At 37.4% G+C, this 530063-nt stretch overlaps 4 protein-coding genes across 7 annotated transcripts; 3 read left to right on the plus strand and 1 right to left on the minus strand.

Annotated features, from left to right (window-relative positions):
- Nucleotides 1-599: 599 nt before the first annotated feature.
- On the plus strand, nucleotides 600-9598 carry GNPDA2 (glucosamine-6-phosphate deaminase 2). 2 transcript variants are annotated; one of them, XM_068943003.1, is made up of 7 exons: nucleotides 600-742; nucleotides 2334-2497; nucleotides 2802-2903; nucleotides 3422-3604; nucleotides 3933-4117; nucleotides 4217-4391; nucleotides 7928-9598. In XM_068943003.1, the coding sequence occupies exons 2-7, from the start codon at nucleotides 2374-2376 to the stop codon at nucleotides 7984-7986; spliced, it is 828 nt and encodes a 275-aa protein (XP_068799104.1). In that variant the 5' UTR covers nucleotides 600-742; nucleotides 2334-2373; the 3' UTR covers nucleotides 7987-9598. The 2 variants fall into 2 exon arrangements, with proteins under 2 accessions (XP_068799104.1, XP_068799103.1); XM_068943002.1 differs by having other exon boundaries at nucleotides 617-742; nucleotides 2334-2501; nucleotides 2806-2903.
- Nucleotides 9599-10639: 1041 nt separating this feature from the next.
- GUF1 (GTP binding elongation factor GUF1) lies at nucleotides 10640-32729 on the minus strand. 2 transcript variants are annotated; one of them, XM_009673431.2, is made up of 17 exons: nucleotides 32615-32729; nucleotides 31586-31697; nucleotides 28509-28657; nucleotides 28193-28273; nucleotides 27100-27177; nucleotides 25174-25257; nucleotides 24604-24668; nucleotides 23277-23480; nucleotides 21038-21177; nucleotides 19661-19784; nucleotides 19154-19286; nucleotides 16963-17106; nucleotides 15800-15933; nucleotides 13951-14052; nucleotides 12814-12933; nucleotides 12052-12088; nucleotides 10640-10982 (listed from the first exon to the last, which is right to left on the minus strand). In XM_009673431.2, the coding sequence occupies exons 2-17, from the start codon at nucleotides 31683-31685 to the stop codon at nucleotides 10845-10847; spliced, it is 1833 nt and encodes a 610-aa protein (XP_009671726.2). In that variant the 5' UTR covers nucleotides 31686-31697; nucleotides 32615-32729; the 3' UTR covers nucleotides 10640-10844. The 2 variants fall into 2 exon arrangements, with proteins under 2 accessions (XP_009671726.2, XP_068799102.1); XM_068943001.1 differs by lacking the exons at nucleotides 28509-28657; nucleotides 31586-31697; nucleotides 32615-32729 and adding an exon at nucleotides 27935-28009.
- A 22987-nt stretch (nucleotides 32730-55716) lies between these two features.
- On the plus strand, nucleotides 55717-68445 carry YIPF7 (Yip1 domain family member 7). The gene is made up of 5 exons (XM_009673429.2): nucleotides 55717-55832; nucleotides 57632-57798; nucleotides 59272-59417; nucleotides 63931-64112; nucleotides 68283-68445. Exons 1-5 carry the CDS (start codon nucleotides 55717-55719, stop codon nucleotides 68443-68445), a joined length of 774 nt encoding a protein of 257 aa, XP_009671724.1.
- Nucleotides 68446-111469: 43024 nt separating this feature from the next.
- KCTD8 (potassium channel tetramerization domain containing 8) lies at nucleotides 111470-345427 on the plus strand. 2 transcript variants are annotated; one of them, XM_068943006.1, is made up of 3 exons: nucleotides 111494-112394; nucleotides 261511-261582; nucleotides 345167-345427. In XM_068943006.1, the coding sequence occupies exons 1-3, from the start codon at nucleotides 111545-111547 to the stop codon at nucleotides 345313-345315; spliced, it is 1071 nt and encodes a 356-aa protein (XP_068799107.1). In that variant the 5' UTR covers nucleotides 111494-111544; the 3' UTR covers nucleotides 345316-345427. The 2 variants fall into 2 exon arrangements, with proteins under 2 accessions (XP_068799106.1, XP_068799107.1); XM_068943005.1 differs by lacking the exons at nucleotides 261511-261582; nucleotides 345167-345427 and adding an exon at nucleotides 212463-213762 and having other exon boundaries at nucleotides 111470-112394.
- The last annotated feature ends 184636 nt before the right edge of the window (nucleotides 345428-530063 follow it).

A 530063-nucleotide genomic window follows, 5' to 3' on the forward strand; every position in this document is an offset into this window, starting at 1 on the left:
TTAGCCCCTTTTGCAACCACTAAGATCTACTGCATAATACAGCCCAGCTGAATCCATATTGGTTGACCACCTTTAAAGGAGAAAATAGAGTAAGAGGAAAAAAAGTTGATCTTTTAGCTTTTTTTCTTCCAGTAACTACAAGCAATCTTTTGTAGTTGCTTCAAGCAACTATAAACTATTCCCTAAGTTTAGAAGAGTGACTTTTCCTCATCAAGACCCCAGCACTTCGCTGAGTCCCGCTACCTTCCCCAACTCTTCCTCCCCCAGAAACCGGGCCTTGAAAGAAACCTCGACTCAAGGCCCGACCCGGCCCTGAGACATTGGGATACACAGCGCAAAAACACAGGCAGCAGCTTCCCAGGCCTCGGGGCAGAGACTCCCCTCCACAAGGAGCCCAGAAACCGCCTCCCCAACCGCCACGCCACACCCTAAACATCGCTAACGGCCGCGCCCGCCTTTCACTGCCGCCGCCCGGCGCATGCGCGGACCCGCCCCCGGCGAGGCCATTTCCGGTACTCGCCGGGCACTTCCGCGTCGCGCGGGCCGGGCGGCAGCGGCGGGAGGTGGCGGCGGGAGGCGGCGGCGGCGGCGGCGGCGGCGGCGGCGGCGGCGGCGGCGGCGGCGGCAGCGGCAGCGGCAGCGGCGGCAGCAGCGCCGGCAGCAGCAGCAGCAGCAGCGCCGTTGCGGAGCGGCCCGGCGGTCCCTCCCCGCTGCCGCCTGGATCGCCGCCAGTTCTGCGAGGGTGAGCGCCGACCAGAGGGTCTCAGCCCCGCTTTCTTCCGCGGGGGGAGGGCGCGGAGTGTCCGTTGGGCGCAGGAGCGCCGCCTCGGGGGTGGGGAGGAGGCCGTCGGGCCTTGCCGGGGGGCCCGGGCGAGCGGCAGCCTTGGGGGGCGGCCCGGCGGCGGCAGGCCTCTTCTTCCGAGGCTGCTGTGGACTCGTCACACCGAAGATGTTTCTAGCCGAAAAGTCATGGTCGTTCAAATGCATCTTCCTGATATACCACCTCCTCCCGCCCTTTCCTTAGAGAGCATTGCCGTTTTCTCTGGGGAAATCCCTTAAGGCTTTATGGGACTGCCCTGAAGTTGCAGGATCCATTTTTAGTGACTATTTCAGTCTCTGGGATAAAATGAGGGTGTTAGCTTTTTAGTGCCAGTGGCATAGCATTACTTCTGCAGAGGTGAATTTGACCTGTGACAGTTTTACAGTCCAAGGAATAGAAGCAATAGAGTAAGCAGAAGGTGATGGTCACTTCCTACCTTGTTTAGTGTGAAGAGCAGGTGTTGATCTGTTAGATGCTCTTGTGGTGTAATTTTAATTTCCCTAAAATGGGGTTTTCTTCTCAGGTCGGCTAAGGATATCTGAGTGTGCTGGTCATGGTTTGAAACTTAAAGTTTGTCTGAAGTCTAAGGCCAGCTATACTCCACCTTTGACTAATGCTAAGCATGCTACAAGTTAAAACAGAGGCTTAGTACCTTGTAATCTGGTTAAAGATCCTCAGTCTTTCTATTAAGTGCTGATCCTTCTCAGCAGATCCTTATGGAAAATTCTCTCACTTAAATGCAATAAAGTCATGTAGTCAATCATATATCTTATAGATACTCATCTTAATGCTTGATATTTTTGTGCTCAAAATGAAAGACTCTAGAGAAGGAATATGTCAGGGTCCTGTTTAAAGCTATGTTGGAATGAAAAAAGCTATGTTGGAATGAAAAAGTGAAACCTTATACCTTATTTTTCCCCATGGATTTTAAAGGACTTAAATATCTCCAATGTTTTAACACTTCTATGGATCGATAGACTTACTTGAAGCAGTGCTGTGGTATTAGGATGGGACTGAAAGGAATTTCTAATCAATTACTTCCGATTATGGGTTTTGAATATAAGCATACAGGGTTATTCCAGGTCTTGTTATCTGAATTTTAGAGATGTAGCTGGTCATAGGAAAAAAAAAATTCTAATTTATGTTATTTGCTTTGTGTTTCAAGCAGGATATGTTCTCCTCTTCTACGGATAGTAAATTTTTTTAAAAGATCAAAATTCAAAATGTGGCTTTGTTCTCTTTTTATTTTAGCTTTTTTCCACCAATTGCTTTAATTTTATATGTGAATTTTAATGAGTAACTTCTGTCTGGTATGTATTGCTTGGATTCTATAAATGCTTTTTTGATTGTTTCACAGTGCTGCAGTTTGAGCTAGGACTGCAAGAATACAATATATTTATGCGAGTAAAATATCCTTTCTATATGAGTATAAAAACTGATTGTTTAGCTCTTAAATAAGAGAGCTATATGTATTCAGATGGTGCTTATTTTAAACTTTTAACGTTTTCCCCAGGTTTAAGTTTATTTTATCGTACAAGTCCCTCACTGCCATAATGCGACTAGTAATCCTTGAAGACTATGATCAGGCTAGTGAATGGGCAGCAAAATACATCTGTAATCGTATTATTCAGTTCAAGCCAAGTCAAGGAAGATATTTCACACTCGGTCTCCCAACAGGCAAGTTTTCTTCAAAGCCTATGTAACTGACTAAATCTAAAAATAGATTTGCATTATTGCTAATAGATATTGTTTCTGTAAAAACATGCAAAGTAGTTATATTTTTGGTAATGCTCCAACATATTCCTAATTTGAATATGAATTTTTTTAAAAAAAAAGCTGTGATAATGAAAAATGATCAATGACAGTTTTCCTTTAACTCTGTTGAAAAGCATTGTAGCAAAATCTGACTATGAAGAGATTTAAATACATGCTGAAAATGTTGTGTGGATATATAGAACAACAGAAAAACTTTGTTCAACAGGGAGTACGCCTTTGGGATGCTACAAGAAGCTGATAGAATATCACAAGAATGGAGATCTCTCTTTCAAATATGTAAAGACTTTCAATATGGATGAATATGTGGGTAAGCTGTGGTGTTAATTTGAGAGTACAGTACACTGAAACTTTTCTTCATTAAAATTGTTAAACTCCTTTGAATAAAGGACAAGATCAAGGTCTGATATGTTTGTGCTCCTACATTAGATTTATGTACACTGGGTAATTAAAGCATGTGTCTTTCTCATTTATTCTCAAAAATGCAAAGAGTTATTGACTAGTCCAAGTGGATCCTGAGAAACTGAATGCTTGTACATTACTGAAATACTCTCACAGGAAGTACTTTGTCACATAGTATCGTCGTTTCTTTCTTTTGAAGATTTTACCTCCTTTGTGATATTTGGGCAAAGTGAATGTATTAAACAAATTACCTTGCTGCACAGCAATAGGAAAATTCATCAGTGTTGTTTCAAATACTGTTTTGATTTGTTAGATTGTTCTTAAAGCTTTGTCTTCCATGCCATGTTTGTTACATGTAGACTAGAATGATTTAAGGTTGGTTAGATAAATCTTGTAATATGTTAATTTCACTTTAAATGGTTGCAGGGCTTCCCAGAAATCATCCAGAGAGTTACCATTCTTATATGTGGAATAACTTCTTTAAACATATTGACATAGATCCAAATAATGCTCACATCCTTGATGGAAACGCTCCGGATCTACAGGCAGAATGTGATGCATTTGAAAAGAAAATTGAAGAAGCTGGGGGGATTGATCTGTTTGTTGGAGGTATGACAGAATGTTCTGTGATCAGTTATGATTCAAACAAATGCACTGAATCTTTAGTCACTATTTTTAGAAATTTACTAAATAACTTATTCTCAAATATAGTATAAGAAAGTTCTGTAACTAACAAAGTCTGTATGAATATCAAAACAGAATGGTTGGTGTCCAGATTTCTCATAATAATTTAATCTGAAATAAGTTTTCAGTGCTTTTTATTGAAAGTGGGGGCTAAAAGGAAAGAATTAATCCTAAAACTTTTATTTTACAATGTCTGAGGATTTCTGTTGACTCCTAGCTCTGGAATGATTTACTTTTTTTTAACTTTGAAAAGGCATTGGTCCAGATGGCCACATTGCATTCAATGAACCAGGATCAAGTTTGTCTTCAAGAACAAGATTAAAGACTTTAGCAATGGACACCATTTTGGCAAATGCTAAATACTTTGATGGAGACTTATCTAAAGTACCAACTATGGCGCTAACAGTTGGTGTGGGTACAGTGATGGATGCTAGAGAAGTAAGAACTCATTTAGTTTCAGTTGCATGTATCTATTTACAAAACTGTAGCTGGTATCAATACTAGGATTGAAAGTAAACAGAGACCATTCTTTTGCAGGTGATGATTCTTATAACAGGTGCACATAAAGCTTTTGCACTGTACAAAGCAATTGAAGAAGGGGTCAATCATATGTGGACAGTTTCTGCTTTCCAGCAGCACCCTCGCACTATCTTTGTATGTGATGAAGATGCTACTTTAGAACTAAGAGTTAAAACTGTAAAGTACTTTAAAGGTGAGCACTGAATCAGAACAGTTACCCATATTTGAAAACTAAATTTAAAATTATGTTAAGTCTGGGCTTTCCAGCACATTAGAGTAGCTAATGTATAATGTTATATATTCAAAATATGAAATGTTAGTGCTGTTCCCCTCAAGACAGAAGTTAAGACACATCTTGTGCTCCTGACGTATGAGGTCAGCGTATGTCAGTTGATACTTCTGAACAAATCTCCTTTGAATAAGATCTTTTCTTTGCTCCCAACTTGAAACTGTAGTAGAGTAATCTTCAACTGTATGTTTAGAAAACAGCAGTCTTTGTCTAGAATACTGGTCTTAAACATGCTGGAAAGTGTTTCACTTGCAGAAAGCTTGATACATCTATTAATCATGATATATTTCATGATATTTTTGTTATAACTTGTTTTGTTATGACTGGCAAATTTGGTATCTTGTATAGCCTTGTCTAGTAAACTTGATATGTGATACAGGCTTTGAAGTGATACGTCTTGCACACAGTGTGGTTTGCACAACAATCTATACTGGCTCTTAATACAGTGCAAACACTGCTTACTGTGTTTGCAGTCGGTATATTTGAGTAGGTTTAAGGTAACTGAATTTTTCATAGTCATTGAGAATTCCTGCTTACAAGTTTTGCTCCACTGAGGCTGTGTAAGCTGAGAAGAGTGTTGCTATGCTAATATAGGTGAAAACAAAAAAACTCTGTTTGCATCACAACAGTCTTTCTCATTTGAATTTTTACTATTACTGAGGTATCTAAGATCTAGACTGTTATTTATGAAATTACTGTGAGTATTGTACCACTGGTTGTCCATAGATGCATTTGATCGCAAAATCTGGCATTAATTTGATTTTTATCATATCACTTGGAGGTAATGCTTTAATTTTGGATTTTTCAGTTTGTTATTCTTTGCACATTGAGGAGGGATAGTCTTCACTTGCATCACACTACTAGATACTACTTACTGCTGTTTTCAGAGCTAACCTTTAAAAAGTTTAGACTTGTATCTAGATGCATCTAGACTCATTGGATGAATTATAAATCTTCTGTGGTATTCATACAAACAAGCTTTATCTGGAAAAGATATAAACATACTAATGTAGAGTTACTAGCTATGACACTGATATTCAGCGTTGATTTAAAAAAACTAAGGGCTACAATATGTGAATATATGCTATTCTTTCATACCGTATTTAATTACCCTGTAATATATAGTGATAGAATTTTTAGAGATTGATTGATCAATGAGGAAAACTGAGCCCATTTAAAGCAATTTGAGTTTTTTCATTTTAAGATGGAAGAAAAATCACTTGTCAAATCTGGAATTCATTCTGAATCTTGATCTCCAGGTTAAACTTAAAATGCTAGGTGGTTCTTAAGGACTGCTAATTATGGTAGTTTATTACTGCAATTTCACACCATTTTAAAAGTCAAGATACTATATGAAACTTGTTAGATAATAAACCATCATGCTGGCTGATAGCTAGAATAACTTTTATTCACCTGTACTTACCCATAACTTTCTGAAAGCTTATTAAGATACTGACATTATCAAGTCTACTTAAACTCCCATAATGGAAAGGGAAGGTTAACTTCTATTTACTGCTTTGGAGAGTGAGGCCAAACTAATTTGTTAAATTTATTAATTAGTCTGCAGAGAAGAGTTAATGCACGAAAGCTTTCTCCATACCTGTGCATGTTTCTCTGAAACTATATACACATGCATTTATTCAAAGAATACTTGGGTTGAATAGGTAGTGAAACTTTTCCTTTGAAATAAAGAATTTCAGGGGGTTTTTGCCTCTGTCAGCAAGGAACTCTTCCATGTAAATATCAGCTCGTGTTTATAGCTCTGTTCTCGAAATAAACTTTAACCAATAGGATTTAAATATCCTTCCATAAAATATGGCAGTGGCAGTACTTTGCAAGTCTTTTTCATGCCTCTAGGAACAAGTAGGGAATTTTCTCCTCTTCCCTTCCTTTAGAAAAGAAAAACACTGATAGAAAGTGGAGTGCTGTGAAGTTTATACCATGGTTCTAATTTGAATAGTGACTGCAGCGGTTACTTTTTCTGCATCAATCACTTTGATATCAAATGTCTACTTAGTATTTTTCCCACTTCCTATCGAACTTCTTGGAAACACTACTGACTTTCTTTCCCTTGTATGCCAAAGAAATACTTATGCTCCATGAAATCTGAGAAACTCTTCAGTAGTACTATAGTTATGTTGTGCAAAAGAACCTTGAAGGCAAAAATCTGAAGCTGAGGTCTTTACCTTAGACAGAGAACAAAGTTCTTCAGCCAGTTCTAGCTGTTCACTTTCAGTATGGCTAAATGTGTTACTTAAGGGAAAAAATTATCTACATTAAGGGAACAGTATCTGCATTTTTACATTAAATAACTGTATACAGGTTGGAAACAGATGCTGCATGGTGTGGTGTGGCACTTAAAGTAACAACCTCAGATTAAATTTGAATATTTAACTATACAGTGTTGCTACAGTGACAGTGAACTTACCACATGATACATCATGGGTATTCTTGGCTACAGATGATCTTTGGGATGTGCCCTACTGCTGAACTTGAGTTTCAGGGTTTTTAAGAAAATCTCTCTATTCTTAATATTACATATTACTTAAACTTGTGTAACTATAAGTTAATCTTCAGTTTGGTGCTAGACTGGACTCTTAATTTTCAGATTACTGAATATAATTACTGCTGTTTTGCCATTAAGATGGCATGAGGTTAGAACCATCAAAGTGATTAAATATCATATAGAGATGTAGGTGACACTTTTACTAAATCAGCTTTAAAAAAAGTAAAGAATGCTGCTGCACCTTTTTGATCTCTTTTCCTCACACTTCCCAAAATTAGGGTACGTGATAAAAATACTCCCCTGCTTACACTATGGTGACTTGTATATGACCAAAATAAATCTGCTAGGATATTAAAAAAAAATTGAACTACTGAAGTTCTGAGTCTGCATTATTAGTCCAGGTATTTTTAGTTTTCTTCTGTCTAGTACCACAATTATAGCATTAATCACAAAGATAGTAATGACCCAGCATAGAGTGCCACAATTCAAGCTGTAAACATAGGATTAAGAATAAATCTGACTTTTATTACCAATTATGGAGTTAAGGAAATGTTGACATGGCTGTCGCACAGTTTTTAGCTTACTACAAAGGAGAGATGGATTAATTTCTATCACATACTTAATTCATTTGGAAATACTCCAGATCCATTTTCTGACTAGTCTGCTACCAGATAGGCTGGAATTGTGAGATGTCTTTCATATCCCTGATCAATTATGCTGAAGATGTCAGTAGTATTTCTGACTGATACAGGAATAATGCTAGCTAACTTCTGATCTTAAAATACTTTGCATGACCAGTCTGCTTTTCAGTTAACTGTTTGGAATGTATACTTGATTTAAAAAAAACTCCACAAATAAAAATGTGGATAGAAAAAAACTTGTTGAAAATGTTATAACTAATGTAAAGCTGGCATTGTTGCTTTTCCCCCCCAAGGTTTAATGCATGTGCACAATAAACTTGTGGACCCACTGTACAGTATGAAAGAAAACTGAAAGAAGAATTGAGGAGGAAGTCCATGTGGGTGAACAACAACGTTTTTTAGGTAGCAGATGAATTTACTGCTATGCAATATGCTGAAAACTGGCTAAAATGGGGAATCCTAGGTACTGTATTTTTTTAAAAGGTCCAATATCTGTACATTGACATTCCATATCTATTTGGTGTTGTACATTCTGTTTTAACGTTTGGAGCTCTGTCTTTAGCTGTTACAGTAACTATGTGGAACAGAACAAACCTATTGCAGACTCTGTATGTTGGGGGGTGGAAGCAGCAGAGTACTCATTACATTGCTGTAAATGTCTGTGTTAAGGAATGATGCTTTATTTCCAAGCATTTGTACTTTTTGGCTTCATTAGTGCAATTATACTTTGCATTTGTGTCTCTAGGCAGAATGGTTTTGCCCTTTGTCAATACTATTGATGTGTAACAGTTGCACAACTTTTACTATGAAATGTTCTGTTTACATATATCAAATGCACACTGAGCTTTTGCACTTGGTTGCCTTAAATTTATCTTGTACAAACAGTTTTGGGGCATCTCAAGTCCTACTGTACAATTCAGGCAAATAAGACTTCAAAACAGTGCCTAAAAATGCACCCAATCCTTCAAAGTGATGTAACAACCTACTCCAGCTACAAACATTAAACTTCTGCTGTGGCACTTTTTCTTCTCATGTATTCCAAATTACTTTAGGATTTTTATATTTTTGGTAATTGAGCTTTATACATAAGAAATTTAAGTGCTCCTTTCTGGAGATAAACATGTATCACTGATGTTCCTATTATTAAATGCCTGCAAAGAGGTTAATTTACAGAAGATCAGTGTCTGCAAGTTTAAATGATCATGCATTAAAAACAATTGTTACCTGTACCACTTTGCAATAGTTGCTTCTCCTTGTGTCACGGTAAACATTGAATTGTTACAAGAAATCCTACTTGTATTAAAAGTAGGAAGTAAAACTTAACTGTTTTGACATGATAGATTTATATTTGTTTCTAATGTAAGTTATAAGGACTAAATACTTCTGGGTTTCATGGAAAGGTTTACTTAGCTTTGCTTCCTCTTTTACATAAGTAGTTAAGAGCCTACTGATCTAGGTGTATTATAGAAACTGACTACATTATGTTGGATCAGCTGAAAAGAATATTCCTAATTGCATAAACATTGTGAACAAATAAATATGAGGTAAAGTTACTTGTATTGTATCACACTAGTGGCAATACTTGTCTGAGAGGGTCTAAGAATGTATCTGCCTTTTCATGAATAGTCTTCAGTTGTCTTATTAACAAGAGTTGGACAACAGAGGCTTTCACTTGTAATTTGTGGAGTCTGCTATATACAGAACTCCATGCTAACCCCTGTAAATTCATGACTTCATTTTTCTATACTACTAAACTGTTTCTACCTATTAGGTCTGCCCTTGACATACTTGCAATTGCTTTCTTATGAAATACCAATTTCTCTGTGAACGTACCTTCTAAACTGTTCAGTAACTGAAAATAAGTTAATTATCTTAGGAAGTTGCATTAAACTTAAACTGTTACCCTTGTTACCCTGCAGTCTGTTGTTAAAATCTAAATAGTAAAGTAAGTATTTTCAAGCTCAGTAAGTCTTAAGTTATGGTTTCTTTGGTTTAAAAAAAAGTAACTCCTAATTTAGCCTGAGACATCTACTTTCACATTTTACTTAAAAGCCTTAGCTTTTTTTTTTTTTGCATATGTTTAAAGGAAAGAGTTTAAATCTGTGACTTTCTGGAATCAGATTTTTTTTGTCACAGTAAGAACTACTACTTCATTTATTGTTCTACAGTTAAACAGTACTATCCAGTTCATTTAAAATCCTTGCTCACAAAACTGACATCATTAGACTAGGAATCTTTTTTTCTGTTTCAGATACTACTATAAGGGCTAAAAGGCTGAGTTTCAGTCTCAGTCCCAAGGTAGCATTACCTATGCATTTAACTTAAACTTTCATAAAGACTGTCTAATTAAAGTTACTTCTTGGATAACCTCTAGCTTACCTTTAATTTCTACCCTTCTCTTCAGCATAGAGCTAGACTCTTCTCTCTGCCTTTGGGTTTACTTAAAGAAAAAAAAAGAAAGCTTTAGGAAAAACATCCTTTGTTCTCAGCAAATACCACTGTCTCTGGACTTTCTTAAAAATGTAGCTCTGTGGTGCACTCCTGGGTTTTTAGGGGGAGGAATAATATCAATGCTAGCCTTTGTCCATAGTAGCTTTCCTTTCTTTGAGAGAAGTATTAGTCACAGCAGCTTATGTAGCTTTACCTTAGAGATTATGGAATACTTTGTTCACATCCAGATCTCTGATTTTTCAGTACAGCTAAAATACCTTAACTTTTCAACTTTTTCTTTTTTAAATTTGAAACTATCAAAACTCCCTCCCCATTTTTTCCCCTAGACTTTTGAGAATAATCTGTGTTGAAAGAAATTTTTGTGGCAACAATTCAGAATCTTTAATAAATGCCAACTTTGTTAAAGAATATCCATAAGTTACTGTTATGATTTTTTGCCACAGTTTGTTTCTCATGCAAGGGCTTACAATGCCAAAAAAACACAACTGCTGTATTAAAATAATTAAGTATAGAAAATATGAAACATCTGGAAAGTTATAATAAAAACTTTCTGATTCAGTAACAAATGAAATAACTTTAATTTCATAATAATTTACAAATATCTGTACATTTTTAAGCATATAGTCCTTTTGTTTGTTTATATTTAACTCATCCTTTTAAGTCAAATTTTGCTCCCTCTCCCAGTGATAAATTATACATTAACTCATCTTGCTACTGCCAAGAAAATTTTGAGAGAAAAGTCAACTGCATGTTGCTGATTTATTTGTCAGACTGTCTTTTTAAAACATGTATAAAGGCATCTTTTGGTACTTCCACGTTGCCAATTTTTCTCATCAACTTCTTCCCTTCTGCCTGCCTCTTTAAGAGCTTCATTCTTCTTGTAATGTCTCCACCATACTACAAAAAGGAAAAAATATTTTAGTAAGTTTAAATGCAACTACAGTACATTTCAACAACTAAATTCAAGGACTTGAACAAAAATGCTCTGAAAGGCTAATTATATTATTCATGACATAAGATTCTCTTCTACTCCAAATAGTTATCCCAAAAGACCACTACTTAAAAAGAATGCGAGCAAGCGAGTAGTTTCATTTGGACAATTAAAGGTAGATTCAGTGACCTGAATATAAATTCATATAAGCCTGTCTGACATTTCAGACAACCTACAGGAGATCCAAATTCTTTTGGAACAGCACCTGGAAGCCAGGTCAGATACACTGTGGCATCTTGGAATGGCAGTAGGTACATATGTTCAGATAAGTGAACTGAACCCTTACACATGTTGAATAGTCAGCATCTATTTCATGATGTATGTGCCTGTCGTAAGAATTCTTACAAGTTTTAAGAAAGGGGCAGTATTTCTTTAATCTCTTCAACGTGTTAGCTTCAGAGTTCTAAGGACAAGATAACTAAGAAGCATCATGTTTTTCCTATAGCTTTTTCCAGTCTTACTCATTGTCAAGTATTGCATTTTTAAAGTCTTGTCACGATTAATCAGTGAAAACCCCAAGTAAAAGTCTAATCACAATCAGTATCTGAAGAAGCACTTTTATACTTTATATATTTACATATTACTTGAAAAAATAATTTAGGAAATGTGTGAAATTATACATTTGCATGTATATACACCCCCCCATACACCTATGTTTACTATAGGTACACAACTATTAAAAGATGAGAAGGAGACAGGAGTGAACACAGACATGGTACCTGTTCAGTTCACTGTAAGCATTCAGCTTTGAAAAAGCCATTACTTTTTCAGAACCACACTTAACTGCAAACATCAGCTAGAAGTTATAAGAACTAAATTTTAAAATAAAAGCTTAAAAGTATCTGATAATATTCCATTGATATTTAGGAGTACAAGCAGCACATTTATTTGGTTTCTGCAGAAAGACGGATATGCCCATCACATTAGCAAGAGTCCCAGGTTTGCATGCATTAGAAACCTCAAAAAGATACCTACACATTTTGCCACAACATTTTTTCTGTAAGCTTTCAGCCTGAAAAATAGAATACCATAAGTATGTCAACATATTAGTGCATCTCTTATACGTAGTGCTAAATATTGAGTTGCCAAAATGCTGAACATTGTATCCTACCAAACTAGTAGAAAAACATCAGTATCAAAATATAGTTTCTTATTTTATATACAGAACTCAAAGCTCCAAGAGCTCTTAAAAAGGTGTATAATTACACATAAAAATTAAAATTTTTTAATCAAAGTTTTCTGCTATGATTCACAGTATTCCTTAGTGTTACATGTGTACATGTGTATAGCTATGCACACACACAAATTCTCACAGCAGATCTTAATCTTCTGCTTGGATCTCTATCTTTAATTCTTTTACCACAGTTTAAATCCCATTTCAACAGCAACAGCAGAAATACAGCACAAACACAATTAAGGAAATTGTTCTAAAGGAAGTGCTACTGCTAAGCAATAGTTGCGCATGCTTGGCTTGCAACACATTTTGTTTGGAATTGCACTGTTCAGTTCTTTTTTTGCTGACTCTTCCAGAGATTCAGCTGTTCTACAAATAGCTAATTTTTTTCTATTGGTCAGAGACTTTTTCCACAGCCAAAAAGGAAGTGGACACATGGGTACTGCAAGTAATACTCCATCTATTAGGTGCAATGCTGACCACAAACAATTTAAAATAAAATATGTTTTTTTCAGTTAATCTTACAGGAAGGGTAAAGGAAAGGGTAAAACGATTCCACTTACGTTTCTCTTGCAATGATTTTCTTGCCAATAGCAGCCTGGATGGCTATTTCAAATAACTGTCTAGGTATAGCATCTTTTAAACGTTCACACAGGAATTTACCGGTGGCATATGCCTTATCACTGAAAGAGAAAGTCACTAGTCTTTTTAGAAGGACCAATACAACCTCAAAATATATCTGTAGAACAGAATGTTCGAGAAAATGATTTTTATCATCTTTTACCCTCAAATATAAGCTGGCTAGATCATAATTTTGTATCTCATGAGTGATTGCTTTATGCCACCCATTTCATAAAACAGGTAATAGGATTACGTTAACAAAAGGTCTTCAAGTAAATTTAAAATATTCATAATACACACATCAATTGTCTTATACTAAAGCCATACCGAATACTGTCACAGCTTCAACTGCCATTTTAAACTGGAAGGTCAAGGAAGATTTTTATTGATTTTTGGACTTGTAGTCCTACATAGGAAAAAACATTTTGAAAACTTTTTTTCCGGATTAATTTTCTTGATTAATTTTAAAAGCTGTAAACAGGAAGAAATTATTCCCACCAGCAAATGAGGAATTCCTGAGAAACTGATTATTCTTTGCGTAGGGAAACTGAATCATTTTAGCAAACATTTCTGAGATAACTGCATCCAGTAAATGTTTGTATTCTCCTGGAAGTCTGGCTGGAGACAAGATAACAACAAACTTGCACAGAACAGAAATGACTGGGGGCATAAAACCAAATTTTTCAGTTTTTCAATACTAAACAATAAAATACTGTAAATGGCACATCTGGCATCTCCAAGACGGGTCTGTCTTTCAACTTTTCCAGCCCTCCAGAAGATTGGCATTTTGTATCTTCTTCTTCTTAGCCCACCCACATTATTATTGATACGTTTTATCTAGCTTTTAAATTGAGAATGGGAAGCAGAAAATTGTTGAGCTTTGTTTTTTTTAAACTGAAATGTATTCCCTAATTCCTCCCTAATTATAAAATGCCTCTCTTTTTCAGATCATCTCCGAAAGTGGTGATGTGGTGAAATTTTCAATGCTGTGTTCATATATATTCATCATAGGATATATATTGTCATTGTATATTAATAAGAAATCTAATTATTTGAAATAGAGAATCCAGTCAACCTACTTGGGTATGATAGTTGCCAGTTCTTCAACTGGATTTCCATTTAGAAGAATGTCCATTTTGATAAGGTCTGCTGCCTGGTAACCTGCATCCTCATAATCAAAACTAAAAGAAAAGCAATTTAAAAGTTAGTGGCAACTTTGTGAAAATTGTATTCTGTATTCTTTGTTCCAGATATTTTAAGTTTTGTACACACTTTTTAATGAAACATTTCAACTTTGTGCTCCTACTTTATTAAAAGTTGAAAAGTTTTTAAATAGCGTCTCAATAGGTCACCCTTCTGCAAAAATGGATGAGCAATTTACTGCAGATAAATCTTTTCTCCAAGGCAGCAGAAGACATCATCCTCTCTTTCATATTACAGCTGCTGAGCAGGGTAAATCAATCAAGAATGTACATTCTTACTGCACTCACTCAGAGTTTATCCAAATACAGAGAGGCCTCTCCTATCAGTTGAAAGTTCCTTAAAGCTCAAATCGACTGAGCCCTTCAGAGCTTTTAGACAGCATCCTTGATGTCACAGGCCTCAAACACCAGCACGGGACTGTTTCCTTTTCATCCTCCCATTTGACAGACTTTTTGTATGGCCCACATTATTGTTATCTCGGGCAACCAAGTTCCTCTCTTCATTTCTAACCCCATTCTTCCAAGCCATGTTTCTCTTCTGGTAGAGACGGGCTTGTTATCTATGTGTTGCTTGACAAGAATTCTTAAAATGGAGATGCAAAGTTCTACAGTAGATCACGTATATTTTGTATGTAAGTATAAAAGTGGAGAATGCCAACACCATTAAATATGGTCAGATCTGAAATATCAGAGGAAAAAAGAAAGCTCTGAGAGTACTTTAAAGTACTTCTGTCTTAATAGGCTTAGATAAACCTTTGCATAAATATTTCTTGTGTGAATAAATATATTAGAAGCGTTAATACATAAGCAAGATTAGATTGCCAATTAGGAAATAAAAATCAAGAAATATGATAGGGCTGTATTGATTGCTATCACACCTGAATAAAAGGAAATCCAGCATAATTCTGGTAATGAGACTCTTTGATAGAGAGGTTGAAGTTCTATCTAGCTGAAGAAGCATCGGCCGGGGCGGGGCGGGGTGGGGGGGGAAGAGAATCTGCCTGTTTTTTCTACCTACCATCTTCCCTTATGCTTCTACTTCAAATATACACAAACCCTACCTAAAAGGTAGGTTTCCCTTATCTTCACAAGGTATATTTAAGGAAACAGAGAATAAATCAAGTTCAGTACTTCAGTGGCATTTGTTATATTTTAGGCTTACAAAACAGAGAATGGAATTAATCCTGTTAAAGCATAACATATCTTACTAACAGAATCTCTGCCCATAACGTTTATAAGAGTCACTGAGACTCCTGTGACATAACCCCATCTGCCTTGCAGCATTTTCCCTTCAATTACACTCAAAGGCTCTGAACAAGCAGCTGAGCATTGTTCTAGCATCTGAACTTACAAAATCCACCTACAGGAGACGTAATTAACACAGTAAGAAGTATGTTTTCAGGGACTCCTTTGATAGACAATGCCCATTCTCTTGTTAGATGAGCAAGACTCATCTAGGTTAGTGAGTGCCACCCTATATGGCACACTTGAAAAATACATTCCTCTTCTTGTCAGGCTTGTAAGATAGGGATACATGTTAAATGATTCTCAGAGTTATTTCCACTCTTTTTCACAGTGAATCTAATTTATTAAAGGTGAAATAAGACTCGGTTTGCAGCACCAATATTCCTTCCTTGGGCCTTTCCACGACTTCTTCTCAGATCCTTTTTTTCTTTCCCTGCCTCAGGGGACTGGGGAAGGAGAGAAGAACAGAAGTTGCTGTTACCTTGCATAACCAGAAGACAGAGATTTAAGAGCATCATAAAAATCCACCACAATTTCATTCAGTGGAAAGAGGTATTTCAGCATAACCCTGTGTTCATCAATGTACAGCATATCCTTCTGGACTGCCCTGCGATCCTAGACAAATAAAAAGTGTTTCAGTTCCCCTGGACAGAAGTGTCCTACAAAAAAATAAACAGCTATCCAGTTACACTAGAAAACTGCAACACTTAAAGCCTCAAGGTAACTTTTCTTGTTAGTTTGATTAGGTCCCAGAACAAATAAGGAATTGCAAAACGGTAATTAAAGAAATAGCTGTAATTTAACTAGACAAATGGTTCAAATCTACCCCTTTCTAAAAGCTGAATTTCTGAAATCCTTGAAACACCTCCTGCTTACTGCTGCCTTTTAAGTGGATAGGTATTATGGTCACAAACTCACTCACTGAAATTAGGCTTTCACATTCAGTAGAGTATTATGCACAAGGACTGGCAGGCTCATCTTCTTTCCTGCCAGCAGGAAAAAATGTATTTTGTGAATTCTTTTGAATAGATCTTCTGCTTCTATGAGCTGACACAGATGTACTGCATTGTTTCGTAGTGCACCACTTGAAATGCTAAGATTAAAAGCTAAGACAAGTATTGCAAAGAAATTATATGAAACTGGTATCTATGACATTTAAAACTTTTTCACTTAAAATACGATTCAGATGCACTCGGGGGACATGTTTGGCCACCACCATTCTGAATGTACTTCAGCGAACTACTGAAAACATGTATAAGGCCTCAGCAAAACGTTGACAGAAGTCAGGTTTAAAGTGAATTTATTTCTAAAAACTAATAGATATTATTCCCCTGCTGCAGATTTTGTTTTCTTTCAAGAAAACAAAACTAGCTATAATTTTTTCTGCTACAGGATGCTGGAGCAGGTATTCTGTTGTCACTGAGTCTGAACACTAACTTTCACTATAAGCATTTGGTAGTTCAGAAGTAATTTTATATGTAAGCTTAAAATATTTATTCTCCTTCAATAAATATATTTAATAACTACTGTCCAAAGATACTGTTCACTAATATTTAATATGTCACTATCTAATATCTTCACTATTATTTAAGTGCCATAAAGAACTTATCAACACAAATGACAAAACTAAAATTGAATACCAACCTGGCACAGAGCAATTATTTTCCCAATATATTGTTGAGGTGTTACAACAGTACCAAGAACAGTTGGCTCCAAATATTCAGATACTGAAAGCTTATCAGGAAACTGAGCAGGGCTGATAATAGTAATCTCTTTTTTACCATATTCCTGGAGGGAAAACAAACAAAATACCCCACAGACACTGTGATTTTTACAAATAACTATTCTGAATTATACATTTAGAAAAAAAATTAGAGAGAGATGAATATAGCATTGAAAAAATGCTATAAATTTGTTCAGTTGTTTGGGAACACCTGAGAGTTACACAACCCAAATTCATACCAAGCCTGATTTTAAAAAAGGATTTCTACGTCACATAAAGAAGTCCTTGATCAGCATATCTTTAAATATGTCATCTAGATCATCATCCCTTGTGTAATGAATGGGGAAAAAATGGTTTCTCCTACAGTTTGATGAAAAAGCAAACTATGAGAACAAAACATAGCACTTCATGTTTTCAGTCTCCTCAGTTCTGTATAGTTCTCCATTTCAAAGGTCAGTTTCATGCATTACTTTAATTCAGTCTCTACAGATAAAATTAGTGAGTCTTTCCAGTTACAATTATACATAATGTGTAACGTCATACTTTGTAAGTACAGTGGTAATTCACAGACTCAAAAACTCACTGAAGATTGGACTTGCTTCTTTGGAATATATTAGAATTTCATGTTTGAATCATCTGAGCATGATTTTTCATGATCCAGTACTGAACTTTAATAACAAATGAAGTCAACAGTTCGATTCGTGACCATATTTTAACCCTCCTGCCACCATCTCCCCCAAACAAAACTGGAAGTACTAGAAGAATGCTATTTTCTATAATTTGGGTTAAACCTGGTTGCCCAAGGTTTTTTGAAAAAGATTATAGAAATTATTTTTCACTAGAGGGAAAAAAAAATGTTTTTAAACATTTTATCCAGTGACTTCTAAAAGCAAAACTGGAGTAAGTACTTGGAGCTAGGACTAGAACCCAGGGTTATCTATACAGAGAAATCTTTTTGTCTATCTCTCCATCTCTCTTGCCTAGAGAGCAAGGATCCTCCTTGTTACTCCATTCTAATCTTGTAAGGTCTTTCTGCAGAGCTTTGGCCCAGTTTCAACAGAAGATCTGCTCCGAGTCATTCTGTAGTTTGGTGCTGTGGTCGTTCTACTGTTAGTAGAACTTTAGGTTCATGCTCTTACAGACTGAAGTGGGCTTAGAACTTAAGTCAGCAATTCCTGCACGAGTGCTTTCACTACCTATTTTTTCTAGTCCAACATCTCTTTAGGAACTGGAGTTCTTCTGGAGTAGGAAAAAAAAAAAAAAAAAAAGGTGGGTCACACTCCCTGCTGCGTATATGCAATCCTCCATGCACCAAAGCAAGCAAATACATCACCTCTACTGTCAAGAGAGTGTTCTAGAACAGGGACCCAACTTCCATCACTGTTAAGGCTGGAAACCCACTAATTCATAGCAGCTGCAATGCCTAAGTAAGAAGCCAAAATAAATGGAGAAAACCAGGGTCTGTGTCTCATAACCTTGCAGGTACACCAACCTTGTTACATAAACTGTTTGGAATAATCAGATTTTCTTAATATTTACAGGTACATGTTGGATAATCAGCAGTTAACCTATTTGCAGCTTCCTCTGCCAAGAGATGCTCATAAGTCCTTCTCTGTTGAGTTCTAAAACCAGACACACGAATTTTCTTTGCATCCAGGACAAAGAGGTTTGCGTATTCCTATTTCACCATGATCAGGCTCCCTTGTCTCCACCTGCCCCCTGCCACCATCGACAGTAGCATGACAAGCCACTCCTCAAAACATTCCTGGTTTCTGACATGTGAAGTCTGTCTGGAAGTATTATTTCACCTGTTTGCAATTCAGCTCAATCAGTAGGCGCTTAAAAGCGTACAGCAAGAAAGGTGTCCTTTATCCCCCTTTTCAGCTATTTTCAAGGACGGGTGTAAGTCTTAAAAACAGTGCTTGAAGGCAAAAGGGGAAGGAAAATTAACTTAAGAATTATTTTAATAGAATATTTAAGGAATGTTAAATATCAGTGATGCTAATGTTTATTTTAAAATAAAGCACTACTACACATTTCAAAAGTGCAGATGTTTATTACAGGAGATTTTTAAACTACCATTGACATAAAGCTGTGATAAATTTAACATACCTTTATCAACTTTGCTGAGGAAAGAATAGCTTTATATGGAACAGTAGGTGAAGTCAAAATAACAGACATATTATATTCTTGCTCCAAACGTTGATTAAAAACTTCCATATGTAAAAGACCAAGAAAACCCAACCTGGAAAAGAAAAAATCCTGTCATTCAAAGTACGTGTATATCTCCTGGAAATCTAATTTACCCTCCCCCACCCCTTAGTATGTTTACACTGCTGATGTGGCAATATGAAACACAGTGAATCTCCAAAACACCAACTCAATGTCCTACAGTTAAAAAGAATGAGTCTTCAAGAACAAAAACTAATCAGTCACAAGAAATTGCATGCTCTGTGCAAATGCAAGCATAAGAAAATCACATTGTCAATCTTTACCTATCATAAATTCTATTTAAAGCTCCTAAACTTGAATTAATTTAAATTCAATTTTCATTTGACTTAAACCTGCATTAACAATTTATAAACAGTATGAAAAACCAACACAGCATAAAAACCTCACCTCCATCCAGCTCCTAAAGCAGGGCTACTGTCACGATGAACACTTACACTGGAATCATTCAGTGTCAGTCTTTCCAAAGCACTTTTGAGGTTATTATATTCTGACTGGTCTAAAGGATACATTCCTGTCAAATTAGATTGAAATAATGTGATAAAGAGATTTATCTGGTCTAGCGTGTACTTAATTTTCAAATATGCCTCTTAGAGTGAGCACAGTAATGAAATTAGAAATAGCTTACTTCTGTTCCAAATCAAATTTTAGACTTTTCTGAATGCAAAAACAGAATAAGGATAATATTTTTTTTTTCAAAAATCAGAGATAAAGTTACAGTTAAAATATAATAAAGTTTTAGATTACCTTGAAAAAACAAGGATTAACACTCAAACGATAATTCTAGGAATACTGTGCTCAGCTAATCCTTCACAGTTGTGGAAGACGCACAAAAGCATACAACCATTCTTTTGCAGGGCTGCTATGTAAACCTGATGCTAAACAAATAAGCAGGCTAATTCCTCCAGGGTGCTCCTTCAAAAATACTAGTGGCAAAAGAGTGTGTCATACAAAACTATCAAAGTCGCTAATGTTTCTGTTTTTTTTTTTTTTTGAAATGAATAAAAGGAGCTGTCTGTATAATTAACACTCAAAACAGTTTCTACTGCATGACTACCACATTGCCATGTGTTCAGACTACACCAAGAAGCAACACATGGACATGAAAAAGTTATCTGCAGGACCCCTTCTACATTCCCTGGCAGTAAGCATATCATCCATGAGCTAGTCCAGATGAGTTTTGTCCAAGTGAGTTTTACCCATTCCCTCATAACAAGTCTTAAGAAATGGTACTTTTCTCTGAAGTCATCTTTCATAATATCTGTTGCGCTTACTGAAGCGAAAGATGGTGGCAACAGCTCAAGAGAACCACTCAACCTTACAGTCAAGTATTCTACAAAATCATTTTGAAAATTAGCTTTGGTAGTTTATCACATTTAATGACATTTAACAAAAGTGAATGAAACAGCTGCTAGTTTTTAAAAGAAAAAAAAACTTAATAAATGATAGAAACCTGATTATCAAGATGAAGAGTTCCTCATTTTTCAAAGTCTCAGCCTTTCTTTTCCAGCTATCAAGACCATAGTGGCCGTAGAAGCAATAATCACGGCTAAAACTAAATGTTAGTCTTGTATTCATGTAAAACCAGTCTGCAACAATCATTAGGCCTATCTGGAAAATTAAACAAAGCTATATAAAGTGCCCCTCTAGCTTAACCTTGCTCAAATTCTCATCCTCACAACTCTTAATACACACATATATTCTTTCAGAAGCTCTAGTACTTACTCTTGTTACTAGCATTCCAGTTTTAATCAGTTTACTCCTCACCTGCAAAGACCATTGGTTTCGCTGACTTAAAGCCAGGCAAAGGCTCCACTGGCTGTTTATGCATAAACAGCGTGTCTCCTATTTGGGCTTCCGTTACCTCTTTCATGCCAGCAATCAGGTAGCCCACCTGTCCAGCATATCTAAATAAAATGTGCATTATGTGGAGATGCTTCTTGTAATTATCAGTTTTACCAGTATTCTTCCCCACTGAATTCACCCAATCAGAAATTCAAATAATCCATCCCCCAAAAGCCCATCCACAATCCAAAAGCCAAATTTAAGCTGTTTCTCCTCTGATTTGTAAACTTTGTCTCAAGAAACAAACTATCTGTTGACTGAAGTGGCTGTACTTCTGTTACAGTTAAATGATACATTTAGTTTTGGATTTTCAGTTCTGCACTATTCCCAATTTGAAAGCAGGAGCTAGAAGGAACTTCAAGGGTCTAAGACACAGAAGCCAGAACGGTTCCCAGCTGCCATACCACAGCATGTTTCATATACTAAACAGAAGAAAAAGACAAATGCCCTCCATAAGCACATAATGCTGTTAGGACAGGAACCCATGATACATAGTAAGCACGGGTAAGACACACTAGCCTAGTCTCACTGAGAGTCGCCACAGAAATTTATTAATACATACTTGGATGCAAACTGACAAAGCTTCCTCACTAATTCTAAGTACCTGATTTCCCTCCCACTGCTGCCATGAGGAGAGAGTTTCCAGAAGCTGCTGCATTCATGAATTTAAAGCTTTTTCCCCACAATATATGTCGCAATAATAACTAAGAGGAAGCCCCATTCCCTTCCACTCTCAAACAAGGTAGTGGTTAGAAATAAGTTGGACAGCTGAATAAGAACATCAAATGCTAGTCTGAAAACTGTCCAGATGCTCAGTATACTATAGACTCACTGATACGATGGCTTCCTTCCTCTCTATTATCAGCTCATTGCCATCAGAATATTTAGGTAGGAAAAAATTGCAAAATAAAATTAGGGAAAAAAAAAAAACCCAAGAAAGTACAACTTAAGCAAAAACAGTTTTGCAATAATTCATCCTGAAAGCCCTAAAAATATTTAGTGCAATTGCTTGAAGAAAGAAAATCTTCCTTTTAACGATAAATAAAAGCCCCCTTTTTATACCTACTGCCAAAAGATTAACTTGCATTACTACCAATAATTTTTAAAGATACTGAAAAAGACCTTTACATTACTCAACAATTTTTGAAAAATGTGACTCTAGTGTAATCATGGCAACAGAATTATATCACTCCTTTGAAAACCCTGGTGATTGATTTGTATTTCATATGTATAGCCCTCTCCAGTAAGATGTAAGATTATATCGCTCTTTTACAATGTTTGAACAGGATTCATGAGGGAGGTTAAAAGACTTTGCCACTTTTTTTTAATTTGAGTTATTGATCATTAACACTGATACATAATTAACTTCTTGAGAGACAGCAACATTTTTGAACAGTATTGAAAGAACTGTGTGAACTAAAACACTGCAATGCCATGGAGAAAATCTCAGTGTAGTTCCAGAACCACAGAGCTCCCTCCATGAGTGCATCAGGATTAAACAAACTACTGTAGAGATACTTCTACCACTAGATTGTACTGCACTGATTAAAGCAGACATGAATTTAATGACAGAACACAAGTCCTAGTGAGATTCAGGAAGCCCTCACTATCTCATTGCCATTTAAGAATTCCCACTCTGATTTTTTCATTACGGCTGACCAGAAACCATGCAGTAAGCTTCTGAGGCATTTTAGCTTTGTGTCTACCTGGCTGAAAAGTGGACAAATTGAAACACACGGAAGTTTTCACACACTATCCCCTTTGTCTTTTTGTTGATACTGTGAAGACAGGCTGGGAGACTGCATAAACATGAGGTGGACCTCAGCTCTGCAATGAGCTAGAAATAACTTATGCACGAATAACTTACACCATGGAATAACTTTCACAAAAGGTTGAGAAAGGTGTGTGGCTAGCGTTCATCTCCCAAAAAGCTTCTGCCTCAGCATGACTAAGACTGATATAAAGCATTCACTTACAAATAGTAATAAAAACCCCCCATCAAAAAACAAGAACAAAAAAATCCAAACCTCTCCCAGCTTTTACCACTCAAAGCAAAAATCGAACAAGTGAGCTAGAAATGCAGGATTTTGTATCTTAGTGTCACATTTTGTATCTCACACCAATTTATTATTTGTTCTACTCAAATAAAATTTTTACTTACAGTTTATGCGTTGGCTGTTCATTTGGAGTCAGTATTCCTACTTCATTAACTTCATACCTTTTCTTTGTGTGAGTAGATACAATTTTATGTCCTTTCTGAATCTCCCCACCAAAAAGTGCAATATTAGCTATGACACCTCGATAGTGGTCAAAGGTGGAGTCAAACACTAAGGCTTTCAGTGGATCAGTAGTATTGAATTGGGGTCTGTCACAAGAAGAAGAAGAAACGTAAAACCATATATTAAGCAGTGTGTTTTTAATTCCACAGTCCCAGTCCCCCCACTCCCAAAAGAAAAAACACTTTTGTATTATTATAGACATATAGACATTAATATAGACTCCATATTATTACTATGGAGTAATTTTCAGTGTAACACAACCATACCAGACCTCACTTCAGTGTTTCACTATGTAGGATGAAGCAAATCTTTTCACTTTATTTTCTCTATGTGCAGTAGGAGAACAAATAAACCAAAGACAAATGCGTATCCACCATCCCCATTTCCCAAGAGATGAAAGCAATTACTGAAATATTATTGATTGAATATTACTGATTATTGATGATAACAAACATTCAACAGTAACAATCCAACAACTGAGTTTTTTTAAAAAAAAAAAAAAAAAAAGCCCACTGATATTTCAGTTTTGCTATCTTACATGGAAAACTAGTTTGGATTTTCTTTCCGGTTTCTTTTAACCAGAATCATTAGCTAATAAGAGGAAGCAGTACGCTGACTGAAACTGAACTGTAATTTAGCAGCTTTGTCATCAAGTTCTTAGATAAAAGTGTATTTTAAAGCTCAAATTTAGAATATGAAACTTTGTAAAGACAGGAGATTTCAATTACCTGTATCATAATAACAATGCAATGTTCAAAATGAAAAGCGCACAGGTTCTGAGACACTGACTTTCATAGGAAAAAGCAGAACTTGCTTTTAAATTGAAGCTATATAAACATTTATAAAAGTATCACTCTTAATGGCTCACTTCCCAGCTTTCATTTCAGACTGCATTCATTTTTCTCCCCTATTTCTTAAAAAGAATCTTCTCTGCTGATATTATGTGAAAATTTTACCACATCTACATACATATATTTTTAAAAATTATAGCAAATCTGAAGTCATTTTTCTGATTTGCATCATGAAACGCTGACTTATCCAGCTCATAAATTGGATTTCTCTCACATTTCTTTATAAATTGTTGACTTTAAATTGCTGACTTTAAATCAGAAAGACATCAAGTCCAAAAGTACTGCCAGTATACGGCACAAATGCAACTCAGTTTCCTTGTTAACCTTATAAGATTTCAAAACTAAATACAGAACTTACGGTGGAATCTTTTCAATGACTTTTTGCAGAACTTTTTCAACGTTTGTTCCTTGTTTAGCAGAAATCTAAAACAAGTCCAACAACAATTTTATAAGGCATTTCTTCCTAAATGTGACACTAAAATCCTGAATAAGTGTTAGACAGTTTTTGGTTACTACAGTTGATACTACCCATAAAAGTATTCTAAAGTGTCTGTTATGTTGAAATGCTTTGGAATGCTTTTACTATGAAATGTTTATTTGATTACAAATTATTTTGTTACATTTTTTTTTCCTCCTGAATGACAGCTATTTTTAAGGTAAAAATGAAAACAACTTAGAGAACAATGAGAAACAATTTCAAGTTTATCTGATGCATCATCCAAGACACATTAGAAAATTTAAATGAGAAGTTTTTCCTCCATTCTCATCTTCTGAGAGATACTAATCTTTCAAGAAAGTCATACCATATGTCAAAGACAGACAGATTGACAACACCCTGTTGATTTACTAGGTGTACACATCTTTCACTAGCTACAAAGTAGAAACAGGTATACAATCAGTCATATTATAAAACTTTAGAAGATCTTACCCTTATACATTCATCTACAGGGATATCAAACAGCTTCTCAATTTGTTTTTCAACTCTTTCAGGGTCTGCATTCTTCAGGTCAATCTGAAAAACAACATACTGCTAAATATACAGCAACTACATCTTATATACAGCAGCTTATACAGCAACTACAGCATGGTAGTTCCCAAGAATACAAGTTAAGGAATATTTATGAATTTACTTATAAATACTGGATGTCTTTAGCAAAAGATCTTTATCAAAAACCTTTCACTATTATGGCTTAAACTAACCAAAGGATTTCTAGAGATTTGGAAGTGAAAGATTTTTTGCAAGTTTATAACGAGTAAAACTATTCATTAGCAACAAATGACAACTTCATAAATTAAAATCACAGGCTAACATTAAAAACTCAAGTCGCTCATTTGTTTTAGGAAAAGTCTTCCTTGCTTGAACGCAAGAAAGATCTTTTGTTTAACTAGGCAATTTTTGTTTTGTTCAGTAGACAGAGTACCTTTGTTCAAGAGCTGGTAAAAATTTCGTTTTACAAAGTAATATGAAAGCATAAATACTACCTAAACTTTTTTATAGGATCAAACATCAAGTACAACATACAATTACCAAAAAATTACGTATATATTTAAGCTAAACAGTAACCGATACTGTTATTCCAACCATAGAGCCTATGAAAATCATCTAAATTACAACACTCAGGTTGCTTTAAAATTAAGACTAAGCTTTTTAAATATTGAGCTATAATTCACGTAATCTATGTTTATCACCATCAACAACAAGACAAAAATTAACGCGCATGTGGGAATACACCGATTATCATAGCAAGAACTTTTAAAGTTACTTCTGTAAAAAGCAACTGGAATATTTGCCAGGGAAAGAAAAAAGAAAAGATTTTAAGAGGAAGAACCTTCTATGCTCGTAAATTGGTGCTTTTATATTATGATAGGCTACAGGATCACTCTGTGTAAGCCACTGATGAAGAGCACTTTTACTTTTTATATTAGTTCATATTTTCAAAAATTATCTAATTATCTTCCTATCCACAGATACAGGTTAAACATTTTCAGGTTAAGGAGTCAAATCAGAAGTGATACACAAGTTACGCATTGCTAACGCAAGTGTATACATCCAAGTATAAGCCTAAGTTCCCGCTGACAGCCTTCTAAATTGTTCACATCAATCATTTCCAATTTGAAAACCACAGGTGTTAAAACACGGTATTTCCAAAAGAAGGGCCAGTAGTGTCCAGAAGCTGCATCACAACCAGACTGAGAGAAGCATGGCAGACCCTGTGTAGGTTAATCTGCACCTTTCTGGTCATACATGCCCTAAGAAAAGCTAATTTACATATCACTTTACTATTAAAAAAAAAAAAGCCTATTACAAATAAATGAAAGGGACTAATTAACTAACGCCTCCAATTAAAGCCTGTCCAAATTGGATGTTACAGGTTACAAAACCATATCACCTAACATTCTCATTTGCATTTAACGTCTAGTCAGCCTGAGATCCTGGAATGCCATGGCTTCAGTTTGTTCTCAGCATGATAAAATATACAGTATTAAACAACATCATCTAAAAGGTCAGTCGCTTTTCATATCACAGTCCTTATTTGCGTCAAGCTTACTTTTTTGCAAACTAAAACAGGTTCATACTTCCTTGCCAAGATGCAATTTACGCAATGCTTCTGAACCTGATAAACCACATGGACTCCACAAATACTTTTTCCACTGCTGCTTTTAGAATATGCCTCTACATGTATTTTATGAAATCAATTACTCTAAAATACTGAAGAGACAAAAAATGTATAAAGTTTATTACATATAAGTTCATTTTTCAGTATACCCTTCTACTTGAGGAAACGTTTCTTATCAGTTTTCTATACAATTGCACAACCCAACTGTTTAATATAAAACTCTAAAACCTTATTACCTTGTTTATTACAGGAATTATGGCAAGCTGTGCTTCAAAAGCAAGATAGAAGTTTGCCACTGTCTGAGCCTGAATACCCTAGAAAACATGCATTAAAAAAAAAGGTTTAACATGTAATCTTATTGGTTCTTTTTTGGCATATCATACAAAACAGTAAGACTACTCTACTCTTCTATCCATTCCTTCTTTTGGGGAATGGAAAATAATTAATGGTAATTGATTTTACACATTCTTGAGAAAGAAAACAACATAACATCATTTCTCATAATGTGCATAGAAATATGACAACTAATAATGCTCGGTGTGTGACACCTCACACGTGCAGTTATTTATAGATAACAGTGTTATCCATACACAAAAAGATGTCCTTGGTGCTTAATGTATGTTATTTGCTTCTGAATAGTCAAGATTGTAGCAGGTACCTCAAAGACAGATTCTTTGCCTACAGCAAACTGTATTCACAAGTCAACTAACACAAAGAAAAACCTAGTCATGTTAATCATGGTAATAAAACTGCAATTACTCCAGAGGGCAGGAACATACCTTCACATTTACCTTACACTTATTCTGGAAAATGAAAACAGATTATAAGCTTTGTATCTTATATTTCTTTCACAAGCAAGATAAAAGAACAGTTCCGATTAGATAAGGAGGAAGAGTGGCTTCCAGATCCAATCCAAGTGCCAGAGAAGGAAGGGAAGCTAAAAAAAAAAAAAAAAAAAAAAAAAAAAAAAGAGAGACAGTGACAGAGCGCGAGAGCAAGAGAGAGCAAGCGTGCACGCGAGCTGAAACGTAACTTCACAAATGGACCAGAGAGGATAGGACTGCCACTTACAAAGTTCATGCTCTGTAAGAAGTAGGATCTGAATCTTCACTAATCTGTGCTTTTATTTTGATGGAACTGCAGTATCTATAAACACAAAAGTTTTTTTTCTATAGCTTTTTTTTGAAGTCATTACTTTTCTCCTGCAACATAATACTTTTACAGAGCTAGACCAGAGGCAAAAGTACTGTTGGAAAAAAATGAAGAATACGTAGGTTGCTTAAAGAAATCGCTGAAATTCTATGCAGAAGAAAGAATTAAGAACTTTACCTCATTCGCATCCACTACAAGTATGACACCTTGACAAGCAGATAATGACCGTGATACTTCATAGCTGAAATCTACATGGCCCTGTGGAGAAATATAAATATATGAAATTACAAATATTTACGAGTCCTTCGCAAAGATTTCTACATTATGAGGTTTTCATTTGTATATATGTTCATCCAAAAGACAATTATTGAAGAAAAAAATTAAAGTATTTAATAAACACAAGAAGTCAGAAATCTGCTAGGTACTATTTTTAAATATAAAGATATTTAGTTATGTATGCGTGTGATTTAAATACTATTTATACTTAACTTACTGGCGTGTCAATGAGATTTAAGAGGTACTTTACTCCTTCATGACTGTAAAAAAGAGACGCAGACTGTGCTTTAACTGTAATCCCTCTTTCACGTTCCACTTGCAGCTTATCCAGCACTTGCTTATTACGGTCAGTTTTAGCAATTGTTCCTAAGGTCAAAAAAACAGTTTTAATACCTCATTAGTATGTTACTCTATATATGTGTAAAGTTATACTATGATGAAGTGTACCCCACTGGAATTAATTTAGTGGCTAATGCACAATTTGAAAATCAACTATAAAATTAAAACCTAAGTATAACCCTCCAAATAAACAATTCTTGAAAATGCCACTAACGAGAAGAACATGGGACACTTGCAGCTGCAAACGTAGCTTTGCTATCTAATGAAGCATAAGTTTGTTTTTAAATGAAATTTTAACTTGAGCCTAAAGTCTTAGTATTTGTTAAATAGATTTTTACATATGAAGTTATATGTAATATTTTCCTAAATAAACAGGCTACAAAACATCATCTAAACCTACATCAGAGACTAACAAGTACGAAAATTCCATTCAGCACTGAATTATTTTCATGTTTAAAGAAACTTCTCCACGTCAGATCACTAGAGAGCTCATGACTTCATGATTCCAATCTCAGCTGGGAAAGGAACACTATCTTACAGCTTGACAGACCTACATTCAAAGATCCATCCTGTCACAGGCATCAGGTAAAACTGCCTATAGTCATACACAGGAGGTAATCCAAAAGGTTGATCAAAAGCTTCACTCCCCAGTTTTGTTATGCCCTCCCCTCAAACAGAAAAGGGAGATTCTTCCCAAAGGGTAATTCACAGCAGCTAAGCTCTGTTATGAAATTAAGCTCCTCTTGAGAGACAGAGCAAATACTTTATGGCTTACTTAGAGCATCCTCTAAAGTAAACTCTGTCTCTCACTTCCAAGAGAAGCCTAGTTTCACAGTTATTTATATATTTATGAAGACAGGTAGCACTTCTCTGTCTCACTCTTTCACTTCAAGGCAGGGCGGTTTTCCTTTCCTAACTCTCTACAATAACGCAAAAGTAAAAGTACTGAAGATGGAGATGCACTCAGACGGGGACAAGATACATACTTTGAGAATAAAGTAACACAACTTTAGTACTTAAGGTGAAGAAGAAAAATCTACATAGCAGTTCAGCATCCACAGAAATTCACTTGACTACCCGTAAGATTTTCTACGCACTAAATCTAAACAAACATACAGCTCTACATTTCTAAAACTCACTGTATGGCATGATAGCAGCTTCAGTACCAGCGATCTCCACAACCATGAAACGTAGTTGCCTATGGTTCGCTCACAGAATCACAGAATGGTTGAGGTTGGAAGGGACCTCTGGAGATCACCTAGTCCAACCCCCCTGCTCAAGCAGGGTCCTCTAGAGCATATTGCCCAGGATCGCGTCCAGGCGGGTTTTGAATAGCGTGGAAGGAGATGCCACAACCTCTCTGGGCAACCTCTTCCAGTGCTCTGTCACCCTCACAGCAAAGACGTTTTCCCTCTTGTTCTGATGGAACGGCCTGTGTTTCAGTTTGTGCCCATTGCCTCTCGTCCTGTCGCTGGGCACCAGTGAGAAGAGTCTGGCCCCACCCTCTTGACACCCTCCCTTCAGATGCTTGTACACATTGATGAGATCGCCTCTCAGTCTTCTCTTCTCCAGGCTGAACAGGCCCCGCTGCCTCAGCCTTTCCTCCTAGGAGAGATGCTCCAGTCCCTTCATCATCTTCGTAGCCCTCCGCTGGACTCTCTCCAGGAGCTCCACGTCTCTCTTGTCCTGGGGAGCCCAGAACTGGACACAGTACTCCAGGTGAGGCCTCCCCAGGGCTGAGGAGAGGGGCAGCATCACCTCCCTCCACCTGCTGGCAACACTCTGCCTAATGCACCCCAGGATCCCATTGGCCTTCTTGGCCACAAGGGCACACTGCTGGCTCATGGTTAATTTGTTGTCCACCAGCACTCCCAGGTCCTTCTCCGCAGAGCTACTTTCCAGCAAGCAGGTCAGCCTCCAACCTATACTGGTGCATGGGGTTATTCCTCCCCAGGTGCAGGACCTTGCACTTGCCTTTGTTGAACTTCAGGAGGTTCCTCTCTGCCCATTTCTCCAGCCTGTCCAGGTCCCTCTGGATGGCAGCACAGCCTTCTGGTGTCTCAGCCACTCCTCCCAGTTTAGTATGTTCAGCAAAGGTGCTGAGGGTGCACTCTGTGCCTTCATCCAGGTCACTGATGAATACATTGAACAAGACTGGACCCAGGACTGACCCCTGGGGGACACCACTAGCTACGGGCCTCCAACTAGATTGCGCCACTGACCACAACCCTCTGAGCTCGGCCATCCAGCCAGTTCTCAATCCACATCACTGTCTGCTCATCCAACCCACACTTCCTGAGCTTGCCTATGAGGATGTGATGGGAGACAGCGTCAAAAGCCTTGCTGAAGTCCAGGTAGACAACATCCACTGCTCTGCCCTCCTCTACCCAGCCAGTCATTCCGTTATAGAAGGCTATCAGATTGGTCAAGCGTGATTTCCCTTAAGTGAATCCATCCTGACTCTTCATGAGAGGAGGCTCACCACACCACGGAGAGTACACCATTGTACTCTCATCTAAGCACAAGCAGCTCTTTGCATCATGCTTTTGCAAACTATTCTGTCCAGAATTTCTAGGTCATGACATTCCCCTTCTGTCCATCCCAAACACTAGCAGTAAATACAATAAACTTGCCACGTACTAGTCTAATGGATAGCTGGTCAGTAATTGCAGAGAGTGGCATCTTAAAGAAGTTCAGCCTTTTCATTCTCTTTTCAAAATACATTCCTTCCTTGAGAGGTTTCTACCGTTTCTTAGCACTACATGCGGACACATCTCAATCAGAAAGAAGGTACATCATATTCACAGGTGTAACACTACACTACTGATAGCCTAATATAACAAGCAATGATATTAAGAAGTTCAGTATTAATCAAAGCTACAGATATTTGCATATCTTCTTACATGATAAATAAAGGTGAATAGGTGAAAAAATATGTGAAATCAGAACACTTACCTGTAATTTCCAGTAATCTGTCTGCTAGGGTACTTTTGCCATGATCTACGTGAGCTATAATACTGAAGTTTCTAATACTTTCAATAGAATATATCGACATATCTATTTTTTCCTGAAAAACAGAAATTCCTTTTCACAAACCATGGATACTGTCTCCACATGCAATATGATTAAATCTTTAAAAGAGCTTATTAAGTTTCCAGAATTGTACTGCTATTACCATTTTATAAAATCTCAGAGACATAACACTGAAATGAATATAAGAAGTTTGTACAATCCAACATCTTTGCTGCGTATGGAACAGGATCGAGCATAAAAAACACACGCACATGAGATACCTGTCTTTTTCTTAAAAAATCTCCATTTAAGATTTTCCTAAATAGACCACAGTAGTTTTTCATTGCTCTTGTGGCGTGAAGGTTTCCTTCCTCATTTCTAGCAGGTTAGGATTAACATGGTTACTCTTACTCTTCCAATCATCCCTTGTCAACAACTAAGCGCACTAGAGGATTTAAGGTCCTATCTATCCTCTTTTTCTTAAAGAAATCCTAAATCTTCTTCTCATTACAGTCTCCTGTATGCTTTCAAATTTTTATTTATCTTCATACTCAAATTTGTTTAATGTTAGTGCCACAGTTACTACAAAGAATCAAAGCATATGAAGTTTTGCATGGTTTTTAACATTGCAAATAATAACAAGGATGAGGTTGATAAGCAGTAGTCCTAGTCACATGTGAGAACCACGTACATATTTGTAGTTTGCTACTATGCCGAGGGAAAAGGAAAAAAAAAGCTTAAATTGCCACCAGTGCTTAAAAGTCTAGCCTTTTCACTCTCGTCATACGCGTATTTACTAGGCTGAACAATCAGTAATTATGCTGGAAAGTGGTGCAAAAGGCATTGTGTTCTTATCAAAACAGGGAGTTAGAAAACTTAAAACAGTCAAGGTTTGTTAAACTGCACTAAACCTGAGGATTAAGAATCCACTTGGACTGAGGGGATCGCTAAGGGCACACGACGGGGACTCACCTTGTCCCGGCAGCTGTAGGGCCGCACGCACGTCACGGGCCCCGCGGGCAGCCGGGGCGGCGGGCACAGCGGGGCGGCAGCCGGCCAGGGGGCCCGGAGCCGAGCCCACCACGGCGCCGCCCTGCTCGCCAAGGCCGTCGCGCTCGGGGCCGCGCTCAGGCCCTCAGCGCGCAGCGCGGCGCGGCGCCCGGCAGCCGCGGCCCCCATCGCCGCCCTCCCCCGCCGCCCAGGTGCCCAGGGCGCGCCGACCCCAACGGCTCCTCAGCGGCCCCGGGCAGCCGCCCCGCCTCGCGCAGCAACCCGGGTAACCGCGGGTGGGGCGGGGGGAAGGGGCGCCCCACGGCACGAGGCGGACGCGAGCGGGCACCCCACAGCCGCGGCACCGCCCTCCCGGCGCCCCGGAAGTGACGCCCTGCCCGCGCCGGCCTGAGGCGGGGCGGGCGGAGCTGTGACTCGCGCAGCCTGCCGGTGTCATTGTTTTTTTCCTTCCCCCCAACTCTATTAATAATTTATACAGCGATAGCGCAAATCGTACTGGTTGCTATCAAAATGCGTAATGCATTTAGTTTTCTGATTTACGAATCTGAAATATAATGAACACAACGAAGAACTGTTGCCGTTCTTTTTTGTTCTTGTTAATCTTCCCTCACCCATGGCTAGGACGTTGTACTCGTGTTATCGTTTTCTGGCTGTGCTTCCTCAAATGCTAGAGGAACGTGCTTGTCTTTTTGTCTAAGTGCAGGCTTTCCCAACAGAGAAGGCCATTAATTTGATTTTAGAATTGTTACTCAGTTTTATTTTGTGCAAGCAGTTTATCAAGAAGCGACAGAGCAAAGCTCTGATAGGTCAGAGTTGAGTCAGAGGCCCCAGCTTATCACCTAGAGTTAGAAGGTTAAATAATTGGTTCCTTCCTGTATGATATATTTCTTCTTAGTAAAAATCCTATTGGCCTATTTGGCATTCCTACACACAACTCGCAAGCCACAGTTTGTTGGCACTGGCTCTTAGGCCGTTTGCTATTCATGAAAAGAATTTGGGTCCATCAACTTTGTTCTTCAAATAGTTGTGGGTTTCCTTTCTGTTAACTGTTCTTCAAGGAGTTGTGGGTTTCCTGTAGATTGTGCCTTAGCCTCCTACTTGCCAGCCTAAACAAGTGCAGCTCCCAGAATCGTTCGATGTGAGGCAGGTGGTCTAAGACTTTGGCAATTTTGGTAGCCAGTTTCTGGATCCTTCAGTTTTCACCACATGCTTCCTTCCTTTCAGGTGGAGCCTATCCAGTGCCAAGACGAGGGGATTTAAAATTTTCTTTGATCTACATTCCTCTTCGTGTAGTCCGTTACGCCGTTGGCCCCGCACTGCTGGCTCACGTTCAGCTGGACGTCTGCTGTGACTCCTAGAGCCTTTTGCACAGGGCTGCTACGCAGCTGGCGGGTTCCCAGCCTGTGCGCCCAGCTGCTCCACCCCACGTGCAGAACTTTGCATGAGGTTTCTGCTTGCCAATCCCTCAGCTTTATTGGGACCGCTTTAGATTGCACCTCTGTTGCAGTGCTTGTGTCAACCACTCCCCTTAATGTAATATTGTTCACAAATTTGCTGAAGGTGCGTTGTGTCTCATTATCCAGGTCATTGACGAAGAAGTTTTACAACATGAGTTTCCGCATTGACTGATGAGGTGCTTCACTTGTTACTGCCCACCTGCTGGATGTGGCAGTCCAGCTAATTTTCAAACTGTTAACAGTCCATTTGTGCAGCCCTTAATTCCCCAGTTTCCAAATGTGACTGCTCCGGGAGATGGTGTCCACAGCCTTACAAAAGTCAAGGTATATTATACCCACAGTTCTTTCATCCACTTGGCCAGCCATTTCATCATGAAAGGCAATCAAGCTAGTCAAATATGATTAGCTGGTGTTAAAGCTATGTTGACTGTTCTGTTTATCTTCTTGTCCTTCAGCATTTGAAAACAGATTCCAAAAGGGCATGTGATTACGATCAGTTACACTCGTAATACATATAATACACGATAAAATTATCTGGCGGTACGGTCACCAAGAGAGACCTTCTGATAGAAAGGGTTATTTTAAGTATTATTCTGCACACCTTTTGAATAAATAGCTTTATAGTAATCATGCACTATTCATAACTGCTTTGTTCTTTTGTCTGCTTCCCCCATCTGTTGCAGCCCCTCTCTTTTCTTTCATCTTACGTTTTCTATCATCTTATAAGCTTTTGGAACTTTCTTGTCCTTTTTTTGGTATCAAATTGCTCACCAAAGCAGCTTGATTCCTGACTCTAACACCTCGGTGTTCTTGCAACACATATGATACTATTTCTTTGAAATATTTATTTGCTGGTATTGCAGAGGAACCTGCTGTCTTATATGACTGCTCCATTGCCAGTGTAGAGCTGTTCTAGCCTTCTGAGCTTTTTAGAAGCATAATTATTATTATTAATTAATATAATTAATATAATTGTTACTATTATTAATATCATTATTTTAGAAGCGTAATTATTATCAAATTATTCCCAGATGTTTCCGTGTGCTAATTTTTATTAAAGATTAATGGATTAATATTGTCTTTTCCAGGTATTTTTCTAGGTTATATTTTTCCTAGTTTAGCTTTTATTACTGCCTGCATGTTCTACTGTTTTTTTTCTTTCTTGGAAATTCACAAAAGATTCACAGACCTGGGAAAACATATGCAGGCCTAGGGTCACTAATTACTCAGTTTACATATATTGCCTTTCTCATTTGCTCAATCTAATCAGAATTTCAGCTGTAGCTGCGTAAAGCATCTAAGGAACTCCAGCAGACCACTTAACTAAGAAAACTGCATATATTTATATCGAATTCACAGTCTAGAGTTGTGCTAAACAGAGTATATTCTGAGGGGGAAAGTATTTAAAGGAGACTTAATAGCAGGTTATCAATATAAAATAAATGCATACTTCATCTTAAATTGCAATGATTTGATCTTAAAAGCCTGCATAAAAGTGTCTGATAAATAGTGAAGAGGGTGCAGGAGTTCAGTATATACCAGCATGCAGTTTCTGAATAAATTTGCTAGCATAGTTCAGTGCACTGTGCTGAGCACATTGCACTCAGGTACTAATGGGATACAGAGATCTTATCAGCAAATTCATGATATTGTATAGGGGAAGAGAAGCACGTTCTTGAATGGAGAATGAACGTGACAAGGGCCATGATTCTAAAGTGATGATCCATAGCATACGAATGAGGAGTATAGCAGCCATTTTTGTAGGAAAGCATTGTTCCTGCTGTACACAGATAAATTTGATGCGCTGCAGACATTGACTTACCCAAGTGTGGTGATGCAAAACAGGAAAATACACTTGAGAGCCATCCAATAACTGCTAAATGGACATTGTCTTCACTATTCCAAGAGATAAGAATAACAGCAATCTAAGAAAGCTATCTGTCAATTAGCATGAATTAAACTAATATGCTTTGCATAGTATCTTAAAATATCACCACCACAGAGCAATGTATATAGATAAAAGGCTGAATAATTCCAAAAAACCGACCCCTGCAGAGGCAGCTGAATCACAGGTTCAAAGTAGCAACACACGTGGTTCATTCTGTATAACAACATGCACAAAACTGTATAGTCACACAGATATCTGCAAAAACAACAGTTACTGCAAACTAAATACCGTGGCTAAAGGTTGCACCTTCACTCCTCATACCTCCTCCTCTGAGAACCAAGGTCTGTGTTTGCTGCACCTGCAGTCCAAGCTGGCTGAATATAACTCTGATTCCAGGAAGCGTGCTCCAGCAGTTACTACGTGAGCTTGTGCATTGCGTCTTCAGGCTGGAACTCATTCTTGTCTTACTAGCACGGGGCACCTACAGAGCAAGTGCTGGTCCATGAAAAAACTGTACAGATAGATCTATCCTTGTTGTTAAACTATTAGCAAATCAATGTGTTTTAGAATTCTAATAATCCATATATTTTAGAAGAGCAACTGCATTTCTGTTAATGTGAATGCAATATATTAAACATAAATTCAGATTGTCCTTCTTTCAATAAGCCAGGATAGAGCCCACTAAAAAGGATAGGTAAAGTCATCTGTCTTTTCTGCTTGCCTAAATATCTGAAGGAGATATTAAGATCAGCTCCATGTGCAATGGAGTACATTTACTAGAACAATAGAGTAATAAGTTTGAAAGTATGTATCTGAGAGCAAATTAGTAGCATAAGTATAACTTTTCAAGTAATCCATTTAAGTGTCAAAATATGATGGATGTACATACACATTTATCATTTCCTGTAGTTCAAAAGCCATTAGTTATAATGAGGATAAATTACATGTACCTGTCATTAGCTGGATTGAGTAACATTGAAACCAAATGCATAAGGTGATAAATTTAGATATTTACTGAATCATTACTGAAAATGTAAAAACAAAATATAAACACAAATTTGTTGTCTAATTTCCAAGATAAATATCTCATTATAGCCACACGTGTATGCAGCATTGAATATCCTATCAATAGTTGAGTTGAAGAGATAATATCAGTCTGTCATAATTTAAAATCTGTCCATGTTATGTGTTGTTTCATGGCTGTTGTGTTTACTAGAAGCAAATATATTCCCTAATTGAAATGGTGTTATAGTCTGAGTTTTAATAAGGGCGCTTTATTTTCTCATAAAGTAAAAAAATTATAAAAGTAAGCATTTACACATTCAGTGATCTTAGTCATCAGAGTATGGGATAGCATACAGGAATAATAGCATGCAGTGATTAATATAAAAGGTGAACAAGCATTTCCCCTGATAGTAAAATACGAGCAGATTAAATGCAGCTAAGATTTCTTAGCATAAAATATATGCATGCACTAGGCCAAGCAGATTGGGTATCTGTGAAACATAACAGAGAGTATGCTGCTTTCCATTCAGTCGGGAGCACACCTCATTTGAAAGCAATCTTTGGAGGCACTGTGAGATTGAGGAAAGGTAGAAATAAAAACAGAAAGAGGTTTCACAGTGGCAGTAAAAAAGAAAAGCAATTTCTTATGTCATTTGTGAAGATTTCTGTGACAGGAGCACAGGTAAACCATGAAATCAAAGATTTCTACTCGCTCTGCATGTAGTTACTGTGCAAATGGAATAAGCATGAAAAAAACCTTCTCCTGTCACTGGGAAGCACAGCTGTGAGCAGATGCTTAAGAGGAGTGACTTCACTTCTAGCAGAAATTTCCCCTTTCTGTAAAATGTATTCTCCTAAGCCAAATTCACAGGCTTTAAATTTGCGTAGGAAATAACTGAATTAAAAGGACAAAATTTACCGTGGGCGGGGGGGAATTGCAAACAAAGCTGAGGTTAATGAATCTCAGCCTTAGAACTCCGAACTGAAACACTTTGTATGACAGCTCACTAACACTCATCTTCTCTCTATGTATTTATCCATGGCGCAATGAAGTGTCTGAAAAGGTACCTGAACTGATGAGTGTGATCTGCTAGTTAGCCCGTTAACCAGAAGATGAGTCATGCAGCTCTTCTCAGGTTAGCTATTTGAGTTAGGCCCTGGCTGTCCTTAGCAGGACACGTGAAAGTATTTTGTCTCTTCATGTTGACAGTGAACTTCTGGTTTGGAGTCTTTCTTTAACATTGACTTGTCACGCTGCTGCAATATGTTAAGTTGTGCTTAAAAATATAGCTAAAACTTTCACTTCTCACCACTTTGTAGTGCCAAACACTTCTGTTATAATCATGCTGACAGAAGTAGAAAATAATGTATCTCTTGCCTTAAAAATAAAACAAAGCAGAAGAGGTAGCTAGAATCTTCTTGTCGGAGAAGCTTTTCTTCAGAAATGGTAGCAGATACAAGCAGTGATTCAGTCTGAAGGAAAACACCTGAGATTCTTATAGTCCATCTAATATAAAGAGAAAATGGGACCTTTCCTTTTTTCAGTGGGCATGTGAAATTATGTGTTTCTAAGTTGTAGTCTAGAAAGGAAAATGAGAATATAATGAAATACTTAATTTAACAGAATAGTTGATATTTTTCTTTATATTGGAAAGCTTTGTCCTTGTAGACATTCATCTTCTATATTCTACTTGCTAGAAAGTCAATGTTTTAGAGTTATATTCTAATTACTTCTCTGGGTTCATAATTCCAACACATTTTACTGAATAGTGCTGAAGAATATTTTTTCCTCTTCCTGTCCCTCATATTATGTAGTCTCTGATTAGCAACTTTACATTAGTTTGGCAATTTAATGGAAAATTGCCCATTTTAAGATTTTCTTGAGAAGGCTTAATGAATGCTAGCTGAAATCTCATTCACTTGATTTGTGTTTACCAAGTAGTTCAAACATATTTAATAGGTGGCATTATTTTAACAAATTGCATGTTGGAAAGAATGCCTGAAGAGTAAAGATTACTGATGACGGGACTTTTATTGCTAATGAAGCCTCTTCTGCATAGTAATGTGGCCTTTTAAAATGTGTTTTCACCATAGTATTCTCCAGCTAATTTTTCAGGAATGTTCTAAATCTTAGAGAAAATTTTTTCAGTGTAATAATATATATAGCATGCTGAATAGATAAATTGGATGTTTAGTAAAGTAAATTGCCTTACAGGCGACATGACCCTGAACCAAAGTTCAGTCTAGACATTTCAAAATACTGAAAAACATTTCATGGTTACATGGAGAAAAAGGGCAAAAAGGAAGATGTTCCTTATATTTCACTTGTACATAAAGTTTCTAAGACTTTCTGGATTTAATCCTTCTTTGTACTAGTATGTGATTATTAATAAAAAGTGTGGAATCTGGATTTGGAAGGCTCTCAGTGATGCCGAATCCTTCTTCACTCTGGATGGTTAGTCTAACAGCTAATGTGTCTTAAGTCTTTGAAAAAATGGATCTGTTTCTGTTCCAATTAGTCTATTTTCAGCTGCCAGTTGCCAATACTGAAAACACCATTGTCAGAGTTCACCTCCCATGTAAATTCTCACATGGTCAGTAGGGCTCCCTTAATCTCTTCTTTGCAGGCCAGACTCAGTTCCTAGAGGTTTTGGTCGAAGGAGTTACAGTTCTCTAATTGTTCTTTCATTTTTCCCTAATTAATTCATTTTCTTCTCATATCTAAATAGTATTCCACTTACAACTTTTTTTGCCTTCCCTTTCTCCTTATTCACCCATTTATATGTTGAAGGATGGGGGGGTTTTTTGCCAGTGATACTGATCTCAGAGCTGACATTTAGCCCGTGACCCTGTCTGGTCTCCCGGGCTGTTCAGGCCCCAAGCTTCGGCAGGTAGGGCTGCCGCCGCGTAAGCAGGGACTGCTCGCTTTGTTCCTAGGTGTGTCGCTCTACATTTGACTGCTTTTTAGATATCTGGTTTGATGATGCATATCTTACCATCAAATTCTCATTGCCTTGTGTCTGTGGCTTGTCCTTTTCATTATTTAAGCAGTCCTCAATCTTTGTGTTATTTTTACGTCTATTAGTAACTGATTTCCTATAGTTTGTAGAAATAAATATTAAAAAAATGTATTCTTCTGCTAGAAGCACAAGTACTTGATGATCGTTTCCTCTCACCATACGTTTTAAGACCTAACAATTAGACTAATCCATTTAATGTGCAATGTAAAAGTTATTTCGTTTCTTAAATCAAATACTGCATGTTATCAAAGTCACACGCCATATAGAAGTCTACATATTTTATACTGAGAGTGTTTTCTACCACCTCTGTTAACCTAACTTGTAACCTCATTTTAGAAGAGATATCACGTTACTTTGATGGGATATATTTTTCACAAATCCAGAGTGATTGGCATTAGTTATGTTCTCCTCCTTTAATTCTTAATTAGAGTCCTGTAGCATCCATTGCATTATTATTTTGCCCATGATTGACATCAAGCTGACAGGTCTATAATTGCCCTTTTTAAAAGCTGAAACACTTTCTTTTTGCTCTCTACCAGTGTTCTGGAACTGATGCAGTGTTTCAAGAGGTACTGAAAAGCGATGTTAATAGTGCACATAGCTTATCAGTCAGCACTTTTAAAAGTTTTGTATGCAAATTATCTGGATGTAGAGATTTTAAAGTTTCTAACTCTGCAGCATCTCTTGGTATTGCTGTTAGAAGGTAAAGAATTCGACCCTCAATATTATATGACATACATATATAAATGTTTCTGTTCTGCATTTGGACAAAAATTAACTGTTCAGTATAATAAATGCAACTTTTTATTTAACAAGCAAATCATCTAATGGAAAAATGTTACTGAAGGGTTTTTTCTCTGGACAAATGAATTTTATTAATCAAAAACATTAGAGTCAACACAAGTGCTGACTTGTCATCTTTAACTCATTATGTTTTTGGAGCGCTCAACTAAGCAAACAGCAAATCAAGAAACGGAATAGTATTTACCTTGTCTTTTCCTCCGTTTTTGTGCTATGGACCAGACTGTATTGTAATATATTTAGTACAGGAATCATTTTCACTCTTTTTCCCTTTATTGAGGCTTTCCTGTTTTGGCTGAGGTTGTGCCCTTTCTATGTTTCAGTGATTATTTTTGTGAGTTAGTATTAAATAAGAATGCTGTAAGAGACACTCTGGAATTAGCTATGGGTAAGCTGAGGTAGGAAAGGCAACAAATTTGCTTGTTGCTATAGGAGAATTATTTTCTTCACTTCCTGACTCATAGAGCATAAAAGTGAATCTTTGTCTGTCATGACCTTTTCCTTTTAACTGTTTAGTAAATATACTGCTTAAGGTTTTTTAAAATAATAAACTTTCTTAACTATTTGGGGCCTCATAAACAACAACAACAACAAAACACTGTATTTTTCTCACTGCACTTATATTTGTTATCTTCCGTGAAGATGGAGAAAGTATGTAGCATCTTTAGACTGGCTAATACTTTCTTGCAGGTTAGTGGCCCATATTCTGCCTTTTCTTAGAAGTTTTCAACCGTAAGAAGTCAATGCGAACAGTCTTTTAGGGAAAAAAAAAAGTTCTTTGTACTTTGGATGAGACCAGCAAATACAACATGTAATTTTACATCTATATCATCACAACAGTTGCCTGCGAAACAGATGATTCAGTGGATAATAGGACTCAGTAAAAAGGAAAGAGATTTATTTAAAAAATCAATGCTGTTTGTGGCCAGAAGTAAATACTTTCATTTAAAAATATTCCCTCAGTCAGGCAAACAGTGAATTAGTCCCTGAAGCAGCAATACCTTTCAGCTACAAGCAGTATATGAGAACAAACACATACTGGTTGTAGATATTTCGGATAGTACAGAACCTACAACATCAAAGTGATAATAAATTCCACATTTTTGTCTTATTTCATACTAAAACAGAAAGGTTGTTTTTTCAAGTTTGCCTTTGATATAAAACTTTAACTGCCTCTGTGCACATACTGATTTTACCTCTGCTTTAGTGAGAGTAGACATTTCTGCTGATCTGTATTCTGCTGCATGCCATGTCTGCACATCGCTATGTAAAACCTGGAGATGCATTTTCCGAATGCCAGAGGTCTCCTCAGTGATGCATAGTCCATTGATCTGTCCATTTTACTTATTCCTAAAGTGCCATTTCACAAATACTGAAACAGTAAGATTACAAAGTGTGAAAGTCTACAGAGGACTCTCTCCATTTGCTTTACGGTTTGTCTTTGAGCTGTCCTGGAGGACAGCCAAATCTCATTAGAGGAGGACAGACCTAAATGGGAGTAGAGGAAGACCTGAGAATCACTAACTATGATACCCAGAAAAGCATTAGTGCTAACTGTATAATTTGTAATGCTTATAAAAAATAAGATAAAAAACAGCCAGGATGGATTCATCGAGAACAAATGACATCAAGCCAGATAGCTATCCTTTGACAGGGTGATCGGTCTAACGAACGCAGGGGAAAACTCACAACTCACTTTCAGTTTTAGCAGGGCTTTTGACAGTCCCAGCTTCTCATAAGAAGCTACAGGTACGTTGTCAAAATTAGTGATTCCTAAGCTCAGGTCTGAAGACAGGTAGGGAACTTCTTGCTGCAGCATCCCTGAGCCTTCATATTTATAGTTAGTATCAACACCTTCTCTGTCAAACTGCTGCTGGTCTATCTCCACCTTCAGAAGACAATCTCTGAGCTACTATGGCCTATTGGGCTTTTGGTTATTTTTTCACTTTTCCTAAGGTATCGACCTTTTGGCCTGATTTGCATTTGAAGTCTGAGCATCTCCTGTTACTAAGCTCCTCAGGGAAATAGGTATTTCTTTTGGAATCATTGTAAATAAGTCAGTCACTGTCTACTGCAGCTGGTAGTTCATTAGGCCTCCTTCCAAGACACATGTTCGCTCTCCATCCCCGGTTCAGGGATTCCTTGTCTGTATGCCTTAGAAACAAATTCGCTGTGTGCCTTATGAAAAGTGTGGCATGCCGTGGCCTATGGGCACATCCCCATTTCTCTCCACGCCAAGGTCTTTCATTTTCTGTAGATGAATCGCTTGCATCTGCTGCCTAACTCCTCCCTGAGTAGTTACCCTTCCTTAGTATTTGGTAGTTACAAAAGCAGCCACAGTCACAGCTGCTGTAACCAGGAGTATTGCAGGAATGTGATACTGCAGCCATTTTACTTCCATCAATACAAATGTCTCAAAGACTCAGCTCTTTCCCTTCATGAGCCTAGCAGAGAAATAATATTATTTCAAAACTAGTGTTCAGTTTAGAACAGCACAGTTTAAAAAGGTTTCTGACAAAATGGCGGTATTCCAGAGGACCGGAATAGAAATACTAAGTGAGAGGCTTAGAAAATAACTATTCCAAAAATGTTTAGAAAATGAGGTTGGATTCTTCTAGAGAGGGGAAAATTATGTGCAAAATGCAATAGCAGAGCCTCAACACAAAGTGCTTTGCCAAAGGTGGTGACTGGTTGTTTTCTTTTTCCACTGATGAACATAGAGAAATAAGTAATAAGTTTTGTTTTCAACAAACAGATAACATTTCATATTGGAGAAAACAATAGGTTTTAAGGAAAAATTAAATCTTCCATAAATGATCTGGACAAACCTATGTTACTTCATAGCAGAGGGCAAGCAGGTCCCCCTGTTTCCAACAGGTGGTTCTTCACCAGGTGGGTAGGAGCCAGGTCTTGGAGATCATCAGGTTTTCTCTCTGCTGTCAGCCACAGCCATTTATCGGAATATAGTGTGCAACACAGTGCACAATAAACTGCAAATAAAACAAACACCCTCCTGACGCCCCATGGCTGGCACACAGAGGATCCCCAAGCGCAGAGGCTGGGACAGAAGCACAGCACTGCTTGCAGGAAGTTTAGGCATGACTTGAGACCAAAGTGCCTGTGTTTTCTGAGGCTCAGAACTACACATTTGAATTTGTGGATTCACAGCTGGCAAGCATGACAACGATCACTGCAGCTCAGCAACTGCATCCTGCTGTACGGCTCAGGCAGTAAGCCGGCTGGGCCACAGGCATCGACAAAACAGGCTGAGCTGCTAGATGGAAGTTTATAAATATTTTTAGTCTTTCCACCCTACAGATTAAAGGACCCTATAGAAAGGATTTGCATGAAGAGAGTGGCAAAGCTGTCCAGTCTGTGAATGCTTGGCCTGTGCACTTAGCAGTATGATTGCTGTTGCAGAATGTATCTGATAGGTTCCTATAGTGCAAATCTAAATTTCATCATTGCCTTCCAACCACCTCAAGAACCCCCTCACAAATATATGATACTATTCAATACTTTAGCGATCCAGGAGCTGCCTGATTTGGAAGGTGACCTCCTAGGTTTTTCTCTTAAAAAAGCGTCAGTCAAATCTTACAGCCTAATGCATACATTGTAAGTACAGCAAACAGTGATAGCAGGAGGCTGGAAATCAATGGGAACACTAGCATTTCTTAAAGTCAAGAAAAATAACAGGATCTGTATGGGTTAATATAGCTAATTTGATTGTCCACGAAAAATGGCCTCACTTTAATTTCCGCATATGTCTGTCTAATAGAAGAAAACCTTATATAAGTCAATGGACCTAACTCACCTTTATCTTTTCATTGATTGAATATATAGTTTAAGGCAGTTTACTACAGTAGTGGAAAGGAGTGAGAATGTAAGAAACATGTCATTGGGTGAGATGAATGATTTGCCTAGCCTAATATCCTTTCTTCAGCAGCAGCAGCAGCAGCAGGACATAGTATTTACAGAGAGCAAGCAGCCTGGCCAAGTCCTGCAGCACCTTCTCCTTGCCCTCAGTCATGTCCCCCATTGCCATCTCTCCAACCTGAGGAATCCCAGCCTTTTTAGGTTCACAAGACAGCACCATCCCCATGATCATTTTTGTTGCCTGCCTTTATATCCTCTTTAACTCTAGTGGCTCACCATCTTTTCTCTCTTATTTGCCTGAAGCAAAACAGATTGCAAATAGATTTAGCAATTTACTGTTTACGCATGAGGTACATTATATGGGGCAGTCCTGAGAAGGAAAACAGTAGTCCGCGGGACATATGATCCATGTCTGAAGGAGCAAAATCCATGTTCCTTGCTATTTCTATTAAATTCCCTCCAGATACAGATCAGACCAAGGTCATTAATCCCTATCTTAATTGCTGATCTCTCCCATTAAATTGTCTGTGTTGGAAAGCTAGATTTATCCAGCTGTGGAGAAGGGGGCAATTAAAATCTATTTGTCAGTTATCCCCTAGAAAGATTTGGAAGTAAGACAAATACATCTGAGCAGAAACGAAAGAACTGATCATACTAGACATAAATGTTAAGGTATTCCAAAAGGATGGATCTGAGGATTTGATTTTTAAAACGTAGTATCTTGTGAATGAACATTGGATCCATAGTTTTTTTTTTTCCAAACACAAAAGAAGCATACATTTCTTCTATACCATAGTACTTATATTTTTGATGGTTTGTTTGTGTACTAGCAAGGCACTAGCAATATCTATGTTGTATGACTTGTCCATCCAGATAAGTAAAATTCTCTATTTGAAAATTGTATGATATATTTCTGGATACTTCTTCAGTCTCTAGCCATAAGGAAGAACTGGTTAATAAAACAATTCATGACAGTTTTATCAGGTTTTTTTTTTTAATCTTTCAGAATGGAGATTTAAAAGGAATAAATTTATATGCAGAAAACACTCTAGTAAAGCTTGCTATAAAACTTTTACATTTTTCCTTTTTTAGTTATCCTAGCAACACTCTTTGAAACATTCATATTTTTCTCATTATTCAGCTTAATGCTAAAATAAAGATAGCACTGAACAATGATCATTTTAATAAACAAACACTTCCAAAAGCACTTCTTCCATTACAAGTTTTGGCTTCGGATATTTGTACACGTACAGTTTTATTTTTATATTCTGCTGTGGATCTTTTCTATCTATGTAAGAATAAAAATACCATGGCTTTATCTCTGTTGAATTTCTGTTTTGGCTTTTAGCCAATAAATTTTATCCTGTTTCTGTATCCATTCTATATTCATTTCTTATAATGGGTGCTGTGATATAAAGAATAACAACGCACAAAAACTGGTTTAAACCAATGCTAACCACAACGTCAGGTCCTGAAAAGTTTGAAAGTGTTGGGAGTGAGGTTCTCATTACAAATATGATTTCAATTCTTTTTGTTCATGTGTTTTAATACTCAAATACTTTTCTCTTTCATAAACTGAACTATTTTTTCCACTAAATTTATTCTCAGAAAATGGTGAGCACTTTTTTTCACTGAATTTTCTTTGCTCTGAAAATAAAAGACATGAAAAGTCTAAGCCCAAATGCTTAAGATTTTACAAATTTATTAGCCACAAGGTCTTTATGAGGCGTTTAATTACAGCATGGGCTGCTGCACTAATCTGTTGCTTGGATTATGACCGAGTGTACTTTCGGTGCCCTGACAAGCCTGTACCCTGGATGACCCTGGCTGGTAAGAATCAGGAATTGACAGATCTCTGTTGCCCCATTTTGGCATCCAACATTGTGTCAGTGTATGGAATATTGATTTGGTTCTGGACAAGTGTGGCTTGTATTTCTTTTTCCTATTCAAATTGGGTTAGACCCAGCTAGCCCTTTTTTCAGCCACAATTTTTGTTGCTCGAGGGAATGTATCCTATGTCACTATCCCCTTTCTCTCCCTTTGTAATATAAAGGATCTATGTTGTATCTGTCTGCCTTTTGGCAAGCTCAGCCTATACTCAGTTAAACAAAAATTAATTAGGAGCCCCAGATTTATTGTTAGCGAAAGCTTTCTCTGCTGGTTTACGTTTGTTTCCAAGATTTGGATTTATTTCCTCCTCCCTTTCCTCCTGTGAGAACAAAATAGCAACAACTAACAGAGTCTTCTGCCATGTGCTTTTCTCTTAGTATAACATTTTTTTTCTAAATAGCCTATGCACACATAAAATAATATGAACAAAGCAGCATGTATCTCCAGAGTTCCATAGCCTGTTTTCACAAATACCAACATCATTTTCCTACTTTTTATAAGGCTCCAAGCTGGCTACAGTTCTCTAAACATAATTACTTCAAGCATAGAAAGGAAGCTCAAATTTTACCTGAGCAGCCTTTTAGGGATACCAAATCCATCTAGGTGTTTTTCCAAAAAATAAAATTTACTTTCTGGAGTTAACATTCCCTTTAGGCAACTTGTGATCTATAGATTATTGACACAAAGTGCCTTGGCTGCTCTTTTGAAATCTGTGTAGCTTAACAGAGCCAATGAGTGCTATTCTAAAGAATTTACAATTTGTCCTTAGGAGCTTTATGACCTCCACGTAAATGAGTAGATGAAAGTATTTGCTAAAATGTTACCACATCTCCTGTTCCGACTACAATTTCAGAAGAATCGTTGTGATTATGCAGGATGCAGTGTTGCGGTTTTGTTACTCCACTAAGAGCCCTTTGAAAAGCAAATATTATGCAATACTCTTCTCAAATGTTGAGTATCGTTGCTGTATTTGTTTAAATAACGTCGCATTTTATTTTAAGCTTGTTCACAGTCTGATATAAAACCTGCCACAGATTTTTTTTAATTGAAAAAAAAAACCCAAATTTCTATGAATAGTAGAAAAAATACAGAAAAAATACTGGCCTAGGTGTCAGAAACTTAAAATTCCATTCCCAGCTATGTTGCTGGCTGAATGAGTTTAAAAAGATCACTTAATCTCTCTTTTCAAGCATAAAGCAATAATGATACTGACTTCTTGCATAAAACACTTCATGGTCTATTGAACAAAAGCCCTACAAAAGAGTGAAAAATTATTGTATTTTATTACATGTTGACTATTGTTTCTGTATACCTGGAAGTATAGGTTCTATTAACTTAATGCAAGGACAAGACAATAAAATTAGATACTCACACTTCAAACCAATATACCTCAAGATCTAACAGTTCTCCTTTCTTTTTCCTCAATCATGACTGAGGAAAATTCATATTTTAAATTTCAAATTTGAGCTTTACTGGAGTGTAAATACATATTTTATTTTATATGCCTGTACGGTTTGATCTTTCTACAAGAAGATTTGAAAGAAACTGAACTAGACTGTGACACAACAGAAAAAAAAATTAAAACATTAAAAAAGTTCATAAAACAAATAAAGGTGTCACAGTCTTTTCTATAATGTAAAAATCTTGATTTTCTATAGATACAAGCCTACTACACCATGCTGCTTATCTACCTGTTCTGTCTTTCTCCACAATAACTTTTGAATCTGTTGACTAATTTTGAATAAATTGACGAGAAAGGTAGTGCTCGTAATGAAAATTAAGTTTCTGCAAGTTTCATGGAAATAGGAAACTATAAGGAGGTGAGAAAGCTTGTTAATACCTCCACTGAGGAAAAGATTGGAACATGAACTCAACTTTATGAGACACCAAAGAACCTACGAATCAGCCTGAGAACAAGCTATTACATATGTTTAAACCACAGAAGAAGCTTCAATTGACATTTCAGTCTAGGTAGATGTTAGAGATGTCAAACACAAGGTATAAACCCATTGGCAATCAGGTTTTGTTAACTGTAATATCATAGAACAAAATTTTCTCAGAAAATTATTTTTCTTCTCATAAGAAACATTGTTAGCATATGTAGACTTGAAATGCTTTTTTGGCATATCCGTATCCAGACAGTTCCTCCAAGGAACAGAAACTGCACTCTTCAAGACCTTTTGTAGGCAAGGCATAGAAATTTTAGATTTCTTTTGGAAACCACCACTCCTATTTCAGAAGCGTTATATAGGAAAGAAATTGTTTAAACTGAGAAGCTCTGGAAAATCAGGAAAAGTTCCTTTCACTTTTTTGGCAGCCATTAATCTGAACAGTTCCATTAATCCAATATCAGATTCTTTCTGCTGCCAGCACTTTAATAGGTGGTGAATGCCAGGAAAGGGAGGTACGCATTATGAGTCAGAAGTTGAAAGGTAGCTAACTCAGAACGGAGACATGAGAATAGGGACTCTGATCTGAAGTAAAAGCTGGGGCGGGAGGAGGGCCATATGTGCAGCAATAGCAAAGCAGTAATTCTGATAGTCGTTGTAGGCCAACAGATGCATCCCACATAGAGTTAAAGAAGTTATAGTCTTGTGTGGTGGTTTTCTGTTCCTTTTCTTTGATTTGAACCTATGTCTTTTTCTGTTTGCTTTCCTCCTTTATAAACATAAAGGATAAGAATGGCTATAATGAGTCAAACCAGAAGGTTTTGTCTAGCCTCAAATCCTGTCTATAGCAATGACAATTGGATACATATGGAAGAATACAAATACGTCCCGCTAATGCCTTCCCAGTCTCCTACTATTACCAGTTGCTATGCATTTAGTTATCCTCAGTGGATTTCTCTTTCATGAACTTGTTCAGGATCGTGAGAAACATTCAACATGCGTAACTTCCTTTGGCAAGGAGTTCCACAAGTCTGCTACCCACAGCATGAGGAACCCTTACCTTTTTCCCTTGTCACGAACCTGGTACCATCACTTTGTGAGGCCTTGCTCTTCTTCTGGAAGAAAGAGTGAGCAGCCCATCCTTACCCACTCACTCCATGCCACTCATAATTTTTCAACTTCTACCATGTCCCCACCACACACAATTATTGCTTTTCCGGGCCAAAGACTCCTTGCTGACTTTGCTGTTCTTCGTGGGGAGCCTGTTCCATTCATGCCTTTCCTGCTTTCCTCAGCATTTCACTGTTCCACTATCCCTTTTTGAGATGAGGGAACTGTAACCACACACAGTATTCAAGCTGAGGATTTATGCAGTGGTATAATGATGCTCTAAGTTTTATTCGCTTTTCCTTTCCTAACAATTCTTAACACTGGATTTGTGTTTTTGACTGCTAGTGAGTGTTGATCCATAAAACCATTCATGCAGGAGCATGAAAATTCTCACTTGTTTGATAAGTCTAAAAAACTGCTCTATAGAAAAAAAGGAAAACACTACTAGTTTTAGATTTTCTGCCTTTTTTTGTGGCCTCATGCCCACCCTCTAAAGATCTTTTATAGGAAATAATTAGGGTGCTACAAAGGATGCGTCTGAGGCCTCTATGCATATAATTCATGTAGTAGACATTTTATATAGTAAATAATTAATTCAGTAAAAAATTATGTTGTAGAAGCAGTAAATGGTTTATTTCTTTGCAATTAAATTTTCCTCTCTTCTTTGGTAGCATATTTTAATAATGACTCACTTATAAAATTATTAATGGAGTCTGTAAATGTAAGTAATTAAGCTTAGGGCTTACTGAATGAATCCTTAATGTGATTAATTGATGCATTTGAAAAGAACTAAAGAATAATTGACTATAATAATGGATTTGCTAAGGTCCTCAGTTAGCTTTGAATAGGAAATGTAAGGTAATATATCTGATGCTCCAGCCAGAATTCTATGGCCTTTTCTATCTTATTTCATTTGATCTAATTTAATAAAAATGTTTCATTACAAGTTCAAACAATACTTTAATAATTACTCCTATTTTCACAAAAAAGCAGAAAACATCAGTTTTAAAAAAAAATTATTTCACTTTTTCCTACTTTATCTGTTTTACTTTCCCTTTTTTAAAAATGGAAAATTAGGAAAATGAAGAAAAAAGGCTTTTTTGGGGAAAAAAGCCTTAACAGCTCAGTTTAGAAAAAAATTGACATTTTTTGTAGGAAAAAAATCTCACATTCTTCATAAACTATACTTATCTTTTTAATCAGCTTCAATTCTGCTTCATTTGGGATAATTAGTCCTTCTCCAAACTAATTTTTCCCTAGATTATTAACATTTTGTATACCTGTCAATCAAAAAAAAAGACATTACATTGGCATTCTGTTATAAAGCCTTGAGGTGCAGCAATTTATTTTTTCCCTCATGTTAATACACTTGCGACAGCCCTCTCTGATGTGCCGTGTCAATGAATGACTGAATCATCAGGTACCTGAAGCAATGCTCAGCTCAGGTGCTCCTTTGATCAGTCTATTGGCTTGCCCCAATAAGTATCAGCAGTGTGCTCTTTTCATACCAAGCACCCTTCCATCTTCAAGGTTTAATATTTGCTATAGTCACCTTATTGTGAACATAGACACATCTATTTTTCTCTATAGTCACCTTATTGTGAACATAGACACATCTATTTTTCTTAGCCCTTCTCAGATCCTTTTAGGCCTTATATTTTTCATCTAAGAGTGGTTCGTTTAGTCTTCAGGGCTGTCTCTGAGTAAAGGAATTTCCTATTCATAGACTTTAAGGTTAGAAAGGACCTGTGTGATCTAGGTTGTAATCCTGGATAAAAATAGGTCATGGAGTGTCACTGAATTAATTCCACACCGTAACTATATAACATAATATCTACTCTTGATTTTCAGATGTGCAGGCAACTCCCCAGAAGCACTGATAAACTGCTCTTGTGGTCAGCTGTCAGTGAAAATTTTAAAGCTTTTCCACCCAGACTAATACCTTGAAGGATTTTGTATTATTTGCTTTCTATTTTGCCCTTGTAGATTCTGATCAAATCACCCTGTAAGTAGTTCTTTGATTGGTAGATTTTGATCCAAGCTGTTCTGCTTGATTAGGTTTGTAAAGCTTTTATCCTATAAGGCATCCTCTTCTTTAACAATTATGTTTGAGACATATCAGATAGCAATTATTTAATCAGTATAAGGATTGTTGCCTTAAATAGTGATGGTTTTGTGTATATTGAACCAAATCAAGTAAAATGCTATGTGTTAAATATAGATATAATTACATCAGTGGTTACCTTTTTCAACTAGAAGACTCATTAAAAAATAATCAAATTAGCTTGAAGTGACCTAGTTTCCATAAGTTCAAGTTGACCGGCTTCATTGATTCAGTTATTTATTTTTTGAGCCTATAATTTGCTCGAATTAATCTCATGTTGATGGGCCACTATTTATTCAGGTCATCCCATTTAATAGCATACAAAATACAAAATAGCATATGTGTTTTCTTTTGATCTTCTTAAACTTTCCCATTGTTTTGTGGTTCAACAGTGTAGAAAGTCCTTGACTAGTTCTTTTGCAACTCTTAGATGCAAAATTTTTAAATGTCTGCTAACAGCTTTACAAGCCCTTAGCATTTTCCGTGCTATAGCAATGCAATAATCATCATTTCATCTGACATTTCTAATGGAACATTTCTGCCTTTTTGTTTTATAATCATTTGACTTTTTCCATCTGATAGGAGATCAGCAGTGCTGCTATGAATCTGCATGCTCCTAATACATTTTGAAACTCTTTCTTTCTGTTCTTTTCTATCAAATATTCCATCTTATATTCTTTTTAGTGAATTGTCTGTATCATCATTTCTAATTAATATCATCTTCCCTTTTGTTTTAGATGTACATTTATAGCCTGTATACACAGGGATATTCATGTAATATACACGCATATTTCAGTTTAAATATATACACACACACATTCATATATTTGAATTTTACTTTCGTTTTTCAGAACACTAATCTCTCTTAACAGGCATGAGGCTTTCTTTTGTAACTACGATATGTTAAACAAATAGAAAAATTTTCTTCAACTGTTGCCCACTATTAGGTGGGTTTTTTTAAATCCTTCTTCCAAGTGCTTTGTATGATAATTATTTTCAATTCTTATCTGGTAGCCAGTACGCACATATATAAAAATATATATGCACACATAGATATATATTATATATATGTATATATATATTTGTATGTGTATATATAAATAAATATATATAAATATATAACCTTTTCTAACTGAAAATAGTAAAAATAACCAAGTCATTTTGTACTTAAACAGGCATAACACTAGCAAATTAGACTGTTTCTATCACTAAAAATGCATCTATTTTTAATTACCTTCCTGAAGGATAGAACTTAATCCTGTATATCTTAACAGACACTTTTTCTCCCAATGATTTGGTAAAAACAAGATCAAACCATATTCTGTAAACTGGGATGATCAAGCACCATTGAGGTTAGCTCTTTGCTAAGAATTGAAACTGAATATTCACCTTGGTGGGTGTAGCAGTGTAGGTTGTTATTCTGGAAATGGCAGGAGAGAAGTTTAATAGGACAAGAGGGAGTCTTAGTAATAGGCCTAATAAATATTGTAGTTAAATTACCCTTAATTAGCAGAAACAGATTATATTTTTTAATTCTCCCCATCCTTCAGTTCTACAATCTTTTTTGGACGTGTATATGTAGTGAAAACTTAACATATTTCATTTTTCTTATTTAAAAATGCAACTATATTTTCCTTTTTTTCAGAGAAGACTAGGACATGTATTAACAGGACATGATTATACTCCTAATGAAATGGAAGTCATTTGGCCTTCCACCTCACAGAATATAATATGCACCTGAGGCAAAGATTAACAGCCTGATAAAGCATCCCACTTAATGTCCCATTCCTTAAATTAACCAGCCCAAGCACTTATTGGGAAACTGTCCAATAAATAAGTGAAATAGGTTATGTATCTGATACTAAAACGTGTGTAAATAGAAAACTGCCTTTGAGGTTTAAATACACTGTTTGAAAATCCATACCCTATTACAAGTTTTCTAGTAATCAGGACTACAGAACAGGGGTTCCTAACGTTGGTTTCATAGAGGGTAGTAATGGAAAGGGATATCATGCTGGACATTGCATAAAAAAATAACCGGGAATGTGATACCTGCATGTGGAGTAAATGCCCTCAAAGAGCAGATTGGGGTTGATCATCTGTTAAGCAGAGACTTGCTGTGGTCATGCGGCAGTGGGGGCTGCACTGGAAGAGACCCTTGGGCAGCCTTGTTTGGAGGTTAGCGAGAACGGCTGGGGAAGCAGCGGGGCCAAGGACAGGCCCCGGGAATGGTGCCCCAGCCTCTAATGGCCAGGGGAGCTTGTCCTCTAGGGCCTTCTCTGCTTTCTCCACTCGCTATTACAGTCCTGGGAAGCGTCCCATTCTACCCAGCTGATGGGCAGGTCCCACTGCCGGGCGCAGGGACAGGCTTCCTGGGCTGCCTGCGGCCCCCCGGCCACCCTGCAGGGACATCTCCTGGAAACATACCCCCAAGTAAATGTATTTATGCTGCTAAATTTAACAAATGTTAACAGGTATAGTGTTAAAACTGCTTCATACCTAACAGCTCAGCTGATGAGAGCTCCAGCACAATCTTTTTAAATATCTACTTAAGGCACAAGTTCTAAACTATAATCTTGATTAACATTGGTGTTAAGTACATAGAAGAGTATTTGTTTATTTTACTTTTCTTTCCTTGAAGATTCCTATCCTTTTCTGCTTGTTGTTGTTAATACTTTTGCATGTGTTGTTAAAGGCTGTCCATGATACTGACAGTTGTTGCTTCTTTTCCTTCATATGCATCTGTTCAAAGATCAAATTTAGAATCTTATAAATAGCACTAAGGTCATCCCTGTTAAGGGAAGAGGATATTTTAGGTGTATTCCAGCATGTAAACTCAACAGAAGGGATTTTTCATTGAATACATTAAAAAGTAAGTAACCTTAACTCCAAATTTTTTGAAAATAAATTTGTTTTCTGAACTGTAGCACACGAATTTTAGCATACCTGGTAAACTGAAGGCTTGAGTAATTATTTTGTTCTTTATAGCTATAGCCAAAAAACATTAAGGACTTAATAGATTTGAACTGCAGTAGGAGAGGCACCAACTAAAATTTTCTAAGATTTATTCTATGTAAAATCTTTATTAAATGCATAACTGGTGTGAAATCTCACATAAAATCATATTAAATTATTTAGTAAAATTATTTTGTATGAATTTGTATTTACAATATAAAAATATTTTTGTAAATTTGGAAATCCTGCATGAGCGGTCAGCAGTCAAGAAAATAATGTTATAAAACTGCTACTTGGACCTGCTACCCTAAAAAAATGAAGGAGATGGGTTCCCACGATTAGCCTGATTATAGGACGTGATTGGAAACTATTGAATATGCAGCATTAAAAGGTCCCTGATGAAATACTGATCGTTTAACTTTTACCTTACAAAGAGATTTGCAAAGATCTTTTCTGTAAGCAGCACGTTGTTAAAAGAAATCACATAAATTCTGTGAATGTTTTGTATTTTTCAGTGTTTTAGGATGTTCAGATATAATATGGCAGATTAGAGTAGCTAAAAATAGGAACTGTCTGTGAAACCCAAATACTTTTTTAAATGGTAAGAATTAATCTAATTAATTTCTAAGCATTCAAACATGGTCACTATTTTTTTTAATAATAGGAAAATGAACTGTATTTAGAAAAAAGTTTCCTGGGTACATCTTCCTTCAAAATTACTAATTACTAAGTCATTTTTGATAGCATTAACAAGAGAAGAAGTCGAGTAGAGTCAAGTGGAAGACAAGAAGTCATTGAAGATAATAATTTTTTTTTCCCATCCCTATACCACCAGTAAACTAATATACACTAGCATGGTAGCAGAAGATTAATTTTTTTTGCTGTAACAGAAGAAAGCTGAGAGTCCCTTTTTGTCACTTGAAATTATCATGAGTTTCTACAAAAAAATTCTCTTGTGTTTGTGGCTTTAAGATTTAATATTTTAATTTCAGTTTAAGACAACTGAAAACATAATAGCTTGTGTGTTAGGCTGTTTTATCAACATTTTAAATCTTTTTTCTCACCAGAATGTCAAATTTCGAGCAATTTCATTCAGACTTTTATCAGTCCAGTTATACTATAGATTACCAAGAAGATGGTTACAACAGTTATGGGTCTAATGAAAATCTTTGTGGAAATAGAAGGTAAGTGTGCTAAATTAAAAAAAAAAAAAAAGTTGATGTATTTGAAAACTCTAATCAATGAATGACAAAAAATAGCCTATAATTGCCAAAAAGGGATTGAGTATTCAATGCAGGTGAAGTTTCAAGGGACAGGTACAGGCCATAGCAGTAGAATGACCATAGGAGCCTCACAATCTGATTTCTTTTTCATGTTTTCCTATTTGTGACTTCTGCCCATTACGTATGCTGCCCGTTGGAAGGGGGTACAGAAGGAAGGAAGTTTTAGGTGCTTCCCCTTATGGAGATTTCTACACGTAGCTCTGCTGTACGAGGTTGAACTTTGCTGCAGCCTCCTGGTCCTGCTTTCACCAGCCGGGCAGCAGCCAATCCCTACTGCTGGCCCCGGGGCTTCGCAGAGGGAGAAGAGCTGCTGGAGATCAGGTCAAGCTGAGGATGTGATGTTTCTCCCTGCCACCCATTTAGGTCCCTTGACCAAAAAAAACCGCACAAACAAACAAACCTTCACTCTACAAAGCGACTCCGTCACCACTGCCCATACACACACCCCGCAAAGAGCTTTCTGCCAGACTGCGTTCACTCATTGCTGCCTCCCTCCCACCCTCTCTCCTCCTAATCTTACCGCCAGCTGTGTCTGCTGTCTCACATCAGCTGTGTGGGAATGCAGCCAGGGAGCTTACTCATTTTCTTTATTGTTCTCCATGGAGACTGTCCTATCCTTATGGAAAATCTCAGGAAATAAAGAATGGTTTGGGGTAAAGTGTTGAAATGGGAATGAAAGGATGTGAGACTGGCCTTAGCTCTCCCCAGTGATTCCTGGGCTGCTCTATATTACCATTTTTTCCTCTCTGTGCATTGTTCTGAATGTGTAGCATGACACTATTAATCCTTGCTACTTCCCAGCCTTCCTGTTTTCTTCATTTCGACTATCAACTCTTTGGAAGTTACTGGCTATTGTGTACATACTAGTTTTAGTCAACTCAGAGTCCAAACTTGGTTTAAGCCTGCAGGTCACACATAAATTTAATTATATATACAAATAATTAGGGAATTATAGAAAATAGGTCAGGAAAGAACTTCAAGGGATCATGTAGTCTTTCCCCAAGGCAATATCATTTATACCTAAACATTTCCTTATAAATGAGTGGGCTCCATATTAGTTTCATAAATACAGATGTAACATGTTATTTGCTTAATTTAAGTGACTGAGCTTCACATTGTTAATGCTGTTTATTTTTTTTCCACGTACTGCCGGAAATTATTTAAGCTCCTTGTCAGATTCAAGGAAAAAAGTTCATTTTTGTATAAGTATGGCTCTTTCATTAGCAGTATGGGCATACGCTGGCAAGGTCACCGGGCTGCGCGGTGGGAGTCGGAAGCGCCTGCGGTTTGGATGTTCTCGCAGCTCCCAGATTCAGTGCTCAGCAAAGGCCTTTCACCTCGCTCCCGACCCAAGGGCCCTTCCCTCCTGCACGGCGCCGTGCAACGGCGGGTGCAACGGATGGAAACGTGCTGGCAGGACTGGGAGCATCCCCAGAGTTGGTGGCGTGAGCTGCTGGTGGGCAAGGGGCCCTACAGGGTTTTGGAGCAGTTTGCGGTAGCAGCGAAGGGAAGCAAATGTGTTGTCAGCAGCTGGCCGTCGCTCCGCATGGCATGAGCTGCACATGCACGATTTCCGGATCTCACAAGTTGAAAATAGTAGAAAATTTAAACCATGGCACACCAGTGAGCGGCTTTAAGCTGTGTTGTGAAGTCTCTCCCTGCCATTACTTGTTTGACTGACGATTCACTTGTTGTTCTAGGAGCCCGATAGGAGAGCAACCGCAAGCAGGGGCTTTTGCCCCTTCGGAAATCCTTTTGTCTTCGCAGAGCTACACAGGTCAGATTTTGCAGCCAATATACAGCCCCAACGCTCTCTCGCATGTTAGTTACGCTGACGGTTTTGATGAAGAGCCTCCCTTGCTGGAAGGTAAAAATAAAGCCACAGGCAATGTTTGTGGCTCCTGTGGGTGCGTATGCTTTTGCTTGCTAATTTGCGTCAGTCACTAGAGAAACTACAGCAGAATTACCAAGTCAGGCTGTTAGGTTTGCTGCCGCTCTGCATCCTGTACAGGTTTTCAGCCAACACCCCTGGTCCCCAGGCCCACATTTTCATATTTGAAATCTGCACGGAAAATAACAGTATTAATTCATTCTTACGGCATGCACTTTACTACCACTAGATGACAGCATAACAGTAAATTTGCTTGCATTTTTCTGAGTATTTTTTCCATTCTTTGTTTACACTGTGTAATAAAATATATTAGAATACCTATAATTAATAAACACAATAATCCTGTTTGCATATCTAGTAATAAATTTAGTAGTTTGAAGATACTAAATGGCTTTGTTTCAATGGAAAAAAATGAGAAAGTTGCATACTTCAGTTATTTGATCGTTTAACTACATGAACAATATTATTCTTTCTTAAACACATGCGAACCATCCTAAAGATAGTGTCTGATTTGGAGATGAACACTCACTTCAGTTTACAAATATTGATGCAATATAAAAAATTAGGCAACCTGATTGTGACTACTTCAGCATAATGTAGTAAGTGCCTATTCAGCCTGCTTTTGCATATTGGAGGGCAAGTGGATTTTTACTACTTAAAAGATGCTACTACTGCCTTAAAAATGTAGATCAACTGTTAGATTTCTAGCTCTCAGCCCAAACATTGCACTCCACAGGCAGCTCCCCTGTGAAAAGGCTGTCAGGATGTTCGTATCTGTGTACCAAAGACATACATTTTAATACAGAACAACTTTATTTATGTAATGTTTTGGCTCAGATTGAGATGATAGATGAGCTAGAATAAGGTAAAGAATGGTAATTTGATCTCCAAATGGATCTAACACGTTGTCAGTCTCAGTAATTCTGGCATCCAGTTTCAAACCAAACCTTTTCACTTGCTGGTGCATCACAGGAAAAATGATTACTCTTGCAAACTGAAATCTTTCTACAGAAGTTGTAACAGAAATCTTTGCCCCACTGAATTTAATGGAAAAATACCCACCGACTTTAAGGGGGGAAGAATTTTGTTCTGTCTCCAGTACTTACTTTTCAAAAGCAAAAAGCTTATAAAGCACTGCAAAAGTATTATTAATTTCCCTAGAAGGGAAGAATGTCATTTTTAAGTGCTTCTGGCAGTTCAGCCTTAAGAAACATCTCTTGTTAGATTTACCGGAATTAAAGCATGTATCTCTGTCTTCACTGTTCCAGAGGGTCTTGAGTTCTGCAGTTACCGTTAATTAGCATATTTTTCAACATCTAAGGTAGTACGGCATTAGAAATATATATGTATTAAATATAGGATAATATAGGATATAATATATATTTTACTCTTCTGTAAAAGTATTGTTTTCTTGTAAGCAATTAACATTCCTGGAATTTATTGTTGCAGAACTTGGGATCAATTTCGATCACATATGGCAAAAAACACTAACTGTGCTAAACCCAATGAAACCTGCAGATGGCAGCATTATGAATGAGACAGACCTCACTGGACCTATGGTTTTCTGTTTGGCCCTCGGAGCAACACTGCTGCTGGTAGGATGCGGTATAAATCCTAAGAGATTACTGTTCTAACAAGCAAATGCCTAGGTGGTGATGCCTGTGAAGTTTCAGAACTGACATAAAATGGGTCATTTGCTGCTGTTTGTCCTGAAATTGTGCAGAAAGAAGTCTTCTTGCTTTAAAGTGTATACATGAAGTCTAAATGTGATGTAAGTATAATATAGGTGAAGTGTATTATTTTCAGTGGAAGTACAAGACCATACCGTGTTTTAGGGTAGCAACAAAGGACAGATTTGCATAATGTGTATGCTAGGGAGGCTCTGAACGGTTGAGGCATGGCCCTATGTACTAGGTAAGGACATAAGCAGGAGTTTTTAAAGGAGGGAATAAAAAAGGCATAGCAAGCCAGCCCACTTTTTCTAACACTCCTGCTAATATTTTGGAATTATAATCTCTCAGTGCTATTTTGGGGAGAGCAGAGATACCAAACAGTTCTCCTCTTTAACTGAAGTGAATCCAGAAAGAAAATAAAAACAATCTCTTTTTCTTTTCCTCTTCAGATTTGCAATACCTTCCCATAAATTCTGCTAGTGCTTTCTTCTTTTACATTCTTTTTCTACTCCCTCTGCTACACAAACTATGGTAACCTGTATTTAACCTCCTTCCTGCATATGAATATAGCTTTCCTCCAGGAGGAAAGTTGAAGCACAGATTGTACGCTACTCCAAATTCATCTATTTATCACTGACAACAGGGGCTCTCCATTGCTGCTGAAGTACAGTGCCGATTGTCGGCAACCATTTATCAGACAGGGATAAGGTGGGACCATTCTGGCAAAGGCTTTACTGCTCTAGCAGCTGAGGTGAGAGAAATGGGGCTCTCACTCTCTGTTTCCTCTGTGATAAATAGTGCTGAACCAGAAGACTCTTACAAGTTCTTACTCAATTTGTAATGTCTGTGTAGTACCTAGAATGTGCAGATTGCAATATAAATGGCAAGTATTATTATTTATGTTCCTATAAAACTAAAAATCTTTTAAAGGAATGGAAGCAGAAGGAGGAAGGGGAATTAAAGGAAAAGAAGGTGGGAAGCAAAAGAAGAAAGGCTGTTTTCCACCTAGAGAAATAAAGGTGTAAGAGATAAAAAAGGAAAGACAGTGTTTAGTTCCTATAATTAGAATAAGAAAAACGGAAGGAAAGCTAAAAGAAAGAAAGAAAGAAGCAAAGAAAGGAAAGAATGTTCAGTGTTGATATTGCTCCCTGGATAGCCAACAATTATAATGAATATTAAATTATCGTTACTGAAACAGAGTACTTTAGCTTATTTATTGTTCTAGCATATTAAATGTAAGCGTCATTAGGAAAACATCTGTTTTTAATGCTCCAGTTTTAGGCTGGCAGAACTCCTCTGAGCCAGAGTGTTTCCACCACAACTTCACAGCAATAAGTTTGCGGGATTTCCGTGGGCCATTTTATCAATTCAGGCTGTTCGTTTTTATCTTGGATGCATTTGAATAGTAACGTGGCTCTTCAGCCGTGTAAGCCATGATACCTTCTGTACTTGAATAATTCTCTTCTAATAGCACCAGGAACACAATTTGGTTGAGAGTTGGTTTCCAAAAATAATTTAAATTTTTTTTCAGCTTTTTTAATATGGAAAAATATGCAAAGATATTCTTGAAATGGTAGCAGTTCTTTTGGAGCACTGAGAGAATGAGAAAAGGATTGCTAGCCTGGCAGTAGGACTTTCTCATGCTGGTATAAAACAAAGCAGCTCCATTACAAATAGAAAAACAACAGCAGTGCGAAAGTTAGCAGCAGCTGAGATACAATGCCCCGGTCTCAGCTGCTTTGCGTTTTATGTAGCCATTCCTACAAAATGAGATTCTCCATCCACTTCAACTAAGGATAGTAATGCTCACTCTAGGCAGATGCAAACAAGCACACAAGGTCTGACTTTCTTCTAACCTTGTTCCTTCTGCAGGACAGATTTAGTGCTTTCAATTTATCAAAGTCTGTCAGACTAATCAAGCTTGATTCTGGTCTTGCTTACATCACTGTGTATTGGGAGTATTCCCATGTGAGTCAATATATTTACATAAGTTAAGTAAGACTAGACTTGGAAGAAACATGTTCAGCTGAGTTGTTCGGCTTTTTTTCTCTCTCATTCCTCTGCACCACAAATGAAACTCATTTCACCAAGCGGAGATTTCATTTAGCTGCTAACCTCCCTTCATCTTTGTCTCTGTAATTTGTTAATCTTGGAATAAGTGGCGTTGTGTGGAATTAAATGGACGGAAACAAACAGTCTAAAATATTAGCTGATAATTGTTATATCTATTTGATATATACTTTTCGTAGCTGGTCTACAGTAAACATTGCCACAAATAGTTACAGATGTTAAACTCACTAGAAATCTTTAATGACAGCATTTTAATCTGAGATAGTATTGCTCTCCCGTGCTATTTCTAGCTATCATTAATTTTATTTGATGAAGCAGTTTTTCCTGACTGTTTTATACTAGTAGTATGTAAATGCAATGGTCTCTGTACCGGAATAGGAAAATTTCTCATGCTGTTAGTTCAGGAGTAGATTAGTCCTTTATGGTGAAATGCACTGTGAGGGAAAAGGCTGACACTAGGGCCGTTGTGAGGGTGGAGGCAAGCTCACTGTACTAACCCTGAGAACGGGAAGCAGCCGAGAGCTCAGCACAGGCCCAGTGAGCCAGGTCAACTTGGAAAGCAGGATAACCACATTGATGTAGTACTGTAAAAGGGAACAGGTCTTACTAACTCAGCCTTTCACAGAAACATGCACTGCTCTTGGACCGCAGCTGGTAAGTTGAGCTGGCCCCAATCTGCAAAATCAGGACTTTCAGCTTGTGTCAGCACTAGGTTAGGATCTCTCCACAGCATTGCTTTCTATCTGTCCAGCTCAAATACTGTTTGCATTCCAGTGATGAGTTTCCACCACAATGGATACAGGGAAGGGGGAACAGAGAAGCAGGGCCCACAAAGATAGTCGTTTTCCTGAGGTTTTGTTAAAAAGTGTGCATGAGCTGAGTAGGAAATCTTGTTAATCCTCCTAAACCATCATAGAAGAGAGAGTTGTAAATGTTCCAAATTGTGAAAAAAGCTTCAACATTTCCACCTTATCAGACACAAGAGAATCTGACCATGACCTACAAAACAATTAGGAAACTAGGACTCTATTAGTTTTGATTCTCATGGGGCTTATTACATGAAATGTATCATGTGCATATATATAAGCGTGTGTACGTATATCATGTGTGTATATAGGAATATGTATAAGCAACCTGTGTTTCAAGTATGTATGTTACATATATATTGCTATGTGTCAAGAAGGTGATGCATTGTGGCCCTTTGTTTTGAGAATTTTACTTCACTGTCCTGAGTTAAATCCTATCTCCTTCACAAATGCATATTATCTTTAGGATACAAACTTCCAGCACAAAACAAATGAAACCACCTTCATCCCAGATCTCTATTTCTGATGTGTGGATGTCAAATCACGATATTGCATGGCTTGAATTCAGTAGTTCATTTGCTAGAAGCTTAAAAAGATAGAAAAAGATTTAACAATTGTTAGTGTTCACTTTTGGGAATGAACAATGCCTTCATGTCAGAAGGTGATAATTCTCAAAAAGGATGGCAGGAGCATGAAAAAATTGGTGGTGCTGTGGCCACTGTTGCCTGTTGTGCTAGCTTATTGTATAAATTAGAAAACATCAGTCTTCAGGCTGTCAGGCTGGTAACTTTCATAGGCACTAAATTCACACAAAGGAGTAAAACCTAGAAAAAAAAAAAAAACCTCAAGAATCTTTCATTCATCTGAGCAAAAAAGAACATCAGCTGACAGTTACTGGTTTATGGAGAAATGAGTGTGTTGTATTGATCTAACCACAGAGATGTGTCAGTAGCAGCACTCCATATACTGAGCTTGCGTTCAGGAGCAACCCAGTGGCTTTCTCATGATAATCAAGGGGAAGAATGGACGCATTCACCCTGAGAACCACCATAAGTCCAGCAAAGGTTTACCAGTTTTTTGCAGGCCTGCTTGAAGCTGGAGGTTTGTAACAAAGCATGAAGCATATCAAATAAGTGGGCTCATCATTTTTCTTGGGACACTTTTGCTCAGTCGCATGTATGTGTATTGCAGAGATTTTCCTGATACTCAAATGTGTTTTCTGTGTCCATAATTTCTTCTCAGTTTTCTACCATTTAGCCTTTCCCAAGTCTCCCTAACCACTTCATGTTCTATTTCAGACACCAATTACATTAAGACTTAGAATCAGCCTTATAACTCTAAATTCAGCACAAACACATTCTCACAGTTTTACCTTGGAATATTTTGATGTAAAAATCACCCAAAAGTATCAGCTGGGGTTCATGTTTGAACTGATGTACCCCTAAAGTGAAGAGAGAATGGGTGAGAACAAGAAAAAGACCTAATGTTTGCCTTCTGTCTTCTCCTACCGTATGGTGATCACTTGATTCCTGCTTTATGCTTACTCATATATATTCCAGGCAGGAAAAGTTCACTTTGGCTACGTGTATGGCATGAGTGCCTTTGGGTGCCTTGCCATGCATGCGCTCCTGAACCTGATGAGTGTCACGGGAGTCTCGCACGGTTGCGTTGCAAGTGTTCTGGGCTACTGCCTGCTGCCCATGGTGATCCTATCCAGCTCTGCGGTCATCTTCTCTCTACAGTAAGTACCAGTGTACGGTAACAGAAATCATAAGAAGGACAATAAGTAGGAAGGTTAGTGCTATGCAAAGCATTTAATAGATGAGGAGATGTAATGAATTTCAGCTTTGAAAACTGTAAAGAAAAACACTTTTCTGTTAGTGTTTGCAGGTGGAAATGGCCAAAACTGAAGAACGAGAAATGGTCTGTTTTTGAAGGGAGAGGTGTATGTTCATTGTAATACAAGTCCTTAAATCCAGTTTTTTCCACCTAGATTGAAAGTGACTTTGATTTTTGCGGAGGCACCAAATGTGCTGTTTGTTTTCTGGAGCCAACAGTGGCCAAACTCAGATGTCAATTTTAAAAGCCACTCCTAGAGTTTGGTTTGCATAGCTGGTTCTCCCATTCCTTCCCTGTTTATAACACCAGGCTCCCATCCTTATATTTCCTTTACTTTTGTAAACCCACATCTGTGGGACATAATGAAATAATCTGCCAACCCTTAATGACTTGGACCAACAGAACAAAAGCTTTAAGATGTAATGAAGTCATGTACTCTAAGGTATAAGTAAGGTGTAATTGCAGACCTGAAAATAACTTTGAATACTTTGAAAAACCAAATGTACCTGTTTTGGGGGTGGGGGGAGGGGAGGAAGGCTGCAGTAGTAAACCTTTGTATAGGAAATGTGTGTGCAAACATCTCCTTCCTCCTCAGTCTGTAAGCTCTTGGAGATATGGGCTGTGTCTACCTCCCTCTTTACATACTGCAAGGTACAAAGAAGCTCCAAATCTTGCCTGAAAGCCTTCAGCAGCACTTCTGTACATCATTAATACATTCATTTATTTCTAGTTTGACTCTCCTTCTTAGTTTTTGTTGTTCACTCACATTTTTAACACTCCAATTTGTAAAGTATGGGATGTGGCAGCTGTCTCTGCTTGTTAAGGAACTGCCCCACTTAAGAAACTGTCCCTGTTTGTTTTCTTTGGAAAAGAAGCAATTGTATATAAGTATTTATTGTTTTTTTTAAGGAAACGATACGGTGGGGTTGAGATTTTAGTGCAATCTTTGTTGTGTGTTTCCATGGAGCTATAATGCATCAGCCTGACCGTATTTCACGTGTTGGAGTGTTTCCTGACAAGGCAGGGAGGAGTGACACTGAAGGAGCCATTCACTCTCTGTTCTTCTATACTACCCATGTTTACTTGATTAACCTGTTTAATAATCCATCCATATAGAAGGTGCAGATATGTAATCATAGGACAGATGGGCCTTACTCAAAACCAGCTGTTACAACTGTGCAGGGTGCTGTTTTCCGTATCAGGAAATCCCCAAGCATGCACACAGTACATTCGTAATATGCTGTGAACTTACTGAAAGCACATGTTTTTAAAAAAAATCTAGAAATACTACACTGCTATAAGCTTTAAAAAATTAACCATTATGTCTGAAATGAATTGATAATGTTAAGTGACTATCCACAGGATTCTTTTCCCATTCACTGTGGGTAATTGCTTGAACGCCGTACGTATCAAGGCTCTCTCTTAAGAAAATGTTGTTAAAAAATGGCAACTTTTGAATTCAATTTTTTTTATCATTTTTAATTTTAAAAGTTCTTTACAATGGCAAAGGAGAAATAATAATGTGGTCATTTTTTCTCATATCTATTAAAATGTTATTTTTGTTAATTTCAAATTGTAAGGATTTGACTGACTTCAATGTTTGTTTTCACAGAAAATGAACCTAAGATTATGCATATATGTATTGCAGAGATAGATGATAATCTAACTGAAAGCAATTTTTTAAGTTTTTTTAATTTTTACAGACAGTTAATGGCCATTTTCATATTTTTATGATTTGTACAATTAGCTATTTCAATGTAACTGTGAATGAAGCAAAATGTGGAACACATTGGGTGTTGAATGATGCAAAAGAGAAGGCTAATTTTCTTATTCAAACCTCTATGAACCAGATTGTCTCAAAGCTTTGTTTGTGGCCATCTATGATGATATCATGCCTGATCACAAGTTGTTTAGGCTCCTATTCTAGGACAAAAAGATCAGCAGACTTTTTAAAACAAAACAAAACAAAACAAAATCAAATCCCTGAATAGAGTGGCCATCGCATTTACTTGACTAAATGGTGAAGGGAACGAGTGTAAGAAGGGAATTCTTAGATCCAGCAAAGAACCGAATGGTGGCGACATCTATAGGTCGTCAGAGAGAGGAGCAGGGGTCCCGCTCAGGTCTGTCTCCTAAGTCAGTCCTTGTGTCAGGACACCCTCAGTACTCCTGGTCACTGTGAGCATGACATCTGCCTTCTGCCCCTCTCCCATGCTTGAGGATTTGGGCCTCATGGGCATTACTGGCAGAATCCTCTGAAGCGAAACCACTCTTTTTGTCAGTAATATGCTGTTAGACTGAGGGCTGAATTATTAAGTGCACAAAAGCATCTCTTGGCTCCAATATGAGTTTATGTCACCTTTCCATCCCACTCACTGCCAGTCCTGGAACAAACCTGGAGAGGCCACTAGGCCCTCAGTGCAAAGCAGAGCAGCCACGGCTCTAAATTGTGCCACCTTGTAATAGCACCCTAAAGGGTCATCATGATAGCTGAAAATTCTCATCACACAGTATGTTCCTGTTACTCCCTATCCCTCTGCCAGCCTGGTTATCTGCTCAAAGAGCCATCTATACCAGCTTTGAATTTCTGGCTAGCTATTTAAGTGAGCATCTTGGCAGCTCCTGGAGCAGAGGCCAGGAATTTGGTCTGAAAAGCCCCGTGTAATATCTCTGAATGTCGCTGTGTAGGTTCAAAGGAACACTTAAACTGAGGCTATAAAATCATATGGTCTTTAATGTTTCGTTCTTAATGGGCTGAAGTTGCAATGAGATGCTGAATCACCTTAAAATCCATTCTCTCCCTCCTTTCCCAAAAGTCCCAAGAGTTCAGGACACAAAATACCTTATAAGCCTGGAAACTGCATTGCCAAGAAATAAAGTATAATTTTATGTGATGTAATTGCATTAACTAAACTAAGTCAATTAAATAAGAGAGCTTTACTTATAGTGGTTTAGTTGCAATAACAAAATTAGTGGCGATTATTTCTGCTAGATGAACCTAAGTAAATATGCGTAGTCTGTTTCTCCCTTCGGATTCTGTTTCGCTGAGACTTGGTAAGAATAGAGTGCCAAAAAGTCAGTTAGCAAGTGGCAGAGGTTCATTCATTTTGAAAGTCCTTGAGAGTGACACAGGGAAAGTGCGTAACACAGTCGATCTCATTATGTACTTCAGCAGCATATTATGTGCATGATCTCATGCATTTTACAGAAGCAGACTGAAAATACAGACTGCAAATAAAGCATATGCGAAACATTATTTATTGGCAAGATCATATTCCTACAGGGCTTAACAGTGAGCTCTCTGTAATTGGCAGGAATATTTCAATGTGCTTTTGATGATAGTCCCATAATCATCAGTTCTCCAGGCCACCCTGCACCTGAGAACTGGCACAATCTAACTTGAGGAGAGTTCAGCTGTCACAGAGAGGCTACACAGAAGCCCACCGTGCCGTTCATTATGCAGAGAAGGGTGCCAGAATGAGGGAAAATAATATTTGGAAAATGTGCTCGTCAGTGATTCTTTCTCTGGCCCTTACTTTCCACTTGATATGCACACCTTTTTAAAAGACCAAAGTGAGCTTCCTTCTGCGATCCAGTCAGCACCTTTTAGCATGAGCAGCCGAAATGTAGTCCTTGAAGAGATGCAGTACCGCTTCCTTTGAGTTCAAGCACGTTTAAACCCTTGCTGCACTACAAAAACACATTGTCCACTGGTCATCAGGCTGCCTGATGGAAGATCGGCTCTGTAGTGTCATTTTAAATCTCCATATTGATTTTGGCTGCATTAGGATCTTTGCTACCCTAAATATCTCTGATATGTCTGCTGGATCACCAGACGGTTTAGCTGGAAACGCACTAGTCCTTTCATCCGTACTGAAGAAATTGCTTTTTTGTTTGCTGTTATTATTTTGTTTCTCAAACTTAACTTTCATTATGTAAATCAGTTCTTGGTTTTGCCAGCGGTGATCATCTTATCAGTAACAGATTGCTAGACGTGAACTAGAATCTGACCAGATTTAATGTTGCATACACTAACAAGTGGATTCTCTTATTTGTTTTGTTTTTCTCACAGGGGGATCCTGGGAACTTTGTTAGCTCTGTTTATTATTGGATGGTGCAGTCTGTCAGCCTCCAAAATTTTTACCTCCGCGTTGGCCATGGAAGGACAGCAACTTCTTATTGCATACCCATGTGCTTTACTTTATGGACTTTTTGCACTCCTAACGGTTTTCTGAGATATATTTTGTGGTAGCCTTATTACAGTCTGTTTGTGCTTGTTCATGGGGTTAGGGGTTATTTACTTATTTTTAGATTACCTAGAATTACTTTAAGTTCCATTAACAGAATTAGATTATACTATTTACCTTTGATTTGCCTAAAGGCTGATAATGAAATAAAAAACCAAACTAACAGGAAGACAGCTGCAATAATGATGTTTTAAAGTCTTACAGCTTAAAGAAAAAACACTTGTCTTCAGAAGGTAGTAAAAGTGGAAAATTACAAAATAAATGGTAATTTAAAAAATTCTTGCCTTCTCAATGTTTTATAGGGTTTAATAGGTAGAATATGTATATTAGCGAGTAACGGGAAAGCAATAATGCAAACATTTAATAGACCTAGTGAATCAAGTGAAAATACGAATTTAGTTGTTTCAGGAAATCTATTTTCACCATATATGTTTACAAATTAATATCCAAAATGTGTATATTTTTTCAAATAGAAGACAGGGGATCTGCTTTTTGATCTTGAATAACTGTCAAAGTAACAGGAGGAGCAGGTTGCTACACCAGAGTGAGAAAACTAGAAATGTCATCTTGTTTTTTCTTACAGAGGTGTTGCTGTCCAAAACAGTATTGTACTATTTGTAATGTACAGTAATGCTAGATTTAAAAATTGCCACTAAACCACTGCCTGCTGTCACTGCAGAAAAGCATCACACAAAGCAAAGAGAGCTCCTAAAAATGTCTCCTGAAAAGCAGCACTGTACTTGAGCAAGCAAAATACAAATCTCAGCAATTTTATCTGGCCAAATAAATCTATTTGCTGCTTTTAGTCTTACAGGAACCTAAGATTTTTATAATAGTAATGAAACACAGAACGCACAAGATGTTTCAAAATATACTATTGGAAGTATCAAGCCATCAAGAGGAAATAGAGTTGTGTGTGCAGGTATAACAAAAGCAAAATCCAGTAGGCAGTGGTAGAGAAAACAAATATGGTTGTAGAAAGGGCTGGGGAAAAGAAACAGATAAAGGGGAAATTTGAATAAAATACATGGCAGCAAATTATTTCATGAGTGTTTCAGTGTGTCTTCCTTCTCAATAAATATTTTTATGGTCTTGATTGTTCTCCATTCATTACTCAGAATTGTTCAGTGAAATGCCTGCAAAATCTCTCTCTCTAGAGAAGAGGACCAGTGACTGTATGACAGAGGGCCTGATACTGCAAGCACTTACGCAGAAGCTTAACCTCCAAAAACTGCTCGAAACTATGGAAAATGAATCATCTTCCTAATTCTTTTCATGAGAGGTAAATTAGTTGATCACTTTGTCCTCATGCTAGTGATATGCTAGTGATTCTGTCTCTACACCGAAAGCACCTTTGGCAAAAGTATTTTCCATTGTTTTCATATTTGGTTTCACAGAACACTTGTGCAAATCATTCTGGAATTTGTTTTACTGAACTGCAGCAGAACTAGTTCACACTACCAGTATCGAGATATAAACAAGAGGCTGTATGTACTTAGGCAATTTCTTAAAAACCCCACAGGTTATTTATGGAAAAATATTTCTTGCATTTAATTATTTCTTTCTTGCAAGGCTATGGACATAGGCACAGAGAGCAAGTGTGGAAACGCAGGAGCAAGATGTGGAAATAACTAGGCAAGGTCTAGTTGCATAAAAGTGAAAAGTGTGAATTTGGAAAATCAACATTTGAAAGTGTGGCAAATTTGGCCCTGACTGATAGGGCAGAGTTTAATGCTTGAAGGGACTCTGATGTGTGGTTAAGAAAGAAGATGGTATAATTTACCGTGCACTAATGGCATTTTTTCTGAAAAGAGAAAGACTTCTAACGTTCAGAAAAGATTATTTGGAAGCCGATCCATTTTTGTCCTACACTTACTCTGTACTATATGAATGGCAGAAGAACCAGTGAATCAAGCCACCAATTTGTGTTTTGGTTTCATAGGCAAGTCAAATTACTTAGGGAGACAATGAAGACCTTGAGAATTTGCCACTATATTTACAAAGCAAATGCTAGTCTGGTTACAGTTTTATGTTTATTCTTTCAGAATTTATAACTTTTTCTTCTCTTCATGGGGATGCAACTTCATCATTTTTAATGATACCTTCTTAATTTAATTCCACTTCCTTTGCTTTGCTGTTTAGCCATGCTGATTTCTTTTTAACTGTTCTCAGGTGGCATGCATTGGTGCTATGATCCCAATATGGTGTCATTCAGGGGTCTCTGTGTGGACTGCGGACATTTAAATCTCTTAGCCATCCTTCCTAGCTTCTTTTAAACAAAATTCCTCACATTTTTATAGCCTTCCTTTCTGAATTTCAGCACAGCCATGGTGGTGCTTTTGGTCCTGTTGTTCCTGTGTGGCTGCTGAATCTAAAAATATTACGGTCACTACTACAAGGTGTTATTTCCTCTAAAATAAATATTATTTTGACCTAAAACAAAATCAGTTCAAAGCATGCATATTCAGTAATATGCTCTTGCAGTGACTTTTTTTGGACAGGCCTTCCCAAAACCACCTGACTTTGCTTTATTTTCCCTTGTCCAGGCCATAATATTTCAGTGCCTCACATTCTTACATGAAAGTTTAAATATAAGCCTGGCAAGCTGTTACTTTCATCTTACCAAAGAGAGGATTATAAAATATAAAGGGTCACAGGCTGATTTTTGGTTCATGTTTCCCACCTTAAAGAGTTAAAAAATCAGGAGACTGAAACCTGAACTTCAGAGCAAAAGAAAAAGGAAAAACAGAAAATGGTTTTGAAGGGGGGAAGTTCCTTGATATGTCCTCGGTTTCTTGATTTTCCTGGCATGTGTGTAAAGTTCAATTCTGAATGTATGAAAATGTTCATACACAAAACTGGGTGGTTATTTACTTCTTTTCTTTTATTTCAAATGGTGGTATCAGTGTTAGACATAGAAGTTAGAGGAGACAAAGTGCTGGCTATGTGAGAAGGGAATGGAGAGACAGCTCCAAATTTTGGAGAAGGCAAAGGCTCCTACCTAGAGAATCTTTCTTTATATGAGAAGCTTCAGACCAGACTAGGAAGTTTTTACAAACTACTGAACAGTTCATTTGCTGGTTATCCTGCTGCTTTCCCAATAAAGACACAGTCTGCTCTGAAGGGTTGCTGCTCTGAAATAATAAAGAAAGGAAACCTCCCAGAAATAAGTGGTGTTTTGGACAGAATCTTTGCTACTGTTACCTTCTAAATAAAAGCCTAATGAAAGCTGAGCAACTTCCCAGAAGGGTGAATAATCTGCTGCTGTCAGACTGGGCTGTATTCCGATCTCTGAGATCCTGGTTCAGTAAAAGACTCAAGTGCCCAAGGTGATACAAAGTCCAAGACTGGGATCTTGAAATCCTCCCCTAGTCCTGGAGGTAACCGCAACTTGGAGCCCTTGTGCTTATCAAAAAGCAGTCAGCTCCACCGGAATCAAAACAGTTCACTACTATATCATCATTTGTGTTAAAAACAAAATGCTGAGCTTTCCTCAGTTCTTTGAAAGAAATGTGGTAAGCTGTCTCCTCAGATTTCTGCTGTAAATAGACAAGGACAGAGTTCTTCATGGAGAGATAGGATTTAAGAGATACCACTGTCTTTGTTACTTAACATTAACTGCACATTGAGCATATTGAAGTGAGCATATACTGAGTTAGAGAGTATAGTATGGGTTGGAGTATGCATTGACTACAAAATGATTACTGAACAGCAGCTACTGACAAAACTTCAAGGTGCGCCCAGAGAACTTCTGTCCTTGGCAAGCCAAGGGTCAGGTTTGTAGTACCAAGATTCTATTATTTATCAAAAACCATCTTGTCATATGTCATCTTGAGAAGATTATGTACAGATCTAGAGTAGTTTAACTGTTGGTAGACTGAGTTGAGGATTGAAAGCTGCTGACACACTGGGCACGTGCTGTACTTCTTGGTGAAACAGCTCTGCTAAGAAAAGGTTATACTTTTCTGGTTTTTGTTTTTTGTTATTTTTGGGTTTTTTTAGCATAGATGCCTCAAAAGGATTAAATGCAAAAGCAGTAAAACTAATTTCATGACGGTATTGTTTACATCATCTGAGAATAAGACATGCCAGCTCTGTATTTTGTCTTAGACCTCTATTGCCACCATGTTTATTTCTGCTATCTGCTAATCAACCATCTGTACATGTTGATATTTTCTGTCAACCAAACGGTATTAAGTGAATTTTTCAGTAATACTGAATTACTGACCTTTATCCATATCAATAATGGGTTGAGTTAAGCAAGAATTCAATAGATTATGTTTGTTTTAAATTTCCTTTTCCTCCCCTGCTGTTAGGAGCATATTTAGTGGTCAAGTTGTTATGGGTTTGTTCATGCCTGGTGGCCAAAAATGTGCACATATATAACAATTTGCAAGAGAGTGGAGCTGCACTGAATTTCTGGGCAGTACGTCACTACTTTCTGAGGTCATAGTGTTAGAAACCTCATGACCCAGGCTGGGAGATGATACATATCCTTTGAAAGAAATCAGCTTTTGCAGCTTCACATAAACCTTATGATTAAACTGAACATAATGGCAATGCTTGCAGTGACTTAACATATTTGGTAGTTAATGTGTAGATTCTGATAGATTAAAAAAAAAAAAGGTTACTGCATTGGCCAGTAAGGGGTTACTGCAGCATAAAATCTACAAAAATAAACCAGATAATTAATGTCAACCTGACTAGAAGTAGTATGAAATTGAACTCACTTTACCTGTGTCAGCATTACTAATGGATATGTTTCTTTTCAAAATCTGCTCTCTGTCAACATTTGCCCTTCACTAATTCCATGCTAATTTAGCCTCTTACATGCTTATTCTATGTAAACGGCAGTGGTGCCATTAAAAGTACTGATTTTCTAGCTGCAGGCCATGACTTATCTGTTTAAACAGTCTTTCACCTGCTCAAGGTTCCTGATGGGGCATTCTTAGGAGAGGTCAAAGAATGCACAAGGCTATGTTTTAGTCATATTTACCAAGTGATTTTGAAAGAATAACATCTATGACAATAACAATATGTTCATTGTGATTACCAAGCACATTTATTAGACTTATGATCTCATCATTAGCTTAAAAATTCCCAGTGACCTTGGTGCTGCATCACTGAACTAGATGAACGATGCAATTCACAGTGATCTGCATACAGTTGCATAATAAAGACCTTGGCCAACACGTACCCTCTGCTATGGTAGCATTTTAGTTACAATTACAAAAAAGAATCATTACCCTTCTTTTGCCGTGACATCAGGTGCAGTGGTAATGAACAAAAAGAGGTCACAGAAAAAGCAAGCATTCATAATTTTTAAAATAACATTACACTGGAAATCACCATTTTGCAGAGAACGAAGGGGAGATCTTCAAAGGCACAAAGGTCAGTCTTGTTGAAAGTCACTGAGAACTGAGCTCTAATGCGTACTTTGGCTATTTTCCTGACAGCCTCTTGACAAGCACTCCTGAGCAATCAAAGTGCAAGGAGCCACCACCTTACCACAGTCAGTCTCCTAGGAGACTAATGACCCATCTATTGTTCTGGGTTGTGACAGCTCTAGCAGTCAGGCATAAGAAGCTATCCCAACAAGCTACTCTTTGCTGCTATATCATTCCTTTGTTTTATTCCAGTTTATTTAGCCCTCATCCTTGGATCTTGAGTAGACCTTCCTTGTCTTGCTCAAGCCCTAGCTGCTTCTCAACGCTACACATATAGTATCGATTCTAACTGGGCTCGGGCTTTGCTTTTCTGCTTAGTAGATTGTCTGTTGCTCTGGCTTCTGACCTCTAGCCCCCCTCCTGACTATACTTCTTAATCAACATTTCTTCTGATTCCTAATTTCAGCTTTGCTGATTTCTGGTTCCAAGTTCATAGTTTTAGTCATTGTCTTCATCACTTAACGGTCTACATCCTCACTGTATTTCTTTAGTGCTCCATTTGCCTTCTAGAAAATAAAGCACACAGAGGAAGAAGGAATGACAGAGAACAATATGAAAATACTCCTGCAATAAAATCCTATCAGCACTTGACTGTCATTAGTCCTTTTTTGTCTACAGCTGACTGTGAAATTAACTGTGCAGTCAGCATTATATATCATCTAAATACTAGTGTTGAGAAAGAAACCTCCAAAATGTTCTATGAGTAAAAGCATTATTTTTTAATGCAACACCTTGTTAAGGCCCCAAATAAGATCAGGACCTTAAGAGCGGTGCAATTGCAAATCTAAGTGAAAAGGCTCCAGAAAAGAATACCCTAACATTTAAGAGGCATAAATTGATACATTAGATTTTATCTCTCCATTGTACAACAATATGATAGTAATGCATTACTGTTCAATCACTCTTATGAATTGTTAACTGAATGAAGGAAGTATACTGTTGATGCACTGTAGAATGTGAAATAGGTTATTCCTTGTGAAAAGTAGCAATGGCACTTGGCTCTTCAGAAGAGGTAGGCGTGATAATGTGATCTACTTTAAAGTGCACTTGTGCATTTTGCTTAGTGAGTCAATTTGCTGGAGGAAGATAATACTAAATGACACTAATAACCACAAAAAGGATGAGTGCAGCATAAATTTGCTTACATTTCAGACTTTGTGCACATGGTGCATAGAGATCTGCAGAGGGTTGCAGAGTAACAACACCGTGATACATCTCACCTGCATAATCAGTACTGCTGAGTAACTGTTGGCTCTGCATAGGAAACCCTTTGACTGAGATGGGAGCATACCTAAAGCTTCCTATCTTATGAAAAGGACCACTTCTCAAAAGAGAAATCCACCCTAGAGACATACGAATTTCTGAGGGTAGCCGCTGAGGCGATACATTTTAGCAAGCACTTCACAGTTTGCATCACCAGAACCACTGCCTGTATACTTGTATTGTCTCATTTTGGCATGCCAGTCTGATTATTGATCAAGTCCTGCTGCAAAGGAAGAGGCTGAAATCCATTGCTAAGACCAGTTGTCAGGAATACCCCTAGAGGTAGCAAGGATCTCCTCCTCCTCAAGTGAAAAAGCAAAGGTATGCTGCATAGCAGTGTCCACGAGAGCCCCAACCTATGTTCAGTGAATAATGTAGAGACGTTTTTGTTGACACAGATTGAACTTGTGTTGCTATTGTCTCTCTGCCTGCCACTCTTGACCATAAGATACATGTACACATATCAGTTTAGCTCCCATGCTATGGCTGTGGCTTGCCAACTGTGATCCCCTCATGACCCTTACCATTTCTTTTGTCTGGTATCACCAGCTGAAATATTACATGTGTATTATATGATTAAGCAGAATGAAAGATATTTTCGTGTTTCAGAGTAGGTAAAATTGAACTTCCTAACTGTTATAGCAGCTGAAAAAACATAAGCTCATAAAAAATCAGTGTAGGGAGGAACCTTGAGCTGTCATTTAGTCCATCCTCTATCCCAAAGAAGGATCGACATCATTCCTGACATCATAATACCATAGGAAGAGTTTCCTTTGAAACTAGTCTTTGTCTCATGATCTTTCAAATGACTGTACCGAAGATATGTGCCTTTCTTTTGAACAGCAGTGTATTGTTGTGTGCATGTATAAATATGTATATCAACAGAGATAAACATACACTAGCAATAATTTGTCGGTTATCTGTTTTTCAGTCATTAAGTTACAACACTGAAGATGATGCAAAACAAACTGCGACAGGACACCTACATGTCATAATTTTCACACTTGATATATGTGCTGCTAATTGCTGGAAACTCAAAGGCCGTACCACTCTATACAGGCCCAGTTTCTTATATTCTTTGCTTACAAGTATACTTTTGGCAACTGTCAGAGAAGGGATATTAAGCTAGGTGGGGCTTTGGTCTAACCAAAGACCATAATTTGTATATTTATAATTACTATCTTCCTCATCGTGATTATTATGTAGTGCCTAACGGCTAATCGAGAATGGTCCCTAGGCAAGGTACAAGCATAGAATAGTGTCTTTTCCAGAATAGCTTATACTAGCAAAACATGACCGCTGTAGCAATATGCAGTTGAGTGGCAACATTGCATTAAAACATTGCAAAGTTTTCCTTCAGTATAGTGTGAGTGGTGCACCTCAGAAAGCATTTTGCTCTCTAATCACTGCAGTATGGTACTAATGAGCTTGTTAGGATTTGTGTGCTTTACTGCACAGTTTGCATACTTTGTGTACTTGGAATACTTCAGTGCTTTCTAGCTGTGCCAATGGTATTTGCATTCTGATGCTTAACAAAACAATGCTGTACATTTAAGGAAGGTCATAATGCAAATATAAGGCATGACAACAATAATATCCTGGATCCCTATAAATCCCGGTGCACCTGATCACATGAATTCAAATGTGAATGAATTGGACAAAATGTAGCCGCAAGCGTCAGTTTATACATAAAATTCTGTATACAGATATTTACCAACATTAAAAAGAACAGCTGAAGGAGTTAAGGGAAGAAAGCTTGGCTGTAAAAGAAAAGGGATTACGATTAATGTGCTGGCTTGAAACTTGGGGGCATACAGGTTCAACTCAGGCTTCTTGATGGATTTCCTATGGGATCCTGGGCAGTGACTTGAGCTGTGATTCTCATAAGTATTTAGTATCCCACTATCCCATTGATTTCTTTGAGAGAGAGGCATCTCTCAGGATCTGGCCCTGTCACGCCTCAGTGAGGATAACAATATTTTCCCCTCACAAACATGCTTAAGGAAAACTTAATTCCTTAAAGATTGCAAGTCACTCAGGTGATGGAGCCTGAAGAAACCCTCAAAAAACAGGTGAAGCGTGGCTTCCCAAATTAACCAGTTATCTTTTTCACTGGCACACAAGCCCCCAGGAACAGAAAGCCCCCTCATTTTATATCCCCCCTCATGTATTTTATATACCCCCCTCATGTATATCCGGTGGGTAGGCCCTAATCATGAATAATGTATTTCCTTTTTAGCCTGGCGGAGACAGATGGTCAGCCTCAGGCTGGCAAGATGCTCTCCTGCCTGCCACATTCTCCTCCTCTGCCTTTTCCTTGTCTTTGTGCAACACTTTGCTTCTTCCCACTGGTCACATCTCCCTCCTGCAAGGAAAGAAAAGATCTCAGAATTACAGTCCCTCTTTCTCTACTTTTGGCATTCCTTATTTAAACCTCCAGAAAGCAACCTGATCACTCAGAAGAGCATGAAATACAAGCTGCCTTAAGGCCACAATAGGTATGAACAAATGTAGTGAGCAACTGGCATTCCTTGTTTGAGATTCTTGATTTAAATTATCTTCATGGTCCTACCTGGTCTACAGTTAAGCTCTTTGTGGATGGGGTGAATAGGATTTGATGGCTCTTATGGGGTGGGTAAACCACAACAGGACTTGGAAAAGGTTAGGCAGTTCATTCACATGGAGGGATGAGTCCTGCATGAGGCAGCTTATGCACTAGAGGTGTTTAATTAGGACTTAAAACCAACATTCACACCCATGTACATGTTGGGCAGTGTACTGAGAGACAGGATGAACTGCAGGAAACGGGTGGTTGTCTGTCCTACAAGAATTAATTTTTAGTAGATGAATTCTACCAGAAAGCAACAGTACTCAAATTCAGACTCCAAGTCTGGGCTGAGTGACCCTTGCCCAGACCTCTCCAGCATCTCTGTCATGTGATGAGTCCTGGTTTCTTGTGGGAAATTCTGTGTGTCTTGCAAGTCTCCTGACCTCTCCGTTCACAATCACCGTCTGAAGTTATGGTGCCGAGGTGTGAAGGTCATGTGCAACATCTAGCTGGCCAGCAGTGCTGGATGCAGCTCAGTGCTTCCCATTGAATGGATCTTGGTAAATTGCTCAAGTAAATTCAACAAAATATTAATTCAGTAGTTCTGAGCTAAGTCAATAAAGAACTTTATTTTGTTAACAGTCAGTTACTGTTTTAAATAAACAAACATCTGTATCTCTATCAGTCACTCTGCATCTGTGGGTAATAATGAGTTCAATGAGTTCCAGAAATATTTTCATGGTATAATCCATAATATTCTGCAGTCCACTGTGAGAAGATCATGTGCATAATCAGCAATAACTCATTACTGGGCTTAATCCATCGTACACTGTTTATATTCTGTGTATTACTGACTCTTTGTAGTTGCCTCTTTTCTTTATCCTTGATAGGGCACACGTGATTTTGCTACATAGAGAAACATTTTGATTTTTTGATAGATCTGGTGAAATATTTTCACTTCAGACATTTTGTTCTGACAAGTTTACCTGTTTGTTTAAAGCAGAGACACAAATTCCCATTACATCTTAACAGTGATACAACCTGAATAGTAGAACGATTTGTGGGGATCTGAGTTTCATCAGTCATCAAAACTTTTTAAGAACTGGAAAATCCCCTTGCCCCAAAATTTTACTCGTTTTGGCCTTCTGTTGTCTTTGCTTACAAAGCTATAGTTTGTAATATCCTATATAATCAATTTCATTCTATATATTTGTCTGTGAAAAGAATCATTTATAGGCCAAAAAACACAGGCATTAATATTTGAAGATATTTGAAATGTCCTGTGACTGTTTCGCAGTAAAGCAGTTTTTCACATTTGTTTTCCATGCCTTATTGCATACCTAACTTATTGCATAGTACTGACATGTAATTTTGATATATGTACATGGAGAGCGATTTCATATTGCATTTATTGCATAATGCATATTTCATACAATAACAAACAAGAAATCTGGTAATGCATGGTGCTGTGCTGTCCCTTTTTGCTGAATAAAGACTATTTTTTTCCCTCAGAGGCAGGCTGATATTATGTGAATTAAATCTCGGAAAATATTCTAAACAAATATTGGGGATTTTTGGTGAGTGCTGCCATGAAAAACCTCCTGTGTGTTGTGAACTCATGTCTTTGCAAGATACCCCTGTACCCTGGCTAAAAGAACACATGGCTGTTTTACTTCAGTATGTCTTAGCATGTGCTCAACTGGACCACGTTCACCAAAAAAAAAAAAATTAGAAATCACTACTGGACAGTAACTTCAGTGCAGACATAGGCACAAGTACATAAGAAAACCCGAAAGAACCACATGACAAGGCTAGGCTGTTCTCACATTCAGGAATACAAAGCTGACTTAAGCTGCTGAGATTTCACTTGACTTGGATCACTGAAAAATCACTGCATAGCTATATATTACTTGGAAGAACAGAGAAGAGGAAATTGTGATATTCTCTCTACTTTTTAATACAAATATAAAGAACTAAGTCAACGCCTTTTTCACAGGAGTGCTTATACTATTTAGTTATGCCTTTTCTCATGCAATGAGCATTTTATAAAATTGCATTCCATTATCAAGTAATTTGAACTGCAATCAAATAGAAAGGAAAAGGAAAGATAAGATTTTCTATCAGTTCAAAATGTTTCTTTCATACAAATTAATTTGATCCTAGACAAATATTTCTATAATATCAGAGGAATTAGACTGAATGAATTATTTTCATTATTTTCTTTTTAAGTCTGCTGTTCTTTAAATCAATTTCTAATAAACAACAAGCTATGAAAGTAATTTTCTACCTCATTTGGATACTGATCCATTGCCCACCAAAGTCAATAGAATCCTTTCACTAGATTCAGTGGTATTTGGGCAGAGCTTCTGCTGCCCACCATGAAAATTGAGAACATAGAAATTCCTGGTAGTGATGATGGATACGATTGGAATTTTTCATAATCTGTACATTAAAACCACTGTAATAGATATTACCAATACATATACCAGTACATATACCAATATTACTGAACATTTTGCACAAGGAATCAGTGAAATATAGGGAACTGCAGGAACAAGAAGGGGGTCTGTCTCTCTTTTTATTTCCAATTGCTATCAGTCTCACCAGTGGATAGGCTGGGACCAGTCCCTACCTTTTTTGTACTGAAGGGTACTTGTTGTGTAACCCTTCTGATCTGAGTCATTTTTTCAGGAACTATTAGGCATTCACAATGAGACTTTCTGGTCAGGATATGTACAGTTTCAAAGTATAAAGCAACCATTCATTGTCTAACACACATAAAAGATGGCTAGGGGATTTAAGGATCTGCTAGGCTAAGCATTCTCACTACCCCAACGAGATACCCCAATAAGACACCCAAAGAGTCATTGCTGGTCAGAATTTTTGTCAATCTCCAGTGGCTGTCCCCTGGATCCTTGAGGTTCCCTTTCAGATTTTATACTTTTCCACCTTGGTGTTTTCCCTTGTGGCTCTACTATAGACTTTCTCACAGCTATTTCTCATACTAAGGAATTTCCTCAGCAGCCTGAGCCAAGGTTACACAGGTTGGTTGTACGAGAGCTAGGCCTTGGACCCTTCGAATGCAAGCAGCTGAACTCCTGGGGGCTAGGGACATGAGTACAATACGGTCTGAAACACAAGATACTGCTGGACGCAAAGGAAATTTGATCGCTTTTCCCCCATCCCCTCTCTTCTACCACAGTACTTTATCTCCCTATTTGGTCACAATGCGGTCTTCATCCACTCTGCTCCTCAAGCCCATCAGTCCTCTCCCCCTTACCACAGCCAACAGAAGTTTTTGCCTGAGCCCTGCATTTCACTGAGGAGAGATGTGCAAGCAGCATAGAGGCAAAGCAGCATGCCAGCTGCTTCCCATCTCTTCTTCTCCTACCCCGCTGAAGGGTGGAAGTGAGAAGCCAGTTAGGCAGCACCACCTCAGATCTAGTGAAAAGGTTGGGGAGGGGAGAAGTGGAAACAGAACCAGAAGTACAGTGGGTCTTGGTAGCATTAAGAATGGTCAGATTGGGCACCCAAATACCAAATAATTTGGTATTGTTTAGTATCATATGTATTTACAATAGAGATGCTACTATGGTAGCAATGCATCACTCACCATGCATTCTTACAGCTGCATCCTCATTGTATGTAAATTAGCATGTTCTGGTAACTCTGGTGAAACGATACCATCTCCTTGCCTGTCAATTTTATTTATTATGTTAAAGTAATAAGGAACTCTGATCACATAGGCTGACCTCTGAGCTAATACAAAATATACGATTCCATCCGTAGGTTCCTGCAGTGGAGGGAATTACTCTTCCATCCAAGTCCAAGAACGATAATAAGAACAATTAATAGCACTCAGAGGAAACTAGTGCAAAGAAGATAAAATTTTACTCTGTGTTACGCAGCAGGAAATTTCACAGAAGCACAGAATGGTTGAGGTTGGAAGGGAACTCTGGAGATCCTCTGCTCAAGCAGGATCCTCCAGAGCACATTGCACAGGATCGCGTCCAGGCAGGTTTTGAATATCTCCAGGGAAGGAGATGCTACAACCTCTCTGGGCAACCTCTTCCAGTGCTCTGTCACCCTCACAGCAAAGACGTTTTCCCTCTTGTTCTGATGGAACGGCCTGTGTTTCAGTTTGTGCCCATTGCCTCTCGTCCTGTTGCTGGGCACCAGTGAGAAGAGTCTGGCCCCATCCTCTTGACGCCCTCCCTTCAGATGCTTGTACGCACTGATGAGATCGCCTCTCAGTCTTCTCTTCTCCAGGCTGAACAGGCCCCGCTGCCTCAGCCTTTCCTCCTAGGAGAGATGCTCCAGTCCCTTCATCATCTTCGTAGCCCTCCGCTGGACTCTCTCCAGGAGCTCCACGTCTCTCTTGTACTGGGGAGCCCAGAACTGGACACAGTACTCCAGGTGAGGCCTCCGCAGGGCTGAGGAGAGGGGCAGCATCACCTCCCTCCACCTGCTGGCAACACTCTGCCTAATGCACCCCAGGAGACCATTGGCCTTCTTGGCCACAAGGGCACACTGCTGGCTCATGGTTAATTTGTTGTCCACCAGGACTCCCAGGTCCTTCTCGGCAGAGCTACTTTCCAGCAAGCAGGTCAGCCTCCAACCTATATGGTGCATGGGGTTATTCCTCCCCAGGTGCAGGACCTTGCACTTGCCTTTGTTGAATTTCATGAGGTTCCTCCCTGCCCGTTTCTCCAGCCTGCCCAGGTCCCTCTGGATGGCAGCACAGCCTTCTGGTGTCTCAGCCACTCCTCCCAGTTTAGTATGTTCAGCAAAGGTGCTGAGGGTGCACTCTGTGCCTTCATCCAGGTCACTGATGAATACATTGAACAAGACTGGACCCAGGACTGACCCCTGGGGGACACCGCTAGCTACGGGCCTCCAACTAGATTGCGCCACTGACCACAACCCTCTGAGCTCTGCCATCCAGCCAGTTCTCAATCTACCAGTTTGGAGAAAGGTCATTAACACATATTGGTGGAACTTAAGAACATCAAGGCCTGAGGTGTTTGGCCAACACTATGTTTCTGGGCAACAAAAGCATTTAGGTTTAAGGGCAGAAAAAATAAGAGTTTTCAACTTTCTGTAGATTGTAAAATATCTGTGACATGCCTGACAATGAATAGTTTGTGCTAGCAAAATTGCTTTCACATTTTTAATGCAAAGACTTGAAAGCAGATTCCTTCTCATTCAGAGAAACATTAATCAGTAGAAGCAGGTACTTGTAAATAAATTAACTGGTGATACAGTCTCTTCCACACTTTTTTTCTCTTCATAAGCTAAGAAATTACAGTATATCTCAGGGAAAATAGTCTTATTTGGTGCTAGAATCTAAATAGGTCCTTGAGAAGAAATAAATACAAATCAGAAGTAAAATAAAATGTTTGTCTCTACTGAAAAGAGAGAGAATGTTTGTTTTGTGATTCTTAGCATCTATAAAATTAAGGTCACTATTTTAAGGTGGATCAGTCAGTTTCTTTAGTGCAGTACTACCAATTCATCAGAAATTTATAGGAAAATCTTCAGGAGAGCTTGAGGCTTGGGCAAAATTCATTATTCGATACCCAACTTTCTCTTCTAGAGATGCACGTTTAGTGCAGCAGCTCTATCTTTTTCCACCAAAGAACTTTATTTGGATCTGAAAGCTTTTCCTTAACACAGTTCTGAAAGGTCTTTTGGACATGTCTACTCTGTAGCAAGCCCATGTATATCCTTAAGGGAATCATGAAGTGTACCCTTATTTATTTTTAAAGCTGTTACTGTAAACTATCAATGCAATGCAAAGATAACCAAACATAGCAACTGTCAGTTAGTCTGCTAACTGATAATCTGCTTACTGATCCCATAAATTATGCAATAAACACATTTCTTCAAGCAATTCTAATGTACAATGCGCACATATTTTTCCCATGGAAAAATTAATTATTTCGCCTGATGATTTCTGCAGTCTTGGTGAATGCCAGCCGTGATTTCTTTCTGTAGGTTCTATTTTCTTCTTGAAATGAAACTTAAAAATAATGGACCATATGCTCACCTTCCCTGCACAGCATGAAGGGCAGCAAATACACACTGCTCACAGCAGTTTGGGCTGAGAGAGGAGCCATTACATGTTGTACTACCCCTGGCTATGTAGTCATAGGTAAGTCGTCCATGGAAACAATAAAATATTACATTATTTTGGAGGAAGTCAACTCAAGAAAGGAAGAAGACTGAGAACATATTTTCATTTCAGCCTTGTCTGTTTTGCACAGTAGTTTTTACTAGGTGTGAAAGTGGATGAAAGCATTCACCTGAATGCTTCTTTTCTACTACTGTATCTCTCCACCCTTTAACAGAGGGAATAGAAATTTTGGTGTTAGTTAAGGAAGGAATTATGATCATTAGCTAATAAGTTAGTCATGTTTCCTAAAATATGGGAGGGTAAAAGGCAAAAGAGGATTTTCTATAGAGAATAAAGCAACCTGCATAGATGTGCAAGACTCTAAGGGTTTTAGTCTGTATTCTCTTTAGGACTTAAAGCTCCATGTAGCTATTTCACAGTCTCTGCCTTTTCATTATCGCTATATTTTTCACATGCAAAGTGGAAGAAGGGATTGAAGCTCTATTGCACAACCAGTGTCCTTGCTGTCCTTCACATATGTGCTTGTTTTTTGCAGAAAGAATTCAGTTCTGTTAAACTATTTTAAAAATGAACTTAATAGTCCATTTTTGGAAAAAGATTACATTTTCGGCCTGCATTTCTGCTGAATTAAGAAGAGAGAACCACAGAATCACATCACAGAGTCATAGACATGTTGTTTGGAAGGGACATCAGGAGAGCACCTTATCCTACCTCCCTCTCAATGGATGACTACCTATCACCAACACTTTGTCTAGTAAGGTCTTGACAACTTCCAAGGGTGTCCACAGCTTCTCTGGGCAGCCTGGTCCAGGTCCTGTGCAGTGGTAAAGTTTTTCCTGGCGTCCAACCTGGACTTCCCAAGCCATGATTTGTGGCTATTGCCTAATGCTATAGCACCCTCATCTCTGCTGAGGAGAATTTGGGTCTGCATTTTTATAACTGTCCTTCAGATAGTTGTAGGCTGCTGTTAGATTATTCCTTAGTCTTCTCTTTGCCAGATGAAATAATCCATGCTGTTTCCACTTCTCTTCATAGGACATAAGCTGTAGGCCCCTGAATGCATCTTGCATCTTCTACTGGCAAGATAAATCTCAACATTTTTGTAGCAAAACTGCCAGTTACTCCACTGAAGTAAACATCTGAGATGAGACAAAAGAGTTAAATGTCAGAGCCTGTGCAGTATACTGAAATATTTGAAGATGGCTGATTTAATGAATTTACCCTTACTACATTTTAATGAACACTTAAAAGTTGAATTAGACTCTCTGCTTTCTCACAGGAAGTGATCACACAAACCGAAAGACTGTTGCTTGAAAGAAAAGCCCCAAAGAAATGGAAGCAGAAACAGAAAATGTTCAGATCAACATCAAAAGTAAACCACTGACCCAGGAGGTCATTATGAGAAGATTTCAGTTTTATCACCTTGTAGAGAGCAACCTGGACTCTACTGGGAACCTTCTAGCAGTTCTACAGCTACTTAATTTAGCAGATAATAAACAAAGTGATACTTGATTCCCATTACAAGGGAAAGGGGGAAAACTTAAAATAGAGCTAGGTATGAAGTATGCTGTTTCTGTAATTTCACAGCAGGACAATCAGAGACTACTTAAAACCATAGAGTTGTGGGAAAACCTCAGTGCTTCTAAAACACATACATATCACTCGCCTGGACCTTATCGTAGTGAAGTTAGCATAAAACCGTAAACAACATATGCTAAGCTTCTGCATCATGAAACAAAGGATAAAGTGTCCTGTGTTTCAGAAAAGAGCTGTAAGAAATTCAGCTGTAATCAGCAAAGTATAAAACTCCTGCAGAGTTCTAGAAAACGATAAATCCAAAACAAGAGTTACCTATGCTCTTGTAGGACAAGGCACATGGGGTTTTTTACGATACAATTGGAACTTTAAAACATACAAAATCAAGCGCGTACTTGAGTTTTTGCAGTAACGCTTGTATATTCAAAACTTATATATTCCAAATTTCCCTAAAACACCAGTGAGACTATCTAAGCAACGATAATCGTAGGCATAAAGGTACCTCAGGTACATAACAATGCTCTAGATATGCATGTGTCGTAAATACGCGTGTGAGAAAGCTTTGACAACACCAAGTAGCTCAGTACATATCTTATGCCTGAGGCTCCATAAAATTCCCACACAGGACATTAGATATAGATCTAATTCAAGTATGGCACAGAACTGCACTTGAATCTCCCACATCCCATATAACCATTAGAGTACTGAGTAAAAAAAGAAGCAGAGCTACCACTTCCATTCTAATTCTCTGTGCATGGATAGTAACAACTGGTTTTGGCAGCTAACAACCACACTGAGTTCAGCTTAGCATAAGGCATCAAATGTTTCTCAGCACTTGGGAATGGCTTGTTAAACTTGCTGGCCTTTGTGAACCTGTCTATCATATGAAGGGCTTGCATGCCTACCTGAATATGTATTCTGGTAAAAGTTGAATACCACAGCTATTAGGATGTTTGGTCCATTCCCTCCAGATGTTGCCTCACCTTCTTTAAGGAAAAACACCCCATATACCCTCTTAGAGTAGTGCACGCATAGCGCATATGGCCAGAGCAATAATAGGTTTATTTTACTGCTCCAAGCAGGATCAGCAGAGGGCTGCCCAGCAGGTACCCCTGAATAGTACTGGTCAGGGGTTCACTTCTGCTTATATTCCCTTTTTCTGCCTTTTCCCCTTCACAAATTCTTCCCTTTACCACACTCATCCACTCCTAAATAAATAGTCTTCCCCTGTCTCCTCTTTCCCATTAGCTCTACTGTTGCTGACTGTACACCTCTCCAGGATTTGGGATATGGTTGCTCTGGTAATTTCTATCCTGATTGGCAGTTCCTTGAAGTTAGTACCCTCATTTTGTTATCTATAATTTCTACCATTTCTCATGTTGCTATCTTGTTGGTGTAGCCACAAGTCAAGATTAGCCATCTGCATACACGTTACTCCCCTTTTGTTCTCTGTTGTATCTTATAATTTCTCATGTTGTTAGCTTGTTAGTGTAGCCACACGCCAGGGCTGACCGTCTGCACATACACCCTAACAACAGTGCTAGGCCTAAGTCTGTGTATGAGTCTAATACCCTTTTACATACATTCCTAACTGAAGTGGAAGGTTGATTTAAGACACACCTATTATACAAGCAGTACTTTGGGAAGGCTCAGTTATTAATTTTCATTTTTGGTAAGCACACCAGGAATATTGCATCCTCCATACTGATTTCCAGACATGAGATGTTGTTATACATGCCTTCAAAAACTTTCTGACAGAGACAGATGAGTTATATGATCCAAAAGTGCACACACTGAGACAGTTAAAGGTGCCTTGAGCTGATTCTCCATATGGAAGAAGAGTAATAATTCATATGTAATGGAAGATCATATTCAAAGGCCCATTGACTTTGCTTCTAAATTTCTTCTCTTGCAGATTTTCCCAGATTAACAAAGAAGCTCTTAGATTAGTCTGGGGAGTTAGAAAGTTTAACGAACACCTGTATCTGGCTACAAATAATGAGTCTCTTGTTTCTTTTTTACAAAAATAATAATAAAAAAAGATAAGCAGCTTTTTCTATCTTCACTGAACTATCTCTAATTAGAAAATTACTGCTGGCTCCTCATATTTACTGCATCTTTGCATTTGCTTCAGCCTGGGGTCTCTGTCACCTTAAAATATCTTGCCTAGATGCTGCCCTTCAAAAGTCAGTTTAGATGCTGAAGTCCTCCTATTCCATTATAAGGATTCCACCCAAATTACAGGAATCACTCGTAGAATATATACATATACATACACATATACATATACACACATACTTTATTTTTGTGGTGGACAGCTAATGAAAATAGCTTGAATTATTCCATATGAATTCAGCTAATTCAGCACAGATGGTGAATTCTTAAGACTCTTGTCTTCAAGGGCAGACAGCTTCCGAACAGATTGTATGTAACAACGGAAATCAATTCATGTTGAAAGAGTTTATATTATTTGTAGAAAGAAATTATATCAAACATGTCACATAAGCTTCTTATTGTCCTGCCACAAATGGATTCACTAAAGGATCTGTCCAGATATCTCAAGCAAGCTCTACCAATGGTAAAAGTCTCCTCGTACTACTTTGTAGTTTGAACTACTGTTTCCCTTCTCCTGTAGAAATGCGGTAGCACCATAGAAATTGTGTCTTAGAAGTGTTTTTATAGAGCATATTTTAAGTTTTTATCTTGGCTGAACATCTGATCAACAGAGTGAGCAGCAGTATGTTCAATTAGCCAAGCAGTCACAGGAAACAGAGTATTTTCATGTACTGGTCCACTGTCTTATATAATTTTGTCATGGAGAAACTACATAAAATATGTTGATATATTATTTATGTACTTCCTTTTTTGTTAAAAAAAAAGAGAGCAGCATTTCCATTCTTTATACAGAATTAACATGTGAATGAAAAATGAATGAGTGGTACTTTCCCAATAAATTTAAAATATCCAGTGCTTCTTGTTATGTCTATATGCCTATTTCATGCAATCTTGAAGGGCAGCTGCTTTTATGATTAAATACTTAAGTACAGGCTTACCAAATTGAATAAATCAGTTGGGAATAAGGAACTGTGAATTCTTTTCTGTTGTATTTAATTGCCTCAAAGAGAAAATCCGGCGATTTTTGATAGAAGACATGACAGGTCTCTTGACTGAAACAAAGGTAAGATGAACTTATCTCTGAAGATGAACCTCTAATAATAGACCTTCAACAGCTGAAGAGCAGCCTGAATGCTCTGATGAAATGCTTGTTTTGTTCATTTCTCAGGAACCACATCATCTTGAGAAACAAGCCACTGAAACCAGCCAACTTGCCTGAGACCTGCTGAATAATCACAAGCATTAGTAAATAGAACAATGTTTTTAATCTTGAAATTTCAAACCCTATATTTAGTATTTATTACTATAAATATGAGAGAATATATAACTAAAATAATAATTTAAGATAGTAATTGTTACCATTTTCTAGATGACTCTAGACAGTAGCTGAACCTGACTTGACACTGCTTTAGTTGCTGATAATATGTAACTAGTGAGAGCAGAGCAGAGCAGAGCAGAGGAAACAAAGTTCTTTCTTCTAAGGATATTCAGACTGCTAATATTTGCACACGGCTCATTTCACAAAAATAAACACAGAAATCAATCTTTAAAATTCAGTGCTTCTCATCAAAACCTATGTCTGCAAAGTGATAATCTACTGTAGGATAATTTTGCAGAAATATATATATATATATATAATGTAAGGAATATGATCCAGGGATCAGGGATTTTAAAGACAGTAACTTCTGTTAGTAGTTGCTCTGTCTCCATTCACTACATTGCAAAAGAATCAGCTTCAGAAAGATAAAAATTGGCACATCTATAGAAGAATTCATATTGAAGTTGCAACAGAAGTGGTACATAACAGCCAGTTTTTATGCTTTTGTGCTGGATATTGATGCAAAGCAGATTTAATGTAAATAATTAGATTGATTTGCCATTTTAAATATCTTGACTGATTTTTTTGATGATTGCAGTAATTATATGAAATAAATGATAAGCTGAAATAAAAAATAATGTGTAAGCCAGGACTAAATAAACAATTAAAAGCAAGGAGAGGAAATTTTGGAAGATTTTGAACTGTTTTACAAAATATAACTGTTTCTTTTCTTCCAAAATTATTTTTCTGTCTGTTCTTTCCACCAATATAATCTGGGTATTGAATTCCTTTCTGCTTCTGTTGCTTTCACAATTGTTTTTCTAAAGCAAAGACTATGAAGGCACACACTTATTCTGCAGAGGATTAACAAAAAATATAACAAAAGGCAAAAAGCAGTAATTTGCGTAGTCAATTCATTTTGCTCAATAGAGCAAAATGGAGTTACTCAAAAATCCTATATAATTTGTTGTGTGTATCACAAGACTAGTGTGTGTCACCATAACTACATAATAGATAATTCTCTGATATTGTGATGTTGTAACTGACAGCTTTTACTTAAAACCCATTTTGTTCAGTGTGCTTTGCTCCAAGCCATGAATTATCGATACTAAAAAATTTAACAAATTAATTTTTGAATATTAGCAAAGCAGAACACATACCAAAAATGCTTTTCCATTTTTTTCTGCTGAGGAAATGGCATAGCAGGAACCAATCTAATACTTATGCAGAGCAGCATCTATTTTTAGTAAAGCAGTTTTCACTAGATATAATTTGGGCATTCTGAATAGAATATGTTTATCATTGCAGATTTAAGTCCTTTGGGCTGGAAAATAAAGCCCATAGTATATGTCACTTTAAGGTCATTTTCTAACTTCAGGATATGATCTCAGTTTTGCTATGTTATTTCAAGGTCACAATTTATAACAGATTCCTGTATAGGCAAACCTAGTACTGACTAACCCAAATTCATGCAAGTTCTAACTGTAACTTATTTTCATTAAGACAGATTGGCCTCAAATATCTGTGCATAGAAGGGACGTCCCAGCAGAGCATCAAGTATAGATTTTTTTATTTTGCATAGTGTAATGTTCTACATAGTCCACATTCTTTCTTCCTTCCCCGACTATATTGTAAAAGAAGTGATTTGTGTTTGTCCATTGTAGGTTCAGCCTATTAACGCTTATCTGTTTACTTGCCTGTACACATAATTTTTTATAGGAAGCCTGTGAAAGTAGTATCTAAGCAACAGCCTGAACATTTCAGCTTTGTCCTGAGGACTCTATTCAACAATTAGAATGGAGTATATATGTAGGTAAGTTGTAATGGCTACCGGGAGTCTACCCACCACATTATCTTACCTTTGTTTACTCTAAGCTTTAGCAGGGTGATATTTAAATGGGAAAACAAATTCAATGCGATGCTCAGTTATAGTCTCTGCATCTGGTTGCAGGCGTACATGGGATTTAGTGTGAGTTATTTTTCAGATATTCAAAAGAGGCTAGTAAGTATTGAAAGCTTGTGCATTTCTATAGATTCTATCTATTTATGTATATGTTGTGAAGACCTGGGGCATTTTCTTCACCTATAGGTTAGTGTGTTTCTTGGAAGACTATTCCAAGAGTTCCTGTTAATTATTGCACCTTCCCTGCCAATATTAGAGACAATGTGGCCCTCAGTGTTGGTGGCAGAAGATTCCCTTTTCTCAGTAGAAGAGTTACATGTGAAATATAAGCACTTTTGACTGGCCATATATCCTTGTGAAAAAGCTATTTGGCAGGCTCATCTTGAATTTTTAACAATTGTGATAAAATGTATAGCGGAAAGATGGCATGAAAAGAACTGCTAACGCTGATGTGTGAGACTGGGTTTTCTGTTGGCTGTTTCAGTTGTCACTGTTTTTGAAGAGAAGAAAAAATCTGCAATCTCGGTCAGGCAAGAAATAGAATTCTCTGCATGTAGTTCTTGTTTGTATTAGAAAAACCATACTGATAGTATTGCAGCTTTGAAAGTGTTTCCACAGTTTTTACTGTAAAGAGTGAGAACAGATATAAAATATTTTCAGTTTAGAGGACTGGAATGTCATACAAAAGAATGGGCCTTAGGCTAAAATAAAGATGAAATTTAATAACATTAAATGTGAGGGCATAAACTGAGGGACTTACGGCACGAATTTCTTCTATAAATGGTGGGCTCTCCTGTTAAAAATGACATAGTAGAAGAAATACTTGCTTTTCTATTAAAAACTCATTGGGTGACACCAGAAAATGATAAGATGCCTGTGTAATATAGTCATGAAAAAGGAATGGAAAATTTTTCTGAGAATAATCTAAAAGACTTGCTTTGATGTCGTTGCCTGTAAATTACAGGCGACCAGAACTGATGTCCTGGGAATTTTCACCTAACATATTCCCCATCACAACAGGGCTGTAGGACATCATTGGTGATTCATTGGACTCGCTCTATTCTTCTTTTAGCCCTTACTGTACAAATTCTTAGTTTTCTACACATGTTGAAAAGTATTTGGTAGCTTGTGCAGCTTGGTGGTGATACAGCAGAATGGGTGTACATACACACTCCTGCCCTGAATGTTTGTAACATCATTTTCTGCAGTTTCACAAATTTAGACTCAATGACCTAGTAATTCTTTTCAGAAGAATATTTATTCTGAGAATTACAATTGCCAAAATCGAACAAAAGACACCTGATAAAACAATTTTCTGAGAGAAAAAGACAGTTATTTATGAATGACCAAAATTTTCCTGGCTATAGTGTCACCTGTGTGTGCGGCAGTACAAAAATATATTTCAGCAAGGCAGAGAAAACTTAAGGATAGTTAAGAGAAGTAAAGCTTGAAAAAATTACTCTTGAAGATCTCGGCAAAGGCTAATATTTTTACGGTGCCTAATAATGTGTATATTGACAGACTTGGATTATAGCTATACTCCTCTGTAGTAATTAACACTTTTACAGAAGAGGGCTGATTCAGAATTACTGCCTATCCTTGAGTGTCCAGTACTTTTATTCCCAGATTAATAATGAAAACTTTATTATCATTTCAGATATCCAATGGTAAGCAAGTTACCAGCAATTCTCTTTTCATTTGAAATACAGACTGTTATTGTTTTTGTCCTTTTGCACTTTGAGTCTTTGTTATTGCATTCTATCTCTCTGAACAGGAAAAAAATCACTTAAAACAGAAGTATGAAAACTGAAGATCACACTAAATAGCTGAAGGTCTCATTATGGTAGTGAGTTTATTATGCATTGATGCAAAATAAAAGTAGATGCACCAGAACAAGAAAGCAGTAGTGCAAGGATACCCCAATAATCTAGTAAAATACTGCTTAAATACCTGGCTAAAAAGGAAAAAAAAAAAAAAAGTGATTCAGAAGAAAATAGGGTGGGAAAGATTTCATTGGTACAGGGCAGGAAAATATCGAGGAATGGAAAAAATCAAAATAAAAGGAAGATAAGGTTTTCTTATCTTATTTTCTTTCTAGTAATTATGTGCTAATATAAGATTAGTAGTTTTAAAAAAATTTCTCCATTTGGTTTTACTATGAATTTCCATTTTAGGCTTTTTTTTTTAGATTTTTGTTATTTTCCATGTTCGTTTTCTGTTTGTTAATGTCTAATATCTTCTTTATCTTCCTGTGCTCGTACCATATTTCTTTCCTACTTTTCTACTTCATTATTTCCCCCTTTGTCTCTCTTCCCTCTTTCCCTTACTCAAATCTTTCTTTTTGGCTGGCCTCCATAGAAAATACTGCAATATTTTTTTCATACTATTCTTGCCAGTAAGACACTATCCTTCACAAAGAGAAAAAATAAGCTGCTGCTCTAGAGGTGGCTAGAAAACTGGCACCATACCAATGAACATAACCCAAGCCTGGCACAGGACACACTAGATGACCTAAAAACATTTCCTTACATCTAACTTCAAGGTTTCAGTGGAATTTGTAAGGGAAAGGGGCAGATTCCAAAACAATAATATCTGCCACGACTTCTCAGTTCACTTGCAGAGGATTCACAAGGCTCCAGAGACGCTCTGTCCTAAAACAGTGTTTATTTTTCAGTTCATCTTGTTGTAAATTAAACAACAATAAGGTACCGATTTTAAACTGCTTCAACTCAACTCTTTACTTTTGTTAAGCATACGAAAAGACTTTTCATGCCAGGGGCAGAGGCAGTCAGTCTTCAGTAGGCTTTTCTGTGGAAAAGAGCAGTGTCAGTTCTAGACCTGCGCTACTCCTTACAGTGCAGTGTAGGTGGATAACAGTCCTCACAACACAAATAAGGTAGAAGAGTGGCAGAGCCAAAGACAGAGACTGTACAGAGAAGTTAATACCCTGAGGACTGTAGGATGTTCATATATTACTTTGATTTTCATACTTGCCTTTTGTTGAGCTTAACTGTTAGCGCTAAGCAGTGACTTCAAGACTCTGGGCTTGTGTAACGATCTTGTGGGAAGGGGCTCATCTTTCCCTTGATTTTGTCTGTTTTCAGAGATCCCTGATTTATCTAGCCTTCAAGAAAATGTACCTACATAAGTTCAGATATGTGCATTTAACAATCTAATTTATTGACTCCAGTATTTTGTAACACACTTTTAGAAGATTGCAGAAATGTACCATTTTTAATAGAAGACAAAATATCCTCCCTCATCCAAGGTCACATTGTGTCAATCGCATGGGAGACATCATATTCATTTATTAGTATGGGCACCAGATAAGTGATAGAAGCCACTACTGATGTTGCTACAATAAATTTTTGTTTTGAAGGTTCAACAGGTTCAAACTCAGTAATTCGACATCTTATTTTTCTTCCTCCCTGGTCAGCCATCCATTTATATGTAAGCAAAATAGAAAACAACCATTTGATTAAGAACTCTTATTAATAGGAATTCAAGACTAGTAATTGTGCAAAAATAAAACTAACAACACTTGAAGAGACAGTTCACCCCAGATTTCGCACTAGTTTGTATTGTCATTTCTAACACATAGGACTGAGCCTTTTATGTTCCTATCTTGCTGTCAGTCTTTGCCAGCCTGCCTATATTCCCCAAATAGCCTCTGCTTCACTACTTTTCCATCTGTACAGAAAGGGCATGGACATAAACACTGATAAACAGTAAATGAAATTTTCCTTACTTCCCAGCTAAAGGCAGATTACTGGTAGACCATATTTTTCTTTTCAAATAGTATTATGCTAGGGATAGGGCCTTATTATTGTGATTTAAGAAGGATTTTTACCAGGAAGAAGCATCATCAAGCCTTTCGTTTGCTGGATGTTGTTCTGCTCTGCAATATATATCTGTGGACTTTTGGCTGCTGTAACAACCTTTACAGTTCCACCCTCTGCAGTAGATTAAAGTAGATTTTAGTCTTGCATTTTTGTCTGAGCTTTTCTCTCATTAAGAATAAGATGAAAGATTGTCATATATGTCTGCATAAAGGACGGAATATAAGAGTAATACTCTCCACCCTGGACCAATTGCAACTGGAATATATCATCTGGCTATAGGGATAAAATAGATTTCATGGGGATGTTCTTTCCTATGCTAAATAACGAAGAAATACTTGGCAAGGGTTAGGGGTTGGTGGAATCCTTTTTCTTGCCCATACTATGACCACACTGGTAACAGCTGGTAGAAAGCTAACATACTTACCCCCTGCCCACAGCCGAAATGAAGCTCCTAAATTAGCAGAATTTTAGGGCAATACAGGTATAAGGCATGGTTAGAGAATTATAACTCCAGGTAATAACAATTTGTTACAGAGTTTCAAGATCAGTAGAAATATGATGAGTCACCGAAAAAACACTTTCCATCTGTAGTTCTGTTTCCCGCAGGAGCAAAGTTTCAGTATGAGATCATTCAATAAGGTACAGGTGTATCGTATTCAGAATCTAGCTGTTCCAAATGATAAGAATAATAAGGAAATAAAAGTCCATGTTGTATACTGAAATAAATATCATATTGTATTTATCAAGTACTAGTGCAAACCACAGGCACATCTATCGATGAAAAAGGGTAAACATATGTCCCTTGACCTAAAAAATTAGTTAGATAACTTAGAGGAGAAAAATATTTTTCTATAACTCAATTAATTTCAGCACAACTATGCTCACATAACTCCCACTAATATCAATGGGAGGCTGATGCCTAGACAGAGGAGTACAGATCCCTTAAGCAACAAGCAGATTTACAGTCGATTAATTAATGAAAATATAACTTTCTTTTAGCTTCTGATCCTACATAATACATGAAAATGCCTTCTGTGCTCTATATTCTCATAAGGCAGGATCTATTCTTGAGTCTTGAATCCTCTTGATAACATAGCCTAATGGTAGATTGCTAGGAGAAAAGGCAAATAATGCCCTCCTCCTTTTAACTGTTTCCCTCTCACTTCCAGGCTGATCATCAGACCTGCGTCAGTTTGCAGCTGCTTCCTCTCACATTTTTGAGAATCACGTTCGGACCAGACCTGTCTATCTCAGAGTCCTCCACAGTGGGTGGTGGAAGCAGCTGCGGAAACGCACTCCAGAACTCACTGAGGACATCTGCAAGAACGTGAAGATCAGACAAAACTATGGTTAACATAGTACTTGAGAAAGTTATTTTCTTAATAACCATAGTGAAGGAAAAACACACTGGGAGCAAACTGCAAGAAAGAATTGCAGCCGTTAATGATAGATACATGAATTCTACAGAACTCTGGAACTTCACTCTGAGTGATTTTGAATGAAAATGAAATTGTAAGTGATTGAAAAAGCTAAGAGCAAGTTATGGTGAAAGTTTGAGATTGTCAGTAAAGATAGATGCCTGAACTGTTGCTGTTGTTTGCCATGACCTTAAGACAGAATATGAAGGAAAAGGCTATAAGCACTTTAGACATATTATCGTAATGCTGTCCATTTTTCAGAAAGATAGTGACCATAAATCCCCATACCAAAAATCAGTGTGGATCAGCCTATCCTTTAGATGAGGTTTGTAGTTATTGGAGCTATCCAAATCTCATTTAAGCAGAGCCCTGGCATGCAAACGTTGCCCAGGCTCCTTAGCTTGTCTGAATGTTATGTTCCCCTTGGAGCTGCACAAGAGTGGAGTGCACGAAAAGCAGGCTGTAACATGTCTGTGGTATTTTGCAGTTCTGGAGAACAGGGTTGCACAAAGTCTGACAAGACTTCTGCCACACATCGGTGAAGCTTCTTACTGTTAAAGCCAAAGAGCTCAGGAGTGATCAAAAGGGGGTAAAGAAAGCAGAGATATTATAGAGCTACCCCCTCCCTGTGAAAGGGGGAATTCTGCATTCCTCAGTGTTTGATCAAGTGCCAGGCAAAGTAATCCTAAAGTTACAGCATTAAAAGGTTTCTGAGAATGTTTTTGCTTTCTTAGACTTCCTGCGCATACGCCATGAAGCAGCAGTCTGTGTTTCACGGTTCCTCCTTCTATGCAGGTCCAAAAGCAGATGGGGGGACAGCAGGAGAGGAAGAATTTGCCATTCTTACAAACGTGTCCTACAATGATTGAAGCTGAGAAGCAAGAAAAATAGCACTTTTGCCTCCAATGGAAGGACTCCTGGTACTCCTATAGAAAAGTGGGAGGTTACTGCAATTTAAAAGAAGGAAGCAGATAGTAAGGGAAGAGTGAAAGGGGACAAAAGTGCAGAATGTGAGAACAGGAAACAGAGGAGATGCAGAAAGGCAGGGCTGATGGTCAGAAATGGAGAATTTTTTATTACTGCGTGTTTGCTGCTCCTTCCATCACCGGCCTTAGCCACTGGCCACTGCCTGCTGTGACCCTAGCCACTAACAGCACTGTGGGGACAAGGGGCGCTCCAAGACCTAGCCCCCTCAGTGGCATTACGCTGCTCCTCTGGCCGCAGCTGACTGGCCCCAAGTCCTTCTCTGAATCTGCTCTTCCAAGGGCTGGATGCACTGAGCTGTGTCCAGCCACACAACTCAGCTCAGCACTGGATTTGTCGTTTCTTTCGTCAAACCAGTCTGATATAGCAAGAGTAACTGCGTTCTAGAAATCAAAAGGCACACCATGGGGTTTAACTCTCAGTCCAAGGGATCTGTATCCTGACTTTATTTACATTTAATCCTCTTCTTATATGTTATGTCATGTATTCTCCTGTTGGTTACCATCTTTCACTCTGCACTCTTCACTCGCTAATTAATCAATTACTTTGCACAAAGTGTGCATGCAGGATCCACTCACTGGAGAAAACACATTTAGTTCATATTATTATCTTTAAAATGCCACATTGGGGCATTTATTGGTCTGCCCATTCTCTTCTATGCAGTACCACATGTGTACGATAAGTAAACGTTCTATTTTTTAGGCTTTCGTGGCATGCTTTATCCTAAACTAGGCTATAGGACAGAAAGAGGACAGATAAAATGGAGTGATTTAATCAGTAAACCCGGCAGACAAATTCAATCTAAAATATAGATCTAATTGCCAGATAGAAGCCTGTGTGGCAAAATTCTGTGATAAAATATACCCAATTGATACAATGTTCGAGATTCTGTGGAGGAAAGGGGCTGAAAGACTCTGGCCATTTTTAGTAGATGAATAGAGAAACCTGGTGATTGATACACACATAGAGAAAAGAAAACCTGCAGACTCCTCTTGCAGGGGTTCTTCTGGAATGACTGATCTATGTTTGTTGCCATCTCACTAGACTCTAATTACATTCATTTTTTATCTTTTATGAAATTTTTTTCCTGTACTGTCTTAAAATCACCCCAAATGCAGGAAATTGCACAGCAATAACAAGAATATCTAAATGTAGTGAAGACAATTTTGCCTGCCGGTTTATCATAACATTTGTTTTGATAACAAGAATAAGGAAGATGTACTCATATGTAGCACTTTTCCATCTGATTTTCTAGATCTTCACTTAATGAGATCTGCTGAATAAGAAGTTAGACTGAAAAGGGTTATTTTTTTCTTTAAGTGTTAAACTATTGCATTTAAGAAGGGACTGTGGATTGCTTTGCTGGTTTTTATTCATTTATTTTTTCAAATGGCTTTGTAAAAGGAGATCAGGCAAACTGGGTCAATTAGGATTTTCAAGTTAAATATCCCTGGAAGCACATTACTTTAGCTTCATTTAATAGCTCTTTGGATTTATATTACTGTATAAAATACCCCCCCCCCCCCCCACTGCTTAGTGATATGATGTTGTTTTAGATGCCTTATTCTGATAGCATTCTGGACCGTGTCTAAATTAATCCTGACCCTGAGTTTGTAGTTTTGAAAGCCAGCCTAGGTGGTTTTGTAATTAGACCCTCCCAGGTAGCAGGAAGCTGGAGCTTTGGCTCCTTAGTTAGCAGCAGTGCTCCCAGCTGGGTGTGTTTATTATATATGAAAAAGACTCCTCAAATTTCCATTCTTGGCATGACCATGCTTGGCTTCAGTCTCCGTTTCTGGACGTCACTGAAGATAAACATTAAAGCCAGTCTGAATGCTGGATCATAAAGATTTGGTTGACATAACGTTCCATAATGATATATTTCTAATCAGGCTATTTAGTGGTACCAAAGGATCTTTTAAAAAATGAATCATGACTTGCTATTTGAATATAAATGTAACCTAACTCTGACAACTCTCTCTATGATGAGCTTATGCAGTATAGCAAGCAAATATGAAATGAAATATTTGCTTACTGCATGCAGGTGATCCAACAGTGGGGCATTGTTGACCCATGGTGAGAATATTTTGCTGCTCATTTGAATAAAAAATGACTTGTATTCCAATCTGATTACAAAAACCTGAAAATGTGCTCTGTGGCATTATTCACAACAGCGCATAGCATTTTATAGTCTAACTTACACTCAATTTGGTAGGTTTAAGTGAGATTTAAAGAGTACATAGACCCAGTTCTGGCTTTTAACATGGGAGGATTTCTTCATTAATAGCTATAGATCAGACATAAACATCTATAAAACCAAGACATGGAAAAACTGCATTTAAAATTAGTTTTCCCTAAAGTCTCTGGGGTATACTTTTGTAGAGCTGCAGGTTTTTGTTTCAGGTGATATTTTTATGTGTTCAAAAAAAATTCCTTTCCACTTTCCCTTCTATTTAATTCTCTAACAGGCAATCTTTCTCTCTGTACCTCCTAGCACTTTCACTGCTTTTTTGCATGATTCATTGAGCTTTTTGTCTCAGATATTTCATCCAAGTGTAACAAATCCCCTCAAGCCAGCATTGGTCTAAAAAAGGCCAAGGGTGGCAAAGCAAGTTATTTTATATCAGGGTTAAAGTCTTTAGATTATTTCTGTGTTATAATAACTATCATTTTGTCTTCTTAGAATATGCATGCATTTTTTAAAACTAGAGTTCTGGTTTAGTTTAAAGATATAGATTTCTTAGGCAAAATCCTATTAAAGTAAATGAGAGTTTTGCAGTTGATTTCAGGGATGCCAAGATTTAATTCAATTTCTTTACTTTCTAAGTCTCTAAGAGCTAAATCTCTGTTCCAGTGTCTTTGTCCTATACTGCTGATGCATTCTCCTTTTCTTTGTCCATAAGGTGATTCTTATAGCTAATGGGCACAAAGAGGTGATTTCTTGTGGAAAGCTTTGTGGTCGGCATTGGAGGTGGCGACATCATCGACGGTTATGAAACTCTTGAAGATTGACACAAGAGGAAGAAGAAAAAGGAATTGGATGGGAGAAAATAGAATCTGGAGGAGAATAACAGGATGCTCAGCAAAAGCTTAACAGGAGGGTTGAGGATTATGCGGATTTTAGACATTGTCTGTTAACCTACTAATCGAATGTAACTGCATTGCGCGTGGCATTCAGCAGTGACCAATCAAATGATGGCTTAAATGCATGAACAGACAACACTATATAACCTGCGGTTTCGCTTAATAAAGGGTCTTCTGAGCAACATTAAGGAGTCCATGTAATTAATTTCCTCAATTTCTCTCAAGGTGACTTTTGTGCTATAGAAAGCAATCACTTTCTCCCCTAGAAATATGCCTCCCAATGACCTGGTAGTCTTAATCCACTTTTTAGGAAGTATTATTATCCATCAGCATGAAAATGTATTTGATGCACTCTTCTTTTAGCAATACATTTGTTCCACCATATATTTATCATCTCCTTTGGCAAGTAGACCTCTCTGGTCAATGCCTGTTCTGTTCTAAGTCCTGGGCCCATTATCATCACTGAAAAAACAGTGATGATGCTAAGCATAACCATGAGAAAACTAAACTAGGAACTTTCAAGATCAAAAATGGTGTTCTAGCTTTACCTTTTTCCAAATGGGAGGGTTTAAATCGTTTGGTCATGACACCATAAAAATGTAGTGTTAGGTGCTCCCAGGTAGGACACTCTCAACCACAGATAGTATGAACATGAATTTGACACTATCAGCTAATTTTCTTTTAATAAAGTAATAATGCATGGATGGCAGCCAGCCTCTCCACTTCACTGGAAACCAGACTCTATAATGAGCGATGCAGTAGCATTCTAATTATGTTACAATATGGTGCCCACAGGATGAATAATCTGGTTGAGACTGCGTCCCTTCTACACACACAAAGTTTGGCTCTACTCATCCCTAATTTAACACTACTGAAAAAGGTGTGCTTTTTCTCCCAGTGATAAACATGATCCCATGGAACAAATTCTACTCTGATTTACAGCCAGTGCAATCCTACTAGATTAAATTATTACAGTTTGCTCCTTTAACATATTGTGCCTTAGTACAACACTCTTTTTCCACCATGCACCTATGAAAAAAGATATATTTCATTTGAAAAACTCAAGTGGCTCTTGTGCATGCCAGAAAAACCTGTCGTCAGCTTGGCAGATATGAATTAAACCAAGAAAAAGCAGTGTAAGTATTAATGTAGGTCCCATTCTGAAAAACTAATCCAACCGAATTATACTCAAGGTTTCGTTCTGGCCTTCTTCTCCAACTCAGTTACAAAGGGTATTTACAGTAACTTGTTGCAAAACACCAAAGTACATGACAACTAAAGTTAGTTTTAGGTCACTTTAGGCAATTGCACAATTTAAAGCAGCCTCTGGACTACTCTAAATTATGCTACCATATACTTGGAAGAATACATGGGAGAAGCAAAGAATTGTCTACATAATCTCAACAGCACCAATAGACTCTGCTGAATATAGTTGCCAACAGTTGTTGCTACAGTACTTTTTTGTTACCCAAGTGGTGTAAAAATACTGTACCAGAACTGAGGACCTTACCCGATAATTTTACATTATAAAGCGCTCTGAGGTGATAAATGTAGACCACTTGCACTGCTCCGAGGAAGAAATTACTTTTATTCAGCTAAGGCAGTAGTTTCAATGTTTTTTGATTTGCAGTTCCCTTAAGGAGATATAGCCTACTATGTAGCAAAATTACCTGGTAGCAATAACTCTGCTTACCTCCCTTACCTTTTGCTGACCCTAAGTGCTGATAGGGCAGAGGCTGACAACTGAAGGTGTAACACACCTTTGCAATATGTACAAAAGAATAAATAAATGAAGTATAAAAAACATCAGCTGGAAGATTTGAATGTTTTTGTTTTTAAGACTATGATCTTTGAGCTCTCAATTTGCAGATGGAAAAATGAGCAACATCAGGAATATTACATGATTTATATACAAGGCGTACTTCATAGAACTGAAATCAATGTTAATATAATTTATAATACAAGTTTTATCAATCAAATTAAAAATTATGTGGGCATGCTCTTAATTCTATGCTAATACTTTATTAATATTTTATGTATAGATATTTGTATTACCTTTATTACCTGCTTGCAGCACCAAGTACCTTCAGTATGTTCAATAGTTCTATGGAATAATTCTATTTTGTATTCCCTACAGTATACTAGTACACACCTCTGTGTTTCATCTCTACACTTTTTAATCTCAGGTTTAAGCTTGATAAAAATGTCAAAACTGTCCTCCATACTTACTTCTTTCCCACACTCCAGTGTTTGTGGGTTTTGCCATTCTCAGCAGCATTTGTGCTCAAAGTATTTTGAAACTTATTATTTAGAAAATAGCAGTTGTGTTCTATCCCTACATATATGCCATCAGCTTTATTTCTTCCACTTAATTCTCTTAAATCTATGACCAGGTTAAGAAAATCTCCCATTACTCCTATGGCCTTCCTGACCTTTTCATATGCTTCTTCACTTAGTCAGTCATTTCACAGTCCAGCTGTTCTTTTCAGAAAAGGTGGAGTAACTGGTGTATTCTCTAAGACCTATTCCAATTCAATCCATAATGACACTGCAGCCTTAGGAATTACCAGTTCGCTACTGCTCTGCATTCGAAGAACAAGCAAATTAATGCTTTTAGGAACATCTGCCACGGGAAAGCATGCAAAAGGAAAAAAGACTGCAAATACCCTTGCCTTAGGGTATTACCCTTTTGGATAGAGAAGGCTGGCAGACTGCAGATACATCAGGAAACATTTTCCTTGTCTCAAGGTCTGTGCTGATGGCCTGCACCTCTGAGTTGTCCATGGGTTGATACTGTCTTTGCCTGCTTTAAAAGGCTTTGAAGAATCCCCATGCACTTCTCTCATAGCATGGAATGGTCAAGCTTGAAGGAAAACTTAAACACCACACATTGAAGATACCGGCTGATTTAAGTTGCTATTACAACATTTTTTACCCTCTTCCAGGCCCTCTGTCCCAAATGAAAGGGGATAAAGTGATGGTGTTCCTAAATGCTGATGCTCATGAGGAAGGCACAGACTTCCCATTTCACAGACTTTCCATGTCACATTTCTGCTTGCTTCATCTAATCTATATCCCTCATTGTTAATAGCGCAGTTAATGTAATCTTCCAGCTAGATTTAAGTTATGCCCATAATATTCCACTTTTCTTCATATGACTAGCTCTCTCATTCTCCTACCTACTCTGCTAGACTTCTTTCCATTTTTATACAGGCATTTCAATAGCCTTTTATTATTGAGCTCACATTACTGTACATTAATGTCTATAAATTCCCCATTAGTCTCTTATATAGCACATTTCCACCACAAAAGTACATTTCCCTGTTAGCATTTACTCTATTTTTTGTTTTCATCTTCTTTATGTACATATTTGTTAGAGAGGCAACATTCAGGAAAGATTTGGGTTCACTTGAATAGGTTCAGCTGACAATAAGATACTATCTTATTGATCATGAGATGACAATTTAGGCAGAATAATTATTTAAAAAAACCTTACTGGTGCACTGAGATAATTTCCAGAAGTTTTTCCTCCCCCTAGATAATATATCAAATCAGAAATGGTTAGGAGTAATCAAAGGAGTGATTCATAATAAACAGGGCAGTTAGGTGACTTTTAATGTCTTTAAAATATATATAATTGCCTATTTTGATGTAAAAATCCTTGTAACAGTCAAATAGTTATTTACAAGTCTGTAACAGCATTTTACACCAAATACTTTAACATCATAAGGAATATATATGCTTGTTAAACTACACTTGTTCCTTACCAGAAAAAAAAAGTTTGTCAATCACAGCATAGAGCAGTTTTAAACTATCAATATGACAGGAAGGAAAAAAACATCGTGCAGCATTGTGACTGAAATATACCTTTTATGGTGTTATCTCCCCCTCATAAGGGCATCTGTGTGTCTGTCTCTGTCTATTCTCCCCAAAACCAGTGAAAATCCTGACTTTACTTTTTATCATCTTCTAAGAAGTGGGAGGTAGCAATCTTTAAATTCCTTTGGACAGGCCAGTACTACAAATTTTACTTTATTCTTTTTCCTTCACTGATTTTATTAATGTTATTTTAATAGTGACAACAATTTTGTAGGCTTTAAAATCAGATGCACACTGTTATTAGTAGAAATTACTGATTTTTGCATTCACATTTGTTAGCCTACTGTGCTACTCCATGGAGCCTTGTCACTTCTAGAATTTTTCTTTTACTCTAAAGCTATCATTAATTTATCATTATAATACATTCCACAGCTCGCTTTTGTGAATGCAGCCCTCCGCAAGACAAAGACATTCTATCTTTATATTCTGATTTGGTTTTTCAATGTAACAGTAAGAGGAAAATATCAAGTATACAAAGAAAGAAGAAAAAATATGTGGAAGTTTCAAATAAAAACTCATATTTCACTATGCTATTCTGTCTCTTACAGAACGAAATGAGTAGACAGTAAGCCCTAAAGCATTATGAAATATTATTTTATGCTTTATATAAATATTGTTTCATACTAATGAAACATCAATGCAACTGACACAGAAGCAAAGACTCCTTAGTATAATCCCTGCTCCTGCACTGCATGTGAACACTTCTACCTTGACCAGTACCCTCATCATAGTCAACTGGGCTCTCTAAAGCTTGCAAAAGTTTTTATATGTCCAGAACCAAAATAGTATCGAAGTGCTTGCCTGCTTGCCTCCTGTTTAGGCACTTCACGCATATTAATTCCAATGGGATTTGGGTACCTGAGTCATGATAGGTTCTTACAAATCCTGTTATAGATCTAGCCTTAAGTGTTTTGCAGAGGCAGAGTGATGCCTGAGACTTCCGTTTTTACTTATCCAATTAAAATGTCAACATAAAAATCAGTAAATTCAAATTTGTTGTCATTGGCCTTTTGGGGGCATGTGTATGCGTGTATACATAGCTGTGCATATACAATATGGTAAGTTACCATATTACCAGAAACATGACAGCATTTACTAGTTTAATGCATTTAAAGACTCATACATAATCCTAAACTGAAAAAGTATTGGGTATTACATTCTCTTTGATATTTTACTCCTTAATAAAGAAGGAAAAGATCATTACGATAGTCCATTCCAATATGAGATAACCTACAGCAAACTGGAAAAATCTATACAGAGTTTAGTGAAGCCATGATTTGTACCTCTGTGGGGAGTTCCTGAAATAAATACTGCTAGCCTGGACGTGTTAGCCTATAGATATATACCTGCTCAGACATTAAGTGCCTACTTAGAGAATTCCTGAATGTCACAAAAACAAGCTGAAGCCAAAGGGAGCTGTGTTTATGTAGATTCTATCAAAACCAGAAAAATCAAAACCTTTATTGATCAAATAGCTACAGTTAGACTCTAGCAGTTCCAGCACACAGATGTACTGCAATACCTATGTGCTGTCAGAACCTGACATTTCTGGATTTGATTGAGCCCAGGTTCCTAAAAAAGTTGAAGTGAGAGAATATGATGTTCCCTATACTGATGATAGTAAAAAGGAGCTACATAAAATCTGTTGTTATAACAAGTGACCATAGTATACGCTTAATATGCAGATGTGAGGTGTTAATGAAATATAACCTAACTTCTCAATAAGGAAACACTGTGGCATGGGATATATGTTTGTTCCATCAGGCTGTTCATTTTAGTTGGCTTTAGGAATTTACTGCTTCAAAATAAGAAAGAAATGAGCAGTCGAATGGAACATCTCTATGCAGTACATTTTGGGAGATCACTTCCCATTGATCAACATTTAAAAGGCATTTTTTTAAAAGATAAATGAAAGAAAAAGGAAAAAAATAATAGATTCAAGTGCTAAATACTGCCTACACTGAGAAAAGTGAGAAAAAATTCATTGTTAAATGCAGATCCCACTTTCATAACTGTGCACACTATTAAGGATAATTAACAATGAGCTAACTCATTCTTGCTAGGGGGGTGTTTATTTGCAGAATATGCTAAATGTAGAGTTTGCTACAGTGAAGTTCGAATTTAGTTAGATACGTGTCAGAGTAACTTCACATAGAAGACACATTTCTGTTCTGAAAAGGAACCAAAAGCCTATGTAAGCACTTGGGAAATTTTAATTCTGAGCGCTACATTTTTTTCTTCTCTATTTTAATCTTAATGAAGGAAAAGAAGTCTTGCATTCTTCATGTAAAAAATACAATAATGTAAAATATACTATTCCTTCATTTAGTTTTGGATAAAATAATATAACTGAAATATTTTAATTAAGCTAGACTGGCTTATAATTCATGGGCTTGTTCTTTCTTTTGTTTTTGCTTTGGTATTGTAGTAAGAGCATAGAGAATACTTCCAGCAGCTACAGTATAAAAGAACAGGCTTTATTTTGACTTTCGTAAGTGACTCTGGACCCTAAGAACTCATCAGGTAAAAATTAATGCAGCTGTTGTAGTGAATAATTCAAATAAATCAGTTCAGCCACAGTATGAAAGAGATGGCTTAACAAAAGTAAGCTTTGTAAATATTTTAGAAAACAGACACATTCGCTATTAGTGACTAAAACTTCCAGTGCCTGAGTAGCAAAACTTGCTTAACTCTTCTTGATTAACTTGACTGTGAAAACTTACCACTAAATTTTTTTTCCTGAAAATGTATAATCTCCAAAACTTTAATAACCACCTGTTCCAAAATGCAACTTATATTGGAACAATCAATTACTATGGACTCTACAGAAGAAAGTTCCCACATTCGTAGAATCAAGTGTGCAGATTAGTTTCTTCAGATTTCAGTCCCAGTAGGGCACGTAAATAATCTATAATACTAATCTAAATGTATGAAATGTTGAGTACACTTGCAATGCTGTTTAGGTCCTGAATGTACAAATACCCACAGCACTAATTTTAAGCATATGAATGCTTCCATTGAAGTCTGAGAATTACTCACATAAATAAACATATTTCTAAGTTCTTGTAGGAAAAAGTTCAAATTGTTTGGAATAATACAGAGTTATATAAAAATATCTTTAAAACTAAATAACAAGTAAAACCAAAAGCTTAAAAATAGGTGAATTTTGAGACTGGAAGGAATATGCAGCATGGAGGAAAGTTGAAAAGGAACAGGTGTTTAAAGAGGCAAATGTTATATTAAAATGACCACTGTTAGGAGGATGGAAAACTGATCAGCCTGGAATCTTTCAGAAAGCCATATCCTTGGAATGATGATAAGAATAAGAGGTAAAGGAATAAGAAGGATCTAAGAATTCTTAATAAAGATATTAAAACCTGAAAAAATGACAGAAATGACAACAAAAAGGAGGAGAGAATCATGAAAGTGGTCAAGGCTTTTAGGGCTTATTGAGCCAAAGTACAGTAGTGCTATAAATATGGTTCCGCTGGCAGTTTGTCACAGACTTGTCTCCAATTTTGATGTCAATTTTTGGGCTGATGACTTTTTGAAAGACAACATAATCACCTTAAATGCTTATCAGGTGATTTCTGTAATTATCACAGACCTGCTCATAGCAGTCACCTGCAACTTTTTCAGTGTGATAAACTATTCTTCCTGCTTGATCCTGCAATTCAGGATAGAGGAACGATTTCCTTTGGCTTCACCGGGAACCTGGCAGATGACTTTTCTCCTTACTAAAAAAAGTTTGTCTGTTTTTTTTCGTTTATCAGGATTACAGAGTTTTCCATTCTCTTTCTAAGAACCTCTCAACAACTGTCCAATTTCAGTGTTTGCTCTTCTGTAAGTTCTCCTCTGCTTTGTTGTCCATTTTCAGGAGGGGAATAAGATATATCTTACAATTTAACTTTAAAAGTGGTCATGTAGTCTTTGTTTCACGTTATGTAACTACGTCAAAAATAAGAATGTAATGGCATGTAATTATATTTCAAGGTAACTGAAATAGTGAACACATTTTTATTTTATTTTTATTTTAAAGTATGTCTTTAAAATAGTTGTCCTAATCTTAAGTGTTGTTTTGGGACAGGTCACTTTTGTGAAGGAAACTCACCTCCATCTCTCTCTTCAGAAACCCTAACTACTTATTTAACGGTATTTACTCATGGACAACTATACTGTAGAGATTACTGTAACCTTTTAAAGACGTGAAAAATCTACCTTTTCCCAGGGATTTCAGTTCAAAACCAGACTGAACAATAAGCCCATAAACTTTACTCATTCCTGATACATGAATTTCCATTTCATAACTGGACAGTCTAAGCAGTATTAAGCACACACTTTCATCTCTGTGTTTGTCACAAGGATGATCTGGGCTTTCCAAACCTCCTTTCTGTTATTTTGCCCTCTCTCAGCATGATCCTCTCAGGTCAAGATTTAACATGTAGCCTGGTCAGGCCAGTACCCTGAATAACTTCAGGGCAGGAAGGATTACAGTAAAAACAAGTTTTTTCACCGAGCAGCATGCCCTGCCTATGTCCCTCATGGCCGCCTGGTTTCTGACGGGGTGTTGTTGCTGCCTGCTGCTTGCACCCGTGCATCTTCCTAAGGCTGGGGCTAGGGAACCTTTCAGAGAAATTCTCCCTCACATGCGGTCTTGAGCTCTGCCATACCACGCTCCCACGAATAAGGAAACATCACAGCAAATTTTCATCTAGGGTTTCTTCTTTGCTTTAAACATCGTACAGGCACCCTTGCATATTTGAAGCATAAGGATATTTATTTAAGTACTTAACACATTTAGTTATTTCTGTTGAACTGGCCTTATATGTCAGTGAAACGGCCCTGCGGGGCCCCGCTGCGCTACGCATGTGCAAGCCTGAGCCAAGGGGCTCCTTACTTCTCAGGGCACAACCATGTTCTGTCTGTCCCATTCTCGTGAAAAACTACCCTCGAAGTTTATGTACACTTTGGTCATTGACTCAAACAGAGACATCGTTGGACCTTGCATGTGCTTATTCACAGAGGAATCCTTGAGCTGACCAAATAATGGGCAGCATAGATGTCTGTAATACAGAAGCAACTCCAAGCATTAGGAATAAGATTCTTCAAGCGCTTCATGCAATGGCTGATGAGCCCAGAAAGAACACTTTCCCTGATAACCCTGAGATGAAATTTCCTCTTTCCCTGAGCAACATGTTAACATTTATTTAATATATGACTTCCATGCAACCTGCCAAACTTGGGCAATCCTGTGCAGTAAACGCTAATATTTTTCAAGTTACATATCCTTACGTTACACATCCTTTCAAACTACAAGTCACTAGAGAGTTACTCCATAGTACACAGAACAGGGTGGATGTGAAACCTGTGAAACTCTTAGAAGTCAGTAAAAATAGTTCAATTCTTGGGAAATGAATTCTTGGGAAAAGCAATTTCACCTACAGGAAAGATCAAGACAATGAAAACCATCTTTTCTCACACCTTAAGGATTTAAGTCTTAAGAAATATACAAAAAAAATGGTCAATAAACAATGGTGCCTTGCTTTCTTGGTGCCCAGCAGTTTGAATGGTGATTTTTCTGACCTTCAAGAATGTGTCAAACAAAATAACCGTGGAAAGAGGAAGAATTTTGCTTTAGTTTCTTACAGTCATCCCTATTTTCAAAACTATTCATCAGTTGTCACACCTCAGTAAGTGGTCAAGAAGTCAGGAGCTGTAGAAATATTTTTCAGCCACATTTGTACTCTATTACAGCCCTTTCACTCCCACATATTCCTTACGCTGGGAACATAACACATCTAGTTTTCTAGAAGTCTTCACTCAAAATTTTTCCAATGCTTCCACATGGGGTGGGTAGAGGGGGGATTTGCCTCACCTAGCCTGAGGCATGTAAAAGATAGGAGTTGTCCCTAAACATTAGATTTAGGGCCTATAGCTAACGGAGGGACAAAGGTACTACCACGGTCCATCTCACCTTGAAAAAGGTACCTAAGACCGGCCGGATGAAGTTCTGTGGAGATGTCTGTTTCTGCATTAAAAATAAGAAGTAGGTTAAAGAACATGACTAAGCTTTGGATGGCTAATGCTCATGAAGGATACCCACTCTTCCTGTTCACCACACACTAGCGAGGAGGTAACAAATGCCAAAAGCATTGTAACTGTGAACTGATGTTTTTTATTCCCAGGCCTGAAATGGTTGTTGTTTAAATAAAAAACAAGTTACCTCTGTGGCACAATTAAGGCTTGAATACTTAGTTTTTCAGGAATGACAAAAAACAAACCTAAGGCATCCCCATCCACGAACTACGCAGCACAACAGAGTGACGCGTAGATCTGGCAATTGTAGTCAGAGAAATCCAGCCAGTTTTAGGCCTCAGTTTCTACCAGCAAGGGGCATTGTACGTATCTCTTTCAATACATAGGCACAAATCTGTGCTCTAACACATTCCAGCAAGACAGACTGATAGTAAATGCATCAGAAATCTGGACGCAGGTGAGTTTTGGCTCCAACCAAAAAAAAAAAAATTACAAATTCTACTGTTTATTTAAATAGAGTGCAAATTTAGTTGTAACAGTGCCAGCAATTCAGACGGCAATGTGTTCCAAATTGAAATCTGTGTTTGGCATCTGGATCCTAACAGCAGCTGACTTTCCTTTCTGCTCTGAATCACCCCAATTGCACTGTCAAGCTAGAGAGCACGTTAAGCTGCTGCCGAGGCGCTCTGGCAATCAAGACCCCGGTGCGATGTGCCCCAGCGAAGCAGCAGAACGGCAAACGTAGCGTTTGCGCCCCAGCGAGGCCTGTTAGATTTGTACCGCCCGGCCAGCGGTATACCGGTTTCTTTCATGCCCTCAGTTAAATTCCCCCCTTCCCTTTTGGGAAAGACACGCCGGGACAGCGCCGACTGTGAAATACACCGTCAGGCGCATCCTGCTGGATGCTACTTTTTGACGGACTGCCCTCGGTCCCGCGGCAAAGCTCCGCGCGCACCCACCGGCGCGGCAGCGTAAGGCAGACGGAGGGATTTGGGGGCGGTGAGAGGTTTTTTTTTTTTTTTTGGAGGAGCGGGGTGGTGGGGGTCCAAACCAAACCAAAAAGCCACCCACCCGAGGCGAAGGGGAGGAGTCGGGGCTGGGGCTCGGCTCTGCCCGGGGCCGCGCCTGGCAGCGCTTCGCCAAGCAGCGGCGGGCCGCTCGGGCCCCGAGGCCAGCGCGGCTCCGCGCACCCCCCGCCCGGCCCCGCCGCCCCCGCGCACCCCCCCCCCCCCCCCCCGCCGGGCGGGCGGAGCGCGGGGCCGGGCGCTGGCGGCAGCAGCGCGCAGGGCGAGGCGGGGCGCAGCGGGCAGCCCGTCCCGCCGCCGCCGCCGCTGCCGGGCGCCCGGCGGGCCGGGGAGGGGGCGCTCCGGGACCCGCGCCCCGCCGCCCGGCCCGGCCCGCCGCGGAGCCGGAGGGCGGCGGGAGCGGCGGCTCCGTCCGGGCGCTTCCGGGCGCGCCGGGCGGCGGGGGGAAGGAGGAGGAGGAGGTGGGTGGAGGGGAGGGGAGGGGAGGGGAGGGGGAGGGAGAGAGGCCGCCTTTTTTAGGAGGGAGACCCTCCTTCGCGGCCGCCCGCTCGCAGCCATGGCTTTGAAGGAGGCGGGCGGCAGCATCCTGCCCATCAGCGACATGGTGTCGGGGCCGTCGGGCTCGCCGTTCCCCGAGGTGGTGGAGCTGAACGTGGGGGGCCAGGTGTACGTGACGAGGCACTCCACGCTGCTCAGCGTCCCGGACAGCACGCTGGCCACCATGTTCTCGCCCTGCCGGGGCGGCCCGGCGGCCGCCCGCCAGCTGCCCAGGGACAGCCGGGCGCGCTTCTTCATCGACCGCGACGGCTTCCTCTTCAGGTACGTGCTGGATTACCTGCGGGACAAGCAGCTGGCGCTGCCCGAGCACTTCCCGGAGAAGGAGCGGCTCCTGCGGGAGGCCGAGTACTTCCAGCTGGGCGACTTGGTCAAGCTGCTGTCGCCCAAGGTCACCAAGCAAAGCTCGCTCAACGACGAGGGCTGCCAGAGCGACCTGGAGGACAGCAACTCGCAGGGCAGCAGCGACCGGCTGCAGCGGGCGGGGGCGGCGCTGGACAAGCGCTCGGGCTTCCTCACCGTGGGCTACCGCGGCTCCTACACCACGGTGCGGGACAACCAGGCGGACGCCAAGTTCCGCCGCGTCGCCCGCATCATGGTGTGCGGCAGGATCGCCCTGGCCAAGGAGGTCTTCGGCGAGACGCTCAACGAGAGCCGGGACCCCGACCGCCCCCCCGAGAAATACACCTCCCGCTTCTACCTCAAATTCACCTACCTGGAGCAAGCCTTCGACCGGCTCTCCGAGGCGGGCTTCCACATGGTGGCTTGCAACTCCACCGGCACCGCCGCCTTCATCAACCAGTACCGCGAGGACAAGATCTGGAGCAGCTACACCGAGTACATCTTCTTCAGTAAGTGCTGCCCCGGCGCCCCACCTCACCCCGGCAGCCCGGGCCCCGTCCCGCACGCCGCGGGGGCCCCCCCCCCTCCCCGGGAGGGGGGAGCGTTAAGTTAAACGCAGATCTGCAGCCCCTCGGCCCAGACCAATGTGTAGCTCGAGAGAAATGGGCGCTCTCACCCCAACAGTTCAAATTCTTATTTTGTGCTTTTCTTTTTTGTGGGGGGAGAGGGGTGGAGAGGGACAGGGCTGCGAGTGGCCCCGTCCGAAGCGTGGCGGGGTAGCAGCCCCCCCACGCGCGGGGGGACTGGGGCTGCCCCCGCTGGCGCTGCGGCGGGCGCGGAGCGGTGCAGCCGGGGGTCGCGCCGCTCCGCCCGAGCGAGGCTGCGCCGAGATCGCAGCGCGGAGCCGGGAGCGGGGAAGGGCTTTAATATTTTATCGCTCCATTTCCTTCCGTTGCCATTAGCGGCGGAGTGGGCACGCTCCATCTGGGCTCGCTTTCGGCCAGGGAAGGGGTAGGGCAGTGAGAGGAGAGCCAACTTTCCGAGGAGCTTGTGAAGATCTGTCTCAAAGAAAAAACAAGCAACCAGGGAAAAAAACGTAGCACGTATACAGCTCTGAAGTAACTCTGCCAGTTGGCTGTGCGTAGCCTTAGAGGTGTCAGGTCACTCGCGGACAGGAAAATCAAGCGATGACAAATGCCGAGGTTCAGTCTCACAAAGTACCTCCTATGTAGGATATGGGCTAGAGAGCGGTTTCGGGGTAATGAAACCACAGCTAGGTGAAAACGCCAACCCTTGGCAGAGATTTGTCTTTAAAAGACACAGGTAGCCTCACATCTTTGTAATGTGCTTGCAGAGTTCAGGAAGCCTTTGGAAGAAATAATCTTTCTCTATTCATTTTTTTTCCTGCTGCCTTTGTGTGCTCTTGCACTGCTTGCACACAGGTCGGATGGTTTTGTAAAACATCTCTCTGCCTCTGTGGTGCCGGTGGGAGATGCAACCTCTAACTTCACCAGTACTGGAGTTAAATAGAAGCAACCTACCTGTGTTGTGTTCAACACTGTATCTAGGCACAGTATTTAACAGAGGAGGGAGGTGTGAACAGTTCTCTATTCAGAGGAGAAATTAATTGAACAGCTTACGCTGCAGTATATTCGGTAGGTGGTGAGCATCCTTTGCTGAACAGACTTAAGTATTTTAAATACAATTTTCCAAACTGTAATGAAACAGTTTTTGAAGATTAACTGCATAACCTGTCAAGCATGTCATATTTAATTAAGACATGTAAAAATTGAGCTGTAGAAGAGCTTTTCACTTTTCTCGATGGACTTTATTGAGTATTTTACATAATTATCTGAACGCCCTTTCTGAGAAAAATGGACGTACTGATTTCCAAAATAGTACAAATTCCTTATTATCAAGGAGTACGTGAAATAGCTTGTCCTGTTTTTGCAGAAACAGATTTTTAAGTGCATAATGGTGTGCATTTGTCATACTCATAAGGCTTGATTTGTTTTTTTGTATCATGATCAGGTTGCTGTATAGAACAGTGCTGTAGCGGAGATCAGTGTTCCAAATTAATCCCTGGTGTAATACCACTGATCTATGTGGAATTATGCCAGGGATGAATTGGATATTGTACACCATGATTTTTGTTTAGATTCTAGTTTCCCAGCTTACTATGATATGCTAAGTAAAACAGATAGTTAATTACTTAATTTGATATAGTTAGCCGAAAACTTATATTTTTGCCAGATATTTTTGTTGTTTTGTTTTTACTTATGAGTGCAAAAAAGGGCTCAGCTGAAAGTAGGCTGAAAAAAAGGGAGCATATTTTAATTTTGTTTGCTTAGCTAAATATTTGGCAACCTTTTATTTAATGTGATTTCAGACTTTTTTGTATAATTAAATACTTTTTTCTAAAATATAGCAACACGGAAAGAAAACTTACAGAATAGCCAAAGTAGGAAGAGAAACAAAGGCAAAGCACAATGCCTGAAATAATGCATTAATCTTTAATGCATAATCTTTTTTTTTTTTTTTAATTGACTAAATGCCAAATTGATGGAGACCTTTGATTAAAACAATACTCTTTTTATTAAATGTCCTGGACTGGTTGGATGCTTGCTGTAGCTTTGCTTGACTTCTGCACAAGAAACCATCAGAGGGACAGCTAACCTTGGAAGCCTGCCTTAGTGCTGCATATCAGGGGTGAGAAGATTAGTCAGGTTAACTGGCTCTAGACTTTCCAACAGCGTTTGGCAGGACTATACTCCTTTCTTCACCCACTGACAGAGGTTGATACCCAAAGAGAAGAGCAGGCACTCCTCAAGCTGTTCCTCAGCCACACTTCCCCAGGAGCCCTAGAGATAAGGCAGCGTCTGTTAGGAGAGGGCTGATTTCCAGAGCTCTTTACAGAGAATGTTCAACCCGGGACTGTGCCCTACAGACAAAAATATCAAGACAAAAAAACTTTGAGGAGGCTATTCGGGTTTTGCTAGTACCTGATAATTAATTGGTGCCAGCCAAGAAGAAACCTACCTAATTTTCTGTTACACTATTAAAAAACCCCTAAAGCTGCATTTGCATTTGTTATTCACAGCATGAGCTTCCTCAGCAAGAAACTGTTAGTTGTTGGTCCATAATTATGTAGCAACCACATAGGCTTCTTTTTGACCATTGCTCCTGAGGACTTGTGGACAACTCTAACCATATCTTAGTAACAGCAGATGGCAAAGTGATTGAAAAAATATATTAAGATATATATGTTTCACCCATTTTCTTAGGTCATGAGCAGCTGCCTGGGTTTCTCATTGAAACCTTATGAGGAATGTTTGAAGGCTGAAGGTGGCCTTTAATCTATATTTTGTGAAATAGATTTCAAGTCCGTTTCTAATATATCGCTATCTTTGCTAGGTATAATGACCGTTTATCACTATTTAAAACAATGGAAAATACTTAATTTTCTTAAATTCAGATCAAATTCAGATTGGATACTATGTATGCATCTATTTAATTTATAAATTGCTTAATATCCAGAGATGCATTAATTGTTGCAGAGTAATTCTGATTCAAGAACCAGAGGTTGTTTGACACTGCATACCAAGAAATAATACTTCAGCCTTTGGCAACGTGTGCTGACAAGTACAAAGGCAGACATTCCTTTTTAGTATGCATAATTCCTATAAAAAATTAGGTTCTTTGCCCCCAGTGGTGTGCAAGCTATCTAATATGCAATGACTGCTTCATTTATTTAGACGATTACTACACAGCCAGAATTTAACTTGCATACATGGCTTAGCCCTGTGCTCAACAGATCTGCCCCGTGTAACTATTACAAATCCTATCTGTTAATGGTTGATAAAAACAGTAACTCTTTATTTTCGTATTGAAAAGCCTCTATTAGAGCATATTACTTTTTTTTTTTCCCCTCTTTTTCCTGATATGTTGGCTCCAAGCCACACTTGCATGGAGCTTGAATGCAAATAGAGATCTCTAAGCTACCAAACCGCTCACCTTAGCACATGGCAGGGTGACCTGGTTCAGTTAATGCAGTAGTAAATGCACATGCAGTTTGTGGAGAGGTTCCAACTCTTTTGCTGCACTACCATTTCAAGCTGCTGTACAGGACCACCTTATGGTGCGCGGTAGGTGATGGCCTTATGACTGTCTCACAGAAGTTGCTTCTAGGTGGAAAACGGAGGCCAGAGTCCCTCCTTGCTTCCTGTGGCTGCAGGCAACTCAACAGATCTGTTAGCTGGTCACTTCATGAGGAAAGGGTAAAATTTACACTTTTAAGCACTTCTTTCTTTCTTTTGTGGTTCACAGTGTCCCTCAGTACTGTTGTATTATACAGCATTGCCTGTGCATACTATTACAGTATTTTCTTCTGTAGAATCTAATTGGTCTTAATGGATTTCACATTTAACATCTGCTACGCAGTCTGACTTATGGGTATGGAGAGCATGATGCCCAGCTGGAAGCTTTCTGTTCTGAACTGACATGTTTATTGTAAGAAGAGTGAAGTAATACTCCATGAAAAAAACTTTGACATGTATTCTGTTTTGACATTTCTGTTTCACATGTAACATTATCTGTTTTCTTGTCTCCTTTTCTTGTTTGTAATAGGTATCTTTTACATGAGTTTACGGTGCTTATTTTCCAACCAAACTCATAGCGTTCTGTGAGATTACATTGCTTACTGTGGAAATCATCATAAACAACCGATAGCAATTTAATAATCAGTGGGGAATAAGCAGTTGGAAGCAATGAACTTACGGAAGCAATATGGTATTCTGTTTAATAAAAAATGTTTCTTTTTTTGTGATAAAAGGGAGAAGAAAACAGAAAGTGACATGTGAAATGGAGGGAAAACACGTAGGTAAAATGCTTTGAGATGTTAATTGCTATATAAGTACCAAATCCAATTCAACATCCCAAGGAGATAGCAAAGGAATGGTGGATTGGCAGATGCTGCAATACAGCTGGGCTGCTGTTCTGAGGCCACAGAGTGGGGGTATGAGAACCATCCTGTGCAGGTTTCTGTAGCAATTAATGCCAAACTGTTCTCCATCATTTCGTATTTGGTGATATTTTTGCTACTAGGAGTGTCTGTGAGATGTGGTAGTGGTGGTTGTTGTTTTTTAAATTTATTCCACTTAAAAAAAAAAACCTGAGTATCACTAGGATGAGAAAAGAAAGGAGACTAAAACAGAAGTAAAAGTAAAGTAAGGCTATTGTTCCTCTGTGGAATGTGAGGTGAAGTTTGACACTTCACTTCAAGCCTAAGTTACAGTATCTGACAGTATCAGGATGTAGGAATGTTGTTTCTGGTAGGACTGTTGTGCAAAGCACTTTAAAAGAGTGATTCTGTAGGCAACCATGTTTATTAGTCATGTCAAGTTTGGATAATGAACCAGAATCATAAGGCAGAATATTCTAAAGCTGTCCTATGTTCAACTCTAACATAGTTAAAAATAAATAAATAATAATCTACTCTTTTTCTTGTCATTTCTCTAAAATGAATATCCCTGAATATAAAGGGATGAATCAAAGTGTACAGTCATAAATTACTAATATGGGAATATTTTTCTTAGGCAGCTATTTGACATAAAGTGAAATAATGTGGATTATCAAAATCAGTATTCTAAGACATCATTTCTACTCATCATTTCAACCAAGGGACTTGATTTAAGATGCTGATTTCAAAAAATGTGCAAATAAAAAAAAGAACAAATTCAGCATTTTAATAATATTAATAAATAATGAAAACCTGCAGGTTGTCTACAGGCAGCGTACAGATAGTGCTGCAGTGAAAACTATTCTACAGGAAACTACAGAAATAAGTAAGACTCCATAAATCTGATCTGACTGTAATCAGATTTTAATAGTTATATACAATTTTTGCACTTCTTGCCATAAAGTTACATTTTTAAGCACTATAGAGACACGTGAATGTTTGGAGATGAGGAGTGGAACTGTTGTACAGTATTTTAAAAATAAGGTTACAGATTAACTGAGGAAAAACCAGCTATCATTGGATATTAGATGCCAGGATCAATATTAGTTAAGCAATATGCACCTTGATACAAACAGTTTTTATTTCTGATATTGTAAAATGGGAACATGCTGGATTTGGTACTATTACAGACTTGTACTTCATGTGGATGGCTTGGGAGCAAAGTTACAGTGTTAGAGAAGCTGGCTTTGCTGGATCCGTAACGTCATTTTGCAGGAAAACGGCTTCTTGATGTCAGATCACTTCTACGTTTTGAAGGATTTATGACAGTACTGGCAGGGAAACTTTCACTTTTCCGCAATGGGATAAGCAAATCATATCTTATTTTATTGTCAGTGTGAACTTCTAGTTACCTGCAGCTCAAGTATAGAATTCATGTGAACAAAGCATTTTTTCTTATAATAGTGTACCAGCCGCATGATTTAAAATTAAAACAAAAACTACTAATGATAAATGATCTTTCACAATATGTTTGTTTTCGCAGTGTGATATGGCTAATATTTCACTGCTGATTTTTCTACCTCGCAGCAAATACCAAATTTACCAATATACTGTAGTGAGAATTTGTGTGATGAATAGAAGTTTACTAAGCATTACACAAAGGAGGAGTTCATCAGTGCCCACACGTCCTCTTTTTGACACAGTTCCATATTTAAGCATAGGTCCCCAGAAGCAGAAAATGTGAAACTGGTCAGGCAGCTCTCGGAGATACTAAAAGTAAAATGGTAGGGGCATGAGGAAAAACTGAAGGGATAGAAAGAAAAACCCTCTCCCTGAACAAGCTCTGCGCTAGCATGGCCTGAACAAAGCAACTAGAAGTAACCAGTTGTATTTTGGCACCTTTTCAGGTTAAGGCCTAGATCTTTGGTGAGTCAAATATCTAAATGGAGAAAGAAGGAAATATATGTCAGCACACGTGCATCCTTTGACTCCTGAACTACTCAAGACCAGCATGGTGCCTGGTGTAGCTCACCGTAAGCTTAGTATTGCTCTGTGTTGCCTCAGAAACTAGGCAGACCTGATCCTAGCTGTTACTGTAAGAGAAGTGAATAGCGTGGCCATGCTGTGGCCTTACCCTCTTTTCCTGCCCCCAGTTTTGGATTATTTTACTGCTGGAGTCATATCAGAAGTCTACAAAGTTAAACTGGTCACGATCATGTCGAGGGAGCTTTCCCACATCACAGACTGATTATTTGGTTGGTAGTTATTTGACTTGGTACAATTGTTGAAAAAAGCTGGAGTCATTATACCAGATCACATCCTAACCATGCAAGCTTGATAATTTTATATCTGAGGATGACTCTATTTCATTTCTGATGATGAAGCCTTTGTTTCTTAAAGCAGCAGGAATACTAATGGCACTCTAAAATCATTCTCTTCTATAAACTAAGTCACATCTAGTAGAAAATCCTTACAAAATTATCAGGGAAATTTAATTTTGTTTTAGCAAAATAAATGCTTAATGATGGATTTCCTGGGGAAATCATTTACTCCAGCTTGAAAATGTGTATTCTTTCTGAGAAGAGGTATTAATTTATATTCTAGTTGAAATTAATATAGTAACTAAATGTTAGGGGAGGAAAAAGCTCTGTCTAAAGTGAAATTATCATTTTTAGTATAGTTTAAGTACTTTGCTTTACAAATACTTTGTAGATTTGACTTTTTTTCCTTTTTTAAATTAAATAAGTATAGCCCTTGTGCATTTAGCTTTTGTCTCTCATAAGTGTTCAGGATTATTCAATGAATTTTTTTTCCTTCTTTCCTAATATGAGATTAGTCATATAAGCAGGGACTAACAGTGTGTGAAATTCACACTCAAGTCCCATTAACAGCTGCAAGATAGAGCTTCATTGGGACTGAATCAGCAAATAGTCTTGGGCTAATTTTTCACATAAAAGTGAAATTCAAATTACATGAGTAATTATTCGGTTTCATAATTGTTTCTAGTACACATATTCCTGGCAGGAGGCTAGCAGTGATGATTTGCAATTTTCATGGTATTTGTAGAAATTAATGCCATGCTATCTACAATTGTGTTTTATCAGAATGTGGTAACAAAAATTATGTCACATTTTGACCTATTAGTTTCAGAAGACATTTGAGTGAAAGAGTACATGTTATTGCAAGATATCACTATATTCATATAATCACATCTCAAAATGTTTTCAGGACTTTGCCACACATAAAATATGTCACAGTGATGTTAACGGGAGTTTCATATTTCTAGCAAAGAGATGAATACGATGCTTTAAAAACATTTTTGCAAATGTGATTTCTTCTTTCTAGAATTACAGCAGTAATTCCATTACTGTCTTAGTAACTGTCTTGCCCAAAGTATGCTCCGAACAGGAGTCAGGGTTTGGGAGTTGTACCTTTACTCGTTCTTTGCTCTGTAGAGGCCTGCCTGGCCATAATCAGTGTCAGGACTGCTCTCAGTTATAGGTGGTGCAGTCATTCCTTCATCAACATTTTGCAGCTGAGAGTAACTGGGTCAAAATTCAATTACTCCTTTTCTCATTTTGCCCATATGCCCAAACCCTGTGGTAGGGGCTGTGAGCAAAGGAGGCACAGATGGGAGCCAGTGCCTCTGAGGGACTGCCACTGCCTCAGGGCTGTGTGCCTGTCAGGTTTACAGCACCTTTGTAGCACTCGAGCCGTGTAGTGTGTGCTTGACCTATTTTGTTCCAAATGACGTGTACTTAGTGAATACGGAAGACTATAATGGATTATAGAACACATTAATAAAACTTCCTTTTGAAGGGAATGCTACAACTCAGTCTTTAAAAATACTGTAACTCAATCCAGGGATGACAATTCAATCACAAATGCAAGTACATACAAGAAGAATAATGCATCAAAGTAGATACACTGAGCATCACTTTTGGGAGATGCACTGAACATCAGTTTTGGGAGAGAAGGAGGGGGTTGAGAAAGTGAAGAAATCGAGACCCTTCCTGAATTTTTGTTAGTGAAATTAAACATTCCATATTTGCACAGCATAGGTTCACTCCTGTTGTGTATAATATTTAGACTTTCTCTTTGCATGGCACTGGCACAAAGATACATACTTCAAGAGTGAAATCAGATTTTTTTTTAATATATATATGTAAGCAAACAACAATAATCTTCAGGTGCTTTTTTATCTTTTTCTCTTTCATCCTCATTGGCTTTTACTCTTTGGTAGTATTAACAAATATTCCCAGAGAGATGAATTGATGCTCAGGGACTCACATTTTGTTGTAAACAAACTCCTACAACTTAAGTTAACAGTGAAATTGTTTCATATTTTATTAAACAGAAATGGTTATAAGTTCTTGTAAAGATTACAACTATGTCCGTATATTATATGGAAGTTATCGTTTCATTGACTGTACGGCACCTTCTGAGTTATTAAAAGTGTACTACCACTCCAAAGGCTTTTACTAGTGAATATTTTATAAATTTCTCAGATATCTGTGAAGCTTTTCTGTTAAATAACAGCAGGAAAATAATGTCCAAATTCTAATTCACGCATGCTTGTATGCATGGGTAAGTGTATCACGTATACATATGTGGTTAGTGGCAATCATACATCTATAAGCTGACACCATTACTTATAATCCAAACTTTTTTTCACCTAGTAAATTTAGCAAACTGCCTTCTTTATCCAATTTTATGTTATATTGCTCATAAAATGCCTGCATCTTTCTTACATGATAATTGCAGTTTAAGGTAGGAAAGAGTTAAAGCAAATACGTGCCATAGTACTCTTCAGTATGATTTTAAATGCTCAGACATAAGATATTCTTATTCTATCCCATGAATAAACAATTTGCCAGAATAAAAGAACTTACTGAGGGGAAGAATTTTCCTCTGGAAAATGAATTCACTTTTCCATGCCATGGTTTCATTATCTCTTTGTGGTGACAAACTGTCTATAAAAAACATAAGCAAGCTCATCAAGTACTACATTAAAAGTAGGAGAAATCCAAGTTTTTCCTGCCCCACAGAGATGTTTAGAGTTGCTAGGGCTAATTTGCTTTTTCTGTGATCTGCAGGATGTGCCTTAAACATTTTCCACCTTTACTGATTTGCTAGTTGTTTCCATACCTGCTCCTCTTCACTTCATCTCAAACTCACTTCATCTTTTTTTCTGTTTTTCTGTCTTTCTTCCCTCCCTCTCATGTTTTGCATTTCTCCTCCCTCTGTCTTTTTGTTCAGCTAGTTGCCTTAATTCCCGCTTTGCTTCAGAACCTGAGGGTCTGGTGGCATGTTTGTGTGAACTCTTTTTTTGCCCAACTCTGAGCTGGCTGGATGCAAGACATTCAAAATGGAAGTCTGATAGTGGTGCTTGTTCGGCCCTGTACCTAAACTAATATACATTATCGACAGGACAGGTACGTTTGATTTCGTTTTTAAGTATACTTAGTATTTCAGTACTAGCAGTAAAAGCGTGGACTTAATAAAAAGGTTTTGAAACGTTTGGATTCCCAATACCTTTAATATCGAAACGCCGGCAAGAAATATACCAATTCTTTCCTTTCTTTGCCCGGTGATAAGCAAAACTACAACATGAAACTTGTAAAGTTCATATCCATGAAATATTTGTATTATTAATTCAGCATATAGGCTTGATTCTTTATAAGAATAATAAAAGAGGTGGTGCTAATATTTGTATATAAAGAAATATATTTTATAGACGACTTATCTTACTAAGGTCCAGAATTTTAAAATGACAAATTTTCATATGTTGCATATTGATTATATACATAAATTAAAATGTTACTCTTATAACCTGACTCTTACTAACAGTTTGTTTAAACCAGATGGTATTTTTTCTGCCTGTTAGTCAAATCCCTATTAATAACTATTATACCTGCAAAATTTCCAGCAATGATAAATATCTATTATGCATATATGAAAGTATTCTCTAATGCTTCTGGTCCTTAATCTAAGCTTCTTTCATTCTTATTCACGCTTATGAATACAAGATAATATGAACATCAACTACAAAAGGGTGAGAAGGCAGACAAAACAAGTCAGTAAAATAGAGTGCCAACAATTTAATTTATGTAATGTGAAGACAATACAGTGGAGAAAGACTAAAACTAAACAATGTTTCTGCTAGTTTTTATTAATAAATGCCTTTTCTTTCCCTTTCTTCCTGCTGTCACCCACTTACAGCCAGTCGCTTCTTGGTGCTGTGCTTTCCAGACAGCTCTGTTACTGCTTCTGTAATTGCTGCTTACTGTGGCTTTTTAGCTGATCAGAAACAGAGTGGAGGCATGACTCCACTTGCTTTTGCACCTAGTTTTGTCTCTTTCTGTTGCTTAGGAGTATAGATGGATGGACTAAGGGATATTAAAAAAACAGTATACAGCTTTATAAAAGTGTGGTCGGTATTACTGAAGCTGCTTGTACTTCAGGGATTTTAAAAAAAAAAAAAAAGGTAATTCCATTATTTATGATGCAGGATAGAGTGAGAGAATTGTTCTGTTGAGGTTGTGTCTGTCCTGTCTGGTTTCCAGTATTTCCGTGTCAAACACCACATCTTCCCTTTTGGGTGACTTGTCTGTTTAAAGTATCAGTTCTTCAGAGCAGAAGTTTTCTGTTTCTGTAGGGTTATATATGCCTAATGCACCCTCATAATAAAAAACAGTCTTTGCTACCATTCACAAAAACACTGGGAATAACAAATAGCAATATCCCTTTGCTTCAACATAATCCTATAATTCCTTTCTTTAAAGTAGAAGATAGAAACTTTTCGAAAGTGTTTCAGTTATTCAGTATGTGACATTTTTAGTAGTGGTGGAATTTTTGAACTTCTAATGCATAACCTACTAGTTTTAAATATTCATATGATTTTAGCTGTCTCAGCCTATCCCCCAGTCATTATAACATTCACATTTTCATTCACATCCTTTCGTTACTTACTTTTTCACCTGCAGTTGAAGCAGTAGGATGTCTGAGTTGGTGGAATTATGCCCCTAAATAACCGCGTCTGTGATCACGTTTAATTACAGGAGAAGGAACGCACTCACTGCAGAAGAGATTAGCCTAAATAGTGCCTATGTAATCAGGTCCTCGGTGGCTGAATCCTGGCAGTAGTTTCTTCCTCAGTTCGGTTGCCGTAGATATGACGAATAAGATCCGTGCAGTCTGCGGAAGCGTGTGTTTTGGTCTCTTCAGAGCGTAGTTGCGTTTTTCTGATTCGAGGGGTACAGCACGGAGTTAGGAGGGCGCTTGGCGCTGTTCACCCCCGCCAAAAATATGCGCGGGTCTCTGGCTGCTGCGGGCTGGGGCAGCCAGCAGCTCCCCATGGGGCAGGGCCGGGCCTGGCTGCCTGGGCCCATCCCGCCGCCTGCCAGCGAGCAGGGCGGCCGCCGGTGGCCGGGCATCCCCTGACTGATCCCGCGGTCAGGTCAGGATCAGGCCTGGGGCCGCGGCGGGGCTGGAGGTGGCACCGCTGCAGCATGGTTGAGGGCCCCGAGCGGGGGCTAAGATGGCGGCCAGGGCCTGGGCAGGAAGTGGGGCACCGTGAGCTCAAGGCAGTGCCAGAATCAGGGCCTTAAAAGTCCAGGGTAAACAGGAATTTTGAGGATTTTTTTTTCCCACAACTTCATAAGCTTTTTATAACACAAAACAAATGATAAATAACTCCTTAATTTTTTTTTTTTTTGTAGACTTCTGACCTCAGTTTCTTACACTTTTTGAAGCACGAAAGCAGGAAACGTAGGGGCTCTTGGTCAAAGAAACTAATACGGCAGGAGTTAAACGCAACTAATACTTATTCAGTGGTATGGCACACTGCTTCTGTATGTTAGGCCCTGCTGCTAAGGAGGTGTGAACTTAATAGTATTCTTTTAGATTTATGTTAATAATATTTCACTGCAAAACACAGAGGGGAAAAAAACTCCTGTTCTAAGCAACTGGTAACGTGGAAGAAAATTTAGAAAAAATATTATTTGATTTGCTTTTTAGACTACATTAAAATGTTTTATTAGTAATTGTTCTTATTGTTGACGTGTGACTGTATGCAGACCTATCTATATTTTCATGCTAATGGTACACAAAATATTTGCAGGAGCTTGTAGATTTTTTTGGTTTCATTTTTTTTAAGTGTAAAAATGTTCTGAAGTTTGAGAAGATGTAGTGATTTTTTTTTCTTTTTTTCCTATTTTTAATTCATGTTTTTAGAATTAGATTTATCCTATTTTAGTCAATAGCTGGGCTATTAGCAAAAGTAGTTCTTAAAAGTAGAAACATGGGAATCCTATTTGAGAATAATATGAATCTAAAATTAAGCTCCGAGTCAATTCTTACATTCCTGAATGTATTTTCAGAAATTTCAGCTAAGTTCAATGAGAATATCCATCTGCACTTTAGGTACCAGTCAAGCATAGGGATAGGAGAATTTGAGTTGACACAGCTGGTTTGGAAATCTGGTTTTTCTCACCATCTTCATGACTGGTAAGAAGCTGCACTTGTTTCACTTCTTCTTATCCTGTGGTTATATTGGAGGTTTAGCAATAGGGGAATTATGACATTTTTACCAAAGTTCACTTAGTTTCTGGCAGCAATTAGCTCTCAGTCTGTAACATGGTCAATTACATCAGTTAATAACAGTAAAAGTACTGTGTGATAGCAATAGTGGTAAAACCTATTGATTCGTCAAGCAGTTATATATTAATAGCATTACAAGTTGCGGCATAATTCAAAGTACTATTTCAAATTGGGTTGCCATCATTTCCATTCAAGAAGGCATGTGACTTTGACTGCAGATCAGTAAATTAAGACTGTTAAATGTTGCATATGGTAGCTGTATAAAACTCTCAGCTTTCTGTCCTAAAAGATTTACGAATTCCTTACACGTGTTTCAACTTGATAAAAGGAAAAGCTTTTGCACCGTTGGGGCAGTCTGGCATTGGAACAGGTTGCACAGTGAGGCTGTGCAGGTTGTGGCATCCTTGGAGGCTTTCAAGATCCGACTGGATCAAACGCAGAGCAACCTGCAAAGCAGCTGAGCCTGCTTTGAGCAGGGAGTTGCACTAGAGACCTCCTGTATTATCCTGTGCTTCTGTTGTACGATGTGATTTAACTTGGCATTGGCTAATTGAGATCAGTTCTCCGGAAAGGAAGAGTAAACTGTTGCAGATAAGTTAAGAAGACTCTGGAGAGGTATAAATTTTGATTATTCTGAAAATCACAAGTTTCAAACAAGTTTCAAAAATTTAACTTCACATTTACTTACTTTTGTGTGTTGTTCTAGTAGTCAGAATTGAAACAAGTGTGCCAGGGAAAAGTTTCTTCTTACAGTCTTACAGGATTTTCTGGTCCAACTGCAAAACTACGGAGTGTCAGATAGTCCACAGATAAGAAAGTTTCTGAAAAAGTTTTCAAAATGATTACTGGATAGGACTGTGGGAGTTCCCATGAAGCTATGATGTGATGTACTGCAAGATACTTCACTCTAAATGCCTAATGCTACATTTAAATTCGCAATAGAAAATTACATTTAAATGTTGGAAATAAGTGCAAAAACATTTTCCTCATTGGATGCTGATTATTTTAATCCTACCTCTCTTGTAGTATCATTATGAATTGTAAAAATATTGTCATGATATATTCATACTGAGAACTTGGTCAAAGGAGATGAAAGAAACTGAGGTATGGTGGTTGGATAAATTATCAGGCTTCTAAATAGTTTTGAATACTGGTTGTCTTAATTCTTTCCTTTACTGATGTAAGTTCATTTTCTTTAGGTCCTTTCATAAAAATTTAGCAAAGCACTACTGTTTAAACCTATAATTATTTTTATTGTCCTTTATATCTTCTACAAAAATATCTCTCAGAATGCCTTGAATTTCTTTGAGGTATTCCCCATTTTGATTTTTTTTTCAGCGTTGACTTTCTTTAACGTGACGAATATTTTCTTGCTTGAGCTTTTCAGCTGCTATATTTTTCCCCTCGCATAGCCTGAGTCAATTTACAGAGCGACTGAAAATGCAGTGAACAGGTTTTTTTGTAGCTTAGAAAATGTAAAAAAAAATTATAGGGCTAACATGAACAATGCTGAATTACTTTTTTTGTGGTTATCCTGGTTTTATATTAATTTATCTATAAGTACTGACTCATTAATTCATACCTTCCTATTAAGATATGCCTGATCCTGGTAGATTTCTCCAGCTACCCAATGTCTAATAGGAAAGTGTCAGAAACCTCATGTGACTAGCTATTGAATATATAGCACATGAGGGACATATCTTTTTTTTTTGTGATGTTGTAATTTTAATTGTATTCCAGTTGCTGGAAGGTCTTTTATGCCATCTGTGATTTACCACCATGAAAAAGTAACAGAATGAAAAGAGAAAAGGAAGATGCATTAGAACTTCTTTTCCTTTTATGGATTTGTTTAAAGGCTACAGGGCCAACATATTTTCCATTGCACATCTGCAATAAAATGCTAAGATACGGTATATTTCCATTGGCATTAGTGGTGGTGATGAGATTGGGGGGACGGGCACGGGTCTGTTTATTCAGCTAAATCCACTTAGGGAAGGCTTGGATGTCTTGGTGGTGTTTACCAGTCTGTCCCTTTATGTCTACTTTAAATATGATATAGAACTTATATGGCTCTGTATTCAAACCTCTCTGACTTGGACATACTTCTGCTTCTGTGAGAGCAATGGAGATGGTTCCTGCTTCTCCCTCAGAGAAGGGAGAAAGCCCCCTGGGCACTTTCTGCTGAGCAACAGCAGCCACAGGGTTTCCAGCACTTACTGGAAGTTGAAAAGCAAACCTGTTCCTTTCCTCCTCAGTTGGTGTTGTGTCCTTGAAGCAGTGTATCTTGGAATTTAGCACCTCAGTGATCTGCGTAGCAGAGCCTCCTCATTTTAGGACTATTATTCCAGGCTCTTTACCAGACTCTAATTGATGCCGTAACTCTTTTTATGTCTATGTCATAAGTGTCAAGCCTTTTTTTCTTTTTTTTTTTTTTTTTGGGCAACCTTTAGGGCCAGATACTTACTTTATTTTTAAAATAAAAGCCTGAAATTCAGATATGATCATGTGAATCAGGAACCTACTATCTACTGTGCAATGTTTTCAACTACCTTTTCAGTGTAAAGGAGTGCCTCTTTTCACAGTTCCTAAGACTGTCATTGGAGCTACAGTAGCAATTCAGCAACATGATATTTCCAAATATTTCTCAAAGCAATAACTCCATATTATATATATATATATGTAATATAAATATGCACACATATATATTAAGCCTCTAATCAGTTTTATTGTCCTTCTTTATATCTTCTACAAATAAATGTTTTTATATATAAATATATATATAGCATATATATAAGAATGTAAAGAAAAGGCATTAACTGGATTGTGATATCGTGGCTTAATATTCTAACTGAGCCATATTATGATGGTTTGGGAGGCATATAAATAAGTTTTGTTATGAAAAGACTAATCAGTATTTTTCTTGATTACGTCATTGACATGCTACGTATACTTGGCAAGATACTTTACCTCCTTTTCCTGACATTTATAATAGTTGCACTGATATAATTCAGTATTTTCTTGCCATATCATATGTAGTGGTCATTATTTCATACATTCTTAAATAGTTAAACAAATACATCGGTGATTCTTGGCCATTATAGGCATCTTTCAACATGAGAATGTTGAAATAATTTATTTTATAATGTTAGTTGTAATAAAAAATAATTCTAAATTATTTCACACAAAGTAAACACTGTTTGTTGCATTTTGATTCAAAGCTTCTTGCGGCCTTTTCATTCTTCAAAGATTTAATAAAGATCCAGGCTATGTACAGTTATCAAAATATAAATATAGATTTAGTAATCATTTTATCAAGTGCTGAATCCTACATCAAATATATAAGAATTATTTTATCAAATATAGAAAATTATTCTAAAGTAATTCTACTTTTTATATATTCTTCTTCTTGAGTTCTACTTTTGAAGCAGGAATTTTTATCTACGCTTTTCTTTTTTAAGATTGTGATGCTGCAGTCCTCATTGGATAGAGAAGCAGACTCAGTGCCACATAAATCTATTTTCTCTTTATTCTTTTGTTGCGGAAATTATCAGTGTTTTTACAGCATTGTTGGAAACAAAAATGTCCATATTTTAACCAATATGCAGAATCTTGCCATATGGACTTTCAGAGCCATTGATACAGCTTGGGTTCTAAGTAAAGTTTTGCTGTGATGAGGATGATATGGAATAGCTGCCCCAGCCAAATAATATGTAACACTGTGTTGCTAAAGTTCAGGAAGAAGGTAGACTACAGTGTTACTTGATTACTTGAAAACTTTGATTAGCACAGCAGTGATTAGAGGTTACAACAAGTTGTAGAAACAATAAATAATACAATGGTGTTTATGCATGATAATTTACCTTTGTAACAGCTCTGCAAATTTTTTAAAATTATAATGTGTGCTCTCTCTTGGCTCATATTACATGTAGTCCACTTCATCTGTTCAAAGTTAATCCAAGCAAAATAGGTAGACTCCTTTGCTTGTCCGTTAAACAATTGTATATAATTGTATTGGATGCACAACAGTGGAAACTCAGGGCTTTATGGACAGAAATACTCTTGAAAGTCAAGACCAAGTTTTCAGCTAGAAGAGGTGCAGAGGTGAAACTTGAGAGTGCCTGCCTTCTGATCCTTCAGGTCATCTGTTGTGATGCTTTCCGTATACCAGAAGTTAGAGAATGAAGACTTGAAAGTGTAAATATGAAATAAAATATGTGGTAATTAAGAAAAAAAATACTTTTATACCAGGAGATTCCTGTCATTAAATACGATAGAATTTTATTCTAGTTTTACAAAGAGTTGCTCCAAATGAAGCTGAAGGGTAAATGAAAGCTAAATGAAAAAGCTAAATGAAGCTCTGATGAGATGGTCTCACATGTAACAGTCTAATCTAATGGAAGCCATTGCAATCTATCCTAGTCAAGGAGTTCCCCATAACAGTGAGGGTTTATGTGCATTTTCTTAATCAAAAATGACTAATAGTGTATGCAGAGATGTTATAAGTAAGATGTATAAGTATTAAAAGCATTTAATGGGAGCTGACAATTTCATCTGCCATGTTGCAAACCTTTTTTCTTTGCTCTGTTATATTGATTTTCCACACTAGATGGCAGTGCATTAGCACTAGTATATAGTAGGGAAATAGATTTATTTAGTTTATTCTAGGGGGGAAGAAATCCTTCTGTTTCATGTTTCTTTTTACAAACATGAAAGAATTGCAGGTAGAAGACTATGTTATGGTTATCCACATATGCATGTGCAAAGGAAGATGCAGATTAGTTCCCCTCTTCCTTTGTATAAATGAAAATCCATTTAAGCTGATAGAGCCAGGCTTGCATGGCTGGAGGTGAGAAGAAGTGGAGCACTCTCTCTATGCTTTTGCCAGCAGCTGGCTGATAAGTCCCACCAAAGGGCATAGAGAAGGAAAGAAGCAGGGCCTCACAGCAGCAGTGCGCAGTACTGCTACGTTAGGGTGTATAACTGGAGAATCTAGCTGTGTAGGTTGTTTCACCATTTCCAAAATGAAAGCCTAATAATGTCAAAGATATCCTCTGTATCCTCTTTTTTTCTCCATGTGTCTCTCCTTCCAAATTAGGCTATTCATTTTGATTTTCTTACTGCTTTTTATTTGTTTCTCTATTTCTCTGAGTAGTTGTATGCCTTCTCTTAACATGGCTTCAGTGTACAAAGAATCATTATTAAAAAATTCACCAGAACAGTAGCACTGTCATGTAAAAAGACATTACTTCCGTTTTATAGACGGGGAATGAAGTAAACAGCATAAAATGTACAAAGGGAGTTAAGTAGCTAGTGTTTGGGCCACCACTTATATGTTCACTTTACATATAAAACTAGTCATGTGACAGATGGAAATGTGCTAAACTTCCATTATGGAATTAAATCACTGAGTATGTATTTACTTTCGGCTGAAACTTGAAGACTTTATATAGGTTTTACTGTATAATTTCTTTTTACCTAGTTTCCACTTAGAGAAGTTTCAAATGAGGTTTGAGCTGAAGAAAATGTTAACCAGGAGATTTAGTTTCAGAAAATTAATGATATAAAAATGAATACCTAGCATGGTAAATTTCCTAATCTGAGTAGTTGCCATGATGGGCCAATATAGTCAATTCTAAGTCGTAAGAGTTTCACATTGCGGTTCTGTAAGTACATGGTGCATTCTAGCACCACTCTAGAGCCATTCTTTCGAAAATAATGGGCAGAACTGTTCCATGGAAGTTTCATATAAAACACTTTACTAAGTTAAAGCTGAGACTACATATAGACTCTGAGCAGATTGCCTCACAGTTTTGGGCCGTATGTTGTCTACACTGGGAAGTCAGTGAAAAATACAGCTTCTTTCTCTTTCCAAGAAAAGCGGGTGCTGGAGAGGTAGGGATGGAGAGCTGAGAGAGGTGATGGGGTGCACCTAGGTGTTGTTGTGTTGCATATACTTGCACCTGTGAGCTGGGAACCACTCCTGGATTGCGTATGACTGGAAAGGCTGAAATCTCAATAACCTGAAGTATTTTGTGTAGCTGAAAGGTCTGTGAAACTTTGATGGCGAGGACTGAAGAGAGAAACAAATGGGACCTGGAACAGTAAAAGTGACAGTAACATTTGAAAACTAGAAGTAGGAAGCTTGGAGTTGAAATTCAGCTTGAAATTAAGATACAGTGTTTGAAAATTATGCATGAGGTCCACAGGATTATTAAAAGCCTTTGCCTTTTATTTTCTGAGTTTGCAATCTTATGTTTACTACCATGAAAGAAAATCTCCACCTAATCCTGTGAAAGGAGGAGGTAGGATTCTGAAAACCAGCAAATAGCAATAGACTTTACAGTTAAAATAAAAAGAAATAAAAATCTTAGTATTAGTTAATAGCAGTGAAAAAAGAAAAAAAAAAAAAGTGTGGGGGGCTGAAATAAGAGTGACGGATTCTATGAGAAACAGCCAAAAGAAAGAAGATATGAAAGAATCAGGAAAGAAGATGTCAAGAAGTTAAGTGCTGCCAAAGAAATAACTTTCTTTATGTAAATTTCCCTGAGAATCTCTTCCTGGTGGGGTTTGCTCAAAAATAAGGTCATTGTTTCTAGTTTCAGTCAGATTTATACTTACATGAGGTCCAATTTGATGGAATGTCTTTATCTTTCTCACTGAGTCAAGCATTTTAAAATCAGGAAAGCTCTTGCCTGAGGCTGGGAAGAATACTGACATGAATACATTTTCTTAAAGAAAATTTAACTAAACTTAGTGTCTCTTGCGACTTGGGTGCATGCAGCTTCTGCCTTATTTATTCAGTTTTATTTTATTTTTGCTACCTCCCTACTGAATAAGCAGGATGAAAACAAATTGAAATACAGAAAAATAAATTTTCTCTCCCTGTTTTTTTACTGAATCTGTCTTAATAGCAGAAATTTCATTAATACTACTGCAAGGAAGACTGAAGGAATGCTTGCCTGTCTTTTACCACCATGTTCACAGAAACTGAATCTTCTTGCAAAATAGGCCATTGTTATTTGCTGTTGTTTTTTGCATAACACAGAATGTGTTAGTCCTGCCTATAATTTATTACATGAATCTGGCAGAGCAGAAGATGCAGATGGCTTGCTATAAAAATGCAATACAAATTATATTTGATGCTAGATCTCGAAGATGCCACTTAAATGATTCCTTATCAGTTAGGGAAATCAACAAACGATGCCAGTTTGGAATTTGTCAAGAATTTCCTGTTAGAGAGTGAGCCTAATTTTTGGGGCAGCAATGTGGGAGGTAGAAGTTGCTAATTCTTTAAATCAGAAAGAACAAATAATTGAATATAGACCTCCCACCTCCCAGATGTATCTTCTAATTGTCAGGTTAGGTTGTCAAGGGCCATACCTATTCTCTTTGCAACAATGTTTTTTCTTTCTGAATCTGAATATAATGACTTGAACGTTTTCATAAAACAGAAACTTATTTTCCAGTTAGCTGTCTTCAAATCAGTGGGAAACATGATGCAGAGCTGTTTGAGGGAAAAGTCATGAGACATCTTAAAAAAAAAATCGTATTTATATGATCAGCATTATACAGAAACCTGAGCTTGGGGAGGTTGTTTGTTGAGGTCGGGAGGTTGTTTTTATGTTTTTTTCTTGTTTTTGTTCTCTTTCCCAAACATTTTGTGATCAGATGATGAATTGGGGTGTTTGCTTTGTACAGATCTTTGGGAAGGCTGAAGAAAGGAAGTGATATGGAGAGTAATAAAATTCTCTCCAGAGATTCAGTCTTTCAATCTTCTGAGCATACAGTCTTGCAGGCTGGACGATATAAGTATCCAGAAATTGGGTACCCCAGTAATAAAAGTTCTTTATCATTAACATCATGATATTTCCACAGAAACTCCTCTAACCAATCTGGATAGTATGCAGATCAAATTCCAGCTAAAAATAAGGAAGATACATTGTAGACTTTCAATGTAAGTACCGAAGAAACATGGCGTTTATAGTTTTAAAATAATAAGAGAATCTCATTAAAATCTGATTATCTCATCAGTACTTTTGTAGCTCATTTTTCATTTTTTTAACAACAGTGTCCAGCACTTTGGAGAAGCAGCAGCAACCCTCATCTTTTTGTTTAGCCACACCAAGAGAAAAATAGCAACTTCTCTTATAGGAGATTTTTATCTTGCTCATATGGCAGTTTTGATTAGATCTGAAGAACAAATGAATGACAGTATCCTTCAGACCACCCAAATGACTTATCTCTATTCATATCCATGACCTGCATTAGTCTGCTTGTCAAGAATCAGGCTTTGCAAGTGTAAGGTCTACCCATATTCAATTTTCATACCTGTAATTCAAACTTAATTTCCTCAAAAAGGCAATGTGCTCTTCCACCCTATTTTCTTGGGTTTCCTGTGATGATGTTTTTGAAAAACAAAATGAAATGTCAAGTTACTCACCTTTGATAATTTTTGAATTAATTTCATGAATGTTTTCATGAAGAAGACATTCTAGGTATTTCCTCTAGTCTCAAATGTTGTATTTTCTCTAGATTAAAGTGTTGTTTATGGGTTTCTACTGCTGCTTTCCCTCCCTAATATTTTACTTGCCTCTTTCTGGTTCTGCAATGTCCTCTCCATACAGAGTAACACTATTGCTTAATTAATTCTAGCATTTCTCAATATGGCTTTTATGCCATCCAATCAATTATTAGTCAAGTTTAGCAGATGGCATTTGAGTTACTCTAATCATCTTCTGGAAGATATCCTTCTGAATCATTGGACTTGGCAAAAGCATCCTATCATAAATTCAATTTTAAATGGCTTTTCTTGTCATAGATACCCTTGCAAAATATTCATTTCGCACTCCTGTTGTTCTCCCAGTTTCTGCCTTGTTCATCCTTGGACCTGTGTAGTATTTTTCTCCTTTTGCCATCACCTTCCACTTGACAGGTTTACAAGTTATTTCATTATCCCATCCACTGTGATGCCATTTTTATTTTACCCTTCCTTTTTCAGTTTTGCCTTTTATATTTTGAAATTTTTTTTCTGTTATTGTTAGTTTTTCTGCCCATGTCTTTTGTCTTAAATCTTTTTCTTCTGTTTTTTTCATTACCTTTGTTTTATTTATTTAAAATCTGTTTCCTCATAAAATTGTCTGTAAATAGAAGACATTATTCTTCCAGTGATTAAAGGCTCTACACACATGAGTTTTTAAAATACAGTCTACTCTATCTCATGTTAGTATTTATTTCATTTCTAGAAAAATTAAAATATTTAAAATGCCGCAGCTTTCATTTTTTCTTACCTGTGTTTGTTTTTCATCTCCATCCTACAAAACATAGGGGAACAGCTGGTTCCGTTGTTTCTTTTCCTTAACCTTTTCTTCCTAAGATATCCTGCTCAATATCAGTGTTCATTCTTTGGGTGGCATAATAGAGATCAGAAATTAGCATTTACTTTGCAAAATGTCGTGCTTCCTGGTTAGTTTTTTCTTTTAAGTCCTATGTTTTAAAGTAGGGAACATACTTGAAGTTCTTCATTTCCATAGATACAGATCCTCAGTTCAGCTGAAAAGCTAATTTGTTTGCTAGAGTGCAGAAGCATGTAACCTCTACTGTAGTCTGCAAAGCTTCTATGAATATTTTCTGCTACGGAAACTGCAATGATAGCCAAATCAGCATTTCCCACACTATCATTCTAACTGTCCTGTATTACTCACCAAATGTAGAAGCATACACTCCTCTTAACCATCTCTTGCTTATTCTGGTCCTTTTTTATTATTTTAAGTCTACATGTTCCTCTGCTGGGACCCTATGGAGTGGGTTCCTCTCTTAATTAATAATACTGCTATTTCTCGTGGCAAATGTCTTGTCATTTCCCTTTGCAGATGTTACTCACTAGGCATGGGGAGGGATGGGAACAAGAGCTGCACATGGTCTTTGTAATGCTCCTCGCATTAGAAAGGATCATAGTTTTCCAAAATGTAAAGATCATGTTTTCTTTCCTTGACTGAACAAATGTAATTTTAGAGAGCTTATGAAGAAATGTAACTTAACTTTGAGTAGTTACAATGAAGTCTTCAGATTCCTTCTTGTTTGAGGGAAAGTGTGTGCTTAAGTACTTACTGAATCAGGGTGTAATATGCTATCTAAATTACACTTCTGAAATTTTCTAGCTGAAGTTATTCTGTAGCATTCATTTAAATTAATCAGTAAACTGATTCACAAAGACACTGATCCCATATAGGGAATGAATGTATTCCAAGTGACTTAAACAATGATTGACAATGTATATTTGGAGGAAATAGTTTGGAAAACTCATACAGTTATAAGAATAACCCTTCCTTGAGCACCCTAGGACTACAGGGCCTGATCTGCCCCTGATTCATGCAAGAATTTTGCTATATAATATAGATAGTTTCAGAAAGTGACTTTCAATTTATCTTGAAATAAATAAAGTAGAAGCAAGGTTTTAGTGTTGTTACGAATTTTCAGAGCTGCTCAGCCCGACTCTGCTGCCTATAGAGTCAACAGTAAAATTCCAAAGGATTTCCAAAGGATCTAGATGTAGTCCTGTGTAAAAACCTCTGTGTAAAAACCACCCTCTTTATTTATATGTTTTGGCTACTAAATGCTTAAAGCTGTATCACATAATTTTTAATCCTCACAAATGCTGTTTTATTATGAGCTAGTGTTTATATTATCTTCAATCAGTTGTTATTTCATTCAAAACACAAATGCAGTTGACTCTCTCATAGCTTTATAACTGTCTCACAGTATACCGCAGAGAATCACAGAATCACAGAATGGTTGAGGTTGGAAGGGACTTCTGAAGATCACCTAGTCCAACCCCCTGCTCAAGCAGGGTCCTCTAGAGCACATTGCACAGGATCGCGTCCAGGCGGGTTTTGAATATCTCCAGGGAAGGAGATGCCACAACCTCTCTGGGCAACCTGTTCCAGTGCTCTGTCACCCTCACAGCAAAGACGTTTTTCCTCTTGTTCTGATGGAACGGCCTGTGTTTCAGTTTGTGCCCATTGCCTCTCGTCCTGTTGCTGGGCACCAGTGAGAAGAGTCTGGCCCCACCCTCTTGACGCCCTCCCTTCAGATGCTTGTACACATTGATGAGATCGCCTCTCAGTCTTCTCTTCTCCAGGCTGAACAGGCCCCGCTGCCTCAGCCTTTCCTCCTAGGAGAGATGCTCCAGTCCCTTCATCATCTTGGTAGCCCTCCGCTGGACTCTCTCCAGGAGTGCCATGTCTCTCTTGTACTGGGGAGCCCAGAACTGGACACAGTACTCCAGGTGAGGCCTCCGCAGGGCTGAGGAGAGGGGCAGCATCACCTCCCTCCACCTGCTGGCAACACTCTGCCTAATGCACCCCAGGATCCCATTGGCCTTCTTGGCCACAAGGGCACACTGCTGGCTCATGGTTAATTTGTTGTCCACCAGGACTCCCAGGTCCTTCTCGGCAGAGCTACTTTCCAGCAAGCAGGTCAGCCTCCAACCTATATGGTGCATGGGGTTATTCCTCCCCAGGTGCAGGACCTTGCACTTGCCTTTGTTGAATTTCATGAGGTTCCTCCCTGCCCGTTTCTCCAGCCTGCCCAGGTCCCTCTGGATGGCAGCACAGCCTTCTGGTGTCTCAGCCACTCCTCCCAGTTTAGTATGATCAGCAAAGGTGCTGAGGGTGCACTCTGTGCCTTCATCCAGGTCATTGATGAATAAGTTAAAAAAATACTTATTCATTCAGAAGTCTTTATTCATTCAGAAGTATGTTTATAAACATGGATAAAACATTTTGGTTACATAAAAAACTTTCCTATGAGGTTTTTTTTAATCTATCATCTTTTTTCCATAAAGTAGTTACACATGCCCTTGAAAAATTCTTTTTTTCACACTCCTACCTCTCTACCCTATCACCAGCAAATCTGGAGATTCAAAGTGTATGTTGCAAGACATGAAAAACTGGTCTTGGATTTTGGATATTTATCATAAATTTAAAATGTTTATTATTTCCATTTCACTTTTCCTGCTTTGTATGGAAAAGATCCTTCCTTGATGATATTACAGAAAGCTACAATCTCTTTCTAAATGTGTTGATTATGGCACAAGAAAGCTTTACCTAGCACCGAAAAAGATGACAGCTACCAAATTCAGGTTTTGTAGATGAGGGTACCTGAAGTTAAACATACTGTAAAGACAACCAGCTAGATATCACCTCAAATTAAATGCAACCAGTTAGCTATTCATAGAGTTCTCTTGCCAAAATTATTTCTGTTGAATATTCTATCATTGCTTTTTCTGCCTTTATTTCCTGTTAGCCCTGTTCGTGCAGTGGCTGGAAAACAGAGCTAGTATCCATAGGCAGCCACACGTCTAGACTCCTCGCTAAGCATGTGAGGACAGGATCTGATGGGATGCAGCCTTGTGCTTTTTCTAAAGAACTGAAGAAAGGAGCTGATGGGCAGCAAGACCCCTCAAGAGGTCTGAGTTTTCAGGAACCCTGTTCTTGGGTGGTTGTTTTCAGATGATGTGGGTAGAGGCTGGCAGCAGGTCTGGTGAGGCAGTGTTTTTTCCTCTGGGTTCCCACGCTTGCTGTGGCTATGCATAGCATTCGAAATTGCATATTGGTGTTGTCGCACATATCTTCCGTCTATTTAGCAAATATCCATTTTCTTCAGGTGGAAAGCAGTTATGTCGCTTTTCTGTGTGAAGGCATGAACACTGACAGGGCATACTGCTCTAAGGCTGGTACATGTGGTAAATTGTGCCTGCCCTTAGAGTAGACAGCAGGTAAAACTATATACATTTTTGTTTCTTAATACAGGTGAAAATAGAGAGTAAAAAAATAAATTCATAGCATTTATTTTTTTTTCCATTTTATTATATGGTGCAGTTTTAAAACTTTCTGCCTCATTTCAAAAATTCACCACAATTTATGTAGATGTGCTATACAGTAATAGCAGCAAAGGTAGTGAGATATATGTCCTTCCCACTATTGAAGGGAATAGCTCACAAAGCTGAAATAAAATAATTTACATGCTAATATTATTACATAATTCTGTAATCACTTTTCTTCTCTTTAAAGAAGTCCCTTTGAAATTAAAGGGAAAATGGCCAATTTTATCCAACTTGAAAGTAATTGGATAAAAAATTCACAAAAAGATAGTTTTTGTAAAAGTTAATGTCCATCAGCTATTTTCATTCCTTATTTTGTATTCTGTGGACTTGTTTTTCTAGTTTTATGTGCCTATCTTTTGCATTGCCTGACTGTCATTTTAACTTGTGAAACTTAATATTAACCTGACTGTTCACTGAAAATAATATTCTCTACAAGGATGGCAAGAGAAGCATAAAGCATTAAAATTCAAGAGGAATTGTTTGAGGGGGAAAAGGAACATCATATTCAATCATACCGTTTCTTAAGCAGTCAGCAACAAAAGACAAAGGATATTTACCTGGAATGATCACAGTACTGTATACAGACAAGAGGCAAAAACAGAACTGTCATTTTAATTTAAATATCCAAAATTGCTGGTCCTGAAGAACCCAGATTCCGCTATTAAAATTATTCTTTGTCTTACTTATTACTGACAGTCTTCGGTTTTTGATGTTACACTGCAGGCTTACTTGGCGGTTTTAGATGGCCGTCCAGTGTGTGCCTCACCATGGATTCCTTCATTTCTGACATCGAAATAGATGCGGTGGCGGTTGCGTCTGCAGTGGCTTGGCTGTGACTGGCACATCGAAAGCAAGCTGGTGTCAGCAGCAGGAAATGAGCTGAAATATTTGTTAGAGACAAAATATAGAAACTATATATAAAACACACAGAAAACTGTAAATAAGAACAAAGCCAGTTGAGAGTCAAAGTAGTAGCTCTTCCATTTTCTCTTTTAAGTGGTTAAATGTTATTTAATTGATCAACTGATAATACAAGCTCCAGAACAAAATATTTTCACGTGTACATTGTTCAGGGATTTCGTGGACACACCTATTATTTTATCATTTCAGTTCTTACTGTACTTGCTTTTCTATTTGATTTAAGTGCTGGTTGAATTAAATCTTGTAAAATGGAACATCAGCCCTAAAACCTTCCGTTCCATTGGCTTCAATTCATATCTTCTCATAGTAAGTAATATTTATTTACTGTATCAGAGAAACCAATAGAAAATCCCTGAAAACAGCTACATATTTTTGTGACACAGTGAAGAAAGAGACAGAATCCTAAGTCTCCTTCATTCTTTCCAAATCACGTATCAGTTTTCCTTCCATGTGCCGATCACATATCATATAATGTTTTTCCTTTCTGTTTACATTTTTAAAATCTTCTCTGTGCTTTATTCTTTTTTTTATTTGAAAGTCTTTAGACAGAGGTTTCCCTCTTTGATCTGGTTGGTCTTTATTCTGTGTAATTCTCCTTTTCTTGGCTGGAGGATAGAATTTACTTCCGAGTATGATGATTTTTGAAAAAGGATATTATAAATTTCGCAGCAGTTCGCCTTTTACTTGCAAAAGATTTTAGTTCTTCCTGAAGGACTTCAAAATAAGATTTGCTGGCAAATCAAGATGCACTATCTGAAAGGAAAAAGAAAAAGAGAAAAGAACTGCTTATTAGGTTTCCATGGTAACACATGTAGAACATTTGCAAAAGTTTGCTTTTATTACATGGATCTGTTGTATGATATGAATAGATCAGGTTGGCATCATGAGTTATGCTTCACATTTTGCTGGGTTCTGGCTTGTAATGGCAATATAAATGCCTGTCAATGTGACATGCAGATGAAGGCAGCACCGTTCAGTGGCAATCTCTGTAGACAATTTAACTTCTCGTTGTCATAAAAGTTTTATTCATCTGCTATATTAAATAGAACGGAAGAGCTTAATGAAGGAAAGTGCAGCCTTTAGCTTCATTTTGTTGCCGGACCCTTATGAAATACGTAGCATAATATATAAAGTTTGAAATCCAGTTTCTTTTCCTTTACTATTAATATTGTAGCATGCTTTTGTGTTTCAAAACTGCACAAATATTTTCTGTTTTGCAACAGAAGGATATAACTTGTTGATGTTCTGTTCTCCTGGGAGTGAAATATCTGACAAGTAGTATTGATGGGGCCGATATAATTCCTGTAAATACTGCAGTGAATCTCAAGCTTGAAAATTCTTCATTGTATAAATAGTTCTGCTGAAGAAGAATATACAGGATTGGATCCCAAGAAGGTCCAATGAGGAGTCAGTTGCAGTCTGATGCATTTTTACATACTTTAAAGTGTATATAAAGTAGTAGGATACAGTAATAACTTTATTTCTGTGAGCTAAAATACAACTGACAGCACTCATTGTGCAGTGGTCTGCAGAAATTAAAAATTCTCTGTTCTTTCTAATGCGACTGTGTAGGAGTCGAATGACAGTGCCTTTATTTCCTCTCTTCGCAGAATCAGTCTTCCTTCCTACAGATCACTTAAGAGTTACTCTGAGTAGTGAACCTAAATTTTTACATATATTCCTGCATCTCCTTTTCTAAAAAAGATAAGGTAAATAAAATCTTATCCAAACATTTCATTAAACAATAAAATATAATTAGGAATTAGATGTCACTAAGAATTGGGTGAGGTGGGTTATCTGCTTTCTCAGTTGTCACTTAGGCATATTCCCTCTTTTGAGAGAGAGGATAAAGATAGAGTTATAGATGTGCTCCAGTAGCCTAGTCAGACAACTTCAGCTTTCTGTTTTATTGTTCTCTCTGTGCAACTTTGAGTTGTGCTGGTTCACTTACAGGAAAGTCGAACATAAGCCTGGAAGTGACAGATGCTCATATGCAGTCCCTTGCCTTAATAGCTAAATGCATCATATAGTCCCATTAATATGTCTATGTCAGTTTAAAACCTATCACTTTATCTGCTGTCACTATTTTTGTTGGTTAGAAACCACCTTAAAATGTCCAATCTTAGCTTTGCACACAGTCAGTTTATTCTTTTTGTTATTTGCATATATTGCTTTTAGTCTAAGTAGTTCCTCTTGTTCCATTATAAAGATCAGTCGTATTTTTTCTGTGTCTTGGTTTGCTAGGATGAACAAGATATGATTTTCTCACTTACTCTTATTTGATAGTGTCTTCGTTCCTCTGAACTCTCTACTAGTTCTATTTTTTGCATCTATTCCTGCTTAACTGTACATTTTCTGAAAAAAAGTGATTAGAATTGTACACAGTACATCCAGTGAGTTTTTACTAGTGCTGTGGCATTTATATTTTCTGGGATAACATATATAGTTTTCATTAGCCGTATCACAATGCTGGCTTACAAACAACAGTGTACTAGATTAAGATATTTGTTTCTTTCTCTTCCTTTTATTTCTCCAACTGAAAAATTCTCATCATTAGTCTAGCGATTGGTTCACTTGGTAGTATTACATTTCACCCCCTTTCTGCTACTTCAGTTCTTCTTTTATATGTTTGAACTCTTAGCATATTGACTTCTCTGAACTCTGTACTGAGTGGAAGGATTTGCTCGATGTTTTTCTCTTTCCACTTTTTCCTTTTTCATCTATAAACTGTTGTGCCTTTTTGCAGCCATGTGTGCATGACAACACAGAGATCCATGGCACTATGGCCTGAGTGAACACAAGGCTCTTTTTTTCTTCTGGTCTTCAAGACTCTACTTATTTGGTGTGTGGTTCTAGTGGCAGCTGAATGCGGTTCTTAGCATTCGCAGCTAACAAAACGTGGCCATTCTGCAGTCTAGATACTTTTTCATACTGCTTTAGATCCAGCTTTGTTCATTACACCGCGTAGATGCTTCGACAGTCGGTCATCATTGGTTTCTTGGCCTTATTTTTGTAAGAAAGTGAACTGGACATCGTTTTTCAATTACAGTTTAGCCACGTGTGCTCTGTTGCAATAGGTACTTTAGAGATCTCTTGAGACCAGCAATTTATTTTAAAACTTTGGGAATACAGCCTTTTAACAGTAACCTTTGGACACCTTTTATTTATAGCTGATCTCAACAGCTGCTAACATTTCAAAATGAAAGAGAAAATGGAGAGGGAGAAGGAATGGAGGAAAGGAGAAAATGGAGCAATAGAGGAGAAATGAAGGAAGGATTCTATAAAAGGCAGAACAAAATCACTGTGGCTTTGTTCTGAAACAGAACATTAATATGTTACAATACATAGATTCTACTTTTGTGGTGTATGTATATCATTGGTAAATAATACTGACAGGCAGAACAGTTGGCATTCAGTTGGCATTTCTTCTACATTATTTTATGTAGAAGAAAGTGCAAGTGTAAATAAGAGCAGCTACATGATTTCAGAAGTTTCTTTTTGACTGTTCTATTGCGTGAATACAAACTGCTGAGCGCTCCATAACTATAAAATCTCCTTGTTCTTTGGTATTGCCATAGTTACTTTAGAAACATTTAATACAGAAAGTTTTTTTTTTTTTAATTCTAAATACTGTAAAACATAACTCCTCACAGCATGGCCATCATAATAAAATGTTACTAGTTAAAAGTCAAAGACAAAATCAACAATTTGCAGATTCTGGGTGTAGAAGTGGTCACGTTAGGATCAGTAATATTCAAAATCGAAAGTAATGACTATGTCAGACTTCTCACCCTTTCCGTTCCAAGGCAGTATTGTTTCTCGTATTTGTAAAAGTATAGAAAATGTTTGAAATTATCACTGATTTTTTTTTAAGAGAGGATTTTTTTTTAAGTTTACTTTTGAGCCCTAGATAGATCACACTGTATGAATCTTGGCACAAACTGAACTCCTATACAGAGGTGTTTCCCAAAGTCTTTATTATTACAATTTTTGTATGCTTATTTGTGTATTACTAATAAGTGTTTTGAAACTAAGAATCTTGCATCATAACATTACACATGGCTTGAATCTTTTTTAACATTTATGCTTTCCATGATTTGATACTTGCTGCTGTATGGACTATTTCTTCCTTTAACTTAATATAAAATTACTTCAATTACATCTTGAATTCTACTTGTTCCTCTCTTATTTGAAGCTAAAGATTCCCATTAAAAAGGAATGTTGCATTTCAAAAAAAAATCGAGCAACAATTTTGATACCTGCTAGGAGTGTTCAGAGAACTGCTCCCAACTGTGATATTAATATTGCATTGTTTATCAGGAAGGTAACTTGCTGAGTTATTTTAAGTTAAAGGCCAGGGTTATGTCCCACTGCGATAACAGCAGCGTTATTTCTTTGTACAGAAGTATTGATCTAATCACTTTTTTTAACGGTGCTATTAAACTGTGATAGCCATACAACTGCATATATTAGAGTTAAAATGACTTTACATTGCACATTTTTAAGATATATTTTTAAATTTTTAAACAGTAAATTATTGCCTAATGCATTCTTCCTTTTGAATTCTAGTATTCACTTTAACATGATGAATCAGGGAAAATATCTGTTATAGAATTTATAAACATTTGAATATTTTAAAAGCAAAGTAAAATTTTTGTATTAAAGAATATTTTTGAACTAATTATATAATTTATTATATCTTATTAGTAATTTTAAGAGGAAATAAAAAATTTTGTGTATATTAAAATGAAAAGCGCATTCTAGGTTGCAGTCTATTAGAAGTCTACCACTTGTTAATAGGGGTGGCATCACTAGGTTAGCAAGATCTTGCTGTTTTCAAGTCCAGTTAAGTAAACAGTCATTGTCTATTTTTTAATATGTTGACCTTATTTCAAAGTAAAGCTAGCTCTTGGAAGAAAATCTAGTAGAAATGTAATTTGACATTAAAACAGTAACACTAACATGATATTCATTCAACTAGTTTGTAAATCCAGCTCTATCCTTCAGTCATATTATATCCTTATAGCTGTTCCCAAAGTTTGTACTAAAAATGTCTCTAAATCTCTTAACTGAAGCTAAACAAAAAGATTGCCAGCATACTGTTTGAACTCCACCAGAAACAGTGGCAGTATAATATTATGAGGAGATATAAGGGTAATTAGTCTAATTTCCTTTGGTAATAACAGTAATAATACTTAAAATTTTTACAGTCCCTGGCATGTGAAGATTTCACTGCACTTTAAACATAATGACATACTGCGCCACGTCATCCTTGGGACATAATAAATTATCATTTATTTTAAAAAAGTATAACAGAGTCAAAATGCCTGCAATGGTAGACTAATGCAACATGGAAAATACTGGATGATAATTGATTATGAGAAATGTTAGCTTAACATTTAAATTGAAAAAGTAGCTAACAGACTAAGAATCTGAATAGATAAATCATGTTCAGTATACAGTATATGGCAAAGGAAAACTTACATTCAGAAATTTGTCCAGAGGTGGTATACATTTGCAGTGGCCTCCACATAAAAGTTTTTGAGAGGAGCACATTTGAGTAACTTTTCTTTGTGTTATTTGTTGTGGGCACAGTTAAGAGTAACATGTTTACTAAATGGACTCAGCTCATCCAGGTACAGTCAATTCCTGATTATCCATGGATGAATTTTGCAGTTTGAGGATTAGCTATGCTGTTGATGGAGAGACACCAGAGGTGACTCTGCATGAGATGGTTTCATTTCAGGAGGAGCGTAGCCATGCCCATCCTGAATGCACAATAAGTCCTTAAATGCTTGATGAGTGCTTCTTTGTGGATCTCTTGTGTTCTACACTCATCAGTAACACTTCCTGTTTTTCCAATAAACCCTTGTTGTGTGTTTTTATGGCTTAATTTTACATATATCTTGTATTACGTGTGATTTTGGGATATCCAAGTTATTGAATCCCTTCGGAGTCCAGGAGCATATCACAGAATCACAGAATGGTTGAGGTTGGAAGGGACTTCTGAAGATCACCTAGTCCAACCCCCCTGCTCAAGCAGGGTCCTCTAGATCACATTGCACAGGATCGCGTCCAGGCGGGTTTTGAATATCTCCAGGGAAGGAGATGCCACAACCTCTCTGGGCAACCTGTTCCAGTGCTCTGTCACCCTCACAGCAAAGACGTTTTTCCTCTTGTTCTGATGGAACGGCCTGTGTTTCAGTTTGTGCCCATTGCCTCTCGTCCTGTTGCTGGGCACCAGTGAGAAGAGTCTGGCCCCATCCTCTTGACGCCCTCCCTTCAGATGCTTGTACACATTGATGAGATCGCCTCTCAGTCTTCTCTTCTCCAGGCTGAACAGGCCCCGCTGCCTCAGCCTTTCCTCCTAGGAGAGATGCTCCAGTCCCTTCATCATCTTGGTAGCCCTCCGCTGGACTCTCTCCAGGAGTGCCACGTCTCTCTTGTCCTGGGGAGCCCAGAACTGGACACAGTACTCCAGGTGAGGCCTCCGCAGGGCTGAGGAGAGGGGCAGCATCACCTCCCTCCACCTGCTGGCAACACTCTGCCTAATGCACCCCAGGAGGCCGTTGGCCTTCTTGGCCACAAGGGCACACTGCTGGCTCATGCTTAACTTGTTGTCCACCAGGACTCCCAGGTCCTTCTCGGCAGAGCTACTTTCCAGCAAGCAGGTCAGCCTCCAACCCATACTGGTGCATGGGGTTATTCCTCCCCAGGTGCAGGACCTTGCACTTGCCTTTGTTGAATTTCATGAGGTTCCTCTCTGCCCGTTTCTCCAGCCTGCCCAGGTCCCTCTGGATGGCAGCACAGCCTTCTGGTGTCTCAGCCACTCCTCCCAGTTTAGTATGATCAGCAAAGGTGCTGAGGGTGCACTCTGTGCCTTCATCCAGGTCACTGATGAATACATTGAACAAGACTGGACCCAGGACTGACCCCTGGGGGACACCACTAGCCACAGGCCTCCAACTTGACTCTGCGCCATTCACCACAACCCTCTGAGCTCGGCCATCCAGCCAGTTCTCAAGCCACCTCACTGTCTACTCGTCTAGCCCACACTTCCTGAGCTTGCCTATGAGGATGTGATGGGAGACAGTGTCAAAAGCCTTGCTGAAGTCCAGGTAGACAACATCCACTGCTCTGCCCTCCTCTACCCAGCCAGTCATTCCATCATAGAAGGCCATCAGATTGGTCAAGCATGATTTCCCTTTGGTGAATCCGTGCTGACTACTCCTGATCACCTTCTTGTCCTCCACGCGCTTAGTGATGATATCCAGGATGAGTTGTTCCATCACCTTTCCAGGGATGGAGGGGAGGCTGACAGGCCTGTAGTTTCCTGGCTCCTCCTTCTTGCCCTTTTTGAAGACTGGCGTGAAATTGGCTTTCTTCCAGTCCTCAGGCACCTCTCCTGATCTCCAGGACCTTTCCAAGATGATGGAGAGTGGCCTAGCGATAACATCCGCCAGCTCCCTCAGCACTCGTGGGTGCATCCCATCGGGGCCCATGGATTTATGGATGTCAAGTTTGGACAAAAGATCTCTAACCTGATCCTCCTTGACCAAGGGAGAGTCTTCCTTTCTCCAGGCTTCCTCTCTTGTCCCCAGGGTCTGGAATTCCTGAGGACTGGCCTTAGCAGTCAAGACTGAACCAAAGAAGGCATTCAGCAACTCTGCTTTCTCTGCATCCTTTGTCACCAGGGCACCCGCCCCATTCAGCAGCAGGCCAACATTTTCCCTAGTCTTCCTTTTGTTACTGATGTATTTGAAGAACCCCTTCTTGTTGTCCTTGACATCCCTTGCCAGATTTAATTGCAAATTGGCCTTAGCCTTCCTCATCGCATCCCTGCATACTGACTGTATCCTTATATTCCTTCCAAGTGGCCTGTCCCCTTTTCCACATTCTATGTACTTCCTCCTTCTGTTGGAGTTTTGCCAGGAGTTCCTTGCTCATCCATGCAGGTCTCCTGCCCACTTTGCTGGACTTCTTGCTCGTAGGGATGCACCAATCTTGAGCTTGGAGGAAGTGAGGCATGAATATTAACCAGCTTTCTTGGACCCCTCTTCCTTCTAGGGCCCTACCCCATGAGATTCCCCTGAGTAGGTCCCTGAAGATGCCAAAGTTTGCTCTCCTGAAGTCCAGCGTTGCAATCCTACTCATTGCCCTGCTCCCTCCTCGTAGGATCCTGAACTCCACCATCTCATGGTCACTGCAGCCAAGGCTGCCCCCAACCTTCATGTCTCCAACCAGTCCTTCTTTGTTTTTTTAGTACAAGGTCCAGGAACACACCTCTCCTTGTTGGCTTCTCCACCACCTATGTCAAAATTATCATCAATAACTCAACATCAGGTTGGCCGAGACCTCTGGAGATCACCTAGTCCTACCCTCTTTCTCAAAAAGGGTTACCTAGAGCAGGTTTCCCATGACCCTGTCCAGACGGCTTTTGAATATCTCCAAGAATGGAGACTGCACAACCTATCTGGGCAGTCTCTTCCAGTCACCCTCACAGTAAAAAAGTTTTTCTCATATTCAGACAGAATTTCCTGTCTGACTAGCCATCAGATATTTATACATATTGATAAAACATCCCCTGAGCCTTCTTGTTCCCCAGGCTAAAGAGTTAATCCCAGCTCTCTCAGCCTCTCCTTACATGAGGGATCTCTCTTAATCATCTTAGTAGCCCTTTGGTGGACTCACTTCAGTATGTCCATATCTGTCTTGTACTGGAGAACCCAAACCTGGACCCAGCACTCCAGATGTGGCCTCACCAGGAATGAGTAGAGCCTCCCTTGACCTGCTGCGGTGCTCTTCCTAATGCAGCCCAGGATACTGTTGGCCTTCTTTGCTGCAAGTGCGTATAATCAAGTATTGATTGTTGGCTGCTGTTTCCTCTGTACATTTTTTATGTACCAACTTGCTAGGAAACTATATTAAAAATTGGAATAAAATTAAAAATGCTAATTTTAAAGTTATAATTTGTATGTGACTTCAAAATTAGGCTTACTGCTGTGTGTTAGTAATGGGATTCATTATCTCTTCTGGTGGCAAAAAAGATATTCTTACTACTAACTTAGACATTTTGCTCGCCTTGGGCTTTTGGTGGAAAGTGAATTCAAACCATTCCTTCAGTGTATTTCTGCTGCAGAAAATTGATAAGACAGTCCATTTCAGAACTTTATGTGGAGTAGATGCGCTTTGGAGTAAATAGGAAGTAGCATGAGATTTAAATTTCACAGTTTTAGTTCAGATCCCTTTCACAACAAGTATTAATTAAGTCCCATTTTATGATATTTTCACATCTATAATTTTTAAATTCTCATCAGTTATTTTGAGTGCTTTATCATAACATGCCATGAGTTTTAGAGTGGCAGTTATACATATATATTCACATATTATGCACTTTTTGGCTGTGGAACAGTATTTTATTGTAACAGAAGGCGTGACTGGCACTGTCAGAGCCATTGATTCTCCACCACAAACCCCATTCTGTATCTTGTGAGTTGTGTGTTTGCAGAATGTAGACACAGTCGTTTGGAAATAGCAAAATGGGAATCCGCTTAAGAGACATACTCATCTTGCTTTTAAATTGTAGGAGTGTTTTTCAATGACAGAAAAGCTTTTTTTTTTTCTTCCCTTTTTTTGCAAAATAACATTTTAAATGGTTAGTATAGCCACTTATATTTTAGTTTCATTCCAAGATGTAAGATCTAGTCAAACTTCCACTGGATGTAAAAAGCTTTACATTTTTGGTCACTTCCATAATATTGCCGTGTGTATTACAGCACTCTTGCGCATTGCAACATCACTCAGTTTGAAGCTTTGGAATCTTTCAGATGTTGTCCCTGAAAGTTTATAAATGGATTGCTGCTTAATCAATGGCAATGCCTCTGTAATCATAACAGGTCTTTTGTTTCATATACACTATCAGCTGCATCATAGAGAAATACAGTATTGTATTACACTCAGTGAAATCATATGAACCATATATCTGAAAGGTTAAAACCTACGTTTTTTCATGTCTTTATCAAGGATTTTCTGAGTAAGAAAAAAAAAGAGCATTTTGAATAATAATCTTTTCCTGTGGCCTTTAGTTCCACATAATATGCTAAACTGATAATTGCTTTTAAAATACCTAGCAAATTTCTCTTTCAAAGATTTCCAGCTTTTTCATCTAATATGTAATACCAGGCTTCTGTTGAAATGGAAGTAAGCTTGTATTGGTATTTTTTGCCTATTAGTCCACCTGTAATTCTACCCACCTGCATACGTCCCTCTGGATTTGGCTATAATGTACAAGCTGGTCTTTTTTTCACAAGGCCAGGCTATTTTCTTATTAATATAACTATGCTTGCAATATAATCCCAAAGGCTTTGAAAGCTTCCCTCTGTGTCTTTGAGCCAAATGGAAAATGTAAGACTTGCACAACAATTTCAAAAGCTTTGATGCTGCTAGTAAGACCATAGGTAGCATTTGTTTTTGGAACATATGGTAATAAAGATAAGAAGATGTTTCATATTTAAATGTTTAGTTTTCAGGAGTATTCGTTACCAGCACACAGCCAACAATAAAACCAGTACAGTTTTTGCTCTTAAAATGAACTATTTGTCTTCAGTTCCCTAAATAGTGATTATATACAGAAGAATGGAGGGGGATATATATATATCTATTTCTATAGCACTTCACTGATAACGGTTTCTCACACTTAAATATCTGCTCAGATTTTTGACTTCTGATACTTTGTCTCCCTTTCAACACAATGTGCTTTGCTTGTCTTTCCCTTGCTGCTGCAGTGTTGCAGTTGTGACTTATTTTCACACTTATTTCAAGCAGCTTTTGGACAATTAATAAACTCTCTGTTCATTGGAGCTCTGTGTTCACAAAGATCATCCCTTGCTGAATGATTCTTCATCACTGAATTACTTCTTTCCAACCACAATCGTCTTTCATCTGTGGCCATTTGTTTAATCTGTCTTGTCTCTTCCATCCGTAGTTACAGCCCCTCAGCATTAGTGACTGCTCTTTAACCTCAGCCTGCCCCTTCCCGTACACTGTTGGTAAAAATAATTGATTCTTGTGCCCTCCTCTGCCCTTCTCTCCCATTAAGGTCAATCTGTCCTCACTGCACTCAGCAGTACTCATCCAGCATCTATTTCTGCAACTTTTTGTTGAGTGTGTGTTATAAGACTCCATCTGCGTTGACTTTAAGAGGTTAATTTGCTTCAGTCCAAAGACACAGAGCTGGGAAATTAGGTGTCTAAGATGCAGTTAAACACCTCACCAAAACTAAGTATCTGCATTTTTGCAGTTGCTTCAGATCAAAAGGACTAATTTCACGATACACAAGATGTGCTCGAGATACACAAGATGTAGATATTCATATTAATACTGGTCTTGCTAGGCTCACCAAAATGCATTAGCAGCCATAAGTGTGCACAGGACATGCTGAAAGCCAATGTGTAGCTTTCTGTCTTACCTATTCTGTGGTGACTGCCAGATCATATTTTCCCTGATCAGCTTCACCTTGCCTTGGAGGCAGTTCTGTGGTGAGTTCCACAATTTTGAAGGTGTCACTGGGCAGTGTGAAAGGCATTGCTGAGCAGAGAGGAGCAGGAGACACAGAGAGAAGAAAGAGGAGGAAGAAGGCACGGGGCTTGAAGAAGAGCACTGAGGATTCCAAGAACATTAGTCTCACCTTTGCTCACCAGTCTTTAGAAGCAGCCCAAAGAAAATCTTTAGATCTAGAATTCTTATCAAAAGTCCCCTTTAATTACAACCCTTCTCACATCATCTTACATTTTGGGTCCTTCTTTCTTACACTCACTTTTGTATCTGCACCATTAGCTGAAACGCCTCAAGATTGCTGCATAGGTCTGCCCTGGCTTCTTGAATTACTGTTAAGTCTGTTGTTACTTGTTCTTACAATGATCATCTATCCACCAACAGCTGGCAAAGAGGCAAGCATTAAACTCTAGTCATCCTTCCTGGCCCTGAAAATAAATGGGCCTGGAATTTGCATCTCTCATTAGAGTGTGTTTGGCAAGGGCACCTTACCAAAGGAGCAAGTGAGTGGAAACTGGAAGAAAGGGTGTTCTTTCTTCATCTGCTGTAAGTATCTGCATGCTCAACACCATAAGCAGAGAAGAAGACTATAGATCATCTGGAGAATCTTTGATCCTCTAAATCAGATTATGGGGAAGAACTACACCCTCAACCCTTTGAGTGTCTTCTAAAATTTCTTGTCCTATACTCCCAGATTCACTGAAACCACTAGCACACAAGTTGACAGGTTTCCTGCAACAGTGTGAATAAAACCTCACCTGTCGCTGGTCTCTCATATCTTAGCTAGGACCTTGGCCATCGATCACAAGAGTGGCTCCACAACAAATCTAGAGAGCTGCTTTACTAGAGCTTTACTTGGTGATTAACCCACAAGTAGTGCTCAGACATCTGCATGGGGTAATTCCATGAGTAGGCAGCTCTGCAGCACTGCTGAGGCAGTTTCCAATTATGCAGTTGTTCATAATAGATGAACCTATGCACATCATTATGTATACAGAAGTACCTAAAATGCTGTTCCCTGCTTGTATTACTTGGGCTGTCTAGCAGGTTTCTGAGATAATCATTGAGTCCAGTCCTACCTCTTCCACCTGTATTTTTATTACCTCCTGACATACCATGTAAACATTCAGCCCACCCACAAAAATTGCAGTCCCCCTTGTACGTAAACATGCTTCTTGTCCTTATATGAAATACCCATCCATACAACATGGACACACAAGGCATTATTTCCACCTTCCTTAACTGAGCAGATTTCTTAGGGGACTGTAACTAACCATGTAACCTGAGCAATGCAGTGATATCTCTCTCCTGAGTAACCATGCCAGTGAGCAATAATGTCAGGCTGTGGACTGAGGTGGGTCAATGTTGAAATAAAGCCTCATGGGTTCCACAGAGACCCACCTGGAGGTTCTCCTCTAGCACTGCTGCTGAGAGATCATCCTTGGCCAACCATGGAAGTGACTTGCTGCATGGTGAGGGATCTGGATCTGATAAGCCTCATCAGCAAGTTCCTTTCAGTAATTCTTTATGAGGCAGTTTCAACTGTCTGCATCATTTATTCATGCTGATGATTTGACTGGAGATGGTAGTAGCTTAGATGAGTGAGTTTTTTGGCAAAGTCCTCAAATTCATTAGAAATGCAAGTCTCTTGTAGAATATGACTAGACCTGGTAACTCGTTAGTCAGAGCTGACAAAGAGCGGAGACTGTTAGAGTAGATGCTTGTGATCTTGAATCATTTCAAGTAAGAGCCTCCTACAGTCTGGAGGTTCTTTTTTGAAAAAGCTCAGGGATGTCAATACAGATTCGGGACAACAGCTTCTTTGATGGCATCTGGCAAGTCACATAGAATAATCTGTGTAGTGGTTTATCAGTCATTTATCACTCTTTCTTCTGGATATGCTTTCAAACACAGAATTTTTGGTTATGCTGCAATGTAGCTAATATTACTCAACAATCTCCTTCAAGAATAGCAATAAGGTTGTTCCCTTCAGAAGTATTTTTATGAGTCAGTAATTAATGTGAGTGGGTTTGATGGTTTCAAGCAGTTTTTCCATATGCCATCCTCCTAATGTTCACAGAAGAACACGCTCCAGTGGTGAATCTGTGGAAGGCCACGTATCCAAGTATAACTTGCTTGGCTGAAAAAGTGGGCCAGGGAGGGAAGTGAATATCAAGACTTCAGCTACAGGTGGAATGGCAGAGCCTGGCACCGTGTTGCAGTGGTTCATCAGGAAGTGGATAAGGAAGTACTTTGACTTGAACTGCACAGATGAAACATGGATTTCCCAAGGTGTAGTTGAAGGAATCACCAACATGACAGTGCTGAGTGATTCATCAGAGTTCAGCAGTGGAGGCAGCAGTACCTTCATCAGTTTGCTGAGCATGTTTGTGGAACTGAAATCTCCAGTTAGTGACAGATGACACAAGTAGAAATACAACTTTAGATATGGTAACATCCTAGGCCTTGGTTTTCAGCACAGCAGGCACGGTGGGTGACTATAATGGCAAACATGGGCAGTTGAAAGAACAGCATGTTTCAGTTTGAGAATAGTTTCTCTTGTTTAAAATTGTTCTTGAATTTAGAAAATTCTGAAGCAGAATCCCATGACGCAAGTACACCTACATTGAATTGCTCAGTGCATCCCAGCAGGGTTGATTTAATTTGTAGGCAAGCACATTATGTCAGTGACTGGGGCAGCTTGTCAACCTTTATGCTCAATGTTTGCTGCTTGTGCTCAAGCGGGCTACTTCCTTCTCCTAGAACCAGTTGCACCCTCCTGCTCGCTGTCGTTGTTCTTCGGTAGGATTATACCCTTCCTGTCAGAGCCCTCGAGCTGTGTTTGTGCAGTGCAACACACGTGGCTGAAGATGCGAGCAACAAACAAATGCAAAGCTTTTATGGTTAGTAACATGAACAGAACCACAGCAGCTGCACCTTCATAGTGAGGAACTCCACGTACACATGACATGAATTATTTTTGCAGAGTCAAAAAAAATAGTCTGCATATACAGCAGTGGCATCCCTTTATGCGTACATCACATTTTCTGGCTTCTGCAGACAGCAGGCTCCTACTCCTTTATTTTGGAGTCTCCTGTCTTTTTTAAAGAGAAAATCAGTAAGTCCAGTATTACCTGCCACTATTGCCACTGTCCCTTTCTTTGCATTCATCAATACCAAGGTTACTCTTCATCTTTCCTTTAGTCCTTGCATCTGTTCAAGGACCCATCAACTACTGCCTGACATAGCAAACTCTGATTGCTGTAACGTTGTCCTTTTTATTGTTGACTTACCCTGTTGGCAGCTAGCAGCCTGTCTGCTTTGTCCATATGTCATTTCTTGACTGGCACTGAAAATGTAAACTGTTGGCAATAGATACATTTGCCATTTACTAACTGCCTTATGCAAGTCTTTGAAACTAGACTGACTTTTTATAAATTCATGCAAAAATGAAAATAGTGCTGTTAATATTACTGATATTGCGTTTTTTAGCTTCGTAGCTAATAACACTATCTGGGCACATGGTGTACATTACAAGTAACACTATTAAATTAAAAAATATACAAAATATAGCTAAGATAGTTCACTACATATAAATACAAAATCAACTGTGATCCATAGTAAAGTATGTAAATGCTAAATCTTGCTATGTATGTTTGAAAACTTCACCCTATTTCTAAATGACAATGTTTCTGGAAGATTTGTATGTGCTTTGTTGAATTGTTATTCTATGAAACTAATTATTCCTCCTGGTTGTTAAGTAGTAGTGGCCATTTGAAAATGCTTTGGGATGAACTCTACCTTTTTCCTTTTGGAAGACTTCATAAAATCGAAGATACTTGGATGATTCTACTTGTTTATATACAAGATGTCAGTCTTAGTTGGAAATAGCTAATGGTTTTTGTTTCCAAGAGGCCTACAATGAATAAAAGGAAAGGTTTTCATATGAAAAGTAAGAGATTCATGGGGAAGTTAACAGAGCCTCAGGGCACAGTAATTTAAGTCCACCTGAATACTAATTTCACTTGGTTGAGAAAACTGGAATGCCAAGGACATTCAGTTTAATAGCCTAGGAAATGAGATATAAGCTTTGCTGACAGCAGTGTCACTAAAGAGCTATTTAGTGAATTGTTTCAACAAGAATCCGTGTTGCATTTATGAACCATATTTATAAAGATTTACTTTCTATTCTTGAATGCTGTATTGTTTTTAGTACTGCTAGAACTTTTTTATTTGTGACCTTTTTGCTATATCTTTAAATATCTAAGTGTAAACCAGCAGAATAAGAGAGAGAAATAAAAAGTACAAAAGAAATATAGAAAGTACAAAGCTCTTTCACAGAATGCCTTTAGGTTCTTAAAGTCTTTCAAGTAGTAAAGTATGATGAAAATTAATTACTTGCTGGTGCTGAAATATAATCAAGAAATAATGATAATGGATGGTACAACATACAAGAATTTAAACACCAGTCATGATATATTATTGATATCTAAAATATTGTCTGGAAGCTATTTTTTAACCATATCCCAGTGTTTTGTTGTTTTAGGTGCATAATTTAAATAACCTGAAGTAAAGGCTTGCTGCTGAGAATCAATGACTGATGCTTTGATATTGTTGCTTTTAGATCACAGTTCAAATAAGGCCTTCTTCACTAGCAAATTCAAGCCAGAGAAAGTTGGATGACCTACTTTCATTTGTTTTTTTAAAACCTTTCTGTTATGTATAAGCTTGTCCATATTGTAATTTTTGCTAAATATCAGCAACTGTCTATATCTGGGATAAAATTCAAGGACATATTTGTACCTTGAACGTACATGTGGTAAATCTTCAAACTGCCAGCTTTAGGCTATCTTTAAGTATCTAATCTAGATGTGATTTAAAACATCTGTGGTTATCACAGTTTTCTGTGTTGTCAGTGGACAGAGAGATAGCTGCAGAGGATGGTGGGAGGATTGAAATTGCATATCTACTTTTTAAGGTAATGCTATTACCTCCTATGATGTTAATTTCAGCTGGGGGTAAGTTCGTGCTCTCAGGTTTAAAACTTCATGCACTTTAAAAATTATTAATAGCTCTTTAATATTTTTCAGAGGCAATGATGAAACGAGTCATAATGTTATAATACAAAATGAGCTGTTTATCCAGCATCTATTAAAAACACCATTTAGAAGAAATAGTATATGGAAGTGTCAAAAGGGGGAAGATTTGCTGGTAGAAAGTGTCATGTAGCAAAATGAAGTGCAAACCCTACATCACGTCTTAAGGCTTATGCTACAAAAGAACAAAGTGGCCAAGCTCTGTCAAACCAAATGTCGACCTGGCCCGATATCTCTGTCAGGAGGAGTGGGTAATAGCCCCTTGTTTGTAGGTAGAGAGTGTATTTAGTTAGAGAGAGGCATGGAAATCAGGTAAGATCAATGCAAGTAGCAAATGCCCAGAAAAGTATATTAATACAGGTAAATTTATAGTGATACTTCTCCTACTTATATATAAAGTTAGAATATTTTGCTGCTAATACTTGAAATGCAAGTGCTGGCACACCAAAGCATCAGGCTGGAAATAGATTTCTAGATACTTTTTGGGAAATAATTTTGCAAACTCTGCATTTTCTCTAGAATTTAGTGCATTTTGCCCAAAAGAAAATGTCTTACCAATAAAAGATAAATGAGTATCTTAGCAAATGATAAGCTGCTTATTTTAAACCCAACATTAAATTTTACCCACCTAAAATACTTCTGAGGTGACTATTATGCACACGTCTGTTGTAATTGCTTTCCCACTTGTTCATTAAACTTTAAAATATGATAATGTTTTATGTTTCATGTAGGGAAAACTTTGAGGCACCAAAGCACATCACCCAGCATCCTGAAAAGAGCTGAGAAAATAATTCATAATTTATTTGCCTTTTTTTTTTCCCTCTCCTTCATGAATACTTCACATCATAGAACAGTTTCCCAGTATCAAACGTTTTAGTTACAGAGAACTAGGTTAGTTTTAAGTTAAGTTCATAACTGTTAGTCAATCATTTGTTTATCAACAATCATTGGATTTGCAAAAGCTGATCTGTCTTTTTTGAACTAGTAGGATATTCTTGTCCCTTGGCTATAACTCTATATGCTACTCTTGAGCAGAAATGAGAAGAAAAAATGATCTTCTATAGAGGCTAACATCTCAGGCTTTCCTGCCAGGTTTCCTCTTTGGAGTTCTGAGGTCCATGGTCAATGATACTCAAATTCTTTGCTTGGAGAATGCTCACAAAAAATACTGTAAAATATTTTCCCTCTAAAAATGAGAAAAAACTATCATGTTTCTGACAGTGAAAAAGAGTGTTAAGTGTAGATGTTTATAAACTTAGGACAGGTTTGTTATAGGATAAATGACACATGAAAAATAGGAGAAGAGAATAATTAATATTCAAATATAGAGACCAATGGGGGGACCTATAGACATTTTCATAGAATTCAGCAGAGATGGAACTTTCCACCCTTGTGTTTTCTTTGTAGTGAAAGAGAATCCACAGTTTGAGATTTTTATTTTTCCACAACAGTGGCACTAGTTAAAGTCTGGTTGGTTGTAGACAAGCATCTGACCTTAAAAATAATAAATAGTCTCTTAGTTCTGAATGATATGCTATGTGCTTGCAAGTTTTAAATGGCATTAAGGTGGTGAAGGGTATAAAAATACTCTATTTAAGAAAAAAATTATGGCCCTTTCTGCATATGATCAGAAAAATATTTGAAAACTCTCTAGCCTCACACATACAGTTATTTAAAATGTATATACTTTTTTTAGACACATGCTTATACATAGATAACTAGGCAAATAGAGCTTTGTTCCTGTGCAGTGTTTCCATAGTATTCAGCATTTCTTTCTTCAGTTCACTACCGATCAGAGACTTATTTCATTTGTTTGTTTTGCTCTGAGTACTCAAGAGCAAAATGTGGAATAATTGTTTCTTTCTTCAGCTAGTTGCAAATTCCTAACTTCATGGACAGCCTGTGCGGGCTGGAGAGCTTGCCCAAACCAATAGTTTTGCATTTTATGCCTTAACAATGATTGCAACAACATCTTGTGCAAGCACCTTTTAAAAAGTAAGAAGTGATTTCTAATGCAAACAATTTTTGTGTTCTTAAACAGGTGATCTTAGAACAAAAAAAACCCCTCTGTTGCTGGTGATCTGAAATATTAGTAACATACGGATAGTACTTCTTCCTTCTTAAAAATGCCCTTAGATAGAAATGAACCTATTTTGAAAAGTTCAACTTTTAAAATAGAAAATAAAAAATAGTGGACAAAGTAGATTGTAAAAAATTGGCCGAATGATGCAAATTACCCATGATTTTCCCGCTCACAATATTCCCCATGGAAAAAATGCATACATTGGTAACTGCCAACATTGGCGTCAACTGCCAAGGTATCAAATGCAGAGCAGTATAAACTGCAATAATCCCTACCATTGCAGTGTTTGAGAGAACCTATTTCTGAAAGCTATATAATTCTTTACCAAATTAAAAAGTCAGTAGTGTTGGAATGAATAAAAAATGTGTGACCGGGCAACATACTTTTTTTTGTTAAAATTCTCTGTTCAAATACTATTTCTAAGATTAAATTGGACATAAAAAAGGATGAAACAATCTAGAATATGAAAATGCAATTATTTCCTTTGTAGACACAGGTAAAGATGTTAATAAATTACCTTAGGTTAGATAGTTGAAAGAGGTGAAACAGCTTTTTCTTATATTAATTCTTGTCATGGTCGTGCTTGTAAGACCGTGCTGAGGATGGCACTGATGTTTTGTCCCAGCTCACTGGTTGCAAGCAGTTCCGCTGGGACCTTGCACTTCAGTAATGTGCCATAGCTAGATCTAAGTTGGTACCGTGCAAGCATAAGAACAGGAATCAATTATCTGAAACTTAGCTCTCATTCTGTGCTGAGGGCACTTAGTTTCACAGCTGATTTCAATAAATAAAGAAATAAAACATACTCATGTGATTAAAGACTTCAAGTTTGGAAGTGTATCTGCAGTTGCTGTAAAAGATTGTTACACTGCTTCTGTGGGTGTACATTTGCCTAGCTGTTGAGTGATTTCGCCGAGTATTTCTTTCATGACATCGTGCAAAAGCCGTGTTTATCTCTGGAATTTTGTTGTACTTTTCACCACTGCAACTTTATCCTTTTAGATTGTTTTTGGTATATGCGTGCTGCTTTAATATTGGCAGAACAATATTTTTTTTACCTAAACTTTTTCTTTGATATAGCTGACAGAGATTATTGCACCATTACAAAACCATTTAGAGTGGAAAAGAAACCTAATGCTTTATGTATCTTGCCTCTGTTTTCAGGAGCCTGGTTTTTTTAGGACTTTGCTGTAACTAAAAGCATAGTGTTGTCAGTGTAATTATTCTATGCATCTCTCTGCATTTTCTGTGATTTTCAAATTAAAGCACAAGGAAGCTTTCCTTTGGTAAGATTTCATAACACCTTATCTCTTGCCTTGAAGAGCCAAATTCACCACTGTGTTGTGTGAGTAAGCCTATCTGCCAAATGGTGAATTATTTGCCACAGTCTTTCTATCTGGATGGTGTTTCCTGGCTTAATTGCTATGAGTTAGTAATAGGAAGTTGGAAACATACTCTTTAATGGAAGAAAGCTGTATGCGAATAGTGTCTTTCTAAGGTACGGTTGAGCCTTTACAAATATAAATAGATTTTTATGCTTTTTTTTGAGGGCTAAGGTTCCATTCAAATGCACTTTTCACTTTCACAACTTAACTTCTCATCATATGTGACAGATCCTAGCTAGGCAAGAGTTGTAACCTCTCAGTAATCAGACAAATGGTTTTCTCTTTCCAGATTACTGAGATTTGTAAACCCTGTGCCCAATTCTGAAAATTCTGAATATTCTCGTGTCCAACTTTACCCTTCCAAAGAAAAACTACGTGATATAAAGCAACAGACAGATATCTACAAAACTCCCGCAAGCTATAAGATTACATTGCTGTCTACTAGTGTATTTTGTGGCAAGAAAGATTAACTTTTAAGTTTCTTGCATATTTGTATCTAATGATCAATCCAAATTGGGTGTTATAAATGGAAAAGTTCCCCCATTTACGCTTATTCTTTAACATAATTAAAGATGTGTTTCTAATAACATGTAAATAATTAAAATGGCAGTGTATCTAAAGGTCAGAGAAGTAAGAGTCAGAGGGAAAATTCACAAATATATGGATATGTTTTTTACAACCTCTTCAATTTCCCTTGAGTAAGTAAAGGATGATTTTAAACAGTCCTATTAGGTTATTTCTCCAGATGTAGCTTAAAATGTTGTAAATTGACGAAGGAGCAATTCTCTCTTAATCTAACCATTTATGTACTTAGCTTTAGATTTTCCCCTGCCATAAAAGGCCATATTGTATAAAATACCTGTCTCATTTTGCATATAAATCCAGTCATCCATCACTGGGTAGGATTCTCCCAGTCTCTTTGCAAACTCTCTGTCCCTGTTCCCTTTTAAATTGGTGGGAATTTTATCACTATCTCCACTAAGAGCAGAGTTGCTGTGAGTGTTACTAAGTGCTTTTGGGAATGTTGCCTTGCCAGCCCGTGTGATCAGAATGAACTTCCATGAGTGAATTCCTTTTCCAAAAATGAGGACAGTGATATGTTACTTTATATAGTGATACTCTACTTTATTTCACAAAGATCAAATGAATTAGTCTCAATCACAAAGATTTATGCAATCTTTAAGCAAACTTTAAGCACTTGAGTAAATATAAGCTTACACATAAGCCTTCCCAGGAATACTTTATAAAATTTAGGCACTGATTGCCAAATATTTACACTAAATATGGAGAAAGTATTCTATTTGACAAACTCGGTTTAATGATATGCCACCCTTGATTTTTCCATTGCTTAGGGCAAAGACAATGAAATGTCATGGAGAGTGGGATCTTTGTATATTGCATTGCTAAACTAGCAACAACTGTGCTGTTACTGGATCTTCTGATAATTTAAGGCTTTAATGTGCCTCAGTGGCAAATAAATAATGAACCCAATCATTACCTTGTAATTAACCTTTCTACCTTTCCATTCTCTTTTTGCGCTTCACCCTAACTTACTTCTTTGGGAGTCAAAAACACAGAGTCAATTTAATTAGATATTTTTGGTGTGTTTTTACTCTAATTTTAATTCCTGAAAACTGTACCTCACCAGAAGGACAATATGAACAGGTGTATATATTTACATCAAATCTGAAGCTTGCAGAAATTCATTCTTATTAGGTGCTTACACTAGGCATTGAAATGAGATTTTTAGAAAAAATGGATGAGATGATGGTTGCAAGATATTGCACATAAGAGTAAAGTGCCCTTTATTTAACTTGGACAGTTTGTGGTATATGAGTAAAATCCATGAGTGTGGAGACTCCTCTTTTGGGATAGCATTGCCTAGGGAATATTTCTGTGGGATTTTGGACATTTAAGGTCAATTTGGGGGTAGCTGGATGCTTCCTGTGTCAGGTTGTTTATGTTCTTTGTGCCTCAGTTTGTCCGTCTATAAAGTAGCTGTACTGATCCTGATTGCTTTCATTGAAGTGTTTTGATATCTGTTTATAAAAAGAGTCTTTAAGAGCTACATACCATTATTACTCTATTATTATAATGTTCATGAAAATACAGCTTTTTATAAAGAATGAAATAGTATAACATTTTACTCACCCCAGATTTCATGACAAGTCCTGTGACATTTGCCAACTGTTTTCAAAAAAAAACCACAAAAAAGCAATAACAAATCTCAGTCCTCTTCCTCCAAAAATCAAAATCAAGCTCCTGGATTCATATGGTTAGTTAGAATTTAAGCTTTGACGATTATGTTTTTAAAATGAGTACGGACTCTTGTAGTTACAAGGAAAAGCTTGACAGTGTAACTCACTTGCACCTTAGTAGAGTGTAAACGAAAAGGCAAATCCTATTCCTTTTTTCTTTCTGATCTTATGATTGTTTTAGACTTGCCTCTTGATTTTTGGATGCTTGGAATTAGTATTACTTGTTTGAAAAGGTCATTGTCTACATAGACTGGTCATTAAGTCCCTGATTCTGAGTACAGGTCATCTCTGTGGACTTAATCCCCTATATCTAGACTCACAGAAGAGGCAGGACCTAAAAGTTGCATATTGAGTAAGTCAGTTTGTTAAAACACACTAGAATAGATCCATGTGTGGACACTGTATTTAGAATTATAATCCAAATTTTTCACAATACAAAATGGTCATACCACTGTGGAAAAACAGTAATTATTATAGAAAAAAGGCAGATAAACTTTAAGACTGCTAGAACTAATAAGGCCCTTGACATGTCTCCTTCTGCAAAAGTGACAAACTCTGGGTTAAATTGTAAAAAAAAAAAAAAAAAAAAAAAAGTCTTTATTTTCATTGTTGAAAGTGTTGAGCAGTTTTGGTTCCTGGAATTCTGTGGCTTTCAGATTTTTTTCCTTCTTTTTTTTCCCCCCTCAACAATGTGGTGAGCTATGAGTGATGGCAGCTACCTTATGTGCACTGAAAACCATGATGGAATTTTCTGAGTTGCTTCAGGGTGTTTGCTGGAATGCAGGAGGAGGCAGAATTTAGCTGCATGCATCTGTTTTTCATTTATTTCTCTCTCCTCTTTTTGGTTCTTACTTTCCCTCTTTTTTTTTTTTTTTTTAAGGTGGGAGGAGGAAGGGGTGCATTTGCTCATTCCCTGTCTGTCCTTTCCCACATCAAAATGTCATTTTGTCTCTAGTCATCATAATTGACTCTCTTAAGCTTCAACAAGGACCACAAATACAATTTTTTAGGTGAATATGTGGAAGTCTGAAGCATGAAAATAAGGCTAATTTCATTTACTGGTAGTTAAGGTATTCATACTATTCTTGCATGTCATATATTGCGCTTTTTTCTTCTTCTAATTAATTATCAGAGGTTAGTTTTAGCAGCAAAGTCCTGAGTATGTCCATAGTCACTGACTTTCCAGAAAGTCAAAGTTCACATCCTCACAGGCAACATTCAGCACTGCTGAATGAGTAGCCCCAAGTCTTCAGTTGAATCTTTCTGAAGAATAAATCTTTCCTGAAAAGGAAGAATACTTTCAGTTCCATTTCCGCGTATGTTTGTTTCTAACATAGGTACTACTTGGAGTACATCAGAAATGAGTGACGAAGAAAATATATATTACTTTGGGAAATTTTTCATATACTTAAACGAATAAAAGCAGAGGTAATTAGGTATGCATCAATAATATCTGATATCCACTCGTAGCAGGGCTTGTAAGACTTATTTCAGAATGCAATATTAGCATAATGGACAACAAACAATCTATTTTAATTTATTATAAGGAAGCATCTGTGACTTTTTTAGAAAAAATAGCAAAAGGAATGGCTTTATTAACAAGAAACAATGTTAACAGATAATAATTGTAAAAGGATTAATTAAACAAGATATGAAATTTGTCATTTGTGACTATCAACAAAATGTTTGGCCTGTATTGAGGAATTTTGCAGTAGAGTTGCTGTCAGTGGGACACGGTTTGATAGCCGTTACTGGCTTCCAGTGTTACATACCATTTTCCAGTTTCTTCTTAATGTGTAATTTTTCTGTCTTTGGAAGACATGCTCATTGTTGCTAAACCTTGTTCTTTGCCTTTTTCTTGATTAGTGTCAGTGAAGCAGATGTGTTCCCTAGGGGCCATAATTTGTCATTGACTAGGATTCTGGAAGAAAAGAAAAAGCTGATTTATTTGCATGCTACTTGACCATCTTGTTTGAGGACTGGTATATGTTAAATTAATTATACTTTCAGTAGACCTACAGTCTGCGTTTCTGGCTTTTCTTTGACAGGATATCACCAAGAAAAATCTCACCATTCTATTGCTGCTCAGGGTAGGAAAGATGTTTATGTTAGAAGAAGAGCTGACAGTTACTATGGCAATTACAGGACAAATTGCACAAAAATCTCTTGCAACAGAATGATCTGTGTTTGGAAAAGTATATATTCTTTCTTACAAACTTTTTTATAATGCATACTTCTTATAATTTCATGATCTACAGGGACATACTGCAAAGAACTTCTAAGAAAACTAATTGAAACAGGTGATGTTTGGGGCTATTACAGATAGTCAAGCTGTCTGTAAGTGGCAAGCTAAGGATTCTCCTTAACAGAGTTTTCTTGTGTGACAAAGAGCTGAATGTGCTATACCTGAGAGTTAAATCTCAAGTATTTTTAAAAATAATTGACTCTAATGTGTAATTTATCTTTGTTTTTCTAGAATGTGTTGCAACTATTTATATTCATTTACTTGTGACTGAAAATAATTTTGTGTGTTTGTATGTGCATACATATATGTACTTGAGCAGGTGCTTCTGCGTGCAAGTGGAGACAACAAAGAAGTGAGGAAAAAGACTTGATTTTTGCATTTTCTTATCAGTATGGCCCACAGTCACTTCTGTTTCTTTAGATAGTGAGTTCATTTGTCTTGTTTTGGCTCCAGTGAATGTGTTGTATCAGGAGATACTTGTATTCAGGAGACTTATCCGCTTAGTCCTCAGTTTCCCCATTGCAGTGGAACATAGCTGTTGGAGAAGATCATGCTTGGGAGGAAAGAAGGAGGAAGTTGGGACCAGTCCCACAGGAGTCCCCAAATGCCATGGAAACAATCATTCTTGCACAGGTGACAGAATACCAGTCCAGTGCCACTTCTGTACTTCTGACCTTAGAAGTGCCAAGGGCTTTCCTAAATCTTATTAATTGCTAATAGTTTAAAGCTGCTGACCGCTGGCATAACGTAGAGGGAGGAACCTTGTCCCCACCAAAGCAAGCACTGGGAGAGTGCAAGGAAACCTTTGCAGATGCTCTGTGCAAGCTTAACTGAATTTAATTATAGAATGAGTGATAAAATTTTATATTTAGTATTAGCTTCATGTCTTTCTGTTGTAATTATGCAAAAGTTCTTTCGTATCAAAATATCGTTAAACTTTTAGTCATATATATTATGTTATTCAACAAAATGAAACGTGCTAGAACTGCAAGATGTTTCAGTGGTGAAAAAAAGATTATTTTCTGGAGAGAAAGCTTGTTTGGGTAGGAGATAGTTCTGAGTGAAGAGGGCATCATACATAGTTAAAAGTTACTTTCATTAATAATTTTTAAGTCAGACTCCTTGTATCTTGGCCTGCATCTTGGTGAATGCTGTATAAGAGCTCATGGGAGGCTCTTTAATTATTACTTTATGCTATGGCAGAGGCAAGTAAGAAGCATTTTGTACAGAGCAGTACTGGCCTATTGGGCAAGCACATTGATCATATTTCCGGGCACAGCCTCCCTTGAGATAGTGTGAATTGCTGGAATCTGCTTCTTAGCCTTTTTGGGCCCAGGATGATTGATGAGCTTATGATTATTTTGTAAGATGGGAATCCAGGAAATACATAAAGGCAATAGTAAGAGGAAATATAAAGGCCTCATCTTTTATATTAGACCCTCATCTTTTACTTTCTTGCCTTGATAGCTTCAGTCACAGCACTTGATAACCTGCTTTGACTTATGCCATGGACTGTAGAAATATTTAGCTGCTGCAAGGAAGGAGATGTGTAAACACCAAGGTGGACAGGGAAGTATTCTCCTGGAAACGATCCACTACAATGATTGTTTTTAGTTGGAATGTAAAACTGGAAAATAAAAAATAAACCTTACTTTTAGAGATAAGTGATCCAAAATAGTAAATTTAAATGACATTTGATATAAGTCAAGAATACTAATATAGCAAAAATGCACATTAGCATCATGTTTTTAATACTTTAGGCACAGTTAAGGAAAACGCATAAGCTCAGTAAGTATTTGGGGGCAAGACGACGAAACCCAACAAATTCAGGTTTAACAGTGTCTTTGATATTGTTAGGGAAGCATTTTTGCCCATGTTTTTGTCTCTCGTGCATTTATATTAGATGGTAAAGATACTGGATAGAGAAAAATTGCAAATAAAATTTTCAATTATTGAAAATAAAATTGTTCTGCTGTTCTTAGCAGGTTGAAAGGAAAAGGTGAGTGAGTTCTGCAATCCTGATTCACCACTATTTCACCACAGAATTAGTCCACTGAAATGAAGCTTTTACAGGTTATAGCAGGAGCCACATAGCAGTTAATCAGATTTAGAGCTTCTTTACTACACTACTTTTTAAATAATGCATTGGAGCTTTTCATTTTCCTGCCTTCTTCAATCAGCACTGCAGTTGTATATTTTTGGTGGTAAAGCATCAACCTGCAAGGTTATTGACAGTGGAAATCTGTCTGGCACTGCTGTTCTGTGAATGCACACATACCAAAAAAATAGGCTATGTGCTCAGCTGATGCAAATTGCTATCAGGCCAATCTGTCAAAAGAAGTGTACAGAATACAAAAGGGCAGAGTTAACCTTTTCCATAGTTCTTAATAAATGAAGGATGATTAAACGGTAGTATTTAGGGAGCTCTGGATTGCACTGGGAATAGCTGCATGGTTAGAGATACAAGGAAAATTTAGAACACCTCCCTACACAAAGTTTTTATCTACATCGTTCTCATTTCTCTGTCACAATATACTTAGTCTGTGACTATACAGAAATTTTCCAGGTGTACATGAAAATTCTTGTCTTACCAATATCTTTAGATTATTAGTTGCTTAAAAATTCATAACAAAATCACGTTACTTATCTTGTTATCTGTTATTCACTGTACAGTGTTTATATGGGGGGGGGGGGGAAATGTGCACCTTAAACCATCACAGTGGGTTTAAGTGATACTCAAAACTCAGGATATGTGGGTTTTTAGATGTATTTTTTCAAAAATAATTATATAGTCTCATATTTCATTTTCTACTCCTGGATTTCATTATTGGCACTGACAAATAATTCCAAGGATTATGCCATAAATAAGGAATGGCAGCCTGGGGATACTATTCATGATTTTTCCTAGCAAAAATATATTCAGCTAAACTATCTGAATAATGAAAAGAATGAGCATAGTGGGAAAAATATATGTCTGCAAATGCTTCATGGTCCCAAAAAGGGCCTATGTACATTTGTAACGCACATTCTCTAACGAGTCCTTAGCTCCTTGTGGTTTCAGCCCTCCAAAGAGTGTCAATAAATGCTGCCCATGAGAATGAAAGCAGATGGTAACTTCTCTCCATTGACTCAGCCAGAGGTGGGCATGCTCATCTGCAATGCAGGGTATGTGAACGCGTTTAGTTTGTTTGTCATATGATACAATCTACTATTCTTCTGAGGGTCTACAAGAGATAATTTTGTAATCAGCTCATTATGATTTTTTTTTTCACTAGAGGACAGCCTTTCATTCATTCTTTCTTGATGTTTCACCATAACCAACAGGTGCTTCTTTTTTGCGATATTACCTACTTTGCTATATTTTGTTATTATTTTTAAATTCTTTCTCTCCATTGTAAAAGTTCTAATCATTTTTTTTTCTCTTGACATCAGGAAATGAGGTAGATAGAAGGGTTCATTCAGAAAAAATGAACATACATTGTGGAAAGGTTTGAGCATTTGTGGGTTGTCATTGTAGTCTTGTTTAAGTTGAGTGAAAAAAAATTCCCTACTGCTAAGGTCAGTAAATTTTAGATGGATCATTTGGGTAAGCAGGCCCTGAAACTCAGTCCTGAAAAATGGCAAACGTATTCAGTGTTTGGCTTAGGAAGTTTTTATTGTAAATCTGAGTTGTCCCATTAGCCTTTAGAGTAAAGACCAAGCTAATATCTGTCACTCACTTAGAACTGATGAATTAGTCTTTCTTTCATTTAGATCATAGTCATGAAACCATGGGAAGACAAAGACATGGGAAATTTCCTAATTCTCTTTTTCTTTCTTAGAGTGGTTGAAGATTTACTTTTCTCCCATATTCTTGTACACAGGAATATCCAAAAGAGGAAAAGTCAGGTAGTGCAGGTCTATTCATGTTTAACCGCTACATAAAATAGTGTTTCTGCAATCACCATGTCCCCATGTGCCAGTGTACTTCCCTTTCTTCTTTTGAATCCTTCAGAAAAATCTATATTCTTTCAGCAACCTCCCAAAGGCATGGCATACAGATAACGTGCACCTCAAGCAACATCCATTAGAAGAGACTAGAAAATTCATTTCATTCTGCCTGTCTAAGAGCTGTCCAAGCAGTCCAGGGACTGCCTTCTGCCCTTTTTGGCTCAGAGAGAAGAGCTATATTGTTCAGAATGGGAGCTGCTGCTCTTCCCAGATGGGTGCACAGAAGAGGATAAGGAGGATTTATTGCTTTCTGCAGCTCTGTGCATCTTCACAGAAGCCAGGCACTGTCTGACTGTCTGACCCATAATTGCTCTTTGGAATATACATGTAATCTAAATTCCTAAGAAGATGCTCTTTTTTTTTTTTTTTTTTGGAAACATTTGTATGTATATGTCTTGAAACAGCTAAGAGCAATGAACAATATCAGCCTGCATTCAAAGAAATGAAAAAAAAAGCTATAACCAATGGGATGGTTTTATTATCAGTTAATCTTTTCCTCTGCAAATTTTCTCATTGCTTGAAATGACCAGCAAGTCAGGCAGCAGTCTGGGGCTCAGACTCATCACAGTTCTTAAACAATGAGGAATCTTTAATATAAATCATTTTTATCTGTGAAAGTATTCATGTGACTAACAGTTTCTTCAAGGGACTTTCCATTTCATGTTAGTGTAAGTAATAGTTATCTTTTTTGCCTCAGCGATAGAGAAATGTCTTAAAGCTGAACAGAAAAGACCTTGACAGATTGAAAATTCAGAAGACACCCAATGTGTGCTTTGGTTTTTAAAAGTTAATTGAGTTTCATATATCTATAATTTAAATAAGTACTGTCTCTCCCATAGACAGATTACTGCAGGATGCCTTTACCAGCAAAATTTTGGTTTTTTGCTCATTGCAGTAGCGTGGAAATTAGCTAGTGCCAGTCCTATCAATTCAAAAGAGGTTTTTGTTCTATCCTTTTTAATTTTAGGTGCAGAATGGATTAAAAAGTCTATTAAGTTTTAAAGTTTCTCATAAATACTTTAGAAAGCCCATGGGATGTGTTTGAAATGCTTTGAAAGTAGCTTTCCATTTATAAATCTAGCGTATACTGAAGTTACTGTTAATGGGGTAGCATGACAAAGCTGTTTCCTGAGAAGACGTCAATGTAGTAGCATCCTTATAACTACAAATAATTTTATCCTGTCTTCATAACATCTTGGCATTTTTATATGCCCTCAAACCTCTCCAAATACCTATTTTATTATCCATTCAAAAGCAATAGGCAAACCTTTACTATGCCCAATTACAGTATTTCGGAAGGAATTATACAAATTAGTGAAAATTAGCAGTGCTCTCAGATGAGCTAAGAATATGGTCTCTCCCAGATGTTTCTGAAAAGCCATGGAAGGTAAAAACATGGACTATCTTAAAACTAAGATAGTTTTACAGGAAGAATTAGTATAGCTTCAAATGATTTTTAATAACCTTTACTTTCTATATACTTTTAATAGGAGTAGAAAATATATTTTTGCATTAACAGAGTAATTGTATTTACATTTTCTAAAAGATTATTGACAAATTAAAAGTCCATTGAGACCAAATGAAGTCTCAGTGAATATGACATTGAAATCTGACTTTCCTAATTTTTGGATGTTACATTGAAACCTAATTGATCTGAGTACATAATTATGCTGAGGTTGCTAGACATGATCAGATGTTTATTGGCAGTTTTATTTATAACAAGAGATTAATTTCAGAGATTTTTTAAAATTCTTTCGCTTTTAGAGAATTTTTCTAGGTAGATAACAGAAAAAGAAAATCATAAGTTGAAATCATCTGAATCACAGGCAAAATCATCACTTGCAAAGGTCCTACTTCCTGCTTAATTGTGCTCCTGAAGACATCCTCCAGGCAGAATGAGCACTATGCTTTTCTCCTGCCCTGTTGAACACAAGGTTCTAGAAGAAGAATTACAGAAAGGAATTCTTTAATATTTGAATTCTATATAGTCATTTCTTGAATGGATTCCTAACATTCTACCTGATCAAGTTTCTAAAGTGACATAAAATAATAATTTTTAGAAATCTGTCTGTTAGGTTGCTTCTTGTCTTTTCAGAGTAAGTTGTTACTTGAATGTTCATCTAATTTTTAAATCAACTGGCCAATGAGAGTACTGAGCTAAAACTGATGCTCATGTTCTGAAGGTTTCACTCTGCTCCATTCAAGTTTAGGGATTAGTATTTTAATATTTTTAAATAACAAACTGATGGATCAAAATCCTAAAACTAAGCTTAGCTCTAAGTACACAGAAATGATTTCAGTGCTGTATACTAGCACATTTTAGTATTTGTCATAGTAAGTTCAAAACAGTTCAAACAAAATTTAACTGAAACTATACTGCTTTGGCTATATGTTCATTTCTAATTTTAACTTTGTGTGACTTTTCCTATTATTTCTATGTTATTTTCTAAGACTTATTTTCATTTAAAACTTGTATAAGTCTTTACACTAATGTTTAAAACTTTTAATACTTGTCCCATTATATAGTATATTTGTGAAAGAGTGTTCTTGTATTTCTCAGTTATGTTGCTAGAACTGTTGCTACAATTTGGAAAGTAATGCAGTTGAGCCATGATATTTTAATCATCTGATAGAATGTAAAAATTATTTTTGACTAAAATATTACTTATCAGTAAACTGATTAAATCCTTTATTGGCCTTTTTTTTCTTACAAAAGAAAGAGAGATTTCAGAAACTTTGACAAAATTGCAGTTCATCATCATGATCTATCAAGTCGAGACTCATCTGATCTTGATTACTTTAATTTTCTAATTGAAAGAATCCCATATCATGAAATGCGGCTGCTATAACTTTTTCTTTTCCTGTAAGTAGAAGTTAACATCTACAACCTATATTGAAAAGGAAGAGGTCTTTTCACAGAATGAAAGTACTCATGTTCATGATGAACACAAATAATTTTTGTTGTTATTTTAAGATGATACAGTGCAATGGTTCTGCATTCTGCTTACATGGAGTGAAGTAGGATTTGAAATAGCTGTGTTCTGATATAACCAAAGTTTCAAGAGTTGCTCAGCCTTATCTTAAATTGGTAAGACAATCTAAGAGTGGATTATTAATGTTAAATTTTCAAATGTATATCAACAGTTAAATTCCTTCTTTTTTTTTTTTTTTACAGAGTAATTGATTATGTCAGATACAGTATTTTGATAAATTAGCAGTTGAAAGCTACAGTCTATTGGCATAACAGTGAAGTCCCTTCGAAGTTGTCCCATTCCCTCAGTAGCTTTCACCAGAAGAATCAAGTGTTCTAAGTTCTTGCTCTTCCAACTTCCCTTATTATCAGTGAAAAAATGACTAATTTAGAGTGAATAAGCTTCCTCTGTTTTTGTTGTTGTCCATCCTAGCTGAGAAGCATTAATTTCACTGCGTTCACCATGTTTACTCTTACCTACTGCAATACTTTGGAATGGTTCCACATGTAATAGCAGCTGTGATGAGCCTTTATGCTCAGCCAGCAACCTCCTCATTGTTGTTTGCATCAGTTCAGTTCTAGTTCTGGAAAAGATCCAGTACACAGAACAAAACTGAGATTCAGGTTTCGTTCTGGTTCTAGAAAAAATAACTTTTCAAACTTATTCTCTGATTAGTCAAACTCTTCTCACTCAGCTGAGTATCTACCTACATCCATTCTTTCAAAAAGCTGAGCAGAGCTCTTGCAGGATGATCATTTTACGTTTATTGGTCATTTGACAAAATGCGGAATAAAATCTCAAACTTCAACAGTTGCTTCCTCTTCCTCAGGCACCCTGAAGCTGTCAGAGCTGTGTGTTATCAAGCATGGGAGGGGGAAAGCCAATTCCGTTGCTGTGTGTCAAGCCTAAAATCCAGTGGATGAAGCCTTTTAGGGGTAAATAAAAGAATGCCTGCTTGAGATTAAACAGGTTCTAGGCTGTTAGCTGCTCAGGCTGGGTCAGTGCTGTGCATGAGCAGAAGCAAAAGTTACTGGATCTAAACTCAAAGTGGACCTACTGAGTTTTGGAATCTTCAGTGGACAAAGAGAATTTTTGGGATGAAGCTTTGTGTGTAAATACCTCCACTGTGTTTCAGTCACATGCTAGACACTCATTTTCACGGGACAGAAAAACTCCAAAAGCCAATTCAACTCTTTCATTTTGCGTGCATAGTGACACTCTAAAACTGTTCTACCTGCAACTTAGAGACTGATTTGGTGAATCAGCAAGCCACTGGGAGCAGGGAAATAGCAAGCAGCAGAAGAATCATATTAGGGGTTTCTGAGAATGATATTCTGGTTGTCCTGTGAGCCCTCCACACTTGAAGCTCTCTAGAATATGGACCTAGAGTGTCCCCAGGGTTGTTCCTGAATGTTCTTAAGATACACCTCGGCACTGTTATTGCTGCAGGTGAGATTAGCTCCCTCCTAGCTTCCCTTCTCTTAGAGAAGCTGACTTTCTATGTTAAAGAAAGTTTATCTAAATCCTGGCCAGTTTTGATGGTAGCCATAGTGAATCTAATTATGAGCTGCCTTCTCCTTCCTCCCTTACTCTATCTGTATGCTTCCAGATCTTGACTCTAGTGTTCAAGCAGCCACACTTCAAAACAGGAGTGGAAAAGTATTAACGGTTGGTGCCTGTTTCAATTTGCTTATAACCTTCTGCATTAGTAGTGCTTTTAAACTGTAATGCATACGAGAAACAGTTTTAAAATTACTCTGGGGAAAGCCTGGGAATTGTTTAAAAAAACCCGTCATCTGCTTTGTTTTAAAATCAGAATTTTTAGAATTCTTTGAAATTCAACTCAATGGTTCCTGGAGTCACTTACTAATGAATTCCACTGTGGTTTAGTATTATCAGTGGGAAGAGGAGTGTGAAGCTGAACAAATCTCTTGCCATCTGGAATCTAACTGAAACACCTGATAGTTCCATTCTAAGTCCCCTCAGGAAGCTTACAATTATATAAAATGTTTAATCAAAGCTGTTATGCCAAGTATATCTGTGTAACTGACATCACCATAGAAGAAGAAATTTAAATGGCTCCACATGATCTGTTCTTATCACTAGAATTTTTAAAAGATGGGAAGAAGAGATAATCACAAATTTAATTCCTTTATCAGTGAATTATTAAAATCACTCTTTTAGAAAATAGTATCCTTCAGCTGCTCTACACTGTTACTGTCAGTGATATTAATTATAGATGTAGTGTTCTGATATTTAACTTTTTCCGTATGTCCATAGATTTATGATTCTGTTACATGAAGACTGAATGTTTATTCAGTTACTTATACACATTCTGATTTCTCTGTTTTAACAGCTAATCATGCTAACTTGACTTAAACCCAATTGGCCTTAAGTACATATTTGTATTTTTTTTCATTTCCGTTCTTAAAGCAGAAAAGACTGAAACATTAGAAGCATTGATTAAAAATGAACTGAATGAAATTCAAAATGAATTGAATTAAAAATTAATTATTAAGCAATTTTCATATGAAATGTATTTTTCATAGCAAATTGATAACTGGACTGTTACAAATATTTGTGGGTTTTTTTTGGAGAAAAATTTACCACTTCTTGAGAAAGCTCTATGTAAAATCTTCTTTTACAAATATTTCTTAAAATATTTTATTGAAATTTATTTCCACATAGGGTGATTTTGAACTTATAAGTTTGTTAGAATGCAGGCTTCTTGAATTTTGGGGGTAGCATTTTTTTTCATAACAATATGGAAGAGTATGTAAAAGCAAGCAATATTTGAATAGAGTTAGTTTGAAAATTGCTGGCAAAAACAAATCTTTCACTAAAAATCAGTTTAAAGTTGGTCTGCAAGAAAGAATCAACCTCAAAATATTTGTTTAAACATCAGATGTACAATTTTCAGCATGTTCAGGGTCCATGCTCAGCAGTATAGTTAAATTTCAGCTAACCTCTTCAATGAACATATTATTTATACGGCTCGTATAAATAATTGTTTAATGCAAATTTAAAATAGTATTAAATCTTGAATATTACTTAAGGTGGGGGTGTTAGTCCATTAGCTGAGGCTTTGACTTTAGACCTTATGCATGCAAATATATATCTCTTATATCTAAGGATGAGTGAAATTTGAGAAATTCTGGTTCAGGAAAAAAATAATCTCTTATGTTTTATATTACATGCTATGGCATTAGCAATGGTTTTAAAAGCATGAGGAAGGAATTAACTTCTCGTGTTCTCAAACTCATTAAGAAAGCTACAGATGCCTTAAGGCTAAAGCTTATTTTATGCTAACAAACATAACTGTCTGATGAATATCATGCCGCACTTAAAAGCCCTAGTTTGAAGTAAAAAAAAAAACTTGTTAGAAGTAAATCCTTGATCCCAAAATGCCTGCGGACAAGGAGGAGATCCAAAGGCTTGTCTTACCTCCAAACCATCTGACTTCTAGTTTCAGAAATATGGTTCCAGTTGTTGCCTTACAGCATCCAAACTGGCCTCTATAAATTATAATGCTCACAAAAGCATAGAAATGTTGACTGGAAGGGAACTCTGGAGTTCATCTAATGCAGCCTTCTGCCTGAAGGTTGCCTACCTCGTATGACATCAGCCATAGCTTTGTCTAGCTTTGCCTGCTGCTATCAGGAAGAGTTTGGCTCCATCAGATGCGTAGCTACCTTTCAAAGAGTTGTAGGGTCAATAAGTGTTCTCTTTTCTCTTATAGGTGTGGGAGAGAATGGCAGATATTGCTAAATTCCTTTCTCTGCTTAAACTAGCTGTGGAGACAAAGCACCATGACTTTTATCTTCACTTGTCAGAAGGCAGAGAATCAGTACAGAAGTAGGAAAAGAAGATGTGGTAGTGACTGGCATTGCAGGATGTCCCTTTTTCTATCTGGTAAAATTCAGCTGTCCTAGGGAGCTAGGGAATGTTCACCTTCATCTGGAGACATTTTGGTTCAGAGGAGAAGGAGCAAGATAAGATCCCACCAGAAGGTGCGGTGGGTGGAGTGTACCAATTGTGCTCGCTTTGAACAGGAGATGGACTTCGAATTTTCTAAGCCCTTGTAGCACTCCAGGACATTACACTGGTATAATTAGAACCATACTGGAATTTCACCTTCTGCCATTCCTTTTTTAATAAACAGGCTGAGATTTCCTTAAAGCTATTTTAATTGCAGGTTTATACTCCTGGTTTAAGTATTGCTTATCTTTCATTCATCCTGAATTCTACAGACAAACTAACAACTTTCAGGTTAATTGGAGAAGGTAAATTTGGTAAATCTGTACTAAAAAGGAAACACACTACTTTAATATTCTTTCAATGGAACATATATATATACTGAAGGTTTAGATTAATACCTGTTCGTGAATGGATATTTGAGAGTTCCTGATATTAATAGGAACTTTATGTACTTCCCCATTTGTTACCACCTAGAATTTGAAACAGTAGTACAGGAGAGGAAAGCAAATAATTTTTAAAAACCTCTCAGTGGTGGCTTGTGCGTGTTTGGGCACAAGAAGTGAAACATCTCTAAGAACTTGAGTGGTTCTCACTGTTGATTTTTAAAAGGTAAAGTTCAGCATGCCAGTAAATACCCATTAAGTGGTGCAGAAGGTAAATGCTATCATTCCTCCTTCATGTCTCTGTACCCTTTCAGAAATTCTCCAGAGACTTGTGAAGTAGTCTATTCATCTTACTGAGAAGCTGCCAGCTAAAAGAGAACATCTCAGGGGCATGGGTACACATAAAAACTGTCCCTGCGATGTCTGCACTACTTCATTCATTTTAGTAGCTCTTCTCATTTTCCCTACTATGATTTCAGATCTTGTGAGCATGCTGGTAATTAGAACATGAAATTTAACTTTTCAGTAAATAATTTTGCCATATTCTGATACTTTTACTGCCATTTCAAAGGACAGGGTTTTTTTGTTTTCAAGACTATTAACTGTGTCTGTGTGAGAGGGGAAAAAGGAGCTCAATTTATTTACCATTCTGGATCAAATAAAATGCTTGAGACTATGTTCTGGTGCATAGTATTGCACAAAAAGCTGAAGAAATGAGTGGAAAATTCAGGACTGAAGCCACTCCATTTTCACTTGAATAATGTCTTGTACACTCATATGAGGTCAGTGGAGCTGTATAAAACCCCCTACAGGTTTTCATCAGTAAGAGAACTTCAACTGATAAGTGAAATACTGTTTTCAGTGTGCTCCATCCTCTTCCAAGTTTTTTGTTATTTCTAGTTTTTCTCTTTCAAGTCTGTTCTTTATAATGTTTTAATAACTTGTTTTCTCTTATTTGACAGTGGTTTTTTTATATTATACTAATACTAGAAATGTACTAGGCGATTGCTAAATTGATTTTACATCTATCTTTAACTACTTTCACTTCCATTACTCTTTCCCTTAGTCAGGAATATTAATCCTTCTCATTTAGTTCTACCAACTGCATTGGAGTTCTTAAATTCCATTCAATTTACTAACTTTGTCATATTCTTTGGCAGTCCTCTATATAAAACATGCTGTCACTTAAATTATGAATGCTCTATTGCTTCTTTGTAGCACTTACTCTTTTGAGTTTTGCAAGGTACACCTACAGGTGAATTAAATTCAACCTTCTTTAGCATGATCAAAGAGAAGGCAAGGCTGTAACTGGAACTAAGATCAGCTTCATCTCTAATGCTGCCAACACCGAGGTTTTAACATCTGAATTGTTCCCTCCAAAATAAAGTCAAAGTCAGCTTCCAAGCCAAATAATGAAACTTCCTATCTGCTAAAGAGTTAGGGTGAGGTTAAATATAACTTTAGGAAAATAATATTAAACAAACGAAGCATCTCAGCCAGGCATTCATTTTCACCCTAATGCTGCCAATCAATGACAGCAGAAGTTGATTCAGTCTTTGCTAAGCCTGCTAAATTCAATTCTGCACAGACATATAATTGAGCTCATAGGAGTGATTCAAATTTTTAGTCACTTAAACCCTTGATTGTGTGAAATGGTCATTTACCTGTCTGAATAGTAATTAGCACACAAGGCCGTTTGTTTCAAGATATTGTAAGAACTTTAAAGAGCAGCTCCTAGCGGAGGAAGCAGTTGTTAATTACTGCTGTGCTTATTTTGCTAGTATAATAGTACTTGAAAATTGGAGTTTCATTATGAGGATTATGCTATCGTTAACTTCAGATCCTGCTAAAAACTTGAATTCGCCTAAATGTTTCTTGCAATAGTGTTAACAGAGTAAACTAAGAGAGGATAAATTGTTCCAGATAGAGTTTTGCAACAGTGTAACAAGACCAATTCCTGTTGAACTGTTGATGCCTGCTTTTGGGTCATTAGGAAAAAAAAAAACAAAAGCAAAGCAGCTCCAGGCTTGCATATTAGTAAATCAGAGGTTTTACAGCCCTGTGGTTTTGGAGTGTTAATTATCAAATATGAATAGTTACATGTCATATGGCAGAAATACTTAAAAATACTCAAAAAAAAAAAAAATTACCTACACCGTGGTTAGAGACAGCTGAATGCTGCATTTTACTAGCTGAATGCTACCTAACAGTGGCACTAGCTTGGTTTAATGTAGCAGTGTTAAACTGTAGTGCCTCTGGGGCTAGTTGGTATATGGGGGGGTCCAGCTATCGCTGCACCGATGTGAGAGAAGGACAGACAGCTGGACTACTAATTGCTTCTGCCGTCTGACATCAGGCAAAAGGTTTATTTATGGTTACTTTTTCCTTAATTCCCAGCTTAGAACCCCAGCTGTCTGACTAGTCTTGAACAATTATGGAAATCTGGAGCTAAATGGTAGGGATTGAAAAGCTTGAAAATCTTCAGGACGTGATTATGAAGCTGGATATAACATTTTTTAAATGATTACACACTCATATTCCGTTCTGTTAAGAATCAGTCACCCTTCTCAAGCTTATAGCTGGACATAAAATTCTGCTGCCCTGTTTCATCTTTTGCTTACCTCAGCAGATGTGTGGATTTTCCTACTAAAAATTCTGGATTTTCATGGATGCATCGTGCCTTATTTTCATGGCAGGGAGAGGTCCTGAAATATTTTGCTGTTTTAATATTATATCACTGAATGAAAGAGATTGAGAACAAATGATGTAGTAAATAGTACCAAAAAGGAAATGCATTTCAAAAAAAGCCTATCAGTTTCTTTTATTATAATTTTTTAGTACAGTGAAGTATTGTTAATGCTCATCCTGCGGAAAGTTTTTAGGTAAAATATTCTCCCACTTTAAAACATAAGGTCTTGAAAATACAGTCTATATTGAGGATTTTGTAAAGGAAAACATCTGAAGTAGTTATCACATTCAAAAATACTACCCTTAAGGCAAAATACTCTTAGAAACTATCTGAATTTTTTTTCATTGTAAGCATTAAGAGATGTTGCACTGCATGAAAGAATCTTATTTCAGTCCATCTGCCCCTATTGCTTTTCTGATTTTCATTGGCTAGCTAGGCTTGCAACTCTCCTCCTGTAATTAGGATTCTAAAATTGATTTGTCTTCTGGTTTCAGCAGATAAAGATAGTGTTTATCTAAAAATGATACTGTTTCTTCAAGGATGCTCATAAATCTTCTTATAACATGAAACGAAACACGTTAAGACTTTAGGGTTAGCCTGTTGAGTTCCTTCTGTGTTAGCTTTGTTGCTGTCCAGTCTGTCTTTTTCTTAATCTTCTATGAAGAAGTACTTGTAGAACTGCTATGACAGAATAATCTTTACCGGTATATCTTTGAGTACTGAAAACCATACAGGTAGAGTTGCTGATTTTGAGAAATCATTTAAAGGCATGTGGTAGTGCCTGTGTGGTGCTTTAAGATGGCCAATGAGACGGAGGCCATTGAGAGAGAAACGAATTACAGAATCACAGAATGGTTGAAGTTGGAAGGGACCTCTGGAGATCATCTAGTCCAACCCCCTGCTCCGGCAGGGTCATCTAGAGTACAGTACTCAGGATTGTGTCTAGATGGCTTTTGAATATCTCCAGGGAAGGAGACTCCACAACCTTCCTGGGCCACCTGTTTCAGTGCTCACTCACCCTCAAATGAAGGAACCTATAGTTTGTGTATGCTTGTTGTAGACCCTCCTAGCTTATCTGTTGCAGCTGAGTGAACTGTGGAGACAGCTGGGATAGTGAGGAGTAATGAATTACCTCGAAGTAAGCGTTTTGGTGACTGTGAAAAGCATAAGACTATAGTGCTTTGCTTAACCGTCACTGCTTTGGTCCAGCAGATGACTGATATTCTCTGAAGAAGCATTAATAACCTTCACCTCTGTTTGGATGACTCGATGGTCAAGCTAGAAAGAGGTTGTATTTCAGACAACCTCATCATTATATAGGCTAAAAGTCAGGTACACCCAGAAAGTGCTTTAAGAGTGGCCTGGAAGACTGAATGAAGACTATCCTAGTGGGAATTTGCTGTAGCTCTTATCCACACTAACAGAAAAATCTTGTAGACTGATCGGTGATGAGTCCTATACCAAGTTCACTGTTCTTAAGCACATACCTTAAGAGAGCCCAGTGCAACAGAAATGCCCAGGTTATAGGTAGGTTGGGCATAGAAAAAATAGAAATGTCAGTAAAGAGCTTTGCTTCGGAAATGTATCTGGTTTCTGAGGACCACTGCAGCTAGTGTGCTCGTGGTGCTTGGACTGCCTCAAGTATCTCTGCAGGACACAGTTTGGGCTCTCTCCCTTGCTTGTTGCTTTAGGGGGAGTGGAAGTGAATCTTCTCTCACTTGACTGCCAGCATGGAAAAGAAGGGAGAAAGAGCTCATTTCCTAGTCAAATTAACTAGATCTAGACTCAATAAAGTATTTAAAATTTCTGATTCATTCATCAGAGTTTCTGAAGGGCACTGCCGATGCCCTTGTGCATCTAATGTGAAACAGGAAAATATGATGCTGTTGATTACTGGCACAAAATAGTGGAGGGTGTGAAGTGGATGATGTGTATAAGTGAGATCACTGGAACAGGAATTGTAATTACTCTCTTTTATAAACAAGGGAAATAGCTCTTTCAAAAATATGTCCTCAAGATATGCTGATGCTTCTCACTCTTCTGTGTTAAGGTGATGTAATAAAATATTTAACATTTTTGCGTATAACTCTTAATATTGTCTCTCTTTTTTTTTCTATTTTCAACATCTGGAGTATAAATAAAGTAACTGTCAAATGGTAGAGGAGGATACCAGATAATGGATTTTTTGACAGTTAGCATTCAATGTAAAATTTAATGATATATGTAAACTAGGATTCTTTCTATAAGTTTCCATTATCAGACAGTTTATAGACCTCTTAGAGGAGATTTAGTCCTGGGCAGTATTAAATATTGTTTGAAATAAAAAAAAATGTTACCATAGAGATATAAGGACTATCTGTGGAGTGTGTCCCAGCCCATCACAACTAGGAAGAGCAGAATCTGGCTCAATAAACAATTATAATTGATTTTCTGTAAATACCTATAAATAAGCTTTGTATGTCACTGAAGCATTTTTACTAGAGTTTAAATTATTTTGTAACTTTTGCTGTATACCTGATCTTTGAGAGGTTAGGTACATGTACATATATGTAGAGTTTTTACATAGGATCAGACTTAAAGGACCATGAATGGCAGTGATATTACTTGCTGATTTATCTTCACACATATATACATAATGCTATGTATTAGCATTTTTAACAATGAAGAAAGCTGCTGAATTGACATTCTTCTTAGTCAACCTTTTGCCCTCCTGACCTTAGTTTTGCCTTCCTTACATTGTACCACATACTTGGGTTTCATTTTAAATGTACATAGGTACAACTAAATTCAGTCTGTACAATTATAAGAGCTTGAAGGGGATGTTTAATTAAAAAAAAATACCCTCGTCATTGAAATAAAATATATTCTTTTTGATGGTTAGGATGTTTAGGGAGAACACAATGTATATAACTTGGTTAAAACAGCAAAGCATGTAGTTGTTTGAACAGTCAAAATAATTTATCCACAGCTCAAACTTTTCCACAAAATTGAGTTACCAATGAGCAGGTCAGCCTGCCTATGGAAAATTACTAAGGAGGAAATAAAGTCCCATATAGCAAAACAGTGTTTGTTTTCTGATGTTTATTCTACACTAGCTGCTGAAAAAATTTGTAATGGATCCTAAAAGTAAAGAGGCTTAGTACCCTGGTCTTGTTACTCCTTCAGTCTATAGTTACCAGGTTATTCTGTAAACAATGTTCTGTAATTAGATTTCTTCCTTCAGGAAGGGGCTTTCTAAATATTTCTAATACTATTTTCCCTGTTGCCTCTTTTATTTGTAACTTTCTCTGCAGAATTCAGACTATGACATCTATGAAAATCTGCTTATACCTACAAATTTTATATCTATGTTTATTAATGAGGATGTGCACTTTATTACATGATTATTATTATTTTCTAATTTATTTAAAAGATATGAGAAATCCAGGCTTTTATAAAGCCTTAATTTGATGAACAGAATAAATGACAGCATCCCCAAACTGAAACAATTTATTATCAAAGGGTTTAGCTATCAACTTTTCTTAGTTGCATATGGGTATGCAACTCAAACTGTTTCAATAATTTAAAATGTAAAAAGTAAACCTCAAAGATTTCAAAATATTACTGTGTACCTTGCACATACAACTTTGAAGTCATGATCTGTAGCCTGCAATTTTTAATTGAAAAATTCTTTAAGCTTTAAAACTTTCAGAACTTCAGAAAGTATAAAACTTCAGAATTCTTCAGCTTATTTCTTAAAGGCTCATTATTGGGAAATGGTTGCCTCATATCTACAAAACCATAATTTTCTGTCTCAAGTAGTAAATTTTGCACCATGCATCATACATATCAATTTCTCATCATGGAATTTATCTGGGTGCTGCTAGGTAGGCAGAACAAATGAATGAATTATATACCCCAAAGGAAAAACAGTTTCCTTCTGAATAGTTACTGATGTTGAATTTATTTTTATTGGAACATACTGATTCATATTATTTGGATGAACTGTCAAAAAGTAAAAGAAATGAACTGTAGTGTATAACATTCAAAATACTCCAACTGGCACTGAATTCAGCATCACTTATTTTCCATTTGCAAAGTAGATATTTAGGAAGATAAACATAAATATATATGTTTATGTTCCTCTATAAACATAAATAGAGATACATTGCTCATGTTACTCTGTTAGTAAGAAAACGCTTCTCCTAGCAGTACAGAAGTGATATCATATAAGCAGTGATACAGTAGAGAGAGATACTGTAGATAGCAAAAAAAGGAAATTGTGTGGATACTTAAAAGAGTGATACTTTGAACTTTCTTCTGAGACCCAAATTTCTGATGGACAAATGTAGGATTAGATACATATATAATGTTCTGAAAGAAGGAATGGTAGGTATGAGGCTGTCCACGTGCGCACTGTTCCTTAATTTTGCATTTAGTAGGTAAAGCTGTTAAAAGTCGTTTAATGTTTTGGCCGAAATGACAATTTGACAGAAGTTTTCCTAAATTATAACTACTAGGTTTTAGAAATATCAGAGCTTTTTAATTCTCTATCTGAAAGAAAGGGTAAGGAATGAATAGGTGCTGGGGAGTACACCAATAGGGGAATGGAAAGCTTTAAAACAAACACAGTGGCTGTGACAAAATATTAAGTTGTAAAGTTTTTCAAGATAAGTAATTTAATAACCTATTAGGGATGCTCCTTTATCTCCTGCCCTTCCCCATGTTCTGTACTACTAATGGAGACTAGCATAATCTTTTACTCCCTTCCTCTCCCCAAAGCTAACATATATGGTTTGTAAATTTTGATGAATTGCCAACAGCCTGACAAATGCTAAAGAGCATGATGCTTCAGTGGTCGTCTCAGTCGTGAATCTCTACAGTAAAGCTGTCAAGAAAGCTCTTCCTTCTCTCCCCTGTCCCAACTCTTATGTTAATGCTTAGATCACTTTGGATGCAGTGTGTGCACTGCAAATACAAAGACTTGTGTACATCTATGTGTATGCTGTCTGCTAGGGGTGGCCCCAGTGCTGTCTCAAAACCGGTATATCTGTCTTCACCAATACAAGCCTGTAAGCCTGGCCTTTTGACACATGCACTTGCACACCTTCTCCCGAGGCAGCCTTTGAACAGAAGGTGAGCAGGCTGTGGAGAAGGCAGGTTAGAGCTACTGGGGAGGGTGGTCTCTTAAGTGCGGTGAACACTGAGCCTAGTGCTGGTGTTGATGTACCCCATGCAAAAGCAATGGAGAAAAGGTGAGGCAATAATCCTCTTACTGTATTCAAAAGAACAGGCTAGATGAGGGGGAGTGTGTACCCTACTCTCACAGAATAAAAGCTCTGCCTTTTTATTTATTTATTTTTAAAGAACTTCAGTAAATCATAACCTGATCCAGGATGTAATGCGGAAGCATTAATTGGGCTTGTGTATTCCTGGTTGCGCCTGGGTGGCTCTGACTCTTCTTTGAATCCCTTCTGGTTTCCCACATGCTTCTCTCCGTAAGAATCCTGTGCAAAACTCTATAGAGGAGACATAATTAAAATATATGCTTCAATGATGGGAAGTAGTTTCTATGATGTTTTTAGATGGTTCCCATTCTGAGTAAGAGAAATATAACGGCCATGTGCCTTCATTGCTTAGTGCAGGGAATCTAAAATTGCCTGTCACAGTGTGATACGGACTCCTGGTAACAGGAATAAACATAGTGCTATATGTTTTTCAGCCATTTAATTTGGAATGGAATAAATCAAAGTAAACAGCATAAAACCAATGAAAGAGCAGGAATTAATAGTAAAACCTATTAATGATTGTATCTTCCATACTTCTGTGTTAAGCATAGGTTTCACAGCCTCTCATGAGCCACCCATTGTCACCTCTAATATCAAGAGCAGAGAGATTCAAGAATATCCCCAAGTGGCAGACTTCTTTCGTGCTGCATGCATAAATGCCTATGGTACAGAGCAATATGTTCATGAACACTACCCTCAGGAGGGCCTGAGGTTTGGTGCCTGTCATCCATATATGAAGATATAAAGAAACTGAAGGTTTTCACCAGCAGTGCTATTGACAGTGTGCACTATTTGCTTAGTAAGTGTACCCCATAAAGAGCTCATCAGCCACAAAGATTGGTTAACCTACTCAGTGTTAAATGTGTAAGTGCAAATAAAAATGATGAACAGGACAGGAACTCAGTCAAAGCATTACAATGCAACGATCAGGGAGGTGATCCTTCCCCTCCACTCAGCACTGATGAGGCCACACTGGTAATGCTGTTTCCAGTTCTGGGCTCCTCAGTACAAGAGAGACATGGACATACCGGAGTGAGTCCAGTGATGGGCCATGAAGGTAATGAAGGGACTGGAGCATCTGACATGTGAGGAGCAGCTGAGAGAGCTGGGACTGTTTAGCCTGGAGAAAAGAAAGCTCGGGGGAATCTTATCAATATGTATAAATACTACTAAAGGGAGGGTGTAAAGAAGACAGAGCCAGACTCTTCTCAGTGGTACCCAGTGGCAGGACAAGAGGCAATGGGCACAAACTGAAACACAGGAAATTCCGTTTACACCAAAGAAAAATCCTGTTGACTGTGAGGGTGGACAAACACTGGAAAAGGTTCCCCAGAGAGGTTGTGTCCTTGGAGATATTCAAAACCCAACTGGACCCCGCCCTGAGAAACCAGCTGTAAGTGACCCTTCTTTGAGCAGGGGGGGTTGAACCAGACAATTTCCAGAGGTCCCTTCCAACCTCAGCAATTCTGTGAATTTACTAAAGTCTTACTGAAGCAGGATTATGAAGCTAACCTGTAAGGGTTAGCTAAACAGCTCTGGATCATGCAGGCACACCCATTTTCTCATATTCAACCCGTTAGTTTTCTTAAATAACTCTTTGCCCGTTACCAGCAAGTGCTTCAGAGGTGCCTCTGCAGGCAATGTGGGCTGTAAGTGCTGATCATAGGGAATAAATACAGCCTCAGTTTCAGAAAACACCAAATAAGTCTTCTTTCGGAGTAGTGTGTATGTTTATTAAAAGACTCAATATATGCATCAACAGAAATGTATGAGCAATTTTCAGTAACTATCACCAAAGAGCTTTCTCAGCTGGGTTACTCTGTCATGTATTGATCAGATTTAATGGTGCTGTTTGTTTTCATTTTTTCTTCTACAGAAACAGCTTGAAGCAGAATTTAAATGCCAAATTCTCCCTTAAATAGTCATTTCCCACTGGGCAAGTAATTTGTAATGATTAATTTATTTAATTAATTTACAGAATGGTTTGCAAGCATTAAATTATACTTTTAATTCTTGTTCTGTAACTTCCTTGAGAAAAGTTCAGTGCAAGGTTTTTATGAGAAACAAAGACTGATTTAAGTGAGAGTTTAATGTCCTCTTATCCCTTAAAAGTTATGGGCCAGATTATTTGTTTCACAAAATATGACAGTATTTCTTAATTAGATTTAATAAAACACACTCATTAAAACACATCATCAAATCTAAGCTACTGTACATAATTTTAAACTGAACAAATATAAAACACTCTATCACAGCAGGGTCAAATCACCAAGTTACTCTCTATTGAATTGGAATTAGATAATCAAACTAATTAAATCCTCAAGTTAATACTAAAAATGGTCTATCTTTATATTTATTCTAAGTGAGTCTAAGGAGGTGGCTACAAGTGTGGGTTACAGATCCTAACTAAAGAATTTTCCCAGATTTGTTTCACTCAAAAATTTGAATAGGTAGGTGCGCTAATGTTGACATAAGGCTATGCTCTAACATCTAGACCATGTTCTTAAAGGTAATCATAAAAAAAAATCCAACAAATAAACTTACAGGGAGAGTAAACCTTCTTACCATCCCATATCTACCCCACAGGGAAGACAGACTTTTAACAGGAAACCTATGGAAAAACAGAAGTTTAGCAGTCCTTTTTTTAGCAGAAAGTAATAGATGACAAACTCCAGTTTTCCAGAAACAGTGCTATACCAAAATAATCATTGAAGAAAAGTTTTCCCTGGGTGACCTCACTGGTTGATGACATTACCATGGAGAGGCTCTATGGACAACTTCTATTTCTATAAATTGAAAATATAAAGAACATTTCCGAATTAATAAAAACAGAATGAAGAAGAATGAAATGCTTAAGGTATATTGGAGCTTGGACATCCTTTAGCTCTCATAGGACAATGAAGTGGAGCCTGTTCTTCAAACTGGTGCTGATGAAGCCAATATAATGCCAGAAATGATTTGCTTGATGCATGTTAGCACTACCTTGGTATTCAGGAATAGCACTGAAAATGTGCCACAGATAATTCTCATTGTAATGTGTTAGCTGTCAGTAACTTGGATACCCAGTCTGGCTCTGTACTGCACTCTCCAGGACCACTTCTTCCTCAGTAAATATGGCTTCTCTTGAGAGGCCAGTTTCACAGAAGAAATGGTGCTGGGGTCTCGCAGAGAGAGACCTGTGTTTGCAGGAAACAGATGAAAATCAGTTAATTATTTTAAAAAGAGAGTACAAAATTTCTCTTCCTTAGTCAATTTTATGCAGACATCAAGCACAGATATTTAAAAGGCAAATATTCAACTTATTTTTTACAGCTGTAAAAGAAAGTTAATGGAGATAGGTTATTAACTTTTAGGTTTAAATATTTTTGATATTCCTTTAAAGTAGTCTGATAGAGGGATATACAAATTGAGAGTTCACAGGATTACAAATTGAAAGCTTATTTTCTGCTGCGGCTCTCCATTATTCAATACAAATCACTGTTCCAGTGAGCATTTCTACCATTGAGATGATTTCACAGAATATTAATATACAAGTTAAAGAATGGAGATGCAAAGTAAGAGTTAAATCCAAAACACACTTGTAGAGCTTTGCTTCTAACTTCCTCTCCTTTTCTTCCTCCCTATAATTTCTGAGAGGGTAGATTTGAAACAGAAATTTGAAAGAAAACAGATTTTTTTCTTGAAGCCAAAAGAAATAGAAAGAAATTTCTTTCCAAATGCCCCTCTCAGTAGTCCCATCCAAGTTGTACCATGCAGACTGAATACTTATCTCAGTACTTAATGCACACTGTCATATGACCACTTTTGAGTAAAAGAAAACTGTTTACTGTGCTTTGCACATAACTACGGCAGGTCTAGCCTGTGGGAAATGGCACTGTATGTCAGTTCTTTCCTATCCCAGCTGTATCAGATCCATTTAAAATAGAGTAGAAGTGGTGAGTATGGTGATTATTTTGCAAAATAATGTGTTCAGTTGTCATTATTTTCAGATTTGGTCAGAAAGCATGTTTTCTTGTGTCCTCGTATTCTTTTAATGCCACGGCCTCCTCCAAATAACAATAAAAAATCCTTCTTTGGCTTTCTTGGGCCCTGTGTTTTATTCACCTTTTAAAGCTCTTTTAAATGTCATGTGTTCCTTTTCAGATATCTTTTTGAGGAAGGACTGTGAAAAGCTGTAGAAAAATAAAATCCCAGCATTGCACTCAGTCTAAAGTGTAGTTTTAGTTCTTACAGATGTTTCCAATTCTACTGGCTTTTCACTGTTCAGTGTTGCAGTAATCCATGAAAATACTACTTTTCTGTTCTCATAGTCGTATCCCTTTTGTCTACTTGTTTTAATGCGTTCAGTCCATGTGTACCTCCCCCTCTGCCCCGATTCTGGACGTGAGGCCAGTTTCAACTTCTAATTCACTTATTAGCAAACTCCATTTTCCGTGCATCACTTGTTAACTATGGGTTTGAGTCCAGTTGATAGTGTATACAGAGACAGCTACATGGAGCCCCACTGAGTGCGGGGAAGCTTCAATGTCTACTTGCTGCACGCTAACATAAGTTTCTAGAACAGAGCTGTGCATAAACAGCCAGATTTTCTAGTCTACTGCTTCCCTTCATTCAAATCTTTCTCAATGTGAGATCATAATTAAAACGTGAGCAGATTTAGATTGCCTTTAGATTTTCATTTGTAATCTCTTAATCCTGTACTAATATTAGACATTGGTCTTTTTGGCAAATCCTCTGTTTAACCTGGCTGTGCCATTCCTTAATTCACCCACAGATTAGCTTTGGTAAACTAACCTGTGAGTATTTCACAGCAGTCAGCTGATTTCCTTTGCAATTTGTCCTTTACGTGATTTATTGCTTGCCAAGAGAGCTGAATTAAATCTAATGGACTGCTGGTATACGTCTATTGGAATATTGACATTTTATCACCAATTAGACTGTATTGCTTATCTCATTATGCTGTTAGTTGGCTTTTTATCACTTTACCTTATAGGATTAGGAAATGGTTCTTCCTCTTATTTTTCGACAGATTTTTTTTAAATCAAGTTTTTGAGGTTTTTCTTTGGAAAATAGAAGCTTTACATGTCAGAAGATAAGTATACAGGCTTTGAAGATGTATGCTTATATGACTGAAAGACATAATCATCTTGCATGCCCTTTTCTTTTTCTCCATTTTTATCCTCTCTTTTTTCAAAATACATCCCACAGTTTGATAGCTTAAGCTCCTGTATGCTGAATATGCTTTTGACCTGGAATTGCTTTCTTTATTTAAAACCGTTCTGCAGCAAGAAACTTCTAGTGATATGAACTGCAGTATCTTGCTACACTATAATGCACAATTGTTTTATTCTGAGATAATGCTGCAGTAGAGATCCATCATTTCTCATGATGGATCTCTGGTATCATTAGGTATCTTCAAACTCTGGAAGAGTGACTGCGTGTTATGATGCAGTTTTAAAGGAGTCTGGGGCTGTCATGTGAAGTTCAACCCAAGGCAATGACTGTGAGGCATCACAGAGCAGCTGTGTGGTTACTTAGTGCCCCTTACTATCTCTGCTGCTAGTCAGCAGAGAAAAGCTGTATCAAAGAAGATATGCACAAATGTGCTTGTACAATGTCATTTAGATTGTATGTTTTTGGTCCCTCATACAGTATGTCTTAGATTTCTTAGTGGAGGAACAGAAGAAAGATAAGCAAAAGTGAGCACTAAGCCAATTTTGGATATTTAAACTGTACCAAGTGAAATAGAACAGGGATTGTGCTTAAGACCAAAATTCCCTGCTCCCATTTATGCACCTAAAGTCTCCTCTCCCAAAACACACTGGCCACATGCAACTGGCCTATTGGGAACAGACGGGGGGACCCATGCTCTCTCCAAAACTGGGTCCAAACATTGTCTGGAAAGAGCTTGTTGGCATCAGGTGTAACTGCGCTAAGACTGCTAGCAATTAAACATTCTGGGCGATCAGTGGCCAGTGCCTGAATTTTGTTTTGTTTACTAGAACGTATTTAGCTTTAGAGATGTTCTTGGTACTATTTAGCCTTGTGCTGCAATGACAGGATTGCCCTGTATTGCATTAATTTAGGTTGTAGGCTGAAGAAAAACACTGAAACATTTATGTAGTGTAGTGAAAGCAGGGTTGGGCTATGTAAAAATTTGAAAAATGAGCATAAGGCCAAATGTATTCCTGCAATAAACAGTTATAATAGCAGTGATATCAGTAAAAGGGACTATTTTACATAGGCGTTATTCAACATGTAGAATCCTGAAACAAGTTATAATAGGTAATCTTTGTAATCTTTTTCCATAATATACAATATCTTGCATTTATGTGGATTGTTTTTCACCCTGTGTGATGCTAGCTAATGAGGAGCTGTACATGTCTGCATTTTCTCTTAGTTTTCGGTAAGTGTTATTGATGAAATTACAGAAATATGAAGCCAATGTATTAAAGATATTCTTTTATGGTGATGAAGCATTTGCTACATATGAGTAGACTTGTTCACTAAGAATATTATCCATGGACTAAAGGATTATTGAACAAAACATCTCATCAAAACTACAGATATAAATTAACAGCCACAATACTGATGGATATATTAAAGATGCATGTTATCTCAGCATTTTCATTCACTGATGTACAATAATGGAACCAAACAAGAATGATTGTTATTGATGACTATTTCTTTAAACCAATACTGTAATTTCTTTTTTATTATACTTGACTATTGGGCTGTGATCTAAAGCAGCTGAGGTGCAGGCACATTCTTTTCTTCTGCTGTTTCAAGGGGCAATGAGCTCTTCCGGGGTGCAGAGAGACAGACAGATACAATTTAACCTTAAGACCTTCTGGTCCTCCTTCAGCAAGATTCACCAGAGGATATCTGTCATTGTTAATCTTATGCAGTCCTTAAATTCTGCACTTGTGTTGATGTATGCTGCTTTCTGCCCTACAAATACCAGGAAGGAGAGAGAAACACAAATGCACAGCAATGCTGTGGCTTCCAGAGTGATTGGGAATTCAAAATTTTCCCCCTGGAATCATAGCAGTGTTAGGTGGATTTAGGGTTTTCAGGATGATAGTGGAAGAAACCCTTCAAGGTTCCTTTCCCATGAACAGATATGTAGGTTCCAGCAGGCAGTAAATATTGTCTTCTACTCAGCTGCTGTTGAGGCCTTCAAAGGAGCAAAGTATCTTAAACTTCTGCCCCAGAAAGGGACACAGTATACTATTTTTATCTAAACTGAGTAACTGACATCTAATACAGATACGCTAAGGAAGTGTACAAGTTATTATCATAACCCCCAATTACAAGAAAGGTTTTCACATGTATTTATGAATTTACTTTATCACCTGTAGCACTAATGACCCTGGAATACAATTATTTGATTCTGTACTAGACTTCCAACCAGCGCTATGCAGATTGTAGTGATGGTGGGAAATTAGCTGTACAATTAAATTACCATTACTGAAGAGTTCTCATATAATAGAGAAAGTACCCTGCTTTGTAATGTATTGTTATCCTTATGACGGCTTAACAACTTGTTTCACAGATGCATTAGATGTAGAAGCAACTGCAATAGAAATAGTAGCATAAACATCATACTCCAGTAGATGCCCTGCACTGAAGAAATTAAGAGAATGTGGGAGGAAGAAAAATAACGTTGAAAATTTGGAGACTGACAGCCACGGAAGTGATAAAGTGGTATGAAATGAATAGCATTTAGAATACATATTCACCAGTTAGTTATGATGACAGAGTTCTACTGAAAAGTGGACTTGCTATTATTGCATCTAGATAGAGTTGCTGTTAAAGCAGGCACCTCTTTCCAAATGATCAAGAGCACCGTAAAAAGTTAATAAAAGTCTGTTGAATCCAGCAGCTCTTCTAAGGCAGTCTCATCTTATCTGCTATTAGAATGAGGTCTGAACCGTAAATTAGTTTCTCTACTCTGCGTTTGTATTGCTATTCTCACCTGATTTCAAAATAATTTGTACCCCTACCTTGTCCTGGGATGGCACATAGTGTTGTGTCTACAGGCTGTTCCTAAAGGTTGGCCGAGAACGCGGTGTCCCTAGCACTCTGCGTGTTAACACCTATACTTCTTGGAACTGCAGAACAAATTCTCAGAAATACGGAGTGGGTAGGGTTTTTTCTTTTTATTTTCTGAGTAAAATATTTCTGAGTAAACATTACTTTGTATATGGTTGACCAGCCTCACTCCTGACGGGAAGTCGTGAAAGAATGTATGTGCACCTGTCTGTCCTCAAGTTGGTGCACTATATTCTTTTATATTGGCTGAGAAAAGGAAGAAAAGATTACTTCTGCCTGATGCGGCCTATGAAGATGCAAGGTGTGAAATTCTCAGCAAAAACCTGGGAGCCCATAGCTGAAGCAATTCAAATAAAACCTGGGTTTTTTGTTTTGTCTGGTTTTTAGGGTTTCTTTTCCACTCTAGAACCCTTTGAGAAGTAACTATACGGAAAATATATAGGCATATCAACCCCAAAGCTGCAGCTTATTCGAGGGTCTCGTCATAGGGGCTTGGAGAAAATTTCTGCTTTACCGGATTTGTTCTTGTGTATCACAAGCAACTCTATTTAATCCTGCTCATAGATTTATCTATCTGGAAAACCGTTTTGCTTGTTAAAAAGCTTCTTCAGATTTTCCTCTGAAATTTTATTCATAATTGGTAATAGCAATTTCTTTTTGTACCAGCCCTGTCCTGTCTGTTTGCATTGCTTTTTTCTCTTTTGAACTTTCAAAGAGAAAAAGAATAGTGCTGGAAACCCTCTCTGCAGCTCCTTTAGTTTGAAACTGTCTTTCGTGAGCATGGAAAGCCCTAATTAAACACAGCATTTTAGGTGAGGCCTTACGTTTACCTTGTAGAGCAGTAAAGTATTTCCTTCTGGATATGCCTCACTTATCATGTTCTTGAATCACATACATCTTTTTCTGTAATGACTGCATTGCTTTGATTGTTCAAAGGCACTCTGATCAATTAGCACAACCAGTTCTTTCCTCTCCTTTTGTTTCCAGCTCATATACTTAAGGAAGAAGTTCTTGTTAATAACTTCCAAGGTGCACTTTGTACTGTTACATTTCATCCTGTTTCTACCATTTTGGTGCTCAACCCCACTTCATTCCTCCAGTGTGATATCCTGATATTCCCTCTTAGTGGTAATACCTTACAACTTTGTGTCAACAACATATTTTAACAGTATGCTTCTGTACAGAGTTATTACTACAAATATTAAATGAGATTGGTCTCAAGAGTGGTTCCTAAAAGAAACCACTTATCACTTTGTTCTAGCTCCACAACTCATTTTTAAAGCCATCTTCATCTCCTATTTAGTCAAGTCTTGTAGACACCTTATTCGTGTATCAGCCCTCTTCTTGTCCAGCTTTTGCTCATCATTCCACAATACTTCTCAAATGACTGAGAAGTTGTACTGATGTCTTAGCAAAAGATTTATTGCTGTAGAATTCATCCGTTTGTGCAACTGCAAATTCTATTCCTATCGAAGTATTTATGACACACCCGTCACCAAAGTCTCAGAATCCATGGAAAGCAGAAAGACTATAAATATAAATATAAATATAAATATAAATTCACACAATGTCCATTCAAGATTGCTGCTTTTCAACAGTGAGAGTTATTCTTTTATGCATATAATTTTGCAAAGCACTTATTCTTCAGGCTTAAATGCATAAGGAAAGTAAGGCATTACTATTTATACTAAATCTTGTGTAAAATAGTAGGAAAATTATGAAATTTTGGAATATTTGGAGTAGCTTTGTGTAATGAATCTTTATACCAAGCCACAACAATAATAGCGTTAAGGAAAATGAATAGTATTTAAAATTTTAGGTCTATCTTGTATTTTTAAACTCCACAGCAAAATTGGTTAGTACCATTTTACAGAGAATAATGCTGCCACTGTTTTATGTACAGTCCCAGCTGAGAAGCAGCTTTTTTTGCCTTTACTTGGTGACATTTTCTTTTTGGTTATTAAAAATAGAAAAAGACAGCTGCATACTTAGATTTGCATTATATTCATAAATTGTTAATCCTGAAAAGACATGCTGCTCACAGAGGGGGTTAGTTTAATGCTGTGGACTGCCATTCTGTGACTATCACTGTTTCTTATCTCTGAAATTGTGCGTATCAGGTAATATTTGCTTCTATATAAATGAGCCCATTCTCAAGGTGTCTCTTGATGCAAGCAAGAGAATTTTATTTCTCTGGAAAAAAAGCTAAAGTAAAAACAATACTTATCTGAAATAGTTGTCTAGCTTGTGTCCCTGAGCAAAAAACAGTGGAAAGGTTTAAAGCCTGTCCTGAAGGTCAGCACCAATCCTCCTTGTCAGATTAGTAAACAGTGTTAATTCCTAGTTCTTTCCTGAGAGGGCTCTTACCTTTATTCGCGTTGCCCTAGCATCCAGGCTCAGGCAAATGCTAGGAAATCAGAATTAGTGTACTAGTTGGCTGGGTGAAAAGTCACAGGGAGCTGTGAGTCTGCGTGCTGGACAGCTCACCTAGGGTGTGATAGCCTTCGGTACATCCAGCGTACTCAACAGGACGTCTGAGTGTGCTGCTGACTGCAGAGTCACAGTCCTTGTTCCTTGCTGCCCTTACAGCCGCTGCTGCAGTGGAGAGCAGGGCTCTCTTTGTGAGAGATGGGTGTGTATTTTCCCAAAAGGGACATTTCAAAGCATAGATAGACAGGCACCATGACTTAAGCATAGATAGACAGGCAACTGAATTCAGAAACCCACAGTGGTATGAAGTGCTGAAAAGCAGGCACAGTGCGCTACAGATACAGGTAGATCTTTTAAGTATGTATGTCCCAGTTAGAGTAGGATTTTCCAGTGGACATCATCCCATGTTACTTTTGTTAGCTTTGTCTCTGATCAGCAAGTGTGTATAGTAGCGTTTCAAAATTCTCACTTAGTCACTTCTCACTCATTCACTTCTCAGGCATCACGTTTTCCTTGTATTTTGACTAAACTAAAATACTCAATATGCCCAACTAAGCCTTTACCAAAGAAGCATGAGAGGGAAAAAAACTTGAAATTTTTCCTTGCTTACATGACAGAAGAGTAGTAGTCAATCAAATCAGTGTTTTGAAAATATCTTGAAGCTGTGTTTCAGTTAGAGAAAAACTGAAAACCACAGAACTTAAGACAACTAATTCCAAAACTGTCATCCTAAGAAACCTGATTCAGCTATTGCTTCACTCTGGAGGCATCTGGAGTCTGTAGCAGCATTCCCCACTTTCCAGGCTTTTAGCTTTCCAGGTGTGTATGCCTGGGCTGCCTACTGAGGTTGTTCCACAAGGCAGAAAATAATTAGTCATCTAAAAATGATGAATCCTTTCCTAGCAGCCATGTTTTAAAAACTTATCTAAATAGACAAATTATAAAAAATTAACTGCTAGTAGAATGGTACTAATAGAATGGTTTCAGGATAGAACATAATCCTTGTAGTGCTGTTTGATGACGACTGTGGAAGCATTTACTTTTTTTTGGAAAAAGAGGAGTTTTAGAGGATTTGGGAAAGAGGAGGAGCTGAGAACCTGCAGGTCCAGCTGTAACACTGCTGAATATGAGAACATGGTTCTCTTGAACATATTCAGTTTAATGCGTGAGAATAAATGAGATGTGCTCACTCAACCTATTTCATGTTCTATTGTAAGCCCTATAAGGAATCAGGGCACCTTCATCAGCACTGCTAAAGTGAAACTAGATTCACGTCAGTGTAACTCAGTTCAGAATCTGATCCATGCTATCAAAAACATATCCATATGAATAGGCCAGAATTTCTCATTATTGAGTACAACAATAGCAGTAGGAAGCAAAGGACATGATGATTGTGAAATAATTGCCTATATCCACCTGCTGAGGGAAAAAGTGGTATTTTGTATGTTATAGAACATGCTGCCATTGGTAGAAATGTATTTCTATACCTATATTTTTGGTACTGCATCTGCATTATCCATAGATATTTTCATTTTAATTACATTACCATTCTCACATTCATACATATAAAATTATTCATATTCTTCGTGATTCTGCCTGCCTTCCTTTTATTCTTTCAAATAGGGACATTAAATCGCTTCAGACAAATATCATAAAATAATGATCTGTGGAACTATTGATTCAGTTGTGTCATAGGCATAGGGAGAGGAATGATGTGGAGGATCTCTTAAAGGTATTACATTTGTTCAGAAAAAAATTGCTGAAATATTTTTTAATGAAAAATGTAGCTTTCATCGGAAGCATAACTATGTGAGCCACACAGACTTAAATGAAATTTTTCAAAAAAATTTTAGGAAAATAGATTATTTAGAAACACTTTGGCAGTTAATTTAATAATTTTAATTGTGATTAAAGTGAATTACCCAATTTTTTACATTGTTATATAAAAAATAACAAGCATCCTTCTTGTTGAAATGAGGGAGTTTAGGTCTTAAATTAAGTGTTAAACAAAAGACGCCTTGAACAAGAGATGAAGCCAATCTCTTCTAGACCAACATGTATTTAAAGAAAATGCAATACCTCCACTATGATTAGAGTGTTACAAGTGTCTGATTTTTCTGTTTTCTGATTATGAACATCTGCTGAGGAGTAGAAATAAGAAACAGAAAAGAACAATGATAGAAGGTTAAAAAAATAATGTCAAGGAAGCTATTAAGTTCACTGTGAAGAGTAGTCTTTTATTTCATTTTATTTTTTTTGCAAAGAACAGTCAGTGGCATTTGTCTCTTAAAGTGTTTCAAGAGAAAGAATTCTCACCACCTTTTACCTGGTTTTAAAGTCCTTCTCTACAGAAGTAGAACCAATAATCAAATCGTGCCTCTTGCTGTGTGCTAGAAACATCCAATAAGAACAATTAAATGCAGGGTTCTAAGCAGTGTTTCCAGTTTGGGAATCCCTTTAACAGTGATTTTGAGAAACTGGAAGGATATATTGGAAAGGGAGCTCTCTATATACATCCTTTTTTTTTTCCCCCCCACTCTTCCTCTAAACCTCTTCTGCTGGACACTGTCAGAGACCCTATTGGAGACAAAGCTAGGTGGACCTTTTATCTGACCCATTATGACTTATCTCATATATATCTTTATGAACATTATTATTGCAGCAATATATTTTCCCTGGGATGTCCACCCTGCTCATAATCAGAATGAGGATGGTAAGGAGAAAGGAATTAATGACCTGAGGAAGAAATCCTTGTAAAAATAAAGACAGAACATAAGTATAAACACCTCCTATTCCAAAACTGGTTCCTTTTTTGTTTTATTTTATTTTAAATACAAACTTTTAACTCTCTTTTAAGGGAAATTGCCGGATTTTCATTCTTTCAATAAAATTCTCTGACAGTACTCATCTCTCATCTCTGACCTTGTCTGGAATACAGGCAGCCCTAAGGCCCTGCTGCTCGTGCATGCTAAGGACAACAAAAAAGCTAAATCTTAACAGTGTGTTAGTTATAATATCTTGTGTGAAGAACATAAGACTCCATATCAGCACATTTTTCTTCCTCTGTTCCATCTTTGTTTACACTTTTAAGCTAATCAAAAACAGATAGGAAAGGGATAGTATCATAAACTAATTACCTAGTTTATGATCCTGATTCTACTTTCACTCACCCTAGCTGTACTTTATTTTGCAACCTCATCTGAATGGGATTTCTTCTGGTCTAATATTATTAATACCCGGTTGCTGTGTAATCTTTTCAGTAGTAGATCTTAAAAGCATTTTACAGAAGTTTTTCACACACTTGACAGTATTGTCACCCACAATTTACAGCTGGAGAAACTCAGGCACCAAGGCATAAGCAGCCTCGCCTTCACTTTGACACTGAAAAGCAGAAGAAAATAATATTTTTAGAGACAAAAACAATTTGTTCAGGGTAAACGTCATGTTGTATATGAAAGCTTCATGTACAGCTGAATGGGAAAGATATGCCATCACTGGTAAAGCCTGACTAACTGAAGCTAGCATTTAGTAACTTAAAAGTGTAATAGTAATTCCCACAAATATGTGGGAAGCAAAGTATTTCAATGTAGAAAGCCTGAGGCCAGTGACTGTAACCACAGAGGAATATTTTGATCCTGGGTTCTTTCGGAGGAATGCCGGGCGTGAGGAGGATCAGCCCTTTCCCTGACCGGTCAGGTTGCTTTTGGAAATCTAAGTCACCAGAGTTGCAGCCTTGGCCCTCGACAGTCCTTATGCCTATAGTCTTATCTTTTTTGTCAGCTCTGGATGGTGACAGAAAAGAAGCACCATCTCCAGCTATTATCAGAAGCAGGCTTTGGTTTGAGTTGCTGTTAGAAGCTCCATATGCAGGACTGCTTACAAATTATTACTTAGTAATATGCATTGAATAATGCTGTTCTAACAGTGAGTTTTCTGTGACAATATTCCCAAATAATTATTCCATCTGCTGGTCAATCCTCCCTTGAGCCAGTGCAAGATGGGAAAAGAAAATAAGACAAAGTAAATCAGTTTAGACTTAATGAAACTCCAGTAAAAACAATTATCAGTTTTGCCTTTGGTAAAATTGAGGTAGAACTATTAGTGATAATCAGAGTGAGGTTGTTATTTTACATGTAATGTTTTTACTATAAAAGAAAATAGCTCAGGTTTGTTTGGCAAATGAGAGTTAATGCAAAAATTTTCAACAATACTGTCTGTTCACTCTCCTAGGCTGATTTTTTGGTTTATTTTTCCTCTGCTCCCATTATTTCTGTTGCTGTTCAAAGCTTAAAATGCTCCTAATTAAAATTTTCTTCTGATAATTTCCTGGAATGTAGGATTAAGATGAAATGTATAAATAAATGGGTATCTCTTCTGAATTCTCTTTATTTTTTGTAGATTGTTTTGTTTGTTTGCCTTGCCTTTAGTAAGGCTAAATTAGATGTAGACCAATAGTATCTATTTCAGTAATGCTAAGACATGCCTTGTGAATCTCATGATTTGGTGTATTTCATAAAAACCCAAGTCCCAGTAATAATGTAAGAAATGCAATTTTCATTAAAGAATACTGTCACCTTCTTTAGACAGCATTCTGTATTCATTCTGTATTCAATTTGCAGGAGTGTAGAAAGTCAGTCCATGTTTTATAATTTTACATTTTTATTATTTAGAAACTTTGCAAATATAGTTAATATTTCAAGAAGGAATGCGTTTAAATAAACACATTTCAGTCTGAGTTGGGTGTAATTTATTCATTGCAGACTATTTGTGTTAAGTGATTAAATGTCATGTCTCAGTCATGTATATTGATTGTGTTTCCTGATATCTGAAACTTCTGAAATACGAGGATGAATTTTTCTCATCCTTTCTAGTGCTAGTTTCACCTATAAATGCAAGGATTGGACACAAGTAGCCATCACCGTACAGAAAGTATTTCTGAGGATGGATTTAAGGAATAAATAAATATTGCAGGCAGGATCTCTCTGCTTACAAAGTATGCATCACGTTGCTCAGTTAAAGTGAAAGTGAATCAGAAGGGTACCTAGTATCTGAAAGACCAGTCCCACTAGCCTAAAGGTGCTCAGAACAGCTCCGATGTCTTTTATCCCATGATTACAGTGGCAGGAAAATGGGAGGAGTTCATTAGGATGGGCTAGGATGGGGTGGGAAAGAAAGTGTTGGAGAAAGCAGGGAAAAGCCCACCAGGACCTGGCTGCTCCATAGGCCTACATGGCTGCTTAACCAAGGTCATAGAAATGTCTTCTAGCAGCTAGTATTTTCAATTATATCCACATAAAATTCAGATACAGTGAAGAGGCAGGGCTCTCGTTTTTGGATGACAGTTACTCATGGGCACATTTGTTTGATTAAAAGGAACATGGATGAATCTTAGATGGGCTTACTGAGAAATATAAAAAATGAAGCTGTATTTCTAGTAAATGGTTTTCATTTTCCATCTCTGTACCCAAAACTCTAGAATTTAAAGTACCTGGCTGTGGAAAATACAACTGTATCTCCTTCCAGAGCATCTGTTTTGTTCCCTTGAAAAGATATTTTTTGTAGTTTTATTGCTTTGACCCTTGTTTCTCAATCCCTACATTAAATCTCTTAATTTTACGTCAAACATGGGTTGCTAGTTCTCGCACTCAAGGCCTTTGGTTGCCTGTCCTCACCTATCTAGGCCCTGTTATTTGCTGCTGAAATGTTAAGTCTTGGCCCCAACCAAACCATGATGACTTTCCCAGCTGCCCATATTTACGTGAGCTCAGATGCTGCTTCTCACTTTACGGAGAAAAAGTCTCACTTTACCACTAACATCTGCAAAGCTATTGCATTATTCTCCTTCAAAATCCTCCCTAAAACTCTCAATTTCTGTGCTGCTCATATAAATCCTGACAAAAGATTAAACAGCTGGAGGTCTGAAACAATCAGCCTATCATGCTGACCAGTGTTGCATTTTTTTTTGGTACTTTCCCATCTGTCTGTCTCTTCCCATCTGTTGTTTCTTGTCTTGTTCTTAGACTCTAACCTGTACTGGGCAAAGGTCATCTATTTAATTAGTGTTGACATACGTCACACACAATGGAGCCTGTTACCAGAACATATAGTTTGCAAGGGTAATAATATTAACATCAGCAATCACCACAGCAGAAGTGGCAAATCCTTTTTGGGCTTTCTCTTTTATTACTTTTAGAGGATAAATGATGTGGAAACTATACAGAACATCACTTTTATCTTCAAGTATTGTCAAAGAAGAAGAAATTTTGTGATATCTTTTCTTTCTCTGAAGAAATTTTGTGATATATTAAATACTGCTGTTAGGAATGTCTGTATGTGTTGACTTTTTAAATGTGATCAGCGTGGTCTTGTCCCTTAAATGTTTTTGATTCTATGTCAAAGTTGTAGTTTCTTGCTCTGGAAATACTCATTTCTCTTTCTCTTTTCTCTCATTCATTTCTATTAAGAATTTAACATTGTCTTTACAGCACAGTTGTTGTAATCCATGCAGTTTCACTATTTCCCGAGGAGTATGCATAATTATGTATTCTACCTTCACTCTTTTTGTTTGTTTATGTGTGTTTGTGGATTTATGTCATACAGTCGTAATGTTTTGCTTGTGTAAATATGGATATATAATACTTTTAGATGGAAACGATTTGCAAACTATTTTGTTTGTGCATAGAAGGACAAGATGTTGTGTTTGGAGTGAATTCATTACCCTTTACATGTTCAATGCTTTTTGTTTTACTGAAATATATATCATAAAATAAGATTGGCTTTCTGCATATGTTTTCATATTTTCTGAAGTTATTTACTTAGAGTGAGTGATTTGAGTGTTCCATAAAGCTGATCTAGGAATTGGGACGTAAAGATAGTGTGTTATTATCAGCATATGTTTACCTAGTTTAGGATGCAATGCCCCATTACTTTCATAGTATTTTACTTTATTTTTCATGTACAGGACCCTAATGATAAAACAGATGAATGGTGTTGCTACTGTTGAAATGTTAGTCTGAAACGTACTTCAAACTATGAACCCAGTAGTGAGAAAGAACTCATATGATGACAGTCACTGTTACTTAGGGAATCTTTCAGCAAACATTTCTGGTCCTTTCACAGAATTCTTGCAGATTGTGAAGTTTCCATTATTCCAGGAGAAGCATGAAAAGGCATAGGAAAGACAAATCTAATCTGAGTATTTTCTGACTTGCTACCCTCTTAGTTCTGCAACTCTTGGGATAGTTCACTGCAGACTCTTATCTAGATCATTTAATTAATTGCTGGTTGTCAATAATCAAAAGTAAAATATAGATTTGATTCAAGCGTGCACTTCCCATTGTTTTGCATTTCTGTATTAACTGAAGTGCTATCACTAACATCATGTAAAAAAAACATAGTCTACCAAGACAGATGGTGTCTAAAATAACACCTAATAATTTCTTTAATGTGAGACTTTCTCTAATACTAAAGCCAATGCATACCATTTTGAAAACTTTCTGCTAGCATATTTAGCATATTTTATACACATTCTATATGTTCACATTGACATTAATTTATTTTACATGCTAGCAGGAAAGAAAACTATAAAATTGAAAGAGCTGGAAGGAAGCCATGAAGATTATACATTTTATCATGTAAGGTAGTAATTGACAAAAGAAAGAAATGTGAGATGATATCAGACAAACTGAAATAAAGATTAGTAAGGAAAATTTTCAATTTAGAATCTGAAATTAAATCAGGGAGCAAGCCCAAAAGGTGACAGTTGATTCTATCCTATTTTAATTCTTTCTTTTTCTGTTGCTCATACCATTACAACTAAGACTAAGATCCGTGACCATCCACAGAGACAAGAATTCTTGCCAAGCTGTGAGTGAACTCTTAAAAGAAAATAAAGGAAAAATTAAAAACAAAAATTCCTGAAATTACTGTCTCAGTCATTCCCTTTCTGCTTTAAACTCATGTTTGAGCTTAAGAGAGCAGCAGTGTTTTTGGAAGTGATAAGATCCCTGAGGTCCCACTGAAATCAGTTTGTGATTGTTAGAACTTAGTTGAGATGGCTTTTTTTCCAATTCCATCTATACTTATTTTGAAAGCAAACTGCGTATTGACAAGGACATTATTAAGTCAACATATGTACTGTACTTGTGTGTCACAAGAAGACAAGCTATAGTTTCATGCGTGTTTTACACTGGCATAAGCCATGACTGAAAAGTGCAATCCCTTTCCCTTGAATATTGTTTCCCATCCCTCTGGTGTCATTTGTTCTGGCACAAGCATTTGAGTGGCCATACAGGGAGCCACAGCTGGCAGCTGAGAAGTTTAAAACTAATTCAACAAAAATGAAACATGAATGGTTCAAAGAAGAGTGTTGCTCATCTTGGTGGCAAGGGATTCAGCTTCACATTGCCTAACACACTGATTAGGGCCTTGCCAAACACAGACCCCATGCATAAAAGACTATTTCACAGTTGAGCAGATGCCCAACCAGTATTAGTATTTGCAAAGCAGAAGGCAGCAGCCAGCAATCTGATTCAAGCCAGACTGAAATTCATGACTGAGTTATGGATAAATATGTCCTTAGGGGAGGGAGCACAGAAAGGGAATCATAATATCTAGCAAATTCAGGGAGTTCCCAAGGAAAGGATAGAGATATAAAAGTGAACGTCCTTCCCCAACCCAGCTGTTTCCTCTGAATGCAGTTTGAGGACAGAGGATAGGCAATAGAACTGAGTCCCTAAAACCACAGAATAAGTAGTGATTTATAGTTTGTCCTATGAATACTGAATACATTTCAGATTTGTGTCTACAATAAGAAGATGAAGTGATTGTCTTTCATTTTTGTCCCTTTTCCCCGATGAAGTCTTTGCAAGTGTGTTGTCTGCTGTTGATTTTTTTTTTCCTTGTAATTTAAGCCTGTGGTAGAGGTGATTTCAAGACAATGGTTAAGACAGAACAACTTAAGGACTTTTGGATACTTGAAACTGAGATTCGCTAGCAGTCCCCAGCATCCTCCTTCAGGGTATCGAAAGAATAAGAAGTCAATTTAGTTAGGCTGGTGTCAGAACTGGTAAACTGGGGCCTATGTTAAGGAAATCTCTTCCAGTGATCACCATTAAGGAAGTAAACTTTCTGGCAGCACCAGGTAGTGGAAGGAAACAGTGAAGTCTTAAGGGAGTTTATAATAACTGTATGATGAAATATCCTGCTTTCAATACCATTCTCCTGAACAGTTGAGAATATGGCTCTAGACCAGTCTTATTAACCATTTGATTTCTAAATTAATAATTTGGAGAAAATTTGGTGGAGTTTAATATCAAATTTGTAAAAACTAGTAAGCATTTTTCATGGACAGAACATAAGATTTTAGTTTTACCTCTGACAGCTAGTGAAGAGTAACAGTCAAACAAGGGCAAATGATATTTGTTATTATAGATCTATGGCACTGAGCTCAGCACAAACCTACTAACAGTTTGTAAATGGTATACTAGCACGTATACCAGCTGCTGCTGAGACGCCACTGAGATGCAGGCAGTTTTGGCTGCTCACGGTAGCAAGTGAAGTTATGGCAAAGGCATGCTTTTTGTGAAAGTCATCCTTACTTGTCATATATACCAAAGCATTATTTTTTGAAATTCACTTCAAGCATCAAAATTATCTTAACTACCTACATTTTCAGATTTGGGGCAAGGGAAAAATATATCTACAGGTAAGGAGTCAACAAACCACTCAACATGTGAAGTGCATTTATCTTAAATTGCCTTCATTCTAAAATAACCCAAACACTCCAGTCTGAAGCTCGAACTTAGTCTTATTGCTATTACTATAATATTTGCATGCTATTACTATTCTACTGTTCATGGAGATTAGTATAGCATATGACCATGACTAAAAAAGTGACAACTTACCAAAGTTTGCTTCAGGAAGAAAATTCTGTCCTACTTCAGTGAGTCCCATTTCTCCAAATAATTCACATACAAACTCTGAAGAATCAGTGTGGCTCGGAAAATTCATAATGTCTGCTAGGAACCTGCTACAACATTCCCTTTGCCTTGAGCCTAGTGAAGCCTTTTTTAAATTTGCTTTTGGGATTTTGCAGAAGATTGTGCAATCTGTTTCACAAACAGTGGTCTGCTCAAGGAAAATCAGGACAGTTATGTCTTTAGCAGTGAAGTATTAACCTAGTTTTACAGTCCTGGAACTGATAAAATCAGTCATGCACTTACTGTAGGTGGATATTGTCAGTATTGGTGGCTTCCTAACTTTCAGTCTTTTGATGTTAATTCAGCTTGTGTCAAGTATATTCCAAACATTTTATTTTCTTGTATATTTTCAGTATAGCATCAGTGTAGTAGCTATTACTAACTCCCTAGAATAACAAGATCATCCTCAATATTTGACTCTGTTCTTAGCTGAATATGAAAAAAACAGGTCTTACCTGATTTTTATGAGCTTGTGAGTTGTCTTAAGAATTCAAGTTGGGCGCAGGAATATTTTTTCTATGTATTCTGTCATCTTCTGTCATTCCAAATAACAGAGGTAGAGGTATGGACTCTATATACAAAATAATTTTGTTATATTTTGAATAATATTGGTATTTAAAATACAGCATTAGTCAAAATAAACAATTTTTCCTCAAAGATTCTATGTAACTCATTCTACTCTACCATTTTTAGAAATTAGTTTAACATCAGATGGTAGTAAATGTGACAGAAAAAAATTATTTTTATTGTTGTTGTTGTTTTTTTCTTTTGAGACAAAGCACTTATCACTTACAGGCATGTGGTCCTAATCTGAAAGATAAATTGGTTCATTCACTTCAAGTACCATATAACCATTCACACACCATTGAGCTTAACACTATTAAAGGGTAATTTCCCCTGTGGGAACTATGCCTATTACAGCTGCAATCTCTACACAGTGTCTTTTTATCTTTTCATGGCAGGTAAGGAAATTTGAATAAAAGGCTTCATCAAGTGTGCAATCACACACATATTTATCATATGGAAACATCCATGTATTCAAACAACAAATAAACATTCCTAAAAATCTTAATGCTCCTAAACATAACAATAAGACTTCAATGTAGAGTTCCCATTTTGAAAATCTGTGTTGGGATTAAAGCATGTGAGATGTATCATAGATATGGCATAGAGGACAGGAAGTATTATGGGAAAAATCATATTTCCTGTTACATTCTGAATGTAGTAAAACATATTGCAATAATCAAGGATATATATTTTGCCTTCATCTCCCTCATAACCTCCATATTATTCTTAATTTCTCATCATTTCTTTAGTTTCTGTACAATGACTCATTCAACACTACTATTACAAGAGCTTTATTCTAGCAAAGGTGATAATTAAGCCTATAGTGACATTTTCTTTAGAATACAGTATTTTCACAAATTCTTGCTCAAATATTGCCTACAATAATTAGGCACCTGAAGATGAGTTTTCTAGGGAAGTCATCAAAACATATGCTCTTTTTGAGTAATTCACTGAAAAATTACAGAAATCATTCTCCCCCTCCCTGCTTTTTTTTTTAAATACAATAAGTATTTTTCATCCTTTCTGCTTTTACCATTAAATATGCTTTCCTTTTAAGATCCTGTTTTGCATTCACGATGGAATAAAGATGCTTTCCTTTATAACCAAATCTTTGTAGCTTTCACGTTGATTCTGCACCTCTTATGCCAAACTGAGCGTTGCCTCTGACTTAAATGGGGTGAACATTTAAGTGTAAAGCTTTCTGTTTGAATGGATGCAGATCCATCTGGAACCAGATCCACAGCTCACAAGCAGCTTGTTAGTGGTTCTGTGCCTTACCATCCTAACTAAATGGCAAAATGAATTTACACACCCTGTAGGTCTGAACTTGAAGCTTTTTGAGAACATAGGTATGTTTACAGAAGTCTTTTGATAAAATATGAGCACCTAAGTTCTATTAATCATGTTACCGAGTAGCTACATGTCTGTCTCCTGTCTGCACAGCTAATGCTTAGCAGTCTTAGATCACGTAGAATTTAGATTCCGCTTAAAGTACTAAAGTTGGCCTGTCAACAGTGTTGCCCTTTCTACCCGAGAGGTAAGGGCATAGAGCATTAACTGAATTAAATCCCACATACTAATTGTTTCTCTTGCCTGAGGAAAGTTAACTCACTTCTTCCAAATGAATACTGTTACTTTGAAGACTCAGAAGTAATCCAAGGCAAAAGGAACAGTTTCAGTTCTTTCTACTGAAGCTATACTATTTTGCATTGACTAACCACGTATCAGGCCAAAGAACACAAAACCGTGAGCATTTGGCTCTCCATAGCAATTGGCTGCTCATCTGAAAGGAAACAAAACTAAGTTTCAATCTTCCTTCTGACAAATACTTCACTATTTTATACTGTACACTATTTGGATCAGGACTTTAATCCAAAAAGTGATTTGGCATTTTGTACCAGATGATAAGAGCCAAACTGAAGATGAAGTATATATATTTTTTGATTTTAAGTGAGTGAAACCACTTAAACAGTTGTGAAAGTGAGTGAAACAGCATAAAGACTCCTACACAGAATGTTTTGTTCCACTGAAATCTTTACATTCAGCTCTTCAATTATTCTTGTAAGCACTTAGAAATTATTCACATTATATACTTAGTTATTAATATTAACATTGTCTGCTTGGGATGTTCATAACGGGTAAAATTCATCCATAGGGACAGGGTCAGATGAGACTGTGTACCACTTGATCCCTATGCAGACCTTCATATTAGGCTTAAAATAAAAATTAGGGAGAGCATAGTCCTTGGGCTCCTGCATCAGACAGGAATGAGTTGCATGTAAATTGCAATACTTGCAGTAAGTAGAAAAGTTTCCTTAACAAGATGTATATAGTTTAAAAAAATGTAAATTCTTTCTTTTCTGGCCATGAAACAGCCAGGAGTTAGCTTGACTTTGTTGTGTGTTAAGGAGGACAAAGCCCAGGATCAGCAGGTTCTTCGTAAACATGCTGTAAAGCTCCATTCTGCCAAATGTGCAAGGGATTTTGATAGGATGGTAAGGCACAGAAGTTATGGCTGCTAGTCAGTCTTAACCTAGAGCTTGAGTTGTAAAAAAGCAACTGAATCCCTTGCCAGTTTCAGGGAATGAATTCATGTGTTATGAGAACAGAATTATCTTCTAATAATGGAAGTATCATTAATATGCCACAGAAAATGTCAGGTTTTTAAAGCTCTCTTATTATAGCTCTTTAAAAAAATCTTTTTTAAAAATAAAATCAAAATGAAATTAGACATAAAAGATATTCATTTACCATTGAAGTGTGATATTAAGTATCCGAAAGTCTGGTAATGGAAGTGTTCCCATAGTAGTCATAATCTGTCATCTGATTTCACAGCTGACGACTTCTCTCAAAGCATTCAAGTTAGTGTAATACTGTGAATGCTGGTGAAAGGTACTAAAAAAAAACTAGGTATGCAAGATGGATGAGTTCATTTTATTGTGAGATTTGATAAGTATTTTTTTTTCTGTGACAGTTTATTAATTATAGTAAATTTTACTTAGATTCTTAGGATTAAGTCATAAAAAAATAATAGGATGTTATTTTTATGTTTCTCCTATTCATTTTCCTTAGTTATTCACAGTAATGTAATTTGAATATAATGTAATTTGAGCAAGTAGGTGCAAGGAAAGGTCATTAAGGGGTTTAACGTAGCTTTGTCCAAGAAGGAAGTTCTCTGCCATGTACAAGACTGTAGTTCTGTGTAGCTATAAGCTATGTTTTTTCCTGTCCAAAAGACTGAAAAAAAAAATCCTATTTCATGCAAAATAACATGCAAATCATATACTGCCAATATTCTCAGACATGCACAAATTATAAGTCAAGGTGAAAACAGTATTATTGGATTAGGTATCTTTTGCAAACACAATTAAAAATAACATTTCTTCTCTTTGCTCTCTTGTTTCCAAGCCTTCCATTATAACTAGAGAGTTTAAAATCCTACTGTCCTCTTGTTTTAGTTTTTGATGAAATCAGCTAAAAAGTAGAAGCTTGTACTACATCAGTATTTCATTAATACTGTTGCTGCAATGTTTTTATGACTCATTTTTAATGAAAACAAATGATATGATAAAAATTTCTGGTTTATGCAGGAGTTAGTTGTTCAAAAGAACCTTTTGATCAGATTATTATTTTGGTTTGATAGGCTGCATATCTATTAGAACTGTTTTTTTCTTTTTTTTCAGTAAATTTGAAGAAACAGAATGATGAAGATAAAATGTCCCAATACTTTATTTTTACTAAAATTATATGATAAGAAAATAAGAGTTTCTGTGTTTATTTTTTAAATTGATTTAGTTTTTTATTGACATCGAAAAACAGATGTCTTTTTATAGTTAATAAAAGTGAAATCATTTCACATTTTTCCTGACCAACTGTAAAAGACTGAGTTGCTGCAAATTGAGCATATTTAGTGTTCTTTATGGTTTTTTTTGCAAATGACTATTTTTGTATCAGCCTCTACTCTTACCTCCATGTGTTACATTCAGCTATAACTGCTGTACTGTAGAACTAAGAACTTTTTCTGCTCTAAGCATCGAAATGGTAGTTATTAAAATAGCTACCCTCAGTTATCTATGCATATGTTCACAGCTTCTAGTACATTCTGCAGTAAAAACAAACTGATTTCTAAAGAAAAAAAAGATGTTTGATACAGTCTAGGAATAAAGTAACTAAGTGAGGAAGAAGTTCATTAGTGAATGTGCCACTGTGTGTACAATAAACTAGGCATTTGACATAAATGTAATGTGCTCAGAGGGCCTGTAAACAAGATCGAAAGGGCCTTACAACTTGCTTTTCCCTCTAGCACACCTATAGAGGGAGAGGGAAATGCAGCAGTCAAGTTAAATGGGTTTCAGTATGATTCCTTTTATTTTAAGCCTATTTTATTAATATTTAAGAAAATAATTGCCTGTATAAATAAACTGAAATATGGCTAAGCAGAATATCACTATTATTATGCTTTTAGTTTTTCCAATGTGTCATTTTTGTCTGTTGCAGGACACAAAGAATTATTTCATTGGCTATTCAGTCTGCACTTGATGAATAACCAGTTTAGACCTTTCTGAACTGTATTTGACTACCAGAAGTATTTGGTTACAATTTTTAGCCAATAATTACTGGTTTGTGGGTTGCTTCCTGTTGTATTTGCTGTTCCTGACTGGAGCTCTGTTACTCAGTTACGGCTCAACAGAGAGGTTAGGGAAGACATTTTCTGTTTCCTGTTTGGTTTGCTATAACAGGTGGAGGCAGATTATCACCACAGAGAATTACATTTAAAAGTTTTTGATTAATTTTGCATGAATATTTTGTAGTAATTGTTTGAAAGTGGTTATTTGGTCAGTCAGTTCTGCTAGTAAGTGTTTGTTCAAACGTGTAGAAATAGAAAGCAACACAGAAGAGGAATGAATACAGTGAAAGTAAATGTAATGGCTTACCCATTCAGTGAAATGTGTTTGAGATATTCCCCCAAATGTGCTAAGACTGGCAGAATATCACTAGCTGTCTCATAGAAACAGCCTGCAGCAGCCATGGTGGAAGCAGTACGCCCAGGGAAACAGCAAGCTCACTTCTCAACTCATCTGGAAGAGCACCTCCCTGAGCCTGTTTTCCAGTCATAATCACCAGTGGAGCAAGTGCTCCTTATTAACACCGGTTATCAAAAATGGTTTCCTGGCTCGTATGTTGTGGCTTAGGAGAAAGGAAGCTATATATGGTTAATAAATGAGGAAGAAGCAATGAGAAGTTTAATGTCTGCTGGACTATGTGGAAGTGTTAACTGGGAGCTGTTGGGAGCAGCTCCCAGCAGCAGAGGCAGTGGGCAGTGGAGAGGGCAACTGGGTATATCTGGGTAAAGGAGAGAGAGCAGAGAGGACCAAGGTGCAGTGCATAATTTTCAGCTTATCTATGTTGGAGAGCTAGCATCAGGTAGGAGACCTGAAAAGGAAAGGAGTAGGGAAGATAGGGAAGGGGGGAGGTCGTGAGTCAGTGAAGTTTTTTAGAGGTATGTGCACGGTGGAGCAAATATACTTTCCCTGGGATGTAAGAATTATTCTGCAGTCCTGGAAAATAGTTTTAGGTAGAAAGACCTATTTGAAAGTTTGTGGTGATAGTCTGGAAGGGCTGAGAAGGTACAGTAGAAACAGTATTCCATTGCACAGTCCCATCCACACATGAGTATTCCAGCGTAGAGAGCAATAAGGAGATGTTTTTGAATAAGAGACGTTATCTAAATCTGTCTGCTAATCCCTAATTTTGAAATGGAACTAAACATCTTTTTGAGGATCATTTCTCATGTATTTATCAATTTCTTTGGGTTCCAGTAGCTTGAAAACATTGTGAGAAAACCTTTTCTCCAACAGAATTGTTGCTTCTGTGAATAACACACTGTTGAGGAAAAAAGCGCAGAGGCATGTAAAGAATTCTTTGTGAAGGAGGATTTGTTAATTTTTAAAAGAGATCTGGAAGAAATCTACATTTGGATTAAAGTCATTGTGAATTTAGATGATTCAGTGAAGCATACAGGGCTCAGTGCTGTAACGTACCGACTCTCCGGGCTTTGATCCAAAATAGCATTTAAATACCTGCCTAATATCAGGCTTTTGGATAATCTTGTAAAAGTGAATGAAATTTTTCATATTCTTGAGGGTATCTACATGTATTTCAGTGCTTTCTTGGATTGGATCCTTAGTACATTGCAGATTTGAACCCTTGCGAAGCAAGGAGTAGCAATGGAGAAGTAATTATAAATAGACCAACCAGAAATAATATGCTGTTGAAAATCAGAGTAACTACACTGAAATAATTATCTGATTAACTGCTCGGATTTATATCGCATGCTGCAAAGCCGGAGTAATTCCATAATGTCAGCTGACTCTCCAGATTTTGCGTTTCCATACAATATTCTTAAGCTACGAAATGAAATGCCAAATAGAAGGAAGGCGTGTAAATAAATCTATTCAGGAAGATGAACATATTTCTGGAAGAGAGACAGGAAAGCAATTGCTGCGGCCATGTGCTAAATATTTGAGATTGATATAATGAAGTGGAAAATCACTTGTGCTTTTCACTCTAAGGTAAGAGTGCCCTGATGAACTATTGTCTCTCCTCTTGGATCTTGATTATTCATGTGTTTCTGTAGGTGCACTGTAGAAATGTGACACAGCATCTTAGGATGCTGGCTAAAACAAAAGAAAAGCAAATTGCTGAATGTGGCTGCTGTTAAACTATTATTTATTTGCTTTTGTGTTTTGTCTTGTTTTCTGCTGGTTCTCACATAAAATATTGCAATCTTCTCGGATTCCTTTGAATCATAAAACTGCATTGTTAAAGAAGATACAAGAGTGCTCCCACATTCTTTACAATTGTAATTGTATTTCTAATTTGTAATTCTGAAAAAGAGAATAATAAGTGGCAGCTCTGTCCCAGTAACTCAAAAGTTGGGCTATTGTACCCTGAATTTTGGTACCAGCTAGTGCAGTAAATGATGTTGCTGGTGCTTACTGTAAGGTTAAGCTAGTTTTTGTAAGATACCTTTTTGTTTAGATGCCTAAACTGTTTAGATGCTTTTAGAATTCCAGGTAGATACACAGCTGCCACTGAAATTCTACTCTTCACTTTAATTTCGGTGCTTAAACACCATTGAAACTTGTCCCTTTGGTCTGATCCAAAGCCTGCTGAACTCTGTAGATATTTCTGTGACCTTTAGATAGTGCCCCAAATTTAGATCATGACATTTGTTATGATGCCAGGATAGCATCATTTCACAGTTGGAGTTTTGAAATCAGGCTTCAAAAACAAAAATGCTTGCACAGATGTAGTGGTTACCACCTAATTCTTCATGTTCATATTCTGCTTAAGACTTCAAAGCAAAAGTAATATCTAGAGAAAATAACAGCCAAGATCTGTTTTTTCAGCTGTGTAGAGCACTGAGAAGTTCCTGCTGATATAGGCCATCAGATTTCTCTTTCTCTCTCTCTCTCTCTCTCTCTCTCTCTCTCTCTCTCTCTCTCTGCTCTTGCAGAATGCTTTTTTTATTGATAACTTCATAACCTTATTTTCTTTGCCAGGCTGTTCAGTAAGCTATATACAGCTGAATTCTGAATTTGCACTGAAGCAAGTCTAGTACAATAGCTGGTAGTAAGAAGTGCAGTGAAATCACTGTAGGATAAAGAAAAAAAAGCCTAAAATCTCTATTAGTAGAGAGTGATCTCTCTGATATTCTAGGATTAGTACTCCTTTTTCTGTCTGGAGTTTTTGTGCAGGGTCAATATCTGCAGAGCATGGCATCAGTAGACTGTTCTAAAAAGGTAAGTTAGAGTTTCCAAAAAAAAAAAAAAATCAAGACCCGTGGAATATTTTGTATTTAAGCTAAGGAAGAAGGTTTACAAATTGTATGGTATTATTTTCCTAATACTACAACAATCTGATTTCTCGTAGCAAACTTTTGGGTGGGTAGTGGCAAAATAGCTCATTTAAACCCATGCAGGGATTTCTGGTGCGATAGACTGTGAGTGTTGTGCACATTTCATTACCTGGATTCTTATGCAGGCAGAGAATTTATTCTCGAGGTAGACATTTTTTAGGAGAGAGAATATTGAATTGAAAACATGTGTGGGACCAGACCCTCAACTTGTATAATAATCTTGCATGTTTCTTTTGACTGAAGGAATCATCACTAATTTTTCCCAGCTGAGTCCGAACTACTTTTTTTAAATGATAGCTGATCATCAGGTTTTTGTGTAAACCAGTAATTGTTTAATACTTTTTCTTTCCTGCCTTGTATTAGGGCCCCCACAGAGAACCGTTTCCCCCAAACAAGACCATGAAGAAAGGAAGCATGATAAAGTCTTGGACAAAGGCAGTGAAAGCGGGACTTCCTGTAATGAGTTGTCCACTTCGAGTTGTGACAGTCATTCAGAAGCTAGCACTCCTCAAGAAAATGCCACTAGCACGCAGCAATCCACAGCCCATCAACCAAATACTCTCACTTTGGATCGTCCATCCAAGAAGGCACCAGTGCAGTGGTTGCCACCTCCAGACAAACGTAGGAACAGTGAACTCTTTCAAACTCTCATTAGCAAATCCAGAGAAACAAATCTTTCCAAAAAGAAGGTATGTGAGAAGCTGAGTGTTGAGGAAGAGATGAGAAAATGTATTCAAGATTTCAAAAAAATCCACATTCCAGATTACTTTCCAGAGCGCAAACGTCCCTGGCAGTCTGAACTCTTACAGAAGTATGGGTTATAGTAATCTCCTATTTCATGACGTATCTCTGTGGCATTTGATGTTTCTTAAGTTGCCACTAACTTACTGATGTCCTCCTCCTGGCCAGCTCTGCCACCAGAGCTATTCCTGCTGCTTATTTCTTTCTGTGAACAGTGGATGTTGGATAATAGTACATGGTTTCTTTAAAAATATATGTAAAAAGATAGAAACTTAAAACGTACAAAAGCCGTCTCATCTAAACCACCTTATAATGGTAAAACAAAATGTGCATGGTCAAGAAAGATGATTTTCAAACTGTAGTCAGCTGAGCTTCATTATCATTTTGGAACTTATCAAATAAAAATCTCAATCATCATTTAACACCTCGTTTTATCTCAGCAGTAAAAATGGCTCAGACTTGCAATGGATGAAGAGAAACGGTTTAAAATTTGATTGAACTGTTTTTAGAATTAATTCCCAATGTTCTTTCAATGTTAATGCAATAAAGCAAATATCTATTTTGCATGAGCACAATGTTACAAATAAATCACACAAGAACAAGAGGTTGTCTGTTGCTTGGAGAATTATTTGTTTGATACCAAGCCTATAAGCGTAAAATGTCTAAGGGATTGAATTTGCTTTGTTCTGGATCTGTGATTTTTTTGTGTGTACAGTGTTCTGTATGTAAAGATGGTGTAAATATGCCTTATACTCTTTTATTATTGCATCAACATTCATCTATTAGTGCTTGTCGGGATTATTTCTGTGAAATGCAAATTTATGGCAGATTGTGAAAACTGGTTTGATGGTCTGAAAGTTCTGTTACGTTAGTTGATAAAACTGGAGAAAAATAAAAGAGACTAATGTATTTATTAAAAGAACCATCTGGTAGATTTTCTTGGCTATTATTGTCTCCTCTCTTTTTTAAGAATAGACTTAAACAGATTGTTACTTGTTGTTTAATGTTTTCGTAACTACTCCTCTGCTGAAAAACAAAACTAAAAACATTTCAAGGGTGAGTGAATAATATTTGGGGTAGTGCCATTTAACTAAAACCGTAATACAGACTCTCTTAAGAGGAAGAGAGCTACAGTAGAGTGCTAGCACACAAGCTAGCAATGATACAGATCTCAGTGGAGTATGCACTAAAAAAGAATAATTTCACTAAGAGAACTGAAAGCAGTTCAAATCTGACAAGTTAACAAAAAATTTTATCTTAGAAATACAAGATTTAAAATATCATAGCAAAGTGCACTACTCTTACAAACAGCAATTTTTCTTTGAATTGTCACCTTAGTGACAAAATCTGCTTTCTTAAACCAGATATAGAAAAATCAATTCCTCTTTCATTATAACAACAGCAAAAAGATGATGATTTTGGCTCAGGCAGTCATACATGAAATGGGTGAGGACTTCTGGAGTTTGCAAGAGAGCGCTTGAGTTCTCACATACATGAAATTATTACTGTGTGCACATGCACACGAACTTACATACAAACATATAGAAGGAATTATCTCCATAGGTATTCTATACTAGGAGCTGCACAGATGTGTGAAAAGAGATGTTACTTTACTTCTGATGATAATTTTAACTGGTTTAGCTTAAATAAATAGGACTTCTTGTGTTTAATTCCCAGGATTATTCCTAGTACACTTCAGTCTTCTAACAGGCCATTTTTATAAAAGGCTACATACTTTTGATAGCAGTTCAGCCACATCATTCACTACTTTTTTGTTCTTGGTAAAATCTGTCTAGGACTAATTATTCTTTCCTCTCTATTAAGCCATTTGCTCCAGCATTTCTTCTTTTGACAGCACTTGCTTGAAGGAGTATACTTGATATTGAAAGAGTATATCTGAACTTTAACTTGAAGGAGTATATTTGAGATAAGCTACTAAGTCTAGTGTGAACTGGTACAGTCCAGTGTGAAATCATTTGGCTTCTCTGCACTACTCTTATCTTCCTTACTTGCTTCTCTCTGTGAGGGCCAAAAGACCGATCCATTCTTCTGAAAGTTTATTGCTTCTTAGACACATCAAAGATGTTCTTTCTCTATCTTTTTTTAATCTTTGGCTTTCTAGTCTGTATAAGATGAAATTTCCAAGTATTTAACATTAGCTTAATTACTTTCAGTAGTTAAAGTTCTGTTTTTATTTAGTCTGAAGTTAGACTAATATTGGGAGCTTTTGAAAATCTCACATTGAATTTCCTTCTAGCCTTGTGAATCTCTGTCTTCATAGCACCTATCATAGATTGTGCTGTTTTCCATTGTCTTTGTTTAGGTTAAGTTTTCATCTTGGATGCTACCTTTAAGGTTCAGACAGATTATTGAACCTTCCCATTAAACCTTGCCTTTTAGTATGGGAAATTTTTGCCTTCTTAGATATTCTCAGTGTTCTGTTACCCAGCTAGAGTATACTTAGGTGCATGCTTGAAGTGCCCATCCATTTTAATTTGTCCATCTATGGATATTTTGATAATCATCTTAATTTTGTTTTTAACAAACTCTGTTAAATTTCTCAGAGCATTTTTACTTCTATTATGAAATGTAAGAAAATGTATATTTCTTCCTACTTGAAGAGAGCAGAATATTTTGTTAATACGAAAGCAATGCAAGATTTATGATAACCTTAACTACTTCCCATGTGCTCATGAGGCATGTGAATGATATGGCAGATAAACTACATTGTGGTTACTTAGCAACCACACCAGGTTCTTAAGATGAAGTGTTTTGATTTTGGAATTGCAGAGCAGACAACTGTCCTCCTCCTTCCTGAGTGAAAAATTGGGATGTGTTATAATAAGAGATGGAGTGGGAGAAAAGAGTAGCTCTCCTGAAACCTTCAGTCATATTCTCCAATTCCCGTCATCCAATTCACCCAGTTACAGCTCCAATTCCACCATTAATATGTTTATTAATCTACAGTTTTCTGATTTCAACCTTTAATTTTAGAGAGGAAGCAAGATGAGGCATTTGGTAGAACAGAGAAGTTTGTGGGTGATTAGATGACTAAATTTGGTAGGAAGATCCTGAGTGTAACAAGAGAATTACGTAACAGATACTGATAAGGGCTTTATTCTTGTATGTTCTCTTCCCTTTTTCTTTGACTTGTTTTTCTTACTTTTCTATGATAGCTCCTTTCTTCTTTCTTCCATTTCAATCTTCTTCCTTTCTTCTTCTTTCTAGCTATTGTCTGTTACACACAGGAACAGTCTACCATTCTTGGGAATCTATGCTTTTTATTGGCCTTTAGTAGACGTGGTCAGTACACAAAAATTCTATTATATATGCTTAAAACATATATTGTGGAAAGGAATGAAAGATCAAAATACTGTCATATGCCGATTTGAAATTAGAAAAGGAATGCCAAAAATAAATATACTTGGTACTTTTCAATATTTCAGTTGTGATTTTTATATTAATTTATAATCTTATAAGGTTATATTTTACCATTCGATGGCATGCTTAATTTAGTGTAAATTGTTTTTAGCCAGTAGTAGGTATTATAAATTGTAACTGACAATTGCTTTGATAAAATATATAAAATTAAAATTATTCAATATAAGATATAACATAAAGTAATCATTTAACATATAATTTAAATATATTTCTAGAAAAAAAGTTAATTCTGAAACAGCATGGTCCCGTAAATAATTATGGTATTAAGAATTTAACATGGAAAGATATCTGTCACAACATTTTCAACCAAGGTTAATTCTTAATTTTTAACAATGTCGAAATTTAGTAATGTGTAAAGTTATTTTCTAGACTCTGTTTGAAGAATTGGAACTAGTTGATAACAATAAAACAGACCTTCCTTCACAAGCAATATCCCTAAATGAGCTAGTATTTCCCAAGTGTAAAGTGCAGAAATACTGTTATCATTGCCCATGTTTACTCACTCCAAAAATTAATTTTTAGACCACATAATGGACGTTATGCCTGCTACCTTAATAGACTTTACTCTTGTAACTGAACAGATGAAAAATAGTGATACAGTTTTGCCATACAAGGATGCTTACACCTTTGAAATGTATGAACAAAGCTCATAATCACATAGTGGCTTAATTAGTCTATTGCTGAAGGAATATTTCGGAGCCCTTCCTCAATTAATATAAATGTACAAGTCTTGGATTTGCTCTTTTTTTATTCAGGTACTGTAAAAAAAATCTGTCAGACAAATTAGATGAGGAAAGCTGTTTGGACAAATGTCAATAGTGTTCATAATATTGCCATTGAACATATGTGTTGAAATTAATTCTGAAATAGAATTTTAGAATCCACTATGATGAACCTAAGGCAAAAAGGAATAATCATGCTTCGGTAGCACATATAACATCAGTGATCCTATTCAGGGAATTATTTATAAAAGGTGAAGTTATTTGAAGCTGAAGAACTTCTATCAAATTTTTCCCCTTACTTTCAGTTCCTTTCTTAATTGAGCCACAGACGTAAATTCCTTAGGAAAACAGAACCTTGCCATGCTTTAGCCACTATGTTACAACACTTCAGTTATACAACCTGTTAACTGATGAGAAGAAATGACAGTTTAAAAATGCTGATTTGCATAAAAAGCACCATTTTATGATCTTCTTAAAAAAAAAAAAAAAGGTGTTTATACCAAATCACTTCACTTTTTAATGCTATCTTTGTTCAAGGAAAGATATTCAAATATACTTCCTACTGGAGGTGCAAAACCCAATTTAGAGGTATTTGGTAAACAGAGAGCAATGTTGGGTTCATTCTAAGTCGTGAACCAAGCTCTTGAGGAGTGTTCAGAAATCCTCAAGAAGCCTACTTTTTGAAGGATCTCACCACTGGTGTTGCTCACCATAAAAACTGCATTCATGCATTTCTTCAGCTTATATATTGCAGGGCATCAAGTAGTTTCTTTCCCCCCCACCCCAGGATCTGTTATCTAGAAGTAATTTTCATCCTATTTCATATTTTCTGCAGTCGTCCTCTCTTTTCCATTGTTACTATGGACATTCTTATATGGACACTCTTTTATTTAAGAGCTTATCTGAAGTTACAGAACCAAATTTAGAAGGAACTACAGTAGGGTTCCCCTGAGAAAGTGATGAGGGAAGTTGGGCACATTGGGAGTATAGCCGGTTTGAATACCCTCAGCACAGGTGGCAAGAAGATGTTGTAAAGCACAAGCAATAAAGCAAAGTCAGGTGTGTCACTCTACCCCTTGTGCCGTCTTTCAGACTAGTAGTCATCAGGTACCTTTAGCGCTGTTCAATAATCATCCAATGAAGTGAGCCATAAAGCCATTACTCATGGAAAAATAAGCTGCTGATAGTGTTAGCGTTCAGTTTACTATCCACGCACACTTTGTGTCGGTGTTCTGCTGCGAAAGCCGTGATCTCAGTTCAGATGTGGAGATGCTGGGCAGTGCAAGTCTGCTGCAGGCAGTGTATGAGCTACCACTCACACAGTATGTTTATTTGTGCAGATGTAGATATAAGCCCTGTCACAGGCTGCTGTGGTGGATAGCTGCCTCCATATAGGCATGCCCTGCATCACCTTATCTGAATTGCGACCTTTGATTTAGTCTGTTTTATCATCACTGTTTCCCCAGAAAATGGCTGTTGTAAAGGACCTAGTTCTGTTGTTCTGACATGCTGATCCACAGCAGAAGACAGAGGTTTGTGCATCTCCACAGTGTTCCTTCTTGGAAACTGGGCAAAATGAGGTGCTGAGGAAACTCAATATAGTGGTTCGCAATAGAGAAACTCAACACCATCTGCGTGCCCATCTCTTTGGAGCCTGGCATCCTGGCAACTCTACCACATGTTCCCATCTAATGCATGATCTAGTAACAGTTTGCAGGCATTATATTGTATAAAACACGTAGAGGAAGAGCACAAGTGAAGTGTAGTTAATAATGAATTTAAGAGAATAAATATTTGGAAATTTTCCTTCCCCTAAGGGCTGCTCCTGTTCTTGCTGGACCATCCCTTTTACTTAGACTAAAAAAAAGGAGGAAGGGAGTAAAAAGCAATAATCGATGAAATGGAGGTGGCAGGAAGTTTTCAGTCCCTGTTGGATTGGCTTTTAAAATTGTATATTTCTTCAAAATTTGATTTTATGTTCCTTTATATACAGAAAAATGGAGCATAGAAAAGGTTTGACAGGATTAGTCTTGAGACACTAGATTGTATAATCTTGATGAAGTTCTAGTACTGAGCATGTTAAGTGTTTCTATTACATTGCAGTGCAATTCTTAATGAAAAGTCACCCACGAATAGATGAGTACCAGTAACAAGAAGTAAATTAAATTAACATAAAAAGAAGGGAGATCACAAACAGGCAATAAATAATCTTTCCACATTCTGAAACAACATTTAATGCTGAAATATTATCACTTTATCTACTAGCTGCTTAACATGCATGTAATTCATTAATTTAGTATTGATCAATTCTTAATGTGCCAAAAGCTTAAACTCCTCATGCTTAATGACAGAGTTTTCTTCATAAATGTATACCATGCATACTTAATGTAAATCTTGACTGCAGGCAGCACCAGATGGAATATTTCTCATCCCTGCTAGATTGCTAGTTTGGCCCAGGATGGAATATGGAAATCATCAATCAATAATCCTAATGCTGTTTTTCCATTTCCCTCCCTGTTTATGTGAATTTTGTTTTTCATGTGACATCATTTTTCTGTTGAAGGTAATATTAGATTCAATGGAGCACAAAAGAGTCACGGGCACTTTTTCCTTGGATTGTTTTGATCCACAGCAAGATTTATACCTGCCTTTGATTCAAAGTACACTAGCAGACCTCTCAGCAGTTTAGATGACTATAGTGATGAAACAACTGTAGTACGGTCTGCCTTGGATGCTTGATGCAAAGAAATGAGCTTAAAGAAGAGAGAATTGAAAATAATCCTCCATATCATTGTGGATTTGGAGTCATCAAAAGGCTTAAAAACTTGTGCCCCTTTGGAACACCGTGCGCAGTGGTCATCTCTCCAAACATAGAGAGATGTGAATGCTCTTCCTCAAGTGAAAGTTTGGGTTCAGCATCTTGCAGAACTAAGCCTAGTCTTTAGGAAAAATTGCTCTTTCATGAGTTTTATGATGCTAGTCCAGAATGTCTTCATGGAAAAATAAACTAGCTCTCTCTTGATCCCTAAATAAAAAGCAGGCTTGGCCTGCTGTGACTACAATCAGCGATTGGTAATCACTAAATTTATGTGAAGAATTGTCTAGAATTTCTCTGGCAAGGATCTTGGCTGATGCTGGGCTTAGGACAGTGTTTTCAAATATGTCTCATTACTCTCCCTGAACTTCTTCCAACTGTTCAATACCCTTTTGAGAAATAGGTACCCACAAAGACACCCAGTTCTAGCTTTGGTCAGTAATGGAAGGACAGAGATAAAAACAGGTTATTCCCTTCCTGCACTGTGGTGGGATGTTTCCACATATAGAATTCATTATTGTATGGTCTTTTTTTTTTTTTTTTACTGCCTGCTGATATTGCAAATTCATATCTAGTCTGAATCACATCTTTTTTTTTTTTTTTTTTTTTTTTTTTAAAACATCTCTCTCTCCTGGTTACTTCAACCCTCTGGAAATATACAGCACAGATTTTCAATTATTTCTAATCAGAGCACTCTTCAAAAATTCAGTCACATTTTACCTTTCTCTGTTTCTAATTACTGTTAAGTCTTTCTTTTTTCTTTCCTTTTTTTTGGTGTGAATTTCATGAACGTCCCACTTCATCTCAGATATTTAGATAAGATGGCAAATAAAACTTATAGGAGAGATTTTTCAAAGGCACACACACGAGAAATACCCAGTTCCCCTTGGCTTTTACTGAGACTTGGGTACCTGACGTTTTTCTGCCTCTGAAAATCTCCGCAGTAATCCTTATGCCCTTCCCCTCATCTTAATACAACCTGTCATTCATCTTCAGCTGCAGCTTCCCGCTTCCACTCTAAGACAATTTGAATTAATTTTACAAGTAAGATTTCTTAAAATATAAATCAGGAGTGATGATGCTGTTCCATTCCCTTCACCCTCTACCTCAGTAGTGTTTACTAACAGAAATAATCAAGTTAGTCGGACAAGAGCTATGTTTTATAAAGGCTTGTGGGTCTGCTACATTCTTACACTGCAGTAAATAGCAATTGCCTGAGCCAGCCTGCAGTAGGCATCTCGCTAGGAGCAAAGTAATGATGCTACTCTGTGGGGTACAGAAAAGAGAAGATTCTTATGCATACAAACTTCCAATAAATTAGATGTACATCAGTGGTTTTCAGAATCTACAGAATTTTTCCGAAGGCTTCTGTGTCCCTAAGTCTACGCGCAGTGAAGCTGTCATGGGAGGGAGAGGGAGAAAATAAGAATTGGACAAAAAGATTTTTGAGCCGTTCCTCCAGCCTCCAAGTACCTGGGGAGCTGAGAGATCTTCAGCTGCTTTGAATTCATCCTTTCCATATGATTATATTGATTCTGTGCTGCTGGACATCCCAGAGTATTGAATAGCTCCTAGCTGATGCTCAGGAGCTCAAAACCTGCCTGGCTTCTAAGTACACTTTAGGGATCTCATCTACCCAACACTATCAATACCCCATCTTAGAAAATATGATGCATAGATCATGCCTCTGATAGTGGGCGTAGAAACACATACTACTATCAGGAATTTATGTTCTTGGATATATACCACATCCCATCATAGTCTGTGACTTTGGAAAAATCTCAGCAAAACTGCAATATTATGTGGGACCTCTGTCAGGAAGTATTACGTCATGTTTTGACTGTAACAATTAAGAGATTATTTTCAGCTGCTAAGTGACCAGGGTTTGAAGCTGTAAACATTTTTGTGATTATCTGGTTGGTGCTTCTTCCCAGTTCTGAAAACATGTTATTTATTTTTTCTCTTCCCTGCTGGTGTACAACAAGGATATTCAGTAAGAAAGATTACTGATGCAGAAGCAGTGTGCTGATTTACTTAATATCCTGGACTGCCTATCATGATTCATTTTTTATTTTGCATGAGATGCCTGGTTAGTACTTTACAGTTAAGCATAAAGACTTATCTCATGCACTAGGACAGTTGAAAATGAAACAAACAAACAAAAATCCCAAAATAGGAACGGGGACAATTAAAATAAATGTAACATAACTCCAAAAAGATTGGTTGTTCTGTGTCACTTTTTTTAGTGTTCCTTAGAATGGTTCTGTTTAAACTGTATTATGGAGTGCAGGTTAAGATCACAACCTTGTTTTACTCTCTCTTTTTTAAATTAATGGAACTCCTTATGTAAGTTAAATCGAGTTATATCCAGTCATACCAAATCTTCCTAATCACCTGTCTTCCTCTTCAACATTTTCAGATTTTTAAGACTTACAAAATAATTTTGCTCTGTTGTTTGCTCATCAACAGTTTGATCAACTAACATTCAAATCATATTATACAAATGCAAAAGATGAAAAAAAAGCACTTACCTACTACCTATTCCAGTACTGAAAATTTTGTTTGGTATGTGATATTTGAGAAATTTTGTCATGTGTCACTAAGCAGAAAAGCTCCTGAGTGAATGAGGACTTCATGTTCCTCAAAAACCCTAATAAATCAACTAATAAGCAAATGTTTTACAGCTTTACTAGTTCAGCTACCTATACAAAATAGATCCAGACCTTTACAGGGATTCAGGGTCTCTCTAGCTTAATGCAACACAGCTGAATTCTCCAAGTAGCACCCACCCAAACAGAACTTTCAGTACCAGAATAAGTGGTAGGAGGATGCTTTTCTGCTCACTTACTGCATGGGACGTTCCACCCTAAAGTCTCTCAAAGACAACTTTGAAAAGGGACCACTCAGACTCTGTGAAAGGCATCTATCTGAAACAACTGTTGTCTAGTTCATCGTTACTTTTAACAGTTGTAGGTCTACTGATATAATCAAGTGCAATGCTGAGTGGTAGAAGAGAGTTGTATTCTGCTTCTTATAGAGTCACGTTTTCTGCACCCTTTGTCATCTGCTTCTTTATATACAACCCAGATGGGAAAATAAGCTGATTTTTTGCCCTTCCACCTTGTCATCATCTGAAAGGACTGAAAACAAAAAGAAAAACCCGGACAACAATAAGCAAAAAAGCATACAAAACTTGACGCAAAGCACATCCTAATGCTAGTGCTCCCACTTCTCATTTCAAAAAGCATTTTAGGTGACAAGAAGAAGAAACTGTAGGAAAAGTTAGTCTCAGCAACCTCCCAAACTCACAAGAGTAGCTGTTCATTGCAACAGCTAACTAAGAAGGCAAACTCCTGACCTTTCTTTTTCTACATCTGCCTCTGCTCCTGACCAGTCCTGCTCAGCTATAGGCATCTCTATACCCTATAGAGATGTAGGGTATATAAGAAGTCACTTTAAGTATCTTTTTCTTCTTTCTTGTCTTCTCACTTGTATTTTTGGTTTGCTAGCTTGTTGAGCAGGTGAATATTTGTTCATAGGAAACTGAAATACATTTTGGTATTGGGCTGCTAATAGAATAGAATAGTTTTCGGAAAGGAATAAAGAAAAAAAGAGAGTTATTTATTTCTGGCTGTGGAGAAGGCATAGTGTATTTTCTGTAAGCCACAATCAACAATTTCCTATTTTCTTCCCTCTTTTCTAGGCTATAACTCCTGGACTACAGAGCAGAGCCAGATATCTAATAGCATTATTCCCTCCTAGGATTCTGACTTTATTGGCTACCACTAGGGAAGAGAGAGTAACTATTGCTACTCTCCCCACCACAGGAGAGACAGAGAGAGAGACAAAGAGAGCAGTTACAGCCTTAACCTCCTATGTCTCCCATGTCTTATATAGCTGAATGATGCCAACTGCATAGTCTGCAAATTCAGCATGGAATTTGGGTTATTTTGCTTGTTGGTTTGTGTTTTTTCCCTCTGTAAGCTTTCTTCTAGAGACACCAGCTGCAAATCTGGGCCTGCCGCCAACTTTGTCTCTCCTTGAATAAAAATAAGACAGAGCTTGCAGGAAGCATGGAGAGGGCAAAGGAAGATCACACAGCTACTGGCATCAATGACGCGATGCTCAGGCAAGCTGCAGTTAGCGGTTTAGGTGCCGCCCTGGAGAAGGATTCTTAAAACAATTGCTGTGTAGACATTAGGCACCTGCAGATGTGTAGCCTCTCATGAAGCAGGGCCCAGGTGGTGCTGCTGATAAGCTGATATCAGCTTCTCCTTAACATATGGCACTGAACTTCAGGAGGAGAGCACTTACAGCCCTGCTCTGCCAGCTGCGCCTCCGCTGTCCCCGCACCATGGCAACATCCAGGTCAGAAAGTGGCCCTGGAGAGCTGTGGAGGAAGAGGAAGCAGGTTTAATGTTCTCAGTGAGCATAATTTCGTAGGCCAGACGTGGAAATCATCAGCAAACACGCTGAGGTGAAGCCAGCCCTCACGGCAGAGCCTCTATGCCATTTGGGAGAGGTGGTGAGAGGGCCTAGAGACTGGAGTCAAGGACCTTGAAGTAAACAGTGACTGCTCAGTGAGCAGATGATGGCAGGGAAATAGGAAACAAACAGCCGTTCCTTCCCTCTCCCCTGCAAGCCACAAAGGGTGGATGCATGCCTCCAAGGGAAATTAAGTTCAAAAATACCAAAACACGGAAATATATTTTTGAGTTTGGCCTTCCTTATCTGGCCCAGAAAGCTTCCTCCCTTATTAATTCAGCCTTTCACTTAACTGTTAATCGCCTCCTGACATAGACCTTCCTCCTCCTCCTCCTCCCTCCTGCCCCCCCATCTGCTCACAGTGCTTTCTTCACCTGCCGCCTTTCAAACGCTTGCGTTGCAGCCACACAGTGACCCGCGCATGCCTCTGCGCCCGGGAATGGCCATCGAGCCTCCGCATGACTGACTGAGCAAGCCCTGACAGCGGGCCAGGTGCATCCCTCAACTCGTTACAGAAACACGGGGACTGGGGGAAACCCAGAGCCGCAAGGAGGTTCCAGGCGGCGGCAGCTATGGCCGCCCAGATGTCTCGCTGCACGAGGCGACGACCGTTCCCGGGTGCGAGCCCCGGGGCGCGACCATCTGACGTGTGCTTAGGTGGCAGACACTTGGGTTGTGAGGTGACGGTGGATGAGCAGATACCCAGCAGTGGAGGCGGCAGCTCAGTTACAGTTTCAACACGAACTGCGATGCCTATATTGCGAGCAAAGCTACCGTTCTGCTTCTTTATATACCTATAGGCATTAAAGTATAAGCTCAAACCACCAGGAGATGTCTTTTGCACGCCTTTGGTTTTCTTTACAAGAGAGATTTACACAAACACACACAATATTTATGTTAGGGCCCTGAAGGCACAGCCAGGCCTTACTGCCCAGGCCAGGCCCCAGCTGCCATTTTAGCCCCGCTTGGGGCCCTCAGCCCCTGCCGTGCCACATGGCGGCAGTGCCGCCTCCAGACCTGACGTGGCCCGGCCTCCGGCCTGATGCTGACCTGACCCATAGGCCTGGCCCAGCCCAGCGTGTCCCCCCCAGAGGTGCCCAGCCACCCCCGGCTGCCCTGCTCCCTGGGGAGCAGTGGGCCGGGCCCAGCCCCCACCAGCCCCAGCCCCAGCCACCACGATGGCCTGACGGTTTATATGTGTACAGCACCTATTCGACTGGGTATATCCCTAGGCAGTGAAAGAAGACCGGAATGCTAAAGCTGAAAAGTACAATTTAAATATTAAGACTTGTCACAAAAATGCAGCAATAACAACACCTCCGTCATATTCCGGTTTTGTCTGATAAGAAATAGTCACTTTCTTGTGGTTTTCCTGTATTTTTCTGGTCGAGGAATAGTGAAGCTGTGCAAATATCTGCCTTAAACACTTCTGCTCACTGTTCGTTTCTCCCTCCTTGCATTCTAAACAGCTCATAATAATTTTATTCAGGACGAAAAGGTTATGTACTTAATACAGGGCAAGAATGAAGCTGTTACACTGTGGATTGGAAGCAATCACCCACAAAATATACCTCTTCTTCCAGGCCAGAAGAGTCCAGAGGATGATAAAATGTTAACACGCTTCTGGAAATTCCTCTTCTTCAGGGAAGCAAAGAAAAACCCCACTCTGGTGCCGCCCCCCGACTAATCCCATCAATACATATAACCACCTTAGAAACAATGAACCTGGTGGGAGAAAACATACGAAAAGCTTAAAAAACAACAAATAGTGTATATATAATTCATTCTAAATCCCAGAGTTAGCATTTGTCATTCATTTGCTATTCGCTTCTCTACTCACAAAATGTCAGATCTTTCCTTATTTAGACACTCTATCAAAATAACCACCTATTATGTTGAAAGTATAGAGCGGTCTCTAAAACTGGAGAAAAAGCGTCTTATACCCCTATTAGAAGCCTTTCACCACTATTTCTTGTGACGAGTCTTAGTGCAAATGAGAATCTGGCGCATTCCTTCTTATGAACGCTGCCATTTATTAGCAGATTAAGATAGGAAAGGATGATTCCTTTTGATGCAGACTGTAGAAGATAATTAATTAGAGTTGTAATTCAGCAGAAAAGTGTTAAATTAAACTTCAGAAGAATTAAAAAACTTAACGAATTGATCTGGTGTGTGCTGAAATTTCTAGCAACTTATTTAATTGGCCTAAATTAAATGACCTGAAATCGTGATCGGACAGTAAAAAATTGAATTAGTTGATCTAACCTGTGAGAAGGCAGTAAATAAGAAACTGAAGCAGGATTAATGATAAATGTTACTGTTAATATTAGTATTAATAAATACTCTAAGAGGACTACAATGCATCTATTGGGGAAAATATAAATCATTTATGTAATAAAATTCCTGGCCCATAAAAATTGCCATTTTAAATATTTCCATTTATTTCTGCAGAGATTCAAAGACTTCAGTGAAGGGAACTTCCAATACTATTTTGAATGAAAAAGTTCCCCATGCAAGCATTTAAAGCCAGAAGGGTTCTGCTGTTCTATTTTCTTATCTCACCTAACTTTCTAGACTCCTTTGTGTTATGAGTGCTCAGCAAGAAGTCTGTCAGCTTTAGCTGAGTGAAAACCTGCCAAATGGAGTGATGAGCATACTCTATGTACAGTATCTGTACTCTTCGTATTTTAATGTTTCCTCGATATTTATCAGTTCCCTAACCTTTACACCATATCTACAAAATCAGTAGAAATAGCAAAGGCATTTAGCTTAATGCAACACAAAGCTGGCACAGCTGAACCTGCAGGCACATAAAAAATTCTTTCACATTGTTCTTAAAAAAAAAAGTTTCTTAAAACAGAACCACAGATATAATAATGAAAAAGAGATTCTGCAGTTTAGCTTTGAGGAGCCAAATTTCACTCTCCATTCACATTACTATAAAGCCTGCCCGATGCCACTGTGTAGCAGCAGCAGAGAACTTGAGCCAGAGTGTAAGTGCTGTGACAGACTTAATCATGCCATATGTTTGTTTATTTTATCACTTCCTCCCCGTGTATGACTAGCGCAATATATTTAGACCTTCCAGGAGGTGAAAAAATGCTGCCTCCACAGCAGCTCTGTGGGTGCCATTCACACTGATGAGCTGCTGAACCCAGATCTGCTGGATGTAACACGTAACACAACAGGTTGATTTAATCGCTGCCTTTCCAATTCAAGGCATCCTGTAGGCAACCATGTCCCGTGGTGGGAAGATTCATAACCTTTGCTGCTTGAAACATTTGGAAGCACACTTAGAGAATATTTATTGAAATCATTTTCCTCAGCTAAGTGTCTGTTTCCTCACAGTTATCAAAAATAAGCCAACTGCACCCCAAAAGCCAGTGTTTTTGCTTTTCTTTGCCTTCTTATTCTGCTAAAATGGTGACATGTGTTCATCACGGTGGTGGGTGCTGCCAAATGGCATAAGATCACTTGCAGTACAGGAATAAATCTGTATGCAAATCTAGGGGATTTGAAAAGCTACTCAGAGGCTCAGGTGGCTTTATTCAATAAAAGCTAAAGCAAACTGCCCTTGAAATACTGCTTGGTAGGTACCTGCGTATTCTAAGACAGACGCTGCAAATGCTTTGAATCAGCACTGAAGTCCTGGACAAGTTTCAGTGTTTGTTAAACTCAGAATCAGAAAATCATCCAAATAATTAAGGATTGATTTCAAACTTACGCTTTCACTTCATTACTATGCACTGCAAGAGTGTACTACAAACATTAGTATCCCATTATTGGTTCATAATGTGGTGCCATTATTCTGTCCCAGCAAAAATTACCATTGTAATGGCTACTGGCTTCCAATAACCTACCCCAATGTGAGATTTCACAGGGGAGACACAGTTTATGTGAGCCACCACTATAAATGTCTCGTAATATGCATAGAAGACCAAATTGTGCATAAAAGATTGAACGTCTTCTGAATGCAAAGTCTCTGCACTCCCTGCAACAGATGTTTTCTTTCATGCTGCCCAGAAAGAATATAGCTTGGGAATTGCCTAAATACAAAAATATATCATTGTCTCTGTAAACATATTTGTCAGTGCTACTTGTGGCATTTACTTTCCCCTCTACTTCCCCTTTTTTTTAGTTCTGCAGACGAGGATGTGAATATGTGAAATAATGTAAGACCCGCTGTTCCCTTTGGAGTGCAAAGACAACATGGGGGTGTCATCTTCTGCAGAGCTGCTCTCCACTGTCCCGTCACACTCTGTTGATCAGTGTGATTTCAGTTACCCGTTGCTACAATGGCAATGCAATTAAATTTGGTTCCCTATTATGCATCACAATTTCATGTCTGTCTCACTGCCATGGCTTGGAGTTCCCTCCTGTTTAATTCTCATATCAGCAGTTACAACAGACATGCACTGCCAACTACCACCTACACTCCCTTTCCCATCCAGCTGTGTTAAGGTTATTGTTATTGATTTATTTCAATCTTTGCATTTTTTCAAAGGGCTTTAATTAAAATTCTTACTTCCTATTTTTCTCTATTTACAGTTACCGTCATGCAGTGAGTAAACTTTGATTAAATAATCTTTGAAATAAATCCTAGGAGTACGCCATGTTTAAAACAAAAGATAACATGTCTCTCTAACAGAGATGTGCAATTCAGACTACCACTTCTTTTCACACACAATTTAGTTATGCATATATAAAATGTAGACAACTATTTAATCATCAGGGAAAATTCTCCATTTATTTTTTCTTTCATCTCTCTCCCTCTGTGATCTGAATCTCACAGTCAGTAACTCTTTTCCTCCCACATCATATGCCTTGTCAGCTTTCTTTTCTATGATTTTAAATGAAAGCGGAAGATGCATGATCCATGCATGATTTTTGTGTTTGTTGATGCAAGAGCCTATAGCATATTTTTTTGCTTTTCAGAATACTAGTTCTCTCTGTGAATCATTAAATATCCACCTCTTATCCTTCTATCATATTAACAAAATGTAAATACTTTGTAACACTGAGCAGTATCTTTTGCATTTCACATTAGTAGCAGGCAGTAAAAAGTTCTCTATTTTTTCTTCTTTATTCACAAGTGAGGAGAGATTGAAAGGTGTGCTATTGATAGTCTATGATAAGGATTAAGGACAATTCCTGCTCAATCTACTACTAATAAGGTTCTCATCTTTGATTTTAAATTAGACTACAGGTATGTGAATGGAGATGAGTAAGCTATGGACACATGTAAACCTGGAGCAAATGCTCCATAGCAGCTCCATACAGGTAAGGAGCCTACATAGTTCTAAGTATAAGAAGCTAGACAGGGAAATTACTCATGATATCCCCAGGGGTGAGATATGAACCTCTGATATGATATGAATATTCATATTGCTGATATGAAGCAAAAGTATGTCTAGGAGCTGTTTTATTCTCACTGTTTTGTACAACAGCACAAATTTAGGGAGCTTACTAATGCAAGTTGGATTATTCATTTCTTAAAGATGGTTTAACGACTCAGTTTCCTCTGAGTGCACCCTAACGTATTGAAGTTGGCAGGTATTTTGACAGTAAGTCTTGTAGAGTTTTGCTACCAGTTTTTGCTCTCTAATAGATAAATAAAAATCTAAGATATTTCTGTGAAAGTTCCTTTTTTTTCACAAGTTCCTTCTTTACCAATAGTATTTGAATCTAGTGATACTCTTACGAGCTGATTTTACCATTTCCAAAATTACATGTCCCTATTTATTGTACTGTGAAAAGGTTATAAAGAGTTCTCTGGAAGGGCACAAAAGGTTTGGGGAGGTTATTTGTTTATCTATTTTTGTTTTTCAAGGTAATAGTTGAATATTCCTACAGCAGTTCTTGCTTTGTAATTAACAGTCAATAAAGACTTTGAATCAATCTGATTAATGGGGCACTGTCTTTGCAAATTTGTTTTCTGTACTATAAGAAAAATACCAGGGGAGAACTGTGAGAAATGGTATTAAGAGAGCATTAGCTGCAATAGTAAGTAAATAAGTAAACTTTATGTGGATTCTGATAGAACATATTAGCCATCAACAAAACAAGAACAAGAATTATTTTTATAGATCTCTTTACCAAAAGCAAATAGTAGACTATGATTTTGAACTGAGAACTTCAAGAATGAAATTTTGACCCCTAGCAATCATATGTGACCCAGACATCACAGGATTAATAATCGAACCCTTGCAAATTTAGCCAAATTATTTTCTAAATTAAATTTCATGCAGTCAGTTTAAATTGGTGGTGACATTTGCAGCAACTTTTTTAAGTTTTGGATCATGTCCTTGCCTTCTGATGACACTTGACTGATTTCTTTCATTAGGTAAGAAGTACTGAGCGTATAACAACAGCTTTAAATTGGAGAGTCCTCCCTTCTACTTCGACAATAACTTGCGATATAAAGCTAGTTTAGCTTCTCTCTTTATTAATTCTCTTCTTATTAAAGGCTGATGGAGAAAACCCAGTTTTCTGATTTGATATGACGATGTTTCAGCTTTTCTTTTCTCTTCAGGACTTTAATTGAAGGTATACTCTGAAAATAGAATAATGGGATCATTAGTACAGTGGATCTGTTTTTGTAATGATGGCTTCAAGTAGCTAGGAAATTACCTAGGTCTTTACAGCTAAAACTGCAACCAGGCATCTATTAACTTATTGATCTCCATCTACGCACTCATAACATGAAAGGACAGCTACAGAAACTGGGCACTTGCAAGAACTGAGGTCTCTGATTGTTTTAGCTTTCTGGAAGTTCTCCAACTTCTTTCCAGGGCTTCTCTCTCTCTTTTCCTAAGACAGAGCTTATTTCATAAATAGCATTTGATTATCATCTATTCTTTCTCTGAGACACAGAAGGTTTCTTTCAACTAAGCTGAATGTTGCACATCACTAGCTCTGCCAGATATTATCTAAAAATTTCCTATACGCCATTATATAAGAAATACTAAACTTTATGCCCTACTGAACATGATCAGCATCTGCCTTATTGTCGGTTATTTCCATCATCATATACTTAAATATGTTTAGATTTGAGTAATTGTCATTTCCTTTATAGTAAACTTTTGCAAAAGCTAAAAGCTAAGCATTGTCTTCTCAAATGCAGGAATAAGCTCAAACTGAAAACAAAAAATCTGTGATATTAAGACTTCAAATCACTCTAAAATAAGTTAATTTGATGAAACGGTGCAACAAGAAACAAGAAGGAATTCAGCAGGCAAACAGCTACAAACCTATGAGTTTTGTGCTTTTTCATGAGAGTTTTTTCCCCTTGCACTACATAAATCATTTACTTAGGATGTCAGAAAAGTAGGTAAATTGTGTCACTTAAAACCCAGGTGTTTCTGAAAACCTTGAGAGCCCTTTGGTGTTCTTTTTATTTTTTTCCTAGAGAGTCATCTTATGTAAGATTAAGATAAAATCCTTTCTACTTATACAGAGCTGAGAGTGCATCAGGAAAGTTTCAGCTTAAGAAAAAGCTGCAGGTAAAAGCTTTAGTTTAGCTATCCTGAGTAAAATTATCAGAGAGGAACAGTACCTGGGAAAAAAAAAGTCAGGGAAAAGAATTTGACGTGCCATATTTTAAGCAAAGCTGTTAAAGTGAAAAAAAAAAAGTAGCATGAAGAAACTGATATGAAATCAGTCACAAAAAGATGCCGCTTCATTGTCTAGATACAAGGGCAATTTTATTCTATATTAAGTAATCTTGAGAGCCCTCCAGTTTCTACAGTTGGTTAACAGTTCTTAAATATGAATTTCCTTCAATTTATTAGCATTTTTTTTAAATGGACATACTTTTTATATTTAAGAATAAAAGGATTTCTCTGTAAAAGACCTTTTGTGAAGTTTTTTATTGCATATTTTGCTACTATAATAATTCCTCCATCTATAATACACTATACCTAACTCTTGTCTGAAGAAGAGAAAAATAAGAAGAAATAGAACAATAATATTAGAAGAAGAGTGAGATAGTGTTTTGTGCTAAAAATAGTCTTTCTTATGCAATCAATCCACTTGAGAATTCTGGGGATAGCCTTTAGTAAAAGCAACCACACTGTAAATAAGTAATATCCAATAAAAATAATAATTAAAATTTTGATTCCAGTAGCCAAATTATTAAAGACATATCACAAAGCTCACCTATTACATTACCCATCAAAAGTGGTTGTATTAGAAGAATGATGTTAAAAGTTTCAAGGTCAGTGCTTGCAAAGTTAGAAATCTTCAGTTATGCCTGGTATTAAAAAATATACATTTGATAGCCTTACCTGAATGAATATTATTTTTTCTTAGGATTAGTATCTCATTCAGGGTACTAAATAAAAAGTCCTGGTTTTGGAGCAAATGTTCTTTTTTTTTTTTTTTGTTCCTTACATGTTCTCATGGACACTGGAAAACTGTCCTGTGAAGATAGATAGACTGATAATTTTCTTCTGAATATTTCTACGCACCTACAAGATCTGTAGAATTCATCCCATTCATCTCAATATTTCAGTAGAAATGAAATTGTTTCATGCATACATTTTGCAGCATACCTGTGCAGCTGGGGGCTAAGACTCAGAGAGTTTAAAGTCAAATGGGGTAAAAGTGTTGCATATAAAGATGCTCTGAAGAAAGATGTCCCTCCAAGAAAAAATAAACCAGATGTCCGTGCCATATCTATTCATGCCTGTACACTCATTCTGTGGAATCCATTATAAACAGCTAAGCCTAATACTTATACTGAGGACTGAGTTAATTTTAAAAGCGAAAGTGGAGGAAGGGACTGAAAACTATCCAAAATTTGGTTAGTTTGATGCGTCTAGAAATTTGGAAAGAAAAATCTCTTTGGAGGGAAGCTTTCTTGCTCCTGAGGTGGAACTGTGACTCCCAGAAGCATCTGTCTTTTCTCCTGCTTCCCCACTCCTGCCATCCATACACACATACGTTTTCCTGCTCTCTCACTGGATAACAGCAGAGGACCCTCTGATTCTAGCTTTTACCTTCTCTAAAAATGCTTTAAAAATATTAGATATAAATCTTTGGATACTTTGCATCATCTCTTGAATTTATGTTGATTGATGTGCCTTAATTTTATTATTTTTGATGTCTTAAAAAAGAATAACAGAGGCTAAAGAGCTTCAAAGAGGCTGAGTTCACTGTTGCAGAATTGAATATATTTGTTAAAAAAAAAATGTTGTAAATGAAATATTTTCACCACATAGCTCTTAGGGAAGCAAACTGTAACTACCCAGTAATGAGATAGATGAAGAAGACAATAGGTTAACCTTGCAGGACATGAAGAGATACTCTAAAAAAAGATAAGTGTTTCCAAAGCCTAACAGTTTTCAAAGACTGGTAGGGGTCAAACCAGCCAGATCTGTGGTTACACCCAGGAGGCTGGAACAGTTATTGCTCTCAGACCCAGGAGACCAAGTGATTTTTCGCAGGAAGATGCTGTAGCAGCCAGAAAAGGACTAGGCACCATTATTTTGTAGGTACTCGCTGGGCTGCAGCTCACTGCTAGCATCAGATCAGAGGTGCAGGACTGCTTGAATCAGAAGGGCTTCCAAAGGATGGGATTGCTCTAAGCACAGGACGCAGTGAACGAATGATAGTGTGATAGGGATGTAGGATACTTGCCCAAGTGAGCAACAAAACACAAGCCTCATTTTATTCTCTAATGTAACAAACAGGAGGATGGGAAGAGGGGGGCACATTCCTATCTGTGGCATTTTCTAAATGTTCCGCAGCCCTAAACTGAAAGGGAAGTCTTGTTTTTTTTCATATTCATAGAAGCTGACATGGGGAGATGAGATACTCTTTGCTGTTCCTTTGTGTCTATGCACATAACTGAGAAATTAGTACCAAAAAGGTGCAAAGCTGAGGCTGGCAGAGATGCGTGAGGGATAAGAAGATTTTTGCAGAAGCGTGTTCTGTGCCTTTCTGTTGGGAAATGTTGCATCTTCATTGCTTCAGGTTTTTCCTAGGAAATATGAAGGTCAGAGAATAACAAGATACAAATTAGTGGAAAAACTGCAGTGATGAGTTTGAATCAAGAGCTCTTGGAGGCAACAATGTGTTGTTTTGAACCTGCTGCTGTAGGGCGGGCAGTAGGCATTCTGACTACTAAACTATCACGTTATAATTTGGCAACCCCTACACGAGTGAGAAGAGAAGTACTCCAGAGTGAGCTGTGTTGATGCCTCCTTTGAAGGAGAGTTTTGGGCTTTGGATCCTCCAGGGATTGACACAATGCCAATAGATCTCTTCCGTGCACTCTGGCTTGCTATTAGGGGCACCTTTACATACTCCCTGCTGAAAGCACAATGCTCGTCTTTTGAATTCTCTGGGAGTGCTTGCAAATTCTGTTTTTGAAAATAGTCCAAGGAAGATAGAAAGGGATAGAAGTGAATGAAAAAAATACATGTATAACACAGTTCCTTCTATTTTGGCCAGTCATATGCTTCAGTCATTCCTGCTGCTGCTGTTCGATATCACATCTCCCAAATTCTCTCTCTGTTTCGTGCCATTCTCCCCTATGATGGCCTCCATGGGTATCCTTGCACGTGGACTTCCTCTCTCCTGTGCCCACACACCCTCACTGAAAGGGCAGAGGAAAAGATCTACCCATGAGCACTGCATTTGTAATGACATGAGCTGGAAGAGAGCTGCTTGCAGCCAGGCTTTGAGAGCTCAGTTAATCACATGTAACCCTTCCTTGGGGGTAGATGAAGTGTTACTAGAGCCCTATTACTTTCTGGGGATCTGTATTTGCCCTGCCAAAGTTGATTTAGAAATCTTCCTAGGAAGGACTTTCTACTAAGCAGGTATTAGAAAAACAAAGCACATGTTTTTATGAGTCTAGGGATTTTTTTACATTTATTTTAGTAGCTTGAACAAATCTAATGGTTTCGGAGTCAAGAGGTGAATCTTCAAAAGAACGCTCCCTGATCACTATTCCTACAATGTATTTCTCTTTAAAAACTAGCAACATTGCTTCTGCGAGCAGTGAGATACATGGCTACTGGGAATACCACCATTTTTGGAATGGCTCTGATATTACAACAGTGGTAATGTAATGTGAATCGGAGCCATTAAAATGTCAATAAACTAACTATCTTTGGAGCATTGCAATAGCAGATTTACTGTATCAGTTTTCTGCAGAATGGATCAGAAGAAACAGTTAAAAATCCACCAGCTCTGGAAAGATTCAAGGGACAGAAGTGGCTTAGTGTATTTCCAGAATTCCTAATATTTCCAATGCAACTTTTACAGTTACTGTTTAAATAGTATTTTCTCTCTTTTTCTTCTTCTTACTAATAAATCTTTGACATCAACACTTTGTGTCTTAATATTTTCGCAGTTAAAATTTTCAGAAATACACACACATATGTTTGTACATATGTTTAACTTCATTTGCCATTATCAGAGCTTCCTAATACAATTAATTTAAGCTTTTTAATGTAGGATTCAGTGAGACAGAAAGGATTACTTTAAGTCCTGGAAGAACCTTGTTACCTGAAAAAAAACACTTTCTAATAATTGTGTCCTTTGCCCCAGGATAATATTTATGACAAAAAATTAATACCTCCAGTGCTGACTCCTTTTAGAAATCTCTGATTATTCATTTGAACTTATTCTAACATCTGGAGTAATGACTTAACTCAAGAGATATCTTAGTCTACGTATCCAAAGTAGGTATGAGCTACCTTCTAGGATCACAGCAAAACCTATCCAGTCCAATGGCTCATATTGGACACTGCTTAGTAATGGGTGCCCAGGAAACAGTGGAGGAAACAGAGCATCGTCCCTTTTGCAAAACAAGGAAAAAGTACTGCAGCATAAAATCTATTGAAACCAGCACGCTAAGCAGTAACTGCCTGAGCTTGCCAATAGGAAAACTGGGTAAAAATATGAAGTTTTCCTTATTAGGATTTGCCCAGCCCTTTCTGAAAGGAGATATGTATATCTCCTTTCATAGATCATAGAGTTACTGTCTCTTTTTTCCACTAAAGTTGAATGATTAGTGTATTCATCATAGATGTGGGTTATTTAGGTTCAGTTAAGTCAATCTCTCTGTTTCCTACCTGTAATAGGAATACGTGCTGTATACACTGAGTTATAGATTTTTTTAGGAAAGCTCGGCAGCTCTTACTCTGTTCTGTTCATGTTATTTTCCTAAGCCTAGAAAATACTTAAATATTTCAAAAGACTGAAAAAGAAAAAAAATGAGTTTGTAAACTAGAGATTTTGGCACTTGCTGGGAGAGGCAGAATTTGTTTCTAGCTCTTGATCCCAGAATAGCTCATGTATAAACCTGAAAAGCCAAGTTAATTTAGTAAATTAAGTGGAATATACTGGGGAAGGGGGCTGCTTTTTTTAACAAAGTTGATGGGTATGTTTTAGCCCATGACCTGCTCTGAAATTTCTATTTAGAAGTCCTTCCTGATCTGTTTGTCTCACTGTACTGAACATTTAATTATAATTCGACATGCAATGAGATAAACTATGACATACATTAATATAAAAAGAATGAAGGGATAAACTGAGACAAGCTATTCATCTTAAAAACAGTATAGCTTCTGCACTTCTCTAAAGCCATTGGAGAGTATTCTCTGTGATGCGTGTTCTACTATCAGTGAGAATTATGCATGTCAACGGGGGAGTAAAAATAGATCACTTAACATTTGTCTTTCTTCTCATCAAGTTTCACATAAACAAACAAAAACCAATTGAATCTATTGTAATTCTTATATAGAATCTGGACCTTTGTTATGCAAGCTGCAGAGGAAAGTAATTAAATTGAACTGAAGATGTGGCTTCTAATTAAGATGTATAGTATATTGGTGACTTAATTTCTCAGGTTATTAATCGCTATAAAGTAAATGTCTATATGACTCAACCTTTCAAGCTTCTGACTTTAATGGCAATTCAAAGCCCTTGACACTTCTACAACGTGCTCAGCACTGTGGCGGGCCGAGCTCCTAAAAGAAAAGATGCATTTCACCCCTTTCATTTAGGGTCAAAGTAATGAAAATCCAATTCCTCAGAGACATGTCAAATCTACATGTGGATGCATAAAGCATAATGTGATCTTCTACTATAATTAAACCAATGATGCAGAAAAACTGTAGACTCCTACGGCTTTGGATTAAACGTTGATTCTGTTAGCCTATCTAGGTAATCCTGCAGAAATCAGATTGCTTATTTTGATAAACAAGAATTACTGAATCAGGTAATATTCCGTGTGACCCTTTTTAAGTTTAAATCTAATCTTGCTGGGCCCGATTCTATTTTTATTTACCAATGTAAATTTGGAAGCAGCTCCACTGATGTTGCTAGAGTTATACTTGTAAAAAGTTGGTATAAAGGTTACTGGAATCTAGCTGCTGTTTCTTTATGCTGTATAATTTTCTATCCTGAATTTCCTGGAATCCAAACTTGCCTCTTTGAAAAGGAATGGACATTTGTCAATGACTTCAGCAGGAGCTGGACTAGTCCATTTAAAACTAAAAAGTGTGTTAGTACCCTCCCCATAGATGTCCATACTCCGGTAAACTCCATTCGAAAAACTCATTTCGTTCTAAACGCTTATGAAGCAGCATTTAGGTAGGAAAAAAGTGCCATCAATATCTTGATGTCCCACAGACAACACTGCGTACATCAGTGATGTGCTCAGAAGTCAAGAAGATCTGGATGAAATGGCACAGTTCATCTGTTTTTTTTTACCTTACAAACTAGTGCTGCAGGGATATAAAACAGTATGTAACTATCGTTTTTACTGCTGAGCTCCAGCAAAAAAAGGCCTCTTAGGAAAACAACAGGATTAAACAACAAAGGATAAATTTATATAATTTTACAGGGAAGTATATATGAGAACAGTATTAAAAAATTAAAGTTTAATGTGATAATGTTATGATTAGCTACCATTCAGTAAACCTTAATTCATTTGTTCTATCTGTGGAATGATTTTGGCAGTCAAATTTTGCTCACGTATAGAAACAGAAAATACTCTACCTCCCTCCCTACAGAATGTGTATTTGTTACAAAAGAAATTGAACAACTCAAGGTACTGAAAGGGACATAGTAAAGGCAACATAACTGATATTGGCAGTTAATATATTGACTTTCTAGAAAAAGATGACTAGCCTTATTTACATAATTTTTCTGAGTTCATAAAACAGATATGATAATCAAGTATATTTTAAAATATCTGAAAATAATGAGAAAAAATCTTCTGAATTATTCTCAAAAATCAAAATCTTTGGCCATTCAATTAGCATTTGTTGTGTAAAATGGATCATGTGAAGTTCTGATGAAATGACTGAAAATTTATGAAGACTTTAGAAGTCATGCAAGGTAGCGCATAATAAGAAACAGTAGCAAAATGGACTGAATGAAAAAAAATGCTAGAAATTAAAAATGACAGAAAAAGGCTCAGTTTAGTATGTTAGTGGTTGTTTTTCAGAGCATTTGAAAGGACTAAAATGATATCTGCTCTATTTTAACATAACTGATCTTGAAAAAGAAAGCTGAATTTGATGTTTGTTTATATAATGTCAAAAAAGGTTACATTAGAAGCTTTTAAAGCTAAAAGAGACCGTTACATTTTTCCATCTAATAAAAGCAATAGAATTTTACCAAGCACTTTTTGTATCTAGCTCAGGAAGTTATAGGTGAATATTTTTAGAAAGACATTTAATACTGATTTAAGCACAAAGTAATGATGAATCTAGCTTATTCCTTGGAAAAAAGTTACTACTCTGTGTGGGAAAAAGCATTTGGAGTTTTTATTTATGAAAAAGGACACATTTTGTTGTTAGTATGTATATAGATCAGATCTATTGAAACCATTCTGCAAAGCTGAGCAATTAACTAGTGACTGTTGTTCATTATTACTTTTTGAACAGAACGTAATAATTCTCATTTGCTATCCTAAGGACAACAAAACTAAATAGACCTTCTGTTTATGTTGCATTGCATTATTCTGGAAAATATTTCTACCCACAGAATCTAATGAAATAATGAGGACAGATTCTGACTCTATTCAGTCGGTATTCATGTAATAAAATACAAAATCAGTCCATCAGAATCAGTTCACCTACACATTTCCTTCAATGCAGTTAGTCTTGACTAGGTAGGTATAAGTAAAAGGAAAATAGGATCTTCTTTCTCTTTAATCTTTTTTAGTTCTTTTTTTCTATATATTGTTATTATATTTACCCAAAGCCAATGAGAATGCAGCAAGGGATTAACAACAGAAGTATCTTTACAAGTTCAGTTAAATTATTCTTTTCATGGAATAAAAATAGCACCGCACTTTCTTTCTGCTATTCAGCACTTGTTTATTTACCAGTTAAATGTCAGTAACTGCAGTAACTTAACCTATGGTGTTGGTCTAAGGAGCATGCAATTAAATAGCAAGATTTTCACTGGCTCCTATTCCAGCGGAATAGCACTAGGTAGTGCAAAGTGAGTTACCACAGAGTATGTACAGTCAGAAGGCATCCTATTTGTACGTTTGTAACAACGTACTATGGGCTGTGCATCTGCAATACATTATTGATCAAACAGTTGTTATAAATAGGAGCGTCTAGTTTTCCTACTAGCGCCAGTCCTCAGATCTCTGAAAGCTAAGATGTAATTAGTGTATTCATATAGAATATGTAAACTAACACTAGAAGACTCCCTACAAACTTCTATGTTAGAAAAACAAGACAAAACTCATTAAGAATTACAATATTCATTAGATTAGATAGTTTTTATAACCTGCACCTCTCCCCAGCGTGCCCTTCTTCTGTCAACATTCAAAAACTCGATACAGATTTGCCAAGACAAGTAGGTTCTCAGTTTGATCAGAGAAAGAAAATCATACAATTTCACTAAATCTTCTGACAGTTCTGCTGTCACGGCTGTCAGACTGGGATATGCACTTTACACAAAATGAAGCAGACTATCGTAGCATAGAAGGGGCTGTAAGAGTCTCTTCATAACAATGATTTATTTATTTTTACATTAAATATGCCTTTGAGCTGCCAGATGATGCAAAGTTATTACTGTTGTTTATTATTTATTACTGGTATTATTATCGTTCCTCAGAGTAGCCATGGACGATGATACAATTGTTCTTGCTGCCATACACAGTTCTACCATGGAACTTATAGCTGAGGGTATGTTTAAACTGCAGTCAGAGGAGTGATTGCAGCAGAGCAGACATAGGCAGGTCAGCTTTGCTCTCTCTAGCACAAGTAACAACAGCAGTGAAATCACCATAGCATGCCCTGTGGCCATCTCAGTCCGTTCCTGAGATCCTGGATGGTCTTATGCTGTCCCTATAACACAACAGTGCTGTTGCTGTGGTGGCCACGCCAGCTAGTTTAACACTGTGCAGCTCCACCACAGACAAGCCAAAACGTAAGAGAAGGAGAAGGTCAAATAGACAAATAGGAAGTGGAGGAAGCAGTGAGGCCCAGTATTTGCCAGGGTCGTACACAGTGGTCACAGGACACCGGCTGCCTACCTAGAAAAGTGTTTATTCAAGGTTTCATGGTGAAGTGGAGTATGCTGAGGAGAATAAAGTAACACAGCAGATGTTCTCAAAGAGTCCTTCCAAACTCAGGAGCAATGGTGAGGGTAGCCCGATTGTACTTTATAAAAATGTAAATGAAATGTAAAAATGTAAATGTAAAAATGTTAAAAAAATGTGATGTATGGGCAGCAGAGGCTGGCCAAACAGCCACTTGGAGGCAATGGCCTCAGTGCTAAGTGGAGATGTTAAACAGGGTCAGTAAAAGGGAAGTTTCATGAGACACAGAAGAATAAGCCAGAGGGATGAAAAGCTAAGCATGACCTATTCAAAGAAATGGCCTAGAAACACGAGTTTTGAGAAACTGTGAAACTATGCAAGAGTCCTTAGGTTGACATAAAAAACAATAAAACAATGGCAAATTTTACCATCAGAACACACTCTATATTCAGCTTTTTTTTTCCTACTGAATAGCTCAGTCAGATAACATGGCCAATTTGTACAGAGTTAGATCACAGCTTCTCTTTTATAGTCTTGTAGGCTGACAAAGAGAACAGGTTAATTTATACCAGTTGAGAAGTTAGTTTCTTTGCCTTTTTCATCTAGTCTGTTTGCAGAGATACTGACTCTACGACTAGCCAAAATTCCTTCAGACCCTTGCTGCAGAGATCAAACTGAACAGTATCACAGAACGTAAGACTCAGCAGGAAAGATCAAGTATGAGAGTGGGACGAAGAAATGTAGACTTCCAATATTTACACATTAACATCGAAAAAATTCTTTCTAACATAGGAAGTATTTATGGTTAGTATATACATATCTATCATCATAATTACCAGCAATCTTTTCCCTCCAAATAGTCATCACAGTGACAAAAGTAAGGCTATATTTTTTGAATTGGTCTGCATTAATGAGGGCTATAGTGATATTCATATTCTAGAAGGATATTCAAAATCACAGAAGTCTGAGTTCAAAGGAAAAAAAAAACTGAGCGTTTTGTCCACGTTTAACAAAACAACAGCCACCTTGGGAAAAGTGTGAATGAAATCTGGCAAATACAGAAGAAAAACAATCCAGAAAAAGCAAATGGGCTTGAGATATATTACAAATTATGCTGTAACTTGTCCCAGCCTCTTTAATATGCTTGTGGGGCCTTTTACTTCAATGGGGAAACTGCAGGACTGGCTGAAAAGAGATGCATAGTGAAGTTATTGGAAGACCTATTGTCTTCTCTGTTTTGTAAGGATATGTGGAATGAGAAAGATGTCTAGATACCTGAAAAGTAAGGACATCTGGTTTGTGGGGATATCTAATTAACATAAAAAAAGAAAAAAACAGTAGTAATTTAAACACTCAGCTACTCTAATGAGCAGGAGATGACAGAGGGGATAACAAAGACTGGATCCCTTAAGTGAGTGATTGATGAGCCATTGAAGGAACCACTTAAGCACAGCCTGGAAGAGGTTCAACCAGAACTTTATAACCAATAAGAAGAGGGAAAACAAGATTATCACGGTTCAAATGGGAAAGAGACAAAGATAAGGAGCTCTTTCCCTTGCTTATTGTATCTTTTGGCCAAACCTAAAATGTACCTCACTAAGAGACACAGTGGCTTCTAGCCAATATCAGTTGATGTGTTTCTTTGGTAAGGCATAACTCAACTCCAACACAACATTTATGACTGCAGAATTTATAAAACCCATCAGGTAGAAACTAGAAATAATTTCATGGATCCGACAGTGGTTATCTAACTCCCTCCTACTTTTTTCTAGGACACTATATTATTTGATTATAAACCATATTATGTAAGGCTCTTGATAATTAAAGCACATTTTTATTCACCTAGCTAGGAGACTTGATAGAAAAGTTGTATTCTCTTAAGGAAATTATCTGCTTTAGGGAATGCCTTTAAATATATCAAAACGGAGGGATCATTACCTTGTCTGCGGCTCATTTGCAATATAATCTCATTTTGGCTCCAACCATCAGTGAATGGTAATGGATATTGATCAGTTGTTTTAGCAGTGGAATAACAGCTTCAATTTAATGACTGTGTAATAACATTATAATGGCCAAGGTTGTGAACAGAACATGTTCATTATTTCACAAGCAGTACAAGGCAGTATCCGGGTTTTTAATGCATTTTCTATATAATTTAACTGTGCACCAAGTTGCACTTTTGCACGAAACAATAGTACACAAAGAATTACAGTCATTTAAAATGTAGAGTATATGCAAATTATGCAAACATAGCTGATCACATTTTCATTTTTATATCTAGAAATCTACCTGCTTTTAAATAACCTTGCAGCATATCATTTTCTTTAAAAGGCTTATTTTATTTAAAAATATATTCTACTATAAATGTATTCCTAGCAAAAGGAATATCTGGCTGTGTCCTTTCTGCAAACATATGCTTGCTTCTAGCCAAAAGAAAGCTAACCACTGGATTAAAAAAAAATGAAAAGAGCTATGAGGTATGTAAGAAATTAGACTCCAGCTTACCAGATCAACTAGTATGACATAAAGTAGAAGTTAGATTTTCAGTGAACCAATAAACCAGTCACACTTAAAGCTATGAATTAAAGTCCTTTTCATATTTTTTTTAAACTTTCATATTTTTAAATAAGATTTCTCTAATTTCATCCTTTTATAGCTGCACTTCTTGGAACCATATGTCCTTTTTTTACATCTGAAAAGTGCTGGCCTTTCAATTCTGCTATTACCTTGTAATCTAGTAAATTAAGTAGTACTGTGTTGAAATGGGGAAGTCTTTTTTGTGCATAATTTCACACCTCAAAAAAATCTTTTTCATTCAACATTGCATCAGAAAAAATATGAAATTTCTTATTAAAAATTATCCAATCCTTTAAAATAGTGACATCCAATTTCATTTTTAGAATATTCTGATGAGAAAGTGTTAAGAAGCTAGGAAGGTATTATAGTTGACCAAGCAAGTATAATTTAATCTCAAATTTATTCAAATCTTTCAGGAAATCTGCTGTTTTTTGAGAACCAAAGCTACTTTTTATCTGTCTTGCAGAATGTTTGAATCTTGTAATGATTTTTTTTTATCAGATTTATCAGATTCTGAACATTTATCCTTTCAGCACAGCCAAAAAATGTCTAAATCTTATACTGAAACATTGTAGCGGTGCTCCGTACTCATGCTAGTTAATTTATTACACTTTTTTTCTATATTATTTCAGAAAAATGCTAGGAGTATGTTAAAATTACATTATAGCTAGGAATAAATAGATTCACTGTACTTAAATAATATAATTAAATTAAATCTAGACTTCGTAATATGTCTACTGTGGGCTCAGTTTTGATTTAAAGTGTTGGAGCAAGAGAAGGACAGTCAATAGGGTTATTAACGTGGAGGCTGGAATCTACAGAGATATACAGAAATTACTATAAAAGAGAGGAAAAAGTAAAGAATCAAAATTAATAAAACAGGTGAAAAAGAAAAAATACATGAGCAAAACAAATGACAGAGAAAAAAACAACTGTTAATATAAATTCTTTGGGAAGAAAGAGGAAAAAGGGAAAGAGAAAAGTACTGAAAATGGGAAATTATGAGCTCTGTTTCTTGATTACTATCAGGGATAAGGGACTATCGGTACTATTTTTTAGATCATGATTAGAATTGTACTTAATCTATGCTTGAAAGAATAATTCTCAAAACTTGCTCAGAACATGGTCTCCCATCCCTCGCAGCCTCCTCTTCTCACTATCGACAAATCAGCAGTGAGCGATGCATCCCTTACTCTTACTTGAGGAATAACTCTTTCTGTTTTTCTATTAGATGAATTAATCACAAATCTGTGTTATTTTAGCTGAGTGACACAATTGTTATGGCCTACATACAATGAAGAGCAACGTTTCTGTTTAGTGGCTGTAAAAAGGCTTAAACCGATACCTCTGAAGTAGTTCCATTGATTCAGAATGTGCCGAGCTTGAATGTTTCTCCCAGTTTATCATCAGCTCTTCTGCAGTCACATAGCTCTATCTTCATACAGCTAATTGTGGATTTGTGACCAAATTATGCATAAATAGGAAAATACCTACTACTACTTTTCCATTTTTTTTCCACAAATGTTATTGCCTAACATGGCCTGCTTGTTAGATACCCATGGAATAGCTCAGAAGAAGTAGCAAGAGCAAATTTTAAATATATGTTTTCAAGAAAAGGTTAGAAGCATTCTGAAGATGAAGAGACAATCCTGTCTTATGTTTCCCAGCATCATGTCCATGCAGTATGTTTTACCCAGTGCTGTAGAATAGCCATGTTTATGCTACTAAAGCCCACCGCTCCACCTGAAAGCAGAATAGATAAACTATCAATAATGTGTCAGATATTACTATGCTATGCATTGCACCTTCAGCAAAACAGGTTTGATATACACAAATATCTGTCTAGATACATTAAATGCACCAGAACCGTCTATTACCAGAAATTAGGCTACTTTCTGATTGTCTTCCTATCAGTACTCCCTGTATGACTTAAATCTTTCCCAGATGCTTTCCAGTTTCCAGAGGATTTCAGCTCCAATGGAGCATTTAGCTGCAGCATTCTTCCGCTCTATTATTTTTCCCATTTCATTTTAGGTCTGACTCCATGTGCTTTTCACAGTCTCTTTGAACCCAAGCTGCTTGAAAGTGGTCTGATATATCTGGCAGCAGCAGCAGACCCACTGCTCTGCTTAGCAGGGCATGTCCACTTTGTATCTACCCTAGAATGCCTTTGTTTGAGGAGCTAACGCACGTAAATCCCTAACACAAAGACTTTATAACCGTACATGGACATATTGATTTTAATAACTTGAGCAGAAAAATGCATTGTTTATTTGTAAAACATTTCAACAGCTTAACACATTGGCTGTCTTTAAACTGCACATCTTTAACAGTACAGACTGAATGTCTTTAATCCCACAGTTCATATTTTAAAGATAAAATTTAATTCTAGCCATCCCAGCAAAGCACAATTGTCTGTATTCAATAACTTGCTAATATTTACATAACTTTGGGAAATTCCAGCTGATCCTAAGCCACTCTGGTTCAGCCCTCAGTGTAGTAATAATAGTTCATTTAAGCAGGGTATGGAGCCTCCCTAAATGCATTCATCATCCCTGCTGTAATTTATTTATAAATTAACTCTGTGAACCTCACTTTCACATACTGATCAGTTTGTGCTTTAATTTTACACACTGATAAACATTGCATGAATAAGGGTGAGAGAATTCTAAAAATAGGTAGAGAAGATCTAACAGAGACAGAAAAGCCTTTTGTTAGCTGTTAGTAAACACTAAACTCACCACAGCTGAGAATCAGGTGTCTGTCCAGTAAAAGCAGCATTTTACATGGAATTAGTAGCACCTTCAGTACTTCTATTATAAGCTCTATTTGTTGATAAGTTCTGAAGTACTAGGAATAATCACATTTTCAGTGATATAGTAAATAAAGTTGTCATTGCACAGGGATGGAGTGTAGATTTTTAACTCCAATACTATTAGTTAGTATGATTTATACTATTATTTAATATGACCTATATCACATTCTGATTGTTGGATGGAGCTTGAGTTACCACTATGACCTTAGTGCTTAATCACCATATACTATGTAAGTCCATGTAGTGATAGATTGTAAGCGTTATTAAATTAGTTAGAAGGCAATGATGAGCATTATGTCTGGCCTATAGCATTATATATATTCACTATATTAAAATAAAATAAACACTAGCTATTACTTTAAGTTAAGAACAGAGCTATGGCCTTTGACTTACTTTGCTCAGCTGAGCAGATCACTTGTCCCATGGAGGGCTACACTGACATCGTCTGAACTTATACTAATCAGTCAAGTCAAGCGCTGAGCCTGGAGAAGAGCCAAGGTCTTAACCTTTGTGGTACGGCAGTAATATGTCTTCCAAACAAAACAAAACAGATTTCCTCCCCACCCCTCAAAGAAGGGCTAGATGGAATAGTTCAAATAGAAAATAAACTAGTGGTCCTAGTATTTACCTGTGGGGGCAATAATAAATCTAGCCTTAACAGGTGTAGTCTTCATTATTATGTTATGATTTTATAATAAATGCTATATACTATATATTACATATAGAATATATATAGAATAACCTTTCTACTTAAATAAAATGAAATCTTGAAGTCATGGAGTGAAATCCTACTCTAAAAAATAATATATTAAGAGTAACAGACCTTCACATATCATAAAAGCTGCTGGAGTCACATGTTCTTCATAAATCCTGATAAAAGATATTGCTAGGAAAGTAACAACACCATATTTACCACTGTGAACTTCCTCCTCTTCTTAGTACTTAGAATTTTCTATTTTGAGTTCTCATGGAAATAAATAGATACAATATATTCAGAATTGTGTTCCCTACCCCCACCCCACCCAACTTCAATCTCACCTGGCTATTCTGTCCATTTCAATTCATGGTTTCATTTTCTGGAAAACAGGTGCTCATCATCATGTCAGGTTCGCATTTTGAGAGGCTCAAAAAGCATGGTTTCAGCATTATGGTTCTGAAAAACTATCTTAAAAAACAAATTCAGCATTTGAACTGAGCAGAAACATTCAAATCTAGCAATAAAACAATTTCATTTTCTGTATGTATTCATCATGCAGTATGGTAGGATGAGTACTGCATAAAAAAGCAGCTTCACATAGAGCTGTCCACTGAAGCTTGTTGATTCCGTTGTTTAATTGTTTGGTTGATAAACTGAGACTTGATCTCCACTGAAGTTGATGGAAAATTTTTTACATTGAAAAGGGGACTTGAGATTCTTTATCACTTTGGCAATTTTGAAAATGTTATTAATGATCTCTCTTTTTCCCCCCCCCCCACTTAAGCTAAACCTACTGATTATTTAATGTTTTATGTTTTCTCTTGGAATTTTGAGTTGTCTCATGACTGTAAACGTGAAAATCTCAGTTACCCTTTCACACAAAATTCTCCTTTTTGTTTAATTCCATTTTCCTCACGGTTTTTCTCATAAAATCTTAGCCATTTTCTTAATTCTTCTTAACTTGTTTCCAGAAGCTCTTATGCTTTCTCCCATCTCCAGGCTTCTATAGTACATTTTTCCTCTCCATTTTCAAAAAGATTGAGTTGTCTTAAAAATAAATAGACAGCAAGCAACTTTGTGGGTTTTGCATCTGTTGCTATAATTACTGTACTTTCAGTAAACTATTCAAGTTAACTTCAGTAGTAAGTCATTTACTTGGTCTCCTGAGAGTAGTAAAACTTCTGAGCTTATTGCTCCTATTGTGTTAAATCAAACTATGATTTCCAAGTTGGACAGAAAATTATATATTAGGGTCTTGTGTGTAGCCCTTGCTCATACTGGGGAACATTTACTTACCTGAAAGATCTTATTTAGATGATTCACATACATGCTAACACTTTGCAATCCCATCTTAAGCAAGGCATGAGACATTGTTGACCATGTCACCCATTAGTCAGTAAGTGCAATCTAATGACCCTTCTCTCTTTGCAATTCAATTTATAACCCTTAGACACTTTGAAAGGTAACTCTATCATCTGCACATTGATTTCAATTGCTGAGAAGTAGATAGGAGAAAATTTATGAACTAGATAGGGCAATAATATTTAAGCTAATGTATGTAAAACAAGTTTTGATGTGATGCATACTCTTAAGAAAGAATACAGTCCTCTCCCCTCCCCTCCCCTCCCCTCCCCTCCCCTCCCCTCCTCTCCTCTCCTCTCCTCTCCTCTCCTCTCCTCTCCTCTCCTCTCCTCTCCTCTCCTCTCCTCTCCTCTCTTTTCTCCTCACCTCTCTCCTCAAGAGTTGACAGGAGATTTGGTCAGTTTTTGTTCAGGAATTTTACACCATGCACATAAGTGTAGAAAAGAGATATGGCATGTCTAGTGCCTCTGGGAGTGGAATAATTGATCTATATAAGTTGTTTCATGGTAGTAGACCTTAGAAGCAACTGAACTAGCAAGATGTACATTAGGCTTTCTTAATATAGCCTTCTATGACTGTGTTTATTGCTTTTGGAATAAGGTTAGGTGAGAATTAACTGTGAGCATCACAACTTAGCGTCTATCTAAAATTCTTTGTTGTTGTGAAATCAGTTACTGCTGGAATATTCAGGACTCAGCACTTTTATACTTTGCATTGCTTATAATCCTAATAGAAATGAAAGAAAATGTATGTTATAGATAACCATCAAATTCCTAATAAAAGCAAACCAGCTCAATTATAAACTCTATAGCTACTGGAATAATACATTGCTAAAAAAGGTGTAGCAGTCAATAAAAAAAAATGTTCTGAAAACCCCTCCACGTCTGTGTAGCATTGCATCCTGGCAACCACAAAACACCAGCTTTTTACTGAAAACAAAGCCTGGTTTGTGTGTCCAAGCTTTTCATGTTTACTTGTTATCATGTCACACACTAATAGGCTAGGTTATTGAGAATGAACCGAGTACATTTTTGTTTCTGACATATCGAAGACGTAAGATCTTATAAAAGGTCTAGAAAATTTGAAAGCTCTAGTAATTGTATTGCTGAGTTCATTCCTTTTTTCTTCTTGTGGAAAGAAGAACAACTTCAACGTAGATTTCAGTAAGTCTGCAAATCAGTCTCAACTCCTTGAAAAATAATTCATAATAATGTTACTAGAGGCAACCCAGAGTCACAATGGAATATAACATTAGGAACATTCACGAAGTTTATTTGAAATATTTATTGAAGGAATAGTTTCAACTGTACTTGGAATTTAAAAACAATTAAGAATGATCACAAACAATTAAGAATTAAAAAACAGTTAAGAATGATCATTCTCTCTTGATGGGAGAGAATTCTGTGAACTGCTCTCAAGCATCCAAAGTTACTATTATTCGAGGTAACCTTGAATATTAAGGTGATAAGTAGTCACTAAAATTGCCAAATTTTCTTCTGCTCCTAACAGATAATTGAAGTTTTATAGAGAAGGAAAAAAAAAGATGAAGAGCAAATATATTTCAATTCTGAATTTGTGAAGCTTTCAAATAGTAATTTGAGTGAATGGAAATATTGCAATAGATGTAAGTGTGTGCCTGACTGGGCCCATTAGTATTATACAAATTTGAGCTTATCTGGGATACTTGCAACCTGAGTTTTCATTATTTCTAATACAGATTTTCACAAAGTTGTTCTGAGGGACAAGTTGGCATTATGGAGCCTTTTTAAAATAATAAAATCAGAAGTTGAATAGAAAAAATTGCAGCATATCCTTTTAGGAAAACCTCAGAAAAGACCTCTTTTTGAAAAGGAACAGCGGTGATGTGTAGGCAATGAGACTGCATTAAAGTTAAATCATCCTCACAGCCTCCAATTAATTTGTTTTTTTACTAACATTTTACAGTTCTATGTTACTCATGGTACTGGCTCTGAAAGTGACTCTGATTGTTTGGCAGCTGTGATGTGAATCTAATCTCAGATTTAGAACATTGGCAAATTTAATCTGAGAAGCTCTCTGAGCATCTCTAATGATAGCAAAGCAAGGATCCAAAAACATTTGGAGTTAACAGTTCAGCTGATAATAGGGGAACAGCAGTCTGAATGAAATGGAGTCTTATGTAGGGTTGTGCTTTGTGAAAATGTATTTTACATAAACATAAAGGCAAAGATGTGGCAAATATTAAAATGGATTTCTGAGTGCCTTGAAACATTACAGTTTTAAAGAGAAAAAGTTCAATTCTTCAGTGACTAATGTAGAACTGAAACATTTCAAAGTATTGTCTTCAAAATAGTGCCACATGCCAGATGGAGGTATTGTCATGTTGTTGCTCAAGATTTACAGTCCCATTCTCCCCACTGGATGGGCTCTATAATCTGACTCTTTCTCCCATGGGGCATCTCTTTTTCTCCTGTTAATGAAGATAGGAGACATGATGCATGATTTATGAGCTAGAATTCTAATTCACAGCGGAAAATAGTACTATAAGAGCTGAAATTTTCACTTTTCAGAGAAAAAACTGTAGTCATCATTCAAAACTGTAGATGTTTCATTTCTCAGATACTTGTTTTTCTAATGGAATATCAACATTTCTGTTGAAAGCAGATGCTTTTGCCAAAAAAACCCATTTCCTTGGAAATGCAGTTTTGCAGTGATAAAGAAATTTCACAGCAGTCTTTTGGCCAGCCCTACTTATTAAGTATTGTACTTGCACAGCTCAAGTAACTGAAAGGAAATTATTTATTTTGCTTTTGCTTCAAAAAGTCTGTCTTCAAATTGAGACTGTCTCTTTTTTTTAAGTGAGATAAAATTCCTAGAGAAATTAGTGAAATTCTACATGTAAAATATGAGCGAAAACTGGCTCCAAATATCTATTAAAATAGTTCTCCACTTCATAATGCAGTGAGGTTCAATTTATTAATATTTATAAACCGTTCCCTGTTTAAAGTACTGTTTTCATACATTCTTATTCATAGATTCCAAAATGTTTTATAAAACAGCTAAGATTTTTTCCAGTGATGGAGCTCAGTTTGTGATACTTGGGAATCTTTATTCCCTCTCCTTTCATTCTTGTGCTTACACTGCTAAGCAGCCCTCTTTCTGAGCTGTTGCTATAAAACCAACAGAGAGCCACAATCACTTATCTGCTGCTTTCCCAGGTGAACAAGGAGCGCAGAAATCTGAGCGGTGCCCATAATTGCTGCACTTAGTCAATTCCTTTGGTAGCAGTAAAAAAAGCAATCCTGTGAAGCTTCTCTTGATATAAAAGAATGCATTGCCCTGTGTCTACTTGGTACTGTCCTAATCCCGAGTGAAGCCAAAGTGGATCAATATTTTATTTAGGAACAAGTGAAGCGCTAATAGACACTTGTTTCAGACATCAGGTGATCATCTTTGAAAAGAACTGAAAATCAAAATGTTAAAATTACTCACTTTGTTCCCATGAGGCACATGTGCATATAACGAAAACAAGTACTTGTATTGAACAAACTGGATGTATTTTGATTCAGCAATGTTTATTTTTCTCTAATGCAAAATTTGAGTTGGAGTGGTCTAATTATTGCACTTCCTGGTCTTTTAGAAACTTTTTTAGACAATGAACAATTTGCTTGCTTTAAAAAAAGACAAGTAATTGTTACAGCAAACCAATAAAAACAATATACGGTCGTCATGTATATAAGTGCATGCGAGGGGCTCCCACTATAGCTGTTACATATAGGCACTCTTTTATAGCCTTAGCTATATCATCACTGGAAATGGATTACTGTGTATCTAAATTCATTTGCACACATTATGTTTTTCACCCCTGAGGAGCAATATGGTATATAACCGCATCTGAAAACTAAAACATTGAAATTTATGTCATGATGGTGTTTATTTTGTTGTAGAATTGACTTTCAACAAGCAGTGCAATGTCTAGTAAAAGGCTCTGATCAGACAGGGTTATAATGTCATTAAGTACTGCATTTGTTAATAGCTGCAAATATTTTCTTTTCTACTACTTAAGGGTGTTGAAAAGCTTGGTAATGAGAGTGGAAATGAGCTACAAATGACGGTATACATATTGCCGTGAAGTAATTCAGCAATTGCCTGTTCCTATTTAAACTGAAAGAAAAATGTCGGAAAAGAAAAAATGCCAGACCCGCCCCCCAACCCTACAGTGTATTAGTCTCTAGAATAGTTTCCTGAAGGAATTGGTGGAAACTGGATTTTTGAATCATTTAAAACAAATCATGATGAAGCAATGAAGAATGTAAGAAGAAACAATCTTGATTTTCCAAATGCAGTGATACTGAGTTTTAAGTCTGAGATCTAGAAAGCGTTCCTTCTCCATATTAAGCAGAGGTTACTTAAGGGTCTGGTAACTTCCCATAAGGAAACAGTCCTGTGGGTGTTAAACCACTGTTGAACTATATCTATCCCCTCTGGGCTAGTTACACTTCGCGGTCATGGCAAACGAGAGGAGATGATTTAGGGTCTTCTCATGTGACTTGCTTTGCTTTGGCCTTACTGAGCTGGCTGACCATAGTTCATCACTCTTCTAGGGCTGTGACACAGCACAGGGTCACTCCTCACTATGGAAAGGGATTTGTTCCCAGCCACCCTGGTTGAGAGAAGGGGTGAGGTTGCCTTTTCATAATAATACATTTTAGAATCAATATCATGGAAATGAGCAAAATAAGCTTCAGATTGTGCTTCAAACATAGCAGTATTTAAATATTCCCCCGGTATAATAGGAACTGTACAAGACAAGTCCACATATAAAAACAAAAAACAACAACAACCAAAGCCACGTGCTCTCTGGAAGAAAAACAGTTACAGGAGCTGTTTTGATGTGAGCAGTCTCTTCTTTGTCAAAGGTCAAAATGCTGTTACCATCCACCTGTAGTAAGAGTCTAATTTGCATTTTATAGCTGACCACCCTGACTAATGTTGGCTGATGGGAGTAGCTTTCTTTGCTGGTTCTGACAGTTTTGCACCACTGTAGAAACAATGAGCCTCATATTCTTCTTTCAAAAGTTTTTCTTTGTTATGACAGTATATCCCAAGACAAATCAGAGGAAAGCTAGCAGGAAAACCTAGCTCCAGCCTTCAATACTACCTGTGAAATGAGTGCTGGAACCTATATTAAAAGGATAAAGCTTTCATTGTAGAGCACCGCATTTTTTTCTGCTTCTTAGTTCTCTTACCACTGGTTAGTTACTGCTCCTGAACTATGAGATAGAAGTTGCTGCTATAGTAATTAATTTCCTATTCTTTGTCATGATCTGTTGTTAATTTATCAACAGACAAAAGGAGACATGGCTAAGATGAACTGAGTTGAAGAAATATTTACAACACTAGTGCCAGGGTAATGAACCTTAAACATGCATATATAAAAGTACAAACTCTGTCTGATAGTCAAAAACAGCATGGTGTCAAAACCAAAGCAGTCTTTAATGTGCTGTGCGGAACTACAGTATGAGTTAATATCTTAATTAATATTATTGTAGAGATAAGTTAATCTTACAAAGCCCCTAATCTGCCCATTCCAAAAGATACCAGAATTTGCTGTAAGAGAAAATTAATAAAATGAGACACTTCTGGGTAAGAATTCATTCTTTATTTCTCAGATGAAGCATTCAGATCCTGTTTCATCTCTACTTCTACAAAATTGCCAGGGCAACTATTTCTTCAATTACTTTATTTTTGCTGTTTGTGGATGGCTCAGTCCCTACCATAGTCCAAATCATTTTGTAAGATGAATTGGCAGCCATATGTGAATTAGTACTGGGTACAGAGACCTAAGAAGGGTGGAATTTGGGTGGTCTCATTCAGCTTCTCTGCCTATTTACTGTGTTTTTTTCCAACCCTTATTCCTTCAGGCAATAGTTAGCTTGCACAGACTTTTAAGCAGTGCTCAGAAGAGAGAGGGCTGGATGAATATTTTGTCAGTACGGAGAATGCAAAGAGAGCACAAGTGCAGATTGTGTTACTTAGACAGCTGTGGGGGGTTTCAGGGAAGTGTTTTTTTTTTTTTTTAGGTGAGACTTGTCAAAGTTTTCTTGCTGCTCCCTTCATTATTCTCCTCCTGCAACAATTATTGACTTGTTTGCATAGGGCATCAGATACAATAAGTAGCAGAAAAGATAACATACTAGACAAAATATTATAGAGAGGGAAAAATCATGTCACAGAAAAGGAGAAAAGAGAGATGTAAAAGCAAGGGGAAGTGGGATAAGGGGGGGCTTTTATACTTTGACATGAACTGTGAAATCCCTAGCTATAGCTACAACAAAAATGAAAAAGTGCTCTCAGAACCACACACTAGCAGGAATCACATAGGAATGTGCTAGTCTCTTCTTGTAATGCTGCAGAAACCTCTACGTTACACTGTTTACCCTCTCATTCCACAAGGAAACATTCTTGACGGTTCTGTCTTCTCAGAGCATGAACTTGAGCAGTGATTTATTTATGCTTGGATAGTTACCTAAAAATAAGAAATGCAAATAGGATATGTATGTTTGCATTTGTAAATGTTAATATAACAGGCTAGGGAAGCTGCTATCTTGCCCTGGTATGTACAATGAAATGGCGAGAACAGGGAATAGTCTGGGATTTCATGAGTGGGGCGAGCCTTTGTGGGAGCAAGGAGCAAAAGTGTAATAAGGAGAACTTGGGAGCCAAGAAAGTAGTTTTAAATTCCTTTCCTGACACAGTAGAAAAGAAGCAAGTTAAAAGGTGATAAGACAATTACATGTTCCTGCAGGTTCCTTGGTAAAATGCTTAGCAGGGCCAAGAGTAATTACCATGTAACTGACGCTGGCTTTATTTACTTTGTAACATTCATGGCAATTATCATATAATTAAACTGCCACTACCTGATATTTACCATGCAATCAAATGACAAGAGCTACTATGAAATGTGGTTAAGTGGAGAAGGAATATGGCAATAGTGATTTGTAACTTTAATCAAAGTAACAATTACAACACAACTGAGATAACAGAAGCAGGACAGTTCTAACTCGGAGTAGTGTATGCACAAATCACAAACCAAAGCAAAATTATTTATTCTGAGGAACTTGCATTTCACACTAAAATTGTTTACTCTGATTTTATATTTGCCCACAATCCATTGAGCTTGAACAAACTTCCATTTCTACCCAATGTCTGAGGCTGGAAACCTCTCACTTCAGTAAAGCACAGGAAACAGGAATATTGCCTCTTCAGATTCTCTCTGTTGCTAGGAAGACACAAGAAGACGCATCTTTAAAGGGAAATTTAGAAGTTTGAAGAGCTAAGATATTGTCTAGAGGCATTTATTTTCCCTAAAGACTATTAAAGAAACCAAGGGTGGTTATAATCCTAACATAAGCAGCTCCATTAATTGCATGAAATTAGATAAATTGGATTCAGACCTGAATTAAAAAGACAAATAAATTAGAAATAAATTCACTAGAAGCCTGCCTAAAAAGTTGATCAGAGACTCTTATTGGAAGTTGTCTTGTGTAAGCTACATATTTGTACAATTATTTATATCCCATTTTGGCTCAGCCTCAATGTAAATAATATTATGACTTTCATTGCCTTCATGTATTTTGCACTGTGCTCTACAAACTGAAATAATTAATTGAAAACTATATCTAATACTTCAAAATGAAGAAAGTATGATGAGCATGGATTATAGTAAAGTACTTATTGACCATGTATCTTTGATAACTTTGATTTGTACCATTACTTTTGATTATGTGATAAGCGTATCAACATTTAAGGGGGATAGCTGTGCAGATCATAACACACCTTCAACAAGTAAAGTATACCATGTGACTGCAGATGAAATTATATCTTGCAGACCAGTCTCCGGGAGCTAAAGTCTCTGTTCCAAAAAAATTCAATGACCTTGAAACAAGTTAAGAGAAAATCTGTTACTGAACTGGGCTGTTAAACCCTTGCTTCAATAAATGCTTAATGAAAAGCTAAGAACTAAAAGAAAAAAAGAGGACAAATGTTTATGCTTTTCACAATTTATAGAGAAGTGTATCCACTGGAAATACATACCTTAGCTTCATGGAGCAGTGAATGCATTCATAGATGTGTTTGCATATGCATCAAATATAGGATTACTGTTCTCTTGCTCCTGGACGTTATTTTGGGGAAAGCACAGGACAAACCTCATATTTTATTTCCCCTATTTTTAAATGATTCAAGTGTAGGAATACTGTCTCCCATCACATCCTCCTAGGTAAGCTCAGGAAGTGTGGGCTAGACGAGTGGACGGTGAGGTGGATTGAGAACTGGCTGGATGGCCGAGCTCAGAGGGTTGTGGTGAATGGCACAGAGTCAAGTTGGAGGCCTGTGGCTAGTGGTGTCCCCCAGGGGTCAGTCCTGGGTCCAGTCTTGTTCAATATATTCATCAATGACCTTGAGGAAGGGACAGAGTGCACCCTCAGCAAGTTTGCTGATGATACTATACTGGGGGGAGTGGCTGACACACCAGAAGACTGCGCTGCCATTCAGAGGGACCTGGAGAGGCTGGAGAGGTGGGTGGAGAGGAACCTCACGAAGTTCAACAAAGGCAAGTGCAAGGTCCTGCACCTGGGGAGGAATAACCCCATGCACCAGGACAGGCTGGGGGTTGACCTGCTGGAAAGTAGCTCTGTAGAGAAGGACCTGGGAGTGCTGGTGGACAACAAGTTAAGCATGAGCCAGCAGTGTGCCCTTGTGGCCAAGAAGGCCAATGGGATCCTGGGGTGCATTAGGCAGAGTGTTGCCAGCAGGTGGAGGGAGGTGATGCTGCCCCTCTCCTCAGCCCTGGGGAGGCCTCACCTGGAGTACTGTGTCCAGTTCTGGGCTCCCCAGTACAAGAGAGACATGGCACTCCTGGAGAGAGTCCAGCGGAGGGCTACCAAGATGATTAGAGGGCTGGAGCAGCTCTCCTATGAAGAAAGACTGCAAGAGCTGGGCCTGTTCAGCCTGGAGAAGAGAAGATTGAGAGGGGATCTCATCAATGTGTACAAGTATCTGAAGGGGGAGTGTCAAGAGGATGAGGCCAGCCTCTTCTCCGTGGTGCCCAGCAACAGGACAAGAGGCAATGGGCAGAAACTGAACCACAGGAAGTTCCATCTGAACCTGAGAAAAAACTTCTTCACTGTGAGGGTGACCGAGCATTGGAACAGGTTGCCCAGAGAGGTGGTGGAGTCTCCTTCGCTGGAGATATTCAAAACCCATCTGGATGTGATCCTGGTCAATATGCTCTAGGTGACCCTGCTTGAACAGGGAGGTTGGACTAGATGATCTCCAGAGGTCCCATCCAACCTAAACGATTCTGTGATTCTGTGATTCTGTAATACAATCTGAAAGGAAGATATCTTGGGAGGAGTGACTAATACACCAGAAGGTTGTGTTGCCTTTCAGAAGGACCTTGATATGCTGGAGAAATGGACAGACTTCGCGAACCTTGTGAAGTTCAACATAGGCAGATGCAAAGTCCTGCGCCTGGGTAGAAATAACCCATGCACCAGTACCATTTAGGATCGACCAGCTGGCGAGCAGCTTTACAGAGAAGGACCTGCCAGTCCTGGTGGACGACAATGAGCCAGCAAAGCACCCACGTGGCAAAGAAGGCCAGTAGTATCCTGGGCTGCATTAGGAAGAGCATTGCCAGCAGGTCAAGGGAGGTGGTCCTTCCCCTCTACTCAGCTCTGATGAGGTCACACCTGGAGTGTGGGGTCCTCTTCTAGGCTCCCCAGTACAAGGAAGACATGGACATACTGGACCAAGGCCAGTGAAGGGTCACAAAGATGATTAAGGGACCAGAGCATCTGACATACAGGAAGAGGTTGAGAGCGCTGGGACTGTTCAGCCTCAAGAAGAGCAGGGTCAAGGGGGATCTTAGCGATGTATATAAGTATATTTGATGGGAGAGGGTAAAGACATTGGGGCTGGACACTTCTCAGTGGTGCACAGTGACAGAACAAGGGGCAATGGGCACAAACTAAAACACAGAAAGTTCTATCATCTGAACACAAAAAAACCCTTCTTTACTGTGAGGGTGTCTGAGCACTGGGACAGGTTGCCCAGAGAGGTTGTGGAGTCTCCTTCCTTGGAGGTATTCAAAACCTGACTTGACATAGACGTGAGCAACCTGCTCTATCTGACCGTGCTTGAGCAGAGGGATTGGACAAGATGATCACCAGAGATTCCTGCCAACCCAAAAGATTCTGTGACTCTGAATCAGCAGAAGCACAGCAGAATGAAAAACCAGTCAGAATGCCTCTGGTCCCTTGATAAATATATATGAAATGGGGGTAAGCAGATGGTCTAAATTTATGTATCATTTTTCCTGTCCTAAATGGACAGAAACATTGCTGTATTGAGGTTGGTAAAAGTGACACCACTGATCAAACATTAAATTCAAGTTTCATAGGTGTTTGTAGAGTTATAAAATACATATGGCAATTCTCTCTCTTTCTCTCTCTCTTTTTTTCATTTCATACATCAAATACATGTCTTTATATTATCAAAACTTCAACATAATCTTTTACTAAGAGCCATCCCCTGCAAGAATATTTAATTCTTATAATCCAACCTTTGCATTTGCTTGATTCAGCAAATTAAACAAGTTAATTTGCTGCCCTTGTACATAGAATGTCTTCTAATTACACTGATAATTTGCAAGCAATTCTGTTTTTTTACATATAAAGAACTTCATTTTGAAGGAAGATCTTTTTTTATACGGCTTTGCCCATGTTCTTAGTATGATATAGTCAGAGTCAGTCTGACTTTGGGTAGGTCAGATGTTCTGGTCCTTAATGTCTAGCCTCCTCTTAGTTTGAGACAGTATAAAATAGGGGCATGAGGAGCCTGTTTCTGGAGCAGATTCAGAACTACCTGCCTTAGGACTGCCTATAGCCCACTTTTAATGTAGATTCCCAGAAGACTTTCTGCAGCTTGTTCTATTTGTCTTATATACATGCCACTTCCGGAATGTGTTGAATATACTTTTTTCCACTTGTACAATCACCTTATGTAAGAGGATCTATTCACAGTAGGTTAGGAAGTGAGTAAGCCATCCCTGCTGGCTTTCTAGCAAAGGCACTAAGAGAATCTTTCACTGTTTTTCCCTGCCACAGAGGGATGCAGAATCACATCAGGAGAATTTTGGATTGAACTGCTTGGACAATTCAGATGTCTGCACAGTGGTGCTACCTTGTCAGGATGACACTCAGTTTGCTAGTCAGAAAAGCTATAGCACAGTCTTTCAAAGAATGGGATTACAACTTCATCTAGAAGAATAAAGCAGGATAGCAGAAACTCTGAAACCAGAGGCTGATATAACCAAGCTCATTCTAAATTTCCGTATTCAAAGCTCGACCCCATTAGCAGAACCCTTCTGGGAGTAGACTTAGAGAATATGGAAAGACCTAACAGGAAACTGAAAAACCACAGCCAGTGCATTTTATCTCAGTGTGTTATCTCCTGGCAGAGTCAGGTGTGCTTCATGGAAAATTACAAAAGCAATTCAGGAACTCTTTCCTCTGAGCTGCTTGCTGCAAACAAAGGTATATTTTGAATTATTCATGGAGTTTTGAACAATGGCTTCATAACCACCAACAATCAAACCCGGAATTCATAAGTGCAAGACAAAAGTTTTAGCTTTAGCTTTAGCTTTGGCAGGCAGGACTGTCTGTGCAGCATAGTGGGGATCTGGTCATTGATTGACATCCTTCCACAATTAAATATTAAATCCTAAAAGGAATTAATAATTACTAGTAACTTAAACATCCTATCTTCCCGTCACTGTTTTGAATCATGCTTTTGGTGGTACCACTGGTGGGATTACTCTGCTCTGCTCTTATTAACATTCTTTAGAGCTCAGCCTGGACAGTGTTTTTCTTAGACACAGTTTAACTTCCCGCTCTTCACTGAAGGATAAATGATTGTAAAACTCTCCTTTTAGCATCAGTTTTCAGTAAAAAGAGAGATGTCAGCAAAACACCCGTGCCACAGACCAGCAGTTTGAAAGGTTCATCTTCAAACATAGCCATTGCAGAAATTTTTCTGCAATACATAGGGAATATGGGTACAAGACAGATCTCTGTCTCATTATTCCACTAGAGTTGAAAAAATAATACAAAATTATTTATCCTTTCCAAGAACACCTAGGAACTTCCATTATCTGTCCAAAAATTAAAAGAGTGTAGCACCATGTACCACAGAACTACCACTTTGATTTGTTTGTCTACCATATTTTGTCCAGGATGTAAAGTAGAGCATCTTCTACATAATCCCCTACATTCCAGCTAAAACTGTCTTAATGATAGGGAATTTTAAACCTCTTTAAGTTTCAGCCAGTCAAACCACTTTTTCTTCCTAATGACAACAGTGTGAGTAAAGGTGGGGGGAGAGTCAGCATCTTGCTGAAATAAATTCTCAAAGGCTGCAACACAGCTTTCCAAATGAGCAATATAATTTCAGAAGACAATGCAATTTATATTTCTGAATTTATTTGCACAAAGCCACTGAAAAAAACCCCAAACTTTCAATAGTACTGAATGGTTCCATGCTATTTGTATAGAAGAAATGCTATAATAAGTAACAGCTGTCTCTTTGTAAGAGTATATTTGAATAACATTTTCACAGTGACTATGACAGGAAGATAGATAATGTTAGATAATATTGAGCAGTATGAGGAAGATTATGGTGTCACTGAAGTCAAGAAAAACCTGCCATTGACTTCAATGAGATAGAAACTTGGCTCAGTGTTAGATAAAAATAAACTCAGATGACTAGCTTCTTTTTTGCTGTCCTCAGATGAATTGAAATACATGAGGAACGTATTTTTATAGACTTTGATGCTTTCTTTGGATGTGTCCTTTCCTCTTGGAAGAAGTCCAGGAGGTTGTTTTGGGTTCAAGTAACTTATATGAAACTGTAGCTACTGCCAGTGCTAAGGGAAGTGGAAAAAAGAAAAAGTTGAATTTGGTCGTGATAAGAGGTTCCTCAGGAAATATGTTTGTATACCTCAGTGTAGGGGAAATGAAGGAACAGCTCAGTACAGAATAAGTTGTAACGTAATTTTAAAAGATAGCATTTATAGTTTATCTATACATGTGGCTTTGCACTACAAATGTATGTATTTAAAATAAATAAATAAACAATGTGCTAGAATCATAACTCTGTGTTTATATCTATTTTTTTTTTTTCTTTCTAGGAACTAGGTGGAACTTTACTGTGAATTTCAGAAGGATTCCCAAAAGTCCACTAGGCAAAAAAGTATCTCAAGGTCTGTCTCTTTCATTCTCCTAGAACTTTTCAGTTTTGTGTAAATAACATTCACTGGAACGAGGACCAACGTTCCATGCTCTTACTGGAGACATCTCATTCCCTGCCATATTTGATACCTTAGTCCCCATATCTTCCAGTGAAAGACAGAAATACTGTTTCCTGTGGAAAAACTTATCCTTAGTGACTACTCAAATGACATTTTGCAGAACATTTACTACTTGCCAAATCCACCTCTAACTTTGCCTCCAGTGAGCACTCCAGAAATTCCTATTACTTCTCACCACAGTATGATTTCAGATAAAGATTTCAAAAGTAGGGTGAAGCTTTGTTCTGAATGTTCCTTTTGTGATAAAGAAAAATAAAAAAGGACAAAGAACACATATTAAAGATGGGGAGGCATAATCAACCGCAGACTTTGCTTTAAGTATCATAGAGGTCAAGCATCCTATAATCACTATATATTCTTGTTTCTTTGGAAACCGTTTTCGATGTTTGTGTAGTGGAACTTCCCAAGTCATTTATTTCAGGTCCACCTTTTTGAGCCACTTCTCTCTCTCTGTGCTGGAACAGCATATAAGGTTATTTGAATTTCATTTTTTTAGTTTCATATTATTCTTATATTATTTTAATTATATTTAACACTATGCATGAGTTTCATTAAATAGTTGCCACACAAACGTCTGTCAATGTATTTAACACAGCTATAAGGCCTTACAAGCTGAACAGAGGAATAAGGAAGAATAGCATACACCTGCAGTTAATAAAACATTGAATCACCATTTAAACAGTTAGTGCCTATAAAAAATTGGAACTATATCCACTTTCTCCAGAATAGTTGTACAAATTCGTTAAGATATAACAAAGCAAAACCATTAAGGCATCATTAGAGTTTCTCACAGAAATAATAATGGCTGCTTTAGCAGGATTTTGAAGATGGAGACTGTTACATGATGACAGAATCTCTAGGAGGTTAAATGAAAAGCTCATGTCTTGCAGTGATTTATCAGGTTGCCGAGGGGTGTCAAAATCTTCATGGTAAAATAAGTTAATTTTTTATAGATATATATGTGTCTCTATGTGTAGACACTACCGTAGCTGCAAGGTTTATCATAATTATGTCTGGGAGTATCTTTTATAGGGATAGTAGGGACTTAGTAGGCTTGTCCTGCTTCTCTGCCCCACTGAGGATCCATTTACATAGATACACACCTCAGACCTAGTCCTGAGAAATTCTTAACTGGCTCCTTTAGGGCAGGACGTGGAAAGGCTTAGTTGTTGCTTTTCTCCCTCTTGCACATTCTCAGAGAGCTAGACATGGTCTCAAAGGCAGAGTCTGCCAGTTTGTTACTTGGGTACCATTCCTCTTCCAGAACTGATGCTGTGAGTGACATGGACTCTGCTCTCACTTTTTCAGCAGCAAAACTGTAAAGGAGCTGCATTATATCCAGTTACTTCATTGCCATCAATAAAAGTTCATTTGCATACGTTATCTTATGAGCAATAATTACATAGAAAAGTAGGTTAGGAAAGGGCCTCAAGACATCATCTTACTCTCAGGCAGGATCAAATTTACCCACGTCATTCATGATATTTATCTAATCAATTCTTAAACATGCCCAGTGACAGACATTCCCCAAGATTATCAGGTGATCTGTTCCAGAACTTCACTGTCTAGCATGTAGTGCTAGAAAGCTTCTCCTGATGTTTGACATAAAACTCCTTCACCACAATTAAAACTGCAAGCTTTTCATCTCATGGACTTGAAAGAATAAGTACGCTCTTCAGGGTCTCTGCCTCATTCAGACATCAGTATAGAGAGATGGAAAAGAATGTAACATTGTGATTTCAGTTAAAAGAGAGTTTTGATAATTTTGTTCTGTAGGGCTCTGGAATCCTTGGACTCACACAATATGTATATTTGTCACAGTTAAAATTCAGTGGCAGAACTGAACAAAGTAAAACTTACATGACCTGCTTAAATTCTGACATTCTTAAATTTTTAATTTTTGACTTTGAATTTTCAACTTTTTTTCAGAATAACACAGAACAAATATACACATACGCGCATGCGCACACACTCACATCCCACATTTATGACAGATAGGTAGACATACATACTTGCATAGACATGGACTCTCCCCTGTGGCCTCCATACACTGCTGCCTTACTGAGGATCCATTGATATAGGGCTCTAGGCAGGTTCCCCAAAAGTCGGCTAGCTTAGTCAAAAAGCTTCCTTCAATAATTAAATACTAATATTTACCAGATATTGAATTCAATCCAGGAAAACCCAATTATTGAACTGGATTCTCAAATATATCTTTCTATAAATGTTCAATGAAGTACAAAGAGAAATTTAAAAAAATGTTTGATTCTTCCCCTACTCCCTCCACACTGCCTGCTCTCCCCTCTGCTGGTTAACAGCACAGGATGCTACTTTAGCAATATGTAACTTGGGTTAGTTTATATACTTGGATGATTCTGTACTGGTGTAGGTGAGTCTGCAGATATGATCACAGAGCTTGCTTCCCTGTGCTGCCAGATGAGGTTTTGGAAAGCACAGGAAAAGCCAGCTCATGTGATTAAAAGTGTTTTCAACTGTTTTATGAGAATGAGAATTCTTATAAAAAGCAAGGAAGCACAAAATTAGTTGAAGGATGCAAGAAAAAGTAAACTAATTGCCATAAATATGGAAAATAGAAATGCTTAGGGTGCATCTACATTATTGGCTGGTACATGTAGAGAGGTAATGGCTACTTTTTGTCCACACAGCAAGCAGTGCACTGTACTGATGCATGGCTTTTGACCTGGGTACCAGATGGGCTTTGATTCAAGAGCAGCAGTTATGTGCTCAGTTCTGCCTTACAAGACTCTTGGGTACAGATGCAAAGCAAATTCAGAAGAGAAAAGAATTCCTCCAGTGTAGTAAATCACTATTGTAAATGCATTCTTAGTATATCCTTCATTGGGCAACACAAATAGGACAAAAGGGAAAGTTACAAATACAAAGGGGGAAGTTACCTAGAAATTCTCAGTCTTTTAGCTTTCCTTAAAAGGACTAAAAAATGGTGGTGAAGCCGTTCATTGTGGCTATCAACTCATGATGGTGTGGGGGTTCCATGACAGTTATGCAATATCTTTATCCCCCACCCATTAATGTCAAAGTGTCCTTGAATACAAAGCAGAGACTAGATGTGGTGGCACTTGTAAGTATAGATGATTGTTTTCCAAAGCAACGAACTCCCAATTGCGTCACCAGGATCAAGTATCTTCCATGTGACTGGTCACACAGATAATGGGATCTGACTTCTGCACGTCCCACCACAGACCATTTAATGTAGCATAAGTGACAAAATCTATATTTAGGATGGGCTATATCTCCCTTAACTTTAGCCACAAAAAAGATTATCTAATCTAAGCTGCCATCGATGGTCTAACAACTAAGCTTTCTCAGTCAATGGAGAGCACATAAATATATATATACATATATGTGTGTGTGTGTGTGTGTGTGTGTGTGTGTGTGTGTAATGTATCTATCTGTGGATAATGTGAACCATTTCCTGGCATGAGTTTATCTTCTTTCACTGTCTTTCAGGAAAACTAGATGATTAGCACAGATAGCTAACTTTCAGAGAGTCAAAATGAGTTGAGATGAATCCAATTCTTCATGCATAAAAAAAGTAGGAAGGTACTGTGAAATACAAACCTAAATGTGATAAAGATGATTGTAAGTATTCATGACAATGAGGTACCCTTTGCATCACTTTGTGAAAAAAGATTCACGTTGCAGTAATTTTTGCCAAAGTTCAAATTTAATGCAAAATCTTAAAGACAGAAGAAGACGAATAAAGGATATAGGAAGGGATAAAATATTGAGACAAGGTTCTTGGTACATGGTGGTTTTATTTCTTGCTGATGAACTGTGCAGAGAGCACAATTCAGAGCAGAAAGTAGGTGCAAGCAGCATTAAACCAAGAAGGCTGTGGGTAATGTAGGCTCATGTAATTAGGAGGACATGTCATCTACGGTAAGAAGTGCATTGCTCTGTGTGCTAGTATATGTATTAACCTCATTTTGCTGTTTGATTCCCTATGAAAATGTCCTGGTTTTGTATGAGACTGTAATATATATAAATGCTATAGATTCTCATAATTTATTATATCTTTATCTTTGCTCGTGGTTTCCTAAAAAGGAAATAACTGTTTCTAAAGTTCAAAGCTTCCTGAGTACTTTTGAAGTCATGACAGCACTGTTTCTAGAGAGGGCTGTGATCTAGACAGCTGTCCCCCAGGAATAAAAGTAAATTAATAAAAAAAAAAAACCATGGATATATAGAACAGTGCTTTCATCAACAGTGCTTTTAGTTTTGCCTTATATGTCATCTGATGTGGGAGGGGAAGCAAAGTAACTTGCGCTTTGAAGTGGTAGTATGTTATGAAGCAGTCATTAATGTAGTTCATATCTATTCTCAGGTAACTGAATCAGAACCACTGAGATTCACTGAGGTGCTCTGTGAAGCCAGGATACCTTGTAAAATCCAGGCCTGTGTGAGCAGCCTGGAGGGCAAGAATGTGACAAAGAAAACTATTAACTGGAGAGCCTTGGGGTTGAAACTGTAAAATATTTTCCAATTAAAATATTATAATTTTTCCAGCTTTTTACAAAGACCTTACAGCTAGCCTATCTTTCAGAAGAGTATGTTATATTAAATTATTTACAACTAAGAAAAGTAGTTTTCTCTTTAGCTTCTTTTAATTTCAAGTTGAGAAGTTAGATCATAGGTTTCACTGTTTTTTTCTTGACACTTAAATTATTAAGGGATAAAGTCTTTTCACATTATATTACAAATACAGTTGCACATTCATATAATTTTCACCAGTTTATGCATGCTTCCATAATGTGCTAATGTCAGTCACATATATTTATTTTTAATCTTACTGGGGAATTGTAGTGTTTCCTTCCATGGCATCAGCATTTCATTAGTCTCTTCACACATAATTAGAGGGGTTGCTCTTGTGTGATAGAAATCTGTTATTTCCCCTACTGTAAGCATATCATGCTGCTTCCACTGCATTTTCTTTTCTTGACAGGTCGGAGAATGCAGAGTACAATATATAACTGTTAACTCTTCTCAGAGGTTGTACCTAATTACTTAATTATATTGGTTGATGTACATGATAGTTATAGTGTTGCATTATTTTAGCTGATAATGGATACTGTAATCCAGCTGAAATACAGAACTGCATGGAAATAAGTTCTACCCCTTCATATTTTACACCCTTGAAAGACAGTTTTTAGCTGAGATCTACTGAAGAGGATCTGAAGATCTAAGGAACTCAAATACTCTGAGCTTTGCTTGAATATTCTCTCTGATAGATTCTGCTTTGAACTAGATCCTATTTAGGCATCAGATCAGAGCAGTACCCATCTATACAGCCAGTGGGAATGTCCCAGAAGAGTACCAAAACAGAAGACACAAGTAGAGGAATTTCCCAGAATGCTCTTTCTGCTTCCAGTAATTTGTGGTTTAGAGGATTCCTTAGCAGGTGGTATCTTTGTATTTAATAATCACTGATGGATTTCTCTTTTGCATCTTTGTTCTATTATTTTTGAAATGCATGCCACATATTAGAATCTGCATCCTCCTGTGGCCGGGAGGTTTACAGCTTGGTTACATGTCACGAGATATATGTACACGAGATACTTAGTTACATGTCACAAGACTTTTTTTGGAATTACCTGTTTATTTCATTTGGTATTCCTTTAGTCTTGCATTGAAGGACACAGTGATCCTTATCCTCTGATCCTTATTCACTCTCTTCCAATCAGCTGTGACTTACAGAACTCTCTTATCTCTTCCCTTATATTTTTTTTCTTTTCCAGGCTAAGTCTTAGTCCATAAATATACTCCTCCTATGGAAGCCATTTCATACCTTTAATCATCCTTGATGTCCTTTTCAGAAATTTTCCTGATTCTGCTAATTTGATACATTAATGTATAGAAAGCAAATATTAAACTGGACTTTCTAATGTTATTACTGCAGTGAAACCTTGAAGAGGAGAGTATAAGAAGAATTTGTTGTTAGATTTAGCTTCCTATTTGCTTCTTCAGACACACTTCACCCTCCTTCATGTGAAGAGGAAAGTAATATGCTGTTTTAATTTTTGTAAATCATACTTTAATAGCCATTCAAACTACTGAATACTGAAAAGGTCAAAGTATTACAGTTCACACATGTAATTTATGATATGTCTCTTGCACTCTCAGGATTAGCACACATTGGGAGAAAATTGCAAACTCTGTGAAAAGAAAACAATCAAATTAAGTCAAGGCCAATGTCCAGAAAGGCTAATCACTTAGAGTTTTAGAATTTATGTTGCATTTACATTATGTTTATATGGCAAAACAACAGCTTTCATTGGAATGCTTTACAAATACTAATGCATCCATAACTTAATTAAAAATTCAAGTGGCAAACTTAGGGAATAGGGTGGCATTTCAGTTAAAGCAGGTGTTTATCCTTATTTTATTGTTTACTCTAAGTGAACAGGGAGTTATAATTATGAGGAATTAGAATCCAGGACTTCTGGGGGGCCAGTTTTCTTCCCATTATATAACTAAATGTGAAATATTAAATGATATTCTTGGACCATTTTGATGTGCATCCCTTCGCTCCCAAGCCTTCATTACTTTTGGATTCAAAACCTTCATTGCAGGCCTTTCGAAGTTACCTTTCGAACTCCTTAGAAACTAAGGGGCCAAGATAATGCTTTCCATAATTAAGTGAAACTACGCTTTGGCAATGCAATAAACTAGCGCTTATGGATGTCAGTAATGTTTCAGGTGCAATTTATGATTTTAATCTATTATAATTTAAATGACTCGAGGCCTGGCTACCTGAAATAACACCTCCTTCTGAGGGGGGACGTGCTGATAGTGCAACTGAAGAGCTTGAGTCATAGGAATTACGATACAGACAAAGAGGACTTGCTCAAAATGCACTCTGCAAGGGATACACCACTTCTTATCCCACTCATCATCACCAGGCACAAGGTCAAAATGACCTTTCAGGCACTCTATTTTCTTGGCTAAAGAGGGACTAAGTTATTTTGGAGAGAAAAGCAATAGGAAGTATTTGAGACTGGTAGCCCGCAGAATTAACTCATGTGCATGTACGTGTGCCCGCTGAATGTAAAAAGAATTAATATTTTACAAATCGAAATGAGCTTTTCTTCTTATAAAACAAAAGAGCTGATGTTTTTAGAGGGAAAGAGAGTCAAACATAACTTTTCATCTGAGCAGGAATGAAATGCTTCATTTGTTTGTTTCTTTTAATGGTTTTAGAATTCCAACTACAGCTGGCAATGAAATCTTATCTGTAATGTAATATGTAATATGTAATCACAGAATCAAGAGCAAGTGGCTATTTCATACCCTTGTGTATCAGATGGAAAATGGAATTTCAGTTCTTATATTTGGCATCTTATTAAACTTTTCTATTCTAATACCTTTTTTGCCCTCAACCTTCCTGTCCTCAACTCACAAGGGAAACTTTGTTTTCCTACTCTTTATTTATTCTTGACAGGATGAAATTCACTTATAATTTCTTACATTAAATTACTCTATTATTATTATTAAATTACCTTCTTATTTCAAAGCTCAAAACTTGTATTTAGGTGAAAGAGCTTATCTCCTTTAGAGATATTTTGTGATACTTTATATTTGATTATCTATGTATAGTATATGTATATGTATAGTATGGCGCATCAGAGATTTTGTAGTGGTTGAGCAGCAGCAATAAACAATAGCAATAAAGTTCAGAGAATTTGAGTCCAAGTAGTAGCAAAGGGATATTACTGCAGATCATAATTGATACAATTAATCCTTTCATTCAGTCATTCCTTTTTTTGGACACTAAAAGTGTCCAAAATTGACATTTCAATCGAATTTTCACATTTTCAATCAAATCTCCTTCAAGGTATGCTACAGAAAAAGCACTCCTGCTCATATTGTTAGCACAATAAGTCACCTAACAGAGTACTTCTGAATACACATTTAGGAAGAGAGAGAAAGATTTTTGAAAGTGGAAAGAAAAAGAACCATGTCTGAAATACTGTTGTAGCATTTCACCAAATAGGAGTCTAAAACATCCTTTAAACATCACCAAGCTCTGGAAATATAGAGTCAAATTATTAGCACAGAAGAAGCAAAATATCATCTATACAGTTGTGTTTTGCTGTAACTAGCAGTCTCGGAGGCCTTTGAGTGAAACTGCTGACAATGATGGCCATTCACTACGTGGTTTCCTCGCAAGAGAATATGAGGTGTCTGAACAATAGCAGTTCACAGAGGCTTTTCTTATCGTTTCTCTTCCTCTCTGGTAGAGTGTTTTACCAGTAAGAGAATTCATGGAAGGCATGGCTCCCCTGTAAGACTTCCCCAAAAGAGAGAGAAACAGCACTAACTCTCACTTGCTAAAAGAAGACCCATTAAACTAAATAAAATGACAATGCTCAAAGTTAATCCATCATTCAGAGTTGGGTGGAATCTCAGAAAGTATCTTTGCAGGACCAGTTCTCACTGCCTCGCCACATATGGCCTAAAGAGAGGTCTGCCTATATGTTAAAATATTCTTTGTGCTTTGGACTGAAGTAAAGTTATTTCTTGGAGTCAGGAGTCTGAAGTGCGGTAGTAATGTTACAGCTTCCTTTAAATGCTTGGCGTGACTTTATTAATGAAGTTTAAAAAACTGTTTTGGAAAGGCAAGAACTGAAAAAGTCATTGTTCTATCTTTTGTTCTGAGGAATTCCACTACATACTTAAGCCCCTACCACTATACAGCTATATGTATACTGTATAAAGACTCTCACATTTTGGTTGGTGTAGCAGTAGCCAAACCTGAAATGAAACAGCTAGACTTGAAATGGGAAAGAGAGATTTCGCTGTCAATAGATTTTCTCCGAAGCTAAAGTAAGAATCAAAGACACTTTTTTTTGTTTATCAAATTCGGTATACAGCAAAAGGCAGAGAAAACACCAGCAGTATTGTATCATCCTACCTAGACTTAGATAATGTTCCATAGTCTCTAGAGCATATGGGAGTGCTGAAGAGAGCAATGGCTGCCTGACATAAATTGTTAATCTTCTAAATTCTCTTTTCTATAGATGTTAACATAACTGTCTTACATGTGAATTTAGATGCTTTCCTATGGACATGCATTATCAGAAAAATAAAAAAGTGCACAGAAAATTACAAGATGTTATAGAACTCTGCAAGATGGTACGGTTAAGCTGACATATGTGATAGTTTGAACAAATCATACAAGAGAATTGGCCCTGTACATACAATAGCACTAGATATCACACAGGACTATTGATATGACTATTTTGACCTCATAGATATATTCAGGCAGTAAATTATCCGCTATTAACACACCCACTTTATGTCCGCTGCTTCCCAAACAAATTTGGCTTAGTTTGAACGTAGGATGATATAATTTGACTTCTGCAATCACAGCAGACAGCTGTGAGTGATACATGACATGAACATGAATTATTTCCGCTCTTGCTCTTTGAGAATAAATAATGCTCTGCAGTTATTATGCTGTGTTGTAGTCCATGCCTGACAGGTATGGGATGCAGGAAGGTGAAATAAGCCTGCATTTCTAGTGTTATTAATTATACCTATACGTACAGAAAAAGAAAAGTATACATACATCATATTCCTTAATTTCCCTGCTATCTCTCCTCTCTCTCCATTCTCCTTCACTGTGAGACAGCTTCACCATACTCCCAGTCACTCAGGCTTAATAGCCGACTTTCAAATTCTGCTCTCCTTTTCCCTTTCCACCCACTGCCAGACTTGTTAAATTTCTCCAGTTGTTCATCAGTAGAATGAGTAAGTAATATAATTTGCTTTCTATTTCAGCTGCTACAGCTGAAATTTGGGAATTTATCAAAATTCTCTCATCATCTCTCACCTCAGCTAATTCAACTTCCTTCTTTTCCTCTTAGGCTTTACTTTGCAAGCCTTTTGTCCAGCCTATATGAGCTTCACCTACGTACTTCTATTATCTGAACCTCTGCAGTTGCTTTTTTTCAGTCCAGCTTTGTCCTACATCTCCTTAATTTTATCTCACATTTCACTGCCCACTGACACGTTTGGCCACTGTCAGACCCCTCCGAAGTCAGCCAGGTCGTGTTTCAAAAACCCTTCTTTGGGTGCAACAATTTATCCCTGACAATTTGTCACTTCTACATATTCTACCCCCAGCTGCTAATGATTGTTTGGAGTTCGATTCATTCTTCTCCCTGGCCTCTCCGTCTTTGCCAGTAGTTTTTTCTCATCCACAGTTTTTCAGTTCAGCACATTATCAGTTTGTTTTTCTTTCCTCTGAGCACTTCGAGCTTTGGCTCTGTTATACTAGAAATATTTTAAGAATATTATTATTTTCGGATGCATTCTTCTTATTCTGAATGCAGTTTGAACTGTGTCTTGGTGGTACAGATTTGAGCAGAATTTGTGAGAGTTGCCCTTCATTATGAACTCAAAATGTGAGTAAGAGTGAGCAAAAGAGTTTATGGGGACTTATGTGCTAGCATCTGAGTCACTGAGCCATGCTCAGCAGCTCTAGCTTGACTAAATCATTTGGATTACAGCATAATGAGAGCATAGAGGCTTTTTAAAATTCTTTTTGACAACTGATTTTGAAAAAAAAATCAACAGCTTGCGTAACGTAGGAAATACGATAAAGAGGGTCCTTATTAACAGAAGCATTTTAGATCTGGGTGCCTACAATTGGGCTCCTAAAGCCTCATTTAAACAAATGGCCTGTTCCGAAGAGCTGAATAGTCCCATCTTGCAGTGATTGGAGAGACTCTCCTGCCTAGGCTCCTTTTGAGTGACACCCCAGTGCGATTCTGCGACTTATCAGTGACCAGAAAGACCTGCGTTCCTGACCAGTCCCTGCTGCCATCTGTATCTGTTCCTGAGCAGGCCCTGGGAAGTGTTTGATTTCCAACCAATCCCATTTATCATATCATACATTGATATGTATATGCCTTTAGTATTAGCAAGCGCATGCGGGTGCTTGTGCCAGTGTTACCCGTGTTGCTCTGTTGTACATGCTCCTATTTATGACTGAATGATTTATGTCTGACATTCTGGTACATAGGAAGTCTTGTGGTCTTCTGTAAAGTATAGCCAACTTTGTACAGGCGGATGGAGAGTGCGGGTGGGCAAAGGCTGCATCTCCTTTTCCTTCCTTCTGTTTTGTGTCCTGGACCTCAAAGTCCTTGATTCTGGCTTGTTCTCCTACCTCCCAAGCTCTGTCTTTTCCATATAAGTATCTGAGAAGGGAGAGGTCCTTCTGCTGGTGCATGTGTCCAGCCCATGAGCCCTAGAGAGCGAAGCGCAGTAGCCACTGAGGGCATGCCATGGGCAGTGTAAGAGAAAGGCACCAGTCAAGCTGAAGTTATTTTTTGCTTTCTCACAAGACAAACAAATGATAGACCTAGCTGTGCCTGACACTTCCCCAGCACCACAGTTTCTCTGTCCCTCTGGGGAACTTCAGGTTAATGAGATGGAAAATGCAGCCAGCAGATTCCGCATCATCAGAAACCACCAAACTTGCAGAAACTGCCCCTGTACCTCTGAACTGTGCCTTGTTTTTAAAGTCAAATAACTATTAATATCAGATTCCTATTTCAGTTCTGATTTGATTTTTATTATCTTTCCTCTGCCCTTCGCACTAATATTTTAAAAAGGAAAAGGAAAAGAGTCTGCCTCACAGATACTGAAGTCTCTACAGTAATTTTCATCAAGAAAATCAAATTGCCTGTGGGCTGTAGGTTTTCACAGTGTGCATGCATGGCAGAGGTCACCTTTAACATTAAGGACATGAATCTCGTTTTCCCTACATCATTTGAGCTTTGGCGTAGCATCATTAATAACTTCAGCTGATTCACATTGACTGGAGCTGTGGGGTAACCAAGACCATTATTTTGGCCCAGGCCTTTCATTTAAAGTGTAACTAATGGCAACAAAAACTCTTAACTGTGCTTTAGAGGGAAAATATAATAGTGAAAAGCTGCTGACAGTTTCATAGGAACCATGTCAGACTGCTTATCTAATTCTGTATAGAACTTTTCATCATTAGACCCTAAAGGTTTTTTTGTAAAATGAATAAAACCATTGCCCCCATTTTGCAGACTGAAGTGACGTTCTGAGAGACAAAAGGACTGTCAAAAATTTTTCAGAAAGCAAAATTAAAATCTTTTTCTGATAGCCTATTGCACTCAAAAATGTAACAGGTTGGTTCCTATGAAGAAGAGAAGGCAGTAGTACAAAGCATCCAAACAGGAGACAGAACAAGGTCTAGCTTTTGAGCTTGTTTCAAATTATCCAGAGTTTTGTTGCTGAAAAGATGGCAAAGTGTGGGGACATTGCTCTGAAAGAAGTCTATGTACCTTTCTAGCTGCTTAGCTGCTCACAGAGCCTCTGTAATCCCAAATTATTAGTACCTTTGGACCAAGCAACTAATGTGCTACGATAGTACTCAATATTCCTGCAGAGAAGCTACCTGCTCCACATTGCTTTAAAGAGTGGTTTGTGCCAGAGCTAAAGGTGATCTTCATGAACTTTAGCTTGCACAAAATACGAGGAATCCACTGGGAAAGGATAGTTTGTTCTTAAGGAAGGCAAGGGATCTGTCATTGCATGAGTGCCTTTATCTGTTCTTATAACTTGCCTTGTTTTAACAGCCACGGAGTTACACCAAGTGGTAGGTTTTGACACTGAGGCTTTGTCTTCTCTTGCTGAGTGGTTGCGAGCTGCACCGTGATCCCTGTGTGCAGACACACAGCCTTGAGTTTGCAGCAATGCTCTGAGTTAGGTCTTCTGCTGCTAGTAGAGATTTTCTGTTAACATATTTGCTTGTAAATATAAAGAGTTTTACATAGTTATATCAGAAAGGATTATCACGATGAGTCACTCCTGAATTATGACCCATTTTCTGTGATTAACTCCTCTGGGGTCAAAATGAGCCAGCTGTGATATACAGTATGCTAGTTTAGTTGCTACTCAGTGTGCTCCGCAGCAGATCAGCTTTTTTGGAAAATGGGTAGTGGTCAACCAATAAAAGGTAATCTCTCCTGTTCAATTCAAATAGATCTGCACTGGCCTGCCTCAATATTTTCTATGCTTAAGTGCTTATGTCTGTGCTTTTCCTCCACCTCAAAACCTCCCACCTAAGCTAGTGAAATTCTGTCTCAGGTATGATAATAGTACTTGTATTAATTTTATTTCACATTTCTCTTTCCATAGCTCCTTGCTTCCACAAATTAGAGGAACCATTTCTTAGCAGCCTTCCAAGGTGTCACATCTTTAATACATCAGATATCTCAATTTGGCTGTATCCCTGATGGAGTGCAGCCAGTACCTGTATGGCTAGATTCTGTTTATCCTTCTTCTGTCTCCAGTTCCGATTTGTGGATTTGCTGGCTTCTAACAAGATTTTCTGCGCTATTCAAAGATGCTTGCTTTTCTTAGGCTCCTTCCATGGATCCCTTTCAAAGTAGTATAGTGACTTTTAAGGATTTTTAGACTGCAGGTTAAAACCACAAAGCTAGTTATCTGGCTGTAGCATCACCAGGTACCAGGGTGCCTGCAGTGTGGAGAGCAAGCAAGGTAAATCTCTGACAACTTGTTTAAAAGATTTCCATCACATATCATGAGTTTCTTAGTCAAGGGCAATAAAAATGAATCTAACTGATATTTTTGTTCGGTGTGATATCCATGTGAATTAAATTTTGGATTTTTGTAAAACATTGGCCTGTGATATATGATCTTGTTATCTTCTGTATTAGGTCCTGTGACTGGCAGAACTTATTGCTAACAGTTAGCCATATTCCATTTTAGCATTAGTGATTAAACTTGATTTAACCTGATTTTGAGCAACTAAAATTCCTGAAGTTCGTGCTCTGTACCCAATAAATCATATGCCGCAATGTATTTGTACTTTGGCACAGATCCTCTTTTTCAGTGGTGTTTCTAGTACAGATGGGCAAAACCTTAAACATACATCTGCCTTTTTGGGCAGTTCACCTTTAGATGAAGGTCTGAATATTATGTCCTAGTTCATTTTCAGAGCTGGATTTTTCTCATGAGAGAAAGTGCTTATTAGTGCATTAAAATTCTGAAAAAAATTGTACAAAAAGTTTGTGAGTATAATTAAGATGGCTGTGATCAGTATTAATGGTATTAATTGGCACTGTGTTTGAGCTACAATATTGCAGACTTTTTTAGAAGTTTTTTTCACACCTAAACAATATAAGTAAACAGAATATGCTACTTTGTGATTCTGAATTTGTATCTGAGGTGTCTGAATACAGCTAAGTTGCAGTTATATAGCTGCTACTTTTAAGGATTCCAGTGATTCACATAATCACTCCTGATAGCCATAATTTTCTACAGAAATAAAGTGTATTCTAAATGTTCATTTGACTGTTCAGACTGTATTTGAGTTTACTGAACATGTACTACATATTTATATATTTTTCAAGAGGAATGTTTTCCCTGCACTGAAGTTCACTTAAAGAAAAACAATACAAAACCAAAAAATATCCAGGGAAACAAAAAATGCAGAGATTTTATTTTCTGGTATAGATTTTATCCCTTACCATATTTCACATCCTGCATTATTTATTTTCTTTTTTCCCAATCAAAGTAATATGAGAATGGGGTTACAGTTAACTAGAATTTAGTTCAATTTCTTCAGGTGAAAGTGCATGTCTGTTAATCCTGTCAAACCACATTTTGTTTTATGTACTTTTAATGACAGACCTTGCAGATTTCTGCAGCGAACACATCTCATCACATTCATACTAGGAACAATGTTAGTTCTACTAGTACTAGGTGGAAGTTTCCACTTCATGAGAAAATCTTGTGAATTCTTGTGAATTTCAGAATTCCTGTGAAATTCACAAGACAGTTGTTTTTTTTAAAGACAAATATTTAAATACTTCCTAGAAAAATGGAATTAGCAAAATACCATTTGAGAGCAGTCAACATTGGTTTTATGTAGTTGAAACAATTTTATTGAAATTTTAATCTGAAATGTGTTTTGAAAAGCTCCATTTTAAAGAAAGTTCCGAAACATTTAAAAATATTTTTTCATTTCAAAAACATTTCAAATGAAACATTTCAAAACATTTCAAATGTTCAGCACTCAGTTTTACATCATTGAAAAAAAGCCTTTGTATTAATTAAAAAGAATATCACAGAATGAGTACTCTCCTATAATTTTAATGATAAGGTTCTGCTAAAAAATTCATGATCAGATCTATTTAGTAGAACCTCGCTCGGAAGAGGAATGGGAATTGCCCACCCACAGGGATGGGTCTTCTGAAAGCAGGTTTGCTTAAGTAAATACTGTGCAGATATGAAAACTGCATGAAGAATTCAACTTCTTGCTTATCATCTTCATTCCAACTCCATCATTCTACTCCCTAGCTGAATTTGCCAAGAGTGTTGATTTACACACCTGCGATTTTATCAAAAGAACATCCAGGCAGTTCTTGTGCTGAGGCTCCCAGAACATTGCACCACCACAGGGCTCCAGCTCCGTCCTTTCAGCTTTCTTTACTGGGTAACCTTACTTTTCTATTTTCTCTTTATAAGCAGGTGGAAGCAATTACTATAGGATATTGATTCTTTCTCGTTGATCTTGAAGATAAACAGTACTATTATGCCTATATTACTGTTTTGAAATGTGTTTTGCTTTTGCCGAAACTGCTAAGAGTCTACATACCATTCCACAGGTATAACAGCGTACATTTTCTAGGCTCAGTGCTCTGTTTAGTGAAGAGTAGTCTCAAATATATGATGATAGCTGAATAAAGTATATAATTGTTGCTCATTTCCCTACCTGAAATAGTTCTTTCTCGGTGCCTTTTCTTTGTAAATCCTGGCAAAGACAGGCAACTGTATCAACTGTGGGAAAAAGATTTGCAACAGTCCCAGCAGGAATTCTCTAGTTTTTCAATAGTAAAAGTAATCTGATAAATGTAGACTTTTATTACAGCCTAAGCAGGACTATACAAAAAGTCAAGTAAGACACAGGTAAACTCACTGTATACTAGATAAATATTTTGTTTTACCTAATGTTCTTCTCCATTGTCTATGGAAAGAGAAGTTTCTCATTCTTTTCATTTTTTTTCCCATAGTTTTTGCATTACATTAAGAAGTCAGTCTACAAATTCAGCTTGGAATTTGATCTAGTACCTACTGTACTTCTGCGGTGATTGCCATAAACTTACTTGAATTCAATTGTACCCATGAGAATAGAAGTAGGTTAGAAAAACCTGGAAGGTGGATGTTCAAGTAAAATCCACTAGTAGTCCCTTTCAGCTGAGTGTATGGTCTAATAGGTCATTTCATCTCTTAAGTACGATTCTGTTTCTCATCAAATGTTTTTTGGTATTTCAAAACACAGCTTGGGGCAGAACCAGTGTCAAATCCACAGCAAAACTCTCTTTTACAGAGTGGGGGTAAAGTAACTAGTCTTCATGCTGCTCTGCCCTGCAAAGGGCACTCCAGCACATGCTCCTAAACACATCCCATGCTAACTGCAGTGCCAGATCTCCACTTTTCACATGTACGTATCAGCTTTCATTATGACCCTGCACACAACTGTGTTGTCATCTAAAAATATGTACCTGAAAGAAAGAGCAGGTTTTAATCTTCACTGTTTTCAATTTACACTAAATTACAGGAAGAAAAGGGAATTTATCTCAAAAATAATGGAACTAGACGTGGTACAGACATAATTTAGGGATTAACAGCAGCGGAACCTGAGGCCATCATTTTCTCCCTTTTGATTGTTAATCATCAGGAAACGTCCTCACTTGATCATTATTGCTCAGTTAAATCAAAAATACGCTAAAGGCATAAAGCTATAATATTCAGCCATTTTCTCATGAAGTCTTGGATTTGGAGTTTCTTATGCCCAGGAATCTTTCTTCTGTAACTCTTTATATGAGCTACAGAAAACAACAGTAACATACACCATGCACTTGCACTACTCTGAATTTCCATAAATTTAGAATTTCTTTAAATTCTATACACTGACACATAATATACAAAGTAAATCCTTCTCAGAATAACACTTTTCTTTAAGCTGCTGCCTTTCCCAAGTTGTTCCTGTTATTGAAAGTAATCGTGTTCTACCCCTATTGAAAAACTGCTTTCGTTAGACGACTGATAGTGCTGATCTTTTGAAGAATTCCTATAAAATAGAGTGCACTTCATTTGTTGTCTGCCTGCTTTACACACTCTTCCCATGGGACCAAATAATCAAGATAAGCTGCTCATTTCTTTCACAATGACAATGCAAACATTAAAATAAAACCTTCTATTGGAAAAGTTTGGGCGTTTAAACTGACTTCTTCCCTGAATTCTATTAAAATGTACTTAATGGATTAGTTCTCAGCTTCTTAGAGAAAATATAAGATTTTTAACATAGCTCTCAGAGTGGCAAGTATATCATTAAACAATGGGAAATTTATTTCCAGCAGACGATAAATCTAAGAAGCTAAGGGAAATCACTTAAAATTAATAAACAACTAACAAAGACTATGATCTGTCTCCTTTATAATTCTCCTTTTCCCTGCAAATATAATATTTCAGAAGACATGATTAGACTTTATGATAAAATGAGGCAATATGAAAGAAAAGCAGACCAGCTGCAGAAGGGACTGAGAAAGAAACAAGCTACGTTTAAGATTACTGCCTGACTGCTGCCAGTGATCTCCCCATAAGTTATCAGACAAGAAACTAATATGCAACGTAAGGGAAAGGTCACTCACCACAATAAGGCAGCAAATATTTAGAAAGGTTACATATTGCTATGACAGTTGTGACCACCATACTTATGCCATGAACGAGCAGTGAGGCAGTGAAGTTTCATTAAAACCAGAGTGATATTATTAAACTTTTATAATTTAACTGGGGTGCATGCAGCAACATTTTTCACAAGCGTGAGCCTGTTCACTGTGCAATTAGAGAACCAATAAGTAGTGAATTACAATAATCAATATGTGAAATGACAAAAGCATCAATCAACATTGCAGCAGTGCCCGATCTAGGAAGAAATTAGTTTCATATAGATCATATAAGTACTAGATAAATTACATGCTGGGCCAAATGAATGCCTCATGTAATTCAATTGCTGACATATACAGCCGGCGACATGTTTGGATCTAGCGATGAGGTTGGATGATTACATTTTGACGTGATAGCATATTGAGTGAGGCAATTAGGATGGCAACATTTTCACAAAGACTTATTTTGATGTAAAATTTATGCAGATTCCGCTGTGCCTATGTATTTTTCTTGTTTGCACAGGAGATTGTGTTGCTCCACACAAAGAAGTCATTGAGCTTTACTGGCATGGGTACCCACAAATGGGTAAGCTTAGGTATGCATATTGTGATACTGGAAACAGGAAAATTATGCACCTTTTCTTTGAAAGGTACATCCCTTAATATTCCTCTGGTCACAGCTTTGGTCAGAAGTGGTTAAATAAACCAACTAGGGGACCACTCACCTGAATTCAAAGACTTTGTAGCACAGTGAGAGAAAATTAATGCTAGAAGTTGTGCTTTGAAGTTATTCTTATAGAAATCTGTTTTGTTTGAGCTCTTTTGTAGGGTTTAAATGAAAAAGGCCTTTAGCGTCTCTCTTCATTAAAACAGTGTAGGGTTACACCAATAGTAACTATACGTATATAGCTATTTAATTTTCTCATCTCACTGTTGGAATTGATGACAAGACTGGTTCAAGAGTAAACATACTCCTTCAAGAGATTACAAACAGGGCCACTTGCTATCCTCATGTATCAAGATAAATGACTCAGTACATGCACTATTAGTGTGGGTTTTTTTGGAAAAAAAAAGGGATGGGTTGAAAATGAATGACAGTATAGCTGCATTTTCCAGGTGCGGCTCTCTCAGGAAATACAATTATCTTTGGAAAGGAAGCAAGAGAACAAATATGTAAGTAATTGGCAAGAGAAGAGTTTATTTGGCTGATAATCAGAAATAGCTGTTAAAATCCAGAGAGAGGCTTACCTAGAATACAGCTCATTTTACTAGACAGAACAAAAGCTCTGCATGAAGGCCCAAGGGAATTTTCCAGGAACTTAAAAAGTATTTGGAAAGAAAAGGAAAAAAACAGTAAATTTGGAGCATCCTTAATATATCTGTATAAAATCCTCAACATTTCTGTATTTTTTATAAAAAAAACCTTAATGAAAAATAAAAAAAATGACAGGTTGTAAGCACTATGCTTGCTGACACAGTGGTGATATGTATTGATCCTGCTAATGTTTCAGAGCTGTTCACTTGCAAAGATTGGATTTTTTTTTGACTCTTCACTCAATTCTTGCTAACAACAAAATTTAGAGTGAGATCCATTAGGCTGCTCAATTGCTAGTGACTGTCAATGAAGAGATCATTTTGACTTGGGCTATCTCTGACTTTGGTAGATGAAATGAACACCCATGAGGTCAGTGAATAACTCAGAAGTGACTCTAAGTCCCACCAATAGCATTGAGCTGCATTTATTCAATGACTCATGCGGAGCCACAACAACAAGAGTTGATTTAATATTCAAATAAAGTTTTGAAAGAACAATGCTTTTCTAAGAAATCTGCGTAACAGGGGTAGATGGAGCGGAGTCCTTTATCTTGTTTCTGACAAGAAAACACACAGCTCCCACTCAGAAAGGAGGTAGCATAAGATGGACACTAACATTGTCTTAAAGGAAAAAACAAACAAACAAATTATATTTCAATCAAAGTAGAGGAGCCCAATTTTTAAAGGGATTGAAGGCATATTTTTCAGTGTCTATTGCTTATGCACTCAGCTTTTTCCACACCTACTAACATGCTGAAAGAGCTTTGCATTGGAAGCTGTAGTTAAACTTCTGCACAAATAGGGATTGCTTTGTTGTCATAATTAATATTGAAATAAAATTCCAAGTCTGAAAAGCACCTCTATTTTAGTAGTGAAAAAATAAAGTATAAATATGTACTTTTCCCCATAAAGGTAATAAAATCAACTAATAATATTTGCATTCCTATAGACTATGGCAGAAAGTAAGTAAAGTCACCATTTCTTACAGACTCTGGATAGAAAAGTTCAGGGTGCATAGAAGAAAAAACAAATCTTTCAATCAGAAAACTGGTAGGTCAACTGAGTCACACAGAACTATAAGATTCATTTATCTTCTCTTTCTAACGATGTGATCATCATTGACACTAAAGTGTTAAAAAACTGAAATGGTAAATATTAAGAACAGATTGAGACCCATTTTGGATGAGCTGTGCAGGCATATGTAATAAAGGACAATATTAGTCTCAAGCCACAATTAAAGCTGCATCAAACAGCTTCTCTAGAAATGTATGCATGTTTATTAAAGAGTCATTCCTAGCAAATTTGTCCTTCTTATTCCTTTACAATAGAGTTACTTTCTCCAGTTTCTCTAAATCACAGAATAATGTATCAGGAGCCACAAGGTTAAGTGGAATGCTCTTTCTAAGTATTAGAAAAGGTTTTGAAGGAAAACGCTATAATATTACAAAAAAAATTGTACTTGGGAAAATTTTAAATACATACTCTTTGCTTTTTGCCTGGGTATACTTTGTATGCTGAGGATTAGCATGAAGTTTGTCATAAGTAATGCTTCCAGGCAACAAGGAAAATGAAGTTTGGACCATCTTTATTGTTAGTTACTGCATAGCTGCTTGTTGTATTACATCAGAAAATATTATGTGTCTATCATTTATAGGAAAATATAGTTGTTCTGTTATCTCAGCCTAAAATCTAAAAGCAGTGAAATATAACATGTTTTGGGATTGTGATTTATTGTATAAAAGTGAAAACAGGGGCAAATGGATGTGAAATGAACCTAGCAAAATCAACATGTACTTTGGCAGCTCTCAGTTTAGGAGAAGGCTACACTAAGCAGTTTGCTGGTCTGGAAACATTTCCTTATTTTCCAGCCCTCTAAAACTTTTCCAAATAGTTTATTGGTTCAGTCTATCACCAATATGTATGTCAAAATGTTCACATTACTACTGAGAAGTGGAAATAGTTTTTTTGACAAGTTCATGCATGAGTTACTGAAAGATTGATGTTGTCACGTAAATAACTGTTTCAGAAAGTCAACTAAATGAAGCCTGAAGAAGTTTAGCTTTTATTTTCCAGGTTTTCTTATCTACTAATCCTTACATGATGATGAAAATATGTATTTTGCACTTATGAAGAAAGCTTCACAGAAAGTAGAAAATGATGAAGTTTCTTAAAGTTCCCCCCCCCCCCCCAAAAAAAGAGGATTCTTGTTGAATGGGGCTGTATATCTCAGCTTTGGGGGACTTTCTTCTGAGCTAACAGTAATTTAGTAACTCTACTTTAGAATAAACTTTTCAGTGTAATGGGAAGACCAATGTTATTTGATTAGGTTTACACAACAAATTCAGAATTTTTGTATTTTGTTCCGCTTAAGAATTGGCTAAAGATCATGAAAATGTGACCCTCCAGGGTTCCGATCTTCTATGAAGCATATTACAAATCCTCCTTTCCCACTGATTTTGATGAGATTTGACTACAAGAATCATTTTTTTAGGAAGTACATCATATCTTACAAGTTCAGTTCCATTGTTGCATTTAAATTTCTATAATGTGCTACTAAGGCTTTGTTCCTACCTAGCAACAGTGTTGTTTGTTTGTGGGGTTTGTTTTTGTTTTCTATCATTTGTTCATTTATCAGTCCTGAGCTTTCCAGAACTTTATAGGAAACAAGAATGACAGCTTTTATTTTACTAAGAAATAGGAAATAGCATTACGGTGCAGCCAAAGAATAGCATTTTTCTGGTCTTAAAGAATGTTGATCTCATTTACAAAATACATTACTTTGCTTCACATTATAAGAGGAATACATTAATATTTTTGAAAATGACATTTCATGATTAGCTAAGCGTGACACCTACACAGTCATTTCAAATAAGATTGCCTGTTCTCAGAATTGTTTTGCTATATCAAAGGCAACAATAGTCTTTCTTGCAAGTCTGTTTAAAATCCAAAAACAATTATTTAAATTCATTTTGACTCATAGGCCTGAATTCCAGTAAGGGAATAAGCTCGTTTCTATATTTTCTTTTCTAAAATTCTGTATTATATCTTATTTTGCAAGGACTTTCAACACTCCATGGATTTGGGAAGCTCTTTTCATTTCTGTAAGAGTTAATGTGTCTGGTGAAAAAATGATTTAAGAACATTGAAACAGCTAATTGACCAGAGATTCACTTGAAATATTTTGTCTCTTACATTAAATATGAGGAGAATTTCAAAGAATTAAAGGTGACACCTTCTCAGATTTCCTCTGTGATATTGTGACATTTGAAAATAAAAATAACCGGAGAGAGAAATGTTTCCATTGCAGCTCAGCACTTGCAGTATCTGAAGATAGCAGGGTCCCACCTGCTATCAGAGTTGCATCAAAAATGAATGGAGCATTTCTACTGATGAGGTGAGCTACGAGTTTAACAGAGTTCAAAATGTCTGAGTCAATTTATTGGCTCAAGCCCTCACCTGAAGTAAAATAGCACAGCTCCCCTGGGTTCATTGAACGGGGCCGCTGTAGCGGGGTGTTTACCTCAGCTCTAGCATCTATTTGACTACAAGTATTTGATCATTTGGACTGTCAGTGTGTCAGCATAATGGTAGCTGTGATGCCAGGTAAAGGTTCTGATTTCAGACACCCACTTCCCTGCTTTTGATGGTGACAGTAGGTACCACATGCTACAGCAGCTCAACACAAGAATATTCTGAATAATGTTAGTTAAATCCCTATTAGGCTGGACTAACCTCGTTTGCAATTGCATGTACTAGTTTACATCACCATGTTTGAAAATATACATAAGGAACTAAAGGCAAGAAGTGCAAACAGCTACACTTCCCAAAAGACAGCGAATCTCAGAATATATAGCTGTAATATATCACTACAGCATAAGTTTCCAGAAACTCATATTCGGAATGGCATTCTTTCTAGTATTGTTGTGCCTAGCCATGGACAAAATTCAACCTTCAAGATTATTTTCTGGAACATACACCAAGGTTACATACCTCAGACATCTCCATCTGTATATTCACCAAAGACCAAGTGCAGTATTTTCTGGTTTGTGGTAAATGTACAGCTGCAGCTGGACTGAGGTCTGTGTTTGTTTTTAATACCTAATTCTGTCACATGAGATATTTAGAAAAAGAAGATGTGGAAAAAAAAAAAAGGAAGAGAAAACCCATTAAGCATGCTCTGATGACTGTAGAAAGGATTTCAAAGAGAGACTGTTCAGTCTTCAGTGTCAGAAATTCACTTGGTTGTAAGTTTCATCCTTCAGAGACCTTTGATCTGATTCCAATTTCCCATCTTGCAATACGTATAATGTTGCTTCATTATTTTCTGACATCTTGCCTCATGGTGAGCAGGTGTAACTTGAAAATAGCATATAAAAGCAATCTCTAATGCTGTTTCTGACCACTGAAAAATAATCTATTCCTCAACTACTCATTTCAATGCAAAAGCATATTTTAGGACCTCGGTCCTGAAGTTTGAAACAACTTTCCAATTTTTTTGCACAAAGTCCAAATAAAACTGTTTCACTGAGCAGTTCTCAAAGCCTCTTACAGATTGCTTTCTAATTATGAACAAAAATAGAGCTTTTTAGTTGTAATGTATTGGTACTGAGTGCAGAGCTTTGTTTACTGTCTTACAGAATAGTCATTACTACTTTCCGATATGAAAAGAAAAGGCAATTAATAGATTAAATATATTTTCCATTACTTTTTATGTCTTACTTTCACAAACCAGGATTTGTGGAAAAAACTTAAACTATGTGTTAGTAGTTTCATGACTGCGACCACTTTCATAGAGCTCAATAAAGAGAACTGAATTTGTTAATCTTTATGGATTCAGATTAGTGAAACTGTGACTGAAGATTCATACAGAACCTGAAAGAAAATCTACTTTTTGTGTCTCAGTTCAGTACTCTATTAATTGAATCAAAACCTTAAGAATGAACGTGATGGGTGATAGGAAAGATCCATCTGGTTCAGTATCTCTTTTCTCTCGGTGGCTATTAGTTTGGAAAAAGTGCAAAGAACTAGATGGATACAAAATGAAATCCTCAGCTTCTGGCAACTGGTGATTGAAATCCTGTGTTAGAGGTCTTATCCTGATCATATTTACAACATCCTGTGACAAGCAGTGCTGCAACGTGTTCTGGAGTAAAACAGTTCTTTCTGTTTGCTTTATACCAGCTTCTTGACCATTTCATTGGGTTTTCTCACTGACAAGAGGAATGGTTCCCCTGTCCCTCTAACCAAACACTTGTGCTTTTAAAAGCTACTAATAAATCTTTTTTTTTCCAAATAGATGAGTCCTAGTCTGTTTGTTTTTTCCTCTTTTAGAAGCCTTTCCATGCTTCTGATTACTGATTTTCCTTTCACTTGCTCTAATCTTTTCTATTCCTACCATATTACTTTTGAGCTGGTGTGATAACTGCACGCAGTGTTGAAAGTGGAGCAGATTGGGGCTTTGTACAGTGGCATGATTTTGTCCTCAATTTCTTTTCTAGTCATTTTGAACAATCTACTTGCTGTTTTGACTGTATCTGAGCATGGTGCTGGTGTCTGTAGAGAAATATCTACAATGACTCCTAAATTCTGGGGGGGAGTTATTTTGGGGAATAAATTTTGGAATTTATTTAGAGTCCTTATGTCCACTTAAGGAATTTTTCCTATAATATTCCTGGCTCAGTTTCTTAGCATGAGATCAAATGTTTGACCTCCGGAAACCTGCAGTGATATGCAAGACCTTTGTAGCAGTTTTGATCTCTGGAGAGGCAATCACAGACACTTGCAAAGGACTTACCTCTGCCCTGGACTCGTGCCAAAATGGTCCCTTGAGATCACATTCATATCTGAGTAGGGACTTTGGCACCTGGAGGAGGAAACCACACTGTTTCATCTCCTTATTCCAAAACTGTTCTGTACATATATATGTGTGTGTATATTTATATATGTATATGTATGTGCATGTGTATGTATACGCATGTATATGTGTGTATGTATGTGTGTATGTATGTGTATATGTATATGTATATAAAATAGAACAAATAAATTGCAAAGACACTGAGAGAGATGTAATAAAAGGCAGCTAAAATGCCAGGTTAGTAAATAAAAGCCATAAGGCCATATTCAGTCCCCAGTTATTTTAAAACTAAAATAAAGCTAAGCAATGAAATATGTAGAAGGAAAATGTACCAGTATGTAGGTAGAAAATGAACAAGGACTACCGATTCTGGTTTCAGTTTTTATTCCTCTATATTTTCCTGTTTATTTCAATTTTTTTAAATGCTTGACATTTCCCCAGAATGGTTTATAGCACTCAGAAAGAAAGAAAGAAAGAAAGAACAAATGAATGAACTAACCTATTTAAAACTAGGTCATGGATCATCATGACAATAAGAGCTGCTTCTCTGAAGTCATGGCTTCTGAAATTGAAAACGTTTTGACAACTTTAATGTAGCAGATCTAAAGTACGGAAGCACTCTTAAGATTATTAACCTGCAAATAAACTGTATCTTTTCTTCAAGTGGAGTCTGTGATCAAAGCACTCCTTTGTTTATTTGTTTTTTTTCCAAGTCATGTCTACAATATGTAAAATATTTTGACCACCATTTTGCAAATGATAATTGGGAACACATGGTAAGGGTTTGGGGGGGGGGAGGTAGGTTTGCTTCATTTGCTGTACTTTGACCCCAGAAACATGAAGGAAGGTAGTGTTAGAGTGTTTAGGAAAACCGAGAGAATTCTTACAACATTTTTTATTAGGAAATTGAACTGATTTCCCAAAATTGTAAATGGAGCAAATCAGTCCTAGCTGGCATTCTGCCTGCAATGCTTTTGGACTCTGCTAAAATGCCTGCTTTCCCTAAGCCAGAATACATGAAAGGAAAAATGATGCTCAACATCATATAGATAATGCTGGCATACTCAGAATGTCTACAGGCATTAAACTATATTCCTTAACATATGTTAAGTGTGCTTTACACTTACGCATTATAAGTATGCTTTTAATTCAGATTTAACTGTTTTCTAGTTAGAAAGTCACTAGCAAAGTCTAAAGAATAAACTCTGATGCTTTATTAAGATTCATTTTTTTATTTCTTCTTTTTAATTTATTACGTTTTTGAAGCTGAGTGGATTCTATGCAAGTACAAGACAGAAATTCATTCATATAAGAATCAAATTTTCATTGTTTGTATTGAAAAGTTTCCATGTGTTCATTCTGCATCAATATTTTCTCATGCTGTAAATGTTCGCCAAATCTGAAATAAACCTTGCATAATGTGTATGGAAGAGCTGGTCAAACTCAGTTTCAAAATTAATGATCAGCTTACCTATGGCAATCATACATCTTTATGTATTATACTCTGTACAAAAGTTTCTCATTTGTTTAGGCTCGAGTAAAAATGAGGAAAAATATTATTTTGAAAATGAGGAGGAGACACATAATGCCACATAAACTATTAGATGTAATAAACTTTTCAGCAATGGAACTGTTATTAGTTTATAAGAATTTGATTTTTTTAAAAGCATTAGTCATAGCGTATAGAGCAACAGCAGTTCATGAAACCAGAAGACAGTGTGGTTGCAACAAATGCTCTTAAAACAGTTCTCAAATACTTCATTTACTGAATGTTGGCACGTTTTAATCTTTAAGGTAGTTTATAGTCATCTTAAATTGAAATTTAAGATAATTTAATTTATTCAACCAGCTTCATAAGCTAATAAGCTAGTATTCAGTGAACAAATTATTTTGTGATTTTTATCGTGCCACAGTTACACTCCAAGGATGTTACTTTATTAAAATGAAATATTATATTAAAACTTTTATTGCAGTTCAACAAGCACACACAGAAGGCCAGTTTTAAAAACACGTTACTGGAGAGTATTTCAAAAGAAACACCAACATTTTTGGCAGAATTAACCTTTTATAAATTCCTATTAGAAATATTTGATTTGATCATTTTGAAGAACATTTTAATATTGCAGAAGTAAAATAATTCACTTTGGATTTGTGTAACATTGCCTTCCTACCAGAGCCATTTCAGAATAGGTTGATGTGTTTTAAAGAAAAAACCTTTGAACCTTTGACAAAATCAAAGTTTTTACATGAAAGAAATCAATATTGATGAAAATAACTGTCAGAGATATAAACCAACAAACGTGATGATCTTTCTCATCCAGCTTTGCTATGTAACTTAAAAGGGATTTTGTTGTTAATTATTTTTATTACATAGACATGTAGAGTTCCTATATAAATGGTGATCATTCCACTGTGCTATATGCAAAACTAATAGTCTATACAGTGAGCTAGGCTAAAGCTATGTTGGAAAAGAGAGGCATAGAATAGGTCAGTGGCCACATCTGAACTGCAGCAGACTGAAGACCCATAAAAAGAAGCATGTCTTAGTGCTGATCTAGTTAAAGTATGCTTGAACACAGCCACTTCACAAGAAAAAAGCAAGCAGAGAGCAAGGGCATTGGACAAGAATCACCCATTTTAGAAATGATGCACACTTTGTATTTTCTTCAGGAACTAATTGAGGCAGGTTAAAGAGAAGCTTTCAGTTAAGGGCAACTTTTTGTGGTTGTCTAGGAGGTAGTGTCTTGCATTTCCATTGAATCATTTGGTGGCAGCTGTTGTCAAAGACAGGATAAAAGTCCAAATGGATGATTGGTGTAATCAAGTGTGAACATTTCTATATGGTTATATCTACTACTGCTAAGCACTTCTCCAGAAAAGAATTTAATAAATGTTGCCTGAACAGCTGGAAACTCGTCTAAATCAGCGGGTATTATAGCCACCTACAAAGTAAGTTTGAGAATCTGATTTTCTGCAGATAGGGTGGCAACTGGAAAGGCCTAATTACACTAATTATAATAAGTGTTTCATAAATGTTTCATCAAAAACACTGACCCACTCTGCATAGCAGGTGCTCATTAAATGTGGAAGATCTGCTATTAATAGTCATTTACCCCTTGTGGAAACTGCACGCTGTATGCAATAAAGATAATGTTTAACGTCCCCAGATAGCTACCCAAGAAAATAATATTTCAGTGAAAATGACTTGAAACTTCTTGTTATTTCTTAACATTTAATGAATAGAAGAAAGAATAGAGAGGCTTTATATCCTGTTGATCTTCAGAAGTAAAATACTATTTCTCAATAAAACATATTGAGCAGTAAAATATGTTCTTCAAATACAGAAGCTAATAGACAATGCAGCAGTCTACATCCACTTTCAGTACTGCCGTGTATAAAGGCTGTGAGTACATATTAATGTGCATGCTAAAGAGAAACAGAATGTATATACCAGTTTAGACAATTGGGCTAATTCTCTAGTAATTTCAGTAGGCCAAGTTATGTAAGAAGGCATTATGTAGCATGAGGAAGGGGCTGTAAACTGGTAACATTTCAGATAACAGAGAGCTTGTCCATAGTGGTAAAATGTCGGTACTATTTGTCATCCAAACACGGCAAAATAATATCACATATAAGTTGGCACTGGACTTATTCTAGCATTTTTAAAGTTAAGTGCTGTACTAGGTGACAATCAAAAAATATTGTCAAGATCTAAATTCAGCTGAGAACTCAGGTCTGCACAGATTTTTCTTGGGTTAGCTTTTTCCCCTCTTATTCGTTTGCTTTCTGTGTCTTCCCCTTGTTAAATGTGTCCTTTTATTTCTACAAGTTTTTACTCTAGTGTAGAATTCCCATCAAACCTGTGACTCTGCTTCACTGCTTTACAAAATAGTCTCTTTCTATGGGAGAAGGATATAAAATAAAATCAAGCTTCTATGTAGAAGGAGTTTTATGTCTTATAATTTACTGTCCAACATTTTTAGCATTTTATTATTTTGGAAACAAAAATAAAACTTACAGAAGAAACAGACCCAGGAGTGAATACTGGTGAGCACAGGGCAGTCATACAGAGCAATGCAGAGCTCTCTTTAAGTTGGGAACATTCAAACAAAATGAGATTATTAGAATACAGTCAAATCTATGGGTATACACGTAGGGACACAAAACATAAGTCATGCCTACTGTACCCTGGACAGGAATGACATTGAAAGAGAGATAAGAGATTAATGAGATTCAGTGGTTGTAAGTTTTAGTCAGACAAATTCAAATTAAAAAGAGTCACTTTTATTTTTTATTGGTAAGGATGACTAATCATTTGAAACAAATTAACAAAAAATGTGGCAAATTCTTCACCCTTTTCTATGTTAAAATCAAGACAGGATATTTTACAGAAACATAATCTTTACTCAAGCACAAATTTTGCTACAAGATTCAAATGCAAGATTCACTACATGGTTAATGGGCTGTACTATGCAGGTCAGACTGGATGATCTGATGATCTCATCTAGCTTTAAAATCCATTAATCTATAATTAACAATGTGAGCATTTGCATGAATTTACAACAAATAATTGATTTAAAGCCCCTTCTATCTGCTTTAGGTATGATTAAGTTAGAAGCAGTGTTAAGTATTCTAGCAGAGCTTTAATATGTGGTACACTCGCTTACACTGTGTTGGCCTTTGTTTTTTAGCTTGCAAGGTCTCTTTTTTTGCCTCCATTTGACTTTTTTCTTGTTTGTTTATAAATATTTGAACCTATCCTCTCAACTGATTTAAATGGAAGAACTGTGAATCCTAAGTTAAAAAACTTTTGTCCAGGACAAATAAACTTGCATCTAAATCCCAGTTTTCTGCTTTCCCAGAAAAATAGATCTCTCCATAGCTCTTCTCAGTAGATTTTAACCGTTAATCAAGGACAGACCTTAACCCAGAGCCCTATTTCTCAGAAGACAGCTATGGCTGCAATGAGCTTAGCTCCAGCCATAAAATAGAAAGGCAACAGCTCATGCAAAGTGAACTTCCCTGTGTTCGTGTCATGAGCAAGCACTAGCCTCTAACTGTAAGTACTACTAAACTTAAGGTTCCCTAAAAGGACTGACAAATTCTAGTGCAGTGAAAATGATTTTCTTTTTGCCTGTCTAGTTGGAAAAGTTCTCTCTGTATCAGAGGAGGTATTACCATGGCAGGAGAAAGAGGTGCTCTCTAGACCTATTTCCTGCAGCATATAAATATTAGTGCTCATGATTCCCAGGAATCATTCTATTGCTGGAGTAGCTTGGACCAGGTCAAGGTGAATCAACTGGGTTTTAATTCTTAGAGACTCACACTTGAAAAATACATTTTTCTAAAAAATTATTTGTTGAAACTTTCTTGAAACATAATTAATACATTTTAAAAATACTTCAGAAATATTCTCACAAACCCAGGTGGCTAATGCAACTAGCAGATGTGAGAATTTTGGACAAAAAATACAGTTTACTGAATTGTGTCATGTAGCAGATGTGTAGGAGCTCTGTGGAATATTCAGATGATTACTCCATAGTTTCTGTAGTCAGAGGGAAAGCTCCAACCTACATTCTTTGCATACTCACAGTCCCTCGGGTTGCCAGTTCGCATTTGTTACAGAAGCAGGATTGAAACTAAACACCTCAGGGCTTCTCCAAGTGTATTTTTCCTCTATTGGTTAATTCCAAACGTTGCCTTTTTGCATCCAGAAAATAAATGAAATAGGAACAAGCCCTTTAGACTAACCAGGTTCTTCCTCTGGCAATTGTAGTTTTTAAATCTTACTATTGCATCTACTCTACCCAAATGGCCCTTTAAACTTTCTCTGTTAGCCATAATTACATTACAATAGTTATGTGAAGGCTTGGAAATGCTTTTTTTTTTAACTGCTTCCACCATAAAGTGGAAAAGTTCTCACAGCTCTGATTTCTCATTCTTAGCTTACAAAGGTTCATGTGCTGCTTGGTGACTCATAATCTTGTAATGAGTTGCAGCAGTCAAGAGACAGAGAAAGTAGCTTTATGTTGATCCAGCAAAACAGTTATCTTAAAAAAATAGCCCGAATTATCCCTTCAACGCAAATTTTCTGCATTGATGCAGACATATTAATATGTATGAAACCAAAGGATATGACAGGAAATGGGAAGCAGCAAAAGCCTAGACCCTGAATATCAAAAATGACAAATAACCATCATAACTTAAAATGCTATCATGACTATGGATACTATTGATTTCAGTCCCAAATATTACACAAGCTGTCATTAAGAGTCAAACAGGAATATCTAGATACCACCAGTGCATTTCGTGAACAGTTTGCAAACCTTAATAATTTGTTTAATTATTTGATTTATTATTACTCTAAAACAGTGAAAAGGTAGGTAATATTTTGCTCATTCATTACTGTAGTTACATGGCAAATGGTACATTACAAATGGAGTTGGTAGGAATATGCATATAATAATGGCTGTCATCTAACACTTTCTCTACAAGACCCTGCATTCAATTACCTATCAGTTTGTCAAATTTCAGCTGTTGCAGCTGAAATTTTCCATGTCAGCAAGTTCACTTCAGGCAGAATTTCTTTTGGAAAGTTTTTGAAAAGAAAGTTTCTCTTAAAAAATTGTTCTGTCTGTTCTAACAATGGCAGTGAGGACTAATGGTTTGTTTATGTTACACACACCAGGCTCTGGAATGAGCCTTTGAATTTATGACTACTTTTAACTCAGGAAAGTAGCCGGTTCATTGAACACCTACCAAAATATGACCAACTTATTAACCTGTGAGAAAAGTCTTGGTGTCTTTCACAAGTTTATGGCATTCCTCTCTCTGAAGAATCTGCATAAAAGTACCACCGGAATAGATGGGCAATCCTTTCCTTGAAATTAGTGCACATGGCTACTACACACAGCAGATCTCTGAGAATGCACTTTCCACTGCTTTAAGTGTGGCTATTGCTGGAGTCTGAAAGGAAGAAAAGCAGCCTGTGTGAAGGGGAAATGCAGCCTTACAAGGCAAAAGGTCTAGAACTGGGGCAAGGTGCTTGTTGGGAGAGAGGAATATGCAGTGAAACTAGAACAGTATGACTGGAAATAGGAGATGGCATGCAAATAGAAAAGGATTGACTAAAAAGATGCAGAAAGAGATTGACATTCGGGTTAAAGATAGAGACCCTCTAAGGAGGTCGTAAGAGGACTGGGCAAGGACGAGCTAAACAGGTGGGGGAAGTGTGGGCCAGAGAAGGGGGAAGCATCTCTCCCAGTGCGGAAATGGACCCTCGTGTTCCTGAGTCGCATTGGTCTTCTGAGGCCAGCCCAAAGCTTGGACATCCTCTGCTAAGGTGTGGGTCTCACCCTCCACTAGTACTGGTTCATACGGAGAGTAGAAACACTGCCGTTCCACCTGCCATGCCTTCAGCCTGAGTGCCCGTGCTTTATGTTTTGGTCTGAAGATTTAAACCTTACTCATGTTTGGCTCAGTATATTTATTTTTGGGTTTTCTTTCATGAGCTTAGTCTCACTGCCCTTCAGGTCTTAATTAATAAAAGGAGAATAATACCAGTCTCATCTCACAGGCAGATTGGAAGATCTTGTTTCTTCTGCCTTCAGAGCAGGATTTGAACACTTGGCAGTAAATAAAGCAGAAGACCACAGTCTGACAGGGAGGCTGGCAGGAAAAAAAACATACTGACACAGTCTGTGCGTCCTTCAGTGCACCAAATGAGGCAGGAATCTTCTGAAATAGAAAGTAAGTAAAGTGCTATAGAAGAGGAGAAGGGCATTTGCAAAGGCTACCTTTAACATTGAAGATTTTAGCTTCCTAGCTAATAGTCAGCTAGTTCCTTCAGGAGATCAGAAGTCTCAAAGCTGGCTCTTATTCTAGACTTGCTCTCTAGAAAAGTTCACCTTTCTCCCTCAACTGAGGAGGCATCCAGGGAAATAGCATCTGTGGGGCAGAGCTATGCTTTGTGTTTTTTCCTCTGTGCCATAATGCAAGCGTATAAAATAGATTTGGAGGAAAAATCATCAATTATTAAAAACTAGAGAAAAAACACTAGTAATATTGAAATAAATCTTTAAATGGTTCTTCTGCCATAAACGCACAGCAAATTTTAATAGTATAGGAAGTTTCAAGAGCTGTCTCTAACTTTTTTTCTGAACTCAGCTGGGACAAAAGCATGGTTTGACAAATCATGATAATCTCCTAAATGATTGATTTCCAACTGAAACACTAATTAATTTATTTGCAAAATAAATCCTGTACTTGCTGAAACTTTAGGTAGAATAATGGCATTCTTTTTATAGAAGAGTTTTTGAATCTTTCTTTAGATACAAAACAATCTTGAAATACTGTCTTTAAGTAGTATCTTGAGAGCCAAGAGTGGAAGTTTTCTGGATATATTAAAATAGCATCATGGAAGGAGTGGAAAGTGTTAACCTGACAGTTTTTACCTCTGCCACTCTGCAGAGAAACTCGATAGATTCTTGAGAAAAAAAAAAAGGTAAGCAGGAAATCCAAGGTGGGCATGACTGGCTGAGTAGGGACAGGCTAATACTGTTATAAGGCAGGTGGTAAAAGGCAAAACCGCAGCTCAACAGTTCATGGCAAAGTGTTTGCGCTAGGTATGGTATTAGGGAGAAAACTAGTGGAGTGACTTCCAAGGCACAGATGTGGTCAGAATGATAAATCCACATAGGTTGCAACAGGAACTGCATAGCATGCAATACCTGTTTTTTCATGTGTTTTTACATGTGTAGAGCAAAAATTCTTCAGACAATGAATTTCAGTTGATGTACTTAACGCCATGCTGCTCAAAGGACTGTATCATTAATGTCCTATGCTAAAAGTTATGAGTATGTGAATGTATAAAAGAATCTCTTTTGAATTATTTTTAGTCTGGTTACAGGAAGTGAAAAGTCTATTCACACAGGTTATTTAGTGCAAAGTAAGGATGTTGTTCCCAGACAGTGAATATGAAGTTGTTGTATGAGTGCTATGAGGAGGGATGTGAAGAGCAGTTAACTGCAGTTTCCTTGCTTATAGATTCGGCACTGGGATGCAGATTTTTTGAGTAGAGATCTTCAGGCTTTGTGCAAATGGCAACACTACAAAGCCACTTTGCTGGGCTCCCTAACTGCTAGCACTTTTACTGTTGAGGGGGGATATCTCACAGACTGAACTACAGGGATAGCTGAAAAGTTTTAAGAAGAGGATTGTTGTTCTAATTCTCTGTGGGGTTCAACTCCTCATCACATAAGTAGTAAACTGCTCAGCCTGTATAATGCGCAGTTCTGGAGGATGAGCAGTAAGGCTCATCTATGTGAAGCTCCTCGATAACTTATTTCACCCCTTGTCGTTGTAGGTTTGGCACTGACTGAACAAGCTCTACAGACTTTAACCTTCTCCATCAACAGAATCAGAAGGGAACAGTAGCAAACTCAGCTATGGATGCTAAGCCAAAGATCACCATATGGTGTTTTTGTTTCACACAAGGGGAAAGATTGCTTTAAAGATCAAGAACCAAATTCATCCCTGGTGTAAGACTATTAAATTCAATGGAGTTAGATCAAGCATGAATTCAACAACAAACTAATTCTAGGTGATGGAGAACAGAAGTCAAGTTTGTTTTTTTTAATAGCCCAAGGCTGTCTGTAAGGTAAACTCAGTTGAGCCAAGTTTATTCTTTTTATGTCTAACTGACATCTGTTCTCTGAAGCCTGCAGCATATTGGAACAGTTTCCCAGCCTTTTCCCCCTCTGTAACCACCATGGACTTTCTGCGACAGGCGGAGATGGTGAAAAGATATGCTTCATATGAAGCACAAGTGACCCAGTCAACATTACTCTTCTAACACGCCCTGCCACTGCTTCAGTGAGTCTACATTCCAGGCAGAGATATGACAAGAAAACTTTCCAACAACTAGTTGCGGATTTTTGCTAAAGTACTTTGATTTACTAACACCGATAGCAGATGAGTTTTAGCCATTACTGTCACTTTGCACATTAAAGAAATGAAACCAAGGACAATAGACTGTGTCCTAGCTAAGCTACTAACAGTCTAATCCTCTCTTTTATGTTTTAGAGCATTTCATGTGTAGATCTATTAGACAGCTTATTTCGAGTCATCTTCTATAGCATTGCAGCTATGACATGCAGAACCCCCAAAATGCAGACATTCCGTAAAGTGCACACTGGTACAACTTTTATCTGTACAGCTTGTTATCTCATTTTACGGGCAGAGGTTACTAGGATGGATTGGTTGAAATGTAAAATGTAAAATGTAAACGAGGAACCTGGCTTTTAAACTTGATGAGTTATTAAATAGATGGGAACAAAAATTGGTTGCTAATGTGAGAAGTTAGCTAACATGCTGTAGGTTAAGTTAGCAGTAATATCTGAGAGGGATTTTAGAAGAGCTTCTTCAAGTCCAGGATAATGGCCAGTGACGCTGCGTTCACAGTAATATAAAGCAGTGCTAATTCACCAACAGCCAGTGAGGTTAAAAAGTTATAAATCCAATAAAAATGTGATTGAGATTAGGCTCAGTACATCTTTTGGTTAATATGCTAGGAGATATTATATAAGTAAATTAGAAGCAAATTCAGGGGGGAAAAGAAGTAAAAGAAAGTAGAAACCTTTCCTACAACCTCAGTAAGAAGAGGACCTGTCTGCAGAATCAATTTTTGGCTCAGGGAGCATAGATAGTTGAGATGAGTGTTTAAAGAAAAGCAGGTTGTCCTGTGACTCTTGGCTATTGCTAAATATTCTCAGAGTGGCTACACAAAGCTCAGTTTACAAATGGTTTCATCAGTCTCACAAACTCCTGTAAGAGACCAAAGAACAGTCCTTGCAGATATAAATTATTCATATCTTAGTCATATTATTGATTTTCGGCCCTAAACTCAGTGTAGCCAGAAGAGAGAGGAAAAGTGAAAGGAGATCCACTGAAGGTGCAGAGGCAGTAATGGTCTGGTAGAACAGGACACGCGGCTACTATGAGGAGTGAGGCCAAAGAGTACAAGAAGGAACCAGGGTTTGTATAAACCCTATCCCGCCATTACTCTGCTGCAGGACCAGGGAAGCACAATGCATTTTAGCTGTTAGTGGTTACTTCATAGCTGCAGGACCCATTCTGACTCTCACTTCCAGCTGACCACTCAGAAGAAGAAGAGGTCAGCAGAGCTGCCTGTCTCTGAACCTCACATAGTCTCTAACACCCATCTTTCTTGCCAAGGGAAAATTTTATGCCAATATGCCTTAAAAGTCTTTACATAAACAATTTAAATATTTATACTGGACCTAATTCCTTTACTGAACACTTTTCAATTAGTTAGGAGTGCTGATCATACCGTTGTCAGGACAGCACGTCCATTTCCTCTGATTGCGTCATCTTCTGTAGCTCTTTTTGCCTCAATCTGCTACTGCTGCTGCAGAATCTCTTGGCCATGAGCCCCCCAAACAGTACAGCCCTTTCCCTGTTTTTTGGATGTGAGGAGTTGCGATGCTTTCCTCTTTGGTGTCTGTCATTTCTGGGTGAGCTCTTGCTGGAGTGCTGCTCTTGGAACTGCTGTTTTCTCCCAGAGAGTCATTTCTGTGAGATTGCCGTGGCTCCCAGGACTGACTGATTTCCCGTGAAGTCCAGTTTTTCCTGTGCTACCATCATGAAACAGTTTGGTTGGCATATGCAATCAGCCTTGCCACCTTTCTCAGTGTCACTGCTCACTCACAGCCAATATAGAACATCACCTTTCTTCTATATATTTAAAGTCTTCAGCTGACATTTTTACACCTTAAGAAATACCAGAGAGGGCACCAGGGAGCCCACACTGTCTTTCTAATGAGACTTGAGGATAGGTTGTCATAGTAGCCTTGTGCTAACTGTTGTCAGTAACTGTTAGCAGGCTGTTTTCCTGAGCAGCAGTTGGCAATGAGTCCATATTTTGTCTGATTCAAGGACAAATGATTTTAATCAGACTGGTGTATTCTGCACTTTGTTCAAGTACTCTTCTGCCAAATATCCTAACAAGTATGTCTGCAACTGGTAACTCGCTTCCAGGCTTGCGTTCAATTTACAGATTGCACATTCACAGTTGAAATATTATCTTTATATTATTGGGAGGTAATGAATATATTTGGCAGGCACCTAAAGGCACTATAAATAAAGATATTACATTTCTTTCACACTCAAGGACTTAGATAACCCTTAGACAGCCCTCCTTCTCTGTCTAAGCTTATTAACAATGTGCTTTTGTTAGAACCTGTAACACACGAGACTGCAGGAAACAAGGTCAGACAAGCATATCAGAGACGGCTTCACTTTGCTGGGATCTGTCTGTGTTCCTTTCTGTATTAAATTTTCTCCTAGAGATGTTACTTTCCTTTCAAGAAATTTATATTTTTGTCTGCCTAGCTTTACTTCTGCATCTTTCCCAAAGCCTCTGGATGTTTTGATCATGCCTTTCTCCTGTTTTTCCTCACATTAATATGTTTTCTATGTACCTTCTATGTCATAAAAGGTGTTAGAGCTACTGATAAATCATCTCAGGTATTGAGCACAACCTCAATGGCACTCTGAGGAACAGTCTCTAAACAAGAGAGCTGAGAGCAGTGGGAAAAGAGGAAATGAAGCAGAGGATATGGGACTGCTGAACGAATAAAATGTGTGCTCTGCTTTCTTGATTGCATCTGTTGAGACATAAGAAGAATAGAAAACTATGGAAAAAAGTCTATGCACACACAAAACCATTAAGTTTTAAAGTGAAGATTTTCATAACCTACAAGGGGAGAAAGAGGAAACAATTCAAGTAGAACCTTTGTATATCCTTTAGTGTGTGCTGGCACAGCCTTTTTTTTTTTTCTTTTTTCTTTTCCCCTTACTGTAACCCAATAACATAGTGCTCAACGCTAAAGATAACCACCAGGGATCCACTTCATCTCTTCTAGGAAAAGTATCATTAATAATTTGGACAAAACTTTTTCTCTCTGGGATGCCTTGGCATATGCAGACTAGTGGCTCCAGCTACCCAGTGACCTGTCCTGAAGACCAAGAATACATTGGGGAAGTAAGGAACAGAATTGTCCTTAGGCAACACTTCCACATCATCAAAACTGTGGTACAAGCCAGCAAATTCCCATAAAACAGCTGGAAATTTCCTAGTCTGGGCAGGGAATATTGAGTCTCAGAAAAGTCCCCATGGAAGTTCCTTCCAGAAAAAATGAAATTCAGACTAAAATCCTGGCTACAGTAAAAACCCTATGATAGTTATTAAGGGAAAAAAGTGCAAGGTATTTGGAAACCGTTTGTTCTTAGATGGGAAGGGTCAATAATACGTTGTACTTTGAGTGAGGAGGATGCATCTTGCACACATGCCCTTTAATGCAGAGTCAATATTCTGGATGTAAATGACTGAATTCTGTGTAAGACACATAAAAAAATAGTCATAAATCCCAAGAACAGTCACAGAATTTCTGCAGAGTCCTATGCACCCTTGGTTTTATCCACGATTTTAGAAACTGAACAGCCCATACAGACTGCATAGGTCTGTCTGTGGTAATTTTACTGAGTACCTGTCGCCTTATTCATGTTATGCCTGGAGACCTGTAGGCATGCCGTCTCTTGGAGGCAGAACATGGTTGGGCCTGCTAGCTTACAGTGGCACTGTGCCTGAGATTTTTTTTGATTATTATTTATTTCTTACCTAGTGGCTGTGTCATGCAAAAAGGAACCCAACCTAAACTTGTCGGCACCCTACACGTGAGGCTGGGGAGTCAGCTTTCCCCATAGTCCCTTCTCCCTCTGGCCTCATGAACCCTGTGGCCCAGCTTCCACCACCTGGTGAGTCCTGAGGAGGGAAACTGAGGGGACAAATTCTCTTCAGGCTATAGAGAGGTCAAGAAATCCGAACTTTGCCTGTGTTGTAAGTGCTCTCACCTTTGGACTAAGATGGAAAATGTGAAAATCTCCATGATTTCCGACAGCAGGTAACTGCGTATCTGCTTTTTCTGCTTCCAGTGTCAGCAACATGTGGTTGTGACTTACTCACCCCTCTCTGCCTAATTTTTCATGATGCTGGAATTCAAATGTAACTTAGGTATTAGCATGCTACCTCCTGTGCGTGTGTGCGCCCATATGCAAGGCTATATTTAGCTACCTAGAAACTTGCATGTATTTCAGCGTGTGTTTAAGCAGTTTAGACCTTTTGTTGTTCTGGCTTATGATCTCCTTCTTTAATGCTTACATTACTTGAAAGAATTTTTCTTTCTTTATAGTATTTCTGTAGTAGGCACATATCAATTCATTCAGGGAATTACATCTAGTAATTGCAACTGGCTAAATGGTCATTTTGATTTGTCTGTATCAGTGGAAGAGATTAAGAGATGGACATTTTATCAGCCCATGATGAAGCTGTGAGCATTCTGTATAATTCAGCTTGTTTCAGCTTATTGACAAACCTGTCCTAGCTAACCACTGCATTCTTAATTACTTAAAGAAAATAAATTTACTGTAATGCTGTTGTTTACCATCCAATCAAAATAACAAACGCCCCACCCACTGCAAATTTAAGACACAAGCAACTGTGTCCTTCCAAACTTGCTGGCTGCAAAAACCATTCAGCCATGCTATTTTCATTGAATGTCTCTAAAATAAATGAAAAGAGGCTGTGGAATCAGATATCCTCATAGTTAGCTGAGAAACTGAATTCTTTTCATAGGTTTGCATCTGCTGATAGTCACTGGTACTGGCGCATTTAATCATGACCTAAATCTTTTTAGCTTCTTAGCTTTGTTTTGAGAATGAATTTCACTACAAAAGAGAAAAGAGAGAGGGGAAAAAAATGAGAGAAATGAAGGCAGGAGATTATAAAAAGTGTAGGATGGAATTAGGATGCAAATGAGTGCAGTCTATACCTTCAGCAGCTTCTATTTTGTCCTTTCTATCTTTGCTTTTCTTTCTACACTAGTAAACCAGGTGCTGGCTGAGGAAAAAAATAACTGCTGCATATCCACACATTCAATATTTGTTCTTTGTTGCATCAGTAATTCTTTAAAAAGTGATGAAAGCTCTGCTTCAGCAGATCAGACTGATTTAAATGGTGTTTCTTTAAACAGAGATTTGGAAGAAGAAGCAACATCGATAGATCTCTGAATAGAGGCATAAATAGATCATCTTTTCTTCAGTCTTTGCTTCATTTGTTTTAAAAACAGCTGTGGCTGCTCTGACTTTTGTGCTATATAAATAGTGAATTTTATCTCCAGTACCTGATTTGAGGCACATTTTATGGAGATGTTTGCCAAAAAATGTTTTTCTTTTTTCTTTCTTTACCCCTCCTTTTGTCTTCAAACTTAATATTTGCAAGCCTTTTATGTGTGATCAGATGAGCTGTGGGACAAAAACTCATAATACCATAGAAGTGTTACCTAGATAAGTTCAAGTTATTAAGAAAGAAAATAACCAACATTTATTACAATATTATCAAGCTGAGTAATGCTCACTTTCAGATTTGAGTGAATTGTATATCACTCCCACATCACAGTCTAAAGTAAACTATAGCTTTTATCTCCATTACTTGATAGCTGAATCATTTTTGTTGTGATTTTCACTACCAGCTGTGAATCTTGCTTCCATTAATGCCTGTTTCAACCTTAGCTGAATTTCCATTGTCTGTTTTCTTTCCATTGTGAGCAGTTTGTATGTATTTACTACTAAATAGTGTTTACTGTAAATAGTGTTTTCTTCCTTATACTCTTTAAGGTCCCAAGTTCGAAGAAGTTTTGTCTTCACTACAGTGTGCAGCACCTTGAATCTTTTCTGCTTTGAATCAGTGAAACTGCAGGCTTTGGAAAAGAAATTTCTCTACCGTATTTCTTACCATAAGCACCATTTTTGTGCACACATAACAAAGTAAACTTGTCTGATTGAAAGCAGTTTTTTAAGAAATGTTATTTAAAATACTTTAACGTTCACATGTATACTGTCTTCATTTGAAATGCTACTTCAGCTCCCATGTCCGACTAGCCTAATGACATAAAATTTGGAAGAAAGCAGGAAATGCTGCTGCAGCTACTTGTCTCAAAGCAATTAGATTAGAACATTATCTCAGCATTAACAGCCCAGAAGTTCACTGACAGCGTGCCTGTCTGCCTGCGAGTGTGGCTGTGACAGATCATTTAACATGGCTGGCTCATCAGCTGTATATTTTATTCAACACTTAATGATGGTGTAGCTTTTTCTTTGCATTGGTCGCTGTAAATGGAGACACCATGAAAAATCCACGGATTCCCTGTTTTGTTCACATTGATTAGACTTTTAAATAGGGTAAGGCAGGAAGGCTGAAGGAGTGTTTATGTATGCCCACCTATCTAACTATACACTCAGTATATACTGTTTTTATATTTTCATATAGATAATGTGTGTATGTGTAAATATTTAGACACATACATATATGAGTATGTGTTACATAAAACAAAAATGGTATCCTAGTTGTCTTTCATCTTTCTACAATGGTTGTCTGACAGCGCTATGAGTTCATAGAATGTAATGTTTCTCAAAAACTAATCGTAAAAATACATTTGAGAAATACTTGCAAGGAACTAGACATTGTAGCATCAGTATCTGCATACAGTTTTGATTTGTTATCAGTATGAGATGGGTCAAATGTCTTTTTGTTTTGCTTGTGGATGCCTTTTAGACCGGTATAGGATAATGCATGAAGACAACAACTATCTCCAAAGAAATCAGGTATTTAGCTGAAGCAATGGGGCCTTCTGCTTTTAGACCCAAGGTCTGCGGGTTTGGTTCCTACTCATGACTTGAGAGAGGACGGTGTTCCAAGTGGTAAGAGGTGTTCACGAATGCACGTTACGTGAATCTACGATGGATATCCTGATGCTGAGTGTGTTTCAAAGAGCACAGAAGTAAATAAGACCCAAAGTATATCTTATTTCTAGTTTTTCAAGACCTCTTGGCCTTGGTGGAGGTGAGAAGGGAAAACAGACTTCATAATCTCACAGTCTGCTTTGGAGAAATTGCTTCAAAGCAAATTTATTTCATTTCTCGGCTTATTTATACATGAGTCCAATTGTTAACTCAATATGATTCCATAAATCTCCCTTTTATTCCTGGGCTGTAGTGTATTGCTCTAAACCATCAAGAATGCCGTGCAGGATGTTGCCTAGTTATCAAAAGATTTAGCCCTTTATGTCTAGGTTAAGAAGGACTTTAAGGTATCCTAGTGCATAAAGGCACGTTGAAATGAACAGTTAGTTATACCTTCATTTTTACTGCCAAAGATTAGCACTTACATTTTCAAAATTATTTTAATAAATTGTATAACCCACACTTTGCATATCACTTTGAAGGCATAGTTTAATGATAAGAATATCTATAGACTCTTGTGTTCAGACCTCTTGGGAATTTTCTCCAGTGTTGTTGCTTTAACTGATCTTAGACCCGCTTTTTCCAGTAGAAGAATGAGACAAGGAATTCATCTTCTTGGTAAATGTGTCCTGAATGATTCTTAATGGAACTGTAAAGCCTCTGTTCCTACTTTAAAACTAAAGAGAAAACAAAAATCACAAAATTACGAAATGAAAGGCAACAAATAGACATTTTCTGTGTGGCCCATAAAGTTTATAAAATATCTACTTTTACGTGCCTAACCTATGAGAATTTAAGGTGTTACAGAAGTCTGAACACGTCAGAAGAAATATCTACAAATGAAAACTGAATTTTCAACAGTCTACTACAAAGCAAGGCTATTAAGGAACTCCAAATGTAGTATAACTCGTGCAGAGAAACTAGATAGCCCCATATGGTATATTATAGATGGACGCTTCAAATTGTGTCAAGTTTATCACTAGCTAATATGCCTTTAAAGCACTGAATGGAGAAATAAACTACTGATTCCATTAAACCATTTAAAGCGCATGCAGGCAACTGCGTTTTCTAATTCCCTGCAAAAGTTTTGTTTCCTTATGTGATTTAATACATTTTCTCACAGATTAGGGGCCACCTGCCAAATTATATATTAATTTATTGTACAATCTACCCTGTAATACCATGCACAAGCCAAAAATTCCTATGTCACTTGCCAGGCTACTATGTCAACACACAGTAAAAATGATCCTCTGCAGAGGGTCTGTCAAGCAGCAACAAAAATGCACGAGTAAGCTGAGAAAATGGAGGAAAGGTTGCTAAAACCAAAAACATACTTGTGAGGAACACTAAGCAAACATGGAACAAGTATGGATCCACACTGACTTTCTAAAAGTCAAAATTGTATCGTAAGTAAGCGTGACAAAACACAATAATATTAGAGAATACCTAAATACGGAGGGGCAGCCTGCAACTGGTGTGTTACTTCACATTTATTGCCAAGTATATACTGCCATATATACTGCTATTTCCAGAACAGATTGGTTTATGCTACAAACCCATCCTGCCATCTGTTGAGTATGCATGTACACATCTACATTTATTCTTCACACATAACACTCTCACACCACTTCAGTTGTACTGACAAATGGCTGAACCAGCAGTGCCGATAAAATTTAATCATAGGTAAAAGTCAGTACTCCTAATATATAAATAACCTATTACTAACAACAATGTCCATGACAATTGATAACAGTGGGTTGGGCTTTCCTCTGAAGCTGGCCAAACAAATCTGCTGAGAAACAGCTATATTTCTTCTGTTGCTAGTGCCTGTTCTTTCCAGGGTTTCCCAGCTCCCCAGTATTCTGCAAGGCTGGAATTCTGTTTGTAACTCTATTCTCCAAGCCTCAGACATCTCAGATATGTTTAAGTTGTGTATGCTCATTTCTGACCAACTCACTTATCAGTCTTTACAAAAATTGCACTATATATCACTTGTGTGTATATAAATGAAAGGCTGATGAATTATGAAGAAGAGTCTTGCAGGGAGATGGTACAACAAGCTTAAAAATACAGATGCTTTGCATATGCTTTCATTTTTTTTTTTTTCAAAAAAATAAATTAATGTTACCTGCATCAGTTTTTCCCTGCTATGTATAATCCCAGAACCCTACACAAACCCTACTGCTGCCTACCATTATTAATTATTTCAAAGAATTCCATTTAATTAATTAATTATCTTTTGGAATATTAATGGAGCCACAGAGTAAAGCAGAGTTTTTTTTACTTCTGCATCTTTATTTCCCTCTGGCATGACAAAGCTCTTCATAAAATTCTGTTTCAGACTGCATTTTTCCAACCTATTTTCCTTTCACACTTCTGTAGAGCCTATTTACTACACATTTCTACCACTGGCACAGGCTACATTTCAAAAGATGGTTAAAAGTTTTGCATACAGTTTTGAAATATTTGGATTTAGCTTAAGATGACATTAGATCTCCTTTACATCCTCCTTGTAAATGACATAGAAGTGAAAAGGTCTCATCAGGTCCTGATCTACTTAAAAATACTATCAACAGTCTAAGTCACGTAATACTTAGCAAATTGCTGATCCTGAGATTAAAGCAGACCAGTCTACTCAACAAGACACTCTGTCTGCCATGGGATTTTAAAAGTACAGGCCATACATCTCCAGACATGCATTGTAAAATCTGCATCAAAATAAAATTTACATATCTGCTGAACGAAAATCCCTGCCTGCCTTGTATCAGGCACTGCTGTTGTCTAGAGGAATGCTGCACTCATGAGCAAGTGATGAAGGGGTTTGGGGTGAGAACACAGTCAGAATTGTTTTAAACAAAGTTTTACAGAAAAGATATTTTTCTTCGTTCCCTGAAGGGGCTGATGTTAGAATTCTGACGTGTGTATAAGTAATGGTCCACCTTTCCTTTATACCAGCTTAACCATGTGGGTATTCCAGTCTATTTATTCATAAAATATACTGTGAGAGTACAAAATCAATGGATGTTATTTTATCACATAAAATCTAGGAGTGAAGACTGACAGCATTAACTTATTATTAAACAGCATCTATTTTAAACAACCTCACAGAATCACAGAAACACTGTGGGTGTTGGCAGGGACCTCTGGAGATCATCTTGTCCAAGCCTCCTGCTCAAGCCGGGTCTGGGAAAGCAGGTTGCCCAGGACTCTGTTCAGTCAGGTTTTGATTATCTCCAAGGATGGAAACTGCACAGCCTCTGGACCACCTGTTCCAGTGCTCAGCCAACCTCATAGCAAAGAAATGTTTTCTTATGTTCAGATGGACATGCCATCTATTTTAGTCTGAGCCCATTGCCTCTTGTCCTACCACCAGGCACTACTGAGAAGAGTCTGGCTAGTCAGATATTTAAACACATTGATAGATCCCCCTTCCCTTTCCACCTTCTCCTCTCCAGGCTAAACAGTCCCAGCTCTCTCAGCCTCTCCCCATATCTGAGACACTTCAGTCCCTTAATCATCTTTGTTACTCTTCACTGGACTCGCTCTAGTATTTTCATCTCTTTTTTGTACTGGGGAGACTAGATCTTTTTTCTCAGCTGAATGGTTAAGAGTCACACTGGTTCTTTTTTGATGCTTTTAGAACAAACCTCAATAAAATGATTTTCTCCTAATTGATCCCATTACTTGCTGAAGTGAGATTAAGGGACTATATCCAAGAGCCTGATCTTATTAGAGGATGATTTCTGGACCAGTTAGTATCCACATGACCTACCAGTAATTTAATATTGTCATCCCAACTTTTGGATTTAATCATGTTAGTAACATCACCATTTTGTTGTTTGCTTGGGTTCCTGGTGAAAGAAGGCTTATTCAATCAGTTTAGAGGGAGGAGATTTATCTGCCAGTTGACTCCCATTTTTTTATATAGGAAGTTTGGTGAATTTTAGACACATTTAACTGAAGGATAGGTGTCTCAAGGGTGCCAGCTTCCTACAAGCTAGAGAATAAATGGCTAGATAAAAGAGAAAGACTTTATTAATGAGCTCATTGAACATCAGACTGTGAACTCAATTGCTATTAGGCACCAGTGAATCCATATTAGTGAGGCCCACTGGGAGTGTCACAAATGAAGAAAAAGTTATAGATGATATTTACAAGGGAACCCAGGAATAAGATACATATCTATAGGAAGCAAACATTCATTAGATACATCACTTACAAAAATAGTTTAATTTCAGCATTTAGGGAAAATGTGGGCCAACTACTGAATTGGCAGGTAATTTAGTGACAGTCAGTTTGTAAGGCTGAGTCATTCGATGTATTCTTTCCCTCAGTCTTCACCAACAAGGTGATCCATGGCTCTGTGCTTAGTGAAAGGGTTCTGGAAGAAGAACTATCAACAACAGATGAGGATTGAACCAAGTTTTTGGAAGAACCTGACCTATACTAGTCCATGGCACCCAACAGACTGCATACAAGGATGCTAAGAAAGAGAGCTGCTGGTGACTTTGCAAGACTCATCTCTGTCATCTTGGAAAGACTGTGGCGAGTGGGTGAGGTTCCTAACAACTGGAGAATGGCAATTGTTGTACCCATTTTCAGAAAAGTTCAAAAGTTCAACAAAAGGAACTGTCGGCTATATTTATCTTTCTGGGACTATGGTAAAGCATGCCAGGAGGAAATGAAAGGGTGCTGGGAAATGATGCTCCTCAGAAAGGCTTGGTCCCACCAATAAACTGATAACTTACCAATTAGGTAGGACCATGTCTCTCAGTGCAACCATAGCTCTCAACTCCGAGTGTAAGCCAACTTTCACCTGAAAACTGTTACTGTACCATAGCTTTTTAATATGTTGTCATGACTAAGAAGTTTCTATGGTCACATACATACATTTCAGTAGTTCTAGTATTTGTTATTGCTCATATGCAGTTAAGTACAATGGTTTAGGAAAATTATTAAACCGTATCTGTTTAAAGTAATATTTTATACCGATGATGAGTCCTTATATTTTCTAGATTCTTTTCTAAGCTTTACTGTTAATTGAAAATGTAGGTGTTTTCATTTATTCATAGTCTCTATCCATTTTCTTAGGAGAAAGGGACATCCAGATCGCAAATATAACATAAAAAAAATTAATTTTGTGTACTGGCTTTGTACATTGCAACCAACTGGCAAAGGTCTGAGTTTTATTTCTTTCCAGATCATTCCCTAAACTTAGTTTTGAAACACCCTCTGAAGAATAATTGTGCATTCTTCTAAAATTTATGAAACTTTCTTGATTAAAATATGAAAAATTTTAAAAATTCTAGCTTTAATCTGGTTTTCCAATATACTTTTATATTTGTTATACTTTTATAACTTCTGATGTCTTTTTCTGTAAGTGGAAGTTTCCATCCCCAAAAGTTAATTTCAGGATATCCAGGAGCATATGTCAATGTTATTGCAGTCTTTCTTTGATTTTCATGTCTCATGCTACATCTACAAAAGTACTTTTAATTCCAAGAACCTTCATATTAAAACCAAATCTTTAACTCTGTGAATAATCTTTTTCACTGTACAGTATATGAAGAGGCTTGGGAATATTGGACTGGGGATCATAGCAGCCAGCATGTTAGGATGGAGCGGAGGCAGAATAAAATAAGCAGCTGGGAATGAAAAAGAGTTTATCTTAAGAACTTGAAGATGAGAGAGTTTAGGAACCTGTGGCAGATTGGGATTCACTGACCAAAACTCTCTCCTTTGTTCCTTCCAAAGGGGAACAAGATCAGTCCTATTTTTGGTGCTACTGCCCTTTGTGCAAAAGTTTTTGGGCTATAACAGTGAGCTCTGGGAACACAGAGAAGCAATCAAAGCTACCTCTTGTACCACTGTGGTGAGCTTTCTGATGAGTTATCACTTGTTTAGGCTGATCTGAGAGCGGATCTATAGGGTAGAGGAAAAATCTCCAGTCTTTCTCCTGACACCATAGCAGAGTATAGTTCAAGATTAAACTGAGTCATACATAAGAATCTATGTTAGATTATGGCTTTCAGCTGGAGGAGGCAAAGCTGCAACTAGATATTCTAAGACTATGTCTAATCAATTGGCTTATTCTGTAGATTTAACCTGGGAACTGCCTAGCTGAAGACTCCTGACATTAAGTTTATTTATAACCTAGCCCTGTTAAGATGGTGAAACATCGAAGCAAAACTGTAGATACCTAAGGATTTCATCTGGTAAAAACTGTAGTAATTATGGATGGAAGTCTGTGGATTGTTCTCTTGAACTAAGGTACTAAGTTCCACTCAAGTTCCATCTCCACAGTATAAAACTTCAGTTACTTCTAATCCTCAATTATCATTCTGCTTTTAGAAGTTAGTTTTATCTGCAGTAAAGTTTTGATTCCCTTATTTTCTCTCCCTTTAACTTGTAACCCTGCATAAGATTACTTAAAGGGAAGTACCCTGGGGAGTGTGGGCTGTATTCTCCTTCTGAGAATCCAATGTGATAGCAAACACTTTCCATATTAAAGGGAAAAGTTTCCTTCAATTTCAGAGTAGGAGAAAGCAAACAGTTCTGTTTTGTTGTCTGTAATCTGAAGATAGCAGCCAGAAGCCATCACTTACTGACTGACCACACATCTTACAGGCACTTTTTCTGTTTGTCACCACGTTGGTCCACTTTGCTATCTTGCCTGGCATTGATGGTGACCTTCCACAGGTGTTTGCTGATCAACTTTTCTGGTGACCAGCCATGAGCCAATATTTAATTACTAATTCTGGTCCATTAGCATCATGTGCAATATGCAATGTAGCACTGAACAGCTACTGATGGACAGCCACTGCCAAAGACATTGAAGGATGCATACACAACACTAACTTTGCTGCAGAAATATATCCTCTTCTACTCTTCCTTCTGTGTTAGCCAAAATGGCACTATTTGCTGATTAAAAGTTGCCTGAGAGACAATTTCACCTTCTATTCCTGAAGTAAATTGAAATTCAAATAAAAAAGAATAAGTCCTTTTTGACTAATATAATTAATAAACATTTCAAAACAGACATTTCTGGTCATGCACAATTGCGTGTTTATGCAACTTTTTCACTAACACAGTAATCAATAACAACAAGTATTATTTTATGCATAGATATGAGGTACACTGAGGGTGAATAGAGTTTACATAAGTGATAGTGTTCAGAAAACTGTGTATTCTTTTGATATTCCTCTGAAAAATTCAATGAACATAAGTAGAGACCGGCTTATAATTCTTTCGAAAATTAGAGCACTTTGGGGTTTCAGATGAGATGAGAAATGTCTCTTGGATTTATGTAGCAGAAGTCTGCCTCCAAGACAGCTGCAGATATCAAACAGAATATAATTAGGGTGAATTAAATCATTCTAGGGTGATAATGCTACATTCCCCCAATGAAGGAACAGAACCTATTATAAAACAGTTTCTCTAATGAGTTATTTTTCTGTACTGCTTCTTAAAGATGCCTATTTGGGGACCATTTATTTTGCAATATGCTATGTAGTGCTCTACCAAGAAATCATTTTGAACACTTTGTATTTCTCTAATGAACTTATTTGCAGAATCAATAGAAGATACTTTAACTTCAACAGGTAATAGTTTTTTATGGTTGCTATTTTCTTTTCTTTTTAGACTAAGACTATTATAGTGACTCCTCTTGGGATGTACAGTTCAAAAATTTTGGCTCCAGCTCTGTTTTTATTCCTTTACGTAGTTTACAGTTATTTAGTGCAAAGATTTGAAAGGGTTTGTCAGGTTCTAAATAACTAAAGGAAGGTTTGCAAATCTCTGCAACGATAATGAAATATGGGTTCCAGTAAAGTGATTCCAAAAAGCAGCATGGAGAAATAGTAGACAGACTGAGAAAACAGTAAAAAGGCTGTCCCTCATGAACAAAGTAGTATAATTTTTATTATACACCATATTGATGTTGTTCAAGGCATAATTTCTGTAAGTCTAAATTCTCAATGACTTGTTACACTTTTATAAGAAGAGATGTTTGACCTGACATACCCATAGCATAATTTCATATCATATCCTCAGACTCTTCATTGCTCGTCTCTCTCTTTTAAAATATAAGCTGTATCTGCCCTACTAGGTGAGTAAAGGGTACCTTTGAGAGTAGTCTCAAGCATGCTGACTCTCCTACCAGCATATTGTCATCCCACATAGCTGACTGGCCACAGCTCTGATTCGAGGTGTCTGCTTGGGCTTAGGGCAAAGCTCGGGAGATGTGCTGATGAGCTCGATTAAAGAGCAATCTGTCCCACCACTGCTAGCTCACAGTTAGCAGATGTCCAGCCCAAAGGCAAGTCAAGCATCAAAAGCTTGAGTTTTTTTCTTCTCAGTGCATGACACTTAGTTTAAGTCCGTGGTGAGTACAAACACCTGCATGGGCTTTTATTCACGCTTAGCGACCATGCAGAGAAACTCCCACTGCTTCTTCATACATCAGCCTGTCCCCTGAGATGTGATTTAGCCTTGTTTCTCCCAGCAGCTCAACTAACTAGAGCACTGGCATGATTTGTAGTGTGCGTGTGAGGTTTTCCATCATTCAAGCCTTTTCCTAGCACAAAGGTTTCTCAGAAAGAGAACACCACAGCCCAGCACTCCCCAGGGTCCACCTAAAAAAGACCAAACTTCAGTACTAGGTCAGAATATCTAGCCTTCAGACTCTTAGTTGCCTCTTTTGCTTATTCATTTCCTGTAGCCGGAAACAGTAAGAGAGACTAAAACTCTGTGCGCTGGTAACACGGAGATGGGTATTCATAGAAAAAAAGGACACTCACTGCATCTTGCCAGAGATCAGCCTTGATAATATAGTAATCTTAACAGAGAACTGACTCTATGGCTTTTGTTTTGTTTTTGCTTTCTTTCGATCAAATGGTTTTATGTTAAGCAGCAGGAGTGAGTTATGCATTAATCCTATTTTATAAGAGTTGATCACTTTTCAGTTTTTATTGCCACTTCTAAATTGCCATAATATTAAATCCTTTTCTCTAACAGATTCCTAAAATGCTTCTGCACTTTTTTAGGCAATCAGAACTCCTTTCCCAGCATTCTTCACAGTTGCATTTAAGCTGGAGGTGAATTAAGATTACTTTAGCTTTCCCTCATGTTTTTCTATACGCTCAAAATGTAACACCAAACAGCAGTAGATAACCATTTATTGTTCCCATCGCTACAGGATGCTCCAAAGATTCAGATCAGGCATGGCCTCATAGGAGAATCCCACAAAAAGTTTGTTCACTTAAGCATGTTAAAGCTATGCTGTTTTACAGGATCATTATTTAGGAATTATTTTACTTTAAAAATTATGACTTGCATTACAGCAATTCTATTCTTTTGATTCCTCCTGCTTGCTTTCTCCTCCATAAGATGGAGATCTCACTAGACTCCTCACAAAAACAAATGAGAAGTAATCTACCCAATAATATCCTTGCTGTAAAACAGACACTGCTTGACCAAAGGAGCAGAGGCTGAAAATCCATTCTGGCTCAGATATGTATTCTCAGCCTTAAGTTAGCAATGGTCTGATCCACCTGTGAATCAGACTTACTGCTTAAGTTTATACGAATCATGCCTTTCAGGCTAGACTAACCTGTATGATCTTCACACTTTGGGTATGCCTCTTCATGCCTTGCTATAGGCATTTTTGGCCTGTCCCCATTCAGCAAAATCCATTAGAATTTAAATAATTCAAATTAAAAAAATAAAACACAAAAAACTTCAGACAAGTATTTTTAGCCATGGAAAATTCTCTAAGCTTTACTTAGTTTGAGTGATTAAGAGGGTGGAAGAAATTCACTGAGTTGAGGATATTGTCTCTTCTCTTTTTTCTTAGAAAAATATTGCTGCAGTTGTGGCTTGTTAATGAGGACAAATATAGCCATAAAGAGCTGTGGAATGTTTCTCATCTTCAGAAACACCCATTTTTGTCTACTTACATTAATGATACCCTTATACTGTGGTACATGCACTTCAGAAAAAAATGTTACATCGTATCATGTCACGTAACCTGACCAAAGACATTTGTGATTCATCTGCACCTATTAATATTCCCACTTTATGCTGATTTGACCTGAATAAATGTGACATTTTCATGACTATTGCATGAACAGATGGATTATTTCCCGTATCATTGCTAGAATATTGCCATATTTGAAGGCAAGTGCCCAACTCAGTAAACCTACAAAGCACAACTCAAGGTGCAGTGGGAAATGTCAGAGTGAGACGATAAAAAGGTGCATCTGCAGAGGCATAACTGTGGTTGATATGCAGGTTTTCAAAGAGGGATTTTTCATCTTGTGACTTTACTGAATGAAAATGACAGTCGGAAAACAAAGAGCTGAAAAAAGGAAGATTTTTCCGCTTCTTGAGAGAAGTTACCCCAGAAGTGATACACTTTTGTGTTCAGTTTCCATGCAGTCAATATTATTAGGTGAAGTATTTTGTTTAAGGATATGAGTGACACCTAGCTTTCAAAAAAGGCGTTAAAAGCAGAAAGAAAAGGTGAAAAGCCTACAAGTTTGATATAAATAGCCAGTAAAAGGGTTAAGAGGTTTTTCCAAAGGAAAAAGGCCGTTTGTTTTGTAAATGCGTTCATCACAATGAAAAGGGACAGTGAATGGCTAGTGACTAATTTTAAAGACATAAATTTCAACCATGCAAAAGTTAGTCCTGTGATTCAGGGGTGAAATAATTGTAATTAAAGCTAGTGAACTATAAAATAGAACAAAACTTATGCATCCATATGTATAAACACAAATATACAGACACACTTCATAGTAAACAAGGCAAAGAGACAAGAGTTATACTTGCATAAACAGAATAAAAACATTAGGCCTTCATTACACTCCCATCCTCCAACTCTGTGATATGCATTCAGACTGTCAGACTGCCTTAGATGTCACCTGCATGAAAAATTTACTCAAAATTCACTACACCAGTGGAGAAACAGCAGCATTAACACTCTCCTTTGTGTTCTCTGCTCTGTCCTTCTGCCTTTTCCAGCTGCCCTTCTTCCCACTTACCTATTCACTGCTGATGGCTACCAGCAGCACACCTTCAGCAACAGCAACCTAAAAATACTTTCTGCTCTATAATCTTTGAGCAGAGGAAAAGAATAAACCTCAGTCTTTACTAACTACTCAACTATTTTACGAAGAGATTTAGCCACCTTTTTCTCCCACTATATGCTATGTTTTGTGAAGAGACCTATCTTGCCACCATATTAGGTATGTTCTAAGAGTACCTATTGCCTCAAGCTTAGGAAAAGCTATTTTTGGTGGTAGGCACTGAAATCTCTCTTAATTCCATCTTTAGGTTCATTAGATTACTCTTAAGGGAAACCTGTAGCCACTGGTATTGACAGAAGACGCTTTCACATGTCCTGGTGGAGATAATTGTTTAATTGGAGTGGTGAGAGTGGAGAATCAGCTGTTATTAATATGTGAGGGAGGAGATTTGTGCATGTCTCTTTTGGGCTAAGATTAGAATGAAATAAAGTCAGTAGTGCCTGCCTATCCATCCAACCATCTAGCTGGATGGATAAATATTATTAGAAAATACTTAAGGCTACATAGCTGTTGTAATAGGAATGGAGGGGTTAGGTCAAATCTGCTGAATGTCTACGTTCTTTTCAGGATTAGTAACTTGTTATGTAGAAGGAAAGATATGCTAGGATCATACAGCCTGATTAGGGGCCAGTACTCAAATTAACATACAGTGAAGATAAGGCCTGACAGATGCCTACCTCTTTGTTCTATTTTCAATGTAATCTTTTAACTTCTGGCACCAGCTCATATGCCAGAGTTGGACCTGAACAAAAATGGCATTGTTAAAGAGCATAGTTTCTTTCCTAGATCTACATTTCCAATTTTTTATTATTATTTTTATTGTTTCTTCCTTTTTCTTTCTCTTATTCTCTCTGAGACCGCTAACATAACCTTAGGTTTAAAGATGGAAGTATTTCTGTTAGGCTTATAAATTAATTATTACCTTCAGCTGGTTTCACTTACTTTTATCTGTTCTAGTGGCTCTCTGAATGTAGTGTACTGGGAAGTCTATCACACTTGACTTAGAAATGCCATAGGGTACTGTAATCTACATTTCTGTAACCATTTGACTTGTTTATATAACATTAACCAGGTAAAACTCAGTATACTTCTGCAGATAAAACATGATGTAGCACTTAGTCTCATGAATGCCTTCACAGTGTGCTCTGAATTTTATTTAGGATGAATTTTATTTACTAATTTGACCATAGAAAATGTAAAATAGTAAATATTGCTGATGGCAAGAAAATTCAATCCATTTTGTAGGACATAGCAGTAAAACAAGGGTTGTCCTTTCCAGAAAAGCCAGTTTAACTAAAAATCAAAGGTTGGAAGGGATCTCAGTGCATCATCTATCCCTCTGCAGTAAGACAGGATCAGTTATACTTATGGCATTCCTCACAGATGTTTCTTTAAGTTGTTCCTAAAGATCGCCTTTAATGGAAACGAGTAGATGTGGTTTCTTTACTTTACCCTGTATATCCACACATATGTTGGTGGAATGCACGATGTGGCCGACACGTTGCAACAGCTAGTTATAGCCTGCTAGACAGAATGGTGTGGATAAAAGTGGTGTTGGCGACTGACTATGGCAGATGTTGCTACAGCGTATAGATTTTCTGAAAGTTCAAACTCAGGATTTTTATGCTTCTGGGTATTTGAACCAGAGCTGCTTAACTAAGAGGACATCCTAGTAGGACATACTGTCACATGCAGTTGAATTAAATCAGTAAAATGGATTTGATTTTTTTTTCTTTTTTTTCAGAAAAGGAAACACTTTTCTCTACCACTGGGCTGTTCTATGTGGCGAAAGATTTTAATTTGGAAATCAATTGTGTAAGACTTCCAACATACAATAGCAATACACTTGTCTTTCTAAAAATTATAGATAACATTTTTCTAACAGAGAAAATATTATATCTAACACACTGAAGTTTTTTTGAATGCTGAAGAAATGTGTAGAGAAAAATTAATCATTGTATTATTGTTTTTTTTGCTTTGACTTTAACTCTTCAGAAACGGCCATAAGTAATTGAAGAGAACTACATCATGAACATTAAGAAAATTTTAAATCAGACTATCTAGGACAAGAAAAAAATAAAATAAATCAAAATTAGGATTCTTTAGGAAGAGTTTACTAGATAGCTGGAAACCCTGTCTTCCACAAGAGGACACTTTTGGCTGAAAATATTTCCTGTTTGACAACAATGTGGGGGCAGCAATTTGAAACATAAAAGCAGTAAGAAGTAAATGGGAGAAGGGTGAAGGCAAAAGCAGCCATGATTTAAAAGTTGTGAAGACCAGAAAATTCACAAGAGGAACCAGAAGCACTGCGAAAAAAAAAAAACTAGGTAGGCTGAGGATGATGAGATTTTTTGAAAAAAGAATTAGGTAAAAAAATTCTGCTTAATAACATAGACCATTACTTGATCATAGCACTATTCATAATGATACAGAAACATTCAGTAGGATTTTATGTTTTATATTTGAATTGATAATCTCAAAGCTTTTCCAGCTGTAATTGCAAAGAGTCTATTAGGAATAAACATTTTAAAATCACCACCTGATTGTGCTGAAATTGTGGACAGAGGAGATCTCTGACCTGCTGTTAGTAATTTTAATTAAGCCTTGGCATCACAGGGAAATTACAAATGAATAAAGATTACCAATGCAAACATTCAAGCAGGCCATGCTGGATGACCCACTTGACTGCAGGAAGGTTAGCTAGACATCAGCCCTGCAGAAAATAATGAGAGCTGATACAGGATTTAGAAAATAATGAATATAAAGGACTATAATTAATATAAGACAAAGAATAGAAATGTAATCAATGCTTTCCCAGAAAATACATCTTGTCAAACAGTTTAGTTTAATTATTTGAGAAAATTACAGGTTTGATTATTAGAGGTAATGACATAAGGTATTTGACTTAGTAGCATCCGATGTTCTGATAATAAAAATAGCCCCATACTTCAGATTTTATAATGCTGATATCAGGAGGAATTATCGTGGAATGTGGCCAAGCTTCCACCAAGACCAATAGTCTTCAACATATTCATTTATTATTTAGAGTAAATATGAAATAAAATTCATTTTTAAGTATAAAATTGAAAGATATCACACTGGAAGAACAATAAATGATCAGGAGTTGAGGGCAGCAGTACAGAGAATTTAGATCCTTTGATAATTTGTGTCTGTCAAGCCAAATGTGTGTTTAATGTAGTCAGTTGCAAGTATGTATGTCTAGAAAAACATGATAGCTACAAGTTAAGAGACTGTGAGACTCCGAGGCAAAGGAATGAATCTAATATAGATTTACAAATCAGAGTGGCTAGAGAAGCAAACATGAGCTTCCAAGACATGGAATGGGCAAAAATGACATAAGCAGCTGTTCCCTGTACCAATCAATAATGCACAGTGAACAGGAGCAGGGAGGTAATTGGTAAGCATGGTTTAAAAAAGATGGAACAGTTCTAATGTTATATTTTAAAAACGTATTGACGGATAGAAGAAAAGGCTCCCTAAAATTCCTGAAAAGTATTTTAAGGTAGGAAAAAAAATCTTAAAAAGTTCTATTTACTTAGTTTACCAGAAAGAAAAGGTGACTTTAAAAGAGCTCTTTAAAGGAGCGGGGTGTTAGGAGAAGGAATGAAACATCCGGAGGGTCTCCTTAATCAATAACCAATGACTAAAAATTGACACAGGTATTTATTTATTTTGTAACTACAAATGGGACTAAGTATATGAACAATCTACAAAAGTAAATAAAGGATTCACGATTCCTTATCTTATTCAAATGAATCACTGTGTCTTTCACAAGTGATAAGCTTAACACCAATGAAAACTGTATTGTCTCAATGATAAAAGAGACAAGACTGGACAATGTAGGGTTCCTTCTTAACTGAAATTATATGAATAAATATATAAAAAGAGGCACATCGACTGGACCTAGTAAAATGCAACTATTCATAGACAGTAAATTAATTTTAGAAAGGAACTATAATCCTCTTAGCAGGAAAGAAAATGAAATGGAGATGGTATAATTGAAATGACAGAAACAAAATCCATAGCTTAGTGAATAGCTGAAGAAATATATTAGCAATGGATGTGCCTTTTTTATTGCTGTTGCTTTAATTCTTACATTATTTTTATCTAGAATTTTCAGTATACTAACATAGATTATAATCTTACAAAATTTTAAGATACAGCAGTTTACACAATGCTGACCTGCAAAATGATTATTCATAAACTAAGTATATTATTCCTAGATGTACAGGGAAAGCTCAGTCCACATTCATGTCCTCATCCTACTTGGTTCTAAGACTAGTTTCTAATAAGGAAAGAAATAATCTGCCTGCTTCTGTTTTGCTAATGCTTCTTTTATCACATGGATGAGGTAGATTTTCATGTCCAAGACTACTGAATTAAAAGATTTGCTATTTTTTGTGAATATTTTTGACATCACTAAGACATAATGACCATGCCTCTAAGCAAGCCCCTAAATAAACATGCAGGATTATGCGTCTGAAATAGTCCACTATTGAATGTAATAACAATAAACAGATTAACAGTGTCTCTCTGGGCTGTCCAACAAGATATAAATAACTGGCTATTTGTGCCTTGCTGACTAACCTGAGCATGTGCTTTTAACTACATTTTTCATGTTACTCCAAAAGGAAGATGTAGCAGTTCCCAGATGCAGAATTGAGAACTGGTGGGATAGAGCTATCCCCAGCCTACCTTATTTGAGGAGTCTGCCTCCTTTCGTGTGCAAGAACAAGATCTGGTGATGGGTAAGTGCACTTACCCTGAGCAGATGAATGATTATCACAGTGGCAGCTGAGCAGCTTCTTGAAAGCTACTCAAAACATCACTCAGGCTGTTTCTACGTGGTTTACTTTTTGGTATTTGTTCATTGTTCTTCTCCTTCTGGCATATTTTGCTCTTTTTTTTTCACCTTCTTCTTCTTCTTTCAATAGCACGACATCACACTTACAGAGGCCCCAAAAAGAAAAATGTGTTGCAAGAGAACAGAGAAAAGGGGTAAATTTAGGCTGTTGCAAATAGTAAATAGTATCTGCTATGCACTGTTCTTGGCAAGATGATTCAATTTCTTGGCAAGATTGCAGGTGCCACTTCTTACCAGCTTTATCTGTCTTAATAAAGAGCCAAAAAGGAAGAAATGTTTCAAAACAAGGAAAGGCATTTCTGTTCTTTGTAATCATGGAATAAGAGCCATTACACAATTTCCTGTAGCTTACTTCCACCGGTTCTTAGTCTTAATACCCATTTCAGAGTAAATTATGTAGAAGGTCTGAGCACCACTGAGGAACTGAAGAATCAATGAATACGTTAAATTATTATGCAGTGCCGAATTAGACACAGAATAATAGATGCTGTTCATAGAGCATTAGTGTGAGATAAAAAGAGCGCTTTCATCTTTAGCCACTTTTTAATTAAGAAGCTTACATTTTTGTTTAAAAAGTTTGAATGTAAGCATAGAAGATGAAGAACTGAAGCAAAATGAAGACAGCAAGAAATAGAAAGGATATAAGAGGGTTCAAGATCTGAAATATCTCTTACCATAAAAACCTTGGCATGCTAGTAAATAGTATATAAGAACATCTATTTTTGTTCCTGAGGGCGTCTTACTCTTTCATGCTGTTTCAGCTATCATCTTACCATTGATGACTGTTGCTACTGTTAATGTCTCCCAGACTGCCTTATCTTATATCTGGTAAATGAAAATCTAACTTTTGGTTTACATTTTGCCTATTACAAAGGCAAAATGATGTTCTTTCTTCACTGTTTATCATCTTTGTTTACAGCATCAACAATTCCCATGTCTTTCAGTGCTCACAAAGTGGTTAAAAACCTTGCTATTACATTTTTCCACATATCTATACTATATTTAATTCAAAGCTTGTACCTTCTTCAACATGAACATTTGCAAAATGAATAACTATTTTCACTAACGATAGAAAAAGTGGATCTTCCAGTTCATTATTCTTGATAGAATACCGTTAGGAGTGTAAAAGTCAAACTGATGTGTAATAAGTGCATATTAAGTTAGTTTATGCATATTATTCAAGGCAGTCAAAATATAAAGGTTTAGCTCTGGTTAGGAAGCTTACAATGCCCTTCTAGAGCAAAGCTTTACCACACCGCAATACCAAGGGGAATATTATTTTAGAATCTTGCAAATGAAGACAGGGCCCATCTTCTGTGTTCAAAAGGTGTACATTATGATATTTTTCAGATGGGCAAAATGTCTCCATATTTTTTTCACCTTCTATTAACTGTTTTATCTTTTTTGTAAATATATATTTTTCTTTCAATTCTCTAGATTTCTCTATCAATCAAGGATATTATACACTTACAAGGAAATGACATTCAATAGTTGTAATTACCTAAAAGCTGTTTAAATAATTATTAAAATCTTTCTGAGAAGCTCAATAAATCTGTATAATTGCATCTACTAGGGTTCTCCTAACTGACAGTAGTTTCGCCTCCTATGGCTTGCGTTGTGTATCTCAGGAAAAGAGTCCTGAATTCAGAAGCCCAAATGACTGCTTAAGGGGATATCTATATAACAACTTCTTTTTTAAGAACAATTGGTTACCAAATGACAAATACTTCATAAAGTCATGTATAAAACAATTTTTGTCATAGCCGGCTTTTTCAGAGTTCCTGAAAATTCTAAAAAAGAAATATATATATATTAAAAATAGTTTTTATAATACATGAGGTGACTGATATAGCACCTACTTGATGTTCCTGAAAATAGACCCGGTTTCAACAAATGCCTCTACTAGACTGATTATGGGTCAGGGCACCCTGCAGGAAATGGAAAATTGGGAGCAGTTCACTTTGAAACAGAAGAAATAACAATAAATTATTAATTAGGCAAGATAATGTGGGGTTTTTTTTTATGATTATGTTTACACATAAAGCCTATGGACTACAAATAGAGAGAAAATACAGGGCCATGCTCAAAATCAATTTTCAAATACCATGTTTTAGATAAACACATAGTCTGCACAGCTCTCAGAAACAGCTAGAAGCATATAAAAGTTTTATTCACACGAAATAATTAAAACCAAGTAGCTCTACTCTGAATAAAGTATGTAGCCTAATGGCCGAAGTTGTGCCCAAGACTGAAGGAAAAACCTTAATGCCTCTCACCATGTTTCTTAGGCCAGGGTAATGTTCATACATAAACCAGCAGCTGATGTGCTGTTCACTGAGATACAGAACTGTGATGGTGTAAATAGTGGTTGACATGCCATAGGGACCAACTTTTCAGACAGAAGAAATTATCATTGATCTACTTACTATCCTTAGAAGACTTATTTACCTAATGAAATTATCTGGCGCAAGAAATCTCCAGTCATTTTCTCCCTTTGTGACTCATCATTCTAATGAACTGAAGTCCAGTGAGACAGTATAATAACCAGTTCAAAGATGACCAGTTCAAAGTATTTCTCTACTGGTGCCTTTTCGTTTGCTGCGCTATAAACATTACAGGAGAACTAGGATGATGAGAAATCCTCCCATTGCCCTGAACTTTGTATATGTCTGAACAGCTGGCAGATGCTTAGGCAAGGATATAAGACCTTAGGCAAGTGCATAGTCACAGCTCTACCACTTCCACCATCCAGCAACTTGGAAATTAGGTACTTCCTAAAACAGAGATTGTATCTTTGGATTATAGCCCTTCAGGATTTTTTTTTTTTAATTCAGAGAGTATGTCTAATTCATTTTTTTTACCATCTAAACTTTTAGCATCCACATCCTCTGGCAGCAGTTCAGGAATTACATACTGTGTGGAAAAGTATGAGTTTTGCTTGTTTTCAAACTTCCTACCCGACTATTTACATTGATATCTCTAGACTTGTGTCATGAGAAATGATGGCTAACCATTTCCTATTCATCTTCTCTATTTCTCTCGTGATTTTAGAGATCTCTATCATAATTCAACCTCTTCTTTTTCTAGGCTGAGGAGTCTTGATCCATTTCAGTATTCTTCAGTGGAAGCTGTTCCCTATCTCTGACCACCTTTCTTGCCTTTCTCTGTACCTTTTAAAATTCCATCATATCTTTTTTTAGTTGGGGGCAGAAGTGCATGTGATGTTAAAGATATGGGCATACCAGGGAGTTATACAGTGGTATAACAGCTTCTTTTTTGTTCGCTAGTCTTTTCTTAAAATATTCTGTTCCCCTTCTATAACTTCTAAGGACTGAGATAATGTTTTTATAATCCCTTCCAAGATGACTTAAAGATCTTTTAAGAGTCATAATAGTTAATTTAAAACCCTTCATTATGTTTGTATAGTTTTCTTTGTTTTTCCGTGAGAGAATTGAACATTTATCAGTGTTGAATTTCATCTGCTGCTTTATCACCTAATCACTCAGTATCATGAGATGAATCAATGTTTCATGAGTTTAATGACTTATAATAAAGTATTGTAGCAAAAAGCTCAATCTAAATAGCATAAAAGACCATGTGAAAATTACTTGGCAACTCCACTGAAATAGGATGAATCTGTGTCTCTATATATTGGCATTTCACATGAAGAACAATTAGCTGTACAATAAAACTTCAGTGAAGTTTTGAGGTATAAAGAGGCTATTGTGGAAATATCCCCATATCCCCTGAGTTTATATTTGAATGGAAAAGATGATGTCTGCTGGGATATTTCATCAGCAGTTCCTAGGTTTGAAAGTGGGAAAATACATGGCAGGACTCCTGAGGTATTTCATTTTCTCTTTGCTTTGGTAGAACCTCTGTGCTAGGCCTCAGGACAAATCCTAAACTTTCTTTTCCATTTATGGTAAACTTTGCAGCAATGGCAAAAATCTGTTAGGACACATCCTTTGATAACCAGGGAAGTTTCTTAAATGTCTCTTTTCTTTCACAAAATCTTACCATTCAATGTATCTTTTCTTATGATATGATAAATAAATGAGAAATAAATCATAAATAATAAGTATGCCCTAAATCTAATGATACTCTAGTAACAATCAAATCCAGATTGTCTGCAGGGTAGCTTTGCCTCCTATAAGTTTGTCCATGAAATGAAGGAAACTTAAGACGGTCCAGAAAAAAAATTGGTGCTTCTGAGAGCACTGTTCTTCGTAGCCACAAAACTATCCTCTCCTTGTGTAATTCTGGTACTTTAAAAGTATGCTTTGAATATTGACTTTATTACAGATGAGTCACAAATCCATAATGTATATGTTTCTAAGAAGATCTGAGGCTTTTCTTTAGGTCCAGTAGGAACTGGAGGTTCTCAGCATCTCTCAGGAGGCTCTTAGCAATTCATAAAATCAAGGCCTCATGACCTTAGAGAAGTTGCTTGATTTTTCTTTCTGAAAACCAGTCTGTAAAACTGGCATTCTACACTGCTGTCATTGTCTGGATGAGAAAAGAAGAGAAACATGAGGAGAAAAGGATGCTCAGTGACGAATCGTTTCTATCTTTCTAATTCTCCTTTAGGAAGATTTTATTTTTGCTAACCTTGTACTCTGTAGGTTAGGAGAAAGACTCTTTTCTGATAAAATGGGCATGGTATGTAATTCCCCAGGCTTAGTATGCAACTCCTAATAATTGCTAACTTAGCCAGCAGACAGGTGCTACACATTCAAAGCCACGGACAACAAAAATCTGAATATATTTTCTGTCAGGAACTTAAGGGCATGGAAGAAAAGCAGGATTTCATGCAAAAGAAGCAATTGCAGTATTTTATGTTATAAAATACAAGGTTAGAGGCATCATGGCAGTGAACAATCCTTGATTATGCAACTCATAAGATTTAAAATAAACATTTATAATTCAGCTTACAATGTAAAATGAGATAACTACCCTTCTTAATCAATCCATTATGGTGAATACAAATCTAACTCAATTAAGCAAATAATCACAATGATAGTGGTTTAAAAGCCTGCTTTGCAGATAAAATCCTGACTGAAGTCACATAAGCAACATAGGACGAAAAATACAGCTCCAGACATGAAGAACAGAAGAGAACAGGTGGACTAGGTCAGTGAAAGCTATCTGCTCTACAGTTTGCTTTTGTTCCCAAAAGGAGTACATTGTACCCTGTTGGCATATTGCATCTTGCTTGGAAAATGCAGAAAGGCAGGAGGGACCTGGGCCCTGCTACATACAATCACGATGCCTTTGCTTGAGAAATACTGAAATTCATGATAAGAAATCTCAAAGTGCTTTGTAGTGCCCATAATGACATGACGGGTTTTAGTAATGGACACATACGAGTAGCATGCAAGAAGCAGAAATAATAAGAAGAAAGCCAATGTATATTGGCAGTATTAGTTTCTAACAGCAGCTAGATCTTTTCTGTTGTACAGGTAGTGACTGAAAGCATTAAGCACAAAATAAAATAGCTATGTCAATAAAATAAGAAGTTTTCAGTATCAAAGCATCTTAACAGGACATTTCATACAACTTTGCAAAGCAATTTTAAGAAAAATGCTTTCCAAAACACAAATTAATATTCAGGAAGACATATGTTAATCAAAAGTGAAAGCTTTGACAACATAATAGTTTCAAAATTCTGAGATAAATGGAGACTTAGGAAAAAAGCAGAGCTCTTTGAAAATACAAAATGAATTGGAATTTTTTTAATGGTTCTTCCTGGTAATCATTTCAATGCTTTCAAAGTGTTGTTATTTGATTTGAAAAAAGGCTGGTGATGCAAATTTAATATCAGAGCTATTTCAAAGTCTGTTATAAAACTTTATAACAGATATTGAATGTCATATAAATATTTTCAGTAATCATTTGTCAGATGTCAATGTAAATTGCATTAAAATCCTGCAAAGAAGTGTGAAAACAACTTGTGCTATCAAACTATATTAAGAAATACTGAGTTTATATGCTTAGCTCTGTTCTGATTTTGTGCATATATTTTCCTATATTATGCTTATCACTGTAGTATATGAGCATAGTTTGTTAGTGTGTTAAACAACATATGCAATGCTTGCTACGTGCTATTAGTTTTCTTATCCTTTTCCTGAGGAAATGGTAAACATAGTAGTTGTGTGTGATTTTACCTACCTGTTGTTTTAAATCCATTAGCTAGGTAAAGGAGAGTAAAAATTTTTCACAGAGATTCATGGCGGTTCTCGCTTCCTACAGGTTTTTCTTTCTTCCTAAAGGGGGTCCCAGGTGCAAACACCTCCTGAAACACTTCTCTTTGCTGAGAGCCTAACTGCAGACATACGTTAAGAAAATATATTGGTCATAAAACAGCTGTCCAGATGCTCTTTTTTATTAGACTCTCTTTACTAAGGAATAGAAACACAGATGACTTGGAAAGCACATCATATGCAGCGAAAGAGATCTCAGACACTTCCCCTCTGTTATTTGCCAATACGGAGGGAGTCTCAGGGCTGGCCTGGCTTAATGGTGGAAACATATCCATGGCATATCCACGATCCTCTCTGGTTTACAATCCTCTTTAAGAACCACAGAGAGATAAACTTGCCAAATGGTTTGAAACCGTTTCTTCAGGAACTGTTTCAAATAAAACAGCACACTCGTAACTAACCTTAGCCTGGAGCATGTGGTTTTTCACCAGCTGTGAGTGAGTTTTGTTCAGGCTTCCAGCAGACATGAGTCCTCACTACCTGTGCTTTTAGCTAACTAAAAGTCCTGAAAATATATTTAGTGTGGATCAGACGAAGCCTACACATGCTGACTTTCTAATTTGCTGGCTTTGTTAGCTGGAGTTCAGTACTCTTCTAGCAAGCACCGCATCAGACAGCTCTGGGGGCATGCAGCACAGGCAGAGCTCACCTTGCTAAATACTGTGCAAATGTTATCCTTTGCTTCTTGGCTCACAGAACTGATACAGTTTACAGAATACAGCGGGAACTGTTTCTCCATGAAGCTCCACTTGATAAGATTATTTGTTAAAAGGCTGCTTGGTGTATGCCACCTGGATACTGGAAAAATAGCCATAACCTGTTTGCTGAATAGGCTATTTGAAAAATTGGCATTAATGTCTTTTTTTCTAATTTTCATTCCAATACTTCTTCGCATTGTCTTTTCATCCTGTATTCACAGTTCTACTACCTGCACTCTTTCTTTCCTTTGCCTTTTCCATCTGTATGAAGTGTATCCTCTCCTCCTTTTTTCTTTTTTTTTCCTGTGCATTCCCTTTCACATTCATTTTCAAATTTCAGCTTAGTTACCATAGAGTCAGATTTCACTAATGCCGAAATACACCTTTTCAAATTTCCCGTATCACAAGATTCTCTTTGGGTGCTGAAAGAATAACTGTAACATCAGTCCAGTAGAAATGTATTGTCCACCAGCAAGGTCAGAAGATGAGACATTAGAAGGGTAGCTGTATCTTAGTCAGATTTCAAATGCCCAAAACAACTGACTTGGGCAGAATCAATTAAAAAAGAAAAAAAAAAGGAATTAAAAATGAAAACATCTTCAAGAGCATGTTCCATTCCTTGCTAGAGCTGCAGCCCTCTTGGATACTCCCAGTAATGCTCTCCTCCCACAGGGACCTGCAAGAGTTCATTCGCATTGTGCTCCAGAGGGCAGCATACTATTGCAATTTTGGAAAGTAGCCAAAGAGCTATTTCACAGATATGTCATCCTCATGAAAAACATTTACCGTCAGACCTTATTCAAAATGAAGAGAGTCTAGATGGAGCATTCTGCTACAGCCGCCTTATCTTGAGGAGAAACCTTGTCTGTCATGGTGAAAGTCTTTCATTTCCTATCTCCTTTTAATAAGAAAGTGGCCAAAAAATGTAGAAAGCAGGCATAAAATAGCTAAGGTTTGTCATGTTCCTATTGAACAACCAGTTTATAGCCCATAAAACAGCTCTGGCTAATTAGATCATACAAGAGCAATAAAAGATAACTTACAGAGCAGAAAACCAAAAGTCTCCCAGTGTCAATGGTGTGAACAGTGACATTAATAACAGCACAAATTCTTTAGTACTGCTCTGAAATCAGTGGAATTACACTAATGTATATAAAAGAAGGACCTGGCTTGTGGTATTTCCAAAACATTTGATATAGGAAAATGTTTATACAGGATTATTTAGATGGCTAAAACCTGAAGGTAGGTTTCAATAGAATCTATAGAATCACATGTGAAAATTCCTAGTGACACCTATTGGTGAAGAGTATGAACTTTAGCTAATGTATTACTCTTCCTGCATCATGCTTTTCTAAGAGACCGGAGAATATAAACGTTTGGTTTTCATGTTTAAAATAATCTTCCCGATTAGTATTAAACGCTTAAGAGGCACACATTTAAAAGTTCATTTCTGACTAATGTATTTACTTCCTAAGTACTCCTACCGGTGAAATGAATGTAGTGGTAGATAATGCCATTCACAACCAATCTGGAACAAGCAACTCAGCTTCTGAGATGACTTTTGAGACACATTTTAGGAGACACTTTGTATGATAAATAAAATCCCTTTCTTTTTCCTGAGGTAATTCATAAATGAAGAGCTTTAATGAAGCCTTGGAAAACATACGGGCCTTGTCAGAAACTAATTTGCACTGAACCCTTTAAAGGACTCTGCTGATTGTTTGCTTTTTCATGACAATATGTTTAAATAGTCATAACGTTTTAGTGAAAGTCTATTACAATCTGTTTACCTCAATATTTTGACATTTGAACAGGAACATTCCTGTTTATTCTTTCATTCCTTAGCAGAAAAAGGAAACAATAGTACCTTATTAGCAGTGTTTATATACTCAGGACAAGAATATAAAATAATAAATTGTGGAAAGGAAAAACACTTAACTATGGCCAAGATTTGTCCAAAAACCATATCTTCTCTTCTGTTGGTGTGTAAGAGGGAGGCCAGACAGCTAGGAGGGCAAATTGCACTGCCTATGACATTAGTCATACATGAGTCCTTACCACGGCTTAAGAGAGTGACGGAGCAAATATGATGCTCACAGCATGCAAAGGAGACAGAGCCTTGTGAGACTTGGTCACCGCCATTCACAAAATGAAGGCTTTAATGTGAACCTCTTTTATTATGCATGCTTACTCTGAATTTAACCTCTTGGACAGCTGAACGTAGTCTTTCAGTATAGCCTTGAGGTTGATATGAATGCACTTATCATTTTTACAGAACAGGATTTTAATGAGAATCAAATTAGAGATCCATTTAGTGTTTTTCTAGGTTTGCATTAGTTTCCAAAGCTTATCTAAAACAAAAATAATGAGAAAGTATGGAGTCTGTGGAGCCTGCAAAACAAAGATAAAAGATGGATGATAAAAGGTTGATATCCTCTATTTATCCTACGTATATGAAAACATCTGTTGATAAACCATACTCACTCCTGAACACATTTCTTCTGAATACCATGGGAAATTGCTATAGTTGTACATTTATCTGAGATGGATAGGTACTGAATATCCATAAAGCAGTCTCATTAACCATACATATTGAGCAGTCTCAAGATATTAATAAACATTTAATGTAGCAGCATGTAGGACCATGTTCCACAACATCCTCAGAGTTGTCATTTCCAAACTGTTGGGGCTGAAACCTGTTGAGCTTTAATACAAAACACCAAAGATAATTTTTCATTTTGTTCTCATCACCTGAAACTTGTAAATAACAACTAAAAGAGTGACTGCAGTCCTTGCTGTTCTTCTTGCCTTTCATTAACAGGACTGCAGATATAAAAGAACTAAGGTGGAGAAATATAACCCACTGATACATATATGGAAAATATAGCTTATAGATATAGCAGTGATTATTAGCATATTTTTTCTAAGGGCTGCCTGGTCATACCCGCAGTCACGAAAATATCCAGTTAAAAAAAAAAAAAAATCTGCTTGCCCAGGAACATAAGAACAGCTCCTGCTGGTTTTTTTTGATTGTTTTATAATCAATCATGTCATGAAAACTCTCCCATCACCTGATCAAGATGTATTTTCATTCAAACATATTAGGATTCTTACCTCTACTATAATCAATAACAAGAAAGCTTGTTCCAGAATCTGTTCTTTCAAATTTGAACTAAACTGCAAATTTTTTAGGTTGGTAGTTAAAACAGCTGTGGAAAAAAATTCTTCATTTGACAGGGCAGTGGTATGGGTAGAGTATTCGTAGGGGGAAGGGTGAAGATGCAACTGGATAAGTTGGCTGTTACTGTTCTTGTTATAGCTACAAGTTTTTCAGCAGCAGCCTCAACCACTGACCACCTCTTAAGGGAAGGATAGCAGGGTCTATATAAGAGCTATAGGTTGAATTAAATTAGATATTTTTACCACTTTGAAAAAAAGAAATAGGCAAGACTAATTTGTAGAGAATCTAAAATGTTCATTCGATCTGGAAATAATGTTGCTATTGGGTTATTCAATTTTTTTCTTTTCGTTAATCTTCCTAGCAGAGAGATAACAAACCTTCAGCAGCCATGTTTAGGTAGGTTTGCCTTTCTGCTATGGTGTCTGCATCGTATATATTTGTACATATACACCTACATACATATATGTATATATGTGCATATGTATGTATGTACCTCTGGGGTACTGACCATGGCATAGCTTCATGAGAGCAATGCCTCACCCGGGTCTCCGTGCTCCGCTGCATATAGGTAGAGGGGCTGCAGCACCTAATTCCTGCAAAACAGCCTGTGTAGGACTGCACTTTGCTGGGCTGCCCTGTTATCCCTGCAATTTCTAGTCTGTCTACAACATCTGTTTTCATGTCTTAGAACAGTAATTTCTTCCCACCTTAATGTCTGTATTCCATACAATTGTTTCCACTACTGTTTTCCAAGGCAAATTAGGCACATGAAGTTTCACTCCCTGTCTGTCTTCTGTTCCCATTATTATGTCTGTTCTTTAACCTTTTGACTTTCTTGCATTGACTTTTCTCACCCTTGCTTGATTTTTCTTCTTCCTGTGTAACTGCAAAGTACTGAATTAACTGTGCAATTTCAGGAATGTTTAGCCCACATGCACTAAGAAAATTTATTTTTCACTCTTCAGGTTACCAAAGGATTCCTAAATATGAAGTTTCTAGTCTAATATCTATCATCAAATCAGCGTTGGCTTTAACATACACAGCACAAAATAGAGGACCATACAAACTGAATAGAACCTTTGATGGAGAAGATGATCTGGTTATATATTGCAGATTCTAGAATTATTTTTTTTTAAATGCTGATGAATCCTACCACTTGCAGACAAAGTGTAAATGATAGCTTTTCCTCCCTGATATTTATATGTCACCAACATATTCACATTTTTCATTTCTATGATTTTATAGATTTTAAAAAATCTTTTAGGAAAGTTTTTCCTGGCATTTTATGTGATTTGGAAAGCTTGCAGTCCCACCTGCAGCTTATCTTCACTTTGGCATTGAATCTGTCTTTGACCTTTCCAAATCTAGATACTCCTTGCAGACAGACCATCAGCCAAGACTCCATTGGATAGAGATAAGCACTATTCAAAATCACAAGCAATTTTGATGGGCTGTGACACATTTAAATGATTATAGAGTGTGTATAAATAACTTGTAGTGAGAAAGTTCTGAGAAAACAGGAAACATTGTCTACCAAGAGAAATGTGTGATACATATTGCATTACTTGAACAGAAAAAAAAAAAGAATACCTGGAAAGTACATTAAACTAATGACCCGGGATGTTTGTCCTTGAAGGAAAAGAAGAAAAAAAAAAAAAGATGAACAGCATTCATATTACATCAAAGAGTTGATCATGAATGGTAAATCCATTAAACAGATTTTCTAAAGTGCTCAAAGGGAAATTCAAACTCAGACTTGATGACCTACCAACAGGAAAGGGGTTTTGGATTAACAAAAAGCTGTGGTGTTAGCCAGAGAGAGAACATAAAAACAAAAGTTAGAAAATAGGGAGTTTTGCTGAGCCAGGAAGAGTAGAAAACATAGAAAGTATTGGCTGAATGTGAGCAAGTGGGTTTTGTCTTTGATGTGATGTAATGTAATGAAGTATCTTTTTGCACTCACCCTGCCAAAAAGCTGCAACTTTGAGTAATAATCGCCCTGGTCTTTAATTTACACTGTTCTTGATGGTCACTTAGATTTAAAATCAAATTTCATAAATGAAGATTACATTTGAACATATTTCATAAGGGAAAGGAAAGTTTTATATGGGAATTCAGTTTTTAGAAATTTGGCTTAATTCTAAGTAAAGAAAAAATCAAAATTTGCAAAATTACTAGGGAAGGAAAAATGTCATCTGACTCATTCAAACAAAAAAAGGGGGAGGAATATTTTTATTAAGAGATAGCATGAGATTGCTGAATTTTATTCCTTTTTTTCACAGAATGTTTTGAATGATGATAGAAATGTTTACTGTGATGAGATTTTTTTCTATTTAAAAGTTTCTAGCCAGGCCTAGTGTTTATCTAATGTATTTGGACCAAGAATGTGTTTTATTATAGGATAATTTCAAGAAGTCACATTACAGGTAAAGTTTAACTTAGGACATTGCTTTTCTCAACCTCAGTCACGCTTTTACTTTCAGATGTGTAGATAGTCGATTTGCTCAGCATGTTTTTTGCCATGGTTATGTCAACCGCTAAAAGCAGAACAGCAGCAGTCTTTCATGGTATTATATCTGCAACTGTTTAATGAATAGTGCAGCTTGCAAAATTTCAATACGTTTTTGATTATATTAGGCAGAAAAGTGAAGGCATGACCTAGCTTAAAATGCATCTCAGTCAGATCACTGGTAATTTAAGCAAGAAATCACCTCACTTGAATAAAAAAATTGCCTAATTTTTTCAGAGAATTCATACTAGGATTAAACTTTCTGAATGTTCACACTGTAGATACCATAATCCATTTTGTTTTTATTTTATCCAAGGACTTTTGTGGTCACATCTTCTGAAGTGTCCACTGGCAGTGAAAATATTGCTTGCCACTGAGCAAGAACAGCTAACGCTTGGGTTTCAATAGTAAGTTTAAACTTCAGTAGTGTGCTGACTCTAAAAGTGTCAAAGTCCTTATTTCTCTCCCAGCTTTGCCTAAGCCTCCACTCACCATTTGTGGTAGAATTATTTGCAGAATGCCAGCAAGGACTCCCTTATAGAAGTTTTCGGGAAAGGTACCTAAAATAACTTTTATTGCTTAAGTGGATAGCCTTGACTGCAGAATAAAGCAGTGAATTGCACCTTCAACCCCTGCTGTACAAACTCACTCTTCCCCAAGCCCTAAGCCCTGCAGCTGGCTGCTCTTCCCAGGGTCTGTCTCAGCACCAGAGTGGAGATGCTCACTTACTGCTCAGAGATATCTTTTCCAAAATGTGTCCTACTCCCACATTTTCGAGGAATTAGACTCACTCTGCTTTTTCAGCTTTCAGCAACAGTTGATCTGATACACACATGCATTTATTCAGAGCAATATAGTGGATACCCAGCACCAAGAAACATATAGTGGGGCCCTCTGGCCAGCAGCTGAAATGAGAAACATCTGAACTACAACTTCCCTTTTACACTTTTATTTAGTTCCTCACACCTTGTATCATTCTCTTACTGCTTGTCTTCTTGTAGTATGTATCTATTATGCACTTTTTGAGCTAATTAATTACTTTTATGCTAAGTATTTATATACATAATTAGCATTATTAACAGATCCTATTTCATGTAATACTAAACCACAGTATTTTGTGTAGATTGTCGCACAATGTCCTCGAAGGTACTACAAGACATCCTGCTTGTTAGTCTGTTTTTGGTTGTTTATAAGTCATGCTTATAGCTCCCTGTTACCTGGCTGGCACTGCTGCAGACATAAGACTTAGGCCCCTTTATATAGACCTTGCTGTGGTCTACGTCAAACCCCAGTTTCCCCTATTGCCCACAAAAGTCCTTTCCGCCACGTAACATTCCTCAAACCAAACAAACTATTGATCACTTATTTTTCATTATTAACTTGAACTCAACTTAATTGTTCATCTTCTACAAAGCTAATGCCTCAGAGACAAGACCATCTAATAAAATGTAAATGCAGTCAAAGTGAATGCATTTAATAATCCAGATAAAAATGTTTTGAATATGTTCTCTCACGTTTGTTCTTTCCTTTCCACGTGTTTACCCCTCTGCTGAGTTTGCAGACAGCAGTTATACCCACAATGAGATTTTCTTTTGCAAGGCTGAACAAATCCAGCCTTTTTTGCCTCCTGTCACAGATCAAGCTCTCAGTCTCTTAGCATCCTAGCATTCTCTCTGCACCTGCTTATTTCCTCAACATGTGCAGGCAAAATTGTAGCACATGTGGTATGCCCAGCCTGTTGTAGCATAACATTAATCGTTTACTATCTTTATTGGGAATAACCATTATTTTATATTGTGAATAACTTTTCTTAAGACCTAACCTGCCTAACACATGGCCAGTTTGTATTGGTGGACTGTATTTATTCTGTATGACCAGCATAACTTAGGTTCTTCTCTTTAAATGTTTGAATTTTTTCATCTAGAGAGGTCTCACTTCATCAAAAAGTCCTATGTGTACTTTGCATAACATGCTACTATTTATGCCATTTTTCCAGGCTTTGAGGGCATCCAGCTCTTCCTGTAGGATACCTTTGTTTTGATGGAGTTTTTCAGCCCAGTGTCTCTAGCATGCTCCTACTGTTTGTGATGAAATCATTAGTACTAATTGCATACTTTTCATGGGAGAATAGATTTATTATGCAACCACAGTTCTCTAAATAGAATGCACAGTACTCTTGATTTTAACAACAACCTGCAGCCAACATTCACAATCGATAACAATTTGCAGATAGAAATCAATCAGCCATACTTGACTGGGCTGTATAACTGCCCTACCATGCTTAACTAAGCTTGTAAAATCACAGCTTATACAAAATTCCTGCTGCTTTTATTTACATAATCTTTTCCCCTTCTCTTTTTATGAGTGATTTTCATACACATGAAAGTGAGTAATTTGTTACACCAGAATTAAGATTGAAACTAATCTTCTACTATGTGTTAAATTTCCAGTTGTTATCCCTAAAGGAAAAAACACTGAAAAATGCATGTATTATATTTCATTCCAGGAAAGCCTGCTTCTGAGACTTTCCAAGTAATTTGAAAACCATTATAAAAAGATCAATTGTCTTTATTTTAAAAGCCCCTTATCAATGACTTTCTAATTATTTTACTAAATTATTTTATGTGTACGAAACTCATCATATCTTCAAAGTGCCTGGGCTTGTATTGGGCTCTGCTTATTTGATAAGAAGAAATACATTTTAGTGCTTTGTTTCTCGAGTAGGTCAACTGGAACTGTAAAAAAATCTATATAATCAATCATGCAATCTTTGTAAAAACACTTTGAGATAGATACATTGGTGAAAATAGCTGTATAACAGTCAAGTAAGGTTATATAAATCCCATGCTACAGCAGAGAGGGAAGATGCTACTTTAACATTTTTATTAGAGTAAAAAAATAGAGCAGATGCATGTAAAATGCAGAGAAGAGGCTCTGACTACAAAAGAAGACTGATCAGTTTTCCTAAGCTCCATCAGGAAGCAAGGAACAACATTCATCCTGCATCTTCTTGGTTAAGGACTGCTTACACGGTTTTACCTTTCTATATGCACTTTGTGGAGCAAGTCAAAGAGGTAGTAATCCTGTTTTCTTGTGTCGTGTTGCTAGGGGAATGGCCTGTGTTCGCTCTGTTCTCCCTCAGGTGAATGGATATGTTCTGCCACTCTTTTTCTTTCTCCCCTTCTGGCATTACCTCCAGATCCAAGTGGTAATGTGCAGGAAATAAAACAGCATAAATGTATGAAGTTAAGTATATGTTAAAGTATCCTGCTGGATATGAGTCAGAGTATGCAACACTTTGCAGGACGGAATATTTAAAAGACTATTTTTGGAGGATAAGTACCACTGCAGGGAAATGCTGTGCCATCTGAGCCTTCTTTCTCACTCTACCAGCATGAAAACTAGGAATTTATTCTACTCTTATTCTGGGATCCTCAGCTAATTGTACAAGCAGAATGTTTGCCCTACTGGAACAGCTGAATAGCATCTAGCTCTTTCAATACCGTGTCTCTGAGAATATACTATAACTAATGTTTCAGAGGAAAGTACAATGCATAGTAATACCATATATCTCGGGAACAATTGTTTTTACTTGCCAAGGGAAGCAAGGAGTTAATATCCTAACCAATAGGGAAGAATGATATCTACCACAATGAGTTTTGCAAATCAATTGCACTTTACACAAAAAATATTCCCTTGAACCATTTCAAATATATTACCCTTACCGTCCACGAATGCTTTATCTCGTTTGTATTATCGGAAGGGCACCTAACTATCTCTTTTTTTATAATTTCTAATTTAATACATATCTTTATCATAGCACCTTTAACACTCTTTAAAACAAAAACAAACAAAAAAAACCCCGAAACCCCCCAAAACTAATTAGTCCTACTGCTTTTAATCTTTCCTTATAGGGAAGTTCTTCATCTTCTTGACTTTTATAATTTTTATTGTCCTTCTTAAGACTTTTTCTACATATGAAAAGTTTTAAACTGGTCCCTCTGATACATAACTGTTTGCATTTCTCTATATTGAGTTTCAGCTGCCATTACGTGGCTTCTTTGCATAAGAGCTTTCAAAAGCCTTTCTTCTTCCAAATATAAATTTGGACTGCTAGAGTATTTTCATTTTGACACATAGTGCAATACTAATGCTATCACATAGCTTTTGGTTGGTGCAGTACAGGTGCACTGAGTTTGGATTTAGCTGCCAAATTGCTATGCCCACCAGGCTGGAGGATTCCCAGAGGATTTAGGCCCTGTTCTATGTAGATTCTGTGTCCTGATGAGGCTTATGTGATACCTGACAGCTCAGGTTCAGCCATTTCTGGGGCTGCAAAACTGCAGGGACCTAAAAGCAGAACTTCTTAGCTAAACAGCTACTGATAGGCAGCTCTTTGGGATTGCTCTTGTAGACTTGCATACCTAAGAGCTTTTTTGATCTAGCCATTGGTTTTCAGAATAAAACTCAAAGGAATAACTTGGAAATTGTTATGATGATCTGATATATTTAAATGTGTTGCATTTTGGTTGCCCTGCCCTGCTTATTTTAATGGCAGTGCATATTACAGACATAAATGCAGTTCCAGGATGAGTGTTTATTACCTATTCTACATAGTAAGACCTTGAAAGACTTTAAAATCAGTAAAATTTGTGGCTAAGATTATGCATTTGAGAACTCTTTTCTTTATGCACCCAGAATATGTTCCAATAGTACTTAAACACATTCTTACATGAGTGACTGATAAAAAGATTGCAAAATAACTTGGACTGTGCTTTAATATAATATGCTGATGAATTTCGTATTCATTATCAGGACAGGCTTATGTTTTTATTGTTTCTTCAGATATAGAGGCTTCCCTTGCTCAAAAACTGTGAAGGGGCTGAATCAAAGGAAATCCCAAATTTGATTGTGTTTCTGTAAAATTTTATATATTAGTTGCTACTATGGTATATACTTTTTCCTCTGTCTACATATTTTTTGCTCTTCTTGTTCTATAATGTGCAATGGAAATATTATATTGTCCTAATCATAAAGGAAGTTTTGCTGGTCTATGTCAAGGAAATGATCTAAGCTTGACATTTTGAAAAATACAAGCTCATTTCTGTTGTAAGGACCAAAGCATGTTTGAGTTTTGGAGTTTCCACTCCTTTTGTGGAGAAGGAGTGATCATTTCATAGTCAGCTGGTCTCATATACCTGCAGTGCTGGAATCTCTCAGCAGTCTTTTTCTTATTCCAGCAGATATCCCTTAAACTCTGGCTTTATAACCTTTATCTCATCCCATTTGCTTCCTAATAGACCTTCACCACCTATGTGAAATAGTTATCTTGTGAAAACAACCACCTCTTATAAAACAAAAAGGGAATTTCAGAGAACAGGCTAGAATATCTTACTTGGATGTTAGGAAATGAGGCCATCAGAGGAAGCAAAATAACAGCCAAACTGGTAGTAAGCATTTATTTAGATTACTTGAGAATCTCAATCAAGGATTAGGGTTTTTTACTGCCAGTAGCTAAAGGCACACATAAGATTTGACTTCTGAACTTGCAGACAGTCTCTTTTTCTACAATAAAATTGCCTTTTCTCCTTACAGTCCCATAGGTTGCATGAAGAATGTATCCTCTGCTGGTCACTGCCTTTGCAGGTGTTTGAGGGTCTATTTACCTCCCATGGCTGTCCCTGAACTGCTAATCAGAAAACAGCTGCTGAAAAAGACCATCACTGAAGCAGAACAAGGGCAGCAGATGGAGCAGGTTTGGGCTTGTCTAAGGATGTTTCTGAAATGCAACCTAGGGGATGTTATAGGAAGCATTTCAGAGAAAAGGCCTGCCTAGCAGGGGTAGTCTGCACAAGGGAGTACCACAAAAGAAAGAGTGGGAAAAGTGGGAATTGTTCTTCCCTGTTCAACACAGAGGTTCTCAGTTGGATACCAGGTGAGTGTGTCACGAAGTGTCTCCCTGGGGAATAAAAGAGTTAATGAGCCCACTGGAGGAGATACGAAACTGAGCATGTGGGCCTTTAGGATCAAGGGCATAATGATGAATTTTCCAACATTGAGGAGAGTTGGCCCTGAATAGTGAGTCTGAGTAGCATATTCTGCATAGGTGCAAGTTAACATTTATGTGCCTTTGGTCTTCTCAGACCAGCATCATCCAAAACATACAGTAGGGGAGAAGAAGGTTACACGTTTAGCAGCTGTGCTGTGCAGAAACATTTATGGTGTCTGAACGTTTCAGTCTAGCTTTCACATCATGCAGTTCTTAATGAGGCTGCCATGATGGCACATGTTACTGAGACCTCCACAAAAGGCTTGTTAATTAACTAAATAAATGCCTTTTTTTTCAGTATATTAGTTATCCCTAAAGATGCAAAATATTACTTATCAGAAAGATCATGCTATGTCCTGTTCTGAAGTAAACACATATTTATTCACATGGACAGGGTTTTGAAGATCAGATCCTATGTCTGAAAAGTGGGGAACACCGTTAAACTACTTTTAATTATAGTCTTGAAAATATATGCAGTGTAGGCTTTCCCCTTCCTTCCTATTCTCACAGCCCAGCGAAGGGACTTTTTTTTAGGCCTCTGCATTGCTTTGTGATTACTCAGGGCATTTTTTTTTTATCTCTATAAATGCTATCCTTTGAAAATTTTGTCTTTGGAAACTGTTTCCTAGCAACTATGTATTTATCATTCTCAGGCAATGGAATGACATATTGCCATTTAGATACGCTAATTGCGATTTTTTTCAGACAAGGAAATAGCATGCACTCAAGGCAACAGTAAATTAGAAGAAACAAAGCTAACAAGGAATAATGGCAAACACAATTGGAAAAAAGCTAATTATATTTATTTGCATATGCTGATAGAGTTCCTTCCCAGCAAGGTTGGGATTGGCATCTGAAAACAAATTAATAGTTCCTGGACACCTATAACTGGTTAGTATTCTTTGTGAAAAGCAAGGAGATAGAGTAAATAAAGCATCTTTACTATAACTCTGACCATATTTTGTAATGGAAGTATGCTTTCTCTTCCTTTGTTAACGTTAGCTACATGTTGTCTGCTTGTATCTGATGCACATACCGAGAAGTCTATTCATATTACCATCTAGTGACTACAGGTCTTTAATTCCAGCAATAGATGTCATAGAGTAACTGTCAGGGATTAACCTGCCTGTGGATGGCCATTAGGATGGCATCCTGTCAGATTTTGCTCCAAGCTTCTAATACATCAATCTTTAAATATTTTCTGAGCATCAACTTCAGCAAGACTTAATGAATCAGATTTTAAAAATATTTCAGATTATTCTTCACATTTTATTATTGAACAGCTGAAAGAATATTATCACATTGCTTTATCTTGAAACTAGACCTTTTTTCTCTCACAGTAGCTGAGGATGCTAAGCAGGGCTGTTGTCCTAAATTGTTTTACACAGTTCTATGTATATATGCGGCTGCAAGTAAATATTATCTCAAGAAACAGAGGAGAACAATTCCTCTAATGCAAAAATACTGCTAAAATCAATAGCATAACAAGAATGTTCATTCAGAAGTCTATGGATTAGTATGGTATATCATACTTTATGTTATACTTTCCTGTGTATTGGGACCAGATTGGAGTGAATGTTACTTGAAATCATTTAATCTTAAGAGATCAACTGTGCCACACTGGACTTTAAGGTTTGTATTTCCCTTTCTTTCCCAGAGAGTCCCTGTCCTTTTAGTGAATGATAAGGCAGAGAATCTAAGTATGTAGTCATTAGAAAGCATAATACGTTGTGGGACTAGTAGGAGATTGATTTTTAAATGAGAAGATAAAATTCATTATTGGTGGAAAAACAAATTTTTTTTATGTTTCTTTTTAATTACTTGAAGCATCACTTACAAACTGTGCTCAGAATATTAGTTTGACTGCTTTATCACTACATAATTGAGTATGATATGTAAAACAATTTACGAGTGAAATTTTGTATTTAAAATCATTCATAGCCTCCTTTTGTCACTGTATTTTCAATCAGGGAGGTAGGAAGGAAATGAAAGCAGAAATCAGCTGTGAATTTTGAACTCTGAGAGATGTGCCATCCATGAATAGCACAATTAAAAAAATCAATACAGAGAAAATATTTATTGTAGGTTTAAAATCTAGAGCAACTTTGCAAAATATGGAAAACACTTGACAATGAAGGTGCAAAAATCTCCTCTATTTTGACCTTGAAGAAATAAATAACAGCTATATTTTCCTGTGAAAAACTAAGTCTTTAGTGCCACTTTTAGAATATTTTCATAGTTTTATTGGGTGGGAAGCAGCAGTTCTCAAAAAAAAAAATCCGTTGTTACTAATAAGAAGACACGTTGATATTGTGAAAGGCAACTCTAGATACTCAAATAACATTTTCTGGAAATTAGCAAAAATTTACTAATGTCATATTATGTTTTTTTTTATTCCAAAATCTACAACAGGAGCAAGACACAAACTTACTTTTGGTCCAGGAGGATTCCATAATCCTCAGAGTAACGCTGTACCCACGTACACGTGGCAAATGGGGCAGAACAGGGAATGATGCTGCTGCACAACACTGGTAGTGTCATTAGCCTGTGGGCTCAGAACTATTTGTGTGGGCAGGCTTCATTTTGTGCGATTTGTTACATAGTTTTGCCTTTTTAATTGCCACTTCTGCTGCAAAACAGCAATGAAGATTATTCACAGTTCTCTTCCTTCATGGCTTCACATCCGCATTGTTCCCTCTGTCTATCTGTACCTTTTCAGCCATATTCTCACAAAAATAAATTTACTAATTTTGTGCATGCTACAGGGACAAAAATAACAACAACAACAACAAAACACAGATTCTCACACTTGTAGCTTCTTGTCACAAGTCACCTCTCTACAGTGCCTACCTGCACTGGAACTTCAGCAACAAATTTCTCAAGGAGATGACAGGAAGAGATCTCCAGACTGGTGGGACATTTGTTCAAATAAGTACTAAAGAAAATTTCTATTACATACTTTATTCAGTATGTTTCTCTCACATTCAACATTATTAATCAGTAATTCTAATAGATAACTCATGACCTGTGCGTGTTCCGCATAAAAACTCTGTATATGAAGTTGGAGCTGTTCTCACACTGTTACATGATGTGCTTCGATTCCTTGACTGCATATTTTAACTTTTAGTACCAGGTTTCTTATTTAAATCCTTAAAAATGCAATTTTGAAATGGCTTTGCAGAGTTGCTAACAACTAGCAAACATTACTTCATTGAAGTTTATCTGTTAGAAAATTCATTGGAAAGGAAAGGCCTGAGTAGACTTAAAGTGAATAATTTAAACACTCAGATGTTTACAGAACTTGTTCTGCACTGTTCCCCCACCTCCACCCGAGACGTTGCTTTAGTGTTTCGGGGACATTGTTAGATGATAGTGTTCAAGGAAAGAGAAGTGATTGAAAACATGAGTGAAGGAGATATGAAAACTACATAAAAGAAAGAGAATTTTGAATTTTAATTTTTCTGTAGCAATGTTTCAAGTGAGTTGATGAAGTGGTAGAAGAAAGACTTCAGAAAAAAAAAAACTTGTGCTATCTAAGAAGAGATAGCACTGAATTTCTTGACATGACATTACAGAAATTGCCACATAACAAGCAATTCAGCTCCTAAAATATGAGTCCAGTAGACTAAAAAAAATGAGCAAATTGCAAGTTACAAGTCGCTTAACAACGTATTTGTGCTTTCATATGCGAAGTGGTAAAAACAATGGTTACATAAAATAAGTTGTTTATGCAATTGAATCCTCTTTACTGGCACACATGCACAAGCGTATATGTGGAGACTGAAGGGAGCTTAAAGAAATATGGATAATGTAATTTAATAGAAATTCCAGTCTTTGCAACCCTAGGTGATTGCTAACAGAGTAAAATCAATCACGATGAAACTAGAATCGAAAAGCACTTGGCAGGACAACCTGGTTTAACTGCACCCCAGACTTCTGCACAGAACACCGGTGGTTTCCTGGAGATGATGCCAAAGTGGCACTGTATTGTATCACAGACTTCATTTTCATGTCAGATGAGAGGCAGAAAAATAATTCTCTGGGTATGTTTTTTTCCACATATGCAGAAACCCTCTGGACTCCTTTTTAAAATTGAATTGGTATAGCTACGATATTGTTGTAGAAATATACTCGTTCTGTATATTTCCAGTATGTATTTAAGTAGCTTTTCCTTTGCTTTTGAAAGATATAAGAGTACTGAGCTGTTTGGGAAAAGGGACTTGAACTTTGAACGCTGAGTATCTTAAAATAAAATATCCACTATTGCACTCTGTACAGACGCAGTTACTGAAAATGTTAAGAATAATCTCAAAGCTACCAGTGCAACTAGTCCCTCAGGAAAACAAGCAGAGGAAGCTCTAGTCTGCACATATTAAGATGTGAGATCAGCATGGAGCTGTTCTGCACTTCCACATGTGAAATGCTTCTGAGCACATGCGAAAGCTGATTTGTGAGTCTATTAATATAAAAAAACAAGGGGCCAAATAGGCTTAGGCATTTTCATATAACTTGGTGGCAGCTGAGGAGGAATTTTTAAGATTATATCTTTTGACTTTGGAGAATTCAGTCACCCAAGTCCTTTTCTAATATTGATCCTAGCTAATTAACATCCAGGAGCATGCTAGTGTGTATTCATCAAAGTAAAATTTTAGCAGAAGTTGAATGTATCAGTTTTTCCATCTAGGTTAGATTTCTGAGCTTGACTTTCCAATTCAATGCTTTGATTTTAAGATTGTCTAGTTGCTGTTTCAGTAGACTTGCACTAACTTAAAATTGGAATATTGGCTTTAAAAAAGCATCTGGTCCATTTGACTTCTTTCACGCCTGGTGACAGCTGCCTTTGGTTCTCTTTATACCCATTTTCAACTTTGATTTAAAGAATTTCCATGGAATAAAGGCATCCAGAGTACTCTCCTGTTGTCTGCTGGTTCTGCTAGAAATTAATGAGCTGCACATTTGAAAAAAAAAAAAAACAATATTCTTTTAAATCTAATAAAATAGTAACTGCGGAAGTCTTAAGAAAAAGCTTCCCTGTAGGTTAATTTAATCAAGAAGTATTTTCTAACTGACTGACAAATTTTTGATGCTAGAACTCTTCTCTTGCTTTTCTCCTAAACAGTGTATAATAGTGATTCAAGGATGGCAGGTGATCCTGGACAGCACACTGAGCAATCCTTTTCAAAAATGTTCCATGATTCTATTAAAGTATCCACTTTTAACTGATTGCAGCCACACAAGGGACTGCAAAACAGTCCTCTGAGAAGATGGACCCACCATTTCTCACCTTACAATTGCCAGCTGAGAACTGGGTTTCAGTAATATTTTCTCCAACAACCAGCAGAAAGTTCAAAACACTTTCAAATGTCACTTACCTGTCTATTATGTTATTTTTCATGACCCATTGTGACAGTGGTAAGGATGCTAGCAGACTCAAATTAGTTGAAGAAAGAAGTCCACGTCTTTGAAAGTAGCCATAGTTAAGACATTCCATAATGTAAAGAATATTTTATGTTGAGTTGCTGAAAACTGTTGTATTTTTCTGACATCTGTACTGCACCTGATTTTTCTGACGATATCCACCCAGTCTAAGGCACTCTATTTTAACTTCCTTTATTAAATTCTAGAAACTTCACAGGCTTAAGTTAACAGCTGCCAGAAGCTGTTAATGTAATGTTCACCCTATTTTCCTAGGCTAGCAAAATTAAAGTTGGCTTTCTCTCAAGTACATTGCAGAAGAGACATAAAATCAGTGGTCTACTCCATATGCAAGACCAAGAAACTCTACGAGTGCTTCAGTCTCCATGCATGCACAAAGTTATTATCAGAAAGTGAGATCTGAGAGTAAAAAGCCGACAAAAGTTCCAGTGAGACTCAGAGAGAAAATGCTTGCATAGTACAGTCCTTTGCTCCAGTAGCAAATGACTTTGAAGAGCCCTGTTCCAAAATAAAATTACTGACAAAGGTTTGAGAAGTCATTTATTGCCATATAGTTTTATTCATAGCACAGCTTTCTCTGATTTACTTATTTTTCTTACTGTTAAGAGAAGCAGGAAGTTATGAATAGCTGCAGGAGTAATATAACTGCATTCTGGTAGAAACATATTGTCTTATATCAGCTGCATGAATTTCCATCCTCCGGAAGCCTTAGTCTCCCACCTGCAGGAAGCCGAGCATTTGTTAGGAGAGATCAGCCATCAATCTCAGGAAGGCTCCTTCCGGAAGATAATCAAAATATCTCAGGATAAAACTCCCTTAAGGACTAGCAGTAGTAATTACATGTCTCGAGGGCTAAAGTGGCCTCTTTGACAGCATCTACTGCAAGTGCTTGCTAGGGTGGGATTGGTCCCAATAGACTGGAAGCTATGGTTTTAATCTGCAAAACTGTCTGCTCCCTTTCAGAAGCAAAGTGGGAGCTGAGCAAGTCATGCAAGACTGAGTTGGCATATATGGAATTTCACAGGTTTGGACTGGCTGGCTTTTCTGTTCTTGTTTTTCTCATCACCATCTGACTGACTGGGTCAGTTCTTAAAGTCGGATCAGGAAATCAGCTCAGAATTTTTCATTTTTCTATCCAGTAATTTGCACAGACATCCAGGTTTCTAGTGCTACAGAGGCAAGGGTACACGCATTTCTGGGGTTAACTGATAGTTTTCGGACATATAGAGCAATTAAACAGATGTCAACACCCAAAACCAGCCACACAGTTTTTGCATAATGATTAGGACTAAAGGAATACAAGCTGTGAAAGCACCTGAAACATTCTTACACGTTAATGACCAAAGCTACCCTAAACTTGTCCATCCTGATCCCTCTTAGAAGGATTTGGAGACCTCAGCTTTCTGAGACCTTTGCAAGTCTGATATTAAAGCTGGCAATCACTTTATTTCTGCAGTAATGCCTTTCCAAAGGAATACATGCAGCACATTGCAAAATAAAAGCCTCATACAAGTCTTCTTCCATACATTTTTCTCCTTTTCTCAGGAACTGAGAAGAACTCTCATGTCCACAAGTTACGAATTTTACGTGCCCCAAGCACCCAGATGGCAGCATCAAGAAAATTAGCTCCATCTGTATTTGGCCAAGAAGCTATGGATGTTTTTCTTTCTGGGTATGTCCTCTACAGAGTTTAGTACAGTCTTTGTTACTTCAGCCTGGATTATTTCAGCACTCCTTATCTAAAGTGATGCCTGGAGCCACATGAACATTTGAACTAGTAAAGAATGTTATAGCTGATGTATTTGTTGGGAGCTTTTCTTGGATAATATCTTTTCATGTCAATTTGTGAAAGAATCTATTTCATTTTAGCTGTTGATTCAGTCTGTAAAATTTTAAATACTTTAGGCTGTGGGCAATTTAAAGTTCTTTTTTTTTAACAAACGAAATGACTGAATTAACAGAAACTGTGTGAGGGAGAAAATTGAGATATGCAGAGTAGAAAAACACATTAGGTCCCTCAGTAGATAATTTTTAACCCTAAGCTACAGTTAAGAGCAGCTTTACAGCTATACAAAGAGACTTTTTGTTCCATGCGGGTGTGAGAGATACATCTTTAAGATGAAGAAAAATAGACAGCTAAACATCATTCAAAATGGAGCATTAAGCTGGATTCTAGGCCATTAAAAGGGAATGAAATATATGTATCAGAGGAAAGCCTCTAATGCAGAACCAGAGAAGCCCTTAGAAATATCAATTACTGCCAACATAGAGAAATATTACCACTTTGAGGATGGGCAAACTGACTACTATCTCTTAGAAAACCACCTTTCTAATGCTGAAATTGGTGGCCAGTGAAGGAGAAGAATGAAGGGTAACGGTGAGCAAGAGCTAACAGCTATTGCAAAGAGTAAAATGACACCTGGGAAAAAAAAATAGTGAGGACAAACTAAGGATGACTAAACGCTACCGGTCTAGAGATCCAGGGAGCAACATTAATATTTTAATGGAGCTTTTATATATATTTAATATATATGTGTGTGTGTGACTGTACATAGATGTTTATTACTCTAGGTAACATCAGTTATGGGTCTCTGATGCCCACAATAAGTCTCCACATGAAAACTTTTATGATAGCTGTGATTTGAAGTTACATCTGAAGTTTTAAAAAATCTAGAGACCCTTTATGGTTCCTCTGGATTTAAGGCATATCCTGTCTACAAGACAGGAGAGTTCAGGAGACCTGGATCATGCACAGCACAAAAGCAATAACAGGCCAGAAGAATTAGTGAGCATTTTTACTGTGCCTCAACTACTCATAGCAGCAGACAGTTCTATTTTTAATGAATATTTTAATGTTCTTACATTGGTACACAAGGGGTATACAAGTGTCATAGAAAGGAAAGAATTCAGACAGATTTATCAAGAACATTTGTGAGTTGATGATACAATTAGAAATGGGATTTCCTTACCCCCGGTGCTTCCTTCCATATCATCTCTAATATTTATTATCAGAAAATAACAGGTTTTCAAATCACCTTTTAAATTAAACATTACTAAATATCCTAAATTAAACAAACGTGCTGTGCCACACAGCTTATTTCCTTTTAGTTCAGCTTTGTCCTCCTTTTCAGCATTGCATGAATGAATACACATTTGAAATCTGTGATTAGTTTTTGCATAACTTTTTGTAACAATTTAACAGTATTATAATTTACCTAAGCTAAATTTTGGAGCTAAAATCCTGCAGTAATGTAGATTACATTCATTTGTTACAAATTATTGCTCCCGTTACTGCACAAATCCTCCAGTAATCTCAACTCTTTATTGTTAATAAAAGTTATTACTACAGTAAGAAAGCAATTCGTTTTGATTCTTTTGTTTGCCATGAAAAAGTGATTAATTGGTATTAGAGACAATAAATCAACATTATTTGACATAATCCACTGTTTCTTGTGAGTCTACTGTTAAGTAATTTTCATTTCACTCAGAAAATTTAAGATTCTTCAGGGACTTCTTTTGCTGTTAACTCACATCTGTAATTATCTTCAGTGTTAATGGGAATTGTACCTGCATATTAATGGACAAATAAATATCCTCCTTAAAATTTTAACATAATAACCTAAATATGCTTTCATGATGCTTTTGAAAAGGTCGATATTTTCTATGCTAACTATTTTTTCATATCACTGTATAATACAGTATGCTCTATTGAAAGGATCTCAAAGAAAATTCTGGTACTCGTTACGCAGCTTTCTGCTAGATATTTGTCCTTTGTTTACCTGTGTATTATCAGGACCCTAGAACCCACCTTCGTTGGTGTCAATCTTTAAATGTTTTGTATAATAGATGACATTTCTGCCTGGCTCTTACCTCTTTGGCTGTACACGTGGAAGACTCATGCCACCCACTGAGACAAACATTCAGGAGATCTTTTTTTAAACAACTTTTTGAGGTATCCCTTTCAGCGTAGTCCTGGGCTCCAAGCTGCTATGTTACTAGAGAATAAAGCAGATGTGCTGCAACGTACCACAATGACACATGCACATCCTTTCTGCAGAGATGCCTGTAGGTAACCAGCGAATTTAGGCACCAGCTTTAGAAGTTTGCTTTGCTTATCAGTGAGGAGGACACAGGATGTTTTTTTTACGTTGGCGCAATAAAATTATGAGAAAAGAACACACACAATTAATGATATGTGTGATACAAGATACAAGAATCAAAAGGCCTTGATCAACTTTTTTCTTTATAATCCTTAATGTAAGATTGTATGTTTCTAATAAGCTTTTAAGTTCACATTTTTTAGTTATTTCTAAAGTGAAAGCAATTACCACCCCCAGTGAGGTATGTGGGCATATTAGACATTTTATTAGACATTTTTGCACAAGAAATAAAATATCCACTCTAGCAAGTTTACAGTTTAGGTGTACTAACTTTCAATTTTGTAATATCTTCTTTTCTCCAGTGACTGCAAAAGAAAATATTAGTTCTTATCATAGCGCTTACACAAAAAGACGTATGAATCTTAAATTTTTTTAGAGCGCTTAGAAATAGTCCATTCAACACTTTGTGTGAGTAAACTCTGTGGAAAAGTTGTGCATACGATGTTCAACACTTTTACGAATCAGGTTCCAAAGAGCAAATATGCTGAAGAAAGAAAAGGAAAAAGAAACTGTTCATTCTGGAAACTGTGGAAGAATAGCCAAATGGTAAAGTCCGAATATTTTATCAGCAGCCTAATGTTCTTTGACTAGAGGATGAAAAAAAGTACTTGATGTATTCTAGATGTAAGGGGAAAAGAAAGGCAGGATGCCAGCAAACCAACCAACCACCAACAACAACAGCAACAAAAACCCCAGAATACTGCCAGGAAAAGAACTAAATTAGCTAAGAAACAGTGAGCAGGGTACAGGAACAAGGCACAACAGTAAAGTGAAGTTATTATTTTATATATCAGGTTCTCAATGGCCTCCCTGCGAAATGAGTTTCTGACCTAGTGCATTCAGCGTTATTTAAAAAGTAGACCTAGACTGTTAAGATTTTATTTTGCTTTTAAAGGTACTCGAGAATCTGCTGAGCTTGTTTCTGCCGCATGATTTTCCAGGTTTGAAGCATCAATTCACGGCATGAAAAAATTATATGTGACAGAGAATCTCTCAGTTGGTTACTGTAGGCCTTGGAGCAAGCCTAGAGGTATGTAATAAAGATAAAACATTTAATAATTCGAAACAGGAAGAACAAAAATAGCATTGCACAATATTCTAATATCTAGTTGTTCCAGTAAAGTTGAAAAAACCTGAAATAGATCTAATCTACCATTAGAAGATACCCTAACAATAAAGTTCAGATAAGCAGTGAATTTTTTCTCCAGGAATCAAAAGTGAGAAAAAAGAATGATGTTCATTTAATGTTTTTTGGAAAATATATACTACAAATCTTAGCAACAGAAAAAAATATGAAAGACCTTTTTTGTTCCTTAAAAAAATAAAAATGCCATCAGTAAGAAATCAATATCCAAACACTTTTCTTGATTTATTAGTAAGAGTGTCCTTTTATGTCCATTTGAGTAGTCTGCAGTCATGAAAACTGTTTGGATCAGTGAAATTTCTTCTTCTACTCAGTAAAAAGTAAAATTTAAAGTAAAGATAAATGACACTTAAAATGAGCATTCCTGTTATATAATGGCATAGTTAACTCATAACCACTACTGAACCAGCATTTGGGTTCAAATGCCACTTGATTCCTTGTGACAAGTTATAGAAAATTATTCCTTTACACTTGAGGCCAGGTAGCACCTTATAGGTAATATATAGACAGATCTTAAGCAAAAGCCAGCATGACCAAGAGAGCGAGATAAATGCAGTGCTTGACTGAAAACACTAAAAATTTAAGGTGTTACTTTTCAAAATGCACCAATTAAAATCAAATTTGTAAGTAGCATATTACACTCAGAAGCAGATCTTAGGTTTAGCGCAGAGGAATATTCCAGTTCTAGAAATGTGCTAGTTATTAGTGCTAGTCCAAAACCAAATTTTTATAAAAATAAGTTACGGAACTTCAGATAAACCAAAAAGTTTTAGTTTTTCCTTCAAAACTGAGATACACAAGATACTTTTTGCAAAAAAGTCTCCCAAAGAACTTTGATGAAAAATTTCCAACTAATATGTTCTATGGGAGTCCCTGAAAGAGGGCTAGGGTTATTACAGTACCTTCTTATATGCTGTGATTTAAGTGTCTACACACTTCTCGTGCATCAGCTGACACACAGTAAGTTATCAGTGTGCCTACGTCCTTGTGCCTAAACTTCACTGCATGATGCATTAGTTTTATTGCTGCATGATTGTATTGTATTCATTCCACTTAGTGCTCATATATGAATAATAGAAGAACTTCTGCTGAACTATACTGTGGAAAAAAATGTTTGTTTATACGCACTATGAGACAAATAGAATGTTTGACATTTTATAGGATGGCGAGATGCTCTTATCATACAGATATACATCATTATTATTAGTGGTCTAGAGCATACGAGCTCTTTATTGCACTGCTAGCATCTGTTTTATCATCATCATCATCTTCTTTTTAATCTTCTTTCCACAGCAATTCTTTGATCTGCCCCAATAGTCAATGGAAGGAAAAAGACTCCACGCGCTATGTTATTCCAACCGCCCTTGAGCTGAAACAGCCGCAGAGGAGAGGTTGAGTTAGTGGAAGACCAGAGGGGACCCTTTTCATGTGAAACTGTGGTCATAAGGCTGCAGACTTCTTCACAATTAAAAGGCAAATTGTTTGCCAGGACAGACTTGCCAATTTTTTACTTGATATTTGGATTAAAAGAGGAAGCCTGCACAATAATGTAAAATCAGCTATAATGGAATTTGAAGTCACAGAGACAATTACTTTGGGCAGCAGCTAAATGAAACAAAGAAACAAGGAGAAAGTTTTAATATGCTATAACAGGGTTTGTGCAGGAAGGAGGAGTACTTTGTTTTAAAACAAGGCCAAAACTTGTACCGTGCAGTAGTAGAGCTGTTTTTCAAACCCTTGAAGAAAAGGGCATTTTGGAGTCAAGATGTAGATGATTAGCAAGCAGAAATACGTAACTAGAATACATACTGGCATACAGAGAGCGCATGTTGGTGCACATCTGTGCTGTGTGCTGGAGATACTTATTTGTTTTATCAAAAGTTTCTGCTAACTTTCCTTATTTTTTTATTTATACCTTTCTGAAGGGAAGTCAATTTACTAATCAGTGATAACATTCATTCTTTTTACAAAAGAAATTTCCTCATTCCTTGTAATAGTGGCAGGAGAATTCTGCTCACAAAGCTGCAGCGTTTTGGCCTAGGGCTCCAGAGTTTGTTATTTAGCTGCGTGCTACCCACTGGGGTAACAAATGAAGATAAAAGCTCTTTTGGGGATAAAAACAACTCCCAGAGCTTGCAGAAGTTTCAGAAAGAGATTTTTTAAAGCAATAATAACAACACATTAATTGTTTTCATACAGTTTCTGCACCCCTAGTTCAAGTATATTTTTAAGTTGAAACTATAAATCTACCAATAAAAATTGTTAATACAGCCTCTCTTGCAGATGTTGTTGTCCTGATTATACATTTCTCTGATACTACTGGATACTCCAAAAGCCCTCTAGCTTTTTAGGGCCCACTCATCTTGAAGTGAATCATCTTATGGGTCAGCATGTTAAAATTGGATATATGTGCCTGGATGCATGCTTGTTTGCAGTCTGAGGCTGAGGTCAGACCAGGCAGTTGCTGACACCTCTATATTATATTCAGACTGTGTGGGATTCGGGAGGTACATCTCAGTTCTCGAGTGGGATGATCAGAAGAGCTAGCTCAAACATTACCACTGAGATGTAGTGCAGAACAGGATGGCAGGGTGCTGCTCATCTTCTGTTTTCCCATTTTCTATAATTTTCAAAATGAAATCATGGGTCTCATGCATTGATACAAGGGTTATAGCTTACTTCTTGCATAAGTACTGCCTTGCAACTAAGACACTAAGTTCTCAGAAACACAAGCCTGCAGTTTTCATGGTTTTAGCACAGAAAGGGTGGATTTTACTTCCCTGCAGCAAAATGATGCTGTTCTAGATGGCCGTGCAGGCAACTTAGCAGGCACTCCAGCTCTTACTCTTCTGAAAAGGGCAGACTGTGTCTTAAGGGTCCTATGTCTTGGGTACCTACCTGTCCTCGCTTCTTCAAATGCCATGTCACTTCAAAGGAAAACCAGGGGCAGAGCTGGAATGCCAAACCCACTACAGGGCTAAACTCGTCATGAGCCAAAAAAGAGGAAGCAGAAATTTTCTATTCCTCTCACAGTGTCCTACAACAGGTGTAGTCATCTCTGCTGTCCCTGTCCTCTCCATTAAATCTAGGCTGTGCACATATTCTTCTGGGGCCTGACTCAAAGGGCACTTTGGTTAGAAAGGATGCTCACTGGCTGCACCATGGCTGCAAACGGGCCCACAACGAGCAATTAGCTCTGAATTTGTGCAAAAGCACCTATCATGGCCTACCATGATAGTGATGTGTCATATGCCAATCACAGGGCTTTTCTTTCTAGTAGAGCTATGCACTGCAAAAAAAAAGCTAATTAGTTCTGGAATGACAGTTTGATTTTGATGTTTTTGCTAAATTCTCCAATAAATTCACCTAAGTCTAGATTATTTTCTCACAAGTAATTGCTAAAGTTATATTCCTTTATCAATTGCCAAATATTGCCAGCACAACCATCAATCTCATCAGAGCACAAATCACTGACAACAAATCAGTGTCTGCCAATATTCTGCAGACATCCTTCCAGCAGTTACATTTTGTGTTCTATGTCTTATCTTTAATGATTATAGCCAGACTCCTTCGAAAATTGCAGACAAATTAAAAAAATATATAAGCATGCTGTGTTTTTCAAGTGCCTGAACGGAAGACAGCTCTGGGCTAACATTTTCCCCTTACAACAACTTTCACTCTTGAAAGTCTCTCTTGCCTTTTTTTTTTCTTTTGATGTAATAAATTAGACACCCAAGAGACGTGGGAGAACTAGGACAGGCTTTTCAAATGCAACAAACAGAGCACGTGGAGCTGGGTAGCCCAGTGGCAATTCTCAGTGCCCCAAAGATTAGAGAGCAACACTTTCTGAACTGGCACAGAAAGGAAGAAGAGAAAAATAAGGGGAAAAAAATGGATATATAGCTCTAATTCCTTTGACTTCTCGTAAAGGCGTTGCCATGGGAACTCCTTACAGAGCAAAAGGGGCACTAGACCTGACAGTTTCTGGGAGTTGGTTCAGGCACAGCTGCTTGGGCGAACTTGTCCTGCTGCTTGCAACGTTTGTGGGGGGAATTAAAATATAAGAAATGTTTTATTTACTTTTGCTTCCATATGAAAACTTCTTAAAGCCCCAAGCTGTCAGCTCTGCCTACCGTGGTGTCTATTACCTTCACTTATTATTACTAGGTCAGAGTTTCTGGAAAAAAAGATGGGGTGGAGAAATCATCAAAAGACGGACAGTCACTGAAAGCTTTTATACTACTGTTCATTCCATACCCATTGAATCCGATTTCTGAACAGCAAATAAATATCGGTATTCTTGAGAACTGGCACAAGGTCTTGCTGTGACAGCTGTTAGGCTCTCTGACAGACGATTTGACACTGCGCGTTTCATATATTATATAACCTGTCAGAAATGAACTTGTGCATACTTTCTGAGTAATGAGGGGGAAAAGCTTACCGTTGTTCCCAAGGATATTCTGCAGTGATACATTGGCCCTATGTATAATCCAGCCAAAAATACAAGCAGCGCTACAGTTATTTGTGGTTCAGAAAGCATTCTCACCTTGCTAGGTGAATTGAAGTGCTTGCAGAAGACTTGAAATTATTAATTCATAAGATTAACGGGAGATAAAGCCACTAACCGTTAATACCAAATATTGTGTTAGCCCAGTCAGGCTTCAAAGTAAATTAAATATGTAATGTGAAAATTGCTTTGGTGAAAATTAGTATGAAAGCATGGCACTGAATGTGATAAGTAATATCAGCTGTAGTTTGGAGAACAGGCCACCTAAGCATATTCTAAGGGCAAAAAACTTCTGGTAAGTTTATAAAAAAAAAAACCTAACAATATCCTTACTACAAAGAAAGGAAGCTTATTCATTTAGAATGCCAACCTGACTGTTCCTGCGCTCCTTCACATTCATTTTTAAAATATAGTAGAATTGCTTCAGAGAAGGAGAAAAGTTTTCATCAAAGACTATTTCAGTTGGTTGCTTTTCAGTGTGAACAGTTAATATATCCTAATAAAAGTTTTTTGTTTTTTTTTAAATCTTTGTATCTTTAATTAGTCTATTGCTGTTAATGATCTCCTGGCATATTTTGACGTTTTATCCTTTTACAGAGAACAGTCTGTAATATTTGAGTTGTAAAACTTCAAAGGATCTTGAAAGGGTCTCAAAATAAATTATAAATACTAATCTCACATTTTTCCATTAGCTATTATATCAAGTGATAATCTGATAGAGCTACTTTTATTCCAGAAGGTAAATTTGCAAGAAAATTATTATTAACATTATAGAATGAAGGGAAATTGCAGGGCATCCACAGATTCCATTTTTACATATGTGATCACACAGGAGATGTAAGCAATTTCCTAATGGGAAGAAATTACTGATAAGTGTTTATCAGGTTTTCTTAGATTGAGATTTCTCAACTCTCCTGAGTATTTCAGTGCTTTTTTGTTAAATGACTTTTCTTTTTTTTTAATACAAACTACTTGGCTATCTAGAGCTTTGATTAAAAGAAAATCAAAGAGAAAAAACATTTGCTTCATCATATATTTTTTAAATATATTCTGACTTCCAACTTAAGATGGCTAAATATTCAATAGCAAGAACTACAGTTAGGATGACTTTGTTTTATTAGATCTTCAGCTGACAATCTTTAACCTATCAGGAATTCTTTGTAACTCCTATTATTACTAAAAAATATCTAGGCGGGGGGAAAAAAAAGGAAAGAGAAAAGAAAGCTCACCATGTTCAGGATTAATAGATTACTATTCTGATACTTGACTGATTTACTGATTTCAGATTTGTTCTCTGGCCACATACCTCCACAAATACAATAGTCACCATATAAAGGCCAATGTTTTGACAACAAGTTAAGCCTCAAAATTTATCACAGATATTGCCAGTTCTATTTATAAAATATAGATTACATAACATATTCTATTGGAGTGCAGCTGTGAGGATATATTTATGACTTTACCTAATTATTATCATCAATTGATCTGTCCATATTAGCTCCCAGTAAAATATGCTTTTCTCTGACTTTTGAAGGGATGGATAGACCTGAATAAAAGGATATGAATCTAGACTCATACTTTTTACTTTCAGTCCAGAAGCAAACAGGACTGATCCTGCTTTATGGGCAACTGTCTACTAGTCCATATGTGTTCCTACTTGTCTGTCCTACACTGGCATAGAGCGGTGTAAGATTAGTGTCATTGAACTTACGTGATAGAATTGATTGACCAAAAAATGAGAATAAATTAAATCCACCAGTAAAATTGTGAACAACTACCACTCTGAATTCACATTGAATACAAAATTCTATACAAGAAACACATAATATTTCATTCTACATGTAGTAATATTTTTTTCTAAGTATTTCACAGCTGCAGCCAGAAAAGATTAAAATAACTTTCCACAGAAAGCTGCAATATTTAGGGAAACAGCCTTAATGTCACCTGTGAGATCGATACGAAAAAAGAACAAATGGAGTTGCTTCTAAAGAAAGAATAACACCTTTGAATTATTTAAAGGGAGAGGTCTGACTCATGTGTCTTCTGTTGCTACACTAAGTTGGATGAGAATTTTCTTTACCCAAATCTCCAGCATCAGATAGAGCTTTAAAGAGTGGATGTTATTTATTATGACAAAGAGTTTCTTTAAAGTCATTTGGCTAAAGAACAATGTTACACTGAGTAGAGACTGGAAGATTTTCTTTTCGCTGGAGGAATGAACTTGGTGATCTAATACACTATTTTAATTTCTAATGTCTCCACTGTTATTCTTACTTTACCTCGCATGTAATTCACGACAACCTTATGAATTACTAACTACGCAACTGTCGCTGATAAAGTTCTGACATTTACAATTTACCACTAATTCTAAGAAATATTTCTTTGTCCATGGCTAATGCTAGGGACAAATATTTAACCATATTTTTTAAACTATCCAAGGTATAAAACAAAAAGCATGGTTTGGAAAAAGGCTTAAATATATATATATGGTGTCCTAAACAGATTAGGATATGTCAAATTAAAGCATATACCTACAGTATGCATGAAATGGAAAAGATAAAAGCATTGCCTCAATTTCAAGTATGTGGGTTTAATTTTATTTATGCTACTAAATCTTCCTTGATTTAGTTGTTTTAGGTGTACGTCAGTCCAGATGAGTGTGGGTTACTGTGGACATAAAGTGAGCATTGTTATAGACAGTTAAAAGACATGGAAAAATAAAGTATTTTGCACATAAATACAAATGAATCAAAAGTTTATATGCATTAATTTTGGAAATGCAGTTCCTCAAAAACAGGAAATTCCAGAATTTAGATCACTATAATTTGCCCTCTTTATCTGCATTGTGGAACAGCCTTCCGTTATATCATCACTATTTTTTCCCAGCCTCACTAAACCTTTTTCACAAAAAAGGCCTGTTTTTATTTGGAGTGATCTACTTTTTTATTTGTCATTAAAATGGATAGGGAATTTTATTATAGTTACTTTTCCCTCATTAATCACAGCACACAGATTAATATTTCAACCTTCTGCATTTAACTTTCCTGATTCAAGAATTTCATAATTCTAAGACAGGTTTTTCTGGTTTGGAAGATAAGTCTGTCACAGGTGAGGTGATGCACAATTCATAACAGATTATTCCATCTATTCAGTAAGGCTCCGTGAAGAATTCCATTCGGTGATCTGGCACCAGTTTTATGTTAGTATACAAAGAGGTTATAATTGGTTCTGAATTTCTGAACCAAGCATTCCTTCAGTTTAGTTTAAAAATATGTATTAATATATGCTGCAGAATTGTTCTCACATAAATGGTACCATTAAAATGGCAATCCATTTTAAAGTGCATTCAGAAAGGCACCTTTTCAGGTGACAGTCACAAATACACTTGCTACCAGTGCCACTCCACAGTGCTCTGTAAAGAACAGTAATGCTATTAAGCTCAACGGAAAGCACTTTGAGAGGAATATAAAAGGAGAAATACAAAGCAAGAGGAAGGGCAGTGGCACTGTTTGGGGCTGTCACTGTTTGGGGCTGACGTTCTGGATGAATGTTTGGAGGCCATTCCGCCTCCTTTTCTTGGTCAGGCTAGGATGAGCTCACCCTTAGCCGTCTGAACTTGGAGGAAAGAGGCAAAACTGAATCATGGTCAAACTATTTAGAAATGCGGTGGTGGTTCCCCAGCTTACAATATTTCCCTGCGTGTGCTGCGGTCCTTAATTCTGAAAGCAATGTTTGTGTCAGACCCTTTTACATTTACAGAGACAATAGGTAAGCATGAACCTGGCTGCTTTTAGCTGGAAGTTTCCAGAGTCATATCTAATCAAGTATAAATATCTGGAGAATACTGTCGTACCTAAGCCAGCACTTTAGCAAGCTCATTTGATCTTGCGGAAGGGTAGGGAAGTGAAGGTCAGGATGTAAAACATATGTGGGGAAGGATTTAGTTTTATAGGTTTCCTCAGGACCTACTGAAAGCTTCATGGACATTTATTTCCTTTTCCACATTGGTGTCAGGTCTGATTCTAGAACATTCTTGATCCCACATGTTACTTAACTTCATGTTCAGGAAAAATGCACGTTCCAGATGAATTATGTTATAAACTTGTGAAATCCCCATTCACCTGTTTATCTTCACGCATTTCACACTTTTGTTTCTACACTGCTCATGTAAAAACTCTCTCAGATCACAAACGCTGTTACCTGATTTGACTTACTAAAAGCACACAGAGCGTGCAGGAATCAACGAGGGCTGGAAGAAATCATACATCATCAGGGGTTTCACAGGAAATCCTGATGTCACAGGACGTGCGTCTTTATGAAGGAAAACAAGAGAAAGAAACCTTTCCTTAGATATTCAGCTGATCTTACTTGCATGCTAATTAGTTCCAAATAATTGCAGAATTGGTGTTAAGATGGAATATCCTCCTTCAGTGGGGGATACAGTTGAGAGTGGGCTATGGTTTTCTTCCTCTTTTCAGTTAAGCATACGTTGCCTAATCAATTCCTTGCTTGTGACTTACAGTTCAGTCTCCAAAAATGATTTACTCTAACTGGAAAATATTTAGGCTTCTTACTGGCTGTCTGGATGAAATTTAACATTTTGTGGTATAAGAGATCTAACTAGATCCCCAGGTCCTTTCTATCCTTAAGCGCTAAGAAACAATTTTCTGACATCAAATCTCAGAGGAAGAATGGAGATTTATCTCCAATGTTTTAAAATACTATTTTTGCGATTTAGAATTATTTAAGAGCAGCTATGTCTCTAAATATGGCTAACGCACAGATACGGTCATAGCTATGATGCGTTACTGACAGGCTGTTGCTGCTCTTGTCCTGTGGAACCAGCACAGGTGTGGACTCAGGAGATGGAAATGTAGTCGTTACCTTTTTCAGAGAAAATTGTTGCACCTCACAGCAGAGATATCTATTTTCTTACTTCACTCTACTTAGTTAGTTCTCTTTTTTGTAATTACTCAATTCCTGATTTTCCTGCCCTTATGTGCTGTAAGTTAGATCAGTAAAACCTGACTCTTCCTCTGGGAAATCAGTAGTGGCAAATGAACGGTTATTTGGCAACCCTCCACATACGGTGCCAGATGAATTTCAGCATAACAGGCAAATTGGGGGGGGGGGAGGAAAAGGCATTGACAGCAAAGGAATAAAGCAGTCAACTCCAGTATAAGCCATAATAGTGGAAAAACATTTGACAATATCAGGTTTTTTCTCTTCTATACTTAATCCTGTTTTACACAGAGAGTTTTGTTATCATGCAAATTCTTGATTATAGGTAAAGAGGCTCAACAGTGAAATCACTAAGCAAAATATTTCTTGGGGAACAGAAGTGTAATATCTTGTCTGATAAAAGCTAGAATCAAAACAAACATTAAAACTTATTGAATACATTACTTTTTTTATTTATGTTGATTTCACATATTATCCCTCATCTAACAGTCTTCTGAAAGCCATTGTCACACACACGTGGATACATGGCTTTCCTTCACATTTACACAGCCATCCATATATATGAACAGCAATGCTAAGAAGCCTATTGAGAAGAAATCAGAAAGCATGTTTCTAAAGCAAGGTAGTTCTATAAATTTTGCCCAGAACTGGGATCTCATTACAGTGTTTACTACAGGAGTATTCCTGGAAACACCAGGATTACTGCCCATTGATTCCTTTAGGAATTCACTATGTCCCAATACTAAAAACTCTTTTTTTTTAGATGAATATTACTCTAGTGTGGATTTTTGGCAACCCCATCTCTTTGAACTGATAGAATTCAGTCACCTAAAAATACGTAAAACATATGAATATGTACAAACCAGAAATGAGCTAATATTCACAACAAATATGATGAACTAGCATTTGGTGAATCATTTATGAATAAATTCAGCTTAGTTGGCAGCTTAGCTGCTTTCAGTGTTCTCAAGTTCAACAGTTTTTTAAATCAATGTTAGCAGGTAATTTATTCAGATGTTCATTATTTAAAATTTCAAAATTTAGCTGGGTCATCTGGTATCTTTGATTAGATACAACGAGCAGGAAACTTGATACAATTACAGTCTCTGATCCCATGACAACTGTGTCAAGTCCTAGTGAGATATTTGCATTTACTAATTCATAATTGTATCACTGTAACATTATCTAAGATCTTTCTTTTTTATCACTGACTAGCTCTGATAGATGCATTATATGCTAAAATATTTTGCATGAAGGAAATATAAAAAGACAGACAGATCTTAGGTGTAGGAGGATGGAGGGGAATGATCCATAAGCAGTAATTCCTATCTCTCACATCAGTGAGTGTGTCATGTAGTACTTTTCTCCATAGGAAATGCACTTTCAGTTAAGTCTGGTGTTCCTGTTTTGTTTTATTCACAGGGTATACTTTCCCAGCCTGCTGTCCTGCAGACTTGAAATTCCTGCTTTGTAAGATTGAATATACATGGGTACTGAGCTCCTCTAAAACAAGAATCTTTTGGTTCACAGCGGAGAGACTGCAAAGCATTAAAACTGCAAATGGGAGCCTGTGAGCAAGAGCTCCGAGCTTCTTGACACTGACCTTTTATAATACAGAGGTGTCAGTCTGAGTATTTCTCTTATTTTCAGACTGGTGAGTCTAGACCACAGCAAGCAGATTTTATGCCACAGGTTTTAAAAAGTTTTTGGCAAGCTAAACCAATCATGCCTTTTCAGATTTGTCTCTCCATGTCGTAGATCACCATCTTAGCTTCTTTAGCACCTGTTCTTTATGAGCTCTACCTGTCCTGAACAACTTTGACCACATTTTCACTTGGTCTTCTCCAAAAGGTCTCCCCAGTCCTTTACGTGATTCCATACCATTTTATGGTACACTACAGAGAATACAAGGCTGGATCTAGCCCCAGTCTGAATGAGAAAAAATACCTTGTCTGCTCTATCCTCCATTCAATTCTACCTTTTTCATAGCCACATCGTATCAGTAGGTCACAGTCATACTAGGTCATGAGAAATCAGACATAATCATCTGGTAATTTTCCTCTGATACTTTCTGCTGGCAAACCCCAGTTTATAGCAGAAATTTGAATGCATGAACTTTTAATTGTGAAATTCCATTTTGATAATTCTAGCCTACGAGGACATTCAATTCTTCCTGTATGATACTTACTTCTCTTTTATCCTAGTCATACTGCTAATATTAGATTTTAAGAACACTTTGGAGCCCTTTTCCACATTTCTTATGTTATTCCTTCATGCCTCTCCAGTTTCCACTAGCCGTTATCAAGCAGGATCTCCATCCGTGCCTTGTTTTAGGGAACATCCTTTATTTCACAAATATGTTGAATTAATAAGGGAAAAGCTGTATCAATCAGTCAAACTCAGCAACCCCAAATAGTGCAAATATTGACTAAACTTTATTTCTGGTATAGAATTTAATCTGGAGGAACTTGATATTTGAAGTAACCACAAATCTCAGAAAAATCACCCTTTTTCTGTTTTTCTAAAACTCTGCTACACTGCATAGCTAAAATAAAGCTGTGACTTCATGTCTCAGACTTTGTAAGTTAGAAGAAATTACTAGAGACTTATTTTCTTACATTTGGAACTTAGGTAATAAAATAGCATACAAAAAGTTATAGACAATTCATCTAGATTATGATTCTGTGATTCTTCATACACATTACAGGAAGAAAAGAATTAATATTTTTACAGCTAATTACCCAGCTCATTTAGCAAATAATACTGTAAGTTGAGTAACAAAGTCATTTCAATTCCATTTCCTCATCTACAACAGTGTTTCAGCATCACAGGAGATATTTTATTCTAATCATCCCAAATACATAGAAATAGTGAGGCACATACCCTAAGTGATTTCTGTATCCGGCACATTATCTCCACAAGTCTGAGATTAAAAAGTCTTCTTTTCCAACCAGCAGCAATTTTTTGCCGTTAGTTTTGAACGCAGTGGCAAATTCCCCTTCTGCAAGATGCAAATCCTTCAAGGACGACAATGATAAAACAACTACCTCACAAGGAGTACTGCTACTGCTTATATTTTTTTGTAACAAGGTACAAAAATTGTTTATGATACAGTCTTTGAATAAGAACATGATCTGATTTTACATCAATTAATCTTTTTCATATAATGCATTAATTGAAAGTACATTGTAACATTGGTGATAAAGTATTTAATCATAAATGTAACTGACAAAACACAACAGCATAGCTAGAAAGTGGAGAATGGACTTCATTCAGAAATACACATGAACTCTCAAACTCTTCACACCACATATTCATTCAGTGAAAAAAGTGCTGCTTTAGCCTAATTCATCCACTTTCTTGTGAAAAAAAAAAGTTGACTTTACAGATAGCCACAGTCATTACTGGGGATTGAAACAACAGCACTGATAAGAATTGCTTCTGTGGTGAATATCTTTTGAGAGGGATTTTAACAAAAATGTGGATGCTTTAGGAATGTTGTGGTCTGATATTGCACCTTCAAACCTTATTTCTTTCAGCAGCTTTAAACTATGGGAGCTTATTATATCTATCCCTGTCTCAAATGAAAGTGTGACAATAATATTTTCTTTGTGTAAGAGATCAGGACAAGTTGTAGTAACATCTGAGATATTATATGTCTTAAGTTTGAGACACAGTATGCTCACATTAATTTCACTTGAATATACAGTTTTATTAATGGATTTAAGAACAAAAATTATGGAAACACATTAAAACAAATTTACTCCCTTAAGTCCACTGAAAGCTATGAAGATCAAATTGCATGTATGAAGGCAGTATAAGCACACCTCTAAAAGAAAATTCAGATCGTTCTACGGAAAATTAAATTTCCTTAAACGACCTTTATAATTAAAACCATCACTTTTTTGTGTGCATGTCCCTTACGCCTGTCCAGGAAATTTAGTTAACTTATATCTTCATCTCTAAGGAGGATAAGAGCCACGTTGCCAGGAGCTTCACAAGGGTGAGGATTTCAGCCTAATTTTCTGTGCAATCTGGCTTTTGGGAGTAAGTATAAATATAAATTCCAGTAAAGAGATCATTAGACTTTTTTTGGCTTATTTGCTTTATAAGAACTAAATATTCTATTTGCTGTTTCTGAAGCTGTTTGCACATCTCTCTCCCATCACCTTCCATAATCACACACATTGGCACTCCATCTCAGGGCCTTTGAAAACCTGATGAAGGCTAGATTAAGATGCAAATTATCTGAATGAACATTTATTTTTTACTGGTGCTCTTTTGGAGAAGCACTGAGAAATTTGGGTAATTTATTCTAGTTAATATTTATGACTCTGCCTTTCTTCTGAGTTTGTACAGGAATACTGTAGGTACTATTAGAAATTAATAAATAGCCATAATAAATGTCCACCTGATATGAAAGAAAACATTCAGAAAACCTTTAAAAACGTACCAAGCCAGGACATCAATTCTTCAAGTTCTGTTTGCTTGGCATGAAATCACCCAAGCACAGAACTATTTAGATTTAATTGCAAGTGCATTTTGAGTGAGTTCTTTTACCTTTGATTAGTCTCAGACAAAAAGAAGTTCCACCATTATTGGAAATGACATAATTAAAAGCTCCTCCAATATAATTAAGAGTCCTCATGCCTAGATTAAATGAAATTTATTTCCTGGTGAAAGCACTCAAGTCTAGAAAGTGAAAGGGTCAAGGGAAAAGAAAATTAATTTAAAAAAAAAAACTCCACAAGGTTCTTTTTTCCTCAGTCTGAATCGCTGTAAGGTTTTAGAAAGTTAAGATCTTCAGTAGGAGCAATACGTTTGTTAGTGAATATTCTTGGCTCTTTGTTTTCCCTTTTTAAAACAAAATGTATTATATACACAATGCTTCAAGTAACACAATTACAATAATGGAGAGAATAGTGAGTCTAAACCGTATTCTTGCACCACCAGCTTCAGTGTGTGCGCATCTTCCTTTAAAAGACATGTCTAATGGCTAGTACACTGAGCACGTTTGGGATCAATTCAAAGTCCGATCCTGTGGCCCTTGATATTACAGAATTTCCTCTAATTGTTGGTCCTGGTAATCAGAGTAAGTCCTTTTCCTCCTCTAATGAAAAGCAAGCCAATATGGTAGGGCAGCAGCTTCTCCTCCCCTTCTCTTGAAATTCTTCTCTTAGTGAAGCTTAAAGCCAAAAACATCAAAAGAGACACTCAGTGCAAGCTCTCTCCCTCAGGCTGGCAAGTCTGTGCACTTTTAGGCCCTAGTCCTTCACCCAGAACATTTTATCCATCCGCCTGAAATTTTATCCTGAATATACTTTATACTTTGTCAAAGATCAGCCAAGATCTTCACACAGTGTTCCAGCACAGTAAGTGAAAGGAGGCCATGTCAAATCAGTATGTTTTCTTCTTACTACATTTTTTCCAGAATCTTGTTCTCTGTGCAATGATAGTAACAAACAGTTGTGTGGGTTCCTTTTTTCCCCCTAGACTTTTACAGCCCTTGCAAGGTAAAACCTTCAAGCACACACTCTGAAGCAGGGAAAAGCGTTATCAAAATATACTAGATGCTAACAGTAGCTAGAGAAGCTTTTTTTTCCCCTTTTTTTTCAGTTCTGCCTTCTCACTAAGAGCACAAATGCTACGCACTTTTTCCACGGTTACAGCAATTTGCACTTCAAAAATATTTATGATTTTTATGAATGTTGCTATCTTCAAAAGCTATTTGTTGAAATAAAAGAGAGGTTTTGTGCTTTCCCATCTGTTTTATGGAGTGATCTGTTTTATGGGTGAATTTTCAGAATTAACCACTTTTCTTATTAATATCTTTCTCCTTCTAAGACGTACATGTAACTCCTACACGTTTTAGGGAGTGTTGTGTATAGTTGCATATAGGGGCAGATTTATGTCTACGATGACAGAAACATTCTGGATTTTGCTGCTTCTCATTTTTTAGCTTCAGTCAAATTTATTAGTGTCAGTTAGTGTTTTTCAGCTTTAGTTAAATATGATAATGACCTTGGGGGCGTACATGTCTCAGGCAGCTCGGGCAGGTGTTGTGATATAACTCCTGTGGGAGGGACCAAACTCTCTTTGGGCTGTAGCAGAGGGAGGGCACTGAGGCAGGGACGAGGGAGCGGGGGCGCAGCCTGGGCGTCGGGAGCGCTGCACGGCCGGGGATGCGCGGCCGCCCCGGCCCGGCCCCCTGCGTCCGGATCGCCCCGTCCCTGGGTGCGGAGGGAGAAACTCAAACCAGCCAGGTTAAATGCTGAAAGTGAGGCAGCGTGCACTCCCCCCGGCCCAAAACTGAGTTCACCTGCTGCGTCTTGCCGAGAATCATGGGCTTGAACAGGTCCTGGCAGATTCTGGTGCAGACCGAAGCACACAAAAGCCGAGCATTTTCATTCCAACCTGTGTCAAAAAGCATTAAATGCCCCATTCAGCTTCTAAATTTTATGTTAGCAAAAAACGCTTACCTGTTATTTTCTACACTTCTATGAGAAACAAAGAATGGAAGCTTTCAACCTATATGACTTTTGTTCAAAACTGTTATGAACATCCCAGAACAATGTTTATTATAAAATATTTAAGGAGTTAGAAGCATGTCTATAGGTTTACATGCTTTGCTACAAAGGAGTTCCTTTTTTTTTTCTATGCCACTAAAGCTTTGTAGACCCAAGTGGTTATAAAAAACAATGTTCTTTTTCCCCCCTTCCGTGGTAACATTTTATCACAAACTGAGTAGGAAATGAAAATGAGACAAACAGTCAAAATAATTAGAAAGGAAGCAGTTTGAGGTCCCTCTGTATGCAGAGACAAACTGTCTATAGCTAATTCAAATTACCTAAATTTCACAAATTCATACCATAAGTGATTATCTGTTCCTGGAAGGAATATTAATTTACCTGGATTTATGTTCCATTGTCTGAAAAATTGTTTGCGGTATTTTTTTTTTCTAAACTAAAGCTACCGGTTTTGAATACCAAACAGAAAATACAGACAACATCAGTCTTATAAATGTACAATGCAAATACCTATGAAAAAAATGCTTTGGATTATTAGCCTTCAGCTATCTCATTGTTCAACATAGCCTGGTATTCATTTATCTTTTACACTTAAGAATATTCACTTGTATTCCTTCCATTAGGGTAGGATAACTACTGTTATATTCCCAAGTGGAGCTACAAAGTACTTGGAGAATGAATAATTTCGAGGGGTGACCTCTTAAAAACATAAAAAGACATAACCTAGTTAGGGAATGAATCATCATTTCAGTTATTTATTTTTGTCTATAGTTGAAGAAGGATGTTGTACATATGCTTAGCAATAATATATTACAATATTACAAATATCAAAATAAATATTGAAATATTAACTTAGCTATATATTTAAAGATTGAATGTTTCATTATCACCAGTGAGAATCTGTTCCTAATCAACAATTACCTTTAAATCTAGGTTGTGTCAGTCAGTTCATTTTTCCTCCCGAAACAGAAAATCAGCAAGACTTAAGACTTATTACGTTAAATCAAAGCTGACATCAAATGTTGTTTCTAACAGAATTCCATCTTTTTAAAAAAAGTTTCCATTCAACATTAAGTAGAAGATCCAAGTAATTAGTTTTTTAAACTTTTTCTTCTAAATAATTTGACATTCACATCATTTTCTCCTACAAGTGACACCAAATAACACTAGAGCGAGCAGACATCTTATATAAGTACTGAAATCATTCAAAACTTATTTTTGTGAAAAATACTGAGCCTCTCCTAGGGATAGTACGGTGCATATATATATATTTTTTAAGCCATGTACTATCATTTCAGTGAGGTACATATGTCCAGCAGAGTCAATTTTTTTTATTTCTTCTAATTTGTTCTCATTTCCTCTTGTCTGTACTCAGAGATTGAAATATATATACATTTCAGAACAACGCAGCATTGATTGAGTAGGGGGTTGTGTTCCATTTATTTTTGGAATTTTCTTTCCCGCAGTTCCCATATATAAAAGAGATAACCCACTTCCCCCTCCCAAAAAATAACAAGTAAAGATACAATGGTTGCTCATTTGTAAATGGATTTTTCACTGAAAAAATGAACAAACTCTCAATCCAGCTTTATCTTTCTGTGTGTATGAGAGCTAAGTACTTAATTTGCCACCTGTGCTCAGTCTGACATGCAGGCTCCCACTCTACCTGCGGACAAGGTGGGATGGGGCTTGTTTCCCGTTCTCCCAGGACTCTCCTGTAGTGCAGTAAATGGCCTCCATCTGCCTCTGAGCTAGGCCTTCTGCAGCGGCAATTCAAATCCCAGCCCACAGCTGCTGCGTCGAGAGAGTTCAATTTACCAAAAACGCCCTTAGAGCTTTTTACGGTATTGCTCCTCACAGCAGTTTGGTAGGAGATGCTCTGTCCTGAACGCACAGGAAGATGCAGAGTATACGGTTTAATTAGACTGCAAGTTCACCAATGTAATTCCCCGAGGAACTAACAGCTATAGCTCAGCCAGTGAGACATCTTTCTTTAATTATTTTCACCTGACTTAGGGTTTCTGGCAGTCTTCAATTGTTGCTTAGCTGATTCCCAGTTCTCCGCAGGAACTCTCAGCTCCCCACTTCTCTATCCCACTGCTTGTAAAAGTGGAAATGAGAGAAAATTGTATTGTTTATGTTTTTTAGTCACTCCTAAGGGTTTTGCTTTGTTTTGTTTTGTTTCTTGGGTCAGCAAAAAGGTGCTTGCCTCACTGGTGTAAAGTGTTGGTAACCTACCTTCCTCATCTGCCTAGTCCAAGCCTGATTTACAGAGGAAAAATAAATGCCCCCTGCTCCCCCTCAAAGGCACTTCACCATGAGAGTTAGTGAGAAAACTAGAAAGAAAATTCTTTCTCAGACTAGGTGGCTATTAATGAAATATTGATGAATGACCCCAAAACAGACTCCTATGCTTTTCCTAGTTCTAGGAGGCTGGAAGCTGATTAAAAGAGTAGCTTTACCTAGATGCACTGTGAGGTGTTGTTTGTTACCGTGCCTGAGCCCTGGTAGCCTATTTAGGAACTCAGGAGGTGTCTTTAGTGCTCCTATCATTCTATCTTGTACCCTTAAAAGACCCTCCACCCTTTTTACTGCTGGTGCCAACCAACCAATCAAACTTGCATAGGTTGTATTTTCTCTACTTGCATCCTGATGTAACAAACGCTAAATTTGTGGCAATAATTTCAGTCATTTTTTTTCTAGTTGACGATGAATGTATTGACATTTTCCACTAGCTATGGTTTTATAAGAATTTCTTTTTCCCTTATGGTCTCCTCATGTTTCTTGTACAAATCTGATTTTTTTTTTCTCTTGTACTTAATGCTAGACCTCCCTCAGTTTGAGCCAGGAATGATTAGATTTGGGCAATGCATCATATTCAGGCTTTACTGGCTATCTGATCAAGTATTAAATTTGAAAGCAGGCATTTTAAATTCAGTGTATCTACCACAGATATTCTATAGGGTCAGCCCTGTGAAGCTTCCCGTACTCCCCTCTCTGGTGCAGAGAAATTGTGACTTGTGCCAATCTTTTTAGGTACTGGGAAGCCTACAACTACAGCTGAAGTCATGACTCACTCATGCACTTTACAAGGGTGTCGAAAGGATTAATTATTTAGTGTTTATAAAGTGTTGTATAAATGTAAAGTACTCAACATTAGTATCACACCGAAGACAAGCTGGAACCCCTTTGACAGTGTTACTGTAGTATATGGGTTCTTTATGTAGATAGTTATACGTGGTAAGATATTCATAATTACATCAATACTTAAGTTATTCACTCCACATTAGAAAATGCTCATCAAATGTCCCATTTCTATTATGCATGTCTTCTATAAAGCTTCAGCTGTTATGGAATCCATGAAAGGTAGGATCCACTTGAGTTGGGAAAACTTATAGTTTTAATTCAGTTTAATGCTTGAAAAATGTCTAGCTATAGAATTGAGACCCCCATTCCCCCAAAAGAAACTTAGATGTGGCTTTATGAGTATCACCACCTGCAACTTGTAAGGTCCTTTTCCAAGAAGTGGGAATTTTAAATCAGTTATGCCAATCAATTAAATATACAGTCAATGAAGAAAGTTATTTTGACATGTGTCCAGAGACACCAATAGATTAAGTTGAAAAGGACAAAGTCACTGATAAGAAATATTGAAGAAAGCTTCCTTCTTTTTGTTTTGAGTACCTTTACCTGTTGCTTTCTTTATTGCATTTCCAGCCAAGGTTTTCTTTTATTCTTTTGTCTTTAAACAGTCAACCTTTCATGAGGCAACGCTGCAGTTGTTTCACAGGAGTCTGCAGCCAAAGAAGAATGCAAGGATTTGGATGAGTTCTTACAAAGAACATTAATTTCTCTTGTTTTCAATTTGCTGTATGTTTATAAACTTTCAAATCTGCTACATGTTGGTTTGAAACCAGCAGCATTGTTAACGAATTTAGTAATTTTGAATATGTATACACAATCTTGGCTACTGAGATTAAAATGTATATATATATCTGCTGAAGAGAAGCACAGTGTATACTAAGCTACTTTGAATTATGCATTTATTCAACCCAAATGTAAAGTTTACAATCTTTGCTCGGGAATTAAAATTATCATATGGAATACAATCACAACATCAATATCTCATTGTCTTCCTGTATCAAGACATACAGCCTTGGACCAGCTCTCTAGGGTGCTGCGCACATTCCACCAGCCTCATCTTGAAAGGCTGGACAAATTGCTGCCTTGCTCCGAGACGTGACATGGATGTAACGTAGAGCCTAAGCCCAAATGCAAAGGGTCCTCCACTGCTCCACTTCTGTGAGGCCAGGCTGATGGCCCCATTCTCCACTGCTCTGCTCATTGCTGCTGTCTTCAAGAAGCTGAGTATGTGAGTCTTCCACTCATGCTCAAAGTCAAATATCTTAGTGTAAGCACTATGAGGTGCTGAAAAAGAAGCACATATCAGTCAGTTGAGAGACAAGACTGAACAGACTGCAAGGGAAGACCCTCAGCATACACAAGTAACTGGAACATACAGGAGAGGACGCTTTGAAGAGAGAGTGGTTACAAAGCCTCGTTTTCAGAAGCACCAAGCACAGCCTACAGAAGCACAGATCTTTGGTCCTTGCCCATCATGAGAAGATCAGAGGTCCGAGCAACTCAGACAGCCTGAAAAATGCCCATCTCCTGAACACAGGTTATCTGAACTCAAGGCCACGTGAAGTGCAGAAGTTGTCAGAGCTGCTCCATAGCATCTTTCTTGTAATTTTGCAATGTTTTGTGATGTGATCCTCAAAAATGAATGATACAGTTTCCTAGAACTTTTATACCTGTGAAAATATAACGTTTAACATAATGTTTCACATATATGTTGTTTTCCTTAAAAAAACAGCAACAACAACAAAAACCCAAAACAGATACCTTCAATTATTCTGTCCATCTATCTATTTGGAGAGCGTCAACAAATTAGAAGCAAAATTACTTGTTCTTTGATGGGTAATAGCAGTGAGAAATATGTGTAGAAAGACTTTCAGTATTAAATGTGTGTTAGGTTGATAGGTCACTGCACTAGGATCACAATACATGGGTATATTCTCAAAAAATGTGAATTACCTCATCTTTCATGGAAAGGTATAGAGTGGAACAGCTGCTACCACCTTTTTGGAGTATAACTTGGGTTAATACAGTGGTGTGTTTGACAAGTTTATTTGGGAATTTTCCAAAATACTCAGTGGCTTATATCTTCTTCTATGAAAGTCAAAGAGAACTTAAACATTTACCTCACTGGAAGGAGATTTAGTTTAATTCTGATCTATGCATAAAAATTCTACCTTTTAATTATAAAGGAATTAACTGTAGAACAAAAAAGAGCTTTCCAGTCTTTAACGTAGATAGGCTGGAGCAGCTCTCCTATGAAGAAAGACTGCAAGAGCTGGGCCTGTTCAGCCTGGAGAAGAGAAGATTGAGAGGCGATCTCATCAACGTGTACAAGTATCTGAAGGGGGAGTGTCAAGAGGATGAGGCCAGCCTCTTCTCTGTGGGTGCCCAGCAACAGGACAAGAGGCAATGGGCACAAACTGAACCACAGGAAGTTCCATCTGAACCTGAGAAAAAACTTCTTGACTGTGAGGGTGACAGAGCATTGGAACAGGTTGCCCAGAGAGGTGGTGGAGTCTCCTTCGCTGGAGATATTCAAAAGCCGTCTGGATGTGATCCTGGTCAATGTGCTCTAGGTGACCCTGCTTGAGCAGGGAGGTTGGACTAGATGATCTCCAGAGGTCCCATCCAACCTAAACGATTCTGTGATTCTCTGATTTTTCCTGGGACAGCAGCATGGGGCAGCATCAGTCTCACATCTATTGGCAGTTTACCTTAAACACATCAAGCCTTTCAATAGCTAGAGCACTGACTTCACGTTAGGAAGCAAGAACTAGGCACACAGGTGCGAAAATATCTTTTTGGCATCACAAAGGCACATCTTCATTTTCAACTTACTTACAGTTATTCTGAGGTATTTTAGCATTAGGCAGACAGAGACAGCCAACAGCAGAACATGTTTTGGGAGCATGCTTTGCTTATTCTTCAAGAATAAGAACTTTCTGAATTACAGTGACTAGGCAAAGGCTCTTTAAATCCCATCACTGAGTTTTTCCTGGAAGGCTACAGAAAGAAAAAAGTCATTTTTTTCTTCATCTGTTTTAATCCTGGATCAAAAATGTCATAAAAGGAAGCATTCCAGCCACAGGCAATTAACAGTTTAACTTTGCCTGCTTTCCTCAAGTGGCAGCATGATTCTTTAGCAGGGTTTTGCAATTAAAGAGACTGCAGTCCTAGAAGGAATTACAAGCATACCATAGAAGACAGAGCTTGGTCCTCATATGAGCTTGAAGTAAAAGGAAATACACCTTCTGCCACCATCTGGGTCAGAGACAGGTTGCCTAAACAGTTCTCAAACCGTGGCAGCTGCAGTTCTCAAACTATCATGGTTAAAGTGGGTCAATGGGGGGGATTCTGTCTCAAAAACACAATGCTTTTTGTTTTCTATTCTCTCTCCTGTTAAGTAAGAATCTAAAGGGAAAATACATATGTATGTATATGTACATCCCTGTATGTATGTGTGTGTATATATAAGTGGAATATATAACATATCTATATAGATGTACTGCATATATATATATAACTAAAATATAAACATAGATATGGATGATATAGCTACAGATATAAATATAAATATATATATATATATATATACACACACACATGCATATATATACATGCATATATATGCATGAAATATATGAGAGGACTATCCGTTTCCCAAAGGATGCTCTTGCATTTCTTGCTTATTTTCTTGGCCTGCAAAGTAGTATGGGAGTTGGGGAATTATTAATCTCCACCTAAAAAAGAAACTGAAAAAGCTTTAGTTGTGCTATGATGAGGGAAGGTCCTCTTTGGAATGCTAGTGAGAAATGACCTGTTTTGAAATTGTCCAGACACTTGGGCAGTTAAGTAACTGAAATCAATATCTCAGATATCTGACTTTTTCATCTGACACCTTCATATTTTTGCAGAAATAAATATTTTTTTTGTGCAAATCTCAACACTGGTGGCATTACGTAATCATCTTAAATAGAGAAGTTGCTCCCAGTTGCTCCTTCAGGAAAAAAAAAAAAAAAAGCAGAAAAGAGCAGGAATATATGCTGAATGGAAAGAGATACTGAGCCAGGTTCTCCAGACTAGCTTTGCACTTGACCCTGCTGCGCTGCTGTGACCTGGATTAATCTTGGAGCTGCTCCAAAGTTCATCAACTGCATGATGTTCCCAAAATACACAGCCTGCATTGTCCCTACTGCACTTATTTGGCCACTCATCCCTGATCCTGAGAACTGAAGAGAAAATGGCTTTAGAGTTGGCTATGCTTTTCTGAACATCATAAGATGTTCCCAGATAATGGGATGTTGACAAAATTGACTTTAGAAGAGAAGATAAAATGTTTTATCAAAAATGTTGACTGCTGCCTATGATGCGTTTTCCTTCCCCCAGCTGCTGTTCTTATGAGCTTCTAGGCCCAAATATGACTGGTAAGTAAATATGTTTTCTCATTAGAACATTACTAGCAATGTAGAATAGTGCCTCATTATTATTCCCAAAGATATATTTGTTGAACTTTTCACACCATTAATTTGTAGTTCGTAAAAATTGCTGTGAAAAGAATCAATAGTTTGTTTGATCAACACTTCACAAAACAGTATTCACTCTCTCTCTGGGCACTTTATCAAGAAGATATTTTACAAGTTCCTACAATGAGCATCAATTAACATCCAGCATGCTTGCACTCTTAAAATCATGAGCATAATTTATTTCATAGCCTCTGTGGATGGGAGCAATAAAGTCTACTGAACAAAAGTTGAGTAATATTAGACGATGCATAATCAGCATATTTCTGATTATCTACCACAACCTCTAGACGAACAGCCACGATTAACATCTCTAACATCACATGCTGTAGAAACAGTCCAGTTTCATATTAATATTAATGTTCTCATTGCTATTAACATGGAGAAAAATAAGATAAAGTCTGTCAAGAAAATGTTACTCCTTATAATTTGTACAGGAGTGATCATTAAAAAATCTGACAAAGGTAAGAGTCTAGTGGCAAGGACTGAAATATTCCTCTCCTGCAGTTCTGCATCTACAGTTCTGTGCTGGTTAAAGTGATTAACCACGGAATGGTAGAGGGGGATTTTTTTCTGTGTGAAAGGGACTCTAAAAACATAAAAACATTATTCGCTATAAAAGACTGATCTGCCCTATAATAAAACAAGTGAAATTCAAGAAAAGCTACTCTCTTTCATGCAGCAGTCTTGTGTCTACAGCTCTGGGAGCCCTCACTGTCTCTACTCAGCTGCCACCAGAATACTCTAGCTCTTTCCAGATACAAAGTATCTTGGATGTCTTCAGGTAATTTTCATCTGTCACATTGCAGCTTTAGCAAAACTTGGCACGCTCAAAGCAAGAGCTGAGCCTTCTTCCTGATCTGACCAGATCTGAAAATGGATACTGACATTCAGAGGTATATATAATTTTCCATAAAATTAGGAATTCTTACTCCCTTTTTTGCTGCAGAAAGAATTGCCAGGCACTGTTGAAGACTAGCACTAATAGCACAGTACAATAGTTTAGTGAGGAAATGCTGCAAAATTATTTTCAAAGAAGAGCACTGCTCAGAGGCTAGTCCTGCTTTTTGATTAGCTGTGATTTAAATCCTTAGCAGAAATACCTGTCGCAGTCATAGTCCAATTTTTCTTTCCTGCAGATATGTTAGAAAGTGAAGCAATCAAGAATGTAAGAAATGAAGTCATCAGATCTATGTTAGTAGATGTCATGTTTAATTTGTTGGCATGGAAGTGAGGATTGTAGTACTTTGCAGGTAGATTAAAAAAAAAAAGAGTTGAAAAATGTGGCTTGAGATAAGAAAAGAGACTGTAACAGGATATAAACGAAGAGACAAGTAGGCTTTCAGATAGAGAGCTTGTGAAAGGCAGAACAATGGGTACTAAACTAGAAGAGAAACTAAAATATCCAGAGATTGAAAGATTGCAAGAAATGGTAGCAGAAAACACTCATACTTTGCAGGCTGCTACTCTTTTCCTTAAAACAAAGTTAGAAGATCTCCGAGACAAAGACAATAAAGAGAAAGGATCTAATGGACACCGAACAAAATTCTGACATACAAATACTTTCCATGGGCTAAAACCCTGTATTCAAAAATATTGGATGATTTCTTTCTTAAATGAAAATCTTTGCATGGCAGAGCATTATCTGGCAGATAATGATATCCCCCATAGAACTTAGGCTCAGTAATATCAGCCAGACAGTCAATCAACATATTCTTACTGTTATGAACACATCCTTTTTGTGGTCATAACATAGACAGCACTTTTCTATGAAAGTCGTCATTTTAAAATGAATAGATACTGTGGTCCAGAGGCAACATCACATAATCTGTAGCAATCTGGGCAGACCGATAACCATGTACTTACCGAGATCGTTAAGAGTCGTATTCAGAGATATAATCAATAGAGCTAAGATCAAAGGTGCAGTGCAATCAGTGAAGAGATCCAGATTAGTCTCAAAAGGTTTTGAATTGCATTTGTACAATTAGGTAGAACAAAACACATTGACCACGGTGGTATGGTGAGAACTACAATTAGTCCTAATGGTGAAATATCTCATGGCTATAACCTTGAACCCTGAGTTTGGGGACAGGCCTTATTTTCAGTCTGTAGGAAAAGTTAGACGCTCCAGATTCAAAACAGAGATCACAGTGAACTAAACAACAAGGAGCTTTTATGCTTTACTGCCCTTTGAGGTTTAGGAAACTTGCTTGGCATTGCAGCTCTGACTACTCAGACAGACAGGAGGACATAGATGCCCAGAGAGGTGCATATACAAATTATTATTTCTCTTAAATCATATGAGAAGAAAGAGAATGTGACACTGCTTCTTCCCACCCCTTTTTATAGCACTTACCTATGTTCAATTTCCTTTCCATGACAGATCCGTATTTCCAACAGCCTGGGGCAGTGCCCTTGACCTACATCTTTCTGTTGAAATTCTGACACAGTGTTTGAAATAGTTCAAGATTTATAGGATGAAGAAGCGCTTGAAAGAACAAGATCTGGGGACCTTCAATGAGAACACTCTCTGCAAAGAAACTACTAAATTCTAGACCCTGTTTCTAAGGCTGTTTATATATTTAGCATGAAATATTCATTAGATGAAGTACATGATATTGTTTTGTGGTTCTGTTAAAAAATGACCTACTACTAGACCTTGTCTTAGTAGAGCTGTGCAGATTCCTGCTGAATTTATAAAGCACTGAGCTTTGTGAGACTAACGTATTTTTGAATGTCAACCACAACTGAGGTTTTGACCAAAAAAACTTCCTCCCCAAGATATCAGTGGTGTATCTTGTTATATACAAATATCTGTAGATACACAAATAATTATAGATTTGGTTTTAAAGAAGCACAGAAGTATGAAAGTTTATCCTCAACAATTTCTTGACAAATATTTTTATCAAAGAGTTTGGAATTCCAAACTTCAGCCAACTTCTAAAATTCAGAATGATAATGCTAATTAGGATTACAGGAACTGTTAAGACACAGTGTTGCAAATTATTTTGCCTGGGTCTGAGCTCCAAGAACTACATCAAAATACAAACTGAGCAGCTAGGGCATGATTATAATTTTAAAATGTCTTCATTCAAACGTCCTATTTGATTTAGAGGCATATTAAAGATGAGTTTTCTGAATGGTAGGTCTCTTGTAAGGCAATGTGTCTATCAGAAAACAGCTAGTTTTAAGGAGAGGCTAATATAAGTATTGTATCATGTTATCTCTGTGTATTCTCAGACTCCTCAGAATGAATTTGGCTGTAAATAACAAAAGCCTTTAGGAGCCTTTTTAAGGTGCATAGGATACATCAAAATTATTAAGTTAGGTAACAGTCAAAAAAATTGATGTTCTTGCCATCACCTCGGAAAAGTGATAGTAGAAGGATATTTTCTGCCATGTTCTAGCAAGCAACAGACTTGGCAGAAAAATATATATTGCTCTATGTTTAGTATAAATCCAGACGCTTTCTGCTGTGGCCTAGTGTTGGTTCAAGCCCTTACGCCAAGGGAAAAAGACATAGATATCTCTGTTGGGGTAGAAGCAGCACAATATCAAAAAACCAAGTAGGCTTTTACTTTTCTCCACTGAATAAAACACACTGCCATACAGACGCACAAACACAAAGATTTCCTTTTGGAGCACGGCATGTTTGTGACATTAACTGGGATAAGGAGAGAGGTGACATATTTTCTAGTTTACAAATAAAACATACTCTTGATCTAGCTGAGGATAGATCTGAAGGTCTGCTGGAGGCAGATGGTAGTAAGTGAAGCCTTTCATCATCATCATTATTATTATTATTATTATTATTAAAGATTTACAACTGAATACCCAAAGTGTGTTGGACCGTAGAAAGGAGTTGACGCTGTGGTATAGTTAAAGAAAGACAGACAAATGTCTTTAAAATAGTATATTCTATGCACATACAACCAGACTATCAAAAGAGACCATGGGACTTGGAGCCATAGGACTCAGAGCCCAGGGCCCTCAAAAACTGACCCCGTTTGTCAGCAAAAACAAGCAATCCCTTGAACACACCCTCAAATATTCATGACACTGTGCAAAGGAAAAAGGCAACAGGAAGGTTACATATCTCTGAAGATGTATCTCCTCTCCTGCCAGTAGCACCTGAGAGAGCTATGACTAAAATGTATTAAAGAAGGAATAGCATTTTTTGTGCACTAGGTAGCATTCTTTCTGTGGTAAAGACAATCTACTGCTTGATATTCTGCTTCATTCTACAGTTCAAACCAAAACATTCAAATACATTTTATAGTTTGTGTACCCTTTGTTCGATGATTTGGAGATTGAACAGCAAGGTAAGACCATAGGTAAAAGGGAATACTCAAAGTGCTTCCACTTTTTCAGAATGATTAATGTCAGCTAGTTTATTTTGCCGTAACACAAGAAGAGAGAAGCAACAGTTCTGATTTCTAAAACCACATGCAAGCAGCCAAACTCAGGCAGGTACCATATTTATTGCAACTTCACAGTAGTTCAGACAAAAATTCTGCTTGGGAAACCTCAGGAAGAGGAAAGGGAGAGCCAGGGCTCCCCAGATTTAATGATACTATAGTTGAGACCAGGTCTTCAAAGTTCAGGTTATTGTAATATACAAAAAAGCTAAAGGCTAAACAGTTCAACTTAAGTGGAAACTGCTTGAACTATTTCTATGCAGATGAACAGCTTGAATAGTCTATGGAACACAAAACACAGAAATATATATTCACACTTCACAAGATACCAGCAGATGTAACTTAACCATTTTGCTATGCAAAGCCATGCTTAAACTTCATAGTTACACGTCTCAAGTGCACAAAGACATGCAGGATATGCTATTATCACTGTAAGTGAAATTGTATTTATTGAAATACTACTAATGTTTTCAATGAATTTGTGCAGATCCTAATTCTGAAGTCACATGTTCATGAGCTGTATCTGTGAAATGCACGTAGAGGCAAATAGTAGTGGATGATGCACAGGTATTTTATTAAATCCTGTCCCACAGCTAAGCGATTCAGTCGTGATGATAAACTCCATTAGGAAAAAGTTAGGATACAATTTGTTTCAAACATTTAATCCAAAAGTCTACAATCTATTTCAAAATATGCATTATGAGAGCATCACTGCAAGACTACTTTTCTAGGAATTATCTCCCTTTTGGCCCCTAGGGGGCCAAATCAACACAGTCTCTTGCAAGGAGGTCTCTAAACCAAGGGGTGTCTCCACTCAGTGCTAGGATAAAACAAATTCTGCTCATTGCTCCTGTTCCCTCTCCTGACGTCTGCTGAGGTATCCCCACTCAGGCTGACATCCAGAAGGTCCTTCCCCAGCTCGTTTGCGCTGTTGCAGGCTGACACTCCTCTCTCTGGTTGCGTACCCGGGCTGATATTCAGTCGGCAGGACATTTCAGGCTACCCCCCCATAAAATCTCTCCCAGAAGTGTTGGGAATAACTCTGTGTAACATAATCCATTTTAATGAACACAAAGACACTATCCTTTCTTAGGCTTTTCTACAGGTCCCTAGATTGCTAAATCACTTCACTTCCTAAGAGTTTATTTTCCTGTCCAATGCAAAGCAAGTTTTTCCACTCCGTTTTTGTGAAGAGACTCCCCTATCTTCATTGTAGCTCTTCTGTTCCCTGCAGTCAGGCTTATTTTCACTTTTTTTCTTGATATCTGGGTTAGTTCTTTTCTTGTAAGCAGCATCATACTATATTGAATTATGTGCTATTCAGGAATGATCTTTTCCACTGCACTTTGTTATTGGTAGAGATGAGACGTACCTTTAGAAGCTTATCCTCCCAAAAGCAACAAAATACCACTAAGTAGCATTAAATTATTCAATAAATTTGAAAAGCATTATAATAGAGAATCTTCTAACAGTGGTATGTTTTGGGTTATCTTATGTGATCAGTTATGATATTAAATGTACAAAGCAGTTATTGGAAAATCCATCTAAATGGCTTGTGTTAGTAATTGGATGCTTCAGAATATAGTGCTTACTGTGATATTACAGATATTGAAGTATGGATATAGAAAACCATACAGTAAAGAGAATATACTACTTGTGTAAATTCAGAGCATTTTTACAGTCTATTTGCATGCTGCTACACAGAAAAATTATTTATCACAACAGAAAAGCTGATGCAAGGGTGAGGAGGACCCTGAAAAACTGCAATCGTGAAAAAACCCAGCACAACTGTTGTGCTAAGCACCCTTCAGATTTTTGTGTTCAAGAGACTAGCATGACAGAGAAAGAAATAATAGCAAATAAATCCAAAGACACGAAAGACTTTCTCAGATGCACAGCTTCTTGCTAGAATGCAGAGGTATTTTCATGTTGTGAAAATTACCAGTGTTAAGTTTTCTTGGTGAGAGAAGATTTTCCCTCTAGGTGAAGTTCTATGTCAGACTCTGGAAACAAAACACAGTTTTATTTTGTCTTTCATTTTTTCTCATACTTCTCATAGCAGCCTTCAGTGAGGTTACTTAACCTTTTCTCTAAATTGCTATGTTTCCTCAGCTGAGCAAGCTTTTGTTACTGTTCAGCTTTTTTTCACAGAGGTGCAAAGTTAGACTCAGACACGCTGGCACAAGTGTGCCATTTCAAGGCAGACACTTTCAGAAACAGTGACAAACTGCAAATTTGTGCGAGAAAAGGGCTGCTCTCTATTTGTGGCTGGGATTAAAACTGTGACTTAAATGGCAGTTTCTCCTCTAAGACAGCCATGGTATGTTGTGTAAATGACTTGCACATCCCAGTAAGTGGCTGCAATCAAAGGCTTGGTATGTTTACATGATCCATACCTTCCCATGCTGTTATCTCTAATGACGCACCTCATTTTTCAAACTGTCTAATTGTTGTCACAGAACGTATAGGACTTATACACGGTCCTTCCACTGGAGGAATTAGCAAACTGTAACAGAGCCGCGATGATTTCTCTCTTTTCTAATACTGTTGGTCAGTAAAATGTAGCACGTCTCACAACGCTTGCCAGCACTGCATTCATCACTTCCCACTCTTCCCAAAAGCATTCAGCTAAGTTGGGCATTGGTCCCAGCCTGAAAAAAAATGGGATTTGGTTCCTGCCCAGGTCCGCAGGTCAATTCCTTTAGATGCTTGGAATAAAAGGGATTCTTCTTGATGACCAGGAAATCAGTCCGTGGCTGACATCTTCCATGGGTTGCCTGCTGCTGCCTGCTGTCCCTGTGGCATCCTAGAATCAAAGGGAGAAACAAAAAATCCAGCCCGGCTCTTGTGGACTGAAGGTCTTTTATACAAGCTTTTCACAGTTCGTGCCATTTCTATATTGCAATAGGAAACACTTATGAAGTACAGCACTAGATTTGTGGTGTTGTGTAGTTACCAAACTATTTTACAAGGTTATATCTCAGCTGAAAGGTAAGGTGTCAACCCATGCCTTCCACAAGTAAATCAAATTTTATTCACAATGATTGTACGATCTGAACAGCAAAAGCAACAGTTTGTTTCTACAGGATGTCTGCCTTGCTCTTGTCCTTCAGTACGGCAAGGTAGCTCCAAATAAAACTGATTGGCTGTGCTTTATTCATGAGTCCTGAAAGAGTGGTAGGATTAGCGCTACTAGCAGGCTCACGTGCCACAGCTTCTCCATTTTCAGCCATTACCTGACGGGTGTGACCAGTGCCCAGAGAACAGCTTTGAAGTGGTAGGAAAAGGAACTAAAGAAAAAAAGAATTTATATGGTATGCACTGAAGGCAGAAGGAACCGATGGGGGCCGGGGCGTTATACTCAGGGGAAGAGGTCTCCTTCTTTCTTCCTTTACAGTTCCCTTAGCTCCTTGGCATAACTGGGCTTAGCGGGGGGCCAGGACTTCTCCCTGACGGTTGCAGTGGAAGACACAGCCCTTTCCAACATCTCCTCACTCCTTTATTTCCGCTTTGCACCCTGCACTGTTCTTCCTCTCTGGCCCTCCTGGCCTTCCTCCCAGGAAGTAAATAAACAATATGAGGAATTTTATTTGCAAAGTATGTAAATTTATCACACACTGGGTAAAAACTCACTTGAATAGTGTCATTGAATATTCATTAAGTTTTAAGTTACTTTTCCCATGGACAGCATCAAAGATTTTCCTAACATCTGAGCAAGGCTTCATATACTTACATATGAGTATGATGCATGATTTAACTCTTCCCATTTCATTTCTCCATTAGCTAAATATTTGCTTTGATATTGAAGTAGGAAATGGTATGGGTACAATTCATGGCAGCAGCTTGTAGAATGGAAAACAATGCGATCTAATCGCTGATGCCTACTTCGCATATCAATATGTGATGAAAGCCTGATACTTATCAAAGCTTAAGAAAATGAAATAATCTGTGAATACTAAGTCAAATATACAAGTAATTGTAATTTAGAAAAATAACTCGGCTACTATAGTGAACGTAAAAAGACAATAATGTAGCTCTGAGTTCTGTAAATCTGAAAAGTAGGGTTTGAGGAAGGAAATGATTCAATGGTGCCAGGTTATATTCTAAAATTAGCACTTTATTTATTAAAAGTTAACATATATTATTAACTTTTTTTTAAACAAGGCCAGTTAAAAACAAGAGCAATATCTCCACAATTTTCAAGTCAATGTTGTTTGATTTGAATTGTCTAGTTATGATTTGCTCTCAGAAGTGCTTCATCATTTATTCACCATCTTAACTGAAAAAGTGTTTGAATCACAATGGCAATACCCATTTAGATTTAATGGAAAGAAAGGTAGATATCTCACAAACAATGTACTAAAACAAGCTGATGTCTTCTTCACCTTCTATCAAATAGTTAACTATGTCATAATATACCATGGGAATTTAAGTTGGCTTTCATTTGAAAAGTGGTTGCTGTGCACTTTCAATTCTGTTTATGCCTGGATGGAAGACAGATTCTTATTTAGCAGAACAAGTTCTCTGCAAAGGAGCATGACCAGAATGGGATCATTCCATTCATATTAACAGAATTAAGGAAGTTTAGCATTAATGGCTTTTGTCTGAGTAAATGAAAGTAAAATTGTACTTCTACAGGCATACAAATACTGCAGTCTTCGTGTACTTTTCAGATCTTTCAGACCTGATTTATTAGTAATTTTTTTGCTGTGTAAAGCTCACAGGTTATCTACTCATAACATTAATATAATTCTGCACTCATACCTCAGAATAAAAAGCCCTTCACTCATAAACACATCTTGAGTGAGATCGGTGTTTCTCTCTAACAAGAATATCTATTGAGGGTCAGCTGTTACGAGGTAGCCCTGTCCAAAGACCAGACCTACATTGGTTTGATGCCCTCTGTCGTTTTTACTCTTAAATTCTCTCTTGTGACTGGTCTTACAGCACATTTAAGTATGTTTTCAAATCTGAGGAAATTTTCAGATTAAAGAAAAAAACAAAAAAAATAAGATGATCAATTTTCCCTTTGAAAGGTATTTCCCATGGAAGAGAAATAATTTGCAAAAAATTACACTGCTATGATGCAATTTTACACAAAAAGATGAAGAAATTTCTGACATTTTCAAAAAATTCTAATGTTATTTGCTCAGAATATAATGTAATTTTATGAAGACTTCTTTTACAAGTTGATATATTTTTATATCATTTAACATATATAAATAAAAAAAGTTGAAAGAATAAGCAAACTCAGTGCTGTTGAAACAAAACATTTCTGCCCATCAACATTAAAAAAAAAAATTCTTTACTGAAGTCTTTCAAAAGTTCTCATTTCTACTTCAATTGAGAATAAAGCCAGAAAGTCAAAAACTCTGATCTTCTGTGCAACAGAATTTTCCTATTCTTGACAGCTCTAATCCCAGGTTCAAAAATTTTTTTTAAGGTACATGGATTTAAAAGAAAATAAACACATCCCTGATGTCCAAATATCATCTTCCTTAGGAAAGAAAAGAAGAGATCCACTTAAGAGTCTCATATTTTCAATGTGATAGGGCTGAAGTATGATAGTTTCAGTATGATGAGTATGAGATTTCTAATATCATTTCCAGATCAAAGTAATCCAGATGTCTTTGGAAGTTTTGGATAACTATGACTATTGCTGCTGAACACATATTTCATTATTGAAACTATACATTGAACATACAATCAAAAAATTAGAAATTTGCTGTGGATCTGTTAGGTGCAGCTGATAGAGATATTGTTGTTTTAGATAAATAAATGTACTCTGCAGGAATATTGTCTGCACATAAAACCACAGTATAGTGTTCTTGAAAAGCAGAGCTGCAAAAGCTTTGTTAAACTATAAGATAACACATTATTTTTCCTGCTGCAAAGCTTTCAAACTATTTATGATTAAGATTCATCACAGATTTTATTCCAAACCTAAGCTGTTTCATAATAATTTAAGGGAACATGTTGTAGGAATTGTCTAGAAACAGACATAAAATGTCTTTTTAAGCTGAGTTAGTCTGAAATAAAGAAACCTCTGAGCTGGAAGCAATCTTGGAATAGGCATCTGTTTTCTCTTGTGATCTCAACACGTTTTCACTCATTGTGGTCTTTTATTCTGTATCATTAAAATATATTACAAAAATTAAAGAATCATATCCTGCTATTTAGCCACATACAGAAGTCTTAAAGTGATAGTTACTAGCATCTTTTGATAAACATCCAAGCCCTTTATGCTGATGTAGCGATGACTACGTGTCCTTGAAAGCAGTAAGAAGCACAAAGAGTAAGAGCAGTAAGAAGTGGGCTTCAGTTGAGTTGGTCAGATGAAAGAGAGAGAAAAGATCTCTAGGATAAACTCAGTTTACAGGTAGAGAGACAACAGGCTGTTCTTTGAGGGTGAGGTGGGCAAATGGCAGAGAGATGAAAGATCACAGTTTGAGTTCATTCTTTGAACAGGCAAGATGGGAACAAGAACAGACATGTCTCTTTTGAGAAGCTGACCGGATAACAAAGATGAAGAAATTGACTTCACCAAGAAAAGAGATGAAGAAAAAAAAAGAAAAAAAAAGACTCCTAGTGAAGGAGAGGGTGCTGAAAGAGTTGAAAGGTGTGACAGTTGAAAGGGAAGGACTTCATAGAGGCAACTGGCAGAAAAGAAGACCCAGGAATTAGAGCTTGACAACAGAGGGATAGTGGAGGCTGAAACTGCCCGACAAGTATGAGAAATTATGGAAAAATGAAGGGGGGGAGATTGGGCAGCGGAGCAAAAAAGTAGTGCACAGTTTGAAAGTAGAGGAGTAAAGACGAACAAAGATCCAAAAATAAAATGCTATCAAAGGTCTTGCCATCCTCTAATATCCTGCAGCAACTCAGCTAAATCAAGGGAAATCTGACGATGCTGGAACAATTTTTTGTGTTTTTTTATCTGCAAGATGTAACCTATTTTATTAGAAGCTTGTCATTACCGTTTATGAAAATACTAGCAATGCTTTTAGCCCTGAACCTTGCACATATGAAAGTGCTTTCTTTGCTCTGAAGACTCTGTGGCTGGAATAGAAAAAAGAATTGCCCAGTGAGGTTCATGGAGATTATTTTCAACCACATAGAGCAATCCTAATCAGAGATAAAATCGATGGGAACGGCAGGACACCTCCTTTCCATACCGAGAATCAAGCACTGTGGGAACCTGCTGCGTACTTCAGGATGACAGAGTTGCCTCCTTACCTCAGCACAACCTGAGTAGTCTTCTTGGTTCTCTGGGGATTTTTAGCGAAGTTGAACACAGTGGTGGCTTCTTCCAGCAGGAGCAGGTGCAAGACTGGCTGCGGTTCACAGGAGCATCACCAGCCCTTGAATTAGGGCTAATAATTATATTGTTTTTCATCTGAATTAATTCCTTTTGGCAATGTTGATTGCAATATACTTAATTTATTTTGATTGTATAGATTTTACATAGAACACATAGAATTTAAAAGATTTAGATAGAATATAAATCTTTTCTTCCATATATTAAATATTATTTGTATGATAACCATTTTTTTCAGTCATTTCAACTTCTTTTGACAGCCTGTGTACACAACAGAAATGACTTAGAGAAATGGGTTTATGATGAGCCAATTTTCTTAGGTTGATGCATTACATCCAGGACTAATGTTACTGTTACTTTTCTATGTAACTGATTTCTTCCTTTTATAGCATAGCTACAGCTAAACCTACCCAGAAAACACCTGTGCATGTAATTTATACAACTGGCTGCAATGAGATGACTCAGGTGTACTGATAAGTATATGTGCATGTACCAGAAACTTCAGTGACTTTGAAAATGTGGTAAGACTCTCCAAAACTCTTCTAAAGGCTTATTTAAAATAGTGTGCAACCAGGAAATGATGACTGATTTTTCCCTAAACCACATTGTTTTCCCATTTCTATTTTGCTACTGGGAATGATAAGCGTAGTAGTAGAATATTCCTTGACAGACTCAAAGTCTTTTTGTGCTGCTTCATGATATTATTAACGTGTATATACTCACTAGGACTCACACTTCAAGTGTTCCAACTTCTTTCATGGAGGATCCCTCTCCTGAATTTACAATAAGTGGACATGTAAAGATTCAGTTATATTTTTGATTTATCTAAAGGAAAGATTAAACAGATGCTTGCAAAATGCAATTGTCACACACAAACATTGCCAAAGCCATTAGTCATTTCATGCATTTATTTGCATAAAAAGAACTTTAAGCTCTGCCAAAAAAGGAAGATTATATTCCGTGCTATTGTAGATTGACAAAAACAGTATGCCTTAATGGATGGAGTTTTAATTATTCATTCCTCAGAATTGCATGATGTAGGTTAATTGCACATACAGAGCAGCTAACAGAGGCAGCCAACAGATACAGCAGTTCACGCAGCAGTATCTGGGCTCTACTTAGAACTTCTGAGAACCTTGTTGGAGGCTGTGGGGGCTTTCTGGGAACCGTCTCAGGAACTAGAGAGTGCTTGCTGCTGATAGATAAGAGAACCAGGAGAGCTACAGGAGGCCTTAACCTCTCCTGGGAAGCTCTAGCTAGGTGTAGCTGCTGCTAACGAGCTCTGTTGGTTGCCTCTGATCATAGGGAGTTGGGCGCTTTGCTCCATTAGGATGGGTCAAGCACCCTGTTAGTGCTAGGGAGAGGATTATATGAGTGCCAGGCCTAGAGTGTAGCTAACAGGGGCAGCAGTCTGTGCAGAAGGGTGTGAAGAAGGTGCCCTTATTTCCAGTTAGAGTAGCATACACTTCCTCAGATATGGTCGTGACATGCTGCAGAGCATTCCTCAGTAGCTGTTGAAGCTGCTGTGTCTGCTATGTCAGAGGCTTCCACCCAGATAGACCTTCTGGTGGTGGATGTAGGTCTCAGGTTGCAGGGAATGCCTGGGGTCTCTCTGAGAGTCAACTTTTCTGTAGAAGGTATGCTGTTGGTGATGGGTTGTGTCACCAGGTAAATGAATTATGGGAAGAAGTAAGCAGTTATGTAGTATCTGAGAATATGAATGAGAGATATTCTTAGAGACCCTACAGCTTCAAGAGTCTTAGTCCCCCACAGCAATGGAGATGCAGGTGGGCTCTGAGCCATGTGAAATGGTAAGTCATAACTCTGCAGAAGTTGAAATTGGAAAGCTGGAAAGTGGCCACTTCTTGTATGAGAGAAGGGAAAGTGTCAAGAGGATGGGGCCAGACTCTTCTCAGTGGTGCCCAGCGACAGGATGAGAGGCAACGGGCACAAACTGAAACACAGACAGTTCCATCTGAACAGGAGGAAAACCTTCTTTCCTGTCAGGGTGACAGAGCATTGGAACAGGTTGCCCAGAGAGGTTATGGAGTCTCCTTTGCTGGAGATATTCAAAACCCAACTGGACAGGGTGCTGGGAAACATGCTCTAGATGACCCTGCTTGAGCAGGAGGGTTGGACTAGATGATCTCCAGAGGTTTCTTCCAACCTAAACCATTCTGTGACAAAGCTAATTCTACTTTTCATACTTTGCCAGTAAGCCCAGTTCCACACCGAGCAAGTACTCTGTAAATCAGGAGAAAAAAAAAATCTTTTGGACTATTCAGTACTTTAACGTATCCTACTCTTTCAGCAGTGCATACAACAAAGTAAGGGTTGCTTTCTCTGGCAAAGACCAATAAATATAAAGATTCTTTTACTAAGCACAAGGATTTTTTTTTACGCATAGGAGATGAGACACAGATTTTGCAAAAGGGAGCGTCAGATGATTTAGACTGGTGAAAAATTATTGTAAATTTACTTATTTTTAAATACTTTCTCGTTCTCATCCTTTGGAACATTTTCAGTTTTGTGGACTATTCTTGATGGCACCAGGAACTGTTTTCCCAGCGAAAAACTGATTAAGGGATGTGGTTCTCAAAACAATAAGATGGTGCTTCCCTACAGCACAGAATCTATGTCTTGGATTTCGGCCGCCAGATTCAAGGAAGACTTCTTCTGCACTGGGTCTGTTTAGTCCAGCAGTCCAAGGTTTTGACTGATAAGTCCATAAAATCCTCTTATCTGAACTGAAAGGAAGGATGCTACCAGTCCAGTCGTCTGTGTGCCTCCCTGTTAAAATCAAGCAACATGGAGGAGAAACTGGCATGAACCAAATGCTAAGGGGGCAATCATCTAGCCTGTACAGTCAGGGAGTATAACTTCAGGAAAGGAACCACGATAAGGAACCTTTTTTGGGTAACTTCAGGTTGGGACACTACTTATATGAACAACAAAAGGGCATAGCTATAATACTTGATGGATTTGGCTGAGTCAATAAAATCAAACTATTACAAAATTGTTCCAAAGTGTTTTCTTACACAAGAGGAAAAAGTAAAGCAAAACATTTCATTCTGATGGTTACTAAACTCTACCAGCATAGGCTGCTGTGGTATTTCAAGGTGGTTCTGGGTTTCTCATGTTGTTCTTCTCTCTCTACTTGCTTGTCTTCCATGCTGCCCTATGGTCTCTTTCTGTGACAGCTGTAAAAATTTCAGAATAGTCTTCACAAATTTCAGTCAGAGTTTATATTAATCTAAATTTCAGTGAAGTGAGGAAAAAACAGGCCTAGGCACTGAACATCCCCTATTAAGGCCTAGGAGGGGATAGAGGTTAAAAGAGAGTTTATCACATGTCTGGTACTTCAAGTTTCCTTCACCTTCAGAAAACTTTTGTACTGGACAGTGTCAGAGATGATATACATTGCCCATTTGATCTGGTGTCTCAATTCCTATATTACTGAAAACTTTCCAAGTGATGTCAACATATTAACATTAGAACTGGGAAAATATCTCTATAAATAAATCTGAACACATAGTTTGTCACAGTGTAAATAGGATGTCAGCAAAAATATGTAGCTTAAATGATAAATTATATCAAGAAAATGATGAAATTGTTCTAGCAATATTCTAGTTATAGGAAGAATGTGCTATTATTCTAGTCTCCACTTTTGTCTCAAATACTGTGAAGCATCTCAGAGAAATGACTAATTTTTCCCTGGAGCTGTTTGCATTTCAATTGCAACTTCAAGATGATGGTGGAGCAGAAAAAAGTTATAATCAATTTTGAAAATAGTAGCTCCTAAAAACATCCAATAAGAGTATGTCAGATACTTTAAGAAACATAAAAATGGCTCTATCATCTCATTTGTTTGATCTTCCCACGGATCTTGTAAGAGCTGCGTTTATTTATCAACACGGTGTCTTATAAATGATATTTAATAGCAAGCGTGGAAAGCAAATTTCCAATTCTTGGTTCACACTGGCTCAACCAGTGTAACCAGTAAGTAAAAAGAAATAGACTAGGTGACATATTTCCAAGATGAACAGCACACATTTTGAATAATGAATGCTTACAATAAACTTCTAACAGACAATCTTCACAGTAAAAATTGCTCAGCGCAATAATACAGTGAATAACGAATATATTAGAGAAAATAACAGTCCATGTATGGACACCTCTTGCATAGAGAAATAAATAAAATATGATAAATGATTTGTTATTAATTATTCCCCTAACTCTGTTTCCCCCTTATAAAAAGGGGCATATTTTCCTCATGGTTTCTATCACTTGAGTTACTTTATTGATTATATCTATTATATTCCACAAATATATCCGAATGGATACTTCTGTGTCACTTGGTACCGGTGTGCCTGAAATAATAATACTGCTGAATTAGTCAACACAAGTTTTGGGTTGGTGAGATTCTGGACTGTATTTCTCTTTCACTGTCTATCTGAGGTTCTGAATGGGCTCTGCTAATATTAAGGAATTAAACCTTACTGTCTCTGTAAAGTACAAAATTATTCATAAAAGATTCATAAATCTTAAGGCTAGAAAAGACTACTAGGTCATCTAGTCTGCCCTCCTGCATAAAAGGGACCAGAAGATTTGCCAGTTAGTCCTCTGTTGAGTTTTAATACAGTGATTAAACCATAGCATCTTTCCTTAAATTTCCAAAATCAGAGGAATGTACCCACCTCATACTGAAGGGGTATACGTTTAATTGAGGCTTGTGACCCAGAGATCATAAGCGCAATTGCACATTTAAGGCTGCTGAAACCTTTTTGTTTCAAGTCACAGGAGACCCGTTGCAGCTGTTAATGTGTGTACATTGCAACTAGCTGAAAAACAGCGTAAGGTGAAGAAAACTTTCAGTACGGTGAGTTTGAGCTCAAAATGGTTGAGGGCTTAAGAACGGAGAAAATGTATGCAAAGCTTGAAAAAGTGTACAGATTTCATGTAAACTTCCTGAAAACCGCACTATTTCATTCTAACTTATTGCTACATTGTGAGTAATATTGCTGTATAATGTGCTAACCTTGCGTGTGAGATTCAGAGAATACTTGTACTGTCAGTGAAGGGTGTTTAAAGACCCAATGTGCATTGCCATAAAAGTTTATGTTGTGAAAGCATTTATACATTGACAACACTTCAATTGCAGGGTATCGACCATATGAACAGCCCTATTATAAAATGATGAGTTTTCTAGAATGCCGCTAAAGGAGAAATTCAGTGCTGACCCAAGGGGACAGATGGGACAAACAAGTACAATATCTGTCACTTTCCAATCATCTCCGTTTTCACATTGAAAGATATGTTCATGACTCTTTCCTCCACTGCGCACAACTAGAAAAACCAACATCAAACACATGCATTCCAGCGATTCAAGTCTGAAACAGGTTTGAAATCAGCTTGTCTTTTGTAAATGCTCTCTTTATTTCTTTATGTATTGTTAGTGCTAAACCAAGTACGTTTGCTGGGAAGTCTTGTTTTACAGATCTAAGTTATTCTGTGCACATAAAAATAATTTGCTTTGGAAAAAACACATATTTTGTCCATTTTCATGGAGCAGTGATTGACAGAGCACTAGTCTAAACAAACACATTCATCTTGTCCTGTTCTTGCATTAGCCACACATGTAATATATTGGAAATTTGCTCCCTATGAAAAGGATTAGCTCGTGTTTATATCAAGCAAGTTTAGAAACTATAAAATCTAAGTGAAATCAAATGTTACCAAATCGCCATATGGTAAATAAGAAACTATTAATGCTTATTTAACACAGATAGGTCTCTATCTGAAGCATGACAGCTGGCATAAGCAAAGGTTATATGTTGCTCTTTTCCAGTGTGATCTTGTGAAGGCCCGTAGCGTGCTATCAGTAGCTCGTGCACTGCACAGGAATAGTTTTGCTAAAGACAATCAGCACACAAACCATGCCAGTCTTAGCCAACTTGTGAAATTTTTACCACCCATGAAATATATGTTCTTAGACAAACTCTGCAAGAAGCTGACTGATTAGTTGTTAGACGGAATCTGGAGGCTTTGACTAGGCTCTGCCAGTCTTATTCTCACCAAGTAATATATTAATCTGGAATGATTTCATTATAAAGAGGACAACATCAAGTAAAGGTGGGAAAGGAGCCATAATAAAGAGTTGCTACAGCTCTGAGATATCAGGCAGTAGAGCAGATGAGAACATTGAGACATGGATTTGTCAAGGAAATATATAATATGATACCAAACTGCATTTAATATCACTCATTTCAAATCATTTTCTTTGAAGGATTTCTTGGCATACTGAACCGTCACTTACTCATTTTTCTGTCTTTTTGCAGTGGTAAGCAGTAAAAAAATTAACTGCAAAGAGGTTTGTACATCTTACACCCAGGACATTCATCTCAAGTATTTGCATATTTAACAGACCATATAAAATAACTCTGTAAATTGTTAAAGAAGTAGAATTTTTCTTCTCCATTTTGGCAAGACTTTTGATCATCATAACGAAAGTGATATCTTCATTCTAGGTGGAATATCAGATGTCAAGGACATGAAAGGAAAAGGTAATTTGTTAATTTCTTATATAATTACACTTTTTAAAATAAAGTATGATATCGATTTATCTGCGTAACTGGAAATAATTTTAGGAAACATTAAATCTTTTCCCTAAATGTAAAGGTTAGGGATACAGTTTGATTTGCATAATTTGTATTGGGTATGCTACACAACATCTTAACAGTACGCTGTGTCTTCTTCCACCTATTTTATGATCAGATAACTTTCCTAAGAGAGGCTTGCCTTTCTGAACAAGTTATTTTACGAGCAGCGGATGTCTCCCCAGTATCATTATTTCTATTTCTAAAAATTCTCCTCTATAAGCAGTTGTGATGCACCAATAGAGGGCCGTCCAGGATTCTTTCAGATTCTAGGACTAGTCACACTGACCTCGAGATCATCATTTGTCAAGTATAAGAATTTATTAGAGCTGAGTGGTTCTGCACATATAACAGATGCTGGACGACACTAAACAATGTCAAGAAAACACCAGAAACTATAAAATCCAGAACACCAGAGAATCTACAAGTATAACAAAGCTAAAAAGTATGGTAAATCTAGAAATATAACAGAACTGAAAATACATATACATATCAGAACTCTATGGTTAAGCCACGGATGCACAGTACAGAAGACTGTTCTGGCCCTTTCCTTGTCCTTATGGGCCACCCCTCCAGTACAGTTTTCCCTGAATTGTCCTCACCATGCTTGAGCTGCACCGAGATGATTCAGGTTTTCCCTGGCGGCTGACATCAAGGGCGTCCCCACTGATGAGGGGGTTATCAGGTCTGCAGGCCAGTTGATGGTGAGGCTGAGTCCACGCAGAGGTATGTGGCTTCTTTCTTTTACCCTTCCCAGGCCCAGTTCATTATCTAATTGATCAATGCCAGACCATAGTTACACAACAGAAGAGATGGCCTCAGCAATATGGATGGTCAACAGGATGCTCAATAGATTACAGTACACATGTTGTCACAGAGGAGTGGGGAGAGCTGCACTTCATTCGTAAGGCGCCACACATGCTCAACAGGTACCAGTAGGCATGCTCAACAGATAACCCAGTGCACAGTTCCAAAGCACCTAGATCCGCACCTAGAGGTGTGAGCCTGTGGTGTCACTTCTCCTTTGCTGACTAGGTTTGCTCAGCACTCATGGAGTCATTGGAGGGCTACAGCAACCCCACAGTGTGGTGACTCCGGCTGTGGTGCACCCGGGTTCCTTAACTCTTGGGAGCACCCCAGAACAAACCCCACTTCTACGGGCTGCACCATCCTGAGTCCCACTCTCACCTGTGTGACGCCAATCAGCAGTCTTCCACGATTACCGTCAGATTGATGTAGAGAAGTTAGCAAAGCCCATGAGTGGTATGATTGTCACAGATGCTCCACAAGTTGTTCATTTGCAAAGTCCACTTAATGTTAGGAAGATTTCATTCCCTTCTGATTAAACTACATCAACATGATAAATCCTTTCAACAATGCTAGTACTGATGTTCTCTTTTTACAATGGAGGTATAAACTACACACTATTTTCTATCATTAATATTGTCAGGATTAAGTTAGCTTCTATGAACAACAGTTTTTTTTTTTACTGTTTGTATCCACAAACACTATGTCTCCTTTCTGCAATTTTTTTCCTCCTCTGTTCTCTCCCTCCTCTTTCCTTCCTTTTTCTGCTTTTACTCTTCATGCATTTTAATAAAAACATGCATATAAAATATAAATTAAGCTAATTACCATTTGAACTAAGTCCATCATTATATTTCAAAATTTTAGCCCAAATTGGGAGAGAAATACCAGTATGCCATGAAAGAAATTGCTGCCAGACTATCCCAAACTACCTCAGGGAGGTGTTCCCTGTTGAAAAATTTTCGTCTTATTATAAAGAAAAAAAATCACTTCATTTGGACAAACACGCACTCTTTCTATTGTTATTAATAATTACTAAGGGTGGATTATTTTTCCACCTAATTGGACTAAAATCAGTCGAATCATGCAGGATATTTTCAGTGCTATTCCCCTGATGTCCCTGTTCATCAGCTGTAAGTATTTCCAGTGAATATTTCTTCTCTAGAAATGTCTCATATTTATGTGCATATCATTTACAAACCTTCCCCAGATTGTATTTATTTAATACTCTCAACTTTCTTTTTTATGCTCGTCCTTTCATAACTTTTGTATGTGGATTGGAAAAAATAAATATAAAAAGTACAATGCCAAATACAATTTATATTGTTCTCACTCTTTTGCCTAGATTTGTCAGTACTGGGCAACATTTGGTAAATTCTGTGAAAAAAAGGACTTCTGTACAGCAAATATATCACTCTAAACACTATTTTTGTCCTGAGGGGCTTTGCTTTTTCACTTGTGTTCAACTTTAATGATAAATGCAAAATTGTTAGACACATACAAAATTCTGGGCTTCTAAAGGCAGAATTGATCCTAAATGAGAGAACAGACTTTTCATTTCGGAATGCTTTTTTGTTAGCTGGCCAGCACTCCCAAATGTGCTGAGCAGTGTATGGTAGAAGCTTTCTGGAACCAAGAATGATTCAGCCTGTTGCAGAAATCTAGATATAGATTTCCAGTTACTGAAAATACTCTTTCGCACACTAAAAGAAAACAGAAGGATAGGCAGGTACTTGAGTGAGCGTACATCAGTGTGTGCATGTGTTGGGGGGGGTGGTGACTGGGGGTGTGAAAGGGCTGTATCAAGAGAGAGCAAGTAACCCCAAAGTCCTGCTCTCCGTGAAGTATGAAATAAAGGATTTTACTAAGTTTTTGTATTTTCTAGCATTATTCTAGTGGCTACGTTATACCTTGCTGCTCCTTTAGATTTCAAATATAGCTTTTCTCCTTTGAATTAAAAGCTTTTCTTTGAAGTTTCTTCTCACTCTAAAACTGATGATACTCTGAAGTTTTCCGTTCATTTTCTTTGAATGGCTTTACATGGACAAAAGGTAGTAAGGCAAATCATAGTTAGGAAAACTGGTTTTTAAGATGGATTATCCTAAATGGATATAATAAGAATTGATAAGCTTCCCCAAAAAGGGAGAGAAAAGCACTGCATTGAGGTATAGCAGAGGCTTTCCTTAAATCCTCTGGTTCTCTGAGCACAGAGCAAATATATACAGCTAATATTTTCTCAGTATGAGATCTTCCTTATTGTGGTTGAGAAATTGGACCTCACTAGGTCCCTACCAACCAAAATATGACAAATGATCTGAGGCGATTATTGGCCTTTGCAGTTCATGTTTCCCTCTCCAGGAGGAGACTGAGAGCACGCAAGGGTCAAGCCAGTGGTGCCACGGCCAGTATGGAGCTGAAAGCTCTGTGGGAAAAAAGTGAAAGCAATCAAAGACAAATTAATCATCACAGTGAGCAGCGACACACCAAAATCAGAGAAGAAAAACCCAGATATGGGATGGAGGAAGGCCTAGATTTCAATCATTTAGTGGCTTTAAGATTTTATCATGATAGCTTCTGGGTAACTCCCTCAAACAGCTTATAAAAATAAGTAACCCTTCCCATCCTTTTACCTCACTACCCCCCACACTTTTTTTTCCTAGTCTTTTTTGTTTTGTCCGTTTAGATTAAGAATTTTTTCAGGACAGGTCTGTCCATATTTAATACTTGTAAAAAGCCTGGCATAATAGCAGGAGGATCTGAGTGAGGGATATGGAAACATCAATACATGATAATAACAAATAATATAAAATGAACCTCCTTAATTTTTTACATTTGATTGGATAAAGTTTTCTTTAGTTTCAAAAGTGCCAATGTTCTGTGCAAAACTCCATCACTTTTATAGTTCTTTACATTACAAATAAAAATAGTATAGAAATGATGAAAATAAGCTACCAGTTAGTTAAACTAAACAAATGACTGCTATAATGTCATGAATTTCCTTCATGAATAAATTTGCATCTCACTTATGTGGTCTGTGCCATACCTTTGTGCAGCTTGTGAGAAGTAATGTAAATAAATGTTATGAATATGACTAAATTTTGTTACCCTAAAAATTTAGTTTAATTTTATTTTTTGACTAAATCTTTGGAAAAAAGATAATTTTGCCTGTGAATAAAGACTGTAGCTTGTTTGGAATAGAAAATTTCTGAGCGCATATCGGACATACAAACTTGTGGGACTGCCAGTAGCATGAATAATTAAAGTGGCGATATATATCGCGTAACATTAGATGCAGAATGTTTAAAAAAAATGACAATTCAAATCAATTTGATTAGCATTTAGATATAATCATCCCAGGCATGAAATGTTGCTTAATCAGGTAATGGCTTCATTAACAGCAGTTAATCACACACTACCTTCAACTCATTTTCAAAACTTGGAATTAATTATTCAAATTATAGCAATTAAAATATATCAGTCAAGGGCTCAATTCATCTGAAAAAATACTTATGCAAACCCACCATAAATTTGCCAATCATTTTCAAGAGCTAGGATGTATGCTGAATAGCTAATTCTGAAAGAAAAAAATACAATCGCATTGTGATATTATCTAGATAAGTATAGTATACTGTATGTAGAATAAAAGCAGATTTATAGTGAGCACGATTTTATTTATAGGAAACTTAACTCTGGAATTTTAGTATCATTTTGCTCATTAAGGTGTGCAAAGTTAGTATTTCCTGTATTTACAAATCTAAATAGCATATTAGAGCTACCTCTATCAATTTCTTTTACAGTTACAGAGTTTAGAAAACACAGTGGTCCTTGAGAGAAGTCTTAAAAAACAATTTTAAAAATCCCAGCAAAACAAAGTTCTTTTCAGCTTTTTGTTCTGTAAAAGACCCTGATGCAATCCAGTAGAACAAGTTATCTCTTTGCCATTTAGATACTTCATAAGTGAGCAGAGGAGGTGAATGAGAAAAATTGTTTTCCCTCAGCGTTATGTGATTTATGGATATTGTAATTATGAGTACCAGATATAACATTATATTTTGAATAGATATATCTTCTGAAATAATATTCTAGTAAGATGGGTGCTGAGATTATCAAAAAGCAATTGTTACTTCTGTCAACTGAGAATTTTCAAGGGTGGAACGAGTGAGTTGTACTGTATTTGTCATGTGCAACCTAGGTATTTTAATTAGTTGCATGTGATATGCAGTCAGTAGCTCTTCTGTAGTGCGAACTGCAACCCACAAACTCTCATATTTTGTTGTGGTAGTTTAGGTTTCCAAATGATGCTAGCTGACAACCAGAAATATCATTATTTTCTCAAGAATGGCACAATAAAGAGAAAACAGTACACTCACAGGTCTCAGGCACACCGTGGGGAAGTCAGGACTAGAAATGCAACAGACTACTTTTGTTTAAAATTTTTTTTAAGCAAATTTTGTTTTAAAATTACTTTATAATATCCCACATGCCACTTATGGCACTTTTGTGCTCAATAAATATTTGCTATACAAATAGACTAGATGGATGACTCCTCGAAAGCTGCCTAAAACCACTGATATCTGTATTTCAAGGTTTTATATAAACAGATCTACTTAAAACACCCGAAACATATCAATTTCCAGCACTGAATTAAAAAGAAATACCAGAAGAATAGGATGTAATACTCACACCTAATATATGGTTAGCTTTTCCTTGCCTCCTTACTTTCCATAGCCAAAAACTGGCGCATAACATCTGTGCAGCTGGCACATGAGATGTAAAATTTTTCTTCCCACTAAGACAAGGATTTTTAGCATGGATTTGTCTAATCCAGAGGATACCCAGGATTATAACTGTAACTTCCCTTCTCAGCTCACCCTACAGTTTGCGCAAGGAGGCGCACAGGGGATTGGTAGGAACTAATGGCCATTGCAAAGTATAAATAAATTAACACACTTCAAAGACAACCATGTAAAAAGGAAGTCATCTTAGCATCTTTGCACTGATCTACGATGCTTTCTTATGCTCGAAACTGTGGTCATTATATTGGAAATAATCTGTAACGTCAGGTCTCTTCGATATTCTTTACAAACAGCTTTTGTATTAAAAATTACACTTGATTTTTAAAAAGCAGTCATAACTACTTTCCTCATTAGCATAATGAACAGCTGTTTTATAACTAATATATTGCTTAAGTGCTATTAGTGAGACAATGCAGTTCCCTTGTTCAGTGAAGCATGAAAGCATGAAGATATATAAATAAGGAAACAACTCAGTTCACTTTCTCTTCTACCTATACTTTTGTTAATACTAGTGTTTGGGCCTGTCTCAGATGAAGTACCACAGCATTCTTGTTCTCACATCCAGCTACTGCTCCCTACATAAATTTTCCATTGACTATTCCTCAGTTATATCCTAGATTAATTTATGAGTTAAAAAGTAATGACATGAGTGGCCCTCTGCCATAGGACATAGTTTAAAGAACTGCATTTTTGACTGAATTAAGATATCAACCAAGCAATCAAGCATGCTGTGTGTGAACTTCATGTGCCCAGCTGATGATATAATCTTGCTCAAGCATTTCTACTTATTTTGAATAGCCCTCTGTTAATCTATGCTGATATAACTAAAGGTAAACAGATAAACTCAGAAGCAGCTGGAGCTTCCTAGAAGCTCAGCCAAAATGGAGATGCTTGTTAGGGCACTTTGATTTCTTTCTTACATCTATTTATCTCTCCGTCCGCCTGTCTTTTTATCAGTCTGGCTGGAAAACTCATAACTGTCTCTTTTAATAAGTATTAGCACAGAATATTGCTAACTGAAGACCTCAATATACCATAGGGTCCTAGAGGTACTGCTACAATAGTAGTAAGAGCTAAGGCAGCACACAGGTGGAAAGGAGACTGTCAGCAAGGTCCCGCTAAAAAGCCCCAAAGTGCCTGGTCAGTGCCACTTAGGAAAGGTTTCTTAGGTCCTGGATGAGATATTTTTTATGACAACCTAGGGCTGACAAAGAACTTTAGAACATTCAACATTTTTTCAAGTAGAAGAAACCATTTTCCCGAATTAAAACTTAAAAATTAGGATGCCACAGCATCCCCAGATTCTACAGCATAGTTAGTTAATAGGCAGCCTTTTTGAATCCACTTAATCTCTTAAAGCAGATGTACCAGAATCCTACAGTCTTCTTTTTTTATATTTGTTACTACAACATTATTCAGATGTCAAAGAATATCTCATTTTAATAGGAGTATAAAAGTTCTCACAAATTGCTATAATTATCATACTTGTGTATTATATAATATTCAGCTTACGAAGAAAAGACCAAAAACTGTAAGAACAAAAGGAGGAATATGTCTTCCTCATGTTTCTCTAATTGATTAATTACTTAAAAAGCTTTGACAAACTACAATTAAGCTGATCTTGAGAAACATTTATTTCTAGTTTGCTTTTTGTCTTCTGCAGTTGCAAAAGAACTGCCACTGTGAGTGGTCACTGTAAAACTGAGCCCTCCTTTTAGACAAGATAAAGGTATAAGAGAATCTGCTGTTTTTTGTAGACCAGGGAAAAAACTATAGGCATTCGGATTTCCTCCTATACATCACTTGTCATTACACATTATCTCCCAGTAACAGCTGGTGACAGAGACATGTGCCTCCAGGAAACTTCTCTTTTCTCTCTCTTCCATCTGTTTCAGTCCATTTACCTCAGAGATAAAACTTTGCTTTGGTTGGTCTGCTCACAACATCTTATCCAGATCATAATTTAAATCCCTTCTGCTGGAGATACAGATCATGTATTTTTTTATTTCCTTAAAAATAGCTGGAAATGATGGTTCCTGCTGTTCTGTTGTTTCAGCAACAGAAGTTTTCAGCTCGCTATCATGTAGAAAGAAAATAGAAGCTAAGAGACATGTTATTTCTCTTTTGGTATCACTCCTGTTGCTAAATAAAGAGATTTATCATACAATTTCTCTACAGTGTCCTTTGCTAAATTATACGACTTACCTTACAGGATCAGAAAGGAGCATCTCCTCATAGTATCCTCAGACATTATAAAGAGTAAACTTCCTCAGTCTTTTCCTATGTATTTTAATAGGAGTGACTTAACTATTGCCAACTCCAGTCTGCAATTCTTCCATTTCAGAGGAAGTGATCCTTTTACTAGGCCTTTTATTCACTACACTTTGAACACTTTGAGAGACTTAAATGTTACTTCTGACCATTTATCTGGAATTGTAGTATCTACTTTTTCTCTATATTCAGTCCTGGATAAACCGTGCTTGCTTTGTTAATGTTAGCACAAAAATCAAGACTAGTATTGATGTGGCTAAGGTTCTCAGAGTTTTTAAGAAAGTGCATTTTTCTGGTGAATTGTGTGATTCATACCCTAGAGAAGTTCTGTGAACATCTAAATCAGCTGGTCCAACGTTGCTACCATGGTATGGGATTCATTTCTTTTTCACTCTTTCTGAGTTTTTATGTTTGGTTGGTTGGTTTTTTTTTTTTTTTTTTAATACACTGAAAGACCTACTGGCTTCCCAGAAAATGAGAGAAAAAGCTAAAGAAGTTTTCATATTGCTTACAAACTTTAAGAATAGAATACAAAAGCAGGTATAATGAAAACTGAAGATTATTTGCAATTTGCAGAAAGTTTCTTCTGTTCTATTTTTCTATGTGTTTTGACTTTTTAAGATGTTAGAATATTCTTTTAACAGCGGAAAATATTTCCCTCAGCCTTTCCTCCAAGTAGTTTTTGACTCTTTAAATAAAAATGTAAGATCACGACTGTTTCTACTGCTACTGAACAACTACACTTAACTTCTTTGGAAGCAGGACGAGGCACTAAGCAAAGATAGCATCTTTCCCAGTGATCAATTTTTTCAGAAAGATCAAACTGAACAACAATTGTCTCCTAAAAGCCAAGAAAATTTGCTACTGTAGCTCCTACGATAAAGGTTACGATTTCTAAATTCTAACTCTGCAAATTCACTGTGCTTTATAAAGATGTCATTGAATGACAGAAGCTGCTGTTTGTCTCACCATCCTGGGCAGGATAGATTATAGATGACAAAGAATACGAAAGTTTTGTCTCAGTATGTATTTTTTTATTCAAAGTGTTGTTCTCTGGGGGTGGCCGCATGAGATCAGCCTCATTTTTTGTTAACATTCTGGTGGGACGCGGCTCACGCAGTGCTACTCAAACACACCCAGTGCACTAGGAAAACTGAATCCTCAGTACCTCGGAATAAAAAACATTTGCAACTACAATTTTTCAATTTCTTTTAATCTGACAAGAACATCCAGACTAATGTGTGGAACATTTCTTAAAACTAAACACTGAGAGTATTCAAAAATCAGGAAGAATCTTCTTATCTTCCTGTCTTCTTTATCTGATGAGGTCCGTAGTCTGGATATTTACCTTTCAGCCTGATAAACAAAGGTTATTAAAGTCAATGGAAAGAGTCTATTTACTTTACAAAACTTTGAAACCAAGTCTCAACTGAAACCATTTTCTAATTCAAACTATTTCAGTCAGCAAAATTCTGTGAATTTCTAGTGGTGGTTGATAAACAAGTAATAATTTAGTGGTTTTGTTTCTGGCTGGGCGTATAGGTGAGATGTAAAGGGAATTTGGGGGAAACAGTTTTGCACTTACAGTTGAAGGGGTGGAGGAGATGTTTGTTTGTGTTGTCTAGTTTTTGTTAGCAACTTCACAGGGGGAAAGAGAAGCAGATCTCTTGGAGGAAAGGGGCAAGAAATTCTGCTTCCATCTAATCTCACGTGGAGTCCAGGAAAGTGAGGCTGGGCTGAAATATGATACCTGACCACTGCCCACTCCTGAAAAGTTGACATTTCCCAAAATAACTTAGAATAGGTAAAAATATGGTTAGAGTAATGACTATAATGTAAATATCTGCATCAAACCGTGCTGATATCCCTTGAGGAAGTTAACGTTTGGCTGATAGAAGTAGCTTTTCAGCGAGAGCGCACCTGAAATTTTACAAGATACATGATTTAGTGACTGTGATAGCCTAGTGAAACATTATCATTAGCTCAATAACCATAAATATAAAAGAGGTTAAGAAATGACTGACTGAAAGCTTAAAAGTGATTGTCTGTATGTTGGTACTGCATCTAGTACTACTACAAGCTGAATGAGGCCAAAGCAGTCATTCAGAGCAATATGAAATACCAGCTTACTTACCTTAGTTGCAGTTATGTATCAGAAAACAAGAACTGCAGCTATGTATATGGAAGATGGTTGAGCAAAAACAGCATCCTGACTCTTCAAGTACTGATGTTTTTTGTGGTAATGGTAATGTTGAATACCCCTATAAAAAGAGTCATGAACCAGGGAAAAATTAAGCATTGTGAAAGAATACAGGATTTGTACTGAACAAGACAATAAAGTTATGAGTTATTTCTAGAGTAGTATGGCATCTGATGAGGCAGTGGGAGAGCACAAGGGGAGCAGTGAATAAAAATAGGATATTAACCTTCACACATAGCTTTATGAAGAACTGCTGTACTACTGTACTTAGTTTAGGTTTTCACAGTAGTTTAAAAAAAAAAGAAAAAGATTTTAGGGTAATTTTACAAAAAGCCATGAAACTGACACAAAAGGGCTACAGAAAATAATATACAATAAAACATTCTATCTATTTAGCCAGCACACAAAAAAAAAAAATAAGCACTTAACTATCTTTATTTAGTAACACATTGAATGCTAACGGGCTTTATAATCCTACCGAAAAAGACATATGGCTGGCATTTAAAGCCAGACAAACTCAAACTGGAAATAAAGTATCTTCTTAGCAAAGACAGTGATTAACCACACATGGATTTACCAGAAAGTCATTTGGTCTCCCTTCTTCTCATTAGCACAGTGAGGTACAGCATCTGATCCTGCATTGCAAAACATAGCTGCAGCTGAAGAGCTGCTCAGCCCTTCCCTCGTGCCGCATGGATCAGGGCTGCAACGTCCTCCATGGCTATTCATTGGGACAAATCAAGATTAGATGCCTTTCTAGAACTTCCTCCCAGAAAATGTGTTTATCCAAGTTATATTTTAGCCAAGTTCAAGTTCTGGGACTAAGCCGAGGTATAACAGCGTGTCATCTAAGGGCCTGTGATATGCAGTAAGTCATAGGAGATAGCCTTGAGCAACATGAAAATGTGAAGATAATTTGTCAGCTTCTTTCTGACTTCAAATGCTTTTCCATTACCGAATAGGATTCTGTTCTTCAGAAAGTTATGATCTGCTCCATACATCTTTTCACACCTGTAGACTTACCACTGTTTCAAGCTGGTTTTAGTCTTTTTCAGTTACAACGTTTTTCCGAAGGTTGTTTACATTAGAGGCCCTGTAACACAGAAGACACCCTCCCTCCCACAGCTTTCTCTGTCTGCAAAACATTAACCCTATGAAGTAATGAAGGAGAGATTTTATATCATCATGAAGGGCATATCACTGACCGTTGCCCCTGCCCACCACCATCACCACCACCCCCCCTCCCTCCACCCACACCTATATTCTCTTCAATTTGTAGGGAACATTTCTTTTCCCTATATTCATCTATTGTGCTTGTCTCTCAGTGACCCGAAAGTTCAGGAGTCTAATTGCTTTTTAAAAATGTAAGACATCTAGGCTTCTAAAAATTGCATTTACAATGCTTTTCCAAAATAAATTATAGCCAGTGTCCAGGGCAGATTTCTATCAATTAATATTGGAACACAGAGACTAAAAAGAGACAACCAAGCTGTTCATATGAATTAAGAATTTTATTCTCAGTTCTTCTTAGTTTCTACTAGAGATATCACAGTTACTCCTTCTATTGCCAGCACAGAACAGAGACTAAAATATATATTAATTCCTGTAACTTCAAACCAACACGAACCATTACAGTTGGAATTTTCAACTCCCAGCACTGCAGCCGTGAAGGTGCAATAGCGGCCCGAAGATTTTCATTGGAATTGCGGGTACTTATGATACGACCCTAAGTATAGAATAGGTTCCTGGAGGCATAAGTTTTCTGCCTGAAGTCCATTTTGTAGGTGCAAATTTTTCAGGCATAATGCAACTAAAAAAAATGAAGGCTGCACTTTCCTTACTGAATGCTCACTTTTAAAAATGAGAGTTAAATCTTCAGGCTTATCTTGAAATAGGCAATACCAAGAACACCACTGTAGCAGAGGATGAGGTATAGGAAGTTTGTCTTACAAGACAAGTTTTACATTATGGTCTCTGGTATGACTCTGCAGTGAAGCAATGCCAGCTTTAGCTTTAGTTAAGCAGTCTTAAAGTTTAGTGTTGGTTTAGCTGCAGGAGCATATAGCTACTGAAGAATGGTAAGAATAAATATGGAATGTCTTCCCTATGAGGAAGAGGCTAAAGAGCCTAGGAGACCTCAGCTTGGAAAAGGGCCAATAAAAGAGATATAAGATTGGATGGGGAAACAATTAATCCCTTTCTTGTGATACAGCATCCCGGTCTCACCCAGGGCAATTAGCAAGTTCCAGACCTAAAAATGATACAAAGAAGAACCTTTTCACATAGTGTACATTAAAGTACGAAGCTCCCTGCTGCAGGATGTGTTGTATGAAAGCGTACTCAAAAACAGATCAGAAAAATCTTGGAAGATTGATCCATCAGGAGATACTAACCACAAAACAGGCTAGATATAGCAGCATAGGAAGTCTTTAAATTTCCTGGAGAGTTATGCTAGGGAAGGGACTTGCCTGTACTTCCCACGTTTCTTGAACCCCTTCCTTAGACATCCTCTGCTGCCTAGCGCTGAACACAAGACACTTGAACGCATGTAGGGTATGAAGCTTTGACTGAACTATAACCATCCTCAGGTGTGTTATTTATCTAGCTTCCTGAGCCCTGCGCTTCATAATTATACATTCAGCTACCAGCTGCAGTATCTTTCTCAAAACATTGCTCTTGAAACAAAAATGAATTTTGCTTCTTTTTTTAATTTCTGTTGGACCACACAGAATCTGAGTTCATTCACCATTACCTTGTGAATTTTTGCAATAAAATACTGAGAAATCGATCTGTGTATGTACGCACACAGAAAGAACATCCATAGGAGGAAATAGTCTAGTGTGCTTATGTTTGTGAGGTGAAAGATATTTGCAAGTCTTAGGTTACAAAAATAGATACCAGCTATACATACAAAAGTAGATGATAGCTATAGGCAGCTCACAATGCAAGCAAGAAGTTCCAAATTTAAGCTCAGTTCTTTCTGTCTCAGGCAATTCTTCATTAATATTTAACCAACATTTCTCTTCTAGAAGAGAAGGGAAATCATCGCCGTTAGCCTAAAAACTCTGTGTAGCCTCTACAGCATAGGAGTTGGGAAGGAGCAAGGCCCTCCTGCTTGTCCCCCACGCTCCCCAGTTCAGTAACAACAAGGAATTTGAACAGATTTATCCAGAGACTGATGAAAGCATGCTACCCAAATGCACATACTTTTTAGAGAGTATTGCATATTCTTCCTCTCCTTATGGGATGCCTGACTTTCCTAGTTGGGGAGTGGGGGGAAATGAAAAAATAAGGGATAAATCTTTTAAAAAGAACATTTTAGAGAAATGTATTTTTCCTTGGCGTAGCATGTTTTTCTCTGATGTGAACATTTCTACTGCCTTCAGATATACTCTTCAGTTATCACAAGCTTCAAAATAATTTAATGATACTAATGATTTCAATAAAGCTGACTTGTCTTTTTATCTTCCTAAATCAATTTGTAAAACTCTGTACAGTTACAACTGAAATTTATTTAGAACTTAACAGAATCAATGTTTATCAGCTTTCCGAAATTCTTCCAAGCTTGTTTACTCAATAAAGTTCTTTTTCTACTCTTTCATTTCAATGTAAATAGAGAAATAAATTCCATGAGGTTTTTTTTCTTTTGAAAAAAAAGAGATAGAATGAGAATGCTAAGAAAGAAAGGATTAATTTTCTGACACATAATTCCTGAACAATAAGCATTCTCTTCCAAATATCTCAATGTACAATACTTCTCATGCGAGTAGACTATGCTGAGTCTTTTGACAGGCATCAGCTCATTGATAACACTTGGTAGGCTTAGAAGTAAATACTGTTTTCAGATAAAGTGACTGAATTAAATTAAAATCTTATAGATTTCTGAAATAAAAATGTGAATGTTTTTGAGAGAAATAGTATTTTGCAGAATAAAAATGCATCAGATTTTTTCTAGCACTTCTAATCAGAGAATTTGTAATCAATTATTTATTGTAGTTTGTCATACAGTAAACTTATTTTGTATAAGTTCAGATGGTTCTTATTTTAAGATCTAATAAAAAAAAGTAAATTTTAAAATGACTCAAAAATGTAATAAGGCAGCTAGACAAGCTTTACTGAGGCACTAAAGTAACTGCTAATAACAATGGAAACAATTTCTGAACTTTTTAACTGCAAAATACTGCAGAAACACTTTAATCTTCCTTTATATTCAGGACTGACAAATGAAATATCAGTTGGTGTTCTAAAATTCTTTCACAATTAAGGAAAACTGAACCCTCTTATTTTGCAGCCTTCAAGAGAAAATAAGAGTTTAGCTCTAATCTTTCTTGCTGTATCATGCAGTATATGAACTGGGCAAGTAGTAGTTCTTTTTTTTTGCTGTCTATCAAATTATGCAGACTTAATATATCCCCTAGTGTTAACCTTGTCAGTCACAAATGAGAGTACACTTTCAAAGTTCAGATTATTTAAATTTCTGAACATTCCTAATATTGTTCTACCATATTCTTGAAAATAACAATGTAGGCAATGAATTCATTCTCAGCTGAATGATATTGATGTGAATCTATACGGAGTGACTTATATAACTAGTAAGAATAATGTTAAGACCTACTTTTGTTGTTTTTTATCATCAGTCATATTTACCAGTCATATTTGTGTTCATTGCCAACAACAAATTCCAAGAGTTTTACTTATAAAAGCTATTCTAAAAAAATGTTTATGAATAGTCTTCATGATGTCTTATATCTGCCCACTACGGCCAATAAGAAAACTTCTGCAAAAACTACAGCGAGTCTTGTACCAATTATTTATTTATTTATTTATTTATTTATTTATTTACTGATGCTTACAAAACCATTTCCGTATTAATTGTGGAAAGTGCAAAGCCTGTTCTAACTCAGAGGTGTGTCTTGACTTACTGATAGAGTCTCACCTGTCCAGTCATTGTCACCTTCATGATTCAGGTATCATTGTGAAAATAACCACATAAGCCTTTTACCTATTCTTAGATCTTGATCACTTTCTCCGTTCTTCAGTGACAGTTCATATTATAAGAAGCATCTAGCTCTAAATCTAGGCAAACACATGACATAAAATCATCTTTCAATTCCGGTAAGTTGAATATATAGGGGAATTCTAGCTGCATTTCATTTAGGCAGGCTGGAGTTATTCTGAAAAGAAATTTTAAGCTGTCAGCATTCACTGAACTTTCCAATAACATAGAATTGCTATTTATGCATAGAGACACTAATGAACCTTTCCAGAAAATTTCTTCTTTTTCTTCCTCTGTTTTTCTTAAACAGATCACGAGAAGAAAAACAGAACCTTGAGCTAATACCTTACTTAAACAGTCTTGACCATGAAGCCATGTGCATGACTATTTCACATTGCAATTTAGTGTAGTTTCAGGAGAACATAAAGTGTAGACTTTATTAATTATTATTTTAGATTGTTTTTTTTGTTTTTTTAAGTTGGGTTTCCTCTAACTGAATTCAAAATTGAAAACAAGATTTATTCAGCCACCACATAGCTGAGAGAATTTGTACAAGTTAGGTGAAAAAGCTTTCAAATGATACTAATATCTTTAGAGTGGAAAAGATAAGTGCCAATAGCAGAAGAAGTGGTAAGATGACTGATGAAATTCCACTTGAAGAGATGCAATGTTCAACAGGAAAAAAAAATTTTGCATATGCAGTGATAGAGTCTGAGTTAACTACTACTATTCAGAAATGAGACACTGAGACAAAATAACAGACAGAACTCTGAAAATGTCATTTCAGTGCTAAGCAGATACTAAAAAAAGGGAAGTAGAAGCTTAAGAATTATTGGAAAATAAGGAAAAATAACACAAAATATTATACCTCTGTATAAATATGTGAGGCACTGCATTTTGAATATTTTTTAAAGGTTTGTTCCCCTGAGAACATAATACAGATGGAGAAAGTACAGAGAAAAAAATAGGTATGCCCAAAAGTATTTAAATAAATTTATTAAGACCAGCAGTAGAACTCTTTATGCTGGAAAAGAACAACTTGAGGAGAATATAACAGAGGTTCACAAAATCATGAAAGACATGTAGAAGGTTTACAGGGACTTGCTCACTGTCCCTTCCAATACATGAAGAATGGGCATCAAATAAACCAGCAAGAGGCAGGTTCAAAGCAAATCAAGGATATATTTCCTCATACAGTGTGAGGGTTAGCTCTGAAACCTCTCAGGGACACTGCTAAATTTACACAGGTTCAAAAATGATAGAACAGCTTCATGGAGGAAAAGTCCACTGAGGGCTGTTAAATACAATGATATTATCTGCTGCTCCAGAAGTCCCAGAGCCATAAATCAGTGCAGGATGTGGAAGCACCTTTGTAAACCGACCATGTGCTTTCATTTTTCCCTTTGGATCTACTCTGGACATTTCTGGATACTAGCCCAAAGGGACTTCTTGCCTGATCTGCCCTGGCTGTTTTATACAGAAATCCTAGAGACTCACTCAGGGGCTCTCCATGGTGCCTCAGCAGACTGTGAGCCCCTGGCTCAGCCATTCCAGTGGTATTTGTGAGAGATTTGTGAGAGTGGTTTTATGAGAGTCCTTCAAAGAAATTGGTCACAATTACTGACAATATTGCCCAAATCAGTCTACTTTCAGGTAAGTACACGTTTGGGTCTGTGCCAAGTGCTCCAAGGTTTCTATCCCAGTGGCCAAGAGATTTAACCAAAAACTTGTACCTGAGATGGATTGATATCTGCACGCTATGGACACAAAGCAAATTTGAAGACAAAACTGGACTAAGGTTCAAAATGCAATGTGGATTTAGCTGTGTTTTTAAGTATTAGCATAGTTCCAATTTCAGTTAATAATGTATATATTGGAGCAATAGCAAGGTTTTTTAATTTTCTTTAAGCAAGAGACTTCAATGCTGGCAAGCTCTTGCAAGAAAAGAAAAATGAGATAAGTATAAGTGAGGTAAGGAAAAGCACTCCAGCCATCATACCTTACTTGAAAGACTGCGTATGCAAAAAAGAAAAAAGAAAATAAAAGTGTATTTACCTTTCCCAAAGTAGAAATGAGAGGGGAGTGACGCAAGGTGAGATCAGAGAGTCAGAGTGAGGTGTAGGGTTGAAAGGGCTCTCACATGAGGTAAAAACAGTAGCCGACAGAGCCAGCAGTGGGGTTGTTAGTTAAGTGATTTGAAGAAGGGCTGGACATGGGGAAGAAGGCAAGGGATACGGTTTGCAAGCGTGTATTCTGAATACACTGAAGAGGTGGTAAGAAAAGGATGTCCGCCTTGGTTAGTAATGAGACTAGAGGAGATTTGGTAGTTATTGAACCCGGAGTAAAGGAAAATTAAAAGAATAATCAGGCATGGCAACTCCCCAAGCCTGTTGCACTATTAAAAAAAAATTGTTCCTCAAAAACATATTGCCATATTTAATGTGCAAGCATTCCTTTTGATGGGCTTACAGTTTATTTTATTTATCTATCTATTTATTAGTTTATTTATAGTATTGCCAGTGGTTGTGGTACATGCTTAATATTCCACAGCACTTCTTTTTTTATGACATGCTTGTAACCTCAGAGGTGTGATATTTCAACTTGATGCTTCCTTTTACAGACAAAACCAGAGCAGAAAGAAAATCATACCTCTCTTGTTAAAACAATTAAAATGTCTTTTTGGTAATATCTTGCATGCTTTATAAAACAATCATGGCTCTTTCATAATAGCAAGAGAGTAAGTTTATATTTCATAAAATATACACAATGAAACTCAAAATGTGAAATAATCACTAATGCAGTTATAGATCTTCCTCAACATTAAAGACCAATAAAATACTTTTCTGCAAAGAGAAACAGTTGTAAAAGAAGAAAACTTTGAGGAAAATATTCTGTGAAAGGGTTTAATACCGACTGTAAAATATAGCTCCATCTTTTGCTCACTAACAAAACATAAACAAATCAGCTTACTCTACCGAAGAAAAATTATTGACCTGCAGTACACATAATACATATAGAATTACAATTTAAATTTAGCTAACAGTTTAGTTTTTGTAAACACTATGAATAGGCATTAAGACGTTGATGTACCTAGTGATTTTATCTACGAAATGATGTGCTGAAGGACAGAGAAGGGCATATGAAGGATAGTAAAAAGATCGAATGTTATCAGTTAATATCTCATGGTTCATTTCAGCAAAAAAAATGAATTCACAGCACTTAGTATAAAGCGAATACAGAAACTATTACTAACAAATTATGTTGTGCTCTGACTTGCTGTGAAAAAGAATTCAAGAGAAGCAGAAAAGCAATGGAAATACCTTATTTTTAGGAAGAAGGTGTATCTTTAGCTATCTGGACTATTCTAGACTATTCTCGTTTTCCACCTTCTAAAATGCTATAGTCACTGTATAGTAATATAGTCATGACACCTATGACCAAATTGTTTAATAAATAAAGTTTTCAGCTTCATTAGATTGTATAAGATCATTTTGGTGAAGGACAGAGGGGGAGATCTTTATATTTTACAAAACAAGAAGAAAAATAACATTTACTGACAAAATCATATTTTTGAAGGCACTACTGCTAGCTGCTATAAATTATTTTTACAAATGTCAGTTCCAGGTACAAGCGAGCATGGAGTGAAGGAAAAGTAGCTCTAGAATGTAGTGTATTACAACAAGAAAAAGACAAGGAACCAATAATCTTTAGATCTAGGTACTAAATCTTTGGTATTTAAGTATGATCTTTGTTTCCAGGAGAACAACAACAACAAAAAAAGGAATCTTAAAGGTTAAAAAGATACTGGGTTACTTTCCTTTTCATCCTGCAATAGACTACACTTCTATACTTTCCTATCTCGCAGTGAATAAGATCCACTGCCACTTCTGAGATTCCTTTATCTTTAAGAAGAGGAAAAAGAAAAAAAAACAAAGCAGAAGATTACTAGATCATCAGTGCTGTGGCATAAAATATTTCCAGAGAGAAGCAGTAAGGCTGTAACGCTGCACCACTTATTTTGATATACTTAACTCCAGGCTCGTATTAACATGGATGTTGAATCGCTCATCCATCACCATAGGAAGCAAGGCTTCCTGCTGAACTAATTTCTAACAGGCAGGGGCTTTAGCAGCTGTGCTTAGTAGTTTTAAAAGGTAGAGAAAATGTGATGGAAGAATGGCAGTTTCTCCACAAACTTAACCCTGCAGCACCGTGCCGTAGAGCTCTCCTAGACTAAAAGATGAGAATTCTTGAACTTCAATTCTGGTTATGTGTTATGCCAAAACTTGAAAGGTGCATGGAAGAGTTACATACCCTTGTCTCATTTGAGCACAGGGAAAAATGTGCAGATCTGCAGGGGCAAGATTGTTCTTACTTCTGTGCTTTCTCACTTCCAGACCAGTACCTTAACTGTGAGGACATTTTTTCATCTCTCACAGTCTCTGTGTTTATAAAACAGAGGCCTCATAATGTGCACGTTTTGCAATTTTTCAAGTCTAGTGACATACAATAGTTAATCTCAAACTAAACTATTTTAATGGTACCTTTCATTGCTGAGAACAAATTACTTCTAAATTTTAAAAGTAAAAGAAAATTAGAAGAAAAACAAGCAAACAATTGTGAAACATGATAAAAGCCCCCAGTGTTCAAGAACGGCTAGAGGTTGTTTCACTAGCTACCCCCCCCAGCCACCCCCAAAAAAACCTTTAGGGGCTAAGAATGAACATGAAAAGCTTTAATCTGATAATAACACTTTTTTGATCATAGCTAAATATTTAAAGCAGAAACTCAACATGATACCAGTCACAGGAGAACTAGCGTTACCATATTATATATAGAACACATAATATATTAGAGTTAACTAACCGCTTCATATTCAAAACTGATTTTATACTGAAATAAATCTAAACTTTTTGAGAAAGTGAGTTTACACTTTTGATAATAAATGCTTTCACATTCATTACCCAAGAAATCTCCAAAAAGTTTAAGTCAAATTGAAGCTATCCCATGACACTTATTTAAAGTATCACCTGCCTCGAGCAGTAAATAGCAAGCAGTCTCACTATCTTCAGTAAAGCATACTACTGGTGTTGGAGAATGAGGCTTGCCATAAACTGCCTGTATACGTGTTAAGGGTGCAGATACAAGGCAGATAATTCACCTTTTTCACCTTAAAAGCGTTTTGCTATCTACAGCACAAGGGATCCTTCAGGCGTATGTAAGCCAAGGAGGTTCTCTGAGGATTGGAAAACCTATGGTTTTGGTGGTCTTTCTAAGCTTTCAAATACACCTGATTTTCAAGATGGTTGTGATGAAAGTGTTTCTTAGAGATTTGTGAGTAGACAGTAGGGAAATAGAGGGAGATTGCACATTCCACCATGAATCTGAATACTTGTTTTCTTATTTAAAGCTACTGGGTATATCTCAAGTGATCTCTGAAGGGAACAAGACTGGGCTGAAGCACAAAGGACCCACTGTTTGCTCTCCTTGCTACTACTGTCCTGGGAGCTCCATGTTTCTGCAACTTCCCAGGGGCCGCAAAAGTTATTGTTGCTGTCAGCCTACAGATTTTGCTTTTTCTGCAGTATTGGTGCCCTAGGAATTGTGAACTGCACATTTTCTTTCCTTTTAACTGGCTCTCCCCTCGATTTGGGGTCTGTAATACATGTATTCTCCTTTTTTTTTTTTTTCTCCTCCTTTGCTCACTTCAGAGAGGAATTATGCAGGAATATTGCCTCTCCTTCTGAAGTTAGCTTATTTTACTCAAACCGTTTTCCCTGAAGACTGAGCCAAGCTCAGGACACATTTCTGAAAGATCCCAAATATCTATCAGTTATTCTTCCATTGTAGGGAACCCTTACATGTCAGTCAGTTCTTGACCCACTTCTTCTTTATGGTCTGGCTGTCACAGTCATACAATTTAAAAAGTGCTTTGCAGCAATAGCAATCACTTGCCTGAGTGTCCTTTTAGACGCTCTTGTTACTGCTGGGTGTCATTTTCCCCAGCCTGGTTTTCCCAGACACTATTAGAAAAGTGAGGGAAGTAGAATATTCTCTGCCCCGCTCCATAGAGCAACTCAGTAGCACTATTAGATATTCTTTGTTCTTATATTACTTCCTATTAAAATGTTAGATGCCTTTCACTAAGTTTTGTTGCAAGTTTTTAAATGACCTTCTTTGATTTTACCATGGGAGTTGTTTTCTCTGCCTGTTGACGTTTTGTTTATTCATTACATGGCATGATTATTAGCCTTTTGCCAACCAAGGTGTTATGAAATTTTGTTGAACTTTGTGGCTTATGAATTACTTACTCGCCTTAAATGATCAAAACTACATAGGATATAGCAAAGATTACCAACTGTTTGTTGGCCTAGCTGTGAAGCTATGGTCTTAAAGATACTGCCCAAATTGTTAGATAGTCTTTGTAAGATAAGGATATGTCTGTTGAACGGTGAATATTCTCTTGTGACTGGTGGAAAACATTCTTAGCCTAATATTGAGGAAAGATTTGTTAGTCCCCCCCCCCCAATAAAAAGCACGTAGCATAAGCGCCAGCAAAACTCTAAAGCTCCTACCAGTAAAGATTTACTTTTAATAACCAAAATAAGAGTCGGGTGTATACTAAAGAGGAGAAAATCATGAGTAAGACTTAAAAAAAAGAATAAAAAGAATAAAAACTCACTTAAATCTGAAAGCTATTCTGAATAAAACAAATGTTAGCTTCTTTGAAGAGAAGAATGTACCCTTTGTACTATATTCGCATAGAATGAACAAACATGTGAGAAGAAATATATTGTTAAATAATCAAAAATTTTTCTCATCTTTATATTTATACCCCAGCAGAAGGTTTTTCTAATAAATACATCAGATTTCTCTACCAAGTTCAGTTCTGTTTCAGTCAACATAAATTTCTACACTTTTTTCATCACTTTAATATTTGAGCATCTTACATGTCCAAATGCTTTACAAGCAGAAGATATTGATTCCTTAAAAAACCTAGAAGGGAGAAAAGGCTTTTATTGTTGTTTTTAATTCACACAGGGGGGCAGATGAAGGGATTAAAGGTCCTAGAGGATTAAGAGTGAAGTACTTCTCATCCTGGCCTATGTTTGAATTTCTGCATTTTACCCATCTTCAGCAGCACTTCTTCCATTTGAAGCCAGGCTGAACAGTAATGTAAAGCAATAGGTGACCACTGTGCCTCAGCTGTATGTTTATGTGATGATCCATGATAGTTCAGATACTGCCATTTCTGTGCATTGTAAAACACATATCACAGTCTGAGGGAACAAAAACAAAATGCTTTCAGTTGCTAAACACAGTTCCCCAACATTTATCAAATACTTCTATGGCTTTAAGGTAGTTTGCTTTCTCTGCCACATTCCCTCTGTCCTTTAATGTAGTTTATTTCCTTTTAATGCAGGCACAATATTTTTCAAAAATGGAAAAGCCAGTCTTGCAAAGTGTTTTAGGGAAGTTCAGAAGACTTAGCATCTTTCTAGTTACATTTCAAAATTTTTGCACCTTATGAATAGCTGACCAGCCATAGAATTTTTAACAAGATAAACATGCACCTTGACAATAGCTAATTAGAAATTCAAATTCATTTCTGCATAGCATTAGTTTCCACTTGCTCAATAATGATCGTTACAGCTACACAAAAAATTTCATAGCATTATGTTTTCAATTTCTGTACTACACTGTTATCAAAACTCAAGGCTTAAATCATTCTTATTTTGCTGCAGAGAGGCAGATAATGTTGCAAAACCTTTCACAGTATTCAGTGTATAATTTAATACACAAATTCAGTTTAAGTTCCTCATGCTTATAAGTTTAGCAGTAACACTGTTAAGATAACTCTGATAAAAATATGACTTCAGATGATTTATGACTTTCACAAAAGCTTATATTAATTCAAAACTTTACTAAATTCACACATGGATGAACCTAACAAGCTATTTTAGATTTGCAGACCTCAATGAATTACTTTACCAATTCACATACTCCTTATGTATTATAGAAACATGGTGAGTTATTTTTTCATTCAGGGATGTATATTTTTTCTTTCTAGTTTTTCCAATGTGTTTGAAAATACTAGAAGACTGTGTGTGTATAGGAAGGAAGCAGTTTCCAAATTTACGGTCTTAGAGGGATGTATAGTACACAGTTTTTCACAGTGATTTCATTTTCACTCTTTCTCTCTCTGGTGAGTTTTCCATAGCCTCATATAAGCCTATTTCTTTCAGCGTATTTGATGTGGAGAGAAGGCACCCAAAATACTGTGAGCAGAGTTATAGCCAGTTTGGGGAAACTAATTAATACAGCAGTTTATTGGTATAAGACTGGTATTCCTTATATCAGCGTAACTAAGGCTAGGTTTACATTGCATATCTGTTATACTATCAAGCATATCTCAGCCAGAAAGTGGTAACTAGTAGCAACTTTTAAAAAATCACCTTCTATCTACAACTCACTGATCACATTGCTAGTTCCTAGACCTGGACTGTGTTTCGTCAGCTCAGGGCCGGCAAGGGCTGAGCAAGCCCCTGTATCTGCCAACAGTTAATTGAAAGAACTTGAGCAAGTTACACAGAAACTTAAGTTAAGAGGCAGAAGTTTGAAGCTGAGTGAGAAACAGCTTTCTCTGAAACTTTTTCTGGGCTGTAGCTGGCCGTGTGATCCCTCCTCCATCACCACGTTGGAGGGAGCTAACCCCCTTGGCTCTGAACAGGAATGGCTCAAGGAAGGAGGACCCACACAGGCACCTACGACTTTCAGCTGAGGTGTGACAGTTAATAGCTATCTGTCTCTCAGATCTTAGTCACTGCTTCCCAGCTCACATATGCGGCTGACATGGGTACAAATTTGGAGGCACCAGCAGTGGTTCTGGCAATTCACTGCATCCCCACTCCGGGCTCAGGACTTGGCCAAAAGCGCCGTGCAGGCATAGCCAGTGCAGTCCAGCATCAAGATATCTTACGTTCATTCTTTTTTACCTTGCTGTTCTATCCTACTGATCTTCTTATTTTGCTGCATGGCCTATTCCTGCTATTTCACTTTGCAGTTAGTCCTTAGACGAATGCAAGCCTAATAATTTTATGTTAGTGGGCGTCTGATCCATGTCATACTTTGGGAAGCTTAATATTTGATTGGATTAAAACTTAAGTTTATTAAAATAAATGAACTAGTCATCTCACGTTTAGTGTTTGAAAAGGAGGAATAAAAAGGAGGTAACTTCCTTCATTTTCTAATTTTATATTTCTAAATGAAATTCTGCCTGATTAAAATAGCTTTTCTTTTAGGTTAAGTGGCGTTCCTTTTTTTTTTTTAACAAATCTATTTCTGCTAATTTCTACCACCTTACTTCTGTATCATGTTAAGATACATGGTTGTATCTTAATTTTCCAGGATATTCAAAAACTTTTAAAATAAAAATTCATGTTGTTTTCATTGCTTTAGCTCCTAGAACCCTCAGTGTGAAATAGTTCTCTGTTAAGTGAAGGCAGGTGCTGACATTAAAATTGCTCACTACTACAAGTAGATACATAAAGCAGAATTTTTAGAGTCAAGTCTGACTGAAGTCAATGGCAAACTCATATTTCAGTTTGAACAAATAGTGTTAGATATTGAATATACACATGGCAAACAGCAGAGCTTGGCTGTTGAGTGTAAAAGATTTCAGTCAGAAAAATGAGGGAAAGTTAGCAAGAGTCTTGGTGAGATGTAAGTGTCATCTGATCTTTGTCCAGTATTCTCTCAGTGTCAGCCAAGATCAGCCAACCTGAGAAACTCTCTGTCCAGAGCGCTATGCAAACTGAAAGGGGTGATTGCCTAAAGGGTTGTGGGACTTGTTATGGGATGCAGCCAGAAGAAACTTTTGGCACTGCATATAATTTATTTAGGGATGTTTTAAGGGGATTGTGAGAAAGTGCAAAACTTATGAGATGTTTAGGGGAAGCACCAAAGCAGGGAAAAAGAGGGATCAAGGTGAATCAAAGGTGAACAAGCATGAGGAAACAGAGAAATAAAGGGATAAAAGTGGCCAGCCTGATGCAAACAGGTGAGTACACTTATCTGACTGAGCCCTTTACTTGATCCCTGCAGCGTGTCCTATCTTATTATTCAATTCTATTTCTCGCTCTCTTCTGCGTGGGTGGCTCCTCATGGGACAGAGAGGCCATGGGTCCAAGGAGCCTGTAGGACTAGGTGCCAGCAACTGCAGGACACCAGCCTGGGCTGGCGTTGGCCAGGCAACTGCTGGACAGACAGAGTATCTAAGACCAGCTCCTGGAGACACCTGAACAGAATGTGTCTGCGTAGCCAGCAGACTGCCACTCTTATCAGCCGGACGGGAGGAACAGTACAGGGCCATCTGCGTTGCTCGTGTCTGTGTGAGCGCAGACTGTATTTAATGCAAGCACTGATGAAAGCATTGCTTTGTGCCTGTGTTGATCTCTGTTGGCCAGCCACTTTGTACTGTGTGCATGAGTGCACACCTGTCGGGAATTATGTGTTCAGCCTTGGTACCGGCTGGACCTGGAAGCAGGGACCTGCAGCAGCCTTGCCTCTGTCAGGCGGGACAAAAGAAATCCCAATGGATTCAGCACCCTCTAACAGTGGTCAGGCAGATTTTAGAAAGAGAATAAGAACTGTATCTGAACTAAGTTTCCATGCTAACATTAAACATGTTTAGGAAGTACATTGTCATACTTACCAGGGATAGCTGATTTATTGTCCCTGTGAATGTTTCCTTTTTCTCATTATGTCAAGGCTGTAAATAATACAAGTGTTATTTACACTTTACACACTAACCTGTGCCAGGTTAAACTATTCTGATTTTACAAATTTAGTGTTCTACGCACCCCCTAAAAGCCATGAAACCCTTTCCTAACAACAGCAATGTTAACTTGATGAATTAGGGCAATTTTCTCACCTTTCCAAAGGCTGCTATTTGATGCAGTCTGTATATTCCTCATCTTACCAAATGCATGTTTGCATCCACATTAGGCTGTTTGCTTCAGGTTTAAGCCTCTTTGTCCACTTGTCTGTTCCGGAATAGTCACACCATTCAGATGATTCTTAATTGCTAGATGTGAAAAATTAATCACTGTTTTCTGCTGTGCAGTCTTTTATGTTTAAAATATATAAAAGTCAATCCCTAATAAGGTTTGTGGGAATGATAGCTACAAAGCAATTCACACATATAATGAATGGTGGTATCCAGACATGCCAGCTGTACAGCTCTCCTCTCCACAAACCTGACCTATAGTTGCCATTTACATACTTAATAATAGATAGTTCCAACATTAATGAAATATTTAAAGCATAGGAGTGGCTATCAAAACTGAGAGGAATGATTGCTACATCACGTGGTTGCACTGCCATTCAGAGGGGCCTCAACAGGCTGGAGAAATGGATGAAGAACCTCATGAAGTGCAACAAAGGGAAACACAGAGTCCCGGGGAAAAATAACCCCATACGGTGGTGCAAACTGCAGGCTGACCAGCTGGAAAGCAGCTTAGCAGAGAAGGACCTGCCAGTTCTAGTGGGACACAAGTTGGACATGAGCCAGAACTGCACCCACATGGCAAAGAAGGCCAACAGTGTCCTGGGCTGCATTAGGAAGAGCGTTGCCAGCAGGTCAAAGAGGGTGATCCTTCCCCCCTACTCAGCTCTGATGAAGCTATACCTGGAGTGCTGGGTCCGGTCCTGGGTTTCCCAGTAGAAAAGAGACATAGACATACTGGAGTGAGTCCCGCAAAGGGCCACAAAAATGATTAAGGGACTGGAGCATCTTACATATGAGGAGTGGCTGAGAGGGCTGGGACTGTTTAGCCTGGAGAAGAGAGGTTTTAGGTTGCATTATCAACGTAGATAGATATCTGACTAGCCAAACTTTTCTCAGTAATGCCCAGGAACAGGATGAGAGGCAATGGGCACAAACTGAAACACAGGAAGTTCCATCTGAACATAAGAAAACACTTTTTTTACTGTGAGGATATTAAACCCTGAAACAAGTTACCCAGAGAAGTTGTGGAGTCTCCATCATTGGAGATATTCAACACCCAGCTGAATAGGGTCCTGGGCAACGTGCTCTAGGTGACCCTGCTAGAGCAGGAGGTTGGGCGAGACAACCTCCCGAGGTCCCTGCCAACCCCAGTGGTTCTGTGATTCTATGCTTCTTATAAGCCAGATACTATCACTTTTATTCATCTTATGTAGCATGTTACTTAATAAATTGTTCTGTTGACATCAGTACGACTTTCAAAGAGCAAGGTACCAAACAAACTGAAAAATCTGGCTTTTGGAGAATATTTCAGTCTAATTACTTCCATTTCTCCCATGAAAAGAGTGTGAATAGAGTACTTTTTCACCACTGGAGTGGTGTTTCTATAAGAATATATAAAGGAAACCGAAGGATTAGGGCCTATATTTATCTCCTACAAGTGCTGAATGGCATTCTGAAATACAGTCACAGTTCGCTGCCTATGGCCAAAGAAATAATGTCTCTGCACTAGATGCATAAACACAGAGAATATGCTGGGGTTAATGTGCCAGGTCTAAATGAATAGGCTATACCCATATGATGTCTTGCTGTAGGCCAAAGCAAGGATTAAATCAATCCATACAAGCAATGTTCTTGAGCTGCTGTAAAATATCAATAAGTGCAAATACATAGAATTTGAGATTATGATATATGAAAGTTATCTTACTGGAGGAGAGCAATTGCTGGTTTCGTCTTGGCGCTTGAATATATCGCATACATGTTATTATTTTTACAAAGAAAGCATACAAAGCAGTGTCATTAATGAAAATACTACCCTCTGCCTTTTCTTTCTTTTTTCATGTTGACGCACTTGTTCAATTGATTTTACTGTTTTCACAGCTTCTGTTAAAATGTACAGCTACCTTTTTATGAAGTTGCCACGATATTTATGATTCTCTCCAGCAAAGCACTTTTGTGCTCTCTATGGCACCTGAAGTCTAAAAGGCAGAACAGTAGTACAACTGCTTCAAAAAGAATCATGTTAGTTCCACTGTCTCACTGATGAGGATATGAAAGAAACATGCTTTCCTGTTCTCATGATTAGAAGATGAGAAACATGATTATGGCCATAGGTAGCTCGTAGTAACCACACCTCTATAAAGCTGTGTAAGCTAACATTCATTTATATTAGCTAGAATCTAGATTATTTTAGCCTGCAGAGGGATCCTAAACTCTTTCACATCAGAGGTAAAGACTTTTGGATTGCAGGGCTGCACTCATTCTCATCGCACTTATCGTGTACAAAAAAGGACTGAGAGTCCTTAAAAGAGCTGCGTAATAGAGAATTTAAGAGCTAGAATAGAAAAATGGGTAATGGTGCCTCCCTTGGAGGCTGAGATACTGGTGGTAACAAAGGAGAAAAAAATGATAAGGGAAAAAATCATCACCGTGGTTTCCTTCCTCCAGCTGTAATTGTTAATGCTCGTATTTGTGATAGAATCTGAACTCTCTGTGCTTGAATATTTAACAAGAGAACTGCCCCTGGGGGGGAAGCCTTACATGGAAACTCTGGACTTGCCTGATGTTCTGGGATTTGTTTCTTAGACGCACAGCTGCGGATCTAAACAAAGGACAATCAAACTTTAAGTGAGCTGTATGTCTTTGAGAACTCTAACTGCAGTTTTTTGAAGGTAAGCGTACTTCCAAGAGAGAAGAGTGAAGAAGTCGTTCTGTACATTTCAAGAGTAAAAGCATTCATTGTTCAGGGAATTTTGTACTCTACCCTTTGCCACAAACAAATGGCTAACATTACATAACAGATCTTTCAAAATTTAGCCTAAGAGGCTTTCTTCTACTTCGTAGCCTTTTCAATTATTAATTCAGCTGAGTATTTTATGTTTCATATGATACAGTGCAGTGTTTCTCATTCCCCCTTTGAAAAGTCTTTAAACTAAAGCAAAAACAAACACCTACACCCATAATTAAGCACCTAAGTAATTTTAGTCTGATTTGCAAAGTTAACAGGTACTTTAAGTCTCTCTGTCATCAGCAGAAGTTGTGGATGGACACTTTCTCAACATAGAGACCTGGGTTGACTAACTACAGGTAGGGAAGTTGATATTTTTTGGCCAATGTCCAATAACTTTATTTCTTCTGCTGTAACAAATCTTTAGTCTAATACTGGCAAATGTACATGTTCATTAAGTATATAGCCAATATTTGGCTCTGACACAGGAAAACTTTAAGGCATGATAATAGCTAACAATGGGTCCTAGCTTAACGGACCTCTTCTGAAGTTTCACCGGCAGCTGAGGTCTAAGTGTCTATTTCAAACCTATCACTATGGCAGGCTGAAGCTAAAAGGCTGGTGAGCAGCTATGAGTGTTAGGAAGCTTTAAGAGAGTTGGTTCGGTTCAGCACAGAGATCCACCTTGCACCTGCTAGAGCTCCATTTCCAAGTGCAGAAGGTCAGGAATGAACCGTGAGCTCATCACAAGTAAACCACAAAGAGATATCAGATAATAACTTAGGCTATATCAGTAGCTAGTAGTTAGGCCTCTATCAGTAGCTGCAATAGACCAGATATGGACCTGAGTGTATTTGTAGATTTGTTACCTGTTTGTTCATTATCAATGTTGCTGCCTGGTTATAGTTTAGATCCAAAGCTTCCTCACTGTGCTTAGGAACAGCTAAGCGTAAGATCTCTGCTTGTGCTGCACTGGTGCACAGTCAGCCCTGGCCTGAGACCTCCAAACCACAAAGCTTGATATAAGAGCTTATGCTTTCTTCCCTCACGGTGGCTCTAGCACTTGCTGAGCCCCAAGTCTGTGCGTGCTTTTGCTGTGTACACACAGTGAATGGGAGGCACTGAGTACAGGCTTGGAATCTGTATTTGTTTTACTAAGTAGATTAAACCTGAGGGGCTGTGACAGTAAAAGAAATCCTAGTAAATTAACTCTTTACCAGCTTGACATGCTTGGATCAGTACGCTGGCTGAGGGAAAAATACTTCAAGTCAAACTGTTCCAGCAAATGCAAATAATTCTGGAGATCACCTATGTCACAGCAGCCATATGTACTTCCAGTCTAGTGAGGCATTTGGGAGGTTTAATTGGAACCTGGAATTCTGCTGGCTATCTTCAAATAAATCTGCCAAATAGGCTGGAGCAAGACTATCCCTTTCATCTGGATGCCTACCATGCAAAGGGTGTGCAAAGATACATTCCTATATGCCTCTTGCTAGAAACCTTGCTTACAGGACTTTGAGTGGTTTAGACATGGTGAACCCCAGAGTCCTACTCCAAGAGATAATTGACCTCATCAGGAGACAATCTCTCCTGTAGTGTCATTTAAAATATTTTACCTGAACGTATTGGTTAATAAGTAATTATGAAAAAGTATTATTTTAGTCGTTAGTTGATAACTTGGTTTAGCACACAGCCGGGCACACCTTAAGATAAATCTCAGCTCTCTAAGTGATATCAATGGTGTTAATCAGTAGGAAAGTAATTTACTTTAAAGTCCCCACTATTTTTATTTTTGCATTACTAAATAATCTAACCTTCAGTGGGGGGAAATGCTTCTACCGTATAGATTTAGAGAAAAACTTGTGAATGTGGTTCCTACCTGTCGATGTGTTTGTTTGTTTGTTTGTTTTTCTTTTAAGGCAATTTAAAAGGACTCCTACACTTATTTAAAGTCTCGCAATGTTTATAGCAATTTGCAAATATGGGGAAATAAGTCTTTTTTTTCCATTTTATTTCAAAATGGCTACAATTGGCACTGATAACACTGCTATAACAGTGTAAAATTAAAGGAATTATACTACGTATTAGGTACCATAAAACATACAAATCAGTAAGTTGCCATCTGAAATTACTAACACTCTGAGTAACTATTTATATTGTTAATAAACAGGGTAATATCATCAAGCTGCACTCCTAATTAGTCAGTGTTATCAAAAGTTGTTAGCATCCTAATTTCCCTCCTTCTAGCCCTTGCTTCTGTTATTCTCACTGATTTGATTGTAAATTCTGGTCAAAGATATCTGATTGAATGTACATGAAATGGCTAAGTAATGAACTCCTGATCTGACTGCTTATTCTGAATGCTAAGACGCAAAGCCTGTTCATTTCATTATTGAATGGTACGTTGTAAACATGTTTGGTGATTTGGAATACACTTAAACATTGAGCTTTTAGACATTAAGTAAAATTTTATGATTCAAATATGGCTGTAGAATGGAAGCTGAAAAAAAATCTAATGTTGTGTCAGGCACCTAAGAGGCCAGTACAGTACAAATAACTAAAAATGTTTAACTACTGTTAATTCTTAATGATTTACAACACCAGGACCTCAGCTGAAGTCCAAATTATGAAAATTATTACTCTGGTGTCATTTGCTCAGAGACTATAAGGTCTCCTGTCTTATAGTTTATCTTATCCCCACGACATTGTTTGAGAAAATGAGTAATTTAATGAAATCCCTTGATTCATCTTATGTAAAAAAAAACATAAAGATGTTCTTTTTTTTTTTTTCTGAAAGAGGAATGCCACTATCTCATCCGGAATTCTAGTCATTGGAAACTCCATCATACTGTGGATTTTTTTTTTCCAGAGACCATGATACTAACAATTTTTCTTTTTGATCTTCTGCAGAGCAAACGATAATATTAAGACGACATAGTCTTTCTAAACTAGGTTAAACATATTCATTTGATTAGTGCTAGCAAAATTTTAACTAAGGGCAAATGGGAAACGGGCAGCCCTTTCCAACTTTCAGTAGACCAGCGGTTAGGACACTGTCAGCAGTTTAGGGGTTCCAGGATTAAGTTCCTTTTATTCTACCCTGGGTCATCTGGACTAGAAAGAGCTGGACGTCAGCCCATGTCATTTCTTTCCTGACAACAAAGAGACAAGAACACTTGTACCCTTTCCCAAATTTAAGTAGTCAAGCAACAATATGTAAAAAGAACAACAAAAAAATGGCTTGTTTTAGTGAAGACCTTCAAATAACTTTTGCATCATTTCAGTGTGGAAAAAAAAGCTTCAAAAGAAATTCTGCCAAAAAGCTATTATAGTACAGAGCTAGCTTAAACTGTTTCAGCTTTTATATGACCCATGCCGTTTAACAGTACTTTATGGCTGATTGGGTTAGAAGGCCCTACAAAATCTAGCAGTTATTGGCTCAGATTTTCATTATCTCCTATGAGGACTACAGGAGGACTTATGCAAATGTCAGTTTTGTACCATATCTAAATCTGAACCTTACCTGATCTTGACAACTTGAACGTGAATCATTGTCTACGATGTTCAAGGGAGGGCAGATGACACAGGCTGGTTGCTGTTTTTTTATACAAGACTTAATTCTAAGTGGGAGACTAGAAGAGCAATCATAGCTGAAAAATGTCATGTAGGCAGACAAGGAATTTTTCTTTGAAGGTACCTCCAAGAACTAAGAGACCTGTTTAGACAAAGCCATTAAGTCTGACTTGTAAATCAGGATGCCTTAGAAATATGATACATTGTAGGAGCTAATTACAGTCTCTGAAGTCTTTTCAGCAGAACTTGCCAGTGTAGCACTGCCCAGTAGCATCTTTCGCACCCCTGCCATATTTTCTGTCTCCATTCTCCCCTAAACCCACTGTATAGGGTCCCAAATCTACAGAAAATGCTCAGCTGCCCCATTTATTATCACCCTCAGAACACCTGACAGTGCTCAGGCAGTCACCAAGATCAGGTCCAACGATAGTAAGTACTGGAGGTTGTGCACAACAGGTATCCCTTTTCTGAAAAACATTAACTGCCAATGTTTAATTCAAAATCATTCAAATTCAGGTAATATTGAATGAGATCGTTTGTCATTTGATCCATTTTGTCCATTCTCAGCAGACTCAGCTTTATTACTAGCCTGAGCAAACTAGAGAACCTTTCTTCATCATAATCATAAAACACATTCTTTTGTCATTAATTAGAAACAAGTGGGTAGGAAATAATATAGAGGCCATAAAACCCAGTGATGTATTTTCAGCTCAGGGCAATAGCTTTTTCCTTCAATTTCCAGAACCTTTTGATACATCTGGAAAAAGAGGTATTATTGTTTTGTAACAAACACTTCTCTGCCCTACCTTTTCTACTGCTTTCTGTAACCCAGAAATGAGCCCCCTACTTGTGACAGGGAAGAAAAGCAGCTGCAGATAATAACCTCTTTTAAAAGCATCTCGTCTTCCCCCCCCCCCCAGTACGTGGCAACAGTCACTGTGATGGAGCGCTTAGTACCTGTCCACACTTCAGACCTTTCCTTTTCACAGGTTAGCTCTTGTCCCACAGTGGTCTAGATGTCCCAGCATGGGGAAACCTGTCTAAGCTAATAAATTCAGCTTCATGACTAATTCCAACAGGACAATTTTGCCTACATGTCACTTCTTGGTTACAACAGCTAGAAAACAAAGGCACCGTAAGCAAACTTGTGAATCATGGGGAAGAGGTAGAGGGTAAGATGCGAAGTCCTCAGTAAAGGCTATTGCACACTGTTCAGTGAGAATACCCATCATTTGGTACATTACAAAGACAAGACTTTTATGCCTGCACTAGAACGGTTTGCAATGGTGGCAGAATGACTGTATTTTTGTTACAGAAAGAGATAGTAGATTTTCTTGAGGTGAACTCCCTGGCCAGGGTGCCACATATTCAGAGGCACAGTGTGCATGTGTGTGCAGGGAAGGAATTACACCAGAAAAAAAGAAATCATCAGTTCAACATTGCCATAGCAACCATAGCACAGCAAACATGCACGGCTTTCTGCAGAATCATAACAAACAGAAGTGCAAAATCACTTTCCATGCTATATCACAAAAATATATGACTACAGCTGAGATAAGTATACAGCCCTAATTGCCAGTTCTCCTGATTAGGAGAATTCATATCGCATTCAACTCTTCTCATGCATGAGCATCCAAAAATATAACTATTACACCTACGCTTACACACACACCCCCACAGATGCAGGTCGACCGTTATCTTCTCTAGAGAAGGAAGCAATCTTCTTTTTCTTTTTAACCCAAAGATTTCCCATGTTTCTAATGTTGCATGTAAGGAAGAGCTTGGACCCTAGATGATAATCATTCTTTAATTTATGCTTTCTAAAGAACTAGATGAGAGGATACAAGTTAGTTCCTATACTGAAGTTCTTTTGTCAGCCTTTAGCGCTTACTGGGAACAAGATTCTTTCAAACCAATGGCAAAGATATGTATATTCATAGGGTGTCTGTGCATATTGCAGGGAAAAATTTTGACAGGCTCCTTGGAGAGCTAGTTTTTGTTCTAGGTCTTCTTGTTCAATAGCCTAGATTTTAATTTTATTTTTCCAACAAGCTCAGGGAGAAGAGAGTTGGGTACAATACGATTAGTGAATAGTTTGAATAATTTAAAATAGATAACTATATAAAAACAAGAGTCAGTTAACTAATAAAATGTGATCAGAAAAAAAGGCTAAACATAGAAATCAACATTTCACAGTAGAACATTGTGGACCATTTTATATGGATCATTTTTATTTTATTTGTACCAGTGACTCATTGATTATTAACTATTTCTGTTATGTGATTGGTCTCTAGCATCACAAAACATTGTTCCCGATCAGACTGAACAGATGAAACTGATGTGCATTCATGAAAGAGAATTTTGTTTTCTGGACTTTTTAATCATATTAATTTTAAAATGGAGAATGAATAAAAGATTACATAAAAATAGATGAATAGCTTTCTATCTGAGAAAATATTTTAAAGTAATTTTTTCAGGGCTTATTTTGCTCTGGATGAAAACAGTAACCAACATTAGAATTTGAAATAGACAGCACTGCAAAATTACATTTCACTAATAATTCCTTCTACTGATACACATTCCCTCTAGCAGTTGGGCTAATGCCAGAACAGAGGATAGATTGTGAGGATACTTGAATACTTTATTTCTAAAAAAATAGATTTATATTGGTTTTAATGATACGTGAAGCATAGTGCTGCGTAGTAGCGAAGAAGAACCATGGTACTGGTACATTCTCTGCTGATAGCTGCACACAGCCACCCTTTTTCTACTGAAACCAGGGACTGTGTCATTGTCCAAAGCATCTCCAGTTCTCCCCATGAATGTTTTTAGCTCATAAGCTTTTCCCTCTTAAACTGGAGTTACTGCCTGATTGAGAGGGTGGGTGCTATTTTCTTACAAAGTGAAAGAAAAATACACATTGCAGAGTGGCAATAAGAGATTTGGAAAGATCATGCTGGTTAATGAATGTCATTTCACCAATTATAGTTTGGCCAGTGTATATTGGCAGCACTCACTGAGTTGAGGAAATGAATTAATTATGTACAACCAAATATATTACAGTCTACCTCAAGCATTTAAACCTTAAAGGAAAGATAAGAAGAAGGGAGTGTAGAGTGGAAGAAATGAGAGGAAACAACTTTAAAAAAATCCTGAACTTCAGTTCAGGAAGCAGCAAATCTCCCTTTACTAATGTTTATCCAAAACTGTTTAGCTAAGATAATAAAAATGTCCTGCTTGCCATCATAACTTATTTTCATGACCTACATTAACTGTTATGGATGTTTCCCATCAGTACAGATATATCTTTTATCATTTCAGAATGTATCAACAATGTTTGCCAGACAAAGCCATTAAAAGCAACTGTAACAATAGACAGAAAATTTTATCAACAAAGCTTACTAAAAGCAACAAAAAGGAAAGCAGAAGAAATTTAAACAGCAGAATAAAAATAAGGATTCAAGACACCTATCAGACTCTGCATATTCAACAACAGTTTTTGTTCAACAATGCTTTATGAATGTTTCCTGAAAAATTATTTTAAAAGAGAAAGAAAAAAGATTCTTTTACCACCAGAAGATTTTCTTGCAAAATCATGTTACCCAAAGTATCTTGGTGTTGCCAAGATGAAAAATGCATTTTGTTTTTAATTAGCTGAAAACTGCAAAAAGTAAGGAAAAAAAGAAAAATTTAAAATATATAAAGTAAATGCAATTAATGCAATTTACAAAAAAACTTAAATTCTTATTTTGTCTCAGTGTACATAAGTGATTGTGAGAATTTTTCAACCACAGCTGCCCAGATTACCTTTAATCCTGCCAGGATTAGGGCTTGGTCTACACTCAATTTGGATGATAAATGAGCATTCTCACTCTCACATAGTGTTCTACCTCTTCTCAGTTTTATCTTTTGGACAAATGGCAATTGATATTATGGGATACAGAGTGTATCTAAAAACTCCGTATCAGAGTATTAAGGATCCAGCATCTGAGAACCATGTTCAATCAGTCAAAGTAGCATTCTGCTCTAAAAAATATGCACACACACACATATAAATATATGAACAGGATTAAAACATCAATTTCCTTGCAAAGAATGTTGTAAGAGTTTCAGTTCCATTTGAACTGCATTTGGTTTAAGAAAGGATTAGACAAATTGGAAAATTCTACTTAAGGAGAGCAACAAAAAGGGTATTTTTAATTAAGACAGAGCTTGCAGGAAGAATGAAAAGTCTTTATTTCTGGGAAAGGTTTTATAAAGAGATGATCGGTTTTAAGTTTCTCAGTTACAAGTCAACTGATCAGCTAACTTGTAGAAGATAAGACTTAGGTTGGGTTTAGAGGAAGAGTTTTCAACAAGAATGATACCCGAGTCTCAGATCAGGCTCTGTACGGATATTGTGTAGTCTCCTTTATTATAAGCTGTAAGAACAGGTATAATGAACATCTGTTCCAGGTGGGCAAGGAATATTTATCCTTTCCAAGAGATGGAATGTGTTTGCCTATATAAAAAAAGTGATTCTCTGAATTAAATATGTCATAATATCTTATGATATCCAAGATATTAGGATCTAAAACTGTCAACTTCTTTCCTCCCTCATTACTTGCAAAATATAACTCAGCTTCCTGCACAGAATTACGTGCTATAGATTCAAGTAATGATTTCTGTCTCGGTAAAGAGAACGATAACATATATTTCGTGCTTGTCATCCATGGACTGAAAAATAAAGCAGATATATTTTAAGACTGTGCTCAGGCTTATTTGATGACTCTGGGAAAATTTGATGCTTATCTTCAACAACACAGACTGATTCAGAACTTATTAGAAATTAATTGTGTTCATTTGCTCCCTAGAATGTAGTATCATCACTTAAACCACATACTCTGCAAGGATAGTTGAAATCATTTAGCCAATGAATAAAACAAACATTAAAAATAGAAATCAGGTTTTCATTATATTGAGCAATTTTTGGTGATGCTGATTCCTGTAAGACTAGGAATGAAAATTAGATATCCTAAGTGGCAGAGAATACCAGTGGAGTCAGATAGAGATTTGTGTTGAGACCTATGCTGTTCAAGGTTTTAATAAATCACATGGAAAAAGGGATTGACTAGAGAGGCAACAAAGTTTGTACACAATACTGAAATAATTAGAGTAATGAGGGAAGAAAACTTTCGGGAATTGTTGAGGAATGCTTTCACAAACACTTGAAAGAAAAAATGGCAGACTGGACCTGAAACTGCTAAATGCAAGGAAAAATGTCTGGTATAAAACAACTATATGTACACCATGATGTACTATAAATTGACAAATACTGTGCAGGAAACGCAATTTGGCGTCTTTGTGGGTGGAATTAAAGTATCAGATCAATTCTCAATAGCAATCCAACAAGGAAATAAAATGTTAAATATATTAGGGAAAGAATCAAGAATAATTCCTTCCACTATTACGCCGTAGAATAAATCTGTAGGTGTACCTACAGCTCCAGACCTTCCAGCTTTTGTAATTTTGTCTGCAAAAAGGTACAGATTAACTAAAAAGTGGCTGAGAAAGGTTACAAGGATGACCAGAGCTATGCAGGAGGTTTATGTACCAGGAGGGACTAACTAAAACAGGACTCTTCTGCTTAGAAAAGAGAAGATATGAAAGAGGTGAATATCAAGCAATTCTCTATGTTTTCTTTTTGTTTCTCATGACAGAAACACGAAGGACGCCCAATGAAATTATCATGCAGAGTGCAATTAAATGAAGTAATTCATTGCCACAGGGGGTTGCAGACGACAAATTATAAATGGGATGGGAAAGTAAATTTTGAAACAAATTCACGGAAGAAAGGTCCAGTAGGGACTATTAAGTATGCTGATGCAAATGCAGTCTCTGGCTCAGGAAGTCCCTAAACTGTAGATTGCTGAAAGCTGGAATGGCACACCAGGGAAAGCATCACTGTATAATTGCCCAGTTCCTGTCCTTTTTTTCTGATAAGCATCTGCAAAAGGTTACTGCTAGAGACAAGGCACTTGTCTAAATGGATCTTTGATTTCATTAGCACAACTATTCTGAAATTCTTCTGTTAACAGTGATGTAAAGAAGACATCAGACCTTAGTATTAAAAAAGTATATTTAAAAACCACTGAAACATTGCCTATTCAGATAAAAGGTCTGAATAGTTTGAATATATTAATAAGAAATAATAACGCAATGTTTAATCGTCAGGTTGCCTTGTGGTTTATTACATTTACGTCAAGTATATGAGCCGTATTGTCCCTATTGGAAATCATTTATTTCAAAAATATCAGAACTCCTAAATCCAAAGGTCTTGAAAGTTTTATTGTTTGCATACAGTTCTGTTCCTGTTGTGTATGTCAATCACATCTTCTGCCAGTTGCCACCTCTTTCATCTTCAGGGAAATTTTCTTATGAAAGGAGTTCATAAGCAGTTCATAAGAGGTTCAGGAAATTTACAATACTTGTTATCCCCCAAAATATAAACACAGTTCTCTCTACAAAATGAATATGACAAAAGTTTATACCAACTTTAAATGTAATGAAAAAAGATAAGGTTGTATTTTAGGGTGCTTAAGCAGAAAGCAGAAAGAATCTGGGAGTTATCTCTAGGAGTCACATTTTACAGAGGTCAAATATTAAGAAGGACCTCCATTTCTTTATCTCACCTTTCAGAAGTTCATTGGAGAGTGTGTATTTATCGATCAAAGGCAGCCTAACAAGCCTCCATCTTCAGCAGGCAGGAGACACATTTTTTTACATTAGCGAAAGAAATATTCAAATCTTGATATCTCAGCTTTTTCACAGCAATGTCCCCTGCTTACAGAAGTCCACTCCGCAGCAGCTGAGGAACTCCTACCTGTTGGCAGTTCTCTCACTAGGCAGTGCTGTCTGCTTTGATTTCTCCAGCACAGTTTCATGTGTGAGCAGTCAAGACCTGGGCAAACGCCTCCAGGAGCAGGTTTGCTGCCTGCAGAAGGCCACACGCAGGTGCCAGCAGAAGAGGAGGTGTATGCCAGCACTTGCAGAGTCCTTGCCTGTGAGGCCAGTAAAAGAAAGAAAAAAGAATCCTGTTTTGTTGCCTCGTTTCCTTTATCTACCAGATGCCCTTAAGAAGCTGTGATATTGACCCTTCACCCTGCTGCGGGCTCCGTCTAGAGTTGCCATGTGTGAGAGCAACCAGCACAAACAAGTGGCCGTCACACGTGCATGGTCCATGTGTCCATGCCAGCCAGCCTGCATGAAAGCCCTTGTGATGCCAAACTGTAGAGGTGACATTGTTGTAAAGCTTTGGCACATCCCAGCATTGAGGACAGCTGGTGCCTCTTAGAGCTAGACAGCAGAGGTGGAGCAGATAGCTGCAGCAAAGAGACGAAGCCCCACGTTTTCTCCCTGCGCTGCACAGGACTGTGGGAAGAATTGAAGGCCAAAGTCTTGCTCCCTCCTGGTCTGGAGCCTTTTAAAACACCATATCTGCCCTAGAAGGCATGTAGAAATCAGGCATGTGTTTCAATTGTAAACAGTTACAGGAGGCAATTTTATTTTGGCCCTGAATTTTGACACCGAGAAGCAAAACAATATGTTATATCCCTCCTTTAGTATCCTAACCTCATGGTGCTGTTTCCCCAGGCAGTCCTGCGATATGAGTGTTTGTAAGTAACAACCCATGCACCATCATAACTTGGTATGGGGACTGTAGACAGGAAAATACCAGCATAATTCACATAAAAGGAGATTTCATTAAACTGGAGTTCATAAATTCTAGGTGTACCTGAAATGGAAGTAAAAGGAAAATAAGTTTTGCTAGGCAGCTGACCAACCTCTCCTCAAAGTAACGAACCCTTCTTCCAGCAGAGAAATGAGAAAATGATTACATTTTGTCAAAAAGCCAGAAACTGCTGACATAATAAGCTGCAATTTATATGAAAAGGATACTTTTCACTTCTCCAGGGTATTAGAGCATTTCATCCATTTCTCTAGACTACATTTGTTAACTCTGAAATAGCTCAAAAGACTAGGAGGATTTAAAAAGCATTGACAACTCTGCAAGGGAAAAAGTGAAGTAACATTTTTATCTCTTCCCCACCTGCTTTCAGGAGGTGTACGCGCTCAGACAACATAGCTTTTATGCATTGTGAAACTCTCATAATTTAAAACTTCATGTTCCACACATTTCATATTGGTTTGACTCTTTCCCCTCCCCAGCACACACAAGCATACAAGTGCAGTTTTCCTGTCTTTTTCAAATCACTCTCTCTTCTAGTTTATTGCGGCTTGTTTTTTACAGTGCTTAAGAAAGCATTTTAATTAACGTTTCGGTCGGAAATCTGTCTCATGATTTTATGATTAAGAACAAAGCTTAAAAGTGACTCAGTGTGGATATTACATATTTTCTTCCAAAGCTCATATTTTTTGACATAAGCTGATTGGCTGGAAATGCATTTGCACCTCAGTGAAGGAATGGCAAAAATGGATGCATTTAATTATTAAACTCTGCTTTATTCAAAGACTGAAAGCTGCATGCTTAAGGAGCTACAAAGAGTGGGGTTTTCTGCTTTTCTAACCAGTTTCTTTGTCCCACTAGACTTTCCTCTGCAAATGGGGATTCTCAGCTGGTATAATCAGCTAAGGTCTGTGCTGTCTTCCTCACTCCTATCTTAACAGAAAGGAAAGAGTAAAACAGAGCAGAAAACAGACACACTCCAAGAACTCTAAGCTGAAGTAGGATTTATGCATGTAAACTAAAGTAGAGAAGTCCCAGAGCTGTTTCATACTGGGATCAGGTTGGTGCATGCTGTTCTGTAAAGAAAGAAATCTGTAATTGGCTTCTAATTGTTCTATCATTCACTCTTTCGACCAAAACAGTTTCTGTAAAGAACCTGGGCCAGTAATTACACAGTTTGCTTTGATGTACCACACCTTAAAATACCATGTTCCATATTATCAGGATTAAAAAAGATTTTTAATGAAAAATGGCATTCCTAAGAAGTGGAGAAGGATGGCTCAGTGATTATCCACATGCTTATATCTCAATAAATAACAATCAGTAACAATTAGTAGTTACATTGATTATTTATTGATTATTTCTATTAAGAAATAAACAGTAGATCAGCAATAAGTTTCTTGAAATAGCATGAGACCTGCATTAAGAAAGATAAATGGGTGTCTTTTTTAAGCGGTTAGAATGGCAAAAGGAATGTTTTTACTAAGGAGACCACTATCTAAAAGTCTGATTATTAATGACTGTAGTTAAGAGAGGAATGTACCTAACCCTGTCACTTTTTTATTTCTAATGTCAGCTTAGCTTTCAGCATGAAACTGAAAATAAGTCATGGAATGATTTAGGTTGGAAGGGATCCCTGTGGGTCATTTGGTGCAACTTCCTACCCAAAGCATCCTCAAAGTTAGACCCAGCTTCAAAGCTGTTGTATCAGGTAGCTCAGGGTCATATCCAGTCAAGTTCTGAATATTTCTGAAGATGGACACTCTAAAACCCCTTTGGGTAGAATTAACAGGAACTTATAATCAGTCAATACAAATGAAGTGAGTAGCAAAGTTGTTGTGGAGAAGAAATTGTCTGTCTCAGCTTTTGGACTAGACCCAACCGACCAAGGTTTTGAAGCTGCAGAACCATCTCGATCTCTAGAATGCAATCAATCTTAAAAAGACTGTTCTTTCCAATCTAATTCTTGATTAATTAGTGACTGGTTTTGATATTTGGGGCACGAGATTACTCAGCAACAATTTTATTAAGCCTTCTGTATATCAGGGCTAGTTGACAGGAAGGCATGACCTGTGTAATTAATGTGGAGTGACTTCTGTTTGGGAGAAAAGAATGGATAGTAAATCTTTTTCTAATATTAACGATAAACTTTGTATCTTGATGCATTCTCCAAAAAAAGCACTGGAAAACCTCCATCATTTTCCATTAGAAGAATGAATGGGTTCAGACTCCAGGCAAGATTTTTTTAATCCAGGAATATAAGTTTAGATTCCTACTCATAGGCACTGGTATTTTTCTTAGCAAGACTTTTGGTCAGATTAGGTTTTCAGATTGAAGCAGATGAGCACATGTGGTTATAAATATTTTTCTTAGCTTAGAAACAGATGATGTTCTAATAACTTTTGCAAGAGGTTGCGTATCACCTTGCAAAACAAGCAGGATGGTCAGGAAACCTAACTGGTTATCTGATGGAGTTTGATGAGTTTATTAATGTGAATACATGGTCCATGCATTCTAGTTCTATATCCCATTTGAGTTATGAAGAAGTTGGTTCAAGTTCAAAGATCTTGTTGAAAATTTTACTGGAATCATAAAAAAAATCCACTTCTTCATGTTTTAAATGAAAAATTCTGGTGGTGGAGTTCTAATTTCAATGAATTTAATTCCAGAAAATAAAATAAAATTTATTAAAAAACAAAAACCATATTTTAAAATAAAGTGTTTCATGGAAGTGAGCAAAAGCAAAAACATTTTAATTAACTTGACATAGATCTTATTTGAGTTTTATTCATGAAAAAAATTTTATTTGTAGCTTTTGTCCATTTGAAATTAGGAACATTTTTTGAAATTTTGAAAAAGCTTCCTAAAAAACTTTCCTAAGCATATCTGCTGCTGGACATATTGCCAGAACTTCACTAGAGCTTAGCAAATGTAAGTAAGTTGCCTGGGTTCTCTGCTGACAGATCAGCAGCAGTGGAGCACACATTGCCTGGTATGTAGGAGCTAGAGGGACATTTTTTGTAAGCAAGCTAAGTCCACTGAGTCAAGGATGAGGAAAGTAACACATCACACAGAAGCAGAAACAAACATTTGTAATAGGCAGTGTGATATGTCGTGCATTTTGCAACATCTGTTTTGAGAGACTGATTTTGTTACACAAATACATTCTGCAAACCATTCTGCTATCAATAAAAAGTGAAAATTATTGAAAGTATTTCTTAGGTACTCTTTAATAATTTAAATTAAAAGTATTTTTTAGGAGAAATATGAAAAACACATGATAAGAAATACGATGGCTATTGATTGGCAATGCATTTCTTTCTGTTTAGAAAGAACAAGGATGCAATTTTTAGATTTACAGGTTTCTCTGCTACTTGAGCGTGCGAAATCTGATTTCCAAACCCACTTCCGAGGGTTTTGATGATTCTTGCTTCAGATGAAAATTCTGCCAGTTTGTATGGAGAAGCAGCTCAGAAGAGTGGAGACTGTCTTACAATGCATTTGTGTCTGTAGACTCATCTCCTCATTTGCTGTATTTCTAGAGGCTGGTATAGGCTAGGTCCCCACTATGTACATTTGATAGAGCTCTGCCTACCTTATGTCAGATGTTTTAAGCACAAGACTGCCATCATATTCTGTAGAAAATGATTCCGCTTACAGATCTTCCTGTGGGGAGAATTAATCTGGCAGTTACGTATCTGCCGCCCTGTCACTTTTATTCATTAAGCTAATATTTCAGAAATATATGTTAGAAATGCACTTTTTCAAGACAGTTTTGCATATTTGTTAATGAAAGAAGTTATGTGAAGCCACTGTACCATTTCTTGTTTTCAAGAACCACCTTCCATGAACATAGTGTATGAAATTAAAAATATTTAATTACCCTCACTATATAATTCCAATATCATGAACTTCAGTATTTTTAGAGTAGATTAATGTAGTACATAGTTTTACTTTCACTAACACGAGAACATTTTAGAATGGTAAGAGATGGTTTAGAGAGAAATAAAAAGACAATAAAATAATTTGAATAGTCTACTCTGAATTAAAATGATGCTAAATCATCCATTAAAAAAGTTACACAAAACCGTATTGTTTCTCCAATTTTCAAAAAAAGTTTCACCAGGTATATCTTAACAGGGGGAGTCCAAGAATGTTTCCGTCCTGCTAGTTCAGGAAATTCATTTTGGGATATGACCTCACGGAGCATCATCCCTCCCTCTTACAGTTTTTATTTAACCTTGGAAAGACCGCTGGGCTCACAGGCAAGAAGATACTTTTGGTATACTCCCATAGGTGTCTGATCTGGATAAGGGACCAGAGCTGAGTGCATGCCATCCTCACAGTGAAGAACAAGAAACTAGTATTATTCGGATTTGTGAGGAGAATTAGGTGAGCACATTTAAGAAAGCATCAGACTAGAGAAAAGCAAGAGCCCAGTCCTGCCAAGCCCTACCAGTCCTTAGGTAAGTGACTCAATCTTTTCCAAGTTGTACTGCCTATGTACACCTACCTTGCTGAAATGCTCAGTCATTGCTCAGATTTTCTTTTTCCATTCTCTTTTTCATCACTCTGTTGGACTTGATTTTTTTTTTTCCTTTTAGGCACAGCTCTTCATTGTGTGTCTTCTTCACTATAACCTCTGTTCAAAAGGACAGTATTTTAAAATAGCTGCTATTTACTTATACAGATATTTTAAATAAGTCACTTAAAAATCAAAGAAGTCAATTAGGTTTGAAGATTAATATTCATTGTACAAACAAAAAAAATCTGAATGGCAACAAAAAATGCTAATAAAGCCAAACACTTAACACTTCATTAGATATTACAGCTTAATAAAAAGTCAAAAATGTCAGAGAGTACAATCTACAGCTAAGTATATATCAAATCTCCTATGTCTACAGAGAAGGTGATTGTTTAGTACCCTGGATGTATGATCCCAAAGCAGATAAAGTACATAGTAGGAATGGAGCAGTATGTATTAGCTATAACCAAAAAACTCTCACATAATACCACATTAGGGAAGTTCTCTGTATGCTGCACAGCAGAGATGGAAAAATGATGTTGTTTAGGACAAACAGGTTAAATCATCCAAGCTTTAAAATCTTTGGAATATCTACAAAGAGAAGCGAGAGCAGAGGTAGCTGTACTTTACCAGTACTTGAATTTACCAATGAGGGTTAATAGACACAGCAGTATGGCATTATGTAAGTGTAAGCTACATCCAGTGTTCAATGAAAGGTCATGCACATACTCCTTTAGTTGATATTATGTTCAGTACCTCTTTCTGAACCATTTTTTTCCAAAGGTGACTCAGACAAACCAGATAATTACTATATTCTGTTTTTCCAGCTTTGATTTTGGCTTATCTCTATGGAGCGGAGTATCTGAGGCTTTAATAGAATTTTGTCTATTAATAGACAAAGACACATCAGCTAGATACTGTCAGGTGACATTATAGTGAATCACTAACAGGTGATCTGCTGCACTGCTTCTTTTGTAATGATCAGGTGCACTGCTTCTTTACACATCACAATTAAGGCCAAGGTGGGAGTGGGCTGTTATACAGCAGTAGTAGACTCAAGGTTTTAACTTACTTATGGACAAAGCTCACAGGAAAAAGATAGAAAGATTAATCTTGCATAATATTCAGCTAGTTTCTCTCAAGCAAATATCATCTTTTCCCACTTTGTTCAGTGAAGAATTTGTCTATCACAGAACTTGCTGACTTCTACGCTTTGAAGATTTCCAGAGATCTCCCTGGTGTGCGACCTACCTGCAGGAGTACACAATGGACTTTCTGGCAATATTGCTTCATAGAGACATCACTCAGCCTTAGTTCCTCCCTAGAGAATAAATTCAGAGTTACACCTCACATAGCATAGATGTGATCCTGAAGGAGAAGATGGGTGTTCAGTTAGTTCATCCAGCTCCAGTAGCCCAGCACTCCCCATCATGAGTATAAGCCTCAATGTGAAGCAAGAGACCTCCTTCTCCACAAACCATGTGTGGGAGGTCCGTGGTTTCATGAGAGACAACGAAGGAAGAAAAATGAGTGCTAAAAGGGAAAGTGAGTCCAACAGCAATCACAATTGGGTGCTCACTCTTTAGGGCATTTTTGTCTTAAGATTCAAAATAGGCTATAACTGCCAAGGAAGATATTAAAATGCTATGCCAATGTTTTACCTTAAACTATGATGATGATGATGATATATCACAGATGATGAAAATAGCTTTTTAGGAATAAAAGTGATACATTCGCACATCTTTTTTTCTTAAAAGTTCAATTTTGTAATTCCCGTTTTAATTACTGACTGGAACCAGAGCAAGAACTTGCAAATATTTTAAATTCTGAAACTTCTCTCACTTTGTGGTACTGACCTTCCAATAGCTCGTCCTTTCATCTGGTTCCATGCTAGGAACTTGAAAGGTGTCATAGGGAGATAGCTGAAGCCTGAAGCGATCCTTGCCTCCCTCATGGAATTTAAGACACAACTCCTGGACTTTTAGAGGATATAAAGGTGACAGGGCAAATATAAGAAATGGGACAGAAAACAGCTGAATTTTCTAATTTTTCTCTGCAGAGGCAGGTAATGATCAAAGGAAATGTATTACATAGTGAGCACTTCAGTATAATAATAAATGACATCTCTTTTCCCACTACTTCAATGTGCCAACGCATTATGTGCCTTTTTTGTCTTGTTTAGTCAAATGGCTTTTGCCAACAAAATGGTTTAGAGCAGAATCAGAGCAGTAGAATGCCCAGAATTAGAGCTGTAGAATATTAAGCACAGAAAGGTAGTTGGATGGCTACAAATGTATGGCTGGATGTGTGTGAAAGTCTGAATACTGCTCTGTTGTAATTACTATCAGTGGAAACGGCTTCCTTGAGCTCTTGGAAAGTCACTTGATCCGTGATCCCAAAAGCTAGCCAAACTCTCACTGAAATCAGTGCAACCATTGTGTGTTTAAGAAAAATTGCAAAACAGGTTACTACCAGATATAAACTCAGAGCACTAAGGAGGCAGCCTAAGTGTACTGTTCTCAGTAACCTCCCAATATAGCAGGAGGCAATTAAATTCTCTTTTTGCTGGCCAGAGCACTGCTGAAAGCACTGCTTGGAGGACTTCTGCAAGCTGCAGTAGTGTTATCAGCTATTACTGTATTCTGTTATTGTATCCCAAATGCTGCAGCATCACTATTGAGATTTGAAGCATTTTGGTTCATTATTATGGGATCCTAGATGCCTATCTAAAAAACAAATTTCCCTCTCCTAATCCTAGAAAGAAAATTGGTTCCCTTGTGCTTTTTAATTTCCTCTTTTCCCTTCAGAACTACTTGAAACACAGTTCCCTCTGCAATGTGACATACGGTAAGAGCCCCATGGCAAGTTTCCTGCTGCCACCACTTTACCTCCTTCCAGTTTCTGTTTGTGCATTTTGACCTGGTTGGTTTCTAAATACATGCAAATAAGTAACATTGTAAAAAATATATATGACTGGAAAAGATAGAGAGAGAGGAACAGATTTCCACATGGAATATCAATTCTGGCAACTTAGTAAATTTGCCCCAAATTATAGTTTCTAAAATTGTTTAGAAATTCAGGTTGTATTCAATAAAATGAGAAATGTGGAATTCAAAGATAGGATAAAGTCAAACCATACTATCTGGTATTGTCACACAGAATATTTTGACTTTTCATTTCCTAACTGGTCATTTCATTCCATAATTAATCATTTCCTTTCCTTTTCAGAACTGAGGCTTTTTAAGAGTAAAAATAAGATGAAAAAATCATACACTGTAAAGAAATATTTGTTTATAGTATAACTAAACATTTCAGGCTAATGCTTGTAAAGTCAATTAATGTTTCAGGTTGATCCAAACCAATACTTATTTTATTTTATTTTTTTTGTTTCAGCTGCTAAACCAAAATCTTATAGTTACGTATAAGAAAATCTCCTGCCTCATGCTCTCTGCTCCAGGTGCATTGATCAACAGAAGCATTCTTTATCTCTCTTATTGCCAGTCTCCTAAAGTAACTGAACTGAAATCAAGTAAGTAGATAGTCTTCACTAAAATTAGTGTTTTCTTTAACTCATATATTTTCTTCCAGGCATTTTAAGAATTTTGCAAGTATGAGTGACTTTTACAGGAAAGAATGGAGTTCTAACTACAAAGGAGATCTTTTTTTTTTCCTCCTGCCATTCCTTTTTTGCTACATTTTTAAATAAAAATGGATAAATAGCAATATTTTTAAAAGCAAATATTACAGCTCTCTTGCAACTGTCGAAAACTGTTGCAAGTGCTTTTCTAGCATATAATGTACATTTTAAATAATGAAAACGATTTCTTTTTAGGCCATAGTCCATTTTTACTTGTAAAATGGAGGCCATTTCTTTTACTATAACAAAGAGCTAATACCCTGCGTTTTGACCTTCTGAAATTCACAATTTATACTTCTAGAGATTCTCTTATTTGATTTAGTTATAAATATGTTGAACATAGAGGTAAAAGATGACAAACTCTAGATTCAGTAACTTAGATTTACACACCAAAATAGTAAACCCTGCATCAAAAATCAGAAAAATTTGTTGAGTGAAAATGTCACATTTCTTATTTCCTAGTTTGTAACTAGAGACAATTCTGAAGAAAGTGAGAGAGACCAGAGGTAAAAGCTGGATTAACTGTCTTCCTCCCAGCCCTGAGAAATTTTGGCAAAAAGTTTAACAGTCATATCACCTCTTTCCACAGTATTCTGGTACGGATAGATGCAACGAAGGAAGACCGAGTTATTTTTGGCCAGAGATGATATTGAGGAAAAAAGTTATGTCTACCTCTAAAGCTGGCTAGCGATTTGGGAATGAAGGCAACTGTACGTTGTGGAGAAACAGAGCTCTACTGTTAGGCAAAAAGAGAAAATGAAAGAGTGAGAAGGAGGAAGGGGAGCCACCTTCATGAGAACTCCTCAGACGGGATGTTCTGAGATGGTGATTATAAGTGAAAGAGCCACTTGCGTTTAGCTGACTTCTGATCTGTCTTCTGAAGCACTCTTTCAGTGCTTTTTCATTTTTACCCTCAAAGGTATTTTCTGCAACAAGTTTTTTTTATCAAGCTTTCAGGCCAACAACTGAGTAACACAGATATTCCACAAACATAACAGTATGAAGGGAAAAGGTTCACATGAGCTTTTCCCTTAATGCAAGGGGGAAAACTGAGGCAGAAGTAAAATCATTGTTTTTTGCTGATATTATCTACTGTGACCTTAATGAAATCATTTAAGCTCTGGTCTTTTCCTCCAGAAAATCAGGGTCACCTTCACAAATGACCTAAAAAGTACTGTGAATTCAGTTGTCATGAGCTACTAAAAACTGTGGGAATGACAGGGATAGATTTAATAGGAGTGAAGGGACAGAAAAGTGATTCAGCAGACTATGACTTCCCGTTAATGCTGCCTGACTTGGCACACCCTGCCAATGGTTTGAAGTTGCACAGCTGCACAACCTCCGTAATGCATCCCTGAATGAGCAGCACAGAGCTGAGTACCTATCGATAAATACATGTATAACTATCAAATGATGTTGAACGATGACATTAGATGCTGTATTCACATTAATTCTATTATACCAACATAAGGTACCTACAAAGCACAGTGAGTGCAATTAAAAAGTAAGGAAAAAAATCTATATAATGCTTAGCATTAAAGTTTAGTAGGGGAGTTATACTCATCTGCATTTTATAGTGAAAAGGCTATCGCTGCAAAGGGCCTGGTCATTTCTAGTTTCGTTTAGGCCTTAGAGCAAAATATCAGCATCAAGAATGTACTCATTTGGCGGAAAAAGTGTGTTGTCAAGACCTTGTACACCTTTATCTGGGAGCCAGTAACCGTATACCTCATTGACAAATATCTTCATTTTGTTATCCACAGTCAGAGAAATATCAAAAATGTGAAAGGTATCTGTGTCCCTGACAGTCAGTAATGATTCTGCCAAGTAACATCCACTTTCTTGGGAGTATCTGTCTATAGTCCATCATATCAATTTCTTGTCAGCTTCACTTGCCACCAAGAATATTTCTTGCCTCAGAGCTGCTAAATCTGTTTAAATTAAATTGTCAGGAAGAAATTGGGAAAGGAAGGCTGTAGGAGGTAATTGCTTTAACTTTACCTCTATCACTGCTTTTAAATCCATCCTTGAAAGCAGACATCCCAGAGATAACTGCCTGCTCATGGAATTAAAAGTAGTGAAGTGATCGTACATGTGCCCTCTCTGTGAGTTAAATGAGGTCTGATCCTGTGCTCGAGCATTATCACCCCACAATCATCATCTTTCATCCACATTCCTTACAATTTTATATGTAAACATAGACATAGAGCAGACTCCAGAGCATCTCTTGGAGAAGAAGGTTACGTTAACATAATCCCAAATTCACCCTCATGCATTCTGGATAGATTTGGCATGGGCCAAGGCAAGCTGAAATCCAAGCCTTCTACTTCACCAGTACAGTTAACCAGATTTGAATCTTTTTACTTTAAGCTTGAAACACAGCTTAGCTAATAACAGTGTAAATGGAATCATTCAACTCACACGTTTTGGCATACCACCTCTCCCTCGACTCCAAAACCTCCTCCATACCAACACAGATAAATTCGTAAGGTCCCAAAAGCTGCAGTGGCTTCAGAGAGAATGAAAGAGAAAACCAAATAAGGACCAGGTTGGCCATAAATGTGAAGCACAGTGCAGGCTTCTGTCAGTCATGCCAAGTGCACACGTTCTGCAGGGTGTCTATGGTTCTTGCTTGTCACTCAGGCTTTTCAGTGAGGCTTTATAGCTTCTCCTCCCGATAACCAGAAAGACAGTTCATGCTCCAAACTTGGCAGCTCGGAAAGCTTTGCAGTCACGCTAGCATTGTGTTCCAGCTCCTCTTCCAGCAGGCCACGGATGTTAGAAATTCTGAGTATATTTCTCTCTGCTTGAGTATCATCCACCACTCCTATCTCCCTCTCTTTAGGAAAAGTCTTCACAGGAGGCCACTCTGATGCCCAGTGTGACAAACTCCAGTAGATTATGCCAAGAATTAAAAAGGTGCCAGATGCAGCACTGAAAGCTGTGGTCTAAGTCACGGTTCAACCCTTTCCTAGTTATTGTTCAAAAAGTATTCAAAGAGACCAATACAGAGAACATTATATATATTGTCAGGTGAATCATGACTGGAGTGACATTAACCAGGTGGGAATGCCATTTACTGATTTGTTTCCTGCGACTGCTTTGCCACCATTACTATATCCTGTGTTATGATATCGCACAGCAAGTGCTATACTACCATTCTCCTTGGTTTGAGATTAGAAGTGATTCCAGAGGCAACGAGGGCTGGTTTGTTAAAAAATTATGTTAGATGCAAAATTCATGACAGTATTTCTTTCTGAACCAAAGAGCTTCTGGTGCATTTGGTCACACTCATGTTTTGATGGAGCATCTCATTGTTCCTATACACACAGTAAGGCGTTGTGAGACTCCAGATTGTCAGTGTGTTAAGCAGGAAGAAAAAGGAAAACTACACTGAATGTCAAGGCAGTTTCCAGTTCTCTGTTTAATTCAGGATTTTGCACACTTTACAGCTTAGAAAGTAGAAACACAGCTTTTTCTTTACACTGCCTGAGGTACTGGTCAGAGTTAAGGAATGCTATTACGTAAATACTCCTGTAGAGGTAAAGCTTTAAAATTCTTGCTTTTTTTTTTTTAATGTTCTTTTTTTCTTGGTATAAGCATTCTGGACACAGTGTGCTTTCAGTCTTTTCCATATTTTTCCATTCCCTCTGATCACAGTCATCCCACAGTACAACCACAAACTAATCGTACAGCCTCGCACTCTGAGAGAAAATCCACCCAGTCTCTGAATTCATAACCCCAATTCTGACTAAACCTTAATGCTTCATCCTTTATAATGTTTCCAAGTTTAATGTATTTTTGCTGTTTACTGTGCTGAAATTTTTTTCCCCAGGCCGTTATCCTTTCCCTCCCAGGGCTCTGCAACCTCCATCTCACTGAGCTTTCTAACATCCATCTCACACTCTACTTCCCCACTGCGCTTCACTGAAATAGCCCTTCATTTGGCAATCCGTAGCTTCTCCTTTCTACCAGAAATCCAGTGAGACACAATAGGAACATGCATACGAGAAGCCTGTGATCATTGTTTGTAATAAGAAAACAGTATGTCAATAAAAGTTGTTCATGAATTTTTAAGTCAGTCATGATAGAGAGAATAAATGAGGGAGAGAAAGAGAAACCACTACTAGTTAGGTAAGTTTAAAAAATATATCATCCCAAGGTTAAAACGCTGAGGTCAAAAATCTGTCTCTATAATTCCAAGTCCTGCTTCTTATTTTAAAAAGTCAGGCAATATCACACAGCATAAGCCATAGACTGCAGCAGCTACATACGTTCTGTTTACAAGGTATCTAAAACTTCCCTGATTACTTGTCTCTCTTGCTTTTACAAAGTGCTTGGAAGATAAGATGGAAGTCTCAGGTAATAAAAAAGATAAAAACAGATTAAAGTGTGGGATGATGGTGGAAATCTCTCTTCTCTGCTGTTTAGCAATCACGGGTGCATGACCTCGGATGGGCCTTCCTGACACAAATGTACTCCTTCAACTGACTGTAAATCGTCTTGAAAGCTACTTCCTGCTTGTGCCTGCTTCCAGGTTGTCTTGATGAAACAGAAATAGCTCATTTAGGTGTCTCCTCTGCTCAGCAGCTGACCCAAGTCCCTCTATTATGCTCCTATGGTTGCAGCAAAGAGCCTAAAGTCCCTCTATTATGCTCCTATGGTTGCAGCAAAGGTTAAGTCTGTGGAGCCAGGAACCGATACTTTCATGCTAAGTGGGAATGACCAAGGGAGTCATAAAGCAAAAGAGACAGAACATGACCTTATATGATAAAAGTGGTCAGCAACACTCAGGTCATAAAAAGAGTAGAGGCACAATGGCAGTGTTCTTTCTCCAGATAGTTTGTTTTCATTAGGAGAGGTAGGGGTGGACCTCACCTCCTGTAGTGATAAAAAACAAAGATGGCTGTAGTGGAAAGGATATTTGCAGAAGAGAAAAAACTTTACGCTATAATGTGGGGTAGAAGTTCTCATTCTTACTCTTTATCTGTCATTTTTAGGGTGGTACCAAAACTGTGACAGAAAAGACTGTAAAAGGTAACAAAAAATGGCACCTTTCAGCTAAAAAATCATTCATGAGAAACAAAATACACATTCAGTCAACAAAACATTTCCTCCAGGGATAATGCTAATAACTAGAAATCAAAATAAGAGGGGAGAGAAGGCAGTAGGAAACTCCCTCAGCTACTATTTAAAATCTTTTCTGTGACCTGTGCATGCAGCCTTGCTTCCCCTTTCTAAACCCCAAATTTACTGTTCTTTCCGTAAGAAGCCATAGAAAAAAAAGGTAACTAGAGATGAAACTAATCCTTTTTCTGTTGCAAGCCAGGTAATATCTATGTATCCTGCCATTCCTCCATCCGGTCTCCGTGGTTCTTACACATGAACACTAATATGCACAACACCAAAGTGCCATCTGTGAGCACTGCTATGTCACCGGCTGCCAATTATTTCACATAAGATGAATTGAGGCTCTCACATGTTCCTAATGGAAAAAAAATTAAATGAGAAGATAATATTTTGTTTTACTCATGTCTGTTGTCTTTCTCTATTGAAAAACAGCAGTTTCTATTTTCTCAGCCTGCAGCAATTAGAATTTGTATCTGCAGTGCTGGAGATGTTTTCCCTCAAAGGTTTTATTCCATTTTGTGCTATTTTTCTATCAACAGCAAAATCCTTTACATAAATATGGAATAATCTTAGGATTTTAGAGCAAACAATTCTGCACCCATAATGTACTTTTTAGGTTATAGAGCAATTTGGGGAAGCTGAAAGAAGCACTTATTTTGAAGAATAACAATTCTTCCACTGCTAACAGAAGATATCTAACCCAAAACACATTGGCTTGTTTTTATAATTACACAAAACAAACAGTATAAACAATATAAAATTTAAAATTGCTGCTCTAAATGGCACATGTAGAAGTATGCTGCCTTTTTATACATAAAATTATTAACGCTTTATTTATCTCAAACTATTTTTATTACACTGCTTGTAAGCAGCATAGTAACAAAATAGAGAAAAAGGCTTTTTCTCGCAGAAAAGTTAACTTTTCAGTAAGTTTCAAAGAAAATCTAAATCTATCTGGAAAATATTTTTTTCCTTATAAAAAGACAGTGCTTTTTGAATCTTAAGCAGCTTCTTCCATTTTTAGCCAATTGTAGATATAAAAGATGATCTTGTCATTTTCCATGTTGTCTGTATTCTGTTGACTGATGCATTTTGTTTCCTTGTAATATATTCTCACCCTATGCACCTGAATAAATTTTGCACCTTTGTTCTGTGTTATCTAAACACAGATGGTCATCTCAGTTTTCAGGCAGAATTTGATTCTTCCTTGGTGGTGAGGAAGAATCCACCACTTCATTTCTCCCCCCTTTTTTTTCTTTCCTCTTGATTTTCTTGAAATAAAAAGCTAGAACAGGAAGCCATGATTCATTTGCATCTGTTTCTGAGCAGATTGTTATAATATAAGACCAATTATAATTTGATTCTCCTCCTTACCCTGCTCCTCTCGGTAAAAATAACCAAACATACTTTGTTTTTACTACCAAAAAAAAAAGTAATATACTGATAATTAGCTAAAGTTCATTGCAAGATCCAGTTTATTTTCAGAGAGGAAGTGCATATCTCCTCACATTATCACCATCAAACAGAACATGACAAGGTTTCCCTGTATTCTTCATATATTTGAACACTTTGCTTTGATGGAAGCAGCCCTTTGGAAATTAGAGGACTGAGTATGTTTACTGTCCTTCAGCTTTTGGTCTTTTTATGAGATTGCAAGTTACAACTGTAGTCATACCAGTAAATATATGAGCTGGCCTGTACATCGTTTAGATGGAACGCACACAGTCCTACCTCAGTCTTACCTCACCTGGTCTAGTTCTCACATAGCTGGAAAACAACCTGGCAAACCTTATGAGGGTCAAGGAGTTGTGGTTAAAAACTAGGCCAGGTAAAAGAAACAACTGGACAGATTTGATTGTTCCCCTCTTTGCCGATAGGCAAGAATTAAAAGAAGAGAGACAGAGAGAGAGAATTAATGACACAAACTAAGAATTGAACTGACAGCATCACTCCATCCCCATCACTCCATCCTGCAAAGACTCTAAAACTGTCATACTACTCATTACAGAACAGTTGGCAAGAATGGAAGTTGGAACAATTCTTAGCCTGGACATCTATTTCACCGCAAAACAAAAAACCATCAAATCTCTCACATGAAGAAGATAACTCTCTCCTTAACAGCCAAAAGATTGGGGAAAAGGAGAACTTTATGCTCAGCCTTTATGCTCGGGAGGGAGCTGAAGACCCATGCTCAGACTAGGAAGTGGTAGACCCAGGCAGCAAGCAGCCGTTATTTAATACTGACTTGTGAAATTCATGGCCATTAGTTCTCTACACTGACAGAAAATTGTCTTTGTTTAAGATAGAGGAGGAACACTAGCTAGTTTCTATTAAACAGAGATAATATTCAACTCTTACTGTTCTGACCTGCAATATTCATGTTTTTGCCTTAGCTCAGCAAATTGAAGGTGTTTTAGTTCCGCAAACATTTAGTTGTTTCAGTATGACGTGTCTGTTGGATAGCACCTGTTTCATTTGTGATTCTCAGTATGCCTCTTTAAAAAGATACTGATTAGTTAGCACCACCTGGAGCCTGTGCAAACATTGCTCTTTTCTCACTGAGCAAATGAACAAGTTCAGCAAGAAAAAATTCCAGCTACAAGCAGGAGAGGGAGAAGGAAAAGGAGGGTGCCCAGCAAGCATGTCCGCAGCAGAGCAAGGTGCTGGAAGGAGCAGGGGTCTGAGCCAGCCCCTGTGGAGATGGAGATAGAAACCTCCCAAGAGCCAGGGGAGCCAGGGGAGCCCTGTGCAAAGTTTGATGCAACCAGGAAAGCCACATGAGCTGACTGAAACCAAACCTAAAAGCAAAGATACACCTTGTAAGACACCAGGAAAAGGACAATTTGCTAATTAGTGTCTTTTGTGTTCTCTCTGATCTTTGAGTTTTGAGTTTTCTTCATCTTAAATTATGGGTTGTTCTATTTTACATGCTAATAAAACCTAGCTTCTTGAGTTTAAATGCCTTGTGTGTCATCTCTCTTCAGCATAAGAAAAAGGCTTAAGTGATTCATCTCAAAGCTTTTGCCAAATTGGTGTCCTGTCACCAGATGTATCAGGGTAATTTGTGAGTCCATTCTTGCCAGGATCAGATCTTAAGCATCAGAGTGGGGTCCCCTGAACCCTGACAGCACTATAGGTAGCTAAAGAATTAAATCCTATTCCGCTTTCTTACTTTTAGATTCAAGATCTCTATCATGTTGGGATGAGATATATCTTTATCTTTTTACAACTTGCTGCATGCATAAACTTAAAAGTCTAAGCCAATTCTTACTTGGGGTAAAGGGACACTTGCTCCAAATGGAGGGCCCTCTACCGGTATATTCACAAAATTTTCCAGCTGGGAAAGCCATGTGGTGTATATTAGAGGAAACTGTGCATGTTCTCCACTCCAAGTTGCTCTCCTGGTTCTGTGCAGCAGAAGGGCCATTTGTGTGGGACATCCAGCTGTCAAGCAGTTTGGTTAGATTTTCCACTTCAATCTGCTTTCCCTCGTTTCCAGGTGTCTTTTCCTCGGTGTCCCAGATGTCTTAATTAAGTCACTGCATGGATAATACTAAAACTTCCTACATATCCTCATCTTCCCTATAAGTATCAAGGCTGCCTAACACTTGAATTCATTTCCACTCATTCCCAACAAGCATACAGAACTGTGCATAAACAGTAAAAGACCTTCCGCAAATGACGACTCTTCTCCTCTGAGCTGTATAATAGACGAAAGGGCATGTGTGTCTAAACACACGGTTAGTTTTTCACCACTATAAAATTAAGGTGTATGTCCATACGCTCTTTATATAGCACATGTATATGTGCATATATGCATATAGATAGCATATCATAATACATTGTAAGATGAATAAGATGAGCAGAGATCAATTCTTCTCTTCCTAGTGGAAGCTATCTTAATAGCTAAATCCTCAGAACCCAAACAGAAGGACAGAGAGGCATTATTTTTTTCTTCCAGCCTCATATGGAGATGAGAATCTATGTTATCAGAGATCAAGGTGGCTTGTTGCAACGAGGTAAAAATCATGCCTGCAACACAGTATTGCAAGCCCTAACAATTACCGCATGGTCATTGCGGGACCAAGGACCAAAATTTTCAGAGGAATTTGTTAGATTAGACACATATCTAGTCCATCAAAAAAACTTTCACTGCAAATACTGCTCTGTGGTCTGTAGGTCTTATCCCAGATGTGAGATAATCCGTCTCCTACTCAAGATATGTCTTTGCTGGCAGCAAAATTCCATTCTGCAGAAAGACTGCTGAGAAACCAAAAAGAAATTGCTGTAACAATACTACAATAGTGCTGCACATGCGATCCTGGGGCTTCCATGGGAGTACTGGGCATATGGTTGCATCATGGTGAGGATGGCAAAACACTTCCCTAGCGCTGCATCCGCAGACCTAGGACTGCTGGAGTGTCAGAATGAGAAAATTGAAAGGAGTGTTGCAGAGGGACACTGCAGTCCACTAGTGAGTTCAATCAGTGCTATAAAGATTGAAGTTACTTAATGTGGCAGCAAATTATTTCAGTTACCTGCTGCGACAGCAGGATTTCAAAGAAGATAAACCTAATGCTGCCAGTGAGTTTCCGAGATGCTTCTGCAGGGTACACAAGAGACATCTTCCTTTGCAACTAGGGTTTCCCAATTCAAATTTAAAAAGGAGATGCACCTCACAAAACCTCAAAATGTTGACATAATACAGTATATAGCATAAGTATTTTGCAAATTCAATACACAAATCACGTTTCTATGCAGACCTAGGGGATTTTTAATAAACTCTCCATTGTCAAATACATATTTTTTGGCAGTTAGTCAAAAGGTGCATCTACATTAGTGTTCTGAAGTGTCTTTCCTTACTTAAACCATTACCATACTTTGGTTCATATCTGCAGTCTTGGAGCATGCAGATAGGTTTCCTTTTAAATGGAAATGAAATGCAAATGTCTGATCTAGAAGCACTCTTTTGCATCCAACAGCTAGCAGGAATTCAGTCCAAGGCACTGCACTAGAGCTTATGCAAAATAAAATCCCTTGAAATTCATATAGCAGAGACATTGGTTCTGCAACACTTTTTCTCTACAGAAAAATGCCTTTTGGGCTGCACTGCTTAAGATGTACAAAATTAAAAAAAAATGTACAAAAACTTTACTTCCATTCATCATTTTTGTTATATTTGAAAAATATAAATTTTTCTGTCCAGACAAGGGCTGTTTGGAAACGGGTTCTTCCTTTTTCCCACATAACTCGGTGCACAGTTACTGTTAACTGGAGCAGCAACTTCTCTGGTTACTACCTGCTAAGACAGCACTGAAACTTGGACCGAACCCTACTAAGATGGAGAGTCTGACTTTTGTGTTCAACTGTGTGCAGCAGAAGCACTTTTGGAAATCTGCAGTCTGATGAGTGAATTATATTAGTACCCAGAAACAAGGATAATACTGGTAAAACGCTACAGTTTGTGACAAATCCACTTTTGGAGGTTAGGGTTTTTTGTTATTTCTGTGGTTGGGTTGGTTCAACTTTTTCAAAGCAGCGGCGTTACTAAATTGATGTTGTTCTTGTATTTTCATATAATTAGCTTTTTCATTGGTCAATTTCACTGAATTTTTGGAAGATGCATTTTAAGATAAATAGATGTGTTTTAAAGCCAAGTTAGAATGATCATCAGGTAGTGTAAACTTCTGTCATTTAGGTTATGCCTGGTTAGTTCCTTCTTATATCACAGTTTTCTTCTATGCAGAGAACACAGAAAGGACAGTTTTTCCAATAGTTTTTGCAAGCTGTAGTAATTTGCACTCTTTCCAATTACTTAGCCTGGTAAAATACAATTCTTTTTCTTGCAAATGCTCATCATCCTTGAGAGTTTTGATCCTAACACATCCAATATTAGAGACGCCACCAAATTACCTAAGGGCTGTTTCGCTGGAGATTTGGTGCTCAAATACTGCAACAGTGGCTAACAATATAAAGTCAAGCAAGAAAAAGAAAAGTAGTATCATAAGATGGTGAGTGAGGGGTAAACTTTCCAGACGCAGCAAGAGTCGTGTAGACTAATAGCTTACACCTTCCCCACACACAAGGGCATAGCCACGCAGTAGAAGGCAAACTAGGTATGGCTTAACAGTCTCCACAGTTGTCTGAGCTAATTCTTTCTCTTTAAACTTGGATAGCAAAAACATCACATACTGTCATCTACTGTCAGCTTATTCGGGTTACTTAGAGGTTTCCAATGATGTAATCATTGCCTATTATCTGTTTTTAAGCTAAAATTAGATGCCAGTCTAGTAATATCTATTTACAGTGAACCGTGATTTGGCTTTTACAATTTAGGCAGCTTTTTATCTCTTGGCTGATCTGTTAAAACACTTTAACTTAACTGCAGTATGTTTTGCAGAAACTAAACCTGCAAACACAGATGCGGAACATCTTTATTTTCATAATATCTCAAACATCTTTAAAATAACTAAAGTACATTAACCCCCTCTAATTTTATTACCAATAGGTTGAGAGCTTTGCCTTTCAGAAGATACAAAGTCTCTACATAACAGTACAGCTGTGCTTGAGAACTAAGTAAAATAGCATACAACAATTCTTAAACATTAGACTAATCTTCAAAGTGGTGCAAGTCTTCAGTAAGAAAATGTTCATTTATTCTTATACTCTAAAGAAAAGAACATATTTAAACCAAAGACTCAGAAAGCACCCAGAATATCCAATGGCAAACTAGTTTATACTCTCAGTTTCAACCATGCCAAACATTTTCTCAGAAATATTTCTCTTCTCACAGTGAGATTTGTATATTGTTGTTAGGAAGAATTTTGCAAGATGAAATATGTAACATTTTCAGAATTAAATGAAGCACAATATATTCTACATGAGCAGAATAATTCTGACCTACTGACACCAAATTTCATACTGTCAGACATCCAAACTAGAACATTTGGGCTTTACATGATTCCTTTTTCTTTTTTTGTACTACTTAAACATGCAAGGTGCTAATCACCCTAGTACCATCCAGTAGGCACTGATTCTCATGGTGAAACTTTAAGTATGTGCAAAAATTGAGTAATAAACAAAATACTCACGAAAAGAGTAACTTATTCAATGTAAATAAGCATTCAATAGTTAGCTGAGTCAGAACCATAATTTTCAGCCTCCTGTTTCAGAGTTACAGTTCCTTGTCACAGAGGGAAAATCAGGACAGTTTCAAAAAAGAAAATCCCGAACATGCTGAAAATGGAAGACCTGAAAATGGAGTAACCACCATTTACACCAGAGTATCACAGCTGTTGCTAAAAACTTTGGCTAAAACTCTACTTCCTTGAGCACACTATACATTCCTAACAAGAACCACTTCTTTACATATGTGTTCAGTAAGATGTGATTAGATAGTTTCCTACTATCCTTTGAAAAATTTGCTTGACCGTTTGCTCATTCACTTAGTATCAAAGTGCCAAACTTATGGAAAGCAACACTTAGTTCTCTATGGACTGAACACAATGGAAACAATATAAAGGCTTAGGTGCAGTTCCAAAACCTCCAAAGTAAAAAGCTGGCTCCTTTCTTGACCTAAGAGATAAGTCATATTTACTAACATAGAAACGTAAATTATTGCACTGTATTTCTCATACTAATGCTGATATTCCAGTTGCTTTGTTATGCTCTCAATCTAAGGACTATCTAGAGATGTTCACAAGCTGCGCTAAAATGCTTATGTATAATTTTGTGAACTTATCAAAAGGCCTTGCTCCTTTAAGTTCTCACTTCATCACATCTGTATCATGAAGGAAATCAGCATTCTGGGAGGAGGCTAAATTCATGTGCATTTTATCCTACGGAGAAGAAGAGTACTCTATATAATGCTGCAATCTTTCAGCTATAAAGCCTAGGGCCATGAGAATCATTGAGAGATTTCTTATTGTCTTTCAAGTAGACAGTGGATAGAAAACTACCAGTTTCACTCCATTTTTACTTCCGGCCAGTTTTATGCTTTTAATTTTTCTAAGAGTAAGAGAATAGAGCTTTTTAACATGCATTTTTTCTCAATTAGCAGATTAATGTGGTGGATCAATCTCACTTAACTTCAGCCAGCCAGTATCTGCCTCAGCTATGTAGGCTTCTTTTTTAATAGCAAAAAGAGATTGTCAGCCCTAGGAATTCAGACTTTCAGTAGAAGTTAACATTAATAATCTTACGTATAGAAGATAAATATTTTTTCTGTGGAAAAGAATGTTGTAAAAGCTGCAGAGCCAAACTGTTTTAAGTCAGGAAGACTGGTAGCATAGAGTCAGGGTTTACTGCAGGATGAAATATAGTTTCTGCTGAGCCCATGATGTTTTAGAGTATAATAGAGCTATACTTTTTCCCAGGATTTCTCTTTGAAAGTATGCTGTAGGTATTTGTTCAGGATAAAGCCAGAGAGAGAATGGTCATTCTATGAAAAATGTTTCCTGACGGTAGCTTGCTCTTTGTTGTTCATTCTTAAAACTCTCTCTCAGTTGCACTCCCAGAGTACTTACATAATACTATGTGAGCAAAGCCGAGGGAGAGTTTTAAGAACTCATGAGAGCCCTAATACTCATGAGAGTGCTTGGTGCATTGCGTGAACAGTGCCGTATTTTGAATAGCAATATTTAGGATTTCTGTATTTTATTAATTCTTACAAGGGAGGCAACACCAAGGTGCACAGGGAGTTTTGTCAGATTTGGCAGTTGTTGCTTTGCCAGGCTCTGATTCCATATGTTGATTTTATTTTGATGATGAGGCTGGGGTGTAATCTCTTCTCCACTTGATCACTTTTATTTGGGCATCTTTTACACATGCAGAGACTTGCAAGCAGGATCGTACACCGCTTAGGAGTACATAGCATTTAGATATTTGGCTATTACACAGTATAAAAGGCCGGAAGTAACATACATCTCAGCATGCCATTACTGTGCTCATCTCTCAAGGCAGGAACCCACTGAGTCTCTGCCTCTGAGGTTGTCACCTGCTGGGGGCAAAATGCCAGCCTCTGCAGCTCGGTGGCATGGGCTTCTCCCTGACCTTGCTGAGTAACTAAATTCAGACTGCGCTAAAGGTCTTGATATTCTCTGCTTTAGTTAGTAGACATATGAAAGCTATACTAGCAGTATTTACACCACAGGGAGAACTAACATGAGTGGAGCATAGCACTGAAGGCTGTGGATTATGGGCAGGCCAAGAAGGGAGGTTTCTCTTCCAGATATGATCTTTTAGTATACAAAATTTTAAAATAAGTTTTCATAGAGGTTACATTTTAAGAGGCTATGTTATAGGAAAGAGGTGTTCACCTTTGAGGTATTTTGTTGTGGTGGTATTCTGTGTGGCTATTCTTCACCTTGCCTTACACAGTGAAGGAAAGCAGTCAGTCTGTAGTGAGAGACTGATGTCTGCCTCCTTTCTGTCAAACTTTCAGTGCAGAATGAAACAATGATCTGAAAGGACGGAAGAGGAAAGTGTAGTTTCATGGTCAGAACAGCAGAATACTGTCTAAGAAAATTGGAGCTGCTGGACAAGTCACTTCAGCTAGATGCTTTGCATGTACATTCTTTATTTTTCAGATGTGTGACTTTGTCTGCTCTACCTCCTGACAGCGTTTGAAACCTAGCTCTTGTCTCCTTGCCACTTCAGCAAAATTGCTTCCCTTTCTAAGCAACATGTGTGTCCTCCAGGGGGATTACTGAGATAATGGTAGAAACATACTCCTTCCTAACAGCTGTCACATGAAAATCTAGTTTTACACTTTTTTTTACTAGATTTTACTGTAGTCCTGGACACACCTAATTGCTCTGTGAGATGGTAGATGTCTGATCAGTCACATGCGGAAACCTTGTCAGAAGCTTCTCGGAGGCTTGAATAACCTGAGTTTTCTTAGTGAGACAGCTACTTTAGCTGTTTAACTTTAGCAAATGTTGTAACAGCATTTTTAAAATATAATTTATAATGGCTATGAATATGTTAAACTCTTGAAGAGCATTGTAGTACAGAGGCCAAACTAGAAGGAAAGGGGCTATATCCAAACAATTAAACTCTATTAGCCTCCGAACCAGGACAGCAGCACACAATTTCCTTTGGAAATGGTTCCCAGCCTGTACTACCTGGCAGAGGCCAAAATCCTTATTCTATTTTAAAAGGTTAGATGATTGACCTCCAGAAATTGGGAACACCCCCGGCACAGTTTAATTTACTACCCTGGAAGAAATCCTAGTACCCAGATATGGGCCAATATTCTCAGGACATCAAAAGACAAATACAGCACCAGCCTTCTTCCTAGATCAAGCCCTAGCCAAGTTTCAAATCACTGTACCCAGAGGAAGCCCAAACTTTTCAAATTAAAGTTCATCAGCATTATTCGTAGCATTGCTAAACATAAGCATTTTTTCTAGCTTTTTTATCAGAAGTGCAGAAACCACTTACGTGTAAGTTTTTCATCAGGACTACAACCACAACAAAAGCCAATGAAGCGGTCTGGAGCAAACACATCCAGCACGCAAAATTTCAGTACAAATACTTAAATTTGTTGAAAGCACTAACAATTGAAAATAAACACTCATAATGGGCAGGGTCAGGCAAATTTAATAATAAGCAGTGCTACAGCTCTGCGATTTATGCTATGAGTCATAAATCAATCATTTCTGATGATTATATTTCTTAATAACCTTCCTAGGCTAGTAAAACTGCAAACATAGGGTGCATTTACACGTCAGTAATGCTGTCATTTTATCATAAAGTTGAGATCTAAACTGTTTATAAATCCCTTGACTTCTGTTGACTCATCGTTAATAAACAGACTTGAGCTCCAACATCTGGTATTTTCCATTCCCTTGTGATCTGTTTAGATAGATAAATTGATTAACCTTGATGGAACCCAGCATGCATTGCCGGCACATGAAATAATAAATTAATGAGTTTCATTTATTCAATTAATTCCGGTTATTGCTTCAGCTGTGTCCTTAGGTGCAGCTTTGACTTTTATCCTTTATTATTGACACCTTGAAAAATGTGGTATGTAGTGAGTCCAGAATAAAGCAGGCCAAAATAGAAGTGATCTAACTCTGGCCTAATCTCCTTAAAAATTTTGTTAAGTTCAATGGTAGCTCAGTGTCACATCCATTTGACACTTGTATTTCTAAACAGGTCATAGTAAACAGACTAACGCTTGATTTTTTAATTTTTTACTATTGATTACTCCAGTGTGCTTTTTTCTCACTTCATGTGAAATTGTTTATACTGTGAAATTAGGAACAGATTGATTCTGAACAAGGTAAGTCAGAAAATTATTTTCAGCAGTCCATCTGAAGTCTAGCGTAGAGCTGTTAGTTGGATTTCAAGTTTAGATGATGTAGAAGAATTCCAATTATGTATATATATTGACATACCACCATGTATGTTGTATTAAAGTATATAAACCCATTGACTCAAGTGATTCAAAGTAAATGTATTATTTACATAAAATATTCTACAAATGTAAAACCAAATCCTGAGAAACTCATCCAACCAAAAAGAGAAAATGCTGAATGAAAAGTGATCAAAAGCAATCAGAAATTTAAGATTTCAAGTTATTTTACAGCACTAGTCGATACGATAATTTCGATTTCTGAGTTTAATTTAACTTCCAGTTGGTACTTTTACAGCTCCCCACGTTTTTGATAATTATCTGCTAGTACTACCTACCAGAGGTAATGATAAGCTGTACACACTGTTTGCCCACAAAATCAGTTGTGATGGAAAAAGTTCAGCACCTGATAGGTTCTCTTCTGAAATTATATTTGAAGATTAACACATAAGCAAAATAGTATTAATATTACTTTGCCTACAAAGCTACAGGGTATCACGTGGATAGAAGTACACCTGCATATGTTGTGTGAGCAGTTTATGACCATTTCTTAAACCTTAAACTATAAGAGATCAATGTTTGATTAGCTGTTCTCAAGTAAACATCAGAGTACACACACACATACACACACACACACACACACACAGAGCACAGGAAGAATCTTTTATACAAAAGCCAGACTCTGTATAAATATGATTTTCTGTTCATATTACTTAAACAGTTCCCTGTTAGATAGATATGCATATGCCCCTTTCAAAATTCACTTGCTATAGCTATTCAAACTGCAGCCATCATTGTCACGCCGTTTCAGTGCATCAGATTAAAAATGTTATAAATTCTCATTTTACCCAGTTAAATTCTGCAAAAAATGAAGTGGCATTGTTTTAGACTGGCACGTCCTAAAGAACAGAATATTAGCAGATATTTTTCTTGCCATTCTTAAAGAATAGAGTTTTTTGTTTTTGTTTTTTCCTGAAAATCAACAAGGTAAGAGTTATGGCTGAGAAACACTAACATATGCTTTTTATTGTAATCACTAGAGGACACGGTTCTGCTCACTGGAAGTAGGTCAGGACTGAGCAACCTACATCTTGCTCTTGTCTGTCACACCAGCTGCCATGAATGGAAAATAAGACTTTCATCAGGTAAAAATGGTGTTTTGGAAGAAATATTCATATTCTTAATAAAGAATATTCTCGTATTCCTACATAAAGATAAAAGCAAAAGAGACAGAGAGGGTGACCCAAATCAGAATAATCAATGCAGAGAGAGCATTTCCTTAAGATCTAGAAGGAGATCCGGGAGCATAGCTTTCAGATTACAGCAGAACTGAATACGTGAATCTGGTGAAAAACAGCACTGACTGAGCTCTGTCAAAAAATTTCATCTTAGGTTTGAGAAGGCTTCAAGAAGCAGTAAAATTCATTAGTTCTTACTGCCATATAAGTAAGAACATACATATAAAAAAAGTTTGAATGAAATATGCATTTCCAACAAAAAGTATATTTCAAGAAATTGCTAACTTAGTTATAGCAATATTTATTAAGTAATCTTTCCACCTTTTTTTATCTAAGTAAAATTACTGATGTTTGTAAAGGGCTGTCAGTGAAAAATTCTACCACAACTAAAAGGCTACTAAGGGAAAAGAGGTGAAATTTTGCAATTATTTTTAATTCACTTCTTTTTGAAACACACAATTATGACAAAATTTTCACTTGAGTGTTGAAACTCAAAAAGTGTTGATCAGCTGTATGAAATGCAAAAGAGTCCTAAGCAAATGTTATGCATTTGCTAGTTTAAACTGCTCCACTGAGTAGTTCGTAAAGATGGAAAATGTGGCATTTCACGATTAATAGAAGACTGTGGATAGAGTCCATTTCAGTTTTAGTTAAATTATCAGACCATCATCTGCAGAAAAATCTGCAATTCAAAACTGCTAATAAGATGAGTTTGCTGCCAGATGACCATGCAAAACTATATTGAAAAGTTAAAAGTCACTTCCATTAAGTAAGTAATAGGGTGTTAGGCAGAATCTCAAGCAGCATAAGATGATCTTCCTTCATCTACATGATTGAGTATCAGTTTTATTTTGAAGAAATCACCGATTCAGCATGCAGATCACATGTAGATTACAAATTTGAAATGCCAGAAATACTAAACTTTTTCACATTGTTGGACCTTCCTGGCTAGATTTGTGGTTACTCAAAGCCTACTGAGAGACCCAAATCAACACCTTAATGTTGCATGCAGCTTGTTTTGCAGGAAGCCAATTATTTTTCAAAGACCAAAACTGTTACCATTCCTATGAGCTTTATTACCTTGCCAGCTGCAACCTACATCAAAATTCTGAATTCTGCTCTCTGAAACTGAGGGATATTCAGCATAATCTGTGTTTATCCAGTTCAATTTACATTCAACACCACAGCAAGAAGGGAGAGATAACTGAACAAGAGGGAAGGGATGCCGCTGAATGCCAGATAGCAGAAGTTTGGTTGCTTCTGAGCAGCAAATCTACCCTTAAGCAGATCGCTCCATCAGCAGAAGGTCCATATCTACCTGGCCACTTAGAATAGAGATGTTTACTAGTCTTAACGCCTGACTTCAGCTTCTTACTGTGTTTACTGTCAGGCCTCGTTCTTTCACCAAGGTAATTATACCTTTCTGTTCCCAGTGTGAATCCAGCTTCCATTATACAAACATTAATGACCTCTCAGCTTGTGTATCGCAGCAGGTTTATGTTAGACTACCTGTATATACCATTCATATAAATCAAAAAAAAGAGGAAATAAAAAATCTTGTGAAGGTTAAATGTAAGTATTTGTTAAGGACTCGTCAAAATTGGAAAGGACAAAAGGGGAAAAGATACCAGTTTATTAACCACACCCTCATCTCTTGACATTACAGTGTTCTTTTACTTACCTAATTGCTTGTCTTTTCCATATGAGTCTAATTTAAATGGAGCTTATGAGGGGCTCGCTATCAGGATGTTTCTTCAAAATTCTGAGTAGCAGGAGGTGACTTTTTCTTTACAACTTTCTTGATAGCTGGAGGGCAAGGGCGGAGATGTGTAGGAACGGGACAAAGATACAGAGTAAGCAAGAAAGGAGTCATGTTAACACATCCTTTCCTTTACCAAAATTCTCTTTCGGCCTATGATGACACAAATCCACTAAAACGCATTTGCACCAAGAGTTAATGGAAGTAGATCTGCATCCTTAACATACTGGCTGGGCAAAGTACAGTGAACAAGTGGAAAAGCTGCACATGAGGATAGGTCCTGTAAAAATACAGATATCTTATTCATTAGGGTGTAACATGGCCAAATTGTTAGAATAATTTTACAGGATTAAATGACAACAAAAAATTAACAAGGAGGAAGCGTTCACAGTCTTTATGCTTTCTTTCTGAGTGAAAATAATATGTTCTGCTGGTTATGATAACCATTTTTTACTGTCAGAGTATGTTATTTATATGAATTGTCATCATGGACATTCTGGAAAGAACAACATATTTCACGATAGACACCTAGAAAACATTTATTCTGCCTGAGAATGGCCACAATCAAATGAAAAATGCATTTCTCAAACTTGGATGATGACCAGTTAAAAAGTATAGTAATGTTTCACAAGATACAGCTTTCCAGCTATTAGCAACCCACAGGTCGGGCTATTCTGCAATGATACTATTTATTGTTCTTGATATCCTTTTATTGCCATGCTTTTTACTCTTTTTTTAATTCACTGTAGAATAGTATTCTGTGTATCTCATTAATTTCTGCTTTAATTAAAGTTTACAGTTTTGTCTTTTCAAGTAATAATACCAGATTGGCTCACTAGTGTCAGCAAATGTACAATTAAAAAAGCGTGAAAAAGAAAGTTAGGCTTTTGTTCAAAACAAAATATACCTTCTACTGACCAGTTATATTATTCTGCCAAATGTTCTACCAAAGTTCTTCCAAACCTGAAGGTCCTACTATGGCTTATTTATAAATCTGTACAAGTTTAGTGATGGTATGAATGAATGGGAGGAATAATTCTTCTAAAAATAATTTTTTTTAGCTTTCTATTATTCTAGTTTTTGGAAGACAGTTAAAACCAATTAGGCAATTAGACAGGAAATAGCATCCATCCATAACATCCAACTTCATCACGTGTTGGAAACACACACCAATTATAGCTCTGATAATTATCTTCCGTAACCAAGCATGAATAAAATAAGCCTCCCATTTAAATAAATAATTCATTTTCACATGCAAATAATTAAAATCTTAGTTTCTTGCATTTGCTTCTGAAAAGCGAGCATGCTCAAATGGGATAGAAATCATTTTAATTAAGGGGAAACAAATTTCTAGTTTTATGCGTATAAGAATATGTAGATGTGTATGTACATACATATAATAATAGACCTTTTCGTAATAACTGTTTTTATTAACTTGTAGTTCGTTCTGGGATTCAGGCTACTGGGAATCACAGACTATGACCTAGAGGAGGACAGATCTGAAGGACCAGATAGTTTATGAGAAAGATGAGGCCTGATACTGATCCAAGTGTGTTTGAATACACAATGGCATTTGTCACTGCTCCTGAAGCCCAACCAGTGAGAAGCAGAGACAGTAAAATTAAAGCTAAAATTCATTCATTAGATGCATCATCTTGGATTTAAAAAAAGAAAAGCAACACTTTTATGGTTTGGGAAAGTTTTCGTTGTCATTTTTATCTGGGATTTCATGGAGTGTCAACACCAAGTTCTTGATATTCACAGATCTACAGGGCTAAAAGCTTCCTGCAAAGAGCGTCCATTCTGCAGAGTTGCACCAGGGCAGAAAGTCTTCTGTAACTACTCTTTTAACATGATCCTTGTGACCGCTTTAGGGAGTCACAAGAGTGGGTATCGCTTGAGGAGAAGAAAGATTAAACATTCACAGATTTCTTCTACCTCTGGGTAGCCTCCATTGGCCAGAAAGTCCCCTGAGCCAAGCAAGATTGCGCTGTGCTCTGACTCCAGACATATCACAAGCACTCATAACGCTCCATGGGTGCTTTAACTGCCTGAGAAACAGTAATGATTGCTCTGTTAGAAAAGAGAAGGGAGGCACTGAGGAGCACAACTGTGAACCAAGTATCTGAAGAGGCACTGAAATAGAAGAAATGTTTAAAGCAGGCTCCTGAATGGAAAACTGAAGGAATGACGATAAGGGAAATAGAGCCTATACAGACCTTTTTTGTAAGCAACAATGGGAAATGTCCCCTAACCCGTGGATAAGAAATCTTTGACTGCTCTGAGTTTGTTTTATGTCTTCTGGAGATATATCTGATTTCCTGTATTTCTTATCTGGAGGAATGACTAAAAAAAGTTCTGCCAGTTTATTTGTCTGGGATGAAGAAGAGGGACAAGGTGGAGCACAAGGAGACTGTACGTGATTCTGTGTATGTGAAACTATTTATATTAGCAAGGAGTGAGGCAGTTTTCACTTTTCTGGGTGAAGCCAGATCACTGTAGTAACTCAGAGGATAGACTTTTTACTTCACATGGTACTGAGAAGAGAGACTGTCTTCTGGCACTCCTCTCTCTGCTCTTCCTCTCTCCATCTGTTTCATGGGGTCAAGTGACAAAATGAGTGTCACTTTATTACACAGTTTTAACTACTTCCTTCTGCTCATCACTCTCTCTTCTACATCAAAGTTATTTGTTATAATTAGCACTGTTTTCACCACATAAGTACACCCTAAAAGTAGTGTTTGCATTTCCTTGAGAAGTTTTCATTCTATTTGTTCAAATAATGTGCCCTATGGGGTAATTAGAGTAATTAGAGTAATGCAAAGCAGAAAAGGAAAAGATTATTTTAAGGTGCTAGGGTACATAAGTGCTCCTGGCACTAAGGTTTTCAAGATAGCCGTTTTATGCACTGAGAGAAAGCAGCTTAAAACTTTAAGACTGTTTTTCATCTTGATAAAATATGGCTCCTTCACTGTCTGTTGCTGAGCTATGAATGTAGTAACAGTGATAGCATTATAGTGGCAATGAAATGGGTTATGGGATATTGATAGGAAACTCTCCATAGACATGATTAAACTCAGAGAGTCTGCTCTAAAAAGTGTGCCATTAGCAACAGGAGCCAAAACTCATGAAGAGTTGAGGCATTTTGTTATTTGGATGGGGACTCAGCTGGTGCCTCCAAGGCCATTGGTTATCATTAAATGATCTGAGGAGCTGCTTTGTACTATGAAGAACGTGAAGAAAAACAGGATTAGGACTCCAGGCCCATGAGAACTTGTCTGGCTAGAACTTCTATGTTTCCATGGATATGAGGCAATAGATATGGGCTGAGGGCTTTCACAGGTGGAAAGAGACAGGCGGTTGGACTTTGTTCACTAATCAAGGAAAGCCACTCTACCCTCTCCAGCTTATGTAAACAGCCTTATGCCTTTGTAGCTTTGCTGCTGTTTTTATTCTCTTGAAGGTAAACACAAAAAGCTAAGTGGATGCCCGCTGAGTCTGGCAGTGATGAACTGACCCACTTCACAGCCTCAGCACTTTTCTTTCTCAGCAGCATTTGTGCAGTAAGAAACTCTCTTTTTAGCTTGCTATTTACATCAAACAGTATATAAAATACTCTAGTCACATATAACAGCTATTTGTAGTTCCTGCATTTTTTCCTCAGAACCACAAAAGAACGAACATGCTTAAAAAGAAAATTCCAAGCAAGCAGAAGCACAGTGAGTTATAGATGTCAGCTAACTAATGTTTACTTATTTAACTCACCAACAAAAGAGCCTGGTATGGAGTTGACGTGAAATGAAAGCTCAGGAAGCAGAACTTTAACATTATTCTATTTTCACTGAAATTTTTTCAGCTCTATCTCTATTACCATAATGAATTTTATGAAGGAAATCCAAGGGTTTTACAAAACTAGTGAAAGCAGCCAGTTACTACTTACTTTTATACCTGAAACCTCAGTCTTCAAAATCCGAAACAACATGTCTTGTAAGAGGAAAATGAGTGCTGGAAAAGTTGTCAGGATGTATTTTAATATGAGTGACACACGGGGAAAATGTTGACTGAGAAGCCTAGAAAACTACTTACATGAGTTTGCATGGTAATTGCATCCTGCTATATCTGACGTGTCTCTTGTGCAAGGAATAGCTCTGTGTTTCCATTAAATGTGGAAACAGATTATCTCCCACTTTACAGTGTCTTACTCTTACCAATGTAAAGTAGGACCAGTAGGACTTACTTCCGTTGAGCTTTCTCACCTTCTGTGGCAGTTTTGACTATCTTGTTGAATATCTTTTAAGAATCCACCTCTGTCTGTAATCTAAACACAGGAAACTAACCTTCGATGACAGAGGAATATCAGTGTATGAATTGCAGATAAAGGGGAGCAAGAGTAGAACATCCTGGAGCCCCAAGCACGAAGAAGCACTAATGCTAATATTGTATCACAGTTGCTTATCATCATTTGTGGTCTGCTACAGAACAATATACAAATGGAAAACAGCATTAATCCACGTGGCATCACATATGCACAGTTTTAGAAATTAGCTTGAGTTTTCTCTGCCTTTTGTCCCTCCCTCCACCTTGAAGTCTTCTCCAATATTTCTGTGTTCTTCTTTATTTCAATACCCAGCAGTAACAATCAAAAAATTTTCATGCATATTCGTAATGATTTTGGACAGCCCAGAGTAGTCAATCCTTCAAAACTGCCAGAACTACTCTGGCAGTTAGAGATGTTACTGATCAGCACTTGAAACATGACTTGCATATATTTATCAATCTCTTACAAAGCCTAGAATTTTAGCATGATCTTTGTGATGGTGGAAAGCTTCCAAACATCAAAGTAAGCAGGATTTTTGGGGGAAGGGGGTTCTTGGGTTGTTTTGCAAGGCATAAAATTCTCCAGGTAGTCATATATGTCTCCTTATAAGAATATTTCAAGACACTTTAAGTCTCTCATTAAGCTACCATATATTTCGTGAGCATAAATGAGGAATCAGCATTTGCATTTTGCCAAGTCAATAACACAAGCAGTAAAGTATTATCGTAAACAGTGCTTGATGTCAGGAAGACACGCTACACGTTTCATGTTGAATCAAATTATAACACCTTGTTGTGGAGGAAAGGGCTCTTTTCAAAATATCTCAGGGAAAAAACTGAGACAAGCTGCTCCCACTAGGTTCCTCAACTAGTCAGATCCAAACCGGCTCTGGAGCCCTGTCTCCCATAGCTGCAAGGTGTAGCAGACAAGCCAGCTAGCGGCATCTTGCTTGTCCGACAGACCCATGTTCCTGAACTACATCGGCTCCGAGGGCAGCAGGGACCGGATGACCCTGTCATGCACACAGGAGAGCTATTACTCTTTCTGACCCCACCAGGGTAGCTGTGATGCAGCTGCTGCACTCAGGGAATTAGGTCTTTGCCTTTTGGAATAAGAGAAACATCTGGCCTTCATTAAGCTGCTGCATGCTCACAGGTGGTACTGAATTCAGAACCAGAGGGTCATTTTGCCCTCAAACAGGCAGAATTATTCCTCTATATGCTTCTATCTCCAGCTCATAGTTATAGCCTGCTCTATGTTTCTGCTCTTGCTTGAACACTGAACAGATGTATCCTGTGTATGGGGGCACTGTGCAAATCCCCCTTCATCTCTGGCACACAGTGTCCCATTATCACTCAAACCTAACTGACTGACTTCAGCATAATTGGCAATGTCCTTTAAAGAAAAATCTTCAACCACAGAGCAGTGCTTGTTAATCCAGGGAATATACTTTCTTGTGCCTGTTAGTTCAGGCCTGTATCTGTGTCATCCAAATCACATACACAGCCTGAGTCTGTGGATATTGCACATCGGATCTTGGAAAGAAATCATCTCTTTTTGATGCTGCCAGTAACTTGAGAGTAGCCACAGAATATGTGTTTGTCCCCTCAAGCCGAGACCTACAGGAACATTTTCAGTCACTGCAGCTGAGTCACTTCCTGGAATTTCTCTGCTGTGCTTTCTTCTCCATGTTCCATTAGAAACCTTACTTCCTGCCTATAATTTAATGTTCTCTGGATGTAATTGAGCCTTATATAAAGACAACAGCATACTAATGGCTTGAACAGGGCTGAAACAGAAGATTAGCTTACATAGAAAACAGAGAGCTGAAAATGAAACGTCTCACCAGAGAAAGTATGGAGTGGAGCAAGACTGTCTTTCACCAATACTGACTTTAGCCAAAATGATCTGTTCTCAGACACAATAGTTTTAAAACTTCGGCCGTTTCTAAAAAATATTCGATATCTATACTCTCTTCTGTGGTTCCTGTCCTGGACTGGTGGTGGGAGAAAATACTTCAATATATTTATTTTCTTTAACATTCTAAACTTCTTCTGTCATAATAAGTTCAGATTGCTTAGCGTTTTAATACTCTGAAATGAAGATACCTTCTAAAAGTGATAATGAATTTGGGGGAATTAAATCCTACTATAGCAAGTAAGAATACCTTTCCCCTGGGAAAGCTAACCTATAACAATTCTTTGCCTTTGGGATCACCTCTGTTTAATACATAGGAAACTTAATCAAATACCATCTTAACTTTTTATTATATAATCCCAGCAATTCCTGTTTCTGTGCTTCATAATGCTTCCGAACTGAACAAGGATCAAAAGCAATCACTTTTAAAGGACCTGCAGTCATTTCACTCCCACAATGTTTTATCATCCTCTGCCTTCTCTTTCTCCTTTCATCTTCCATTAACACCCTGTTATTGTTGGGTTTTAAGGAAATCAGATTTCAGCTAAATAAAACCATGTCTTTCATTGCAGATAACTATTCTTTTCAATGACCTCAAGATTTTTAAGGTGATTCATCTGTCAGTATAGGGAGAGAGGAAGGAAAGGGGTCTAGATTTGTGAAAGAAATCATGCAGCTTTCTGGATACCATCCTTTCTTTATACACAGTGGAAAGATTATCTTTTCTCTGACTTCAACTTTGTTAAAGCTTTTACTAAAGCCCCAGGTGAACAACAAATACGTGCTAAAGGGAAAGGTAAGTATTTTGTTATTTTCTAGTCCAAGCCTTGCTGTATTGAAAACCTTCCTGCATCTCCTTAGGATAACTTTTATGCAACAAAAAGCGTTCTGTCTTTCACTTAGAAGATTTAGTTTACCTGTCCTTACAGTTGTTTAACAGCTCTCAGTCAGAGAAGACAGTTGATAATGCTGACATTGACTTCGAGAAGAAGGAAGACTTGACAGCTGTCGGAGCACTTAGGAACTGTAAGACAAAGGTAAAATAGAGAAAGTGAAAACAATCGTTGGAGGAGCAATAGCAATTTCAGAAATGAGCTAAGTTCCCCTTCTGCTGGGAAAATTCCCTTTGAAGCTGGAGGAAGCTATGTGCATTCACAGGATGAAAGAGGGAGAAATGGCCTCAGGTGTCTCAGATACTTCTGACTAGTTAATTGTGAGCATTAGGATCCCGTGTCCCAGTAGAAATGATAAGAAAGCTCTATGTTTCAGATGACTAAACACCTTAGTTAGTTAGAGTTAGAAAATATTTCCAGCTCCTTCTCCAAAGCTTATGGTGCCTGGCCATTTTGTCAGAATCTCACCATTATGCACCAATAATTTACTAATAAATGCATGTATTTTTCGTAAAACCATGATAAATTTGAGCAACGGAGCAGCACAATGAGTTGTTCAGTTCAAAAGAAGAACCCCAGGTGATTCACTGATGCACCTTTTGTATCTGAATTCAGTTTCTCTCTAAATTTTCTAGAGAAACTCCTGTAGCTATGCCCTGCTCAGCGCTAGTTCTATGGAGGTTGTTTCTTTAATCTGCTTCTGGTCATAAACATATACCATTTCAAACTTGCAAGAACATCTACAAAAGAGTCTTGTTTTCAGCTAGTCTGTTTATTTGAGAGAGCTCTTCTACTAAAGCAGTTGGAGTAGATGCTCTGCTATAAACAGATTAGGCATCTTGCCAAATGGACGCGTAGAGGGTACTTTTTCAATCTGAAGGAAATTGTTTACAGGCAGAGGAAAAGCAATATTTTACTTAGTGCTTTCACTTTACACTGATTAAAAGTTAAGGAAACACTGTTAACCTGATTTTTACATCTATCTTCTTTCAGAGCGCTCCCAGATGATCTTAAAACCCATCAGAAAGACCTCTTCTTCTTTTTGTCTATAATTAATCAATTTTCCCTTTAATAACTGACAATACATGGAAAATGTAAACATGATTTGTTCTTAAAAATATGTGGAGTGAGGGAATACATATATGAGGGAACTCAGGCATTTTACAGTAGAAAAGCTCTATTAACAATACAGTTAAACCAAGTAGCATTAAAAATAGTTGAAAAACAGAGCAAAATAGGAAATGAGAAGAGCTACCTGCTATTTTCTTTTTGTAAATTTTCCTTTTTTAGCTTTATTAGTGTCAATTATCACTTACATATGAAGAGCCAGGGTTTCATGACGGACTGTTTTTTGGGGAAGTCTTATAGAAATTTGATTTGACAGTTATTGGCTTCTGTTTAAGGATTCTCCCCATATAGACGGAAAGGCATTTCTCCTATCTGCCGAGAGAGACAAAAATTAAATTAATACCTTAATAAACATACTAGATCTACCTAAAATGTTTCACTGAAAATAATTTACTTTTATTTTTAGCTTACTCAGGGAATATGTCTGCCTGACGCACCCGCAATGACAATGCTACACACTACTGAAACGAACCTGAGTATTTCCCAGTTTTCCTGATGTTCAGAAGTGAAATGAGGCAAGTTAAAGCTCAAAACGTCTGTACCTCAAGGAGTTCCTGAGCACGCGAGTGCACAATTTTCGTAATTTCCTTCAGATTTGAAAATCAAAGCTTAAAATTGAAAGAATTTTCACTTTAAGCAACTCGCTATTCCACAGCTACAGAGACAAGGCATAGCAGTAACAACATCCCACTGTTCCGAGTTATTAAGGCTATTAAGATTTTTTCTGTGGGGAGAAGTGTTCCACATAGGGTAGAGTTTTGCCATTAATCCAGGTGGAAGAGCTTGTACTCCTATGCAATCCCATGCCTTTGGCAAACGCTTTACTGCTTCTGCTCTTAACGAATCCCACTGAACCCCATCCAGGACTGCAGGCCATACATCCATCAGCAGACATAGCTGGCTGAGCATAGCTGCTCAGTGATGTTAGCTAGTCTCTTTTGGGGTTGATTTGGGGGCTTTTCTTTGGTTGACTAGTGTGAAATTGCTGCTGATTAACTGCTAAGCTGAATGCCAAGAGGAAAGTAATGCTGAAAAGTTATTTCAGAGTTATACTCTACTATGTAGCTGTTATTATCATTCTGGTAGATGTGCCTGAATTTATTTAACATAGCTACCTGGGGCATTCAGCTACCTCTGCTTCTCTCTACATTTTTTCTGCTCCTGTAGGCTGTTAATAACACATGTTTAAGGCCAGTTTAGCTACATTTATGGGAGTCTCCTCTCTGTAGTTACTTCAAGGACTACACCCCTAAATATAGATTTTGGAGGGCGGGGAATCTTTAAACAAGGGTGGTTCCTCCTTTAGTGGGGTTTCCTTGCGGAGCAGGAAGGTCCAGTACTTTGAGTATTTAGATGTTCTGGACCTCTTCCACTTTAGGAAGTAATTGTGACATTTGAATTATTGAGATATATAAATTATGAATTATTTGACTATTTGTCTATAGACATACTGTAAACCTCTCTTTGCCTTATTTCTGTGGGAATTTTTTCTTTCTTGTCTAAATCCTGAACCCTCTCTATGAGCTGTTTCTGTAATTTGCTTCTGATTGGTGGGAAATATGCTTTATGCAATACAACAATACTTTGTAATAATGTTTGGCTAAAACAAAGCCACACTTTTTACTTTTTACACATTAGTTAAATCTGCAAATATGAATTATAAAATAGAGTGATCATATATTACGATATTTTTATCTGACTACAGGTTTTTCCTGCAGCATTGTCTTTGTTGAAGGTTGATCAAGAATTTCATTCATGTTTCAAAGACTTTATTTACAGTAGTTAAAAGTCAGTTTACTGATACTTGCAGTGTTAGAATAAGAGCCTCAGTTTAAAAAAAGTCAATGCTCTATGTTACGGATGAATTTAGCCCATTCTTTGCTTTCAATTAAAGCTATCAACTGACCTCTATATACAGGCAGTAGGTTACCTCTTGAGTTCTAATCTAGCAGGATTACAGGACAAAGTCTGAATTTCAAAATCTTGGCTTTCAGCATTGTTTGTTAACATTTAAAGATATTCAAGACTCAATATTATGCAAGAATATCTGATTACAAGTTGCTTATAGAAGAGTCAGTTCCAGGTGTATGGGAACAGATAATTGCACCAAATTCTCACAAGTCCAAAGCACACGTAGGAATGGCTCAATTTTGTTTCCACAGTTTTGTTTGTTCTTTTTGGTTCGCTTAACTCTAGCATCAATTGCTATTTTCTCCTTGTTTATCTATTCAAAGAACTATCTCTCTCTACAACTTGTTCTGTGTAAATGTATATCTATAAGATCTCTGATGACCCACAGCAATTTGCTGTCATTATAATAGTCTGCTGAGAATGAGGAGAGAAAATGAGAGTTTGTTGTCCTCAAACTTCCCAGAATGCCTACTGGAGAGACAGTTACCCATAACCACAGAAAGAATAGCATAAGGACTAGAAAATGAAAATGTAAATGCAGTTTAAAAGTTGTCACAGGTGATTATTTGAAGTCCTTTTGGATGTTGACAGCATAATAACATAGCTAGCTTCATGATAACAATGGATTGGATTGGCCTTTTTTAGAATAATACAACACAGGCTAACAAGGTACAAGTTTACAATTAGATTAGAAAATCTCTAGTTGCACGGTTGTTTAATATATATGACAAGTTGTAGGATGCGTAGGGAGTGATGATGTTCTCTGGACACTTGTATTAAGTAAAGTATTTAAAAAGAGATCTTATTTGATCTCTGCTTCTACAACACAGGAGGTGAAATATATTAATTTCACTGCGCTAAAGCAGTAGCACCTCAAGTAGAACTTCCGGGAGCAATGTACTAAAAGGGGAAAATGTGGAAGGATGAAAAATAAACAGCTGACCAAACAGCAGTCAGTATTGATGCAAGGAAAGGTAAGCCACTCATGAACACTTTGGAAACAGGCAAAAGAGCACACTGTGGCATGACTCTCAGAGAAGATACAGCTGCAAAGCCTGAGGTGCGTCACTAAGGACTGGCAACTCTCAGTCTTTCTTCTATAAATGGAAATTAAAAGGTGATATATGTGCTTAGGTGCTTACTTTGCAGTAGATGGAGGAATCATGCAATATTTTATCGAAGCCTGTTTGGCTGAAGAAGCCAAAGATACTAAAAAGATTATTCTTTGTAAGAACATTGCAGCTGACTGAAGTGGTAAATGCTACTATTTTGCATTCAGCCAACATAATAATAAACAAATATTAGGAGAAATTTCAATATGACCTTCTATTACTCACTTCTATTCAAGCAAGTTAAGAAACTTACAGGTCACGGTGAGTCCATAGGAATCTATACTGCCTTCCAAACCTGACCAGCAAAGTCACTTGACTGAAGAATGAAGTCATTCTGTTTCAGGCTTTAACAAGCTCTCAGTATTACTGAGTGCTCATATACATTTGGCAAACAATCTCTTGCTGACAACGTGACCTAAGTGTTGGATGAGCAAAGATACACAAATATAGATGAGCTATTGATAATTGTTTTATCCCTGTTACTTACAGAGTTCAGATAGCTAAAATGATACTCTAAAATCTCAGCTGAGAACCCATCTGCAAGAGATTTTCAGAATGCCTGACAAAGTTAGTCATTCTCACGGCCTGATGTGTCCTGGATAAAAGAACAGCCCTGAATTTACAGAAAGAGGTATTAAGAGGGTATCAACACAAATCACAGGTCTTGTTTAATTGATGTTGTAAATCCTCTTTATTAACAGTTCTTCAAGTGTTCTGGTCAAGAATTTAATGGAATACAAACGGAGAAAATAATTAGAAACCAATAAAGGTATAGCTGGTGACAGTTTCTTTCTACTCCAGAAATGTTTCTCACCATAGGCTGATGATGCATTTGTTTCCAGCAACCCCTCACCCCATTAATTTTGCAGAGGAATATCAGATTGATTCCAGTGTAAGATTACAGGTTCCCTGGAGACTGAGGAGTTTCTCCAAGGGATTGTTTAATTCTATATCTGAAGTTAGGAGAGGAATAAAAGTAAATAGACAAATCTTAACAAACTATTTTGGTAAGAAATTCTTATTTTTGCTGTACAGGTAGTATCTTTGAAGGCATTTCTCTCTGCAGTAATGTACTTTGGTACTTTAGAGTTAATAATTTTTTAATGAACACTTGAGTGCCTATATAAAAAAACAACACAGTGGCATTTAAAGACCTTTGGATATATCTGCACATCCTGCCTCCTGCCGCATAACTAAAATAATAGGAGCTTGTGATAAACAAGAAGACAGAAAAGAGCAGAGGTCAGAAGACTGAAGAGCCTTACAATGCTATGGAGAGATTTTTTAAAAATTTATTTAACATGTCTTGAGTTTGGGGAAAAAAAAATTGACTTTTGTTTAGATGAGGTTTGCGTGTCCTTGTTGGTTACTTGCTACTTGTTTGTTTTTCCTCTTCTTCAGACTAGCATGAAAAATTAACTACTGGGTGCGGGGAAGAAAGGTCAATAAAAGCCACTCATATTGTAGTCACAGCGGCGATGATAGTGAAAGAATTCAGATATCATGGGGTTTTAATTTGCTTGTTACAATGAGGTATTTAAAGACATCTATTCAGAGCTCTTTTTCATGATATTTGTGAATAAAAAAGGTTGTTTGAGAGGAAGAAGACCGATTTTCAAAACTAGAGTATTGAAAGCTCTCCATGAAGAATGTATGGAATACTGTTACCTCACTCAGGAACTCTGCAAGTTTATGCACATTGCACATGCACAAGAGAAATGTGCATCCATTATACACATGAAGTCATGGAAAATGTATGTGACATGAAATTATGCATTTTATGTACAGATATGGGGGGTCTCATATTCAAAATGAAAGCAAAACACTTTATCAATGGTACAGAAAGTCCTGTTGCAAAGTATTCATGTTGGCTCTTCAATATAATTGATTTGTTAGCCCAAAGTATTTGCTCTTCTGTTTGAAGTTTCTAGAAAATATTTAGCACATATGTACAAAATAGTCTGGTAATTTTTTTCCTGCATGATGATTTTTTTCATAGGGTTGTCTGAGTGCCTGATGCTGCAGAGAATTGTACTTGCAAAAGAAAGGTTGAACTAATAAATCAAAACATCCAGTTAGATGCTGCAAGTGCTGAAGCAAAACAGCAATCTATACTTAACAAAAGTACAGTGCTAGTTTAGACAGCAAAGGAACATATGGCTGTCTTCCAGGTCCCATAGAGATGCAAACATTGTATTTTAGACCAATTACCACTCTGTTGAAATAGTACCCAATGTTTAGTCAGTGGGAATCAAGAGACAGTGACTGAAGAGTGAAGAACAGTAAAGTATCAAGCAACTAGAGAGAAGAAAAAGGACCCACAGCAGCTAGGCTGGAAGAAAAAGGAGGGGTCTGTGTACAAATAGCTAACAGAAGATGCAAAATGTAATTATGGTGGGGAGAGATATTAGAAGAAGAATCTCTCTTTATGGTAAGTCTTTCCACAGTCATTTGTTTTCTGGTGGTTCTTGCAGAATCATAGGTATTTCATAGGAAACAGGCTAAAGATGGATCCTTCAAAACCCTGTAGATGACAAGACCATATTGCCCAAACCTGTTTCCCCCTTGATGATGTTTGCCTTGTTTCCCTGAAAACTTGGATGCCTTTCCTCAGTCATGCACTGCACCCCAAAATCTCCATGCTCCATCCCAAACAAATGTGGCTGAATGGCTGGTGCTGTTACCACAGGAAAAGATTAAACCACTTGGTGGGAATAACTACATGTCAGGATAAAGCTTTGGTTACTGCACATATAGAAATAATGAACCAGTTAAGTTCAGCTAGCACAAGTAATATTAGTAGCAAGCTTTAAATTATAGCAACCGTGGTGCATTCCTGAGGTGCCTGAAGAGTTTGTGCTCTTTTCATGCTTTTGCACACACTAAAGCCAATGTCACTGTACCTTCATTGCTGATGTTTACTCTACGCTACCGCATGATTCAGTGATATACTTATTTTATCATGTATATACAACCATAGTTTGTTTAAGTGAAGCAGAAGATATAGTCTACTGAGCTTTAGTTGCAATTATACTTGTGCTAATTACATCTCTTTGCATCATCGTTTTCAGTTTCAGACCTAAACATCACAGCTATGTTAGCACTGTTTGAATTTTACTATGTGATTTGTAGCACAAATGAAATCTAAGCTAGCCTAGGTCATGCTCTATTGCATGTTCTGTCCCCAAGCCTTTTTGTGGCATGTTTTTGCAGGTGGAGGATGATTTAGAATCAGTGCCTCTAAAAAGTAAGATTAAATGATTGGCGCTTTGATTCCAGAATGAATCTTCCTTCCTTTTAGCTGTAAAATGCCTGAAATGAGGTGCACTGGGTAAATTAACGAGTTCATTTTTTTTGTTGCAAAAAGGGGTATCCGATAACTAAATGTTACTAATCAGGGACTGTTAATTTGTATATTTGCATACTTTAAGCACTAGTACTTAATTTAGGTGGGGATAATTTGTCTAAGAATCTTTTCTACTTCTGTCAAACAGCATTAGCAATCATTGCAACTTCACAAAAAAAATAAAATAAAAAAATATTTATTCTATGTTTCTGCAGGCTGTGTAAAATCACTTTAAGTCAGGGCTTCTCCTTATCTGACATAAGAATAATAGCTTAGGTCTGTGAGAATAAAGTGTAAGATGTTTACGGTCCTTATATCTCTTAGAGATATGAATAACCTTAACAAAAAAAATCTGTACCTAGCCACTTACTTATGCTGATGGATGCTATATTCAGAATTTAATATTCAGTATTGAGAGCCTGCATCCAGATATACTGCATATTAAAGGAGATGATACCATATTGAAATACAGTCAATTTAAGAAAACAAGTCTGAAATGTTTTGAGGGGCTGTACCCTTAAATACTACTGTCAATTTTTATGGTATTATTATTGATTATTAATTATTATTACAGTGATTTTGTGGCATTTTCTTAGTTTTAAATATTCTTCTCATTCCTGCAACTTTGTGAAAAAACCTTAGCAAACAAGAGGAAACATTGACTGACAGACCACATAAGTGGGAGAGAAGTTGATGACACTAGATTGTCTGATCGATTGCATAAGTGAACAAAGTGAAGTAATAGACTGGTAATCTTACAAGTTGTGTGGTATGGAGGAGAAAACTATTTCAAATAAAACTGTGGTTGTGTCGATGGTTTATGATTGGCATGTGTTTTCAGCTTTGAAAGAATATTTTTATTTCAATATTCCCTGAAGGAGACCCAAATAATGGATCTTAAATTGTATTTCAAAGTCAACAGATTTATCTATTGCTTTCTTCAATACACACAAAGTTATATTTGTGGATTGATTGCATCAACTTGAGTTCTTAATTTTGATATCCACAGAAATTATTTCTTATTCCTTTCATCCTGTCCTTGTATGTGCTTGGCTTCTGGTTTTGTTCTTTTTTTTTTTTCCTTCTTTGGTCTTTGGTTTATATATACTTTCTATTTGGGCCCAGATATTCTTATTGGAAACATGCTGATCAGGAAAATTTTAATGCAGGGATATAGAGCTCACCTTCCTTGTCAAATGTTAAATTACTGTCATCTGAAAGAATGGATGTAACTTGACATCCATTAACTCAACTGCAATAAAACTCTGTTCTAAAATAGGATTTTTTTTTCCCAAGTATTCTTTATTCTATTGTCTGGGAAAGCACCTAAATATTCCTTCTAAACTTTCCCCTTATTTAGGCCACAGCTTAAACTTATGCATGTTTATGAACTTTCTACTCTTTTAGTTTTTATGTCTCTCCCTTTGTGTCACAAAAACACCATTAAAAGAACCCAACGTATGAACCATTTTTCCTGAGCAGGAGCAAAATGTAATGCATTCCAGCCAGAAGGTCAGAACATTGAACAATTTACCAGGCCACCATATCATGGAGGTTAAATGATCAATCATTAATGAAATATAAGGATGTTCATGTTGTTTAATTTCCTCATTTAGAGATCTGCTCAGCAGTAGATAGCCAGCTTGCTAATGATTATGAACCCTGTAAATGCAAATTGTAAGTATAATTAAAGAAAAAACATTTAGCGTATCTTTATATCTTCTTGGAGGCAGAGATTTCCTTCTTTTTAAAAAAGAATTTGTCTAATACCCCTGAAATGATTGCCATACACAGAACAGGAGACAAGCCTTTAAAGTGCTTTGGTCTCAAGTTCTGTTAAGTAAATACACAAGGTTTGGATATTGACATTCTTATGATTTATCACAGCCAGATTACAAATATAGTGGCTGGGTGGGAAAAAAAACCAAAAATCATTTTCTGGAAAATTTCATCACTTTGGTATCATTTAAGTATAGAAACTAACACAGTGTTGAAAACTATCTGAACCTCAGGATTATTTCACATGTTGCCAAAGGCTTTATGTAGTTTGTATCTATCTATTTTGTATGAAATAGATATACAGGATGTCCTGAGATATCAGATTCAATCTCCTTTTCTGAGCAAGCACTAAACAATCATGCTTCACCTCCGAGCTAGTCGGGCTGCTTGTCCTGTTATTCCTTGCAGCACTGATGTGACCCGCTTCTTTCATACTATAATAAATTCTCTAGACAAACAAAGAACAACAGATCTCTTCTACCTAGGTTTGAGTATGATTCCATTACATTAACTGGACATGGGATTTGAGGATAACCCTATTTGATAAAAACCGATATTGGAAGTGATTGGTGAAGCTGAGGATTGTGAACAGAGCTATAAAGTAGTCAAGCAGCTGGTGAGTCCAGCAATTCGTTTGGGACTGCTCTGTCTAATGCCATGAAGGATGGTGTTAGGCTCTTTGCAAAAAAGACTAGTATGTTTAGACACTGCCAATAAAGATTGTATCACTTAGGAAAAGCTGGAAGCCCTTGACAGCTTACAAGAAGAGTGGAAACAAAAGATAAATGACATCTTAGAAAGAACTCAGTATATTTCTGACAGAGATTTTGAGGGTCTGGGCTCCAGTCTCTACTTCCTCTGGAAGGCTATTCCAAAAAGCTCACTTAAATCCATCTTTGAATTTCCAATCTAGATGAATTCACACCAGTTTAAAACACTTGGTGTAATTCAGAGATTGTCAGATAGATAGAATAGTTCTTGTTCCCTTTGTGGTGTTTATTTCCACCAGTTATTTATAGGGATTAATCTCCTTCTGGCTTTGCTTTTGAGAGTCTAAGGGCACACTGTTTATTTTCCTCTTTACATAACCAGGTCTCAGTTAGGATAATCTTGTAGCTTTTCTGCTGCTGTTCAAAGATCTGTCCTTTACAGGCAACTAAAATCATTCACAGTAAATGAGGTTTGCACCAGGGGAGGGTACTTTAATATCTTCTGTATTTCTCCTGAAGTATCTTAGCTGATACATTCTAGGATAGCACTTGCCTTTTTCACAGCTGTACTTCTTTGAGGGCTCATAACTATCGTCTGATCAGCTAGCACATGTGGCTCCTCTTTCTCCAGAGATCACTAAAATGCTGAGAAATGGCCTAAGTAAAACACTGTAGCAGCCCTAGGATTTTATGATAGGTGTATGTAGCTAGGGACTGTAGAATACTTTATTAAGACAATTTTCGTGGAAACATAAACATCAACATACATACCTCCAGCTGTATGTATTGGAGCCAAAGGACACTGATTTTACAAGTAATGATAAATAGCACCTTAAAACACTCATCTCTTCTAATTCACTGAAGTTGGGAAATTAGGAGCATTCATTTATTATGCACCTTTACGGTGTCACTAATAAACTATATCTTTGTCAGACTAGAACTATAGTCCCTGGAAACCATCCATTTCAAAGAAAATCCATGAAAAGCTGGAAAGAATGTTTTCAGCTTTTTTTTTTTCTGTAAGCAAGTGACATCACAAGAAAACAGAGGATGAAATATTCCACATCATTATTCATACTAGGCCTTAATGAAGCATACCACAGTAAGGACTTGAAGGTGTTGTATGCTGCTTGGCAAAAACATCACACAATTTCATATGGTTCTTGCAGAAAAGAGCATCATCTTTGTAAGAAGCCAATCGGTGGGTGATAATATTAAATTCTGCAAGGGGCCTATACCCAAAAGCCAAGCAGCTCTGGGTGAGAGTAGAAAATATGCTTGTGGTAGTACCTGTGGTTGAGTTAAAGGAAGACTGCCGCAGTAAGTGAACTTGCACATTAGATCAGAAGAATGTGCTTTTGCAAGACTAATGAAAATGGTCCCTTCCAAATAAAAGTGCATATGGGACATGAAAAACCCGTAGGGCAGCTAAGTAAACCACATGGTAAGACTCAGATGGAGTCCAAAGGTAAACTAACAATAGCAATAATAAATGAGGAAAAAAAATGTCATAACATCATTCAAAGCTTTCCAGAACAAATGGTACAGCGCTATCCCTGCAATAATAGTAGGAATGAAATGTGCCTTAGTGCTAATGGCATGTAGGGAGATAGACATCACCATAAACGTGTACAGAAAGGTACAAGCATTCAGTCCCAGAAAGACCTCCTGCCTTGGATATTTGGAAGCTTGTCTTCATTCATAGTGGCGTTGAAAGTATAGGCTCTGTCAAAGTGGCTGCCCAAAGGGGTCAAAACCAAAATGACATCCTAGATTCCAGCGTTTTCAAATCAAAATCAAAGGAAAGGAAAGTAACACGCTGAGCTGGCACCAGTGAACAAGACTATGTTGCCTTCTTCTGTGTTCTGCATTGTAGGCACTGAAAAGACATTGTCTCCTCATGGAGACTTATTGACTCCGTTTTGTTTTTACCACACAGAATTTCCCTTCTAAGTGCCAGACTGAACGTTACGGCATCATTAGTTTAAGATGCACTATTTCGGCTTTTTAATCAAACATTCTTTCACCTCCAGCCTAAAGACATCAAACTTCACCCTCTTAAAAATGATACTAAGATCCTTCCTGATGTGTTCAGTTTCCAAGTGTGGATTCCCAGAGAGGTTATCTTTCATTTGCACACAAGGCAGAATGAATTTGGGAAGCTTTGTGCATACAGCTGTGGGTTCAAATGTTCCAGACAGATTATAACACTCAAAGACCGTGATTCCCTCTTCTGCAAATTAAAGCCTTTCTTTGGTAATTTGCATCCTCAAGTCCAAAGTTTTGCTCTCTTTCTCTTCCGTATTCAGTATTCCCTCTAACAGGACGTTAATGTATTCAGGATTCAGTGGCTGTGGCAGCTGACAGAAAGTCTCCTGACGAATGCATGGTTACGGTGGAAAAATGAATTTTATTGCCAGTATCATCCCAGTTCCAGCCTTTCTCTTAAGAGAGTTAATCTAGCAGGCAACACTGCTTTCAAAAGACAATGCAATGTAGAATGTGAGGACTTTTTTTTATTATTATTATTCTCCTCCCCTTCACATGACAGTCCAGTGAGCTTTTCCTTCTTTTTCTTCTCCTTCTTTCTCCTCAGAATTGGGTAGGTGGAGTTGATTAATGAAAAATTGATTAACTTTCAGTTTCTTTGAGTATATCATATTATTTGGATAACTGTGATAGATGCCTAACTGTAGAAGAAAAAATAGCATATTCAAATACAGGAATACAGAAGCTGCACTATAACAATTTCATCTTGGCATTTCACAATGTTTGAAGATAGAATTAGATTGAAAATACGACCAGAGTGCATACCATGTACAACAGTAGGCCAATAAGTATCAATGAGACACTGCTTCATTGTTAGAACTCCTTAACAATAGCTCAAAGAGAGGAAGAACAAATATATTGGCTAAAGTAGAGCAGAAAAACATTTCCATTGTAATAGGTGATAGTACATTTCGCAAAGCCATTCCTATACTTTATAGATAGTTAGAAAAAAGTGACATAGGAGTTCAGTAAGATGATAGCAAAGATCATTGAATAAAAGATGCAATCAGAAAGGAGTAAGCAGTATAACGCAGCTAGAACATGTGTTTGACAGAAGTGAGCGAGGGAAGGTCTGGATATTAACCCTTAACAAATGAAGGAACATTTTTTTCCTTTCAAGAAAATTAATCTATCAGAAATGTCCTTACAAATTATATCTATAAGCAATTTGCCTCACTTGACCACATTCAGAGTTTTCTGAATTATCTGCAGGTATACGCTGTTATGATAACTTCTTACAGATACTTGTTTTTCAAAACTTAAAGTATGACTTTTTTCCTTCCTGTAATATTTTAGTCATTCTCATTTGGCTATAGCTTTATAATTTGTTAACTCTAAAATGTTTATAGTGGATCACTTGCTCAGCTGACTTCATTGCTTAAGTCCACCGCTTAGGTTTATGATAGATTTAAGAACAGTGACAATGACGTGGTGGGAACAGTGGATTGAAATAAACTTCAGTATGAATAAAAAAAGTGTGCCTGCATCAGGTCAATGGCATACCTTTTACTTTTAAATGCTCTACCAAGTGATAGGCTGTTACCTGCTACCATACATAACTGTAAGAAGCCCTGCTAAGATGACTTATCCATGGTATGTAAAGCCCCATAAAATGCAAAATGACAGAGTGAGAAATCTACTTAAAGATATTCAGGAAACTTTTAACTGCTTTAGCTGCTTTAAAAAGCTCTGAATTATATTCCCTTTAAGGTCACGCACCACCTAGTGCTAGGAGAACTTGATATTGTAAGACACAGATATGATACAACAGTGTGAAAACTGCAGAAACCCCTAACCAATGAAGACTTTCACAAAGCAGATGGAAGACTCTTTCCATGAACAAGTGGCCATGGACACGTAGCAAAAGAGCAGTGCCTTTATCTCACTGAGGACAGGCCTTATACCGGGACAGATAATCATATTTATCCCTTTCCCTCACATCCTTTCATATATAAAGGCCGTATAAAGATTGATTTATATATTATAAAAACATCAGTAGTAATAAATCATTTAAAAATATATATACAGTGCCCCCACCTCTTCCTCTGGTTTATCCCACCGGGGTAAAGGCAGCCTAAGTGTAAGCTGGAAGGCACTGAGCTCTCTTGCAGTTCTCCCTCCCACACAGCTGCAGACGGAAGAGCAGCTCTGCACAGCACTTCGCAGCTCTGCGTGTCTTCCATGGAGCTGAAGAGAAATGTGTGAATGTAACACCATAGCAGAAAGAGAATAAATGGGATTTTATGTGAAGAGGAGGCTGTCAAAGTCTCCATACCACATTTCCCCATCGATTGGCATCTGTGCTCTTTGTGGTGTAGAGCTACTTTAATGACCTTTTGCTGTCCTGAATTGCAGTAAATTTTTGCCTGAAAAGTTAGATGATGCTTGCATTTGGCTAAGGAAATATACTAACCTAGCTGTCTAGGAAAAACTGTCTTTACCAGGAAGAAAGATATACTAGAGAGCTAAAACATAGTCCTGCCTCAGGAACCTAGGAATCACTGGGTCGCAATTGTTGGATTTCAACTATTGGCACTTGAAAATCACAGAATCACAGAATCACAGAATCGTTTAGGTTGGATGGGACCTCTGGAGATCGTCTAGTCCAACCTCCCTGCTCAAGCAGGGTCCTCTAGAGCACATTGCACAGGATCACATCCAGACGGCTTTTGAATATCTCCAGCGAAGGAGACTCCACTACCTCTCTGGGCAACCTGTTCCAATGCTCGGTCACCCTCACAGTCAAGAATTTTTTTCTCAGGTTCAGATGGAACTTCCTGTGGTTCAGTTTGTGCCCATTGCCTCTTGTCCTGTCGCTGGGCACCATGGAGAAGAGGCTGGCCTTATCCTCTTGACACTCCCCCTTCAGATACTTGTACACATTGATGAGATCCCCTCTCAATCTTCTCTTCTCCAGGCTGAGCAGGCCCAGCTCTTGCAGTCTTTCTTCATAGGAGAGCTGCTCCAGCCCTCTAATCATCTTGGTAGCCCTCCGCTGGACTCTCTCCAGGAGTGCCATGTCTCTCTTGTACTGGGGAGCCCAGAACTGGACACAGTACTCCAGGTGAGGCCTCCGCAGGGCTGAGGAGAGGGGCAGCATCACCTCCCTCCACCTGCTGGCAACACTCTGCCTAATGCACCCCAGGAGGCCGTTGGCCTTCTTGGCCACAAGGGCACACTGCTGGCTCATGGTTAATTTGTTGTCCACCAGCACTCCCAGGTCCTTCTCGGCAGAGCTACTTTCCAGCAGGTCAACCCCCAGCCTGTACTGGTGCATGGGATTATTCCTGCCTAGGTGCAGGACCTTGCACTTGCCTTTGTTGAACTTCAGGAGGTTCCTCTCCGCCCACCTCTCCAGCCTGTCCAGGTCCCTCTGAATGGCAGCACAGTCTTCTGGTGTGTTAGCCTCTCCCCCCAGTTTAGTATCATCAGCAAACTTGCTGAGGGTGCACTCTGTCCCTTCCTCCAGGTCATTGATGAATATATTGAACAAGACTGGACCCAGGACTGACCCCTGGGGGACACCACTAGCCACAGGCCTCCAACTTGACTCTGCGCCATTCACCACAACCCTCTGAGCTCGGCCATCCAGCCAGTTCTCAAGCCACCTCACCGTCCACTCGTCTAGCCCACACTTCCTGAGCTTACCTAGGAGGATGTGATGGGAGACAGTGTCAAAAGCCTTGCTGAAGTCCAGGTAGACAACATCCACTGCTCTGCCCTCATCTACCCAGCCAGTCATTCCGTCATAGAAGGCTATCAGATTGGTCAAGCATGATTTCCCTTTGGTGAATCCATGCTGACTACTCCGGATCACCTTCTTGTCCTCCAGATGCTTAGTGATGACCTCCAGGAGGAGCTGTTCCATCACCTTTCCAGGGATGGAGGTGAGGCTGACAGGCCTGTAGTTTCCTGGCTCCTCCTTCTTGCCCTTTTTGAAGACTGGCGTGACATTGGCTTTCTTCCAGTCCTCAGGCACCTCTCCTGATCTCCAGGACCTTTCCAAGATGATGGAGAGTGGCCTAGCGATAACATCCGCCAGCTCCCTCAGCACTCGGGGGTGCATCCCATCGATGGATTTATGGATGTCAAGTTTGGACAAAAGATCTCTAACCTGATCCTCCTCAACCAAGGGAGAGTCTTCCTTTCTCCAGCCTTCCTCTCTTGTCTCCAAAATCCATAAAAAGTACTCAGGGACTTGCAAGTATAACTATACTATAGATTTTAATAACCTGGCATGAACAGTTTCATGGGTGACTGATTAGTTTATTTCTACATTTCTAAAAAGTGAAAAAAGGGAATTTGGTGGAATAGAATAAACCTCTGAAGTTGTATGAGCTGAGTACAGCTGAGTGGGTGACAGCAGCAGCAGGAGACTGCAGGCTGCCAGGGAGGCAGTACAAAAAGGAGCTTGGAAGACAACTGTCTTTCTCTCATCAGTGTTGAGAACTGCTGATTGCTGGTGAATGATGCCAGTGTTCTTCAGCTACTGTTTTCCAAGAAAAATAAGTCACCTTCAAGCACTGATTGTCGTTGGTTCATTGCTTGTGATTTCTGCAGGCCAGGGGATCTCCTTAACAATTCTGTTTATACAGGTTTTTTTATTAAATATGTTCACTGATGAAAATGGTTTTCTTTTATTTGCACACTAGACTCAAGGCACTGCAGACTGATGTCTTGTTTTAATTCAGCACTTGGAAACGAGATTTCTTTATTTTATGAGCAAGAAAGTCCCATAATTTTCAGATGACATGCTCATAACTTACTTGCTTTTCTGAAGTGTCTTTTTTTCAAAATGCAATAAACTCAGCATCCCTTTGAAACCTATTAGAAAGCTTTTTTATAAATAAAAAAGGTACCTTAAACGCCCTAAATTTAATGAGGTTTCTATGCAAGCATCTGTGGCAATGAAGAATCAACAGCCATATTCTGCTGTGAGTTACAACTGGATAAAAACAGGTGCATTTCTGTCAATGGTCCTAGCAAACTTTAAAGCAAAATTAAGTGATATGTGGCAAATGCATTCACTCTGGTTTCCTGAAGTGTGTTCTCCTACGTTTGATTAACCTCTGCTGTTGGAAGTCACTGCCCAAGTGAAACATTTAATTCTTATTTGAAATTAGTATAATGCGGATATGCAGAGTATTAAGCAACAAGCAAGGAGTTCTGCCAAACAACAATGACTTGCAGCTACAGCTGATGAAATTTATTTGTTTGAAACTACAATTTGACAGGAAAACGTGTTTTTGCTGAGGAAAATATGTTTTTCAGTGGTTACAAAAGTAAACCAAACCACCAAGATTTGAAGTGGAAAATGCTGCTGTAGTATTCCATTACAGATGATGTTAAATGCTCCACATTTCCTCTCTTATTATATTGATCAGACCTCTCATTCAGACTATATTTCTCATGAGACGGCATAGCTGGAGCGCCAGTGATGCATCTCAGTGGCTTATCAAGGATGGAGCCCACAGTACAACCTCAAAGATGCAGTATGACAGGACCATGGAGGCACCAGGTAGTGTTGTGTCATTTCCTATTAGATACTTCTGGGTTTAAATTGAAATTTTTAGCAAGAAGTAGCCTACCTTTTCTTTGAGGTGTTGGAGGGGTGAAAACCCCTGGATGCCTTTACCGCATGCATCAGGTCTAGAGGGCATTAAAAATTATACCCTCTAGTTAGGAGGTAAGGGTTTAATATGTGATCCTACTGGAAAGCTTTGCTAGTACTGCTAGTATTATTCACTTTAGAAAAAGTAAAAAATAATAATAATAATAACAAAGCTACTGGTATTTCTCAACAGCTCTGTTACTAGCTACTAGCAGACACAACCATCTTTCTACCTGAAACCATGACTGTACTAGGTTGTAACAGTTATTTGTCAAGCACTGTGATAAAAGAGGAAGAAAGGAGTTAACAAGAATGTAGAATTGTGGAGTATTCGATATGGTGTATATGTTCCTCAGCCTCACAGACTGTTTTCTTTCTAGGTTACCTCCATTGTCTCGTTCTGTTTGTGTGCTAATTAAACCCTCCATTCTTTAAAGTGCATCTATGACCCTTATCTGCTCCCATTTTCACCTCTCTCTCTTTCTCTCTCTCTCTCTCTCTCTCTCTCTCTCTCCCCCCCCCTTTCTCTGTGCAAGCCACTGGGATGTGCTAAAAGACTGATCTTGTCCTCACTTCAGTTTGTCTGAAGAGTTCCAGACACAGCAAAACAATGCAGCTCTGCTTCAGCAAGGGATAAGAGGATTTCTTTGTCCTTGCCCCCCAGTAGAGCAGTGCTGGCAGTTCAGTGAATCATGCACTTTACAGGAATTTAGTGTGGCACCACTAACTACTCCTCTGCCCAGGAGCACCCGCTTTGTCTGGAGGGAGATCGTCTCTCGCCCAGTGCTTCTATAGGCCTGCTATTCCTTCACGGATTGGTAAAACAAGTCCTTGCTACTTTATAAATAAAGAAGGTACCTGCCAATGTGCCTCAGCAAATATCCCTACCAAAACCTTAATAAACACCTCATTTTTTCAAATTTTATGCTTGGCTAGGTGTAAAGTTAAGCTATAATGACATATAAATTGCATGAACTATATTTTGCTCCTGTACTCTACAGGTTGTCACTAGGTCCATTTGGGATTTTTTTCACAAAGTGTCATTTCTCCAGGGAACGTGATCCGTTAAAACCCTGTGCTTCTGTGGCATCAGTTCTCAGGAGTCTTCCATTAGGAACGCCTGCTCATCTCCAGGATAGACTATCTGACAGACACACCTCAAAACTCCTAGAAGCCAGTACTTCCAAAATGTGGGGAGCCTATCTGTGGTCACTGCCTGCTTTCCCGAATTTAGTCACCAGGCTTGAGCCTCGTTCTCTCAAGGCCCCAGTAAGTCTGAACCCAGCGGGGGCTTGGCTGCTTGGTCAGGATCCTTCCAGATCTCCCACATCTGAGGGCTTTCACTTACTGAAAAGTACTCCTGGATCAGAAAGAGTCAGCAGCTATGGGCACTCCCTAGGACATGATAAACACCCTCATCATGGGGCTGTGAAGATTATTTAACACTGCAGATATTTCACTTTGTATAAATAACCAAATAAATACCGGATCTGGAACTTTATTTCAGATCTCCTATAACTTGAGACCTGTCTTCACCTCTAGGCTGTTTGGGAACACAGTGAAATGTTTCTAGTTCCTACTTTCTTTGGAGAAATATATGAAGAAGATTCTTTCATCCTAATTCAGGACTAATTTTTTTTTAATATGTTTCATAGGACAAACAATCATTTCTTGCCTAGATCTTGCCAAATATTACCAAGCTACTTTCCAGTGGGATTAACCACAGCTTGACCTGAGAATTCAAGGATTTGGTCTCCTGTCACAAATACATCATTATTTTGACATTTTCAAAAGAAAAATTATTGCTAAAGAGAACTCTTTCCTTTTCATATCCATTTATGCCTGGACAAGCATCCTTTTTATGATATAAATCATATGTAATGTTCCTCCTTGTATGCAAGCAATGAGAAAATGTCCTTAGGCAACTTGTTTTCCAAAATAATCAGGTCAGGCATCCCCCTCCTAGAAAAATATTGTTATGGAGCTGTGCCTTGAAACACAGTGAATGGTGAAATATGACTGGTGTGAGCCAGTGTACCAGAAAATGTTTTTGTTTCAGATATTACACCTGCTTTAAAATCTAATCCCAGTTTTAGTGGTTTAGTTACTCAAGGGCAGACATCAAACACCTGCTCCGTCCACTCTCCTTCACTGCCAACACCATCAATTTTCCAAACGAGTCATCTCATCTCTATTCTTTAATTGATTGGTAATACAGAGTTCTAATTGAGACTGTAAAATGAAACTTGCAGATTTGATTGCCTGCTTGGAGTTCAGAGCACTTCAGAGTGCAATAGCAATCAATCAGAGCTATTGGTCTTGTAAATGGTATAAGCAAATGCAAAAGCAAAAAGAAAAGTAAAAAATTCACAATGGTGTAAAATGAGATAACTCTCTGTTCTTACTTCCTATTCAGGCTATAATACTTTGAAGAGCAAAATTGATCTGGAGAAGGAAAACAAAATAAAACAAAGTTAAGGTGCAAATCAAATCTTTCCAACTTTTATTTCTAGGGTGGCACGTCATCCTGAAGAGAGCGACGTATTAAATACTGTCAAGTACAACCCATGATTGACATGTTGAAAACAGGTTAGAATTGATTTCCAGAGCGAAACACAGGAATATATAGATAGAATTTGGGGAAAATATTATGGAAATATTTATTCAGCAAGAAGCAAGCAACATGGAACATCAGGCTTCATTAGCCCTTGTGCTGGTATAAATAATTGTTTCAAAGTCCTTTTCCTTTTTGAGGACTGCAGTAAGTCGATAAAAAGTTTCGTCTGCACGCAAGTTAGTAGTATGTTTGTGGAATCAGTTAAAATATTAAAATAAAGTAAGGATAAAGTTTAAAGTTAAGGAACAAATTTAATTTTTTATTTAACAATGAAGACTAAGTTAATAAATTTTTATAAGATACTACGTAGCATCAGCCTTTAGCTTTAGTTCAAGAAGCCTATTTTATGAGGGTCCCCCAGGATCCTTAAAGGTAACTCTATTTTGAGAGATAAACCTAAAAGCTTTTACATCAATCAGCATAGCACAGGCCTTATATAAGTGGATAGAAAATGAAGCCACTGAAGAAATAATATTAAGTCCATTTTATTACAGTAGAATTGCAGACTAGAGAGCGTAGGATACAGGCAGTGGCTGCTAGCAGCAGCTTAGTGCTTCAAGGTCCCTGTTTTGTAAAAGCCTAAATATGGAGATATCTGAAATTCCTAATCCATTACTGTTTTGAAGCCCCTCAAATTCCTAATCCATCACTTCTGTGAAGCCCCTCAAGCTCTGATGCTTTGTGAGTGCTGTACAGACTGCATTTTTCCTCTCTGCTCTCAGGGCCCACCCTGGCACACCCTGTTTTGGCTGGTGCCATGGCGAGACGGTGTGAGGGCACTTCTTGCCTCCTTTCACCTAGCAGAGCTTCTTCAATGTCCCATCTGTTAATGCTGTCCCACTAGCATGGAGTAATCACAGATTCCTTTATGCAAAGGGAGAAAAAGGGGCAACAAGAGAGAAAGCAAATGATTGTAATCTGGGGCTATGGTGCTTACTGAAAGACAGAAGACCTGATTCCCTAGGCTTCTCTGAAATGACAGACCTCATATGAAAAATTGATTTTTTGTCATGCTGTAGTCTGGACTTGAATCTCCTCATATGAGGATAAGGAATCTTTTGTCTTTAATGGAGTTATTTCATTCTTCTTGCCTAGAGTTCATTCTGTTTCTGTTTCTTCATTTTTACCTTTTGGCTCTTAGTCTATCCAGCCCTCCTAGTCCTCCATGCTATTTTTTGTTTTCTTCCTATGTATTTTTTTGCTGTGTGAGATTTTTGCACACACTTTTCATGCTATACCACCTATTCTCCTCAGCCTGGACCAAATTCTGCTCTTGATTAGTGACCACCATCCTCTGAGGGCAAAAAGAAAGATTCCTTTCAGCTTCATATGATTCAGTAAGTACACTCAACAACACTGAGCGAAAAAGCATCTTATCGGATTTAGAATAGAGCTGCAACTCTACATTCAAGGGCACAGCATGGATGAAGCATATTATAGAGCATTTTATTGTAACAAATCTATAACATGCACTTATCTCTACAGGTCTAACTGCTAAGTTTAAATTCACAAGACAGTGTAATGGTTTAATTTTATAAAAATCTATACTCTATTTCATTATTGTACTAAATTTCACCACACAAACTAGCACACTTTTCTGATGCAGAACATACAAGAGAGAGAGTACTCTATAAACTATCAAAGAATACAAGTTTTTTCAAAAGAATGAAAGTCCTTACCTGAAGTGGGAGCACAGGGTGAAGTGTCGTGCCTTGCAGGGTTAGACATCTCTTATATTTCTTTGAGGTGTCAAGAGGTGTATGTTTAAGAGAGATCCAGTCAATACAGTTTACCACTGTGGAAAAAAGAGAACATCCTTCTTAGCATTGATAACTAGTGAAATAAGGTAGCAGAGTATAGGAATAGGTGTACACAATGGTGGACGTTGTCAGTTGACCTTTACTATATAAGTTTGTTGAACTGTACAGTTATTACTAAGTGATCTGAAAATGAAGTTGTGTTTTGAGGTGACAAATTTTGCTGATGATAATTTATTCAAGTTATTCAAAATTAAAGCATGGTATTGAATGACTGGGTGATGAAATGGAAGATGAAATTCAGTGTTAATAGTATTGATTAATGGCCATGGCAAAAAAATAAATAAATAAACATAACAATGCTGTTAGAACTGTTTTGACTATTAGATCCTAAGGAATAACTAACAAATTCAACACAAAGCGCTTATAGTGTATTCTGCTAATTTACGATTGACTCTACTGCAAAGGTAGTTCTGTCACAGCACCAGCTTGATTCTCTCAAATTGTAATAAAATTTTGGAGTATTAATACATTTTACAGAGTAGAAATTCCAAAATTCAATTCAATTCAGCAATCCTAAAAGCAAATTTTCTAAATTGGAAAAAGGACAGCATCACTTGCATTCTCCTCTTACACATATTGTCATATGGGTGTCCAATGAAGCCTCAGTTTTCTGTTTGGGCTAGGCTTTATGGTGAAATTCTCTTTCTTGAAATGTATCCATAGTAATATAATTCTTACCATCCACAGAGCAGAGTTTGGTCAGAGCAAAAACACCCTGCATAATGCAGAGTACAGTGCTTCAGGGAATGCAGCTGATAAGGGAGAAAGGGATCCAAGCTGCAAGTAAGCTGGCAATGCACTGAAGGAAATTGCCTATGAATATTTTCTGAAACCAATTTGAATTTAAATATTTTAGATCATTTCAGTGAAAAGCTTTACTTTGGTTCAGCCTGGACCAGACCCAATATATGTTTCTTATTAAATATTAAATTAATTAAACTATTTAAATCAAATATTAGGAAAAACAAAAGTTAAGATTTTTCAGAGAGATAAGAATTGATTTTTCCATGAATCGTTTCCTGCCAATAAAATTTCAGCAGAAAACCTCTGCCCAACCCTTATAATTTTATGTACTAGTGAAAACAGCTTGGTATCCTGAGAATTTAAAGGCTGGACTACCCTATGTATTTCTGATCTGAGGTTAATAATTACTCTCTCCAGCTGCATATCACTACTCCTATATTGAAAGCTATGTCCCCCTTCCTGCTAGGCATGTCAGTTTACCCATGTGACTCTTGTCTTACCCAGTTCTGTGAAATGATTTAGGATAAGATAAACTGAAGAAACAGTCACCTGAAATGGAAGAGGGGAAATGTTGTCCATCTGGAAGCAGTAATAGAGCAGGGAATTTTCTAATCTAACCTGATTAAGTGCTGTATTCCCTCTTGAAGACCAAACAGATATTCCTAAATCACTCAGATATATCCGGGTGTGTACTTATGGTACCCAAAATCTAGACTACTAATTTAAATCATCCAAAAATAACCCCCCAATGTTAGACATTCATTTAATTTACGGATTTCTATTTCCAAACAAATTATAACTTGTTGCTTGCTTTATTTATTATTATGTCTCACTTGAGAAGTCTTTTAGTAGAAAGGAGCACACACACACACACACAAAAAATCAAACAAAGAAATCCAAAACCCCATGGGAAAGGAAGTTCGAGGAAAGAAATGTTGCTTTGTGAGAGAAAAAATGTTGAGGCTAGGCTCAGTGAATTGATGTTGAGAATGTATCAGACTGCAGACTCGGATTCTGTTCGCATTTTCCAGAACTTAAATGCACCGTCTAGATCCAAAGCACACTGCAAAATTCAAAGAGACAGGAGCACTATCACCATACGGCTAAGTGGATAGAGAGCCTTTCCTGTGGTTAAGACCTATGATTTTGGTCCTAGGTGGCCCTAGTATCTAGGGTCACCACTAGCCTCAGGTTTAATGGGAGTACTAACCCAGTCCTATGCCTGGGGCTGGTCATAACGCTTATTTGAAGGGAAGTTACCTTGCCTTGTATAGGTGCACAGGAAGAGGATGGGGCAGAAGAATCGGGTCTAAGAGTGGCAGAAGAGAGGAAAGTGCCCTTCAGGAAATCTATATTTACCAGCAAATATATATTTCCTGTCAATATGCGTTTGACTGTAACCGTGCAGTTTTTGTGGTGAGTAAGGGGGTAGGACATTATTCATGTACTAAACATGAGTGGTCTTCAAGTGTTTTCAAAACTCATAAAATGGTTTCTCCATTCAGTGCCTGGAAGCTCTGCCTGGCAGAGGAATATACACACAGAGGCTATTTGTATTTTTATTCTAATATTAATATCTAGTTTTAAGTATTTTCAGTGCAAGGAAAGGGAGGATTTCAGGCGGCTTTCAAACGTGCTTGCTAAAAACACAAATGAAAATTACATTTTAAAAGTCTACCTTCCACCAATAATGAAGCCATCAAGAAGTGTAACACAGCAGACAGAAATAGGGTCCCATTACGCAAATGCATCACAGAGGATCCTAATAGATGGGAGCCTCTCTGTCTCAGTCTATGTAATTAAAATGTGCTGTGTATAATTAAAATGAATGTAATTAGGACAGTCTCAGCACCACAGTTCAATTATGTCACTCAAACATTGCCTCTAGACACACGAGAATCACATGTCAGTAATATGCAGAAGATAATCTCTACATTCCTTTAGATTAATAAACAGCTGAGACCAAAAAAAAGGAAAAAGTGTGTTCTGTTTCCCAAGGCATTCTTCATTGGAAAGTTATCCCAGTTCTCCTTGCCAATCCCACTGTCTTTTCAGTTTTCTTTTCAGCAGCAGTGAGCAATTTTGCACTTCTGAAATCAACAGTACTTTTGCCAATAGTTTCTGTAGGAAGAAGAGCAGGGACTTAATTATTTGACCATAAAAGTTACTCAGTTTCAAGACTGTAAGAACACTGCTGAGTGTACATACAACTTATGGCCAACAGGTCAGATGAAGACATAAGGGAAAATTGTTTTATGTGATGGATAATTTCTGTCACAGGCTTTCCACAAAAAAAAAGCTGATGCAAGTCATTTAATCACTGACTTTCCATTACAAAGTATGCTTCTCTCAATCAATGTCTCACTGATTGACTAACCAGAGAGAAAAGTGGATCAAATTAGATCTGCTGAAGCAGGGAGATGAGTATCGCTACCTGTAATATTCTTCAGAAATGCATTGCTTTTGCTCTGTTACATCATTTCTCATCAGCTTAACTATCTTTCTGTGACTTCTAGACCCTTCCACACCATAGAGCATCAACACCTGCTAAATAAACAGCTGTTTACAAAAATAATACTGAGCTTTTCTGGAGTAGTCATTCAAAACCCTTAATACTCTATAAGACAAACCATTTCCTGTAGAGGTTACTTTTACCCGTAGTGGGGATCCTGCACTACTCCATATGGTTAGCATAGGATAAGGAAGGATAAGATTAGCAGTAATTTCAATTTCATTAGCTTCCAGAAAACCACTTTCTATTAAATTTATTAGGCACTTTAATGTGTCCTTTTGAATTTACCAACTGGTTTCATCACTGCACTTGCTTATTTTCCTAAGATTAGTACAGATTGCCTCTAACATCACTCTGACCATAATTGCCAAGAGACAAGCAGAGGCAATAAAGTGATTGATAATGACCATAAATAAAGTGCTGAAAGTTTTGAAGGTTTCATAGCAAGACTACAGGAACTTGTGCAATTTTCAATTAATGACATTGGGTACATGATTTAAAATTGAAAAGTTAATACTTTCTTAAGCTTTAATTCTGGCTTAGTGTCGAGTGACAAACACTCACACGAGGAGTTTTAACTTTATAAATAAACTACCTCCCCTGTGAACCAGCCTGCCTGTGGGACATTATACTGTACAGGCATCACTGATTTCTGAAGGACTTTCTGTGTTCTCAGGCTCCAAACTTTCTATCTTTACCTCTACACCTTCCAAAGACAACTTCAAGACCAAATCAAATCTTCCAAACCAACTCTGCCCTCAGCAGGCTAAACTGGATATTTTATTCAGAGAAGCCACGAGATTTACTATACCCAAATCACCAAAGCCTACTTTTACAACTATAAGCTAAACACATTAAGTTTAAGAACTAGTCAACATAGCAGGAAAAATGCCCAGTTTTATATTGACTAGATGACATATTTTGGAACAAGTATGCTCTAAGAGATTTACTATTCCCTGGAATAGGGAAGCAAAAGGCCACTGAATATTTATATAACTTAGGTGTTTCTGAATGGCTAAACCTAATGAATTTCATACTATGAAACTTAAAGAACTGGCTTTTCACAAAGACGTGTGTCGATCTGAGGCAATCTCAGATCCATTAGCAGTTATTTTTCAGAGCTTAAAGAGGATGTGAAGTACCAAATAACAAAGATTTACTTCTAAATAGAGGTGTGGGCATGACAGACGAGGAACCATGGACCAGTCAGTGTTGATGTAACCTCAGTTCTGGTATGGACAATCAAACTATCTGAAAGGGCCTTGAAGAAGACAAAGAGATGAGAAAGAGCACACATAGATTAGCCAAAGATAAATCATATCAGATCAATTTTCCTTCTTTCCCAATAACATAGTAAAGTTTCCCAGGAACCCCTTTCCCAGTAATCAATCGCCTTTCTTCCCAAAATCTGGTAAGATTTTAACTGCATCTCACATGATATTCTTATAAGCAAGCTATGGAAGCATGGTCTGGATGAAACTATCGTAGGAAAACTACGATATATTGCAAAACCGATTGGAAAACCATTAGCAGAGGATAAATATCACTGGTTCATGATCAAAATGGAAGGAAATATTAAGCGTGGTTTTGCAGGGTTATCTACTAAGTCTGGTACTAATATACACATTAAAGATCAGAATGATGGAAGAAAGATTAGTCTTACTAAAACAGCAGACGATATCACCCTGGATTATACTGCTACTATGTTGGAGAACAGCATTAGAATTCAATACCATCTTGACAAATAGAGGAAACAGACTGAAAAAAAATTAATATGGTTCAGCAGGAAAGGGTGCACATCAAAGCTGAGGATCATCAATTGCGTAACACAGGATCAGGAATGACTGACTAGACAGCAGTTCTGCAGGAAAGATCTGCAGTTTATAACAAATTACAAGAGGAACATGACCCGACAGTGTCACTCCTGCACGAAAAGCAAACATCTATACTGGTACAAACAAACACAGTACAGCCAGCCAAACCTATGTAAGCACGTCTTTGTGCATTATTGGACTGTGGCTATAACCTCTACGGGTTTATGAAAAAATAAGATTTTACCCCCTTATAATCACAATAGGTAACATAAAAATAGTGCACCAATGAAAAAGAGATGTGGATTATTTTCTGGCTTATGCACCATCAATGGATTTATTCATGAAATCCACATCAAAAAATTTATTATAGATAACATATTGAAAAGTGGAAAATGTTCCCCTGATGATTTCCATGCCTAATTAAATTTGCATAGTCAGCTTCTTAAAAAAATCATTTTCCTTATAAAGAAACCACTAAGAGACTAAGAAATAAAATAAATACAGTAATGATAATTGTCTCCTGCCAGCCACTTTTGAGGAGTAACTTCTCAAAGTATTAATGCACTTTAATTATAAATGGGGAAAATACAGATTAATTTAAAAGACGGAAATATATGAACCATTACATTAATTATAATTTCTATTATTCATTCTTGATAATAGCAAATATGTAAAAAAAGTGTTCTAATATTATCATAGATGGATTGAAAAGCATAGAAAGAGTGTCTCATTTCATTTTTGTCTAGCTTTTGTCTTAAAAACAAAAAGAGAATTAAAAAAGAGCTACTATCCATAACAGGAACACAAATAGTGTCTTTACTGTAAAATATGTCAATCAAAGGCAGAGTAATTTCTGTTCTTAAAAGTAGCTGCTCAACTGGTTATTTGAAATGCTAAATCTGAACTTCCTTAAAGCACAGGTGGTTTATGGATATTAAGTTCTTTAGTTCAGCAAAACACTGTCACTAATAGAGGCTGAAAAATGTTGATGGTAAGCACAATATATTTCTTCTACAACCCTGATTGTTTATCATCATAATCTACAGATATGTGTTGTGTGAACTACACAGAACAGAAGGCCAGTGAGTGAACCCAGAGGAACACCAGCCAATTAACATTATGCTTAATGTGTATTTATTTAATTGATGTGGTAGTGATGATACTTAGGAGCAATAAATCACATTCAAGTTGTTATTTAGGAAAATCTGTAAACAGAAGTGGGAAAACAGTTCTCAAAATATGAACCAATCTGTTGGCAGGATGCAGTCACCGAAGTAAACTCAGAAGTTCTGCTTGTTCGTGAGGTGTACCCATTATAATATAGTAATAATGGATCAAAATATGTAATTTCTCACAGTGTGGTTTGGGCTTTTTTAGATCAAATTATGCCTGTGCTTGTTCAGGATGAAAGAGGAAGAAATAAAGTACAAAAAATGGCTTCTCCACCTCCTGTTCTACTTTCCCAGAGTTGCCATATAAAAAAAATCAACAATACAGCTATCTTCTTTTACAGAATGGAAAACAAGATTGTATATCCTTCCATGTAGAAGATAGTCTTTATGGTCCCAGACCAACAAAGAGCAAATCAGAAGTACTGGAATAAAACTGGTGCTCTGATGTGGTCATGGACACAAAATGATACCTGTACCTCTGTATGGTTAAACATGGAGACTGCAAGTGTATTAGCACCTTCAGATTAACAAATGGATCTAGAACAGACAAGCAGCTCTGAACCCAGATCAAGGTAATGCATTTGTTTATGACATTCTCACAGCAACTCCTTTTATCTCACCACCTGCACCAGAACCTCCTGAAGTGGACACAGTGCAATTTAAGTCTCATGCTAGATGGATGCTGAACACACACCTACATGGTAATCAGCCATGCAGGAAACAGACCTCTGATGAAATTTGACAAGCAGCTGGGCCTTGGCATCAGGAGATACCCAGCTCACAAAACAGAGGAATGCAAGGGCAAACTGGTAACAGAACACATCCGCCATTCCCCTAGGGATTTCACAGCAGCTTCCTACAAGAAGGGTGAGGGAAAATTCCTGCTTAGGAAGTAGGTCCTCTGCTTCTTCCAGTAGGACAGAATAAGGTAGCAGTTCATATCTCTATTGTCCAAAGGAGTAGCAGTAAACCTGGCAGTTTTCGTTCATTGAGTGCAACCTGGCGCAGTCTCTAGGCATGTAGTACCTGGAAGAAGAAACGGTGAAGAAGCGTCATCTTCCTCTGTATGCACTGGGAGTGGTGAGAAGGAGCTACAGAGACAGTTTTATGCAGGTTCAACTTCTACAAGAGCATACCTGCATGCCTTGCATTTTTTGGTATTCCCGAGTGGAGTCATTTTCACCTGATCCAACAAGATAGATGAATTTCTTAACGCAAAACAGAGGGGAGCAAATCCTCTTCCACTTTTAGCTACGGGCATCAAAAGCCATCTTTCTTATATTCTATTGTCCTTCTAAACATCAGTTGCAATTTTTAAAGGCTCTTGGTGCTGTTTCCTCATGAAGAAAACAAAAGAATGTGAAAAAGTCATGAGTAATTTTCTGAACAGAAATGGGATCCTGAAAGTCTCGATGTTTGCCCCCAGGATAGCAGGAAAAGTCACAACAACACAAAACTCATCCAGTCCAGTCCAGTTACTAGCTGTCGAACAATCACACTTCATAATCTCTTTCATAAACTGAATAGGATCCACCTTAAAGCCAATTTGACTTTCTGCCCTACTAGGAATATTGGAAGGTTGTTCTGGAATGTCACTTTGTATGATTTCATGATTCCACACCTGTAGGTCAAAATGTGATTGCATATATAAAAGACCTAAGGAAATATCTGAAGGGCTTTCCTTTGAAACTCTGCCATTATTTCAGTGGGCTTTTCAAGGACATGATTTGATAGAGCTGGGAAATGTATATGTTAGTTAGTGAAGGCTACATTTCAATACCGCTTTCCAATTCATTAACTCCTCTTCCCCAGTGTCCAGATAATTAACTTCTAGTTGTATCCCCAGAGTGGTGCCTAAGGCAAAAATGAGGGCAGAGTCACCTGAAAAAGTCACTGAGGTTAATTCATTTTTGGAATCCTGAGAACAGGGCCCACATACCTATCCAACAGAAATGACCGAAGGAAAGAAAAGGCAATATAAAGGTTCAAGTGATATTCTCTCTACTAATTGGAAGGGAGGGGGAGAATTTATTAATATTTCTTTCATATAGTATTTTTCTTATTAAAAAAAACACAGGAACAATTTCTTCTCAGTGAGTAAACTTCATGTTGCATATATTCATTCTATCTGAGAAGCTGAACACTTTTTAAGTGCTTTTAGCAATAGATGTTCATATGATAAAATATGATGTTCTGTAAAAATATAATATGCAATTGCCATCCTCCACAGTATTTTCCTCAGAGATGCAGGGGGTCAGAAGCTCATGAAAGGTTATAAATGTGTTACTGCTATAGGAATGATATGCCATGACACTTCCTGGCTTTGAGTGATTAGCATAGCGAAACAGTGGAACAGTTTATTCCCTAGCTTCTTTCTTACTAAAACATGTATGCTCAGATCTGCACATCCCAGTAAAAGGACTTCTTTTCCTCGGTCTGGCATGTTCTCTTCCGGCAGCAAAAGGGAGCCTGCCCCACCTGCAGCGCAATGCAGCATGTACAGGGAGTGTGTTCTTTGCTGACATAGTGAGTTTATCGTGCATATGCACAAGACGCCACACTGTTCATGTGTGCAGGCCCTGGTGTGCATCCCTTTCTTGCCGCTGGAACAAAGTGTACCATTTGTCAATAAGGCAAGGTTGGGCATTACTAATTTACTATGTAGACCAAGGTAGGTTGGAATGTAAATCTTTAGTAATTTCATAAGAAATGTTATTGAGGGCCTCCAAACAGGTGAAATTATATCACCCCTACAGCTGGTGCAGGAAGGAGCTAGTTCTTCAACACACCCCCCATACAGATAACATCAACACAGTAATGTAGGCTATCTGACAAAATAATGCTAGTTTCCTGTCCGAATGAAACATAGACATAGAGATTACATAGCTCTAGTGATAGAGTAGGAAGATCTTGTATGAAATTTCTTTCCTACAGAAGCCATGGGGTAAATTCATATATTTTATTAAAGACCTCCAGGGGACCTGAAGATCATTTAATATTTCTAAAGCGGTAGACTGTGCTACACTAGAATCTTTACCAGACCTGATCATTAACAATCTAGAGGAAGCTTCAATACATTCCAAGAACCTTTTTCAGTCATGTGGGTTAGGTTTATGAACACACACCCACCACTGCTTAGGAAGTCTTTTAAACGATATTATTTAACGCTTCTGGAACAATCCCCGTAATGGCTGCATTTGTATATTGCCTTCTAGATGATATCAAAGGTCAATTCTCTGTCACCTCATTAAAGGTGTATTTAGTTTAGCCTCTTTCCTCTACACAACTAACAAAGCCCTGATTAATTAGCTATACAGTAAGAGTAAACATATTGCTTCACTTAATTAAAAATTAAATTCCTCTTGAGGAATCATTACAGCAGCTAGCTAGTATACACCTTTGTTAAACAGGTGTTTCTTTGAGGACACAACTAGCGGTAGACTTTTGGGAACTCTGTATCAATATAAACAGAAATTTGTTCATACATTCAATTAGAACACCACACGTGTTCATCCTCTAAAAAGAGCCAGGTATAGAAAAGCTAAAGGTATTTTCAAGAACGTATAGAACAGAAGTACTATATTTGGTACAGTCTGCATCTGGAACACTTTTTAAAATACACTTTGTAATTTTAATGTGTTGAAGAAGTCACAAAAGACATTGCTTCACAAAATACATACTTCCTTGTGCAAATGCTTTCAGTGTCTAGAACTTCAAACAAAAATAGACAAACTGATCAGAAATGTAGATGCTAATAGTACAATTTAAGAAAAATATTGAAAAAAATTTCTTCAAAGTCTTTTCTTCTCAGTTTTCCACTTTCTGATAAAATTAGGAGCAATTAGAGTAATTTACACAAATTAAATAGCTGCAGCTAATGTGTTGGCTTTTCATAAGCAATACAATCAGAATACGCTCCTGGTCCAGTTATACGTCTCACCTGCTTTTTACAGCTACACAGTGCGATGTGGAAATCTAGGATTATGGCCTTGAGCACTGGCACACGACCCCCAGAAAACCAGCACTCAGGTAGACAGCATCATAGCTTCCAAATACAAGCCACTGTGTACTGCTGGACACAGGTGTATCTATTCTTTCTGTCTATTTACTATCATTAACTCTACACTGCGCAAGTGAATAGAGTGGCATGAAGTAATCCTCCATATTTTGCAGATCTCCGTATTTTGTACTCTACAGACAAAAGAAGAAAATACCTTTTTACTCAGCTTCTCTTCTGTTCCAGTGGGCCGAGAGCCATAGCTTCCAGCCAAAACAGTCACTGTATCCTTCACTGGATAACGTATAATACAACAGATCTACACTAAGTGCAGTGTGTTTGTTTCCTGGCACAGTGAGGACTCAAGATCTCCTCTAAAGACAGCATTGTTGTTTTGTTCTTCACCTCTCAGAATCGCAGATGCTGACTCTGAGGCCTAGCATCTTCAGACCAAAAGCAGACATTCAAGTGGGAGTAAACACTTTGCATACTTTGCTGAGGATTCATTCCTGCTGAATGATATATTCCTATGATCCAGGAATGCAAAAGTGATCTTTTTTGTGACATAATTGTTAACGTGGGGACTCTTATTTATTTTCTCAGCTATAATGCATGTAAAGCAAATAGACCATAGCAATACCATTACACACATTCCTGCACTCACTTTAGAGGCAATCAATATCAATTATCAAATTCTCAACAGGAAAGAAGGGCTGTGAAATTGTCCATAAAACAAATTTACTAAGTCATCCCTATACTTTCTATGTTCTCTTCTGTTCTAAAAATTAAGCATAAATAATTATTTCAAAGGTAGCTTCACCTTCATTACCATAACATGGCCTAATCAAGAAATTAGTGATAATGCCTTCTCATATTTCATGGAAATGAGGAAAATGGGTTGGACTCTTGTTTTAGTGAAGGTCTTATTTTATAATTGATCCTATTCTTTGGAGCAGGGTCATTCTCTTGTACTTGCCTCTCAAGCTTCTCAACAGATCAGTATCTTTTATTCAAATAAAAGCAGTGTCCACTGTGTTAGTCAGATGTGAATTTTTCAAATGCCTAATATACCTTAAAAGCCCAAGAAGATATTTCCTGCTTGTAGGAATTCTTTGATGGTGAGCTTGGAGCTTCTTTTAGGAGGATAGCCCCCAGGTATTTGAATACTCACCTGTTGCCTTCTCCATCTCTCATGGAACATCCACTAAATAGGATGCAAATTTTCACATAAACTTCTAAACATCTCAATCTCTTGCACGAGTTCCTCCTCTTCTGCTCCTTGACGCAAAACAGCCACAAAGAAATTATCTTTCCATTTTATGGCACAAGTGATTATAAAGCAGGCTTCCAAGGGACTGATGGATCAATATACAGATAATGTTGGATCACTTTTGGAAACACAGGAGAGAAGAAATTGGGTATTTGCACGTATATAAATATAATATATACATTTCTCACAAACACACACACATATAGCTTAAATGGCACAAATGCCCAAAGATACTTGGCACAGTTTGCTGCTCCACTTGACATTTGCTGTTACTCACACGCAGGCAACAGGATATGGCCCAGCATTAGTCAGTGGTCAGGCTTTATCCTATGGTCCTCACTTCAAATTATACAATGGATTACATGATAGATTTTAAAATATCTATTTCCATGTCCTCCAGAAAGCCCAGTGATTCAGACTCCTGGCTGCTGAAGTGCATTTCAGTCTAATAGGAGGTACAACCTATTTCAGACACCAAATGTAACGTTGTTGAAGCTGTATAATGCACCAGCTATTTCCTTTCTCTTAAAGTGAAGGATTTCCTTCTCCGTCATTTTATTATGCCGGTGGTCCCCACTCATTTTAGTGGAAACACATTGAAATAGGCATGTCTCAAGGCCCTAATGCTTTACACCCTTTCCTATCTACTACTTTCCAAGATGATTATGCATCTCACACCTAGGCAACATTTGTTACTGTGCACTCTGTGTGTGCCCGTAGAAAGTACAAAGACATCCATCGTTTTACAAGGCACTGCCAGCTTGAAAGTGTCATGTTTGTACTTTTGAACATGTAATATATTTATTCTCTGTTAGGTTCTTTAAATGTCTCATCCTTAATCCTCTATCTCTAATTTAGACAACTAATTGCTTCAGACAAATTATATTATTCCCTTTCATATTTCCCTGTATGCTAAATACTGATAAGTAGCCTCCACTTATCAATGATATTCAGCTTTACATTAATTATATTTCAAGGCACATAGAAGTCACTGTGCAGTAGCCCTCTTCAGTGATGTACAAATGAACCACACACTAAATATGAATCAAATATAAAGAATTTGACTGAAACCAACCGAAATATTAAATCCTGAGCAGAGATGAAAATAATACATTCAAATTAATTCAGACATTTTTGAATACTATCATTTTTACTGCAGCTTATACTCTCAACAATCACCATCTTTGAACGGCAGCAACTGGGATTAAAGATTAGGGTGTATGATGGAGCCTACCTGAATCTTTTTGAATAGCCACAATTATCTTATGATTTGTAATGCAGTGCTCCTGCTCTTCAATGCTAACAGCAGCATGGTTTTATTATGAAAATCACAAATTTACTAATGCCTTTTAGAACATTATTTCAGCTGTTTTTATGCACTGAGTTGTACTGACTACACATGCAGCATAAAATTAAGGATAAAATATGCTCTAATCTAACTGTAATTAGGATGGAAATTAAAGGAAGTGGGTTAGTATAGCAAAAAGTAATAATAATAAAACTATTACCCCAAATGTATTTGGAACCTTAAGCCTTGAAGCTTAATAAGCAATTTGAAAGCAAGTCAAATAGTCTGAGCTAGATGCTAACAGATAACCACCTGTGTCCTTACAGTACTGTGCAAGGCCTCATTAGCCATGTGACGCCATGGATCTTGGCTTCTTTTCTACTTAAGTAAATTTAGCACTATGAAGAAGTATGATAGGGTGGGCATTTCGTGTTAATGAACTCTCCACTCCACATGGTGCTCTCTTACTATTAAAAAAAATGACCTTTTGTAAGGAAAGCTATTTTTTTTAGCTAAATTATTAGTTCAGCAGTAGATAGAGCAACTCCCTGTGTAGATCCAAGAATAAAAGAATCATCTAAGATGATTTGCTCACAAGCCAGATGCTATGTCTATTAAATAAATCTCTATATGGTTGTAGTCCTTTGTTTGAATGAGAACAATATGAACTGATTCAAAAGTTTCTTTTATTTTAACTATATCAAACATAGTAAGGTTACTTCAGAAAGATTAAAAGTGTTCCTAGGAGATGATTTCACAGACCTCTAGCGGACTGAAATTGAGCTTCTCAGACTTAACGTGTTGCTTAGCACAGCAACAAATTCCTGTAGTTTATCCGTAGTATCTACTTGTAAAAAGAGCTAAATACTGCTGACATAATTTATTCTCCGGCAACACCAATGCTGTTTTCTGCTTTCCAGATCCAAAGATTTATTGTTCAAATAACTTCTTGTAGATTTGACAATAATCAGGCTTCTTAAAGCAAAACCTAGAGATGAAGCTGCTGATGGTTGTCAAGTACAGAAATCACTCTTATCTTTCTTCTGAGGTGGTCCTGAACCACCTCAAGTCTAGTCGAGGCAAGTCACTGGGGTGAGCAGAAAAACACACTACCGAGAAAGCACATCTTTTTAATAGGGGGACACATAATTAGGGATTGCCAGGGTGAGGTGGAGCCTCATGAGATTTTCAAAAGTACTGCACTTCAGCGGAGATTAGCCTTCCATTATAGTCTTACTAGATACCAAAGTAGCTTTCACAATCCCAGTGCAAAATTCCTGGACTCCATATTCTGAGTATCTAATACTCAGTTTGTATTAGAGAAAAAGAAATAACTCAGTGAGGTAAGTCTGGCAGCATTTACCTTTTCTTGCATTACTTCCAGTTGTACAGAAATTCACTGTTTCAGAGACTTGAGGGAAGCTTCTGCTGACTGCTGAGTTCTGTATCCTTAGTAGTACTGTCATTGAAAACACATTAAGCCTGTGCTTCATTTCTCTCTGTTCTGGGCTTTTTCTGTTATCATTTCAAGAACACAGATTCTACTCTTAGCAATCACCAGGGACCTCAAGCAGCTTCTTTACTAGTGAAAGCATCCCCAGCCATGCCTGGGGAGATAGCTGGACAATTCTGGAGCCTGGCAGCTCACAAAAGGATGACGCACATGAAGGCCAGAGAGAAAATATTCAGAGGTAGAAGCAGTTAGTAATGCAGTCAGCTTTCGGAGGTATCTGACCGCCACCAGAACACGTGCAAAACTATACGCTTTAAGAAAGCTTTCCCACTAGAAACAGCTTAAGAAAGAGCTAGCAAGGAAGAATGAAGAGTGGGGAATATCCAGAGCATTGGCTCTCTACTAGGAAAAGAAAAAGAGCAGAAAATTCAGCTGAAGTGCATTAACGCCTCCACAGTGCAGATCTAAATTACTTAGGGAGCGCTTAGGCATTATAGTAATAAGTACTACAGGAAACTCTAGTGTAGATGTATAAAACATTAAATAATTTAATTTATTTCTAATACCTGCTTTTACCCCGCTACTTTATTCCAACTCTAGCACTGTGTCCAATTTAGCACTTTTAGGGAAAGCACCAAAATAACAACTGCCCCTTTCAGCAAAAATAATATCCAGGAAGCAGAATAACCTTTATTTTTTTTTCTGCTTTGCTCCCATCACATTCATTTCTCTCTATCCTATATCTTTATTGCAGAAATTTCCCAAATAATTTCTCTTCAGCAAGTCTCACCATAGTTATTTCCTCCTAGATATTGTGCTGTCACTTGATAATCTCAATTGACACTAAAGAAAAAAAAAAAGCCTTTTCATTCTGAGGAGAGAACCTGAATTCTAAATATACGGACACTAGAAAGAAATAAAGAGACCCCACAAGTTTAATGTTTTAAACCTCTCCTCCCCACTTTTTTTTTAATAACTCTAATGCACTAGTAGCTTGGTTTATGATTTCTCAACCCTTGTGATTCAAAATCCTAGAAGAGAATAGAGCAGGAGTTAGTAGATGACACTAATTATTATACACACTTTACTGATGCTATTATTGAGATCTGAACTAACAGACAATGAAGGTCTGGATTCTCCTTAGGAAAATGATAATATTTAAGGAGCCAGTGAGCTCAGTGCCTCTCAAATCATGTCACATAACAAGGGAAACTTGTACAACCACTTCATCACCACACTACAGCCATAGCTAGCCCTGAACTGCTGCTAGGTTTCGGCCAGAGAGAAAGCATCTATTTACGTCTACTCCTAAGATTTTCAAGATCCAGTGTTCAAGTGCAATTAACATTCTTCAGATTTGTATCTCTTACCTTAATTTTCAAAGCATTTGAAAGTCTCTATATAAAAGTATGTACACTAAAATATATAAAAAGCGCTTCGAGTTTTGAGGTTCAGATTAGGCTTTGTTTCAAGTGAAGCTGTACACTGGAGGTCACAGAGATGCCAAAATATCTATTTTAAGGTTAGTAAGGAAAACAAATCGTAGGCATGAGAGAGCAAAAAAAAAAATCAGTCAGGTATTAATTAATGTGAAAGAGAAGGGCTTATTTCTGAGCTGTGAATGAGCTCGTAATCTGCCTTAATCTCCAAAAAATGTGAGCAGTGAATTTTCCAAGGATCTGATAATGCTTCTTGAAATTTAAAGGAGAAAACCAAAAGCTAAAATATAACAGTTATCCAGCTTGACTGAACAAGAAAAAAAGATTAGTTTTAAACTATGCTAGGGCCTTTATTTTAAAGCTGTATGCTACTTTGTTTACAGGATATAACTATACAAAACTAAGCAGAGTCAAAGTGACTTAAAATGTAGGTCTGGGAAAAGATGGAGATATAGAATGTCATCAGTTTACATAGTATTTCTTTCTTGTGACTATTTATGAAAAAAGTCTGCTTAAATCTTTCTGATTTGGGATGTTCCATGAGAAACATGACGTGTGTCGGATAACATGACACTTTTGCATTGCCTGTGAAGGTTTTACTCCTTAATGTTGAGATATAACATGTTTAGCCTTGGAGAGAGAAGCTCTTACCAGGCTCTGAGACTGAAGACTCTTTCTGAGGCTTAGACATCTCTCCTGAGCAGCAGTGAAGAGGATCTGAAGCAAACAGTCCTGTTTTCTCCTCTACAGATCTTCTTGGACAAAAAATGCACTCAGTACACTCCCTCTGCATCACACACCAGCTGGGGTGAACTGGAGCTAATCTGTCCCCTCTCCTTGGCTCCACATAATAGCATTAATCTGGCCCCACCAGAGGCTCACTTTTTATAGAAATATTAAAAAGCCCCTGTAGCTGTTCATTATATTTAAAAGCAATTTTCTGGATTTTTTTGTTTTTCCTTTTTTTTCCTTTTTTAGTCTATTACTGGATTTTTACATTTGCTTCACAAAGAGTAAATGTTCAATAGATTAGCTCACCTCCTCATGAGACACTTGATTCAGTGACAGATGTGAATATTTGACACTAGATCATGAATCACGCCTTTGCTCAGGTCAACCACTGACTTTATGCTCGTGTCTCCCAAGGTTTGGACCAAACCAGGAACAAATAAGAGAGCTGCAAAAGTCCAGACAAGGACTGCGTGAAACACGAATAGCTACAGCCCTGAGAATCCTGGAGCACCATTCATGAGCTGCATTATGTTGCCAGCACAACAGGCGCTCAGCTGAAATCCCACAGGGACACTCTTCCCCGTTATTCTCCCAAAGTATATAACCTAAGGACCAAACAGGTGCTAATTCATTCCATTTACCCTCTAGCTTCTGCTCCATCATGTCAGGACTCCCAGCAAAGCACTAACAGTGTTGTATTTAGCAAATACAATGTTTTACTTCAAGAATTATATAACTCTAAGGCAGGTGAGCTGGAACTTGCAGTGTACTTCAATTAGTCTTGTCTTCAGTCCCAAGATGCCCTGGGCCCTGCAGCCACATCATTACAAAATAACAGGTACTTCTTACTGCAAGTTTAAGTGCTCTCTGCCTCCTGTTCCCACTTTTGAGAAAAACTCAGGCTTCAAAAGCTGTCATTATTTAAGGATGACAAAACAAGAAAGGAGAGGTGCTATTTTTGAAGAAAGAACAAACTGGCAATAAAAGTAAATGCTGTTTAAAAGCAACCCTTTAGGGTCATCATACCTAAAGAAATACATTCCAAAGAGTTAGTCTTCAGATATAAATACATTTGATATAAACTACTGTAAAATCCATTTACTGGAGCCAGAGCTAAGAACATAGCTTGGACTTGAGCCATTGCTTAATTTATTTTTCATGAAGGACTAATAGATATACTTGACATGGAGTTGTTGCTGCTTTTAGCATTTTCCAGAATGGAGGCACAAGCAGGACTTGTTATATCCTTTACTGAACAAGCATAAGTGACGAGGTTATTGAGTCCATAACCCAAAAACATCTAGCTGTCTATCCAACAAACTGACAGAGATCCACCCTTGATCCAATAGGTAAAATGTCTGAGTAAACTAAAAGTATGTGTTTATGTGTGTGTGTATATATGTATATATACACATATATACATGTATGTGTGTATCTAAATAAATATATACACACTTTTTCCCCTACATATATATGTATAAAAAGCCCACTTGTGACTAGATATTACTTTCGGGATGACTGGCAGAAAGATGTCTCAGACATCAAACAGCACTTGCTCCCCCTGAGCTGCCCACTTCAGCTCATGTGGCGCTGGATTGCAGACCGCTGCCGTAGATAATGCACTTTATGTCACCATTAGGAACTTGGAGTTTGCAGCATCAGCAAAATTGAAATCTATCTAGATCATGACTTATCTAACTCCAAGCAAAAGGAAACAACAAGAGAGAAAGACGCTTTCAGAAAGGCAAGCAGAGATCATACAACCTCCTGGACTGCATTGTTAGTCTGACAAAATAAAACAGCAGAAGACATGGACAGGAGCCCACTACAACAGCTCTGCTGGCTAAAGGAAATAAACTGTGAAGCCACTAATAGTGAAAAAGTGGTGGATATGGCCTTACTGAGCCAACTATGACTGTGGCAGAAGAGCTGAACACCTCCTTGAACTAGCGGTAAGAAGCTAGCCAGAGAACTGTCAGACCCCATTGACAGAAGAAGGGGGAAAAGACATGTAATGAAGAGCGACATTGAATGGTGTTGGAGAAAGATAAGTTTCCTCCATAATACATTACCTAAGAAAAATAAAGATAAACTTATTTTCAAGGCCTGATACAAGCAAGTGCTTTTCTTCCACATGCAAATAGAGAGTACACTAGCAGTAACTGAGGAAAATCATCTCTAGATAGTTCTCCAGATTTGGGAGAAGTCATTTGTGGAAATCCCACATTTCATATTGACATTAGTAATTTAAGTAGGAAGAGAATTGAAATAGAATACCCTAATAGAGCCTAATAATTTCAGAGGTTATCCAATTAATTGATAACAGATCCTATTATGAAACAAGAGATTATGGATGACTTTTCTGCTTATACGTAGAAATAATCACTAAAGTACCAGCAGTACTGAGCAATGTGCACTATAGCTTTTGTCAGGTCAGCAAACTATCTGCATACCTTCTGGAGCACCTCTTAGGTCACAAGAAAAAGGAACTAGAAGAATGGCAAGTGCTTGCTTGCGGATCCAATAACTGTTCCTGGAAGAGCTCTGAAATCTCTTAGTGCCTGTATAAAGGCAGGGGTTTGTTCTTGCATCCTGAAGGAAAAAGTTTTCTCTCCACTAGTTCTTCCTTTGCTGAGATCTGATAATGTTGCTATTCTGATGTTTCTGCAATAGTCTGAGTTATCTCTCTACAGATTTCATAGACTCAGATGGGGTAGATGCGTATTTTCTGTCACCTCACAACATCTCATTCAGTTCACTGAGATATGAAAAAAACCTGAAAGTGGGTGAGAGCAGCTGTGAAAGCTGGCTCATGTGATCTCAGCCAGTACCTCCTAGATTTGTTAGCCTCATTCATCTTCTGCAGAAATGTATCTAGGTCTTCCCACAAAACAAAACAAAGAAACAGAAAAGTTTCTTTAGGCCGTCATCTCCAGTCACCACTGCATGGCTGTGAATTTACAATATCTCTAAATTTAGCTTCATGTTCTTCCACAAACAACTAGGAATCTGAATATGGAGACATTTACATGCCTAACGTTAGAGTTTACGGCGTGCTCCATTTAGAGGAGGTGTGCAATGAGTTTGCTAATGAATAAAACAGTGATAATGTGCAACGTCTTCATCTCCAGACTCAACAAAACTTTTGCTCGTAAGTGCTGCAACATCCCTTCATCTCCCCATCATAAAAGAGGCACCATATGTTTTGACACAAATGAGAAGTAAGCATGTCATATGTTGTTTTCATCAATAGTGTGGCACTCAGAACAGTTATTTTTAAAATGAATGCCATCTTTGAGCCTCTAAAGAGCAAGAGGGCCTTTAAGACTTCTGTCACTCTACAGATGAAAACAGCATTCCTGTCATCAGTACCTTCCTCTGGCACTGTGAAAAATCTCATACGCTTTTTTTCTGTTGAATGTGCTTTTCAACATTGTTGCTCATGTCTTCTGCGCAGTGTGTCTTTTTTGTAGGGTTGATTTCCCAAAATGTAAGGCAGAAAGAATGGCCTTAAATTTCTACATTACTGGCTCTTTATTTTCTACAATCCCTACCTACCTATGTCTCCATCCCTGTCCTCTTTTCTCTTCTACAGTGGCAATCATTTCTAGCATCTGCAGTGCCAGAGTACCAGCCCCAGCTGACCTCTCCCTGCACTGGGAAAGCTTGGTCTGTCCATCCTGGAAGCAAAAGGAGGGGAGGTTGCCGGTGCACCTCTTACTAGTGTCAAAAGTGGGAACATTCACACTGTTCCCAGTGTTGAGGCACATCCAACCTGTGGCTCTGCAGAGTAACAGGAAAGGGCCAGGGAGCCATCTGAAGCAGACTGCAGTGGGGCAGGCGGTACTCAGGCTCAGCAGCCTCTGCCTGGCCAGTGGTGACACTCTGGGGCACTTCCCTGGCTCTGCACCTATGTCCACACTGCCCGCTGCACTGGGTCACCTCTGGGTGCCAGGTGTGAACCAAGACCTGGTTACTAGTTTGTGTACGTTTCCACTTCAGAGCGTCTAAAACAATCAGGACTCCATTGTTAATAACAGACTGACTATGTTTGGGTTCTTGGTGTAAAACACATCAAGAAAGCTATAAAACTGCTGCAGAAAAGAGATGCTGCATTTCTGAGTGTTAGATAGGACCCTACAATTAAAGGAGCATTTTCTTGGCATGAAATTGAAAGTATGTGCTATAGCCCTAGAGCACAGCATGATGGATGTTTGAGGATGCAAAGCCTCCTGACTCAGACCTGGGGAACTTGATGGAGCAGAGGGAGCCAAATCTGGTGCAAAGTCATCCATACTGCCTTTTGGGAAGTCCTTGGTGTATGGTGTCTGAAATCATGCCCAGGCATTATCTGGAGGGTGCTAACAAGCCATAAGAAAATCATGGGGCAGGTTAACAGCATTTTGTCTAAACTGTGCGTGTGATCTTAGGGTAATGGTCAAAGTCTTTTCACTAGCTCTGATTTATTTAACAGGATGCACGCTGCACTGTCTTCAAACTTGTACCTCAAAAATTCTCTGGTTCTGCTAAGGGTGAACAAAAGGAAAAAAATCATTTCTGAACCGCATACAGAGCTTTCATCAGTCACAAATGTTTCAGGAGCTGCATTTTGATAAGGATTGACCTAATAAAAAAGTACATATGTATGCTAATCCAAATACATCTGTAGTCAAAATAGTAATGGACTAAAAATTAAACCGCCTCCCCAAAAAAAGTCTCAAACTCCTATGACCTTTGCAAAGCTCCTGCGTTTGTAAACAAGGTATACAATCCATGAATAATCATCCAGATGAAAGAATTCAGAAGCAATATCTTACTTCAGGCGCTTCCCATCTGCTCCATAAGTAGCTGTTACGTTACGTACCTTAGAAAAAAGTTAAAAAGCATAACTGCATTTTTTCCTGCCCATTTTCTGGTAACTTTCACATCAGATACAGTGAAGATAAAGGGTAAATGATTAAAAAGCAAATGTATGCAAACAAAAAAAATGGAAGTATCCAAAATGGGGAAAACAGGGTTTAAAAATTACTGTATAGAAGATTTCAGCTAAGTGCAAAAAAAAATCCATAAAACTAGATAGACGCCCCCCAGCTGAGGGGATCTATCTTGCAACAGCTGACATCTCAGCCCCATTAGTAATAATAGTTTATATTAACACAGCTAATTAGCACTAAATCCTGCTATATTAGATCCTAGAATATACACAACCAAAAAGGATCCCTACACATTATATCAAGCTTTATTATTCACAACTATTAGAACATCTAAATAAATTAAGAGTAGATTTCTTATGACAGAGGAACCAAAACTGTTTCAGCAGCTAAATCTCTTTTTTTTCGTTATGCCACTTTTGAAAAGATTTCTCCAATTACTATGAATCTATTTACTATTATTTTATAGGACTATGTAAGATCTCATTCATCACTGTGATTATTCATGAACTTGTGAGTGGGAATAATTCACAAAGGAAAATGTTATTGCATGGCATTCTAAAGTTTGCTTTGTTTTGTTCAATAATCTTTAATTTATGTATTCTTTAACCACAACTGATACAATATAATAGCCAAGAAACTATTCTGTTTTTACCACTGGTGAAAGTATGCTTTTTTCTCATTTTGTAAAATAGCTGTTTATATTTATAGGAAAATAGTACAAAAATAGTGAAAAGTAGCTAGTGTTTTCTAATACCTGCTGTTTGCTGTCATTAGTGTTATATCATGTTTTCAGCTAGAATAAAAAAAGCTGCCTAATGTATTTTCCTCTTACATTTCTTCATTCTCCCTCAAAGTACTCGTATAATAGCACTCTAATAATGAACAGGATATCATTAACTAGGCTCTTGTTGAAGGAAAAGGGAGTTTTATGAGTAGATTTATAGAGAATCAGGCTCACACACCTACTTTTAATACCCTTTCCTTATTTCCTTCTTCCTCATCTGCAGGTGATTTTGCAGTAATATTGTATCTATCCATTATTGTAACAGTCCCATCTCTAATACTGCCTCGCTCTTCTCTGAAGAAAGATATTTTCAAGAGCAGGTGAATTAATTAAGGTTGCTACACCCCCTACCTGAGACAGACCTGAAGAGGAAGCTAAAACCACACAAATTACCTTTGATCCTTGCGTACCTCAAGCGTTTTCCCAAGGAACATCTCTCCTTGCTCCTACAATAAAGAAAAGCTCTTGGCCTTCATGTTCGCCCTATACGAGTCCTTCAAGAGCACTTCACCTACACGGCTACGAGGGTGAGATTTCTTTGCCAGCCCAAGATTTGGATCTCCTTTGCACGGAGCTGTCAGACCTTATCTTGTGTTCAGAAAGACAGCATCTCTACCTCCCTTTCTAATAGCTCTACAGCTTTTCTTCCTGTTTTCTTTCAAGAACCTAGCAAGAGAGCATTTATTCACAGTTAAACTCTGTAATTCCTGCACCAGTCTTTGTGCAGCTCTGCTGCCTCTCATGTTGCATTCACTGTGCTCTATGACTCCTTTTTCTTTGGAAGTTATTTTATTACATAATGCAGTTTTGATTGGTCACACAGGTTTAAAACTGTGGCATCAGCAGGATGATGATATTTCATTGCAATAGTCTTATCAGCAGTAAATGCACAGTATCTAGTTTCACAATAATAAAGAAGTAAAACTACTTTTAGCTTTATTAAGTATTAGAACTGGGAAAACTTTGCTTATTTAAATATTCCACTGGGAATATCTGGAGTACTAGTGATGACTGCGAGTGGATCTGGAGTCTTTGCTCCCAATACCCCGATTAACTTTTTGAGAGTTTTTATACAGATAGCTTTTTGTTATTAAGCTATAAATCACCTAGGCTTGGCAACATGAAGCCAGTGACTGCTGTGAATTAGGGAGGGTGAGAATTTAGAGCTTATGAGTTCCACCTCGCTGCCTCCTTATCTGCTCATCACAAAGGTTAACTTTCTGCATGGGAGGACGGTCTGCTACACCACTAACGGGGAATGAGAGAGAGAGGCAGAGGCATCTCTGCTGTGCCTATGGCAGTCTCCCACTCTGAATCAATTTCTAAATGAACTTATCTTTTTGCTGCTGGCTCTAGAGGGAGTCTGGGCCTCACGAGTGTATCCCTTACAGCATGTACAATTAATTCCAGACTACATGTGGAAGAGTTTGTATCTCAGGCAGTGGTAGGAGGCAGAGCAAGGGAGAGGGAAAAGTATCATCTCAGTTAAAGCGGAAGCTGATCTCCCTAGACTCTCCTTGTAGTCAGAGGGGAGAAAGAGGTTTCTCCAGGGTGCGCAGCACAGTCTACATCTAAATTACATATTTTGAATTTCCCTGAGGAGGAGATTCCACCCTGACAGTGCAGAGGCCTGGGGACACCTGGTTGTGCTGAGAATGGCCTCACCCAGGAACAGTGCAGAGCCCTGTAGATTCACACTGTACCCCAACTTTCCACATAGACCAGTCATTCCTGGCAGAAAAGGAAACTGTGGATATGTGGTTTTGCAGACAGTAATACAGTGTTAAACCTAAATTTTATCCAACACTTTTCATCCATGGAGTTCAAAACATTTACAACAGAAGACTAGCATAAGCACTATTTTGCAGGCTGAGAACACAGCTGATATAAGCAGTGGTCATTCACTGAACCTGAGAAAAAACTTCTTCACTGTGAGGGTGACTGAGCACTGGAACAGGTTGCCCAGAGAGGTAGTGGAGTCTCCTTCCCTGGAGATATTCAAAACCCGTCTGGATGTGATCCTGGGCAATATGCTCTAGAGGGCCCTGCATGAGCAGGGAGGTTGGACTAGATGATCTCCAGAGGTCCCTTCCAACCTCAACCATTCTGTGATTCTGTGATTCTGTGATTCTGTGATTCATTCAAAGACCCTGTAGGAGATTTGGCGGCAAAAGCCAAAACTCTGGGTTCCCAGTCTGGATTTATTGATATTATTCAGTTGACTCATAACAAAGAAAAATTAATCAGCATTTTGCAATGTCCACTCCTGCAGAGGAAATCACATTCTAAGTATAAATAGCGGTGGACATATGCTATATATAACTACTATCAGCCATATGGAATTCCAGAACAGATTCTGCTACATGCTGAATTCCTTTCCATATATTTTTACACTACACTAGTGGTATCTGAGAGCAGTAATCCTCACTAAAGTTTCAGTTTAGGCAAGATGTTATGGATACATGGGACAATGTCTTGAAATACTAACAATAGATGGCAACTTACACATGAAAATCTTATTAAAATCAGCTAAATTCAGACTAGGTCATGAAATGAAAACAACAGGAATTCCAAACCAGAATATCAATTGTATGTATGTGTAGCTTAGTTTGTTGCTGCAGTAAGCAATTTACAATAAGGAAAATTTGTCCTTTCATTATCGTATATGCAGATAACAAAATAATGCCTTACTGTATACCCACTGAAACTTTGTTCAAGAATTCACTTGTGCATGAAGTCATTAAAGTATAGAAGCTGAGGACCTAAACGGGCAACAAGGAGAGAACAGTATAGTAATGAAACCTTTCTTTCCATCCACTGCTTGTCAGTGTTGTGACACTGTAACAAAGACCAATGAGGGTTTCAAAACTTTCACACACTGCTCTAATAATGTACTATGGTAAATCACAATGTAAAAGCTAAAGAACTACAGAGAAGGTACAATTTGATAGCACCTATACGGCTTAAACTTCTGAAATAATACATAACTTCCTTTCAGTGTACTAAAATAAACTTTTCAGGACTTTGCACAGGGTGAATCGTTCCCTCTCACTAGGACAGAATACACCTGCTCAATGTCACCACTGCCTGTGCTTCTTGCTGCTAGAAAGTCATGAACAGGCAATTCTGAAGTTTCACTCAGACAGGAAAGTTTCCTGAACTCTCTCCTTTCTTACCTGCGCATCCTATCTTCTCCCTTCATGTATAGATGTTCAAATTGAATCCCAAGTCACTCAGGTGGTCTATCCAGGGTAGGACAACTGCAAGAGCTGCCGGACTGCTCTGAGCCTATTTTTTACCTACTGTTAGGCTCCAGCACCGTATTAAAGTGAGGTTGTGTGAGAAGGTCCCTCCTTTTGCATTTATTAATATGTAGAAGGATAGCTATTGAGCTTGGAGAAGTATGCCCCAAGAGACTACCTTGGTAAAGACAGCTCTACTGCTATAGGTAGAAGGCAAACTCAGCTTCTTTGTCTCTCTTGCATACACTCATCAGTGTGACTCATGGCCTTCTGCACAGGAGGAAGTGGCAGGTACAGCTCTATGGCTGTACATGGATTATAGGCTCTATACATCTCAAACTGGGTATATGGGCCTGTGCATTTGCTATCCTTTTCTTCTACACTTTGGGGCATCTGGACAAATATGATTTTAGTCTAGGTCTTCACTCAGTACGGGCTGCTGTCACAGGAACACCCTATGAAGGAACAGATCCTCTAAATTAGCTTAAAGAGAAAGGGAAAAGAAGCATTGATATGTACATTAAACTGCTGATGACTTCTCACTGCAAACTGCACACTGTCAATGAGGATGGAGGTACCTGTGGAGCTAGGAAGACTTTCAGATTTTAGTCTGGGAATTCACTAATTTAAAAAGTGGAAAACAACAGACTTATTTTTTTTATTAGTTGAGACGCACCTTTGTACTATTCTGCTATAAGGAAAGGTGCTTCTAGCATCTTCCTACTTTAAAATCTCAGTAAGTGTTGATGGCTTTGCAAGGTTCTTGTCACAGAATATATCTGAAGTGCATTTTTCAGGTCAGTTCAGGCTTGAAGTTAGTGGCTGCAGCCCCACAGAGGCATAGCCACACGTTGCAGTCAAATATGACCAATATGTCCCATAAGACCTAAAGAACTGTAAATGCATTTTCTGCATACTTTTATTTAATGGAGCTTTGTGAGCACAGTTTATTATCATGCAAGTGTAAAAGTAGAAAATAACAGAAAATTGTAAAAACTTGGAGAATAACTGCAATATTTTTTATGCTTTCCAGTTTCTTCCAAGGTATGGTATGTCACCAGTATCTGAATCACACATCTGCAGCCCTCTTATCCATCAGTGCTTGCTATAGGATATAGTTAATTTCCACTTACGTTTCCTACTTTTCCATAAGCCAGAAGAAAATCTTCACCGCTGACCCTGACATTCCCTTAACCACAGTGCTCCGTGCTTTGTGCTAACCTTTTCCATACTAGGTAGAGCTGTCAGAGATTGGAAGCACACCAGCTCCATCTGCTGAAACTGCTTGAGAAGAACTTTACCCAAATAATCATGTTAGATAAGGGTTTTATTTGCTTCGGTCGGTTTATATCAAGAGGTAAATATACAAAGCAGATAATGCAACGAAAGCCCTTTTGTCAAAGTTATCTGATTCACTCAGAATATATATACTAAAAATGTTGCCTCATGATCTACTCTGTAACAATGTATTGCCCTCATAGTAAGCACAAAACAGCTGCAGCACAAAACTGAATCACCAGCGTTTTTAACTATTCCTATTTTCACTGGTCCCCATTTATTCCAAAATCTCTGTCATTAGTGTGGATTTTACTATCAGATTTAGATTTTCATTATAAAAATATCCTTCATGTGCCAGTAACTCTAAAGACGGGAAGGTCATGTAAGAGAAGTTCTGAAATGCTGAATTAAATTTTAAATTCAAAAGATTGTGTCCTTTCTGTGTAAAAAAAAAAAAAAGTCCAAATGGATATTTACTTGTTACTCATGAAAAATATGAAAACCAAATTTTAAGAAAATGTAATTAACAATTTTTCAGCTTCTCCCCCTACCAAAGCAAATGACCTGAATTAATAGTCACATGGGAATTTTGCATAGAAATCAGTGAAAACTGGACATTACAGCTTTTAGCAAGAAAAGTTGGGGGGAAAAAATTTTACAGAAAAGTAAAGAAAAATATAAAGTAATCACAACCAACAAGACATAAATCCTTCCTACAGAGGTCAAGTTGGTACGTAGCCGCTAACATCTGACACAGAAGCAAGGTCAAGAACCAGAATGGCAGAGGCTAGGAAGGTATTGTTATTACTGGTGAATCCTGGCGGTTTCCAGATATGTTAAGGAATGATTGTTTCTCCCTTATTAAAATTTAAGAGGCCAGATTGAAAAAAAGAGTAGATTATTTCCCCAAGTAAGGTTTCTAAGTGCCTCTAAATCACAGCATGAATCAATTGGAAGATACCTGGAACTGGCAAAATAAAATATCCCTACCAACACATTGTTCTTGCAGGCAATTGTTAAAGAAACTAACTCTGTGTTAGTCTTTCTGTGGAATTTAGCTTGAGTAGAAGGCCCCAGATCTATTCCAGGTGTGGGAGAGCCAGCACTTTTCTAGAGCAAGAGGTTACTGGAAGACACGAATCAATCCTAGTCCTTGTTGTGGGTGTCCTCTGCCCAAGTCCTGGCTGGCTGCTGCACCCAAATGGTAGATAGAGCCTTTGAGGGATGGTGTCTCTAGGAAATGGTCATCACCTCAGTCTTCTCCCAACCTCAGACCTCTCCCCACCCCAGCAGCCACCAGATTCCCCAGGGTTTTCTTGTAATTTCCTACACACTTGCTTTCTACTCTCCTTCCTGTGGCAAGAGCAGACTTGGTTTGGTCCAGAACTTGTGAGTGGTAAAATTTAATATTGTCTACATTGCTTGGAAGTTTTGAACCAGTGCCACTAGGATTGCCTAAGAAATATATAAAAATATATATGACCAAACAAAACCCAGAGCAGAAAAGTCCCAGAGAAATATCAAAAGGGATTTAGGCCTACAGAGCAAGAAAAATGTGACAACCACAAAGGGATAGAAAACAGCATACGCACAAAAGCATGAATAGCAAAGTTTTGTACTGCTTCTCAACAAGAGACTCTTTTAACTTTTGCTGATGCGAGTTCCGTTCAGGTGTCCCCGATCAAAAGCTTTCCCCTAGCGAAATGTACACGAAGCGCTTTGTTCCTGCATCACCCACCGGTGTGCCTGCTAACTCACAGAGGCTATTAATATTAAACAGACCCTTCCTGCAGAAGGTTGGCTTATTAACTCCTGCTGTACTTTCTCAAGCTTTAATTTTCAACATCTCTGCTCGATGTCTTTTCTGTTAGCTGTGAGTGTTTTGTCCCACAGGAGGTGATGAGGAACCCTTTGCTGTGCTTGATTTTCTCAGCCCCGTGTTAAGTATCAGTTTGTAAAATAGAGATGCACAAGACCTCTTTTTTTTGTTTTTGGAAGTGTATTGTAATGAAATGTTTGCTATTCTATGAAGGCAAAGCCTAGGAGAAGCTTCTCACAGATACTGACTTCACCATCTCTGGGAATGCTTGTATACTTGTCACACTTCAGCTGTTAATCTGAGTGGAAAATCTAGGGCATTCAATTACACAGTTACTTAGCATATTTTACTTAGCCATTGTGCTAATTCAAATACCAAGGAAGCTGCATCTGAGGCTGTGATGCAGCCTCTCAGTAACCTCTTGGTGTTTCCTTTCATGAATATCTTCTATTTAAGATAGAACATGATTCCACACAGCATGAGAGACAGTCTCACCCAAAAACACAATACAGATCCATTTGGCTTCATTGGAGAGAAAGGGACAGAAAGAAAAAGGAATTTAAAAGAATAAAGAAAATATCAGTCATATATCCAAAAAAACCCACATTATAGTAAATGCTTTAAATATTACTTGTACAACTAGAAGATCCTAAAGGTTCATGTAAAGAGTTCAAATTCTATCCCATCTTCCATCATTGCAATGGTAACAGCTATCCCATGACATCACCGAAGGGATGATTGCACAGGAAATATGGGCTCTAAGCTTGCATTTGTTGCAAAAAAACTTGCCCTGCTGTAGTCCATTGTTTGCAGAAACTATATTCATCCCCACAAAATCAACAGTAAGCACTTTAGTAAGAAAAGGGATGAGAAAGAAGTTTTATTTCCACACTGCTTATAAGAAGATACACAGTTGCTCTCAACAACACAGCCTGTCTCCTAGAGGAATCATCTTTCTTTGACAGATTGTGAGTAAGTACCCAAAGAGTTAAATCAGCATTCAGCTTCAGAAGAATCCCAGCCGGGAAGTAACTGGTTGCAGCTGAATATATTTAAGCTTCTTAAATAATAGCCTGGGATACACCTTAAAAAGACAAAGAAAAAAAGAGGGGAGGGAAAGGGATTAGAGAGCCTCTGCTAGGGCACAGGAGCAATTTATTGTGCTTTTGGCTCTGTAGACGGGCTATTTTTCAATAGTTTTCAAGCTATATATAGGTTACTAGGCTCTAACTGGTTTTTCTCACGTTTTGCTTGCCTGTTTAAGTAGAGCAAGCTTTTAGTCAGGTAAAAATAAGCCTATCCAAGAAAAGTGGTCTCGCTGTTTGTTTTGTAGTTTACACTGAGCTTTCTTTTATGCTTCTCTGTTGCGGACGTTTATACTCTAGTCCCTGCCAAGCATTTGCTTAGCCTTTTTACTCTTGAAAGTTTTTGTGCAGTCAGTAGAACTTCTGTAGTAACACTATCTAAATGTATAGCCTATGAAGAAAAGACAGACAAGCCCTAATTTGTAGTGGTAGGGGCAGAGAGTCTGCCTCTGTTTTCCAAAGCTGGTGAAAATTATGATTGAGAGGGAAAAAGTAAAAATTCTGCAGGGAAACAAATGAAGACTTTTTTTCCAAGAATGTTGTTAAAAAAAACAAAAAGGTATGACTCTGTTCAGATAATTATTTTTCCATGATAGGAAAATTTTACTATATAAATAAAATTAACATATAAATAATGGAATAATAAGGGAATAAAAATGCAATCTGTGGTGGAATATGCAAAGCTAAAGACCTCAAGGAAAAAAATCTATCCCTATCCCTACATGAACTAAGGAATATAAGAAGAGATTTAAAATTATACCGGGAGCGACAGACTTCCTGGAAGAATAGTTTATCTTTATAGTAGGAAGAAGAGATCAGGATGTAGAAAGTGCAAACATGTTCAGAAAAATTCCTTTCTATGTCTTTTTCTTTTCTCCCCCAAGATTTTATGCTTGTACTCCAAACATCACAGGGTGCTACTTTGTCTGTTAGCAACCATAGAAAGCGTCAAAAACGTTTGTCCATAGTGGATCCAATAGATCAGTAAAACTATGGGGAGGACAGGGACAGGTACAGAAAGAGCTGAATAGATTAGTAAGATGAGGTCATACAAATAAAACATCTTACTGTAAGCACATGCAAAATGTTATAAGCCAAGAATATAGAGTTTAAAGGAATATGGGACTTGGGATCATATTCTTAATAAAAAGCAGTTCCATATGAGCCCCCCATATGATGTAATGGCAAAAAGAGCTAACAGTGACAAGATGTTTAATTGAAGAATTGGTATATGGGAAAGGAAATTATTTTATGTTTAGCTACGTCAAATATGGTACTAATGTTATGAGACTGTGTGTAGTTTAATTGTCTACATATTAAAAAGGCAGCTAGGAATTCTCTTAGATGAGAGCCACATACGCTGTTTAAAGGCTGGAGGAAATGCCTTGCAGTGAGAGTCTGAGAGTACACTGTGTTCAACCCAAAAAGACGGGCTTGCGAGGTGACTTGATCGCTGCTTGCAAGTGTCTTCACAACAACATCAATAGGATGTTTAATATAGTAGAGTCATAATAAGAACATATGGACAGAAAGTAATGCCAGATACTTTTGGCACAACATTTTTCCAGCAAAAATGTTTAATCGTTACAAGGAACTCCTGAGGGAAATGGTGAATTTGTAGTTGTTTAATGTCTTTGTATCAAGATTAGATGTCTCTCCTGGAGTTATATATTTGTTAATTGCAACCTCTTTGTCATTAATTAGATGAAATAAAATGATTCAAGATCCCTTAACGCCTATAAATCCTGCAAACCTATACAGTAGGACAAGACCTGTGCAATGTCTTACGGGCACTGTGAGAATGCAGAGAAGGGTCCTTCATGCATGAGAGAAGTCGTCGTTTTCTCCCCTGACCTATTAACCTAAGTAGAAGTACTTGTATGGATGTACTCTCACTTCTTTGAGGATGGGGAAAAACCTGCCAGTACTAACATTTCACACAACTAGACAATATCAATGTCAGATTTCATTTTAGAGTGAAGTTCCCTCTTCCATTTGTAAGCCATCAACTCTAACTGCTTATCATAATGGAATATTTTTGTAAGTTAATATATAACAAACTTTCAATTTAGCATTTTAGTAAGCCTTGAATCTTGACAGATAGAGATGGATCATAACAATGAAATGTCTTCCTTGGGACTGATCTGAATTCTTACAGACAGTTAGCAAACTTGACTCCACTATTGACTTTTATTTTTATGTATATGCATTTCTTGTCTGTTTATAAACTTTTGTATCACCGTGGAGCTTTGCTCCAGGATTACTGGAAGACCTGTAACCATTCTGCCCTCTTGAGACCTTGAGCCTTTATTCTCCAAAGGACTAGCCCGGAAACTGGCAATAAGAGGAAGACTCTAATCTAGTCAGCCTAGTCCTTCAATACGTGCCGTGCTACATACTTCTATCCACATGGAAGAAGCTGAATACACAGATAGGCTTGCCTAGGGGACTTCCAAGGAAGAAAAGTAAATAGAATCACCTAGAAGAGATATCTAAAGTCCTGAAATGAGTGATCATAGAGCTTTCTAGCCAAAGAAAGAGCCTATTTTGGAAATGGTTTTTGGGACTTGAGTCAGATGTGACAATAAAGCTACGTGCTATCCAACAAAAAGCAGGAAAAGTCCTGGGTGTATCATTTTGAAATTAAAGCACTACAGTGCACCGGAGTTGTAACACACGGAGAATGTACAGAACAGCCTCCTTTTAAAGCCTCACTAGTGCTGGTGCTCTGATTCAGTTAACTGAGAAAGACAACTTTTTTTCCCCCCTTGCATGCAGAAAATAAGAAAATAGTTACCCAAGGGAAAATCAGTGCATTCCTGGTTCTGGTTGCTGCAAGCAAAGCTTAGTTTCTTAATCGGACTTCTGAGAATTCGAAACACTTCAACAAGGAAATTACACTATGACAATCACGTTGTAGGAATGCAGCCAGAGCTGCAACATCTGTCCTTCCCCAAATTTTGCCGAAGCCAATTAAATAATTCCCTCATAACCAGCTGGTCTCAGTGTGTCTGCACACTGACTCAGTCAGCGCACTCTAAGCCTTCCCTACTTGAGCAAGGCAGAGCATCAATTTCTACCTCTCTTGCACAACTTGCACATTGCAGCCTTAGTCTCACTCCCAGGAGCTTCCGTCACCAAATTGCTGTTGCCTTAGACGTAAGGTCTGAAAGATGCCAAAGCCCTTCTCAAAAAGTCTGGACCATGTGGTCCAGATAACATAACGTACACGGACAGAAATGCCTAGTTATTCCTGTGCTGCAATTACGGCTGTCATACCCATGTCAGAGTGCCCTAGGAAATGTTAGGCTCTAAGTGTTTTCTTAATGTTCAGAGCCTGCAAAGCCTTGATCTCTAACATACTCCTTGGTGTACGAACACTTCTACTCAGCAGAGCAAGGTCTGGAATGACTGACTGACGCCAGTCAAACAATCCATTTCACTTCAAGTGCCTTTCTAAGACATTACTGTAGATTTCTGCTAGTGAAGTTGACTTGCCCTTTGGCTTGCCGTCTTTTAATGGACATGTAAAAATCACTGCAAAGGTGCTTGCTGCCTGTCATTTCATTTCCTAGCAGACATATTTATTGAGACTAGAGGGCAAAATGCTACAATATCGTGCTTCTATTGTCTTTCTGCTCCTATGTATCAATCAATTAAGTTCGCATAGTAAAGAAAGTTTTATAGTACAGTAATTCTCATGAAAGTCGTAGTCATACATTGATGGGGCTGCTGACAGAAATGTAAGTGAATTATAGCCTGGCAAGGGATGAAGCTATTAAAGGCAAAATGTCCTCCAAGTCATCCCTAAGGATCAGCAGGTTTTATATCCGACAGCTTTTCTTTACTTAATGGTGTTTCAACGGGAACTACAGGAGCACGGTTTGCCTAATAGAATTTTTTTTTCTCACATTTGAAATGCTTTGCCTAGTCAGTGCTAGGTTAGGGAATGGAGGGAGGAAACAAAAGGAACATGAGTAATAACGTGGTCCTGAAATTAGAGATTGAAACAGTTTTTTCCTCCACATAACTGAGCCTAATATCTCTACAAACTTTGAACTGAGTGATTACTATTAAAATATTTATTTGATGCAAATGTATCACCATTTCCAAACAAAAACTGTAGCAGCAGGATTTGTTGTTGCAGAGAAAAAATATAAATTACTGTAAAATATTTTTTTATTCAGTACAAGCACATTTTATTTTACCTTTTCATCCGCCATTCACAGTATCATCAGTGATCAATATATTTTCCTGGCTTCCCTGTGTAACCAGAATTATTTGTTACGTATAGACAGCTCTAACTCACTGACTTCCTACATAAACTCATCAGCATTTTTATGGTTTGCCACCTCTTGCCAGAACATAGAAATGGTCCGTAAAGATATTATTTTGCTTTGTTCTGTTTCAGAGCCAAATCCAGAGAGAATATAGTCTCTTTCATACTAGATCATGGTTAGTCTTGTTTCTTGAACGCTGACAGGTGCTGCAAGACCTTAGGAAAATGAAATGTTCATATAAAAATAATGTTATTTGTAAATATTCTTGTTATTTATTACATTTTCTCTAATAAATCTATTTCACAGAACGCATAAGGGATGAGTCAGTGTCCTGAAAAGCATACACTCTAAATACTGGCATGAAGAATAGCTGATGATGTGTATCAGAGAATAAAAGGGAGAACATAAACAGGTTCACATGCTTGTTCATTGCTCAAATGTTTTTGTTTTATGTATGTGCACATATGCGGGAGTATATGTATATCCCCACATATGCGCACATACATATATACGTGTTTGTATAATTGAGATGTTCATTACCTATCTAAGATATTTTGAGGCATGGTTTCATTCCTGAAGAGTTTATCTACCTATATTTACAGTTCTGCAAACAATATGCATCAGCTCTCGTCTTTTCAAACCTGTTTATATCATCCAAGCAATCATAAGCTTCTGCTCTTTTCACGAATCAATATAGAAAACAGCAGCTGGCAGTTACAGTAAACCTTGTTGTTTTCTTCTGTGGGCTGGAAAAAGACTGATTTCTCTGATGAAGATGACGTCCTCGAAGAAGATTCTTTTAACGTGTGCTTGAGAGACATTCGTGCAACGTGAATGGCTCCAGCTCGTGTTTGGTCACAGCCGGTCCCTCGAACAGAGGCCTGGGATGCATTGGTGGTGCAGCACAGACCACCTCTCTCTTCCTCTGAAGTAACCGTTTGGGAAGAAAGGGCTTCGGTTCCTGCTGATGCTCACCAGCCATCTCCTTGTCCCTAGGAATACGGTTTGGGTTGTGTCTGTGCAGTGTATTTCCCAGCAGTAATAGCAACCCTTTTCCACGGGCACGTAGCTAGGTATTTTTGTGACAATATAGTACCACTGTTCCCTAGCTGGAATTTTATCCTGGATTTTTAACCTTACATCATTCTGAAGCATTTCAGAAGCTACAGTGATTCTGTTTCTTATTCAAATAGATTTTTTTCCCCTTATATTACTGTGCCTTGTTCTTATGATCCATTTTTGATCAAAGTAAGACAAGTCTTCTGAGCAACAGAATAGGGAAAATGGGAATTTTGCTGCCAGTAGATAAATAAGCAGGCAAATAAATAGATAGTTTCCTCTTATACAGTAGTACATAGAGTTAGCTTTGAGCCCTCAGGAAGCAAAAAACAGCTCTTAGAAAAGCAATGGCACTTTTGCCATCATGATAACACAGGCCTACAAGCAGTAGCTGCATTGCCTAGGTTAAAACAACTGTGACTGCTGAAAATACTCCCAAACGACCAGCAAGTTTAGCCAGCATCTTGTTTTTCATTTTTTTTAATCAAAAAGGCTATAACATGACACTAAGTAATGGCATGCCCACTGTTTCACAAGCTATCTCAGTGTGACTACAAATTTTACCCAACGTATGAACAATGGCCATTACGGAACTTCCTAACCACTTTCATCTTGTATCTTGTAAAACTGCTGACAATAACATGGTTTCAGTACAAAAGTTCACTGCTAATATATAGCATACCCCAGATGGACTTCTACCTACTCTGCCAAGTACATTTACAATGATATCAGGAAGAATATTTTTCTCTGCTTTGCTCCAGATGTTGTTTCCATGTTTTCATCAGTATTTTCCAGTACTGTTTTCTAGTTTGCCACTCTGTTTGTTGATATCTCTTTTAATTCCTAGAGTTCATTGTCAAAATTACAAACAACGTGTTTTATGCTTCCAGAAATAGCTGTCATCTTGATGTGAAATTCCAGAGCAGAGATAATATATAGTAAGTTTTGGCTGAAATTCCATATACCCATTTTCTCAGTCAGAAATCCCCACGCTTTTAGTCACTTATAAGGAATAACGCAAGAGGTCAAGGAGGCATTACGCTCCTTTCTGCCAGACTGGTTCTATCACATTTTTCCCTTCTTAATTGGGTTTCAACACAGTGCTGGGAAAGCAAAGGAAAGCATTTGAGTTCACTTATTTCTTCCCTTAGGACCTCTTCTGGGAGCTCCTGACCCCCTCATTTTTCAAGAGGTGCTCAGGCAAAAGGCAGTCAGCAGCCTTGACTGTAGGTCCCTGATTTATCAAACAAGACTAGAGGAGTGAGAAGGAAATTGCAGCCTGTGCCTCTGAGCACAATTAGCCTTGCGGGGTTGGGATTTCTCAGGTAGTTTTTGTTTTATCACTTTTTTTGAGCCTGTTACCTTATGCAAATGATCATTTTAAATTCCAAAATGAAATCTGATCTTTTGGAATTAGCGGTAGATCATCTCTGCTCTCTTTTTTCCTGCAGAGCAAACTTGTAACTCATCTCATAATACCGGGGCAGGACCACTCGATTTTTTCAGTCAGATTGCTGATGCTGCCAAAAAACGTGATTTTGTATGATGCTGGGGTAAAATACATTTCTAATACGAAAAGATTCAAAGTTCATGACAACTTTGGTACAAATCTGAACGTTTGTTCTGTTTGCGAGATGTGAATTAGTTTATAAAAAGATTATCTGAATTCCTAAAAGGTAATGCCCATCACCTATCAAAATAATTAAAAAATAATAATAATTACATGTCTCCGAATCAGACCTGACAAGTAAAATCCTACTCTGGACAATCCAGCTGACGGCCCAGCATGCAAACTGCTGGAGGAGGCTCATACACTGGGGAAGCTGAGCATGAGCTCAGCTCCTCTATGTCGCCCCTCTTGTAGAGGGGTAATCTTCAGCGGTGGCAGACAGGCAGGAAATTGTAATGTCCAAAGGCTGTCTGCCAGATCCTTATTGGATCACTTAGATTTTTGTTTCCCCTTGAATTCTGCAGTTTGAGGTGACTCTCCATTTTAACTCTGTTCTTCTGCATTTTGCTGGCCTCTGCATGTGGATGGAGTGGAAAGTTCTAGAGAAATCCGTAGATATTCCGAATCATGAATTCTGAAAAATGATTACTGTTCCTCTAGTTCTAAGCCATAGACAATGTTGAAGTTACCAAAGCCAAATTCCATATGAATTTAAGCTTGTGATTTCCCCAGAGATGAATATTGTCAGCTTGGTACATGAAACAAAGATAATTTTGGAGGAGAAAACTTCCAGTCTAAGAACTGGAACGAGATGGCTACCATTTCATTTTGTTTTTAAAAGGTACTTGTTTGCAACAGCTGAAAAAATTGATAAGTTTTAGCAGACAGTATTTTGTAAGCAGAGGATATGAGGCAGAAGAAAGAGAAAGAAGGCTTTCATACAGTACACGGTAGTATCAGTCATATTTTCTTTATAACCAAGAAAGTAGTGCTTGTGGTCTTGATCTTGTACCTGTGAAAAAGTGAGTATCAGAACGGCTGCTCTCATCACATATGATTTAGCTAACCTAGGATTTCGCTGGTGATTACGTGACGGTTTTTCAAGCTTTCATAAAAATGCTGCTTCAGGCATGGGTAGGCTAGCAAGGATCTTAGCATTATGGACGGGAAAATTTGTGAAAGCCTCTTGCTTCCGAATAGACTCTCAAACTAAGTCACCCTGAAACTCATCAGGGAGAAAAACACTGTGACATGCATGTAAGTGTCAGTACTGCACCTTAGCGGCCAGACACTCCCAGTGACACATCAAAACTGTTATCCCACCTTTGGGATGACACCTTTACCCCACCTTCAGTATGACACCTGGAGGCAGCTTTTCTCCTCATCTGGTCCAAGACTATAGCAAGGCTTTAAAGAAGTAACTAATCTTTTGTACTGCCCTGGTAACGCAACCCCACCTGCTTGTTATTCTTCTTCAGATTTAGAGGGGAAACAGTGGACTTTATCTTTACTTTGAAAGCCTACTTTCACAATTTTTAAAGGCTGTATCAGCAGACAAATAATTTATCTTCATTGTCTGATTTTACCTTGTTATCTCTGAGGACAGAGAACTAGCCAAATCTCCAATATATTCTAAAACATCCTTATTCCCTTCCACTTCTATAATAAATGGGTGCCAAGGCTGTCAAGCACCTTCTAAGCAATTTGAGACCAGTATCAGCATTCTTTTTGACAGCTATGATTTTATTTACTTTCCACAGATATCATGAGTTGCTGAGCTAATAGTGCCAGTGTGTGTCATATTGCAGAGGGTACAGAGTTTCCTTGTGTCAAATTTCAGATTGATATACTGGGTAACATAACAGGCCAGGACCTGTTGTTAATGTAGATACTATGGCTGCATATGATATTTGGTGTGAAAGACGCAAGTAGAAAGTATTTTCTTCCAAGGATCACATATGGATTTAGAGCCAAATGATGTTAAGAGATATTTGTGTAACTGAGCTATTGCATGAGGGTCACCAGGAATCCTCACAAAGGGGGTTTCCTCCATCGCACAATTAAAGTTTAGCCAACTCATCTAACCGATCTCTCGTGATATGTGATATGCACTGAAGTCATGGGCTTAGAGCAGCTTAAATTAGAGGGAGGAAAGGCTCCAGACTGAGAAGTACATTAACAACCACTGTCCAGTTTTGGCAGGAACTTAAAATCCACAGGAAATCAATGTCTTTTTCAAAACAATAAAGGTTTCACTGCCTGTTCAGTCCTGCTCACCATAGTTCTTGTTTACACATTACTTACATCATTTGTATAAATGTATCATTATGCAAGGTTAGAGAGAAGTAGTGACATTTCTTGGCAGCTGCTTGCTTCTCAAAGACTAGCTAGAATTAAATAACACTTCTGCCACTCCCATAGCAATTTCTTCAGGATTGTTCCAAAAGTTCTTTGGCATCCGTTTTACTCTTCCACAATTTCTATAGCATTCAGTGAGGAAGATATGCAATATCCTAATAGTTGGTATGGGCAGTCTGCCATCTTCCCCCAATATTTTTCAGGATTTCGTGACCTTTCCCAAAGAGGTAAAAATAGAACCACAAGTGACCGTTTGAAGATCAAATAACTTTAAGCACATTAAGGCAACATTTCTGCCCAGCCTCTATGTTATCTGTAGCTATTGCTGTGTGCAGTGACAAACCCTTCTTTTTTTAAATAAATCAGAACTGTAAAAAATCTAAATGCCAAAAAATGCATTAAGGAGTTCAATCACTTTAAAAAATCTCCCTCTATAATACAAAGAAGAGTTTCGGCATAAGGCACAGTGCTAAAAATCCTAAACTTGGGAGAGGGTCTTAAAAGGCCCTGTGGTATAAATAAAATAAACTAAAAATATTGTGTATCACTATTTTTCCCCCTACAGGTTTCACATGCTACTCTGGTTTGCCAAACAGATTACTTCACCGAGGTGGGTTACAGCTAGTCTCCTGCTCAGTCCTCTTACTCCCCAGAAATAAAATTCAGAGTAAATTATTTTGTATTAGGAAGAAAGGACATGTCTTTTCGTCTAGCTATTATGAATTTCTTTGTACCGGATGGTGATTTGTTCCAATATCATAGGATATTAAAACAATTAAGAAGCCAGGAACATAACTTCACAGCAAGGACGTTCACACTTAATGGTAGAGGTCTGAGTCAACTTATTCTTTCTTTATTACACGAAACATGAGACCACAGTGTCATTCTAGATCTGACTTCTTTAGTGAAACAACACATCAGCACTACTTAAATACCATTTTTAGTATTGCAATTCCTTTCAATATGCATTTGATAAGGTCATTGGCAAATTTCCATTAGTTATAAGGCTCTGGTAGATTTAATCAGGTTAATTCTCCCTGCTATTAAAAAATATTCTGTGAGAAAGAAAGGGTCCTCTCCTCACTTACACTAGAAGACTCTGATTCTAGTAATGCTTTGTATCAAAATATCTTCTTCACTTCTCTAATTATTAGGAATATTATAACTAACTTTTATACAGGACACACAATTTTTTTTATTTATCGCAGATGGATTCCTGACACAGTAAAAATTAGAGAGGAACTAAGCATTCATAAAAGGAACTGGGCAAGAGCCAAAGGATAAGATTTAATTCAAATAGTGTACTTCAAAGGAAAACTGTCTGCTGCAGCAAGATAAGCGATTGCTCGTCCAGTGAACAACAAATTTGACACGTTTTCAAAATTTCATAAGATTTTAAGAGTAATATGTCTGTGTGAAGATATTCTCTCCTGGCTCAGATTAGGAAGGTAGCTCTTTCTTTTGTCTTATTTTGATGAGGGAAAAGACTAGATCTTTGTGAATAATGCAAGGTTCTTTGCTGTACAAGAATGCAAATGACTGGAGAATTTCTCTAGCAGAGAGAATATCTGAAAAGTTAGAAGGCACAGCAAAATGCAGAGAAGAGACAAAGATCTTGCCTTTCAGGGCTGCACAGAGGAACTTGTGAGGTCTTTGTAGGATGCTCTTAGATTGTGGCTCTGAGAATACACTGGAGGAGAAAAGAATTTGCAAATTCCCCCTGCCTGTGAGAAAAGACAAATAATGGGCAGCAGAGGAGAAAAGCGGTGAAGAGTTTGCCTGCATCCAGTGTCTGGTAGGCCAGAATGAATTCAGCTAGATGTGCTGGAAGTATTTTAAATAGCATGATTTTGGGACAATAATTTACTGGTTCTCTCAAACTTGTTTGACTATAGCCAAAAACATTAAAATCAAATGACTAACGTTAAACTATAATGCTTTTTTGAAGTTATTTATTTGCGGTTAATTTAAAGATAATGATCTGAATACAGAGCTTCTGTTTGTTATGGGCAAATGCTGGTTCCAGTTAAAAATTTACTTAACATACTAAATTTCTCTAATTTCTATGCTGAACTGATATCAGTTTTTATCCTTGACTGTAAGAACTAGCATTAAGGGAGTGAATAGGCAGAGAGCTATTAGAGAACAAGAGAGCTGAGTAGATGGCTGAAAGCTGGTCTACATGAGAGGGATTGTCCTGCATCTTCTGTGAACGTGATGTCCAGGATAAATCACACAGACTATGCTTGCTGAATTTAAGCATGAGTTTTCCAGTCTACCTCATTGTTCTTTAAGACAAGAAGAGAAGCTAATCAATTCAGTATCAGCAGTGACTGAATTGTGTCCTGATCCATAAGAAAAATCTGTAAAACACCTTACAAAGAGGCCTAAAGGCCTAAAATCCATAATTCTACTGGATGCCAAAACTGTCATATCAAAAGAGACACAGTTTTTATGGCATATTATATTATCTCTTGCTCCTACTCCTCCATGCCCACAGCAGACTATGTATTACTTGTCTCTACTCCCTAAGGGTATTATTCCCACTCTTTCTCCTCCTGGTATCCCCTCCATTCCTCAGAAACTGGGTATCTTCTCTTTCAGAAGATAAACTAGCTGATACACATTGGCCCAGCTGATACATATCCAACTAAACCTAGATCAATTGTTTTCAACTCACATTTAGCTCTGAACCCTGTTGATTTTTTTTTCAGGCCTAAAGAAGGCACTGGGTGTTGAAAACTGTCTTCTTTCTGAAAGACATAAGTTAGTCTAACAAAAGATATCAGCTCTGCCTACAGTCTGTTCTAGTGTCCTTAGATCGTACAACAAAAATACCACTACCTACATTCATTGTAACAAGGACATACCAACAGCAATCATGTGTCAGACACATGACAAGCCATATGTTTCCAAGCAGTCTCCATCCCTGCATGTTATCACACTTTCAGACGGCTGTCAGGACAGACCTTGCATCTAATGTTGAGGGTAGCTTTAGAGGGATCCTCAAAAGTCAGGCTAGACACGTTCGTGATATTTTGCCGTGCGCATCTTTGATGAATAGAAGGTGGAGAGTCACTCAGTGCCTTTCAAAAAGTAGATCAGTCATTAAAGGTTAGCAGTCCCTGGATAGACCTTGTCAAAGGAGAACAAAAGAATAAGAAAATCTGAGGTTTTTTCCAGCTTCTCTACTGGGAGCTAGGGTCTGAAGTAGTGGAATTTTCCCAGAAGCAAAAGAAATTTTCAAGTTCAGGTATTCTCTCAGGGTCACAGAATCTACAATTGACAGAGAAAGATTCAGAGAAAAATCTGTGTTCCTGTCAGTGCTGTTCTTGTTAGCAATTTATTGTTTTTGCATTATATAGTCACTTAAATGTTTTGCTCAATCCCACCTTCTGTAGGCCATAACTGTTAT

The sequence above is a fragment of the Struthio camelus genome, chromosome 4 (assembly GCF_040807025.1).
Source record: "Struthio camelus isolate bStrCam1 chromosome 4, bStrCam1.hap1, whole genome shotgun sequence".
Taxonomy (NCBI): Eukaryota; Metazoa; Chordata; class Aves; order Struthioniformes; family Struthionidae; genus Struthio; species Struthio camelus.

What these genes read in the sequence shown, in the direction of transcription:
- YIPF7 (XM_009673429.2), top strand. Translation starts at nt 55,717, where the DNA reads ATGTCAAATTTCGAGCAATTTCATTCAGACTTTTATCAGTCCAGTTAT. An exon ending in AGAGCCTCCCTTGCTGGAAG is followed by an intron (nt 57,799 to 59,271) that starts GTAAAAATAAAG and finishes TTATTGTTGCAG; the next exon opens with AACTTGGGATCAATTTCGAT. An exon ending in TCGGAGCAACACTGCTGCTG is followed by an intron (nt 59,418 to 63,930) that starts GTAGGATGCGGT and finishes TATATATTCCAG; the next exon opens with GCAGGAAAAGTTCACTTTGG.
- KCTD8 (XM_068943005.1), top strand. Translation starts at nt 111,545, where the DNA reads ATGGCTTTGAAGGAGGCGGGCGGCAGCATCCTGCCCATCAGCGACATG. An exon ending in CACCGAGTACATCTTCTTCA is followed by an intron (nt 112,395 to 212,462) that starts GTAAGTGCTGCC and finishes GCCTTGTATTAG; the next exon opens with GGCCCCCACAGAGAACCGTT.
- GUF1 (XM_009673431.2), bottom strand. Translation starts at nt 31,685, where the DNA reads ATGTCGATATATTCTATTGAAAGTATTAGAAACTTCAGTATTATAGCT. An exon ending in TAAATCTCATTGACACGCCA is followed by an intron (nt 28,274 to 28,508) that starts GTAAGTTAAGTA and finishes ATTTCTCCACAG; the next exon opens with GGCCATGTAGATTTCAGCTA. An exon ending in CTGTAGATGAATGTATAAGG is followed by an intron (nt 24,669 to 25,173) that starts GTAAGATCTTCT and finishes GACTTGTTTTAG; the next exon opens with ATTTCTGCTAAACAAGGAAC.
- GNPDA2 (XM_068943003.1), top strand. Translation starts at nt 2,374, where the DNA reads ATGCGACTAGTAATCCTTGAAGACTATGATCAGGCTAGTGAATGGGCA. An exon ending in CAATATGGATGAATATGTGG is followed by an intron (nt 2,904 to 3,421) that starts GTAAGCTGTGGT and finishes AAATGGTTGCAG; the next exon opens with GGCTTCCCAGAAATCATCCA. An exon ending in CAGTGATGGATGCTAGAGAA is followed by an intron (nt 4,118 to 4,216) that starts GTAAGAACTCAT and finishes ATTCTTTTGCAG; the next exon opens with GTGATGATTCTTATAACAGG.